The sequence below is a fragment of the Monodelphis domestica genome, chromosome 1 (genome assembly GCF_027887165.1).
Source record: "Monodelphis domestica isolate mMonDom1 chromosome 1, mMonDom1.pri, whole genome shotgun sequence".
Taxonomy (NCBI): domain Eukaryota; kingdom Metazoa; phylum Chordata; class Mammalia; order Didelphimorphia; family Didelphidae; genus Monodelphis; species Monodelphis domestica.
The window spans coordinates 257598063-258129367 of NC_077227.1; the positions used below are offsets into that span (position 1 = coordinate 257598063).

General features: G+C 38.5%; 7 protein-coding genes and 1 long non-coding RNA gene across 18 annotated transcripts; 2 read left to right on the forward strand and 6 right to left on the reverse strand.

Moving 5' to 3' along the window:
- Positions 1 to 872: 872 nt before the first annotated feature.
- Positions 873 to 20314, reverse strand: ZNF410 (zinc finger protein 410). 3 transcript variants are annotated; one of them, XM_016427080.2, is made up of 11 exons: positions 20175 to 20314; positions 19391 to 19526; positions 13486 to 13698; positions 12819 to 13010; positions 12244 to 12403; positions 11394 to 11575; positions 7560 to 7649; positions 6426 to 6551; positions 5805 to 5945; positions 2252 to 2390; positions 873 to 1644 (listed from the first exon to the last, which is right to left on the reverse strand). In XM_016427080.2, exons 1-10 carry the CDS (start codon positions 20205 to 20207, stop codon positions 2263 to 2265), a joined length of 1401 nt encoding a protein of 466 aa, XP_016282566.1. In that variant the 5' UTR covers positions 20208 to 20314; the 3' UTR covers positions 873 to 1644; positions 2252 to 2262. The 3 variants fall into 3 exon arrangements, with proteins under 3 accessions (XP_016282566.1, XP_016282571.1, XP_007472914.1); XM_016427085.2 differs by having other exon boundaries at positions 13486 to 13715; XM_007472852.3 differs by lacking the exon at positions 5805 to 5945.
- On the reverse strand, positions 20216 to 107204 carry PTGR2 (prostaglandin reductase 2). Of its 6 annotated transcripts, none has more exons than XM_056810689.1 (11): positions 107097 to 107204; positions 91482 to 91565; positions 74756 to 74874; positions 57628 to 57819; positions 54826 to 54996; positions 53191 to 53400; positions 50876 to 50997; positions 47459 to 47546; positions 44165 to 44204; positions 43012 to 43104; positions 20216 to 20351 (listed from the first exon to the last, which is right to left on the reverse strand). In XM_056810689.1, the coding sequence occupies exons 2-10, from the start codon at positions 91519 to 91521 to the stop codon at positions 43040 to 43042; spliced, it is 1047 nt and encodes a 348-aa protein (XP_056666667.1). In that variant the 5' UTR covers positions 91522 to 91565; positions 107097 to 107204; the 3' UTR covers positions 20216 to 20351; positions 43012 to 43039. The 6 variants fall into 6 exon arrangements, 5 of the variants coding, with proteins under 5 accessions (XP_056666667.1, XP_056666668.1, XP_056666669.1 ...); XM_056810690.1 differs by lacking the exon at positions 20216 to 20351 and adding an exon at positions 37350 to 41322; XM_056810691.1 differs by lacking the exons at positions 20216 to 20351; positions 107097 to 107204 and adding an exon at positions 97451 to 104952 and having other exon boundaries at positions 37350 to 43104.
- Positions 107205 to 227032: 119828 nt separating this feature from the next.
- On the reverse strand, positions 227033 to 230972 carry LOC130456312 (uncharacterized). Its single transcript, XR_008914972.1, has 2 exons — positions 230870 to 230972; positions 227033 to 227315 (listed from the first exon to the last, which is right to left on the reverse strand). It is a non-coding gene; the product is annotated as an uncharacterized LOC130456312 (long non-coding RNA).
- Positions 230968 to 394703, forward strand: MIDEAS (mitotic deacetylase associated SANT domain protein). 2 transcript variants are annotated; one of them, XM_007472855.3, is made up of 13 exons: positions 230968 to 231099; positions 356328 to 358001; positions 360604 to 360918; positions 368300 to 368645; positions 376973 to 377039; positions 378476 to 378618; positions 378770 to 378873; positions 379678 to 379753; positions 381582 to 381670; positions 385342 to 385491; positions 387431 to 387625; positions 389359 to 389552; positions 390483 to 394703. In XM_007472855.3, the coding sequence occupies exons 2-13, from the start codon at positions 356595 to 356597 to the stop codon at positions 390703 to 390705; spliced, it is 3309 nt and encodes a 1102-aa protein (XP_007472917.1). In that variant the 5' UTR covers positions 230968 to 231099; positions 356328 to 356594; the 3' UTR covers positions 390706 to 394703. The 2 variants fall into 2 exon arrangements, with proteins under 2 accessions (XP_007472917.1, XP_007472916.1); XM_007472854.3 differs by lacking the exon at positions 230968 to 231099 and adding an exon at positions 288043 to 310430.
- An 861-nt stretch (positions 394704 to 395564) lies between these two features.
- On the reverse strand, positions 395565 to 459387 carry DNAL1 (dynein axonemal light chain 1). 3 transcript variants are annotated; one of them, XM_007472857.3, is made up of 10 exons: positions 458598 to 459387; positions 447389 to 447591; positions 447112 to 447204; positions 427936 to 427974; positions 415973 to 416082; positions 412032 to 412087; positions 408158 to 408213; positions 403533 to 403659; positions 401858 to 401998; positions 395565 to 400510 (listed from the first exon to the last, which is right to left on the reverse strand). In XM_007472857.3, the coding sequence occupies exons 1-10, from the start codon at positions 459163 to 459165 to the stop codon at positions 400470 to 400472; spliced, it is 1434 nt and encodes a 477-aa protein (XP_007472919.1). In that variant the 5' UTR covers positions 459166 to 459387; the 3' UTR covers positions 395565 to 400469. The 3 variants fall into 3 exon arrangements, with proteins under 3 accessions (XP_007472919.1, XP_056666672.1, XP_007472921.1); XM_056810694.1 differs by lacking the exon at positions 427936 to 427974 and having other exon boundaries at positions 458598 to 459386; XM_007472859.3 differs by lacking the exons at positions 447112 to 447204; positions 447389 to 447591; positions 458598 to 459387 and adding an exon at positions 440260 to 440495.
- A 5411-nt stretch (positions 459388 to 464798) lies between these two features.
- LOC100024470 (acyl-coenzyme A thioesterase 6-like) lies at positions 464799 to 482216 on the reverse strand. Its single transcript, XM_001375689.4, has 3 exons — positions 481716 to 482216; positions 475537 to 475739; positions 464799 to 466076 (listed from the first exon to the last, which is right to left on the reverse strand). The coding sequence occupies exons 1-3, from the start codon at positions 482170 to 482172 to the stop codon at positions 465471 to 465473; spliced, it is 1266 nt and encodes a 421-aa protein (XP_001375726.2). The 5' UTR covers positions 482173 to 482216; the 3' UTR covers positions 464799 to 465470.
- LOC103095359 (TIP41-like protein) lies at positions 468646 to 469566 on the forward strand. The gene has a single exon (XM_056810695.1). The coding sequence runs from the start codon at positions 468724 to 468726 to the stop codon at positions 469546 to 469548; it is 825 nt and encodes a 274-aa protein (XP_056666673.1). The 5' UTR covers positions 468646 to 468723; the 3' UTR covers positions 469549 to 469566.
- A 23883-nt stretch (positions 482217 to 506099) lies between the features above and the next one.
- Positions 506100 to 523254, reverse strand: LOC100024487 (acyl-coenzyme A thioesterase 1). Its single transcript, XM_001375702.4, has 3 exons — positions 521949 to 523254; positions 509585 to 509787; positions 506100 to 508092 (listed from the first exon to the last, which is right to left on the reverse strand). The coding sequence occupies exons 1-3, from the start codon at positions 522583 to 522585 to the stop codon at positions 507487 to 507489; spliced, it is 1446 nt and encodes a 481-aa protein (XP_001375739.4). The 5' UTR covers positions 522586 to 523254; the 3' UTR covers positions 506100 to 507486.
- Positions 523255 to 531305: the final 8051 nt, after the last annotated feature.

Sequence of the window (531305 nt, forward strand, 5' to 3'; positions counted from 1 at the left end):
AGATAGAATCAGTTTTTCAACATGTTTAGTTTGAGGTGCCAGTGGGCCATCCTTTGAGAGACCTTCTATAGGCAGGCAGTAAGGCTAAAAATGTAAATATGGAAGTCACCTGAATACAAGTTGGAATGATTGTGTCTACCAAGGGAGATAGGGAGTGGTGAGGGTGGAAATTAGAGAACTGTCTATGGCTGGATGTCTGGCACAGAGTTTTGATTTTCTCTTACTATAGAAAGGGACATTTAAAAATATTAGAAATATCCATTGCTATCTTCCTGAAACAGCAGGAAAGTACTTCTTTCCCATCCCTAAACCCCTCCAGGAGCTGGGGAGATCTGGTCTTCAGCTCCATGCTATTGAGGGAGGATATGAATACTAGGGCTGATCTTTTCAGATGCCATCTCTGAAGTTCAGAAATTTCCTGAATTGTCAGTGCTCAATCATTTCAAGGAAAGCAGTGATGCAGCAGAAAAAGGACTGGAATTGGAGTCAGAGGATCTGGGTTCAGTTATGGCTCTGCTGCTTATTACCTGGGTAAGCTAAGGCAAATCATTTTGTAACTCTGGGCTGATTTTCACAGTGGTAAAATGAACTGGACTAGATGGCATTGAAAGTCCCCTCCAACTTTCCTTCTACAATCTAATTTTAGAGATTTTTAGGTTAGCTTCCCCAGTTTCCTCATTTTACAGATGAGGGAATTGAGATGAAGACTTCACACATAGTTCTCACTGTTCAGAGTACAATTCTGCTTGGTTATCTTGAGCCCAGAGAATAAGTGTGTGCCCTTTTGAAAGAAAAGAGGCTAGATTATGGCATTTATTCCCATGCTAATAAAGAAGATAAGTATCATCCCAAACAAGGAGACAAAAAAGGACTAGGCTGTTGGTTTGTTTATTTAAAGATAAAACAAATGAAGCTCATCATCTGATTTTTAAATTAAAAATCTTCTTTAACATGCTACCATAAGTTTAGAAACTAAGAAAACAGTATGGGGCAAAGTGACCAAGTGGAGGTGGGTAGGAGAAAATGGCATCTCAGCCCTACAGGGCCAAGGGGGATTCAAGTAAATTTTATATTTGCAGCCCAGTGGGGGGAAAACTCCTGCTAAGTGATCAAAAGGAAGATCACTTAGAATTGCTAACACCCCGTCCCCCAAAGCAACAAGGCATCTTGAAATCTCAGCTTCCTGGAGAAGTCTGGTAGGCAGAACTGAATTCATCCATGTGAAAAGACAGCTGAGGCAGGATGAAAAAAAAAGTTTTCCTCCAATCAACAGTAACATCCCACGTTAGCTGAAACTTAAAACAAAAATCACCTTCAGGAGAAGTCAGCCCCAAAATGCAAAGGGAGGAAAGACAGTTAACCAGTTCACATTCAGTGCTTTATTCCTCCTCTGCATCAGATGGTAAATGTGAAGAGGCCCCAAAGCAGTGAACACTCCCACATTCATTCTGTGTGCAAGGGGAAGATGAAAGAAGGCCAGAGTCAAAGCCTGCATCCCAGTTTCATTTCGGCTCTAGCAGACCAAAATAAAGTATCCTGTATCCCAACTGTGTGCACTTAGGATTCAAGCATACAGCGAGTTCTTCTAAAAATTAAGACTTGCTCTGATGTCCATCTTTCTAATATACCACCTTGCTTTAGTAACTGTAAAAAAGAAAAAAGAGAAAGAAAATGAATTAAAATCATGTCTTCATCCCTAAACCCTTTTCTTATTTTGAATAATAGTTACCCATTTAACCAGTCAGTCTATGTACCAAAAGATAAACTTCTGGAGTCAGCAGCCACCCTCCTAAAGACAGTTAAACAGATGACCAATTCTGGTTTATTATAAATTCCTGCCTCTATTCCTATCCAGGTCCTAGGAGGCATGCATATATCACATCCTCCCTGGATATTATTTTCTTTTCTACAAAACAGAGAATACCGGCAACACAGAGTATATATATGTGCGTATAAGAGGAAAAGGAAGTAAAATGCCAATTCAAAGAATTAAAATACCAATTCTGATTGGCCAACCCTTCCACTTTGGAAAATAATGCCACTCAGATGGATAGGCAGAATCTAATAGCATTAGCTTAGCTGAGATATATGCCATCATCTTCAAGACTGAAGTAACAAAACGTCAAGTTTCCCTCATTTTTACCTCTGTGGTGTTTTCCAAGCTAGAGAACTAACTAGTCTCCATGTCTGTCAGACAAGATCCTGAGAAGATAAGTAAACTGGCACTCTAAACACTTCTCAGCCATCTTACCTCTTATAAATTTACTGTAATAAGGCAGAAACCTCATATGACTGTCTCCCAGTAGACATGGGCACCAGATGATGTGATTGTGGCAGAACCACCTCTGGCGCTGAAGACAAGGAACGTGACGCTCCTTCTGCAAGCACCTCTGTGAACAATAAAATGTATTACTGGGGAAAGAATGAAACACACAGACACACACACACACACACAGACACACACACACAGACACACACACACACAGACACACAGACACACACACAGACAGACACACACACAGACACAGACACAGACACACACACACACACACACACACCTGATCCACAAAAGGACTAATGAAAAGCTAGTAAAGGACACTTCCCTTTAAAAAATGCACTGAGCTTCTTGGCAGAGACTTTAGGTGAAAAGAAAACTAAGCTCTAAGTTCTGGAATAATACCCAAATTCATTCATGTAAAAGTAGCAGCAGGACATGGAGCACTGAAGAGAGTGATTGGAGTAAGGCAGACCTTGGTTCAAATTCTGTTGCTTATATTTATTTACTAGCCATTACCTTGAGCAAACCACCGAACCTCTTCCTGGATCTCAGTTTCCTCACTGGTAAAGTGAGGCAACTGGAATGAATTATTTTGGATATTCTAGCTCTAGATCTATGATTTTTTTTATTTTTTTAAAATATATTTTATTTGATCATTTCCAAGCATTATTCGTTAAAGACATAGATCATTTACTTTTCCTCCCCCCCACCCCCCATAGCCGACACATAAGTCCACTGGGCATTAGATGTTTTCTTGATTTGAACCCATTGCTTTGTTGATAGTATTTTAGATCTATGATTTTAAGCAGAAAGAAATTAAAAAAAAAAAAATCTTGACCAAAATCCCAAGCCAAAGTTCTGACTTTTATTTTGTAGGCATAAAATACACAAGCCAGAAGTCTGCAACCATGTCCAGTTTGAGTGGTCTGAGACATCCGGTTTCCAGATTACACAGATTATGAACAAGATCTGCCATTCAGAACACATGTTCTGAAGAGGGGTCCTGAGCAGGTTGATGAGATGGATTTTAAGAATAAATTCCAGTAAAAAAGGTTATAACCAGGGTACTCCTCTTTTCTCTTTCCCTTTCTTGGGTGAGTTAGTTATGATGCCATGAGATTAGGAGCCCACTATCCTCATGTCACAACCTCTAGAGTGTGTGGCAAGGTAAGGGAAGTGTTGTTACAAGCATTTCCCAGCATTGTAGCTCTTAATTTTATTACTTACTATTACTATTATATCCTAACACACCACACTTTATCTGTTCCTATCTACTCTCATAACCATGTCTAACTCCTATAAATCATAGTTGCAGTTTACTAGCTAACAAATAATAAATGATCACTTAGGTTATGATTAATGGCAATTTCCTTTTTAAAGCTGAGCAGAAAATCTAGATAATAGATTGTTATATCTTTAAGTGCAAACATGCATATTGACGCAGATGTTATATATGCAACCTTCAAACTAACTTGAAATTAAAACATATACCAAGAGTACACTGAAGAAAGTTATCCAGATCCTCATTAAAGGAATCAGAATTGACCTTTTTAAGAAAGTACCTAAAATCCCATTAAATATCTTCTATTAAAAAATTATATGAGTGAAACCTTCACTGAAAAGAGCCAGAGACACTAAGCAGAGGTCAATACTTCTGCTATATTTCCTCTGCTTCCTTATATCTTTTGCCTTTCTTTGTGGATGGTAAATTGATATCCACAGAATTTCCATATTTTGTGTTTTAATTATCCAGTAGTCTTATTTGTGGAAACCAAAAGCTTATTTATTCACCACAGAACAGATCATGACTGGCAAAAATTTGTGCCTTGAGGATTTCTATATTCTACACAAAGGTTCTCTTCTAATGTTCCTTTAAAAGAAAACCAAAACACCCTTAACTTTCTGTCTTAGAATTAAAACTAAGTATTGGTTCTGAGGCAAAAAAACAGTAAAGGCCAGACAATGGGGGTTAAGTGACTTGCTCAGGGTCAAATAGCTAGAAATGTCTGAGGCCAGATTTTGAACCCAGGTCCTTTCTATTACCAGGCCTAAGCTCTCTATCCACTTGAGCAACTTAACTGCCCCCTTCTAATTTTTATGTAGTTCACACCAATCTCCCACTCTTCATCCATACCACACAATTTAATATAGCTTAGTACTATTTTATCTATGTAAATCTTATTTTCCCCAACTATACTCTATATAGAGGTTCTGACTAGAACCTCTATTTTTTGTAAGCACAGAGTCAGGCACTTAATGCTTGCTGGCTCCTGGATAATTTTTCAAGGGCCGGAGAAACTGGCTTTTGATCTTAAGTAAAACTTCTATACAAAGGAGAGTGTTTGACTAAAAGACATAATGTTAAGATCAAAGGAAGTGTTTTTCTTAGCTGAGGGGCAAGGAATACATGGTTTTATATCACAGGAAGCTAGTGGAACGGATGTCAAATACCAAGAAAATCATGTAGAAGATATGTGTGATAAGCCTTTGAAGAAATGGAAAAAAGATGTTCTCTGCACCTAATTTAAGAGATCAAGGAATCACAGAAAGAAAAGGGATCCGGGCAGAGAAATCTATAAAATATCCAAAAAGTGAGGCACGAACCTGATAAGGGAATTAAATTCTTGAAAGGGTAAGAAAGCATTAGGAGAACAATGTTGCTATCAGAAAAATATTGTGCAAGCTATAAAGTACTATATGATTGTGAGCTATTATTATTGATGTTATGACCTAAACTATTCAGAAAATCATAAAGCTGATCCATTTCTAGCTCAACCCTGAGGAGGTATAGCACTACACGTTAGGTTGAAATCAGACTGGTCTCCAGGAAAGAAGGACTGCATGTTTTGAACAAGAATTTTAGAAGATCTAGTCCAATGCCTACATTTTATGGGTGAGAAAAGTGGAGATCTGGAGAGGGGTAGTGACTTGCTTATGATCACATAGATAAGTGGTAGAGTCAGGATTTGAACCCAGGGCCTGGCTCTTAATCTGGAGGTCTTGTCACTTCACTACAAAGTCTGCTGGCACACTGAAGTGAAGAGGTAAAGTTTGCACATGCCTTTGTTTTAATAACATTCTAATGTCAGAAATCATTCTAGGGCAGGGAAATAAGGTACCATTTATTTTATTCTAGCCCATATCATCCTCCTATGCCATCTTCTGAAGGCCATCTATACTTCCTATACTCAAATCTATACATCAATCTGCTTAGCTCCATTACTAAATAAATTCATCAAATGCCTAGCATACAAGATGGGAACTGGTCAAGACTCCCAGAATACAGACCAATGGTTCCCAACCATAGATTAGGAGAGGCAAAAAGCCTTCTTTATGATACTGGCAATGACAGATCTTACATATCCTAAATGTGAATAGATCATATATAATGTTCAGTTGTTTTACAAGAGCCTTTGATAGCAGAAGAGATTTGAAAGGAATGAGCCTAGCTAGAACTCTTCATTTTGGCCATAATTCCACCTGGCCTTCTCTCCCCTAAAAGACACAAGAAACCCCATGGTCTTACCTTCCTCTACTCCCAGGATGGTGTTAGTATCTGGTAGGTGCAAGGACTCTACCCCAAGGCTGGGCTGTGAGTTTAAAGACACCAGGCTTTTACTATGTACTGAAGTTTCCTCAAGCAAACTGCTGCCCATTAACGGCTCAGCTGCAGAGAGAGAGAAGGCTGTAAGACAAGTAGGAATTGTATCGAGTCTATCATCATTCCTCACTTCCTTGAAGAGAGAAAGAGCTTCTATTTTCATGTAGGAAGACCAGCTGATCTACTTCATGAATGCCAATTCCCTTTTCATCCAGTCAGAGGAAACAAGGGTGAAAACTTTGGGCAAAGGATTACTACAGAGGTGGAAACCCCTGCTTATGGTAACCATATGAAGGATATGATATGTTGCCTAGTTAAAGTTGTGAAAAAGAATGCTGCATCTAAAGGGAAACAGAAAAGATCCCAACTCCAGAGGGAAATGAGAGCAATGATATGAACTCTTCCTCTAGTAAAAACCATGGGATTCTAATCACATTGCCAAAGAGAGCAAAAGAGAATCAGAAAAACAAGATCAATTAGACTCAGGTGAGTGTCTTGGTATTTTAAATTTAAACGACTTCGCTCCTTCATCCCCATTGCCTTCACCTGTTTGCTCTCGCTCTCGATTCCCCGTTGCTCCCATCCTTGAGTGATGTTTCCTCACATGCACATTCCGGCTCCCACTCTGAGAAAAAGTTTTTCCGCAAACTTGGCACTGATGGGGCTTCATGCCTGAAACAGAGAACAGGTAAGGCATGGGAGGCAATATAAGGAGGTATATTTTTGATAGCAGGAGAGACTCTAGACCAACAAATGAAGGTCCAGAGAGGAGGGGTTAAATAAAAAGGTTCACTGGTAATGAAACTCTGGTGAAAGAAGTTATGATATCCATAGGAAAATTATTCCCTCTAATGAGAGAAAACTTTTTTCCCCTGGGTTGTACCTGACTTTAAGTTATTTGGAGATCTTTTCTGGGGTGGGGGAAAAAATCATCATTTTTGCCTGTATGCTGTAGAGTATTTCCATATATTCTGAAAGATGTCTTTAGCAGGGAAGACTAGATCATCTGCATGGAAGGAGCAAATTGACAGGGTTAGAGGGAACTTAAGCTCCAGAACAAGAGATAGTTCATTGCTTTTTTGGTCAATGAAATTGGTTTTAGACTTTTCTCCTGGGGGAGACAGTAGTAGCACATTTATAATCTTACACCTCCTGGAATATGGCCTATAAACTCAATTGTGAGAAGCACCAGAAGCTGCTGTAATGGAGGATACTAACTGACAGGCCAGAACATCACACTGCTCCTTACCAGGAAGTAGTAACATTGTTGTTGCTGCTGATCATATCAGGCTCTCTGCATTCATGTGAGCTGAAAGCATCCCTGTGTACATGCGCTGGAAGAATGAGAACATCAGCCCCTAGAGGGCAGGACTAACTGGAATTTGTATAGCACCCTGATCAAATAAATGCAAACTAATGCTATTTTAATTTTCTCACTGAGCAGCCTAGAGCAGACAGTCAAGTCCAAGAGTTTCAACCAGACTTCCTGGGGACAACTCATGTTTCATCTTGGTTGACAATCAAATCCAAGAAATCTTATGAAGCCTTTCTGTTTACTTCATCAAGGCAACACCAAAGTAGTAGCAGTCATTTTTCTGGCAGATTTCCCTCATAACCTCCCACCTTTTGATTTTCCACCAGCTTTTGTACTGCTACATGCAATACAAAAGGCAATCCTACCTGAATGAACCAAGAGATGCTTCCGAAGGCTTGAGTACTCAGCAAAGGAACGTCCACAGCCTTCAGCCTCACACAGGAATGGCTTCTCGCCTGGAGAAAGGAAAGGAGGGAAGAGATTCAAAACACAGAATGAGAAAACAGACACACAGATTCTCTTCTCCCTAAGCCATTCATCAGTGTTGCCAGTGACTCACTATTTTCTTAAATCCTTCTTCATGCTACTTAGTTTCAACTTGGTCCTCAAAGTTATTCTGATGTCTTTAATATTCTCCCCTGGGGAATTTATTATTACACAACTCAAAATGGCTCTTCCTAACTTCTTCCATTCTCTTCAGGGCCTCCATCTTCCATCTTAAATGCATAATTCTAACAAATGGCATCATCTCTTAGCAGTTCCCTTATACTCTCCTTCCTTACCTAATTCAAAAGTATGGTTTCAGGTCTACCAATTCCTTCCTTCCTATCTGGAAGGGGGAAAAAAAAAGGATTCCTTTCCTATTCTTACCTTTTTTTCTTTTGCTCATAAATTCCTTGGGTAAAATGGTGAAATCTCTGGACCCCTTCTCAGAATATTTTAAATATATAAGATCACAAAAGAAATCAATTATATGAAAAATATCTGAAATTTTAAAAATAAAAAGGTCCATGAATTCAGTTTAAGAACTCTTGCTCTAAAGCTATGTCCATTTCTTTTAGTCTCTAAAATCTAACAATCTCTTCTACTCGCCTAGGTTATTCCCATTGTTTTCAAAGATGCCTGTTTTTTATGTCTTCTATAACATGAAGAATATGGAAATGTTTTGTATGATAGCACACATAAAACCTTTATCAAATTACTTGCTATCACAGGGAGGGGGAAGAGGGAGAAAATTTGGAATTCAAAATGTTAGAAAACAAATATAAAAATTGTTTTTACACATAATTTGGAAAGAATAAAATCCTGGACCCCTGAAAAGGGGCCTAAGTTTCTCCTATTTTTAAGATAATTATTTTTTTTTAACTACTTTGGTTATAAGCACTCCCCCTTAAACTAACATCCTGCTTCTCTTTCCTTTCAAACAATTCTTGGATAAGTCAGCCTATTTGTTCCCTTCAGAATAGAGATTAATTGGGGGGGGGGGGGGGGGGGGATCTTTGTACCCTAGACTATAGTGGAATTTTTAGTTCACAGACAAAGTGTCAGCCAGTTCATCTTACTCCTTTGCCAAGTCTTTCACCCCCACCACTCTACTTAAGCTGTTTTCCTAAAAGTCACCAACGACTTTATAGTTGCCAACCAATTACCTTTTCCTCAACTCTACTGACTTTTTTTGTGTCGCCTTAACATTTACTGACCCTAAAACTGCTTCGGAATTTTTTTCCTTTGCTTTCTATGCTGCTACATTGCTTTTGTTCTCTTAAGAATAATCACTCATTTTATGATTCTTAATAGTTCTTCCTTCATCCATTCCTTAACTATTGTTGTTATTTTAGGTTTTGTCCTTGGTTTTATTTTCTTCTCTTTTTATATTTTCACCCTAAATAGTGTTGACTGTGCTGTTCATTTCATGGTCTCTATATGCACACACAAAAAAAGCAACACCATAGGATAGTGGAAAGAATACTAGAAAGTCACCAGCTCTGTCACTAAATGTCTATGTCAAGTAATAGCGCTGAATACTAGAATCTTTGTGTGTCAATAAAGGAATTAGATGACCCTTGTGAAGCACCGGTTTGAATTCCATTTCTGACAATTACTGTTTGATGCTGTACAATTCACTTAAACTTTTCTGAATCTAAGTTTTCCTTATTTACAAAATGAAGGTAACAGTACCTAACTTAGAAGGTGTTGCAAAGATGAAATTTGCTCGCATATATACAATGTGATAAAAGTTATGATTATCATTTATTGGTACTAACTTCAAGGAAGTGCAATTTCATCAGTGCAGATCCTGCTTCTGTTTATGCAGAATATAGTCCAACCATGATCTTTCCCTATTGCCTCCATGACATAGCATCCTACCTTGATTTAGTGCTGGGGGAGAGGAATGACCTGATACCTAACTCCCCAGGAATGAGCCTCTCCAAACTTAGCTAGGCTGGCATCTTCTTGAAAGGTATGAAGCTCTGCCACTAGGTCCAGCCTTAAAAACCTTTCTAACTGGGTAATTAGACCTGCTACCTTACTGATACTATCTGAGAGACTCCAGATTTACCTCCATGCCATAGATAAAATACCAGATTTTTAAGGAGCAACACCTCATGAAAGTAAAAACAAAAAGTTCCAAGAATGTAACAGACAAAACCCAGAGTTCCCACCTCAAAGAAAAAAATAACTAGAAGCATTCAGAAAGAAGCAATCCAAGTTCCAAGGGATTACAAACAGGATCATACAAGATCTGGGAGGGATTACTAAACAGGAGAAGGGATTTATAGTATAATATTCTAAAAAGCAAAAGATATAAGCTTATAATTGAAAAAAAATTTATCCTCCCAAACTTCGAGTATAATTCTACAGGGGTTGTAAAAAGGGATCTTTAATGAAAGAGAACTTTAAGGATTCCCAATCTAAGTAGGAATGTTGAAATTTAAGTGCAAGAGTGCAGGAAAATCTAAAAAGGCAAATTTATAATATTAACTGTATGAGTTCTCCCTCTGATAGGGAGAACAAGTGTTCCTTTAGGAGCTACAAAGTAGAAGTTCCAAGGATAGACTGATTTTGTTCTGAGGGGTCTGAGGGAGGGAAAAGAGAAGGGAGGGTAAAAGGAAGAATACATTAGGGAATAAGAATACTACTTAGTAGCACATAACTTCATTAGTATAATTCAACTTTTAATTTGTATATGATTTACACTCCAAACTAGTTAAGAGAATTTTTCAAATGCAAAAATACTTTATTTCTTTGTAACCCCCTATACATCTAGGATAATGCTCTACATAGCCAGCACTAAATATTTTCCTTAAGGACAAGGACTTTAACTTCCAATATCTAGCACAATACAATGTATATTGTAGTCAATCAATAACAAACTGAATTTATTAAGGAATGCTGATCATTAGATGCCCATACTTGCTGTATTTATAAAGAACATAACTTGAAACACAGAAGAGGGTTTTGAATAATTCTGAACTGCCCTCAGAAAATATCAATTGTATTATATGTAACTGGTAAGTAAAATGAAAGAGAGATCGAGAGAGACAGAGACAGAGATAGAGACAGACACTTTTCTGAATTGCCATGCTGGACCAAAAAGGAAGCAAAAATGTTCCCTTTGCTGAGCAGAGGCAATAGTGACCCTTAAAGAAGAGTCAAAGATGAAAGCAAGCTTTGACAACTGTATTCAAGGTACAGTGAAAGGCAGGTTTGACCTTTGAACTAATTCTGGCTGTCCTAAAGTTGGTCCACACCTATATGATGTGTCCTAAGGGATATTGTGAGGATCCCATTAAAGTATATAATGTTGACATTTAATTTGAATCATTACACATAGAAGGTGATGGATTTGCTTGTTTTGCCTTCTCAGTGTATGGTAGAAGGAGAGAACTTGGAACTGAAAATAAAATAACATTGAATGAAATGAAGAAGTATATTGAGTATTCCTCAAGGGCAGGGACTATGTCTTCTATTTCTGTATGTAAAAGGCAAGGCTGCTCATTTGGTTGCTTGACTATTTTTCCTAGGTGGCTTGCATTATACCATGCCCACATCACTTTGTATCCACCATGTGACCATGCACATAGAAAATGCTCACTAAGTATTTGTTGCCTGAATGGGAAGAGGTCCCATAAATGTAAATGGTTCACTCTCATAAAGAGCTGATCTGTAGGCTGGTTGGTAAGGGGCAGGGCACACACCTGTGTGGATTCGAAGGTGGTTTTTCAGATTTCCAGCAGTAGTGAACTGCTTGCCACATCCCAGCTCAGGACATACAAAGGGCTTTTCCCCATTGTGAGTTCTCATGTGTACTTTCAGTCTCTGAAGCACATAAAAACTTTTCCCACAGCCTTCAGCAGGGCAAATAAAAGAACGGTCATTCCTGCAAAAAAAAAAATAATAACCAGAGGAGCAATAATTATACAAAAGTTTTTCTCTTAGAGATCCCAGCACTTCAGTACTTGGGTGTGTACAAATTTCCATCTGGGGTTGATGTCTTATGTTACTTTTATATCCATGTTTGTATTCTTGCTAACATGCAAACTACCTGACAGTGGGAGTCAGGCTTCTGTTCCTTTGGTACCATTATAGTTCCTTTAGTGGAGGATGCTAAAGCCAATGGGTGCTCAATCACTGTGACTGTCAAATCAGCTAGTCTTCCCCTTTATAAAATGGAGCAAAAGAAGTGACCCACTTACTGTTCTACTCTAGTCAAAACCATAGAGAAAAGAACTAGAAAAGACCAAGATTTCCATTCCTTTTTAGAAAGAAACAAGTGGGTTCATCTGCTGGAATCAAGAAATGAACCCTCTGTTCTCTGCCACATTTTAAATAACAAACAGTTCAAGACAAAGTAGAATACTCTGAATTCTATAACCAACTCTTATGTGCCACACACAAGGGGGAAATCCCTTCCACTAAAGAGCAAAAAAATTTGACATCAAAAATAAGCTAGTTCCCAGGTTTTCTTTCAATTTGTATATCATGCAATGTCCACTCAAAATCTTCTATGCTTCCTTGACCTTGAGTCTGTTATTATCTCAAACTTACCTATGGGTTTTTAGGTGGTACTTGAAATGTGCTGGCCACACAAATGTCCGATCACAACCCTCGACAGTGCACTGGAGCCTCTTCTCCTCTTGAGGAAGGTGAGGGAGAGACCCAGAGTCTTTTGGCTGCCCTTCACCAGAACCAAGGTGAACATTTTCCCCTGTAATAGGAAAGAAATGACAGAACCAGAAAAGTAAATATGGAAGCCCCCCTTTAAAAAAAGAAACTCTTACTTTCTGTCTTAGAATCAATACTATGTATTAGTTCCAAGGCAGAAGAATGCTCAGGGCTGCAAGGGGGTTGTGACTTCCAAGGTCATAGCTAGGAAGTGGCCCAAATTTGAACCCAGGGCTTTCCATTTCTAGGCCTTGCTCTCAATCCACTTCAGCCACCTACCTACTCCTTAACAAATCTCTCTTTTAACTCCCCCCCCCCCCCCATCCATCCTCCCACCCAAATCATCCAATCTGACAAATACAACAAATGGGTTTATAGGCCCAACAATAATAACAAAGCACAACAAAGTCAAAATCCCTTTATATAGTATAATGGAGTAGGAAAGAAAAAATTCTCACCATTGCTACTGGCTTTGGCACTCTTTGCCAACTGTGCTCGTGTAGCAGCAATCAGACTGTCATGAGCCAACTCCTGAACCCGGATGAACCATGGCATGCTACTGTCAGCACTATCACTGGAGAGAAAGTCATTCCCAGAATCCTCTGCCTCATCCTGAACAAATACTAAGTGCTCAGCTGAGGAGCCCAGCCCTGGAAAAAACAGAAGTATTAGAAACATAGTGAGGTCAAATGGAAACCTCTCTTTTACATCAAGGCATATTCTCTTATCCAGATAATAATATTTTGCCTTTAGATAACTCAAGTACTTTGGATGTATTTTTTAACAAAGAACATAACCATTAGATTAGGAATGCTGAGGGCAACTATAGAATTTTTCTGTAGGTTTAAGATAATTTTCATGAAATTTTACCTTGAAGTAGGAGACAGGCTAATATAATCTCTTAAAATCTCTTCCATTTTTATATACTTAAAGCAGTTATTAACCACTTGACCAAAACCACACAAAAATCAGTCAGGGGCTAAGACTAGAAATTAAGTCAAACCAGATTACACTGTCGCAGATAGAAAATAGGAATAGTTTTCTTTCCCTGTGGTATCTGACATATTACATAATCCATAATTTTTTTTTTCTTAGAAGCAGAGACGAGGACTGGGTAAAAGATACCTGCTCTTGTTAGGTTAAGAAGGATAAAAGAAGTATTGTCACTTGGCTGAAGGTCTTGCAACAAGCTAGGAGACTCTGGAGTTGATAAAAGCTCAGGAGACTTCTGTACAGTATGTGACCTTGTTTCCTCTCCGTCAGGGCCCAGGTTCACTTGAAGGCTTCTCAAAACAGCAGAAGAAGGGACCTCCTTACAGGTAGGACTTGGAGTATCATCTAGTAAAGAAAAAATACTACCACTTTACATAGCATCTATTTCCAAGGAGCTCAAAACTGTTATATCCATTATCCTTATCTAAAATTCTCTAATTATTCCTCTGTTTCAGGCAGAAACAGGCATCATCTCTATTTTACAAAATTGGCCCAGAAAGGAAAGGCAAGATTCCTCAAACCATAAATCACTGGCAAAATGAGGAGAATAAATAGCACCTATAGAATCTTTAATTACAACAGAATAACTTGTAAATATTATAGAATTTTTGCTGTTGTTATTCAGTCATTCTGTTCCTGGTGTGTCCAATGCTTTATGACTCCATTTAGGATTTTCTTCACAAAGATACTGGAATGATTTGCCATTTCCTTCTCCAGCTCCTTTTCCAGATGAGGAAACTGATGCAAACAGGATTAGCTGATTGGCCCAGCTGTGCTCACACAGCTATAAGTGTCTAGGGCAAGGTTTGAACTCAGATCTTCCTGACCCCAGGTTCAGCACTCTATTCACTATACTGCTCATATTATAGAATATAGTCAATTGATGTACTAAATTCAATGGTGCTGTTCTTTCCTAAAAAAAAAAAAAAATTAGTAAAATGAGCATCAACTCATTAACAGGACATTTCTTTAAAAAGTCTCTTCTCCCCCAAAAGTCTCAACCAGGCAGATAATAAACTTAGGTCAAATGGCAACCAGAAAAGACAATGGTAGTCTAGGAAACAAATGGAAGCTTAAGAAATCTTAAAGCTTGAATTCACACTAAGCCTAAACAAGTAAATAAGAGATATAGAAGTCATTGCTTTTTCAGCATCTTTTTGGTGGCAGGAGATGGATTTCCAGGAAAGCCACTTGTCACAGAATAAAAAGTCCTCAGGGTTTATCTTTATAAAATGCTAGAAAGAACTTTCTTCCTCTTCTAAGAGGAAAAAATATTGTGCTTATAAGAATCAAAACAAAAGCTTAGGCAATGGTCCTGAAACTTCAATACAATCAATATTTATTCTCAGAAGTTTTCATATTTTGAGACTCTTTATGTCTTAGAAAATAGAATTACCCCTGAACAACGGGAATTTAAAAGCTGGAGGACAGAACAGGGGAGGCATAAAGAAAAGAAAAAGAAAGGGAAGACAAAGAAACAAGTATGTGTGTGTACACACATATATCTACACACCCATAACTTGTACTTGTATAAAGAGGAAGAGAAAAAGAAGAGGAAAGGGGGAATAGGGAGGAGGGAAGAGAGGGAAAAAGAGAGGGACAGGCAAATGATGGCAAACCTGAACCAAAGTCCAGAGCCAAGATATAACTACTGCTGACCTCAACCACAAGATCATATAGAACCTCCTTTTCCTTTCAAATATTCAGTACCCAAATAGATCTGTGATCTTATCAGTGAGAGTAGTTTTAACTCCAGTGACACAGTTCAAAACCCATCCCTGCCTGCTTATTTTGTTTTATTCTTGTCCATCTATTCCCATGGGCTAATATGCTGGGAGCCTTCCTCACTCTCTCCTGACACTGCAAGAATGATGGAGCATGTGAGCCATCCATTGGCTATTTCTCACTCTCACCATATCACGAACCCATATTTTTTCTGTTTTTTTTTTTTGTCACCCTTTAAAACCGTACATACAACATATGTAATATTTTGTAACTTATTCATACCCACCATGCACATATCAATTACCCTTTGAGAAAGACTCAATTTTAAGTCTTCAGAAATTTTAGCATTCCAAAACTCTGAGCTATACAACTCTGAAAAAATGTTGACATTTAAAGTTTGTTTCAGGGAGAAACATGAAGAAAATAAAAGAACCTTGTAATTTCCCAAAGACAACCAAGCCTGCTTTCTTCCTCCTCATCAATTCTAGGCCAAATTCACTCTCCATTTGCAGTGTCTTTCCAAGATACATATATTAGTGGATGATTTTTATAGTTTTCCCATCCAACTACACGTCATAAAACAAAAGGTATTTTTTACCTCCTTGGTTTTTCCTGTGTGGATAGAGGGTGAGGAGAGACAGAGAGAGAGAGAGAGAGAGAGAGAGACAGACACAGAGAGACACAGAGAGAGAATCTACTAGGTTATGTGCCAAGCACTATGTTAAGTATTCTTTTACATTATCACCATTTAACAGTTGAGGAAACTGAGACAGACAGGTTAAGTGATTTGCACAAGTAGGTGTCACATTTACACAAAGGCAGGTTAAAATTTCAAAAGATTTTTGTCCCCTTTCTTGTATTCTTGCACTTCACTTCCAAATAAAGAGGGAAAATAGTATCACTGAAAAATAGTAGTACACAGGTATTCCATATAAAATAACAAATTTGTAGTCAACAGCTTTTATTATGAACCTAACCAGATTTAGCATTCATAGTCATGTACTTTAAACAGGTGTCATAAAATACTAAAATTCATAAATTCAGTTTATTCAGATCAGGGCCTTAAAAAAGTAGTGGCCCCCCTCTAATAGAGGAATCCCTTCCATGATATTCATTCTGTGTGAAAACTTGCACTGACTCCGAATTGGCAATCACAATACTTCCTTCCATGCCTGAACAACTCAAAATTCTTCATACTAGGTTGAAACTGTTTTCCTGAAGTTAGTATTTATATAGCACTTTAAGGTTGCAAATCACTTTATAACTATTATCTCATTTTATGATTTATACTAAATTCATATTGAACTAAAGCCCTCTAAAACACAAGTCAGGAAGTATAAGAATAAACATTTATTCTCTATTATATTTCATTCCCTTACTTTTTAAGTTCACTCTAAATCCTGATTGCGTCAACTAACATGTTTAGCTATTCCTCTCAGCTCTATGTAATACATACATTTAATCAATGCCCTCTCCAATGGTCAGGTCTGTACCTATAAATACAGATGTCAGTTAACAATAACAACTGCCGTTTACATAGCATTTTGGAATTTACAAAGTTCCTTTACACATAATTTATTCTATCTCTAAATAAGACTACAAACTAACAAGAACAAAATATAATCTTCCCCAATTTATATATAAAGAAAACTGAAGCTAAAGGATTGAATAACTTGCTGAAACATATCAATTAGCAGAGCTGGGACTGAAACCCAGTTCTCACTATACTATTCTGATTATTAAACAATCAATAAACATTTACAAAACATCTCTTATGTACTAGGCACTGTGCCAATCCAAAGTGAATAGTACTAACAAGATGGCCCTTTTCATTACTGGCTATTTCTTCATCTTTTCACTAATAGATTGCAGCATAGGGATAGTTTACAGAGGAAGAAAAAAAACTTGCCTAGAATAAAAATAAAGTATTATAGAATGGTTTATGGGAATAGGTTCTAGATTTTTTAAAAAAACTCAAGACCTTTTTTAAACCTTTATCTTTTGTCTTAAGAATTATCAGTTCCAAGGTAGAAGAGCAGGAAGGGTTAGACAATTGGGATTAAGTGACTTGCCCAGGGTTATACTGTTAAGGAAGTGGCTGGGGCCAGGCCCTTCTCATCTCCAAGTCTGGGTCTAATTTTCTTTTTAAAAGGACCATTCCAAATAGGATAGATTCTCCTTGATACAGGGGCAGGAACTATGACTACCATTTCCTTTATAATTCTCCATAGTACCAGGTATGTTTCACAAACAGTAAATCTTTAACAAATATAATGAACTGAATGGACCTGGAATTGTTCAAATGTAATCTTTATGAATATAAACAAAAGTGACTTGACAAAACATCAAAGTTCTAGCTAATCCAATCCTCTTAATTCGAAAGAATGCCTTAAAACAGGACCTTTAAAAGTATGCTTTAGATAGAGGTTCTGATTGAAGCTTTCAGAAAGAAAAAAAAAGTAGCATACTTCCATTAAGACACTGATAGTGTTGATTCAAATTTGGGTCATAAGAAGTGGTTGTTCTCTTTAGTAGTGTCTGGAAGGAACTTTAGGAAAGGCTCTATAACTTTCTGATGTGTTGCCTTGCACAAATCACTTACCCCTTTCCAGGACTCAATTTCCTTATTGGTAAAATAAGAATTAGATCAAATCGGTGGTTCCCAAACTGTGGGCAATTGAGTCTATTATTATCTCAAGAGATTCATAAATCCATGTTCATCAAGTAGTTTATTTTAAGTTTTATTTAACTCAAAGAAAATATATACCACGACTTACAATCTATCCTCTTCCCAACTTTCCAGTTATTGTCAAGGGTGTCAACATTCTTTCAGTCACTCAGATTCACAATATCTTGTACATTTTACTTTCTCTCCATACACATAGCTACTGCCCCAATATAGATCCTTATCACCTCATACCAGGACTATTATAATATCCTAGTTGGTCTTTCTGTTTCTAGTCTCTTCCCTATTCAATTGCCAAACTAATTTTTCTAAAGTATTAGCCTGACCATATCCCCTACTTCAACTCTGACTAATTTCTATGACTTCCAGGATCAAATATAAAATGCTCTGCTACGTGGCTTCTTCCTACCTTTCCAGTCTTTTTACCTGTACCTGAGTACTGGCCTATTTGCTGTTACTTAAACATGATAATACATCTCCCTACTCCATATCTTTTCACTGGCTGTCCCCCAAAGCCTATGAGGTTCTCCCTCCTCATTTCCACCTCTTGACCTCCCTGGGATCCTTTAAGACTCAACTCAAATACCACTTTCTGCAAAAGTCATTTCTAGCCCGCTCCTAGCCTATTCTTAATACCTCCTCTTCCATTTACACTGTATATATTTGGTAGGTACACCTTTTTGAGTGTTGTTACTTCCATGAAAATGTGGGCCTCTGGAGACCTTTCTTGTATTCCTAGTGCCTAGCACAGAGTATGTGCCTAATAATGCTTGACTCTACAGAATAATTAAGCAAACAGATCTTTTACATACTAAATAAAAGTCTTTCTTTCTCTACATATTTCTATTTTTTAAGTTTGCAGATGCCAATTCAGAAATTACAATCAATTCATTTAAAAACAATACCGAATTTATAATATTTTTTGCAACTTATTTTCTCAGATAATAAAAGTAATGGTACAACTACTATTATGTATTTTTTTTAACGTTAAAAAGGAGTTCTGCGCCAAAAGGCTGGCAATCCCTTGAGTACATGTTCTCTATAGGAACCATCTGGCTAGGGTACTTCCTGTGTCAAACATCAAAGAGTCTGGAGTTGACAAATGCCTCTCTCCCCAGCCTATTTGTCTGCCTCCTCCCCACTCAAGTATCACAGGTGGAGTCCAGGAGCAAGAGAGATGGTTATTTAGGAAAAATCTGGTCAGCTCCCAAGTAGATTCTACATCACACAGCACTATCTAATGCTATATAGATTTCTTCTTCATGAGCAAAAAGAATAAAGTACCCTTCTGTACTAATGGGTAAGACTACACCAAAAATACCATGATGAAAGTGTTAAGATGCCATGGCAACATGAGATCTAAATATCAAGTCCAGCTTTAAAAGGTCCAAATTTGCTTCTTCCTCTTTCCTTAGTTTTTTATATCCATTTATCAGTTACCATAGAGATAGGCTTTCCTCACTATACCCATTCAATTCATTGAGTACCCTATAACAGTTTAAACCCCTTCCAGTGCCTAGTCCTTGGCACAGCACTAGGCATATATAGTCACAACACATGCTTGTTGACTGGCTAATTCTGTCACCTATCACCATTTTGTTCATCCATTTGTGATTGTAAATTTACCTGGTAACACGAGCCGGCTGCATTCTGAGGTCTCAGTAACAGGCAGCAGGGACAGACAAGTGATGTCTTTAGGTTCAGATTCCACCAGACCTTGTCCCAATGGTATGGACGTGTTCTGAACAAACTGGACCAGCAGCTGGAAGGGGAAGAAAAGAGAGATAGCATTCAAACGAAGGGGTGCTGTGACTGGCCACCTGAATTTCTATATGTACCAAAAAGTGGAGGCATCATTGTTAAGGCTTAATAGTTTATCTCATTAACCATACCTGCTCATACCTGCTCACTCCCTAGCTATATGATCACTTAATCCCCAATGATTAGCCCATAAAACTCTGGTGTTGGAACTGATACTTAGTATTGATTCTAAGACAGAAGGTAAGGGCTTAAAAAAAAAAGGACTGGAAGGCATGGTTGGCCTCTCCCAAATCTGAGATTCCACTGACTTCACTAAACAGGAATAGCAACAACAGATCAATAACCATCAATAAAAAACTAACTAACAAAAATTGCTTACAGTCTGTAGTGTTCATACATTTATGAATTCATAAAAAAGGATATGGGATGTTCTTGTCAACATGAACACTTCTAACAATGTAAATTTTGTCATTGTAAATTACCCAGAATTATTTCTAGTATATACAGATATAAATGTTCTCTGTGAAGGAGATAATATAGAGCACTAATTTAAAATCCCTAAAGAAAACCTCTTCTAATAAACTAATAAACTGAGGATGAATTATAGGCTATAGCCCAAAGAAGGAAGATAAGCCCAGATTAAGCTCACCTCTGGTTTGGACTCTAACTCATCCGATAACATTGATTCAGCTTCCAAATCCTGTAACCGTTAAAAGGGTGTTACAAAGCTCAACTCAAGAGTCAATGACTACCTCCTGTTATTTTCATATTTCCCAAGAGGGTACAATGATCTTATAGTTAAGGTGTCCTGGGTAGATAATTTAACCTAAAACAGAAAAGAAAAACATAATCAGCTCAGAATTCTTGGAGCTCTTGACCAAATCAAGCATCACAAGTTTTTTTAAAAAATCAGCCCCAAAACTTATTTAGTACTTTCCACACCATTACCATGATGATGAAGTGATATAAGTAAACACTGATCCCCTGAAAGAGTAGAGTACCAATGTTATGTATGGTATCTCCAATTTTAATTTAAATTCTTACTTTCTTACAAGCTAAATTCTTTCAGAGATTTGGCCTCTGAATCCACGCTAGTTTTAAATGACTATTACTAGCAGTATCAAAAAAAAAGGAAAAAGAAAAAGGAAACTATTAGGTGAATATAAATCCAAGGGAAACTCAAATATTTGGTGACTAACTGAAATCTTTATTTTTTTACCCTGTAAAAATAATTTACAAAATGTTTATGAAAATATACATATTTTACAACACCTTTGCTCTCTTACCCACTCTTCTCTTATCTCTACTGTTGCATAAAATGATCCTGTATCAATAATTTACTCACAAAAGTAACAATCCAGCTTGACAACACACCTTTCAGTTACTTCTTCTCTTACTCTGTCCTCTTTTGCCTTACTCTTACTTTCTGTTTTACCTGGCATATTGCCTGGTTCTCTCTTTCAATAGAGACCACTAAAATAAAGTTAAGTACTGAATGGTTCAACCAGTACAGGTGGCATGTCCCTACTTGGCATCAACAGGCAGTTATGGCTTTCTAGAGTCAATTTGGAGAATTCAGGTTTTTAAGCATGACCTGATTCCTACTTTCTATTATCAGCCCTTCTAAACAAATTAAGGAAATAAATCCCAAATCTTAAAAAGCCTTTCCTCTTCTTTCTATTAGGTTTTAATGGAAATTGATTTTTTGGTTTCTAGTACAAATGTCTATTCTCTTCCCCTAACAAAAACTGGAACACTGGGAAGGAACAGCTAGTATTTCCCTTGATCTCTTGACACTGGATCCTAAATTAACAAATTTAATTCTTTAAATAATATAATGAATAATGATGTCTTTTCATCAACCTCTATAAACCAGACCCACTGGGTAGTGATTTTTAAAATTACAAACTAAAAATTATTCAATAAAACCATGATACACGTTTTAAAGGATTTGTTAATAACAAGATATAAATAATTCTAATTTGTCAGTTACCCCGCCCTCCAGTTCCCATCACCTTTCTTTCTTTGTCAATATATTCTTTATTACTCTTCCATTTACATGGTCACAATGTATATTCTGTTCTGTTGCTTTTTTCACTTTGCATGATTTCCTAAAAATCTTTCCAACTTTTATATTCTTCACATTTATTGATTTAGTTGTATTGTAGTTTTACATTATAATATATTTAACCAATCTCTTATTTTTAGAAGTGCAATTCTTCATCAGCTTTTTGTACTCTTCCCAGGTACCTCTTAAAATATTACCTATAAAGTTTTTCTGTGTAAATTATGTTAAAGATTCTATCCAATCCTATGAAGAAATCCAATGCTATTTTGATTGCTGTTACCATAGGTACTCTAATTTTGGAAATATCATTTTTGCTTAATTTGGCCCAGCCAGAATGTCCCCTCAATCACTTTTCATTTGTCATTTCAGTTTTACAAGCTGGGTCTTGTTCAAATGCACAAGTTAAAGGTGTCCCCAAAGTCTCAGTTTCTGTGTTTGTGAGTGGGCCAAATGAAAGAAGGAAAAATGAACATAATTTTTCAGATTAACAATGATGTTATTATCATCATTATTATTAATTGGAGTTAAAATTAATAAGTTTAAGACTGCACTGAGATTTTTGGGAGTATGTGTGAAACTTAATTCTCAAGTATGTAATGGTTGAGACTTTTTAAACTTAATCTTTAAAAGGCAGGCATATGTATGAATGTTATCCACGTCAACTAAGCTTACAAATTTAATATATAACATTAGTATATCTCTTATAGCGGCAGCTGGATGGTTCAGAGGATAGAGCACTGGGCCTGGAATCAGGAAGACCTGTGGTTCAAATTTGGCCCAACACTAGCTGAATGACTTTGGATGAGTTGCTTAATCAGTTTGCCTAGGAGGCAACTAGGTGGCCCAGTGGATAGAGGGCTTTTGGAGTAAGAAGACTCATCTTACTGAGTTCAAAGCTAGTTTCAGACACTTACCAGCTATGCCACAATGGACAAGTCACTTAACTTCTTTTACCTTAAATCCATTGGAGAAAGAAAATGCAAACCACACCAGTATCTTTGCCAAGAAAATTCAAACAATGCTCATCAACAATATCTCTAATAATTGGCAATGTCACCAGCACATTAATTTTCCATTAATTTTTGGTTGAAACACTTGGGTTTTATATCATTTCATCTGTAATATTAATAATAATATTCTGACCTCTTCACTTTTGTTGCTTACCTTTTCCTTTTTCCTGTCTTATTGCACCTATTTCCAATATTGTGTCAGACAGAAGAGTTCAAAATAGGCAGTCTGGTTTTGTACCTTTTCAGATTCCCAAGTCTTTAATGTTCTCCTCCACTTCAAATTATGTTGTATTTTCTTGTCTCTACTAATGCTCAGTAAAACCCAGATCCCTCAAAGTTAGAAACTGTTTTACTTTTGTCTTTACATCTCTACCATAACAGGTGCTTAATAAATTTTGAACTAAATCTCAAAGAATAAAAACAGCAAGAATAGTAACCTAGATTACTCAATCCAAACTTCCCAAGATCTTTTAAAATTAATTTAACTTAGTTTTCCCTGCAATTATGGATACTTTTAAGAAAAGAAAAATTACAGACTACATCTGTTACTCAGATAACAGAAAGCCATATGGCAGCCCTTTCACTGTGGCATCTACCTCTCCAAAAAACATCTGCTAAAGCAGGCATAGCCAATTTGTAGTTGTCCCTTGTCAGCAAGGAACCCAATGCTCTCTCCCTTTCTCAACATGGCTGATACAATAAATGATATAACAATGTATTTTTAACTCTACTGTTTGAATAGGAAATAACAAAATCTTCATTTACTAATGAATCTGGTCAGACATCATAATCACTTATATGCAACATAATTCCTAACAAGGAAATCTTGATTTTATGACATTCTCCCTTTTCCATTTTCTAATATGAAAACATAGTTGTTTTTCACTAATGCTTAGTTCATCAAGAGCAGCTATTAATAGTTTGCTGACATGGTAGTAACCTATAAACTTCTTTCCTACCACCTAAGGCCCAATTCCAATCCTTGTCCTTTTTTTCTACCTTTACATCCACCCAAAAATTATATTAGCTATAATGATAAAGGAAGTATGGTCAAAGACCAATAATTATACCAATATACTTAGGGATATAAGATCAAAGCACCAGCTCAAAGTACCCCAATATTCACGTATATTCTTAAATTGTGTGTTGATTTCACTCACTAGAAAATTTTGGGGGGCCCTTTACAGAGTAACAGTTTTAAAAAAGGGCATGAAACACACTAAATGCCTATTACAGTTGCTATTATTCAATGGAATTTAGATACTAAAACAAAATTTCAGATTCTACAAAACTTTGCAATGAACGTACCCAGAGAACAAGAGCCTTATACTTGATATTCTACAAATAAGTAACAGAATAGCACTGGCATGAAGCATTTAACATCTAAAGAACTCTTTTCTGTTCTCTTAACTAAAGGTAAGTAACGAAAGTTTGAAAACCTGCATTCTTTTCCTACAATATCATTCTATTTCATGTTGTTTTCATTAAATAACAGAGAATTGAAAAAAGGATCAGAATCCTAGCTACCACTAATTTATAATCTGAAGCTATGTGGACTTCAGAAGTACCCAAAGGAAGATGGAATTATATATCAACCTCTGAGGTTATATTGAATAAAACCTAATAAAAATAAGGTATAAAATACTTCAGAATCCAAATTGTTAATGAAAATGAAAGTACAACCAGGTCAAATGAATTAAGCATACTGCTCAATTAAAATGATACAAATAATCAAGGTTCCAATTGAATCCAATAGACTGATCTTTGCACCCATATCCTCATCATTCTCTCAAGCTACTGTCCCTTTCACACTCAAATGACTACATATTGACTCTACTTCCTCTAATCTCACTCATTTCTCAACTTCTTGCAATATGGCTTCTTGGCCTTATCACTCAACTGGAACTCCAATTACTCTCTCCAAAGTTATCCAATCATCTTTTAACTGCCAAACTCAAAGGCTTTTCCCTCAGTAATCAATCACCATGCTTGATTTCTCCAGTGCATCTGACACTATTGATCATCCTTTTCCTTTTGGTCAGATTTCCTTTGGAGGTCACCTTTCATCTTCTTCACCTCATCTTTCATCTGCTTTGCCTCATCTTTCATCTCCTTTGCCTCATTTCCCAGCTGGTTGATTTTGGCTTTCAAGACACTATTTTCTGTTTCCAGATGACTTATCTTAGTTTTTAAGTTCTTTTCCCAGTTGTCTTCAGCCTCTCTTAATTGTGTTTTGAATTGCATTTTGAGTCTTCCAAAGCCTGTATCCAATTAGCTGGGATTTGATTTTTCCTTTGCTGATCCCTCCCCCTCTGTTTCATTCGCTCTTTGCTCATTACCTGGGCAGAAGCTGTCTATTGTAATTTCTTTCTTCTTTTTCTGTTGTTTGCTCAAGTTTACCCCTTCTTTGCTCCCCATATTTGGCTGTGCTCTTGCTCCTCTCATTTTGTTTTGGTTTTGGGGCTGTCAGTCTCCCCTCTTTGAGCTTTGTCAGATCTCTTGGTACAGTCTCTAGGGGAGGAATGTTAGCTTCCCTGTCCTCAGGCGGCTTTTGATTGGATTGAGTTCAACTGGATTGGGCTGTATGTGGTATGAAGCTCTGAGGCTCTGAAGACTCCTGGAAGCCTGGGCCACCCAGGCTCTCTCCAGTTCTCTCCAGCTGCTTCTCTGCTGTGGTGTCCGCAAGTGCCTTTGCCTGCCTCCCTAAACTCTGAGGAGTTCTGATGGGATTAGGTTCAACTGGATTGGTCTGGATGTGCCCAAGGCAACAGTGAGACTGGAGCCCAATGGAGGGACCCAGCCCCAGCCTCTCCCTGGCTTCCTCCCCGCTGTCCAAGCTGGAGGCTCGAGCCTGGCGCCCCGCTGCTTACAAGGTAGACCCTCCAAACCAGCACCTTTGCCCACTCAGAGGTTCCCGCTGCTGCTGGGGGCTCAGCCCTCTGGGTTGTGGGGGAGGGGTCCTGGGACCTTCCCTCTGCCTTCCCCTTAGCCCCGTGTATTCTCGGATTCCGGCTTTTGGGGGGCATACCTTTTGATTTGAGTCTAGAAGGAGGGTTCCCCGCTTCTATTCTGTTGTTCAGCTTGAATTTCAGTGCCCTAGGAGCATTCAGTCTATATCGGTTAAGGAAGGGTCTTCCACAAGGTCTGAACTTTTGCTGCTTGCTAAGCCACCATCTTGACTCCGCCCCCCCATCTGACACTATTGAATCGTTTCTTCCCTAGATTTTTGTAAAAATACTATTATGTTTCTCTTTATAGCTAATGGATTTTTGGGGGTCTCCTTTGCAGGATCATGTGTAACCACCTTTATGTGAATATACCTTTGGGCTGTCCTGGGCCTTTCTCCCCTTTCTATCTCTATGCCCCCTGTGATCTCAATAGTTCCCTGGGATTCAACTCTCTATCTTCCCTATGCCAATGACTCCCAAATCTATATATACAGCCTTCACCTCTTCTTTCTCCAGTTGTAAACATTAGATGTCAACAGACATCACCACAAACTCAATATGTCCAAAACAGAACTCATTATCTTTTCCTTTAAACTAATTTTTCCTCTTAACTTCCATATTTCTATTGAGCACCATCATTCTTCAATCACCCAGGTTCACAAGCTAGGAGACATTCTTAGCTTTCCAATTCCACTTGCCACCCCCTTCTTCCCTACTGTGTATCAAATCAGTTACTAGGCCTTACTGATTTTATCCTTTATTATTATTCTCTTTATCTTTTCTCTCTTCTTAGCCTGAATTCTAGTCTTCCCACTTGTGGATGATTTCAGCTTCTCAACTGCTCTTCTTCTATCTTGTCTCTTAATTTCTAAATAGTTGCCAAACTGATATTCCTAAAGCACAGGTCTAACCTAAAGAACAAGTCATTCTTCTGCTCAAGAAGTTTTAGTAGCTTTCTCTATTGCCTTTGTATTGTATGCTAGCTCCACTTTTTGCATTAAAGCTCTTCACTACCTGGTTCTAGTCTCTTTCCACCTTGACACCTTTCTCAATCTACATTCTGACCAAACAGGCCTACTTACTCAATCTTATATACAATATATTCATTCCCTTCCTTGGGCCTGACACAGGCAGTGCCTTACGTGAGGGATACTCTCCCTCCTCCCTACCTTTTGGATCTCATTGCTCCCCTTCCTTCAAGACTCAGTTCAAATGCAACTCCCTCAAGAGATCTCTCCAAATTACCCTAGTTGTTAGTGGTACTTCTATCATTGTGCAGTTATGTTTATTTTGGATATACTGTACTGACTTGTGAGGGAAAATGTTGTATCTCACCAAAAGAATAAGTTTCTTAAGGATAGGAACTGCCTCACTTTTGTAGCCACAATGCCTAGTAGAGAGTATGTATTAATAAAGTAACAATGGCCATCAACAAAAAGAATAAAATTTAAATACATGCTTAAAAGTCACATACTAATATATATATATCAAGGTGCTTACTAGAACTAACACAAAGGGGGGAAAATCCAAATAACATAATAGTAACTTGCCCGGCCACTTGGACTATTCTTTAACTACTGCCTAGTCTGTATTTTTGCTCCTTTCAGCCCTCTCTATATATTGTTGGGCCACAGTGATTGATGTCATCAGAATTTTAACAGATTAGCACACAAATCCCACTGATGATGGTGCATTTTACAGAAACAAGCATTTTCAAAAGGAAGAAGCATGATACATATGGCAAATAGATCATTTCCAAAACTTTGTATGGAGTAGTGCTAGAGAAGATCAGCAAATTCTACTGATGATAATTATGGAGTACTTGATACTAACATAAACCAGAATCACTGAATTTCAGAGTTACAAGGGGCCTCAATGGTTTGGTCCAACAAATGGTTTAATTCAACAAATTTAGAAAGATTCAATTTGTTTGGTGGATCAATCACCATATTTTACAGACAAGAAAATTTAAGATACAAAATGATTAAGCAACTGCTTACCAAATGTCATCAATCTAGTTAAAGGCAAGCCAGGGCCAACATTTAGCTCTCCAGAGTCCTAGATCATCGACCTTTCTTTACACTAGCGCTGTCTCTTTCAATCGCAAACAAAATATTTTAAATCTGAAGAAATTATCTCTTATTCTTTGCATTCCTGATGTAGGTAACAGCTCTAGAAACTGAAGTCCAGAAAGTTTAAGTGACTTGGAGGAGTGCTAATCCAATGCTAGAGTCACTAAGTCACCATGAGAGAGCTATTCATTTGGATTTTTGAAAAACCACCTCTATCAAAAATAAGGGCCAACCTGCAAAAATACTCAGCTTTAAACATGTCCAACTTAAAAGTGTCCAATATTAGCTTTCAGCTCCAGAATATGAAAATAAGATGGGTTAAATTTTTTAGCACTTTGAAAGGTAAAGGGGAAAAAACTACCTCCCCCACTTTTAAAGAAAAACTAACCGTTTCTCTTTTTTTCTTGTTGGAGATGGAACAAAACTCTCGAATAAATTAAATGAATGGGGAAACGCAGTTCAAAAGACAGGAAGGAAGGTTAAATGTTCAGTCAACCTTGTCCCTTCCTTTCCCGCCCCCGAGATGACCGCAATGGGCGGACAAGGGCAGGCCGCAGCCAGCCCACCCTCCCTCGGGCTTCCGTGGACCCCCACCGAAGGCGAGGAGGCCGAGGGCAGCCTGGGGTGACATGTCTGGACGCAGGCTCCGCCAGGCGAGGACGGCCATCCGCCTCCATTTTTTCTAGGGCCCTAGGACAAGGAGCCCAGCCCAGGGGAGGCTGGGCTCGCCGGATTATAATAAGCCAGTGTCGCCCCAAAGACCCTGCCGGGGACCTCAGACAAGTCAGGGCTCTCTGGAACTCCTGGCCCCTCCAGGTGGAGAGGCCCGAGGCCTGAAGCTGCGGCCCCGGAGGCCTCGGACTAAAGGTCCCCTCCCTAACCCCTCAGCGGGGCTAACTCCCGGGAAAGGAGTCTAGGATGGGGGCAGCTTCCCTCTCCCTCCCACTTTCCCTCCAGAGACACGGAGCCGCCCCTCCTTTCTCAGCTGGAGCTGGGACCCGCCGCGCGGCGCTCACCCGGTGCTGACCTAGCTGGACGGAGACAATCCTCGCTCTCACCTTCTTGTCCCGGGCGGCCAGCCGTCCCCAGTCCCTGAGTCTGTCCAGAAGCGGGGCTTCCGGCTCCCGCCGGAAGCTGTTCGAGCGCGGGACAGGAAGTTTTAGCCTCCCCCAACCCCCACCCCTCCCCACCCCACCCGTGGACAACATCACGCCACGCCGGGGAGGAGACGGGGAGGAGGCCAAGACAAGCTTTTCCTCTAGAGGGCTGGGTCATTGGTGGGGGCGGGGCGGCGGGGGTGGGTCCTAGCCCCCTACACCCAATCAGTTGCCAGGTCTTGTTTTTTTTTTTACCTATTCTCTACCTCGGGCATCGTCCCATTCTCTGTACTGAAAGCACAGCAACTCTTAGGGCAGCTGCAGGTGTCAGGAATACAAAGTTAGGGGAAGGGAGCAACTGCCTGAATTCAGAGCTTCAGGGCTGCTGCTCTCCTGCCGACCTGACAAGAAACATAGCCAACAATTTGGAAAAAGCTAAACAAGTTGTGTTCTATGATTGTGATGGAATATTATTGTACTATTAGAAATGATGAGCAGGATGGTTTCAGAAAGCCTGGGAAGACTTATATGAATTGATGCAAAGTGAAGTAAGCAGAAACATAAAAACATTATATACAGTATCAGTAATGTTGTAACGATGATCATCCCTGAAAGACTTGGCTTCTCCAATCAAGACAATTCCAAAGGACTCACGGTGAAAAATGCTATCCACCTCCAGACCGAAGCATGCTTTTTTCACTTTCTTTTTCTTGCCTTTTTTTTCAATATGGCTAATATGGAAATGTATCTTGTGTGACTTCACATATGTAATTGATATAATTTTATTTTCCAAGTGAGTGGGAAAATATTAAAATAAAAAATAAAAGATTAAAAAATTAATGTTAAAAATAAATAGATGAATAATTTTTTAATTTGGCCCATTGAAGGAGGAATGTAGTAGTGGTTAAAGGTCTCAAAAGTAAAAAAAAAAACCCTGAGTTCAAATCCTAACTCTGACACCAGCTGTATGACTTTAGGCAAGCCATTTAATCTCAAGGTGTCCTCATTTATAAACAAATTGAATTCTGCACCATCTAAGGCTCCTTCCAACTCTAAATCTATGATCCAATAAACTAAAAAAGAGTTGTCCTTCAGTTGATTCAGTTGTGTCCAATTTTTCATGACCCCCATTTGGGGTTTTCTTGGCAAAGATATTGGAGTGATATGCTATTTTCTCCAGTTCATTTTCCAGACGATGAAACTAAGGCAAGCAAGGAAAAGTGACTTGCCTAGGTTCGTATAACTAGTAAGTGGCTGGGGCTAGATTTGAACTCAGGTCTCTAGCATTCTATCCATTGTGCTACCTAATTGCCTAATTACCTAATTGGGTAGCTCAATGAATAGAAAGCCAGGTCTGGAGATGGGAGGTCCTGGGTTCAAATTTGAACTTTGACACTTCCTATATGTGTAACCCTGAGCAATTGACAATCCCAGTTGCCTAGCCCTTACTGTTCTACCTTGGAACCAATACTTAGTATTGATTTTAAGATGTAAAGTAATGGTTTATATAGTATATTTTCCATATATGACCTCGTTCACAACAATCCTAAAAGGTAGGTGCTTATATTATTATCATTTTATGGATGAGGAAATAGGTTGCCAGAAGTTAAGTGATTTGCCTATAGTCTCAAAGCTAATATCTCAAGCAATATTCAAAAGTCTGTATTCTTTACTCCAAGACCCATGTTCTTGTGCCAACTAACTTGCCTCGGGGCTTTTATTTTCCTCATCTATAAAATAACAAGGTTGGATTCCATACATCTAAAGTGCCTGAAAGCTAAAAATCTATGAAAATCAATGAAGAATACAGATCATAGCTATCATTTATAAGGTTTGCAAAACTTTCCATTTGAACTTAATAATATATTCTCTTTTCACAAATGAGGAAACTGAGGCTTCTAGGGATTATATGATCTGCCTCATATCACACAGCCAATAAGTATCTCAGGCAGAATTTGAATTTAAACCTTACTAATATCAAGTATAGTATTCTTATCCCTATCGTATCACCTTATTGTTCAGTCATTTCACTTGTGTCTGACTCTTTCTAACCCCATTTGGGGTTTTCTTCCTTCTTCAGCTCATTTTATAGATGAAGAAATTGAACCAAACACAACTAGTAAGTGTATATTTTAATTCAGGCTTTCCCAATTCCAGGTCCAGTGCTCTGGCCATCTATCTGCATCACAGACTATCTGATAAGTACTGAGGATTCAAAAAGAAAAGCAAGACAGTTCCTATCCTGAAGAAGCTCCCACTAATGAGATGAGATACCATAAAAAGTTTCAGTTGCAAGTCAATTGTAATAAATTAATTTAGCAGCAATAATTACTAGCATTTTAAAAGTGTTTTATATTTCCTTCTTTTTCCATAGTTTTTTTAAAAACCCTTACCTTTTTTTTTTAGAATAGATAGGCAGAAGAACATCAAGGTCAAGGCAATTGATATTAAGTGACTTGCCCAGTGTTACACAGCTAAAAAGTGTCTGAGTTCACATTTGAACCCAGGACCTCCCCCACCTCCAGGCCTGGTACTCTATCCCCTATTCTATCTAGCTGCTCCTATATATTTGTTTTCTTTTCCCAAGAACTTTGTAAAATAGGTAGATCAGGTAGTTTCATACACATTTTACAGAGGTAGAAATTGACTCTTAGAGTTTACATAGCTATTAAATATTTAAAGCAGTAATGAACCTTAGATCTCTCTTTTATATACAATTCAGAACTTTGTGAATATGGTTTCCTACAAATCACAAAGTGATAAAGCTACAAAGTTTGAAAGTTCATCCAGATTAACTCCCTCATTTTGCAGAAGCCCTAAGAGATGTTAAGTGAATTGCCCAAGGCCACATACCAAAAATATATATAAGCATAACCACAAATCTTATTCATTTTCATAGCTTTAAAATTTCTTTTATAGAGGCAGTGAAATGGCTCAGTGGATAGAGAGCCATACCTAGAGATGGGAGGACCTGGGTTCAAATGTGACCTTAGACATGTCCTAACTATGTGGCTCTTGGCAAGTCATTTAACCCCAATTGTCTAGCCCTTACTGCTCTGCTGCCTTTGAATCAGTACTATATATCAATTTGGAGGCAAAGACTTACAGTAATTACTTTATAAACATAAACGACATCAACAAAAACAGACAGGCAAGAATATACAAAGTGAACCAAGGATCTACCATCCTCAGTCCTTAAAATTTAACAAGGCTGAATCAAACAAAAGAAAAAAAATGAAAACTGGAAAAGTAACTAGATGGCACAGTGGATAGATTATTGGGCTTGGAATCAAGAAGACTCAGCTTCATGAGTTCAAATCTGACACTAACTGTATGACCTTGGGCAAATCACTTAACCCTATTTGCTTTGTTTCTCATCTGCAAAATGAGTTGGAAAAGGAAGAATGTCAAACCATTCCATCTTTGCCAAGAAAACCCCAAATAGGGTCATGGAGAATCAGATACAACTGAAAAATGACTGACAAGTTCCTATTTTTTCTCATTATTTAGATAATTTATCAGATGTACATACTTGTTATTTAGCAAGTCAATGTTTACCAAGTCTTATTCTAGTTTCTATGGGATCCTATATTTTTTTCTTCATTGCACCATCATTTAACTAGTTTTGTTTTAATATGGCCTCTATATAGAATGCTTGCCTTTAAAAAATGTGCCTGTGTTTTTAAAAATAATTCTATTTGTAGTGCCTTTTGTTTTGAGTCAACTCAAGCCGAAATCCACTGGTATGGGACTCTCCTCACTGTGGGGGATCAATTCCTTGCCTGTGTGAGAAGTGGTGAAGAATTGGTGGATGTAGGAGAGCGGAGAGATTTCTTCAGTCTCTTTGGACTCACCACTCTTTTCTGTTTTTCCATTAATCCAATTCAATAAACATTTATGAAACATCTACAATGTGTCAGGCACTCTGCTAAGTGCTGGAGATACAATTAATAAAAAGATAGTTCCAGCCTTCGACAAACATAATTTAAAACAGGGGACAAAAGGAGGCAGAAAACCTGGGGCTGGAAGGGAGGCACTGTCTGTTGCAGGGGCATCTTGTTCTGTGGAATTGAACCCAGGCTGGGCAGCAGATGGAAGTCAACCTTGTTACATTTATATCACAATAATTTCTCAGTGTTACCTACCCCATTCCCAATCTGTAACTGAACTGAACTTTATAACAAAGAAAAAATTAAATAGAAACAATTTAACAGCATATATGTAGCACTCAGAATTTTTACCAATAAAGAACAAGAGGCCATTTCCCCAAGAATAACAATGTTTATTAATGGGATCATTTAAGCTTATTAACAGAGAATGGTTCTTTTGCCAACCTCTTCCTCCTAAGACTCTCAGTAAGGCTTGACACCTCCTTTAAATGACCTGACAGTTTGTCTTTTGGACCTCCTCTGATAGTCCCCAAGGGAGGATATTTTTGAAGAGGAAGTGAATTTAGAGACCTCAACTCCTCCCTCATTGCTTCATCATAGGGGAGGTTGGTCTTTACCCAAATAAGGAAACTGCCAACACACCCTACTTTTAAAAGGGCCAAAGTTCACCAGCTGGGGGCAACACATCCCTCTTTGGGAATGTTAAAAAATTAAATGTCAGGAAGCTTTGTGAAGCCTAGCTTCTGCTAACAAACTTTGGCTAAAAAATATTGCCTCAACTATGTTTTCAGTGGCTCTTTCTCTTGTTGTAAACCTGGTCACCCCCAAATCTAGATGATATATTTACAAGGACAAATGCTTTCAAATATGTCAGAGAAAGTTCTTGATGATAAAAAAGGATCAGATCTCCACCCTGCCTACAATGGGATATTTCCTAAGGTGGGGCATTCTCTAAATTTCCTAGGAACAAAGGAATGAGAGATGAGTCTGAGCCTTGATTCAGGAATAGAAGTCATTAAGAATAATTAAAATAAATCCTTTTTATGTACAAATTCTGACTTATTAGTTTCCCACCTTTCTACTGTAAGGAAGGAGGTAAATGTCATTATTTGTTTTCCCAGACTATACTAAGTTCAGCTTTTTTTTGGTGATCTTTGCATGTATGTTGTAATATTGTGTATCTTGTTTTTCTGGTTCTGTTATTGAGAAATGCTAGCCTTGCCAATAAATAGATTATGTCAAGATTTTTAGGCCTCAGTTTCTCTTAACTACAGAATTTTACCTCAACAAATCACAGCAAAGAACTGAAAAAAAATGTGGATGTCCATCAACTGCACAATGGCTGGACAAAAGGATATAGCCACAAAAATTTCAGGAATTCAGAGAAATATGGGAATATTTGTATGAACTAGTCAAGAATTAAATAAACAGAAATTACTGTGATATAAATATAACAAGATTGTCTTGATTTGACTGGAAGAAAGGCAGGAATACATATATCTCTAGCATCTCCCCACACCCTTCCCTTGTTCCTGTCCAAGGTCTTCAAATTGCTCTAAGAACATCTGACACCAGAATTCACATTTTCAACCCTGTGCTATGTATCTTTGTTAAAGGAAAAGTCCTGTTTCAGGCCTCACTCCAGTCAATTAAAGACAAACTCAGGAAAGAAGACAAAAAGATGTTTATTGGTACCCCAAGGAATGGGATCAAGAGGTTGGAATTGGAACCACACTGTCAAATTCAAGCTCTAGACTGCTTTTATAGACAGTAGAGCAATTTACATATAAGGGTAAGATAGTCTGGATTGGTAGAGGAGATGGGATGTCATTGCAGGTCTTCCTCATTATGATATCATTGGGAGATTAGATTAGTTTTTAGGTGACTATACTAGCTTTATTTAAATTCACATTTCACAATAAATTTGACTTAAAAGAATTCTACAATAAACCATATTCCCCCAAAATTCCCCTGTTAACTTTACGTACAGTATGGTGCTGTCTCTCTCCATTTTTTCCCCTCAACTCAGTGCTCCCCTCTTCCCTCCAAGTGAAAGCATAAGAAAGGCAGAGACCATCACAGCTGCTGAGACCTGGGCTGAGAGACCTTTTTCTGGATCCACCCACCTTCCATCATGTCCTGCTCTTCATGTGTCTGTCTTTCATTTGTTCTACTTGGATACTAAGAGTGTCTGTCCCTGACACCAATCCTCTTCTGTCTGTGTCTGACATTCACATGTCCTTGAACCATGTTGGGTGGGGGTCCCCTCCCTCCAAGGGCACACATAGGACAAATTCTACTTATGTAAAGGTCTTCCATTTAAAGAACTATCTGGTAGACTTCAAGTGATGGGATTAGTCAATAGGTGATTAGTTTGAGGCATGAGAATAGTCCTAGTCTCTAAAGGCAATGGGATTAATCTAAAGGAACCTCACCCTGGCTTGAAGTCTGGGCCATCTCCTTCCAAGAACAGTGAGCACATCACCCAAAGATTGATAAAGATTAAAATATGGGGAGATCACTAAGACTATATTTTACTCAGTGGCCTGACTTTGCACCTCTCCACTTGAATGTTAATCTCTCTGGGTTTGAGTTTCCTCATCGATAAAAATGTAGTTGGTGTAAATGATTGCTAAGGTCCTTTTCTACTTTAAATCCTATAAAAAATCTTTGTGGGAAACAAAACTATTATTCTTCTAGGACTTCTACTTCCTCCTAACTAAAACCTCCCATATATATATATATATATATAAAATGTATACATATATCATATATATTCTATTTTCAAATCTATATTCAATGCCTCAATCATACTAGATGTCTACCTCTCTTCTTCATTTAATCCATACAAAGTCCACTGAGCTTCCCCTAGAAAGAACACCTTTGATAGCCATTTCCCATGCTGGAGAGGTTAAGGAACCTGCTTATGGGAAAGACATGACAATACATAATAGAACTATGGGACATATGTGTGGAATTTCTACAAGTTGCTCTGATCTGTTATCCAGGTAATCAGAAGCTCTTTTCAACTGGTTGGAGAATTGGAATAGCACTAGTTAATCAGGGCCTTGACCATTTTCTTTGCTTTTCTATCTTGGTACATGTTTGTTCTTGGTTTCTTTCCTTTGCTGGCAGTATCCTGTGAAAGACAATATTCTGTTCTCTTCGGCTTCTCTATCTAGGGGCATTTCTGCTCTTGGTTTGACTCCTTTGCTGAGAGTGTTCGGTGAAAGACAATGCTTTAAAGGTTGGGTACAGGGGCAATTGGTGATTTAGTAGATAAGAGATTCAGGCCTAAAGATGAGAGGTCCTGGGTTCAAATTTGACCTCGGGTACTTGCTAGCTGTGTGACCCTGGGCAAGTACTCTTCTGCCTTAGAACTGATACTCAGTATTAATTTTATGTGTTTTTTAAAAAAAAGGTAGAGTCCTTGGGCCATCTCCTTCTTAGAACAGAGAAGGCAAACCTATGGCACAGGTGCCAACGATGGCACACAGGCACCACACACACACTTAATTACTAGAAAGGCAGAGTAACTTGGGAGGAGCTATTCCCCCTGATGACATTTTTTCACATCCCCCACCCCTCTGCCCAGCAGTCAATGGGAGCAGTTAAGGTGAGTGGCTCATAGGCAACAGAGCTAGAGAGGAGCAGGACATTTGGGTCACTCTCCTCCCCCTCTCTACACTCACTGAGGAATTCCTCACTTTACCTACCCCCCTGCCCAGCAGCCCAATGAGAGTGCTTTTTCCCTCCCATGTGTAGGGTAAGGAAGGGGCAAGGCATGCCTGGTACTTGGTGGGGGGAGGGGCACAGCAGTCCATCTCTAAAATGTTTGCCATCACTGTCTTAGTGATCCCATTCTCATAGGCCTTGGTCCTCTCTCTCCCTCTCTCTCTCTCTCTCTCTCTCTCTCTCTCTCTCTCTCTCTCTCTCTCTCTCAGTATTTGTTGTTTGTTTGTTTTTTCCCCCCAAACCCTTACTTTCTGTCTTAGAATCAATACTGATAAGGGGTTAAGGAGAATGGTTAGGTTGCGCAATGGGGGGTTAAATGACTTGCCCAGGGTCATGCAGCTAGGAAGTGTCTGTGTCCACATTTGAACCCAGAATCTCCTGTCTCTAGGGCTGGCTCTCAATCTACTGAGCCCCCTAGCTGCCCCCTAGCATTTGTTTTTTAAATAAGGTGATGGAGATGAATCTGAAGGCACCAATCATGTATGTTTTTAAAGGAGTCAGAGACCATGCCAAGTTTTGCATCCATCCCAGAGTCAGTGCAGGGAGTGGCCCTTGTGAGCAACCTAAAGACCTAGTCCAGTAGAAGCCGGGATAAGAACTCATCCCTGAAGGAATGCTGCATCTGGATGTGAAATTGGTGGGACCAATGTTACACAGAATTATGCTATGTTTAAGACTACTTTCCCAGAGAATGAGTGGTATAGAAGAAAATGTGTTCCTGAAGTGATGAGAGGAAACACTGTACTTTTGTTATTATTATGTCTTCAAAGTAAATATCCCTTTGTAAAAGCAAAATGGTATTAATTAGTTAAATGGAATTGGAGTGTCTTAGTCTCTGTTGGCTAACAGTGAAAGGGGAACACAACTGGTGGAGGCTTCAATCAATGGCATTAGAAGAAGGTGCCCCTAGGATCCTGAAGGGAAGACGTTTCAGACTGACTCTGGAATGGTGAGTCCAGAGCCAGAATACACTCTTTACAATTATGTAATAAATTATTTACAGGTTTTTATAGCTATACTCTGGTATTTCTAGAACTCTTGTTTATTTTAAACTTTATACCATATAATTTTGCACTTGACAAAATTCAAATTTGGCTTAATTTTGACAGGATTTGAAACAGCATGCATTTTTAAAAACAAAATGTTATTTTAATTATGAACTTAACAAACACCAGCAAATATGAGCACTTCCAAATACAAAGAATAGAGAAAGAGACTTGTACTTTGTCTATTATTAATCTTCTCTCTTACACCTCCACCTCCTTCCTTTCCCCATTAAAATCCCCCTTGTAATTGACAAGTAGTCAAGGAAACAAATTTAGAAATGACCATGTCAAGGGCAGCTAGGTGTTTCAGGGGATTGAAAGCCAGACCTAGAAATGGGACATCCTGGGTTTAAATCTGACCTCTGGTTCAAATCACTTCCTAGCTGTGTGAGCCTGAGCTAGTCACTTCACCCCCATTGCCTAATTCTTACAGATCTTCTGTGTTGGAACCAATAAAGAGTGTTGATTCCAAGATAGAAGGTTTAAAAAAAATATTGAACATGTCAAAAATTTGTATTGTAAAACACTGGTCTTGAAAACAGCTTTTTAATCAATGTAGCTCAATGACCTAATATCAACAGGTTGAACAATCTTATGTTTGACTTTTTTTGTACTCAAGTACATATAGAGTTTTATATTCAACAATAATAAGCACTTATTGATAGCCTACTAAATTCAAGGAAGCTTCTGTTAGACACTGAGATGACAAAAACACAAATATGAAAACTGCCCAAAAGGAATTTTGTCTCATTTTCCTCATCTGAAAAATAAGCTGGAGAAGGAAATGGCGAACAACTTCAGTATTTTTGCAAAGAAAACCCCAAGTGGGGTTATCAAAGAGTTGGGTATGACTGAAATGACTGGGAAAAAGGAAATCATGCCATTTGGAATTGTATTGACTTAGTAATTCAATGTAAAAATTATTCATTATTTTACATGGTAACTTGAAAGTTTAAATCTTGAGGTTTTAAGAGTAATATTGTTTAGTACTTCATTCATGGTTGAGTAAGGGTGGCATTTTACAAACTCCCACTGCATCTTGTAAAATTATAAGTTTAAGATAGGTGTTTATTAAATATTTAGCATATAATCCATTAAATTACTTCAGAACTATTGTGTATCTCTACTAGCAGCAATGCAATGATTCAGGACAATTCTGGGGGAGTCTGTTAGAAAGAACACTATCCACATTCAGAGGAAGAACTGTAGGAGTAGAAACACAGAAGAAAATCAATTGCTTAATCACATGGGTCGATGGGGATATGATTGGGGACGTAGATCTAAATGATCACTCTATTGCAAAAATTAATGATATGGAAATAGGTCTTGATACATGTAAAACCCAGTTGAATTGCTTGTTGGCTATGGGAGGGGGAGAGAGGGAAGGAAAGAATACAAATCATGTAACCATGGAAAAATATTCTAAGTTAATTCATTAAATACATATACTTAAAAATAAATTTAAAAATAAAAACAAAAAAAGAACTATTGTGTTGTAATTTATAATAGTGTGGATCTTGGGTTTCCCAACTAAAGTAAGAGATGAGACACTATTCTTGAGGGAAGTGATTTTGGCAGGGTTATAGGAGAGAAAAGAGGGAGAAATAAAAGAACGAGAAGACAGTATCCACCTGAAGAGATAAACTATTAATAGAAAAAGAAACAGAAGTAAGGCAGAGACTGACCTCCAATGCATAAAAGCAGTAGCAGGAGAATGAGAAAATAAAAACAGTAGCTTCTGACTGCTGGAAAGCAAACAATATCTGAAGGCGCCATTGGGAGCTGACTAGAGAAAGAAGAATCCTGCTGAATGAAGAGCTGGCTGGGCTTATCTGAATTGCTCTTTAGCACAGAGCCCAGAAAGTGGCTTAAGGGATCAAATCTGGAAAGCTGAAAACTGTTGGCTTAGGGCTACTTTTTCACTGAAATGTAATGGGCCTGTTTAATAAAAAAGCTTAATGATGCTTTTGTTGCCTAAGAGTAGCAAAGCAGAAGCTTTATCTAGCATGAGAATAGAGAGGTCTAGAAGAGCGGCAACCTGCATAGCAGCTGACATACAGACTGTTTAAGTCTGCAGACCAGAGTTATGAGTGGTCCTGGGCAATGAATTTCTCTTCTGGACTTGACTGCTAGATTTCTGTGGGCCTGCTTTCTCCCCTGGACACTGTGAGAATCGAAGAAAGAATGTGTCCCAATTTTAAGGATATACTGTCATATTTTGACTATTTGTGCTTTTTCTTTCTCTTGAAAATGTTATATTAGAATTATGTGTGCTTTCGCCTTTTTGATTAGTAAATATTTGATGTTTAAGAGTCAATTAGATCACATTGACTGCTTTGCATAAATGAGAAGCAAAGCAAGTTATAGGAGTGTATCCCATCCCTATCAGCAGGGCTATTCCTAAGACCCTAAAGATGAGCAGTGGCAGTAAGGTCATCCCATGGGAAAACCACCCCAACTTGCTGAAGTGAGCAACAGCAGGATGAGTGAACCAGCTCCAGCCTAGGGAAAGAGCCTAGAGAGAACAGGGGAACCAGTGCCATGCCTCTTTGCCTCAAATTATTTTAATTAGAAACATTTTAATTGGATTAGATATAGATTTTTCTGTGTTACATAAGGATTTGAAGATGTTGCTTTACAATATTTTATGGACATTCTTTTGAAGATTTTGTCCCTTTTCCCAAAAGCCCCTCTGGTTCTTTTCAAATTATGGTTTCAAAGGTGAAAAAGAAATACAAATATTTCAGCTTTCCTTTTATCCTTTTTAAAAAAAATATCATTTCCTTCTGACTTGAAATTGATACTAAGAATTGGTTCTAGGGCAGAAGAACAGTAAGGGCCAGGCAACTGCCATTAAGTGACTTGCCCAGGCTCACACACTTAGGAAGTGTCTGAAGCCAAATTTGAACCCAGGACCTTCCATCTCTAGATAGACCTGGCTCTCTATCCACCGAGCTACTAGGTGCTCCTCCCTCTATATTTAATACCTGTCATTTCATTTGTTTTTAAAGAAGACACAAGGTAGTTCTTGAGTGACCTGCTGCCAAACCCCAAAACCTTACCCTAAACTTAGCAGATTAAAAATAAAAGCTCTATTTTCCACAGAAATAGTTCCATATCCCAAAACTAATCAAAGAGTAAGCATCCAATAATTCCTACACTCCTACACTTCAACACTTTGAAGGACCCTTCAACTCAAGATGTCTGGCAAAGACATATATTAGAAAATTAGTATTCTAAATGAGTCTAAAATTAATTCAAATATCACTTCCCCATTCATTCCATCTTATGTTTCAATGCAGTTTAATATTTTCTACAAATTAAAAGGCTATTCTGCATTGTCAGATCTTTTTTCTTTTTTAATGGCAATATAAATAACATGTGGCTCCCATAATTTCTTTCTTTCTTTAAATCTTACATTCTGTCTTAGAATTAATGCTATGAATTAGTTCTAAGGCAGAGGAGAGCTAGGCAATGTGTTAAGTGACTTGTCCAGGGTCATGCTGCTAGGAAATATCTGAATTCACATGTGCACCCAGGACCTCTTGTCTTCAGGCCTGGCTCTCTATCCACTGAACCACCTTGCTGCTCCCTCCCATAATTTCTTTCTTTTTTTTTTAGGTAGCATGCTTTTCTTCCTTTTTCTTTTCTTTTTATTTGATCATTTCCATGCTTTATTCATTAAAGACAAAGATCATTTTCTTTTCCTCCCCTCACCCCCCGTAGCCGACGCGTGATTCCACTGGGTATCACATGTGTTCTTGATTTGAACCCATTGCCATGTTGTTAATATTTGCATTAGAGTGTTCGTTTAGAGTCTCTCCTCTGTCATGTCCCCTCAACCGCTGTAGTCAGGCAGTTGCTTTTCCTCGGTGTTTCCACTCCCACAGTTTGTCCTCTGCTTATGGATAGTGTTTTTTCTCCTAGATCCCTGCAAATTGTTCAGGGACATTACACCGCCACTAATGGAGAAGTTCATTACGTTCGATTATACCACAGTGTATTAGTCTCTGTGTACAATGTTCTCCTGGTTCTGCTCCTCTCACTCTGCATCACTCCCTGGAGGTTGTTCTAGTCTCCATGGAATTCCTCCAGTTTATTATTCCTTTTAGCACAATAGTATTCCATCACCAACATATACCACAATTTGTTCAGCCATTCCCCAATTGAAGGGCATCCCCTCGTTTTCCAGTTTTTGGCCACCACAAAGAGCGCAGCTATGAATGATCAGTTCACAACTCCACCAGCAATGAATTAATGTCCCTACTTTGCCACATCCCCTCCAGCATTCATTACTTTCCATAGCTGTTATGTTAGCCAATCTGCTTGGTGTGAGGTGATACCTCAGAGTTGTTTTGATTTGCATCTCTCTGATTATAAGAGATGTAGAACACTTCTTCATGTGCTTATTAATAGTTTTGACTTCTTTATCTGAGAACTGCCTATCCATGTCCCTTGCCCATTTATCAATTGGAGAATGGCTTGATTTTTTGTACAATTGATTTAGCTCTTTATAAATTTGAGTAATTAAACCTTTGTCAGAGGTTTTTATGAAGATTTTTCCCCAATTTGTTGTTTTCCTTCTGATTTTAGTTACATTGGTTTTGTTTGTATAAAAACTTTTTAATTTGATGTAGTCAAAATTATTTATTTTACATTTTGTGATTCTTTCTATGTTTTGCTTGGTTTTAAAGTCTTTCCCCTCCCAAAGGTCTGACATGTATACTATTCTGTGTTTACCCAATTTACTTATGGTTTCCTTCTTTATGTTTAAGTCATTCACCCATTTTGAATTTATCTTGGTGTAGAGTGTGAGGTGTTGATCAATTCCTAATCTCTCCCACACTGTCTTCCCCTCCCATAATTTCTTAACGGTCTGAGTAAAGTACACTTAGTAAGAAGCAGTTGTTACAAAGCATAATTAGGCTCAAAAAGAAAATGATCATATTTATCCTCAAATCAGACTTTCATGCAGTTATTAAAATACTTAAAGATTAACAATTGTTTATCTTCTTGTTAGATTAAAATTAGCATCCAAGTTCTTATTTTCCATAATGTTCATTAATTATCACTTGAAATAGAAAAGAATTCCTTTACACATTCTTTAACACAAAACACAATTCAACAATCTGAATACTATCAAGGTTGACTTTTTCAGGAAGTCTTAATAATATTGTTTTAAAGTAGCAAGAACTTTGTTCCCATTGGATGCTAAAAGTCAATAATTAGCCCTGAATAAAAAAATTACCTGAGAGGAATGTCTAAAGGATTCTAAGTAACTTCCCAAATATTATCTTATTTAGAACACTAACAGTAGTATTAAAATCTTCTATGGCTTCAAAAAATTGAATATAAACATCATACATAATACTAACTCCTGAAAAAGAAATGAAAAATGAGTCATCTTGACTTTTGTTTCACTATAATTGTTTATATATTGGGTATATTAAGTTAGAAGAAATAACACTCATTCAAACTTCTAAGAAATTCTCATCAATGTTACATATTATGAAATAAAAAGACAAAATTAAAGTTAGTTTCATTAATCATATAAAATCAACAGACTTTGAAATTTCTCTTGTTAAAGTTAAAAAGAAATCTGATTGATGTTATTATTAACCTGTAGTCCAATGAAGGGTCAAAGGTTTCTATTCAGAAATACGAACTATTTGCTTCCCAATGTTGCCTCCTGTCATCATAGATTGGAAGGCAACTGAAAAAGAGAAAATAAGTCATCTTGAAGAATTAGTGTCAGCTACACAGTCTAACCAGTTTTATAATCATTATAAGAGCCATAACATAACATAACATAACATAACATAACATAACATAACATAACATAACATAACATAACATAACATAACATAACATAACATAACATCATATATCCATATATTAAATATAAATATTTTAAAATATAAATAAATATAAAATAACATATATCTACATATTAAAATGTATTTTTATAATTCTGAATAATATCCTAAATGATTATAAGTTTTGAAGTACACAGATTAGTCCAAATCAAGGTAAGAAAAGATGCATATTTAGTTAGTACCTGAACTAAAATTGTCCTGTTACTACATGAAAACAAGATTGAAATAATCTCTTATAAAGGATATAAATAACAATGATTACAGAAAAAGTGAAACTAACATCTGTTAACTTAAAAGACTTAGGGCTTTTGTATAAATGTGGCATTCCAGAAGAGTAGTTGTTTTTATAGCATGGAAAATATGGATTTCTCATAAGACAAACATAAAACATATTTTCCTAACAAAAAACAAAAGCCTTCAGAAAATAAAAACTTTTAAAGTAAAACAGCTCTAAAATAAAATTCTATTGGGTACATACATGTTGATATATCCACTGAAAAAGAGACTGAAGAAAATTACAAAAACAACGCACATGGGAGCAAAACTCTATTTTCATGTGAATTAAATAATAAGCATTTTCTCCAATCTGTGAAACATAAACTGTGAAAAGGACTATTCATTCTGTAAAATATATAGGCTGTGCATATGTTTTATGAGGAACTCAAGAAAGAACCTCATAAAATGAAACACTCTAAAGACCGATGTTCCTCTTATATAGTAAGTCGATTCTCTGAAAGAAGTTAGATAAGTTCATATTTCATTTAGACTACAGTGGTATTTTCCAGTAAAGAAAAACATGACATACAATGCAGAGAAAAAAAGGATTGCCAGCAAAAGTTTATGTTTCAGAGCAAGAACTTACTCTTAAATTATTTTTTAAAATTCAGATCCTCTTACCTCCCATGTTTTCCAAGCCATCCATCACTGTCTCTTTGATCTATAAATCAAAATAATTGGAATTAATTTTCTTCCTAACTTTGCAAAGGCAAATACTTTTTAACACTTTCTCCTTTTAAGAAAGATATATTTTTGTGAAACATTGTGGAACAATCAAATATAATAGACTCTGGTACTATTAGCAATGCTATCCATATAGAGAAAGAACTATTAGAAATGCAAAAGAAAAACAAGTGATTTATCACACAGTTAGATTAATGTATGATTTGGGGTTGTGGTTTTTAAAAGATGACTCTATTACAAATATGAATAGTACAGAAATAGGTTTTGAGTAATAAGACATGTATAACCAGTAGAATTGTTTGTCAGCTCTGGGAGGGGGAGGGAAGAAGAGAGGGGAAAACATGAATCATGTAACCATAGAAAAGTATTCTAAAAAAATTAATAAAAATAAAAATAAAGATATATTTTTATATGTAATAGATGACCTAAAAGCCATAGAAATTAAATGTTTATGACTGAAACCCATTTTCCCTAATCAACTAATATTATAGTTTTGTTTCTTTCCTTTTCTCTTACTCTACTCCCAAGCTTTTCTGCCAAATAGTATGTGTATATATGTATATAAACAAATAGTAGAATTTTTTTTTTTTACCAAATAAAGCAACCATGAACAAAACATAATTTTTGCTGTTGCTTAGTCATTTTCAACTCTTTGTCACTGCATTTGGGGTTTTCTTGGCAAAGATACTATAGTGGTTTGCGATTTCCTTCTCCAGCTCATTTTACAGATGAGAATAAACTGTGGCTAACAGGGTTAAGTGGCTTGCTCAGGGTCACACAGCTAGTAAGTGTCGAAGGCCAGATCTGAACTGAGATCATTCTTCTTAACTCCAGGCCTGGCTCTCTCTCCACTGTACCAGCTAGTTGCATTTTAAGATAGCTTTTAGTAGGAATGATTACATACTTACTTTCTATTCATAAATCAGCATTTTTACATTAAGTACTAATTTTCTAAATGTAGAGATATATGCTTTTGAATTAGCCATTTTTTTGGAATGGTCAAGAAATTAACTGACTTATTCTTAACAGGCCTCTCCCAACTTCTGGCCCCCTTTCTCTCCTATACTTTACTGATAGTAAACTGTGAGACTAGATTACCTGAACAGGAGGATAAGAACTTGGACTACAAAGGGAAAGAACTGAAGTGCATAGGGATGGCTAGGGGAGTAAAGATTGCTAGCAGAGGTAGGTTTTCATCTCAGTAGCTGGCCACCTTAATTATAAGGATACAGGGAGCTGGAGGAGGGAGTCTGCTAGCCAAAGGATATGGGAAGAACCAGTTGATTGGGCCTCATTTTCTCCAACCTCAAAGTAACTGACAATCTATGCAGGTCCTAGCTTATCATTCCACATGCTGGTGGGGCTGGAAATACAGGCTGGGAACTCTCTCTGAATACCTGGGCAAGCAAATACCTTGTCTCCTAGACTCCTATACCAGAATTAACTCTTAACTTTTTACCTGTTCCAGAGCTTATCCAAAGATGGTAGTAGATGATATCACCAAAAAGTTAGCTAATTTTTTTAACCTTCTGATTTAGAATTGATACTAAATATCGGATCTAAGACAGAAGAGCAGTAAGGGCAAGGCAATGGGGGTTAAGTGACTTGCCCAAGATCACACAGCTAGGAAGTATCCAAGATTAGATTTGAACCCAAGTCCTTCTGTCTCTAGGCCTGGCTCTTTATCCTCTGAGCCACCTAGCTGCCTCCAAGAATCTATCTTAATGAGTGCCCAGCTCCTGGTATCTGAGTCCCTGAAAGCAATACTGAATTTCTGATGGAAATGAGTTACCTTTGGAGTACGCCTTCTACTGAATGTCTCCTCTGCCCAACTAAATGGTAAGCTGGGAACGCTTTGTCATTTATTTCTTTTGCATCTTCTTCAGGGCTTAGCAAGCACAGTGCTTTATTCAATGAACAGGCATTTGATACATACTTGAACCAACAACTGGGAATGTATTATGAACCTGGATCAGATTTTTACCTTTTAGCATATGGATAGACCTATTTATGGCCTATATGTACTATCAGATTAATTTCATTTTACTGTCAGTTCTCTATCAAAATAAAGCTGACCCTTTAAAAAAAAACCCAACAAAAAACCAAAAACAAAAGGAGAGTGGTTGTCCTGAAATAAAATAGAAGCAGCAGCAGTAGCTAATACATTCAAGAACTTGTATTAATGGGTCAGCAAGGTGGCTCAGTAGAGAGACAGGAGATACTTCCTAGCTGTGTGATCCTGGGCAGGCCACTTAACCCCAAATGCTTAATTCTTACCACTCTTCTGCTTTGTAACCAATATTTAATATTGATTCTAAGACAGAAGGGAAGGTTTTTTAAAAATGTAATTGGAAAATATTTAATGAACTAAAAATACAACACAACATGGATAATGCTCATCTCTGGTTTTCTAAATGAATAATGTACTCTGCAAGGATCAGATTTTATCTGAGTTTGAGTGCCAGTTCTCAAACTTTTTGATCTCAGGATCCCTCTTCCCTCTTAAAAATTACTGAAAACCTAAAGAGCTTTTGCTTACATTGGTTATAGCTATTACTATTTAAAAATATTTATTCAGTTAAAATAATAACAAATCTATTACATATTTACATAACATTTTAATGAAAATAATTCTATTTTTCTAAACAAAAAACAAGACTAACATAGCATTGCATTACATATTTTTACAAGTCTACTTAATATGTCTCAATAGAAAACTGATCTTTCTGCTTCTACATTCATTCTGTTTCTATAACTTGTTTTACCTAAATCTGGTCTCAAATGGATAGAAAGTTGGAAAAGAGAGGAGCATTTAAATAGGTAAACATTTTTTAATTAAATAATTTTGACCTCAAGGATCACCTAAAAGTACCTTGGGATTGCCAAAAATTCATGGACCACATTTCAAGGACTGCTGAAATAGATTTTTATTATTAGTACCAGAATCCCCTCAGAAACAAAATAATATAATCTTTATATCAAAGAAGTTTTTATTTAAATTACCTGTAGTGAATGAACAACTGAACACATCCCAGCTATATAATGGGAACTAACTTATACTTAAGATAACAATTTGATTTTTCAAACTACTACAGAAATTCAGAAATATATATATTCTGAATATAATAATATTATATTATTATATAATATCATATATTATATATATAATATAAAATAATAATATAATAATATAAAAGGAATTAATTGATAAGGACATAGGCTCAGACCTACCTTTAATTTTCCTTCTTTAAACCACTGACTCAGTTGTAGAAGTCCAGACTCAAATTTGTCCTTATGATTCAAAACCAGAAATCTTTCCCTGTAGAAAAATAAAGACAACAATCCAAAACAGGAGAAAAGCAAGAGTAGATAATTTCACTGAGCTTCTGAAATCTTTTCTAGTAACAAATATCATGCCTTAATCATATTGAGTTCTGCCAGATGTGGTTTAGTTGTCTATGAAAATAAAATATTATTATGAAAATAAAAGATATCCAGGAGGAAAGTCAAAATCACTATACAAGTTAACAAAACCTATTTATTAGGTTTCATGTAGTTTGTTTGTTTTTTTTAAACCCCATTTTTTGTCTTAGAATCAATTGGTTCTAAGGCAGAAAAGCAGTAAGGGCTAGGCAATGGGGGTTAAATGACTTGCCCTGGGTCACAAAGCTAAGAAATTGTCCAGAGCTACATTGAACCCAGGACTTCTCATCTCTAGGCCTGGTTCTCAATCCACTGAACCACCTAACTGCCTGCCATGTAGTTTTTAAAACATAATGCTCCTCTGCTTGGTTTCAACTCCAAGGAACAAGATGCCCATTCTAGGATAAGCTTATTACTTCTAATCTCATTACCATAATACTAAACCAAGCCTTTTGACACCTCCTCCCTCAGCCTCCTCTTCCTATTGACTGGAGAGCCAAATACTAAACTCTTCTCAATGTCTTCCTTTATAGAGGGAAGAAATAGGGCTCTCAGCTCCTCACTCCAATTTGCATCTGCCATATGCCTGGTTTCAACCACAGGGAAAGAGAGGCCCTCTAGTGTTTCTTTCCTTCCCTCCATTTTCCTGCTCCTTTTGTACATTGTCTTCCCCCCCCCCACCCCCCCCCCACACCCCCCCCCACTCCCCGTCAAATTGTAAGCCCCTGGAGGGTAAGAATGTCTTTTTATTAACTGTATTCCTGCCACTTAGCACAGAGAAGTGACATGGGCTAGCAGTGGGCAGGAAGGGGCAGTAATGGGAACAGGATCCTCATACTCTGAAATCTTGCATTTCTCACTAGTTAGCACTAGTTAAACATCAACTGCAATACCCATAATTTCAGCATAAGTCAAGCATGAATTGTATATTGTTCATTTATCTACTCTGTGCACCAGATCGGTAAGGTTCTCTACTAAGCATCAGCTTTGTACCCATTCTGTTTTATTCACTGCTTATATTCTTCTATTGCCTATAGTAGTCCTCCAGTGTACCATATTCCCTCCTCACGTTCCCACTCTAGAAGGGCATCAAGACCTCTCCCTGGGGGTAGCTGGGTAGCTCAGTGGATTGAGAGCCAGGCCTAGAGAAGGGAGATCCTGGGTTCAAATCTGGCCTCAGACACTTCCCAGCTGTGTGACCCTGGGCAAGTCACTTGACCCCCATTGCCTAGCCCTTACCTCTCTTCTGCCTTGGAGCCAATACAAAGTATTGATTCTAAGATGGAAGGAAAGGGTTAAAAAAAAAAAGACCTCTCCCTGACAAATGACAACAAGGTGGACAATGGAGGAATGTGGAACCTGTGCACTGTGCATGTTCCTTATTCCCATGACATACCTCCACTTGAGTTTGGAAAGATGTTAAGCAACCAGACCCCAATAAATATACCAACTCTGAACCATGGGGTGTGGAAGCTGCAACTCATGGTGGAAGCTCCAATCCTCAGAGGAAGCTGCCATTCTATAGAGGAGCTGCTACTATCAGCCCCAAAGAAACTACTCTACTAGTCCCTGGGCTTATCCATCAACTGGAAGGCTACCTGATTGGCCCCCAGGCTATTCCTCCAGCTATTAGGCTATCATAGCACCCCAAACCACCCCTTCTTCAAATACAATTCTTTTCTTATTTCTTGACTGAATGGAGTTTGAGTCTCCCATTCTTAGGGTGAGAACCTGCCACAAACCTGGTATATTTCTCCCATATCAGAAGGCACATAATGTTTATTGCATTGTATTGGAATTAGGGGAACAGCTCTGGGCAAAAAGTATTTCTCTGTGTGTATTGTGAACTTTTAAAATTACTCCACCCTACTCAGACAGTGCCTTAGGGGAAGATAAAGTTGCAAACTCCTAATTGAACAATGAAAGTCTCCAACTCCTACCTTATAGTAAAGCTAGAACCTTAAGCTAGGTCTATTTTTAGATCTAATACAAAAAGGTGTTAAGTACCTGTAAAGGTTAAATTAGTACCTAAAAAGGTCAAGTAACTTACAAAAGGCAAGCTTAACAAAGAGGTGTGAAGTACTCAGAAGATTTAATCTAACCAGAGAAGATGAAAACCAAAGAAGGTGAAAACTAAGAATGGGCAGTCCTAGAAAAAAAGAAACTACTGTGATTGGTAGACATTAAAATTTAGGGGAGGTGACATAAGAGAAAATTTCTTTAAAAGGAAGGGGTAAAAAGTCAGGAGACAATTGAATTCAGTTTGGAGAGTAATTTCAGTTAGAAGTGGAAGAAGGTCTTGTGGTGAGTGATAAAGACTGACTTGCTCTCCCTTAGGCTCAGGCCTACCTAAGCCTTTTTCTACTGCTTGGCTCAGCCTGAACCAGAGCAGTTTAGATTAATTCTCTCTTTCTCTCTCTCTCTCCTTCCCTTAATTCCTTCTTTCTTTATTAATTAAAATCTCCATAAATCCCCAGCTGACTTGGGTATTTTTCATATTTGGGACTTTCCCATGGTGACCACTTATTTTAGATTTTAAGTCAAACACTAAAATTATCCTTACAGTTTTGGCGTTTACAGTATATATTTCTATATAGAGAGTTTTGTTTAAAAAAACTTTTTTAAGCACATACCTTCTGTCTTAGAATCAATAATATATATTGGTTCTGAGGCAAAAGAGCAGTGGGGGTTAAGTGACTTGCCCATGGTCACACAGCTAGGAAGTGTCTGAGGCCACATTTGAACCTAGGACCTCCCATCTCTAGGCCTGGCTCTCAATCCACTGAGCTACCTCGCTGCCCCATTTTAAATTTTTTAAAATTAAAAAAATTTTTTTTTACTTTTTTCTCAATTACATGAAAAAAAAATTTAACATCTATTTATTATTTTTTTCTTTAAACTCTTACTTTCTGTCTTAAGAGTCAATACTGTGTATTGGCTCCAAGACAAAAGAAAGGTAAGGGTTAGGCAATGGGGATTAAGTGACTTGCCCAGGGTCACATAGGTAGGAAGTATCTGAGGCCAGATTTGAAACCAAGATCTCCCATCTCTAGGCCTGACTCTCAATCCACTGACCCACCCAGCTTCCCCCTAAAAACTTTTGAACACTAAATTCTTTTCTTTCCTTTCTCCCCTCCCTCCTCCTTAGGAAGGCAAGCAATCTGACAAAGATTTATATAGATATATAGTTTTAATATGGTGGCAAATAAAGGAAAGAATGGGTACCTTGTGATGTTTCTTGTTTTCAAAATTTCCTCTACTTCAGGCAGTAGTGGGGGAGGATAAGGGACATCCTTGTTGTACTGAGAAATCTGGCCACACAGGATAACATGGCTGTTCTGATTCATCTATTCAAAGAAAATTGATTACTATTCCCCTAAGAAATAGATTTTTCTCTGTAGCTACTGAATATAGAGCTGCTTTATTAAAAGTATGAATAGTTTCATAGAACAAATGTCAATGAAAACCTCCTTAGAAGCCAAAAGAAAACAAAAACCCTGACTATTCCATTCATAATAATTTAAGAGATTTCTGGCCAGGAGACTCTATCCATGACATATATTTATGAATATGAAGTGGTAAGCAAGTGAATATATAGAGGGAAGATGAAACTTGCTAACTGGAAAAAAAATTCGATGCTAAATTCTGTAACTCTAAGGAAATGAGTAAAATATTCACATATCTTGAAATTATGTTAACTATCTAGTAAAGTGATATATAACAACTGATGATGAAATACTAAAGCTTTATAAAATAAAAAATGCTTATCCATCTGTAGTATTTTCAGTTTCCTTTTCTAGCTTTCCTACTGAAAATGCTGGGTGTAGTAAGTAGAAGTTAGATGATGGTAAGATAGGAAAAATCAGAACCTAGCTAAGGTAGTTCTATTTCTTTCCAAGAAAGCATGAAGGCAACCTAAGATCTGCTATGACTTGGTTGCACCTACCTCATATATGCCTTTTTGTTTGACATGATTAAATGTATTTTTTCTTTCTTTTATATTCTCCACGTTCTTATTTTTTTTAACCCTGAATTTCTGGCCTTGAAACAATGCTAAGACAGAAGAGTCATGTCTAAGCAACTGGGGTTAAGTGACTTGTGCAGGGCCACACAGCTAGGAAGTGTCTAAGGCTTGACTTCCCAGGTCTCTCTGACTGTACATTTGGTGATCTATGCACTGAGCCACCCAGTTGTCCCTCCGTATTTCTTATGATAAATCATGAAAGACAACAAATAATAACTTTTTATATATAAAGAAACAACTCTAATTCATTAACTTGGAGAATTAAGATGAAAAGGATAAGATTATCTCTTTAGACAGAATGCCTTCCTTGCAGGCAGGTATTGTTTCATTTTTGTCTTTGTATCCCTAGCTCTGCATGGTGCTTGAAATATAGCAGGAGCTTAAGAAATGCTTGTTGACTAGCAAAAAGCTAAATGGTCAACAGAGCAACTTCTTATTCTTTTGCCCTTTCCACTCTTCCCTCTGAACTATTTATTGTTCTATATATTTTATAAGTTTTTTTGCTTCTTAGGTTTTTTTCTCTCATGCCCTGTCTTCTGGCAGTCAATGAGACCTGGCACTTGATGATACTACATTACTTGCATTCTTTCTAGGATGAATTGCACCTTCTTTCATATTCTTCAACTCACCAGTCCTAGGAGGGAGAGAGAGAATTCTTCTTAGTCCCCACTGCCACTTTCTGACTCTCCCCCTACTACTATCACTCAGCAAACTCCTCATTTAAGAGGCACTATGTACATTTATCACTTAGATCCAGGAGTCTTATCTATGGCTGTGTCCCAAAAGTACCTTGTAGTACCTTGTGTGTGTGTGGGGGGGAGGGAGAGAGAGAGAGAGAGAGAGAGAGAGAGAGAGAGAGAGAGAGAGAGAGAGAGAGAGAGAGAGAGAGAGAGAGAGAGAGAGAGAGAGAGAGAGAGAGAGAGAGAGAGAGAGAGAGAGAGAGAAAGGAATAGAAAGAGAGAGAGAGAGAGGGAGAAAGGAATAGAAAGAGACAGACAGACAGAGAGACAGGGAGAGAAAGAGAGAGAAAGGGGCAGAAAGAGACAGACAGACAGAGAGACAGAGACAGAGAGACAGAGAAAGAGAGAGAGAGAGGAGAGAGAGAGAGAGAGAGAGAGAGAGAGAGAGAGAGAGAGAGAAGAGAGAGAGAGAGAGAGAGAGAGAGAGAGAGAGAGAGAGAGAGAGAGAGAGAGAGAGAGAGAGAGAGAGAGAGAGAGAGAGAGAGAGGTCTCCTTTACTAGGAAGGCAACATCTGTTTTCCTTTTGTTTTTGAATTCCCATCTCCTGATATTTAGTAGGTGCTTAATAAGTGCTTGTTTATTGTACACAAATTAGATAACAAGCATGGTGCCAATTCAGAGTATAATAAACTATCAGGCTGTTCTATCAGAGCAAATAGAACTTGGCAGGATTGGTCTTTTAGCTGATGCCTCAGAGTAACAAAGTAAGTATGCATATAACAATAGAAATAAAAATCATTACTTCTTCAAATTTATAACAGGAATTCATCAATCACCTGACTTAAAACAGTATCACTGATGTCACCACCAACATTGTCAAAGTAAACATCCACTCCAGATGGGCAGAGCTCATGTAGTTGTTTTGCTACATTATCTTTCTTATAATTAACTGCAGCATCAAAGCCCAGTTCTGAAACCAAGATGGAGCACTTCTCATCTGTTCCACAAATTCCCACCACTCTGGAACAGCCTTCCAAATGGCCAATCTAGAAGAATAAAAGTCTGAAAATTAAAATAAATTAAAAGTTTCTGAGCTTGAGAGAAACCAAAAAATATTCAGAAAAAAATTTATACTTCTGAAAATTCTCATCATGAAGATTTATTTATGACATTCATCTGTGCAAAATATACCTCTATTGAAATGTTTAAAAAGCATGTTCTAAGGGTCATTCTTTGGTTCTGAAAAAATATATATACATCAGGTAAAAAAATAAGGAGCAGGTAGTTCATAAAAATAATGCTTAAGAACATAACAATAACCTAACTGATGTTCAAAAGAGTTCCAGCCAGCCCTTCAATTGGGGAATGGCTGAACAAATTGTGGTATCTGTTGGTGATGGAATACTATTGTGCTAAAAGGAATAATAAAGCGGAGGAATTCCATGGAGACTGGAACAACCTCTAGGAAGTGATGCAGAGTGAGAGGAGCAGAACCAGGAGAACATTGTACACAGAGACTGATACACTGTGGCACAATTGAATGTAATGGACTTCTCCATTAGTGGCAATGCAGTGAGCCTGAACAAGTTGGAGGGACACTATCCACATTCAGAGGAAACACTGTGGGAGTAGAAACACTGAAGAAAAACAACTGCTTGAATACATGGTCAAAGGTATATGGTTGGGGATATAGACCCTAAAGGAACATCCTAGTGCAAACATCAACATAGAAATAGGTTCTGATCAAGAACACAAGTAATACCAAGTGGAATTATGCTTGGCTGTGGGAAGGGTGGGTAAAGAGGAGGGAGGGAAATAATGTGATTATCTTAAACAAGGAATAATGTTCTAAATTGACTAAATAAACTAATTCAAATGGGGAAAAAAAAGAGTTCCAGCCAATGAAGAACAAACATGAGCTCAAAATGTTACTATTTGATTTGTACCAAATTATGGGGTAACAGTTTCACAAGGTTATAGTGCTATTTGGTTATGATGTAGTAAGATGTTATTGTAAAATGACATTATGTAGAGGAATGTTAAACTGAGTATGTCCATACTAAATGCTATATTTTTTGCCCCCATTGACTTACCTTGACTTTTAAAAAATATGCCAAGTTATGGTTTTAACAGATTAATATGAAATTTCAGAAAGGTTGTTTTTTTTTTTTCTGATTACTTCTATCATAGCATTCACAATCATTTATAACTAATTCTGGTTTTTCTAAGTTTCTCATAAATGAAGAACTAGACCATCAATAAATTCAAGAACCACAGGATGTTTTACTATTAATATTAGCAGTATTTTAATTGATCACTTACATACACAATACTTCCATCAGAAATATTTAGTCAAAATATTATGTGTGATCCTAAATTTTATGCTTCTGCTTATCTAATTTTATATTAAGACTTCAGTTATAGATGTTTCTTTATTAAAAATCAAATAAGTAATCATGAGAAAAGTTTACCTGGCCAGCCAATGATCCACAAGCACCTGCAGCCCCACTGACAACCATCGTCTGGTTGGAACCAACAGTTACATGACCTTTTTCTTTTATTCCAATAAGAGAAGTCAATCCAGGCATACCAATAGCACCAAGAAAGTAAGAAAGGTGTCCATCTACAAACTGTGGGTCTACCTAAAATAAATTATGTATGTATTTTACATCAAATTATGGATTTCTATTAAAATTTAAATGAGAGACATTGATGGGAGATTTACCCTGTATGATTTTTGGTTAGGTAAAGTGCTTCTTTTTTTTTTTTTAAGTGCCTATTCTTTAAGGATCCAAATTATAAAGTTGGACTGAAAGCAGTATGGCACAGCAGATAAAGAATTGGGCCTAGGGGGCAGCTGGGTAGCTCAGTGGATTGAGAGCTAGCTCTAGAGACGGGAGGTCCTAGGTTCAAATCTGGCCTAGCCCTTACCACTCTTCTGCCTTGGAGCCAATACACAGTATTGACTCCAAGACAGAAGGTAAGGGTTTAAAAAAAAAAAAAAAGAATTGGGCCTAGAAGTAAGAAAGACCTAATTTTGACTCTGTCACAAATTGGCTTATGTGACTATGGGCAAGTCATGTAATCTCTCAGTGACCACAAACAACTCTCAGACTTAACAGTTGCCAAATGGTTGCTAACTTCTATTGGTAGAAGGAGCTTGTCTCACTGGAATGCTATGACCTACCATCAATAAAAATGCCAACATTAGATTGTGGAATTTTTTTTAAAACTCTTACCTTCTGTCTTAGAATCAATACTGTGTATTGGTTCCAAGACAGAAGAGTGGTAAAGGCCAGGCAATAGGGGATCACACAGCTAGGAAGTATCTGAGTCCACATTTGAACCCAGAACCTCCTGTCTCTAGGCCTGGCTCTCAATCCACTGAACTGCCCAGCTGCCCCCAGCTTATGGAATTTTTGATCAAAGCCTCAAGTAAAAGTCCAACCTCCAAAATGTCAAATGTGCTGGCTATGGGAAAATAGGGACATTGATAAAGCAAATGGTATAGACATTTTGCAAAGCAATTTGGAACTATAGCCCAAAAATTATTAAACTGTGAATTTCCTTTAACCTAGCTATACCACTGCTATTCTTCTAAAGATATCAAAGAAAGGAAAAGGTCCTATATGTATAAAAAATATTTATAGGAGTGGTTTTTATAGTGCCAAAGATATGGAATCTAAAGGGGTGCCCATCATTTGAATGCTTGAACTAATTATGTTATATGAATATAATGGAATACTATTGGGCTAATTGAAGAAATGAAATAAATAATTGCAGAAGAACTTAGGACAACTTGAATAGATACTCAGGCAAATGACCAAAGCCAGGAGAATACTTTATACTTTAACATCATAAAAAATAAACAATTCTGGGGGAGTTAAGAACTCTAATTAATGCAATAATCAATCCTAATTCCAGACGACCAATGATGAAAAATGCTATCCACCTCCTGACAGAAAAGTGATGGACTCAGGGTACAGAGTGAGACATATTTCTGGACATGGTCAATATAGGAATTTATTTTGTTTGACTAAGCATATTTGTTACAAAGGTTTTGTTTTCAATTTGGGAGAAAGAGGAGAGGAGGTGGAAGGACATAAAAAATGTTTGATAGCTGAAAAAAAGCAATATTGAAAATTATAATTATTATTTTGTAAACAAAAAATGCCACAAATATGAAAGGTCACCATTTGTGCTGTAGCTGCTCAAGATTTTTTTTTTTATCTGCTTATCTACATAGTTGTTCTAGTAATTAGCTATGTGATCTTGGGCAAGTAAGGCAATCTCCCTCTTTTTCAGTTTCCTGAGCTATAAATAGAAGGGAGAAAATTGGTAACCTTCAAAGTTCCTTCCAATTTAAGATCTGATTTGTAGACCAATCACCATAATGAAATAATAAAAACTCCTCCCATTTATATAATAACATTTTAAGGCTTGGAAAACACTTTCCTTATAACCTTGGGAGGCAGGTCATATAAATGTTGCAGTGGCTGTTATAAGGGTTAGTGTTTGGCAAAAGTGTGGAGTATGATTTTAGCCACCCTTCATTGTTCTTTCTGCACCCTCCTGCTCCTTAAACACTTTCTCTTCCTCTGAACATTCATTATCCTCAGGCTGTCCTCCCACTGCTTAGTTCTCAGCAACAACATTCCAAGCAGTCAGCAGCAGGTCAAGTTCTTGACCCTTTTTCCTGGATTTGCCCTTCACAACTTTTGTCTTCTATATTAGTCCTTCAGAAATCTCCAACTTTTGCTAGAAAAAATTCTAGTTGAAGTATAGCACACTCATTCTTGTAGTCTAGTTGTAATACCACGTATGTATGTTTTAACAGTTACTTTTAACTAATGGTTAGAGTTTTCAGTCCTGAGGCAGACCAACTGGTGAATGGGAAGATAGGAGGAGGCAGAATTTCCCCCTAAACCTTCAAATTATACCAACACAAAGCCCCAAACTATGACTATGAAAGGCAAAGATCTCCTGACTTCAGCATTAGGTTTATCTGTGATTTAGACAGTAAATGAGAGTCATTATTATACTTTCAGTGAATACATGGTTGATTGTTACATAACAGTCTTTATATACATTTTCAGGCAATAAAAAGCAATGAAGACCAAATAATAAACTATTGGCATAGATTTGGCTACATTTAATGAGTTACTTGGCAGAAGAAACAAGATGATTTTATTACATTCTTCAGAATCAAATACCAAAGGCCAAAGAAACTGAGAATTATAAGAAACATATACACGCTGTTTAAGAGAGATTACCTTTTCCAGGGTATTTCCCTCTAGAATAGCCTTAGTCTGCCAGGGCCAATAAAAAGAAGTCACAAAATCGCCTTTAGTCAAACTTGTATGCTGACTCTCTTCTATAACTCCAACACCACCACCATCAACCACTTCAGCTAGCTGCCAAGGTTTTATATAGTCAGTACCAGTGTCTTCATTCATTCTACAACGCTGAAAAACAAAAAACATTGAAAGAATTCTGAAAACACTTTCTATACTTATATATATATATATATAGAAACCATTAAAAAAGGATCTATTGGGGAGCAGCTGGGTGGCTCAGTAGATGGAGAGCCAGGCCTAGAGACAGGAGGCCCTGGGCTCAATTCTGGCCTTGGATACTTCCCAGCTGTGTGACCCTGGGCAAGTCACTTAACCTCCATTGCCCAATCCTTACCGCTCTTCTGCCTTAGAACCAACACACAGTAGTGATTCTAAGATGGAATGTAAGGATTTTTTAAAAAAGGATCTATTGAATGATGAGAAAAAAATAAAATAGTCTTAAGTATAAAGCATTTTTCAGAGGTAAAAACAAAAGTTTATCTTCCTTTTCCATTCCTTTTAGTTTTCTATTTAAAGAACATCTCTCTTTAAGATCACTAGACAATAGCTGATCAAAGAATACTGAGGATTTAAAATATCCTTTCCACACCCCTAATGAAACTATGAAGTATTATTATTTCACAAATTCTTCCAATCCCTAAACATGTAAAAAAAATTTCTTTTTCAGGGCAGTTCAGTGGATACAGAGTTAGTTCTGGAGACAGGAAGTCCTGGGTTTAAAGGTGACCTCAGACACTTCCTAGTTGGGTGACCCTAGGCAAGTCACTTAACCCCAATTTCCTAGCCCATACCACTCTTCTTTCTTGGAACCAATATTTAGGATCTAAAACAGAAGGTAAAGGTTTTTCAAAAATCCTTTTTCTCATAGTTACCCTTCTTCCCAAAGCCCTATTACTCAATCTTTTACCTGACTAAGAGGAACTATTTTCAGTTCAGAACCCATTGCTAGCACCACAGTTAAGAAGGGCTATGTCATAGCAAATTAGCTGTAGCTATTTCCAGAAATGTAATTTTTATTAAAGAGACAATCATCAATATTAACAATGAAAACCACAACTAATGACTTACTTCAAGAGTCCCCAGCAGAGGGTGCTAGTATAGCCCCATTCAGCTCTACCAACAAAGGATTTAGGAATAGTTAAATACGTGTTCTGGCCTATTTTCTTTTTCTAAATTTGTTGTTAAACAACAACAACAACAAAAAGTAAATAAAGCCACAAACTACCAGACTTCTTTCTTGCTTCTTTGAAATGTGACATGCTGGAATACATAAATATTAAACACTTGGAACTTCTCAGAGAAAAAAATGTCATTGACAGTGGTTCAAAGCATATAATTTATCTCTCTCCATCAGGCAGTCCCACAAAAATCAATGAAGGTCTCCCATTTTAGGAACATTACACAATATGGCTTATGAAGCATACCTAAATGGGAATTGCTTAATCTGTTCACTGATCCTAGTGTTATTTATTGTGATGACCTCTGAAAAACAATTTTCATAAGGTCATACAAGTTCTCAAGTGACTAACCAAAGTAAATGCAAAAAACCTTTAAGTCTGAGAATACTGCAGACCGCCTGGACAGAAAGAGAAGACAGATGAGGAACTTGGGAAATATCACAAGCCTGGCACAGAGACATGATACATATTAGTGAAGAGGGACTTTAATTATCCAGAAGCTAATAAGAGCTTTCTGGCTTGCTTCAGGGAAAATTTCCTCCTCCGAAAAGGTAAAGGAACTGACAAGGATTTCTATTCAGAATCTGATTCTCACAAACAGGGAAGAACTGGTTGCTGAGGTAGAAATAATAGGCCACCAGGTAGAAGTGACCACTTCCTACAAGAGTTTGCGATAGAAGAGAGGAAACCTGTACATAATGTATCCCATATCCTAAATTGTAAAGTCAGATTTTAAAGTATTCACAGGAAAGAGAGGTAAGATCCCACAGTGTTTAATACAGTAGAGGATATCAGCTCAGGAGGGCAGAGATATATTTAAGAATGAAATTCTCAAAGCCCAAAGGAAAATAATTCCAAAAGGGGATATATCAGAAAAGATTTAATTCAGTTGGATAAAAATTGATTAAACACTTACTATGTGTACCATATTAAAGCACTAGGGGTAGAAAAAAGGGCAGAAGACAGTACCTATCTTCAAGGAGCTTATCATGAAAAGATCATTGTGTGTACACAGGGAATTCACCAACCAACTTAGAGTATAAAAAGAAATGTTGGGGGGGGGCAGCTGGGTAGCTCAGTGGATTGAGAGTCAGGCCTAGAAATGGGAGGTCCTAAGTTCAAATCTAACCTCAGACATGTCCTAGCTGTGTGACCCAGGGCAAGTCATTTGACTCTCATTGCCTAGACCTTACAACTTCTAACCAATACACAATATTGATTCTAAGGAAAAAGGTAAGGAGAAAGAAAAGAAAAGAAAAGAAAGAAAAGAAAAGAAAAGAAAAGAAAAGAAAAGAAAAGAAAAGAAAAGAAAAGGAAAGGAAGGAAAAAAGAAAGAAAGAAAGAAAGAAAGAAAGAAAGAAAGAAAGAAAGAAAGAAAGAAAGAAAGAAAGAAAGAAAGAAAGAAAGAAAGAAAGAAAGAAAGGAAGGAAGAAAGGAAGGAAGGAAGAAAGAAAGAGGAAGGGTTCAGTAAACAGAAGCAAAGGTAGACAACAGAGGATGATGACACAATATTGTAAAAACAATGTCAGGCCAAAAAAGCAGCAAGAATAGATACAAAGAAGAATTCAATTTAAACCACTATCCATGATATAATAAACTTGTATATTTACCTGCCAAGAAACACACATGAACTATATGGGCACAATTACAAAACACACAAATAAAGACATCTAAATAACTGGAGAAATATTAATTGCATGAGTAGGCTTAGCCAGTGTAATAAAACTGACAATATTAACTACTTATGCTAATTTACTTATTTAGTGCTATGACATTATTTAATTGAATTAGAAAAAAGTTATAACAAATGGGAGAAGGGGGTGATTGGCAAATATTTAGAAAAAATGAAATTATAACTATTTCAATAATCATCATTATATTATTGCCTTTGGGCATCTAATGGCACAATGAATAGTGTTGGGCTTAGAGAAAGGAAGACTCCTCTTCCTGAATTTAAATCCAGTCTGAGGCACTCACCACCTGGGTCATCCTGAGCAAGTCCCTTAACCCTGTTTGCCTCAGTTTCCTCTAAAATGATCTGGAAAAGGAAACAGCAAACCACTCCAGTATCTTTGCCAAGAAAATCCCAAATGAGAACACGAAGAGATGAACATGATTGACCAACAACATTATTGCATTTGTGACAAATTTATCTTTAGGTCCCTCATATAAGGTACGTGCTTGATAAGTATTATTGAATTGGAAAAAGAAACAAAACTATAAAAGGAAGCAGCGATTACAAAGAGATAGCATGGCTTCAAGAACAAGTCATGGCAGACTAACCTCATTTCCTTTTTTGACAGGATTATTAATCTAGCAGATGAAGGGAATGTGATGGATGTAATTTACCTATATTTTAGCAATAATGGTTTACAGTAGTTGTTAATAGTTCAATTGACATACCCAGAATGGAGTAAGCCAGGGATTTGTAAGATGTTTAACATTTTTATGAATGACAAAAATAAAAGATATAAAAAAATGTAAAAGACAAAAAAAAATAGCATGCTCATTAAGTTGGCAGTGACTAAAAGCTAGAATCAGGATCCAAAAGGACTTTGACAGGTTAGAGCACTGGATTGGATATATGTACTTCGATAGGGATAAAGGCTTACCCTTTGGTACCAAAATAATAAATAAATAATCAACCTTGCAAGTATAAGAGGGAGGAGGCAATGATGAGATGGCAGTTCTGAAAAAGATCTGGAAGTTTTAGTGGCATTTAATGAGTCAGTGGTAAGATGAGGAAGCGAGGTGACAACGTGGACAGAGCACAGGGAATAAAGTAGATCTGAATTCAAATCCAGCCTCAGACATTTACTAACTGTATGACCCTGGCTGAGCAAGTTACTTAAACTCTTCTGCCTCAAATTTCTCAAGTGTAAAATGGAGATGTAAAAAGCACTTGTTTCCCAAGGTTGTTGTGAGGACAGAATGAGATAATATTTGTAAAGAGTTTACAACAGAGCTTTGACACATAATATGCACATATAAATGATACTGTTATTATTATTATATGGTAGCCAAAAAACTAATGAAATCTTAGGTTACATTGAGAGCTTAGTTTCCCAGGATAGGGAGGTCATAGTCTCACTGCATCTTGACATTGTGAGGTCTCACCAAGAGTATCATGTGCTACAATTTTAAAGACACTGTCAAGTTGGAAAGATCTAGAAATGGTGATGCGCCTTGAGTTCAGTTCAAGTCATATGAAGCTTGGCTGAAGGCATTAGGGATATTTAGCATGGCAAATACAAGAATCCTTGGAGATATGACAAATGTCTTCAAGCATCTGTAAGGCTGTCAGGTGTAAGAGAGGTTAGACTCATTCTTTTTGGTCAAGAAACAATAGGTAAAAGCTGCAACAACCAATTTGGGCCTGGTGTGAGGATCAGCTATCAGGTATGTGATAGCAGAGTTTCTTTGGACATATGATTTGGAATAGATGTTCACTGAGGTCCCTTCCTCACTCTAAAATTCTGTTATTCTGGGAATGAAGCAAGATAATAAAGGTTAGTTTAATAAGTTAGTAAGTCATCAAAAAACTGTAATGAAAATTCAGCTTAAAGTGTAATTTACTAAACAATATAGGAGGCAGCAATCAATATGGGGCAACTCTTTCAACAAGAGTATCTTATATGCATGTTTAGCCTACTTGGTTGAAGAGAAATTTTACTTTAAAATTTTACCTTAAGAACACCAACAAAAATAAAATGAATCACATGAATCACAAAGATTTGTAAAAGCTTTGACCTTTCTACAATTTCTTACAATGGATCAAAATAAAAACCAGAAACTGTTTTGGAGAAGAAAAAGCTTGTTTTTATTTGGTTCTATAATAGCAAGTTCAATAATCATTGAATAATATAAAAGTTTAATGACTTCTATTTTTTGTATTAGTTAAGGTAGAATATTATTTCTCTGATCCTTGGAGTCTTTGATTCTCAGGAAAAAGTAGTGATTATTTTCTTTAACATAAGAAATATAGCCTAATATATTATTTTTCATGCTGAACATTTTAAATACTTTTTTGAACAAAGAAATGGAAAAACATTTGGTTACTGATATACAAGAACTTTAAAGTCTTTTAGACCTATTTTTAGAATTAAAAAAACAATTGGCTTTATATTCTGATTTTGCTCTGATAAATGTTTTGATTCTAAATGTTATCTATTTGTTGCTAATGTTTTAAGATATTCTTAAGGACTTTTCCCCATGACCAAACAGTATACTTTGTTTCTACATACTCTAATTTTTGTTAAAATGTGCTCGTTTTAATAAATCATTTTTAGGGAAGGGGTGGGAGGAGGGGAGGGAAAGAATATGATTCATGTAACCATGGAACAATATTCCAAATTAATTAATTAAATAAACTTTTTTTTAAAAAGAAAAGAAAAATAGTTTAAAACAGCAAAAACCGGTTCTGACTAGTCCTGGTTCAAGCCAGTAGAAACTGGATCTGAAAAGCCCTAGTCAGTTTCTGACTGGTCTAAATGGTTTCAAGTTAGTCAGAACTGGTTCAAACCAGCCAGAAACAGTTAAGAGCAGTTCAAACCTATCAAAACTGGTTCAGTCCAGTTGGTTAATACATCATTTAAAAATGGTATTTTGAGAAAGGTGTTAGATAATCCTAAAGAATCAACTAAGAAATTTGTTGAAATATTTAATAACTTTAGCAAAGTTGCAGAATATAAAATAGACCCACACAATCATCAACCTTTCTATATGTTAGCAAGAAAATCAAGCAGCAATGGCTATCTATTAGTAATTCCATTTAAAATAACTCATCAAAATAAATTGAATCTACTTGCCAACACAAACACAGGAATTATAGAAACACAATAACAGAACACTTTTCACTCAAATAAAGGTGACTCTAAATATTTGGGAAAGTGTTAACTGCTCATGGGTAGGCCAAGCAAATATAATAAAAATGAAAATTCTACCTAAATTAATTTTCTTCTTTTTTTATTGTGTTTTTTTTCATAAAAACAATTCCTTGTTTTACTTGTTAATTCAATTGTTTTCTTATTTTAGCTTTGACTAATTGCTCCTTTTATTTTCAGGATTTCTAATTTGATGGTTAATTGGGTATAAAAAAATCTGAAAATCTGATCTGAAAGGGGTATATTTTATATATGTGCTTTTCTACATTTGATTGTAAGGCCTTCATGTCTTATTGGATGATCAATTTTTGTGAGGTAATAAAGTAAAAATCAATCAATCAATAAATAAATAAATCATTTTTATATAAAGCTCTAAAGTCATAAAGGAAGTCTTGGAGGAAAAGCCCAAACCAGGCATGTCTCATTCTCCAGACTCTGCCTCCATGTTTCAGTAGCCTTCACCTGCCACCCTGGTGACCCCATCTTCCATTGGTAAGTTCCTCCATTTTGACGAAGAGTCCAAATCAGTCATCCTTCATTTTTATGACTTTGTCACCATGTCCTAGAAGGCCTTCTAGGATACCTCTAGGCCCAAGTAGAAACTTCCCCTTGTGTCCATCCCAATCTTATGTTCCTTTTATATGTTGGTGGTGCATTGGTTAAAGTGCTAGGCCTGAGTTAGGAAGACCTGAGAGCAAATCCAACTGCAGACACATACTAGCTATGTGACTATGGTCAAGTCACTTAACTTGTCTGCCTCAGTTTCCTCAACTGTAAAATGAGGATAATAACACCTTCCAGGACTGTTGTGAGGATCACAGGAGATAATAATTATAAAATGCTTAGCACAGTGCCCAGCACATAGGAAGCACTATATAAATTTTAATTATTATTATCATTATTATTATCTTTCTCTACTAGAAAGTAAATTCCTTGAAGGCAGCAACTATCTTTCTTTTTCCTTGTATTTGTATCCCCAGTGATTAACAGAGTGCCTGGACCATATAAGTGCTTAATAAATACTACAGCCCTTGACTTGGTAAGCACTTGTCTATGAGATAGATGGTATAAATATTCTCATTTTTTAGATGAGAAACCAAAGAGGGTAGCTAGGTATTAGAGTGAATAGAGTGCTGGGCTTGGAGTCAGGAAGATCTGAGTTCAAATCCAGCTTAGCCACTTACTAGCTGTGATGTTGGGCAAGTCACTTAACCTTATTTGGCTTTTTTAAAAAAGTAATTAAAAGTGAATATTTATAATAAGGCTTTAAGACTTTCTATACATTTTACCTATACAATATTATTTCATTTGATGTTTACAACAAATCTATAAGGTAGATGTTATTATAATTATTTCAAAGATGATGATGGGAAAGGCAAAACTTGCTTCCTCCCAAACAGCAGTTATCCTTGCAGAATCCAGTGTGTGTGTGTGTGTGTGTGTGTGTGTGTGTGTGTGTGTGTGTGTGACACAGACAATATTCTATAAAACTAAGAAAAACACATAAAGAAAATGTTAAATAGGTAAATACCAAGTTTCCTAAATTTTGCCAGAGTAACCACACATCTTGGGTATATGCTGTTAGACATGCCAAGAACAGAAAGAAACTGCATAATCAAAGCATGCCATTGTCTATTTCCCATGTCACGAGCAATATGGAAATATGTATTATATGACTATTTATTGCTTCCATAGAGAAGGAGGGAGAAAATCTGAACCCTAAAATATCAGAAAACAATTGTCAGAAATTTCTTCAAGGAACAAAGTCAGAGAGGCCAGTGTCACTGGATCAAAGAGTTGGTGGCAGGGGTATTAATGTGTAAGAAGATTGAAAGGTGGGAGACATTTAGTTGCCAAAAAGAGGGTTTCAGGGAGTCACTGGAGTTGGCTGAATAAGGGGTGAAATCATCAGACCTGAGTTCCAGGAAGATTAATTTCACAGCTTAGTGGACAATGGACTGGAGTGGGGAGAGACTTTCAACTACTGCAATATTCTCAATGTGGGGTCATAAAGCCTCGTACCAGGGTAGCAGCTATGTAAATGGGGAGCAAGTGAGAGAGACTGTTGATACAGAAATGACAAGATTTGGCAACTGATTGAATATATGAAGAAAGGCGAGTGAGGAGTGTACAATGACAATGACCAAGGTGAATGGAAGGACAGTTGGGTTCTCAATGGAAATAGAATGTTTGAAAAGCAGAGTTTGGAAAAAAGATAAATGTAATAAGAGCCATGATAAATATCAAAACCCTCCTATGACTGTTCAACTTGCTTATTCTGTCCCATTTAAAGTAAAAAGGAGAGAGGTAGGCTTTACTCAGCCAGTTCCTGTCCCAGAAAGCAAAGCTTGTCCTCCAAGGATTATCTGCCAAATGATGGGTATGGAGGGAAGAGGGATTTTCCCAGTAGCACCTTCACTGCTACTGCTGGGAGTGCTTGGGTCCCTGACAGGTTATAATTGTCCCCTTCCTCCAGCTCAGAAGTGGGGAGGTTCCTATGCATAGCGTAGGAAAGGAAGGAAGGAGTGGCAAGGCACGATAACTGGTATACTTGTATTGGAGACAAGGCTTTTGACTGGCTATAGTGGGCAGGGTGAGATGAGATCCCTCTTCCCATTCTCTAACTGACTGATTGCAAAGCCCTTGGTATCATGCCAATAGAACCCTACTTTGGAGATTGGAGGCTCTAATAGACCTGTGACCTTCCCAATATGGTACCTACTTGAATGGTGAAAATTGCAGTCCATTGATCCTATACAAGGCCCACCCATGATACCAGGGTCATACTTTATCTTGACATTGTGATGATACCATTAAAATATGAGTTCCTTTTGGAAACTTTTTTGCTTTTTCCTTGTATTCCTACCTTAGCACAATGCCTGCTACTTATTAAGAACTTAATGAATGCTTGAATGAGTGAATTACACAGGCTGGCTAATCATTATCCTTTGCTTTTGCCATGTGACCAGAACATTTTCCCCCTTTAAAAATATTTTGTTGCTATCCTCTATTTATACATCAACTTCATTTCCAAATATACCACTCCCAACTATCTTGCACAGAAATAGCTCTTATAACAAAGAATAAAGATGGGGAGAACACAACAAAAATTAAGCAATACATTAGCTCAATTTGGCAGTTTATGAAGTATTCTATAACCATAATCCCTCCACCTCTGCAAATAAGAGAGAGAACTATATTTGCTCAACTCTTCTTCAGGAACAAGCTTGGTCATTATAATTACACAGCATTATGACTGTACACATATAACCTATATCAAATTGCTTGCCTTCCAAAGGAGGGAAGAGGGAAAAATATGGAACTCAAAAATTTTTTAAATGAATATTAAAAGTTTTTACATGTAATTAAGAAAAAAATGAAAAATTAGTTAACAAAAAATTATATTGCATTCCATTACACTATTTATTCTTTTTATTTATATTGTGAATATGTATATATTACCTATATCTGTATATGTACATATATATGTTTATTTCAACTTATTTCATTTTGCATCAGTTCATACATGTCTTCCCTTGTTTCTCTTAATTCTTTCTGTTTCCTCTCAATTTTTCATGTTAGTAGTTTCTTATGGTACAAAATATAGGGTATATGGGGTGCTCAGGGAGGGGTAGTATCTCTGGTATGGAGGGCTTGTTGTGCCCTCCTAGGGCAGCTCTCCAGCCTCTGACCCCCACCTGACACCCAGCTCTCACTTGTGGCTCCCAGTAGCTGCTAGCATGCGGCAGCGGCCACACCTGGGGCAACGGCTTCGACAAGCCGGCTAAACCTTGTGAGGGTAGCCATCGGGTCGTCAACCCCTGGTGAACCAGGGCTTTGCTCACCCAGCATGTGAAGACTGTTTTGGCGGAACAGGCGGAAGAAACCAATAAGAAGGTTCAACGGCTGAGATGGCGATGCAGCAAAGCACTGTGGAGTGCTCAGGGCGTGTTGGAGCACAAAGGACAACACGGCCATCCAATGCAGCTGAGGAAGTCTCCAGGTGTAACGACTTTTCGTGCCACTGGACCCAGGCTTCCAACGCCAAGAGAGTGGGACTATCTCTGTGCATCGACTTTTCTACTTAAATCTCCTTCACGCACAAGTGTTTTTGTGCATGCTCATCTACATCACAGATGAAAGCACACAAAGACAATTATCATCTTCAGTTACCAAGAGACTACTACTATGGTACAAAAGTATTTCATTATATTTTTGTATCCTGCAACTTTGCTGAATTGATTACTTGCTTCAATGAATAAAAGTTGATTATTTAGGGGTTTCTAAATTAATCACACAATCTACAAAATGCAATAATATCATAGGATCCTTTGGTGATTTTCAATGTCAGGTTTGTAGAGAATACAGTATTCTATGATTCAACTACTAGATTCAACACCACTAGAAGAATACTGGTATTAAAAACATCAGTCCTTTGAAATATGATTTGCATGATTTCATAAGTATGATTGATATCATTTTGTTTGCCTTCTCAGTTGGGTGGGGAAAAGGTGGGAGGGAGAGAAATTGGGACTCAAAATTTTAAAAGAAAATAAATAATAAATTAGATTTTAAAAAATATTCACTTGTGTCAGAAAAAAGGTCAGAATCATTAAAGGAGGGGGGGAAGTGTCCAGTTTCTCAAAGGGAATATAGTCTGTTTCATCCTTCAATCAATTCTGGAGCCAGCTGACTTGTAGTGTTTGTTCCAGACACACAAACAGATATATGAGCTCTGTAGGCTATACATCCAACTGCATATTATAATATGGCCAACAGACCAAACTCTTTAGGATAACTGTGGATTGCTTTTAAGAGGTTTTCCAATTAAAGACTTTTCCAGTAAGATCAAGTGTAAAGCAAAGATGTCTGTTATTACCATATTACTTTATATAGGTCTAAAAATGCTAGCTGTAGCAAAAACAGAAGAGAAATTTAGAGAATTATCATAGGTAGAGAGGAAACAAAATGATCACTTTTTGTTGATGACATGATGTTTTATTGTGAGAAGTTACACAGTCAACAACGAACAACTTCAGGATATAGAATAATATAAAATGAACCCACAAAAAATATCACACATTCTGCATATTGCCAACAAAAACCAGGGGGAGGAGAGAAAAATATTGTATTCAAAATAACTATTCAGAGCATAAAATATGAAAATCCAGCTATTAAGACATAGAAAAGATAAGTTTAAATAATTGGAAAGATAATTGCTCTTGGTTAGACTGTGCCAATATAACAAAAATGACAATACTTCCTAAATTGGTTAAAGTCAAAGGATTACTTTTCAAAACCTGAAAAAAATAATAAAATCTGAAGGAATAAAAGGTCAAGAATCTTGAGAGGAATAATGAAAAAGAAAGACAGAAAAAGGGGTTAGTAGAATCAGTTCTCAAATTAGACTATAGAGCAAAAATAATCAAAACACTTTGTTATTGATTAAAAAGTAGCAGAGCTAATCAGTATAAGAGATTAAGCATACAAGACTCAGAAACAATCAAACATAGTAGCAAGGAGTTGATAAACCTTCTATCTGACAACATTTGTTGGAAATGGAAAGCTATCTGGGAGAAATACATCATGTCATAATATCATAAAATATAACAAAATTAGTTCCAAGTGGATACAAGATCTAGATTTAAGAGATTATATGCCTTTAACAAGTTAAAGAAAAAGTTCCCTTTAACAATAAGATGACCAATTCTGATTACATGAAAACTTGAAGTTTTTTGCACAAAATAAATGCAATTAGAAAGAAAACTATAAAAACACACACAAAAAATTCACAGCAAATTTCTTTGATAAAGGTTTGAGATCCAAGATCTACAGATATAGATATAAGAAGAAAAGCCATTCCCTAATAGATAAATGGGGAAGATAAGTGGTCAGAGCACCATCAATGCAATAAAAAAGGCTCCCTTTCCTGAATTCAAATACAGCCTCTGACATTTACTCTTTCTGTGACCTTGGACAAGTCACTTCACCCTGTTTGCTTCAGTTTCTTCATTTGTAAAATGAGCTAGAGAAGGAAATGGCAAAACTGTCCAGTATCTTTACCAAGAATACTTCAACTGGAATCACAAAGAGTTGGACACAACTGAACAAAATCAGGTAAATAGTCAAAGGAGATGAAAAGGCAGTTCTCAAAAGAAAAAAACAAACTGTCAAAAATGTAGTCTATGAAAAAAATGCTTCAAATCTCTAATTAGAAGAAAAATGAAAATAAAAACAGATCTGAGATTTCATTTCACAAGGTTTCATTTGTGAAGATTAAATTTAACTCTCCCCTGATTATAACAATGAAATTAATTAACTCTTCCCGGATTGTGAAGATTAAATTGTAACCCCTGCCTATTTTTTAGATTTAATCACCAAAAGTGTAAATACCCTACTTACAGTAGTGGGGAGATCTGCCCATTTTTTTTAGATTTAATCATCAAAGGTGTAAACACCCCATTTCACACATTAAGTGGGAGACCGTGACCCACGTGTGAAAGTGGGTGATGAATCAAAATCAACTGACTGTCCCTGGGCAGTCCTAAAAACAAAAGTGACGACTGTGATTGGTAGACATAAAAATTAGGGGAAGTGACGCAAAAGAAAGTGCCTTTAAAAGGGAGTGACAACTCCCTGAGTGCAGTTCAACTTGGAACTCTCCCTTGGAGTGGAACCTCCTGTGAGAGAGAGTTCTACTGTGAGTTTGACTTGTGGAAGCTGATAAAGAATCTGCTGACTGGACTGACACGTGGTGAATGAAAAGCTGACTCTTAACTGCTGTTTTTTTTTTTTCTGAAGAGACTGTCCTCAGGAAAGACCTATCCTCTTGAGAGACTTCCCCAGGTCTTTGGCTTTGCTGAGCCCAGCTGAAACTAACTCTCCCTGCCTGGGGGGACCGAGAGTAAATTATTTAGTGCTTAGGCTAGATATCTTACCCTATTCTCTCTCTGATTTCCTTCTTCATTCTTCTCTATATTTTGTAAATAAATTGTAAAATAAATCTCTTTGGAATTAGTTAAATTCCTGGCGACCACTCTTTAATTAATCAAGTCTAACCCTTTTAAAAATAACTCCTTCCCCCCCACCCCTTACACATTAGATTAGCAATGACAAAAGTGAAAAATTATAATTATTGGAAAGGCACACTATGGCAGGAAAGGCACACTAATGAACCACTAAAAAATGCTGCAAAATCATTCTGGAAAGTAATTTGGAACTATATTCAAGGCTGAACAAATTATAAAATATAAATACAATGACTTCCCTGGCTTCCTTTAAGTCCCAACTAAAATTTCATTTCCTACATGAAGTCTTCCCCAACCCCTCTTAATTCTAGTACCTTCTCTCTGTTAAGTATTTCCTGTATATTTCCTGTATAGCCAGAATATAGCTTGCTTTGCATATATTTGTTTATATGTCGTCTCCCCATTAGACTGTAAGCTCTTTGACAACAAGGATTGTCTTTTGCTTCTTTTGTAACACTAAATGTAAGCATAGTGCTTGGCATATGTTGTTGTCATTCATTCACTTCCAACTCTTTGTGACCCCTTCTGGGGTTTTATTGGCAAAGATACTGGAGTAGTTTGCGATTTTTTGCTCTTTTACTTACTTTACTTTGCTTTTACAAATGAAGGAATTGAGGCAAACATGGTGAAGTGACTTTCTCAGGGTCACACAACTAGCAAGTGTCTGAGGCCAGAAGTGAACTCAGGTCTTTTTTGACTCCAGGTCCTGGTGCTCTATCCACTGTCACCTAGCTAGCTATAGCCTGGCAGATAGTGGATGCGTAATAAGTGTTTCTTGAAGCAAAGGGATAGATTAAAAGAAACCTGGGAGGGCTTATATAAAGTCCTAATCAGAGCCAAATGAGCAGAACCAGGAGATCAGATGAAACAGTGATGTTGGCACAATAAGGAAAAAAAAAGCTTTTGAATCTTTTCATGAAAGATTAAATAATTAAAATCAATGCAAAGCCCAATCACTATTCTAAACAACTGGTGAAGACTTAGTAGAGATGTGATGATTGACAGGTACAGAATAAAACATGTATTTTCAGAAAGTCAATGCATGGCTTTGTCTTGAATAAACTATACTTAATTTTTACAAGGAAGGACATTTTTTGGGGGTGCGAATTTTAGATTTACTCCACCCTGCTTAGTCTTTAGAATTTTAGCAACCAGGAATGTATATACCCCCACTTAAGGATTAAGTGTGGGGGAGAATGGTCTGTGACCTGTGTGTGCTAGTAAGTGACAAATCAGAAACGACTGACCCCCTGGGCTGTCCTAAGCCAAGCTTAAGCCACTACTGGTACATGTGAGACACAGGAAGTGTTTATATTTCGAGTCACTTCTGTGAGAGAGGGCTTTTTTAGATTTGGTGGTGGAACTTGAGTTGGAGGAGCTGGAAACATGGGTCCTGAGACTGCTTCCCTTAGGTGACCACGTGGTGAGTTATAAGGCTGACTCCCCTTTCCCTTGACCTTATGAAGGCACCAGCCTCCAAGGAGGCCCCTTATCTTGGAGGAGGTCTTATGGCTGGAAGCCCAGCTAGATTTAATTTTCTGAGAAGGCCCCTTGGCTGAAGCCTCTGAACTCCCCCTGGCTCAGGCCAGGTCAGAGTAGATCTGATACCCTTTTCCCTGTTTCTCCCTCAATCTTAATTTCTTCCTTCTATTGTAAATAACCCACCATAAATTTCCATTCTGACTTGAGTATTTCATTGGGATTTAGAATTTAAATCCCTGGCAATCACTAAAATTATATTCAGTCTCTATCCTAAAATTGACTTTTAACAGGGGGAGTGGAGGGAGGAAGGGCAGGTAGTGATTGCCATACTTTAAAAAAAGAAATGAAGGAAAAAGTGTCAACAATTTTTCTTTTGATCAACAGAAGAGGGAGGGTCAACTAGATAGCACAGTAGAGAGAGCACCAGGCCTGGAGTTGGGAGGACCTGGGTTCAAATCTGGCCTCAGAAACTTCCCAGCTGTGTAACTCTGGGCAAGTTAGTTAACTTCAATTGCCTAGTCCCTACTGCTCTTCTGCCTTAGAATCAATACTTAGAGTCAATTCTAAGGCAGAAGGTAAGATTTTTTTTTTTAATGAAATAAACAGAAGAGAGAAGAAATAAAAAAGGGGCAAACAGTAAAGTATTAGAACTACCATGTTAAATTTGAATAATAAAAAAACCAACAAACTAGTAATATTAAAGATTCCATTTTCTATTTTTTCTGTAGAAAGCATTCATGTTTGTTAATTTCATAAGAAAAGAATTTTAAGAGAGAGGCTCTCAAAAGTTCAGGGAAAATTGAATTCACTATAATGTCATCCACAAAGGGGAAGATTTAGGGAACTTCACTGTCTCTAAGTAATCCCAATCTGATTTGGTTTCTGTGCTCATGTTCCTTCATGTCAATTGTAATATTTATTGGGAAAGGAAATGGGATTGGAAAAATGGGTGATAGTGGGGAATAATGGGAGGTTTGTATAGGGGTAAGGAGGAGTTAAAGGGAGAGAGGGAATATTGCTTGGTGAGGCAAGGGAGGGAGATGCCCTCTGATGAGAGGAAACAGCAGGGGTCCAATAAGGACGGTTTGTCTTTGAATAACTGAAACTGAAGTTCAGCTCCCTCTATGACCAGAAAAGATAGTCCACTTATCTGACTGCGTATTCAAATAATATAATGTTTAATAACTAGTTGGGATTGGAGTTTTTTCTCAGTTTCAGACCTGAGGCCAGGCCCCAGAGGCTGGCGGAGAGTTTGTCCCACTCCTGTCTACTCTCTTTGTTCTAATTCAGTATCTTAGCAGTACACAGAAAGCAAACAAGAACAATTCTAACCTTTAGAAGCCTGTGTCTTTGGGCTGAACCAAGAAGAGCATGCCGCTCCAGACTGGGCTGAACAAGCTCCTCTCTCCTCCAACACCAGGACGCAAGACCTCTCCCGGCAGGAAGGAAGTGCTAGTCCCAAGACCCAACTGCCATTCCCAGTTGGCCCTCCCCCACACAAACTGTTAGTCTAGTTTCCTTTCCACACAATGCTGAACCTCCTTGGAAAGCATATATCTCATCTAATTTTTTAAAAGATATTTTATTTTCCCAGTTACACATAACAATCTTCCGCATACATTGTCTGAAGTTATAAGATCCGAATTACCTCCCCCTCCTTCTTCCTATCTCAGCTATGTATGTATTATCATACAAACATATTTCCATATTGTTCACTGATGTAATAGAATATTCATATAAAATCAAATCAAAACACCAAAATAAAAATGCAAATAAAGTAAAGTAAAATGGTGTATGCTTTGATCTGCATTCTGACTCCAACAGCTCTTTTTCTAGAGATGGAGAGAATTCTTTGTCATAAGTCCTTCAGAATTGTCCTGGATCACTGTATTGTTATGTCTTACCTAATATTAAAGACCAAAGAACTGAAAGAAAAGGCTATCTCTTAAATCTTTTAAGGAATTCTATAATTTCCACATATGCATGGAGATATTTTGTTTCAGAAAAGTCAGTAAGGGGGGCAGCTGGGTAGCTCAGTGGATTGGGAACCAAACTCAGAGGTGAGAGTTCCTGGGTTTAAATCTAGCTCCAGACACTTCCCAGTTATGTGATCCTGGGCAAGTCACTTAACCCCCATTGCCTAGCCCTTACCACTCTTCTGCCTTGGAACCAATACACAGTATTGATTCCAAGATGGAAGGTAAGGGTTTACATAAAAAAAGAAAAGAAAAGAAAAGCTAGTAAGGCAGTATTTTGTTCTACTAAATCAAAGGTTTAAAAAAAAGTCAATAATCATAGAAGAATTTTACATTCTCTATGCCTTTCAGTCAATGTTATGATGGCTAAGATATGGTTTATCCTTGTAAAAAGCCTAACTCTTCCCTTTTAATATGCTATTCAATAATACCTAATATTCATGAGGCTTATTCTTTTAAAAATATTATTTTTTTAATCATAGCACCTTGATACTTACCATATAAGGATCCACAGAGAGATAAAGAGTTCGGACTAGTACTTGTCCCTCGTTTAATTTATCTGGTAAATTAGCCTCTTCCATACGGAAATTCTCTGCCACTGGTCTGCCATTTTTTCCTGAAATAATGTTGGATAAACAAAAGGGTGATAAAAATATTTTTGAATAACCATCCTTGTAACTATTATTTCCCAAAATAATTCTGTTTAGCAGTCATTCTTTTATTCACTTTAAATGTCCATTTTCCATCAGCAACTCTGCTGGTTTCATTCCACAGAATATCATGCCTTTTCCAGGATAAGTTGATCATCTCAGCTCTCATCACCATGCCGATTAACATAGTTTTTGATAATCAACACCTTCTCAAGTCCCCTCTGACTAGAGGGCTAGAGGATAAAGTAGTAAGATCCTCTCAAAGCTTTTTTTCTACAGAGAGTGTATAAATGGAAATTTTGAGCCTTTGGACTTTATCTCCCAGAAGTCCCTTAGTATTTCCCAAAATTCCCTTTTCCTGTGTCCCTGCATTTTGCATGATTGCATTTAAGCAGCTGTAACTCCTCCCTCTTCCTCTCTTGGACCTGCAACCTGGCTGAAGTCAGGCAGTTCTTTTGTTTTAGTTATTATTAATAAAACTTTATAAAATATAATATTTAGTTATTGATTGTTAGTTTTAAAACCCACAAGAGCTCACAACATTGTAAGTAACACTCCATTTTCCATGAGCAGCTCTGCATGGTTTCCAATTCATGGAACAACATACCCCCATGCTGGGTACCCCGGGTGCTACAGTCCTTTGAGGGCACCTCCAGTGATTAGCATATAACCTGGATTATAGAAGATGGTTTGTTTGGTTCCCACACCAGTCCTTCATGGCTCCCTTTTTTGGGGGAGGGAGATGGTTCTTGGCAGAGATATAGGAGTTGTCTGCCATTTCCTTCTCCAGCTCATTTTACAGATGAGGAAATTGAGGCAAATAGGATTAAGTGACTTGCCCAGGGTCACACAGCTAGTAAGTATCTAAGGCCACATTTGAACTCAGGTCTTCCTGACTATAGGCCTGGCAGTCATTTAACAAATCCAGTTGAGTTGAACTGAATCATGTCTGTTTTTGAGCTATGTTTCTTTATTTTTTAAAACCCTTACCTTCTGTCTTGGAATCAATACTGTGCATTGGTTCCAGGAAGAAAAGTGGTAAGGGCTAGGCAATGGGGGTCAAGTAACTTGCCCAGGAAGGGCAGCTAGGAAGTGTCTCTAGGCCTGGCTCTCCATCCACTGAGTTATCCAGCTGCCCCCTCTTCACAATTTAAAATAACCTACTTAGTCCAAATTATTTTCCAGTTGCTACTATCTCAAAAATATTTCTTTGAAAAAATGGATTTTATAACCAGCATCAGACACAAATCTGATTCAAAGTTTTTAAAAAGTTTTATTGATACTCTCTGTATCTACCTCTAAATTCTTAGAATCCTGTTCTTCCAAACCTACCCCCTCCAAGTCTCCATTATGACTGTTAGATTTAAGTTAAAAACTCCAGGTACTTATTTACATAGAGTTTATTAATAAATTTAAAAAAATAGAGAAAGCAGATAGGCATAGATAAGTCTCTTTTCTACTCTTAAGTCTGACAACATGTAGCTCCTCCCTGCCTCATTCAGGGAAGTAGAGAGAGGTCACACCTACACCCTTTGTTCATGGACAAAGAGCTGGCATGCAAAATGGGATGAACCAGGTCAGCAATCCAGGAAGGGGAGAGGATGAAATTCCCTCTACACATGACAAAGAAAACAGTTGAGCAAAAACATTGGACAGAGATTGCATCTGACAGTGTATATAACATTTAGCTCTAGAAATCACCTTTGTCACTATTGTGAGACTATGTTTCATTATCTGTTCTCTGTAATCTTTATTGGTTCTTCATTTACTCATTGTCCAACTTTTTTTCCTTTTAACCCTTACATCTTATAATCTTACATCTTATAATCAAATCTGTGTTTTGGCTCCAGGGCTGAAGAGTGGTAAGGACTGGGCAATGGGGGTTAAATGACTTATCCAGAATCACACAGCATGACGGACTGGGCAATGGGGGTTAAATGACTTATCCAGAATCACACAGCATGACGGTATGATATGCCACATTTGAATTCAGGAGCTTCCATCTTCAGGTCTGGTGTTTTATCCATTGAACAACCTGGATGCCCCCACTCTACAACTTATAAATTTAGAGAGCTGCTTGGGGGCATTGAGAGATTTAAGTGTCTTGTCCAGAGACATGCTCATCATTTCTTTCTTGCTTGTTTTTTAAATTTATTTATTTGTTACATTGAAATTCCCAGGTATCTCCTTCTCACCTTCTCTGCATTAGAGAAGGCATCATATATGTATATGTAAAAATATGTCTTGCTTGTTTCTATTTCAGTTCTTTCCTTGGGAGTGGACATACACAGGTCGTTTTTCAAAAAATATTTCAGTTGTTCTCTTGGTTCTGTTCATTTCATCCTTCATAATTTCATGTATGTAGGTCTTTCCTTGTTTTTTAAAAAAATTAACCTGCTAGTCATTTCTTACAGTAAAGTAGTATTCCATCCATCACAGGCACATGCCATAACTTCTTCAGCCATTCCCCAACTGATGGGCATCTCCTTAATTTCCAGTTCTTTGTCACCTCACTGAGAGCTGCTATAAATATTTTAGAATGTATATGTGTATATGTATATATACTTTTAGTATACTTTTCCTTTTTCCCTGATCACCTTAGGAAACAAATCCAATAGTGGCATTGATAGATCCAAAGATATACAGAGGTTTATAACTCTTTGGGCATAATTCCAGATTGCTCTCCAAAATAATTCAAAGTTCCAACAGTGAATTGATATCTGCATTTTCCACATCCCCTCCAACATTTGTCATTTTGCTCTTTTATCATTTTAACTAATCTGATAGGTGTGAGGAGATCTCAGAATTATTTTTTTGGTTTGCATTTCTCTAATCAATAATGATTTAAAGTATTTTTTTTCATATGATTATACATTCATCTTTCTTTCTCATTGATTTATTTTTAAACTATTATCTTCTGTCTTAGATTGAATTCTAAGATGGGAGCAGCAAAGGCTAGGTAAATGGGGTTAAGTGACTTGCCCAGGATTACACAGCTAGAAAATGTCTGAGACCAGATTTGAACAGAAGTCTTCCCAACTTCAGGCCTGACACTCTGTTCACTATCTAGTTGCCCCCACTTATCATTCCTTAATAATTTTCTATTACATTCAGATGCTATTCTCCAATTGATGGGCACCCACTTTGTTTCTAATCTTTGAAATCCCCAGGCTGCTACAACTAATATTTTGTTTCTATAGGATTATAAAAGATATATACCCAATAGTAGTATCACTGGGTGAAATAGACAATATGGACAGTTTTCTTGCATAATTAAAAATTGTTATCCAAAGTAACTGGGCCAATTTACAGCTCTACAAACAGTATGTTAGTAGTGTGCCTGTCCTCTGAAGCTCCAACAAAAATGTCTGTTTCCAACTTGTTGGTCAGCCTTTTCAATTCAATCAAATGAGATATTTGTAAAGTGTTTAGTGCAGTGTCAGGCACTAGAAAAATGATTATTCCCTCCCTTGTCAATTTACATAGAGTAAATCTAACTTTAGAGATGCTTTGATTTACATTTCCTGGTAACTATTGATATAATAATGATAAAGCTAATAATAGCTACATTTATATTGTGATTTAAGGTTTGCAAAAAGCTTTACTTACATAGTATATCTCTCTTTGTCCTCCCAATAACCCTGGGAGGAAGTTATTATCATCCCTATTTTATTTTACTTTATTTTTTTTCTGGGCCATACCTGTATTATCATGCAAAACATATTTCCATATGGGTCACTGTTATAGGAGAAGACTCATACAGAACCAAAACTCTAAAATAAAACTGTAAATACACTGATGTGAAAGATAGTATGCTTTGATCTGCATCTTACTCCCACAGTTCTTTCTCTGGAGGTGTATGGCATTCCTTGTCATAAGTCCTTTAGAACTATCACTGATCACTGTATTGGTGAAAGTATTGGTGAAAGTCTTTCACAGACAGTCATCGTACAATATTGCTGTTACTGTATACGATGTTCTTCTGGTTCTGCTTATTTTGCTCTGTATCAGTTCATGTAGATTTTTCCAGCTTTTTCTGAGATCATCCTGCTTATGATTCCCTAGATCACAATAGTATTCCATCACCAACATATTCCTCGATTGTTCAGCCATTCTCCAATTGATGGGTATCACCTCAATTTCCAATTTTTCTGCACCACAAAAAGAGCTGCTATAAACATTTTTGTACAAGTAGGTCTTCCCCTCCCTTTTTTTTAAATCTCTTTGGGATACATATTCAGTAATGGTATAACAGGGTCACAGCTCAATTTTATGGCCCTTTGGGCCATAAATCAGATCAACTGAATCAGTTCAACTATCCCCATTTTATACATGAAGAAATTGAGGCTGAGAAAGGTTAAGTGCCTTACCCTGAGGCACATAGCTAATAAACATTCAAGAAAGGATCCGAAGTTAGATCTTCAACTAGACTCTAGGTCTAGCACTCTATCCAATGTACCAACTGGGTGCCTTCAAGCATATTTGCAAATGATCATTTATATCTTGTTATTCTTTTGAAAACTATTTGCCCACATTTTTGACCACTGATCTATGGGAGAACAGTTCTTCATAACACATATTTCTCATTTTCCTACATATATCAGATATCAGACATTTATTACTAATCTTTTCACTTTTAAACTATCTCACCACCTGTTTTAAAGTTATAGAAGGATTTAGAAAGGGGAAAACAAAAGTTTTGTGTTTTGGTTCTCAAGACTGAAAATTCAGGACTTAAATCCAAATCTTACTGACTCTGTGTCCTGCCTTCTTTCCATCCACTATACCAATTCTGTCTCACATTAAACTGTGTGTAGGAACAACTTCCCTTCTTTATCTATAGTGATGATAATTTAATTCTCTTCCAAAATATGAAAATTTAAATCCTTAAAAAGAAGGAATTATAAAATAGAGAGGAAGAACATAAGAATGTATGGTTAGGAAATGGATGCTAGGAATTACAGTTTTTAACACACATGAAAAATTTAAACTGTTCACACTCAAAATGCAAATTCCTTGTCCAATAACTGAGTCATACTAACTGGAGGAAATTAATATCAATAAATCTAATAAGAAATGAAACCAAGAAATATAAGGAAATAAATAGAATAGCTGAAAAGTTTTCAGACTGAAAACTAGAGGTTTGGTTTCACTGTACCTCAAAAGGCAGCAAGAAACATTGTTTTGTGAGTCACTTGGTCATCTTCCATTTTAATACTCATGATGAACACAAACAAAAAGGCCACTGAAAATATAATGGGGTAGCTTATGCAACAACAGAAATTGGAGGAGGTAGAGAAATTCTACAAAGAACAGAATAAGACCCTATAACTTAAATAAATATATATATTATTACCCAGTGACTTCAGTGCAAAAGTTAGTTTTCAAGATGACAGTCAAAAAAATGTGTTGGAAAATACAACTCAGAATAAAAAATTAGAGAGGGCTTTCAGCAACAGAGCATCTGTCCCTACACTCCTGATAATCAGTGTAATAGCATCTAGTCTTCATCCTTTTCTTTGTAATGGCTACCTCTGACTTTGCTTCCATTTCCCTAGTTTGGGTAGTTTCTTACTTCCAGCCTTCCAGGAGCTCCATGTCTTCTACCTTAAGAGGTACTCCCCTGGACTCACTGAATTGACTTTTAAAGGTCCTTTAGAACTTTCTGATTTACTCAAGGGGCTTATTTACAATTTATAAAGGGATCATCTTTTGACAGTTTAACACCTCATTATTTAGCTTTTTTTGTGATTAGGTAGGTTTCTGGTAGATAAACTCCCTTAAACAAGTAAAAATAGTATTTTATTCATAATGGAAGGAAAAAAAATCACTAGAAGTTTAAATCAAAGTATCTAAGAAGTTCAGAATTTCATGCTTATCAAGGCTAAATTTCATCCATTCAATTGTCAGAGTCTTTCTGAAAACACTATTTACTTCCTGACTCTTTCAATGACATTGCTAAAATAAAAATATTTTGCAATGCTTTTGTAGCTCTAATGATTGAAATTTTGAAAGGCTGTGTTTCTTAATTTTAAAAATAATGTATTAATAGACTGTTCAAGAAAATCTAAATTAGCCAGTGGACACCCTACACAGTTCAAACAGACACCAAAGAACTTGCAATTAAACAGTGGCCCACATGGTCAGCAGAGAGAGCTGGGTCAAACGAGAGGAGCTGGGAAAGAAAGTAAGAGCCTGGTCAGAAGAGAAGGACAAAAGGGACCAAGAACCTCTGAGGCATATATCTTATAAACCTTTGTGATATCATCATCATCATCATCATCATCATCTAGTCCCTCCCCAGTATGGTTCTGATTTGTAAATAGTCACAGAGGAGGTGGAGTCAAGAGAATTTAAGCCCTCCATCATTACTTTATCACAGGAAGAGGCAGGTCTTAAGAACACTAAGAGGCCAGCTGAAAACTGTGTGGTTGGATCACTGTATTCCAAAATGGCAGTCAAGGCTTGTTGATTTCATTATATAATCTCTCAAGTGGGTCTAGTGGCTGTTCAACCCTGCCCTAAATCTTGTTATTCTTTACAAAGGTCTTAACAAAAGGGAGAACCCAACCAAGTTTCATAGTCTAGAGGGAGAAAATGTTTCAGTTTTTAAACCAAACTGTGTTGGGGGGAGAGAAAGAAGGGAAACATTTCACAATTCAATATTAACTTTCCACACAACTAAGATACCATCCAACCATCTCTCTGAAGTATCATCTGTTCAATGGCCTAACTAAATCTCTCACAGTCTAGAAACCATCCTTGGCAGTTACTATGCCTTAACTACATTCTTGAACATATAGTGCATGTATACAGTATGTACATATGTGCACAGTGCCACAATAGTAAATCATCTCACACTAGAGCAAAGAATTTCAAGTGGGTGCAAGTAGGAATGAAGGAAGAAGACAATAGAAGAAATGAAAAAGATGAGGTTTGAAGTCAAGAAATGGAGGTGCCTATTGTAAAAGGCTGTCTCAAGGAGTTTAGCCACAAAATGCAGGGGTGATTCTAGATGATAGTGGGGATGGAATAATGTGAAGATTTTTTGAGGATATTTGTTTGAGGGTGTGTTTGTAGGTAGTAGGGAAAGGTTTAGCAGAAAAGGAGAGGTTGAAGACAGAGAATAGGAGTGACAGAAAAGACATTTCAATGGAGGAGATTGGAAGGAATGGGAATGCTTATACAGTTATCCCTTTCCACTTCATGGGTGTTAAGGATGCAACACCTTCAAAATCTGGAAAATCCAAATGAAATTTTTTGGCTCTCCTTTCATAGCAGAGAAAAAAAAATCTGAATTTTTCTTTTTCTTTTATGGGGTGTTTACAGTATCCTATTGTAAATTTTGGGTTAAGTATGCATTCATTTCTCAGTTTCTTTAGTTTTTCTGTCATCTGTTGGCCTTCGTGTGTTGTCTGTAGTTTCCACAAAACTCCCCGAAAATTTCCGCTTAATTTCCTATGCTGAACTGTGATATATTGAAACCACAATGGGGAAAGTCATGATGTAGAAGGGATAATTGTACACGTTAAAGGCTAACTCTTCATGAGACAAGGAGAAGAGACAGTGGCAGAAGGCATCTGAGTGATAAGAGGAGAGGGAAGAGGGAGCTCTCTATACATGGTCTCAATTTTTTCAGTAAAATATGAAGAAAAGTTAAAGAGGGCCGGAGTAATTTTAAGAAAATGATTCCTCTAGGATGTGCAGAAAATTAAGTGACTATTCTGTTTATCAAAGCAAAATATTAACTGAACTTTAGCCTGAGCACTATAAAAAATGTTTTATCTCATTTTGGAATTTTATCTATTGTCACAATAATTCTCTAACTCCCAAATTGCTTGGTTGAGAAAGATTTTAAGGATCATAAGATGATATAGTCTTTTTTTCTCTAAGTAAAAATGCTAAATTGGAATAATTTAAGTTAATAAAAATTGCTTCTGGCAGACTTGTGCTTAAAATACAAGTATGAAATTTATTCCTACAATTTGGTGAGATCTTCCAAGTAATTTTATTTGTGGATGACATTTGTGCTGATTATTTCAATTCCTAGAACAAAGGAAGATCTCCTACATGAGATCCATAATCACTGAAGTGTTCACAGGAAAAATCAGATAAATGAAGAATGCCCCCTGTCTGGATTGATTTATTTTGTTTAACTGCACGTTTTTGTTACAAGTGAAGGAGGAAAAATCATTTTATTTTTACAAAAGATTGTCCATTGTGAAGATTATGATATACAGTAGAATGGAAAGTCTATCAATACATATATCTTGGACAGATATTGCAGATGGATAATGAACTGGTCCCAGAAATAAAAAGAAGGAAGACAGCAGGCTAGATTGGAGTTTTTTTCCTTTTTTAAAATTCCAACCTTCACAAACATTGACTGAAATGAGCACTTCTTTATATACAGTACAACAGATAAGGCTATATAGGAAATTGAATCTCCTTTATGTACAGATTGTCCTTCCTTAAGTATCTGTTAAATTCAACATATTACTTTCAAAGCTGCTCTGCTTGCTGATCCTTTTGGCCTTTCTCTATTCTCTTCTATGCATTTTAAAGACATATTTTGATGATCATTTTTTCTTTCCTTTTTTTAAAAATGGCAATGCTACCCCTAGCCCCCCTACCCATACTCAAATGAAGAAGATTCTTGAGTCTTTCAAAGTTGTTTGTCTTTACAATATTGTCATTGTATAAATTGTCCTCATTCTGTTCATTTCTGTATTTCTCTAAAACCAACCTGCTGGGCCTTATGAGTAGTAGTGAGTAGTGCTTTCTGTGACCCTCAAACTTTTCTCTGAAACAAAGACTAATCTTTAAATCACCACTCCATAATGACTCAAAAGAATATGGCCTAACTATACACACAGACAGAATCTTGTAGATGAAGGAAGCTAAATGCCTAGACAATTATGTGTAGCTGGATGGAAAACTAATAATGTGGTCCATTCATAAAATGGCAGTACAACTCAGTGGAAAGAGCAGTCAATATGGAGTAAGAAGACTTTGTCAGGTCACTTAACTTCCCTGGACCTCAGTTATCTCATCTAAAAAATAAAAAATTTGGACTCAATGACCTGGTTCCTTCTGGCTCTAATCAATGAACCTATGATCTTTTAGCTTGGACAGATATTGCAGATGAACAATTGGAACTGGTTAAGAAGAGAGTAGGCTACTCTGTCTTTGGGAAACTCTATTACGTGTTTAATGACTCCAAGTTTTTCCTTAAAATTAGAAGACTATCTTTTTAAACATGATTATTTTTACAGTAATATTCTGTAGCTATATGTTGATAATACCACAGTTTCTGAAGAATTAAAACTGATATTCAGAGAGCTATGTACAATAAGCATGAGTAGGCTACAACATATAGTCAATGAAAAGCTACATGGGAAAAGAGGCATGAACAATACCATCAGAGAAATGTATGTCCAGAGAAGAAGATGGGATAAACATGCAGCAAAAGCAAAGGTTAACTGATAGACAGTAAATATATATCATTGAGACTTTTGGAACATCATTCATTATCAAGAAAGTTAGAGAAAGACATCTCCTCTTCCAATCTTGTTGCCCCAATGAAATACTTATGGGGTACATGGATGAGAGTCACATGGAATAAGAAGATATGGATATGCACAACTGGGGAAAATACTTAGAACAATGTCCTAAAGAAAGAATTCTTTGATGATGTTATAGAAGCAAAGGCCCTTCTCCTTCTAGCATAAATGGTTTTTTAGCTCATTTTTTAAAATTCTCAGTTTGGTATTCTCCCCCTCCCACCAGCCCCTCCCTAATCTGAGAAAGTAAGAAAAACAAAACCTGTTTTGGACATGTACAGTCAAGCCACTTTGGCTATATTTAAAAAAATATATATGCTTCATTTTTCACTCTCATTCCATAACTTCTTCATTTAGAGTTGAGTAATATTTTAATGACTAGCTTTTAACTAGTTTCTATTTCTATGAAAAGCAAAGTTATGTCCACCCCCATATCCCATTTATTTTATGAGAACTTTGTTATGTTATAAAAATTAGTTATAACTGAGTCCTGGTTTAAATTCCTTGGTCTCCCCTAAATTAAGGACCTAATCAGTTTTATTTGAATAGAAGACAATCCATTTCAAGAAGGGATCTTTATTCCCCTAGAATGCAGAAAGTGAGAAGAAAAAGAAATGGATACATGTTAGATTAATTGAGGTAGCATCTTTTTTGTTAATCTGATTTAGAGATAAGTCAGTTTTATTAAGAACAAAACCAAGAGAGGTATCCATTTTGTTTATCCAAAAAGTTGGCCTTGGATGAACAGGATGATTTTAGAAAGAGCTGTAAAGACCTACTGATGCAGAGTGAAAAAAGCAGAACCAGGAGAACATTATACATAGTAATTACAATACTGCAGAATGATCAAATGGGATAGACTTTGCTACTAACAGCAATACAATGATCCAGACCAATTCTGAGAGACTTATGAAAAAAGAATGTTATCCACTTCCAGAGAAAGAACTGCTGGAGTAGAAATACAAATGAAAACATGATTTATCACTTGTTTACTTGAGTTTATGATTTGGTGTTTTTGTTTTATAAGATTATTCACTTATAAAAATGAATAATATGGAAATATGTTTTGCATGATAATACATATATAATTCAGATTGAATTGCTTGTCAGCTCCAGGAGAGGGGAGGAAAGAAGGAAGGGAGACAATATGGATCATATAACTAGAAAATTTATGTAGAAATTTGTTATTAAAACAAAAAGTTGTCCTTGGGTCCTCAGTCTAGTTTTCAGAAAAATTTTCCACAAACATAGAAATCTAAACAGAGTTATATAGTTATGTTGCTGCAGCATCCTTTGTTTTATAATCGCTATTATAAAAATGTAACTTGAAAATTGATTTAGAGAGTGTTGTCTGTTTGCAAGGAGGAATTTGGTCTCTCATAATCTATCTGAGCAAAACAGCTTAAATAAGAATAAACTGTCTCTAACAGATTTGGGCTAAAATACAGAGAATAGATTGGTTTTTCCCCAGTGTTTTTTACTCTTCCCTAATTCCTCTGCTATGCTATCCATAAAGAAAAACAAAGCCCTCTTGATCTGCTCTCCCATGATCAATGATAGATAAGTAAGCCTCTGCACCACTTCCAAGGTCATATGAAGAATTAAACTGACTATAGTCTCCCATTTTTTCTGTAACTTACACCATATCTAACTAGAAAGTTCTTGCCAGCAAAGTCCTTGGCACTGTCAAATAGTTCAACATCAGAAACTGATATAATCTTATCAGTTAATAGCATTAAAGAAGACATTGCTATTTGCCATTGTACCCAAAGGACCATGAGACTTTTCCATTTGATTTGTAGATAAAACCTTTTCCTCTTCTTAGAATGTAAGCTTCTCGAGAGCAGGAACTCTCTTATATATATGTATATATATATTTTTTTTGTATTGACAATACCCAGCACAGTACTTTGCACATATAAGTGCTTAATAACTGTTTTATTTATTCATTCATTCATATCATATTTCCCACATGGCTGCCCTACTTTGGACCTCTTCATTATAATTTTCTTCCCCTCCCCATCTCCCTCTCCTTTTCAATTTCCTTTTGTATACTGTCTTCACTATAGTATTATACGCTCTTTGGAGGCAGAAACTGTTTTTCATTTTAATATTTGTATACCCACAGTGTCTGGCACATTAGTAGACACTTAATAAACACTGGCTGACTAAACAATTGGTAGAAAATTTTTGAGTCCAGAGGTCACTTGACTCTCAGGAGATGCCAATCAGTCATTCTCTGTGTTATGTTTATAAAAATGATAAAGCTTGTCTATCCGACCTTTATCCAATTTATATATGAATTATGATCTTTTTAAAAAACTACAACAATGCTATATGGTGCTTAATCATATATCATCACAATCTATGAATAATAAAATTGTGGATCATGTAAAGGGTATTGGAAAGGTATAAAATGGGCATAAGTAGGCTACAGAAAATTATCTAATAAATGGTAAAATTACTTTTGTTTAAGTGGCACAAAAGATACCAGCAGAGATGGTGAATAGAAAAGAAAATGTAGCAAGATCATGTGGCAAGAGCAGAGAATTACTAGTTCATTTGTAAAAATAATTTCCTTGTGATATTGAGACCTAGAACAAGGCTAAGTTCTGTTGGCAGGGTATCTCATGTCAATGAGATCACAAATTCACTGAAGCCTCAAAAGGATATCTTAACATATTAATTTCCCCACAAAATCAATGATTAAAATAAATCAAGTTAAAAAGATCCTTAAAGATCATCTTGTTCAAAACTCCATTTTATGGGAATGGAGGTCCACAAAGGCAAAGTGATTTTTCTTCAATGCTACAAGAGTTTATTGGCAGTGCCAGACCTGGAAACTCAAATCTTCTAATATTTTGATAGGGACTCCTAAGTTTTGAATTGTATTATATTTTAGTTTAGGCTGGCAGGAACCATATAAGATGAAAGGGCTTGAACACAATAGAGACTTGGTGCTATTGTCCTATGACCAATCTAATTAAAAGTTAACTATTAGAAGACTGACTACCAAGCGAGAAATCATTTTTAGCCATAGTAACTCATTAAATAAATAAAAGTACCAAGTAAACCAAACTAATTTTACCTTATAATGAATTTTATTTTGTAATTGATTTTATTCTATAATACTGCCTGTGTTTTGCATAACTCCCCAAGTCATTTTCTTTGTCTTTAAGCTACATGGTTCATAGGTTGAGAAGTCCAGTCTTTCCCTCTGAGTTTAAAAGTTCAGATTTCCTGTAAATCACCTAAATTAAAAGAAACCTATTATCTTTGTTCCACTAACTGCTCTTAAAAGATGCAAGTATTGTTATCTCTAATTGCCCTTCTTTTAAGTCTGGTCTGTTATCTATAAACTATTATTTATTCTTGCAGAATGCATCAATCAGAATGAAAGGAGAGATTGTTGCTAGTCCCACATTCCCAATTTCCAACCAATCATTTTGTCCTTCATGGCTATGATGCTACATGCTCTATAGCCAATCATACTGCTTTCCCCATCTATGATGATACCTTCTAATTTCCAGGCTCTACAAAAGAGAGCTGTTCTCATTGGGATCTTAGCTAGCTGATGAAGCTGAGACCTTATTTACTGGAAAATTTTTGCTTAGCTGATAAATTGATTGTGTTTGAACTTTGTACCTCAGATTGCCTTAATTTTGATCATAACAGTATAAAAAACCTCAGTCCTATGTAATCTCCTTCAGCTTCCACAGTAATAACAGTTTTTAGACAATTAAGAAATATCTTAATCTTGGGTTTGTTAGAGTAATCTCTAATACAAGTCATACAAGACAAGAAGTCAGGACTATGTACATACTCCCATTATAAATAAAAACAGACCATATAAGAAAGTCATAGATATATGGGGAAATAGTTTTGAAGTTTACTTCAGAAAAAAAATTAAAAATTGGAGTGATTTGTTTTGGTTTTGTTCTTTTTTTTTTTTTAATCACAAGGCCCAAATAGGGGAAAGATATATTTGTCTGGGATACTTTGTCATCTTGTTTTGCACTACTTGAGATAAGCTTCAGAAAACATATCACTGTGAAGAAAACTGCAGTTTAATTAACATGGCTTTGATCGTTAATAAATTTGATGCAAAAGTGGGCACCAAAGAACAGCAAAAACAATTTTTAGAAATATGATTCATGACCAAAGAGTAAGAGATCAAAGGTTCAAACAATACTTAAAAAGCCTTATCACTGAGCAGAAAAATGAAATCCATAATAACTTATTCAAAAACAAGTGATAACAGGTAGGACACACGCTGTAGTATGAGCTTTATTGTATACGGATACGATCAGATCATTAGTTGGTTTGAGCAAAGGTCGTGTAAACAGCAAAAATATGATTGTGATAGAAAACTATTGTGCTATAAGAAATAATGAAGGGGATGGCTTCAGAAAAACCTGGGAAGACTTATATGAGCTGATGCAAAGTAAAGTGAGCAGAACTAGGAGGACATAGTAATGGCAATATTGCGTTGACAATCAACTGTGGAAAACTCAGCTACTCTGATCAAGATGATGACCAACCACAATTCCAAAGGACTCATGATAAAAATGCTATCCATCTCCAGAAAGAGAACTGATGAACTGAGTGCTGACTGAAGCATATTTTTATACTTTATATTTCATGCTATTTTTTGAAGGGAGTGAGAGCAACATGGCTATTGTGGAAATGTTTTACGTGACTTCATATGTATAATAGGTACCATTTTTCTTGCCTTCTCAATGTGTAGGGGAGGAATGAAGAAAAGGAGAGAATTTGGAGCTGAAAATAAAACAACTTAAAACAACAACAAAGTAAATACCAAATTAGAAGAAAAGCTAAAAGTGGGTCTATAGTGCTATATGTGGCTGCAACAGATATAAACTATGTTTTTAAACAAATTGTCAAGTCCAAAAAAGACTGATCATAGGTAACTACTTTTTTCTTGAAAAACTTAACAGATGTAAAGTAGTCACCACAACACAAAAGTTGAAGAGTCCAGAAAGCACAATGGTAAATAAATACTTAATCTCCTTATCAGTCAGAGAGACAGGGCAGTTTGTTGGCAAAATGTTACAGCAAGATGTCAGAAGACTTGAGAAATAGCAAAAAGCAATTAAAAAATGAATATGTAACAGAGCTTGATGTGAGATATGGACAGATAAATCAGATTATATTCTGTGCATTTGTTGATGAAATACAAAGTACAATAATAATAATAATCACTCATAGTAAGTTTGTGAGGTAGGTAATAAAATTATTATCTTAATTTTCCAGATGAGAAAAGAGAAACTCAGAAAAGTTAAATGACATAACCAAGGCCATAGAACTACTATGAGAATCAGGATTCAAACCAATGTGTCCTGAGTAGTCCATTGTTCTATACTGTACTTTCTCTTCATTTTTAATTACAGGAAAGGGGAGAGGTCAAGAGATTTGGGTTAGGAATGGTTAGCAATAATGATATCTCCCACCAAAAAAAGGAGGGCCACTGAAGTATTTTATTAAAAAACACACAAAAAGGAATAGAAGGAAATTTCAGAAGGCAGCACAAATAAGCAAGAAAGTTTTGAAAATAATGTGTGGAATTATTACATGCTTTTTTTTTTAAAACCCTTACCTTCTGTCTTGGAGTCAATACTGTGTATTGGCTCCAAGGCAGAAGAGTGGTAAGGGCTAGGCAATGGGGGGGTCAAGTGACTTGCCCAGGGTCACACAGCTAGGAAGTGGCTGAGGCCAAATTTGAACCTAGGACCTCCCATCTCTAGGCCTGGCTCTCAATCCACTGAGCTACTCAGCTGCCCCCCCATGCTTTTTTTTAAGCAAATGTTTTTAAATATTTACAGTTTCATATATATACACACACACACACACAATGCTTAGTAAGTAGTAGGTACTTAAAAATTCAGTGACTAACTGACACATACAATTTAAAACTGAACAGATCTTTTGTTTATGTGGGTTATATTCATGAATTTTTACCATATTGGAAATTAGGGATTTTATGGATTTTTACCTATTAGAAATTAAAACATCTCAGTACTATTATGAAAACAGTTTTGACGTAAAATCCCTGAGGGGGCCCAAAACCACACTTTGAAAACTGCTGGAGACTCTAGTCCAGTTCCTGAATTTTAACACAGAAACTGAGTGCTTAGCCTGAGGTCACACAACAATAAGTGGTAGATCTAGGATTTGAGGCAGGTCATCTAATTACAAATCTAATGTTCTTGACATTGTCTTTAGGGCAGCTAGATAGCCCAATGGATAAAGTGCTGGGTCTAAATTCAGGAAGACTCAATTTCTTAAATTCAAATCTAATACTTAGTGGCTGTATGACCCTGGACACGTCTCTTAACCCAGTTTGCCTCAGTTTCCTCATCTGTGAATTGAAGAAGAAAAATGGCAAACCATTCTGGTACCTTTGCCAAGAAAACAAATGGGGTCAGGAAGAGTTAGCTATGACTTAAAAAAAAATGAATAGAGCTGTTACATAAAAGATAGTGGTAACTATTTTCTAGTCAGTCAGGGTACAAAAGGAAAAATAGATCCATCAAGAGACCTCATCTTCTCTAAAGATATATTCAAGAACAGGAATTGTCTATCAAGAGATGAATCAGATGACTTCTAGAACCCCTCCTAGGTCTAAGCGTCTAAGATTAAAGTTAGATAAACAATAGAGAAGTAGGTCAGTGCTTTTTATATAAAGTGGGAAAATACATTTTTATATCCATAATAAAATTTGGTAATGAACAAATAAAAGGAACCTATTCTATTTAGTATCATTCTTATTATTGCCAATGATTCCAGGCCAAGAAATTAAAAAAAAAAAAAAAGCACTGTACATTGTTTGCTCAAGTACTTATATCACTGAGGATAATTTTCTGTTTTAACATGACATTATTTTCTATCACTTCTTTTTTGCATTTTAGGTCAACAGTTATTATTACTTGTGCCTCTTTACGAAGAAACAAATAGCCACAGCTATATATTAATTATAAGCAAATACGTACCAGGTCGGGAATTCAGTACAACTCGATGTACAAGCATCATTACTTTCAGGCAATGGAATTACAAAGATCTATCTTCAGAGCTTTCTAAAAATTCAGAAGTAAAGGAAAATTTCAAAGAATTGAATAATTAAAAAAGTAAAAGAAATGCATTAAGGTCATGTCTATGTAACTAACTGGAATAGAGTAATATGTATTATTTATTCATACATGAATTGAAGCTTTTGGTCTTCTCAGAACCTGCTCCACTAAAAACCCCAAACGACATTCTTTTCCAAAACTAGTCATGTTATCTGACTACAAAATTAATACTTACATATCACAAATACTTTCTTTGTGAAAGGGCACAAAAAAGGCACAAGACATTATAAAAATGAAGCTTATTTTAAGAGATAGATAAGAGATGATTACCAATGTAGGATTCATATCATAAAGTTAGTTTTAACTAATTTGTTGGACTAAAAATAAAAATAAATAGAAAAAATAAAATAAAGGTACTAATTTTAATTAAGGAAATGCCAATTTAACTTTATGAAATTCACATATTTATTTCTGTATTTTAGATTCAATTCAGTAATTCTATTCAGTATTTCATATAAAAACCTAAGGCTTTTTCTTTGTCTCTGATTAAAGAAGCTCAGGAATTCAAAAGTCCAGTCTTCCTTTCTCAGAGTTAAATGACAAGAGTTTAGCTTCCCTATTTATTGCTTTTTTTTTTTAAGAATATTTTTCCATGGTTCCATAATTCATGATTTTTTCCCACCCCTCTTACCTCCCACCTCTTGAATCTGACAAGCAATGCCACTGGGTTATACAAGTATCATTGTTCAAAACATATTTCCATGTTATTCATATTTCCAGTAGAGTGATCATTTAACATCAAAACCCTAATCATATCCCCATTGAACTACATGATGGATCATATGTTTTTCTTCTGAATTTCTGTTCCTTATTACTTTTAATTAAAGAAAATATCTGAGCAAAGTTTTTTGTTTTTCTTTTTAATAAAAAAGAAGCCTTTATTAAAATATTAATAAAAGTAGGGAAACTCCCCCCAGAGGTCTACTTAAACTTTTTTTTGTCTTCTAGATTTTTTTAAATTTAGTTAATTTATTTAGTCAATTTAGAACATTATTCCTTGATTACAAGAATTATATTATTTCCCTCCCTCCCCTACCCCCACCCTTCCCTGAGCCGACATGCAATTTCATTGGGTATTACATGTGTCCTTGACCAAAACCTATTTCCATGTTGTTGGTGTTTGCATTAGGATGTTCATTTAGAGTCTACATCCCCAACCATATCCCTCTCGACCCATGTATTGAAGCAGTTGTTTTTCTTCTGTGTTCCCACAGTTTTTCCTCTGAATGTGGATAATGTTCTTTCTCATAGAACGCTCCAAGTTGTTCGTATCACAGCATTGCCACTAATGGAGAAGTCCATTACATTTGATTGTGCCACAGTATATTGGTCTCTGTGTACAATGTTTTTCCTGCTCCTTTCACGCTGCATCAGTTCCTGGAGATTGTTCCAGTTCACATGGAATTCCTCCACTTTATTATTCCTTTGAGCACAATAATATTCCATCACCAACATATACCACAATTTGTTCAGCCATTCCCCAATTGAAGGGCATCCCCTCATTTTCCAATTTTTGGCCACCACAAAGAGCACAGCTATGAATACTTTTGTACATGTCTTTTTCCTTATGATCTCTTTGGGATACAAACCCAGCAGTGCTATGGCTGGATCAAAGGGTAGGCAGTCTTTTAGCATCCTTTGGGCATTGCCCAAATTGCCCTCCAGAACGGTTGGATTAATTCACAACCATCAGCAATGCATTAATGTCCCCACTTTGCCACATCCCCTCCAGAATTCATTACTTTCCTTTGCTGTCATGTTAGCCAATCTGCTAGGTGTGAGGTGATACCTCAGAGTTGTTTGAATTTGCATCTCTCTGATTATAAGAGATTTAGAACACTTTTTCATGTGCTTATTAATAGTTTTGATTTCTTTAACTGAAAATTGCCTATTCATGTCCCCCGCTCATTTATCAATTGGAGAATGGCTTGATTTTTTGTACAATTGGTTTAGTTCTTTATAAATTTGAGTAATTAGACCTTTGTCAGAGGTTTTTGTTATGAAGATTATTTCCCAATTGGTTGTTTCCCTTCTAATTTTGGTTGCACAAAACCTTTTTAATTTGATGTAATCAAAATAACTGATTTTACATTTTGTGATTTTTTCTAGCTCTTGCTTGGTTTTAAAGTCTTTCCTTTCCCAAAGATCTGACATGTATACTATTCTGTGTTCACCTAATTTGCTTATAGTTTCCTTCTTTATGTTCAAGTCATTCACCCATTCTGAGTTTATCTTGGTGTACAGTGTGAGATGTTGATCCAAACCAAATATCCCCCATACTGTCTTCCAATTTTCCCAGCAGTTTTTTATCAAATAGTGGATTTTGTTCCCAAAAGCTGGGATCTTTGGGTTTATCATAGACTGTCTTGCTGAGGTCACTTAACCCAAGATTATTCCAGCGGTCCTCCTCTCTGTCTCTTAGCTAGTACCAAATTGTTTTGATAACCACTGCTTTACAGTATAGTTTGAGATCTGGGACTGCAAGTCCTCCCTCCTTTGCATTTTTTTTTCATGATTTCCCTGGATATCCTTGATCTTTTGTTCTTCCAAATGAAAGTTATGTTTTTTTTCTAATTCAGTAAAAAAGTTTTTTGGTAGTTCAATGCATATGGCACTAAATAAGTAAATAAGTTTGGGTAGGATGGTCGTTTTTATTATGTTAGCTCATCCTACCCATGAGCAGTTAATGTTTTTCCAATTGTTTAGATCTAGTTTTAGCTGTATGGAAAGTGTTTTGTAGTTGTGTTCATATAGTTCCTGTGTTTGTCTTGGCAGATAGATTCCTAAGTATTTTATATTGTGTAGGGTGATTTTAAATGGAATTTCTCTTTCTAATTTTTGCTGCTGAGATATGTTGGAGATATATAGAAATGCTGATGACTTATGTGGGTTTATTTTGTATCCTGCAACTTTGCTAAAATTGTTGATTATTTTGACTAGCTTTTTGGTTGATTCTCTAGGACGCTTTAAGTAGATCATCATATCATCTGCAAAGAGTGATAGCTTGGTCTTCTCATTGCCTATTTTAATACCTTCAATTTCTTTTTCTTCTCTAATTGCTACAGCTAGTGTCTCTAGTACAATGTTAAATAATAGAGGTGATAATGGGCATCCTTGTTTCATTCCTAATCTTATAGGGAAGGCTTCTAGTTTATCCCCATTGCAGATGATGTTTGCTGATGGTTTTAGATATATACTGTTTATTATGTTTAGGAAAGGCCCTTCTATTCCTATGCTTTCTAGTGTTTTCAATAGGAATGTGTGTTGTATGTTGTCAAAGGCTTTTTCTGCATCTATTGAGATAATCATGTGATTTTTGTCAGTTTGCTTGTTAATATGGTCAATTATGTGGATGGTTTTCCTAATATTGAACCATCCTTGCATTCCTGGTATAAATCCTACCTGGTCAGAGTGAATAACTGTTGTGATCATTTGCTGGAGTCTTTTTGCTAGTATCCTATTTAAGATTTTTACATCTATGTTCATTAAGGAGATTGGTCTGTAGTTTTCTTTCTCTGTTTTTGACCTGCCTGGCTTTGGAATAAGTACCATATTTGTCTCATGAAATGAATTTGGTAGCACTCCTTCTTGGCTTATTATGTCAAATAGTTTGTATAATATTGGGATTAGTTGTTTTCTGGATGTTTGATAGAATTCATTTGTGAAGCCATCTGGACCTGGGGATTTTTTCTTAGGGAGTTCTTTGATGGCTTGTTCAATTTCTTTTTCTGACATGGGGTTGTTTATGTAATCTATTTCTTCCTCTGTTAGTCTAGGCAATTTATATTTTTGTAAATATTTATCCAAATCACCTAGATTGCCATATTTGTTGACATATAATTGGGCATAATAGTTTTTAATGATTGCTTTAATTTCCTCTTCATTAGAGGTGAGGTCTCCTTTTCATCTTGGATACTGTCAATTTGGTTTTCTTCTTTCCTTTTTTAAATTAGATTGACCAGTACTTTGTCTATTTTATTTGTTTTTTCAGAGTATCAGCATCTAGTCTTATTTATTCAATCAATAGTTTTTTGACTTTCAATTTTATTAATTTCTCCTTTGACTTTTAGGATTTCTAACTTAGTCTTCATCTGAGGATTTTTAATTTGTTCACTTTCTAGTTTTTTAATTTGCATGCCCAATTCATTGATCTCTGCCCTCTCTAGTTTGTTAATATGTGAACTCAAGAATATAAATTTCCCCCTGAGTACTGCTTTGGCTGGATCCCATAGGTTCTGAAAGTATGTCTCATCATTTTCATTTTCTTCAAAGAAATTATTGTTTCTATGATTTGTTCTTTAATTGATTTTGGAGAATCGTATTGTTTAATTTCCAATTAATTTTTTATTTGCCTCTCCATGTACCCTTACTAATTATTATTTTCATTGCATTGTGTATTTCAATGCATTTCATTGCATTCTGAGAAGGTTGTATTCATTATTTCTGCTCGTTTGCACTTGTTTGCAATGTTTTTATGCCCTAATACATGGTCAATTTTTGTGAATGTACCATGTGCTGCTGAAAAGAAGGTATATTCCTTTTTGTCCCTATTTATTTTTCTCCACATATCTACTAACTCTAATTTTTCTAAGATTTCATTCACTTCTCTTACCTCTTTCTTAATTATATTTTCATTTGATTTATCTAGTTCTGATAGAGGAAGGTTCAGGTCTGCCACTAGTATAGTTTTTCTATCTATTTCATCCTTGAGCTCCACTAGTTTTTCCTTTAGACATTTGGATGCTATGCCATTAGGTGCATACATGTTGAGTACTGATATTTCCTCATTGTCTATATTGCCTTTTATCAGGATGTAATTACCTTCCCTGTCTCTTTTAACTAGATCTATTTTTACTTTGGCTTTGTCAGATATCATGATTGAGACTCCTGCCTTCTTTTTATCAGTTGATGCCCAATAGAATTGGCTCTATCCTCTTACTTTGACCCTATGCGTATCTACCTTCCTCATGTGTGTTTCTTGTAGACAGCATATGGTAGGGTTTTGGATTCTAATCCACTCTACTATTTGCTTACATTTTATGGGTGAGTTGATTGCATTCACATTCAGTGTTATGATTACCAGCTGTGTATTTCCCAGCATTTTGATTTCTACTCTTGATCCAGCCTTTTCTTCTTTCACTATTTCCTTCTACACCAATGTTTTGCTTTTAATCAGTCCCCCTAATTCCACCCTTATTTTACTTCCCTTTATACCTCCCTCTCTTCTTATTCCCCCCTTATTTTCTTTACTACCCCCCCACCCTCTTCCTCCCTTGTACTGCTTTTCTCCCTACCAGTCCATTTGTTACCCTTCTACTTCCCTATAGGGCACAAATCAGTTCTCTGATTTCTCTGAAACAACCCAATGGATTGGATTGTTCTTCCCTCTTTGGGTCAATTTCAGTGCACGTAAGAGTTGAGTATTTCCTATCTCCAACCTCCTTACCCTTCTAGTGTATTAATGTTCTCCCCCTCCCACCATGTGCTTCTTTGTGACACATATATTTACCCCATTCAGTTTCTTTTCCCATTTCTTTTAATATTAACCTCTTTTTTTTGGCTCTATTTGTGTGTGTATACACACACACATATATATGTATTTATGCATACATATATCTATATACATATTTATGTCTTGTCATTTCATCCTATACAGTTTATCACTATTCCCTCTAGGTGTACTTCTTCTAGCTGCCTGGGTGATAATAACAATTTTTAAGAGTTACCAATGACCTCTTTTCTTATAGGGATACATATCATTTTAACCTATTAGGTCTCTTAAAAAAAAGTTTATTTGTTTTGTTTTTCTTTTTTCCCACTTTTTAAATTACCTTTTGATGAGTTCTGTGCTTGGGCATCAAATTTTCTGTTCAGGTCTGGCCTTTTCTTTACAAATGCTTGGAATTCTTCTATTCTATTAAATGACCATACTTTCCCCGTAAGAATATAGTCAGTTTTGCTGGGTAGTTGATTCTTGGTTGTAGACCAGTTCTCTTGCTTTCTGGAATATCATATTCTATGCCTTTTGGTCCTTCAGTGTAGATGCAGTGAGATCCTGTGTTATCCTCACTGTGGTTCCATGGTATCTGAATGGCTTCTTCTTAGCAGCTTGTAATATTTTTTCCTTGGTCTGATAGTTCTTGAATTTGGCTGTAACATTCTTGGGTGTTGTCAGTTGGGGACTAAGTACAGGAGGTGATCTGTGGATTCTCTCGATCTCCACTTTTCCCTCCTGTTCTAGAATATTGGGGCAGTTTTCTTGGATAATTTCCTGTAGTATGATGTCCAGGCTTTTTCTTTTGTCATGGTCTTCTGGTAGACCAATGATTCTTAAGTTGTCTCTCATGGAACGATTTTCTAAATCTTCTGTTTTGTGAATGAAATGCTTCATATTTTCCTCAATTTTTTCATTCTGCTGATTTTGTTTTATAGTGTCTTGATGCATTGTGAAGTCACTTGATTCTAGTTGTTGTATTCTGGTTCTTAAAGACTGGATTTCATCCCTGGCTTTTTGGTCAATCTTCTTCTTCTGGTCTGATTTTCTTTGGAGGTCATCTTTCATCCTCTTTACTTCATCTTTCATCTCCTTTGCCTCATCTTTCATCTCCTTTGCCTCATTTTCAGGCTGGCTGATTTTGGCTTTCAAGATGCTATTTTCTCATTTTAGTTCATGTGCCTCTGTTTTGTAATAATTAAAATAGTTGGTTGTCATAAACTGTAGTGATTAAAATAGTGGAAGACTTAAATTGTGGAAGATGTAAGAGTGGATGAGTAAATTGTGACTGCAGAAAATATGTTTTCACTACAGTGTTTTGTTTTTAAATCAATATATAAGGTGGTCGCCAGGGAAAAATTCCCAATTATTCAATAAACCCAAGTCAGCTGGGTTTTATAGAGATTTTAATTAATACAAATGAGGAATTAAGAAAGAGAGAGAGAGAGAAAAGGAAATAATGAGAAAAGGGCTATACCAGCCTAGGCCGGCATGAGCCAGCCTAGGAAGAGAGGGATCAGTCAGTCTTTTATCACTCACCACAAGATCTGAACAAGCAAGGATTCAGAGGGACAGAGTCTCCTCAGAGGGAGTTCCAGTCAGAGTCAGCCTCCCTCAGACTGTCTTCAACAGACTGTCTCAAGAGACTGTCCCTAATGCCTCCTTTAGAAGACTGTCAAGAGACTGTTTTCACTCTCAGATTTTCATCTCCTTATAAAGGGAATTTTCTCCTATGTCACCTCCCCTAAGTTCTCCCATCTACCAATCACAGTAGACATTTTTCAAAGGACAGACCATTCTTAGTTCACACCTAAGAAGACTAATCTTTTTGAGTAATTCACACCTGAGTAGACTAGAATCTCTGAGTAAGTTTTCACCTCTTTGCTACTTGTAAGTTCACAAGTTGCCTGACCTTTATAGGTACTTAGCACCCTTTTGTATTATATCTAAAAATAGGCACAGCTTAAGAACTTTTTGTCTTATTATAAGTATGGGTTTAAGTACTTTTCATTGTTCAGCAAAGAGTTTACAACTTTATGCTTAAGTATTGTGAAGTAGAGCTGTCACATTCCTGATCAAGTACCTTCACTACCCAAATGGGGAATGGTCTTAACCAAATCTTATGAAGTAGGGTCTGAGAACTTTTAAGGTTCATAATCCAACCTTATGAAGTAGGGTCTGAGAATTTTTAAGGTTCACAGTTTCCAGATGACTCATCTTAGTTTTTAAGTTCTTTTCCCAATTGTCTTCAGTCTTTCTTAATTGTGTTTTGAATTGTATTTTGAGTTCTTCCAAAGTCTGTATCCAATTCACTGGGTTTTCTGTTTTATTGTTTGGTGTTCCCTCCTCCTTCTCTGTTCCATTTGCTCTTTGTTCATTGCTTGTATAGAAGCTGTCGATTATAATTTTTTTCTTTTTCTGTTGTTTGATCATATTTACCCCTTCTTTACTCCCTGAAGTTGTCTGTGCTCTTGCTCCTCTCATTTTTTTTTTTTTTTGGTTTTGGGCTTTTCTGTCAGTGTTCCCTCTTGGAATTTTGTCAGCAAATCTCTCAGTGCAGTCTGTGCGGAAGGGGTATTGGAGCTTTTGCTTCCCTACCCTCTTGAGGCTTTGATTGGATTAAAGCCCAGCAGTCTGTGGGGGAGGGGTGTTGGAGCTTGAGCTTCCCTGCCCTCTGAAGACTTTTGATGGGATTAAGTCCAGCTGGGTTGGGCTGGATGTGCCCTGAGGCCAAAACCTCCTGGAAGGGGGGAGCAATATGGAGGGTCTCTGCTGCTGCAACTAGGCTGCCCACTCTGCACTCCTTCTCTAACTCCTTCCCCACCACCTGTGATCGATGCTCGGAGCCTGGCACAGCTTTTCCCACAAGGTACTCCCTCCAGACCAGTACCTTTGCCTGCCCAAAGGTTCCAGCTACTGTTGGAGGCTTAGTGCTCTAGGTGGGGAAGGGGTCCTGGGACCTTCCTTCTCCCTTCCCCTTAAACTAAAGTGTTCTCAGATTCCGGCTTTTGGGGGGGGGCATACCTTTTAAATTGAGTCCAGCAGGAGGGTTCCTTGGCTCTGTCTTGTTGTTAGGTTTGATTTTAAGTCTCCTAGGAGCATTTAGTTTGTAATTGGTAAGGAAGGGTTTTCAGCAGTCTGAACTTTTTCTGCCTCTATGCTGCCATCTTGACTCCGCCCTGAGCTAAGTTTTAAATTTAGATATTCAATATTCTCACAGAATATTCAAATTCCAAAGAGAACTGTTACTTCAACATCACCTACAAATCACTTTATGTCACTTTGTATTATCCCCAATAACTGTCTCCTAAGAAGTTCCATGACAACTATGTGTTATCCTGGAGATCAAGAAAGCTGACCCGAGGGGACAGCTGTGTAGCTCAGTGGATTGAGAGCCAGGCCTAGAGACAGGAGGTCCTAGGATCAAATCTGGCCTCAGACACTTCCCAGCTGTGTGTCCCTGGGCAAGTCACTTGACCCCCATTGCCTAGCCCTTACCACTCTTCTGCCTTGGAGCCAATACACAGTATTGACTCCAAGACAGAAGTTAGGGGTTTAAAAAAAAGAAAGCTCACCTGGTCTGATCTTGGCCTTCTCCTTGCTAATTAAAGGTGGCTTTATCTTGTTACCAGGGCTGGTGAGTCTGCTGCCCCTGTCCACTATCCATGACTTGGAATATAGCCAAGTCCAATAAATTCACAAAGCATTCCTTCAAGACAGATAAGGGTGGCTTTGATTGTGTGTGTGTGTGTGTATGCCCACACATATTCGTGCTTTCCTTAGGGTAACCAATCATGATCCCTTACCCCCCTGATTTTGCCAACCCCATAACCGGTGGTATGATTTCCTTTATTGATTTTGCTCTGTTCTTTATACTATGCTTATAAAAAGAATTTGAATCTCCAATTCTTTGTCTTTACCTAGAAACGGAGGCAGCTATTGGCCCATCTTATTTTCAGGTTCACACAATAGGAATAAAATGTTATTTTGCTGCAAGATGTACATCAGTCTATCATTATTAAATTTCACTTGTGACAATTTCTTTAAGCAAATTGTTGATGCCAACCTAAAGTGAGAAAAGAGTACACTGAAGACCTAAGGGACAGCTCTGCAAAGACATGGCAATGGGATCTCATGTAAGAAGAATTACAAGCAAGCCAGTTTGGTTGGAACACAGTAGGGAGCCACTGGAATTTCTTAAGCAAAGGAGTGGAATGATCAGACTTGACCTTTAAGAATATCAATTTGGCAGCTCTGTGGAGTTTGAAGTAAGGAGACATTGCATGCAGAAAGACCAATTAGGAGGTTAAAGCAATCAGCCATGGGTGGTGGTGGTGGGGGGGGGAGACCTAATTTAGAGAGATGGCTATGTGAACAGAGAAAGGGATGAAAGCAAGAATTGTCATGGTAGAATCAACTTCTATAATAACGCTGGTATGGTTCATATTCATCCCCACACCAAGATCAACACTGAGACTATCAGAATGTCTTTTTTCTAGGTGCACATCGCTACTGTTTCACCAACAAAGCAAGATGAATTAAAAATCTATTACAATAGGTAATAAACAAACTAAGCCCACATCTGAGCTTTAGTTAGAAAGGGACTGCATAAAAGGAAACCTCTATTCCTGGAGGGTAAGTCCTTTTCTTCCCTCCCCCCACCAAACAAACTCAAACACCGGTATGGGAAGTCTCAGTAGCATTAGAAACTTTGTTGAAGGCAGCATCCAAGTCTCCTTCGTGCTTCTTTTCCTTGGGCATTCTGCTTCCATCACTCTAAAATTGAATCAAGTTGGTTTGTATTTTCTGTCTCCCAGTCAGTCTTGGCAACTTCTTAGTCCATACAAAACACTAGCTAATTATAGTGGTTCCCATGCTCTGTTTGGTTTACGTATACTTTGACTCAAGCATGGTATCAGCTCAACTTGCCCAACCAGTTCACATCACCATAAAAGTTCCCTACCATTTCTGCAAACAGCTTGTCTTCCTATGCCCAGCAAACCTTATTTTTTTTCCATTCAATCCTGTGCTTTATTTAGGCTCACAAAAAATACGGTAAAGTGAGTCCTGTTCTAGCAGGATATGTCCACTACAATCACAAAAACACACACTCTCTCTCTCTCTCCCCTCACATATATATTTATATATCTTATACATATGTAATCACTTTTCTTTATTATATTAAATACTAGCATTTGAGAATGAAAGTGTATAATCTTTAAATTTAAAACAGCATTGTTTATTTTACACACACACACAAATGTTCAGTACCATGTGAAAGTTTCTAAATATAAGCCTCTGGTTCACACTTGTAGTTTATGCTCCCCAGGTGTGATTGGAGCAACATCCTAAGGCCCAACTATGTGTGTCTTTTCTAATTTAAAAGATATTGGGAAAAAAAAGATACTGAAATTGTTCTAGATATTTAATTGGCTCAAGCCATTGATGTAGCTCCCTGGTGTCCCTAAATATGAACTGCTCCTTGCTCTCTGATGCTTGACTCATGGACCACCATGGGAAATGTAGATGAGCTTAGTTGAATCAATGTAGTGTCCTTGCAAATATCCCCCTGCTTTGACTGAGTAAATCTTTTATTAACTGTCAGACTTCCTATGAATGTTTCATGCTATCCATTATTAAACCTGAGGTACAAGACTAGTCTGGTAAGTTCTAGCCTAAAATATCATGGAACAATTATCCCAGGTTTAAGATACAAGGCAGGTTCACATTCCTAAAATTATGGCTTCTGGGCTATGCATTCAACAATTTATCACAATGGGCTCAAAGGCAATTGCTGAATTGGCATAGTAAAAACAGTAGCTACAAAACATTCTCCCAATAAACTTGGGGCATTGGTAGAGAAGTATATTTATTTACATCTAATACAACTCGTATCTTACACTACTTTTCCTAGGAATTCCAGTATATAAAATCCAATGTGATAAGAGACAGTTTGGTAGTGGAAAGAATACTTCAAGCCAAGTTAGAAAATAGGGGTTTAATGGTTTTGAATAAGCCAGTCAACCTTTCGGAGTCCATTTTCTTACCTCAGGGGCTATTTTAGAGATTAAATAACTGAATGCATGTAAAATGTTAATAAAAAATATAACCTGGTAAACCATAGTTTTGGACATCTGGATTGCTTCTAATCTTGACTGCTACACACTCTCTAGGCTACTTTCCAAATGCATACTTATATAGGTTGGAGCCCACAGAAGGCAGCTGTTATTCCAATAGATTCTAGAGTACCTAAAAACTATAGTTTATAACCCCCAACTAGTGTTCTAACCAATGAGCCAATAAACACAGCTCCCATCAGGGGCATTTACTAAATAGGCAGACTAAGAATACTACTACAAAACTCTCCTTTCCATAAACCTGGAAGCACATCTCCCAGGAATACATACTGTCCTTGGAAAGACTGGGCACAAACTTATAAGTACAAGTCAGTGATCTCAACTACTGAACTACTGTAGGTCCCTGATATCCTTTTTCTCTTGGGCAAGTCACATAACCCCCATTGCCTAGCGCTTACCACTCTTCTGCCTTGGAACTGATATACAGTATTGATTCCAAGATGGAAGGTAAGTGTTAACAACAAAACAAAACAAAACAAAACAAAAAACACAGTGATCCAAGACAATTCCAAAGGACTCATGAGGAAAGATGCTATTCACCTCCAGAGAAAGAACTGACGGAGTCTGAATGCAGATGGAAGCTGATCATTTTTTCAGTTTATTTTTTTCATGGGGTCGTTTTTTTTTTGGACCTATATGTCTTCTTCCACAACATGAGGAATATAGAAATTTGTTTTATATAATAGCACATATGTAACTTAAATTGTTTACTGTCTCAAAGAGGGAGGAAAGAATTTGGAACTCAAAATGTTAAAAAATTAATCTTTAAAAATTGTTTTTATATATAATTGAGAAAAAAATATTACTGAACTGAAAAAATAAATTTTACAATCTCTGCTTGAGACAGAATGGCCTGAAAAATCTGAGTTTAAATTTTTCCTTAGACCCTAGCTATGTGGCTCTGGGAAAGTAACTTAGCCTGTCTCCCTCAGTTTCCTCAACTGTAAAATGCAGATAATAATAGCACCTTATCTCTCAAGATTGTTGTCAGGATCAAATGGGATAATATTAGTAAAGTTTTTAGCATATTTCCTGGCACATGGTAAGCATTTAATAGCTATTTGTTCTCTTCCATCTCTGACATTTAAATAAAATCACATATTGACACAGGAAAAAGTAATGTGCATGTAATTCAGGAGATAAGAGTTCAAGTAAAAAGTAAAAATCAATCATTTTTTGTTGCTGCATAAACAACTATATTCTGATTCACCAATTCCCCTCATGCCCAGCAATAGTAACTTCTTGGGAGGAGAGGAAGTGGACAGTGAAGATGGCAATCATATACACTTGAAACAAAGCCTGTTTCCTGGCTGGCATGAAATAATTTCCTGCTTGACAAAGAAATATCATGACATTATAAAGTTCTATAACTGCTGATCCCTAATGGATGATAAATTAGTTTTTTTCCAATTGATACTGGGTTTGGTCACAACTGCCCTGATGCCACTCATGCATCTGTTGGCAGAATAATTTTAAGGTCTTTTCTTTCTAACATAGGATATGATGCCATTATTGTCGTTGTTGTTCAGTCACGTTTGACTCTTTGTGACCCCATTTGGAGTTTTTTTTTTTTTTTAATATATTTTATTTGATCATTTCCAAGCATTATTCGTTAAAGACATAGATCATTTTCTTTTCCTCCCCCCCACCCCCCATAGCCGACGCGTAAGTCCACTGGGCATTAGATGTTTTCTTGATTTGAACCCATTGCTTTGTTGATAGTATTTGCATTAGAGTGTTCATTTAAAGTCTATCCTCTGTCATGTCCCCTCAACCTCTGTATTCAGGCAGTTGCTTTTTCTCGGTGTTTCCACTCCCATAGTTTATCCTTTGCTTATGAATGGTGTTTTTTTTCTCCTGGATCCCTGAAAGTTGTTCAGGGACATTACACCGCCCCTAATGGAGAAGTCCATTACGTTCGATTATACCACAGTGTATTAGTCTCTGTGTACAATGTTCTCCTGGTTCTGCTCCTCTCGCTCTGCATCACTTCCTGGAGGTTGTTCCAGTCTCCATGGAACTTCCATTTGGAGTTTTCTTGGCAAAGATACTAGAGTGGTTTCAATTTCCTTCTGCAGCTCATTTTCCAGATAAGGAAACTGAGGCAAAGAGGGTTAAGTTACTTGTTCAGGGCCACATAACTAGTAATTGTCTGAGGTTAGATTTGAACTCAGGTTCTTTGATTCCAGGGCTGGCACTCTATCTAGGGCCACCTAACTGCTCCATGATGCCAGTATTTAATGGCAACAGGCAGCCCTATTACAGACATCAGTTATTTGTGAGTAAAAGGGCCAGTCAGCAAGCATTTAAAAAATTTGTTAATTAAAACAAACAAACAAAAAACCTTTTATCATCTGTCTTGGAATCAATACTAAAGTATCAGTACCATGGCAGAAGGGAGTCACACAGCTAGGAAGTTATCTGAGGTTATATTTAGGACCTCCTGCATCTAGGCCTGCTCTCTATCCACTGAGCCACCTAGCTGCCCTTTAACAGACATTTATTAAGTGCCAGGTACTCTGCTATCTTTACTAGATGAAACAACATACAAAAAAAACCCAACCTGTGTACATACATGTACATGAAAAAAATAGGACTTTACATATGTTATTCTCAGCCAGTTAACAGCATTTATTATGTGCGTTACTAGCTAGTAGGCACAATACTAAATTCTATAGAAATGAAAGGCAAAAACATAGTTCTTGCCTTCCAGTGACTCCCATTCCAAATCTCTCCCCACTCCAGTCTAAACCTGTCTCTTCCCCTATCTGATAAACTTCAGTGGCTACCTATTGTCCCTAGAATCAAATAGAAAAATCCCCTGTTTAGCTTAAAAAAAAAAAACAATACTATCTAGTAAGTAGGTCTAGAATGAAGAGATGTGAGAAGACACCTTAAACCCACTCCTCCCTGGTGGGACATCCATGGGTGTTACACACTGCACATGTTTTCAGACTTTATGTATGGATTAGTCCTGCTGATTTTCCCTCCTCTCTTAAAAAACAAAAACAAAACACAATTTGACATATGGAATAGCATCTTGGGAAAGGACCAGGAAGAGATACCTGGGATAGTACAGCGATTTAATAAAAGAGGAAACAGTAATAAAAGTTTTTGTCTTTTGTTTTGTTTTGGTAATTTTTTTTAAGGCCTTTATAAAGGCCAAAATATGGGTAGCGGTTCTATCTTCAAGGAAGCCTCCACCATCCAAACCTTTCCGGCCTCTCTCTCTCCTTGTGAGTTCGTTAACAGCAGGTACTTATCTCCAGCACTTAAAACACCCTTCCCGGAACGTAATGGGCGCTTAATAAATTATTGTTGGCTTGACTTGGTGCAGGGCAAAGAATATAGAATCTGGGACGCCCAGGTCTTGCAATCAGATCCCAGTGTGATCTTAGGCAAATCATTTAAACTCAGCCTCGGTTTCCTTCTCGGTAAAATGGGTGGGAAGTTGGAAGTTCAAATCTCGTCTTTGCCACTCACTAGCCATGACAAGTCATTTAACCGCTCGAACCCCAAGTTTCTTCCTCCGGAAAATGAGGGAGATTCGATGGTTATCTCTAAAGGGCCCCTTCCAGCTCTATCTAGAAGTCGGTTTCTAGGAGCAAACTACAGTAGATGAACGGAGGGGGGCAGGTGCCAGAGCCCCGAGGGGATCAGGGAAGTGGGGCTACCTAAGGCGATTGAGGCAGCCACGAATAGTATTCACGCCTCTCCCCCCCCCCCCCCATCCAGCACTTTCCGGGGTGTACGCGTTCCCTTATACGGTTATTCAGTCCTCTCGCTCCCTCAATTTACTGCCAGGGCCAAAGCGACACCTAATCAGAACCCCAGGCGGTCACTCACCTGGAAAAAGATCCTTCTGAGGGACCGCAGTTTAGTGTCTGGGGCTGGACCTCTGAGTGCTTCTCCAGAGGCGAAACTGAGCGTCACTGCGCATGCGCACGACCCCTCCGCCCCATCTTCCCTAGCAGCCCTCAATGCCCCAGCACCATTTGCCCTGCTGGGAAGGGATCCAAACCGGCACTAAAAGGCGCCCTTCCTAATATCCCATCTTAAAACTACTCTTTCAAAGGCACCTTGGCGGTGCAGTGGAAAAGAATGCCAGTCAGGGAGGTCTGAACTGTAACCTTTAGCACTTCATATTATTAACTAGGTGACCCAGAAAGAGTTTCAGTCTATGTACCCTAGGATTTCCTCACCTATGAAATAAGATAATAAAAGCACCTAGTTCCCTCAGTTTTTATGAGAATCAAGTGGGATAATATTTGGAAGTACTTTGCAAACCTTATACTGTTGTGTTTTTTTTTTTTAATTTGGCTCATTTTTAGCTGAAAGAGGCTGTGACAAGAAGTTCTTAATCTTTGTTGTAGACTGCCTCAGAATGAGGTATTTAAATGCATAAAATAAAATAGGGTTACAAAGGGAACCGAGTGCATAGAAATACAATCACTACAGTTGGAGTAAAATATTTTTTAAAACAGGCTTGTAGGTTGCAGATTAAGAATCTCCTGGAGAGATTGTGTAAATGCTTACTTCCACATAAGGCTCTCAGATTCAGTCCTTGAGGTTTAGATCTGAAAGGGACCGTAGAATATAAGCTCTTTGTGTGTAGAAACTTGCTTGTATTTGTACCCTTATCACTTAGCACAGTGCTTGGCACATAGTAAACGTTCTTTATAAATCATCTCTATAGCTCTATAACCTCAATTTTCTTATTTGTAAAATGGGGAGAATAATAACTCTACCTCTCAGAAATGTGAAGATAGCGTGAAATTTTATTTATAAGGAGCTTTGCAAAGCACCACTTATATGCTAGTTATCATGCCCACACATCATCTACCTTTTGGTCATCTCCACAGTATCAAGGAACCAGATTATGAAGGACTTAAAAAACTTCTATTGATGTTTTCTGTTTCTTAAATCACCATTGTATCCCATGGATTCCTTCCTGGCCTTTGCCCCAAATGCTATTCCATATAAAAAATAGTGTTTTTCTTTTTTTTTACAGGAGGGAGGAAAAAAAGTCAGCAGAACTAATCCATACATAAAGTCTGAAAGGGAAATTGAGGCCCAGCAAAGTGATGACTCTTAACTAAAATCACAGATGCAGTGTCATGAGCATTGTGGAACCTGAGTTTGAATCCTGACTGTGCCACTTGCTCTCTGTGTCATCTTGGAGCGATAACTAAACCTTTCAACTTTGAATCTATATATGATGAAATATAATCCTCGGGCTCTAAATTCAGGACTTTCCCCATCCTAAACATACTACCTCTTGGCATCACATTGTCCTTAAATTGAATCAAGGTTTTAGAGATGTCAAACTGCCCCATTCATCTTTGCCTAACATAATTTTTTAAAAAAATCTCAAGATACTTCCATGCCTTTCTCTTAGTAAAATCCACTTAATTCTTTCACTATTTCCTCCTTTACTCAAACCCTGCCATCTCTATCCCCAAAACTATAAAGAAACTTCCAGATGATCGTTTTTTGTAACAAAGAAAATAGTAAGGCAACATCTATTAACTGAAAGACCAATTCTGACAGCATATTGTCAAGAGAAAAGGTGGGGAGAGGACTGCATTTCACTGTCTCTTCTCAAGGACCAAAATTGTGCTTTACAATTAATCTTGACTCTGCTGCCTTTTATCATATTAATTTACACTTGTAGCAGCTAGTCAATTCAATCAAGTCCCCTGGGTTGATTGATGAAATTATAGGATATAAAAGGCAATTAATAGAGACATGAAGATAAAGGTTACATTTGAGTCTTGGAGTGGTTGCATTTCTAGGTTGTAAGACTTTGTCCTTTCCAGATCATGAGTGATCTAGTCACAATTTAGTGACATATTTGCTTATGAAAGATTCAGGAAACCCAGATAAGGATTGGTAAAGACAATGGACATGACAGTATCCTTTTTCTCCACTCACTTACTGATGTGGTTAAACAGCAAAAGCTGAGATGTAGAGAAGTTGAAACTGATAGCAATCGGGCTTCAGAGTCAGTGTAAATGAATCAGCTCTGGAAGAACTTGTTCAGTTGTTTCAGTCATGTTCCACTTTTCATGATCCCGTTTGAGGTTTTCTTGGCAAAGATACTGGAGTGGTTTGCTATTTCCTTCTCCAACTCATTTACCAGATGAGAAAATGGAGACATACAAGGTGAAGTGATTTGCCTAGGTTCACACAGCTAGTAAATGTCTGAATCCGGAGCTGAACTTGGGAAGACTCATCACTCCAAGCCTGGCCCTCCATCCACTGCGCCACCTAGTTTGCCTGTGGAAGAACTTATTTGTTATTTTTTCTTCCGTATTTCTTGGAGAGTGCAGCAAGGGAGTGGCAGGTGGTTAGGAGATATCTCTCACCTCCCTTCACTCCTCACCCCAACATCAATGGCTTCTTATAGAAGCAAATAGACATAGGAGGCACATACTGCATTTAACCTGTGACAAGAGATTATTTGTAAAGTCAAATCATAGTGTGATGAGTAGAGTTTGTCCTCTGTAGATCCCAGTTAGGAGATAGCAATGCCCAAGACTACTTTTGGTCATAGAAAGTGGGCTCCAGTTTTTCCAAAAGTTTATAGCAATATACTGGGCCAAGATGTTAGCTGTGCTCCAAACTAAGGGCAGGAATGACTTTAGCCAAGAAGTGAAGAAACATCTCTGCACTGGTTCTAAGGCAGAAGAGCAGTAAAGGCTAGGCAGTGGGGGTTAATACAGGGTCACAGAGCTAGGAGAAGTATCTGGGGCCAAACTTGAACCCTGGACCTCCTATTTCCAGGGCTGGCTCTCTATCCACTGAGTCATCCAACTGCACCTTCTTCCTAGTCTTCTTACACCTTACTCACTTCCACATGCTCTAAGATCCATTAGCACTGGCCTTTCTCCTATTGCTAGAATCAGACATTCCTTCTGAGTTTCTGGGAATTTCCTATGACTGTCTTCTTAGCCTGGAATACTGTCCCTCTTGACCTCTCCCTCCTGGCTCCTATAGCTTCCTTCATATCTCAGCTAAAATTCCAACAACTGTAAGAAGCTTTCCCTGAATCCTCTTAAAACTAGTGCCTTGGAGGCAGCTGGGTAGCTCAGTGGATTGAGAGCCAGGCCTAGAGACAGAGGTCCCAGGTTCAAATCTGGCCTCAGACACTTACTTCCCAGCTGTCTTACCCTGGGCAAGTCACTTAACCCCCACTGCCTAGCCCTTACCACTCTTCTGCCTTGGAACCAATACATAGTATTGGTTCCAAGACAGAAGGTAAGGGTTTACATTGAAAAAAAAAGAAAAGAAAAGAAAAATTGGGACACTAACGCAAGGCTGGTGGAGTTGTGAATTGATCCAACTATTTTGGAAGGCAATTTGGAGCTATGACCAAAGGGCTTTAAAAGACTACCTGGGGCAGCTGGGTATCTCAGTGGATTGAGAGCTAGGCCCAGAGATGGGAGGTCCTGGGTTCAAATTGTGAATTTTAAAACCACTCCACCCTAATCAGACTGTACTTTCAAAGATATGATTTAGCTATTTCCTGATCATTAACAATGGAGATACTTGGAATAACACAATCAGGTCTTGGAAACTCTACATTTCTCCCTCTCCTTAGAGTGACAAGATTAAAAAGGTCTACACCAAAGTCAAAGATTTAATTATCTGAGGAGATGGCCTTCAACAGACATGTACAGAAACAGCAGACAGACTCCTGGGCTGTCCTAAGTCAAGCTAAGCGATCATTGGTAGAGATGAGATGCTGGAAAGTGACGTAAAACCGCCTATATAAGGCACATCACTTCATCTCTCCTCCTCTTTCCCTGGAGAGGCGACTCTGGCTGGTAGCATGCTAGGTGTTCTGACATCTTGGGAGTGGTGGTAGTTATTTGTCTGGGTTTTGGCGGTGAGTTTTGTTCTTGATCTGATTCAGGTTCAGGCATCTCAGCTGAACCCCTTTTGGAGTTCAGGCAGATTCCTTCATCTTTCACACTCCAAACCCTTACTTTCTAGATCTTCTAATCTTCCTACCCAGTACCAGCCAGGCAGGGGAAGAAATCTTTCACCCTTTCCTTCTCCCTTCTTCTTAATCTTCTCCACTATATCAATTAAATCACCATAAAATTTCCAGCTGACTTGGGTATTTTATTATTTGGGATTTCCCCTGGCGACCATTAAAATTTAGATTTTAAGTCCCAACGCTAAAATTATCCTCAAAAAATCTGACCTCAGACAGACAGGTCTCCTAGGTGACCTCAGACAGGTCACTTAGCTGTGTGACCCTGGGCAAGTCACTTAACCCCCATTGCCTAACCCATACCACTCTTCTGCCTTGGAATCAATACACATTGATTCCAAGACAGAAGGTAAGAGTTTAAAAAACAAAACAAAACAAAACTAGTGCCTTTCCTCAGTGATTGCTATTGTTTAGGTTTTTTTTTTCCCTTGGCAAAAATACCAGAGTGGTTTACCATTTTCTTCTCCAAGTTCATTTTCCAAATGAGGAAACTAATATAAACAGAATTAAGTGTCTTGCTCAGGGTTACACAGCTAGTTAACGTCTGTGACCAGATTTGAACTCAGAAAGATGAATCTTCCTAACTCTGGAACTGGTACTCTATCCACTGCATCACCTAGCTGCCTTACCCTCAGTGACTATCTCCAGTTTATCTTGTATGTATCTTCTTTGTTTGCTTTTTGTCTCTCCCATTAGACTTTGAGTTCCTTGAAGGCAGGGACTGTTTTTGACTTTTGCCACAGCAAAAGTGCTTAGAACTGCATGTTGACTGCTTTAAATATTTGGACACACAGAATACCTTGGTTAGTTGCCCCCCAGGGAACCCAACCTACTAATGCCATTAGGCGAGTGGGATGGATAAGATAGCTCAAGGGATTGTTTTTCATTATTATAGTAATTTTGGATATTATTCTCCTGTTTCTACTTACTGATTTACTCTGTGAATTAGTTCATACAATTCTGTTAAAGATATCCAGTACAATTCCAACCAAAGAATTCTCATCATACTTAAAACTCAGTGGATAGAGTACCAGACCTAAAGACTGGAGGTCTCAGGTTCAAATCTGACCTTAGACACTTCCTAGCTATGTGACCCTGGCAAGTCACTTAACTCCAAATGCCTAACTCTTACTATTCTTCTGCCTTGGAATGGATATTTATTATTGATTCTAAGACAGAAGGTAAGGGTTTGAATTTTTTTCTGTTGTCTTTTAAAATTTAAAAGTTTTCTCAAAGATATTTTTGTTTCCCCAATTATATGTAATAATAATTTTAGACACGTATTTTTCCAAAAGTGTAAGATCCAAACCATCTCCCTCCAACTCTTCTCTCCCTCCACTTGGAGATGGTAAGCAATTTGATCCAGGACATACATGTATTATTACATAAAATACTTCCATATTTGTCACTGTTGTAACAGCACACTCATACAAAACCCAAACCCCAAATAAAGCCACAAATACACTGATGTGAAAGATAGTGTGCTTTGATCCACATCCATCCAACTCCAACAGTTCTTTCTCTGGAGGTAGATACATTCCCTATTATAAGTCCATCAGGATTATCCCAGATCATTCACTGTATTGATGAGAGCAGCTAAGTCTTCCTTAGTTGATCATAGTACATTCTTGCTATTACCATTACAGTATTCTCCTGGTTCTGCTTATTTCACTCTGCATCAGTTCATGTAGGTTTTTCAAGCTTTTTCTGAAATCAACCTACTTATAATGTCTAATCAACTTCTATAAAGAAGGGTTTAAATAAAAACAAAACAAAACAACCTACCTTATATATTCTTCATAGGGCACCCTCAACCAATAGATTTAAACATTTAATGAATTAAATTGAACTTAAGATTAATTAATTCAATAAACATTTATTAATCAGGGCACTGTACTAGCACTGATAATCAAAAGACAAAAACAAAATACTTGCCTTCAAGAAGCTTATATAAGGGGACACAACAAATATACAAGTATAATATATGGCAAATCAAGGACCAAGAATAGACTAACAGTGAAGGTGTCACCAAGACTACAACATCTAAACTAAATGCTAAGTCCAGAAGTTTGTATATTATCCTAGAAACAATAGGGAAGGGGCTGTAGGATGTCTCAGTGGATAGAGGACCAGACCTGGAGTCGTGAGGTCCTAGATTCAAATCTGGTATCAGATATTTCCTAGTTGTGTGACCCTAGGCAAGTCATTAAACCCCAATTGCCTAGTCCTTACATTCTTCTGCCTTGGAACTGATACTTATCAAAACATAGACAGAAGGTAAGAATTAAAAAGAAGAAGAAGAAGCAATTGGGAACCATTGAAGATTTCTTAAAAAAGGTTTAACTATTATATTTTGTTTTTACATAACACTTACAGCATAGGTTGACACATACATTGCCAGAACTAGCTCAGTGTTTGGGAGGCTCTGAAGGAAAGTATGGGAGAGAAGGGAAACTCTATAGAGCCTCATTGTTGTATACCTGTGAAATCTTGACAGTCTACCAACACTGTGTCAAAAAATTGAAATGCTTCCATTTGAGTTGTTTTAGGAAGATTCTGAAGATTATCTGGTAAGCAAGATACTGGACACTGAGGTCCTCTCTCAAGCTGAACTGCCATGTATTACTCTACTTCAGAGAGCTCAGCTCCAATGGGCTGGCCACATTGTGCAAATGTCAAACTTATGCTTGCTTAAGAGACTATTTTACAGAGAACTCACAGAAGACAAGAACTCTCATGGAGAGCAGAAGAAATCATACAAAGATACTCTTAAAGGTCTCTCTGAAGAACTTTAGTCGAGATTATGAGTCATGGAAGATTCTGACACAGGACTGTCATGGCGTGCCCACATCAAAGATGGTACCGTGCTATGAGCAAAGTTGCAACAGTTCAAAAGAAAGGTTGAGATGTGCGTATTTAGACATCACTATCCCAAATGTTCACATGGGTTATTTGTGCCCCACTCATGTAGAGCTTTTTTTTTTTTATTACAAATTTAATTTAATTTAATTTAATTTTTCCCTTTTATTTATTTATTTATTTTATTTTTTATTTTTATTTGGTCATTTCCAAACATTATTCATTGGAAACAAAGATCATTTTCTTTTCTTCCTTCCCCCCCCTCCCCATATCCGACGCATGATTCCACTGGGTATCACATGTGTTCTTGATTCAAACCCATTTCCATGTTGTTGGTATTTGCATTAGAGTGTTCATTTAGAGTCTCTCCTCAGTCATATCCCCTCCACCCCTCATGTAGAGCTTTTTAAGCTCATATTGAGATCAATATGATCAGCCACAGTTGGACACATTGTACCTTGACCCCCAGTGTGATATCACTATGGTCTTCTTTTAGTACAAAGGACAATCAACCAATCAACTCCCACTTTATGAGAGGTCTTTGTAACCAAGTAAAACAAATAAATTAAGAAAAAACAATAATATTTTTACTTAATTTGCTTAATAGGTAGCTAGATGATACAGTGAACAGAGTATCAGACTTCAAGACAGGAAGACTTGAGTACAAATTCAGCCTCAGATTCTAGCTTTAATCTTTTGTGAGCCTGATCAAGCTATTTAACCCTTGTCTGCCTCATTTTCCTCAACTATAAAATAGGAACGAGAGTAACACCTACCTCACAGGCTTATCATGCAGATAAAATAAGATTTTTGTAAATTGTTTTATAAACTATAAAGCACCATATAAATGCTGCATCATTATAAAATTATTAATACACTGATTTGGGGGGGCATCTAGGTGGTTCAGTAGATTAAGAGGTAGGCCTAGAGATGGGAGATCCTAGGTTCAAATCTGGCCTTAGACACTTCCTAAATGTGTAACCCTGGACAAGTCACTTAACCCCCATTGCCTGGCCCTTACTGCTCTCTTGGAACCAATACACAGTATTGATTCTAAGATGGAAGGTAAGGGTTTAAAAAAAATACACTGATTTCATCTAAAAGTGTGTGCAATCTTTCATATCTACAAAATAGCACCTATATTTTAAAAATGAACAGAAATCTATTTTCTTTTTCCCATTCCCAACTTCATTAAAAAAAGAAAAAGAAAACAAATTTCTTACACTTATATCTAATTCTTCCCTGAATCTACTTTTCCTTTCTTTTCATTCCTACCTATATCCCTGTTGAGTTAAATGTATTTCTATGCCAAATTATTTGTGCATGTTCTGCTCTCTTTTGATCAGTTTAGAGGAAAGTGAAATCTGCTCCCCCATTCCTTCCATATCTGTATGTAGCTTTCAATTACGTGTCTTAAGTTCCCCCATCTTTTCTCCCATCATCCTTTAATGTATCCTTTCATTTCCCCTTCCTTTGCTTTTTTTTAATATCTTCCAAACACAATAAGACCACAGAGAGGATATTTTTTTGTTGTTGCCAACCTCAATGACTCCTAGATTTTTAAGCAAAGGGACTGATATAACCAAACCTGTGCCTGACCTTCTGTTAGAATCTCCATTTCTACATCTAACTCTCTACATATATAAATTCTTTCTTTTTTGCTGCTCCAAAGAATCTCAGGGCTTCAGTTCAACCCTGTCTTTGAGTTCACATGATCCTCATTCAAACCACACACCTATTTCTGTTGAAAAGTATTTTCCTCTTTCCACAGCACCTAACCTCAACCTCCTCTCCCCACTCTCCCCACTCGATTGCTTCAATCAAAGATATGTAGTCTCCCCTCTATGGAAGGCTCCAAGATATTGGTATGATGTCCAAATGGATTGCCCACCTTTGAGCATGGCGGAATAGCTAGCCATGCCGAAGGCTCCCCAGTAGGGGGCTCCATAGACCTTAGTGCTGGAGCAACAGCCAGAAAAGACTCACAACAAAAGGTTTCTTTGTTTTTTAAGGGAATTCGCTACTTTGTACTAAGCAAACTCGGGATAGGCAGATGGGGTTCATTGCTCTGACCCTTGAGGGCACTTGGAATCTCTCTAAATTCTTTTGCTGTCCCTGACCCAGGAAGGATTGTTTATGGAACTCTAATCCCAAAGATTCACTGCAGCCTAGGACAGATGGATTTGATAACATAAGGTGTCCCACAAGTTTTTGTGCAGTTTAAAATTTAAAACTACACTAAGACTTTTGGGATGCCTGGTACATATATGTAGTACACAAACCTGTGTAGTGCTAATACACACTTGGACAAAGGAGAGCTGATCAGGACCTCTGATTCCCCCCCCCCCCCCCCCAAGCCCAGGTGATGAAATCAGAGAAAATACAAAGAAAGTAAAGAAGGCATTAAGATCTTAAATATAAGTATAAAATATAAAGCCAGACTTAAACCCTTTTGGAAGTTTGAAGAGGTTTTATGATCATTGCCAATAGAATTAGAGGGGAACTAAGCTATTGGGCTGGCCAACACCTAATCACATTCCCGGTGATCATTTTTAAAAATCTAAGAAAGCAGTCAAGACAAGAGAGCGCTCGGGAGTTTGAGTCCTTGAGAAGAAATCGTTTCTGCTCTGGGAGGAGAAGCAGTGGATTTCTCTGCCTGTGGGAAGATCCCCTTCAGATGGGACATCTTATAGCCGAGCTATTCTCTTACCAGGTGATACCACATGTAGCAGGGAATGAGCCCAGGGAGCAGAAGCAGAAAAGTGCTCTGATGAATATGCATTTTGTAAGCTCAGCTACAGAGAAGCCCAGGCCCACGGAATCTGACTGAGTGGCCTGATAGTAGATACACAGAGGATAAGAGAAATAGCATAAGAATGCCATAAGATGGAAAAGGGCATGGAGCCCTGTAATGCTGTTAGTTGCCTAGGCCAAATGGATTTCCTAGGTTTCCTGGTAATATTCTCTCTCTCTCTCTCTCTCTCTCTCTCTCTCTCTCTCTCTCTCTCTCTCTCTCTCTCTCTCTCTCTCTCTCTCTCTGTCTCTGTCTGTCTGTCTGTCTCTTTCTGCCCCTTTCTCTCACCTTCTCTCTCTGTTTCTGTCTGTCTCTTTCTATTCCTCTCTCCCTCCATCTCTCCCTCCTCTCTCTCTCTTTCTTTCTCTCTCTCTTTCTATTCCTCTCTCCCTCCCTCCATCTCTCCCTCCTCTCTCTCTCTCTTTCTATTCCTCTCTCCTTCCCTCCCTCTCTCCCTCCCTCTCTCTTTCTCTCTGTCTCTTTCTATTCCTCTCTCCCTCCCTCCATCTCTCCCTCTTCTCTCTCTCTTTCTATTCCTCTCTCCTTCCCTCCCTCTCTCCTTCCCTCCCTCCTCTCTCTCTCTCTCTCTCTCTCTCTCTCTCTCTCTGTCTGTCTCTGTCTGTCTGTCTGTCTGTCTCTTTCTGCCCCTTTCTCTCACCTTCTCTCTCTGTTTCTCTGTCTGTCTCTTTCTATTCCTCTCTCCCTCCCTCCATCTCTCCCTCCTCTCTCTCTTTCTTTCTCTCTCTCTTTCTATTCCTCTCTCCCTCCCTCCATCTCTCCCTCCTCTCTCTCTCTCTCTCTATTCCTCTCTCCTTCCCTCCCTCTCTCCCTCCCTCTCTCTTTCTCTCTGTCTCTTTCTATTCCTCTCTCCCTCCCTCCATCTCTCCCTCTTCTCTCTCTCTTTCTATTCCTCTCTCCTTCCCTCCCTCTCTCCTTCCCTCCCTCCCTCCTCTCTCTCTCTCTCTCTCTCTCTCTCTCTCTCTCTCTCTCTCTCTCTCTCCCTCTCCCTGTCTCTGTCTCTGTCTCTTGTTCCTCTTTATTTGTGAGAATATACCATATGATTATGGGGGAAATACCTTGTTACTGTTGTTCATATAATGCCATCTCAGTAAATGCCTTTTTTTTTTAAGGTAATTGCATTTACAAGCTGACTATTAAAGACCAGTATACTAATATACCAGTAGCAGCTTGTTTGCAGACTGTGGACTCACAGAGTACTTTGAATATTAGTTAGTTGCCCTCCCAGGGATCTAATCTGTGTAATCTGTGAGTATGAGTTGGGGAAGGGGGTTCACTTCAGAGGGGTCACTATTTAAAACATTTTTCAAACTTCAAATGCTATATAAGTGTCAGTTATGATTTGTATTTTTATATTTTGTAATTCATGGTGTCCAACATAGAAAATACATATCTGTACTGAGGCAGAAGTTCCTCTGTCTGGAAGCAAAAGAATCTGGGAAACACTAAATATTTAGGACTGTGTAGAATATGGACAGGAAATAGTAGAGACTGGAAGTTAAAAGTTAAAAGATAAGTTAGGGAACAATCCAAAAAGTCCAGGCAAGAGGTCATCAGTGAGGTGGCTGATCAGAGTTAGTACCAAACCAGTAATCAGAAGATTGAGAGTGTCCAGTTAACTCAATTAAGTGAGTCGACTATTTATATGATTCAAACTGTCTCCTTACAGCTTTGTCCTTTTATGGCACCAGCATAGGTTTCCTGCTACTGCCTCAAACTATGTTAATATCGACACAGACTGAATCAATTTTACCCAGTCCTGACTCAGCCATGACAATAAAAAAAATAAGACTGGAGTCCCTTACCATAGGACCACCATGTTCCCACAATGCCTTGGGAACAATGAATCTCTTATTGTGGAGAGGTCTCTGAACATCCTGTATCAGTAGGTCATGTGTGAGCATGCTGGGTGAAAATGTCACTGAGATGTGAAGTTTGCTTTGCTTTTTAAAAAATTGGACAAGTAAGGCACATTTAAAAAAAAGGTTTTAAAAATTATAAATTTAACAAACATCATATAAAATGCATATTTCTATATACAGAATAGAACATAAGAAGAGGATTGTACATTCAGGTCTCTATTATTTATAGCTTGATTTTCTTTTAAAATATATAATTAATGCAACCTGAAATTTTCAAAGTTATTTTTTTTCTGGCTTTCCTTTCATTCTTTTCTCTCCATTTGTAAAAGATGCCTCAGTGATCCTCTTTTCTTTCTTTTTTCTTCTATCTTCCCTAACCCTATCCTCCCTTACTCTTACTTCTCCCAAATGAAAAAGAAAACAAAGGCCTTCTTTAAAACATGCAGAATAAAACAAAATTAATTTCTACATTGGCTGTTTCTGAAAACATACAGTTAATTATGAATCTTGTGTCCATCAACATATGAGTTTTAAAAAACAGTTCTGGGAAGATGGAGGAAATATGGGGGGAGACCATGATAAAGCACACTAAATTTAGAAGCAGAGGACCTGAGTTTAAATAAACAAATGAATGAGCATTTGTTAGGCATTATTATGAACTAAGTGCTATTTGTGTACTGGGCATACAACTAGAAAAAAAAATATATAGCCCCTGCTCTTAAGGAGCTTTTGTGGCAAAATATGACAGTAACTCAAATAACAAAATAAGTAAGCCTTTATACAGTCTTGTTCCCTAGCTCATAGTACTGTGCCAACTAGATAAGGTAGAAAATGGGATTGAGGGGGTATTTAGGTGGCTCAGTCAATTGAGAGCCAGGCCTAGAGATGAGAGGACCTAGATTCAAACCTGACCTCAGATACTTCCTACTTGTGTGACCCTGGACAAGTCACTCAACCCCCAGTGCCTAACCTTTACTGCTCTTCTGCATTGATACCAAGATTAAAGTTAAGGGTTTAAAAAAAGAAAATGGGAGTAAAGAATTCAGATCTCTCAGGTATGGAACTTGGATTGCTTTAGGGGATGGGAATTTAAAGTGTTTCTTCCTATTGAAAAACATAATCAAATTAATATTACCATTGCTATTGGAAAGAGCATGCCAGTCAACTTCCCCTCTGACACATTTCACTATCCTTTTGATTTCCCTAACCATTACTCCCCTCTCTGTATTATCTCCTGTTTAATTTTTTAATTTTTAATTTTTTGAAAAAAAAAAAAAAACCTTACCTTCCACCTTAGAATCAATATTATATTGGTTCCAAGGCAGAAGAGTGGTAAGAGCTAGGAAATGGAGGTTAAGTGACTTGCCCAGGGTCACACAGCTAGGAAGTGTCTGAGGCCAGATTTGAATCTAGGTCCTCCCATCTCCCTTTTTAAAATGTAAGATCCTTGAGGTCAGGAAATATCTCACTTTTGTAATTATAACCATAGAGCTGGGCATATGGTAAGTAATTAGCATGCTTTTTCATTCGTTCATTCAATGTATTTTCCTAATTTTATCTTTTAGTAAAACATCTTTTTTCATCACTAAAATGTTTTAGGTAGTTGGTTACCATAGTTGTGGGAAATAAATTCAAAGGAAGTTGGGATTCAGAACAATAAGTTGGGGAAATATGAATTTACTCAGTTATGGAAATCGGGAGAACACCTCATTGCATTATCTGAAACTAACCCATGTGTGGCTGGGAAAGTGGACCATCTGTACCTACTGTTTAGAGACCCTTATCCAAGGACATAGGTTTTGTTGACCAAAAATACAGTCAGGTCCTAAGAGTGATATAAGGGGTTTTCTCAGAGTTGTAGATCTCAAGCAACCCATATGACTTATCTGACAGCTGGTCTGATACTGATTAATCAGTTAGTGTTTCCATGTTCCTTTGTTTACAGATACTTGAGGAGGAATGGGACGCCATTTCCCCCCCTGAATTCAAGGAATTGTACCTGTTTCATTCTCTCCTTCCCAACTTTTATCCAACTATCAATCAGCTTATCTAATGTTGTATTGGTTCCTTTTAATTAATTGGCCATATTTGATTAGTTGCTTTTTAATATATAAAAGCCTGTCTTCCTATGTTTTTAGGATCCAACCCTAAGCTGAGGAAGGAGCCTGGTCCTGATTTGTTGGGCAATTGCCATGCATTGCTTAATAAATCAACATGCTTAGAAGTTTGAACCTTTGTTTCCTCAATCATTTCATCTTTTACTCATTACAGTATTATTCACCAAAGAGTAACATACCACAAAATAATATATTCTATTATGAAAGGGAAACCTTCATTCCCATGAGCACTTATATACATCCATGATATAACCTGATTGTTCTGAACAGGAAGCTGCCTTCAAAAGAACAGAAACTCACCAGACTTTAATTCTTTGATAGTTTAGTAATCTCATTGATGTAGTTACTCTCTCCATGAGCCCAATTTACAACCCATCCATGTCTTCTCCTCCTATATAATTCCTCCTGATGTTCTTCCATAAATTCCCCTGACATCCTGAAGGCTTTCCTCTATGCCTTTAAATATTTCACGAATGCTAGTGCTGCTCTCAAGCTTTCTTTCTCTCTCTACATGACTGACCCATTTACTTTTCTAATAATATATTTCCATGAAAATGTCTTTTATTCTACTTCTTACATCCAAACCCTTGTTAGTAGCATACTGCAGCCTGTCTATACTTGCTTTGCCTTTTAGGTCACCCACAATTTTGTTTCTTCATAGTTGTTGTTCTATGATTCACATCTATATTGCCTCCGTTTATGTCAGGAAGCAGCTTATGATCACTGAAACGAAGACGTGAAGGCTGAATTGTAATATTCAGTGACTACGGGCTAGCACAAATTCATCAAGAACAGGTCTTGGGGGACTACCTCCATTTCCTTTTGTAATGGGGTTTCTAGACTGCTAGGTCCGAGTATTTCAACATTATGGTTGACAGTCTCTTGGTATATTATATTGGGCAAGATAGAAAGATGAGGGCTGAATGATATATTACAGTTTAGTACATTTGAAATTGGCTAAATTATGAAGCCCAAAGAGTCATGGTTAATGGATGAATGTCATTCTTGAGGGGGATCTCTATTATAGTGCCCTAGAGATGTCCACTGGCTTACTTATTTCAATTTTTTAAATCAATAGTTTACTTGGATGAGAGCATAAATGACTTCCTTATCAAATCTCCAAATGAAACAAAGCTTGGAGGTATAGGTAACATCAGACAGCTAGGTGCTATAGTGGATAGAATGTCAGGCCTGGAGGCAAGAAAACTCATCTTTCTGAGTTTAAGTTTGGCTTCAGACACTTGCTAGCTGTGTGACCCTAGGCAAGTCACTTAACCCTGTTTGCCTTAGTTCCTTATCTGGTCTTTTTAGAGTTGTAGAAAGAAATGGCAAACAAATCCAGTGTATTTGCCAAGAAAACCCCAAAAGGGGTCACAAAGAATTGGACTTGACTGAAACGAATGAACAACAAAATGGGTTATTGAATGAAAGAACTGGTATTCAAAAAGATCTCAAAAGGTAAGAAAAACAGGCTGGAACACATAAGAACAAATGTAATAAGAATGTACCCTTTTAATATCTTTATTGAGGACCTGTATATAGATCATGTAGAGTCCAGTTCATACATAAAATTCTTGTGGAGGGAAGTAATGGATTAAGCTTATAGTCTAGAGAATGAGACTCAGAAAGACCAGAGAAACAAGAAACCCAGAGACAAGACATGAGCATAGTGTCATCAGGTCAGCCTGTCAGCTCCTCCTCAGATGGTGAGAGAGAGAGAGAGAGAGAGACAGAGAGAGACAGAGACAGAGAGACAGAGAGAGACAGAGAGACAGAGACAGATAGAGACAGAGAGAGACAGAAAGAGACAGAGAGAGAGACACAGAGAGACAGAGACAGAGAGAGACAAAGAAAGACAGACAGAGAGAGAGAGAACATGAAGTTGTTGATTTATTTATTAAGGATAGTTGCACAAGGAGGGGTGGCAGGGTATCAGTCACCCAGTCAGTACATCAGAAGTTTTAACAGGTTAATGACAAAGTCAAAAGAGCAGATGGTAACACAATAGATCCACCAGGTATCCAGGACAGGACTCTTCTTCTTTATAGGGCATCTTATCTTTGGAATTCAGGTGTGAATCTTTGACATTCCAAAGAACCCTAAAACTTGTCTGTGAGCTTACACACAAAAGATAACAGCAGAGGTTTGGCTTATAATATCAACAAAATTTAAACCCCATCCATATTTAAGAATTCAGAAATCAATCATGTGAAATACAAGAATTATATCCATAAGTCTGGTCCATGAGCACATAGTTCATTAGAGTCAGCTTTTGAATACATCTTTAATACCTTCATGATTCGTTAACAGATCAATCTTGTAAAGGCTGTAATGAATGATGGGAAAGTGGGCATTTTGGTTAATGACTGCTCATATTTCCTTCTTTTTCCTTGAGGGGAGGGCATTAATAATGTCCAAGGCTTTTTTCCATGCTTTTTGTATCTTCCCTTCCCTCAGATACCTTGATTGTTAATCCCTAGATATCCTCACAGTTGGGTCATCTCCAGCATTGGCCTCCACTAAATATAATTGATCCAATCTGCTTTTCTTGTCTTTGTTTCCTTTGGTGACATTTCTACCTCCTTTATATGTTCATTTGGGACTATGATATTAGAGTTCAAGTGTGGTGGTTCCACTTTCCTTGAGTAGTAATACACACACACACACACACACACACACACACACACATATGTTGAGGGTAATTAATGGGTCTCAAACCCATCAGTGACTTAGGAGGTGCTTACCCCAACCATATGAAGACTTCTTTTGGATGAAATGGGTGGATGAGAACAATTTGTTCCAGTGGCCATGAAGGTGGCTGAAGCAGACACTGTGAAGCACTTAGAGCTTGGTCAGACATTGAAGGTGCCAAGTTCATCCCCTACATCCTGAACCATCACCACTTATCCTGACTTTTATCTTGCTGCTAGGATTTAATGATTCAGGAAGAAAGAGTGAAGCTGGTGACTTTGTGCAACTCTGCCTTACTTAAATCAAAATCACTCACAAGTCAAGCAAGTCAAGACATCATCCCAGTATGTTATTGGTCTTTAGAAAAGAAAGTAGGAACAGCAATAGGAATATAAGGAAATCCATGATTTTGTTGCAGGAAAAACTGAACAAAAAAAAATTAAGGTGGCCACCAGCTCACTGGGCTGCAACTGGACCTTTGTGCCAAGTTAATTTTTATGGTAGCTAAGAGTTTTCTTAGTCATATCTGTTCCTTGCCATCCCTGTTCTCTGCAATGATTCCTTCTATCACTGATGACATGTTAACTCATGGGAGATTATATCCCTGTGTACATGGGGAAATTTTTATGATCATATATATGATTACATTATAATGACTTTTGCTTTGAACTAATCCATTGTCTGATTGACTGACAAAAGAAACATGTTGGAGGAGGCTCATGAATTAGTTTTGAGTGGATGCTGTTTGAAAATAGCCTCATTGAGACTTCTGGGTAAACATGGCTGCAATCTAGACGCGAATTGCTTCCTCTCCCCAGCACCCAACGAAATAGACTACCTCAAAAGAGGATAAAAATCATCTTTGGAAGAACAGAGGGACTCTAAAGTAGGGCACAGCAATGAAGGTATGTGTGGTTTGAGCACTTCCACACTATAAGAAGGAGAAAAATCTCACACCCAAACATGATCTGAACTACCCTCCCCCACCTCACCTACCAAACCAGAGTAGAGACCAGTGTGCTCACCAGAGACAGCGAGTGAGTGAGGAATGTCTCTGTAGTGACTGGGGGGACACACCAGGGTCCTTGGAATCTAACTAGGACTGCCAGGGAACTACCCCTCAGGGTGGTTTCATAGGAGACCCCTGTGCACTGGAGAGTGCACAGACCACGGGGGCTCTTGCAAACTGTGAACACCGTGGAGACTCTAGAGACTGCCTGAGGCAAAATCTCCACTTCTCTCTGTAGTGAGGGGGGGGAATGCCAGGGTCCTTGGGAACTGACATGGTCTATCAGGGAACTACCCCTCAGAGCGGTTTCACAGGAGACTCCTGCACACAGGAGAGAAGAGACCACAGACCACACGGGCGCACTAACAAACTGTGGAGGCTGTTGCGGAAGAACCAGCCTGAGGCAAAAGCCCCACCACTTAAATCCATAGAAAACCTGCCCATCTCACTCAGACTAAAATCTCACTCAGACTCTGACTAAAAAGAAAAGGGAAAACCACCAAAGGGATGGCCCATAGTGCCCAAGATCTACCCTCCAAGAAGAAAGGGGAAAAAGTGACCATTGAAAACTTTTATGGAGGGAAAACCCAGGCTACAGAGGAAAAAGAGGATGAAATTCAAAGAAAATCAAAACTTCCCCCCAAAATGGAAATTGTCCACAAGCTCTGGAAGAACTCAAAATGGAGCTTATCCAAAAGATGGAAACCCTCTGGCAAGAAAAATGGGAAAAAATTCAGAGAGAGGTCAACAGTCTGATAGACAAGAACTCCCAATTGGAGAAATAGCTGGAAGCCTCAAAAATCAGGGCAGACCAAACTGAAAAGCAAAACCAGTCCTTAAAGACCAGAATTAAGCAACTGGAAGACAATGATCTTGCAAAACAGCAAGAATTTATAAAGCAAAGTCAAAAAATTAATGAATTAGAAGAAAACATAAAATATCTCATTGACAAGGAAAACAGAGGAAGGAGAGACAATTTGAGAATCATTGGTCTACCTGAAAAAACCAGAGATAAACAAAAATCTTGATGCTATACTACAAGAAATAATTGAAGAGAATTGCCCTGATGTTCTCAAACAAGGGGGCAAAATAGAAATTGAAAGGGTTCATAGAACACCCTCTATACTAAATCCCCAAAAGACAACTCCCAGGAATGTAATTACCAAATTCAAGAGCTCCCAAGCTAAGGAGAAAATCTTACAAGAAGCTAAAAAGAGAAACTTCAGATACAAAGGAGCACCAATAAGGATTACACAAGACCTAGCAGCGGCCACAGTAAAAAACCGCAAAGCCTGGAACACGATATTCAGAAAGGCAAGAGAACTGGGTCTTCAATTAAGAATCAGCTACTCATCAAAACTGACTATATACTTCCAGGGGAAAGTATGGGCATTCAACAAAATAGAAGATTTCTAAGTATTTGTAAAGAAAAGACCAGAACTCAGTGGAAAGTTTGACATCCAAACACATTGAGCAAGAGAAACATGAAAAGGTAAATATGAAAGAAAGGGAAAAGGAGAAAAATGTTTATTTTTTTCTTTTATTCAAACTCTCTTCTATAAGGGCTACAATTAGATCAAATTATATATATTAACATATGGGGGAAATGTTATGTGTAACTCTCAAAAATTGTATCCATTAATAGAGTAATCAGAAGAATCACTCATAGGGAAAGATTTGGGCATTAACATGATTTGGAGGAAAAAAAAAAGAAAGAAAAAGGGAGGGGGAATCAATGATGGTACTAAGATATACTTGAATAAATAGAAATGAATTAAATAGAATAATTTTTGTCACACAGGAAGGGGAGGGGAAGAATTCTCTTATAAGAATGAGAGGAAAAGAGTGCTAGTTGGTATTACTTAAACCTTACTCTCAGTGAAATCAACTCTGAGAGGGAAGAGCATCTAGATCCATTGGGATCTTGATTCTATCTTATCCAACAGGGTAAGGGAGAAGGGAAAACTAAGGGGAGATGGGGGGAGGGAGTACAAAAGAGAGGGGGGAGGGGAGGGAACAAAAAGGGAGGGGCAAGAAAGGGAAGCATAACAAGGGAGGGGAATAGGGAGACTGATTTAAAGTAAACCACTGGTTTAAAAGGTTATAGCAAAAGAAGAAAGGTCAGAATTAGGGGAGGATATCAAAATGCTGGGGAATTCACAAATGACAATCATAACTTTGAACGTGAATGGGATGAACTCACCCATAAAACATAGACAAATAGCAGAATGGATTAGAATCCAAAACCCTACCATATGTTGTCTTCAAGAAACACACATGAGGCGGGTAGATACTCACAAGGTCAGAATTAAAGTTTGGAGTAAAACCTATTGGGCCTCGACTGACAGAAAGAAGGCAGGAGTTGCAATCATGATATCTGACAAAGACAAAGCAAAAATAGATCTGATTAAAAGGGATAGGGAAGGTAACTACATCCTGATAAAAGGGAGTATAGACAATGAGGAAATATCACTAATCAACATGTATGCACCAAATGGTATAGCACCCAAATTTCTAATGGAGAAACTAGAAGAATTAAAGGAGGAAATAGATAATGAAACCATACTAGTGGGAGATCTGAACCAACCACTATCAAATTTAGATAAATCAAATAAATAAAGAGGTAAAAGAGGTGAATGAAATCTTAGAAAAATTAGAGTTAATAGATATATGGAGAAAAGTAAATAGGTACAAAAAGGAATACACCTTCTTTTCAGCAGCACATGGCACATTCACAAAGATTGACCATACACTAGGTCATAAAAACATGGAATACAAATGCAGAAAAGCAGAAATAATTAATGCCACCTTTTCAGATCATAAGGCAATAAAAAAATGATCAGTAAGGGTACATGGAGAGCAAAATCAAAAATCAATTGGAAATTAAATAATATGATGCTCCAAAATTGGTTAGTTAGAGAACAAATCATAGAAATAATTAACAATTTCATTGAAGAAAATGACAATGGTGAGACATCCTTTCAAACCTTATGGGATGCAGCCAAAGCAGTACTCAGAGGAAAATTCCTATCCCTGAATGCATATATTAACAAATTAGGGAGGGCAGAGATCAATTAATTGGACATGCAAATCAAAAAACTTGAAAGTGAACAAATTAAAAAACCCCAGAAGAAAACCAAATTAGAAACCCTAAAAATTAAGTGAGAAATTAATAAAATTGAAAGTGATAGAACTATTGAACTAATAAATAAGACAAGAAGGTGGTACTTTAAAAAAACAAATAAAATAGACAAAGTACTGGTCAATCTAATTTAAAAAAGGAGAGAAGAAAAGCAAATTAACAGTATCATAGATGAAAAGGGGAACCTTACCTTGAATGACGAGGAAATTAAGGCAATCATTAAAAACTTCTTTGCCCAATTATATGGCAATAAATATGTCAAGCTAGGTGATATGGATGAATATTTACAAAAATATAAATTGCCTAGATTAACAGAAGAAGAAATAGAATTCTTAAATAATCCCATATCAGAAAAAGAAATCAAACAGGCCATCAAAGAACTACCTAAGAAAATATCTCCAGGGCCAGATGGATTCACAAGTGAATTCTATCAAACATTCAAAGAACAGCTAATCCCAACACTATACAAACTATTTGACAGAATAAGCAAAGAGAGAGTTCTACCAAATTCCTTTTATAACACAAACATGGTACTGATTCCAAAGCCAGGCAGGTCAAAAATGGAGAAAGAAAACTAAAGACCAATCTCCCTAATGAACATAGATGCAAAAATCTTAAACAGGATACTAGCAAAAAGATTCTAGCAAGTGATCAGAAGGGTCATTCACTATGATCAAGTAGGGTTTATACCAAGAAGGCAGGGCTTGGTTCAATATTAGGAAAACCATCCACATAATTGACCATATCAACAAGCAAACCAACAAAAATCACATGATTATTTCAATAGACGCAGAAAAAGCCTTTGATAAAATACAACACCCATTCCTATTAAAAACACTACAAAGTATAGGAATAGAAGGGTCTTTCTTAAAAATAATTAATAGTATATATCTAAAACCATCAGCTAATATCATCTGCAATGGGGATAAACTAGATGCATTCCCAATAAGATCAGGAGTGAAACAAGGATGCCCATTATCACCTCTATTATTTAATGTTGTACTAGAAACACTAGCAGTAGCAATTAGAGAAGAAAAAGAAGCTGAAGGTCTTAAAATAGGCAATGAGGAGACCAAGCTATCCCTCTTTGCGGACGATATGATGGCCTACTTAAAAAATCCTAGAGAATCAACAAAAAAGCTAGTCGAAATAATCAACAACTTTAGCAAAGTTGCAGGATACAAAATAAACCCATATAAGTCATCAGCATTTCTATATATTTCCAACACATCTCAGCAGCAAGAATTAGAAAAAGAAATCCCATTCAAAATCACCTTAGACAAAATAAAATACTTAGGAATCTATCTGCTGAGACAAACACAGGAACTATATGAACATGACTACAAAACACTCTCCACACAACTAAAACTAGACATGAGCAATTGGAAAAACATTAACTCCTCATGGGTAGGACGAGTTAATACAATAAAAATGACCATCCTACCCAAACATACCTATCTATTTAGTGCCATACCCATTGAACTTCCAAAAATTTTTTTTACTGAATTAGAAAAAACCATAACAAAGTTATTTTGGAAAAACAAAGGATCAAGGATATCTAGGGAAATAATGAAAAAAAAATACAAAGGAAGGTGGCCTTGCAGTCCCAGATCTCAAACTATATTATAAAGCAGTGGTCATCAAAACAATTTGGTACTGGCTAAGAGACAGAAAGGAGGATCAGTGAAATAGACTTGGGGTAAGGGACCTCAGCAAGACAGTCTATGAGAAACCCAAAGAAACCCCAGCTTTTGGGATAAAAATCCACTAATTGACAAAAACTGCTGAGAAAACTGGAAGACAGCATGGGAGAGATTAGGTTTGGATCAACACCTCACTCCCTACACCAAGATAAACTCAGAATGGGCGAATGACTTGAACATAAAGAAGGAAACTATGAGTAAATTAGGTGAACACACAATAGTATACATGTCAGACCTTTGGGAAGGGAAAGATTTTAAAACCAAGCAAGACATAGAAAGAGTCACAAAATGTAAAATAAATAATTTTGATTATATCAAATTAAAAAGTTTTTGTACAAACAAAACCAATATAACCAAAATTAGAAGGAAAGCAACAAATTGGGAAACAATCTTCATAACAAAAACCTCTGACAAAGGTGTAATTGCTCAAATTTATAAAGAGCTAAATCAATTGTACAAAAAAATCAAGCTATTCTCCAATTGATAAATGGGCAAGGGACATGAACAGGCAGTTTTCAGATAAAGAAATCAAAACTATTAATAAGCACATGAAAAAGTGCTCTAAATCTCTGATAATCAGAAAGATGTAAATCCAAACAACTCTTAGGTATCACCTCACACCTAGCAGATTGGCTAACATGACAGCAAAGGAAAGTAATGAATGTTGGAGGGGATGTGGCAAAGTTGGGATATTAATTCACTGCTGGTGGAGTTGTGAATTGATCCAACCATTCTGGAGGGCAATTTGGAACTATGCCCAAAGGGCGATAAAAGTCTTTCTGCCATTTGATCCAGCCATAGTACTGCTGGGTTTGTACCCCAAAGAGATAATAAGGAAAAAGACTTGTACAAGAATATTCATAGCTGCGCTCTTTGTGGTGGCAAAAAACTGGAAAATGAGGGGATGCCCTTCAATTGGGGAATGGCTGAACAAATTGTGGTATCTTTTGGTGATGGAATACTATTGTGCTCAAAGGAATAATAAAGTGGAGGAATTCCATGGAGACTGGAACAACCTCCAGGAAGTGATGCAGAGTGAAAGGAGCAGAGCCAGGAGAACATTGTACCCAGAGACTGATACACTGTGGTACAATCGAACGTAATGGACTTCTCCATTAGTGGCAATGCAATGTCCTTGAACAACCTGCAGGGATCAAGGAGAGAAAAATACTACCCACAAGCAGAAGATAAACGGTGGGAGTAAAAACACCGAGGAAAGGCAACAGCTTGACTACTGGGGTGGACGGGATATGATTGAGGAAAGACTCTAAATGAATACCCTAATACAAAAATCAATAACATGGAAATGAGTTCGGATCGTGGACACATGTGATACCCAGAGGAATCACGCATCGCCAATGGGAGGGGGAGGGAAGAAAATGATCTTTGTTTCCAGTGAATAATGTTTGAAAATGACCAAAAAAAATAATGTTTAAAAGTAAAAAAAAAGAAAAAGAAAAAGAAAAAACCTCGTCTTCCCAATCTCCTCAGAATCAGTGGGACAATATTAAGGGACACAGACAAACAACTAGGGGCATAACAGGGGTTGGAAGGAATTTTCTAACTTCAAGTTAGATAGGACGCTGGGATCAGGGAACCTAAGCCTAGCAAGAGGAAAAGCAATTAAAAGCAAAGACTTAATTTTAGCTTTACAGCATCTGCTGACTTTTGCTTGCCAGTTGGCTAGGGTGTATAGGCCTGGATTAGGACTGGAAGAATTTAGCCCTTTGCTGCTAGGAAAGACTACTTACCACCTACACTCCAGCAGAAGGTAGCAAATAACAGCAGGAAATCCAACTAGGCTGCAAAGCTGAAGACCAGCAAAATCTTCATAGAGATGCCCAGCAGTTGAGTCCAGTAACAAAAGCAGTCTGCAGTGCACATGGCCAGCAGCAGAGATTTATAACAGAGTAGCAAATGTCCCAAATTCAGTAGGAAAAAACAGCTTTCCAGGCATTACCAGAACATTGGCTCTACAGAATTGGAAGTATGGATTGGTCCTGTCTACATGTAGGGAGCACCCCACTTCTGGTCATACCTGTTCTCTGTGTGAGTTCCTTCCACCCTGGTGGCATATTAATGTGTTAGACTGTATTTCTGTGTGTCTGGAGAAATCTTTATTATGGCATATGTTGTTATGCTATTTAATTAATATCTTTTGCTTTGAATTAATGTACCCTCCAATTGACAAATACACTGATGCAGGCTCATGAACTATGGTTTTGAGTGGATATTGGCCATACTCACAGCATAACTGATGAAGCATTCAGGGCTTCATCATGAAAAGATGCTCCAAGTGCTACTCAGATTAATATATTAAAAAAAATTGGGAACCAGCTAGGGGGCTCAGTGTATTGAGAGAAAAACCTAAAAATGGGAGGTCCTGGGTTCAAATTTGACCTCAAACACTCCCTAGCTGTGTGACCCTGGGCAAGTCACTTAATCCCCACTGCCTAGCCCCTGCCACTCTTCTGCCTTAGAACCAGTACACAGTATTGATTCCAAGGCAGAAGGTAAGGATTTTTATGTAAATAAATTGCAAAGAGACTAGGAAAGACTTGAGAGTTTGTGTGGGAACTCCCTAACAACTGAGGTTTCTAGTATTCTTCAAAGAAACTATGTTAGCAATTGATGACAACTCCACCCCCCCCCCCCAACTAACCAAATTCTTTGCCACCACAAAAAGAGCAGCCATATCTATATTTTTTGTACAAGTAAGACCTTTCCCCTCCTTTAAAAAAATCTCTTTGGGATGTAGACCTGGCAGTGGTATTACTGGATCAAAGGGTATGCATTGTTTTATAGACCTTTAGTTATAGAGGAACTGACTTTTTTAAAACCCTTATCTTCTGTCTTAGAATCAATACTGTGTTCCAAGGCAGAAGAGTGGTAAGGGCTAGGCAATGGGGGTTAGGTGACTTGTCCAGGGTCACACAGCTGGGAAGTGTATGAGGCTGAACCTAGGACCTCCAGTCTCTAAGTCTGGCCCTCAATCTACTGAGCCACCTATCTGTCTCCAGAACTGACATTTTGTTTTTTTTTATTTTTTATTTTTTTAACTTGTATTTAATTTTTTTTGTTACAATACTGACTTTATTTCCCTCCCTCCCTTCCACCCACCCTTCCTGCAGCCGACATGCAATTTCATTGGGTATTACTTGTGTCCTTGATCAGAACCTATTTCCATGTTGTTGATGTTTGCATTAGAGTTTCATTTAGAGTCTACATCCCCAGTCATATCCCCCTCAACCCATATATTCAAGCAGTTGTTTTTCTTTGGTGTTTTTACTCCCACAGTGTTTCCTCTGGATGTGGATAGTGGTTTTTCTAGTAGATTACTCCAGGTTGTTCAGGATCATTGCCACTAGTGGAGAAGTCCATTACATTCGATTGTACCACAGTGTATCAGTCTCTGTGTACAATGTTCTCCTGGTTCTGCTCCTTTCACTCTGCATCACTTCCTGGAGGTTGGTCCAGTTCCCATGGAATTCCTCCACTTTATTATTCCTTTGAGCACAATAGTATTCCATCACCAACAGATACCACAATTTGTTCAGCCATTCCCCCAATTGAAGGGCGTCCCCTCATTTTCCAATTTTTTGCCACCACAAAGAGCGCAGCTATGAATATTCTTGTACAAGTCTTTTTCCTTATTATCTCTTTGGGGTACAAACCCAGCAGTGCTATGGCTGGATCAAAAGGTAGGAAGTCTTTTAGCGCCCTTTGGGCATACAGAACTGACATTTTAAAGAAAGAGACATATATATGTATATATATATACACACACACATATATATACTCATACACACATATATATGTACATATAAAATAAATACAGAGTGGATGGAAGGTAGTCTTAGAAAGAAAAGCATTAGCAGATAGGGGGTCCAGAAAAGACCTCCTGAAGATTATGACACTTAAATTGAGTCTTAAAGGACTCTAAGAATTATGTGAAAGAGCCTTCCCAGTGTGGGGGACAACCCCATGGGAGATGGAATATTGTGTGTGAGGTAAACAGGCCAGTAAGGCCTAACTAGAGTTCATAGAGGGTAGTGATATAGTAGAGGACTATAAAGACAGGAAAGGACCTATTTTCACAGAGCTTTAAATATCAAACAAGTCAAATATTTAATTCTAGAAGGAATAGAGAGTCACTGGAATTTTTTAAAAATTTCACTTATTTATTTATTTAGTTTCCTTTTAAACATTATTTTATTTGGTCATTTTCAAACATTATTCATTGGAGACAAAGATCATTTTCTTTTCCTCCCCCACCTCCCACCACCCCTCCCTTAGCTAACGGGTGATTCCACTGGGTATCACATGTGTTCTTGATTCAAACCCATTTCCATATTGTTGGTATTTGCATTAGGGTGTTCATTTAGAGTCTCTCCTCAATCATATCCCCTCCACCCCTGTAGTCAAGCAGTTGCTTTTCCTCAGTGTTTTTACTCCCATAGTTTGTCCTCTGCTTGTGGAGAGTTTTTTTTTTCTCCTTGATCCCTGCAGATTTTTCAGGGACATTGCATTGACACAAATGGAGAAGTCCATTACGTTCGATTGTACCATAGTGTATCAGTCTCTGTGTACAATGTTTTCCTGGTTCTGCTCCTTTTGCTCTGCATCACTTCCTGGAGGTTGTTCCAGTCTCCATGGAATTCCTCCACTTTATTATTCCTTTGAGCACAATAGTATTCCATCACCAACAGATACCACAATTTGTTCAGCCATTCCCCAATTGAAGGGCATCCCCTCATTTTCCAGTTTTTTGCCACCACAAAGAGTGTAGCTAGGAATATTTTTGTACATGTTTTTTTCCTTATTATGTCTTTGGGGTACAAACCCAGCAGTGCTATGGCTGGATCAAAGGGTAGGCAATCTTTTATCGCCCTTTGGGCATAGTTGCAAATTGCCCTCCAGAATGGTTGGATCAATTCACAACTCCACCAGCAATGAATTAATGTCCCTACTTTGCCACATCCCCTCCAGAATTCAATACTTTCCTTTGCTGTCATGTTAGCCAATCTGCTAGGTGTGAGGTGATACCTCAGAGTTGTTTGGATTTGCATCTCTCTGATTATAAGAGATTTAGAACACTTTTTCATGTGCTTATTAATAGTTTTGATTTCTTTATCTGAAAACTGCCTATTCATGTCCCTTGACCATTTGTCAATTGGAGAATGGCTTGATTTTTTGTACAATTGATTTAGCTCTTTGTAAATTTGAGTAATTAAACCTTTGTCAGAGGTTTTTGTTATGAAGATTGTTTCCCAATTTGTTGCTTCCCTTCTAATTTTGGTTACATTGGTTTTGTTTGTACAGAAACTTTTTAATTTGATGTAATCAAAATTATTTATTTTACATTTTGTGACTCTAAGTCTTGCTTGGTTTTAAAATCTTTCCCTTTCCAAAGGTCTGATATGTATACTATTCTGTTTTCGCCTAATTTACTTATAGTTTCCTTCTTTATGTTCAAGTCATTCACCCATTCTGAGTTTATCTTGGTGTAGGGTGTGAGGTGTTGATTCAAACCTAATCTCTCCCACACTGTCTTCCAATTTTCCCAGCAGTTTTTATCAAATTGGAATTTATTGAGAAAGAAGGTGACATGGGAAAACTTGTCCTATCAGAGAACAATAATGTTGAGTAAAGAATAAGTTTTTTCTATTTTTAATGATCATTCAATAAGTATGTATACATAGAAGATTTTAAAATCTTTGAGAAAAGAGTAATCTTTAGTAGATGAAAGAGACCTAATTATAGAGGGAAACAACTCTTAGTAGAAGAGTCATGGGGTAGTTAGGTAGCACATAGATAAAGCACCAATCCTGGAGTCAGGAGGATCTGGGTTCAAATTTGACCTCAGACATTTTCTAGCTGTGTGACCCTAGAGAAGTCACTTCTCCAATTCCTAATCCTTATACTCTTCTGCCTTAGAACTTATACTTAGGATCCATTTTAGGACAAAAGGTAAGTGTTAGAGAAAAAGAGAGAGAGAGCAAGGGAGAAAGAGAAAATTAAAAGGGGGGGAGGAGAGAGAGAAAGATACAAAAGAATCATTTCTTCTCTGTCAAATGATCAGCAAAATGGAAAACTAGACATTTTCTCTGATCCTCCTATCTCTCAAATCTCTCCAAAATAGGTACTCTGCTTAAAAGATAAAGCATTTTTAGCTGTCTCCATAGTCCTCTATAGGGTATCAAACTCAAATAGAAATAAATCCTTGTAACCACATATTGATTTAGAAAACCACAAATGAACATTATCTATATTGAGATATACTTTCATTTATTTTATCAAACATTTCCCAATTACATTTTTAAAATATTCTTTTTTTTAGTTACATGTACAAATAGTTTTTGACAATTGTTTTTTTAATATTTTAGAATTCATATTTTCTCTCTTTCTATCCTGACTCTCCTCCCTGAGGAGATTATACCCATGTTTTCATGTAATACATATTTCCATATTTCTCAGGTCATGACAAAAGATACAGATTATACATGCATCCTAAAGCACTTTTTAAAATAGTTGTTACATAAGAGCTTTGTATGCTACTTGCCACTAGACTTTGAGTTTGATACCTCTGGTCTAGGACACCAAGGTCCCTAAGCAGGTAACAATTCAATGAACTAACAGCAGAGAAAACTAATGCCTAACCCCTGACACATTCACTCAGAATTCCTTTCCCCAATGCCTACCATATTCAAGCATTGATGGCCACATTAGCCAACTTGTGGGTTTACAAGGTTTACAGCTCTATGCCCCATCACCATCATTCCCTTCTTCTGAGGAGAGCCATCATACTCATGCTGCTGGACAGAGTCAAAGTTGGGGAATGAAGGCTAAAGATGAGGCACCCACTCAGCCCCCCTTTATGTGACTTCTCCCACTAAATTCCTTTACTAATAAAATTGTTATGATTATTGTCTTCTCCCCAGTACAGGAGAAAGAAAAAGAGAGCAAATACTTATAGGGTTAACACACATATATCCCACTTTAATCCCCCCAGATTATTACCCCCAAAAGATTACGTTCACAGAATTAAAACCCAAAGATCATTACCCACTACCCCTCCCTTTTCTGTCTTAACAGAGCTACACTCAGATGCTCCACACCCATTGCTAGCCAAACACACAAGCACCACATCAATCACACCTCAAAACACAAGTTGCTGACACACTCCAATGAATCCATTTGTGTACAATAACCAGGCAACATCTCTATAATTTCCATCTTAAGGGACTAATACTGCAAAAAACATTTTAAACAGGTAAAAGTTTTCAGTTACCATATCTAAATTTTAGAGATATCATTTGAAAGTCCTGAGATGTTAATTGACAACTGGAATAAATTTTGATCTAGTAATTAGACATATTACAACCAAGGTTAAAGAATAACAGGGATTTTAAGAGTTTATTAGAGTATGTCCAAACATTATAATTTCTATATACCACTATTAAATAAAAATATGAGCTTTTGTAGAAACAGACAAGAAAAAAGGGTTCTTTAGTTGAAACTATACAATTTGGCTATGTGATACAACTGTAAAAGTGCAAACTACAAATTCAGAATCCTAAAGAACCTCAGGTTAAAGAACCGATTTCCCCTTGAAAAATGAAAGTGCCCAATGGGGCTGGGGACTTCAGGGAGAAGGAAATGCCTGTGTGCCTCCCAAGGAGTTCATAGCCCAGGAGCAATGTAGGATGTACAAGTTTAATAGTAGTAGTCTCTCTGTAACTGAGGATGATTGTCTTTGTGCGTTTTCATCTATGGTGTATAGATGAGTGTGCACAAAGACACTTGTGCGTGAAGGAGATTTAAGTGGAAAAGTCGATGCACAGAGACAGTCCCACTCTCTTGGCGTTGGAAGCCTGGGTCCAGTGGCATGAAAAGTTGTTATACCTGGAGACTTCCTCAGCTGCATTGGATGGCCATGTTGTCCTTTGTGCTCCAACAGGCCCTGAGCACTCCACAGTGCTTTGCTGCATCGCCCTCTCAGCCGTTGAACCTTCTTATTGGTTTCTTCCGCCTGTTCTGCCAAAGCAGTCTTTACATGCTGGGTGAGCAAAGCCCTGGTTCACCAGGGGTCTGCGACCCGATGGCTACCCTCACAAGGTTTAGCCGGCCTGTCAAAGCCATTGCCTGGGGTGTGGCCGCTGCCGCATGCTAGCAGCTACTGGGAGCCACAAGTAAGAGCTGGGTGTCAGGTGGGGGTCAGAGGCTGGAGAGCTGCCCTAGGAGGGCACGACAAGCTCTCCATACCAGCGATGCTACCCCTCCCTGAACACCCCATACACCCCTAATGTGAATATATCAGAATTGAAAGATTTATGGTTTAGGTGGCTAAAATAAAATTTTGAGAAAATAAATTTCCTTTTTATATATCAACATGTCAGTCTTCCCTGTAAATGCTTCTGTGTGAACCATAATGCATTCATGATATAAGTTTAGGATTGCATTTTGAAAAGTTAAGTATATTAACTCCTCAAAGGAAATTGTTTAGAATTTCTAGGATACAAACCCCTCCCTCCTTTCTTCTCAGCCAGAGTTAAGCAATCATACACTAGCTGAGAAACAGAAACAGGTTTTTTGATTATAAATAATTTCATTGGTTATTGGAAAAAGAATTCCATTATCCACCTTTATGTATGGGAATCCACATATAATTTTGAAAACAAAAATCCTGTGATTTTAAAACACTACTATTAAAGATTTTATTTTATTTTTTGAGTAAACCTGTCTCATCACATTCACACACACACACACACACACACACACACACACACACACACACACACACACACACCCTTTCTTCAGTTATAGCAAGTTACCTGTTATTCCTCCCTTTTTCTACTGCAGTAAAAAGGATTCTTAGCACTAAAAAATTCTATCATAAGTAGGATTATACTAAATTTAAACACACTTTAAGATAGGATAGGATAGTTTTTCACCACTATAGTGACATATACATAAACAAAGGTTCTTTGCAGTAAAGTTAATGAGAACCTTACACTTATTTGAGGTCAATGTTTTAGCAATTGCTAAGTTCTATGAATATGGGAGCAACTTGTTTTCAAATTATGGTAATGATTGAAATTGGAGTATTATTGATTATGGGTGAAAATTTTTGTCCTTTGAGAAGAAAGTAACCACATCTGTTATACTTTGCTTTTATTGATATTTGAAACAAGAACATTTCCCCTGCATTTCTAAGATTCCGATTGGCCAGCAATTAAAATGTCACAAGTATTATTTAGCTAATTACTAGGAATATATACCATGACTCCCACCCCAACAACAAGTCACATGATGCATCCCAGCAAGAAGGCAATGAAGAGAATGCAGATACAGAAAGACTATGTTAAGGCAACAACTCAGGAGGCTCTACCAACTTGGGAACAAATCAAGACACCTGCAGCCCAAGCACAAGCAAGGATTTTCACCTCCTGATTGTACTGCTGCCTTTAACTTACACCAATGACTCTGAACTTCTCAGTGGTCCTACAGATGTGTGTTACCCCCCATGACTTTTAGAATTTCTTGTGTAGGATGTATTTTAACCAATTGTTTTAACCCCTCCATTCCTGCTACCACTGTATTTGTTGTTGAACAACCACCTTTTATTATGCTTCCTGTTAATATGACTACTGACTGGTTTGATGATCTAGACATTTATGCCCTACAATTGATTTCCTAAAATTTAAGCCGCTTTAAGCATTCCATTGCTTCCCTTATTTTGGGTATTAATGTACTCATCTCTGTCATTGTATCCCCAACAACCTCCACTGCAGCCATTGTTCAAGGAGTCCACAATACATGACAGTTATCATATTTGCCTAGGTTCTACCCTACATCAAGTTCAAATTGAATTGAAGTCACTTTATTTAAAAAAAAAACACAGAAAAAGGGGAGATACCAGGAGCCATCAAGTCATGATATTTTGACATGGTCTCTCATGGAAACCAGGAGGTACTAGGAAGGATAGAAACATCCACTGAAACCCCTCTGAGTGACTTTCCTTATTAACATCCCTTTATTATTGGAATTGCTATGATTATTCCCCAGGAAAAATAGATGAGAGCAAGAGAGAGATGCTTGCAGGGTTAATACAGATGTGCCACTCTGTCCCCCCAGAGTATCTCCAGGAGATCCCACCTACAAAGTTAAAACTAAGGATTCTTATGGACCTACTTAGATAGGACTCTCTTTTCTAGGCTTAAAACTTCTGGCAAATCTATGCTCAGAATTCCCCTACCTAAATTTGGGTCAAGTTGATCTATCCTCTGACCCCACACTTAGCAACAATATTTTGTTGACTATCTCCTTATGCTTCATGTCTGTAGTTAGGAACTATGGAAACATGTATCTTGAAAATGAAATTGTGTGCCAAGTAGATGTGTGAACATGAGGGTAGAAAATAAAGCCAAGCCTCAGCCAAGGTGGAGCAATTTATCCTGTGCTGCAGGTTGAATACAAAAGCTGTATTCCATTCATCATTCTGCCCCTGTCCCATCTCCAAGACCCCATCCCCTGTGGGAGGCTGGACCCCCCCGCCCCCCCCTCCCGCAGTATTCCTCAACTTATCCTCAGCTCCTGCAAGTGCAAAAGAAAACTAAAAGGCAGATCTTACTCTATGCATGACCACTTCAAAGCAGTATCTATCCTGCAGCAGAGCTCAGCCAGAGATATGAAGAGCAGATGGAAGGAGAGCATGATTCTAACATTTGTGAACACTACACTAAGACTCTAGGAAAGAGATCTGTATCCAACAGAGGGCCAATTCTGTTCCCCAGGAGTCACTTGGAGCTAGTGAATTGTTAATTACTTAGGGAGGAGGCTGAGATGGCTTTTAGGTCTCCAGGAATATTTCAATGGGGAAGCAGTCAAAAACTGAGGGATAGGGCTATATGAGAAAGAAAAAGGAAGACTGAAGTCACCCAAGATCTCAAGAAGAAGACATTAAAAGGCCTTGAACAAATTGAAAGGTAACAGAAGGGAAGGGTATCTGGATGGCTCAGTAGAGCCCCTTGAGTGAAGGACTATGATTTTTATTTCCTTTGTATGCCCAACATTAAGCACAATAAAAGATAGTAAGCTTTTAATAAATGCTTATTGATTGATTCACTTTTTAATTCAAAGATATTTTATTTTCCCAATTATACATAATATCAATTTTCAATACACATTTTCCAAAATTATAGGATCATCATGTATTATCATGTAAAATATACTTCTATATTGGTCATTGTTATAAGAAAATATTCATATGAAACAAAAACCTCAAAATAAAATCATATAAACTAATAAAGATAGCATGCATTGGTCTGCATCTGATTCCAACAGTTCTTTCTTTGGAAGTGGATAGCATTCTTTGCCATAAGTCCTTTAGAATTGTCCTAGATCATTGTATTGCTAAAAGTAGCTATGTCTATTACAGTTGATCATTCCACAATATTGTTTTTACTGGGGAGCAGCTGGGTATCTCAGTGGATTGAGAGCCAGGCCTAGAGATGGGAGGTTCTGGGTTCAAATCCATCCTCAGAAACATCCCAGCTGTGTGACCCTGAACAAGTCACTTGACCCCCATTGCCTAGCCCTTACCACTCTACTGCATTGGAACCGATACATAGTATTGATTCTAAGATGGAAGGTAAGGTTTAAAAAAAATATATTGCTGTTACTGGTACTAGTACTATTTATTTCACTCTGCACCAGTGATAGATTCATTTATAAAGGACCTACCTGCCAGAGGTTGCCAGGTAATCTTATCTATTTATACATTAAGCAACTTATTATTTTTATTTATTCTTATGTACTTTTTCTTCCACTGTAGCTTTACTCTAATGCCTTATCATGGAATAAACATGATTTGTAAAAAAGAAAAAAGATTGAGCAAGAACTTTCTTTTTTTTTTTATTCAAAGAACTTTTATTGTACAAGGGGTATAGAATGTGTTCCATGACAAACAAAGCAACATAAGGGGTAAAGGAGTGTGAACAGCTTTGGGGAGGCAGTGGAACCTGAGAGGCTTAATGAAAGGAGAGGTAAGACATAGTATCTGCCTTAGTAGCATATATATGGCCATAACTTAAGTATCTACTAATCATTGATATCCATCAACAAAAAGTATGATTTATTTTCTAGGTATTTTGCAATTGCACAATATACTTTGGAGAGATGTTCATAAATATCAGTGGTTACAGTTCCAGTACCTACAGGGAAAACCTTCTGCTCTTTGGAAAAATCTAACTTCTAGAATGGCTCATTCCTGGCTCTCTGGTATCTCTTTTTGAGTTGACCCCCTCTCAAATGCCCCCCTCCCCATCCCCAGGTAAAGCTCTCACATTAAGTGATGAATATATGTATGTTGGCTTTGGAAGATAGATTTAAACACCAAATATGAGTATTGTTGCTTTGTATAATCTTTTGGATGTCTAATTTTGAGCAAGAACTTTCTGCTCACTTTATTGTGTGAGGCACACATCACAAAGTCAGGGTTTATAGACACACCAAGCATGGTCTGAGATCCCAAGTCTTAAAATTTACAGATATTTATAGCATAAGTAGATGCATAGGCAGTAATGAAATGAGCGGGTCTCAAGCTGACCCTTCTCAATCTAGGGGGCCACTGTAGAAGCTTCCTTTATTTGGGTGTCAGAAGGTCAGGGACTGTTTCAAAATTACAGGGTAAATAGTCATTTCCTAACACCCCTTCTACCTTTATGACACAATTCTGAGAGTGCATTGCTCAGTGTCAAAAATACACCGAGAAGTAATCTTGCTTTAATTATTGACACAGCACACTTTATTTATAATGACTTCTTGATTATTCTTATTGATTTTTGATTATTCTTATCTCTTCTATGTAGTTATTCAATCAGCTAATAACTGGGATTATCTCTTACTGTAAATCACACACCACTTATCAAACTATTATAAAGGAATCACTAATAGTTTATGTAAATGATTAAAAGGTATTAAAAGGCAATAAGAGTAATTTCATTTCAGATCCTGGGTTCAGAAAAGTTATGCCAGTGAAGCACAAGCTCTGATAGGTATTTCCAAGCTGGAAAAGCTTTAAGAATGGGCTGAGGTGAACTCTATGCCTGTGGCAGGGACCAGACCAGGTCAGTCACCACGTCGATTACAAGATGATGACCTCTTTGGCCAGGACAACATCTTAAGTTTATCTATGACTATCTCTACCCCTTACTGGGAATTTAGCTACCAACCTTAGCTCCTTCTGGCTCTGAAAGGTAAATCTCTTGCTTTATCTTACAGGAACTAGATCACCATGCCACTTCCTGCAGTCTCCTCACCAATGCTCCAGTCTCTGACCATCTCCACCTCACTGTAAACTTCATCTCTTTCACTGGCTTCATGCCCCACCCTCTCAGAGGTATCTTTTGCCTTATCTTTCTAGAAACCAGGCTACTTTGTCCACTTTCCTTTCTCATACTCCTTTATGTGTTATCTCTTAGAATGTAAGTTCCTTGAAGCCAGGAACTGTCTTGTTAGCTAATATTTGTATCTCTAGAGCTTAACACAATGCCTGAACAAATGCTTTCTCTTTATTTTTAAGAGTCCAGATTCTGAAAGAATTGGCATAGAACTATAAGAGCTAGAACTTTCATAGAGTTTTATGGCTTGAAAACAGACTATAACTTTAACAAATAAATAAAACTTTGCATATATCATTTATTTTAGTGAGCCAGATCTAGAATTGAGTCACAAGGTGGAGTCAGTATGGTTCATTCACTCAGTTCCCACAATCAACCCCTTGCTGTTTTAATCCTCTCATTTCTTTCTCTGAACCTGGAATCTGGAATCTCTGAGTTCAAATCTTACCTCAAACATCTACTAATTGTATGATCCTGGGCAAATTGCTGATCTCCCTTAGCCTCAATTTCCACATCAAAAATGTGAACAATAGGGGACAACTGTGTGGCTCAGTGGATTGAAAGCCAGGCCTAGAGACATGAGGTCCTAGCTTCAGCCTCAGACACTTCCCAGCTGTGTGACCCTGGACAAGTCACTTAACCCCCATTGCCTAGCCCTTACCACTCTTCTGCCTTGGAACCAATACACAGTATTGACTCCAAGATGGAAGGTAAGGGTTTAAAAAAAACAAAAAACAATAAATAAATAAATAAAATGTGAACAATAGTAGTACCTACCTCCTAGCATTATTGTGAGGATCAAATGAAATAATTTATGTAAACTGCTTTGTAAGCATTAAAGTGCTATATAAATGTTAGTTATTATAGTTTCAATCCTGGAAAAATAATCAAAGAAAAAAATTTCCATAGCAGTTATGTATATTTCCTTAGAGAGAGAGAAAATTGAGACACATACATCAGAGCACAGGTAAACTGAGCTCACTAGGCAGACAAAACTTCAAGTTTATATTTTTTTTTAATTTGGGAAAAATTGGGAAAGGGTGAGTAATTTAGAAAAGCTATATAACAGGAGATGCTCAGAGTCCATTTGGGATGTTATCTACATAACTTGGATTGTTTGTCAGGATTCAGGACTTAGTCCTGAAAAGATAACAAAGAACAATTTTGGAGTCATTTGTAAGATTTAGGAGTCTCTTTCAGGGCAAAGGTGGCATTTAATTGTGCAGGATTTATGCCCAAGATAGATGCCTCAGATTTCATAGCCAAGATAGGCACTTCTGGCTTAAGCCAGGTTATTAGGCATAGGCTCAATTAGAGATGCCAGAAAAAAATGTATCCTGGTCAGATTCATTATCGTATTCACTGATAATGTCCATTCCACAATAGTATACCTCTTAGAAGAAAAGATTGCCAATAGGAAGATCCTGTAGATGAAGAACTAAGTAAAGCCATACATCTGTGATGCATGGAAGAGATCTTAAGTTACCAACTCCCCATGTCACTGTTGTGGATTTCGTAGATAGAACAGATCCAAGGAGAAGGGAAAATATCTGTTCAGCAATCCCAAAAAGGGTCTTTACCTTCTGAGCTATTTTAATTTTTTAGATTTTCTGTTTTTGTTCATGTGCACCTGTGAATAGTTTGATCTAATGCATTTTCTGCAGTGGAGGAAATAAGAAGTTGTCTCATACCAAATACCTATATTGTAAACTGTGAACCTTTCTAGGAAGAGATCCTGTTATCCGCAAATGAGGAAAGGAACCATATCTAAGCTTTGGTTTGGTTTGGTTTATTTTAGAGATTTCCTTGGTATTTTACTACAAAGCAGAGCAAAATCAAAGAAAGAAACTAACACCTCTGGGGACTCCAAGCCCCCAGAGTCCATATGAATCCAGAGTCATTGAGAAATGAAGGGGCACATTGGGCTAGAAGTGATACATATTTCTGTCAAAGGCACCCTCCTACTTCTAGTTACCCAGGTCTGCAACCTAGGAGCCACTCTTGACATTCTCTTTATTCTCCCTTAGCTCCCATATTTAATCAGTTGCCAAGTCGTGTTGATTGCCCCTCCACATCACATCTTTCAAACGCCCTTTCTCCAAAATCACAAAGCTCCCATCCTCATTCAGGTCCTTATCACCCCTTGCCAACTTACCAACTGCAATAATTTCCTAGTTGGTTCCCCTATCTCTGTCTCTCCTGTCTTCAAACCCTGCTGTGTGGCTGCAGAATTGATATTCCCATGGTTTGTTTCTGACCATATTCTTTACCTACTTAAGAAGCTCCAACTGCTCCTTTTTGTATATTGCTTCCCCTTATGTACTCCATGTTCTGGTCAAACTGGCCAATTTGTTATTCAGTCTTCTAGCACCATGTCTTTGCACTGCTGTTTCTCATGCCTAAAATTGTGAATTACTTGAAGGCAAGGACTGTCTTTTGCCTTTTTTTTGCATCTCCAGGACTTAGTGCAGTGTCTGAAAAAATAATAACTACTTAATAAACATTTATTGACTGATTGACGATTCATTCTTCACCGTCTTCCCTTGTAATTATTAACTCCATTTGGGATTCACCGCTCCCAGGAAGAGTTCTTTCTTGATGCCCCAAGTTATTAGCAATTTCTTTCCTCCTTGAAATTATTTTGTGTTTCCTTTCAACATATTTTGAATTTACTTACCTGTGCACATGTTGCTTTTTCCAATACAAATTGATTTTTTAAATTTAAATGTATTTGTTTCTTTCTTTCTTACATTAACATACCCAGGTAACTCTCTCCCTCCTTCTCCTCCCCACAGTAGAGAAGGCATAATTTGACAAAAAGATATATGTATATATAAAACTTTGTCTTGCAAATTTCAATTTAACAGTTTTTTTCTCTGCAGATGGATGCAAGTTATTCTTCAAATAATTTTTCTGTTACTGTATATGATGTTCTCTTAGTTCTGCTTGTTCCACTTTTCATAATTTCATGGAGGCCTTTTCATGTTTAAAAAAAAAACACTCACCTTCCATTTTAGAATCAATACTACGTATTGGTTCTAAGACAGAAGAGTGGTAAAGGTTAGGCAATGAAGGTTAAGTGACTTGCCCAGGGTCACACAGCTGGGAAGTATCTAAGGTCAGATTTGAACCTAGGACCTCCCATCTCCAGGCCTATCTCTCTTTTCCCCGAGTCACCTAGCTGCCCCCTTTTGATGGTTTTTGTTGGTGGTGTTTTAAATTTATTTTTATGCAAAACATACTTCCATATTGATCATTGTTGTAAGAGCTCACTCATAAATAACCAAAACCCCAAAATTCATTGATGTGAAAGATAGTATGCTTTGATCCACATCCATCTGTTCCTCCAACAATTCTTTCTCAGGAGGTGGATAGCATTCCTAGTCATAAGTTTTTTAGGATTGCCCCAGATCATTGCATTGCTGAGAGTAACCAGGTTTTCACAGTTGATCATCATGCAATAATTGCTGTTACTGTGTTCAATGTTCTCCTGGTTCTGCTTTTTTCGCTCTGCATCAGTTCCTGCTAATCTTTCCAGCTTTTTCTGAAATCATCTTGCTTAGCATTTCCTATATAGCACAATAGTATTCCATCACCAACATGTACCACAGTTTGTTCAAGCATTCCCCAATTGATGGACATCCCCTCAGTTTCCAGGTCTTTGCAATTATGAAACAAGCTGCTATAAATATTGTTGTACAAGTAGTTCCTTTCCCTTCTTTCTATGACTTAAAAAAAATTTAACCTGCGTTTTTATCTTTTTATCCCTACAACTTAGTACAATGCCTGGTACACAGCTGGTACTTAATAATTGGATTGTAAAAGTGTATTAAAATTCTTCAAATTTAGCATTTATGTCTGCTTAATTTACAACGAACAGCATAGTATCATTCATAATTAGAGGATGGATGTTTTTTGATGCTGATGGGGATTGTTCAAAATTATGCAAATGCCATTTACATTTGTGTTTTTATCATGCTAGGATTAGTGTTAGCCAATGTATATGCACCTCTTACACTGTTGAAATCATAGGAAGATGGAAAGAAATTGTTAAAAGTCCTAGTTACCGTCAAGACTCAGGTCAGGTGCCACCTTCTGCAATGAGACTTGAGGCATTAAAGCCTTTACTAGGCCACCCAGTTGTTGGTTCTCTCTCTCCCCCTCTTTATAACTTGTACATACTTAGACATATAATGTTTATTGAATGAATTCACATATAGATCTCATTTTTGTAACTCCGGTTTCAATAGCCTCTTGCCACATTGGCTATAAATATTGTTACTCTGTTTTTAAGAGGCTTTGGATTTGTGGACATTAGTGTAATTGTCCTTCCTTGAGGAGTCTGTAGGGAGCGTAGGGGTTTTAATTTTGATGTAAGGAGAATCTGTGAGTATATGAAGAGTTTTAATTGTTATCTTTATAAAGAGTTTGAGTTTAATTGTCATGTGGGAGAAACTTTTAATAGTGCTGGCTTGAGAGAAACAATGAAAAGACAGGAAAAAAAAGGATAAAGAAAACTTCTTTAAGAGGACTGGATTTAACCATTGTATTATTAAAAAAAAATAAGAAGATTCTTGGGGGGGAAAACTCTGCCTGAAATCTTGAGAGCTGATTAGTAAGATTGTATTCTAGAAGTGAGAAATGAAGAGTAAGAATAACGTTAGGATATCTCTGAGTTGAACTTTCTTACTGCTAAAATGTAAATAATTTACTTTATGTTATTATTATTGATTACAATATTTATTTTTTAAATCCTTACCTTGCGTCTTAGAATTAATACTAAATCATCTGGATCATCCTTTGATTTTTATTTCTACAAGTTGAAAAGTTTGTGGATTCTGATAGTTCTTTTGGGACCCAGGAGATGAGGCACAGTTGTAAATGTCAATTCAAGTATGTCTTTCTCACTGTTCTTTATAATAACCAAGTTGAAAACACTCAGATTGGTGTCCACAATACAGCCTCTAATAGATTTACATTTTCTTTCTCCAGTTCTTCTAGGACAATAGCAAGAATCGCCCTTACTGAGCAGCAGGTGGACACATCTGTGAGCCAAAATACCCTGCTTCATGGGGAAACCTTGTTTGTCATTTCTACCACTGATACTGATGACATAACCCTTCCACTCTTCACCCAGAGCATCATCAGAAACTTCAGTGGCCATCTGTATCTCAAAAAAGGTATGTAGCTTTTGCTCATCATCAAATTTGAGGAATTTCTGATAGCCAGTGGCTAGAAAGAGATGTTGAGCTTCATCTTTGCCCAATAGCACTGCAGACCTTCTACGGAAAAGAGGTTATTTTTTTTTTCATTTTAAAGCCTTTTATTAACAATGTTAACATCATTCTGTTTTGACATGATAAGCTTCTCTAGTTTATTAAATAAGTACTATTTAATACCCTGGAGTTCTGGCTCAAAGCTAATTATTTAGCAGATGAGAAAGATGTTGCAATTGTAGTCATTAATAAGGAAAAAAGGAAATATTTGAACATGCTGGTGGATTCTCTTGGAATTTGAAATGATGAGAATGAATATGGTTATATGGATATATGGATAGTCTATATAAAGGTTTAGTTGATCCCAAATCCAGATATATTATACTATTTCTCAATGGATAAGAATTGTGGATTCTCTTGGAATTTGAAATGATGAGAATGAATATGGTTATATGGATATATGGATAGTCTATATAAAGGTTTAGTTGATCCCAAATCCAGATATATTATACTATTTCTCAATGGATAAGAATTTAATAACTGATATAGCCATAATTATGTATATATAATCTATGCTAAAATTAATGCTGTATCAATGAATTGATTAACTTTAATTTATTGACTTTCTATAATTGAAGTAGCTTATAATATTCATAGAACAAGTAATTAACATAGAAAGTCCTTTTATGGTAAGTACTTTGTGAATGTGGTGATAATGTTTGTTCGTCTGAATGAAAGCTATCTGTGAACTGTACTAAGTTACTAATTTTCCAGGAAAGAGAAAAATTTTAAAGCTATACTTTAAGAAAAGGACCATTTTCTCTCCCACCTCATTTGCCCCCTTGTGAACAAGATTCTACCCAGCATAGAAATAATATTTGCCCCCAGAAGGCACCTCTCTTCTCATTACAACTTGAAATCAGGACATCCTAAGATATTATACAAAGGGAGGAAGAGATAGCCACTTCAAACAAAACAGACGTGGTTTCATAAGAATTAAAAAAAAAAGAACCAGTGAAAATGGTATTGAGAAATTGAGAAAGACTCCATTCCCCAACAAAATTTCTCTTCCATCTTCCAGTGTGAATTCCCCCAATGGTACTATGACCTCTTGAAATGCAAATAATGAAGATTTTGTGGGACTTCAAGGCTAGAAGGAACTTTAAGGAAAAATTAATCCAATACCATTTCATGAATATTTGTATTTAAGATTCCACGTGTGTGTTAAGATTCCTGAATGGTTAAAGTTTGTGGAACTTCTTAGATAATAAACTCTCATATAGTATCTTTGAAATGAGAATTCCATGAGTCTTAGTGATTTGTCCTGATCTTTTCCTCTCCTCACATCTTGTATATTTAGTAAACGTTGTTCAGTTGGTCACATTGCTGATCTCACATTTGTTTTTTTAATTCCTCTTCAGCCAGAATGTTATAACTGTAATCTGAGGCCTCATTTTTTTAATGGTTCCTATGGAAAAGTTTAGGACTTAGAATGATAGCATATTGTTTTTGTAGTATGTAATTATACCTATTTGAAATGGCCCGAGATGTGATAGCACCATACGGAATTCTTTGCCAAAAGGCTTAATCACCTGTTCTTGCAGAAGGAATTATATTACAACCAAAGAAGAAACACAATTCATTTTATGAGCAATAAAAGGCAGGATCAGGATGAGTAAAGCAGGACAAAACAGCAAACCTTTTAGTTATAGAAAACTGGCAGCTAATCTATATAATAAACAGCCAGTTGTTGTGGGAAGGAAATAAAGAACACAATTAGTGAAAACTTGTCTGAGTTTTTTCCCTCTAAAAAAGATGGTTTTTAGTATAGTTATATGAAAATATGGACTGAGAAACAATAATAAAATTTTGATTTTCCTTTCTTTTGGCTGTTTCTTGTTATATGATACTTAATATTTTAAATTCTTACCTTCTAGGTATCGATTCTAAGGCAGACAAGTGGTAAGGGTTAGGCAATTCCAGCTAAGTGACTTGCCATGGGTCACAAGCTAGAGAGTGTCTGAGGCCAGATTTAAACCCAGAACCTCTCTACTCCAGGGATGGGAAAAACTTTTTCCACTAAAGGGCCACTCTTAGCCATGTATTCACACACGGACCAGTTTTAGACTGGGGGAACCTGACCACCTAAAAGTAGTTTTAACACTTTTAGCTTTCTACCCAGAGTCCCTGGAGAAATTTACTTAAAGCTTAGATCTGGCTTCTGTTTAGAGTCTTTCCAAAATGGAGGGTAGAATGGTATTCTATATACAGTGTAAATCATTGTTAGATTAAAATAGGAGTTGGTCCTTAGATTTTAATAAAGTTTATTAGGATTATTTGGATAGGTATGTGTGTGAGAGAGAGAGAGAGAGAGAGAGAGAGAGAGAGAGAGAGAGAGAGAGGGAAAGAGAGCAAGAGCAAGACAGAGAGGGGGGAAGAGAGAGAGAGAGGGAGAGAGAGAGAGAAAGAGAGAGAGAAAGAGAGAGAGAAAGAGAGAGAGAGTGAGAGAGAAAGAGGGAAAGAGAGTGAGAGAGAGAAAGAGGGAAAAAGAGCGAGCGAGAGAGATGGGGGGGTAAAGAGAGAGAGAGAGAGAGAGAGAGAGAGAGAGAAAGAGAGAGAGAGAGAGAGAGAGAGAGAGAGAGAGAGAGAGAGAGAGAGAGAGAGAGAGAGAGAGAGAGGGCCCTGCAGCTGTTTATTTCCTTCATAGAAAAGAAATGTTTAACACAAAGCAGGCAAACATTGACAGAAAAACTTCAGCAAATAGCAGTAAGAACACATTTTTGATATGCACTCCTAAGAGGTTGACCCCATAATAGATTGTGAGCTTCTTTTAAAAGCATTATCTTTTATCCTTCTTTATATCTCCCAAACTTTATTTAAGGCATGGCACATAGCTTAGCGCTTAATAAATGTTTATTGATGAACAAAGATAAAAACATGAAGCATTTTGTGGGACCACTGTATAGGCCTTGTAATATTTCATCTTACCCCTATACTATTTCCCTTAAAGTACCCATCTTCCACCAAGCCATGCTAGGAATTGGGTTCATCCTCCTTTTGGTGATCCTCTCCTCTCAGAAATACTATTGGATGTAGAAATTGTGTTTTGTTGCAATGCAGCTAGCAATAACTTTGGACCCAGGATTTTCTGACTTTTTCAATCCACAGGACTGATCACAAGACCGGGTAAGTCCATTTTAGGATTGTATTGGTCAACTATGATCAAGCAAAGGAACACAAAGCAGACAAAAAATCTGAGGTACATGCCCATCTAACTGGGCCCTTGCCAGATGGGAGTATGTAGACCTCAATCACCAATCAGCTAGGTGGCATTCTGTCAGGGCTGGAATGAGGAGGATCTGAGTTCAAATCCAACTTCAAATATTTTTTAGCTATGTGACTCTGGGCAAGTCACTTAATCCTGTTCACCTCAATTTCTTCATCTGGAAAATAAGCTAGAGAAGGATATAGTCAACCACCTTGGTATCTTTGCCAAGAAAACCCCAAATGGGATTACAAAGAGTTGGACATGATTGAAAAATGACTAAACAACATCACCAAGTTGCCAAGATAGAACACCTTTTCCCTAGCCCACCATGGAAAGTTCCAGAGTTACCTGAAACTACTTGGAGAGACAAAGGAAGAAAGAGAGCCAGAGCATAGCCCCTCCTTTTTTACAAGTCTACCAAATGGACCATTCCTCTTGGCTTATTGTTACACCTTTTCCCCTCCCCACTTTAGCCATTAGGGGTGGGATTCTATGGAATCACCCAGAGTTGCTGCATCATTCTAAATCAACAAGCAGGATGGCAAATATCCTTGGAAATGGCCAGGCTGCAGGCTCAGCCCTTGATGGAGTATCCTCGAATCCAACCCTTTGAGTATTTTCTAAAACTAAGAGGAAAATAACATTCAGAAATGCATTATATGCCAGGAATGAATGTTGTTACTGGCAAAAATGGTTGAAGTGCATTTCAGAAGGAAAATCCACCCCCTCTCCACCTTCTATTCATTTCAGTTTGAACAGTAACCATGCAATAATAGCTCCACTGGCTTTACAGTAGAGAGGTTAGACAAATTCAGTGTTTGAGGAACTTTAAAGTGCTTGATAAATACGAAATATCATTTGTTATTTAGTGAAATCTGTGCTAACAACAGCAATTTTCTTTGCACAATTCCCATGAGCAGCACACATCAGCAAAAGTCCAAGGATATTTGAGTAACAGAAAAAGTGACTCAATACTAAGTTGGTACAAGCAATAACACCATTCCAGTCCACATTCTCAGATCATGTATCATGGCTTAGGAAAGAAGTCTTAGAAAGTTGCACTGTGGTAGCACCCAAACTTAGGTCATATGTAAAACTATTTACCAGGAACAATTTAGTCTTATCAGAAGTAAGCAGCATTTAGGATTAAAAATGCAAATTGGCCTAATTTACATACCTAAATATAATAAGTCATTTCCTGGGATAAGCTATTGTAAGCACTGATCTTCATATTAAATGCAAAGTCAACCTTGAATTTACACATTTTAAAATAGTAATATTTTCATCTACTTCTTGCCAACAGAATTACTCTTTTGTATTTCCTTTCTCTGCTTTCCTTTTATCCTCCCAGGATATTTTTCCTCCCCATTTTCCTGTCTCTGATAAAAAGAGAGGAAATAATAGTGTAATATTATGTTAAGTTTTTGATAAAGTTTGGAAATTAACTTATCAAAACTGGAGAGGTGTGGTGGCAAAAGGAAGTGGAAGTGATTGTCATCTGCTCCCTCCACCATTGACCTTAGGACAATGACAAGAGAGGGAGAGCAACCTCTTCTTTCCATATTAAAACTGGGGAAAAGAAACAAAAGGCGATGACAACCTCTGGTTTTCTCCTTACTTCCATTACTCTGCCTCTGATTGGATAAGTTGATCTCATTCCATCTTCTCTCCTTTGAAGTCTTCAGGCTAGACTAGAAGAGAGATTAATGAGGTCAGAGAAAAATGGGATCATAGAGGATGATGAGAAGGGAAATGAAGCAAGCATATAACAATGGAATTAATGTGACAACAATTTGTTCCTTCTACATCCTGTACTATGGTAACATTGGCCCCATATTTCTCTATGAGGATGTCATAAGAGACACAGTAACACCCAGTTTCAAAGATAGTAATGGCTGATACATAGAGTCGTAGCCACATCCCCCAGACAGGTTGGGCAATCTCTTTAAGAACAGTTCTGTGACAATGAGTAGTAAGAAAGCTCCTGTTTAGGGGAGAGAGAAGCATAGATGAAAAAGAGATAGATGGGAGGGAGGGCAAACGCAAAGTGCCTCCTTTTTCTCCAACTACAGGCATGTGGGTTGTGAGCTTTCTGGAATTTACAAAAATACTTTCCATATGTTATCACATTATTTATTTTTATTTGTTTTCATCCTATTCTACTCTTTGTAACGCCATTCAGGGTTTTCTTGGCAGGGATGCTGGAGGAATTTGCAATTTCTTTCTCCAGGTCATTTTCCAGATGAGGGAATCTAGGCAAACAGTTATGTGACTTGTCCAAGGTCACACAGCTACTAAATATCTGTGGCCCAATTTGAACTCAGTAATTCCTGACTCCAGGACCAGCACTCTATCCATTGTGTCACCTAGCTGCTCTATCAGATTATTAAATCTTCACAACAACTCTCTGATGTATGAAGGCTGGGTATTTTTATCTCTAATTTTCTGATGAGGAAACTGAATCTCAGAGAGGTTGTGGACTTGCCCATGGTCACATTGCTTGTAGCATCTGAGTCTGGATTTAAACCCAGGTCTCCTGCCTGCAAATCTAGAAAAGATTTATATTCATTTCCTTTAGACCTGGAATAGACTTTGAAGATACTTTAGTATAGCTCCTTCATTTTCCCATGAGCAAATGTTAAGGTTCATTTCAAGAATTCTAAGTCTTTTATCAGTCATCTAAATTGATAGAAAAGGCATTTCTTCCTCATTTCTTCTTCTTTGAGGCTCCAGTTCCTAGAAGGACTAAACTCAGGTTTTTTCTGTTTTCTTTTACATATCAGGTGGAACAGCCTTGTATATTACTTTTTTTTTAGAAAAAAAATTTTTTTTTAGAATTTTAACATCGAAAGGAATCCTCTAGGCTCGTGATGGCAAACCTGTGGCATGTGTGCCAGAGGGGGAACTCAAAGTCCTCTCTGTGGGCATGCGTGCCATTGCCCCAGCACAGAGTTTGTCAGAGTTTGTTACTAGAAAGCCAGAGGGGTGCAGGCCAGGCTGCTCTCCTCCCCTACTCTGCAGGTGCCTGAAGACGTTTCTCATATCACTTGCCCCTCTGAAAGGTTTTCCATCACTGCTCTAGGCAAACCTATGGCATGCATGCCGAAGATGGCACACAGATACTTCTCTGTTGGCACACATGCCATCGCCCACCAGAGTTAGTTACTAGAAAGGCAGAGGAACTCACAGGTGGAGCTGCTCCCTTCCCCCTCTCCACCATGCTCACTCCCATTCCTGAGCAGAGTACTTGGGCCACTCCCCTCTCTTTCTCCCTCCCCTGTCTGGGGTAAGGGGCTGGGGAGCAGCACTTGGTCTCTGGGGGTGGGGCACAGCATGTGGTATCTAAAGGGTTCTAAAAGGTTCACCATCACTGCTCTAGGCCATCTGGTCTACCCTTATCATTTTAGAGAAGAAGAAATAGAGGTCCTAAAAGGAGAAGTGACTTGCTCAGGTCATACGGCTAGTTAGTGGCAGAATTGAGACTGGAAATCCAGGAATCCTAAGCACTGGTTTTGGACTCTTTCTGGTATGTTGTTCTGTACCCTCTTCTAAAAGCTTTGTTATATTTATAAGAATATGAACCATTCTCCAACTGATAAATGGTCAAAAGATAAAAAAAAGATAGTTTTTGGATGAAGAAATCAAAGATTTATATAGTCATATGAAAAAAATGTGTTAAATCATTATTGATTAGAAAAATGCAAATTAAAACAGAGATATCGCACATTTATTGGCTAAAATGTTAAAAGGGAAAAATGACAAATGTGGAAAAATGGGGACACTAATACACTGTTGGTGAAACTGTGAATTGATCCAACCATTTTGGAGACCAGTCTGGAGTTATACCCAGAGAGTTATCAAATTGTATATACCTTTAGACCCAGTAATACCATTGTTAGGTTTGCTTTCTAAGGTGATCAGGGAAAAAAGAAAAGAAGTATATATTCTAAAATATTTATCACAGCTCCCTTTGTGGTGGCAAAGAACCAAAAATAGTCCATGAATTGGAATGACTGAATAAATTGTGCCATATTATCTTGATGGAATATTGCCGTACCATAATAAGTGAGGAGTAGGTTAAATTTTTTCTTTCTTTTTTCCCTCATTTTTATTTTAATAACAAATTTCCACATAATTTTTCCAAAGTTATATGATCCAAATTGTCTCCCTCTCTCCCATCTCCACTCCTAGAGCTGGCAAGCAATTCAGTCTGGGTTATACATTTTTGAAAGTAAATAATCTTATAAAGCCAAAACCCCAAATCATATACCCAAATAAATAAGTGATAAATTATATGCTTTCATATGCATTCAACGAGTAGGTTAATTTTTTTTAAAAAAACATGGAAAGACTTACATGAAATGATGAAAAGTGATAGAAACCAAGAGAGCTTTATATACAGAAGTAGAACAGATATTTGAAGAATAACTTGTGAATGTTTGCCTTTAAGAAACAATTAATAAAGAGAAACATGTAAGACATAAAAAGTAAAATTAAACAGCTCTGTTATTTTAAGGTGCTATAACACACACTACAGCAAAATCCTCTCAGTAGACAGGCTAAATCAGATTGAGAGTAACACATAGGCCTCGAGCCCATCAGTGATTTAGGGGGTGTATGCCCCAAGCACATGAAGAGGAATGGGCAGATGAGAACAATTGTTCCCCTGGCCACAAAGGTGGCTGAAGCAGGTGCTGTGGAGCACTTAGGGCTTGGGCAGACATCAAAGAAGCCAAGGTTATCCACTGCATTCTGGATCATCATTAGTCTTCCTGACTTTTGTCTTGCCACTGGATTTAATAGACCCTGGCTAATGACTTTGCACCTCCTTAAATCCAATTCATTCTCAAGTCCAGATATCACCCATGATGTCATTGGTCCTCTTCAAAAAAGAACAAACAACAACAATAACAAAATATCAAGGCTGTTGCCAGCCTTAAATACAATATATACTAGATATGAATATATACTAAATATGTATAAATGTATTTACTAAACATATGTAAATATCTAATAGGAAATATATACAAAATATATTACAAATTATCTTTGTTGTCCTTAATTAAATGTTTTCATATTTAAATCAGCTGTCTAGGAAGGAACTGATACTTATTCACCTTGAAGTGCAAATCACTGAGAAAGGTTTAAAATGTTACCTCAGTAGCAAGATTTACATGGTCAGCCACATTTTATAGGTCACATCTCATCCTGCTACTTGACTCATTCCCATATTTAATCTTATTACTCCCACCTCTGCTGTAATCTATAGATATATTTGGTTTTTTCTTTCTAATTAAAAAATTGCAACATCTTTCTCATTAATTAATGAGTTGACTCAACCTCCCACTCCAGTTCATTAACTATTATTTATTGAATAAACTGGAGAATGGTAGTTACTATTTTTTCTTCTAACAGTAGTTACTCATAGTTTTCTGTATATTAAATCCCTTAGTCTCCTATGATTAAATAAACATTAAAGTTCCTGAATGTATAATTTAACAGTGAAAATAAATGTTAGGTGATGCATTGTACATAAGACTGGGCTTGGAGTCAGGAATTCATATTCTGAATTCTGAATTCATATTCTGCCTCAGACATTTATCAGCTCTGTGACCCTGGACAAGTCAATTAATCTCCATGTACTTCAGTTTTCCTCATCTATAAAGAGGACATTGGACTCAATGACCTGCCAAGTCCTTTTGATATTTAAATCTATAATTCTATGATCAAAAATAAGCTGACACAGATAACTATTTACATTATTTTAGCTGTGAGAAATGTCAAAGTCAGAGCCACTTGTTCACTTCTGGAAATATAATTCCTCCATTCAGGGGAGAGGCTGAGTAGTGATTCAAGTAAAAGTAAAGTTCATCTGATTCCCACTCCTTCCTCTGCATTTATTTACTCATCTCATGTATCCCAACTATGAGAAATAGCATATTTGACCTCCTCCTTCCTTCCTTCTTCCTCCTTCCGGGTATATTGCTCTCTTCTTTCTCCCCACTCTTGAAATCCTATGACAGTGATGGCAAACCTATGGTATTGGTGCCAAAGATGGCATGCAGAGCGTTCTCTGTGGGCACATGGCCACCCCCCAAGAGTTCCTTACTAGAAAGGTAGAGGGATTCGAAGGGAGTTGCTTCCCTCCCCTTCTCCACTGTTCCTGATGACATTTTTTCACATCCCTTGCCCCTCTGCCCAGCAGCCCAATGGGAGTGCACAGTGGGTAAGGTGGGTGGCTCACAGGCTGCAGAGCTGGAGGGGAGCAGAGCACTCAAGTCACTCTCCTCCCCCTTTATACACGCATGAGGACATTCCTCACTTCACCTGCCCCTCTGCCCAGCAGTCCATTGGGAGCACTTCTTCCCTCCCCTGTGTGGGGGTGGAAGTGGGATGTGCCTAGCACTTGGTGGTGGGGAGAGACACAGCATATAGTCTGAGAGGGTTCAGCACAGCACTCAGTCTGGGGTGGGGTTGGGCCTGGCACTCTGTCTCTAAAAGGTTAGCCATCAATGCCCTAAGAACTAGCCCATCCACAGGAATTCTGCTTTTGTAATTTAGCTCCCTTAATACCCTTTAATCACATTAAGATTCTGCTCTGATTCTTCTCCTATATTAGAATGTCAGCCCTACAGCATTCTACAGTGGTTTTTCCTAATTGCTCAGAAAAATTTGCCTTTTTAGGTTTCTCAGGAGTCATATGGGCAGTCTGGAGAGTAATAAAACTTGAATGGTCTGGATTTTCTACTTAAATATAAGTTCTGGAGGTGCTATCCAATCAGATAGGAGCAGCTAAATAGTACAATGGATTGAGAGCTCCAAGCTTGGAGTCCCAAAGACCTGATTCAAATCTTGCCTCAGATACTTTCTAACTGTGTGACCTCAGGCAAGACACTTACCCTTGTTTACCTCAGTTTCCTCAGCTAGAAAATGAGCTGGAGAAGGAAACGTTAAACCAGTCTAGTACTTTTGCCAAAAAAACCCACCTGGGGATATGAAGAGTTGGACACAAATGAAACAACTGAACATACATACACATCCAATCAGAGAGAGGGGCTAGAGGGGCAGAAGATACTTCCATGTATGAATTCCAGGCCTTGAGATAGGCTCATAAATAAAGAGCTGGGACATGATAGAGAAAGTCTAGAGTACAGCCCAGGGAGGAATCAAAAAGAAACACAACATAGGCTCTAGTCAAACTTACTTATTCCCTAGATGAGACTGAAAGAAACAGCAAGAGCTGTAGTGGCACTGAATTCTTCCTTAGACTACTTTGTCCTCTAACGAACATTAATGGCATTAACTTCTGAGTTTCAAGGATTCCAGGCTTTGTCATTGTGATAGCAATGGGAATATAATGGGCAAAAATGCAATGGACAGCTCTAGACATAGGGAAGCTAAGTGGTTAGAGCACTGGGCTTGGAATAGGGAAGACTGTCATCAGTTCAAATCCAACTTCAGAAGCTTACTAGCTGGGTGACCCTGGGCAAATCACTTAACCCTATTTGCCTCAGTTTCTTCCTCTGGAAAATGAGCTGGAGAAGGAATGGGCAAACTACTCCAGTATCTTTGCCAAGGAAATCCTAAATAGGATCATGAAGATTTGGACAAGACTAAAATGCCTGAACAACAACAAAGATTTCACTAAGGAGTCTAGGAAATTCCCAGGATGCCAGAGTGGAGGCAGTCTCCAAGAGTGGCAGCTAGCTACAGTTTTCTTTTAAGCCATCTGGGAAAAGATCAGGTAAATGTTTGATTTTATTCCTAGATCCTTTCAGGCACAGTCCATTTAAAAGTATTCTCAATTGACACAGATTGGGAAAGGGGGAAAGGGATCTTGGGCTACTTAAGCACAGACAGGAAGTATTGACTCAAAGCTATGAGCAGTTCTCTAGGAAGAAGACAACATATTTGTGAACAGATAACAGGAAAAGTTGGTTAATCTACTTGCATATTATGAAACTTTGTACACAAAAAAATTCAGATCTAATGGAAAGGAAAATTATAAAGAAATAGTTCTTTTCTCAAACCCCTAATCTTAACCTTTCTATGCTTTTTCCTCTTTAAATTAATAATATATCTTTTAAGGGATACATTAGAGAATATTTAACAATAGATTCTTGTCTTCATGACACTTTTAATCTATATTAGCATTTTCTCCATCTCTTTCTAGGCACAGATAATCAGCAATATAATAAATCAACCCTGATTTGTGGTTGTTTGTGGATTTTTGAGACATGGCTTGCTCTTTTTTTTCTTTTTTTAAAACCTTTATCTTCTGTCTTATAATGGATACTGAGAATTGGTTCCAAGGTAGAAGAGTAGTAAGGGCTAGGCAATTGGGTTAAGTGACTTGCCTGGGGTCACATAGCTAGGAAATGACTGAGGTGAGATTTGAACCTAGGACCTCCCGTCTCCAGGCCTGGCTCTCTGTATTCAGTAGTATTCAGCTACCCCTAATTCACTTTTCAAGTTGCTTTTACTTTTTACTTCATTTTTTTACTCCATTTAATCTATTTTACTCTTCCAATGTTTTTATGATAATTAAAGGAATGCTTATTATTATCCCCATTTTACAGATAAAGGGACTTGGGCACAGAGAAGTATTCCACCCTCAGTAAGTGAATTAGTGGCAGTACTAGATCTAGAACTGGATCTTAATCTTCCAGATCAGAACTCTTTCCAGGGGGTAGCTGGGTAGCTCAGTGGATTGAAAGTCAGGCCTAGAGATGGGAGGTCCTAGGTTAAAATGTGGCCTCACTCTGTACCCCAAAGAGATAATGGACACAAAGACTTGTGCAAAAATATTCATAGCTGCGCTCTTTGTGGTGGCCCAAAACTGGAAAACGAGGGGATGCCCATCAATTGGGGAATGGCTGAACAAACTGTGGTATATGTTGGTGATGGAATACTATTGTGCTAAAAGGAATAATAAAGTGGAGAAGTTCCATGGAGACTGGAACAACCTCCAGGAAGTGATGCAGAGCGAGAGGAGCAGAACCAGGAGAACATTGTACACAGAGACTAATACACTGTGGTATAATCGAACGTAATGGACTTCTCCATTAGTGGCGGTGTAATGTCCCTGAACAACTTGCAGGGATCCAGGAGAAAAAAACACCATTCATAAGGAAAGGATAAACTATGGGAGTGGAAACGCCGAGAAAAAGCAACTGCCTGAATACAGAGGTTGAGGGGACATGACAGAGGATGGACTCTAAATGAACACTCTAATGCAAATACTATCAACAAAGCAATGGGTTCAAATCAAGAAAACATCTAATGCCCAGTGGACTTACGCGTTGGCTATGGGGGGTGGGGGGGGAGGAAAAGAAAATTATCTATGTCTTTAACGAATAATGCTTGGAAATGATCAAATAAAATATATTAAAAAAAAAAATGTGGCCTCAGACATTTTCTAGCGATGTGACCCTGGGCAAGTCACTTAACCCTCAGTGCCTAGCCTTTACCACTCTTCTGCCTTGGAACCAATACATAGTATTAATTCTAAGTCGAAAGGGAAGGATTAAAAAACAAAACAACAACAAAAACTTTCTATCCTACAGAATATAAACCATGTTTTAAAAAATCCTGGATTCTCCTCCCTGAAATTTCATGGCAAAAAGCATAACTGTCAGGAGCCATGAATAAATTGCTTTTAAAAACCCCATAAAAGTCAATAGCCAATGTCATAAGTCAATCAATTAACAAGCATTTATTGTGAAGGGAACTCTTCCCAGGATCCCACATGAGGTCCTGCCTGCATCCCTGCACTTCTGGAGCTAGCTACATCACTTCTGTCATCTAGGCTGGCCACCTAGTTTCATCTAGCACAGGTTATGTAACTGAGTTTGATCCAGACATGATTCGGAAGTGAGAGGGCTGTTAAAAGGTTTGAGACAAGGAAGTATGCTATCTCTGGTGACTGGGCCATAAGGCAGTCACAGGAGCACCCTTTGGGAGCCCCCACATGGGGACTTAGATTAGGCTTAAATCTCATATGTCTAATCCTTTACTCTAGTGATTCTAACACACTTTATAAAAGTCCAAGGACCAATCACTTAAATTGAATTCTTACATTCTTAAATATCTACTATGAACCAGGCACTTTGCTAGGCACTCGGGTTATAATGACAAAATTAAATAGTCTTTTAAAAAATAAAAAATAATCAAGCAAAATAATTTTAATATATACTTTTTTACTCTGTATTTATTTTTATCGTTTTTATTTAAAATTTATTTATTTGTTTGTTACATTAAAATACCAATTAGCTCTCTCCCTCCTTGCCCCCCCCCCCCCCCAGCCAAGGCATCGTTTGACAAAATAAAAATGTATATATAAAACGACATCTTCCTTATTTCTACTTATCAGTTCTTTCTCTGGAGGTGGACCTAGGCAAGTCATTTTTCAAACAGCATTTCTGTTATTCTACAGAATATTCTCTTAGTTCTGCTCATTTTACTCTTTATAATTTCATGAAGTTTACAATCTAATAAGAAGTAGCAAAAGGATACATAATGGAATCCTATAGTGGAACACCTATTTATTTTTATCTTTTAAAAATAGATGTTTATTTTTTTAGTTTTATATATATATATATATATGGCATGATATATATGTATTATGTATATATGTGAATAATATATGTATGTTTGTATGTGTGTCTGAATTTAAATAAATAAGTAAATATGAACATAAATATTAAACAGTATAAACTTTCCCCCTGTCATCTTGGGGACACATTCTTCCCTATCCCACAGGAGGCTTTGGGAGAGCGGTCTCAGATGTAGCTTACTTCCTATATAGAGCTGGTACCTCAAAATTCTTACCCAACTGGGGTATTGCTACCTAGAGTCCTTGCCATCACCTATTGCTAGGCTGCGTCCGGAAGGCCACTCCTTGCTTCTCAGAGCTTTGAAAACCCAGCACAGTCTGGGATTCTTGAAATCCCTGAAACTTGCTTTCCTGACATTTTGAAACATATGGTTAAACCAGGCCTGGTTCTCCATCCATTGAGCACCTCTAACAGTCTCTAATTTCCTGATATTTTGAAACTTACAAGGTTGAACTTCTAGATTAATCTCCTTCACTTTGAATGGAAGGATAAAAACAGAAGCAGACAAAAAGCCAAGGTCTGTTTTCACAGAGCCACATGGACTCGGAAGAGATAAAGTTCAAGGTTTCTCTACTTATAGCATTGACTCTCAACACACTGCTATCAGGGAAGGAGTCAGACCATTAGAATATAGATGAAAGAACAGAATCCCACAGTGGGGTATTTAAAACAAATTGAGGATGCAGCTAGGTGGCTCAGTGTATGAGAGTCAGGCATATATATGGGAGATCCTGGGTTCAAATCGGACCTCAGACACTTCCTAGCTGGTGACCCTGGGCAAGTCACTTAACCCCCCATTGCCTAGCCCTTACCACTCTTCTGCCTTGGAACCAATACACAGCATTGATTCCAAGATGGAAGGTAAGGGTTTAAAAAAACAAACAAACAAACAAATTGAGTGGGTTCCTTTAGGACAAGCACAGGAACACAGCATGGATGATGAGCCTACCATGTAGTGCAGGATTCATGTTGTCCTCCCCTTTTAATAACCTACCTCTCAGACCCTTAATCACTCTCCTGGGCTTAGACTTGGCAACTTTCTAGCCTCTGGTGTGGCCATGGTTATCTCTACTGCACCCAAGCCAAGAGAGGCTGAGTAATAGAAGGCAGAGATGGCATACCTGAGGGATAGAGACAAGGATGGAAGGAAATATGAGGAGTAACTTCTGGGGAAGACTGAGAGAGGACCAAAGCAACTCCTGACCTTGTATCCTCCGATGTCCTGTTTATTGAAATACCAGGGAAAGGGAATGTAAGGCATTGAGGAGTTTCCCTTCAAAGACTCTTCAAAGACTCTGAAAAGTCATTTGTGAAGCCTCAAGCTCAGTTTCCAACCCACTTTTCCTCCTCCGCTCTCCTTCTCTCCCTTCCCTTTCCTTCCTCTTCCCTCCCCTCCCCTTCCCTTCCATTCCTTCCCTTCTTCTCTCTTTTACCCTCCCTCCTTCTCTTCTCTCCTACTTTCCTTCCTTCCTCTTTCTTTCTTTCTTTCTTTCTTTCTTTCTTTCTTTCTTTCTTTCTTTCTTTCTTTCTTTCTTTCTTTCTTTCTTTCTTTCTTTCTTTCTTTCTTTCTTTCTTTCTTTCTTTCTTTCTTTCTTTCTTTCTTTCTTTCTTCCTTCCTTCCTTCCTTCCTCTTTCTTTCTTTCTTTCTTTCTTTCTTTCTTTCTTTCTTTCTTTCTTTCTTTCTTTCTTTCTTTCTTTCTTTCTTTCTTTCTTTCTTTCTTTCTTTCTTTCTTTCTTTCTTTCTTTCTTTCTTTCTTTCTTTCTTTCTTTCTTTCTTTCTTTCTTTCTTTCTTTCTTTCTTTCTTTCTTTCTCCCCTGCTCTCTCCCTCCCTCCCTCCTTTCCTCTCTCCCTACTTCCTTTCTTGACCTAAAAATTCTTGGCCAGAATTATATGAGTGAGGAAGCAGAGATTTCAGATCTTTACCAGGGGAGTTGATATATGAGTGTTTTAATGGCATTATCTTTAATTTCTGATTCCATTTGGTGAATGTACTCACTTATAATGTGTCTTTTTTGTCCATTTGGGGGAGTTATAGGAAATTGGGAAGAAAAAACATCTTACTGTGACAGGAGCCCTATCTATTTGTATTTTTATTTTCTATATTTATTATTAGCTGAGTGCTTCTATATAGAGGGAAAAATCTTTAACATTCCCTAGGTAGGGAAAGGTTTCTTAAACTTTGTTCATGATGCATGTGCAAGAGAGAGAGAGAGAGAGAGAGAGAGAGAGAGAGAGAGAGAGAGAGAGAGAGAGAGAGACCCTTGGGCAGTCTGGTAAAGTTATAAAGTGTTACATAATCATCTCTATATTTTAAACCCTCTACTTAGGAAGCATGATAACTACTGAGCCAACACACTAGGAGCTAAGGAAGCAAACAAGACTGTGTTTATTTCTTATATTTGGAAATAAGAAACTGGGAATCAAGAGTAAAAAAAAAATCTCATAAACCTGGTGCTTTATTCTGGAATCACAATCCCAGCAGCTATACTAGAGCCACCTACCTGCCTTTCCACACCTTATTCCCATATTAGGCAGGTTCTTCAGCAGAGAAAAATAATTTAGCAGGTGATTCTTTTTTTTAATTAATTAATTGAGAATATTTTTCCCATGGTTACAAGATTCATGTTCTTTCTCTACCCTCCCCTCCCATAGCTGGTGTGCAATTCCACTGGGTTTTACATATATCATTGATCAAGACCTGTTTCCATATTATTAATATTTAGCAGGTAATTCTGTGTAGGGTAGAAGTTCTTAAACTTTTTTGTTATTGTGGATCACTTTGGCAACCTAGTGAAACCTATTGATTCCTTTTTCTGAATGTTTTTAAATTAATAAAACAAAATAGGGAGAATTGTAAAGGAAGTCAATAACACTGAATATAGTATTTGAAATTTTTTTTTGAAATCCATGTACCTCATATTAAGAGACTGGTATAGAGGAAAAGCCCTACTCTAACACTGACAGCAGTAAACTTAAGCAGGTGGAGTTAAATAATACCCAAGGGTGTCATTGGCAGGAATAAGGCATAAATAGGGAGAAAGATAAAAGAAAAAAAAAGTTAAGGAGAACTGAGGAAAGGAAGTAAACAGAAAAGAAGCCTGTAGTGCTGGTAGTGATGGTAGAATACCAGGAATGAGCCCCTTACAGACCTTTAATAGCCCAAGCGCATTAGAGTCAGATCAGTCCACAGATGACAGCAGCAAGTTAGGAGAGGTAAGTAAGGAGTCAAGAGTCAGGCAAACAAAGGGAAGATCATTTGAGAAAGGTAGGTGTTGGTGGTCAGAGCAATCAAGTAGGCAAGCCAGAGTCAGAGCATATGGGAATGGTATTAAAATATCATTGATTGTTGTTCTTCATACGCAAAGAGGACCAAAATATCATCACTGGCCATGTCTTTTGGCTTGAGCATAAGTTGGATTTAAATGAGACAGAGTCACTGCACAGTCTCTCTTCCAGAGTCATTGAAGTCAGTGGCAAGACAAAAGACAACTTAAGATAGCTCAGGAGGCAGTGGGTGACCTTGGCTTCTTTGAGGTCTAACCAAGCTCTAAGAGCTGCACAGAACCTGCTTCCATCACCTTCATGCCAAATTTTTCTCCTTTGCCCTTTCTTTTCAGGGAAGCCTTCACATGCCCAGGGTAGATATCCCCGCCCTCCCCCCATGTCAATGGGTTTTGGCCTGTCAATTACCCTCAACCTGGTTTAGCACAACTGCAGAGATGGTTTTACCGGGGTGTGGCCACTGTGCACACTACAGTTTGGGGTTCTCTCCATTATGTCACCCTAATGCTTTTAGATACTTTGATTTTTATGTACTGAGCTTGTTTTTTTAAACAAGGTACTTGTTTTAAACTATAAGGAAAAAATGATCTAGTGTTGCTTTTAAGTCAAAACTAAGAATTTGACTAGAAACATAACTGCATGGATTTTGCAGGAATGTTCCAAAAGTCTTCAACTTTAGCTGAAAATTGCATTAAGATTTTTTGAATACCCTGTATAGTCACCAACCTTGAATGGTTAATTTTCAGCCAAGTCTGACTGATTGGAACACAAGATTATAAGGACATCTATATTTAACGGTAACCCTAGTCATGTCATTATGAACACAAATATAACGGCCAAATGTCTGACATCATGAAGCTCAGACTTTTTTTAAAATTAAAATTTGTTTTTAATCTATGGGCTTTTACCCCAAATGGAAAACTAGATCCCAAAGAGAATGTTGGAGTCTTCTTTGAACAAGCATTGACAAAGTAGAAATAAGAAATGGCTTGTCAACAGAAAACTTGAAGAGTGTAGACAGATTCCTGTGGGAATGAGTTGTCCTCATTGGTGACCCACTTTTCAGGATCTGGGATAGAAAATGAATGACTGTATTACCACTTAATTAGAAGCTTCTGACAGGGCCTAAAGCCCAGTTAGCTGTGTTATACTTCAAAACAAAACAAAACAAAAATCAATACCAAGTCTCTATTCTAAGGCAGAAGAATAGTAACGGATAGGCAATTGGAATTAAGTGATTTGTCCAGGGTCAGACAGGAAGGAAGTGTCTAAGGCCAGCTCTGAACCCAAGTTATCCTGACTCCAGGCCTGGCACATTATCCCCTGTCCTACCCAGTTGCCCCTGTGTTACACATTTTTAAAAATTATATCTATATTGTCCTTTATATTTTACATAGCATTTTCCCAGACATTATCTTTTCACAACTCTGTCTGGTAAGTGGAGCAGATCCCACTTCTGATGCATGTGGCATAAGGCAAGTCACTTAATATCCCTGGGCCTCAGTTTCCTTATCTATGTCTGGAGGGAGGTAAACTGGATGATCTCTAAAGTCCCTTCCAATTCTAAATCTGTGATCCTACATTGCTATCTCCATCTGACAGATGAGAAAAATTGAGACATGGAAAAGTCATGACATACCAAAGGTCATGCAACTAGGATATAATAAAAATAATAACTAACATTTACATAGTACTTACTATGTGCCAGGCAAAGTGCTAAGTGCTTTTCAATGATTTAATTTGGTCCTCAAAACAACCCTGAGAGGTATGTGCTATAATTTATACCCATTTTACTGATGAGAAAACAGGTTTAAAAAAAGTTAAATAACCTGCCTGGGATCACACAGCTAGTGAGTATTATAAGACCAGATTTGAATTCCTGATTCTAGGCCCAGGGTTCTATCCACCATATCATCTAGTACCCAGGATAAGAAATCAGGACTCTTGATAAATATTCAGTTATTTTTTTTCTCTATCCTCTTGTTTATAGGATCATAAGAATTAGAGGACTTGGGACTCAAAGGGATCTTAAATTTCAGCAACTCCCCTATTTAATAGAAGAGAGAATTGAACCTTAGAGATTAAGTAATTTGCCCTCAACTACCCAGGTTGTATTAGGATTGATTAAGTCATAGGGCTAATGAGAAGCATTTGCAGTAATTGGGATCTTAGCAGTTAAGGACAGGGTAAAGAATAGTGGGTAAGGTTTAAGGCCAGACAGAATCTTGGGAAGGGGGCCTGTTGGATTTCTGGGTTTTTCAAACTGCCAATGGACTCCTGGAGGTTTTTACCTATGAGGAGGCTAATGTTTCTGTTCCCTGGAACACTGAAAAAACCAAGTGGCAGATGAAGGAGGAGAACAGGTTAGAGTTTCTGGAAAAAGTTTGTGGGGGAAATCAACAGAAAAGGGAAGGAGAGAGACTGGTTTTCCTTGTGTAGCTGCTGAGAGGGCCAAGCCATTTTGTGGCCTGCTTAGTCCAAAAAGCCTAGCTAGGCCCAGAAGGACTGGCAATGGGCAGAGAGAGAGTGAATAAAAGAACTGATTTAAAGCTGAAAGAGATCTAAGGAGACAGTAAATTTACTTATATAACTGACAGGATTAGTAATTAACATAGCTTATTTAGTATAGACCCTGGGTTTTTAGTGATACTTTTAAGGAGGGTTTTAAGGAGGCTCAAGTTTCTCCAGCAAGAAGCAAGTTCTCCGGAACTAGAAGGGAGTGGGTAAAAGTTTAGACCCCTTTAAGACTAGGGAATCAATTCTAATCCTCAACCTTTGATACCTTTCCTTACCTTTCCTCAAACCTTTTCCAATATTTATTGCATAGAAGTTTTTTTACATCTGTCTCCAGCCGTTATCTTTGTGTAGGCCAAAACAGTTGCATGGCACTTCGGTAGCCACAAGTTATTAGGTACCTGCCCGATCTACTACAAGCAGTAAAAAGATACTGTATCCAGTTTCTCCCCCTAACATTCCTATAGAAACATTCCTGGCTGTTCCTATTTGCAACATTCTTATTTGCAATATTCGTGTAGATAGTTTATGACAACAGTAGTATAATTAAGATTCCCTCCTTTACATATGTATAGATGTACTTATATCTTTATAATTAAGATGAACCTTCTTTGTCTTGAATTAAAGCTTTCTACAATACCACATTAAGACAATATCACTCACAAATCAGTCAATCAACAAATATTGTTAAACACCTACTGTGTGCTGGGCATGGCACTAGGTTCTGAGTTTACAAAGATAAAAATGGTAACAATACTCAAAAAGCTTACAGTTTATAGGAGGAAATGATGTATAAGTGTATGAGTACAATATATATAAAATGAATCTAAGATAATCTTCACGGGGAGAGTATGAGCTGCTGGAGTGACTAGGAAAGGGCTCATAATAGAAGTGGTGTATGAGCTGAACTTGGAAGGAAACTAGTAGCTTTATGAGATAGAAATGAGGAGCATGGGACATTTCAGGCCCCAGGGACATCCTGTGCAAAGACATGCACACAGGAGATGAACTGTCCTATGTGAGGAACAGCAAGAAAGCCAGTTTGGATGGGCTTGAAGCATAAGGAATGGGGACTAATGTAGAATAATGAACAAATGAATGAATGAAGCATTTCTTAGGCACTTACTGTGTGCAAAGCACTGTATTAAAAGCACTAAGGATATAAATAGAAGAGTAAAACAGTCTCAGCTCTCAAGGAGCCCATATCCTAATAGGGGAGGCAACACACATGGAGGGTTTTGACAAGAAGTCAGAGGGAAAGGCCCCATGGTCCTTAGGAGGTCCTTACATCAGCAAGGAAGTTAGGAATACCTCCAATGCTGTTTCTATTGATAAAATCATATCAGTTTCTCTGTTGAACCATTTAATAGTACCAACGACTTTGGTGACAGTAATTTTCTTTTCTGGGTCTTCATTAGATGTGACTGTAGCACCTGAAGGAGCAGTTTCCAGAATGATAGCTTCAGGTACTGAGCTGGAAGCATTACTATCCCCAGAGTTCTTGGGTTCCAGGTTCTAGCCTGTTTCTCTCAGGATTTGAGGGGAGATAGTGACCAGGCTGGTGATGGTTTGACTTGCCTGGCACATGTTGTCTTCTCTCTCTCCCTCAGGATTCCCTGTGATTCTTCAGCTAGGCTGGCATGCTTACTCTTTGAGTGGCAGTGGATTGATAGTTGGTGGAGATAGCTAGTCCCTTCCTTACAGAAGTTACTTCCATGGATGATGGCTATGAAGGCTAGGCTAGAAGCAAGACCAGTAGTCTAGGGGGTGCTGCCATTCTCGCGAGGGCTCCTAAGCTTATCTACCAGTTTGTACCAATTGGTCACTAGTTGTTGATAGGACTGATGAGGTAAGTGACTCCATTTCCCACAATGTTTTACCTCCTTAGCAATGGATATGGGAGCTGGGCTAGAAACTAGGTCTTGTGGTTTGGGGGTAGGGGCACTGCTATTCCAGAGTCTCTTGAACTCAGGTTCCTGGGCTTTCCTTATCAGGATCTGAAGGGAGATGACTGTTCAGATGGAAGTAATGATTTGGCTTCCCTGGCATATGCAATCACTCAACTATCCTTCTGGGAATAATAAGGCTAGAAATGTAGGTTGCAGCCAAGTTGTGAAAGCTAAACACATTAAGCAAAATTGATTGAAGTTGGATTTGGCTTATTGATCTTACACAGGACATTCTAAGGGTAAAGTTGTCCTCTGTTCCTGATATCAGGGTGGGAGGGAGGAAGAGAACATGGATTGAAAAATGTCAGAAAGGGAATATTAAAAATTGTATCAACGTGTAACCTGGAAAGAAAAAGAAAAAAAGAAAGAAAATACAAAAGCTATGTGAGAGACTCTGCCTTGTCTACTTCTGTTCAATAAAAAGAGTTCTTATTTGTCTGCTCCTTTCAGTACTGGATGTACCTTCACTTATTCCCCTTGACTCACAACTTGAAGCAAGAAAACTGGAATACTCTTTGTTCCTCATTGCCACTTCTAGGTCCTCCTCTTACCATCATCACTTATCTACCACCCAATCAAAATCCTGGTAGCTGCTCTTTATAGTTCTCCAGGTTATAGTTCTCCCTTTCCTTCCTCATTGAGTTTAGTACAGTGATGTTGAACCTATAGAACAGGTGCCAAAGATGGCACACAGAGTACTCTCTGTGAACATGTGACTGCCCTCCCACTCCCCACTTCCCATTCGTTACCAGAAAGGCAGAGGGACTCTGCCAGAAATGCCCCCTTCCCCCTCTCCACTGTGCCTGATGACATTTTTTCATATCCCTTTCCCCTCTGCCCAGAAACCCAATGGGAATACACAGAGGGTAAGATGGATGGCTCACAGGCAGCAGAGCTAGAGGAGAGTGGAAGCTTGGGTCACTCCCCTCCCTCTCTCTACACTCACTGAGGACATTCCTCACTTCCCCCAATCCTCTACCCAGCAGCCCAGTGGGAGCACTTTCTCCCTCCCATGTGTGGGAAAAGGGGAAAGGGCAGGGTATGCCTGGCACTTGGTTCAGGGGAAGGGCACAGCACTCAAGTCTCTGGGGAGGGGTCATGGCACTTGATCTGGGGGTGGGGGCGGGGGCAGGACTCGACACTCCATCTCTAAAAGATTCGCCATTACTGTTTTGGTACATGGCTTACAAATTTTCTCTCCTCCTTAAATCTTGTTCTTATGCTAGGGAACTTCAACGTATATATTGACTTTTCCTCAAACACCCTAAACACTTAGTTTCTCAACCTACTCATTTTGTATGACCTGCTTCCCCACCCTACCTAAGCTACACTCTTGATCTTATCCATCACATACAAATGCATCGCCATATTGAGAATTCCCTAATCTCCTCTCTGACCATAATCTATTGGCTTTTCGTTTCTCCCTCTGCCTGCCCTAACGAAGCCCAACTCTTTGTCTACACATAAAGTCTAATCCCTGGACTCTGTAGTTCTTTCCTTGGCTACCTAGTCTCTCTTTCCTATTTTCCCCATCTTAACTCTCTGGTGAACCAGTTAAGGTCTACACTGTCTTATTCTCTGGAGCACATGGAGTCTATATTATTGAGACTCTGAAGTCCATTTCATTGATTGCACTCTGGCAAGCCTCTCAGCCTTAAATGATTCCCATCATCTATCACCTTTACTCCTACATTCATGTTGCTGAATGAAGATAGAGAAAATAATGCAATACTACCATTCTAACTATGTCCACTAAAAATTTATGTTACATAATGTCAAGTGGACCCTCAGCAATCCTTCTCAATCTCTCTTTTCAACTCACTATCTACTACTCTTTATAGCAGATTTTCTAAATAGTTTCATCTTTCCTCAATCTCCTCCCATTCCCCTTTCCCTTCCCTTTTAGCTGAGAGTCTTGCCTCATATTTAACAGAAAACCTGAGGCCATTCACTGTGAGCTTCCTCTTCTCCTTTCTTTCTGATGTCATCTTACTCATATGCCTTCTCCTACTATCTCTTTCTTCATGTTTTCTCCCAAGAAGAGAAGGCCTTTCTTTGCCAAGGACAACCCCTTCACCCTCTGGAACCAATTGCCATATTTTATGTAATTATAACTTAAAAGAGTGCATATTCAAATGCATATGGCCATTTGGTGAATTCATTATTGGCACTAACTGAGATATAGGTATATGAGGTATGCAAGATAAATGTGGGAAGGCTGATGCAAAGTAAAGTAAGTTATGCTAGGAACATAATGCATAATGACTATAATGATATAATTGGAAAAGACAATAAAATCAAAAGAAAAATTGTATAATTATAGTGACTGAGCTTAATGCTAGCAAGGAGATGAGATCATGTGCTTTCCTTCTTTTATTGGAGAGGTGGAGAATTCTAGGTCTGAAATATTGAAAAACATTTGGTTTTATGAAATTTTGAAAAAATCTTTGTTATAAAGGAAGATCAAGAGCAGCGGGTGGTGAGGAATATATCTGGAAATGAATGTGATATAAAAATCAAAGAAGTAAGTTCTTGTGGTGGCAAAGAATTGGAAGTTGAGTGGATGCCTGAACAAATTTGGGTATATGATGATGACGGAATACTATTGTGCTATAAGAAATGAAGAGCAGGTGATACTTTCAGAAAAGACTGGAAAGACTTACATGAACTGATGCAAACTGAGTGAAACAGAATCAGGAGAACACTCTACACAGCAACAATATTGTGTGATGAGCAATTGTGAATGACTTTGCTATTCTCAGCAATACAAAGTTCCAAGACCATTCTATCTCCTTAGAAAGAACTTATGGAGTCTGAATGAAGATCAAAGCATACTATTTTTTACTTTTTTTCATGATTTTTGTCTGTGTTTTCTTTCACAACATGACTAATATGGAAATATCTTTTGCATAAGTGCATGTATATAACCTATATTAAATTGCCTGTCTTCTTAATGAAGGGAAGGAGGGAGAACATTTAGAATTCAAAAAAAATTTTAAAGTGCTAAAAACTGTTTTACATATAATTGGAGAAGCTGAAGGCAGTTTTCTTTTCATGGTTTGCTAGCTACTAGAGAAGACAGAAAGACAGAAGATGGAGAAGCCTTACTTCTGGATGGACCTTTTAACCTTTCTCTTGAGAAGAGATTTGTTGTCCCATATGAACTAGTGTGGGTTGTGTTTGTGAAACTAAAAAGTCATTTGATACTTTGTTGGAGGATTGTGACTCTGGTTGTGATCATTTTCATGACTAAAATATTAGAAGTAATTGTCCACTATTGCTGTCATTGTTAATAAAATTAATATTCAATAATTAATCCTAGGAAACTAATGAATATTCATATGTATGCATTTTTCAGTTTATTAAATAAATAATATTTTATGAACTGTTAGGGGTTCTGAACTTATTGATTGAGAGATTTGTTGAAATTTTATTAATTAGTGAAGAAATATATAAATATGCTTCAGATTCTCAAGATGATAAGTTACTATAAATATTTTTATGCTCTTCAATGCATTAAAAATGTTTCAATGATCTTTTCTTCTTTTGTTTTGTTTGTTTTTTGGTATCCCTTTTGCAAATTCTTGAATCCTTGGGTTCCCTCAGCAAATACAAAAAGAAAAACAAAATCCTTATAATAAACATAGTCAAGGAAAACAAATCCACACATTTGCCATTCTGCATGTTGAATCAATCACTCTTCTGTCAAAAGGTAGGTAACAAATGTCCTCATCAGTTCTCTAGAATCAAGCCTCAGTCTTTCAAAATTGTTTGCTTTACATTGTTGTTGATACTACTAAAATTATGCTCTTGGTTCTGCTTACTTTACTCTGCATCAATTCATACCAGTCTTCTCATATTTCTCTGAAACAGTTTCTTTAGCCATTTCTTATGGCACAATAATATTCTATTATATTTATAAACAGTCATTGTTTAGTCATTTCCCCAATTGATAATCACCACCTTAGTTTCAGTTCTTTGCCACATCCATGGTATTTTAGATATGAAAATAATGTGTCAGGTCATCAGAGACATGCATTGAGAAACCACTGGGAAGCCCATTAGTTAGAGAATGGTTAGTCAAATTATGCTATATGGACATAATGTATTGTTATACTGAAATAAATGAAGAAAATAATGGTTTAAGAAAGACCTAAGAAGAACTATCTGAACTGAAGAAAGATTGAAGGAAAGATAACCAGGGAGAAAACTTATACAATAACATTATAAAGAGAAACAACTGTGTAAATAGTTAAGAATGCTAATAAACACAATGAACAGTCATGATTCCAAAGAACTGGTGATGAAACATGCTATCTACCTTCTGAAAGGGAAGTAATAAACTCAAGGTGCAGAATGAAACATATATTTTTACAGATGCCAACGTGGAGATTTATTTTGCTTAACACTTCATATACGATATGAGGGTCTTATTTTTTTCTTTCAATTGGGGGGTTATTGGCAGAGTGATATAACAATAGGATTACCATTTTTTTAAAGAAAAGAGGATTATTGAAGCATTAAAAATACATAGACAAGAACAAAATGAAAGTTAGTAGGAAACAAACAAGCAGGATAGCTTCAAACACAATGCTAAATTTATTATATGCTTAAAAGAAAAGCAAGCTCTTCATGTGCAATTCCCTTTTCTGTTTTATATGTGAAAAATACTTATATTATTTTGGGCTAGTTTAGTTCAGCATAATTTTTTAAAGAATGTGTGTGTGTGTGTGTGTGTGTGTAAAATAAGGGATACAGCAGGACTAAAGTCCTAGTTCCTGCCCCCTTGCAAATGATGCCAGTTTTTCCTTAAAAGACATTGAGGCTATACTCAAGATTTGATTGACTCAAGGGACTAAAAACTCATGCTATTGATATCATTTCCAGGATCACTTGAGTACAAAGCAGCCATCAAGAGCTCCAGTGCCTCTTTTATATTTGGCACATGGAAAATGATGAGAGACTCAGGGAAGGAAAGCATTCAGTTGACTCAACTTGAGGTACCCTCAGTTTCCCTCTGTTAAACATTCTTCTCTTGCTATAGCTAAGTAAATTTCCTTTCAATATATATTGAATGACCTATGAATTTCTCATTTTGTTTCAATACTGACACCAAGCTACCAGAAGACTACCTTGAGGAAGTCAAGAACAAGGAGACTGGACTACATGAATTCTGAGTTCCCTGCTAGTATGAAAGCTATGAAACCTTCCAGCTCTAAATCTATGATCCTGTGATATACCATTTGGGGAAGGTCATGGAATTTAATCTTAATCTCTCGTTTGCAAATGAGAAAGCCAGAGCCCAAAGAGGTAAAAGTGATTTACCATGGTTACACATGCACTAGATGGAAGAGTAAGGGTTTAAATTAAAGTCTTCTGAACCTAAATCCAATGCTCTTTCAAAACAGTATCAAAACAGTTGTGACTCTATCAAAAAGAAACAGAATAAGGACTCCTGCATGTTGGGTCAACAAGGATGTTGGAATTAAACCAACTTTCCCACACTCCCTACTGTTCCTGTTTGCACTGAATCAGAATCCTTATAAACTCATTTAGATGGAAAATAAAATCTTAAAGTATAATGGTTTGGTTTACTTGGGCCTCATGAATTAAATAGGTGCAAAGCTGAAGGTGTTGCTGACAGAATGAAATGAGAACAAATTTCCCATTTGGAAATCATTAACATGCGTGCAAAACCAAAAGGAGTAGACATTAGTCCATGGAGAATTAATTGACTGATTGAGCCTCTAAGGAACAAAGAAAAATGAAAATGGAATCTTACTGTGAACATTCTTTGGTGTTTTTTTTTTTAATTCAAGTTTAAAATGTCATTTAGAAATGTCTTAAGCTGCCAAGTTTTGGCAGCAAATTACTTTGTTTATGGTTACACCAAATCCTAGAAGCCACAGGAGCAATTAATTAGCAACAGACAAAGAAAGTGCATTTTGTAGTGGGGTGACAGCACAGCAGTGATAAATAGGAACCAAAATTGGATTTTATTTGCATTATTCCTTTCTGGTAAGAGTACAAGTAGGATTATTGACTAGGTCCTAAATCATGAAATTCCCAAATCATTGTCAGAAGAGATCATATCCCTCTCATTTTATAAAAATGAAAATTCTGATTCAGTGCAGGTAAGGGACTTGTCCATGATCAACATAGTGAGAAACAGGGGGCAGCTGGGTAGCTTAGTGGATTGAGAGCCAGCCTAGAGATGGGAGGTCCTAGGTTCAAATATGGCCTCAGACACTTCCCAGCTGTGTGACCCTGGGCAAGTCACTTGACCCCCATTGCCTAGCCCTTACCACTCTTCTGCCTTGGAGCCAATACACAGTATTGACTCTAAGACAGAAGGTAAGGGTTTAAAAAAAAATCATAGTGAGAGACAGAGTTGGAACTCAAGCCATCTGATTCAAAATCCAATTTTTTTTTCATTATACCATGCTGTCCCATAATGAACAGAGTATTTTAAATTTTCATGTGATTAGATGTTAGAAAATAAATATGCAATATTAATTTTCTTTTAAATGTTTTATTGATGTTTTATCTTTTATACCTTCATTTGTAGATATATGCCTTTCTACTCCCCTACCTAAAGAGATCCTTGTCATAACAAAAAATTAAAAAGAAAGAATAAAAAAGACCTGATCTACATGTAATATTTTACATCTGTAGTCCTTCCAACTATCTAGTTGTGGAAGAGGCATGCAAGACAAGAAGCTAGAGATTGATCATCTGTCAGTCAAATGAAGATTCCATTTGAAATGTGACTGGGAATCAGTTGGAGGCAAGAGCCAACTGCTGGTCTTGGCTGAAGGTCTTTGGCTAATGGTTGTGACTGAAGGAAGAAGCTGGGTTTATCTCTGGGACTTGGGATAATCAAGTTGGAGGTTGCCTGGCTGATTTGAAGGCAGAAGAAGGACAATAGTCCTTATATCTCTCTCTGACTGGCTCTGTTTCATACTAGTCACTGAATTGCCATTTCTCTCAATATCCTCCAACATAAGAATCACTGTAAATAATAGGGAAAACCCTATCCCTTTTACCTTATCTTCTATCTTTCCTGTTTTCCCCAATAAATCCTCATTTGAGATAAAGAAAAGAAAAGAGTATTTTCTCTGAAACATCATAGCCCACCCTGAGTGACTTAGAAGGAGGCTGAAGAAGGGGAAGGGGGGAGGCTGAAAGGCTTCTGAAGAGGGAGGTACAAAAGGGAGGAGGTTAGGCAAGAAGATAACTACCTGATCCATTAGTTATCTAGTATACCATCAAATATACCCTCAAAATATCATCTATTAAATAATGAAGGAAGTGAGCTATGCATAACCATCTATCTTTGGGGGTCTAGTTTGATTATTATAATTAGTATATAACATACATTTTAACTTTTGCCCTGATAACTGGGTTTGTTAAAAAACCCTTACTTTCCATCTAAGAATCAATACTATGCATTTGTTCTAAGACAGAAGAGAGGTAAGGATTAGGCAATAGGGGTTAAGTGACTTGCCCAGGGTCACACAGCTAGGAAATGTCTGAAGTCAGATTTGAACGCAGGACCTCCCCTCTGTAGGTCTGACTCAATCCACTGAGCCATCTGGCTGTCCCACATGATAACTGTTAAATATAACTTAAATATATAGAGGTTTGATTAGCAGAACAACAAAATGTGAGAAGCTCTTATTAAGATGTCACATACTGGTGTTGATGGATACAAGTAGTGTGAAAGATACCCTACCAAACAAACCAGTTTGGGAACCTATTGCCCAATAAAAATTGGCAGGTCAAAGAAGGGTGGTTGTAAATGGGAGGAACCAAAGTATCTTGTCCTACATAGACTTTAGGACTGAGTCATCTATAGTGAGTAAGTTGTCCTAGAATGTTACATTTTGTAAGCAAGCCTAAGTTTGGATTGTGTGTTTCTTGGAGATGTTGGATTGTAGAACTCTTAAATATCATAGAAACACAGAGCTTCAAAGTAGGGGCCCTCAGAAATCATCTAGTCTAATCTGCACCTAAATAGAAGTCCCCTCTTCAACACACTCAAGTGGTCATCCAGACTCTACTTGAAAGTCTCCAGTGATGGAGAACTTGATGCCTCCTGACTGATCAATAATAATGCTTAGTCCTCTAAGTGTTTTTTTTTTAGTAGAAACAATCAATAACTTTTTTTTTATTTAGTCAATTTAGAACATTATTCCTTGGTTATAAGAATCATATTCTTTAAAATAAAAAAAAGAATCATATTCTTTCCCTCACTCCCCTCCCCCTACCATGCCTCTTCCCGTAGCCAACAGGCAATTCCACTGGGTTTACATGTGTTCTTCTAAGTGTCTTACAAATATGTACTTTATAGAACTCCAGGGAGAATGCTGATTTTCTCTGTACTGTATATTTCAGATAATTGAGGTCTAGTGAAATTAAATTATTTACAAAACCCTAACCAAGAAGTCAAGAACCACTAAGAGGTGCAATGGATAGAGTGTTAGGTCTAGAGACATCTTCTCAACTTCAAATCTGTTCTCAGATATTTACTAGCTGTGTGACCTTCAGCAAGTCACTTAACTCTGCTTGCCTCAATTTCCTCATCTAGGAAAGGAGCTGGAGAAGACAATGACAAAATACTCCATTATCTTTGCAAAAAAAGCCCAAATGGGATCAGGAAATGTCAGACACAACTGAATAACAGCAACAACAGAAGTCAATTCAATTAAAGCTGCTAGATAATTAGGGATATGAATACCAAATATCATTTTAAAAATCTCTGTCTTCAAGGAGTCATCATCCTACTGAATAATAACAGAGGTGAGATTAGAATACGTGCTAGTCAGTCCACAAGTATTTTTTGAGTACCTACTATGTGCCAGGCATTTGTTCAACTGTGAGGATGCAAAGAAAGAACAAAGAAAAATCCCTGTTCTCAAGAAGCTTATAGTCTAATGGAAGAGACATCATGAAAACAACTATGTAAAGACTACGTATACAGGATCAATAGAAGGAAATCTCTGAGGGAAAGCAATTTTCTTTTTCTTTTTTTAACTTTTATCTCCTGTTTTAGGATTGATACTAAGTATTAATTCCAAGGCAGAAAATAGTAAGGATAAGACAATTGGGATTAAGTTACTTTTCCAGGGTCACACAGCTAGGAAATGTCTGAAATTAGATTTGAACCCAGGACCAGCTCTCAATCTACTGAGCCACCTAGCTGCCCTTCCATTTACTTTACATTTTTGGTGTGCCAATTACATTGTTATAGTTACTGGGTATATCTTTTTTTGTGGGTTTTTTTTTTTTGGTTGTTTGCTTTTGCTCTGAATCAGTTCTTATATGGCTTTCTATGCTTCTTTGGTATTCATCACACATATAACTTCTGACAGCATGGTAATATTTTATTACATTCATGTACCACAATTTGTTTAGCTATTACCCAATTGTTGGGTACGTACTTATTTTCCAACTCTTAGCTATCACAAAAACTGCTGCCAGAAGTATTTTGGAGTATCTTTTTTCTTCTTATCAATGACTTTCTTTTTATTAATGACTTTCTTGTGGTATAAGTCTAGTAATGTATTCTCTGGTTCAAAGGATAGGAACATTTAAATCACTTTATTTGTATTGCACACTTTTAAGCTTAATCTATATCATTAACATTTTATTAATGCTTTCTTAAGTCTAAGCAATGAACAAAACAATAAATTAAGTCCTGATTTATATGTGTAGATTAATGAGATGTAACTGCTCACACTTAAAATTTAACAATCTCTCTGGAGAGCCCGATAGAGCTGGCTCTAGCACACCTCATATCAAGCAGTGCATATGTGCATATGTGTACAAGACTAGGGAGAATTTTACTTCAGAGTGATGAGAATTTGCTAAGGAATAGGGAAGAAAAGGCAGCATCATTAATGCCATAGTTCTAATGCAGAGGTGTCACATTGCCACTGGCCATACTCTGGATTGATGCCCAAATGTTAAGGGTAAATTTTAGGGTTGAGACTGAATATAATTTTAGTGGTCGCCAGGGATTTAATTCTAAATCCCAATGAAATACTCAAGTCAGAATATAATTTTATGGTGGTTTATTTTCAATAGAAGGAAGAAATTAAGAATGAGGGAGAAAGAGGGAAAGGGGAATGCTGCTCTGGCCTAGTCTGAGCCAGGGGGAGTTCAGAGGTCTCAGCTAAAGGGCCTTCCCAGAAGACTAAATATAGCTCGGCTTCTAGCCAGGAGGCCTCCTCCAAGATGAGGGGCCTCTTTGGAAGCTGGTGCCTTCAGAAAGATCAAGGGAAAGGGGAGTCAGCCTTATCACTCACCACATGGTCCCTTCAAGGAAGCAGTCTGAGGTCCCATGCACCACCAAGTCAAGTTCCACCACCAAAGTCCACAAAAAGTTCCTCTCATAGGAAGTGATGTGAAATATAAAAGGGAGTTCTTTACATCACTTCCTATGTCTCACATGTACCAATGGTGGCTTAAACTTGGCTTAGGTCAGCCCAGGGGGTCAGTCAGTTGTTTCTGATTTGTCACTTGCTAGCACATGGCGTCATAGACCATCCTCCCCCACACTTAATCCTTAAGTGGGAGTGTATACAATTCCTGGTCACTAGAATTCTAAAGACTAAGCCAGGTGGAGCAAATCTAAAACTCACACAAACAAGATTAAAATGTAATTGAAAAAAATTTAACAAATAAATAAAAACAGAATAGAATACAGATAAGATAATATTAATAATATATTCTAAATCAATATAGAGACTTCAGGAATTCTTATCTATGATCTGTTTTTTATTTGAGTTTGGTACTTCTGCTTTAGTTGGAAGTATGCAGGCCCATGGCTATCAGCATTAATTTTTTTTTTGTTCAGTCATTTTAACCATGTCTGACTCTTCATGACCCCCATTTTTGGCAAAGATACTAGAGTGGTTTGCCATTTCCTTCCCCAGCTCATTTTATAGATGAAGAATGGAGGCTAACAAGAGCTAAGTGACTTCCCAAGGGTACACAGCTAGAAATTGTCTGAGGCTGGATTTGAATTCAGATCTTCTCATTCCAGCCCCTACTTCCTATCTATTGGGCCATCTGGATGATAAATCACCATTAATATGACCAGCCACATGGAATGAATCATTTTACACAATGCAGCACCTGGTACAAAGATAGACACTTACGAGGGTCACTTTTTTTCTATGACATGCATCTTGTTAGAATGACTACACTCAACCTTATAAGGGTCCTCAAGCCAAGGTATGCAACTCCCCTGGTTAATATGACTAAAAGGCCTCGTAAAGCCACAGACCACTTAATTTCCTGACTTGTCACAATTTGCTGCACCCCAAGCATTTTGATCCTCAAAACTGCTGCTTATATGCAATTGGAAACTATGAAGGCAGTGAACTAGCAAGTGACAGATGACACCATAAGAATAGTTACATTACTGGATCCATTTGTAAGATTACATCATAAGCACCAAATGTCTCCTGGGCCAACCTTGTCATACTATTGAGAAAACAGTTCTGGCAATCCTATTTGGGGAAATAGAATATCTGCTCAGTTTTGCCATAGCAACAATAATAATGATAAAGTGAAATTTCATAGAATTAAAGTTTGCAAAGCATTTTAGACATATTATCTCAGTTGAGCCTTAATATGACAATTATTAATAATCATCCTTAATAGGACAAATATATTGTCCCCATTTTATAGCTGAGAAAAGTGAGTCTTTGAATAAAGTTTGGTTATGGAATCAAGATGGCATAGTAGGTACATAGACCCACTTGATCTCTACCAAATTACCCTCCAAAAAAACTATGATATAATACCTCAAAATGAATTCAGGAGCAGCATAATCCACAAAATCACAAAAATATGGAATGAAATAATTTTTCAGCACAAAATATCTTAGAAGACTGGCCCAAAAGACCTGTTGCACTGGGGTGGAAGTGGAAAGCAAAGCAGCATACCAAGGCAGATCCCACTATAGCAATAGACCTTGGGGAGAGTTGAATCAGTAACAAAGAATTCCAGATCTCCCAGCTACAGACAGTAAGGGGGAGTGGTGTTGGACTACTGTTCAAAAGGAGATTACTTGGCTTGCTCTGGGTGCAAGATTCTTGTCCCATTACCCATGCCCAGATCCAGGTCATAGTTTTGGGTCAGGGTCTCAGGGTTAGGAGAAACACTAACCCATACCAGGGTTTTTGGCCCCAGTGAAGCAGAGGACACTGATCACAGTTCCAAGGGAGAAAAGAGTACTTATGATTATTCACAGACCAGAGCACAGTCAGGAAGAGTATTAAACACACCTCTCTTTACATCATACCACATTGGGAAATCTGAAAGCAAATAGTTCCCCAGAGCTAGCTCTGAAGGCAGATGCACAAAGAATCCCAAAGCTTGGAACAGGGCTCCTCTCACCACAGTTATACAACCTAACTTTAACATTTTTTTAAGTTAAAAGACAAAAAAGGCTGAAAAATGAGCAACCAACAAAAAATGAAACTCAACATATTAAGTTATTTTGGTGACAGGAAAGAACAAAACATGAATCTAGAAGACAATAAAATCATTACTACTGAATCCAAAGCCTCCAAGAAAAAAAATGAATTGCTATCAAGCCCTAAAAGAATCAATAGAGGAGCTAAAAAGGATTTAAAAAATAAAATAAGAGAGTATATGACAAATTGGGAAAAGAAATGAGAGTGATACAGGAAAATTGTGAAAAAAGAATCAATAGCTTGGTAAAGGAAACACAAAAAAATACTGAAGAAAATATCTTAAAAAACAAAACAGGCCAATGGTAATAGAAGCACAAAAACCACTGATGAGAAGAACTTATTAAAAAATAGAATTGGCCATATGGGAAAAGAGACATAAAAACTCACTGAGGAAAAGAACTTTTTACAAAGTAGAATTCACCAAATGGAAAAGGAGTTACAAAAGCTCACTCAAGAAAAGTATACTATATGTACAAGAATATTCATAGCTGCGCTCTTTGTGGTGGCAAAAAATTGGAAAATGAGGGGATGCCCTTCAATTGGGGAATGGCTGAACAAATTGTGGTATATGTTGGTGATGGAATACTATTGTGCTAAAAGGAATAATAAAGTGGAGGAATTCCATGGGAACTGGAAAGACCTCCAGGAACTGATGCAAATTGAAAGGAGCAGAACTAGGAGAACATTGTACACAGAGATGGATACACTGTGGAACAATCTAATGTAATGGACTTCTCCATTAGTGGCAATGCAGTGATCCGAACAGCTTGGAGCGATCTATGAGAAAAAATACTATGCATATTCAGAGGAAAAACTGTGGGAGTAGAAACACAGAAGAAAAAACAATTGCTTCAATACATGGGTAGAGGGGATATGGTTAGGGATGTAGACTCTAAATGAACATCCCAATGCAAACACCAACAACATGGAAATGGGTTTTGATCAGACACATGTAATACCCAATGAAATTATGTCAGCTATGGGAAGGGGGGGAGGGAAATAATATAATTCTTGTAACCAAGGAATAATGTTCTAAATTGACTAAAGAAATTAATTTAAATTAACAAAAAAAGAAAATTATACTATAAAAATCAGAATTGGGCCAGTGAAAGCTAATGACTTCAAGAGACATCAAGAAACAATCAAAGTCAAAACAATGGAAAAAAGAAGAAAGCATGAAATATATCATTGGAAAAACAACTGACCTGTAAAATAAATCTAGGAGAGATAAATCTATTAATTACTGGACTATGTGAAAGTCATGTTAAAAAAAATAGAGCTTAGACATCATCTTTCAGGAAATTATCAAGGAAAACTACCCTGATATTTTAGATTCAGAAGGTAAAATAAAAATTGAAAGAACCCACCTCTCAGGAATATTACAGCCAAATTCCAGAATTCCCAGGTCAAGGGAAAAATTGTATAAGTAGCCAAAAAAGAAACAATTCAAATATTGTAGAGCTATGGTCAGGATAACATTAATGGATTTGAGGGCTTGGAATAGGATATTCCAGAGGGCAAATGAGTTAGGACTTCTCCAGCAAAACCCAGCAAAACTGAGCATAATCCTACAGAGGGGGGAAAATGGCTATTTGATGAAATGGAGGACTTTCAGACATTCTTGATGAAAAGACCAGAGTCAAATGGAAAATCCAACTTTCAAATATGATACTTAAGAGCAGAATTAAAAGGTAAACAGGAAAGAGAAATCAAAAGACATTTAATAATGTTAAACCTTTTATAATACTACATGGGAAGATGATTACTATAACTCCTAACAACTTTATTATTATTAGAGAAGTTAGAAGAAGTATACATAGACAGAAGGCAACAATGTGAGTTGAATGTGATAGAAAGATATAAAAACAAAATAAAATTAAGAAGTGAGAAAGAGGAATGTATTGGAAGGAGGGGGAAGTGAAAATAGAATGAGAAGTTATTTCATATAAATGATGCATAAAGAGCTTTTATAGTGGAGGGGAAAGGGAAGGGAGAGGTAAGCATGTAAACTTTACTCTCATTGGAATTGGCTCAATGAGGGAAGAACATACACAATCAATTGGGTATAGAAATCTATGTTACCCTACAGGAAAGTAAGAGGGGAGGGAATAAGAAAAGGGAGGTGGGGTTGATAGAAAAGAGTGCAAATTGGATACTACACAGTAATCATAATGGTGAATTTTTTTTAAAAAGTCTCTCTAATAAAGGTGTCATTTCTCAAATACATAGAGAAATGAGACAAATGTATAAGAATACAAGTCATTCCCCAATTGACTTTGGTCAAAGGATATGAACAGGCAGTTTCTGACAAAGTATTTAAAATTCTCTATAGTCATGCAAAAAAAAAAATGCTCTAGTAGAGAAATCAAATTAAAACAACTCCGAGGAACTACTCTGCACATATCAAATTGGTTATTATGACAGAAAAGGAAAATGACAAGACTTGGAGGGGAGGTGGAGAAACTGAGAAACTAATGCACTATTGGAGGAGTTGTGAACTTATTCAACCATTCTGGAGAGCAATTTGTATCTATGTCCAAAAGGCTATAAAATAGTATATACCCTTTGACCCAACAATACCATTACTAGGTTTATATCCCAAAGAGGAAAAAAAAAAGAGGAAAGATCCATATCTACAGAAATATTTAAAGTAATTCTTTTTTGAGGGAGCATAGAAGTGGAAAGTGAGACGATATCCATCAATTGGGAAATGACTGAGTAAGTGATAGAATACTGTTGTGTTGTAAGTAGCTATAAGCTACTGAGAAGGGAATCTGTGTTTTGATTTGATTAATCAGAAATTTGGACTTCCTTTCCATTTTTTAAAAATGTGAGTCAATTAGCAACCACAAAATTGATCCCACAGGCACTGCTCCCCTAGGTGGTGCCAGGCTAATTGCGGAATTGGGATTGGTTCTTGGGCAATGATATAAGAGAGCTAGTGGGTGTAGTAAAGATTTATAAGATGAGACACAGCAGGAAGCTGGGGGGGGGGTCCTGTTTTTGAGGCTGAGATTCTGAGACAGACTATGGGGTAATTCTTTACTCCTTTCTATATCTCCCTCTCTTATTATAATAAAGCTATTAGAGCTATTAACAGTCTTGTGACTTAAGGTTTAATTTCTATAAACAGTGATCCCAACATTTTTTTACTCTTATAATTTAGTCAAACCCATTCTAACCATTACACTACTAATGGAGTAGCTCAGAAAAATCTGAAAAGACTTATACAAACTGAAGCAGAGTGAAGTGAACAGAACCAGGAGAACAATATACACAGTGACAGGAATATTATACAATAAACAACTATGCATAATTTAGCTATTCTCAGTAATATAATGATCCAAAAAAATCCCAGACTCATCATAAAAAATGCCATCTGCTTCTGGAGAAAGAACTGATGGAGATTGGATCCAGACCAAAGCAAACTTTTTTCATTTTCTTTGTTAATTGTTTTGGTCAAGTTTTCTTCCACAAAAGGATTAATATAGGAAAATCTTTTCTGTGATTGTACATGTAAAATCTATATGAGATTACTTACCATCTGGTTGGGGGGGAAGTAATGGGGGAGAGAATTTTAGAATCAAATTTCTTTTAAAAAATTTAGAAGCTGATTTTACATGTAACTGAGGGAAAATTTAATTTAATTTAAAAAGAAAAGAAAAATGCAGTAATTTACCCATGGTCAGACAGCTAGTAAGTATCAAAATTGGGTCTTCCTGACTCTAAGTCAAGTGTCCTACCCACTATTCAACAGAATAATGCCATTCTCTGATAGAGACTTAGCTCCCTATTTTTCTGTTCTAACAGAACATGGTTCTGGGAGAGCACCTACAGAGAGGGATTATCCTATGAGGAAAATATTGAGGTGGCACAAGCAAGGAAAAAGGACTTGAAAGAAAAGATAAACAAAATGTGGTTTCATTTAATTAATTTATTATAAAGTTAGAAAGATAGGATAGATTTGTGATTTCATTGATTTGTTGTTTAGTTCATTTCTGAATCTTTGTGACCCCTTTTGGGGTTTTCTTGGCAAAGATCCGAGAGTGTTTTCCATTTCTTTCTTTAGCTCGTTTTCCAGATAAAGAAACTGAGGAAAGCAGGGTGAAATGATTTACCCAGAGTCACACAGATAATAAATGTCTGAGGCCAGATTTGAACTCAGGAAGACAAAGGCTTCCTGATTCCATGAATGGTGCTCTATCAACTGTGACATCTAGTTGCCCTTTCTTGGTATAGGGAACACATAGATGAGGAAAATATGAGAGTGTTGACACTCTCACTGCAACTTATGGTCTTAGAAGGTTGCCTAGAACACTGAGAGGTTAAATGACACACAACCAGTAGTTATCAGAGGTGGCTTTGAGGCCAGTGCTCAATCCACTAATGCCTCTCAATCTGCCAGAATTTATGGATGCAAAATGATTGCTTTCTTTTACTCCATGTGTTATTCCAAACATGCCAATATTGCTTGAAGGAAGTCTGAAGTTTCTCTTTAGAAATTGCCTGTACTATAGTAAAAACAAATCTGGCCTCAGGCATTTCCTAGCTGTGCGATCCTAGGCAAGTCACTTAACCCTAGTTGCCTAGTTCTTACCATTCTTCTGGCTTAGAACCAATACTTAGAACTAAGACAGAAGGTAAAGGTTTAAAAACAAACAAACAAACCTCAATAGTGACATATTTTTGACCATTAAGTAGTTGATTTGTTTCTTCAAGAAACCAACATCATTTTGTCAGCCTGCTTCTTGAAAGGCATCTCTTCTCCTTCCTGTTTCCAAACATGCAGTCAGTGTTTCCTTTCTGCTTACTATGTGAAATTAAAAAAAAAAAAAAGCCTTGTAAATGCATGCTGGGCTGGAATTGAGTAGGCATACCAACAACATAAACAGAAAATATCTTTCTCTCTTTGCAACTTTCAAGGAATAAGGAAGAAATGCTATAAGCCTCCGAGTAGGGGGAATCCTTGATTATCTGGTTATGGTGTGACCTTAAAAATGGTGCTGATGTTTCTCCTATCCATGTTGGGTTTATTCTCTTCTGATTTTAGGTGAATGAGTATCACAGACTGAACAGATTAGATTATAACCTTATGAGTTTAGAAAGGTCAGAGGAGTCCTTAGAAGACCAATGACTGACCTCCACAGCAGTCTGCTAGTAGCAGCAATAGAGGAGCCAGGCTTAAGGAGCAAACTGCATGATCTAGGCTAAATTGTAGATCAACTTGAAAGGTAAGATGCCAAGCTTAAGAAATGGAAGGCCAGAAGAGATCAAAGATGAGGACAGCTTTGAAAGTTACAAGATGAATTTATTATTTCATTTAAAAGAAAAGCAAATCTAGAGACAGGAGGTCCTGGGTTCAAATGTGGCCTCAGACACTTCCCAGCTGTGTGACCCTGGGCAAGTCACTTAACCCCCATTGCCAAGCCCTTACCACTCTTCTGCCTTGGAGCCAGGCTCCAAGATGGAAGGTAAGGGTTTTAAAAAAACCGCTAAAGTTGTTTTTACATATACTTGGGGGAAAGCAAAATATTATTTTTAAAATAAAAGCAAGTTATACGTAATAGAAATTTACAGTTTAATGTTCTAATGCATATATGAAAATGTTCAATTTATTTGGAGTTTGTTAAATTCAGAATAACAATTTTTAAAGTTTTCAAATATTTTCATTTTTCTAATTATTCACAAAAAAAATTTAACACTCATTTTCTAAACTTTTGGATTCCAAATTTTCTCCCTCCCTTCTTCTTTCTCCTCCCCTCTCAATGAGAATGCAAGCAGTTTGAAATAGGTTATTCATGTGAAGTCAAGCAAAAAATATTTCCATATTAATCATGTTGTAAAAGAAAATACAGGAAAAAAATCACAGAAAAACAAATTTTTTTAAAAGTGTGTTTCAATCTGCATTCAGATTCCATCAGTTCTTTCTTTGTTGTGGATTATGTTTTTCATCAAATATCCTTCTTTGTATTGCTGGCAATAGCTAAGTCATGCACAGTTGATCATCATACAATACTGCTGTTATTGTCTGTAGTTTTCTCCTGGTTCTTCTCATTTCACTTTGTATCAGTTCATAAGTTTTTCTAGGGGAAAAAAGTTTGTTTTTTTGCTCAAAATGACATACCCTTTTTTTCCAGGTATCACTTTTTAGTTTTTTACATATAATTTTATATAATATATATGATTTGTTATAAAGATGTAATGTATTATACTAAATATGCTTATCCAAGAAAAAATCTCACATTAATTATATATAAAAATCTGTCTCATTCTTTATTTTACTCTCCCTCCTACTCCCCCCTAAGCAAGTAGGTAATATGATATATATTGTACATATATTATCATATAACACATATTTTCCTGTTCATCATGTTGTGAACACAAGACACATATTGCTTACAGAGAAAAATTCAGGGTGGGGGGGAAATAAAGTGCAGAATGGCAGGTTTCCATCTTCATTCAGACATTATCAGTTCCTTCTATGGCAATGGATAATCTTTTTCATCACGAGTCTCTTGTAGTTGTCCTAGATCCTGTAAAAAATAGACTCGAACTCTGGAGTTCAATCCCCAGAAGTCCTTGCTCCACTTCCCCAAAATGCTTTGTAATCTCACGGGAATTCTGAGGTGGGCTGAGATCAAGAAGGGATTTAACCTGATTGCAAAGGCTTTTGTGCTATTTTGGGGCTTCCATTTTGGAGCAGAGGTGTCTCTTCCATGATGTGAGGTTATCTTGTCTAGGCCTCTGGCCTAGACACGTGTTTTTTCTTATCCTGTATTTTCTTTAATCCTTAATCTTTAATAAACCTCATAAAATATAATACTCCTTGCAAAGAGAAACTAATTTCTACCTGCCTCAGTCTCCCCTAAATTTTAATCTTTACAATCCTTGCTTGATAATGGTTATCATTCACAATTGATCATCATATATTAGTGTTGTTATTGTATACAATGTTCATCCTGGTTCTGCCTACTTCATATAAGACTTTCAGATTTCTTTGTGATCTTGTTTATCATAGTATTCTATTACAATCATATGCCTTAAGTTTTTCAGCCATCAATTGGAAAAATTGATGGACATCCCTTTAGTTTCCAGGTCTTTGCCACAAAAAGAATTGCCATAAATATTTTAGAACATATAGTTTCTTTTCCTTTTTCCTTGATCAACTTAGGAAATAAACCTCACAATTTAAAAAAGGGTTTGTTTGTTTTTAAAAGAAATTAGTAGAAAGAGGAAAGAATGGGACTTTAAAAGGATGGCAGACTTTGACCCAGAAATACCACTACTGGGTATGCATCCCAAAGAGACAAGAGATAAGGGGAAAGGTCTGATCTGTACCAAAATATTTATTAGCAGCTCTTTTTGTAGTGGCAAAGAATTGGAAACTGAAAAGTTGTCCATCACTTGGGGAATGGATGAACAAGTTGTGGTATATGGAATACTATTGTGCCATAAGGTATGAGAAACAGATTGAGTTCAGAAAAACCTGGAAAGATTTATATGAATTATTGTAAAGTGAAGTGAGCAGGACCAGGAGAACAATGTATACAGTGACTTAAATATGATATAATGATCAACTGTGAAGGACTAAACCATTAATAGAAAAGGAAGTCTCCAAGATAACCACAAAGAACTCATGATGAAAAATGCTATCTACAGCCAAAGAAGGAACTATTACAATCTGAAAGAAGATCAAAGCATGCCATCTTCCACTGCATTTCCTTAATGAAATTTCTATTGTATGTGCAATATGTGACTTTTACTATGACGTGAGCAATATGTAAATATATATTACATGAAAGTACAGATATAACCTACACCAGACTATTCACTGCTTTAAAGAGGACAGGGAGAGGAGGGAGGGAGAAAACTTGAATTCTAAAATGTCAAAAAATAATTGTCAAATATTGTTTATATGTGTAACTGAAATTTTTTAATTGGAAAAAATAATTTTAAAAGAAGGATAGTAGAATTTGAGAAGGAATAATCAGAAGTCAAACTATGGAGGATAGACCATAAAGATAAAGAACAATAAAAAGGAGAGGAAGAAAGTATGAGAATTGGTGAAGGGATCTTAGCTAGATGAAGAGGCATATAATCATACCATCTAAATTACAGATGACCATTGTTCATCACATTCTTTTTTTTCCCCCATCCACTTACTTTTTCTATGTAAAGAAGATACAAGAGTAAAGAGAGGGAAAAAAAAACTTAAGGAAAAAATACAATTAACAACTCTAACTGTGATTAAAAAGAGTAAGGGTAGGGGCAATGAAGTGGCTCAGAGGTTAGAGAGACAAGCTGGGAAATAGGAGGTCCTAAATTCAAATCTGTTCAAATCTGGCCTCAGATACTTCCTTCCTATATGATCCTGGGCAAGTCATTTAATTCCAGTTGCCAAGCCCTTACCATTCTTCTACCTTAGATCAGATATTTAGTTTTGATTCTAAAACAGAAGGTAAAGGTTTTTTGAAAAAAGAAGAAAGTATAGGAGCAAAGACAGAATGATGGAAGAAAAAAATCTAATGAACCTTAACTGTGTTTAAAAATGGTGGGTTTTGCCCAAACAAAATGAATAGTTAGAATTAATAGAAATGAAACAGTTAATGAGGGAGAAAATATTTGCAGCAAATTTCTCTGAGATAGGTGTGATGTCCAAGATACATAGGGAATCAATATAAATATATATAAATCAGAGCCATTCCCCAATAGATAGTAAAAAAACATGAAATTTTCCAAAGAAAAAATGCAAACTTTTAACAGCTAGATGAAAAAATGGTCCACATCAGTAAGAATAAGAGCAAAACAATTAAAACAATTTTGAGGTTCGACCTCATGAACACTAGATTGAAAAAAAGATAAAAGAACAAAATATCAATTATTAGAAGGGTTGTGACAGAATAGGTACAACAATAAATTGTGCTCATGGCCTGACCTATATTCCAAAGAGGCCAGAGACAGAGGAAGAGGACCAGTATGAACAAAAATGTTTATGGTAGCATTTTTTGTTATAGCAAAGAACCAGAAACAAAGTAGGTGCTCATTATTTGAGAAATGGCTAAACAAATTATGGTATATGAATGGAATGAAATATTATTGCACAGGAAAAACAAAAACCAGATATACAATTTTAGAGGTATGGCTCAAACGTCATCCTCTCTTCCTTGGGGTTCAATTTTGCCACCAATTAGTGGCAACATCATGGCCTGTACATATAGGATGGAACAGACACTCTTAGGTACAACCAATGTGTAAGTTTGTTTTCTTAATTATAATCATTCATTAAAAGGGTGGGCTCCCATTTAGTGGAGAAGGAAGTTATAGGGTAGTGATAAAGATGAAGAGAAGAAAGAAAAGATTGAAGAGTGTCAATGAAACATTAAATAACAAAGAAAGAGGCAGAAGAAAATTCCAGAACACCTCATTAAATTATCATGTTAGGTCTATCTACTGTCTACTGTTAGGTCTGTCACATTAAATATCAAATATATATATACATACATACATATCTATATCTATATCTACATCTATATATATACTGCTTGTGTAAAAAAGGAGGGCTTTTCCTTCTTTTTGTAATGGAAAGGGTTGTATGGTTTGTCCCACTGGTTAGATATACCAGTGGAGACAGCTGAGTGAATCAAGTGGTGAGGGAATATGGGAGTTGAGGTAAACCTTGTTGATGGAGGGGAGATGGCAGGATCTCTCCCTCCCTAAGGTGAATTGAAGCAGGGGTTTGAGATGACCTCCAGAGGGAGAGAAAGGTGGCTTTCTCTCTCCCTTTCTCAAGGGATATTTAACAGACTAAATCCCTAGATCACCCAAAGAGAGCACAAGCTGAGGGGAAGACACGTCTGTTTTCCCTGTCAGCTACTTCTGAGGAAGATTTGTAATGTATCTTCCTCAATGGAGAATCCCTCCAGCGCTCTGAGGGACAGTGAACTGGCCCCCTGTGTAAAAAGTTTGGGGACCCCTGCCTTAGCCACTCAGAACTGAACTTCACAGCTCTTCATCCTCAATCAGAAAATCCAAGGCTATCCAGAATTCTCCTCAGCCAACGATTGTCCCCCACAATCCTTTGCTGTTCAAACTGCACTGCAGTGCCTGTCAGTCAAAGCGTAGGATTCCAAAGGTCTCTTTCTCCAATCTCTACACTTGCTTAATCAATATATACACAAGGGCAGCTAGGTGGAGATAAGAGATCCTGGATTCAAATTAAGCCTCAGACACTTCCTAGCCAGCTAGGAGTCACAGTGTATGGAATGGCTAGACCTAGTATCAGGAAGATCTGAGTTCAAATGCAGCCTCAGACACTTCCTAGCTGTGTAACCCTAGACAAATCACTTAACTTCTTTTTGCCTCAATTTCCTCACCTATACAAAGGGAATAAAATAGCCCCTAGTTTCCAGGGTTGTTGTAAGAATCAAATGAGATCTCCATTGCTTATTCTTTACTTTTCTTCAGCCTTGAAACCAGTATTTAGTATCAATTCTAAGATAGACGGTAAAGGTTAATAAAAAAGGATATATACACATATATCTGCATATACAAATATATTAAACAGACATTTGTACATAGGTGTGTATACATAGTATTGTGAACATAATATATATTATGTGTATATTATCTATATAATATATAATGCATATATATACATATATTAAATATTGACCTATATGTGCACATGTATATATAGACAGATTATGTACATATTGCTGTGAATGTGTGATATATACTTGTTGTGTATATATCATGTTGAATATATTATATATAAATGTATACATACAAAAATGTATATATTTTTAACTGTCTAGAACAGAAGTTCACAGTTTTATATATAATCCCCTTTTTGTTTTTTACTTATTGAAAAGTTTGTTGACATTTGTTAAATTCATAATGGAAAAGAAAGAAGTTTTAAATGCAGAAGCCAGTATCTTTCATTTATTCATTTGCCTATTATAATAAGTAAACAACGGCGATTTAAAAGTAGACCATTGTTCTTGGAGTAAGTATTCCCACCTCTCATTATTTCTCCTCATCTGGCAAGGATTCAGTCTTCTTAAGAATGGGTGTGATCCATTTGTAGTGTGCTTTGGTTTCCTCTGGCTCTCAATTGAGGGAGGTAGAAGGGTGAGAAGGCATATTTTGGTTAATTAAAACAACAACAAAAAGGAATGTGTGTCATCTAATTGTGGCATTAACGTTGTCATTGCTATTATGATGAATCATTGCAATAGAGAATATGCCAGACACAGGAAGTTGAAAGTGATTAAAAATAAACAAACCAATAGAAAGCTGACAATGTCATTTATGTATTGAGGAGGCAAATTTTGGGATGTTTCCATGAAAATATGCACATTTCTGCCATCACTTTAAGCAGATTCCATTTGATTTGATTCAATACAGGATGTATTTATTAAGCACCTACTATATACTAGATGCTGTGTTAGGTATGGGTGATACAAAGTCAAAAGCAAAGCAGACTCTAGCATATCATATGTACACAGATGTTCAGTGATGGAGGGATTGATTGAGTTAATAAGTGATGAGATGCCTTGGTACATTTACCATGTTAAAAATAATCAATTAATTTCAATTATAAATTTTCATCTTAGTCAGTCAATCAATCAATCAATAATAGACTTTAGACTAAGTGGGAAGTCTTTGGAATTTGAAAGGAATCAAAACAATCATGTTCTGATTGACTAAGGAAACATACTTCGTTCATACCCTAGAATATAACTATAAAATATCAAGCTAGGAGAGTAGCTAGGAGACCCAGTGGATAGAGGGCCAGAGTAAGAGACAAGAGGTCCTCGGTTCAGTCTGGACTCACACACACTTCCTAGCTGTGTGACCCTAGGCAAGTCACTTAACCCTTATTACCCTTATTGCTCTTCTATCTTGGAACTGATACTTAGTACCAATTCTAAGAAGATAAGGGTTTAAATATCAAGCTAGTTGAAAAAACATGTTACAGAAAAGTGTATTAAAAGTCATTTCAGAGAGAGAATTGGAGGAAGAACACCAAAAGCTCAACAGCTGGAGAGCTAGACCTAGTATCAGGAAGACCTGAGTTCAAATGCAGTCTCAGATACTAGCTGTGTAACCCTAGACAAATCACTTAACTTCCTTTTGCCTCAGTTTCCTTACCTGTACACAGGGGATAAAACAGCCCCTAGTTCCCAGGGTTGTTGTGAGAATCAAAGGAGATCATATTTGTAAAGCACATTGTAAACCTTAAAGAGTTATATGAATAATAATACCTATTATTATTATTATTATTATAAAGTAGTACCTCCTCAGTGTCTCTGAGATACACATAACGTTAGAAAGTAGATATGTCCTAACTGTGTGATCCTGGACAAGTCACTTAACCCCCGGAGCCTAACCCTTACCACTCTTCTGCCTTGGAACCAATATACAGTATTGATTCTAAGATGGAAGGCAAGGGATTAAAATACAAACAACAACAACAAAAAGAAATAAAGTAGATATGACAAAATCCCACACTGGTAGGCTATGGAATAACCAAATCTCGTCCTATAACTATGTCTCCCAGATTAGTAAGACTGTGCACAGTTTCTTTTGAGCCTGAAGGAGGTTTAAAGGGGACAAGGTAGAACAATAATATGATCCAGGACAATTCTGAAGGACTTGTGACAATGAATGCTATCCACCTCCAGAGAAAGAACTATGGGAGTCGGATGCAGATCAATGCATGTGATTGTTCACTTTAGTTTATTTGGGTTTTGATTTTATATCATTATTCTCTTCTAAAAATGAACAATATAGAAATGTGTTTTGTGTGATAATACATGTATAACTCAGATCAAATTGTTTGCCAGCTCCTGGAGGGGGCAGGGAAGGGAAGGAGGGAGACAATTTGGATCCTATAACTTTGGAAAACTTATGTGGAAATTTGTTATTACATATAATTGGTAGAATAAAATGTCTTCATAAAAAAAAAAGTGGGATAAGATAAAGTCACAAAGCAGATCAGGCTAGGTCATTTGACTGCTTCCAGTTTCCCTCCTGCTTCACTGACCCAGTACTACTTCCTACACATACACAGCCCCACTCAAAGTGGTAAAGGCACAGGTTATGCTTCAGATCCCTGGGAAAATGCCCAGTTCCTCTGGACTAATTTAACCTTGGTTTGAAGCAGGGGCAGTGGATAAAGCTTTTTTTCTCAAACTCCATTGCAAGGGGATATTAAAGGCTTGTTTCTTGGGCTACTCCAAGGATTAGAGGCAAGTTTTAAAACTGGGACTCAGCGGATTAGCCATGTGTCTTGGTGAGTGATTTAAAATCATTACTCATCTCTTTTGCCTTTAAATCTTAAGTATTTGAAATGTACACAGACTTGGCAAGCTCTGACCAGAGCCAGCTGAGTGCAAAGATAACATGTAAAAGCCATCTGTTGTCCTGCTTAATATTAGTGTTCTAACCTTCTCCAACACATTGAGTTACATCAAGCTTAATGGGAAAGGAGAGAATGAAGACAACTGCAGTTGCATTGGTTTCAAATGGCTGTTTGTACCGCCTGTGGGCTGTATTAAAGGATCTCAAAAGATAAAAAGGACTGAGAGAAGTGAGGAGTGGACACAAATGGAGCCATTCTGTTACTACCTTGTTAAAATGTATACTTCTTATATGTTTTATGTGATAATACATGATAACCCAGATTGAATTGCTTACCAGTTCTGGAAGCGGGGAGGGAAAAAGAGAGGGAGACAATTTGGATAAAATAACCTCTGAAAACTTATGTGGAAATGTGTTATTAAAATAAAAAAAATTTTTCATATTTTTATTTCTTTTAATTAAAAAAACCCACAATCCTATAATTGTAACTTGCAGTTTGATTGTTTATACATTCCTCTTTCCTGTTTTCCTTTATGTAACCCAGGGCTCAAAGGTTATTTGCATAAGGTATCTTCATTGGTAGTGTAAAAGTTAAATTAGTTCCTAGTAATAAGATTATTAGAAATCAAGGATAGAAAATAATATAACCACGTGCCTAGGGCTGATTAGCCCATTCACATTTTACTCACTACATCTTGCTATGTCTGAGTAGAGGGAGAGAGAAACCCGAGTAGGCGTTACAGCCAGTTTAAATACAAATTGTGATTTTGCCCAGGTGGGGACTCATGTGAGATTATAGGGAATTCTGGGAAGTACCAAAGACTTCTGGGGATTGAAGTCTGGGGTTCAAATCTCCATTTTACAGTAGACACTGATTGCCCAATACTTCTCAGAGCTTACCTGAGAGAATGGGGTGCAGTGAGTCATCAATCTCCACCAGTGAGGACAGACTTTTAAGAATGGCTTTTTAGGGCTATAAAAGAATGGATATCTTGTGATCCAGCAATATCACTAATTGTCTGTATCCCAAAGAGATTTTTAAAAATTAGGGAAAGGACCCATTTGTACAAAACACTTATAGTTGCTCTTTTTGTGGTGGCAAAGAACTGGAAATTAAAGGGATGTCCCTAAATTGGGAAATGGCTAAACAAATTATGGTATATGATGGTGAAGGAATACTATTGTGCTAAAAGGAACGAGGAAGTGGATGATTTCAGAAAAAGCTGGAAACTTTCTATGTAAACTGATGCAAAGTGAAATAAGCAGAACCCAGGAGATCATTATACACAGTAACTGAAACATTGTGGGATGATCAAATGTGATAGATTTTGCTATTAATAACAATGTATTGATCCAGGACAATTTTGAGGGACTAATGAAAAGAATGCTATCCACCTCCAGAGGAAGAACTGTTGAAGTAAAAATACTGATGAAAACATGTGATTTATCACATCTTTATTTGGGCATATGTTTGGGGGTTTGGTTTTGTAAGATTATTCACTTACAAAAATGAATAATGTGGAAATATGTTTTGCTTGATAATACATGTATAATCCAGAAAAAAATGGCCTTTTAGCTACTGGATATATTTGTAGCTTGAATGTATCAATAACAATACCAATATTTAAACAATCAGTAACAGTAAAAATTTAAATGCAAAAATTTTAATAAACCAAAAACACAGGACTTGGCATCAGATGAATGATCTTTGAGTCTTTACTTTATTACTTATAGACTATGCAACTACATGAACAGTAAGAAATGGATTAAGCTAATGTTATTACTACTAAAACTATTTATTGTTTTTCAAAATTACAAGTGAAACCTGTTTGTTGTTTATTAATAGAGGTAGCTAATTGTCACAGTAGTTAGATGCTGGGCCTGGAGTCAAGACATTGAGTTTGAATTTGGCCTCAGACATTTACTAGCTGTATGTCCCTGAGCAAGTGATTTAACCCCTGTGCTCCTAGTTGCCTCATCTGTAAAAGAATGATATAGGGGGCAGCTAGGTGACTCAGTGGATAAAGTGCCAGACCTGGAGTTGGGACAACCTGGGGTCAAATCTAGCCTCAGATATTCCCTAGTTGTGTGACCCATAGCAAGTTACTTAACCCTAATTGTCTAGCCCTTACCACTCTTCTGCCCTAGAATTGAAGTATCAATCCTAAAACAGAAGGTAAGGACTGAAAAAAAAAAGAACTATATAAATGCTAGCTATTATTATTGTAATCGTTCCGGCTGGCATATTGATGGTTTTCTTTGGAACCCTGCCAATTGTAGCCTCATGAATTTATTTGTCAAAAGCAAAACAGGCTAAAATTTTTTTCTTATTAACTTTTACAAAACTTTTTACTCTTACATTGCAACTTTCCCCATTTTGGTTTTGATATATTAGGAGTTAGCATAAGAAATTAATTGGAAATTGTTTGGGAGTTCTGTGGAAGCCTCAGAGGGCACGTGAAGGCCAGAAGATGACACAGAAAAAGTTTAGAAACTCAAAATTGCAAAAAATATATGTATAAAATTGCATAATATCAACCTATTTTATCTTTTGACACCATAAATAAACACAATTTCTTTTTTAAAGTTCAAATAAGTAAAGTTAAAGTTTGCCAAAGGAATGCAAAGTCCAAAAAATTTTACATGGATTTTCCAGCTCATGGGTTAAGGGATAATTGTACTTTACTCCTGAGATAACAATAGCTTCTTTCAAAGTTACTCTCAAGACATTTATTAGTATCTAAATTGAGCAGACTGCCTCATTATTCAACTGTAACTGTTCTCTCCAAAGGTATCAATCATCTCTTAATTGCCAAATCGAATGGACTTTTCTCAGTCCTCATCTTTCATGACCTCTCTTTAGCCTTTGACACCTTTGATCACCCTCTTCCTATGGAAGGTGGGGTTTTAATGGGGAATTAAGAAAGACAGAGAGGTCAATAATTAAAGTGGAGGTGGGAGAACATTCCAGATATAAGGAATAAGAAATGGAATGTCTTCTGTATGGAACCACCACAAAAATAGGAGACCAATATTGGGGAGTAAGGTGTAGGAAAGGTAGGGAGAGACTAGGTCATAAAGGGCTCTGAATGCTAAACAGAATATTTTGTATTTGCTCCTAAAGGCAATCGGAAGTTTCTGGAGTTTACTAAGTAGGGGGTGACATTATCGGACCTGTGTTTCAGGAAAATCACTTTACTAACTGAATGGAAAATGTATTGGGGCAGGGAAAAGATTGAGACAAGCAGACCCATTAGCAATAATCAAGGTTCAAGGTGATGAGGCCTCAGTAGAGTAATGGCAGTATCTGAGGAGAGAAGGGGACATATTGGAGAGGTGCTTTGAAGGTAAATGGGCAAGCTTTGGTAACATCTTGGATATGGGGAGTGAGAGATGGTGAAGAATCCAGGATGCTTTTAGGTTGTGAGCATGATGGTCTGAGAGAATGGTCTTGCTCTCTAAGTAATAGAGTAAGGTGGGAGGGGGTGCAGTTTAGGGATAAAACTAATAAGTTCTGTTTTGGACATTTTGAGTTTTAAGGTATCTACTACAGTTTGAGATGTCTGAAAGGCAACTGAATTGAGATTGGAAGTTAGTAGAGAGAGTGGGACAGGTACTTTTAGTCTAAGCAAGATAAGGACATGTCTCAAAAAACAAAGCAACTAAAACAAACTGCAGAAAAGACTGTCCATGAGTTAGGCTCTTCTGCCCTCATCAATTAACCCTAGAAAAGGCTGTCCAAGATGTGTGTGGCTTGGTCAGTTATCACTCCAAAAACTTTAACAATAGGAAGCTATATCAACAGTAGAGTTTTTATTGTTGTTGTTTATATAAATAGGACCATGATGGTGAACCTATGACACACATGTCAGCACTGACACACATAGCCGTTTTCCATGACATGCAGCCACATGTGGGCTCAGCTCACCTTGGGAGCCATGTACCCACAGCCGTGGCCCATGGCCCGTGGCCATGCCCCAGTCTGGCTGGGAGTGGGGTGGGAGATGGAGAGCTGCTCCACACACTGGCTGCTGGGGGGTGGGGCAGAGTGATGGGCAGCAGACACCAGGTGGACACCTGTGGAGGTGGGGAGGAGGGGTGGCAAGAGTAAGGAGTACAGGGGCAGGCAGGCTAGCATGTGGCAGCCACTGATCTCCCAGCAGCCCTGGGTCAGCTGACTGGGGTGGGGTGAAGACTGGGTGAGGTTCCAGCCCACATGAAACTGAGGAGTGCATGGAACTGATTACCAGACACTTTTAGCACCCTGAAAAACATAGCAATAGCTATACTCACAATTTTTCCCTCTATGTATTTTGTGAGACCTTATTCTCAGCGTTAATCAAAACCAACAAAAGGAACAGATTGACAGATGAAGTTAGTAGCATTTGCTTGAGATTGAAGTATACAAAATACCAACCTTCAATTGAAGAGTTAGCCAATGAAATTCAGCAACAAAAAAGTCACTAATAGGCAGGTTAGTTAAAGAATTCCCCCTCCCTCTCACTTATCTTAGTTCAAAGACTATTGTTAGTGAAATGGAAAGTAAGGGCTTTTATTTAAAAAAAAAAAGAAAAAGTCATGCACACAAAACTGATTACTTAAATGTCCCTCAAAGAACTTACTTATACTAATAACACAATGTGTGTATATATATGTATATATATATATATATACATATTTATTATATGTGTGTGTGTGTATGTCATCTATTGTTGTAGTATTCTGGTATTCCATCAACCTACAAGCCTAAATGGCAGGCATATCTTCCATATTCTGCACCGACTGATACTCTAGAACCAAAATATAGAATTAGCAAGGAGTTGGTAAAAGAACCCTTTCCATACTGTGTGATTAATTCTATACTCAGAGAATTGAACTGCAACAGATTTTTGTGGGAATCAAATAGAAATTAGTCATTTGAAATGCACGATTGAAGAGACTCCAGACTCCCCTATTATTAACAAACCTGGCAGTCAGGAAATATAAGTCAAGAGAAAAGAGAGTAGATAGACCCTACTTACCATATTAAGGTATGATTCACTTAATCCTGACTTTTAATGATTTTTAAAAAAGCATAAAATGGCATTGTATTTTATCAAAAGCTATTGATGTAGTTGTATGATTAAAAAATTCTTGTTATTTACTTATTTATCATTCTATTATATTATGGTTTTCCTAATATTGTACCTTCTTATATCCCTAGCATTAATCTAACTTTGTTATTGTGTATAATCTTTTTAATATTTTTCTGCAGCCTCTTAGATTATATTTCATTCAATTTTTTTGCACAGATATTCATGAGAGATATTAGTCTATAGTTTTTTTTAACACCTAGTTTAGGTATCAGGACTATATTTGTCTCAGAGGACTATTTTGATAAATTGCCTTATTTTTCTATTTTTTTCAAATAATTTATGTAATTTAGGATTAATTATTTTCTGAAAGTTTGTTAGAATTTACTTATAAATCCATCTGGTCTTGTTTTGTTTCATTTTTTTTCCTATAAGAAGTTTATTTATGGCTTGTTCAAATTATTTTCTTGGGACTGGGTTATTTAATTTTCCTGTTTCTTGTTCTGTTAATCTGGGTATTATGTAATTTTGTAAATATTCATCCATTTCATTTAAGTCATTGCTTTTGTGTTCATGTAATATAACAAAATTGTTTCTAATAACTTTCAAAAATGTCCTCTAGATAGCTGGTTTAATGGATAGTAAGCATTGCACATGGAGTAAGAAAGTCCCAATTTTAAATCTGGCCTCATTGTGACCTTGGAAAAGTCACTTAACCTCTTTCTATCTCAGTTTCCTCAACTATAAAATAGAGATGATAATAGTACCTATCTTCTAGTGTTGTTGTAAATCTTAAATGAAATTATTTTAGTAAAGTGCTTAGCATGGTGCATGAGCCACAGTAGACACTTAATAAATGTTTACTTTCTTCCCTCCCTCCCTTCCTCCTGTGAAGACTGGATTTAGCTATCTCCTGATTGTAACAATGAAGGTACTTAGCTCTTCCTTTATTGGGAAGATTAAATTGTAATCCCCTGTCTATTTTTAGATTTTAATCCCCAAAATGTTAACTCAGTATTTAAAGTAGATCTACCCATTTTAACTACAAAAATATGTTAAACAACTACAAAAGGTGTTAACTCACCAAAAAAGGTGTTAACTAACCACAAAAAGGTGTTAACTAACTACAAAAGGTTTGAACACCCATTTCATACATTGAGTGGGCAGTATTGGAGAGGAGCATCCACTGTGAGTGGTAGATGTAAAATTCAGGGGAGGTGACACAAGAGAAAAAGGTCTTTAAATAGAGGAAACAGAAACACACAAAGAGAAATAGAGGATCCAGTCACTTGGAGTTGGTCTGGAAGACAGACACTTAAGGAGAGACTGGAAGACAAGCACTCAGTCTTGGAGTGAAGACACTTGGCTGTGGAACTGGACCTCTGGAGGAGCTCATGCAGGAAACCTCAGACTGCTTTCCTTTTAGACGGTCATTAAGGTGAGTGAAAGACTGACTTAGTTTCCTTGCCTTTCTGGAGGTGTGAACCTCTTGAGACTCCTTTCCCCTGGCTGGGGCCTTAGAATTTCTAACTGGCTCAGAGGATGCCAGAGTTTTCTCTTTATCTCTCTTCCCTTTGCTCTCTTCCTTAATATCTTCCCTCTATTGTAAAAATAAACTACATAAATTCATTTTACTTTACTAATTCATTTTGGGATTTAGAAATTAAAATCCCTGGTGATCACAAACTTAATATTAAATCCAACCACAAAAATCTAACATTCTCTCTTTTAATGTGTATTCTCCTTTTTATTCTTTATATCACCAATTTAGTTTTTCCTCTTTCATCATATTAGTTAAATTACTTTATTTCTTTATATTCATAAAATTGTTTTTGTTTTCAATTTTATATATATGTTAATTTTTCATTTTTCAATTTTTGTGTTTAGATATTTTTTCCTTTGCATGTTTTTTAGGGTTTCTGTTGTATGTCCAATTCATTAGTCTATTCTTCCTCTCTTCTACTGATAAAAATATTTAGATTTAAACATTTTCCCCTAGGGACTAATTTTAGTTGCATCTCAAAAATTTTGGTCTGTTGTCTCATAATCATCATTTACTTTGATGAAATTATCTATTGTTTCTATGATTTATTCTTTGACACACCAATTCTTTAGGATTAAATTATGTGGTATCTATTTAAATTTGAGTCCTTTTTATATAAGAATTAAATGAAAGACTGAAACAAATTATACTACAACTGATCTAAAAAAATCAGAAGCAGCAATCATGATCTCATATAATGCTATAATAACTATGGAAATTACAAAAAAAGATATGCAGGGAAATTACATTATGGTAAAAGGCACAAGAAAGAATGAATATATATCAACATTTAGCATATGGATCTAATAACATAGGTTATGAATACTTAAGGAAGAGTTAATCAAATTAGAGGGGGGGAAGATAGTAAAATTATAATAATGAGGGACTTTAGAGGAAACTTTTTAGATCTAGACAAAGCTAACCAAAAGATAAACAAGAAAGAAGTTAAGGAACCAAATAGAACTTTAGAAAAATTCAAGATAACAGCTCTCTGGTGATTTTCAAATGAGAATATGAAGGAATTTACATACTACCAAGTTGTATATGGTATCTTTACAAAAATTGATCAGGCCTAATGACTTCTCCCAAAAATGCAGAAAGGCAGAAATACCAAAAATATCATTCACTTATCATAATGAAATAAAAATCATATCCAACAAAGCCCCTTTAAAAGAATCTAAAAGTAATTGGAGATTAAATAGCATAATTATAAGGATTTGGTTGGTTTAAGAACAAAATATCAAAACAATAGAAAATGTAGTCAAAGAAAATTACAATAATGAGATAACATATCAAAAGTCATGAGATGTAGCCAAGGCAGCTTTTAAGGAGGAATTTAATGCTTTCACCAACAAGAGAAAAACAACAATGAACTATGCACATAAGCAAAAGTAAAAAATTAACAACACCAAATAAATTCCCAACTAAATAACAAAATAAAAATTCTAAAAATTATAGAAGAAATGAATAAAATTGAAATAAAGAGCCATTGAATTGACAGATAAAACTAATGACTATTTTTAAAAACACTAATAAAATAGATAATTATCTAACTAAATTTTTAAAATGAGAGAGGAAATCAAAATTGTCATATCAAAAATGAAAAGGAGAATTTACAATAGTTGAAGAGGAAATAACCAGCAGAATTTTGCAAAGTGCTAAGAAAGCTGCTAATTTAGAGGAAATATGAATGCTTGCAAAATATCAACTAACTAAATTAACAAAAGAAGAAATAAGCTATTTAAATAATCCAATATCAGAAAAAATAAATCAAGCATGTCCAATATGAAGTCCTAAAGTGGGCACAGGAATTTATTAATTCTTCTCTCCAAAGCTACCTCTGTTACTGACAGCTCCTATTGCTCATGGTTTGCAAAGCTATTTTCCCTTTCTTTCTTACAAATACCATGTCTACAACTCATAAGAAAAGGTTAATTGACTTCTTTAGAGGTCCCTTCAACCTTGGGCCCATGGGATCAGAAGTATTACTTTCCTCTTTTCAAAATAACTCACAACATCAATTTTCTTCTATACTGATGAGCTCATTTTGGCAATCATTCAATCAATAACTATTTATTAAGCACTACAATGTGCCAACTGGCAGATTGGTGGCACAGTAGAAAGAGTGCAGTCCCTGAAGTCAGGAAGACTCATCTTACTAAGTTCAAATCTGGCCTCAGACAATTATTAGTTGATTTTGGGCAAGTCACTTAACTATATTTGCCTCAGTTTCCGCAACTGTAAAATGAGCTGGAGAAAAAAATAGCAAACCACTCCAGTATCTCTGCCAAGGAAACCTCAAATGAGGCCATGAAGAATCAGACATGACTGAAATGTCTGACTAGGCATTATCCTAAGTCCTGTTGGTGAACTTATGGCACACATGCCAAAGATATCACATAGAGACCTCTCTGTGGACATGCATGCACCATCCCTGACAGTGTTAATTACTAAAAAAGCAGAACTGATCCCTTCCCCTTCTCCACCATGAATCCTTGCCCCTCTGCACCTCCTCCTCCCCATGCTTACTCCTTCCCCCAAAGGGAGTGCTCCCTTTTTCCCTCCCCTGTCTAGGGTTAGGTGGCAGGGGAGTGGGCAGGACACTACATGCAGTCTGGGGGAGAGGGGTGGCACAGTAGAGGGTGGGGCATGGCATATGGTCTCTAAAGGGTTCTAAAGGGTTCACCATCACTGTTCTAAGTGCTGAGGGTACAAACAGAAGCAAAAGACAGATTCTGTTCTCAAGGAGATTATAATCTCATGGAAGAGGCAATATGCAAATAAATATCTATAATAATATTATATATATATATACATAAAATACTGTTTTTTTGTTTAGTTATGTGATCCCATGTCAGGCCCTACTATTCTAGAGTACTTTAGAAACTCTCAAGTCTACCCTAACAATTGCAATCATATTTAATACTATATAGATTGACTGTCACCCCTGCTCATGTAGATATCAAACTCTTGGAGCCTAATTAGATGGTCTTTAAGTATTCTATTCCTGAATTAAAATTCATTACTTGGTGTGTCCTCCTTTGGTGATGATCCAGTCTGAGCATAGGCTGGTTCTTGGGAAGCACATAGTCAAGTGGACCCGTTCTTGAAACTTTCCCAAACTGGTAGCATCTGGCACAGCATACTCTCTATGAATACAAACTTGATATTTTCCATCCTCCAAAAAAGAATCAAAGTGAGACTCAAGCTGGTGTATAACATTAACAAAAGAAGCCATTTGGCTTATATAAAGCCAATTCTCAGAGAAAGCCTTCATTACAAGATATTTGGTTCAGCTGTGTGACCCTGGGCAAGTCACTTAACCCCAATCTCCTAGCACTTACCCCTCTTCTGCCTTAGTGTCAATTCTAGGACTGAAGGTAAGGGTTTAAATATATATATATTTGATGTAAAGGCAGCTAGGTAGCACAGAGGATAGAGTGCCAGGCTTGGAGACAGGAGGATCTGGGTTCAAATCTGACCTCGGACTCTTCCTAACTGTGTGACCCTTGGGCAAATCATTTGAACCTGATATCCTTGCCATTCTTCTGTCCTAGAATTAATACTGACAGAAGGTAAAGGTTTTAGAGGGGTGGAAACCCAAAGATATTTAACTTGTCTTAGGTCTAAAAGTGAATGACCTAATGAGGAATGTATGTACCGTGCAGCCTGGTTATTGTTAAAATTGTAGATACTTGTACTGGCATATCCAAAAGCCCCTCAAGTCATGGCAGCAAAGATGATGGCATAGCAACAGCAGCTGTTGCTGCTGCTGCACACATGAAAAAATAGAGCAGAGAAAAGCAATTATCTGCGGAGAGCCCAGGTCACGAGTGAAGGAGAACAGGGTTAGAATGACAAGCAATGGAAGAGCCTCAGAGAGAGTTGCAGGGAGGACTTTAGAACTGTCAGGATTAGTATTCTTCCTCGTTCCCCCATTCTTTATCACTAACTGGTTTGTTTTTTTCTCAAATCCAGCTGCACCCTACGTAAGCATTTTTTTAAAAGAGAGATAATGTATATGAAGTGATTTGCAACTTTTAAAATGCCAAATAAATGGTAGCCATTATTATAAGTGATGTTTAACGTTTATGGGGTAGGGACATTGGACACATGGTTTCATTAGGTTTGCTCTGTTGAAAATCAGGAACTTCCACTGATGAGGATGAATAACTCATGGGGTAACTTAAGATCATGGGATCTTCGATTTAGAGATGGAAATGTCATCTAGTTCAATGGAATCATTCATCTTTTTACAAAAATCTTCCTTCTAGGGATATCTGGGTAGCTCAGTGGATAGAGAGCCAGGCCTAGAGGCAGAAGGTCCTGAGTTCAAATATGACTTCAGATACTTCCTAGCTGTGCAACCCTGGGTAACTCACTTATCCCCCATTGCTTGGTCCTTGCCACTCTTCTGCCTTGGAACTGACACTTAGTGTTGATTCTAAGTTAGAAGGTAAGGCTTTAAAAAATTGTCTTTGGAATTGTTCTTACCTGAGGGAATTGGAATGTTTTTAGTAAGAGTACTCAGGTTCTGAGTGTCCATTGTACCAGATGTGGGACTGGACAACTGTCCTGTACAGTCCTTTGTTAATTTTAATCAGTAAGACAGAGATTAAGGATAGAAGTTATTTCATTTCATCTAAAAAGATAGAAGTTCTTGCCAGTTTTGTAGTGGAAAGAGCTCTGTTTTTAAACAACCAAAAACCTACATGGTTGAAATGTATCTGCAGTCTGTATGACCATGGGAAAGTCATATCACCTTCGTAATGATTTAACACAGTCTTTTGGTCCTCAGTTTTTTTCCTGTAAAATGAGGTAATTCAGCCTGAAAGTCCCTTTCAGTTCTATCTCTGTAGTCCCATTACCTCATTGGACCTCAGTTTCCTTATCTGTAAAATGAGGTCATGAAGAGAACATGGGTATTAAGGTCTCTTCCCGCTCTAAATCCGATTGCCTAGACCAGTGATGGTGAACCTTTTAGAGAGGGAATGCCAGGTCCCACTCTCACCCCTTCCCCAAGACTGAGTGCCGCGCCTGCCCCACCCCTCCTTACCCAGACAGGGGATGGAGGAAGGGCTCCCATTGGACTGCTAGTCAGAAGGACTGGTGATGTGAAAAAATTTCCTCAGTTAGCATGGAGAGGGGGAGGGGAGTGGCCTGAGCATTCTGCTCCCCTCCAGCTCTGCTGCCTGTAAGTTACCCACCTTATGCTCCCATTTGCTGCTGGGCAGTGGGGTGGAGGAGAAGGGGAGGGAAGCAGCTCTGCCCAAGTCCCTCTGCCTTTCTAGTAATGAACTCTGGGGTGGGGGAGGGTGGCCATATGCCCACAGAGAGCACTCTGTGTGCCATCTTTGGCACCTGTGCCATAGGTTTGCCACCACTGGCCTAGAACTTACTGCTCTCCTCCTTGGAACCAATACTTAGTAAAGATTCTAAGACAGAAGGTAAAGTTTAAAAAAAAAAAATCTTTTCAACTTTTCTTTCTTTTCCCTATGGGATGAGAAGGACAGTATTGGAAAATCATTCTGCCAAGCCCTCGTTCTACTCCATCAGCTTCTAACATGCAGTGGGGCCCCAGGGATGTGCTATGATGTGGTTAAACAGGTGCCAGGAACATGAGCACCTCAGAAAAATAAACACATATGCAGATAATAACTGACATTTATACAGCTCTCTTGTGATCATAATAATAATTGTTAACACTTACATACTTTAAATGGCAACTAGGTAGCACAGTTGCTAAAATGCCAGACTTGGAGAAGAAGACCTGGGTTCAAATCTGCCCTCTGACGTATCCTAGCTATGTGCCCCTGGGCAAGTCATGTAACCCCTAGTCCTTGCCCTACTTTCATAGAATTGTTACTAAGACAGAAAGTAAGTGTTATATCCTACAAAGTTAACAGCAATATTGTGGAATGATCAGATGTGACACACTTTGCTACTTTCAGCAATAATATGATACAGGACAATTTTGAAGGATTTATAACAAAGAATTACATCCACCTCCAGAGAAAGAACTGTTGGAGTAGGAATGCAGATCAAAATGTGATTTTTCACTTTAGTTTATTTACAGTTTTATTGGGGGGTTTTGGTTTTATAAGATTACTCTCATAAAAATGAGCAATATGGTAGTATGTTTTGCATGATAATACATATATAACCCAGATCAAATTGCTTACCATCTCTAGGAAAGGGGTGGAAGGGACAGAAGGAGACAATTTGGATCTTATAATTTGGGAAAACTTATGTGGAAATTTGTTATTACATGTAATTGGCAAAATAAGATATTTTTATAACAGTAAAAAATAAGAAAGTAACGGTTATTAAAAAGAGAGATAATAATTACTGACATAAGGCACTCTAAAGTTTGCAAAGCTTTTCAAATGCAGTATCTCATGCAATCCCTATGTGAATTCTGTGGCTTAGGCACTGCAAGTATTATTCTTTTCATGGTGCTGATGAAGAAGGGCTAAGTAACATGCCCATATATATATATATTTTAATCCTTACCTTCTATCTTGGCTCTAAGGCAGAAGAGTGGTAAGGTCTAGGCAATGGGGGTTAAGGGACTTGCCCAGGGTCACACACAGCTGGGAAGTGTCTGAGGCTAGATTTGAACTTGGGACCTCCTGTCTCTAGGTCTGACCCTCAATCCACTGAGCTACCCATCTGCCCCCAACATGTCCAGATATTAGTGGGATTTTAATCTTTGTCCCTCCTGGCTCCCAGTTCAGTATTCTTTAACACTATATAATGCTGCCACTCCCTATCAGAAATTGATAGACTACATTTTTAAATTGTTTAACTTTCTTAATTTAGTCATTAAAAAGAGAGCAGTTTTTAAAAATTGATGGACTAATAGGATTTAGAGCTGGAAGAGCCTCGAGTGCCTATGTTATCTTCATGATCTTGTCATTATACAGATGAGGAAACTGGGATCCAGTGAGGTAATGGGACCTTAGAGACAGAACTGAAAGGGACTTTCAGTCTCAACCACCTCATTTTATGAGAAAGAAATTGAGGACAAAAAATTAAAGATTGTATTAAGTCATTACAAAGGTTATATGACTTGTCCAAGGTCATACAGATTGTAGTGATACATTTCAAAATATGTATGTTTTTGGTTGTTTGAAAACAGGACTCTTTCCACTGCACAAAGTTGGCAAGAGCTTCTATTTTTCAGATGAAATGAAATTTAGCTCTATCTTTAATCTATGTCTTACTGACTAGGACCACATCTGGTATAATGGACACTTAAAGCCCAAGTACTCTTACTAATAGAATGCTTTTAATTCCATTTCCCTCAGGTAAGAACAATTCCAAAGGCAAATTTTTAAGCCCTTACCTTCTGTCTTAGAATTAGTACTAAGTCAGGGCAGCTGGATAACTCAGTGGATTGAGAGCCAGGACTAGGGACAGGTGGTCCTGGGTTCAAATGTGACCTCAGACACTTCCTAGCTATATGACCCTGGACAAGTTACTTAACTTGAATTGCCTAACCATTACCACTTGTCTGCCTTAGAACCAAGGCATAAGTGTGATAAGGACTAAGCAATGGGGGTTAAGTGACTTGCCCAGGGTCATACAGATAGTAAGTATCTGAAATCACATTTGAACCCAGGACCTCTCATCTCTAGGTTTGGCTCTGTCCACAAAGCCACCTAGTTGCCCCTTCTAAAGCATATAAAAGTAGCTGGGGAAGGAACAGCATCTCTAGAGTTTCCTTTCAAGAGTCTTATAAACTGCTTTTATTTTCTTTCATGCCAAAGGATCCACCGTCGGGACATGGATCAATCTACAGGGCCCACTGCTCAGGTCCATTGTTTCTTCATTGGCAATTTCCTTGTTTGGGAGGTTGTAGGGCTGTGAGGGGTTAACTCAGGCTTCCTCTATTCCTCCAGCATCCTGGACCACAGCAACAGGACTCAGCATGATCCTAGCAATCTGCTTTACATTCCATTTCCCTGCTAAAGGCCTGGATGGGGTGTGTTCTGAATATGTGACTAGCTCATTGGTCCTCACAATCAGGACATCACTGTTTTCTAAGCTGTTGCTGTACAGCGCGTTGAGAAGACTTGCATGAGAATGCCAGGTCACTTCATCAAATGCCACACTATGTATGGAGAAGGCAACGTGTACAGACAAGTGGAATGAATGCAAGTGACAGTTCTTTTCTGTCTTTAACCGTTGTTTGCTGCGCTTGGGCATCCAAAAATACTAAATAGTTATGGCATGTGGTGGTGATTCTTTCACAAAGTATTGAAACATTCTGATCCTATCTCCAGCAACAATGGGCTATCACACAATAATGTTTGGGAGATTTCTTATTCTTCTTAATGATGTCATTGGTTGCTTTAAGCAGAATGTTTAGCTTTTGTATTGTAGAATTGTTTTTTATCTCTGAAAATACTAATAGGGTCAACATACCTCCTCCCAACTTTGTAAATTTAAAGAAAAGTTTGGAGAAACAATATGATTGGAAGTCAGTTCATTAATTTCACAATATAATGTTCATTCTTCTACATGGTACATTTTACATGTAGTAATGCATATTGACAGACTTAGGAGAAATTAGAACTATTGCATATGGGGGATTAAATGTGGCTGAAAGAACTTCAACTTCCATATTTCCCAAATTAAGTAAAGATCTCTAACTTTTAGGATATATTCAGATAAACTTAGGCACTAATTTTTCAGACGCCATTTGCTAAACATAATAAGGGTGGAGGCTAGAAGAATTGTTTCACAAAACAGAGAGAGAGAGAGAAACAGAGAGGGGGGAGGAAGGGAGGGAGAGAGGGAGAGATGGAGAAAAGGAGAGTGGGAGGAAGGCAAGAGAGAGGGAGGGAGGGAGAGAAAGGGGGAGAGAGAAAGGGAGAGAGGAGGGAGAGAGAGGGAGAGGAGAGAAAAGGAGAGAGGGGAAGGGGAAGGAGAAGGGGGAGAGATGGAGAAGAGAGAGAAAGAGAGGAAGAGAAGGAGGGAGGGAGAGAGGAAGGAGAAAGGGGAGGAGAAAGAGGATAAGAAAAAAATGTTGCAGAAAATTCAGCATAAGAGCCTAAGTTTTTTGTCCCAGGATACATAGTGAAAGCAGGAGGATAACATATAGATAAGAAGTGGAACCAATTTTCTAGCATCTTCAGAGAAATCTATTTTCATTATCTATAATAATTGAACCACAAGATTTAGATTCCATCACCATTGGAATGTTTCTTATTATTGGACCAGTAAATCTTTTTTTCTGATCCTACATTTCTCATGACATCCTTTACATTTCTTGTATGCAGTTCCTTATTTTTAAAGCATTATAATCTCTTAACGTGCACTGTGTGTTCATTGTCTTTTGGATGATCTCCAACTATAATTCTACAAATATTCTATAATTTGAAGGTATATGACTTCAACAACAACAAAGTTGTATTTAAAAGGGAGGGGGGGGGTGCAGCTGGGAGGCTCAGTGAATTGAGAGCCAGACCTGGAGACAGGAGGTCCTAGGTTCAAATGTGGCCTCAGATACTTCCCAGCTGTGTGACCCTGGGCAAGTCACTTGACCCCCCATTACCTCTCTTCTGCCCTGGAACCAAAACACAGTATTGATTGTAAGACAGAATGAAAGGGTTTAAAAAAAGGGGGGACAGGCTTTGTTTCGGGGAGATGCTTTAAACTAGTAAAAGACCTGTATAATTTCCCAGTCAGTACCTCCTTTTCTCCTCTTCATGATTCAGTTTTGGAACTAGCTCTTTGTCCAAGCAAATGAGAAGCAAAGTAGAGGGAATACTGGACCTGAAGACCTCAGTTCAAATCCTGCCTCAGACATAAACCAACTGTCTCTGACCGAAAAAAAAAAAAAAGTCACTTTAACCTTTGTCTACTCCAGTTTCCTCTATTGTAAAACAGGAATAATAATAGCATCTATCTCAGAGGGTTATTGGTTTTTTTTAAACATTATTTTATTTGGTCATTTCCGAACATTATTCATTGGAGACAAAGATGCTTTTCTTTTCTCCCCCCTCACCCCCAACCTATTCCATAGCCAACGTACGATTCCACTGGGTATCACATGTCTTCTTGATTCGAACTCATTTCCATGTTGTGGGTATTTGCATTAGAGTGTTCATTTAGAGTCTCTCCTCAGTCATATCCCCTCATCCCCTATAGTCAAGCAGTTGCTTTTCCTCAATGTTTTTACTCCCAAAGTTTGTCCTCTGCTTGTGGGTTGTGTTTTTTCTCCTATATTCCTGCAGATTATTCAGGGACATTGCATTGACACTAATGGAGAAGTCCATTACCTTCGATTGTAACACAGTGTATCAGTCTCTGTGTACAATGTTCTCCTGGTTCTGTTCCTCTCACTCTGCATCACTTCCTGGAGGTTATTCCAGTCTCCATGGAATTCCTCCACTTTATTATTCCTTTGAGCACAATAGTATTCTATCACCAACATATACCACAATTTGTTCAGCCATTCCCCAATTGAAGGGCATCCCCTCATTTTCCAATTTTTTGCCACCGCAAAGAGCGCAGCTATGAATATTCTTGTACAAGTCTTTTTCCTTATTATCTTTTTGGGGTAAAAACCCAGCAGTGCTATGGCTGGATCAAAGGGCAGGCAGTCTTTTATCGCCCTTTGGGCATAGTTCCAAATTGCCCTCCAGAATGGTTGGATCAATTCACAACTCCACCAGCAGTGGATTAGTGTCCCTACTTTGCCACATCCCCTCCAGAATTCATTACTTTCCTTTGCTGTCATGTTAGCCAATCTGCTAGGTGTGAGGCGATACCTCAGAGTTATTTTGATGTGCATCTCTCTGATTATCAGAGATTTAGAACACTTTTTCATGTGCTTATTAAATATGTCCCTTGCCCATTTATCAATTGGAGAATGGCTTGATTTTTTGTATAATTGATTTAGCTCTTTATAAATTTGAGTAATTAAACCTTTGTCAGAGGTTTTTATGAAGATTGTTACCCAATTTGTTGCTTCCCTTCTGATTTTGGTTACATTGGTTTTGTTTGTACAAAAACTTTTAAATTTGATGTAATCAAAATTATTTATTTTACATTTTGTGACTCTTTCTAAGTCTTGCTTGGTTTGAAAATCTTTCCCTTCCCAAAGGTCTGACATGTATACTATTCTGTGTTCACCTAATTTACTTATAGTTTCCTTCTTTATGTTCAAGTCATTCACCCATTCTGAGTTTATCTTGGTGTAGGGTGTGAGGTGTTGATCCAAACCTAATGTCTCCCACACTGTCTTCCAATTTTCCCAGCAGTTTTTATCAAATAGTGGATTTTTGACCCAAAAGCTGGGATCTTTGGGTTTATCATATACTGTCTTGCTGAGGTCACTTACCCCAAGTCTATTCCACTGATCCTCCTTTCTGTCTCTTAGCCAGTATCAAATTGTTTTGATGACCACTGCTTTATGATATAGTTTGAGATCTGGGACTGCAAGACCCCCTTCTTTTGTGTTTTTTTTTCTCATTATTTCCCTGGATATCCTTGATCCTTTGTTCTTCCAAAATAACTTTATGTTTTTTTCTAAATCAGTAAAAAAATTTTTTGGAAATTCAATGGGTATGGCACTAAATAGATAGATAAGTTTGGGTAGGATGGTCATTTTTATTATATTGGCTCGTCCTACCCATGAGCAGTTAATGTTTTTCCAATTGCTCAAGTCTAGTTTTAGTTGTGTGGAGAGTGTTTTGTAGTTGTGTTCATAAAGTTCCTGTGTTTGTCTCAGCAGATAGATTCCTAGGTATTTTATTTTGTCTAAGGTGATTTTGAATGGGATTTCTCTTTCTAGTTTTTGCTGCTGAGCTGTGTTGGAAATATACAGAAATGCTGATGACTTATATGGGTTTATTTTGTATCCTGCAACTTTGCTAAAGTTGTTGATTATTTTGATTAGCTTTTTGGTTGAATCTCTAGGATTCTTTAAGTAGACCATCATGTCATCCGCAAAGAGTGATAACTTGGTCTCCTCCTTACCTATTTTAATGCCTTCAATTTCTTTTTCTTCTCTAATTGCTACTGCTAGTGTTTATAATACAATGTCAAATAATAGAGGTGATAATGGGCATCCTTGTTTCACTTCTGATCTTATTGGAATGCATCTAGTTTATCCCCATTGCAGATGATATTAGCTGATGGTTTTAGATATATACTGTTTATTATTTTTAGGAACGACCCTTCTATTCCTATGCTTTCTAGTATTTTTAATAGGAATGGGTGTTGTGTTTTATCAAAGGCTTTTTCTGCGTCTATTGAAATAATCATGTGATTTTTGTTGGTTTGCTTGTTGATATGGTCAATTATATGGATGGTTTTCCTAATATTGAACCAGCCCTGCATCCCTGGTATAAATCCTACTTGATCATGGTGAATGACCCTTCTGATCACTTGCTGGAGTCTTTTTGCTAGTATCCTATTTAAGATTTTTAATGATTGCCTTAATTTCCTCTTCATTGGAGGTGATGTCCCCCTTTTCATCTTTGATGCTGTTAATTTGCTTTTCTTCTTTCCTTTTTAAAATTAGATTGACCAGTACTTTGTCTATTTTTTCCCAAAGTACCAGCTTCTAGTCTTATTTATTAGTTCAATAGTCCTATCACTTTTGATTTTATGAATTTCTCCCTTAATTTTTAGGATCTCTAGTTTGGTTTTCTTCTGGGGGGGTTTAATTTGTTTGCTTTCAAGTTTTTTTACTTGCATTTCCAATTCATTGATCTCTGCCCTCCCTAGTTTGTTAATATATGCACTCAGGGATATGAATTTTCCTATGATTACTGCTTTGACTGCATCCCAGAAGGTTTGAAAGGATGTCTCACCATTGTCATTTTCCTCGATGAAATTATTAATTGTTTCTAAGATTTGTTCTCTAAGTAACCAATTTTGGAGTATCATATTATTTAATTTCCAATTAATTTTTGATTTGGTTCTCCATGTACCCTTACTGATCATTATTTTTATTGCCTCATGATCTGAAAAGGCTGCATTTATTATTTCTGCTTTTCTGCATTTGTATGCCATGTTTCTGTGACCTAGTGTATGGTCAATCTTTGTGAATGTGCCATGTGCTGCTGAAAAGAAGGTGTATTCCTTTTTGTCCCTATTTATTTTTCTCCATATGTCTATTAACTCTAATTTTTCTAAGATTTCATTCACTTCTTTTACCTCTTTCTTATTTATTTTTTGATTTGATTTATCTAAATTTGATAGTGGTTGGTTCAAATCTCCCACTAATATGGTTTTACTGTCTATTTCCTCCTTCAGTTCTCCTAGTTTCTCCATTAGAAATTTGGGTGCTATACTATTTGGTGCATACATATTGATTAGTGATATTTCCTCATTGTCTTTTATCAGGATGTAGTTACCTTCCCTATCCCTTTTAATCAGGTCTATGTTTGCTTTGGCTTTGTCAGATATCATGATTGCAACTCCTGCCTTCTTTCTATCAATTAAGGCCCAGAAGATCTTACTCCATCCTTTAATTCTGACCTTGTGAGTATCTACCTATCTCATGTGTGTTTCTTGAAGACAACATATGGTAGGGTTTTGGATTCTAACCCATTCTGCAATTCGTCTACGTTTTATGGGTGAGTTCATCCCATTCACATTCAAAGTTATGATTGTCACTTGTGGACTCCCTGGCATTTTGATATCCTCCCCTAATTCTGACCTTTCTTCTTTAGCTATAACCTTTTAAGCTAGTGATTTACTTTAAATCAGTCCCCCTAGTCCTGTCCTTGATATGTTTCCCTTTCTAGTCCCTCCCTTTTTGTTCCCTTCCCCTCCCCCCTCTCCTTCCCTCCCTTTTTTGTGTTCCCTCCCCCCCCCTTGGTTTTCCCTTCTCCCTTACCCTGTTGGATAAGATAAAATTCAAGATCCCAATGGATCTGGATGCTCTTCCATCTCAGAGTTGATTTCACTGAGAGTAAGGTTTAAGTAAAAACTCTCTTCCTCTCCTTCTTATAGGAAAATTCTTCCCCTCCCCTTCCCATGTGTATCTTTGGTTGAGAAAGATTATTCTATTAGATTATTCTATTTAGTTTTTTTTCTATTTCTTGGAGTATATTTTAGTACCATCAATGATTCTCTCCTCCCTTTTTCTTTCTATCCCCCCTTTCTCCATATCATCTTGATGCCCCAAACTTTCCCTTTGCATGATTCTTCTTACTACTCTAATGATGCATACAATTTTTGAGAGTTACACTTTACATTTTCCCCACATATTAATATATATAATTTGATATAAATGTAGTCCTTATAGAAGAGAGTTTGAATAAAAGAAAAAGATAACATTTTTCTCCTTTTCCCATTCCTTCATATTTACCTTTTCATGTTTCTCTTGATCTTTGTGTTTGAGTATCAAACTTTCCACAGAGGTCTGGTCTTTTCTTTACAAACACTTGGAAATCTTGTATTTTGTTGAATGCACATACTTTCCCCTGGAAGTATGTAGTCAGTTTTGATGGATAGTTGATTCTTGGTTGACGACCCAGCTCTCTTGCTTTTCTGAATATCATGCTCCATGCCTTACAGTCATTCAGAGTGGAAATTGCTAGGTCCTGTGTGACCCTTATTGGTTTTCCTTTATATCTAAATTGTCTTTTTCTATCTTCTTGTAAGATTTTTTCTTTTGCTGGGAAGCTTTGGAATTTGGCAATTATATTCCTGGGAGTTATCTTTTGGGGATTTAGTGTAGAGGGTGTTCTGTGGGCTCTTTCAATGCATATTTTGTCCCCTTGTTCTAGAATCTCTGGGCAATTTTCTTTGATGATATCATGTGTTATGATATCAAGATTACTGTTTATTTCTGGCTTCTCTGGTAGACCAATGATTCTCAGATTGTCTCTCCTTCCTCTGTTTTCCAGGTCTGTCACCTTGTCAGTGAGATATTTTATGTTATCTTCTAATTCTTTAGTCTTTTGACTTTGCTTTATTAATTCTTGCTCTTTTGCAAGGTCATTGTCTTCCAGTTGCCTGATTCTGACCTTTAAAGACTGGTTTTCCTTTTAAGTTTGGTCTGACCTGTTTTTTGAGGCTTTGAGCTGTTTCTGCATTTGCATATTTTGGTCTCTCAGATTGCTGAGTTTCTTTTGCATTGTTTCCCATTTTTCCTGCCATAAGGCTTCCATTTTTTTTTATAATTTCTCATTTGAATTCTTCAAGATTTTGTGGAGAATTTCCATTTCCTTTGGAAGATTTTGGAGCATTTGTTTGTGTTTCCTCTTCTATCTCCTCTATATTTTGTATTTTTGCTCCATAAAATGTGTCCAAAGTCACCCCCTTCTTCTTGCTTTTCTTTGTGTTTGGAGGCTTTTGCACTTCCATACTGTTTGCCATCTCTATGGTTTTTCTTCCCCTTTCCAGTCAGAAATCTGAGTGAGGAGGACTGGTTCTTAGTGTATCTGTCTGATGGTCTAAGGCTTTAGTCCCAGGCAAATTGTCCGTTCTCCTCAGCTGCGCTGTCTTCCTGGGGAAGCCCAGGGTCTGCCCTCCCCTGCCTGCCAATTTTTCAGGTGTTACTGCTCTCAGTTCCCTCCACTTGCTTCTCCACTGCCTTACTTCCACGTGCCGAACCTGGCACAGCACTGTCCACAAAGTATCTCAGTGCCTTTGCCGGCCCTGAGGTTCCTGTCCTTTCAGAGGGCCCTGCACTTTAAGGGGGAGAGGTCCTGGCCTCCTTGAGCTCTTAGGGCTCCTGATGGGATTGGGTTCAGCTGGGTTGGTTTGGATGTGCCCTGAGGCAAAAACCTTTTGTGAGACTCTGATGGAAGGACCCAGCCAGGGGGCTACAGGCTCCCCCTGCCCCCGTCTCTCTCAGGCTGCTTCCCTGCTGTCTGTATTGGATGCCCCGAGACTTGCCCAGGTTGCTTTCAAGGTACATCCTTCAAACCAGCACCTTTGCAGGCCCTGAGGTTCCTGCCCTTTCAGAAAGCCCTGGACTCTAAGGGGGGAGGGGTCTTGGCCTCCCTGAGCTCTGAGGACTTCTGATGGGATTAGGTTCAGCTGGGTTGGTCTGGTCAGAGGGTTATTGTGAGAAGCAAATGACATCATATTTGTAAAGTGCTTAGCATAGTGTCTGAACCACAGCAGGCACTTGATAAATACTTATTCTCTTCCCTTTCTATTTGCAATGTATCTAAGATATATGTACTAATGGTTGAACTCTTTGGGTTATTTATTCACTTCTATATTCCAATGTGGACAAGAGGCATTCTTTTTTAAAAATGTTTCTTATTTTATTTTTTCCCCAATTACATATAAAAACAATTTCCATCTTTCAAAGAATATTGAGTCTCAAATTCTTTCTCTGCCTTCCTCACCTAAATCTCCCCCACCACCACCACCTTTAGATGGTAAGCAATCTCCTATAGGTTTTACATGTGCAATCACATAAAACATTTTTCCATTAAGAGTCTTTCTTTATTCACTTGTTTTTTCCTGTATAGGTAGTTAGGCCAAACTGTTTTGAGCAATGATGGATCTCATTTAGCAAGCTATGAATGGTGTAAGTTTTGGTGCAATTAGTATAAAATCATCCACAAAGAGGAACATCTGGAAGACTTCATCATCTGTAGGGAATCCCTTTTCCATTTGACATCCTTCATGATGATGACACTAGAGAAAAATGCTAAACATGCTTTGGCCAAACATGCATTGCTTTGTTTTATGCCCCACTGGATAATAAATAATCAGAGGATTGTCAAGCACAGTTAATTCAGTTGTTACTTTTTTCAAGTCATTTTGTATAATTTCACATATACGTGATAGACATATTGTTGGATAAATTGTTAAAAATAGTATTTTGGTCTATCTAATCCATAGCAATTTTTAAAAATAATAATCAATATCAGCACAGGACAATCTTGGGTTCTCTATACTTTTGAGTTAATTGTGTGAGTCAAAAATGTGTTCTGTTAAAGAATATAATTTGCAGAAACTTTACTTGTTCCCTTATTTTGCCTTTATCAATAATAGGTATATTATACCTATATCTTTATCAACAATGTTCTCAATGTATATGTTGATTAATCTCAAAATTTTTATGGAGTTGTGAAAGTAGGCAAATGGATCAGTTGTCTTTTCATGAGGTATAATAATGTCTACCTTACCTTTAGTGTTCTTCCCTTTCTTAGATATTTTGAAACTTAACTTCATAGGGCAAAATTATGTCTTCCAAATACCAAATATACCAAATACCCAAATACCAAATACTATCATAGCTTCTATTGCAGTGTTTATTTTCTCCCATATCTTTTCTACATCTCTCCTTTCTTCCTAATTTCCTTTCTGTTGAGAGCAGTCACCCACTTTCAGAACCGCAGAGCTATCCTCTAATTTTTTCTTCTAGCCCTTTACATCCAATCATTTTTACAATTCAACTCATGTCAGTTCTGTCTCTGATATATCTAATATTTGTCCTCTTCTCCCTAATCACACATTCAGAGCTTTATTTCAGGCTTTCACCTCTTTTTCAAAAGTCTTAGCCCTTGATTCCTCTTTCTACCAAGGACAAATGCATGCTACAATGATGGGTTATATTGGTCAGAATACAATTCTTTGGTTTGATAAGATCTATAGAGAGAAGAGCAGCTATAAGTCTTAAAAGAGACAGAATGTTTTCCTCAGTTTGGAGAGTGAAAATCTTATAGATTTTGAGAAGCCAGTTCATGAAGAGTAGTACTAGTGTCTCTATGACAGTACAGGAATTCAGCTTTTGTTTTTGTTTTGTGAGGAGCGAGAGCCAGGGGGAGAGGAAGAGTCAGTGCTACATCAGCTGCTGCCACTTTCAAGACCTGGGTTGCTAAACCATAGAGATACCACTTGGGCTGAGATGAGAGAGACTGACTGCTTGAGTCTGCTGAGAAAGATAATGATGATGCTTCTTTCCCTCCCAACCTACCCCAATATACATCTTAAACAACCTCTTTTTCTGTCTCTCTGTCTCTCTCTGTCTCTGTCTCTGTCTCTGTCTCTGTCTCTGTCTCTGTCTCTCTTACACACACACTTTCCCTTCCCTCCCAGAGGAAATGAGATCCTGCATTCCAATTTTTCTCTCTCTACATTTATACTTTCTCTTTAATTAGTTGAATATCAGTTAGATAAAATGTGATCAATCCTAGCTGCTTCTGATCTGGATGTTTCATTAATAAAAAGAGATAGATAATGAGAAATGCCAAGCAAAACCAGATCAAATGACAGAGAAGAAATGATCTCTCTGAATCACCAGACTTTTGTCTCAACTGGGGATCTGCTGAGAAAGAGATAATTATTGATATTGAAAAATATGTTCTATATACGTGTCAAAGCAGAGTATAAACTGAATCCAGGGTTTTCCCTTAGGTGAAAGTGAGCCTTTTGTCTTGGAGAGAGGAGGGGCTGGGTGGCTGCTTTGAATCATAGTGACTTCCCCTTTATTTCTCCCTCCATGTGTAATCAAAAGAATTTCTCTGATTGGGTGAAGTGAAAAGCAGTAAGTGACTAGAGAGTAGGTAATATTCACCCGGAGGAAAAGAAAAGTGGCTGAAGAGGACTGGAAATACTTCTAGACCACAGAGAGAGGCCAGAGAAAAGGGAAGGAGTACCCCACCTCCCCAGGCTTTCTCTAACCCAATAGGTCAGTTTTTCTCCACCTTATACTAACGGCCCTTATAGATGGGGGCTACAGCCTTATAATTGCTTTTCAGTCTTTCTTCAGTTGCTAAAGCTATATTACTAAAGCAAGTTCTATTCTGTCATTCTCCTGTTTACTCTCATGGTTCCCTTCAGTTCCTAGGATAAAATACACATTCTTCTGTTTGACTTTTTAAAGCTTTTCATTGTCTGCCTCCAGGTTTATTTCATAGTATTCTCCCTCACATACTCTACACTCCAGGCAAAGTGGCCTCCTTGATAAATCTGAAAATACAAAATTCCAACTCCTCTCTCTAGACCTATTTCTGGAATTCATTTCCTTCTTATTTCTGTTCCTCAGTATCTTTAACTTTTTTTCAAAGCTCAATTCAAGTGCTGCTTCCTACAGGAAGCCCATCTTGATGCCTGATGGTTAATGCCTTTCTCTAGAAATTATTCTTTCTTCCCTAAAGATTGTAAATTCCTTGAGGGCAAGGACTGTTTTGGTTTTGTCTTTTAATCCTCAGCGCCTGGTATATATATATATATATATATATATATATATATATATATATATATATAATCGTTGTTGTTGTTCAGTCACTCAGTTGTGTCCAAATCTTTGTAACCACATGGATGATAGCTATCCATGAGATTTTCTTGGCAAAGTAGAGTAGTTTACCATTCCCTTCTCCTAAGGATCCAATCAATTCTTTTATCAGGCAATCAGAGGTTAAGTGACTTGTCCAGGGCCACACTGCTAGGAAAAGTCTGAGGTTAGATTTGAACTCTGATATTCCTGACTTTAGGATCAGCACTATACACCAAGCTGACTGGTGCATAGTAGATGCTTAATAAACATCTGTGAAACAAATTGAATAAAATACACCCGAGAAGGAGAGAATTAATGTCTAAATATGATAACTCCATTTTAATTAATAAGAAAAATAGTTTATTTTAGACATATTTACAAATCTTTTACATTTTTTACCTGTTTACTTTCTTCCACTTTCATTCAAAGATGCTTGAAAGATGAATTGATGAATCTGATTAATTAGGTCTATGGTAAAGCTATCTTTAATCTTGCTTTGCTTTCTTCTTTCTCTCTTTTCTCTCTCCATTTCTTTTTTCTTTGTTTTCTTTCTTTTTTCTCTTTCTTCTTCTTCTCCTACTCTTCCTCCTCCTCCTCCTTCTTCTCTTCTTCCTCCTCTTTCTTCCTAACCTTCTATCCTTCTCAATATTATATTTCATAAGTTTATATTCTAAACTGGCATTGCTCTTGACTACCATATCTTTCTTTTTGGCAAAGAGATCAAGTTTTGATGATTACAGCAGTTTCTAGTGGCCTTTGGTCTTCATTATAGCAATTGATTTACATTGCTCAAATGATCATAATTGGTGTCAACTTTTCTTCCTCTAGTTCTCATTTTTTGGCATCCACAATTTATTTAGGTGGATCAGGATATGGGCATTTTGATTGTACTCCAAATACTTTTCTCCTTTTTATTCCTTGTTCTAGTTTTGTATTAATTATGATCTTTGCTTTAACATAGCAATGGTCTGTCTGTGCAGGTGCCTGATTGGGAAATTATTCCTACATTGATAGCAAGTCACTTGACTATCTCTAAAACACAAAAAATTTATTTTTTAATTTTTATACAGTGTTTGCCATGGCAAGTATCCTTATTTAAAAAACAAAAACAAAAACCTTACCTTGTATAGAATCAGTACTATGTATTGGTTCTAAGGCAGAAGAGCAGTAAGGGCTAGGCCTGTGATGGCAAACCTATAGCAAGTATGCCAGACAAGGCATACAAGACTCTCTCTATGGGCATGGGCAACATTTCCAGTCATAGTTCCTTACTAGAAAGGCAGAGGGACTTGGGTGGAGCTATTCCTTCCTCCTCTCCACCTTACCTGATGCCTTTTTTTCACACCTCTCACCCCACTGCCCAGCAACCCAAGAGGAAAGAGCTTTCTACCTCCTCTGTGTGTGGTAAGGGGGGTGGAGAACAGGGCGAATGCTGCACTCAGTGGAGGGAGGGCAGGGCATGGCATGCAGTCTCTAAATATTTGCTATCACTGGGCTCAGCAATGGGGGTTAAGTGACTTGTCCATGGTCACATAGCCAGGAAGTGTCTGAGGTCATATTGGAACCAGGACCTATCTCTAAGATAGGCTTTTTATCCACTGAGTCACCTACCTCCCATAATAATAATTGTGCATTTTTTTAGGCAAGCAGGGTTAAGTAACTTGCCTAGGGTCACAGAGCTAGGAATCATCTGAAGGTAGATTTGAATCCAGGTCCTCTTGACTCAAGGGCTGGTATTCTATCCACTGCTCCATTTAGCTGCTCACATCAAGTATCTGTTAACTCTTTTCTTGAAAAAATGAATTCATGATTCACAGGTGGTAAACTTCTATACAATCTATAAGTCCTTTCTTTTTCACAATCTTGAATAATACTTTCCACTGTATTTTTCACTATTCCCATATCCCTTATTCCTCCTTTTTGCACTAAAGTAGGAGCCTCAAATTTAAATTTACATTTGGTTTAATTTGGAGATTTATATTAAGTTCTTCAAAGAATTTTTCTATATCCTTATCCTCTACAGCAGATGTTGGCACATAAACTATAATTATCTTCATGGTAGTCTTTTTGTAAATACTTATCAGCAGTATTGCAACAGATGACAAAATAGCCTCTGGAACTGTTTCTTTTTTTTTCTGTAAATGTAATAAAACCAATCCCTTCTCTTTGCCTCTCCAAGGAGAACCTATAAGTCATCCTTCTCTTTGCCTATAACTTCCTATTGTGTTCTTTGTTACAAGTCTAACAATTTAATCATCTCCTTGCTTGCCCTCTCCCTTTCCACTAAGGAGGACCTCTTAGCTCTGGACCCATTTACAAATGGATAGCTCATGTTCCAACTTCTAGGAACCTGAAGTCCAAAGAGATAGGTCAGGTTAGAAGGGTACAGATGCCAGGTCTATCTTGGAGGCAGAATCAACAATTTAAACAACTGATTGAATATGGAAAATGAAGGGAAATAAAGAGTCAAGAAGTTGTAGAATGCAGACATGGTGCACTAGAAGGTCCCAAACAAATAGGAATTAGGAAGAGAGATGGGTGTGAGGGAGGAAGATACTGAATTCTGTTCAGTGTATTGAGTTTATGATTTCTAAAGGACAGTCATTTGGTAATATCCAATAGGCTTTGTAGGACAGGAGTTTACAAGAGACATTAATGGTAGATATATAGCTCTGGGAGTCATACATATCAATGGAATTGGAATCTGTGGGACCTGGACTTGAGAGTTTGTCATTGCCAAAGAATTTATCACCTAATGGTCATTTAAAAAAATGCTTACCTTCCATCTTGAGCAGGAGAGTGGTAAGGGCTAGGCAATGGAGGTTAAGTGACTTGCCCTGGGTCACATAGCTAGGAATTATCAGAGGTTAGATTTGAATCCAGAACTTCCCATTATATCTAGCCTTGGCTCTCAATTCACTTAGCCACCTAGCTGCCCCCTGAGCCACCTAGCTGCCCCCTGAACCTACTATAGATAGGCCTCTCTTGTACTTAGCTATGCCATTCATCAGAAAGAGACATAGGGGCTGTTCTTGAAGCTGTTCCCAAAAGGTGCAACTTGCTAGAGTTGTTCTTTGATGATGTAACCTTGGAGAATCTGGAGATCACTTTCGAAGTACTCTACGGGAATTAGAGTAGGATTTTTTGCAGGTTATGATGTTAATGACCACCAATAAATACTAATAGCAAATGTATTAAAGAATAACATTTTATATAGAACCCTTAGCATTCAAAAAAGTAAAGTAAATTAAATGAACAGACTAGCCCCAAAATGCATTTCCTCTGTATCCTTTCCCAAGTCTGTCTGATATTCTGCCACTCCCTTGCCTTTGTCTCCTTAAGGTTTTTTTTAGAGAAATACTTGCATTCAGTGTGTACCTGGTTCTGGTTCTACTGGTTTCCATCTCTATCACTATATGTCTCTTTCTATATTTTCTGGTATTCCTCATATTTATTGTTTTTATGATAGCATAATATTTCATTATATCCATGCATGCTAATTTAACCATTCTCTAACTGCTGGGCATAAATGTCACTTCTAGTGACTTGCTATTATAAATAAAACAGCTATGAATATTTTAAACATTTTTTATCCTTCTACAATATTCTAAGGATAAAATCTTAGCAGTGGAATCATTATGTCAAAGAAAATAATTCATGACTCTTCCTAGATGTTGACATTTTGCCCTTCAAAACATCTGTTTAACTTCTAGGTGGTAGTAGTCAGCCTGACTCAATTCACCAAAAGAACCAAGCAAGGGAGAGTCTCTTGTTCATTTTGGTGGTGGAGTTGGGGGAGGGGGTAAGTGGGTAGTACATGCCCCTAAACACAAGAGGGAGCCATGGGGAAGTGCCAAACTCTATGGTTCTCAGAGAGCAGTGATCTTCAATCCCTGAATTCTGAATATCTGGCTGCATTTAAAAAAAAAAAAAAGCCTATTACTATATAAAGAGTAAAATGTTATCCCCAAGCCAGGCATTGTCTAGACTAGTGATTTATAAATTTTTTAAATCTCATACCTCATGAATAACATTTTTGAGCATCTACTTTCTTATAGTATATTTATATATAAATTCTCTACATATACATAGCTCCATATCCAGCCAAACAAAATAAAGGGGGCATATGTGAAGGTCATACTTAATGTCCTTGTCTCAGAGCTCCAAGGGACGCTTGCTGAAGCCAAGAAGGAATCTGGGGAGCAGGGGATGGGGGACATAAATGGGAGGGGAATATTCCCATTGCTATCTGCACAGCTGTTGCACTTGAGGTTAGATTTTAACTGTGCAGAGCAAACGCCGAGAGCAGAAGTGGAGAGGATGTAAGGGCATGTTGGGGGAATAATAGGTAAAAGATAGGCATGGCTGTGTTGGAGAGAAGTCTCATGATTGACTATGGCAGAGAAGGTGGGACTAAACCCATTTTCCCATTCTCTGATTGGTTCATCACATATGTATTGGGTTATGCTCCATTTTTGGACTCAGTTAATATGGAGTCTAGACTATGGGAAGCAGTTAGATGGGCATCCTCGAGTCCATTAGACTTAGTCAGGTACTTCAGATGGACAATAATATGGGGAAAGAGTTGAACAGAAGGAAGGTGGGAGCTGGGACACATATGGAAAATTGAGCAATGATTCCAACCTGTTCTTTCACAAAAACCAGTACTTTAAAAAAGTTGTTATTGATGCCTTTTGTTTTACATCAGAGTTATTTCTGGATATACTTCTCCTTCCTACTTCCTCCTGCATCACAGAAATCTCTCTTCAAACAAAGAAAAACAAACAAACAAAAAACCCTAATTCAGTGACGTGCACTGAGTTTATAGTAAATAGAGCCAGCCTTGAAGTCAGGGAGAGCTGGGTACAATTAAGCCTTGCCTCTGACAGCTTTGTCTGACTGTTTGACCCTGGGCAAGTTTTTTACCTTAACATCTTAGTGCTCCCAGAGAATTCTCTAAGACTATCAGCTCCAACAACACTGCAGAATTTTCATTGGTAGAGGGAGTTTTCTCTATAATAGGAACTCCCTACACAACTACAGTCATAGCAATGACACTACAGTCTCCACCCATAATCCTGACTTCTCTTCCTAGAGGAGGGAAGAATATTTCTTTATCCTCTAGGACCAAGGTTGGTCAGAATTTGGCTTCCTTTTTAATTATTGTAGTCACGGAGTATATTTTTCACCTCTTTCTGCTTTAATTCATATTACATCAGTAAATCAATAATTTTTTTTAACACCAATATTCTTCTGGGGAGGTCACATGTCTGAATTGTGGAATGCCTCAGAAGAATGAAAATTGCAGGTGACCTAAGCCACGAAAAGACATATGGTGGTTGAATAATAGGTTGTTGCATATTGCCAAGGATGATATGAATATGAAAAGTTATATGAGGGTCATAATCAAGGTCATGTGTGGAGGTGGGCCAGTAATGAGACTGGGGGAATGGCAGAGTATTGCATCATCAGCCACAGAATATAGGGTGTCCCCAAAGTCTTAGTGCAGCTTTAGGGGACTAAACTTTACTAGCTTGACATTCCACCAAGACTTTGGGGACACACTATATTAAAAGAACAATTGAAAGGTTCTCATTGTTGTGGGCTGGTCCTTAGGATATAAGGAAGGACATGAAAAAGAGTCATATAGAATGAGATGCAAAAGGTAATTTTTATTCCCTTTGTCTATTTTAAGTTAATCAATCAAGAACTTAAAGTACCCCTACTTAACATTTAGTAAGTCACTAACAAAGAAAGTTCACGCCCTAACAGACCACAAGTACTGCCCCACCCTGGGCAGTATATATAAGTGGGAGCCTGAGAGACATTCAGGGTCTTCATTCTTGTGATTCTTGGTTCATTCATTGCTTGGAGGATTCTTGGGCTCTTCATGCTTGGTGAATTCTGGGGCTCTTCATTCCTGACAGCCTTTAGCCTAGGGAACATGAGCTCTGGTGAGATTCTTGGTAGTCTTGGTCTTATGTGCACTGAAGGTTTTCTGGGATTTTTGAGCTTCCTGATCTGGGCTTTGTATTCTGGTGAGATTCGAATCCATATTCATGTCAGGAGGCACTAGGATTAGGACTTAGGGTATTTTTAGCTAGGTGATATTTTTCTACCTCCTTCCTATATTTCCCACTTTAATATCTCTACCTTGCTGTAAATAAAGCTACCTGATCAGCCTCATGACTTAAGAATTAATTTTATAAACAGTGGCCACAGCAGTTCTTTTTAAACCATTATTATTTTTGTCAAACCAAAATTTTTAACTATTTCATTTGGCCACCCAATTTTAATTATTACAGAGATAAGGAAGAACAGTGGTGTATTTGCCTACTAGATTACAAATCTTTGAGGAATCTGTTCAGCCTTCTTTTTTTGTCTGTTTTTTGTTTTTGCCTTTTTTATTCTCAGGTTCTCCTTATCCATAGTAATATGTAATAAATTGTTACTGAGGATCAAAAACATTATTTTGCACATTAATTTTTTATGTTTTTATTTTGAGGTTTTGGTTTTATAAGAATATTCTTTTTAAAAATTTTTTTATTGTCATGCAAAACACACTTCCATATTGGTCATTGTTGTAAGATCACATTCATACATAACCAAAACCACAAAATAAAACCAAAGATACACTGATATGAGAGATGACTCCACTAGTTCTTTCTCTGGAGGTGAATAAATATTTCCGCTCACAAGTCTTTCGGGATTGTCCCAGATCACTGCATTGCTGAGAGTAGCCAAGTTTTCGCAGATAATCATCATCTAATATTGCTGTTATCATGTCCAATGATCTCCCAGGTCTGCTTATTTCACTCTGTATCAGTTTCCACAAATCTTTCCAGCTTTCTTATAGTAACATAGTATTCTATCACCAATAGGTACTAGAATTTGTTCAGCCATTCCCCAATTGATGGACATCCCCTCAATTTCCAATTCTTTGCCACCACAAAAAGAGCAGCTATAAATATTTTTGTACAAGTAGGTCCTTTCCCATTTTTTATTATCTATATGAGTATTCTCAATGACCAATATGGAAGTATGTTTTGCATGACAATGCCCAAAGATTCCTGATCAAATTGCTTACCTTCTCAGAAGTGGGAAGGAGGTAAGGCAGGGAAGGAAACACCTGAGATCTTATAATTTTGGAGAAAGTATTGAAAATTGTTAATACATGTAATTGGGAAAATAAAAGATCTTTTAAAAATAAATTATTGCTGAAATGCATTAATATGTAACTTAAAAATAACTCAATGTATATGATACTTTGTCATTTACAAAGAATATATAAACACAATCTTATAGAATCCTCACAATCATATGAGATCTGTGTCTGCTATTGTTCAGTCATGTTGGACTCTTCTTGACATTATTTGGGGTTTCTTGGCAGATACTGGAGTCATTTGCCATTTCCTTCTCCAGATGAGGAAACTGAGGCAAACTGGGTTAGATAGCTTGCCTGGGTCATACAATTACTGTCTGAGGTCAAATTTGAACTAGGGCCTTCCTGACTCCAGACCCAGTGCTCTCTCCATGGTATCTCCGAGCTGTCTGCATTACTATTCTCATTTTACAAATAAGAGAGAAGTAAGCTCAGAAAAATGAAGTGACTTATCCACGGAAATCCATGTGGGAGATGGGATTCAAACCCAATCTTTCCAGAGTGGAGTCAGGAAGATCTGAGTTCAAATCTACCTGCAGGCATTTACCAGCTAAGTGATCCTGGGTAAGTCATTTAACCTCTACCTGCCTCAGTTTCCTCGACTGAAAAATGAAGATAATAATTGCACCTATCTCCCAAGAATGCCATAAGAATAGGCCAACATTGGTGAAAGCTGTAAGTATGGTGACTAGCACAAAGTAAGTATTTAATACTTATCCTTAACCCCCAAACCCCTACTGTCTTTCATGAATCCACTGACATATAGAACTATCATATTCTATCAATCAATTTCGGAGGCAGCTAGATGTCACAGTAGATATTGTGCTGGGCCTCAGGAAGACCTGAGTTCATGAAATTCTGCCACAGACATTTAATTTTGTTGTGCCACTCTGGGCAAGTCACTTAAACTTTGTTCCAGTTTCCTCATCTATAAAATGGAGCACCTACCTCCCAGTGCTATTGTGAGGGAAAAATGAGATATTTGTAAAGTGCTTCTCAAACCACTATTTAAATACTATTATTATGTCAATTACAGATTTGTTTTATATGGAAAGGGAAGGGCCATAGACTGGTAACTGAACTTGATCAAAGAGATTTTAACTTAGGATTCTGTGGCTGAGGACATTTTTTGACAGACATAGAATTTGTAGAAAAAAATAAATATTGCAAAAAAAAAAAAACCAAACCTGACACAGAACCACCTTTTAAAATTGCCCTTCCTTTCCAGAGCAATTCACAAAGAAGCCAATGTTCCATTCACTCCAGGATTTTCAATTAGCAACTTTAATACCAAAGTCAAAATAAATTTCTCTCCCCCTTATCTATCAAGCAAGGAACTCCTTTCTCATAGACGATTGCAATTTTGCAGTTATTTATGAAATCAAAATGTTGGGTAGGGTAGTTTGTACAGTAAGAAAAGCTATTTTGCTTCACTTGTGATTAGGATGGAAATAAAAGCCTTCCCAAAGACCCTGTCTCTCTTCTCTACTCATCTTTATCATTCCTAGTTATTTTTGGACCACCTCCAAGTATGGAAAGTTTCAGGCCCAATGAAGGATTTTTCTGTAAATTCTAGGCTTTATGGAAAGTCAGAGAGGGAAGGAATTTTGCAACAGAAATAATTTTGTAGCCTTAACGTTTGTCCTAGGTTATAAAAATAACTCACTGAATGGGTTTGGTACAAAGTCATAATTTACAAACCTACTTGAGGGGATTTGAGGATAGGAAAGAGAAGGGCTCTGAGAAACGAAAAGAAAGTTATTTTAACACAACCGAAGCTAGATATATTTAGTAAAACATCCAGTACACCACTGACCGAACTGACTGACCCGGCTTAAGGATTTGGCTAAACCTTAAAGCTTTAAAAAAATGTCTCTTCTTCTCCCTCCACCATTCCTTTATCACTTATGCTGTGTGCATATGTGCGATGTTTCAGTGTTTCCAGGGACTCCGTTCCTTCTCAATTACTTGGAGCTCCAGAAAAATCCCCCACAGTTCCAGAAGCACCTTCCCGAACTAAGAAGCCAACAGCAGACTGCAAAGCAACCGAGCATGGTGCTGCACTAGCGTGGAAGCTGAAGCAACACTTATAAGGCAAGAAAATCTCCTCAAAACAAGCCTTTCCCAGGGAGGCCGTGTCGTTGCAAAGCTGTACCAAGGCGGTTTTCACTTCCTTCTTCTACCCCAGCAGAACAACGGTGAGCACGGAAGGGCCCGAGAAATGCAATTTGGGACAAAGGGACGGAAAGCGAGAAAATAAAGATCTCCAGCTGCCCGGGTGCCCCCGATCCAGGAGCTCGAGAATGGGATACGAGCTGCTCACTCACATCTGCAGTTTCTCCCGGAACAGGAGCAGCAGCAGCAGCTGCAGGGGGCGGCGGCAAGACGAGTAGCAGCAGGAGTTGTTGGGTTAAAGGGATCCAGACTGAGAGTCTCCCCTTGCACCACTAGGAAGTGACGACTTCGCCCAGTCCCAGAGAAAGTTTGTGAATTGTTCCGTCCCCTCCATCCCTTCACACCCTTTCGAGTAGCCCAGACGAGATTTTCGCCCACCTAGGTGAGTAGCCCAGAAGGGGAAGAGCCCCACCTCCTCTATCCCCAACGAGGCTTCCTTTCCCCCTTCCTCATGGAAGGGGAGTCTTTCCCTTCTTTTTTAAAAATGCATTCGGTTTCCAGGCAGGGGACGGGAGGGGAGCGCGTTTGTTGCGTTTGCCTGGTCTGGAGTGGTCGGGGCCAGGCTGTGGGGGGAAGGAGAACGAAAACAGTTGGTGGTCGCACTTTTGTAGGGTGCTTGCTGGCTCTCGGCAAGCTAGTTCGGCTGGGCTCCCCTTCCCCCAGCCTTTGCTGCTTCTGCCTGCGCCCGCCGTGCACCAAATGACAAGCACAGCTGACTGCCTTGGCCCAGGGCTCCAGCCAGGCTGGCTGCGGCCCCAGCCTTTGGAGGAGGCTAGCTTGCCCACGGTCCTTCCCTCTTCGGCTTGCTTTCTCCTTCCACTCTCTGCTAGGGATCCCTCCAAAAGCAGCTACTGGGCAAAGCGTCTGCGATCTGGGTGATCTGTTTATGGGGCCGGGGGGGAGGGGGGGAAGAACGACGAAAGAGTTCCGCAGTCCATTTTCCCTAGTTTCGCTAAAGAGAGAGGAAGAAAAGTTCGGTGTTTTCCAGCGAACCCAATTGTTTTGTTTACCCCTTACCTCCCCATACTTTCCCCACCCCCACTCCCCTGTTTTTACAGCCAGGACATCTTCCTCTCCTTCGCTTCTTCCGTAGTCTTAGGAAGAAAGTTAAAAACTCCTTTTTTTCTCTCTCATTTCCTTTAATTTAAGAGGCTACCGAATGATTAAGGTCAATCAAACTTTGAGGTTTGAATATACACAAAATCTGGCTTCTAAAAAAACTCCCCTCCCAGTAAAACCTGAAAATGTTTGAATAGATTTATCACTTCTCCACGACCCCTCCCCTTCCCCCATTTTCACCCCCGGCCGCCCCATTCGTACAGTTCTATAGCAGACTAATTGCTAAGGACTATTTTGCTTTTGCAGTTTATCCATAAAACTGCCAGCACGCCCACATACATATGTGAGTGTTTTATATATAAAGCTCACAATTTCTCCCTTCTGATAGATTCTGGCAAAAAATCATTTTATGAAGCTCTTGGGTGTTTTTATTTTTTTGTATCCTTGTGAAATATCCATTTAAAAATAACAGCTGAGAGATTTCTGACCCCGGCAAAGCCACCGGAGTTGAGTCCATGGCCAGCGGTGCAGAGATTCCTTGCCCAGAGTCTGCCGGGGACTGGGAGATTGGGGGCGTGCACGAATGTGTCCCTGCTAGAAGACAGGTCACTAAATGCAGAAATATGGGGATCGGTTGTCTCAAGGGCGAATGTTGCTGCAGTTTCATGATGGCGGCGTGTAATTACTGTGGGATCGCAGACTCGGGCTTTGTTGGAATGGATGTTGATACATTGGAGCGAGGCTTTGGGGGTGAACAAAACGCAGATTTGCATTGCAAATGACAAGAAAGAACTCTGGCCGGGTTATGTTGCCAAGTTCCCGTTTGCCCCTTAACTTCCAGCAGGTGATAGGAACTCTAGCCCCCAACTTCCCTCTCCCCGTCTAAGTGCTAAACATTTGAGAAGTGAAGGCAGGAAGCCTGAAGCACGGGATTGTCTACCTGCTTAGCACTGGGACTTCTTGCAAAGAAAATAATTCAGAGAAACACTCTTATAAATTCCCTTTGAAAAACTCACGAAGAGGGAAGATTCAAAAGGGATTCCTAATCTACGACCTTTCTCTGTCTCCTCTTTCCCACCTCCCCACCCCTCCCAACTGCTAAAACCTCAAGTTTTTCTAGATTACTTTGCCTCTCCATTTGCTCCTGAATTGGATTTCATGTCCTTGGTCCTCTTCCAAAACCAAGTCTAGCAACGACTTTCTGTCTATATATCTATTTGTATCAAGTTATTTTCCCTGTTAGAATATAAACTCCTCCAAGTCGAGAACTGGGGCTTTATTTTGTTTTTAATCTTTATTTGTATCCCTAGTATTTTGGTACAATGCCTGGGCTTGTGTTGTTATCCCTTGTGGGGCTCTACATGACCTCTTTTGAGGTTTTCTTGGCCAAAATACTGGAGTGATTTGTCATTTTCTTCTATAGCCCATTTTCCAGGTGAGGAAACTGAGGCAAACCAGGTTAAGTGGCTTGCCCAAGGTCATACAGCTAGTATCTGATAATGGATTTGAACTCGGGTCTTTCTGACCCCAGGCCTAGCACACTATGCACTTTACCACCTAGTTGCCCCAGCCTGGCATATAATAAGATATAATAATTACTTGTTGACCAGATAGCTTCACAGTGCTTGACAGGGCACACACAGGGTGTGGCTGTGTTTCTGAGAGCTGTGTTAAAAATCAATGACAGCCTGTTAGACTTTGAGCCCTGGCCTGTGTGGCTAGCTACAAACACTAAGTTGTTGGGGCCTGATTTCTTTATTGTGTTCTGGGCAAAAAGAGGGAAAAAAACAACCACTGTATATTTTAGGAGGAGGAGGAGGAGGAATGTGTCATGAATGGAGCACCTTTTACCCAGAGGCCCAGCTAGACCTTCACAAATACTAACTACCACCTGGGCCAGAAAGGAGGACTTGAACCTTGGCATGGAGCACTTCTCTGATAAATTGAAAATCCCACCAGAAAGGAAGTGAGATCCAAACCTGGAAGTTTGCCTTAATTAAATCTTTTTTTTTTTAAACCCATACCTTCTATCTTAGTATCACTTCTAAGACAAAGAGTGTTAAGGGCTAGGCAATCAGAATTAAATGACTTGGCCAGGGTCACACAGCTAGGAAGTGTCTTAGGCTAGATTTGAACCTTCGACCTCCCATCTCTAGGCCTGGTGCTCTATACAACTGTGCTATCTGCAATAAATTTTGTACTACTATATTTACACGTGTATGTGCAGATACAATATAACTTGAGTTAAATATTTTAGAGCAGTAAAATAAAGTAGGGTGAAAGAGAGGCATGGGAAGCAGGGACATTTCCAGTGTGATTATGAAGCTCTGATTCTGGTAACTGGCAGGCATGTGTTCATTGATCCTCCTTTTCATGTTGCTTTACTTGTAAGTGTGTCCTAAAGCCCTGCTGCATCTCTCAGGAGTGGGGACTGTGACTTCTATCTCTTTGGAATCCTCCCCACCAACTTCAGCTTCTCATCAACTGTTAACTGACTTAAATGAACTTCTTTTGTTGTGATCATGCTGGGGCTTTTTCTGGTGGCACATGGAAAGGCTTGGAAAACTAGGCAGCATTTCCATACAAGTTGCATGTAATTTGGGTAAAGAATGATCTTTATTCAGAGAAAAACTCTTCTATGGCCATAAGTATTTGTGATTACAAGAAAAATCAGTATTTAATATAAAACGTCAGAGGCCATTTTTAGCAGAAAGAAGGGACCGGATCTGGAGTCAGGAAGTTTGTTGTTCAGTTGGCTTTCAGTCCTGTCTGTCTGACTCTTTATGACCCCATTTGGAATTTTCTTGGCATAGATTCTGGAGTGGTTGTTATTTCCTTCTTGAGCTTATTTTCCAGATGAGAAAACTGAGGCAAACAGGGTTAAGTGACTTGCCCACAGTCACCCAGCTTGTAAGTGGCTGAGGTCACATTTGAATTCAGGTCTTCCTGACCCTAGACCTGGCACTCTTCACCACCTGGTCAGAAAGACTTGCGTTCAAAACCTGTCTTTGACCCTTATTAATTGTGTGACCATGAATAAATGTCTTAATTTCTTAACTTGTTTCTTCTTCAATTCTAAATCATAACCGTGGCACTTTCCTCCTAGAATTATTGAGAATTAAATGTCTTAAAGTCTTATGTAGGGGTACCTAGGTGGCACAGTAGGCAGAGCACCAGGCCTAGAGTCAGGAGGACCATGGTTCAAATGTGGCCTCTGACACTTCCTAGAGATGTGACCCTGGGAAAGTCACTCAACCCCACTTGCCTAGCCCTGGCCTTTCTGCCTTAGAATTGTTATTAAGATAGAAAATGAGGGCTTGATTTTTAAAAGTCTTATTTAGATGACAGTTATTATTTTTATCATCAGAAACATCATAGACCATAATCTTGCCTTTGTTCACAGGATCACCCTTTCTAGAATTCTCTGTTAACTTGGAAATGACACAGAACTATTAAATAGTCAGAAAAACCAAGTCTTTAATCAGGATAGGGATAAGTCCCATATTTAATTCTTTACTCTGGCACCACAATTTTTTCAGAGTATAAACCCTGGACTCTGGGGATGTTATCCCTGGGAGTGCCGTCATGCTAGATGATGACTCTCAGGAACAAAAGAATTTGGGGAACCTCTATACCACTTGGGGAGTCCAGGGGCAGGGAAAGATGATTGACATCAGTATAGCTACAAAGGAAATGGGAGTGTTCAAACTGCACTGACAGGATATAATCAAGCTTGGAAAGGAATCATAGCTAGAAGCTTGGGTGAAAGAGAAGGGGCTGCTTCCAGTGGATACTAAAGGATGGTTCCTGCCCAGGTGTGGGTCTTCAGGGAAAGGTCCTGATACCATAGGGGAGATTACCTAAAATAAAGAGAATCCTTTGCATATGTTTAGCCTCACCCAACTAGGATTGTCATTCACTTGAGGGTCTGTCACTCAATCTGAAACTGCTACCCTGGGATTCCCTTCAGGGAGGATTCCCATGGGAACCGGGAACAAGTACAAACTTTGGGGTCTCAGACCTATAAGTTAGTCCTGAAACCTGGGGTTCACCAGATCCTATTAGGCCACAAGTTTGGGGTTTCTAGATTCCATGTTGACACTTCCTTCTCCAAACTGACCTATTCTTTTATATCTTGCCCAAGTTTCAAGGTATTTGGTTCAGTAGACAAGCACTATATTTATTGTGCCTAAGCATTGTGCTTAATAGTGGGTGTGAAGTACCATGATGACCCCAAAGGTCATGTTTTGTACATTTTAAGAGCCTGACCTAAGTAGACCAGATTTTTTTTTCCTTTGTGATCTGATTAAGTGTAGCAAACCCTCTGGTACAGTGGAAAGTAGAGTCAGGGGGCCTCTGATGCTTTCCACCAGTAGGCTTTATGCACACACACACATAATAATTTTTTTTTCGTAGAGCTGATTGTAAACATTTATCAGCAGACCACTGACCTAGCCTTTTGTTGCCTTTTCTGAGGTGGCTTGAAGAATCTTGTAATATTTTGCATTTTAGGGGTATATACAGAAGATAACTTGCCCAAATAATCTCATCTTAAAGTTTGGGCCAGGAATGGTGGGGAAAGGGAGGTGCTGATTGCCAAAGACTGGAGGGAGAGAAGAGGATCATTTGGTAGTTCTAATAGGGAGCCACCCAATAGCTGGTGAGCAAACTTGAATGGGTTGCAGGAGCGTGAGCCTAATCTGGTTGGTAGTTCTTCATAATTCATGTTCTCTGTTTTGCTCCCCCCCCCCCCCCACCTCTTCTGCTTTTCCATTATTACTAGAATCTGCCCAGTAGTTGTACTCAGCCTTGCTTAAGACCGGAAACTTAATCCTTACTTCCTCTCCCACCTTACATAAAATGCTGATTTATTAGACTGGCTTGCTGCTGAGTTCATGGACCCTAGAGCTACTTTATAACATTTGCCTATTGGGAGGCTGTAAAAGCTGTGAATAAAGGCTAAATGTAAAATTTTTTTAAACCACTTACCTGTACTGTGGGATGTGGGAACCTGCCACACATAAGGGGTTCCTGGAGGTTGATTATGGAGCTTAATAATGCTTAGAGATTACTCTAAAATGCTGCCCTCTGAGCCAGATGGAGAAGCCCTCCCCCCAGGAGGGTGTAATGAGGAAGCTCCATTATGCTGTCTCTGCCCCACATCTGCATTTCCATTCATCCGGTGGCCTCCTGACATACTCACTCCTGAAACCATAATCCTCTGTTTTGACATCACTGTTTGCTTCCTGAAAGAGAGGCCGCTACACCCCCCATTGATCTTTCATTCCTCCATATAACAAACCTTTGCAAATTTCCTGATACTGTGTATTGGTGCTGGCTCCATCCACCTCACTTCCTCCTTGAAAAGAACTCCTCCCCCACTTCTTTTCTTTCTCACTGAAAAAGCCCTTTGTGAAGACAATTAACAACAATAAATATATATTAAGTGTTGAGAGGAAGTCCCGAATAGTCTGGGGGCTGGAAAAACCTGGTTTTGTTTCACCTCTCCTTGCGGGCTGGTTAATCCTGGGTAAATCACTGAACTTTTCAGTGCCCTTAGGCGCATCTCACACTATAAATTGCCTATCTTCTGGGGGCAGGGGAGAGACTGGGGAAAGAGTAGTTTCCTTATTATATCGAAATACTATATTGAAAATATATAAAATTATATTGAAATATTATATTGAAATCACCAGCCAAGACCAAAACAACTTACTGTGCACCATGAAGTGCCCTGGAGAGTAGAAGAGTAAGAAGTGACCCAGTCCCTACTCTCCGGAAAAATCATGGTGTGATAAGGAGGATGTCACAGAGACACAGGCATCCTACCAGATAGAACGTGATACTGATGAAGACAGAGAAGAGATCCAGGCAACGTGTTCCAAGAAAATTTAAGAGAACAACGATCACATTCAGTTGTGAATAGGGCAGAGCTTGAGGACTACTTCAGAGCAGAGGCAGTATCTGAGTTGTTTCCTGAAAGAACAAATAGGGGCAGTTTAGTGGCTGGAGAGCCAGGCCAGGAGGCTGGAGGTTCTGGGTTCAAATCAGACCTTGGGTACTTCCTAGTTCTGTGACTGGGCAAGCCACTTAACCCCCATTGCCTAACCCTTACTGCTCTTCTGCCTTGGAACTGATACTTAGTATTGATTCTAAAATAGAAGGCAAGGGATTTGGTTTTTATTTGTTGAAAGGAAGGAAACGGAGGGGTCAGCTAGGTAGCCCAGTGGATAGAACACACAGTGTGGGCGTAGGTTCAATTGTGAACTCAGATACTTCTGAACTGTGTGACTTTGGACAAGTTATTTAATGGTGATTGCCTAATCCTTGTCATTTCTCCCCCTTTGAACTGATAGGAAAGGAAAGGGGTTTTAGAAAGAAAGAAAATAGAGAATCAATTTAGAGCTTTCGGGACACCTTAGAGACCATCTAATTCAACTCTTTTCTTTCATAGGTGAGGAACCTGAGACCCCAAAATGCTTATTTAGTTTGCTGAAAGTCCCTTTAGTTAGCAGGTGACAGCATTGAGATTTGAACCTAGGTTTCCTGACCAACTGTATCTGATATTCTTTTTACTGTCCTATAATGCCATTGGAAAGCATTCACAAGTAGATATGAGGAGGTGGTGTATTCCAGAAAGGGAGGATGGTTTGCAGGAATGAATGGAGGCAGAGAAGCATATGGAACAACTTGTAACCCAACTTGGATGATAGGGTATAGAGGTGAATTAAGTGAAATAAGGAGCAGCTGGATGACTCAGTGTATAGAGCACTGGACCTAGAGTCAGGAAGGTCCGAGTTCAAATTTGGCCTCAGACACCTATTAACTTTGTGACTAGGCAAATCACTTGCTTAACCTCTCTTTGCCTCAATCCACTGTAGAAGGAAATGGCAAGCCACTGGAGGTATCCTTACTGAGAAAAGTCAGACATCAAACAACAATGTGATATAAAACTAGAAAGGTAAATCAGAACCAAGTTGTGAGGAGTAACTAGTGACAGGCTAAGGAATTTGTATTTTATCCTGACAGTAGGGATCTATAGAAAGTTTTTTGATCAAGAGAGAGGCATGATTATTGGCATGGTCAGTAGGGTGCAAATACATCAATGAGCATTTATTCAGCATCTGTATGCTAAGCAGTATGTTATGTGTTGGGAATACAAAGACAAAAATTGAACAGCCCTTGGCCTCATGCTACTTATATACTTTGTATCAGGGAGACTTCATATACATATTAAGTGAATATGGAATATATGCAAAATAAATATAAGGTGCCTTTTGTGGGGAGGGGAGACACTAAGATTTGGGACAGATGAATAGGAAAGACCTCATGTGGGGGACTAGCCTTTGATCTTAACTTTAAAGGAAACTAGGGATTGAATTCTTGCCTCAAAGGTCAGCCTGTGCAGAGGCATGGAAATGGAAGATGAAATAATAACAACAGTTAGAATTTATGTGTTATCTTTAAGTTTTGCAAAGAGCTTTACAAATATTAGCTCATTTTAGTTCTCACAAGAATTCTGGGTGATAGTGTAATTATCATTATTCCCATTACTGAGATGAAGAAACTGAGACAGACAGATTAAGTGACTTGCCCAGAGTTACATCATTAATGATTTGAACTCAAGTCTTCTTGACTCCAAGCTCAGTGCTCTAGCCACTTGATCATCAACCTGTCATGTGAGGAGCAGAAACAGTGAGTTTGACTGGACCATAGAATTTGTTGTTCAGTCATGTCTGACTCTTTGTAACCCTTTTTGGTGTTGTCTTGACCAGGATCGTGGAGTGGTTTGCCATTTCCTTCTCTAGCTTATTTTCCAGATGAGGAAACTGAGGCAAACAGGATAAAATGACTTGCCTGGTGGCTTATACTGCTAGTAAGTGTCTGAGCCCTGATTTAAACAGTGAGATGAGTCTTCCTGATTCCACACTCACTGTGCTATCTAGTGTATAACAAGCTTGGAAAAGTAGATAGTCTGAATTTAATCCTCAAGGCAATAGAGAACAACTTGACTTTATTTCACCTTGATTAGATTTGTACTTTAGGAATATCTATTGGCAGCTGTATGAAGGATCAGTTGGAGAGGGGGAAAGACCAGTTTTGATGTTATTGCCAAAGGCTTGGGTCTATGTGAAAGGAAATGAAGACCAACTAGAACAGTGATGACAAACCTTTTAAAGACCAAGTGCCCAAAATGCAACCTTCATACCTCATGTGAGCTGTCCCCTTACCAAAGTCAGGGGGGAGAGGAATCCCTACCATTGGGCTGCTGGGCAGAGGGGCAGGTGATAAATGTCCTCAGGCATCCGTGGAGATGGGGAAGGGAGCAGCTCCCTCCATGTGCCAGAGCTTTGCCAATAGGGAACTAGGATAATGATCATGTGAGTGGAATAAGGGGGCTAATTCCAAAACATGCAGAATTGATGACACTTGGCAAACTTGATCAAACTTAAACCTTTATAACCAAAGGAACACAAGGATAATACTTTTCCAACTTCCTCTTTTCCTAAAGGAGCTCTGGAAGTTCGGATGCCTTTTAATTGCAAGGAATTTGAAGGTAACTAGGTGACACAGTGGATAGGGCTTGAGGCTTGAACTCAAGAAGATTAATCTTTTCTTTTTTTAATGTTTACCTTCTGTCTTAGGATCAATACTGTGTATTATTTCCAAGGCAGAAGAGCAATACAGCTAGGCAGTGGGGGTTAAGTGACTTGCCCAGGATCACACAGCTAGGAAGGGTTTGAGGCCATATTTGAACCCAGGACCTTCCATCTCTAGTCCTTGCTTTCAATCCACCTAGTTTGCCCTCAAAAAGACTAATCTTGAATTCAAATCTGGCCTCAGACACTTACTAGCTGTGTGATCCTGGGCAAGTCACAAACCCTGTTTTCCCCAGTTTTCTCATCTGGAAAATGAGTTGGAGAAGAAAACAAACTTCTCCAGTGCCTTTGCCAAGAAAATCCCAAATAGGGTCACAAGGAATCAGAAAATTAAAACACTCTTGTAACATGTTCCTCACTGGGCTGTATTGAAATTCAAATGAGAGAGTGAATGTATAGTACTGTGCAAACTTTAAAGTGATTTGTAAAATATGGTATTTTTTAAATGTTCAAAACATAGCACAGCTCTTTTCCTATGGAGACAGCTGGTGGGGCAGATGGTAGCGTGCTGGGCCGATAATCAGGAAGACCCAAGTTCAGTTTTGACCTTAAACACTTGCTAGTTGTGTGACCCTGGGCAAATCACTTAACCTTTGTCTGCCTCAGGTTCCTCAAGTGTAAAATGGAGATCCTACTAGCAACTAGTTGGCAGTGTTGTTGTGGGGATCAAATGAAATTATATTTGTAAAAAAGCTCTTAGCAATTGTGTCTGGCATACAATAGGCCTAATAAATGCTTATTCCCTTTCTCCCTTCAATAAAAGTCTGAGGAGAATGGCAGAGAAAATGTTAGCAATCATTTGTTATGCCATGTGTCAGGTAAAGGGTGTAGTGAGAAAAGATATGCTCTTCTCCCCCCTTCCCCTTCCTAAAGCCACCCCCCATCCAGAAGCGTGATATCATTATATAATTATTGAATCTCTGAAAAGAAAAAGCATCTCGGCAGATCTGAGGAGATCATCTCTCCAAGCTAAACCCCACCATCAGATCTGCCCCCAGGTATTCAGTGGCCTCCACCTGGCACAAATGTTGTCAATTACAGCCTCTTCTTGCAAGCTAGATTCCTTTTTGATTGCAAACTCTCCCTGTGTATATCGTACGTAAACAGACCTGGAGTTAGACAGTGAATTCTTGCCAAAAACTTATGTGGAGACTGGATTTTTGTAACTCCGAGCGCATCTTAAAGTCACTAAGAGAGCTTAATTCCCAGTCCAATGTTCTATCTCCATTCATGCTGCCTTAATAAGAATTAATGAGAATAAGAATCAAAAACCATTTTTGTCTGTTTTGTAAACACCCCTTTTCATTTTCCTGGTGAATTTAAAGTGGGATGCAGCTCTTCTTTAAAGATTTTGAAAACCCTACTGCTTTTCCCCACAATGGCAGGGGTTATGTATGTTGGTAAAGTACTGGCATTTGACTGTAATATTAATTACTATAGTGTTGTTGATTTCTTAGACTCTTGGCCCATGTCAGAGAGCTAACAATATTTATTCAGTGTTTTACTACCCTCAGAACCCTGTACCAGACAACTGCTAAAGAGACAAAGACAGAGTTCCTAGCCTAAAAGTTTACACTCTAATGAGGGAGCCAGGATAAACATGCATGAAAAGCACACATGAACACTTACAGATTAATATTTAAACTACCAATTCTTAGGAAACTGTTTACTTCAAGGCTCAGCTCTGATCCAATATTCATTCACTCATTTGTTCATTCAATGAATTTGATCCAGTTCACCCAACTTTTTGAAATTTTAAGAAATATATAATATTGATATATTTTGAGTCCATTGTTCAGTCATTTTTCAGTCGCATCTGACTCTTTGTGATCCGATTTGGGGTGTTCTTGGTAGAGATATTGGAATATTTGCCATTTCCTTCTCTAGCTCATTTTGCAGATGAGGAAACTGAGGCAAACAGGGTTAAATGACTTACCCAGCATCATGTATCTAGTAAGTGACCAAAGCTAGATTTGGACAAGACTTCCTAACTCGGGGGTTGGTGCTCTCCTGCCTATCCAGCCATCCTTATAACAAAAATAAGAAAGAGAAAGAAAAGGGAGGGGAGAAACAGTTCAAAGCACATTAACCGAGTATGTATATATAATGTTCTACACTCCTGGCCTTTTAGCTTTGAGAAGGTAAGGAAATACCTTTGCTCACTTCTCCCCTGGAACCTAGTTTGGTAGTTCTATTTGTGCCATCTTTAGTTTTGTTATAGATTCTTTCTTTTTAAAGTTCTTTCCATTCAATAATTCTAAATACTTGCTATGTTTCAGACACTGGGCTTTGTTCTGTGTCCAAAACCAAATACCAGTAACAGTATTTGCTCTTTTTTTGGTTGTTCTTTTTACCTTACCTCCTTAGATTTGATAGAATCATTCTATCATCTTAGAATTGATACTAAATATCAATTTAAAAGTTGAAGAACAGTAAGAGCTAGGCTAGCAGTTGAAGTTAAATGACTTGCCCAGGGCCACACAACTAAGTAGTGTCTGAGGTCAAATTTGAATTCAGGTCCTCCTGACTCCAGGCCTGGAGCTCTATCTACTGTGCTACCTAGCTGTCCCTGTATTTGCTCTTAAAGTGCTTATTATCTTCTACTTAGTACTTAGATAACATTGTGTTGAGTTCTTGAAGGAATACAGTTGCAACATGATTTCTCTCTGAAAGGAGACAAAACATGCCTGGGAAATTTTTTTTAACAATACTAGATAAAAGAGACTCAGTGTGGTGAGTGGAAAGAGTAGGGGATTTGAATCTGAGGTCCTGGGTTCAAATTCCATTAATGTCATTTACTAATGTTACAATCATGGGAAAACTACATTTCTATGCATGTTTCCCCACTTATCAAATGAGAGGATTGGACTAGAGGCCTTGTAAAGGTCTTTCGAGCTTTAAATTTATTGGTACGCATTGTTGTATGTTATTCAGTGGCTTAGGAATAGCCCCTGAGTGCTCTGAATTCACAGTAACAGAGCAAGCATAACAGCCAATCAAACTATAAGCATTTATTAAGTGACTACTGTATTATATGCCAGGCAATGTGCTAGGCACAAGAGATAAAAATATAATAAATGAAACAATGTCTCTTAGAAAGGGCATTATAGTCTAAGGGGGGGGGGGCACAAAGGCATTTATAAGTATATAGAAAAAGGCAACTAGGTGATTGGGACAGCTTAAGTGGCTCAGTGGATAGACTGCCAGGCCAGGAGACAAGTAGTCCTGAGTTCAAATATGACCTCAGACATGTCCTACCTGTGTGACCCTGGGCAAGTCACTTAACCCCAATGGCCCAGTCCTTTACCACTCTTTTGCCTTGGAATGGACACTTGATTCTAAGAAATAAGGTAAGGTTTTTTGAGTATAAAGAAATATAAGGAGAATAAATATGTAACTACAAAGTTGTTAAATATAGTTTGAAAGGGAGAGTATTCATAGTTGAAGAAATCAGGAAAGATTTTGAGTACAAAAGAATACTTAATCTGCATCTTGAAGGAAGAGAGGGATTTTTAAGGTTAGAGGTAAAAGAGTGCATTCCAGGTATGGGGTTGGGGGATGGACATTACAAAGGGTAGGAGATGGAGAGGTATGTGTGAGGAACAGAAAGGAGGCCAACTTGGCTGGATCATAGAATCTGGGCAAGAGAATAGAGCATAATAAGGCTGTAAGCATAGCTTGGGGCTAGGTTACTAAAAGGTCTTTGTTTTTTTTTTGGTTTTATTTTTTAAATTAAATTTTAAATTCTCTTCCAGATTGCATGTTGATACAATTTTTGATAATTGTTTTCTGATGTCTTACAATCCATGTTCTCTCTCTTCCTTCCTCTATCTCCTATCCCTTCTCCCTCTTCAAGATGTCAGGTTGTACATGTGTACAATACAATACAATATTTCCTTGTTCATCATATTGTGAAAGAAGACATCACTTATACTAGAGAAAAATTCATGGAGGAAATAAAGTCAGGAATGGCTTGCTTCACAGTCTGTATCCAGACTCCATCAGTTCCTTCTATGGCACTGGATAGGCTTTTCTGGCATGAGCCCCTTGGAGTTGTCCTAGATTATTGCGTTGCTGATAATAAAGTCATTCACAGTTGATCCTCATACATTATTGTTACTACGTACAACGTTCTTCTGGTTCTTCTCACTTCACTTTGCATCACTTCATATAACTCTTTCTAGGTTTTTTGGTGATCAACTTCATTGTCATTTCTTATGGCACAATAGTATTTCATTACATTATGAAGGGTTTTAAAGGCTAAACAGAAGGGTTTATATTAGCTTCTTCATCTTTAAAAAGGGAGTGATATTTACACTCTTTCCATAGCAGAGTTATTGGGAAGGAAACACTTATAAATTCAGACATGCTAATATGAGTTATTATTATCCCCTGTCTAGGATCTCTGGTCTTCTCTGGGGGAGACAGAAAGATGTAGGATCCCTGCTCCTCCCCTTTCCCCCTATGTACCAAGAAAGTCAGTCTAGTATTTGAGGATTTGGTCTCTTTTAAGGTAGACCCCCCCCCCCCATACTAATTAATTGGAAAAAGAGAAATAGTTTAAGAGAACAATGACTTTGGTTTCAGATTATTCTATAATGTTTTAGACCCTGTTATGAAATACAACAGAAGTCATTGGTTTTATATTAAATGTATGTGCATGTGTTATGGGTGTGGAAAGATACCCTTTGGGTTTGGGAAGGATGCCTTTTGCAAGCATGCAATGACTCCAAAACTTAGCTTAAAAACAAAAAGAGATTTATTAATTTAGAGAGTAATGTTGAGAGTGGCCAGGAGGATAGCAAGGTGGAACAGCAAGATGGGGAGCAGTTCCCTGGGAGGACAGCATGAAAGGAAAGGCTGTTCCTCCATGGGTACAGCATGGATGGAGAGGCTGTCCCCCAGACGACATCAGTTCTGGGGATTTTATACATTCTTCACAACAGTTAGTCACTCAGGCATGAGGTGGGGTGATCGTCCTGGGGTCTGCCTGGGGACATAAAGATTCCTTAGTTTTAGGGGACAAACAGATGTCCAATAGGATCGAGGTGTGGTCTGAAGGTGCATCTTTCTGACCATCTAGAGGACGATCAAAGGAAGATAGTCATCTCAGGACTCTAGGTGGGGTCATTGGGTGTTTTTAGGCTCAGAGTCAGGAAAACAACAAGAGTTCCCTTGACAGTAGTTCGCCTGGGTTTCTGGGGTACAGTGCCCATGTCACATGTTTAATCGTATTTTACATCATCTTATTTTCCATATAGATCTACTTCCTCTATCCAGCAAATCATCCCTTCTAACAAAGATTTTCTTAAACAAGAGAAAAAAGCAGTTTAGTAGAAATTTACCAACATATCATCCATCCATGTTTGATATTATATTCCATATTCCAAACCCATAATTTGGATCCCTGCAAAGAGAAGATTAGGAGTGAAGTGTCTTTTTTTCAAGTTTCTTTGGAATCAACTTTTGATCCTTATAAATGGAGATGAAAGAGGCCACAGGAGCTATCCAATTCAAACCTCTCATTTTAAACTAAGGATATCTGAGGCCCACAGAGGTATAAGTGACCCCCAAGGTAAATAGTGGTAAAACTGGGATTTGCACCTAGGCCCACCCAGGCCAAATCCAGCTCTTTCTATTGCATGGTACTATATTTGAATTCTACTTCAGACATTTACTAGGTGTGTGACCATGAACAGATTCATTCATTCATTTAACTTCTTTGAAAATCAGTGTCCCTGTCTATAAAATGAAGAATTATTATCTACCTCCCAGGGTTGTTGTGAGAATCAAATGAGATACTCTGTGTCAGGCCTCTTTTAAGCCTTAGGGTGCTATGTAAATGTCAGCTATTGTTTCTGTTCTTCTGTTTCTCTTTGGAGGAACAGGAGGGGAGAATTTGGGGCATGTTGTGTTAAAAAAAAGCTGATTTGGGGGGATGGATTTGAAATTTGTTTTCTAGAAAAGATATTATTCCTGCCTTCCCTTTAACCCCATAGAAGTTTCTTTCATACATGAAGCATGTCTGATGATAGGAGTGGACATCTCTGAAGCTGATATCCAGGATATCAGTTCTAGAGTCCTCAGGGTTTGTAGTGGTTGAATTCAGATATTCTGTCTGACATCTTTTCTCTACACCGAGACTGCAACTTGCCTGGGGTCTGAGCCAAAGCTGTAGTGCCCTGGGTCTTGCATCAAAAAGGTTCCTTGGCATAAACAGACCAGTGATGGGCAACCTTTTGAACTTGGTGTGTCAAAAAATCACCCCAAAACCGAGCATTACTCAAGTGGTGTGTCTCTCTTTGAAAAAAAAAAACATAATTTCGCGATATTCGCGTCCTTCTTGGCATATGGCCCCATACTTCTCTGTATGCGGCCACATATGGCCACCTGTCATCGAAAAGGCTACGTGTGTCAGCACTGACACGTGTGTCATAGGTTCACCATCACAGACTTAGATCATTGAGGTTCCAATTATGACATCTAGAGCCAAGAAAATTAGACTTGCCTTCAATATGCTTTATTTTGCTTTCATTTCATTTTGTTTTTATCATTTTACTTTTTTTATTCAATTATATTTTCAAATCCAAATTCTTTTTCCTCTCTGCCCCTCCTCCACCCATTTAGAAAGCCAGAAAACCATAGTCATGCAAAACAAATTCCCAAATTAGTCCCCTTACCCCCCCACCCAAAAAAAAGAAAAGAAAAGAAAGGAAGGATGGGAAAGAGGGAGAAAGGAAGAGAAGGGGAGAAGGAAGAACAAAAGGAAGAAGGGAAGTAAGGAAGGAGAAAGGAAAGAAAGAAAAGAAAAAGTACTTTAATCCACAATTTAAGTCCATTACCTCTCTATCTGAACAACTAGTTTCATCATGAAACCTTTGGAACTGTGGTTAGCCATTATGTTGGTCAGAATTACTAAGTCTTTCAAAGTTGATTATTTTTATTTCTGAATAAATTATTGCTGTATAAGTAATTCTCCTGGTTCTGCTTCAGTTTCCATCTGTTTATGCAACCCTTCATAGATTTTTCTGATTTTTTTCATTTAAAAAATTGTTCCTATTAACAAGAATAAATTAAACAAATATTTTAGAGATCACATATAAACTATAAACTCCAAAGTATTCACGTTTCAAAAATTGTGTATACTGTCTCTAACAAAATAATAACAAACATCTGCTCCACTCCTCTTACTTATCTCTTGTCTGGGAATTTTCCCTTTGAAGATTATTTCATTTATTCTTCAGTGTATTTTAAAATTAAAAAGAAAATGTAGTTCAAAACTTATTTGAATCATTGTCTAATAGAGAACCTTAGGGATATGGTCCAACACTCTCTTAGGTTTTGTATTATTTTTAAATTTAAAACCTTTACCTTCTGTGTTAGAGTCAATATTTTGTATTGGTTCCAAGGCAGAAGAGTGGTAAGGGCTAGGCAAGGGGAAGGTAAGTGTCTTGATCAGGGTCACATAGCTAGGAAGTATCTGGGGTCAGATTTGAAGCCAGGACCTCCTATCTCTGGGCTCTCAATCCACTGAGCCACCTACCTATCTCTCTCCCCCATTAGGCTTTACATTAAAAAACATTTTTTCCCATCCTTTCCCTATTTGGGGGGAAGACTGGTCCTGGGTATATGATTGAATTATTATAGGGCACTCTTTTTATGAAAATTCCCTCCAGTGATGCAGATTGATAGCTAGGCATTCAGCTAAGAGATTAAACAATTTATCACATTGAGATGAAGATAGTATCCTTTGCTAAGGTTTTATCCTAATCAAAAAATATGTACAAAAGGTAAGACTCAAAAAGCAAGACCATCAGAATGGATGGTAGAGCTTTCTTTCTACTATAACACAGTGCACATCACCTTTCACATATTATTGTTGTTTAGTAGTCTCTGACCCTTCCTGGCCCCATTTAGGCCCCATTTTCTTGGTAGAGATGCTAGAATGGCTTGCCATTTTCTCCTCCAGCTCATGTAATAGATGAGGAAACTGTGTGATATGACTTGTCCAGGGACATACAGTTTTTAAGAGTCTGTGACTAGATTTGAATGCAACAAGATGTGTCTTTTTGACTCTAGTCCAGGCACTCTAGCCACTGCACCACCATTGCTTTTCACATAGTTGGCACTTAAAACTGTTGAATTGAATTGAACCCCGCCTAATTTGCAGATTTGCAGATGGGGAAACTGAGACCCCATTAAGTGATATGGTTGAGGTTCATACAGCTAGTTACTAGCAGAGGCAAAATGAGAATGAAGGTGTCCTGGCTATAACCACATCACATACTTCTTTGTTCTTTTGCCACAGTGAAGGCTGGAGGTCTCTGTTTCTTGATGCTTCTGCTACTCTCTGTGAAAACTAAGTATGAGTTTCTCTGAGTCAGATATGCTTATCTCCCCTGGCTCATCTTTAATCCCTTTTTATTTGAGGCCTCCTTATGTTTTTTTTTTTTAACCTAATCTTCTTAGAATCAACACTGTATATTGTTTCCAAGGCAGAAGAGTGGTAAGGGCTAGGCAAGGGAAGGTAAGTGACTTGACCAGGGTCACAGTGTATCTGCTAGGAAGTATATGAGGCCAGATTTGAACGAGTACCTCCTATATGTAGACCTGGCTCTCAGTCCACTTAGTCACCTTGCTATCCCCCTCCTTGAAGGTGGGTGTTTTATAACTTTTGGTTAAAGATTAGTTACTTGCTTTCTGAGGGCAGGACCATCTCTGGTGTTATAGGGGTGAAGGAGATGAGATCCGTGGCAAATCACATTGTACTTGCTTGTCCTCACTCCAACAACTTGGAGATAAATAGCACAAGCAGTATGAGCAAGTCAACTTGACTCCTTCCCATCCAGAAAGTACTAAATATAATATACTATTAATATATGATGTAATATAGCACATAATGTCCTATTACTATACCACTATGTCAAGATTTTATAATATGTATTAGGTAGAGGGAGTACTAATAATATTATGTAATATTAATATATGATATAATACATAATGTTACATTACAGTGATGGCGAACCTTTTAGAGACTATGTGCCATGCCCCTTCCCCCCTACTCAAGATAGAGAAGGGAGAAAGGAAGGGAAGTGGCCCAAGTGCTCTGCTCAGGGGAGGGAGTAAGCACTTCCATTGATTGGTGGGCTTCCATTGGCTTCCAGAGGGCAGGGAGGTGCATGGAGAGGGGGAAGGGAGCAGCTCCACCCCGGTCCCTATGCCTTTCTAGTAACTAACTCTGTCAGGTGACAGTGCTCCCACCCACCGAGAGGGCTCTATGTGTCATCTTTGGCATGTGTGCCATAGGTTCACTATCATGGTTATATTACTATAACATTATATGAAGATAATATTGTAATATATGTCAGGCAGAGGGAGTACTAATAATATAATATTAATATGTTATATAACTCATAATGTTATATTACTCAATCACTATCTTAAGATAATATAAGATGTGTTAGGTAGAGGGAGTACTCATATAATATTAATATTATATAACATGTAATGTTATATTATAACATCATACTAAGATAATATTAATATGTTAGAGGAAGTACTAAGAATATAACACTAATATGTTACATAATAAAACATATAATGTTATAAAACTATATTAAGATGATAATATATGTTAGTTAGAGGGAGTACTAATAATATAATATTAATATATTATATATAACACAATGTTATATTACCATAATACTATATTAAGATAATATTATAATATGTGTTAGGTAGAGGGAGTACTTAATATGTTATATATAATATTTATATAAATATTACTATTAGTATAATGTGTTAAGTAAAGGGAGTTTTATAATATGTAATATAATATAAATTTATCATATTAATATATATTCCATGATGCATTATATAGCATTACTATATTAAGATAATGTATGTTATATAGAGGAACACTCATACCTATGAAGTATGATCACCATTAATAGGCTTGGGTATAGAGTGATTCTGCTATTCAGAACTTTTCTGAGTCAATAATGAGACCCTTTCTAACTCAGATAGACCCAGGGGAAGTATTTCAGAAGTATGTCATAAACTGCCTATTCCCATATGCACCCTAGGTACTAGGGAACAAACCAAGCAAGAACAAATCATTTATTGTCTCAGATAGTTGTCAGATGAGGGGGTTGGCACTATAATGGCATAAAAATAGCAAGAAAATTATAAAATTCAACATTGAAGGAGTGTCAAGGAAGCAGGTACATTGTTGGCAGGATTGCAGATTGGTGCAAACATTTTTGAGTGTAACCTGTAATGTAGAATAAGCAACATAAAACTGATCATACCTTTTTACCTTTGCTAAGATTCTATTCTAAGAATATCCTAAAAATGAAAAAAAGAACAGTCTTATAAAAAAGTAATAAGTACCTTACTTGTAATAGCAAAAAAAAAAAGGAAATAACTAATGTTCAGTGATAGGAGATTGCTGAATAAATTATAACATATAACATAAATAAATTATAACAAAAATGGAATGGAATATTGTGGTGCCATGAAAATGTGATAAAGGAATGGTGAAAAGTGAATCAGTTAAGCAGACAACATTTTTTTTAATTAAGTGCCTACTATGTGTGAAGTATACATATACTTATGTATAAAGAAAAAAGTGTTCCTCCCAATTTTCATTTTATGAGGTGGGGAGAAAGAAACTAAACATATACAACTAAGTATATATAAAACAACTAACAAGATAATTTGTGGAGGTGGTGCTAGGGATGGAAGGCATTCCAGGAATGGCAGATAGACTGTGCAAAGGCATGGAGAAGGGAGAAGAAATATTTAGATAAAGTGATATAAGTCAAGATCAGTAATGCCAGAGCTATATACACATTGATTAAATTACACATGTAATTTAATCAATTATATCTACATATTATATAAAATAAAGAATAGAAAAAGATAACAAAGTCAAAAAATTTGAATAAAACTTCAGTTAGTTTTCCAAAGAGTATACATACACCAAGCAAATGCATTTTCTTCATGGTTAATTTGTTTTTGTATAGTTTGTTGAATACAAGGGTTTGTGGGAAAATTTACTCTGTAATTTATCTGTTTATTTGTCTTTGTTGAGGGTTATTAATTTTCTTTTTTAATTAAAAAGGGTACATTATCTCCAAGGTACTTTTTGGCTTTTAAGTTCTGTTCCTACATGGCTGTATCTTAGTTTGTTCCTGTGCCAAACCCCTCTCTGCCCCCCACCCCTTTTTTCTTCTACAAATCCTGGAGCATGTCCCAGGACTAGACTGAGCTTGCCTAAAAGCCAGAGTCAAAACCATTGCTGATTTATCAGTTTCTCATCTTCAGAACAAGACCAGGAAAGTTTTCCCTCTCTAGCAGAACAGCTGGTTTGGTTGAGTGGCTGACTGATGGATTTTCTGGGCGGGGCTAAGCGGAATGCCCAAGTTTTAGTAATTTAAGACAAGCCAGTAGGCAATTCTTGTCTTAAAGAGCCATGATGTTGGTTATAGTGGTTGTTCTTACTGTTTGATGGATAGGACAGTCAGAGCCCTAATTCACATGGGGGGGTACTGGGTTTTTCCCTCTGGGGCCAACACTATGGGGCATATTTTCTTCTTGGAAAAGACTTTTAAAAAAAATCATTTTAATTTACACAAACTCATTTTATTTCATTCTCACTTCTCTCTGATGGGGGTAGTGGGGAAAAAGAAAAACAAATCCTTGTAATAAGTATGATAGTCAAACAAAATTAATTCCCACATTGTTGTTCAGTGTTTTCCGTTTGTACCTAACTCTTTGTGATCCTATTGGCCTTTCTTGGCAAAGGTACTGGAATGGTTTGCCACTTCTTCTCCAGCTCATTTTCCAGATGAGAAAATTGAGGCAAACAGGGATAAGTTACTTGCCCAGGGTCACAGAGCTAGGAAGTGTCCAAGGCTGGATTTGAACTCAGGAAGATAGCCTTACTGATTCCAGACCAACACTGTATTCACTGTGCCACTTATTTGTCCAGTTTCTCACTTTATTGGTATCCAAAAAGTATGTTTCAGTCTGTACCTTGAGTGCAGACCTCTATTTCAGGAGGTGGATAGCATGTTTCGTGTTGGGTCCTGGGGAAGAGTCATTGTTATTGATCAAAATTCTTAGATTTTTCAAAGTTGTTTGCTTTTACAGTGTTGTTGCTATTGTAGAAATTGTTTTCCTGGTTCTTTTCAATTCATTCTACATCAGTTCATATTGGTATTCCCAGGTTTATCCAAAAGTGGTTCCCTTCATCATTTCTTACAACACAATGGCATGCCATTATATTCACATTTCTAATCTAATTGATGGGCACACCTTTAGTTTCCATTTCTTTGTCACTAAAAAAGAACCATTATAAATATTTTTACATGTATGAGACCTTTATTTCTGTTTTTGATCTAGTGGTACTGGGTCAAAGAGTGTACCAAGCTAATTTTTTTTAGCACAATTCTGAATTGCTTTCCTGAATGGTTGTACCAACTTGTACCTCTGCCAACAGAGGTGTTTACTGTGCCTGTTTACCCAAAGCCCTTTCAGTATTTGTCATTTTTCTTTTTTATCAACTTTGCCAATCTAATGATTGTAAGATGGAACCTTAAGAGTTGTTCTTTTTTACATTTTCCATTTATTAATGGCTTGGAGCATTTTTTTCTATGGTTATTGATGGTTTAGATGCCTTCCTCTGAAAACTGGCTGTTCAGATCCTTTAATCCCTTGGAAGGAATTGTCAACACCCAGCCCTTGAGTGCCCTGAGGGTCCTGTCACCATGGCATCCTTCTTCTGGAACCTACCTTCTCCCAGCCCACTCAGAGGGGAGGGCTTGGGAATAGGCCATGCCCTTTTCCAGTACAAAAATATCTATAGTCATTATCCTCCCCTAACTTCAGTTGTTTTTCACTCTGGTAAAAAAATTCATAGTTATAACTCTGAGGGCAGTCACCTCATTGCAAAAGATATAAATCATAAAGGCAAGGGAGTCCAGGAAGGGAACTGAAAAACAAAAGAAGAATGTTATTAGAAAATTGTCAAACTTGGTCTCTCTTTCTGCAGAGATAGATATTGGAGCTTCCATATTGTTCCCTCATGCATTCAGCAGTTATCTTTTATGATCTAGTTTAATCCTGCTAGAAATTATTTCCTTCTAGGAACTTTATAGCTTTCTGATGACTATAGATACCAAGTGTTCCTTTGGGCTTTGGAGAGAAGCAAATTTGACTTCCAAATCTTCCAAAAGATGGACAGTTAAGATAACATGGGCTGAGAGCAGTTAGGTAGCTCAGTGGATAGAAAACCAGATCTGGAGGTTAGAGGTCTTGAGTTCAAATGTGGCCTCTGATACTCCTTACTCTGTGACCCTAGGAAGTAACTTAACCCCAGTTGCCTAACCTTTAATGCACTTCTGCCTTGGAACAGATATTTATATTGATTCTAAAAAAGGAAGGAAGGAAGGAAGGAAGGAAAGAAAGAAGGAAGGAAGGAAGAAAGGAAGGAAGGAAGGAAGGAAGAAAGGAAGGAAGGAAGGAAGGAAGGAAGGAAGAAAAGAAAGCATGGGCTATATATAGCTTTGCTAAAAATTTTTATTTTGTGTTTTATATTTTTGAAATTGACTAAAAAGTAAACAAGAACAGTTCCTTATCCAAGAAAAAAAAAAGGGGGGGATAGTATAAGATATCTTGAGTCTCTGTAATGTACACATTAAAAAAAATACATATGATGATAGTTAGATGGCACAGTGGATAGAGTGCCAGGCCTGGAATCAGAAAGACTCATCTTTCTGAGTTCAACTATGGCCTCAGATATTTACTAGCTGTGACTTTGAGCAAGTTACTTAACCTTGTTCTCAATTTTTGTGACTTGCCCTTAACTTTGTTTTCCAATATGAGATTTAACCCATAGTTTCAACATTGTGCTACTTGTCTCTGTTACTATTCTTTCTGTTTTCATCTATGTGTTTTTGTTGTTATTGGTTTTTGAGACGAGATTTCCCTAGCTCACTTTGGCTGGAAGCACAGCAGCCACTCATGGGCCTAGTCCCACTGTTGATTGACATGGAACCTTTCTAACCTGGGCCTGTTCACTGATCTTTAGATAGCCTCTCATGGCCCTCGACCCTGGAAATTGCCTGATTGGTGTCAAACTTTGTCCAAATATTTTTTTAATTTAAAATTTAAAACAAAAATTTCAGTTCAAATTTTTCCCCCTTTGTCTCTCCTCCACTCATTGAGAAGGCAAAAAATATGATACTCATTATACTTAAGAAGTTTTATAAAACATATTAGTGAAGGCACTTAATTGGCTCTGGTCCTACCGAAGCTCAAGACTCCAAAACTCAAATGATCCACCAACCTCAGTCTTCCCTGGAACAAAGATTATAGGCATGTGTTACCATAACTAGCTTTTCTATATATTTTAAATGTTTTTCATTGACAATCCTTTCTTTTCTTCTTTTTGTTTTTGTCATCATTGTTACCCCTTCCTCTGCCCATAATAACTCCTCCCCAAACCCCTCCAATTAAATCATCCTTTGAAAGAAATAAGTATAGTCAAGCAAAAGAAAAATGTTCACTGGCCAAGTGCAAAAATGTTTATCTCATTCTGTACCTTTTGCCTATCAATTCTCTGCCAAGAGATAGGAAGAATGAATCATCATAAGTTATCTGGAGTTATGACTGCTGTTTGTCTTGATCAGAGTTCTTAAGTCTTCCAAAGTTGCTTTTCTTTACAATGTTGTCATTGTTGTATAAATAGTTCTCTTGACTCTGCTCATTTCATTCTGCATCAGTTAATACAAGTCTTCCCAAGTCTCTCTTAATTCACCTCTTTCCTCATTTCTTATAGCCAAATAATATTCTGTTACATTCATAGGCTGTAATTTGTTCAGCTCTTCCCTAATTGATGGGTACCCATTTTGTTTCCAGTTCTTTGTATTACAAAAAGTTAAGCCATAAATAATTTTGTACTTTTGATTTATTTTCCCTCTTTCTTTGATCTTTTTAGAGTACATACTTATCTCATAACTGATTCAAAAAGAGTTCATGGTTTAGTGAATTTTGGAGAGTGTAGCTCCAAATTACATAGTTTTATTTTTTCAAACCTCCAAATACCAGCCTAAATGATCTTTCCTTTCTTGGACCTCCTCCCACATCCCCATAGAATGTTGTGCTTCCTATATATAACTAACTTTTTATTATAAATACTTGTATCTGTCATACACATCCTCTATTATTTGTAGCTGGGACTTTATATTAATATTAATAAATATTTCAATAAATAAATCTATTGTTTCATTTGTTTAGTATTCTTTATTTATCTTGATTTTTGTCCATTAATTTTTCTTTAATTTTCATTTCTGAGTTTACTTTTCTCCACCTCTTCCCTTGTCTACTGAGAAAGCAAGAAATATGATATGCATTATACATATGAAATCAAGTAAAACATATTTCCCCAATAGCAATGGACTCCCCATCCAAAATGAGGAAAATAAAGAAAAGATAAAAATATGTTTCAAAAAACCATCAATCCTCTATCTGGAGGTGGAAAGGATTTTACATGATTAATTCTTTGTAGTTGTGGTGGATCACTGTATTGATCAGTTTCCAAGTCTTTTATAGTTGATTTATCTTTACATTGTTGTTACTATGTATATAGTTCTCTTGATTGTACTCACTTCACTTTGCATCAGTTCATTTAAATCTTACCACCAGGTTTTTCTGAAATCATCCCCTTCTTCATTTCTTACAGCATAGTAGTATTCCACCACAATCATATACCATTACTTGTTCAGCTATTTCCAGGGGATCCCTCAGTTTCCAACTCTGCCTCAGAAAGAACTGCTAAAAATATTTTTGTGCATTTGGGTTCTTTTCCTTGATCTCTTTGGGGTGTCAATTTAGAAGAGATATTACTGGGTCAGTGGGTATGCATGGTTTTGTAGCCCTTTGGGCACAGTTCAAATTGTTCTCCAGAATGATTGGGTAAGTTTGCTGCCCCACCAACCATACATTAGTGTACCTCTTTTCCCGATGTGGGTATCCTCTTGATACTCAAACAAATAAGTCTTTGGGAGTTGTGGTGACTGAAAAATTCATTGTTTTGTTTATGGCAAATTAGTGTTGAACTTTTAAGTTAGCTTGCCTCTTATTTCAGCAAAAAATTGAAGCCATTAACAGAGAGTTAGTTCCCTCTTCTTTCCTCCTTATCATTTTATATCACTCAGGTGTCTTCCTCCACTATCTTTTCCTTTATTCTTTACAATTGTTATTATTTATTATATACCTCACACAAAGATAGCCTTTCTTCTTTACAAGACTAATCCTTCTACATGCATCTTTGAGTCAATCCCGTCCCCTTTTCTCCAGCATATTGCCCCCTCACAATCATTCATACTCTCTAGTTGTTAACTTCTTCCTACCTTCTACTGGCTCCTGCCCTATTGCCTATAAATATGCCCATATCTCCTGTGACCTTTAAAAAAAAATGGCAAAAAATTCTCCCTTGTTCTTATCATCCTTGCTAGTTATCATCCTGTAGCTCTTTCCCCTACCATTTTTAGCTAAACTCTTTGAGAAAGTCTTCTATGCTTGTTACCTTCATTAATTCGTCTCTCACTCATTCAACTGAAACTCCTCTCTCCAAAGTTTTCAGTAATTTTAAAAATGCCAAATCTTATGGCCTTTTCCCAATCTTCATTATTCTTGATCTTTCTGTGGCCTTTAACACCATTGATCAAACTCTTCTTCTTGAGATGCTTCTCTCTACATTATTGTGACAGTACTTTAATTGTCTTTAGTTTCCTTTGTTGGCTCTTCATTCAGGTTATTCCTGATAAAAGATGAGAGTCCCCCATAGCTCTGTCCTAGATCTTCTTTCTTTCTCCTTCTATACCATTTTGCTTGGTGATCTCACCAGGTCCCCAGACTTTATTTATATGTCTCTGTGCAGATGATTCTCAGACCTAATTAACCAGCCCTCATCTCTTTGCTGACTTCTGGTATTATAGCTCCAATTGTCATTGGACATCTTAAACTATATAGATATCTGAAACTCTGACTCAGATGTCTAAAACTGAACTCGTCTTTCCCCCCAAATTCTTTGTTCTCCATTTCACTTTTACTTTTGAGGCTACCATTGTCCTCCCAGTAACCAGGTTCATAACATAGGTGTCACATTTGACTTTTCACTTTCTCTCCCCTTCCCATATCCAATATGCTACCAAGTCCTGTCAATCCTATCATCAATCAATATCTCATATGTGCCCTCTTTTATCCTTCATTATTGCCACCACCTTGGTTCATTCCCTCATCATTTCACTCCTGGGTTATGTGATAGCCTGCTGGTTGATCTCTCTGCCTCAAATCTCTTCCCGCTCTAGTCCATCTTCCACTCAGTTGTCAAAGTGATTTTCTTAAAGCACTGATCTGATCATATCAATCCCTACTGTCTTATGCAATAAACTCTACTAGCTCTCTAATACTTCCAGAATTCAAAAAAAAAAATCCTTTATTGGAGGTAGCTAGGTACCTCAGTGGATTGAGAGCCAGGCCTAGAGATAGGAGGACCTGGGTTCAAATGTGATATCATACTTCCTAGCTGTGTGACCCTGAGCAAGTCACTTAACCCCAATTGTTTAGCCCTTATCACTCTTTTGCCTTGGAACCAATGCATAGTATTGAATTCTAAGACAGAAGGTAAGGGTTTCTTAAAAATCCTCCATATGATTTTCAAAGCCTTTTACAACTGGGTCCTTCCTGCCTTCCTCTATGCTTCTCATACTTTATTCCCCTCTACATACTTTGGCCTCTTATTGCTCCTTAACTTCTATATTCTGAATCCAGGCATTTGTTTAATTTTTTTTTTCTTTTAAACATTATTTTATTTGGTCATTTTCAAACATTATTCATTGGGAAAAAAAGATCATTTTCTTTTCCTCCCCCCCTCCCACCACCCCTCCCATAGCTGACTTGCGATTCCACTGGGTATCACACGTGTCCTTGATTCGAACCCATTTCCATGTTGTTGGTATTTGCATTAGGGTGTTCATTTAGAGTCTCTCCTCAATCACATCCCCTCAACCCCTGTAGTCAAGCAGTTGCTTTTCCTCGATGTTTTTACTCCCACAATTTGTCCTCTCTTGTGGATAGTGTTTTTTCTCTTAGATCCCTGCAGATTGTTCAGGGACACCGCATTGACACTAATGGAGGAGCCCATTACATTCGGTTGTACCACAGTGTATCAGTCTCTGTGTATAATGTTCTCCTGGTTCTCTACTCTCACTCTACATCACTTCCTGGAGGTTGTTCCAGTCTCCATGGAATTCCTCCACTTTATTATTCCTTTTTGCACAATGGTATTCCATCGCCAACATATACTACAAGATATTCAGCCATTCCCCAATTGAAGGGCATCCCCTCATTTTCCAATTTTTGGCCACCACAAAGAGCTCAGCTATGAATATTCTTGTACAAGTCTTTTTCCTTATTATCTCTTTGGGGTACAAACCCAGCAGTGCTATGGCTGGATCAAAGGGCAGGCAGTTTTTTATTGCCCTTTGGGCATAGTTCCAAATTGCCCTCCAGAATGGTTGGATCAATTCACAACTCCACCAGCAATGAATTAGTGTCCCTACTTTGCCACATCCCCTCCAACATTCATTCCTTTCCTTTGCTGTCATGTTACCCAATCTGCTAGGTGTGAGGTGATACCTCAGAGTTGTTTGGATTTGCATCTTTCTGATTATCAGAGATTTAGAACACTTTCTCATATGCTTATTAGTAGTTTTGATTTCTTTGGCTGAAAACTGCCTGTTCATGTCCCTTGTCCATTTATCAATTGGAGAATGGCTTGATTTTTTGTACAATTGTTTTAGCTCTTTATAAATTTGAGTAATTAAACCTTTGTCAGAGGTTTTTGTTATGAAGATTGTTTCCCAATTTGTTGCTTCTCTTCTAATTTTGGTTACATTGGTTTTGTTTGTACAAAACCTTTTTAATTTGATGTAATCAAAATTATTTATTTTACATTTTGTGACTCTTTCTAAGTCTTGCTTGGTTTTAAAGTCTTTCCCTTCCCAAAGGTCTGACATGTATATTATTCTATGTTCACCTAATTTACTTATAGTTTCCTTCTTTATATTCAGGTCATTCACCCATTCTGAGTTTATCTTGGTGTTGGGTGTGAGGTGTTGGTCTAGACCTAATTTCTCCCACACTGTCTTCCAGTTTTCCCAGCAGTTTTTGTCAAATAGTGGATTTTTGTCCCAAAAGCTGGGGTCTTTGGGTTTGTCATAGACTGTCTTGCTGAGGTCCCTTACCCCAAGTCTATTCCACTGATCCTCCTTTCTGTCTCTTAGCCAGTACCAAATTGTTTTGATGACCACTGTTTTATAGTATAGTTTGAGATCTCGGACTGCAAGGCCCCCTTCCTTTGTATTTTTTTTCATAATTTCTGTGAATATCCTTGATCCTTTGTCCTTCCAAATGAACTTTGTTATATTTTTTTCTAATTCAGTAAAAAAAAAATTTTTTTATTATACAGATATTTTATTTTACCAATTACATATGATAACAAATTTCCATACAGGTTTTCCAAAGTTTTATGATCCAAATTGTTTCTTTCTCTTTTCCCTCCCAGAGCTGGCAAGCACTTTGATCTGGGTTATATATGTATCATCATGCAAGACATATTTCCCAGGGGCAGCTGGGTAGCTCAGTGGATTGAGAGCCAGGCCTAGAGACAGGAGGTCTTAGGTTCAAATCTGGCCTCAAACACTTTCCAGCTGTGTGACCCTGGGCAAGTCACTTAACCCCCATTGCCTAGCCCTTATCACTCTTCTGCCTTGGAACCAATACCCAGTATTGATTCTAAGACAGAAGGTAAGGGCTTAAAAAAACCACCAAAAAACCCAAAACAACACAACAGCAACATATTTCCCAAATCCAGGCATTTCCAAGGGCAGTCCCCGCATGTTTGAAATGCTCTTCTTCTCTGCCTCTTGACTTCCCTAGCTAGCTTTCTTCAGCCTTAGTTCAGATGCCACTTTCTACAAGAAGTCTTTCTCAGTACTCCTCACTGCTAGTGCTTTTCTTTTGAGATAACCTCTGATTTTTCCAGTACAATATGTCTTGTATGTGCAGTCAATCCTGAACATTCACATGTTAACCATGGTTATATGCAATAGAGAAACAAATGAGAGGTGCCATGTGGGCAAGTTGGTGGAGTGCCTGGTATCCTACTAGGTGCTTTCCTGGTCTTATTCACCCTTTTTTTTGTGAGTGTTTGTTGCATGTTTTCATGGTTTGCCTTTAAATCTTTAAAGCTCAAGTTTTGTGTTGCAATTATGTCACCAAAGCTTAGTGCGAGTCCTCTGGGCCCTAAGGCCCAAACATGCAAAGTCAGTGATGTGGCTTAGTGAGAAAATAAAGGTGTTAGACAAACTTCATGCCTGAATGCCTGCAGCTGCTGTCAGATTTGTTATATCTGCAAGAGGAAAGTGTTCATAAAAATGATTGGGAATTTTCATCAGCAATATTTTCAGCAATCTAGCAAAAAATCACAGTTTTTTGATGGGTATAGAAACCAAATCCCCTATTTTTCATAGGTTCAATGTATCAACATTTACCTTTTTGATTTTCTGGCCATTTTCTAGGAGTGTTACCCCTGCAGAAGTTGATGACTTATGGTACATAGTTGCTATGTTCGCCTTCATTATGCTCCTCTATAGCAGAGACTTTTTTTTTGGCTTTCTTTGTATCCCCAGAGCTTAGCACAGAGCCTGGAACATAGTAGATAAATAAATTCTTGATTCAAGTTGTTTATATTTACATTATTATAGTCTCTGTGTGCATTTCTTTGTTCTCTCAGTTTCTTTCCTATCTCCTCATGTTCCTTTGAATTCTTCATATTTGTCAGTTCTTATATTCTGATCCTTTCTCTATTGTGCTCCCACCATCATTTTGGAAGTGGAAATAGTTGTACTAGACTTTGAGTCATTCTCTGTTTTTGTCTACTTTATGTGTCACTGTGACCCCCCCAAGTCCCCCCACTCCCAAATCTACCCCATTGGCCAAACTTCTGGTGGGTTGGCCTTTCCAAACTGAGCCATACTGGTCCTCAAACATGCTTTTACTCAATTTTCCAAGTAAGGAGAGCCTGCCAGAGTTGTTGGTCTTCTGATACAGCTTTTTATTTTTCTTGAAAAGATCCTTAGCTTCAGTCTTAGAGTCAATATTAACTATCAGTTCCAAGGCAGAAGAGTAGTAAGGATTAGACAAATGAAATTAAGTGACTTGCTTAGGGTCACATAACTGGCAAGTATCTGGGGCTAGATTTGAACCCAGGGCATTCCTGTCTCTAGGCCTGACTTTCTATCTACTGAGCCACCTAACTGCCTCATAACATAGCTTTTAGAAACCCAAGGTCATTTTCACACCATGATGATCAATATAAAATTGTTGATAGGAGTCATACAACACAGAATCTCAATAAATGGCTGTTCAGTTAAATCGAAGGTTATTGAATGGAAGAAGGCAGTGCCATCTCAGGTTCTTTCATGGCCTGAGAGAGAAAGAAATAAGAAACCAAGGAACCTATTATTTCTCTTTGTCTTTTCCCACTTTATAAGATGCTTGATCAGTCCCAAGTAGACTCTTTATAGCTAACAAATGCCATTGGAAGCTTTGAAATCAAAAAAAGATTTTTTTTAATAAAACCCTTACCTTCTCTGTCTTGCAATCAATACTGTGTATTGGCTCCAAGGCAGAAGAGTGGTAAGGGCTAGGCAATAGGTGTTAAGTGACTTGCCCAGGGTCACACAGTTAGGAAGTGGCTGAGGCCAGATTTGAACCTAGGACCTCCCGTCTCTAGGCTTGGTTCTCAATCCACTGAGCCACCCAGTTGCCCCCAAGAAAAAGGTTTCTTGAGCCTTAAGGAGTGTTAGAGATTTTTATGGTTGATATTTTCTGAAATCAGAGGAATTTAGTTTTTTCTTTCAAATAGCAATAGCATAAGAAGATTAATATAATAAAGCTAAGGACAAGTTTAAAATGTTAGCTATGAGGGTCAGCAAGGATAACTTTACTGTTCCCCTTGAAGAGAGTTTTTTCCAACCATTGATGAAGGGACCGGTTTCCTCTAACTTCTTTCTGTTTTCTCATTTTCTCTCCTCCACTGGGGGAAAAAAAAAGCCAGTTGAATTATATCCCATGTCCTGCTATAATCATGGACAAACTTGCATCATTTTTTCAAGCCTCAGTTTGCCTATTCGTAAAATGGCATTTGAGAATGGGATGTGGAAGTCATAACATAGTTGAATGTTCTGAGGAAGAGACACTAATGTTTAAGTCTCACACCTGACACATACTGGCCGGGCAGCTGATTTCACCTCTCGGTCATCTCTAGAATGATAAATTACAGTGCAGGTGACACTTCACATTATTAGGAGTTTAATAAGGTCGTAGCTTTAGAAGCAAAAGGGACTTCAGAAGGCATATAGTCAAAACCTCTGATGTACTGAGGATCTGAAGGTGACATGACTTGTTAATATATTAGGGAGTAAGTGGGTGAGCGAAGATTTGAACTGTTGTCCTTCACTCCAAACTCTTTTTACCTGCTTTATAGAAGTGAAATCACAGACTTAATTATACAAATGGGGGTAATAATGCCAATCGCATTCACCTTCCAGATTTGTTATGGGAATGAAATAGGATAATATATGTAAAATGATTCATTTGTTTCAGTTGCTTCTGACTCTTTGTGACCCCATTTGGGGTTTTCTTGGCCAAGAGTGGTCTGCCATTTCCTTCTCCAGCTCATTTTCTAGATAAGGAAACTAGGCAAATGGAGTTAAGTGACTTGCCCAGGGTCTCAGGTGTTCCTGACTCCAGCCCCAGGGCTCTATTCACTGCATCACCTAGCTGCTTATAAAAAGTGATTTACAGATTTTTGAAACAGTATAAATATCAGCTATCATTGCCTCGGTGCCAATCTTGGGAATAAACCTACTGGCTGACCTGGCCTACCCTGAGCTGCTAGTGACTGCCAAAATTAATAGCCTCAAAATATGTTTCATTTTGTAGCAGATAGTAGTTTCTGATAGTATAAAAAATGCACAACATTGCTGTTGTTCTCTTTAGGAATGCAACTTTGTAGAAAGAACGTTTTAGCCAAAGTAAAGAGCAGTCAGAAAAAGGCTTTCCCAGTACCCGGGTTAATTGGATGAGAGAAGGAACATCAGCTGTGGCTCTCCCAGTGCTTCCCCAAGCATCTCGCTTTTCCTTTCTCAAGATCTTTTTTATCATACAATCCTAGATTTTTGTGTACTGGGTTCTTGCCCTTCTTTCTTTTTGTTGTTTAGTTGTATCCAATTCTTCATGACCTCATTTGGGCTTTTCTTGGCAGAGATACTGGAGTGGTCTGTCATTTCCTTCTTCAGCTCATTTTCTACATGAACTTCTGAGTCAAACAGGGTTAAATGACTTGCCCAAGGTCACCTAGCTAGTAGTAAGTATCTGGATCCAGATTTTAATTCAGAAAGTTTCTGACTTCAAGCCCAGCACACTATCTACTATGCCACCTAGCTACCTTACTTATTACCCAATAACTGAGTGCAATCATGCACTGCCTAATATTATACAGTGCTAGACTTTGCCATGACAGAGCAGACTCCCAGATCCTTTGCCAACCATTATCCTTATGGTTCTGAGTTGAAATCTGCTGAAGGAAAAATCTTTGCCTTCTCCTGTCTCTTATATTTCCATCCCTGCTCTCTCCCTCTAGAATCTATCGCCTCTTCTGTTGTGATATTGTTGTCTTCTGGAAACTCCATTCAATGCCTGACCATTCTTTATTCATCCTTTATTCAGTTGTGATTCATATTCCATCTTGTAGTGATGGAAATCTGTCTTTCTCTAGAAGTCATAGCATCCCTGGTCACCTTCTCCAGGACTGGATATATATCTATATATCTATATCTATATCTATATCTTTTCTGCTCACTGACATAGTAGATCTGGAGGAATACTAGGCATGCTTCTTACTTCTCATGGCATCTTCTAAGATCATCACCTTCCCTTATCACTCAGGAGCCTCTTCTTGGAGGGTCACTGCCCATCTATATCACTCTACCATTTACCAAACTCTAGATTGTTTACCCTTCTTTCTTGATGATTTCAATACCTACTTTATAGTTTTCTACTTTACCCTTAGTGACAGACAGCATGGTGACTCAGTGGATAGAGCATAGGGCCTGGAGCCAGGAAGACCTGAGTTCAAATCTAGTCTCAGACACTTACTATTTGGTCCTGGGAAAGTCACTTAACTGTTTAATCCACTGGTAGAGAAAATGGCAAACCATTCCCGTGTCTTTGCCAAGAAAATCTCATGGACAACATTGGCATGTTATGATCTGTAACATCATAAAGAGTTAGACATGACTAAAAAACAACAACTCTACCCTCACATTTGGGTACCTCAATACACATATTGATATCCCCCAAAACACCTAATTTCCCAGTTCATGTTCTTATAATGTGCATCTTTTCTTCCTCACCATTCATAGGAATGGTCATACAATTACCTACCATTACTATATCAGGTTATCTCTGAAATGGGAGATTGGCTACTGGGCCCAATTCTTATGAGCATTTGGAGGATTACATATCCAATTTTCCATATGGAAAAACCTGGAAACCTGTTTTTAGGAGAGTTGTAATGTTGAAGGTGCCTTGGAGAGATTTTAGAACAGGTGAAGATAATCTGAAATTGTTTCTGGTCCTTTAACCATGTGCTGAGAAGGGACTACTTTGATCATCTGCCCCAAAGATGCCTTCAAAAAGCTCTAAGTTAACCTTGTTCCTTCTCTTGGTTTGATGTTTTCTCTTAAGCTGATATCTTCTCGGCTATTAGTGTTCTTGTGGAAAAAAAAGAGAGAGATAAAGCTTTTTGTGATTGAGGAAAAATTCAATTAATTACCAATGTTTGGGTAACAAAATAGTAAGTTATATTTTAGTGTCTGTAGAAAGACAGGCATAGGAAGAAAAAGTTGGGGAAAGAAGTTCCAAGGATTATCCATTATGAACTTTTTAGGGGACTTCCCTCCTCCTAGATCTTCTATTCTAAGATGCCTATAAGTACCCATGAGTTTTCCTTCATATCTCTTTTCATTGCTAAGCTCTTTCTTCTTTGTTCTTTAAAGGTATGCTGAAATGCCTGAACTTCTTGAATCCAGGCCCTCAGAATCCTGCCCTCTGATTTTGAAATAGCTTATTCTTTTCGTACATATTTGTAAGGGCTTAGGCCCAGTCTCTCACCCAATGTCTTGGATTGTTTGAAGAAGGTGTACAGGCCCTGCTCACACTTGGTTCCAATTGTTTGACCAAAAACATCTACCAATTCTCTATCTAACAAGGACAATTTTTTTTGCTCATTTATTTTATTCTATTTTTCAGTTACATGTAGAAACAGGCCAATTGTTTTTTAAGTTTTAGGATTTAAATTGTCTTCCTCCTGCCTTTCCCTCCCTCCCCAAGGTAGTAATAGTCTGGTTATACTAGTACTTTCATGCAATACATATTTCCATGAAGGCAATCATTTTTAAGTAGGTGGGATAATCATTGGAACCTCACTCTTATCTCTCCATGATCCAGAACTCTATAATTCCTGTCTGGTCATAACCTTCTTTCCTTCCATCTTTCTTTCTCTCTACCTCTTTTCTCCTAAAACTCACCTTCTCCATGTGAACTTTAGTCTCTCTAATCATCCTTGTTCTCTCAGTTCAATACCCCTGGCTCTGGCCATATTTTTCTCTCTTTGCAGGCTTGACTCTATTGTTGACCAGTATACTATGTTCTTTGAATCCCTTTTCCTTTTTTTTTTAACCCTTAGCTTCTGTATTAAAAGCAATACTGTGTATGTTGGTTCCAAGGCAGAAGAGCAGGCTTCTAAGAGCTAGCCACTAAGCAATGGGAGTTAAATGACTTGCCCAGGGTCACACAGCTAGGAAATGTATGAGGTCAGATTTGAATCCACAACCTCCCATCTCTAGGCCTGGCCCTCAATATATTTGATCCATCCAGCTGCCCTTCCATATGTGTACATTTTTGAAAGGCTGTGATGTCAGTTGAAGGGCACTAGTTTTAGAAGCAAACCAAGGCAGGGAATGCCCATATTTATATTCCCTTCCTTCAAACGACCTTAAGCTTCCTAGTTAGAGAAAGTATAATCTTCCAGCATCTAGAACAGGAGTTCCCAACTTTCAGTATTGTATACCCCAAGTGGGGTACAAGAAGCTTGGCAAAGGCCAATGGGGGATATTTGGTTCCTAGCTATATTATTCCACTGAAATTCATTAGTCTGTTTATTTTTCTTCTTATGCAAATGTGCTTGGTAAACTCAATTTTATTTCCTTTTGCTTTGACTAGTAAGTAAGAGAAGGTTAACTAAAAGCCAAAAGATATGGAGGCTGAAGAGGATTGGGAACCCTTGCTCTGTTGCACTGTTGCACTGTTGATGGTAGATAGACCTCTACCAGCTCTTCTCCAAAAGTATCAGGACCCGAATGGCTGGAGGCCTTTAATATTTCACTTTGGGTGGAGCCAGAGACCTAGTGAAACAGCCTGGTTTTCTTCCAACTCATGTTCAAAGGTTTTGGCATAACAAAGCTTATTTTGAAAGCCTGTTTTCCTTCTAGACTCAGGTCAAAATCCATTTTCTGCCTTTGCCCCCTTCCCTCCCAACCTATTAATACTACTAGTTAGTGCCTTCTCTCTGAGATTCCCTCCTAATTTACATTCTACAACACTAAATATTTTATGTAAGCATAGTTTACTTGCATACTATTTTTGCACGTTGAATAATTTGCATGTTGTCTCCCCTCCCCCCATGTGAATTTCTTTTTTTTTGTAGCTTCTTTTTTATTTATTTTTATTTTTAATTTTTATTTGGTTATTTCCAAACATTATTCATTGGAAACCAAGATCATTTTCTTTTCTTCCCTCCCCCCCTCCCACCACCTCTCCCATAGCCCACGCGCGATTTCACTGGGTATCACATGTGTTCTTGATTCAAACCCATTTCCATGTTGTTGGTATTTGCATTAGAGTGTTCATTTAGAGTTGCCTGGGACCAGCCCCTTACGACCCCTGAGAGGGAAAGGGGGAGAGAGAGAAGGAAAGGGGAAGAGAGAAAGAAGGTACGGACAGCTCTCACATGGTATGCAAAGAGAAGTCGTTTATTGAGGCAAAAGCATGGTATATAAAGGAAAGGGGGAGAGAGAAAGATTAAAGATGGAGCTTGGCCAGAGGCCAAGCTCCTGCAAGGACAGCCATCAGGTAGCCTGAAAGAGAAGGAGCGCAGAGCGCAGAGAGAAGAGAGCAGAGAGCAGAGGGCAGAGAGAGAGAAGGCGGAGCCTGCTGGGCTAGATATAGTTTTTGATATGCAAATATACACAGTACATAGGGATGATTCTCATTGGTCAATGACAAGGCATAGGTGTGGTTTCTCTTAACCAGGTGAGAACAAAGAAACCTGTTTTCCCGCCTAACCTGGGAGAAGCTGGGGTCAAGGGTTAGAGGCCTTCCCAGCCATGAGCACTACTGAGCATGCCCAAGACTGACTGTTCCCCTTGCCCCTAGTTAGGAGTGGGCTGCTACATCTCCCCCTTTTTGTTTTACACACAAATGAATAGTGTAATATCAAAATGTAGCAACATTACAGCATTGACAAATACAAACACTCTGGTGCATAATCATATTCTGATACAGAGATGAAAAACCTATCCTGATTGTATAACTTAGATATCCCAATCAAGAATGAACATCAGCATAAACTGATTCAGTGATCAATCTTAAAAATTCCCAAACTGATCTTTCTATCTGCCTGTCTGCATTTCAAGATCAATGCAACAGTCTTAGTAGATATAAAAATGTTAAGAAAATAATTTCCACGCTACTGATCCTGGTCTAATGAGGTAGAATTCTATGGTTCACATGACAGGTGCAATAATCAAACATGCCACCATTCACAGTCTGGACTATCAGAAGTTGTCAGCCTTTTCAACAGTTAGCAAAATACTATCCCTGGAGATGAAGGATAAGTCCTTCCTTTCTCTTGTCCTGATACTGCATCTTGGGGATCTTTCCGTGCTCACTGCCAGATGCCTGCCACATAGGAAACTGGTTGGTAGCTCGATGCCAGGACATCAAGCGACTGAGGGTGTCAGTACGCCATGTCTCTGCATTTCCCAACCTCAAACATCCATTTCACATGGAAAATGTAACCGTGGCTGAGGCTGTCTGGTCCATAATGAAAGATTCATTATGATTCCCCTTACATGCAATCAGACATCACTCTCCAGTATGGTCATCTGAAAATTAACAATTGCTGTCATGTTCTCATGTTCACCGACTGTTAGGTGACTGTAATTCTAGAAATCTTTGCACCTTCATAATTCTGGATCAGAGCATTAACAGTACTTTCCTTGTACTTAAAAATTCTGGCCTTAATAGTGTAAAAGAAAAAAATCAAGGTTGATCAATCAAGAGTGACTTTAAAAGTTTCCTCTAAAAATATAAATACTGATCTCTATAAGATTCCTCTCCCTTTTCTTTTTGTTTGTGTGTTGGGAGAGATCCCTTCAAAGAAAAGCATTCTCTCTTAACAATTCTGGAGGATCATGTTATCACATGTCAAATGATCTCAGAAAATTGATCCTGGGAACCTGATCCCAAAATTAATAGAAGATTCTCTTGGCTCACTGTCTATGTGGTATCTTTGAAACTGAGCCAATGTAAAATATCAGAACTTATTTTCCCAATGATTTCTAATTCCTGATCTAAATAGATCAAAATTCGCCTTGTATATGAACATAATTTTGCACCATTACAGGCTGTGCAAAAACATCAATACATCAATCACAGTGCAATTTTTGACAAATACCAATATTCCCATCCATTTTACATTCTCAATTGTAGCTTAAATAACCATGATGGTGATAATGAAGTAATATCTCAAGTTCTGACTGCATATTCCTAATGTCTTCCTTATTTTAAATCTCTGCTTGTATAAATAAACCCATCAATATGATAACCAAGCCTATACCATTACCAATATTTGCAAAATTCATTCCACCAAACCAATGTTTGGGTAAATAGAAGCTTAAGTTGTTTCCTATGTAGAAACAATTTCTACAGTTTCTTGTACCTACAGCATTTGACATAGCTTTTTCATTCCTAGTTGTCAGTGTATAATATTCAATGTGCTTTTTCTACTAGCTTATCTGTGCCTATTGTGTCATGTTTTTAATCCATACTCCAAAACAGTAAAACTTAGATTATACTTTGCCCTTGCTCCATGTTTTTGTGCAATAATAATTTTTTCCACCTAGGAGAGACAATGACTGCGCGTCCACAGAAATTGTCAAACCTAGAGCCCTCAGTTTTTCATGAGGTCTTACTTCCATATACCAGAACGTCTTCCAGTATATGAAAGGGAAGCCAATAGATCCCGAATCCAGCGGCCGTCTGAATTCTGGGACTGTTGGAGGAGAGCAAGGCATTTTTCCTATTAAGATATTACCCACAAAGACAGGGTATCAGGAGTAATGGTTAGCAATGGTATTAACACTCAACTACTGCTATGGTAGTCAGCCCTTAATGTAATGTCAGGAACATAATCTTTGCCTGGATGTCAATGATTTCTTACAATAACTCAGGTTCCTGATTAAAGATTTCCTAGTGTCTTTTCCTGATCTCTCATTCTTTCTTGAGAGTAACATCAGTGTCACCTGTCCATTAAACCTGTCTGTGCAGCATTTTCTGCTTAGCACCTCATTTTTGTTGTCAGAGGTATCAGATCTATGCTATGAATGAAAGTTTTCTATCTCCTACTCTTTGGAGAGTCATACCAAGGTCTATACCCTTGTTGATAACAGCATTTCTTACAATACAAGTGGTAGCTTTACAATGCATACAATATACATTTCTTTTGACAGTATCATATACAAAATACAAGGTATACTTTAGTAGCTAGACAATTTGTAGCTATTTCATCTCAATCCCATCGCAAAGTCTTTGGAATGTGGGATGTATCTGGTGTCTTGTACAGACACAAGTGTGATTTAGTCCTTCTGAATTAGCATACTTGATGTTGCTCTGGGTACCCCATCTCAATGGATGTCAGCATGACAAGTGTCCGTCAGTGGCCTAATAGCCAATGTCTCTAATAGTGTAATGTCATTGTTCTAGAGTGATATTAGTCGCCAAAGAAGTGTCCTTCCAGCGAGTCTGGATTGTGGCTGGCATGTAGGTAGCTGATGCCATCACCTTCCGTCTGCTTCTCTTCCTGGTCTGTATCAGCTGGCATGAAGCATGACGTGGGAGACCAGATGTTTTCATTATCTGTGAACATATAAACAAGACCTCAACCCAACATTATCATCCCCTTGGGTCCCTTACAGTCTCAATATCTTGATATATTTAACCCACTTCAGGTATCTCACACAATGTGATCTTTAACATTAAATTCAATATTGATTGTTACAAAGCTTTAACTTATATTCTTTCTGGGGTGTAGAAAAGATAGATGATTAGTGATACCATATCCACCTCTTTCCTTAAGAAAGTGGAACAGTCACAGCTAGACAAAATTGACTTCTAGATAAGTCTGATTCTAATAAAAACATATTGTTTGCAAATATAATGTACCCTTTAAGACAATAATCATCATTACCTTTTGGATAGTAATACCCTTTTTGTGCTACAAGTGGACAGCATTCCTTATACTGTCATAACATTCCCAATTATACCCTTTTGATATTTGATCAAATTTGGCTAACATAGAACAATTCCAATAAAATGATTTCAAGTTACACATTGTACCAGTACCATTCAAAATTGTCAGGCATGTAATAAAGTTAGATCTTTTACCAAATACCCATATATTCCTAGAACAGAATATCTGTTAGTGACTTAATGATACTCTTCTGCATGTACATTGTTTCTCATACAATTGCATGTGTGTGCATAGTGTGTTAAACCTGCCTATAGGGCAGCCTTTACAGTCCATGTGCTGCTTTTCTGGTGTCCTGTGCCAGACACCTCTGCCATAGGGCAGCCTTTACAGTCCATGTGCTGCTTTTCTGGTGTCCTGTGCCAGACACCTCTGCCTTCTGTCCTTCTTCCGGGCAGATTTTCTTGCCATCAGATGCTCTTAATCATCTTCCATGGACTCCATGTATCTGAGAAAATAGAACAGAAAACCTCGACCCCAAATGAAAGCCTCATTGGGTCTTAGAAAGTTAGAAAGTGACAGAACATATATACCTTCAGTTTTTGAACCTTGGGGCTCATGAATTCCTTTGAGCTCTTTGTACCATAGCTTGCATGTAAGCCATGAGCTATGCAATTTAGCCTTTGCATTGCTGTTAAAAGCCCTGCTATTCCAAGCTGTTTGGAATAGACAGTTGTGCACAGATATTTATAAAATCTGCAATCACTTTGCTCACTTCTTCATTTGAGCTTGAACCCATAAACCAGGAGAGTAAGTATCTCCCATCATTTTTCACAGTTCAACCTTTGAGCCAGGAGCATACTGAAATATACCTTTGCTCCAAAATATACAGTGGATATTCCTCAGGGGTGAAATTAATCCACAGCAGTTTGCATTGATAAGCGATATCACCTGCTTGTTCAGGATATAGATGTACAATAGATTTTGCAAAGCAGCATGTATAGATGCTTAAATGTTTGCTTTTTCAAATCCATAATCATAAAAATATCATTCTATAAATCACTTGTGAATTGACCCATGTGTGCTGGGATCTTAAGTCTTTGTCTGCATGCACACAATTTTTGCTTTTTGAAAAATTTCCACCTTGTGCAGTTATTAAAATTATAGCATTGTCTTATGCTGTAAAAATATGCACAGAATTATCAAACAATTGCATAGAAGTTGTTATTTCTGAACTGCTGCCCTTAGCTTCATAACTGAAAAGATCTTAATACTGTGACTAAAATCATTACTTTCATCTGCTAATTCTGCAAATCTTCACTGCAGAAGTAAATCAAATTATGCCAGTAACCTTTGAATTTGCCTTATTATCATAGGTCTCTTTTCAATATCATGATCAGCTTCAATATCTGCAATTTCAATACATGATAGTATTGCCTCTTTCAAATCCTTAATAAATTACTGTACTGAGTAACAGAGTTCCTGATAACCTTAATAATTAACCACTGGTAAACAGATTGAATCCTTCTAACCATGCTTTTACTCTGCTGAGCATGTGTCTTAATTTTCCATAGTAAAAGCTATTCTAGTTATAAATCATTTGCTTTCTGGATACAGGTATAGTAATATGCCCAGTAAAAAAGTTTCTGAACTGCATACAGGCTGTTTGAATAAGCTCTGCTCAAGATTCATCCTGTTGCTTTATGTCCTGCTTAGAAAAGTGTTAATAATTCCTCCATAGTTAAAATTAGAAAGCCTTAGAAATTCCTTTAAATCATATTCCAATTCATGCTTATTATATCTTAGTATTAAATTTTTTCTTCTAGCCAATTACAGCCTTAGTGATAAAACTTGCAACCTCAGTTGCTCTGATGCTATCTTCCACGTGGCTCAAACCACGTGGCCGGTAGAGAAAAAACATTTCAAGCTGCTTCAGATCTAAGCCCAAACCTTAAAATTTTTCCGTTTGTACTTTAATTACCTTGTGATTCATACCAAAATTTCTCTACAGATAAAACATTTCTAGTCCTGATATTTTGTGGCATATAACAAAAGTCAGAGAAAGATTTTTTAATTCTCCTTTTTTAACTTCCTTTATCAAAAAATATAAGCAGACATTCCTTTATAATTTTGCCTATCCAACCTAAATTAAAACTAAATTAAAATTCAAATTCCCAGCACCCAGGTAAAGCCTGCCTTTACCTGGCCAGACCTCAAACAAAAGAGTTCCTAGGACCTTTTTCAAATGCTAAATGAGTTTGGAGGCTTGCTTTTTTTTTTTTTTAATCTTCTGCCTTTGGTTACAGAATGGCAATATCTTTTTACAACTTAGGCTGTTCCGAATTTAACCTAATTCAGGATTATTACCTTGGTTCCTTAATTTTGCTGAGACCTACGGTTTTATGAAAAAAATTTTTTTGTTTTTTATCCGTTTTTTCCAAGTAATTCTGATCTTTTAAATGCCCTGCTTTGAGTTAAAATAACCACTTCCTGATAAGCCTTTCAAATGCATCTGAGTCCCACCTCTCCTGAAAAGGCACAGGGAGTTTCTTGTAAAGATTAGCTTGCAGAACTTTTGAAATAAGAAGTGCTTAAGAAAGAACTCCTTAGCATTCTGCAGCAGTTTCTGCCTTGCTTCTTCGCTAGCCTTTCCCGCTTTTGCTTATGAATAGCAGCCTGGCTCTCGGAGCCTTTTGTCTCAGGAGCCGGTAAATTTGACTTTGCTTTCCTGATGAAATTTTAACTCCTGCTTTTTCTTTTCCCAGTTGCTCCTTTTGAAATTCACTAGGCTCTAGCAACTGTTTGTTTCAGAGTGAGATTTTTCGAGTTCTCAATCGCCCCTAGTGAGGGTTTCCCTGGGTCAAATTTTCTTTTTCCTTCCCCTCCCCCTCAGACCACTCCTCAGGTGTTTCTTAACCTCCGGAGATCCAGGTCCGAGAGAGGAGGCCTCCGCATAGTATTGTACTAGCAGGCCCAGGTGGGGGAGGGAAACTGCACTTCCCCATTTTCAGTCACACAGACGTTTCGCTTCCCTGGTTTCCTGGCCGCCGTGCTCGCGCAGGGACGGAACCGCAGTAATCCCAGGTCAACACTCAGAAACAGGTCAACGGCAGTCGAACCGCGAGATCAACTCTCCACGAATTGGCCTCTCCCCTTTGGTCAAAGAGGGGTCCCTTATATTTGAGCGTAGGCGTGCCGTATAAGCCCCGGCCAGGTTCCCCGAAGGGGCGCCCTATTACTCGTATATATAAGGGGACTGTTATTCCGTTGCCATCAAAACACACATACATTCGACCATTCACACAATGGGGTTTGAGAGGGAGATATGAATGGGACGACTTACCCTTCCTCAGGATCGTCTGTTCGATCCCTACCCGTTACTGTAGTCTCGATTTCCTCAGGATCGTCTATTCGATCCCTACCCGTTACTGTAGTCTCGATTTCGGCGCCGAACATTTCCTCAGTCGTCCGGTGGTCGCTCGGGCCCCACGTTGGGCGGCCAGATGTCGGGGACCAGCCCCTTACGACCCCTGAGAGGGAAAGGGGGAGAGAGAGAAGGAAAGGGGAAGAGAGAAAGAAGGTACGGACAGCTCTCACATGGTATGCAAAGAGAAGTCGTTTATTGAGGCAAAAGCATGGTATATAAAGGAAAGGGGGAGAGAGAAAGATTAAAGATGGAGCTTGGCCAGAGGCCAAGCTCCTGCAAGGACAGCCATCAGGTAGCCTGAAAGAGAAGGAGCGCAGAGCGCAGAGAGAAGAGAGCAGAGAGCAGAGGGCAGAGAGAGAGAAGGCGGAGCCTGCTGGGCTAGATATAGTTTTTGATATGCAAATATACACAGTACATAGGGATGATTCTCATTGGTCAATGACAAGGCATAGGTGTGGTTTCTCTTAACCAGGTGAGAACAAAGAAACCTGTTTTCCCGCCTAACCTGGGAGAAGCTGGGGTCAAGGGTCAGAGGCCTTCCCAGCCATGAGCACTACTGAGCATGCCCAAGACTGACTGTTCCCCTTGCCCCTAGTTAGGAGTGGGCTACTACATAGAGTCTCTCCTCAGTCATATCCCCTCCACCCCTGTGGTCAAGCAGTTGCTTTTCATCGGTATTTTTACTCCCACAGTTTAGCCTCTGCTTGTGGATAGTGTTTTTTAGATCCCTGCAGATTGTTTAGGGGCATTGCATTGACACTAATGGAGAAGTCCATTACCTTCGATTGTACCACAATGTATCAGTCTCTGTGTACAGTGTTCTCCTGGTTCTGCTCCTTTCCCTTTGCATCACTTCCTGGAGGTTGTTCCAGTCTCCATGGAATTCCTCCACTTTATTATTCCTTTTAGCACAATAGTATTCCATCACCAACATATACCACAATTTGTTCAGCCATTCCCCAATTGAAGGGCATCCCCTCATTTTCCAATTTTTGGCCACCACAAAGAGCTCAGCTATGAATATTCTTGTACAAGTCTTTTTCCTTATTATCTCTTTGGGATACAAGCCCAGCAGTGCTATGGCTGGATCAAAGAGCAGACAGTCTTTTATCGCCCTTTGGGCATAGTTCCAAATTGCCCTCCAGAATGGTTGGATCAATTCACAACTCCACCAGCAATGAATTAGTGTCCCTACTTTGCCACATCCCCTCCAACATTCATTACTTTCCATAGCTGTTATGTTAGCCAATCTGCTAGGTGTGAGGTGATACCTCAGAGTTGTTTGGATTCGCATCTTTCTGATTATAAGAGATATAGAACACTTTTTCATGTGCTTATTAATAGTTTTGATTTCTTTGGCTGAAAACTGCCTGTTCATGTTCCTTGCCCATTTATCAATTGGAGAATGGCTTGATTTTTTTGTACAATTGATTTAGCTCTTTGTAAATTTGAGTAATTAAACCTTTGTCAGAGGTTTTTATGAAGATTGTTTTCCAATTTGTTGCTTCTCTTCTGATTTTAGTCACATTGGTTTTGTTTGTACAAAAACTTTTTAATTTGATGTAGTCAAAATTATTTATTTTACATTTTGTGACTCTTTCTAAGTCTTGCTTGGTTTTAAAATCTTTCCCATCCCAAAGGTCTGACATGTATACTATTCTGTGTTCACCTAATTTACTTATAGTTTCCTTCTTTATGTTCAAGTCGTTCACCCATTCTGAATTTATCTTGGTGTAGGGTGTGAGGTGTTGATCCAAATCTAATCTCTCCCACACTATCTTCCAGTTGTCCCAGCAGTTTTTATCAAATAGTGGATTTTTGTCCCAAAAGCTGGGGTCTTTGGGTTTGTCATAAACTGTCTTACTGAGATCATTTATGCCAAGTCTATTCCACTGATCCTCCTTTCTGTCTCTTAGCCAGTACCAAATTGTTTTGATAACCACTGCTTTATAATATAGTTTGAGATCTGGGACTGCAAGTCCTCCTTCCTTTGCATTTTTTTTCATGATTTCCCTGGATATCCTTGATCTTTTGTTCTTCCAAATGAACTTAGTTATGTTTTTTTCTAATTCAGTAAAGAAGTTTTTTGGTAGTTCATTGGGTATGGCACTAAATAAGTAAATTAATTTGGGTAGGATTGTCATTTTTATTATGTTAGCTCGTCCCACCCATGAGCAATCAATGTTTTTCCAATTGTTTAGATCTAGTTTTAGCTGTGTGGAAAGTGTTTTGTAGTTGTGTTCATATAGTTCCTGTGTTTGTCTCGGGAGATAGATTCCTAAGTATTTTATATTATCTAGGATGATTTTGAATGGTATTTCGCTTTCTAATTCTTGCTGCTGAAATGGGTTAGAGATATATAGAAATGCTGATGACTTATGCGGGTTTATTTTGTATCCTGCAACTTTGCTAAAGTTGTTGATTATTTCGAGTAACTTTTTGGTTGAATCTCTAGGATTCCTTAAGTAAACCATCATATCATCTGCAAAGAGTGATAGCTTGGTCTCCTCACTGCCAATTTTAATACCTTCAATTTCTTTTTCTTCTCTAATTGCTACTGCTAGTGTTTCTAGTACAATGTTAAATAATATAGGTGATAATGGGAATCCTTGTTTTACTCCTGATCTTATTGGAAAGGCTTCTAGTTTATCCCCATTGCAGATGATGTTTGCTGATGGTTTTAGATATATGCCATTTATTATTTTTAGGAAAGGCCCTCCTATTCCTATACTTTGTAGTGTTTTCAATAGGAATGGGTGTTGTATTTTATCAAAGGCTTTTTCTGCATCTATTGAGATAATCATGTGATTTTTGTCAGTTTGCTTATTAATATGATCAATTATATGGATGGTTTTCCTAATATTGAACCATCCTTGCATTCCTGGTATGAATCCTGCCTGGTCATAGTGGATGACCCTTGTGATGACTTGCTGGAGTCTTTTTGCTAGTATCCTATTTAGGATTTTTGCATCTATATTCATTAGGGAGATTGGTCTATAGTTTTCTTTCTCTGTTTTTTGCCTGCCTGGCTTTGGGATCAGTACCATGTTTGTGTCGTAGAATGAATTTGATAGAACTCCTTTTTGGCCTATTCTGTCAAATAGTTTGTTTAATATTGGGATTAGTTGTTCTTTGAATGTTTGATAGAATTCATTTGTGAATCCATCTGGACCTGGGGATTTTTTCTTAGGGAGTTCTTTGATGGCTTGTTCAATTTCTTTTTCTGAAATGGGGTTGTTAAGGTAATTTACTTCTTCCTCTTTTAGTCTAGGCAATTTATATTTTTGTAAGTATTCATCCATATCACCTAGATTGCCATATTTGTTGCCATATAATTAGGCATAGCAGTTTTTAATGATTGCCTTAATTTCCTCTTCATTAGAGGTGAGGTCTCCTTTTTCATCTTGGATATTGTCAATTTGGCTTATTTCTTTCCTTTTTTTAATTAGACTGACTAGTACTTTGTCTATTTTATTTGTTTTTTCAAAGTACCAGCTTCTAGTCTTATTTACTAAATCAATACTTCTTTGACTTTAAATTTTATTAATTTCTCCTTTGAGTTTTAGGATCTCTAATTTATTCTTCATCTGAGGATTTTTAATTTGTTCACTTTCTAATTTTTTAATTTGCATGCCCAATTCATTGACCTCTGCCCTTCTTAATTTGTTAATATATGAACTCAAGGATATAAATTTCCCCCTGAATACTGCTTTGGCTGCATCCCATAGGTTTTGAAAGGATGTCGCATCATTGTCATTTTCCTCAATGAAGTTATTAATTGTTTCTATGATTTGTTCTTTAACTAGCTGGTTTTGGAGAATCGTATTGTTTAATTTCCAATTAATTTTCGATTTACCTCTCCATGCTCCCTTACTAATTATTATTTTCATTGCATTGTGATCTGAGAAAGTTGCATTTATTATTTCTGCTCTTTTGCACTTGTTTGCAATGTTTTTATGCCCTAATACATGGTCAATTTTTGTGAATGTACCATGTGCTGCAGAAAAGAAGGTATATTCCTTTTTGTTCCTATTTATTTTTTTCCACATGTCTACTAACTCTAATTTTTCCAAGATTTCATTCACTTCTCTTACCTCTTTCTTATTTATTTTTTGGTTTGATTTATCTAGTTCAGATAGAGGAAGGTTCAGATCTCCCACTAGTATAGTTTTTCTATCTATTTCATCCTTGAGTTCCTCTAGTTTCTCCTTTAGAAATTTGGATGCTATGCCATTTGGTGCATACATGTTGAGTACAGATATTTCCTCACTGTCTATACTGCCTTTTCTCAGGATGTAATTACCTTCCCTATCTCTTTTAACTAGATTTATTTTTACTTTGGCTTTGTCGGATATCATGATTGCAACTCCTGCCTTCTTTTTGTCAGTTGATGCCCAATAGATTTGGCTCCACCCTCTTACTTTCACTCTATGTGTATCTACCTTTCTCATATGTGTTTTTTATAGACAGCATATGGTAGGGTTTTGGACTCTAATCCACGCTGCTATTCACTTGCGTTTTATGGGTGAGTTCATTCCATTCACATTCAGAGTTATTATTACTAGCTGTGTATTTCCCAGCACTTTGATTTCTGCTCCTTTTCCTGCCTTTTCATCTTTCACTATTTCCTTCTACACCAATGTTTGCTTTTGAACAGTCCCCCTTGTTCCCACCCTTATTTTACTTCCCTTTCTACCCCCCTCCCTGTTTATCCCCTCCTTATTTTCCCTGTAGTCTTTCTAAAATTAACCCCCTGCTCTCTTCCTCTCTTGTACTGCTTCCCTCCCCACCAGACTGTTTATTCCCCTTCTACTCCCCTATAGGGTGCAAATCTATTCTCTGCCCCCAATGGATTTGTTTTTCCCTCTTTGAGTCACTTTCAAAGCACGTAAAAGTTGAGTATTTCCTGTCTCCGACCTCTTTACCCTTCCAGTGTATTGATGTTCTCCCCCCTCCCACCATGAGCTTCTTTATGACATATAAATTTACCCCCATTTGTTTCTCTTCCCATTTCTTTTAATATTAACCTATTTTTAAGCACTAGTTATATATATATATATATATATATGCATACTCATGCGTATGTATTTTTGCATGCATATATCTATATACCTATTTATGTCTTGTCCTTTCATCCTATACAGTTTGTTGCTGTTCCCCCTAAGTATACTTCTTTTTGCTGCCCAGGTAATAACAACAGTTTTTAAGAGTTACCAATGACCTCTTTTCTTATAGGGATACCTATCATTTTAACTTATTGAGTCTCTTTAAAAAATTGTTTTTGTTGTTTTTCTTTTTTCCCCTCTTTTTAAATTACCTTTTGATGATTCTCTTGAGTTCTGTGCTTGGACATCAAATTTTCTGTTCAGGTCTGGTCTTTTCTTTACGAATTCTTGAAATTCTTCTATTTTGTTGAATGACCATACTTTCCCCTGTAAGAATATAGTAAGTTTTGCTTCGTAGTTGATTCTTGGTTGTAGACTAGTTCCCTTGCTTTCCAGAATATCGTATTCCATGCCTTTCTTTTTTTCGGTGTGGATGCAGCCAGATCCTGAGTTATCCTTACTGTGGTTCCTTGGTATCTGAACGACTTCTTCTTGGCAGCTTGTAATATCTTTTCTTTGGTCTGATAGTTCTTGAATTTGGCTATAACATTCCTGGGTGTTGTCAGTTGGGGATTAAGTACAGGAGGTGATCTGTGGATTCAATCAATCTCCACTTTTCCCTCTTGTTCAAGGATTTCGGGGCAGTTTTCTTTAATAATTTCCTGTAATATAATGTCCAGGCCTTTTCTTTTGTCATGGTCTTCTGGTAGGCCAATAATTCTTAAATTGTCTCTCCTTGAACTATTTTCTAAATCCTCTGTTTTGTGAATGAGATGCTTCATATTTTCCTCAATTTTTTCATTCTTTTGGTTTTGTTTTATAGTGTCCTGCTGCCTTGTGTGGTCACTCGATTCTTGTTGTTGTATTCTGGTTCTTAAAGACTGGATTTCATCCTTAGTTTTTTGGTCGTCCTTTTCCTTTTGATCGGTTTTCTTTGGAGGTCATCTTTCATCTTCTTCACCTCATCTTTCATCTGCTTTGCCTCATCTTTCATCTCCTTTGCCTCATTTCCCAGCTGGTTGATTTTGGCTTTCAAGACACTATTTTCTGTTTCCAGATGACTTATCTTAGTTTTTAAGTTCTTTTCCCAATTGTCTTCAGCCTGTCTTAATTGTGTTTTGAATTGCATTTTGAGTTCTTTCAAAGCCTGCATCCAATTCGCTGGGATTTCTGAATTTTCCTTTGCTGATCCCTCCCCCTCTGTTTCATTCGCTCTTTGCTCATTACCTGTGCAGAAGCTGTCTATTGTAATTTCTTTCTTTTTTTTCTGTTGTTTGCTCGAGTTTACCCCTTCTTTGCTCCCCATATTTGGCTGTGCTTTTGCTCCTCTCATTTTGTTTTGGTTTTGGGGCTGTCAGTCTCCCCTCTTGGAGTTTTGTCAGATCTCTTGGTACAATCTCTAGGGGAGGAATGTTAGCTTCCCTGTCCTCTGGAGGCTTTTGATTGGATTGAGTTCAAGTGGGTTGGGCTGTATGTGGTATGAAGCTCTAAGGCTCTGAGGACTCCTGGAAGGCTGGGCTGCCCAGGCTCTCTCCAATTCTCTCCAGCTGCTTCTCTGCTGTGGTGTCTGCAAGTGCCTTTGCCTGCCTCCCTAAACTCTGAGGAGTTCTGATGGAATTAGGTAGAACTGGATTGGTTTGGATGTTCCCCGAGGCAACGGCAAGACTGGAGCCTGATGGAGGGGCCCAGCCATGGCCAATCTCTCCCTGGCTTCCTCCCCGCTGTCCAAGCTGGATGATCCAAGCCCGGCACCCTGCTGCTCACAAGGTAGACCCTCCAAACCAGCACTTTTGCCCGCTCAGAGGTTCCCGCTGCTGCTGGGGGCTCAGCCCTCTGGGTTGTGGGAGAGGGGTCCTGGGACCTACCCTTTGCCTTCCCCTTAGCCCTGAGTATTCTCGAATTCTGGCTTTTGGGGAATGTACCTTTTGATTTGAGTCCAGAAGGAGGGTTCCCCGCTTCTCTCCTGTTGTTCAGCTTGAATTTTGGTGCCCTAGGAGCATTCAGTCTGTATCAGTTAAGGAAGGGTCTTCCACGAGGTCTGAACTTTTGCTGCTTGCTAAGCCGCCATCTTAACTCCGCCCCCCCATGTGAATTTCTTAAGGGCAAGGACCATTACATATTTTTGCCTTTCAAAAGAAACATGGAGGTTAATAGCAGTTAGGATCTCAGACTATTCACTGTGTGACCCTGAGCAAGTAACTTATTCTGTTTGCCTCAGTTTCCTCATCTACAAATGGGGATAAGAGCCCCTACTTCCTTGGGTTATTGGGAGATCAGATGAAATAATATATTTAAAACACTTAGAATGGTGCATGGCACATAGTATAGGCACTATATAAATGTTAGTGATGATGATGATGATGGTGGTGGTGGTGGTGGATTCGAAGTGCCTCACCCATAGTAGATGACCTTAAACCATTTGTTGGTTAGACATACTGTTCTTTGCTGCTATCAGTGATGAAAACCAGAATGTATATATTCTCCAAATCCCCACTATAGCCTGAATAGATTCAGAATGTTGAATAGAGTCAGAGCCCACATAATAGAAAATGAAAGGGTTGGACTTGATGACCTTTAACTAGACTAGAAAACTTACACTTTGTGAAAGGTGATTCAAACTCTCTTTGTCTATCAGTCTGCTACTTTTAAGTTAATCAATTAAAAACTTAAGTGCCTCTACTTAGTACCTGACCAGTCACTGAGAGTTCACAAGTCACTTGCTGGACTGGGTGACAGCTCCAGAGGCCACTGCCCTGCCCTGGGCAGTGGTAGGCAAATTGAAAGACTGTGTTTGGTTCCTGTAAAGTAGGGGAGTGACAGGAAGTGACATTGAGAAAATTGCTTTAAAAAGGCCAGCCAAAGGATTCAGTCATTCTCTCTGAGTCTAGCCAGAATGGAGGAGGAGACTCTTTCCCTAGATCCTTTGTCTGGCTTGTGGTGGTGGGGAGTGGAGTGATTCTTTCCTTGGTTCTGTGGTGAGGAGATCCTCTCTGCTAGTTGGTGTTTCGGTGGGACACTCCCTTCAGCTTGAGTTCTGGTGATATTCTTGGTGGTCTTAGCCTCATGTGCACTGAAGGTTCTCGGGTGGATTCAGCTTCCTAATTAGGACTTTGGATTCTGGTGAGATTTGCTTTCAGATTCTTATTTGCAGTCTGGAGACATTAGAATTAAACTCAGGGTATTGGTAACTAGGCAGTACTTTTTGTCTCTTTATTTACCTTTTCTGTCTTCATTCTTTCCACTGTTTTTTACTTAAACTGTGATATTTTTAAGTTGGCTACCACAATATTACTTTAGAATTCTTGTATTTAACATAAAACCTAAATTTAAATTCTTATAACTTCAACTAAAGCAGAGTTAACTTCCCTGAATCCTTTCCACTTTTAAGTCTTATCCTTGACATATGCAATTGTGAACGCAATTTAATGAGAACACTCTTTTATAATAGTGATATTTATCCTTTATGACCAAACAAAATAGCAGACAGTTCTTACTCACTCTAAATGACCAATCTTGGTCCTGGTGAAAAGATAATGAAACTGTCCTCCCTCCTCCTTTTAGAAGAGAGGTAGGGTGTGCTGTCATCTAGCACAGTGGCACTCCCAGGGGTCAGTAGCCAGAGCAACCAAAGTCTTGGGGTTCTGTGTGGGTATGTAGTAGGCAGCTCTGTGTAGAGGCCTAAGAGGAAAACACTGAACCCCTATCCTTAATTAAAGAGTATTTTTTCTGACTATTTAATAGTTCTGTGTTTTTTCCAGTTTAACATAGTAATAATTACCCATCTAACGTAGGTGGAATTGTAACCCAAAGAGATAATAAGGAAAAATACTTGTACAAAAGTATTTATAGACATACTCTTTGTGGTGGCAAAAAAATTGGAAAATGAAGGGTTGTCCATAGATTGGGGGATGACCAAACAAATTGTGGTATCTGATGGTGATGGAATATTATTGTGCTGAAAGGAATGATGAACTGGAGGGTTTCTATGTGAACTGGAACGACCTCCAGGAATTGATGCAGAGTGAGAGGAGCAGAACCAGAAGAACATGATACACAGAGACGGATACATTATGGCACAATGAAATGTAATGGACTTCTCTACTAGCAGCAGTGCATTGACCCAGGACAATCCAGAGGAACTTATGAGAAAGAACACTATCTACATCCAGAGAAAGAACTGTGGGAGTAAAAACGCAGAAGAGAAACATATGATCAATCATATGGTTTGATGGAGATACGATTAGAGTTTTGATGTTAAAAAGATCACTCTACTGCAAATATGAATAACAAAGAAATAGGTTTTGAACAATGATACATGTATAACCCAGTGGAATTGCTTGTCAGCTCTGGGAGGGGGGGAAGGAAGAAGAGTGAGAAAAATCATCAATCATGTAACTATGGAAAAATATTCTAAATAAATAAATTAAAAAATAAAATAGCTGGAAAGGGTTTCAGAATGCAGCCAATCACATTAAAAAAAAAAAAGAAGAAGAAAGGTAGGGAACAACCCTAGGTACAAAATAGGGCAAACACTGTCAAACATTACATCAATTAGTTTTGTATAACTTTTCCTTTCTTACAAAGGAAGAGTCAGTGGGAATTGGGTGGCCATATTGTGAAATGACTGTTGTGTAAAAATAAAAGGCATTAGTAAAGCTTTAAAATAAAAAAATGGGAAAATACATTATAGCACCATGAAACTCCATTAAACATGTTTTTGACTAATAACTGTAAACAAAAACAAAAAAGTTAAATATTCAGAACAAGATGCAAAATCTTACATAAGATCCTTAGCCTTTAACAAGTTAGAATCAAAGTATTAACAAACAGTAAACAAGCCCCCCAAAATACTCCATTCTGTATTCCTTTCCAAGTCTATCTAAAGTTCTGTTAACTCTTCCTTTCTTCATTTTCTCTTTTTCTTCCCTCTTTCTCCTCTTCTCCCTCCCTTCCTCTCTCTCTTGTCTCTTCTTTTCTTTTTCCTCCCTTCCTCTTTTCTTCCCTCTCCTTTCTTTTTCCTCCCTCCCTTCATGAAGGGAGCTCTCTCCCTTCATTCCTTGTTTTCATTCCACCTTCCCTTGGAGGTCCACTACATTTCTAGATCTCTAATCTTGTCATATTTCCACTTTTCAAGAACTTAGCAAGTAAGGTTCTTGGTTAATTCTCCTCATCCTATCTTTGAATTTGTCATAGGCTTGGGACTTACAAATTCAAGGTTTCAGCTTTTGCTTAATAATTTCCTCTCCATCCACCTTCAGCAGTTCTGTTGTACTGTTGTCTTTGGAATCTGTCTAGAAGAGGAAGACCCAATACTTTCCTGCTCTATGGCTGCCCCCAGTCAGAAGGAAGCTGTCATAGTACATGATGATGTTGAGAGAAGTGTGAAGGCTTCCTCTCCATTTAAGACTGCCTCTGATGTGGTCTGTCTGATGAATAATGATCATTCATTTGTATTGCTGGCAGTTATAATATAGGAGGTGAAGGTGCAGGAAATGCAAATGGAAATAGTGATTTCATCTGGAATAATAATATAGGACCTAGAATATCCCTGGGATTTTCCTTGGAATGTACAGATTAAATCCTATTATAACAAATACCATTTCAACAAACTCTGGAGAATTCTGAGGTCAAGCCAATGACTTGCTTATTTAAAATGACATTCAGCATTAATTCTAACAGAAAGAAAGAATGTAGATTTTGCTATAATTGAATACAATAATTATGTGTCGATAATAACGAGCTCTTCCCCTCCTATGATCAATGAGCTCATACAAACCTAGTTCTCATCTTGGGGATAGATTCCTCCAGTGGGGGATAATTTTCTTACTTTGGCTCATGCCCCCAGCCCAGATTTCTACTCCAGAAAATGTTCCTGAATAAACTTTAGATATGGCTCATATCTAGGTTAACACTAAATGGGTAAAAAGGTGCTCAACTTCTGCAAGGGATTCAGTGTGTATAATACGGATATCTCATATGAGATGGCTTTTATCTCCTTCTCCTTTACCTAGAAAATGCATAAGGTAAAATGGACTCACAGGAGCTCATGAACAAATATAGAAACATAAAGCACTCATTAGACTACCCTCTGGAAAGTAAAGATACTTTGAGAGATTGCTGAACAAATACTTCCTAATCTCCTTGGACCTCTACCATCTGAGCAATTTATGGCAATAGTGAGTTTACAAGGTCCAGATGTCTTGCCATGGCACAGCAGGGCAATCCTCTGTTGAGAATTCTTTTTCTGTTGAGGAAATCTTCTAGGAGGCTCAGTGCCTAACTTTTGAGGTCAGAAATTTTCTCTCTTTGAAACTACATGGAAAGTTCTTTCTCAGGAAAAGGCAATCAGGAGACTGTCTGAGAAAACACAGGCAGTTTCACCATGTACCTCTCCTGCTCCTGATAATGGAGAGAGAAATATTTCCTCCCTCCCTCCCTCTCTTTCCTGCTGCATTTTTAGAAGTCTAAAAAAGAGAAAGCTTTTATTTATTTTAAACCCTTACCTTCCATCTTACAGTCATACCTATGTTACTGGTTCCAAGTCAGAAGAGTGAAAAGGGGTAAGCAATGGGAATTAAGTGAGTTGCCCAAGATTACACAGCTAAGAGGTATTTGAAGCCAGAGTTGAACCCAGGAACATCTGTCTCTAAGTTTGAAGTGAAGACTTTTAAAAGGAATCCATATCCTTGACTCTGCCCATCAGTGTGGAGGGAGCCCTCATCCCTAGGAACTAATTAAGAGTTTCTATGGTCTTTGAGCAAGATGCAAACATGTATTTACTTTCAGGAGAGGTGCCCTTCCAACAAAAGTTCTGTGCTTATAATCTCATCAGGTTGATTGGCACCCTGATCAAATCAATTAGAGGCTCCCAGAATTATCCTCATTTTACTTATACATGCCTGAGCATTCAGATCTTCTTGACTTTTAAGTCCAACATGCTACATATTTTACTGCCTTCTTTGTTCATTTTACCCATTAGCTTTGTAGTCCATGTTATAGGTCAGTGATGGCAAACCTATGACACATATGCTAAAGATGGCACACAGTAAAAAGGTTCAGGCAGAGCTGCTCCCTTCCCTTCCCCCTCTCTACTGTGCCTGATGACATTTTTCCACATCACTCTCCCCTCTGCCCAGCAGCCCAATGGGAGAGCTTTCTCCCTCCCCTGTGTGGGGTAAGTGGGGGGGGGGGGCAAGCCCAGCACTTGCTGGTGGTGGGGCACAGCATGTGGCTTCTAAAAGGTTTGCCATTACTGTAATAGGTCAGAAGCTCATAGAGTTAGAAGGAACTCCAGGGGAAAATAGAGAACAATAGAAGAATTATTCAATTGGGAATTATTAGGAACTATTGGGAATTATTCTGATGGGAGAATTTTTCTATTACCTTTTTTGGGGGGGGGGCATGATATGTTGTTATGCTATACTAATTTTGTTATCCTATCTGTCCTCTCATTTTTAGCCAAACTCCCTAAAAAAGCTACCTACATTGGATATCTCTACTTCTTTTCCTCTCATAGTCTTCTTTTTTTCTTTAAATCCTTGTGTCATTCTAGACTCATCACTCTCACTCATCCCATATCCAATCAGCTGCCAAATCTTATCTCCACAATATCTCTTATGTAGGTCACTCATCCTGTATAGCCAATCAACTGTCAACTATTTCTCCATAATATCTCTTGCATAGGATTCCAATGACCCTTACACCAATAGGCCATCATCACTTCTCTCCTTATTATGACAGCCTCCTTTTTTTACCTTAAGCATCTCACCATTCCTTTCCATCCAAAGTGCTTTTTTCAAAGCATGTCTGAATACATCATTCCTTTCCCACCACATATGCTCCACCAACTTTACTCAACAAATTTCAGGGGCTCTTAATTACTTGTATGATCAAATATAATCTCCTCTTTCAGGCATTTGAAGCCCTTCACCACCTGGTTCCTTCTTGCTATTCCATTGTTCGTTCTTATTACTCTTCCTTTCTAAGCACTCTTCAGGCTAGTTATACTTACCTCCTTTCTGTTCTTCACAGAGGCTGCCCCCATGTGTAGAATGCCTCCTTTCTTCATTTTGACCTTTTGGAATTCTTGGTTTCCTACAAAACTCATCCTTTCCATATTCCCCCGTTCACCTGCTTGTTGTGCCTTTCCTTCTAAAACTACCTTGTTTTTTCTCTCTCTCTCTTTCTCCCACCCCCCCCCCATATAGGTATGTGTGTATATATGCTTATGTTTATATAGTATTAATTTAATAGTATTTATGTCCCTAATATATATATCTGCTATCTCCAGTTTAAAGGTAAGCTCCTTGAACACAAGGACTGTTTCCTTATCTTTAGATACCCATTGCATAGCTTGGTAGTTAGTGGGTAGTTAATAAGTGCTTATGGAGCACTTCTATGACCATTTGCCTTCCTGGAAACTGTTGTGGCAGAGTCATTTCTTTTTCTTTTTCAAAAAAAATCTTTACTTTCTGTCTTAGTAACAATTCAAAGATAGATGGGCAAGGGATAACAAATAGGGTTAAGTGACTTGTCCATGGTCATCCAGCTAAGAGGTGTCTGAGGTAAAATGTGAAACCAGGTCTTCCCAGCCTCCAGCCTGGAATCACTCCACTGTGCCATCTAGCTGCCCTGAAGAGCCATTTTATCTCTGTCCCTATTCTCTATTTTCTAGCCTGTCCTTGACTGATGCCAGTGATCATTAGCCCATCATTCTTGGTAACATTGTCTAGTGACATGTCTCATCTTTACCCCCAAAACCCCAACAAACTCAGCCAGAGCATGTTACCCAGAATGACAGCAATAATTGGGACCCCTGGGCAGAAATTTCCAGCATTTGTCTGTAAAACCCCCAAATCCAGGTGAGAAGCTGATGGGAATAGGAGAGAGGACAGAAATCCTCAAGAGGATTCAAGGTGTATGAGAGGAAATAGCAAAAATCCTCTGCTCAAAGCAAGAGAATGGATTTGATGGTGTCTGTCAGGTATATGTGATAAAGTTACAAAGATAATAACGACAATAGTGGTGATAAGAACCCTGTAGTAAAGCCCAACCCCAAGGCCTTTTTATTATGCTGGAAGGGCTCCCTCTTTTTTAAAATGCATACAATCTGTCTTAGTATCATTTTAAAAAAAATCTTGGACCTTTCATCTTAGAATCAAAACTATGCATTGGTTTCAAGGCAGAAAAGCAGTAAGGGCTAGACAATAGGGGTTAAATGACTTGCCCAAGGTTACACAGCTAGTAACTGTCTGAGGTCACATTTGAACCCAGGTCCTCCAGACTCCTAGCATTCTGTAGTCTGTGCTACCCCTCAAGAGCTCTTAAATACAATCAAATTCAGTGTTTTCCACATCATTCCTGTTCTGTTCCAATCTCTTTTGTGCAACAGTATTTTTGGGTGGTCTCTAAAGTTGTTAATACTTTTGAATCTTGTGTCTTTTAAAATAAAACAGTGTATCTATATTTTATTTCTGCTTAGTTACATTTGACAAAATAAATTTTAAACTGGTGAGAAAGTTTCAAGTGAGAAACCATGGCTAGATACATGAAGAGAGTGAGCATATCAGAGTGGAAGGAGCGTGAGCCTAGGAGTCTGGAAGTGCTACCTCTGAGGAAAGCTAGTTAGATGACAATCTTGAAGTCCCTTAACCTCTCAGTGGCCCCAGGCAACTGTCGAAGACTAAGTTACTGAGAAGTTGTTGATTTGCATGGGTGGAGAAGATATTTCTTACATGCATGAAACCACAGCAGGCCTAGACCAAAACAAAACATGTGGGGAAGAAACTTGCTGACATAGTGAGCTGAAAGCCAATTGCATTTGATACCTTTGGTTACTAATACTTGGACTTTTTACAAGTTTAGTGTTCAGGATAACACAGCGTCCCTATTATATGAATGGACAAGGAAACAACTGATAGAAAGGAGACTCACCTAATCCTTATAAAAATCTTTTTTATATTAACTACCCTGCCCATAATTCCCCATCCAATTAAATGTTCTTTCCTTAACATTATGGAATTCTGGTAGTTCTTCCTTTCTTTCTGTCTGCCTGTCTGTCTTTCCCTCAAATGCATATAAAAACCATTTTCAACATTTTTCTTTTGAGTTCCAAATTCTTTCTTTCCTTTCCACGTTCTTCCTTCTAGGATAACTTTCTAAATGTCCAGGTCTAAGCTATTTGAATAGATTGCAAGGCTTGGAAATGAACATCCCATGACATTTTTTTGCATCTAGTTTTTGTACACAGCAACAGTAAACAGTGGAGGTATATAGATCAATCACTGGGTAATAGCTATTTTGAAAAAAACTCAGATCATCATGACAACTTCTAGTGAGCTGAAGTTTTCAATTCAATTCAATTCAATAGACATATTCTTGGCACCTAGAAAAGGCCCAGTGTGGTGCCCTACTCACAAGGAGTTTATAATCTAATCAAGGGAATGGCAAATACATTAATTCAAAGGAAAAGGGGATAAAAGTACAAAGCTGAGGCCCAGGTAAAATGCTATGAGAAATATGAGGAGGGAAGATCACTTTCACCTGGAGACTGAGCAGTTAGGGAAGGCTTCAAGGAGAAAGTGACCTTCAGTAAAATAGATTAGTTAACACCTAGGCAACTGAACTTAGATATTATTTCATTAAACCCGAGACATGACTACCAGAATATGGTCTTCTATTTGATAAAATCTGATGGAAAAACTAGAGTAGTCTGGTAGAAATTAGGTTTGGATTATGCTATATACCACACTAAATTCCAAATAGATATGTGACCCAGATATAACTAAAAAGGATCTAAAAGGGGGCAGTTAGGTGGATAGAAAGCCATGCTCAGAGATGGGAGATCCTGAGTTCAAATGTGACTTTAGATATTTCCTAGTTTGTGTGACTATGGAGAAGTCACTTATCCCCACTGCTTAGCCCAGTGATGGTAAGCCTTATCGAGATGGAGTGCTGGGCCCCATTCCTACCCCCCTCCCCAGACCAAGTGCCATACCCTGTCCCCCTTTACCCCAGACAGTGGAGGGAGGAAGCACTCCCATTGGCTGCTGGGCAGAGGGACAGGGGAAGTGAGGAATGTCTTTTGGTGCATGGAGGTGGGAGGGGAACAGCTCCACCTCAGTCCCTCTGGCTTTCTAGTAATGGGCTCAGGTGGACACATGTAGGCATGCTGTAGGCCCTTTTTGGCATGCATGTCATAAGTTTACCATCAGAGCCCTAGCCCATACTGCTCCCCTATCTTGGAACCAATACACAGCATTGATTCTAAGACAGAAGGTAAGGGTTTAAAAATAAAAAAGAATGACTAACTCAAAGAAAGAACTTGGAAAGGAATAAAATGTGTCTAACCTGGGGTCATTTCTCCAAATGGAGGCTCTAGAAAGAGTTTTTTTTCCATAAATGGGATAAAAGTACCACAGGAATGGAAGTATGAACTAGGGTGAGAAGGCTGGAGGTGCTGAGGTAAATTCCAGGGTGAGATGGCATCTGAGGCATCAGGATGCTAAAGTCTAGAGAGTCAGAAGCAGAGCTGGCAGGAGAATGAATGGATGTAGTATCTGATCATATCACTGGAAGAGGTTGGTCACCAAGCAATGGATTTTTGTTTTTTTGTTTTTTTTGTCCACAATTCATGATGCAATCTAATAGATTGGGGGGAGGTGTTTCAATTGGCAGCAGAGGGAGGAGTAAGCACTATGATGACATTATAGTTCTTTCAAAATATCAAAGTAATAATAATGCCTTATGCTTGTAAAGGGATTTATAGTTTACAGAACACTTTGACATATCTTATATCATGGTATGAAGGGAAAATGGTTTAGTCAGAGGATCTGGGTTCAGATTCTGGCTCTCCCACTTACTATCTATATAATCTTGGACAAATCACTTGCCCAAGCACCCAGTTTCCTTATCTTTAAAATGAGAAAATAATCCCAGATGACCTCAAAGTTTCTTGCAGTTCTAAATCTGTGATCCTATACTCTCACATATAAGTGTTCTGAAAATTTCACTGCAAGTAGAACTGGAAAGTAGAACTTTGAGATCAGGGTGGTTTAATTCTCTCATTTTCTAGATGAAGAAATTGAGGCTGAGGGAATGAATGTGCCCCAAATCCCCCAGCTAGCTACTGGTAGTGCCAGGATAGAGCCTTAAATATTTTAAGTGCTGTTAGAACACATTTCAGGGACTTCCCAGAACAAGATCAGGCTGTCTTTGCCCACTAATGTGTATTTGAGCTACCTGACTTCCTATAAAAAGAATATGACATCATCATGGGTAGGTCTAAGTTATTAAGTGATCTAGTGATTTTGACTAAAAGAACTGGGATTCCAGAATGGACATGTAGGCTTAAGACAGAAGTTGGAAAGGAAATGGATGAACAGAATTGCAGGGAATGAAACCCAGAATGAACCGATTCAGTTGGGAAACTGAAAAGATTTTTCCTGGAGGGCAGAGTCCATTTGACATTTTAACTGAGTTGGTGTTCAGGTGGGGTCAGTAACATAACCTGTCCTCCATTAGAACCCTTCTCTGATGCTCCATTGTGGCACGGAGATGCCCATGAGTTCTCAAAGGTGATACTAAAGGAATATAAATGTTGCCAGATCCTACCAAGGTGGAAGTTGTTTGAGTAAGGGCCTGATGAGATCTCTCTGACTACCAGCCTAGCTAAATTCATAGAAGTTCATCACCAGGTTAGCCGTGGGCTATTTGCCTCCATTTCCTTATCTGTCAAATGAGCTAGGAAAGGAAATGGTAAATGACTATAGAATCTTGGATATGAAAACCCCAAATGGGGATACAGAGTCAGAAACAAGCATTTTGGTCACAGCAACTCTCAAAGACAGCAGTGACTACTTAGAGTGATGAAGTGATCATCATTGTGCAGTGATCACAAAGACAAAACAGTTCCTCACCTCTTGGAGCTTACATTCTGTCTGTTTGTTAAGTCTTGGAGCATTCATGATCAGTGTTGGTGGAGGGAGTTCCTCACTAATGAAATCTTAGAATCTAGGACCTAGATGCTAACAATGTTGAAAAATTTCAATCTTGGAATTATGAAGCTGAGGAGTAGGGGTGACCCAGGGTTCCATTAGGAAAGATAACTACTCTTTGAGGTTGAGAAACAGGAGCTCGACCCTGAGGTAGGTTAGCACAGTAGTCAACAAACTCAGGTTTTGGTGTTAGTGAAAGAACCTTCAGATGGCAAAGAATGACAGCAGTGACTATATTAAGGAGCTGTTTGTTGTTATGGGACAACACTTTTGTATAGTCAACTGTGTCTCAATTATCTATAGTTTATACTCTAGAACTCTTTCCACTGCAATAAGCTTAGTTGTGTGAAGATAGAATTAACTCTCTCCTTGTCTATTTTTAGCTAATCAAATCAAGAACTTAAAGTACCCCTACTTAGCATTAAGTACTGAGAGTTCTCAAGTTACTTACTGGAGTAATAAGTTCATACCTCCAAAGGCTTCAATCCCCACTCCCTTGGGCAGTGCTAGGCAAATTGAAAGACTGCCATTGGTTTTTGTGAAGAAGGGGGAATGACAGGAAGTGATATGGAAAATAGGAGCCTAAAAGGAAGAGACCAGCATGGTCCAGAGGCATTCCCTCCCTGGTGTTTGAAGAGATTGGTTCCGAAGATTCATTCCTTTCTTGGCTTTTGGAGAAATTGGTTCCAGAGATTCCTGCTTTGGCTTTGGAGGAGGCTGCATTGGTGGGACTCTGGCTGAAGATACTACCAGGACTTCTGGCTGAGGATTACCAGGAAATCCACATGGAGACAGAGACTTGGGGAAGCCCTGCTAGGGGTGAGCCTGGCTTCTTAGGAGAAGGGCTGGTAGGCTTATTAGAATCTGTCTCTTTATCTACATTTTTCCACTTTCACTCTTTCCACCTCTTTGTAAATAAAGCTGCTAAAAGTCATTTTGACTTAAGCTGTAATATTTTTAAATTGGTGACCACAGTATTACTTTAGGGTTTTATGCTAATATGGAAGTTCTAAATTTAACTCTTATAGTTGCATATGACTGTATATAGAAAATAAATGACATATTCATGCCTATAGTAAGCTTCTGGTTGAGTTGTAATATGATAGATACAGTACTGGGGCTGGCGTTAGCCTGGGTTTGAGCCTTGGCAGTGCTACTTACTATTTGTGTGACCTTAAGCAAAATCCATATAGACCACTCTGAACCTCAGTTTCCTCCCATAAACTGAAAGCATTGGACTTAAGAGACTCTTAAGGTCCCCTAAATTCTAGAATTCATATAGATTTATATATATCATATATGCACACAGACGCACATATATATTGACATACATGCACATATACACACATATCTATATTCATAGAGATTTCCTAGAGAATGGTATGTTATTCTGGACAAGGTCATCATGCCAACCTTTTATTTTATTTATTTATAAACCCTTACCTTCGGTCTTAGAAATGCTAGTCAATTGGGGTCAAATGACTTGCCCAGGGTCACACAGCTAGGAAGTGTCTGAGGCCAGGATTGAACCTAGAACCTCCTGGCTCTGGGCCTAGCTCTCTATCCACTGAGGTACCTATCTACCCCTTGTGCTAGCCTTTAAAATTTTTCATTTCTGCTGCTTGTACTAAAAGTCACCTCTGCCCGGAATTTTAAAGAACACCATTTATTTCCTACATACAGTCATATACAACTAAGCTTACTGCAATGGAAAGAGCTCTAGAGCATAAACTGTAGTCAGTTGGCACAGTTGACAGAAGTACATTCACACAAAATTCACATTTACTGCCTTACTTTGCTGATTTCCTTCAAGTCTTTTTTTTTTAAACCCTTTCCTTCCACCTTAGAATCAATACTGTGTATTGGTTCCAAGGCAGAAGAGTGATAAGGGCTAGGCAATGGGGTTCAAGTGACTTGCCCAGGGTCACACAGCTAGGAAATATCTGAGGTCAGATTTGAACCTAGGACCTCCAGTTTCTAGGCCTGACTCTCAATCCACTGAGCCACTCAGCTGCCCCTTCCTTCAAGTCTTAACTGAAATCCTACTCTCCACCATAAGTCTTTTATGGTCATCCTTGATGCTAATCCCTCTGAGATTACATCCAGTTTATCCTATATGACTTTTTTGTATATAGATGTTTTGTGTGTGTGTGTGTGTGTGTGTGTGTGGTCTTAGATGTACGCTCCTTGAGGGCAGGGGATGTTTTTGCTTTTTTTTTTTTTGGTATCCCCTTAGCTTAGGGGATACCCAAAGTTTAGCACTGTGCTTAGCACAAAGTAGGTGCTTAGTAAGTGTTCATGAATTTGACCTGATTTGAATGTAAGAGCTTCCGAAATGCCTATTCCAGAAACAAACTTTCATTTTAGGCTTCAGTAACTCTGCAATGTCAATCTGCCCCAAACTTGATTTCTGGGACTTTCCCCAACTCAAGAGCAAAGGGTGGGGAAGAAAGCTTCCTTTTAACTTCTTGACCCCTTCTTTCTGTCCCATTGATGTGGTTGAAAAAAACAGTGGACTAGGAATCAGCATTCTTGAGTTCAAGTCTTGTTTCTATTAAACCCTGGACAAATAAATACTTTCACCATTTTGAATTATAGTTTTCTCATCTGTAAAATGAAGGGTTGAACTAAATATCACTGAGTTTCTTTCAAGCTTTGACATTCTACATGCAACTTACATTTCAAATGATCTGTTAAAGCAGGGACCTATGTTCACCGTGGGGACATTTTTCAGTAATTTTTATATCATGCTCCCACCCTGTTTTTTTCCCCTGGGAGCATCAGAATTTGACTGTTTCCCTAGAAGGAACCTTAGCTTCTATGTAAGTATTCAGTACAACAAATTATTAAATATAAAATAGATGTTATTCAATCCAACAGAAAACACAAAACACTCTTGTCTGAGCCTATTGGTCATTAAGGCAACTCTCTCCTTTGGTCAACTTTCACTTCAGGACTCTAGGGATCTATGCTGTTGACAGATAGTACCACCTGGGTTGAGGATATCAATGCAGGAAGAATTTAGGATTGTTAGGAAGTCAAGAAACTTTCCTCTCATGAACTCTCCCTTAGGGATCTACACAATCATTCCAGATTTATAGTGCCATACTAGGAGTCCTTCTGGTAAGTCTCAGTTTCCCTTAGAACTTACAGAATATACAACTCACAATAATAGTGAAGAAAGAAATCCAGGTAGCACCTTTCTGCACACTGTGGCTCCCTATTCTGTTGCTTCTTTTAATCCCTTTTAACTATCAGCTACTTCTCTCCTGGTAAGTCCATTTGGATGTACTGGCTTCCTCTAGGGCCATGATGGCAAACTTATGACACGCATGTCAAAGATGGCACTCAGAAGACCATTCTGTGGGCACATGTCATTACCTGACAGAGTTAGTTGCTAGAAAGGCAGAGGGACTCAGGTGGAGCTACTTCCTTCCCCCTCTCCACTGTGCCTCCCCAGCCTTCTGCCCAGCAACCCAATGGAAGTACTTACTCCCTCCCCTGAGCTGAGTGCCTGGGCTGCTCCATCTCTTTCTCCCTCCCCTGTCTGGGGTAAGGGGGGGAAGGGGTGCGACAGCACTCGGTCTCTGGGAGGTGGGGTGCAGCATGTAGTCTGGAGGGGCAGGGCATGGCATGCAGTCTCTCAAATATTCCCTATCATTGCTGTAGGGTTTTCTGTGTCTTTTCACCTTCTCATAGATCTGTTTTGTTTTGTTCTTGTTTTTTTTACCTTAATTAGTCAGTAATTCCATTGCATATGGCTCCCTGAAGGAATAATATGAATGTGCCAGACTCTCTGTAAGGAACCAAGTTTGTGGGGGTAGCCACTCAGCTATGAGTCTAACTTATCTAAAGGCTAACTAGGGCATATGAACTCATCTAGGAATGTAAATGAAAGGGACTATTTCTTCTAGAATGTCTTAGAGGACAAGAAAACTGCTTAGTTTTACATACCCCCTAGACTTTGGGGAAACAAATTTCAGTGGGTTTATAGGAAAGATAGATAGGACCTGTGGTCTAAAATTCATCAGAGTAAACCCAAGAGGGATGTTTGTGTGAATGTAATAAAATACTGTTTTCCTCTAAGGATGAAAAAAGTAAAGGTGTTAGAGATGTAGAAAGACTTATAGGCACTGATGCAGAATCAAGTGAGTAGAATCAGAAGTACAATTTATACTCCAACATCACTACTATAAAAATGAATGATTCTGATGAACTCTAATCAATGCAAGGAACATCCATGATTCCAGAGAAGTGATGTCAGAGAACACTGCCTATTTCACAACAGAGAAATGATGGACCAGTATGCAGAATCAGGAACACATTTTTGAACATGGCCAATATGAAAATTGTTTCTTCTTGACTATGCTTGAATGAAGAATTCTGTATTTTTTGCTCATTCTTTACTCCCCCCCCCCCCCGCCCCAGTGGATACAGGAACATAGGAGGAACAAGAAAAATACTTGATAGTTTTTTAAAATACCTACAAAAGGAAATGATATCAATGGGTTAGAAAAATGGGAATTGTCTAAAGGGACTAACACATGGACAAGGACTTCAATAACCAATGTTATCTAAAATCATATGTACAGAAAATGGAAACAAAGACAGGCAACAGAGGATACATTAAAGATATGGTCATATAAAAATTATGTCAGGAATGCTAAACTTCTGAACTGAGGGAAAGGAATTTAAAAACAATAAAAAAGATATGTTTTTGACAACTTGGAAGAAAAGAGAGGATCAAAGAAGGGATAGGACCATGGCTTGGGACAGATAGGATGATGACCCCTGATAGAGGGAAAAGGAAAAGTGACTCCAGTCTTCTTTTGTTTTTGTTTTCTCTGCCAAGGAGAATGACTTTTAGGCTGGAAATGAGAGAGCATAAATGAATGACAGAAAGTTGATACCCAAGACAGATAAGGAGATAGTAAGAGAGCATCTAGTTGCCTTTGATGAATTCAGGTCACTTGACCCAGATGAATTACATTCAGGGATATTGAAAGAAGCTGAGGATGCTATTGCTGAGCCATTGTCAGTAATATTGAAAAACTTTATCAAGAATAGATCATACCAGATTAATCTTATTTCCATTTTTGTCAGGGTTACTAAACTGGTAAATCAGGAGAATGTAGATGTAGTCCACCTAGATTTTTGTGAGTATCTCCTCTTCTCATGAAAAAGATGGGGAGATATGGATTACAAAATAACACAATTAGGTGGATTTAGGATTTGGCTACAGGGCAATACTCAAAGAGTAGTTGTTAATGAGAGTTGTTAAGAGGCTAGATAGTTCAGTGGATAGAGAACTGACCAAAGTCAAGAAAAACTAAATTTGGGGCAGTGAGGTGGCTCAGTGGATAGACTTTCAGGCATGAAGTTGTAAGGACCTGGATTCAAATTTGGGTTTAGATACTTCCTAGCTGTGTGACCCTGGGTAAGTCACTTAACCCTGTTTGCCTTCTTGCCCTTCTGCCCTAGAATTGTTACTAGGACAGAAAATAAGGAGAAACAAACAAAAAAAAAAGAACTAAATTCAAATCCTGAGGCCTTAGATACCTCCTAGGTATGTGACCCTGGCAAGTCACTTAGTTTCTATCTGCCTCAGTTTCCTCATCTGTACAATGGGAATTTATAATAGCACCTACCTCCCATAGTTGTAAGGATCAAATGAGATGATAATTTGTAAAGCAGCTGGCATACAGTAAATGCTTAATTTAATGTGCTTGCTTGCTTAGCAGTTCAATATCAGTGTAGCAAGAAGTCTCCTGTGGCGTTTCCAGGGACCTTTAAGGTTTCACATTTTTGCCACTGACTTTGACAAAGGCATAGATTGCATGCTCATCACTTTTGCAGGACAGAAAACTTAGAGGGATGGCTTTATACACTGGAATAATAGAATTAGGATCCCAAAAGATCTTGACAGGTTAGGCTGAATATAATAAGATGAATTTCGGTAGGAATAGATATAAAATCTTAGAATGGAGTTCAACAAATTAGTTTCACAAAGGCAAGATGGGAGGGAGCATAGTTAGACTGCAGTTTGTGTGGAAAAGATAATGGGTTTTTTAGTGGCCTAGAGGCTTCATATGAATCAACATTTTGATGTGGCAGCCAGAAAAGTTAAGTTGACCTTGGGATGCATTGAAAGAGCCATGGCTTCCAGTTGTAAGTTATTCTGCCCTAGTTAGGCTATCTCTTGGGTATTGGGTTCAGTTCTGTGTAACACCACTGGTATTGGAGATCGGTAAACCAAACAGTGTCCAGAAGGGGGCACCCAGGATGACGAAGGTACTGGAGTTCATACCATAAGAAGGTAAGTTGAAGGAACTGGGAATATTCTCTAGGCCCAGCTCTCAATCCACTGAACTACCCAGCTGCCCGTTTTACTGGAGATTTTTTAACTGACTGGGTGACCACTTGCCATGTTTTTTAGAGGGGAGATTTCTTTCAGAAACTGGCAGAACTGTATGGCTGCTGAAGTATCTTCTGAATCTAAACTCTGTGATTCTGTAGTAACTTTAACACCCAGAACAAAGGCTTCATTACTGGAAAAAATGAAGAATTTACACCTAGTCTGGGAACTAAGAAGGAGGAAGGGCTTAGTAGACCTTCCTAGAACATGGCTGAGTACTCTGGCTACATATGAATTCCATGAATTCCTCCTATTGAAATGCTGCTCCTCCTTCAGAGCCCAGATTAAATGACTCCTCTATGGAGTGTCTTCTGATGACCTATCAGGTATTTGTTTTCTCTTCTGAACTCTTGTGGTACTTTATATCACATCTCTAGCATCTGACATATTCTACTTTGCATGATTATTTCCATTGTTCTTATATTATAGCCCTAATTATAATCAATTAGTAAACATTTATTAATTGCCTACTAGGGCCAGGTGGTGCAATGGATAGAGTGCTTACATTCAGATTTGGCCTAGACACTGTGATCCTGGGCAGGTCACCTAACCCTGTTTGCCTTGGTTTCCTCATCTGAAAAAAAAGGAGCTGGAGAAGGAAATAGCAAACCACTCTAGTATCCCTGCCAAGAAAATGTCAGATGGGGTCTCAGAGTCAGGCAGGACTAAAATCAGCAATGACCAGGCATTATGCCTAAGCATTAGGGACAGAAAAAGGCAAAAGACAGTCTTTGCCCTTAAGGGGTTTATAGTCAAATAGGAGAGACAAACTGCCAACATATATATGAAGTAAGCTATGTACAGGATAAAAGAATTAGAAATGATTAGAGGAAAGGTTCTTATAAGTTCTTCAGGGGCTGGGTTTGTGCCTTTTGATCCAAGATGCTCTTAGTAAGTGGTCTCATTTCTTCCCCTTCCCCTGCCATTTCAGTGTAACCAGCTCACAGAGCAGCCAAGTCTGATGAGCTGTGCAGCATGGGAAAACAGTTTGATGTCATGGATGGTGCTTGACTTAGGAGTTAGGAAGTTCTGGATTCAAACCATTTACTAGCTATGTGATCCTAGGCAAGTCATTTAACCCAGTCAGTTTTCTCATATGTAAAATGAGGAATGAATTCTAAGGTCAGTTCTACCATTTCTCTATAGAAAGGAGAGGCTTATCTTTATTTTCTTGGTATGAGGGGCACTGGTACATAGGAGTCTAATAAATGCTTGTTGATGGACTCCATACTTGAGAACCAATGTTGTTGCAGTTAATCTTGAGTCCAGCTTCCTTTTAGTGTGGCTTTCTTTATTATATTGTGTGTGTTGCACATATTCTCTTGGTTTTGCTTTCTTTTCTATGCATTAATTGCTTATTAAATGATTTAATTCTGATTAACTCTCCTTCAAGGAGTGTTTTCTCTGGGGCAGTTAAGTGGCTTAGTGGATATAAAGTCAGCCCTGCAGGTGAGAGGTTCTGGGTTCAAATGTGGCCTCAAGACACATCCTAGCTGTGATCTTGGACAACTAACTTAACCCCTTCTCTTCTGCCTTAGAACTGATATTTAGTTTTGAGTCTAAGACAGAAAGGTTAGGGTTTGGGGTTTCTTGTTTGTTTTTTGAAAAAAGTGTTTTCTTTCTCTATAGAAGGAATATAGCATAGTGAATAGAGAGCTGGCCCTGAAACTGAAGACCTAGGTCCTGTCCCAGTTACAAACTGGTTGTATAACTCTAGACAAATAATTTAACCTCTCTGTTTTTAGGCATCTCTTTAAAACTAAGTTGCAAAGGAGGTGTTGAATTGGTACAAGGAGTTTCTTTACTAAGGAATTCCCTAAACCAATGAAACCCCACATCCGGTCCCTATTTAGAGAAGTGTTCTCTTTTCCTATCAGCTTGCATATTTCATTTCTGAACCTCTTGGATTTAATTTCATGTCACCACACCCACCCCACCCAAATCCTTAATGTGAATGCCTAGAATGGGAGGCTTTGGGATTGTGATTGTAGCTAAGATATGATTGTGCTATTATACATACTAGATTCAGGCTTCTCAGAGGGTCTTTGGCTTTTCTCTGCCACATGAACTTAGCCATTTTTACCATTTTTATCTTCTCTTTTGTGTATGTTCTTTGGCCCAACCTTAATGGCTCAGAATGGAAGACTATGGGAGGAAGGATGCACAAAGCTTTAGATGATCCCTGCTATTGCTTATGAGTCTTGCTTCTTTGCCATGGAAACACTTCCAACAATATATTTATGGAGAGGAATTTTCTGGTTGGTTAGGAATGTGTCATTTGTGTTGGTTAGCACTGGCTACCTAGGGTCACAAGGGTCATGTATATTTTCCATCAACCAGCATTAAGATGAAGCTCCTTAAGCTCAAGGAGGAAATAGATAGTAAGACCATACTAGAGTGGATCTTAACCTTCCCCTCTCAGAACTAGATAAATTGAATCAAAATATAAATAAGAAAGAAGTAAGGGAAGTAAATGAAATGCTAGAAAAATTAGAGTTAATAGCTATCTGGAGAAAACTGAACAGGGATAAAAAGGAATATATCTTCTTCTCAGTAGTATATAGTACTACTGAGTACATATACAAAGATTGACCATGTACTAGGGCATAGAAATATTGAAAACAAATGCAGAAATATTAAATGCCATTCTTTAAGATCATAATGTGATAAAAATTATAATTAACAAGGGTCCATGGGAAGGCAAATTTAAAGTTAATTGGAAATTAAATAATTGAATCCTTCAAAACAGGTAAGTCAAAGAAGAAATCATAGAAACAATTGTAGACTTCATGAAAGAGAATGACAATGAGGAGATATCATATCAAAACCTATGGGATACAGCCAAAGCAATACTTAGGGAAAAATTTATAGCACTGAGTGCTTATACCAACAAAATAGAGAGGGTGGAGATCAATGAATTGGGTTTGCAACTTAAAAATTTAGAAAAATAACAAATTAAAAATCCCTAGATAAAAACTAAATTGTAAATCCTAAAAATTAAAGGAACTAATAAATAAGAGTAGGAGCTGGTACTTTGAAAAACCAAATAAATTAGATAAAGTATTAGTCAATCTAATAAAAAAAAGAAAGAAAAAAATTAATAGTATCAAAGATGAAAGGGGCAATCTCACCTCTAATGAAGAGGAAATTAAGGCAATTATTAAGAACTACTTTGCTCAGTTATATGGCAATCTAGGTGAAATGTGTGAATATTTACAAAATTTCAAATTGCCTAGATGAACAAAAGAGGAAACAGAATTCTTAAACAGTCCCATCTCAGAAAAAGAAACCTAACAAGCCATCAAGGAATTTCCTAAGAAAAAATCCCCAGGGCCAGATGGATTCACAAGTGAATTCTATTAAACATTCAAAGAACAACTAATCCCAATACCATATAAACTATTTGACAGAATAAGCAAAGTAGGAGTTCTACCAAATTCCTTTTATGACACAAATATGGTACTGATTCCAGAGCCAGGCAAGTCAAAAACAGAAAGAAAAACACAAACCAATCTCCTTAATGAACATAGATGCAAAAATCTTAAATAAAATACTAGCAAAAAGGCTCCAGCAAGTGATCCCAACCATTATTCATTATGATTAGGTGGGATTTATACTGGAAATTCAAGGATGGTTTAATATTAGGAAAACCATCCATATAATTGACCATATCAGCAAGCAAACCAACAAAAATCACGATTATCTCAATAGATGCAGAAAAAGCCTTTGACAAAATACAACACCCATTCCTATTGAAAACATTAGAAAGTATAGGAATAGAAGGGTCATTCCTCAAAATAATAAACATTATATATTTAAAACCATCAGCAAGTATCATCTGCAATAGGGACAAGTTAGCAGCCTTCCCAATAAGATCAGGAATGCCCATTATCACTTCTTTTATTCATATGTTGTAGTAAAAACCCTAGCAGTAGCAATTAGAGAAGAAAAAGAAATCGAAGGGATTAAAGTAGGCAGTGAGGAGACTAAAATATCACTCTTTGCAGATGATATGATGGTCTACTTAAAGAATCCTAGAAAATCAACTAAAAGGCTAGTGGAAATAATTAACAACTTTAGTAAAGTTGCAGTGTACAAAATAAACTCACACAAATCATTAGTATTTCTATATATTTCCAAAAAAACTCAGTAGCAGAAAGAGAAATTCTATTTAAAATCACTCTAGACAATATATAATTTTTAGGAATCTGTCTGCCAAGACAAAGAAATTTATATGAACACAACTACAAAATACTTTTCACATAATTGAAACTAGATCTAAACAATTGGAAAAACATTAATTGCTCATGGGTAGGATGAGCTAATATGATGAAAATGACAATCCTACCCAAACTGATTTACTTATTCGGTGCCATACCTATCAAACTACCAAAAAACTTTTTTATAGACTTAGAAAAAATTATTACAAAGTTCATCTGGAAGAACAAAGGAACTAATGAAAAAAAATGCAAAGGATGGGGACCTAGCAGTACCAGATCTTAAGCTGTACTCTAAAGCATCAAAACAATATGGTACTGGCTAAGAGACAGAAGGGTGAATCAGTGTAATAGACTAGGGGTAAATGACCTCAGGGAGACAGATAAACCCAAAGATCCCAACTTTGGGGACAACTCACTATTTGACAAAAATTGCTGGGAAAATTGAAAAACAATATGGAGAAAATTAGGTTTAGATCAACATCTTACACCAAGATAAATTCAAAATGGGTAAATGGCTTAAATATCAAGAGTGGAAATCATAAATTAGGTGAACACAGATTAGCATACCTGTCAGATCTGTGGGAAAGGAAGGGATATAAGACCAAGCAAGAGACAGAGAACATTGCAAAATGTAAAATGAATGATTTGATTATATAAAATTTTAAAAGCTTTTGTACAAACAAGGCTAGGCTCCTTAGGAACTTGGCCTGAGAAGGAAGGTTATGGTCTAGCTGCTGGTTTTTTGTTTTGTTTTGTTGTGATTGCTAAATACTAGTGCCAACAAATTCACAATTCAATCCACTGTGATGTATAATCCCAAAAACAGCTAAGGAAAACAGTCTAAAAGAGGGATTACTACTGATTTGTATATGTGATCTTATACTTTCATACTTTTCCATTTGTGGAAAGAAAGGAAGGGTGTATGCTTTGTTTATTAAATGAGTACCAATGTTATCCAATGTGTTTGATCTGAATTTTTTTAAAAATTTTATTTAATTAGTCAATTTAGAATATTTTTCCTTGGTTACAAGTCATGTTCTTTCCCTCCCTTCCCCCCTACCCCCTCCCATAGCCGATATGCAATTCCACTGGGTTTTACTTGATCTGAGTTTTGTGGCTGTTTAAAGTTGTCTTCGTTTATGTAGTTGGAATCATTGTGTAGAACATTCTTTATGTTCTTCTTTGTTCATTCTGTATCACAACATGCAAGTCTTTCCACATTTCTTTGAATTTTTCATATTTCTTTGAATGACTTCATATTTGTCATCTTGTATAGCACAGTAATATTCCATTATATTCACAGATACACACAATTTGAGAGTTGGAAGAGTCTTTATTGATCATCTAGTCTAGGCCAATATGTCACAGGAATCCTCTATTATGTCATATCTGAGAAGTTGTCATCTTTTCTTTGGAGCCCTCCACAAAGAGGGAACCCACCCACCTTCCAAGGCAGCTCATTAATTCAACTTTTGGTCCACTCTTATCATTAGCAAGTTTTTTTTTTTACTGATATCAAGACTAATTTCCTCTTTACAATGCCTTCCAACTGCCCTAGGTTTTATCCTGGGAGTAGGGGTGGGGTGTGAGGGCGTATCCACCCAGCACTCAGGTTCTTACCTGTGGCTCCAAGAAGCTGTAGTATTTACAACTGCCACACCCATCTCCTCAGATGGGTTTAAACCAGATGGAGTATAATCTATGGGCTACAAACTCATCAGTGAGTCAGGGGGGTGTCTACACCAGGCATGTGAAGATTTCCCCCAGAGGAATGAGTGGATGACAATTTGTTTCAATATCCATGAAGGCCACTGAAGAAGGTGCAATGGAACATTTAGAGTTTGGTCAGACATCAGAGATGCCAAGGATGCCCACTGTATCCCAGGCCATCACTAATCATCCTATCTTTTGTCTTGCCACTGTAGACTTTTGATGACTGGAAGGAAGAGCGAGGCTAACAACTTTTATGCAACTCAGCTTCACTTAAATCCAATTCATGCACAAGTCGACATCATCCCACGAGGTCATTGGTCCTTTTTAAAAATGAAGGAAGAACAAACAATAACCTGCTGGGATCAGAGCCTAATCTTCCTCCTGTATGACAGCCCTTCAGATACCTACAGATGACATTTCCAATTCTTCTCCTGGCTAATCAGTCCTAGTGCCTCAATGGATAACATCCATTTCTACAATTTGTTTAGCCATTCCCTGGTAGTTGTTCATTGTTCATTTCCAGATAGTGTTTGTTGAGCACATGCCATTAATCTCTGCTATTAGGGAGACCACGGATGGTGAATCATTTGAGCCTGGGTAGTAAGGCTGAAGTCCATTAGGTGTCTCCACTAAGTCTGGCACCGATATGGTAAGCTCCTTGGGGGAGGAAGATACCAGCCTGCCTAAGAGGGATAAATAAACTGGCCCAGGAAATGAAATAGGTCAAAACTACCCTGCTGATCAGCAGTAGCATTGGACCTATGATTAGCCAATGCATTTTCAGCACCAAAAAAAAAAAGGAAAAAAGAAAAATTGCTGGGTACCATTATGAATATTTTTGTCCTGCATTCTTGCAGCAAAAAAACTTAGAAAAGTAACTTCAGAGGAAACTAGGTGGCTTAGTGGATAGAGAGTTAGGAGGCCTGAAGACAAGTCCTGGATACAAATTGGCCTCTGACACATCTTAGCTTTATGATCCTGCACAAGTTACATCCTAATTGCCTAGCCCTTAGTGCTCTTCTGCCTTAGAACTGATATTGATTCTCTGACAGAAGATAAAGGTTTAAAGAAAAGAAAATTAACCCTATAGGGATATCGTGGTTTAACGTGTATGACCAATTTTGTAAGTCTTGTTATAACTACTCTTTTTGGAAGAGGCCAAAATAGCAGATGTGCACTGATAACTGCTTGGTTTCACTTTTATTTAATTCACTCCTAAGGAGTAGATTAAAGGAGAGAAACTAAATGAATGTGAGGAACTTAACTGCTTTATCCTGAGCAGTAGCCAGGCTGGTGAATAATAATTATAATTAACATATGGTTAGTGCCTTAAAGTTTGGAGAGTATTTTGTATCCATTATTATTTCATTTGTGCCTTCTTGTACCCTAGTAAGGTAGGTGCTATCACTATTCTAATGATGACTAGATTGTAGCAAAGGGAAATGAAGGAACTTGTCCATTGTCACATGAGTAAGGGTGAGAGGTGGGATCTAAACCCAGATTTTCCTTCTTTCAAGGCTAGAGCACGTCTTGAGAACTAAATCAAAATTTATTCATTGTTTTTCAGTCATGCCAGATTCTTTGTAACCCCATTTGGGATTTTCTCAGCAGATATACTAGAGTGGTTTGTCATTTCCTTTTCCAACTCATTTGACAGATAGGGAAACTGAGGCAAATAGGGTTACATGACTTGTCCAGGATCACATAACTAATAAGTTTCTGAGGCTGGATTTGAATTCAGAAAGACAAATCTTCCTGTCTTCAAGTTTGGCACTATATCCACTGCCACCTAGCTGCCCACTTCATTCATTTATAAACATTATATGTGCCTGAGTACCTTGGTTGATACATTTAGCTCCCAAATTGAACATCAGATATTGACGAGTTTCACTAAATCACATTGCTCCAGTTTTTCTTTCCTGGTTCCTTAGGAGGTCGGAAAGCAAGAAATAATAAGTTTAGAGTTCATGGATTTGCTCTCTAAGCCTACTTTTATAATAAAAACAATAATAGCCAACATTTACATAGTGCTAAGAGGTTTGTAAAGAACTTGACAAATATCTTATTTAGTTTTCACAAAAACCTTGGGAAGTGGGTACTATTATTTTACCTTTTAGAGATGGAGGAAACTGAGGTTAAATTACTTGCCTAGGGTAATACACCTAGTGTGAGGGAGGATTTGAACCTAAGTCTTCCTAACTTCAGGCTGTATGGTCTACTTTTCCTCATCCATAAAACTGGTTTAACTAGTATACTTGCTGTCACTGTCATCTTTAATATCTGACCAAGCTCTTAAGCACTCTATGGTGCCTGCTTCAGCTGCCTTCATAACCATTGGAACAAATTGTTCTCATATACCCATTCCACTGTGGAAGTCTTCACATGTCTGTAGTAGACTTCCCCTTAACTTATTGATGTGTTTGAAGCCCGTTGGAAACTTTCAACCTGGTTTAGTCCAAGCTGGGTGTGGATACTACAGATTCTTGGAGGCACAGGTTAGAGTTGAATGGCCAGTGGACACCTAAAGTAGATTGAGTATCTCTGAAAAGGACCCAGCCAGGCCTCACATCAGAAGTGCTAGTACTCCCTGAAACCCCCAAACACCCCAATGAAAAGGATGGCTTTCCTGAAACATCATTCTATTCCTCTAGGTGAACTGAGCGTCTTTTTCCTTGAGTGGAGTATGAAGACCAGAGGCTCTTAGATTCCAGAGATGACTTGGCTGCACTGATGCCCATTTTTTCTAGCCATGACCCCAAACACCAGTTCATTAGACTATGAGCTTTTTGAGATCAAGGACTGACTTTTTGCCTTTCTTTGTATTCCATAATGTTTAGCATAGTACCTGGGACATAGTAGATATTTAATAAATGTTTATTGATTGACTTCCTTTCCTCTTCTAGAAAGCATGTAAAGTCCCAATCATACACTGAACACCTGCAGGTTGACACTCAGTGGAAATAATATCTACCTTTGGATCAAGAGTAGGTGCTGCAAAGACTTGGAATCTGACTTCACAAGCATCTAAAGCATTTCCAGGGAAGAGGTTTCAGGTGGAGATAATCTCTCCACACCTGCTTACCTCATCAAAGAGGTCAGGTTTATAGAATCCTAGGATAGTAGGGCTGGAAGGACCTTGGAGATAAATTTATAGATGACAGTATTCACATGACAATTCCAGAGAGGTAATTTTACCCAAATGAAATAGAATTGAGCATTCTAACACCAAGACCAATGACACAATGAAAAAGCATTACCCTGGATTGAACTGGATGATGGCTGGGTTCATCCTCTACCTGTGTGCATCCCCAGGACCTCCAAAAGCTGCTTTCTCCTTTCCTTCATTTGAATGCTGCAGGAAGCTGGGTGAAGGTTACATAGGCAGGGATGTTTCTTTCCTATAGGACTCTCCAGGTTATAAAGGAGAGAAAATGAGGTGAGGGAAAACTGGCCAAGTTTATCTTATCAAGTGTCATTTTCTACCTCCTATTCTACTAGCAAATCCTTAGTCCTACTCCCAACCCCTTGGGAATTGACTGGCTTGGCCAAAGGGAAGGAAGGAAACAAACATTTATTAAACACTGGGGCTTTACAAATATTGACTCACTTATCCTCCCAACCATTATTACCCCCATTTTATAGTTGAGAAAAAGGAGGCAAGCAGAGGTTAAATGACTTGCCTAGGATAACACAGACATTAAGTGTCTGAGACAGTATTAGAACTCAGGTTAGGTCTTCCAGATTCCAAGTCCAGTGCTTATATGCATCTTGCCCCTACCAGTACTGCCCCTTTGGCTCCCCAGCAATCTCTATAGGTATGGGTTTCCATTACTTCCTTTTCTTCCAGGTTCAAATCCCAAATTTGGTGAGCTATCCCAATGCCAAAAGCAAAAAGGGGAACCCGAGAGTAAAAAGTGGAGGGTCTTTACTAATGATCTAATACAGCCTCTTCCTCCCTTCAGCGGGGAGGGGGGGTGCAGGAAAGAGGGAAGAAATTTAGCCAAGGTCACACTAGTGGCAGAGTCGACGCACCAGTACCCAGGTCTCCAAGTTTGGAGTCCAGCCGTCCCTTCTGTCTTCCATGGCCTCCTTGGGCATGCATGCAGTGTGCTTGGAGTTAAAAGACGGTGGAGAAACTGGGGGTGTGGAGAGAGGCTGGTCTAGTTTCTTCAATTACACCCAGACCACTTTAGGAAGGAAAACCCGTATGACTTCTACTTTTTTTCGGCACGGGTCCTTGAAGGTGGGTTCCGGGAAAATTTCTAGTAAAATCAAGTCTCCCTTCCCTCACTTTCCAGGCACTAGGCTCTAGTTGTGCCAAGTCAGAAAGTGGAGGATATAATGCTCTGCTAATGAAGTGCGGGGGTGGGGAGGGGGAAGAAGCCAGCCTGACACCACATCCAGAAACAGAACAATTTCTTTAGGGAAGAGACACTCCTTTCCCTCTTCCCTCCCCTCGGTGTTTGTTTCTGCCGCCCTCCTCTCCCCCAACCCCCCACATTTCCCAGGCTGGGACACTTTCCTGTCAGGCTGATGGGTTTCCAAAAATTTCGTCAGCATCTCCTCCTGACCTTGGGGTTTGCAGGGAAAGCAATGCATAGGCCAGCTGGATCCTTGCGGATCAAACGGTGGCCGACCTGGAGGAAAGGGGAGCAGATCGAAGTCCTGAGTGTAGCTGAGGTATGCTGGAAATCCCCACTTCGGTGGGGAGGCTGGTGGTTTTTAAAAACGCCTTTCCCTGCCTTATTTGGTCACAGGAAGTGGGCGGGGATCGGCCTGCTCCGGGAGGGCGAGATCATAAGACTGTAGTGCTGATGAAGTGGAAGAGCTGGTTTCAGTTCGCCGTAGTGCATGTGTGTGAGGCTGGAGGGTGTCCCTGGGCTGTGCTGTGGAGGGTTTGGGTTGTGCAATCCTTCCTAAGCGCCAGAGAAGAAGTCCTCCCCTGCTGTTGCATGCTCCCCCCGCTCCCCCCGCCTCTTTTTTTTTTTTTTCAAGCTGTGAGCTCAACCGATGAGTCAGAGCCATGCAATCCTGACACTGCATCGCAGGGCTGGGGGTGACACAGAGGGAGAGAGCGAGGGAGAAAACACGGGCTCTGTGCGAACCAGGTACTTAGAGCAGGACTGAGCCCTTGCACGGCGGACCGAAGGTGACGGGACGCCAAGGGATTTGCAAGCAAACTTCTCACTCCCTCCGAGGACCCGTGGAGAGAGGGCCCATCAGCCAGGAAGGAGGGGGTGGGTGGGCAGAGAGCGTCGGTTTGTTTTTAAATTTGGGGAGGTGCGTGCAAGCTGGTGGTTCCCCGGGAGATCGAAATCGGTCCACTGCAGCAGGAAGGGAAGCCGATGCCGGAGCTTGTCGGCCCGTTCCCGCTCCTCGGAGCTGGCACAGGGTAAGTGACACCTCTCGGGCCCCTGCAGGGTCCCAGAGGCCTGGCTGCCGCCGCGCGGTGCCAGCCCCAGCCCCTTCGGGTCGGGATCGGCTGCATGCAAACAGTGGCTGCTAAGAGGATGGTGGTGGCCGGGGCTGATCCGGCTGCAGAGGTGCAGCTGGGGCCTGGAGCTGGTGGGCGTCCAACCTCCGAGTGGGGATGGTTCTGGGAGATTTCGGCGCCCAACAACTTTTGTGGGTCGCGGTGCTTGTGAGTGTGTGCGCGCGTGTGTTCCCCTCGCCCCCTCCCCCTCTCCCTCTCCCTTTCCCTCCTCCTCCCTCTACTGCGTGTGCGTGCAAACGGACTGTTTGTGCAGCTACGCAGCTCAGTCCCTCTTGTCTCCAGCAGCCGGGGCGCGGCCACCGGCGGAAAATCCTTCCGACTGGGGGCACTCGGCGTCCGCGGCTTTCTGGCTGCTCTTTGCAGCCCAAGTGGAACGTGATGGCTAGGGCAGCCACAGTGGACCTTTGAGGGGCAAAAAGAGTCGGTGTCTCCGGGAGGGAGACTTGCGAGTTGCAGTGGTTTGGCCCTTGGCGGGCTTGGGACGGGACTGCTGCCCTAGAGTTGGGGAGGGAGGACGAAGATGAAAGAAACCCATTTCCTCGCCGGCATTTTACTGCCTGGGTCTTGGGTTTTCTAGGGGCAGGGCCATGGGGTGGTGGGAATGAGGGCAAGCGTATGGAGAGGCAGACTCTGCTAGGCTCTAGGCAGGCGGGCTTATTAGTGCCGCCCCCAGTACGGGGACTCTGCTGGCACACCTCAGATCTGTCATTCAGACCCCCCAAAACTCCCACGCACCTCCTTTTCCGCTCCGAGATCGAAGGCTAGGCCAGTCCCTCCGTGAGCTTGTCTGTGCTGGGCTTAATAAGTACCCTCGAGGCCCATGAGGAGCATAGTTTGGGGTTTGTTTTTCTTTTCTTTTCTTTTTTTTTAATGTTTGAGGAAGAAGCTGAGACTAAGGCTGGTGCTTGCATGCTGCCGAGAATTGCCTTGTGCACTCTCTGGGATCTGCACCTCTTGGATCTCTTTCTGTGCAGTTTGGATAGCCATCGTTTAGGCTCTTTACCAGACACCCCAAGTTCTGCCGGCGCCAACCCTGCTTTCTGTGCATTCTTCCCCTCCTCACCCCACATGGTGAACAGGATATAAGCTGAGAGGATGTAAGGTGTAGGGGGAGACCTGTTGCAGCTTTAGGGGTGGTTTCCAAAGGCCTGGTCTGTTGGAGGTGCCTCAAGATTGCACCTGGGTGCAGGCAATCAGAATCCTACATGAGGATATCCACTTTAAGCACTGCTTGGTGAAAGGAAAAATGATTTCCCTTTAAAACTTTCTGACTTCCTGGTTCTCTTAATTACAAATTGACCCCGATTGATGGACCCTAACTAAAAGATTTGGGGTGGACAGCAGGCAGGGATAGAGGCCCCAGTCTGGTAGTGAGGTTTTACACATCTGTCCCAGAAGTTGCTGCAGCTGAGGTTGGGGGGGAGGGGTGGGAGAAGGCTAATCCCAGAGAACTGAAGTCTCTGTGCCTTGTATGAAAGGGAAGGCTTTTTGCACTAGAGTGACACTCATCTTCTCTGGGTTCCCCTCCTGTGCCTTTTATATGATCTACTCGAAAGATTACAGTTGAATTTGTACTACCTCTGGTAGGTTTGTTTGGGTCCTTTCCACAAAGAGAGGTGGCTTATTAGGGGCTTTAAAAAATAAAAAAAAGGAAAGGAAAGAAATAATTTTAACTGTGAAGGCTGTCCCTGTAGGTAGGGGCAGAGAGTAGACCAGCCATCCCAAACAAGTCTAATTATTAACCATCTACCCTGGTGGCCTCCAGAGGTGGTAAAAGGTAGCCCTATACAAATGATAGGCCAGATGTACAGGTCATACTAATAAGAGCTGGTCTTTATATAGCATTTTTAAGGTTTGCAGGGTACTTTACAAATATCCTCTCAACAACCCTGGGAGGTAGAGATTTCTTATCCTTATTTTACAGATGAAGAAACTGAAGCAGACCTAGATTAAGTCACTTATCCAGGGTCACACAGCTATTAGAGACAATTTTTGAACTCAGATCTTCTGATTCCAGGTCCAGCTCTCTCCAATTAATTAGTTGCTTTCATTTCACATGTGGCCTTTCTTTTTACCTAGTGTTGGATGAGGAGAAATGAAAGTTATGGTTTTTCCCCTGTTAAAATCCTAAGATTACAATGTAAAAAGACTGAACAATTCCAAGTTCATCCTCTGCCTTCTTCCATGAGCAGTGAATAAAACACAAGTTAAAATTAAAGCACAATGATAAATTGTTACTACAATTTAATGTTAACATGTAGGCTCTGTGTTACATTCTCTGGTATAATTGGGCTGTAAATAATAATGTTGGGTTTTAAGAGCCTGGGCTTATTATTTCTTGGAATCAGAGTTTTCCTCCCAAACCCCTGTAGGAATCTGACCACTTGACAATCCTCTAAGCTCATGGTGGGAATAGAAAGGACAGATGCAGAATGTTGACTCCCTCCAACTTCTGCAGGCCTTACATACCACAATCCCCTTACTTCCAGAGCAAGGGGAGAAGGGGCTTTCATAGTTGCCTTACTGGTACACAGTAGGAGGCAATTTAACTTTTAAACAGAAGATTTAAAAATAACTCCAGCATTTGGTGCTGTGGGCTGCTTCTTTTAATAAATGGAGGGGAAAAGACAACATGCTTTGTACAGATTATGAAGAAACTTCTCAAAGCCTCTGGACTTTGGCATGAGTTGCAAGTGAAAGATGCAGCTAATCAGTATTGGCTGGGCAAGTTTGCCCTTAGACTTCTTGCATGCAGGGCACAGAGGAGCTCCTTTGGACCAAAGACCTAGTTCAGGGACTTTATATCTGAATTCCCAGGCCATCTCTAGCTCAACTAGAGGCATATGGATAGGCAGAATTTCTAACCACAGGGGCCTTCAATGCTTTAGGACAAAAGGCATTCCTGAGTCCAATGAAGTCTTTTTTTTTTTTCAAACAAGTCTTTAGATAGTTTCTAGATGTGGGCATCCTGTGGGGTAGGACTGATGAAGACAGGAGTTTTCCCTTCCCCCTACTCAAAGAATTACATTATCATAGAATATTAAACTGGAAGGAGTTCATTTAGTCTGTCTCATTTTTCAGATGAGAAAACTGAGGCCCAGAAAAGTTTTCCGTCATATAGTCAGTTAGTGGCAGAGCTAGTAATAGGACTGAGGTTTTCCTATCCTAAGTACTTTTTTCAGTACACCATGGTGACCTCCTCCCCTCTGGATGAAATGTAATGTTCGATGCTCCAGGGCAAATGAAAGTTTACCTGTATCCTAGAAGGATCTTCTCAGGCTTGGCTGGATGACCCTGTTTCTGGAATGTGCCCTTTCCCTTCATGTCTTGAAATACATCCATCTGCTCCCAACTTTCCATCCTTTAAGACTTGAGTCCTCAGTGAAACTTTTTTTTGATATCTTAGCCAGAAGTAATTTATCTCAAATGTTTTCTTTCTAGGTGCTATCATAGCATTTTTCTTTGTATTTTTTCCTACATATTTATCTCAGTTGACTTTGTATTGGAATTATTTGTGTTGTACTCTTTCTCCTGCATGATGTTGTAAGTTGCTTGCTTAGATAAGTATGAGACCATGGAATATGTACTGGCTTGGAATTAAGATGACAAACCCCATCTTTGATATTTATTACCTGTGAGACCGTAGTCATTTAACTTATAAAATCTGCAGGATGAGATGGTTGAAAATTGGTCTCTGAGATCCTTTCTAGTTCTGATCATAGGATCATAAACTCCTTTGGGGATAGGGTTAGAGTTATTTGTCTTCTGGACATTTAGCAGCTAACACATTGACCTTTTATACAGTAAGTGCTAAATAAGGGCTTGAATTAAATTTAGTGTGGTGAATTATCCCCAGGGGAATGGGGATAAATGATAAATCCAGTTTATTTAGCTCTTTCAGAGGCAAACCATCCTCTTAAACTGGAGTTGGTGGACATTGGTTACATTCAATTTAAGGCCAAACTGTCCTAAACAAACATTTGTCAACTTTTTAGAAACATGGAAGGAATATATAGGGGATGAAAATATGGCTAACATTTATATAATGCTTTAAGGATTGTAAAGTAGTTTACCATCATAATCCTATAAGTAAGGTACTATTATCATACACATTTTACAGATGAGAATGAGATTGACAAATTAAATGGTGGGAATGACTTACAAAACAGCTTGTAAGTATCTGAGTCAGGACTTGAACTTTGAGCTTCCTAACTCCCAAGTCAATCCATACTACTTAGCTGCCTGAAAATGCAACTATAAATGGCAGAATATGCCATTTATGTGAGCAAAAAATCAAAATGTAGGGCAGCGAATTAAGAGAAAGTTGCTGGTGAATAGGGTGATGCATGGAATCTGAAAATGAAAAAATTTCCAGAAAACCAGAAGCTATTGTCTTCCATATCCACACCCCACATCTGGTACCTAGAGCTCCCAAGACTCAAGGGTGGGGGGGAGAGGAGAAAAAAAAAAAGAATTTGGGAGGGAGATTGAGTAGTTGGAGCATATTCCATTAAAATGTATAGAGTAGATTTTGTGAGCAAATCATTGATCATAGAATTTCAGAATTAGATGGAACCTTAATGGTTATCTACACCAACTGATACCTACAAGAAGCCTCCCTGACACCTAGCAATCCAGCTTTTGCTGGAAGTCAGGAGGAACCTATCACCCTCTAAAGAAGGCGGTTTTTACTCTTCGATACCTCTAATCTTTTTGACCTGACATGTAACCTAAACTTGCTTCTTTGTAACTCACACCCTTCTTTCTTTTCACTGGAGTTGGGGTTTGGAATCCATAACTATGTCTCAAGACTTTAAAGGGCTCTTTGGTGAAAGAGGGATTTGACTTGTTCTTTTTGGGCCCAGGATGAAGAATGACTGGAGGAACTTTCCACCTCTGACTTTTTACACCTATATCTGAGAATAATAATAGTAATAGCAGCTTATATTGATATAGCACTTACTATGTGCTACACATTGTGCTAAATGTATTATAGTGATCTCATTTGTTCCTCACAAGAACTGAGAGGTAGAGGGTATTATTATCCTCATTTTACAGATGAGGAAATGAAGATAAGAGATGAAGTGACTTACCCAACATCACACAGTGTTTTAGGCTAGATTTTAATTCAGATCTTCCTGACTCCAAGCCTAGTGCTCTATCCATTGTACCAACTGACTGCCTGCAGGGAAGACAAAGACCCTTTGCCTACCTTAGATCTGGATTTGACCTAGCTTTTGAAGATGACTAACTCTTATCATAGATTTAGGAATCTATAGATTTCTAAGGGAGGGAATATTAGAGGTCATTGAGACCAAAACGTTTATTTTATAGATGATGAAATTGAGACCCAGAAAAGTCAGTGACTTGACCAAAACACTTAAGTATTAAATGCCAGAGCTGAGATTCAATCCAAATTCATTGTTCTTTCCACTGTCTTATAGATCTTGTCTCAAGGAGTTTACAGTCTTCGGGTGAGGGATATCTGAAGCAGCACAGAAAGGGACGATTGAGTGTGATTGCCATAGCTAGGGCTAGATTTAGGGACAGGCTCAAAGGCCCTAGTAATATTAGTGCTATGTGGCAGAGTGTCTCTGAAGACTGGCCAAGACCTTTTATTTGGGATTCGTTAGGACTATGGCTTTGTGTGAATCACATGGATTGTTGCATATTAAACTCTAGCCAGTGGGAGTGGGATGAGGCAGTGAACATCTTGGAATCATGAACTCTTATTAAAGTCATCTGCATCTGAGGTGACATACAGCTGGAGAAGGTGAACTTTTAGGTCTTTTTGGGTACAGAACTTTCTGTACAAGTGAACTTTTAACATTTGTTAATACTCCACGAATTAGTCATTGTGCTGGGTTAAGGGGAACAAAGATAAAAATGAGACATTTTCTGCCCTCTAGAAGCTTTTAGTCTAGCTTGGGGAAGAAGGGTCCATAAAGTAGAAAGTTAAAGAAGAGTATTTGCAAGGTAATATAGAAGGATTTCTAGAGAAAAGAGAGCTTGCTGCTCATGGGGAGGTAATGGAGGGCAATCAGAAAAGGCTTCTGGGAGGGGGATACACTTGTTAGGAATCTTGCAAGGGAGAAGGGAGAAGGGAATTTATATAGCACCTGCTATGTGCCAGGCACTGTGCTGATAAGCACTTTACAAATATCTCACTTGATGAAGAAGAAAAGTAGTGATGAAGAGAGAATATATTCCATTGGGTCCACCTGTGCAGACCTAGAGGGAAGGAGGAAGATTATGTATGGAGAAACAGGGACCTGGTCAGTGTGCCTAGAGTAAGGAGTGGAGGAGGCATTATATGATAGAAAAGGGAAGTTGGAGCCAGATTGTAAAGGACTTTAAATGTTAAATTAGGAGAGTTAGTATTTTGTCCTGGAAGCAATAAGAGAACCCCTGAAGATTTTCAAATAGGAAAGTGATTTGGTTACTTCTGGGTTTTAGAAATATCCATTCACCATCTGTCTGAAGGATGGATTTAAGGGTACAGGGAATTCCTCCTGATAGTAGCATTGGCTTTTAGGGGATACACTAATAGGAAAAGCCTTCTCACAAAGCTAGATTCTTCTCTTCTTCAAAACCTTTGCTATGAAGGGACAACTTTGCATATTGCTTGAGAGGGTTGACCCTGGAGGCCAAAGACCTGGTTTCAGGTGCCACCCCTGACTTTTAATAGTTGTTTGACTATTGGCAAGATTCTCAGCCTTGGTTTTTCTCATTTGTAAAATGGTAATAATGATACCTGTAATGAGACGAAACCTGTCATAGTGGACAGAGAACTGACCTCAGAAGCAAGAAAACCTAACAGGTTCACATCTCACCTCTGGCACATTGGTATGGCCCTGGACAGAGTAATATTGGGTAAATCATAACTTCTCAGTCCTTCTCTGAGGCTATAAATGGCAGTAGAAAAGAAAAATCTTCTGGTTTTATGGAATTAAAAAATAAAAAACTAAAAAAAAAAAAAAAAGTTTTATTAGAAGATGCTCATTGAGAATTCCCTACACTGATGAAATCACAGGTCCAGTCAAAAAATAAATAGCAAAAATTAAATAACAATCATAGAAAGTGTCCACCTCGTTGGATTGTTGAGTCTTGATTAAGATAATATTTCTAAAGTGCCATTTGAATGTTTATTATTCTACTCTGGGACTGTATGGTAGAACATAGGTCCTCAAATGTTGGATGTGACTTCCAAGGGCAATTACCCAATGACTAGAGGAATGTTTTTTCTTCCCTCTGTTAATTATTTCCTATTTATCCAGTATAAGCTCAGTCATGTCTCTTGTGACATGACTTTGTGACCCTATTTGGAGTTTTCTTGGCAAAACCACTGGAGTGATTTGCCATTTTCTTCTCCAGCTCATTTTCCAGAGAAGGAAACCAAGGCAAACAGGGTTAAGTGACTTGCCTAGGATTATACAATGTCTGAGGTCAGATTTGAACTCGGGTCTTCCTGATATCCTGATTGTGCTACCTGTATATAACTTTTTGGTATATGTCTCCCACCCACCCCATTGGATTATAAACTCTTTGAGGCTAGTTACAGTTTTTTGCCTCTTTTTTTTTTTTAAACAATATTTTATTTGGTCATTTCAAAACATTCATTGGAGACAAAGATCATTTTCTCCCCCCCCCCCCCCATACAGTTTTTTGCCTCTTTTTGTATTTCTAATATTAGCATTGTTTGGCACTTAATGGTTAATAAATGTTGATTGATTGAATATGTATTTAGCACTTTTCTCTCCCTCTGGCTTTGTAATATTCCCTGGGTCTAATAGCTATCATGAACCTGAAATGACTTTTCTACCTATTCCCACATCATCTAGCTTTTGCTTGCTTCCAGCATGGAAAGGAAATTCTATCTCTTTGCTAAGTCTCCTGGAGGTATTGGAGCCACTGGGACTGTCTGAGTGATTATTCCTGGGTGATTAAAATTAAAGGGGTCATTTTCAACCTCACTGGATTCTTATCCCAAGAAAACCCTGTGCCTGCAAATCTGTGGACTTGGAAGATACAATTCTATAGGCTGGGACCTGACCCTTATCTAAACACAGCAGAATAGAAGCTACTTAGGGGTAAGAACTATTACTATCTTGTCTTTATAGTCCCAAAACCATTGAAGAGAAGAGAATCAATACTTATCTATTAAGTGCTTATCTGGAGAAAAACTTGTTCTGGTATTATATCCCTATCACTTGGTCCCCCTATTTGGGGATGGTGGTAAGAGTGGGTGGGCCCTGCCAAAGTGGAGAATCTATCCACATACCCTAAGGGCAAGTCTGGAAAAATGGGGGAGCCCTTATTGAGATCAGGTTGTATGTGCTGTCCTAGATCCTAGCACATACCCAAGCTTTGGGTTGAACTAGTGAAATGTCATCAGGGAGGGTCAATCTGGATGTTTAGATTTATGAGCTCCCTCAAATTCCCCCTTCATTTTGTTCCATTTGTGACAGTGATCTCTGAGCAGGTTTGATTGGAGAGAGGGGTGGGGGCGGATTGGGGAGTATCCGGAGAGGGGAGGCAGGGAAGGAGGGGGATAGGTTGGGGCTTGACACTTCAAGCTCTCTCTTTGACAAACAAAAAATGGAAGGCCATGACCTTACATAAGAAAGTGACCACATTTCAGAAGCCTTCGGTATTTTTTCCCCCTGGGCTTCTTTCTGTCCTGGTGGTATGTGATTGGGTGCCTTTGTGTGCTCTTGTCTTGGCTAGCATGTCGGAATGATTTCCAAGGGGCATGGGAGAATTCTGTCATTTCCCAAAGCCTGGTAAGAACTTTTCCCCAAATATGTCTTGTAGTGGGTCAGCAGGCCTGTCTTCCTGGAACATTGCAGGCTGCCCTGGGCTTGGCTAAGGTGCTCTCTGTCCTGCTCTCCTTCTCGCTTTTGCCTCAGGGACTCTGTGGTGATCACATTTTTTCCAGGCTGTTTCTCTGTGCCTTTCAGCTTTGGCTGGAGTTTGGGGCCAGAATCGAGGTCCGGGGAGGGGAGTGGCATGGGGCCAGACCTTGGCTCTGAGAGGAAGCACAGGCCCATATTAAGCCAAAATGGGGTTTCCCCTGGATGCTGCTCTTTCTCCCCTCCCAAGATATGGTGGAAAATAAGATCTCTGGAGAGGAAAATAAACAATGAAAATTGGCTTTCCATCAAGTCAACAAGCGTTTGTTAAGGAGCTAAAATGTGCCAGGCACTGTGCACTCCCATTCTAATGAGGGAGGCAACATGCAAACGATTATGTTCAAACAAGCTGTATTCCAGATAAATTGGACATCGTCAACCAAGGGGAATCATTAGCATTAAGGGAGATTTTTGTAGAGGGCAGGATTTTAGTTGAGACTTAAAGGAAGTCAGTGATAGCATGGCTGTGCTAGAGCTGGTTGTTAAATAATTTGTCAATGTGACTGTTTACACCCTAGGGAAACACAAATACTACACATTAAGTCTTGATTTATTGTTTTGTTGTTTTTGCTTGAGAAAGCCATGGAAAAACGATCTTGTTGCCTATAAAACTTAAAAGGGTATCTTGCATACATTCCCCCCTCCCCCAGAAAGCCTGTGGTTAAATATTTACTAGCACCTCACTTAGCTATGAAACTGTGAGGCAGAGAATTTTAGGTCTACTTTGGGGAACTTTTCCCCTTAATTTTAATGCTTATTGATATCTTTGCCATCAAATTATCTTGTATTTTTTTAGTGGGTTTAAATGTCCTATACCTTCCACTCCTCTCAATAGTCATTAAGTTCTTGGACCACTTGAGGACATTCATCTCGCAACTTTTCTTATCAGGCCTGTGAGGTTGTTTGTATCAGGGAAATCCCAGTGTGGAAATTCCCTCCACAGATAGCCACCCACCCCTCACATAATAGGCACTTAACCACAATCTTGTTGAATCGAATTGAATTTGTTTCCTGCTATCTCCTACTTTGTTCCAAAAACTGAATCCAGTCTTCAGCTGCCTCCTTTGAGGGAAAGGACTCTGCTGCTCCAATCTGGACTCTTAGAATGTTCTTTTGCAACAAAACGTTGCAATCCTACTCATGAGTCCACACCCATACCTCACCCCTTACGGCAGTCAATCTCCTTGCAGCTCCTGCCTACCTGTTGGGAGTTCTAACCCTCTCTCTCTCCCTCTCTGCTGGTACAAGGCTTCAAGTTGGGCTCAGATTCCCCCAGGCCCCTAGAGCTTATTATATAATGTTAAAATGTCAGAGCTGGCAGGACTTTTAAAATCCTCTAGTCCAACCCCTTCGTTTTACAAATGAGGAAGTCCGAGTTCAGAGCTCAGAAGCTACTTACCACTAGCCACTCGGTTAATTAGTGGCTGACTTAGGGCCCCCATGGCAATGGGAGAGGCCCTAGAGGGAAGGGCAACCTCCAAGTGATTTGGTGGAGGTCCTCCTTTTCCCATATAAGGGAGGCCAGAGGGAATCTGGCTGGAACTCTGACCCTGGGGTAGATGGTCCTTTCATAATCAAGTTTTTTTAATTGAATATTTATCTGTTTGTTAGTGGTGAGAAAGGAGGCAACCCAACTGAGCGAAAGCAGAAGTGCCTGGGTTCCATCATGCACTGGGAGAGCAACCTTGCAATGCTGGGGACTGGGAGGGGAAGGAGGCAAGAAGAGGGGGAGGTCTTTCCACTCTGCTTCAGATCTCCTTCTGGCCCACTGGTAATTCCTGCACAGTTGAAAATAAACGTCCCCCACTCTCTGTTGCTAGCAACTGCCTTTCCCTGTTGGCTCCCGCCAGAAGAGGTGCCAAAAATAACCAGCTGGGTTCTTATAATTAGCAGGACATTAAGCATTATCGACACCACACTTTGGGGAGAGGGAAGCTCCCAGGGCCTCCTGAGTAGAATCAGGCTTCCAAAAGGCTTCTCTCCCAGGACCCAGGGCTCTGGAGCCTGCCCTCAAAGCCTGCTTCTTTATGCTTTTCCACCCTTCTTATAGAAATGATTTTTTTTCTATTAAATATTTTTTTCTTCCCACCCCTACCTGAACTCTATTCGAAGTCATATGGACTCTTGATTACATAGTTACACTCTCTTTGTCTCTCTATGTCTCTCTCATTTGGAGACTGAGCAGCTGAAGAAAGTGGGGGAATCACTTTTATTCCCCGCCTGTTCTTTATGCAGAGTTTCCATGTCTTATTTCTGAAATATTTCCCAGGCTATTAAATCTTCCCTTGGCAAAAATGGGAAGTTTGTTCATTTCTTTATTCATTCAACAAACATTTGAGAGTTCTCTGACCCTCACTATAAAGAGGAAAAGACATAAGGGGTAAGGGGAAATTTGTATGTATGCCAGGTTAAAAAATAAACACAGAAAGAGAACAACATGATGCAGAAGGAAGGAAGCTGATTTGGAAGTCAAGAGTTCTAGGTTTAATTCCTGGTTCTGCCTTCTTATTACCTGTGTGACCTTCCTTGATTTCCTCACTAAATGCAGACACTGGATGTTTTTGTAAGGTCCTTTACAGCTCTAAAAATCTTGTTAACATAAAACAGTTTTACTAGAGCGTGAAAAATGTAATTGGCGATTTGGAGGAGAGCGTTCATTTTTGGCTGGTGTAATATTTTTAAATCTGGTGACCACAATATTACTTTCTCCCCTTGGCTATTTTTAGCTAATCAAATCAAACTTAAGTCTTTAAGTTCTTGATTTGATTAGCTAAAAATAGACAAGGGGAGAGTTAATCTTATCTTCACATTGTGAAGGGTGAGGGACCCCATCCTGGAGAAAGATATTTGGGCTGAACTTTGAAAGGGTTGGATTGGGCAACTGGGTGGCTCAGTGGATTGAGAGCCAGGTCTAGAGATGGGAAGTTCCAGGTTAAAATCTGGCCTTAGATACTTCCTAGCTGTATGACCCTGGGCAAGTCATTTAACTCCTGTTGCCTGGCCCTTACTGCTCATCTGCCTTAGAACCAATACACAGTATAGATTCTAAGATGGAAGGTAAGGGTTTAAAAAAAATAAAGAAAAGAAAGATGGGTAAGATTTCAAAAGGCTCAGCAGTAGAGATAGGGCATTTGGGACAGTTTGAATAAAGTCACCCTGTTTCCCCTTTAGGATCCCTCATTTTCCCCAGGTCTGCATGCCTAGGATCCCCTCCAGACAGTGCTTTATTTTGGCTCTATTCCTCCCCAACCCCATCCCTTTTTCTTTCTCTCCTCCTTCCCCTGCCTTTCCCTCTCTCTTTTCCTTTCCCTTTTTCTCCCTCTCAGTTAAAAAGGAAATCAGTAATAAAAAGGTGTCAGTAGTAGATAATAAGATTCAGGTGTTAGTAGTAGGGATGATACTTTACCCCCAAGAATCTTTTAATGGTGGATTTCCTACAATCATGGCAGACCTAGTCAGCATCTTTCAAGATCTCTCTATGTACGAAATTGCATTAATATGGGAGCCAAAGCAAGTTTATCAAAGAGCTAGAATGGCTCTGGTGTCAAGGATCAAGTTGCAGTTAATTGCTTATGGTCAAGGGGTGCTAATGAGTTGGCTAGCTTAGTAGGGCTGCAAGTAGTGATTGTGAAACTAGTGGATGCTACCACAGGTTGGTTAGGGACTATGGGAAAAAGGATACTTTTTTCCTACTATGTGCCAGGCTCTGTGCTAAGGCCTTTCCAAATATTATTTCTTTTGATCCTCACAAAAGACTCCATGAGGGAGGTGCTAAGGAAGATATAGTTGGATCTGATTTAGATCTTGCTATTCCCCAGGCTTCTTCCTCCCCAAATATTTTCCCAACCTCTGTAGTCTCAGCCTCTGCTCGAGAGCTTGGACCATGGCAGAGTATGTAACTTCTGGTTCTAAAATTTCCTTCTCCTTAGGTAGTAGAAGCTTTTGAGCCCTGGGGCCCAGCTGTCTAGCCTGGCCCCTTCTGGGGGAGCCTTATTAGCATGTATTTCAGGTTTGGATTATTTTTGAAGACCCATTGCCAAAGGCCTCTGGGTGTATTTCAGGAACATTGAAGAATAAATCAACATAGGAGAAAGGAGCCCTGCAGCAGCTGTCTCAGAAATGAAAAAAACTCCAAGAATGTGTATTCACTTGACCAGAGAGTGGCTTGGGCCAGGTTCCCCACCCCCTCACCTGGTAGATGTGAATGAGCCCCTAAAGCTGGCAATCTTCAGTAGCCACACTGTATGTAGCAGAAGGCTTTCCTTGGAAGTTAGAGTGAAAGGAAGTTCTAAATATGTAGCCAGCCAGGCCAGTTCTCTGGCCTGCACTTCCTAATGGAAGTAGGTTACTGTTGCTCTGGCCCCTCACCCAAAAGTGGGTCACCCATTAGGCCACAGGGCAAAAGGTAATGAGTTGAAAGTCCTGCTACTTTCCTTCCCATGTTTCCTGCTCCTCCCCCAGGATTTTTTTCTTCAAGAGTCTCAAAGCCTGCCATCTTTTTTCTGATGGGTAGAACAGAAGGCAGAACATTCATTCAGGACCTAGTTTGGTTTCTAGTTTTACTAGTTGCTATGTGGCTAGACTCCAACTTTTGTGACTCAGTTTCCTTGGTGGCACAAACAGGGTCATACTAGTATTCTTTTATCTCTTTGGGAGGAAGGTACTCTGAAGAACCTGGATATTGTCCCTTGACCCATCAGCAAGAATTTATTCATTGGAATGTTCTAGGTTCTGTTCTAAGATATGGGAATGTAAAGAAAGCCAAAACTAGTCTTTACCCTAAAGGGACTTGCATTCTAGTACAAAGTTACATGGAAAGATGAGGGATGGGGTTGGTCTATGAACTCAATTGAGAAGAAAAAAAATTACATCTTTCCCTTATAAGCCTACGTGTTTTATTTTGTCATTCAAAAATCTTCTGAGGAGTCCATAAGTTTCACCAGACTGCCAAAGGGCAGTCTGTGACATGAAAAAAGTTGATCCCTGTTCCAGTGGAAGAGAAAAATATATAAATTAAGTATATACAAGATGCATGCTGGTTAGGTAGTAGGTAACTCTGGAGGGGAAGGAGATAGCAGCTTGTGGGTTTGGGAAAAGTCTCTTGAAAGTTCAGTCTGAACTGAATTTTGTAGATAGGAAAATTTAAGAAGTAGAGGTAAGGGAGGAGAGAACATTTTATATATGTGGGATAGCCTTTGAGTTAGGAAATAAAATGGCCACTCTGCAGTGAATGTGGTGTGACTATGCCAGACGGAATTCACTGGCTTGAGGTTAGAGTGATCCCACTAAATCCCAGCTTTGCTGGGAGGGAATGCAGAACAGATTGGCAGAGATTAGAGCAAGGAAAGCTGAGAGTGACTTTGGAAGTATTGCTGAACGTCTCCAGGCCTCAGTTTCCTCATTTGTAGTTAGTCTTTCCAGTCATGTCAGATTCTTTGGGGTCACAAGGAATGGTTTGCCATTTTCTTCTCCGAATCATTTTCCAGATGAAGAACCTGAGGCAAAGAGTGTTAAGTGACTTACCCAAAATCACCCAGCTAGTAAATGTCTAAGGCCAGTTTTGAAGACTCAGATGAGTCTTCCTGACTCTTGGCCTGGCACAATATCCACTGTGCCATCTACCTATTCCACAATTATGTGGATGGATTAAGTTATCACCAACATCCTTTCCAGCAGCATCAAGATTCTTTCTGCATAGTGAGACGATCAGAAAGTAAACTCAACAGGAGGAGAAAGTCAGAATGGGAATTTGTGACCCTTTTTGTGTCAGATCTTTTTTGCTAGTCTGGTGAAGCATGTGAACCCCTTCTCAGAAAAATGATTTTCAATGAATAAAATAAAATACAGGGGATTACAAAGGAAACCAATTATACTGATGTAGTTATTGAAAAAAAATTTAAGTACAAGAACCCCAAGATAAGAACCCCTGTTCTCTATGTAAAACATTTGACTATCTGGCCTCTGAACAGAGGTTCTTAAACTTTTTAGTATCATGACCTTCTTTGGAAGTTAATTCAAGTCTATGTAACCTGTCTCAGAATAACGTTTTTAATTGAATAAAGTAAAATACATAGGATGCCTACCTAGCATTTTATAGGATTACAAAAGAAACCAATTATATTAATATAAAATTTGAAAAAATTTTCTTAAAAATATCATATCCCAGATTAAGAACATCTTTTTTAAAAAAATTTTTTAGTCAACAAATATCTGCCTCCTTTCCCTCCCATGCTTTACCCCAACCCTGCAATTGAGATAGAAAAGCAATGTTCCTGTTTTAAACACGTATTATCAAGAAAAACAATTTCCCCCAATGTTCATGTCTAAAAAAGTATGTCTCATTTGGTGCTTTTGAGTTCATGGCCTCTATACTAGGATGTGGATCAGTGTATTTCAGCATGAGTCATCTGCAGTTGTGGTTGGTCATTTCATTGATCAAAGTTCCCATGTCTTCCTAAGTTTGTCTTTATAATATTATTGTCACTGTATAAACCTTTCCCCTAATTCTGCTCACTTGACTGCATCTATTCATACAATTCTTCTCAGGTTTCTCTGAAACCATAGCTTTTTAAAAAACCATTTCTTACAGTACAATAATTATTCCATCACATTAATATAACGTGACTTATTCAGCCATTCCCCCTAGCTGATCATTCCCCTCTCAGTTTCCAGTTCTTTTCTATTGCAAAAAGAGCTGGTATAATTATTTTTGTACATCCTTAGAATTTGTTTGCTTTGGAATTCTCTCTCTCTTAACCTATTATCCCTCTTATTCTCATTCCCCTTCTTCTTCCCTGTTTATTGACGTATTTCTGTGTCCAACTCTGTGTGTGTTTATATTTTCCCCTCCTTTGACCAGTTCAGAAGTGAGCTTCAAGTATAAACATATCCCTCATCCCTTTCTTCTTTATTTGTGTAGCCTTCTACTTGAATACTCTTATTATGAGGAAATTTCCCCATTTTTTCTTTCCCCTTGGCATATTCTTCTTTCTCTCTTTTTCTAGTCTTCTTTGAAGGATCATAAAAACATCAGAACCCTTTCTGGGCCTTTTTTCTAATTAGTTTTCCTCAGTGACCACTGAAAATGATATGGCTCTGAGGGGAGAAACATATGTTTTTATCTTCCTACATTAGATTATTAATAATGTATCTTTGTTTAGTCCCTTATGATTGTTGAGTCATATTTATCTTTTTGTTTCTTTTGACTCCTGTGTTTGGAGTTCAAAGTTTTTCTATAGCTCTAGTCTTATCATCAGAGATGCTTGGAAATCCTTTATTTCATTAAATGCTCATTTTCCTCTCCTCTAGTATTATACCTAATTGTTCTGAGTAAATTATTCTTGGTTAAATCCTTTATATGCTGGAATAGCACGTTCCAAGATCTCCATTCCTTTATAGTGATAGCTGTTAAATTGTGTAAGGTCCTGACAGTGGCTTCTTTGTACTTGAGTTATTTCTTTCTTTGACCTGAAAGCTCTGGATTTTGGTCAGAATATTCCTAGCAGTTTTCAATTTGGGGGTTTCTTTCTAGAGATGACTGGTGAATTCTTGTTTATTTCCACTTTGCCCTATGATTCTAAGAGGTTGGTGTAATTTTCTTTTATGATTTCCTGAAATATGATGTCTAAGTTCTTTTTTTTTTTTTAGTCATGACTTTCAAGGTAGTCCAATATTAGTTGTCTCTTCTCAATCTATTTTCTAAGTCATTTTTTGCTTTGAGATATCTGTAGGATATCTTTCTTCATTTATTTTAGTCTTTAATCTTGTTTTAATATTTCTCCTTGTCTCTGTCCCATTCAAATTTAAGGGGATTTGTTGGTTGGGGTAAGGTTTTGTACCTCATGCCAAGCTGTTAATTCCTTTTCCAATTCTTTCTTCCATAGCTCTCATTTCTTTTCCAGTTTTTTCCTCCAGCATTCTCATTTCACTTTTTTTTTTAACTTGCTTGATCTCTTCCAGGAATTCTAGTTGAATTTGTGCCCAAGCCATGTTTTTTTTTTTTTTTTTGAGGTTTTGTTTGCCAAAACATATATTTTAGAGCCATTTTCCTTCCTCTTTGGGGTTGGTGTCTTAAACATCTCAGTTACTATAATAGCTCTTTATAGTGGTATTCTTTTTTCATTTGTTCATTCTTCCAGTCTCCTTCTTGACTTTGAATTTAACGTACACACTCTATACATTCTACACATTTCTGTGGAGAGTATGTGGACTGACCTTTTTCTGTCACCATATGCTGACCTGAGCTGGAAAAATGACTCACTATGATTTTTCTTCTTGGATTTCCTGATCAGCACTCAGTCTGGCTCATTTTTTAATGTTTGGATATGTTAAGAGGTGTGTGGGTGTGGGCTAGTTCCACTGTGCTTCCTGCTCCTCTGCTGGCTTGGCTATGCCTTAAGAACCTCTTTTAAAAGAAAGGTATTGGTAAAAGAATGAAAGAAATAGTGTATTTGTGGGGTTTGGAGGAGACTGCTGGAGAGGAGTAGAATAAGCTTTTCAGACTGGCACTTTACATTTTGCAAATATTTTCTGAATAATATCTTTTACTTGGCCAGTAAAGGTTATATGAGCAATTCACTTAAAAAAAAAAAAACCTACAAAAAAACAAAAATCTTCTTTCCTAGAATCAATAAGGGCTCAGCAGTGGGGGCTTAAGTAATTTGTCACACCACTAGGAAATGTCTGAGGTCAGATTTGAATTCAGTACCTTCCATCTCTAGGCATAGCTGCCCATATTGTGAAGCTGAAGGATCAGGTTAGCTACATGACCCATAATTACTCATAGCACATATGTGGCCATTCACCTTCTCTTCCTGACTCACTACAACTGCAGTGAGATAGACAGAAGGTCCACACCCATTTCCCAGATGGAGGCCAGCAGGGCTTCAGAGCAAGGAACCCTGAGCATACAAGGGGTGCCCATAATCATGGAGTGAGTGGGTAGCAAAGATGGTACCAGGATGTGGAATTCTAATGCCGAAGCTTTTCCTCTGAAACCCCGCCCTGACCTTCTCATGATGCCTTGCACCATCTTTCTTAAGTACTATATAGGGATAAAGTCTAACTGGATCAGATTTTAAGAAAGTGAGTAGGTACAACGTGACTGACATGACGTTTGGAGGGAAGGAGATATGCTAACGTGATTTCATGTGTTACCTAAGTCCAGATAAATTGAATGACTGTTGAGTATCTGGTCTGCCTGGTACAGTGCAGGGAGGGGTGTGTGGGAGTCTGAATACTCCTGCTTGTGTGAGCATTTTGACCTCAGAAATCGGTAAATGCTACAAATTGGGGCTTAATTTTTTTTTAGTAACCCGTACCTTACATCTTAATATCAATACTGGGTATTGGTTCCAAGGCAGAAGAGCGGTAAGGGCTAGGCAATGGGGGTCAAGTGACTTGCCCAGGACCTTGGACCTCTCATTTCTAGGCCTGGCTCTCAATCTACTGAGCCACCCAGCTCTGCCCTGGAGCTTGATTTATTGTTTTGTTGATTATCTAGACTTAAGAAAGTGATGGAGAAAATATTAAAAATATTAAGAAATAATGTCACATGCATATCATTTTAAGAAAATGTTAATAATGCAGATTAAATTTAGAAGGGTATGCTCAGGGTATGTTTTTTTTTTTCTGTATTGCTGGTTAAACATTTCTACTGGCATACTCAAGGGCCAGGTATACAGGACTGGAAGATAAGAGACTTGGGTTTTCATATCAGCTAAGCCACTCACTACCCTGTGACAGTGGAAAACCACTTTATCTATCCAGGCCTGGAGTCAGGAACACCCAAGTTCTTCAAATCTGGCCTCACACAGTGACCCTGAACAAGTCACTTAGCCTTATCCACCTTGGTTTCCTCATAAGGAAAATGAGCCAGAGAAGGCAATGACAAACCACTCCAGTATCTTTGCTAAGAAAACCCCAAATGGGATCACAGTCAGACAATCAAAATGATGGATCAACAAAAACCAAGGGGGTTGGATGAGATGATCTTAGAAGTCTCTTCTATCGCTAACATTCTGTATCCTTTGTTTTAAGGATATTAGTAGTCCAAGAAGTCTGGGCCTCTTCTCAGTTCCATTCTTGTTTTGCTCTATAGTTTTGCAAGGCATATTCTCTGTCTGTCTGTCTCTCTGTCTCTCTGTTTCTCTGTGGCTGGGCTTCCCCTTTAAAGGGAGTGGTTATAGTATCTGTTCCTTGACTTATCTTACAAGGTCATGAGAGTAACAATATCTGAAAAGTACTTTAAGATTCTTAGAGAATCATTTAACCTCATTTAGCCTCAGTTTCCTCATCTGGGAAATGGGGATAACAATAGCACCGACTTTAGGTTTGTTGTGGGGGTCAAATGAGACTTTTTGGAAACCTTAAAGTGCTGTTATAAATGATAGCTATTATTGAAGAAGTTAGATTACTCCACATTGAATTTGTATGGTTTTATCCTTTTGAGAAGCAGTTTCCTTATATCAGTCTCGTTTGAATATATTTTCTACTCTTTCTTAGTTTTCTTTCCTTGGAAAGCCCTAAGAATAAATATTTGTTCAAAATATTTGTGGCTCTATTCTGCTTTGAGGCAAGGAGCTTGATTGGATGAATTTTGAAGGTCTTTCTGATCCCAAGGAAGTTCTGAGTTCAAAATTTAGACTCAGCTGCAAGAGCCTGGGTAAGTCATCTAATTTCTTTCTGACTCAATTTCCTCACCTATAATAAGAGGATAATAATAGTACCTATTTTCTCTCACAGGGTTGTTTGAAGAATAAAAAAAATAGTTGTAAAGTATTTAGCACAGTGCCGTGGCAATTAGGCATTTCATAATTCCTTGCCTCCCTTCCTTCCTCCCTTCCTTCCTTCCTTCCTTCCTTCCTTCCTTCCTTCCTTCCTTCCTTCCTTCCTTCCTTCCTTCCTTTCCTTTATGATGAATAAAGTTGATGTTGATATTAATGACCCACAAGGCCATACACGCTGGTGAAAAGGAAGTTGAGGACTAACCACCATGCTAATAGCACTGGAGGTTGTATATGAAGCAGGAAGATGCTCTTTCTCCATTAAAAAAAAAAAAAGCCCTTACCTTCTGTCTTAGTATCAATTCTTAAACTGAAGTGTATGAAGGGCTAGGAAATCATTAAGTGACTTATCTAGGGTCAACACAACTAGTAATTCTCTGAGGTCAAATTTGAACTCAGCTCCTATGAACTCCAGGTCTGGGGCTCTATTCTCTGTGCCGCCTAACTGCTCTGCCCTCTCCCCTTCCATTTCTGAAACAGCTTCATGAGTAGCACTTATCTTTGGTACCACTGTCTCCATCAGACTTTTGTGCTAAAATGTACTGGACCAAATGGCCCACAGATATAAGTCCTGATGGGATGGGAGTATCTTTTGCCTGCCTCCTGGGAGGTAAAGAATGATTCCCTGACAGGGAAGAAAGGGAGGTGTATGAAGGCTATTTAGGAGAGAGATGGAAAAAATGTCCTGGCTATTATTGACTCCTTTGGAATCTCTGCTTTATGGGTTGCCCCAAGGTTGTGTGCCAAAGCCTTTTCTGTTATGAAGGATGGACTTTAGGACTTCAGCATTAAAACAACAGTCTCAGTGGTATCTAGGCTTGTTCTATTTGCCTTCTTGAGTCCAGGAGTTCTTTTTTCCCCCCTTCTTCCCTCCTTCCATCCCTCTTTCCTTTTTGAAACAAGTCATTCCTCTTGTCTGAAATTAAATGCTTTCTCACTTCTACTTAAAATCTCTGCCTTCCTTCAGTGTATGGTAACAGGAGAGCTTTTCTGATTTCCCAACTCAGCCCCATTTATTAATATTCTCTTCCTCTCAAAATTACTGTGCAAATCCATGCCTTGTATTTTCTTAAGTGTGTACATTGTTATTTTTTATCCTATTTTTTATTTTACATTTTTATTATTATTTAAAAATTATTTTTCCATGTTTACATTATTAATTTTCTCTTCCTCCCCCCCCCTTCCAGAGCTGACAAGTAATTCCACTGGATTATAAAAATGTTATCACTTATACCTATTTCCCTATTATTCATTTTTGCAATAGAGCAATCTTTTAAAACGAAAACCCCAATTCCTATACCCATATAAACAAGTTATGTCATATGTTTTTCTTCTGTGTTGCTACTCTCATAGTTTCTTTCTCTCGATGTGGATGGCATTCTTCCTCATAAGTCACTTGGGAATGTTCTGGATCATTCATTGCATTGCTACTAGTAGTAAATTCCATTACATTGGATAGTTCCACAGTTTCACTTTCTGTGTACAGTGTTCTCTTGGTTCTGCTCATTTCACTTTGCATCAGTTCATTGAGATTCTTCCAGTTCACATGAAGTTCTTCCAGTTTATTATTCCTTTCAGCACAATAGTATTCCTCCATCACCAACAGATACCATAATTTGTTTAGGCATAACCCAATTGAGGGGTACCTCCTTGTTTTCCAATTTTTTGCCACCACAAAGTGTGACTGAATATTTTTCCTACATTGCTCTGAGCACCTAATATAAATTCCTTGAGGAAAAGGGGTTATTATACTTCTTTATTCCAAAGGCCTGGAACACCTTCTTGTACTTGTTAGGGGCCTAATAAATATTTGTTATATTGAATTAAAATAATAACATCTAGCTAAGTGCTTTACAAATAGTGCCTTATTTGACCGAATGAAGTAGGTATTATTATTATTATTATCATCCCTATTTTTCAGAGCAGGAAACTAAGACAGGAAAAGGCTAATAAATAACTTGGCCAGAGCCCTACATTTTGCAAGTATCTGAGGCAGGATTTGAATTTTGGGGGTTCCTCAGCCCTATCTCTGTCTCTGGCAATATTTCCCTAACCCCATCCAGCTCTGTTCCATTGGCAGGCATAGTGGAAAATGATCTGAATGTGGAATCCCACGAACAAAGCTAGCTGTGTAACCTTGGGCAGGTCTTTTCCCTGTAAAATGAGGGTGTTAGACTTGAGGTTAAAGCCCGCTTCCAGCTCTCATATTCCACAGTGTTCATGATATTTCTTTCATCTAATTCCCTGCCTGCCGTCTCCCAGTTCAGAGCAGCCTCTTTGCAGAGTATGATTGAAGATGACGGGGCTGTGGTTCTCACTGCCTTCTCTCCCCTTTCCTGACTGAGATACTGTTTACTGTTTCTGCCGCCCTAGCTTAGGCATCTGTAACAGCAGGCTTCCCTTTAGGTTGCTACAGTTTCGGTATCATAGTTCCCGCACACACACTCCAGCCTCTGTACCGACCCACACCCACCACAAGCTTTGCTGGCTTTCAGGAGCTTTCCTTCACAACTTCCCTCTGTCTGGAAGGGAAGCTTGTGCCTCTGCTAGGTAGGAGGTTGCTTTATTCCTCCTGAGGCTTCGCCCTGTGAGCTGGGCTACGTTTTCTTACACCCACATGAGAAAGCAGCAAAACAGCCCCCCATGGTAGTTAGTTAGCTCACTGGAAAAGGGGGGAGACTGACTGGGGAGGAACAGAGGGAAAGAGTGTGTTTGTGTTCTCTTTAGTCAAAAAGGGAGCATCTGCTCTGAACTGTGGAGCAAACATGAGGGTTGTTTAAAAAATTAATTTAATTTAATTTGAATGTTCCATGTATTTCTTGCCTTCAGATCTGGGGCTATGATTCCTTTCTGCCTTCCAGCACAGTGTTGGGCACATGGTAGGTACTTGATAAATGCTGAATGAATGAATGGATATGGAATGATAGATGGAGGGAGGGACGTATTGATAGAAAAATGGGAGGGTTAAGCACTACTTCCAGGACTCTGTTTTCCCTTGTCTCCCCTGGGGGAGAGGTGAACCTTCTTGCCCTCACTCACTTTGTAAAGTCTGGTCTGGGTCAAACCTGGGTTTTGCACTCACTTAGTCAAGAAAGCCCTCCAGGGGGCAAATGGGTGGCTCAGTGGATTGAGAGCTAGGTCTAGAGAGAGATAGGAAGTTCCAGGTTCAAATTTGGCCTTATATACTTCCTAGCTGTGTGACCCTGGGCAAGTCACTTAATTCCCATTGCCTAGCCCTTACCATTCTTCTGCCTTGGAACCAATACACAGTATTGATTCTAAAACAGAAGGTTTTAGGGGAGGAAAAAAAGAAAGCTCTCCAGTAGGTTGTTATTGGGACGAGGCTAAGGAGTCAGGGTAGTACGATCTTGTCCATTGGTTCAGATAATTCTGGCTTCTACTCTGGCCACTGGAGATGATGGAGATGGCATTGGAGAAACAGAGTCTTTGATGTAGGCAGGCTCCCTTGGAATGGATGGAGTGACTGGTTTGACGGGTGGCTAACAGAGGAGGGGGTAGCCATGTCCTACTAAGACAGATCCTCCTGAGAGTAGACCTAAGCTACTCAAAACACTCCAGTTCCTCCCTGCCTTTGCTGTCTTCTACTGGATTGCAGATAACTCAGGTGTGGGCAGAGATTCCCTAAAGTCACCCCACCTTTCTATGCTTGGGTCTGAGCTAAGATTTGGAATGGCAATTTGGGGTCTGCCATGTCCTTCTTCTCCCACTGTATACTTTTTTCTTGTCAGGATAGTTAGGTAGCAAAGGGGATAGAGCCCTAGACTTAGAGGCATGGGATCTGAATTTAAATCCTACCGCAAGACATTGGATCTTGGGCAAGTCACTTGGCATCTGAGCCTCATTTTCCTCAGCTGTTAAATGGGAATAACAATAACACCTTCCTCCCAGGATTGCTGCAAGGAGCAAATGAAATAACATATGTATCTGGCTTCGCCAACCTCAAAGCATTATATAAATACTGTATATTATTATGGGCATTCTATTAGCTTTTCAGCACCAGACCATATCTTTAGTAGTGTTTAGGGTCATAGGTTGATCAAATTACTTTAGGATTTGTAAAATACTTGACAAAATATTATCTCATGTGATTTTCACAATAACCCTGGGAGGTGGATGCTATTATTGTCACCATTTTACAGAGAGGGCAACTGAGGCAGATAGAAGTTAAGGACTTTGAAAAAAATCTTATAGCCTTGTAGTCCCACCTTCTTGGCCCCTAGGTGAAACTGTGGATAGGATACCAGGCCAGGAGTCAGGAAAACTCATCTTTCTGAATTCAAATCTAGCCTCAGACACTTACTAGCTGTGTGACCCTAAGCAAGTCACTTAACCCATTTTTCCATAGTTTCCTCATCTGTAAAATAAACAGGAGATGGAAATGGCAAACTACTCGAGTATCTCTGCCAGAAAACTAACTGGGGTCATGAGGAATGGGACATGACTGAAAAAACAACTGAATAATAACAACCAGCCCTCTTGATTTACACATTAGGGTACTGAGGCTCACAAAGATGAGGTAGTTTATTTTAAGGACATATAACTAAGAAGTAGTCAAGTCAGGTTTTTGGACCAAAGTCCTTTGATTCAGTGAGTGTTTCTTTTGTCTACATAAGTGTTTTATCTTACATTGAGCACACATTTTTATAAAGCTTTCTGGTTCAGAAGTGCTATATGAATAGATGATTTTAAAAAAGCAAAAAAGAAAAGTAAAAAAGCTCATAAAAAAGGGTATTTCTCAAGGAGTTCACATTCTAATAGGGAAAAACAACACATATTGGAGATTTCAGCTGAAAGACCAGAAGACTATAAGAGTACATAGTATAGCAAGGTAGATGATATTAGCTTCTTTAATAGCTAACTAAGTAACATAGCTTTGTAACACTTTATGATTTGTAAAACACATGACAAAATATTATCTCATGTTATTTTCACAATAAGCTGGGAGGTGGATGCTATTATTGTCACTATTTTACATAGGGCAACTGAGGCAGATAGAAGTTAAGTGACTTGACCGGGATCTCACTGATGGTAAATTTCTGAGGCCAATTTGAATTCATATTTTCCTGATTTTAGATTCAGCACTCTACTGCTACAACACCTAGCTGCCTAATTTGTGTGTGTGTGTGTGTGTGTGTGTGAGAGAAAGAGAGAGAGAGAGAGAGAGAGAGAGAGATTTCCATGAATAAAACCATGTCTGAGAGAGAGAGAGAGAGAGAGAGAGAGAGAGAGAGAGAGAGAGAGAGAGAGAGAGAGAGAGAGAGAGAGAGATTTCCATGAATAAAACCATGTCTATTTCTGATGGGGCCAAAGACTTTGGTTGGGAGGATTTTCTTTTCCAAGTCCTCAGTAGTTGGGAGGTGCTGCTGAGGAAGTAGGGGCTTTCATAGTGCCTGCAGAGACAATTTCCCAAGGGTTGCTTCCCTGGAGAACAATTCTGCAAGAGGGGTACTATTATTATCCCCATTCTCAAATTGTCCGTGTTCCCCCCCCCCCCCCTTTACAGTTGTAAAAACTGAGGGTCAGAGAGTTTGTGATATTGGTCACCCAGTAGTAAGTTTCTGAGAAGGGAATCAAATTCAGACTTTCCTGGCTCCCAAGCCTAGCATGCTGTCTGTTATATTATTGTTGTTGAGTTGTGTCTGATTCTTTATGACTCTATGCATGAGTTTTTCTTGACAAAAATACAGGAGTTGTTTGCCATTTCCATTTCTAGTGTGCCGCCATTTTACTTATGAGGAACTGTGGCAGATAGAGAGGTAAGTGACATGCCCAGGGTCACACAGCTAGTGAGTTGCTGAGGTAAAATTTGAGCTCATCTTCCTGACTCCAAACCTGGTGCTCTATCCACTGCTCTACCTAGCTGCCACTTGTCCATCATGCTCTGAACTTTTTTCCTATGAAGTTGTAAATTCCATCTACTTCTTCATTCAATCAGTCAACAGGTATTTATTATTCGTCAGTTCCTACGTGCCTAGCACTGTGCTTGTTACTTTGGAAATTATTCAGAAGTGCCTGCTGTGTCCCAGCTGCTGGGGATACAAAGACACAAAAATAAAATGGCCACCACCTTCTAGTGTTTTACACTTTAGATCTGGGGGTCTTATCCTTTTGGGGGCCATAAACTCTTTTGGCAACCTGGTGAAACCTGGTGTACTATCTCAGAGTAATGTTTTTCAGTGCATAAAATAATTTTTTTTTTTTACAGAATTACATGGAATTAAAAAGGAAACCAATTATATACATATATGTATATGTATGTAAAAACTTCTGTCCTAAGAGACAGTATAAAATATAATCTCTTGGGCAGCTAATTGGCTCAGTGAATTGAGAGTCAGGCCTAGAGAAGGGAGGTCCTGGGTTCAAATTTGGCTTCAGATACTTCCTAGCTGTGTGACCCTAGGCAAGTCACTTGTTCCCTATTGCCTAGCCTTTACTACTCTTCTGCCTTGGAACCAATATACAGTACTGAGTCTAAGACTAATAAAATACTGAAAATAAAATACAATCCTTGAACACAAGAAGTTTGACTTTCTTGAGGAGATGTAATAATTAGTCACTGCTAAACTGTGTAGTGGTGTATTGATTTTAGGCAAGAGAAAGTTTATTATGAGTTAGATTAGTTGGGTATAGTAGGTTGATTGATTGACTAAAAAGGATTCCACAGAGAATGGAGGACTTGTGCCAGGCTTTGAAGGGAGGGGCATTTAGGCCAGAGAAACAACGTGAGCAAAGGCATGGGAGGGACAGTGAGTAACTTGCTTGACTAGAGAGGTTGCACTTAGGGGAATAAGATAAGGTTGAATAGGCAGGGTGAGGCCAGGTCATAGGAGGGCCTTGAAAGCCTTGTACCATCCTAGAAATGCTATTTATTGGCTAAGGTAGTAAACTCTACAGATTCCAGGGTCAAATTCCCTGGGAGTTTTTACCCAGTAGCCTACAAACCATCTCATGATTTTCCAGAAGAGAAGGGAGAAACAGAAGCAGGCAGCCATTGGGCACAAATCTGGCTCGTCTCCGGTGACATCACACAGCAGGTCACCAATCCCTGGAAATCTCTTCCTCTAGAAACTCAGAAAGTCAGCAGCCTGGTAGGTAGATAGCATAGGTGTTTTCCTTCCTGGTCCACTGGGCAGAGGGAGCCTCACCTTGGCCACTTGCACACACCCTAAAAGGAGTATTTGCTACTCCTTTTAGACAACTCACTCTTTAATGTTTTATTGATTCCATTTCTTTTTTTAATCAGTCATTTCCAAAAATATTTCACATATCTATACAGTGAGCCTTCCCTGTGCAAGAAAGTTAAGGGTTTGGGATCTTGTGGCTTTTTTTTTTTTGACATGAATTCTTTAATTAATTATGTATGCATGTTTGAACCCCCCTCCTGTAGAATATAAGCTTCTTCCTTCTTCCTTCTTCTTTGCTTTTACTGTATATTGATTCCAAGGCAGAAGAGAGGTAAGGGCTGGGCAATGGGGGTTAAATGACTTGTCCAGGGTCACACAGCTAGGAAGTGTCTGAGGCCAGATTTGAACCCAAGGCCTTCCGAGGTCTCTGGGCTTGGCTGTCAATCCAGTGAGCCACCTAGCTGCCTATAAGCTTCTTGAGGGAAGGGACTGACTCACTTTGTATCTTTGGTATCTAGGATAGCATTAAAACCTTATAGTATCTGGCCTCAGATACTTCTTGAGGCCATTGCCTAGCCCATAGCACTTAGCCTTGGAACCAATACACAGTATTGATTATAAGATGGAAGGGAATGGTTAAAAAACAATAACTGTACACTTGCCATTTAATAACACCAACTATATGCCAGGATTGTTGATTGAATCACTGATAACAAATTCAATTCTTTGCACCAGAGGTGGGCTGATAACTATTTGACAGCTTTTTTAAAAAAACCCTTAACTTCTATTTTAGTTCTAAGACAGGAGAATGACAAAGGCAAGGCTACTGGAGTTAAATTACTTGCCCAGAATCACACTGCTAGGAATTATCCAAGGCCAGTTTTGAACCCAGGTCCATCTGACTCCAGGCCTGGTGCTCTATCCACTGTGTTACCTAGCTGCCCTGCATTCACCATCTTATAAGTTTAATCTGAAATGTTAGCATTTTCTCCATAACTATCTTAAGTCTAGACAATTAACAACCACAACAAACCCCCCCAATAAATCCAGTCTTGATTTGTAGTGTTTTCTGGGGTTTGAGATCTAAATGGCATACTGGACATTTAATTGGCTCTCTTGAGTCTCTGCTGGGCTCTGGAACACCCAAATGAGTGTGCACCCATTATCCCCCACCTTCCAGAGGAGATGAGACCAGTATAGTCTGAATAGGAGGGCTGACAACCTCCCTAGATTTTGTGAAAAGCTTGGCTCAGTCTTATAAATTTATACCTCCCAGATGCTTGGATAGTGGTCAGAAGACTGCGTATAAAGAGTACTTAATTGCCTGAGAAGGACCACCCCAGATTGAGGAGAAGCTCATTGGCTTGAGCATATTCTCCGTGTGTCAGGAAGGGAAATGAGGCAACTTAAGTACTCATGGAGATCCTTGAAGCCTAGAAATGTGGGATCCTTTCTTTCTGACTCATTGTTATTGTTCAGTCTCTTAGTACCTCAATTTTTCCATCTTTTAAATGGAAATAATTATCCCTGTTTCCCTTCCACTTCCTGGAGTGTTGCCATGAGGACAAAAGTAGATGATTAAATAGAAGGTTTTGAATTCCTTTCTTTTTTTAAATTTTGTTTTATTTTCTCTCATAGGTAAACACAGTTTTTGATCATTCATTTTCTAACATTCTGGGATCCACATTCTCTCCATCTCTTCTTTCCCTTCCCCTCCTTGAGATGGCAAGCAATTTACTATTGGTTATACATGTGCTGTCACACAAAACATTTCCATTTTTGGATTTGAACTCCTTTCAGCAGATGTTGTAATATTAGAATTTTGTAATGGGAGAGAATATCCTCTTCCTTCTCATCCCTCTTGCCCTACCAATCCTGACCAATTCTTGGATAGATGCTTTTATTTTATTTTTTAAACTCTTCCCTTTTTTGTCTTAGAGTTTATATCAACTATTTCTTCGAAGGCAGAAGAGCAGAAAGGGCTAGACATTTGGGCTAAAGTGACCTCCCCAGGGTCACTTATCTAGGAAGTGTCTGAGGCCACATTTGAACCCAAGACATCCCATTTTTAGAGCTGGCTTCCTATCCACTGTACCATCTAGGCTGCCCCAATAGATGTTTTTGTAACCTAAATACAAACCTTATCCAAACCTGACATCAGCATTTACAGAATTTGCTGTTTTTAATTGGCCAGATCCCTGACTAATCTGAGTTCCATTTGCCTAGGCTAGGGCTCACTAGGTCTTTGGCAATGGCCAATTTGGAAATGTGGGATGCCTGAGATCTTGTGAGTTCTGGGATCCTTCACCTATCTCTTATGGAAGTTAGGAATGTGATCGGTTGTATTGGGTAGCTAGGTGGAGCAGTGGGTAGAGCATTGAGCCTGGAGTCAGGGACTCATTCTCCTGGGTTCAAACCTGGCCTCAGATACTCCCTAGCTATGTGACCCTGAACAAGTCACTTAATCCTGTTTTCTTCAGTTTCCTCATCTGGAAAATGAGCTGTAGGAGTAAATGGCAAACCACTCCAGATCTTTGCCAAGAAGACTCCATGATGAATGAAACATGACTGAAACAACCTAACAATAATAAAATTAGTTAAGTCTCTTTGTGTCCTTTTCCTTTATTAAATTGGAAACAGCTGGAATACAGGGACAGCATTTCTATTTACCTTTTGGAAACTGGCTCCCTCTGTCATTTGTGGGAGACTCTTTTCAATAATGGAACAGAGAATGGAGAGAGTTAAGTCGTTACTGGCCAGACATAGTTCACAATGAAAGTTTAGGCAGGCCCTTGGACAGTCAGACTGGTCCATTCTAAGCATTCCCAACCAGTCATTGTGTAGTCTGGCTACTGTTTGGGCTTTGATCTCACCTAAGAAAGATCCTTGTCATTTTCTTATCCTTCCTGCAGTAAGATGGGGCAATAAACATTGGGATTTGGATGCGTGGCCCCTTCAGAGGACTACTCAGCTTCTTTAGGACCTCAGTTCCCATGTGTCTAGTGGGCCTCCAGTCAGAACCCCTCTTCCTTGGTAGGGTAGAGGGCAAATACTCTATGCAGCTATGTTCATAATTAACTTTTTCCCCTCAGTTATGCTTCATTTTAAAAATTCTGAACTACACAAGCACTGAGTAAAATTAGCATTTAAACTATATGAAATGCTGAATCTCTTTTATGTATAGTTAGCTTTTCCTTTCAAGTATGTAATAAATTCAACAAGTAACTTCCAAACCCGGCTAACTTGTCTGTTTATCCTTCTGACTTTCCTTGTGTTCTTAACTATTCATTTTTTTAAATTGCTTCAACGACTTTCTTCTTTTTTCCTTCCTTCCTTCCTTCCTTCTTTCCTTCCTTCCTTCCTTCCTTCCTTCCTTCCTTCCTTCCTTCCTTCCTTCCTTCCTTCCTTCCTTCCTTCCTTCCTTCCTTCCTTCCTTCCTTCCTTCCTTTCTTCCTTTTTTTTTTAAAGTTCAACTCTGTCCCCTCTCCAAGCCCACCCCACTTTCCCCTGGAAAAGAAAAAAAGAAAATACCCTTAAATTAAGACTACACAGTCAAGCACAACAAATTCTTCCATTAACCATTGGCTGTTACTTAAAAGTACTTCTTATTCTACACCCTTGGCCAATCTCCTCTATGTTAGGAAGTGGGAGTGAGCTTCCCTCAAATGTTTTCTGGAATCATTGTTGGTCATTACAAAGAACACAGTTCCTAGACTTTTAGAAATGTTTTTCTTACAGTGTTACTGTTAGGCAGCAACATAGTGCAATGGATAGACCTGGGGCAGGAAGATCTTAGTTCAAATTTAGCCTTAGATACTTAATTGCTGTAAGAGCTAGCTAGCTAGGGTAAGTCAAAAGTTCTGTTTGCATCAGTTTTATTGACTGTAAAGTGGAGATAATAGGGATGTTGGGAGGATCAAATAAGTTAATAAATTTACATATGTTAAAGCACTTAGCAGAGGGCCTCTCATAGTAAGTGCTGTAAAAATGATAGCTATTATTATTATCATCATTATTTTAGTTTAGTTGTTTTTATATAAATTGTTCTTTGGGTTCTGTTTACCTTATTCTGCATCAATTCATAAAAACCTTCCCAAACTTCTCAGAAACCCTTCTTTAATCATCTCCTATGGTGCAGTAATACTCCATTGCATGAATAAACTACCATTTGTACAGCCATTCCCAACTGATGAGCACTCCTTAGTTTCAAATTCTTTACTATAAATGAAAAAAGTGCTACTATAAATATTCTTGTTCACCGATGTCCTTTTCCTCTTTGTTCACCCTGAGATAAAGACCTAAAAGTGATGTTCCTGGGTCAAAGAATATATGCACAGCTTAATGACTTTTGCAGTGATAGTGGATAAGTTCCCCCACCCCCAACAATTGTCATTTTCCTGTAATATTTGCCAATTTGATAGGTCTGAAACAGAAACTAAATTGTTGTTTTATTCTAAAAACTTCTAATAATGAATTAATTATTAGTGGAGCATTTTTTGATAAGGCTGTTTATAGCTTGTATTTCCTTCTTTGAGAACTGCCCTTGACCATTTATCCTGTGGGAATAGCTCTTGTTCTGATATATTTGAAGCAGTCCCTTATATGTCTTGTATATCAGACCTTTATTAGAAAAGGATTGTTGCAAAGATTTCTTCCCACTATATTCTTAGCTGCATTGGTTTTGTTTACACAGAAACATTTTAATTTGATTTAATTCAAGCTTTCTGTTTTTTCTTCTGTGATCTTTCTTTCACCTATTTGGTAATGAATTCTTCCTTGAGAATTAAGAAAGGTCTTTTTCCTTCCTTCTTTAATTGGTCAATAAGTTGGCCTCTTGCATACAAATCACATATTCCTTTGGAGTGTAGCTTTGTATATGGTGAAAGTTGTTCAGTCATTTCAGTCATGTCCAACTCTTTGGAACCCCATTTGGGATTTTCTTGGCAGGGATTCTGAAGTTGTTGCCATTTCCTTCTCCAGCTCATTTTTACTGAAAAAGAAGCTGAGGCCAGCAGGGTTAAATGACTTGCCCAGAGTTACATAGCTATTAAGTGTCTGAGGTCAGATTTGAGCTCAGGTCTCCCTGACTCCAGGCCTGCTGTTCTATCCCACTGTACCATCTAGCTGTTGGTCTATACCTAATTTCTGCCATACTGCTTTTCAGTTTTCCCAATAGTTTTAGTTGAACAGTAAATCCCAGTAGCAGGGGTTTGGGTTTATCAAACCCTAACTAGACTGCTCTGCTTAATGCTTTGTTATTTTGTGTACCTAATCTGTTCCACTGATTGACATTTCTCTTTTTAAAGTATGAAATAGATTTGAAGAAGACTACTTTGTTGACTGCTTCACAACTACTACTGGTTGTTTTCTTCTTTGAGTCTAGCCTGGAAAAACTGAGCAGATAGTGGGGAAAAGAAAGATGGAATCTCTCTCTCTCTCTCTCTCTCTCTCTCTCTCTCTCTCTCTCTCTCTCTCTCTCTCTCTCTCTCTCTCTCTCTCTCTCTCTCTCTCTCTCTCTCTCTCTCTCTCTCCCTCTCCCTCTCCCTCTCCCTCTCCCTCTCCCTCTCCTTAAAGGAGCTTAGATTTGCATGGAATGATAAAATATGTTCAAAGACAAGTAAATGCAAAATATAAACAAAGTACTCTAACAATGGCTAGATATCCAAAATAACCTTGTGTGTATGCAGCACATCCAGGACCCACTCTGCCAGCTGCATCTCACACTAGCAGATTGGCTTTTTTCCTACTTATCCCTCAGAGCCAAAGAATATCCCTGAAGGGTTAAAGTTCAGTTTTCTATTGCTAATTCACATGTCCCCACTGATGTACTTCCTGCCATCATTATTAGTTGATCTCAATTAATCAACCAGATTTAATTAGATTTTAGAAAGGGATTATATAAGATGATATAGTTTAAAAAAATTTTTTTTTATAGAAAACACTGAATCCCAAAATCTGTGATACACTCTTTGTTCAGTACATAGGGAAAAGTAGGTTCAAGCTTGGAGCATGGCAAAAGAATAATTCATATCTCCGAGAAATTCTTTTGTTGGAGTCCTCAAGATGTTCCTTGTGACTATGGTGCCATATGTTTTTGTTTACTTGTTTTGTTGTTGGAGTCTTGAATGTCTTTATTCTATCCTTGGTTCCAGATGCAAGTAGTGCCATTGGCTTTTCTAGGGATGCTACTAGAGTGCCAATTGGAAACTCAAAATTTCACAGAATTTTGAAGCTTACAAGGTCCTCCAACCAAGGGAGTCACTTGTAAATCTGGCTATACCCTAAAGGTTTCTTGAATGCTAAATATTTATTAAGCACCCATAGTGTTAGGCACTGTGCCAGGTGCTGGGGAAACAGAAAGATAGCCCTTGCCTTCAAGGAGCTTACAATTTAATGGAGGAAGGGAACACACACACATAAAGTGAAAAAGTTCTGGAGTTGGGGAGAAGCTATAAAGCCCAGGTCATGGCAGAGAAGTCAGAAGTCCAAAATGAGTGTTGCCTTCTGGAAGACTGAGGAGATAATTTGAGGACTTCTTCCTAATTCCACTCTTCAATCAGAGTGGTAGAGAGTACAGATGAAATGTGAATGCCAAGGCTGATTTGCTCTTTCAAGATGTTGAGATTTCCTAGTGATAAGTTTACTGAGGACAGGATAAAGCAGTCAAAGTCAATGTAATACAGGTGGGAGACTAAAGAGATATCTGAGAAACCTTAAGTTTCTTGAACCAAGGAAAACAATTCTAAGTTTGCTAAAGGCACAATCCTGATTCCAGCCAGAAGAATGGTAAAGGCTAGGCATTTGGTGTTAAGTGACTTATCGAAGGTCACACAACTTGTTTGTGCTTGAGGCTAGTTTTGAACCCAACTCCAGGCCTGGCACTTTATCCACTGATCCACCTAGTTGCCTCTCCCTTTTTAATTTTTTTTTTCAAACCTGTACTCTTCTCCATGAATGCGTGAGTAACCAATATATTTAGACTATTTAGACTCATGGACATTCAGAAGTTTATTTAGGGAAATCATGAGATTACAGGGTAAAGGCATAATCTGGAAAGTGTACATGCCAAAAACCAATGCCATGAGAAACTTCATTTTATTCCCAGTGAGCATTTTGGGGAATGGGGTGAAAGCAACTGGTTTTAGTTGTATAAATTTTGTGCACCAGATACTAAAGAATATATAGTAAGTCTTTTTGCCATTGGCTTTAGTTAGCCCTCAGTTCCAGGAAACAGTCCCAGGAAACTGGTGGCAGTCTTGAGCCTGTTTTTCATGCTTGTTATCAGTTAGGGCTTTAAAGGGGTGATAAGACCAAGAAGAGGGTATTCTAATAAGAAACTTTTAGTCTAGGAAGTAGAGAGGGGTTAATCTCAATTTATTTGGCTAGAGAACTCACCTATTTCTATGGATTTGTGTAAATTATCCCTCATCTCTGGAAAGGACATCCTTTATATCTCTTGCTTATTAAAATCCTTTTCTTCCTTTAAGGCACAGCTCAGATTTCCCCTAACTTGTCCCAGCTATTGGAAAGTCCTCCCTCCCCCTTGCATTTCAAGCTTGTTTTTTACTCTGTTTGATGTAACCTTTCCTCCATTTCACATTTATTTTTGTACAGGTTTTACTTTCTCCTTTCTATCTCAATAATGAGTTTCTTGAAGCCAGAAAGACTAGGTCATTTAAAAAAAACTTTGTACCTCCAGTTCTTAGCACCGCGAATTGCACATTGGTGTTAAATAAATGTTTGTTGAAAAAAAATGGATGAGATTGGGCATCTGGAGCACCTGGTAGCCATTGTTTTGATGAAATTTGGGTCCTTTTCATTTAATCTTGGGCTTTGGGAAAATGGTGTTTCCAGAGAGTTGCTTCAGGCTTTTGAGCAGTATCCCACTGGCCATCATCCTGGCACGCCAGGTGGGCCCATGCCACATGTTTGGGTAATATCTTTGACAAAGCTCCAGATGAGTCTGCCAATGGATGCCAGCCCTTTTATTACCAACCTATCCAGCTGTGTGCTTTGGAAAAATTAGTAGGGCAGTTATAGGAAAGGAGGAACTGCACAAACCAATGGGGAAAAGACTGGGTAATAATGCCTTTTGCCTACCTTTGAATGAAACATCTTTACACTTAAATGTTAGGCAAAGGTGCCTGGATGGCATGGTTTAGAAGCAGGGAGGCCAGGAGCAACAACAAATTGTTAAAGAACTCAAAGTCTATCTGCCATCCTGAGCAAAGGGAGCTGTATTTAGGCCTCCTGTTCCAAAATAGGTCAAGCTGCCAAGGCCATAGTGAATGGGGCCAGAGCCATGCATTGGATTGAGTAGGGAGTTGAGGATAGATGAGTCATTCTTGGCCTAGAGTTATAGTGTTATTCTTTCTCCTCTAGAAATAGATTGATTGATAGATAAATATAGTTATCCCTTCTACATCTTGGGGGGTTAGGGACACAGCACCCCTGCAATCTAGAAAAATTATTTTCCTGAGTAAAATTTTTTGATACTCCCTTCATATCAGAGAAAGCCTGAATTTGTTTTTTTTATGGAGTATTTACAGTACCTTATTGTAAAATTTGGGTTAAGTATCCATTTTTGAGTTTCTACATTTTTCTGTCATCTTATTAGCCTTTGTGTATTGTTTGCAGCTTCCACAAAACTCCCCAAATTCCTATTTAATTTCTCATGCCAACACATGAAATACCCAAACTGCTATGAGGAAAGTCTTGTTGTGGAAGAGGTAACTGTTAAATAGAGCGTGTATGGAGCACTTGCTCTGCGCCCAGGTGCTGTGCTAAGATCTAGAGTTACAGATATTAGTAATATATGTAAAGAATTATCTCACAGCTCTAGCTCTCCATTGTGAAAGCAAAAGAACTGTATATGATGTGGGGCAGTGAAGCCCATAGGGATTCACAGTCAGAAGACCTAGCTTTTCAGATCTCTGCTCTGGAACATGCTGCAGCGGGGCATTGTTGGGAGTAGGGTGTTAGAAATAGAGCATGAGAATCAACTCTGGATCAGGCCTTCCTCTTCAATCTGGCATGATACCACTTTGGTGAAATGGGGGACCAAGACAGCTGGCTAATGTCTCTTTATTCTTGTGTGATTTCAGCCTGGTTCTTTTTAGGAGAGTCTCAGAGGCAGGAAAAGAGTTATGTGACTGTGAACAGGTCATTTAACCTTTTTTGTAACTGTTTCCCCATCTGCAAAATACATCGTTCCTTTTCTTCCTCAATGGGTTCTTATGAAGATTAAATGAAATAACCCTAGGGCCCACAGCCAAACAACCTGATTTCAGATCCCTACTTTGATTTTTTATTTTATTTTCCCAGTTACATGTAATAGCAATCTTTTACATGCATTTTCCAAAATTATAATATCAAAATTGTCTCCTTTTCTCTCCTCTCCCTAAGATAGTAAGTAATTTGATCTGGGTGATACATGTATGATCTTGCAAAATATATTTCCATGTTGGTCATGTTATGAGAGAATATTCATATAAAACCAAAATCCCAAACTGAAAACACAAATAAAGTGAAAAATAGTATACTTCCATCTGCATTAGAACTCAATCAGTTCTTTTTCTGGAGGTGAGTAACATGCTTTATCCTAAGCCCTTCAGAGTTATCTTGGATAGTTGTTTTGCTCAGAATAGTGAAGTCTTTCACAGTTGATCATATCCACAATATCACTGTTACTGTGTACAATGTTCTCCTGATTCTGCTTATTTCACTCTGCATCAGTTCACGTAGGTCTTTCCAGATTTTTCTGAGATCATCCTGCTCATTACAGTTCCCTGCTCTGAAACATGCTGTAGAAAGATAATAGTTGATGGGGAGGGGAAGCAGGGGATGGCTCTTGGGGGAAGACTTGAGTCCTCCTTGGCCCATTCCCCCAGTAACACTATTCTTGGCTAGCACCCATCTTGGGAGCCCAGTACCTGGACGAGCATATTGGCATGCTCTAGGACTAGACCATCATTGTCCCCTTTACATATGTAAAGTGCTTTCTAAAACTGAGTTCTGTAGAAGTGTGAGTAGTTGTTTCTGAGCTGCAGACTTTTCATCTGCCTAATAAGCAGGGGAATTTCTGATCATGTCACTCCCCCTACTTAGTAAGCTCAAGAGAGGGTTCCTGTTACTTTCAGGATCAAATAGAGACTTCTGTTTGGCATTTAAATTCCTTCACAATTTGACCCCAGACATTACTTTCCTTTGTGTACTATGTAGCCCAGTGAAATTGAGTATCTTTTGTCTTCTTCAACCAAGGCTCCCATCTTCTTCCCTTAGCCTTTGGTGCTGCCCTTTCTGGATTCCTAAATGCACTCCTTTTCTAGCCCATTCTCAGAACCCCTAGTTGTCTTAAGGGATTTGTTCAAGCTCTATCTTCTATTTGTCCTGGTTCTCTGTTTTCCTTGATTTTCTAAAGTTGCTAATACCCCCACTCCCACTCCCCAATCACCTTGTATCTGTTTTGTGTATCTGTCTACTGACAGATTGTCTCCCCTGGTTAGACTGTAAATGTCTTAAGGGCAGGGATTGTTTTAATTTTTATCTTTGTATCTGTAGCACTCAGCACAATTTCTGACACATAGCAGAGGCCTTCTAAATACTTGTTGACTGATTAATTGGAGTGGAGGCAGATTGTGACAGAACAGAATATTGAATCTGATGTCTAAAGGCCTGAACTCAGATCTCATTTCTGCCACTTACACTACTTTGAACAAATAGTCATCAAATCACACTTATCTATATAATGCAGGGATTGGAGTGGGTGATTCTAAGGTGTCTTCTAGCTCCAAATTCTATGATCGGTTATATGATTTGTGCATCAGGGTTAATACTTCTACCACCTGGTTCATGTGAGGACTTTTTTTCAATTTTTGTTTCATTTTTTCTAAAAAAAGGTAATTAAAAAAAAATTGAGTTCCAAATTTTATCTATCTCTCTACTTCCTCTCCCTAAGAAGAAAGGAAAGTTGTTGTTGTTGTTGTTGTTGTTGTTGTTGTTGTTGTTTTGATAAACCTTAAAACACTAAACATGAGTTTTATTGTGACTAATAATTATCTGAACTTTGGATGAGGGTTGATGTAGAGGTGGGGAGTTGGAGGGATTGAGTGATAGGAGACCTCAAAGAATTGGACTGATGGCTGGGTGGGGGTAACCAAGAGTCAATGTTAGTTAGTCATGACTGTAATGACTAAGCAATAGGTCAGGTACTCAGTCTAGAACATGCTGTAGGCAGGTAATAAGTGATTGTTGGAAGGGCAGGGATAGCACTTAGCATGAAATTTATTAGATCGGCTCTTCCTCTCTTTGTTCTGGCATGATACTGTTTTGGTAGTGAATAGGGGACCAGACAGTTGAGCAATGGTTCTCTGGTCTTGGATGGTCTCAGTTAGATTTCTAAGAGAGTCTAGGAGGCAGGAAAGGGAAGTGCCTAGAACTGACTTCCTTGGAGAGTAGAGAATAGGTTGTATTATTATTATCTAGGAGCCCCACATAAGCTGTGGGTTTCCTTTAACCATGATCAGACAGCAGCTATCCCTGAAATTTTGAGGCCTAGAGGTATTCTTGTCAGTTCTTGCTTCCTCATTAAGCCCTTTTCCTTCTAAGGAGGATAAGAATATCTCAATGAGCTTCCTTAGTTTTGAGGGGGTATAAGTTAAGAGCCTTTGGAGAAGAAGGACCCAGGTCCTCTGCTAATCCCCCCCCCCCATAAAGAAGGATATAAACCATAAGTTGGATTGAGGAGTGGGAAGGAAGATGAGGGTCTGACTAGTCAACTTTCTACCCTGTGGTGGATCAGTTGGGGATTGGGGAGCAGTCCTGTAGGGTTAGAAACTGGAAAAAGTGACTTGATTGAGGAGAGAGTTGAGTTCTGTCTGAGAGGTGGATGTTGACATCAAGCCTCATGGCCTGTGTCCTTAGAACTCAAAAGCAAAGGGGATGAAATGCATTTGACTTCTGCAGAAATTTTGGGTTGGAGGTGAAGAGCAAACATTATAAGGAGATATGGATCCCTGGAGAGGGTGGAAAAGTGGAGCTGGAGAAAATGGGGTAGAATCTGTTACCCTTCAGTTAGATCAAGAAAATTAAATGCCCAGCTTGGCTTTGCAGCCAAGTGCCCCTTCTCTTCTCCAGACTCTCTGCCTATAGGCCAGAGAGTCTCAGCAGAGCCTCACAGCTGTTTCCTTGGGGAGGATGGGAGGCATTCATCTGCCAAGGGCATCTGCCACTGTACTGATCAGGAGAAATCTGTGTTAGGGAAACCTTCCCCTGCAGAAGCTGCATCAGACAACAGGTGGTCATGGAGGGGAGGCGAAAAGGAGATGCGGGAGTATGGGGAAAGGCTGAGGAGAGACATAGTGTCTCAGCTGTTGAGCAAGCCAGCCCTGGGCTTCCTGCTGACTACATGGCTCCCTCCCTGAGAGGCTCCCAATGCATACTCCACACCCTTCCCTGGAGACAAAGGGCATTCCTGACTTAGGAGAACAGTCCTCATTGCCCCCACCCTGATAATAGAAGGCTTCTGGGGCCTCTCCTATGCCAGCTTAGCTTTCAAGACCTTCTCTTGTTCTCCCTTACTGGATCAGTCATATCTTTGTATCAGGAAGCATTGCAAGGAGGGGAGCCCACTGAGAAAAGGCAGAGACCCATGCAGATTCCAGAGATAGTAGATTACCAGGTAGGGTTTCTAGAGGAAGAGCAGTAGTCTAAAAGGTCTTAGGTCCTTGAAGATCTGCAGGAAGTACTCATTCCTATTTCATTCATTAGGTAATATGTAGTAGACAATGCTAGAGTTGGAGTCCAGGAGACCTGAGTTTCAGTCTTGTCTTATTCATTTGCTAACTGTCAGCCTGGGCACTTCTCTTAATTAGCCCCTCCCCAGGCTGTTTCCTTCTTTGTAAAATGGAGATGCTAAAAGCATCCAACATGAAATAACTCTTCCTTCTTGGGCCACCAGGATGGACATTTTCTTTTTGGAAAGTGGCCTGACTTAAGTGACATCTACTACAAGGGGTCCTGGCCACATTTGAACCCTATGCCTGACACTCCCTTGGCATTTCTTGGGTCTTCCCTCCTCTAATCTCTTATTATTGTGAGCCAAGGCTATGGCTATATACTGTCTTGAAGGTCTAAATAATTTCCTGAGAGTAGTCTTGGAGAACTAAGCTTGTGGGTGGAAGAGGACAGTTGGGGTTGGTTCAGTAGTACCTGTAGGGACTTCCCTTAAAGCTTGGATCTTATAGGATTTTGAATAAGAAAGGGACCAACTGCCAAAATTATCCAACTCCTTCTTCTAATAGATGAAGAAACCAAAGACCAGAGACATTTAATTCTAGTCGTGGGTCCCCAGGTCTTAGGGATCTGCAGTCTTGAAGTCGAAACCCTCTCCCACTCACTCACCTCCAAGATGGTAGGATGTAAAAGAGACATTTCAGCTGCAGCGATTTCAACTATAACATAGGTATCTGTCACCCCAGCTTTCAAGGGGACCAGAAGGCTCATTTATATTAGAGCTGCTCATGTCTCCCCCATGCTGTGATGCTCCAGGCACAGAATAGGGCTGCTGTCTGTCTGCCTCTCACACACCAAGTATCTCTGGCATCTCTTTAGTCACCAAGCCCCATTACTGTGGTTTGTATGGGGGTTGTCAGGAAGATCTGTGGTTCTAGGGGAGGGGACGGGGTGGTAGGCAGGGAGAGGAGGGGGACAGCAGGGGAGGCTTAGAGTTTCCTTGTAGTCACATGGACCTTTAATCCTCAGCAGCTCCACTGCCCCTTTCTCCCTCCCTCATTCTTCCTTTGGGAGGGACAGAGTAGGCTAACACCAACTGCCAGAGCCAGTTCACTGCTTCTGGCTGGCCAAAGGCAGAGCTCATATCAGGTTGTTGCCGGGTTGGGAAGGATGCTTCCACCAGCAAGGAACAATGGGCACGATAATGGGCATGATGTTTCTGGGCACTTCTGTGGCTGGTTGTTTTTCTGAGTGGGCCTTGGTTGCTTTATTCCCTTTAGTGACGCAGGGGCTGATTGCAAGAGGGTTTAAATGCAAGAGAGGTTTTTGTTCAGAAGGGTCTTTATGGGGGGGGGGGCAGCTGGTTGGCTCAGTGGATTGAGAGTCAGGCCTAGAGACACAGGAAGTCCTAGGTTCAAATCTGGCCTCAGACATTTCTTAACTGTGTGACCCTGGACAAGTCAATTAACCCCCATTGCCTGACCCATATCACTCTTCTGCTTTGGAACCAATATATAGTATTGCTTCTAAGATGGAAGGTAAGGGAAGAGAGAGAGAGAGATTCTTTCCTTGTCTGTTTCACCTTAGTCTGTTCTCTTGGTGCTTTAGGGGTCCATATCTCTATACATCTGCTCCCTCTTCATCTCTTTTGAAATGGAAGAAAGGATTTTCCCTCTGGATGAAGCAGAACTTTGAGAGGCACCAAGTGTTTGCTTTGACTGAGGCCTAGGGAAGGGAAGGGGGTCGGCCACTAAGAGAGGAAACCCAGAGAATCTAATGGGTCACGTGGTGGTGGGCAGCCAAGGAAGGAAATACAGAGGGAGGAAGTTATTACCCTATTGTGATGGAGGGTGAAAGTGAAAGATGACTGGAAAGAGGGAGATGAAGGAGTGAGTCACTGTGGGTCATCGAGTAAGAAGGAGTAAGGAAATAAGTGGTTAGGTGAGTGATACGATTTAGGATGGTCTCTCTTGGCAGATTAATTCCTCCCTGCAATGCCTTCCTTTTGGGAGTGGGGAGGCTGGAACACCCAGGCACATGAAGTGTGATTGAGGGTTGTCCCACCTGGACAATGTGAGAGCAAAGAGTCTGAGACCCAATGCTTCTCTAGTAGCTGATCCATCTCTAGGGGCTCTCCTTAAAGTGTTATATGAGTCGCTGTTATTATTCTATTTCTTTCTTGGGGTTTTATCACATTTCTGTGGGATCCTCTTCCCAGTAGAAGTAATTTCCTCTAAAACTCAGACCTTCCTATCACTCTCACTCTCACTCTCACTCCTCTCTCTCTCCCTCTCTCTCCCTTTCCCTCTCCCTCCCCCCCCTCTCTGTCTCTCTCTCTCCTTCCTTTTTTCCTCTTCCCCCTTTCCCATGTTTCCCCCATCTCCCCATAACTAGACATTGAGACTTTAACCACCTCTCCTGGCTTCAGTCCATTGTCAACTCACCTGTTAAAAATTTTTTTTAAACCCTTACCGTCTCTCTTAGTATCAATTCCAAGGCAGAAAAGCATTAAGGGCTAGGTTATGGGAATTAAGTGACTTGCCCAAGGTCACACGACTAAACATATCTCAGGCCAGATTAGAATCTGAGTTCTTCCAACCTCAGGCCTACCGCTCTATTCACTGTGCTACCTAGCTGCCCCACCACTCAGCTGTCAAATGGATTTGCCCAAAGCATAGACCTATGTCTCTATTCTCCTCCCCATAAATCAACTCCAGTGGTTCCTTATTACTTCCATGATTAAATATAAAATCCTCTGTTTGCCTTCTAAAAAGCTTCATAAGCTGGCTCCTTTATACTTTTTTTAATACCTTCTCCCCTTCCCCCTTGTTCTTCCCTGAACATTGCCAGGCTTTGCATCTCCTTTCTCCATAAATTTACAGTGACTATTCCTTCATACCTGCATCTCTTTCCCCTCTTCATCTCTACTTCCTGGCTTCCTTCTAGCTAAAATCCAACTTTCTACAAGTAGCCTTTTTCAATCCTCCTAAACCTTAGTATTTCCCTTTCGAGATTAATGCCAGTTTATCCTCTACAGGTGCCCCTTCCCCAACTTTCCCTATCAAGGTTTTGATATACTGCAAGTGGGCATGGGAATTTGGGAGGAGTTTTACGGAAGCCACAGATGACACTCAAAGGCCAGCAGATGACACAGAAAAAGTTAGAAACTCAGGAATGCATAAAATATGTGTCACATTATGTATTATCAACATGTGATCTTTTAATACTATAAATATATGCAATTTCTTTTTTAAAGTTAAAATTTATGAAAAGTACACAAAGGCCAAAAAAGTATAAGCCGATTTTCCAGATTGTGGGGTTACCGTGCCCCTAACTCCTTATCTCCTGGAATGGGGTATATCTATGGTTTTTGCATGGTATTTCCCCCATTAGATCATGAGTGCCTTGATACTAGGTCTTTTGCCTGACACTTTAACACAGTGTCTAGAACATTCTAGGTGATTTGACAAATACTCCTTGACTGATTCTGCCCATCTCTGTACCTCTTGTCCCTACTGAGGCTGTTAACAACCACCAGGCCTGCCCTAGAGGCTCTGGCATGCCTGGAGGTCCTTCATGGGGCACCACCAGCCTGTTTTAATGCAATTTAAGTGAGACCCACGATTCCATCCTGAAGTCCTTACATAGCCTACTTATAGCCTACTTTTTGAGGCTTCCTGCACATGCCCTCCTTTAAGTACGTGCTCTCTCTGCCAGCCAAACTGGCCTATTTGTTTTTTGCCCTTTGTCTCAGAGCCCTTGTATAGGCTGTCCCCCTTGGCTGGAATGCAGAAATATCTCACGTCCACAGCTTTGTTCAAGGCACTCCATTCAAGTTCCTCCCCCAGCTGATCCTCCTCCTATGAGAAGCTGGGTTAGCAGGAACTTTAATAAAACCTCGTCAAATGAATTGATCCTTTTTCAGACTGTTCCCTCCTCTCTCACCCCCTCCACTGTCCTGGAGGCTTTAGCTGCTGGTGCCCTTAGAGGACAGAAGGAGGCTCAGGCTTTGAGCTTTAGGCAGGGGCTTTCCAGATTGGTCTGTGCTTGAAGTCCCTTCTTCTGCCAGAGGCCTCTCCCAGGTCTCTCAGCTGCTAGTGTCTTCCCCTTTCAGATTATGTTCTATGTAATCTGTGTATTTTGTTTTTGCCTAGTTACTTACATTAGACTCGGAGCTTCTTGAGGGCAGGGACTATATTGGCCTTTCTTCCCCAGGGCTTACTTAGCACGGTCTTTGGACCTCTAGTAAATGCTACATAAATGTTTCTGAGCTGACTCTACACTTAAGTGGCTTCAAAAACTAGGTGACAGGGTGTAGCTTCCTCCTTGGCCATTTGTCTTCTGGTAACTCTCACATACCCTGTGTTGTAGATCTGCCTCTGTGGCCAGAGGCTGGGAGATCCTGCACATTTACCAAGCCCTTCTCTGCACTTATCCCAGGGGGCTACTTCTGCTGCCAATGGCTGGGTCAGGAATGTGTCTAGAAGCCCGGAGCTCTGCTCACTTGGCCTGGTGGAGCCTTTGGCAGCTCTTTCCCCTTCCTTGTGGAAATACTCCCCCTCCCAAGCTTTAGCTGGACCTTGGCATAGTTGAGTTCTCTCTCTGTCTCTGTCTCTCCCTCCATCTTTCTGTCTCTCTTTTCTTCTCCTCCCTCTCTCCCCTCCTCTCCTCCTCTCCTTCCTCCCACCACTTCTCTCTTTCTCTCTCTCCCTTTCCATTCCTTCTTCTTCCTCTCCCTCTCTCAAAGTATAAGGGGTTGTTGTATACTTCTGAATTTGGAGGCAGCCTGAAAGTGAATAAAATGATGCTGTTGGGTAAATCATCTTAAGCAAGACACAGCCTAAGCCCCTCTCTAGGGGCTTGTAGTCTGGTAGGAGAATGAGATATCAACATAAATAAATGAATAATAATAAGTAATAGTTAATATTTATATAACTGTGAGGTTTGTTTGCCAAGCACATTACAAATATTAGTTTATCTTCAGAACAACCTTGGGAGAAAGATGTCCCATTTTATAGATGAGGTAACTGAGGGAGCAGAGGGTTTTTGTTTGTTTGATTTGTTTTTTAAGTACTGTTAAGTGTCTGCGGCTGAATTTGAGGTCTTCCTGCCCACAAATCTAGCAGGCTATTCACTATGCCACCTAGCTGCCAGTAATACAATATTAAGTGAATAAATGCATTAGAGAGTTGTTGCTTTCAGTTGTGTCTGAGTCTTTGTGACCCATTTGGGGTCTTCCTTGCAAAGAAAGATACTAGAATGAGGAGGAAGCTTGGAGGCCATCAAGTTCAATTCCATTTTACAGATGGGGAAACTGACCCCTAGAGAGGATGTGACCTCCCTTGGTTCCACTGCTAATAAGTATATGGGAAATGGGATTGAAACCTGGTCTTCCTAACTCCAGGCATAATTTCCTCACTCCCATCCACTTTCCCACACTTATTCAATTGTGTCTGACTCTTCATGACTTCATTAGGTGTTTTCTTGGCAAAGATAATGGAGTGATTTTCCATTTCTTCTCCAGCCCATTTTATAGATGAGGAAACAGAGGCAACAACAACAACAACAAAAAAAGAGTTAAGTGACTTGCCCAGGACCACATAGCTAGTAAGTTCTGAGGCCAGATTTGAATCCAGGGAAGCTGAGTCGTCTTCACTTTAAGCCTTGGTACTCTATTCACTGTGCCACCTAGCTGCCCACTTTGCCTCACCACCCAGGCTTTAAAGGGCTATGAATGCTAGGCAACAGACCTTCCTTAGCTACCCAGACTCAGATCCTGGTTTTGCCAGTCTGTGATACAGTGAATTCCCAACCTCTTTCAGGCTCTGTTGTATCGTGGATGCAGAAAGGCTTTGTTCCTGTAGCTTCCTAGGAAATAGCAGCAGCTGGTGTAGAGTCAACTGTCTCTGTTCCCCCTTCACACATACCGCCTCTGCTGCAGATGTCAGTGTCAGGAATGTGCCAGGAGGCCTCAAGGGCTGCATAGTTGGACTGGGGAACAACCAACTCTTTTGGGGAGACTGCCAAGTAGATCTGAGATATATGGTCAGTGCTGAAGGGAGTTCAGGGCTAGTAAGATAAGGGAGTGATGGGCTGGGTGCATGGGGAGGACATTTACCCAGTCCCACAGAGACATCCTGGCTAAATGAGAGTCCCTTCTTACGCCTTAGCTCCTGCTCATCGCCATCCTCAGCACTGACATGCTTTCTTTCTTTCTTGTAGGCACTGAGATGTTTGGCACCATGAATTGGGGGAGGATAAAAGAGGTGAAGCACCAGGTTTGAGCGGAACCTGAAGGAACCTTGAGCAACTGACCAAGTCTACCTGGGTCCTCCTCCTTTCTCCTGTTCCCCCCTTTTCTTCCTTTGGCAACTGGAAATTACCATTCATCAACCACTGAGGGGGGGCCCACGCTCCAAGGGGCTTTTCCCTGGGGGATGGGCAGCTGGTGAGTGGGTATCTCTTGGCCCTGGCATAGCAAACCACACGATGAACCTCCAGGCCCAATCCAAGGCCCAGAACAAAAGGAAACGGGTTCCATTTTTCAGTGACCCAGAAACAGCCACAAAGGAGCAGCAGCAGCTGAAGGAGGGGCAGTATTATGGTCATGGTGGGCCGGGTAGCAGTGTCCCTACCTCCCAGCCCACCGAGCTACCCCCTCACAACACCCTGTCTCTACTGAATTCAGTGGTTTACAGAACAGAGCGGGGCAACCCTCCCATGCTCTCTCAACCGGTGGCAGCTGTCAAGTGGCCAAACTCAGTGATGGGCCGGGTGCCTGACCGGGGTGGGGATGCAAGCTGGCAGCAGCAGCCCCAGCCTTCTCACCCGTTGTGGAACCACGCACTTTCTATATATGGTGGCCAAAAAGGGGCTCCTCACCCTGGGGTTGCGGTCTCGGGCTTCTATGGTCACCCTGAATCCTTGAAACGAAGCCAGGAGAAGGGGATCCTGTCGATGGATCCCTACAACGATGCCATACAGCAGATGATGACCCAGAAGGCACAGATGGAGCTGGGGAGATCCCAGGCTCCAGTGAACTCCTTCCATACACCCAAGAAGCCTCCGGGCCAATTGCCCCTGCAGCCTTTCCAGCTGGCGTTTGGGAACCAGGTGAACCGCCATGTTTTCCGACAGCCCCCGCCTGGTACCAACCCTGCCCCTTATCCCCCTCAACAGAAACAGCAGGCCCTTCCCCAGATGCAGCTTTTTGAGAATTTCTATCCCCAGCAGCAGCCTCCACCACCCCACTCCCAGCAGCCCCAGGACTTCAGCCTTCAGGCAGCTGGCCCCATGGGTCAGGCTCACCTTGGGGCCCATCACGCTATGGTGCCCTGCCCCTTCCCCCCCAACCCTGAGATGAACCCAGAGCTCCTGAAGGCCCTCATGCAGGACCAGCCTACACAACCTGTGCTACCTCAGGCCCAGATCTCCTTTCCACGACGCTCCCGACGGCTCTCCAAGGAAGGGATCCTACCGCCCTCATCATCCGCAGCTGCCCTGGATGGACCTGCTCCCCAGCCCCGGGAAGAGATATCCAGCAACCTTTTCTTGCATCACTGGTCACAGCAGCAGCACCTGCCGCAGGCGAATCTGGGGCAGCCCCATCCCGAGGCCCTGGGTCACGAGAAGAGCAGCCACCTCATGCCCCAGGCAGAGCAAGGTGGGGGAGCGCTCGGGGGGCAGCAGCACCTCCCGGAAGGGGAGAGACTGGCTCAGAATGGCCGGGAGCGTGAGGCCCCTGAAGGCAGTGATGCCTGGGGAACCAATGACTTTGGGGTGGTTCGAGGAGGGGTGATCCAGAGCACGAGACGGCGGCGGCGGGCCTCCCAGGAGGCTAATTTGCTAACATTGGCTCAGAAAGCTGTGGAACTGGCCTCGCTCCAGAATTCAATGGTGAGAACTGAGATCCTCCAGAAGGGTTTGGGAAGATTGGAAGGACTAGTTGGATTCTAGAGAAAATAAAAGGTCAGACTAGGGACAGAATGTGTGGGATACAAAAGAGTTGAACATTAGGTTAGCCAGTCAAGAAGCATTTATTAAGCCCCAGGTGTTTGCAAGGTATTGTGATGAGGTACAAAAGGTGAAGCAGGCCCTGCCCTTAAGAAGCCTACATCCAAGGAAACAATAATTTGGGGGCAGGAGGAGTACCAGCTTGGAGCTTTCAAAAAGGCTTCACATAGAAGATAATACTAGAATTGATTCTTGAAAGAAACTAGTGATTCTGAGATGCAGAGGAAAGGGAGGACATCTGTGTTACCTCAATTTGCAACTACACCAACAGTGTATAAGTGCACCCATTTTCCAGATAGGAGTACTCTTGACAAATAGAGGCATTTTTCCTCTTAGGGAATCTGTGATAAGAAAAAGAAGCTGTTTTCACTATCGTGATTGGAAATAGAGAATAGAACAAGAATATTTGTCAGTGTCCTAGGCTCAGACCCAAGCACTATCAACATGGTTTTGTTGAAGACAACTGTATGCTAAGCTCTGTGTGAGACAAATAAATTGAATAGACTGTGCCTTTCTCACAGAGGAAGTCCTACTGGGGAGAAAAGATACATGTATGAAAGTATTAGATGATGGAGGTGTTAGTTTGGGAGAACAGATGGGAAAGACAGGTGGAGTTTAAAGAAGGGAGAAGGGAGACAAGAAAGCTTTATAAAGGACGGAATCCCTGAGAGAGGTCTTGAATCTAAGATTTGAACAGGATTGCTTTCTTATTTATAAAAGACCCCCAAAATAAATAGATTTGAAAAGGAAGAAGGAGGTGGGGAATGTTTAAGGAAAAGAATCTGGAGCATCATATTTTCAGTTGTGTCCAGCTCTCTGTGATCCTGTTTAGGATTTTCTTGTCAAAAAAGTTTTGCCATTTCCTTCTCCAGCTCATTTTACAGATGAGGAAATTGAGGCAAACAGGGTTGAATGTCTTGCCAGGGGGTACCCAGCTAGTAAGGGTTTGAAGCCAGATTTGAACTCATGAAGAGGAATCTTCCTGATTCCAGGTCCTATGATTTATCCACTATACCATCTAGCTGTTTAAGTAGGAATAATTAATTTATATTGTTATATACCTTGAGGATACCACTGCCCTTGATGGCAACTGGTTGCATCTTTGGGGAAATATGAAAGACAATAACAACTCAAATTTATCTTTATTTTTGTTATTATTAATACTAATAAAAATGTTATTTCAACTGCTACTCATAATAGGTAACATAACTAGAGAGCCTCCCTCAAAGCCAGGGAACTTTAACACTAAGATTTGCAAAGTGTTTTTTACAAAGTTTTGAAGCCACACTAGGTCTTTCCTCTGACACATGCCAATTGGGTGTCCCGTGGCACCCCTCAGTACTAAAGGTTGCCTTTTTTTAACCCTTACCTCCTGACCTAGAATCAATGCTGTATATTGGTTCCAAGGCAGAAGAGCCATAAGGACTAGGTAATGGGGAGTTGTTAAGTGACTTGCCCAAGATCACACAGCTAGGAAGTGTCTGAGGCCAAATTTGCTCCCAGGACCTTCCACTTCTAGGTCTGAATCTCTATCCACTGAGCTACCTATCTGCCTTCACTATAGTTTGTTTTTTAAACTTTTACCTTCTGACTTAGAATCAATACTGTTTATTGGTTCCAAGGCAGAAGGGCTAGGCAGCGGAGTTAAGTGACTTGCCCAAGGTCACATAGCTAGGAAGTATCTACGGCTAGATTTGAACTAAAAGCCTCCTGTCTCCAGACCTGTCTCTCTGTCCCCTGATCCACCTAACTGCCCCTTGACTGTAAGATTCTTTAAGTCTAGGGCTCTTTCCAATATGCCATATTTGTAGCTAGGTGGTGTAGTGGATAAAGAGCTAGACCTGGAGTCAGGAAAAATAGAGTTCAAATCTCACATTAGGCACTTACTAACACAGGACAAGCCATTTAACTACTGCTTGCCTTAGTTTCTCCTTTGGAAAATGGGGTAATAGCACATACCCTAAGTATAAGAGGCAACATTTGTAAAGCTGGTTTTAAACCTTAAAGTGTTCTCTAAACACTACTTTTTCCTACCTTTCAGTTGTATCCTTTTCTTTTTGGAATTCCCATTTGGAATTTTCTTTGGAAAAATACTAGAGTGGTTCGCTATTTCCTTCTCAAGCTTGTTTTCTATATAAGAAAACTGAAGAAAAGAGAATTAAGAAACTTGCCCAGGGTCACACAGCCAGATCTGATATCAGGAAGATCAGTCCAGCACACTTTTTTCCACCTTACCACCTAGCTGCCCCTAGTTGCTATCATCATCATCATCATCACCATTATTACTTCAGATAAGATTGCATATGCGTAGAGTTGGGCCATAACCTAACCTTAATAAAAACTCAGGGGATCAAGAGGGTGATTGTATAAAATAATGTATTAAAAGGTTAAGTGGTAGCCAGAGGGATGAGTCAATCAAACAAAATGAGGGGAATTGTCTCTTGGGCTTCAGCTGCATAACTTCTTTCTCCCTTTTATTTTCTAGGATGGTGAAGGCCTAGAGGAGAGGAGGAAGACAGTGGTAGCCTCTGCAGCCAAGAGTGTGGTAGAATTTGCAGGGCCCTCAACACCATCCAAACGGGCCAGAGAAGACAGTGGCATGGTTCCTCTCATCATCCCTGTGTCAGTCCCTGTGTGCAGGGTAGATCTACCAGAGGTGGCCCAGCTAGGATATTCAGATGATGAAGGAAAAGTCCCTTTGGCCTCCGGACCTGATCGGAGCCCCACAGAACACAAACCCTCAGTGATCGTCACCCGAAGGAGATCCAACCGGAATCCCTTGACTGATGTGCCAACCCAGGTAGGAATAACATTTCGAAAACAAGATACCAAAGATTACTTATCCCCCCCACCCCCCTCTTTTGCATATCTTGCTATCCTAAGTCTTCCTTCCTTCCTTCCTTCCTTCCTTCCTTCCTTCCTTCCTTCCTTCCTTCCTTCCTTCCTTCCTTCCTTCCTTCCTTCCTTCCTTCCTTCCTTCCTCCCTTCCTCCCTTCCTCCCTTCCTCCCTTCCTCCCTTCCTTCCTCCTTTCCTTCCTTCCTCCTTTCCTCCCTCCCTCCCTCCCTCCGTCCCTCCCTCCCTCCCTCCCTCCCTTCCTTCCTTCCTCCCTCCCTCCCTCCCTCCCTTCCTTCCTTCCTCCCTCCCTCCCTCCCTCCCTTCCTTCCTTCCTTCCTCCCTCCCTCCCTCCCTTCCTTCCTTCCTTCCTTCCTTCCTTCCTTCCTTCCTTCCTTCCTTCCTTCCTTCCTTCCTTCCTTCCTTCCTTCCTTCCTTCCTTCCTTCCTTCCTTCCTTCCTTCCTTCCTTCCTTCCTTCCTTCCTTCCTCCCTTCCTCCCTTCCTTCCTTCCTCCCTTCCTTCCTCCCTTCCTCCCTTCCTCCCTCCCTTCCTTTCTTCCTTCCCCTCTTCCCTTCTCTCCCTCTCTCTCTTACAAGCTGTCTTAGAATCAATACTGTGTATTGGTTCCAAAGTAGAAGAGCAGTAAGGACTACGCAATTAGGGTTAAGTGATTTACCCAGAGTCATCTAGTTAAGAAGGGTCTTTGGCCAGATTTGAGGCTAGGACCTCCCATCTCTAGACCTGGCCCTCACTCCACTGAGCCACCTAGTTAGATGCCCCTCTCCTAAACTCTCTGTTGAGATTTCTGGGGGGAAATGAATATTGATGGACTCAGATTGATTAGTAGAGCTCCATATAACAACTGAAAACAGAACCGAAGCTTGTCCTTTGCTCCCAACCACGTAGACTACACAGGCTAAGTTGTTACATAGCGTAACAAAATCTGTGAGGAAGGAGATCGGGGCATGTTTCTTCAACTTGCATCAAACTAAGGAGGCCCTTGGAGTCCATCTAGCCCAGCGGTTCTCAACCTCTCAATTTGTAGCAATGACAATACATAATGCATATCAGGTATTTACATTCTGAATCATAACTGTAGCAAAGTTACAGTTTTGAAGTAGCCACCAAAATAATTATTTGGTTTGGGGTCACGGCAACATGAGGAACTGTATTGCGGGGTCACAGCATTAGAAAAGGTTGAGAACCACTGATCTAGCCCAACTCATTTTACTGAGATGCAGAGAGGGCTAGTGACGAGTTTAGGATCACATGGTGGTAGATTTGAGTCTTGAACTTGCCCAGGATTCTTTCTCTTATGCTATGCTGCCCCCCAGTGTCCTTATTGCAAAAGTGACCATCTTCATGGTCCTTGAACTTCTCTTAAAATCTTCATTCAACAAATTTAGAGAGCCTGCCACTATGGATGTCAAATTTCTATTTAGGAAGTTTGAAATGGGAGACTAAAATTATTCCACATTGTTCAGAGGCTGTTCATCATGGAAATTTTATTTATCCGTGAGTAGATGGGATTGGCAGAGAGAAAAGATTCAACCTAAAAACAACCACTGATCAATTGCTGAATCATTTGGATTGAGAATCATTTTTTACACTTTCCTGCATGGATAGTGATAAAGTAGTAGGCTAAGGAGGAGACAATGAAGGGAAAAAAAGTTTTAGCTTTAATTCCCTCTGTTAGTTGTTTTGGGCGTGATAGAGAAGGAAGAAATGGGTTCAGACTTCTCCCTGAAGGAAGTCTTGATAAGAATCATAAATCAAGGAATTTCCAGATTAGGAAACCAGACTAGATGCTTTCTCTAGGTCTCCCCTAGGAATTAAGTACCAGATACAGTTAGGATTACAGGTGAATCTGGGGCAGGAAGGGGGGAGGGGCTCCCTAATAAGGTAAAAGGTAAAATCCTCATGAGTTAATGCCATATAACAGTAATCTTTGAAGTGTTCCATGAACATCTATCCTTTTTTCCACCTGCCTCCATGTCCCACACAAATTTTCCTTTGGGACTATGCTTGAAATCCATTCTGTTGCAGAAATTACCAGTACACTCTATCTCTGCTATATCTTCTTCCACCTCACAACAATATAGGTTAATCATCACCGATATTGGAGAGATTCTCTCCAGAACACCAGCCCCACATGCGAAAATAGAATAAAATAACATACTAATTGAGCCCAGCCAGAGGAAGAAATGGGGACAGACAGGGGAGGAACTAGGGAGGAGAGGAAGGAATGTCACTGCTCATGCTTGTGACAGACCTAAAGGAATGGGCACTAACATCCAGTTGGGCCAATCCTGTTCTTCCTTTCAACTCTTAATGGCCCTTCAGGACAGTAAATGTTAAATCCCCCAATTTTGGAGAAAGTACAGACTACTTTCCAGCTGAAAAAAAGACTGAAACACCCAAAATTACACAAGGAAGGGAACTCAATTAAAATTCATAGCATAAACAGATAAATCAATAAAGAAGATCATAAAACTGGAAGGAAAAATAAGGGCAAAATCCTCAAAGAGATTACAAAGCTCTCTTAAGAAATAGTGGAGTTGCTCAGTGGATTGAGAGCCAGGCTAGAGATAGGAGGTCCTAAATTCAAATTTGGCCTCAGATACTCTGGCTGTGTGACCCTGGGCAAGTCACTTAATCCCCATTGTCTAGCCCTTATGGCTCTTCTGCCTTGGAACCAATATACAGCATTGATTCTAAGATGGAAATTAAGGATTTTTAAAAAATGGAACTCAAACCCATTTACTTCAAAAGCTTTTCCCCAGTACAGAAAGATTAAAAGAGATATAATAAAAATATAGACCACAAATGGGAGAATAACATTTTACAATAGACTGAGAGAGAAAAAAATCAACCAAGAGAATAAAGCAGAGAAAAATTTCTCAGAAATATATTAAAATTGAGAAGCATAAATAGTTTATGGGAAGGAGGAAATAGTTTAATCATTTAACTGAGAGGAAGAAAGGATAAAAAAGGGGAGAAATGGATACATTAAGAACAGAAATTGATAATTCAAATAAAAATCCCAAACCACAGGAAAGGGTTAGCAAACAAGAACAAGAGGGTGGAAGGGAAAGCAAGAAAGTGTGTGAGGATAGTGCTACATCAGAGAAATTTTAACAAAATTGATCATGGAGCAAGCTCTTATCTTAAAAAAAGAAAGGGAATTTATAAAGACCCTTACCTTCTACCTTAGAATCAATACTATGTATTGGTTCCAAGGCAGAAGAGTAGTAAGTTTGGGTAGGAGGGGTGTTAAGTGACTTACCCAGGGTCACACAGCTAGGAAGTGGCTGGGGTCAGATTTGAACCTAGGACCTGGCTCTCAATCCACTGAGCTACCCAGCTGCCCCCTCTTGTACTATTTCTTAAGAGAGCTTTGTAATTTCTGAGACTTTTATATTCCCCTGCGAATTTATATTTTTAATAATCTTTAAAATTCTGCAGTATTAAAGACATTAAGTAGAGAAAAACACAAACCTACATCTTACAACTTTAAATGAAAATAGATTAAATCTAATCAAACAAAAGAGATTGGTAGAATAAGAAAAATCTCTAGAAGAAATGCATCTAAGAAGCAAAGCCATATTTAGAATCATAATGAGAAGCTAGAACAAAATTTACTATGCATTAGGTGAATCCAATAAAGCAAGAGTTGCAATCATGTTTCCACACAAAGTAAAAATAAAATTCACAAAATCAATTGTGAGACATAAATTATATTATGCTAAAAGGTACCACAGGCAGTGAATTAATACTAATACTAAACATGCAGCAAATGGCATGGCATCTACATTCAGAAAAGGAAAAGAACTGAAATTACGAATAGATGTAGATATCAACACCACGATATTAGGAGATCTTAATTTTCTTTCTAATAGCTGGGCAAATCTTAACAAGAATAAAACAAAGGAAAACTATAGAACCAAACAAACTATTGGAGAATTTAAAGTTAAAAGATTATGCTGCCACACTGTATGGAACTGCTAAAGCATTCACATATTAGCTCCATTTGGCTTATTTATAAAAATATACCACGTATGAGGGCAGAGATGAAGTACACATCAACATAAACCACTAGAAATATTAAGCACATCCTTTTTGTGTACCGTAAAGGCAATTAAAATAACTCAAACAAAAACCAGATCTAAATGAAGATTAAAGTGATATCCTAAACAATGAGTAGAAACAAATTATACAAACAGTTAACAGATAATGTGAAAGACTGATGATAAAACAGCATTAAGGACTTAGGACAAAGAATGCTAGCTACTTCCAGAGAAAGAGCTGTTGGAGTCAGACACAGATCAAAGCACACCATTTTTCACATTAGCTTGTTGTTTTTATTTTGAGGTTTTGGTTTTATATAATCTCTTAGAAACAATGACCAATATGGAAGTATGTTTTATATGATAATCCATGCATAACCCATATGAAATTGCTTACCATCTCTGAGTGGGGGGAGGGAAGGGAGAAAGTGAGACAATTTTTGGAAAACATGTTGAAGATAATTATTGCATGTAAGTGGGTACATAAAGTACCTTTGAATTTTAAAAAGACAATAAAATTTCTAGAATTAAATTTCTGGAATGAAGCAGTCTTTAGAGAAGAAATTACATACCTAAAATATACATTAACAATAGAAAAATAGCTTATTAGTTAAAGTGAATATCCAATTTCAAAAACGATTATAAAAAAACAAAATAAGAACATAAAGGAATTTTTTAAAATGAGAGGAGTAATAGAGAGGAATTGGGAAACTAAAAGGGCACTGAACTGATCAACAAAACTAAAGCCAATACTATTTTTAAAAAGGGGGAGGATCAAATGAACCTCAAATTCAGAAAACAAGCCAAGGTGACGTCATAACAAATAGAAGAGAAATTATGAATGGTAATCAGAATACATTAGAGTTATATACAGATGCAACTGAGGACTCAAAGGAAGTAGGTTAATTACAGAACATCAGAGAGATCTTTTATTTGATTTAAGAAAAAATAATTTAAAGTGTCCTTAAAAGAACTAGTAAAGAAAAAATAAACACAACTCTTAGTTCAAATAGATTTACAGAATTCTGTTAAACTTTTCAATACCCATACTACTCAAATTATTCTTAAAAACTGAGAAAGAATGCATTCTACAAAACTCATGAGATAAATTTAGTCCTAATACTATGAGTCAGAGAAAGCAGAATTGTAGCCCAAACATTAATGGATATAATTTTTGAATTAATGAACATAAACCCCAATTTTAATATAAAATCCTGGCAAATAGACTACACAACAGTTTATCCAAAAAATTTTCACTGACATCAAATTTTGATTCATGCTACGGATGCAAAGATTAGGAAAATAGCATGATTAACCATACTAAAAACAAAAGCATCCAAAAGCATATGTATATCAGTAAAGACCTTTAACAAAGTACAATACTCCTATATGCTAAATAATGATTTTTTAAAAAAGCAAACATATACCATATAGGCACAGAAGTATCTTTTAGAGAATAAGATTAAAAATAGCTTTCTAAAAATCTAAAGTTAGTATCATGTGAAATGGAAATACACTATGAAGCTATCCAGTAATAGACAGTTTTCATTACATGGAATTGAAAAGCTCTTGAGTAAAATCAAATTACTGACAGTATAAGAGGAGGTCATCTGGGAAAGATTCTATAATTATTCCTCATCATTCCCCAGTAGATAAATGGTCAAAGAATATGAATAAATAGTTCTCAAAAGAAGACCTGCAAACTATTAGCAACTGTATGAAAGAATACTCCAAAGTATGAGTAATCTGAAAAATGGACATCACAACCACCCTGTGGTTTTATCCATTCCCCAGAAAATTAGCAAAAATGATCAGTGAGCAAATAGTTCATGTTGGAGAGGCAGCAGAAAGATAGGCAAGTTTATGTATTGGTTCAACCATTCTGGAAAGTAGTTTGGAATTATGTGAAGAAAGTGGCTGAAACTTCTATACCTTTTGACCCAGAGATTCCATTGCTAGACAGATACCCTGAGGAAGTCATTGACAAAGAAAAAAGCCCCCAAAACTCCAAAATATGTATTGCACCATTTTTTTAAAAAATCAGCAAAGACTTGGAAACAAAGTAGATTCTAAACAACTTGTGGTGAATGAATGTAGTGGAATATTATTGTACTGTATGGAATGACAAAGATTGACCATGCTGAAATGTATATGAACTAATAGAAAGTGAAGATAAACCAGAAAAAAATATATATACATGGAAAGAATTTACATACGTGGAAAAAACAATAAGAAAATAATAGAGGGGGCAGCTGGATAGCTCAGTGCATTGAGAGCCAGGCCTAGAGATGGGAGGTCCTAGGTTCAAATCTGGCCTCAGCCACTTCCCAGCTGTGTGACCCTGGGCAAGTCACTTGACTCCCATTGCCTAGCCCTTACTACTTTTCTGCCTAGGAACCAATATACAGTATTGACTCCAAGATGGAAGGTAAGGGTTTAAAAGAAAGAAAAGAAAAAGAAAATAATAGAAGCTGAATATGGTGAAATGATAATAGAACTCCCCCCAATGGATATGGAAGTGTGTGTGATATATTATGTTATGTTATATTATGTCATGTCATATATTATATCATATTGCATTATGTTGCATGGATGTGGAACAGTGTTGATATATTATATCATATATTGCATTACATTATATTTTATGTATATAAAATATCTCACACTTTTTTGATAAGTTGGTTAATTTTTCTAAACCTTTTTTTTCCTTGTTCTGTATTATAAAGAATGACAGTGAAGCTGAGAGCCAGGCCTAGAGATCCTGGATTCAAATATGGCCTCCGATCCGTTCTACCTGTGTGACCCTGGCCAAGTCACTTAACCCCCATGGCCTAGCCCTTACCGCTCTTCTGCCTTGGAACCAACACAAAGAATTGATTGATTCTAAGGCAGAAGGTAAGGGTTAAAAAAAAAGAGAGAGAATGACTGAGAAGAAAATTATGAAAAGCATCAATGATGGACACAAAATATATCAATACAAATTTCTATTATTAAAAACTCTCACTTTTCTTCTTGGACTCAATACTGAGCAATGGGGGTTAAGTGACTCACCGGTGGTCGCACAGCTAGGAAGTGTCTGAGGGACAGATTTGAACCCAGGATCTCTGGGCCTGTCCCTGAATCCACCGAGCCATCTAGTTACCCCTCCCCCCTCCTCCCCCCTCATTAATTTGAACAAAAAAGAATCCAAAATCAAGAACATGCGCCAATCTCTTCCCTCCCCCCACCCCCACCCAAAAAAAAAGCTTTAAACGATCTGTCCTTTGCCTTCTTTCTGCAGGTTGAAGATGCAGATCCCAAGGGGGATGGTGAGGGCCTAGTCCGGAAACCCAAACAGAGGCCTCGGCCTGAGCCCTTGATCATCCCCACCAAGGCCGGCACTTTCATCGCCCCTCCGGTCTACTCTAATATTACTCCCTACCAGAGTCACCTCCGCTCACCTGTTCGCCTGGCCGACCACCCCTCTGACAGGAACTTTGAACTGCCCCCCTACACGCCCCCGCCGATCCTCAGCCCTGTGCGCGAAGGCTCTGGCCTCTACTTCAATGCCATCATGTCAGCCACTGGCCTGGTCGCCCCTCCCCCCATTACACCAAAGAGTGCCCACCGCACCCTGCTCCGATCCAGTGAGTGTTCTATTGTTGGGAACTTGGGGGGGGAGGGAGGGAGGGAGGGAGACAGAGAGGCAGAATGGAGAAGGCCCGGCTTTTAGGGTTTTTGTGGATTGGACTGGATCTCTGGGATAAAAAGGCGCCCCTTCTTTAGGCCACAGGGAGCATTGCTTTTTCTTTTAAGGATGGCGTACCAGTTTCTTTTGTGCTGGGTTTTTTTTTCATTTTTATTGATTGTTTTTCCCCCCATATCACGTTTATTTCCAAATATATCCTCCTCTCCTCAGCCAAGGGGGCAGCTGGAGTTAGCACAGTGGATAGAGCCCCAGGCCTAGAGCCCGGAGGTCCTGGTTTCTTCAAATGTGGCCTCAGACACTTCCCGGCGGGGTGACCCTGGGCAAGTCACTTAACCCCCATTGCCTATGCCTTACCACACTTCTGCCTTGGAACTGATACATGGTATTGATCCTAAAAAGGAGGGAAGGCTTTGAGACAAAACAAACCAGCCCAACCCATCCACCAGGTGTGACAGGATATGTGATGTTTCATTTACTGAATTTGTTTGTACTAGTCCACATACTCGGTTTTTTGCCTTTTCCCTGTGGTGGCTAATGATGTGCCTAGATGTGCCCCCATGTGCTGAGTGAGGCTGGCCCCAGGAACCCGGAAACAAAGTGGACATGGAGGGATTGCGTTGAGGACCTTAGCCCCCATCCAGCAACAGTGTTCTCTGGCTCCCTCTGCTGGTTATCTGAACAGACCACAGGATTGTAGTTTCTTTCCCTCTTTCCTGCTCAGCCACTCTCTAGCTCTCTCTGCCTCTCTCACTCTTCCTCCCCAACTCTGTCTTTCTCACTCTCTCACACACACTTTTCCTCTCTCACTTTCTCTTTCTCTCACTCTTCCTCTCCCTCCCTTTTCCTCTCTCACTCCTCTCGCTGTCTCCCTCACTCTTCTTCTCTTCCTTTTCTCCTCTCTCTCCGTCTCCCTCCCTCTTCTTCTCTTCCTTTTCCCCTCTCTCACTCACTCTTTCTCTCTTTTTCTTTTTGTCTCTGTCTCTTTCATACACACACTTTTCCTCTCTCTCACTTGCTCTCTCTTCCTTTCCTTCCCTTTCCCCCACTCTTACTCACTCTTCCTCTCCCTCCCTCCCTCTCTTTTCTTCTTTCTCCTCTCTCTCTCCCTCCCTCCCTCTGTCTCTGTCTCTCTTCCTCTCCTTCCCTCTCTCTTTCTGTCTCTGTCTCTCTTCCTCTGTCTCTCTCTCTCTCCCTCTCCCCTCTTTAGTAAGACGATACACTTCACGTCCTTCTTTCTTTTCTGAGCTTGAGATAGTTCAAGAAGAAACCATTAGACTGAAGGCAGAGAAGAGATGAAATCAGTAAGTATTTATCAGATGGCTGTTATTTATGTTCAAGGCAGCGCCTTGTCAGGTGCTCTAAGGTAGAAACAAAAATCTCTGCTCTCAAGGAGCTGACAGCCTAGTTGGAGAAAGAAGGCACGCACAGTATGGAACGATAACTCGTGTCAGTGTGTGATCAAAGCTCAGCCATATTGGTTATAGCTACTCTGACAATTCGGAAGATGAGGAGATTTCTGTAACCTGCAGGGTTCCTGAAGGGTTCCAGGAGGAAGCAGGACTTGAACTTGACTTTGAATTTGTTGTTCAGTTGTTTTCAGTCGAATCTTAGTCTCAGTGACCCTATTCAGAGTATTGTGGATAAAGATACCTGAGCCATTTGCCATTTCCTTCTCCAGTGAGTTCATTTGGCAATGAGGAACCTAGTCATATAGGATTAGATGAGTGTCTGAGGATGGATTTGAACTCATGAAAGATGAGTCTTCCCAATTGCAAGCCTTGTGCTCTATCCCCTGGGCCTTTGAATTTGTTAGGCTAGAAATTTGTTAAACTGGGAAAGAGCAAGAAGTTCAAATGGAAGGGAAAAATCCAACCAAAAGTAGAGAAGTAAAAATAGACATAAAAGACATCTTTGAGGGACATCAAGGAGAATCTGGCAGAACCTAAGAAGGAGGTATTGGGGATGGGGAAGAGGGAGCTAGATTGTGGAGGGTCCTGAAGGCTTACTTCAGGAATTTGAATTTAATCCTATAAGCATTGGAAGCTTTTATTAAGCCAGGAAGACAAATAGTATTTGCAGAAGACTAAGCTGATAACAGGCCAAGAATGACTTTGGAGTCAAGGAAGACATGGGTTCAGTTCCCATCTCTGACACTTAACTGGCTATTTGAAGGGGGCTGGTCTCAACTTCTCCTCCCAGTAGGTGTTTGTTCCAAAGTCCATAAAAGCAGGCATGGCAGAATGCTTAGAACTTGGTGAGACAACAAAGAAGTCACAGTCATCTACCAAATCCCAAGCCAACACCAGGCTTGACTTTTGTCTTAACACTGGATGACTGGAAGGGAGAGTAAGGCTGATTGATTTTGTGTTCCTCTACCTCACATAAATTCAGTTTATTCTAGTGATGCCATTTTGATCTTCTTAAAGTAGAATAAGAAAAACAACACTGGCCACAGGGAACTATTAAGATTAGCTTCTGTACTTCCTAGTTGTATGACCCTGAGCAAGTCACTGAACCCCAATTGCTTACCCCTTTCCACTCTTCTGCTTTGGAACCTATGCTTAGTTTTTTGTTGTTGTTTTTTTTTAAACCCTTACCTTCTGTCTTGGAGTCAATACTGTATATTGGCTCCAAGGCAGAAGAGTGGTACCACTCTTCTGTCTACCTACCTAGTCTACCACTAGGCAATGGGGGTCAAGTGACTTGCCCAGGGTCACACAGCTGGGAACCTAGGACCTCCCGTCTCTAGGGCTAGCTCTCAATCCACTGAACTACCCAGCTGCCCCCCTATGCTTAGTTTTGAGTCTAAGAAAGAAGGTAAGGATTTAAAAAATTTATTTTTGTTTTTGGCAAAAAATCATTTAATTAATTAAGAATATTTTCCCATGGTTACAAGATTTGTGTTCTTTCTCTCTTCTCTTCCTACTCCCCTCCTGTAGCCGACATGCAATTGCACTTGGTTTTTATTTTTTTATTATTGATATTTGCACTAGGGTGATCGTTTAGAGTCTACATCCCCAAATATATCCCCATCAACCCATGTGATCAAGCAGTTGTTCTCTGTTTCTATTCCCACAGTTCTTCCTCTAAATGTGGATAATGTCCCTCATAATTGTCCTGGATCGTTGCATTGCTGCTAGTAGAGAAGTCCATTACCTTCGATTGTACCACAGTGAATCGGTCTCTGTGTACAATGTTCTGGTTCTGCTCCTCTCACTCTGCATCAATTCCTGGAGGTTGTTCCAGTCTCCATGGAATTCCTCCACTTTATTATTATTTTTAGCACAATAGTATTCCATCACCAACATATACCACAATTTGTTCAGCCATTCCCCAATCAAAGGGCAGCCCTGTATTTTCCAATTTTTTGCCATCACAAAGAGCGTGACTATAAATATTTTTGTACAAGTCTTTTTCCTCATGATCTTTTTGGGTTATAAATCCAGCAGTGGTATGACTGGATCAAAGGGTAGGCAGTCCTTTAACGCCCTTGGGACATAGTTTCAAATTGCCCTCCAGAATGGTTGGATCAATTCACAACTTCACCAGCAATATAGTAATGTACCACATTTTAGCCACATCCCCTGACATTACTTTCCTTTGCTGTCATGTTAGCCAATCTGCTAGGTGTGAAGTGATACCTCAGAGTTGTTTGGATTTGCATTTCTCTAATTATGAGAGATTTAGGACACTTTTTCATGTATTTATTGATAGTTTTGATTTCTTTATCTGAAAATTGCCTATTCCTGTCCCTTAACCATTTATCAATTGGGGAATGGCTTGATTTTTTTTGTACAATTGATTTAGCTCCTTATATATTTGAGTAATTAGACCTTCACAGTTTTTTTGTTATAAAGAATTTTTTTCAATTTGTTGATTTCCTTCTAATTTTGGGTGCATTGGTTTTGTTTGCACAAAACCTTTTTAATTTAATGTAATCAAAATTATTTATTTTACATTTTGTAATTTTGTAATTTTTTTCTAACTCTTGCTTGATTTTAAAATCTTTCCTTTCCCAAAGATCTGACATGTATATTATTCAACCATTCTGAATTTATCTTGGTGTAGGGGTGAGATGTTGATCTAGACCTAATCTCTCCAATACTGTTTTCCAATTTTCCCAGCAGTTTTTGTCAAATAGTGGATTTTTATCCCCAAAGCTGGGCTCTTTGGGTTTATCATAGACTATCTTGCTGAGGTCATTTATTCCAAGTCTATTCTACTGATCCTCCCTTCTGTCTCTTAGCCAGTACCAAATTGTTTTGATGACCACTGCTTTATAGTATAGTTTGAGATCTGGGACTGCTAAGCCCCTATTCTTCACTTTTTTTTCATTATTTTCCTTGATATTCTTGGTAGTTTGATAGGTATGGCACTAAATAAGTAAATTAATTTGGGCAGGATTGTAATTTTTATTATATTAGCTCATCCTATCCATAAGCTATTAATGTTTTTCCAATTGTTTAGATCTAGTTTTAATTGTGTGGAAAGTGTTTTGTGGTTGTGTTCATATAGTTCCTGTGTTTGTCTCGGCAGATAGATTCCTAAGTATTTTATATTGTCTAGGGTGATTTTAAATGGAATTTCTCTTTCTAATTCTTGCTGCTGAGATGTGTTGGAAATATATAGACATGCTGATGATTTATGTGGGTTTATTTTGTATCCTGCAACTTTGCTAAAGTTGTTGATTATTTCTTTTTAGTTGATTTTAGTTGATTCTCTAGAACTCTTTGTTGACCATCATATCATCTACAAAGAGTGATAGCTTGGTCTCCTCATTGCCAATTTTAATACCTTCAATTTCTTTTTCTTCTCTAATTGCTACTGCTAGTGTTTCTAGTACAATGTCAAATAGCAGAGGTGATAATGGGCATCCTTGTTTCACTCCTGATCTTATTGGGAAAGCTTCTAATTTATCCCCATTGCAGATGATGTTTGCTGATGGTTTTAGATTTATGCTGTTTATTATTTTTTAGGAAAGGCCTTTCTATTCCTATACTTTCTGGTGTTTTCAATAGGAATGAGTATTGTATTTTGTTGAAGGCTTTTTCTGCACCTATTGAGATAATGTGATTTTTGTTGGTTTGCATGTTGATATGGTCAATTATGTGGATGGTTTTCTTAATATTGAAATTCCACCTGATCATAATGAATAACTCTTGTGATCACTCACTGGAGTCTTTTTGCTAGTATTCTATTTAAGATTTTTGCATCTATGTTCATTAAGGATATGGGTCTATAGTTTTCTTTCTCTATTTTTGACCTGCCTGGCTTTGGAATTAGTACCATATTTGTGTTATAAAAAGGAATTTGGTAGAACTCCTTCTTTGCTTATTATGTCAAATAGTTTATATAGTTTTGGGATTAATTGTTCTTTGAATATTTGATAGAATTCACTTGGGAATCCATCAGGTCCTGGGGTTTTTTCTTAGGGAGTTTTTTGATGGCTTGTTTGATTTCTATTTCTGATATGGGATTATTTAAGTATTCTCGTTCTTCTGTTAATTGAGGCAATTTGTATTTTTGTAAATATTCATTCATATCACTTAGATTGCTGTATTTATTGCTATATAATTGGGCAAAATAGTTTTTAATGATTGCCTTAATTTCCTCTTCATTAGAGGTGAGGTTTTCCTTTTCATCTATGATACTGTTAATTTGGTTTTCTTCTTTCCTTTTTTTAAATTAGATTAACCAGTACTTTATCTATTTTATTTGGTTTTTTTTAAGTACCAGCTTCTAGTCTTATTTATTAATTCAATAGTTCTTTTATTTTTAATTTTATTAATTTCTTCTTTAATTTTTAGGATTTCTAATTTAGTTTTTTATCTGGGGATTTTTAATTTGTTCTCTTTCTAGTTTTTTAATTTGCATGCCCAATTCATTGACCTCTGCCCTCCCTAATTTGTTAATAATATGCACTCAATGATATAAATTTCCCCCTGAGTACTGCTTTGGCCTCATCCCAAAAGTTTTGGTAGGATGTCTCATCATTGTCATGCTCTTCAATGAAATTATTAATTGTTTCTATGATTTGTTCTTTAACCAATTTTGGAGAATCATATTTAATTTCTAATTAATTTTTGGTTTGCCTCTTCATGTACACTTGCTAATTATTATTTTTATTGCATTATGATCTGAAAAGGTTGCATTTATTATATCTGCTTTTTTGCACTTATTTGCCGTGTTTTTATGCTGTAGTACATGGTCAATCTTTGTAAACGTAACATGTGCTGCTGAAAAGAAGGTGTATTCCTTTTTGTCCCTACTTATTTTTTTTTTTATATTTTATTTTACTTTTCTCCATATATCTATTAAGTTCATTTTTTTCTGAGATTTCATTCACATCTCTTACCTCTTTCTTGTTTATTTTTTGGTTTGATTTATCTAGATCTGATAGAGGTAGGTTCAGGTCTCCCACTAGTATAGTTTTACTATATTTCCTCCCTAAGATTCAATTAAAATGTTAAAAAAAAAAAGATTAAGTTGGGAGGGGGAATTGCAAATTTCTCATCAGTGGAGGGTGTTCATCACTCTGATGAAATGTCTCCAGCTTAGACCACCCCTTCCCTGTTTTCCCTTCTGTCTCAAATCAGACAGAGTCAGATGATTGATCTGAGAGAGCCATTTAAGAAAAGTCTTTCAGCATTCCATCCAAGAACTATTCCCATTTCTTAAAAGGGTTAGAATAACTTAGTGGCCAGATGATAGTCAAAGATCACAGTGCTATAAGATTTTTGAGGCACTTTACAAATGTTGTCTGTGTCTCATTTAGAACTGCCCAACCCTGTAAGGTAGGTGCTATTATTCTCTTCATGTGAATCATTCCTTACTGGATGGCTGACCAATAAGCATCTGAGATAGGATTTGAACTCGCCTCTTCTATCCATTGAGCCACCTGGCTGCCTCTCTACAAAGGAAAGATGAGTTGCAAGTTTAATTAAGAAGCAGACATCGTAGAAATAGGTTTTGAACAACTGCTTGTCTTGTTTGTCAGCTTTGGGAGGGGGGAGGGAAAGAGATGAGGGGGATCATGAATCATATAACCATAGAAAAATAGTCTGAATTTTTTTTAAAGTAGCCATTATAATAATAACTGAAGTTATTATTGTCACTTGTCATATTGTCACTATTATTGTCAAAAGTTGTCACTTTTGTTTTTAAACCCACACCTCCTAGCCTAGGAAAAAGGCTGGAATTTCACTTTGCTGCAGATAAGCCTCCATGGAGGTCATTCAAATCAATGTATTTCTTGAGTATCTACTACTAGGCATTGTGAGGAATACAGAAGAGTTAGATGATACTCTGAGGAGTGGTGGGGAATGGAGTGCTGACTGTATCTTTATCTCCTTTTCTTCCATTTCTCTTCTCTTATTTTGGTCAAATCGACTTATGGGTCTCACTTATAAACCAAAGGAAAATGTCATTAAGAGATCATTATTTTGTTTTGTTTTGCTTTAAAATGGAGTGGGGAGGGAGGGCAGCTCTGTGGCTCAGTGGATTGAAAGTCAGGCCTGGAAATGCGAGATCCTAGGTTCAAATCTGGATTTAGACACTTCCTAGCTATGAGATGCTGGGCAAGTGACTTAACCTCCATTGTGTGCCTAGTCTGCCATTCTTTTGCCTTGGAACTGCTACATAGTATTGATTCTAAGATGGAAGGGGTAAGGGTTTCTTAAAAAAAAAAAAAGTGGGTGAGGGGGGAATCCAAGCTTAATTAAGAGGTACTGTAATAATAGCTAACCTTTGATTTTAGCTTCTTTTTTAAGCCCTTACCTTCCATTTTAAAATCAGTACTAAGTATCAGTTCTAAGGCAGGAGAGTTAGCAAGTGATAGGCAATTTGGGGTTAGGAGATTTGCCCAGGATCCCATAGCTAGGAAGTGTCTTGAGACCAGATTTGAACGCAGGACCTCCCATCTTCAGGCCTGGCTGCCCTATTTAGTTGTCACTTTATTGATGCTATTCCACTTGATATCATATGCACCAAGGCAGAACCTCAAATCCTTAAGTCCAGGAAGCCCTTAGGTTTTTGAGTATAGGTTGGAGGTTGTTTTGGGGTGACTGATTCAGCGTCATGGCTGATGCTGGGGACTCCATGGTATTGGCATAGCAAGGGAATGACAATAGAAAGGAGCTCCTTTAGAAGCAAGTTTCTGCAGAAAGCTAAAGGGATACTCTCTGTCTCTCTGTCTCTGTCTCTCTCCCTCTCTCTCCTCCCCTTTGTTTTGAGCCATTTCCTAAATGTAATGTTTTTGTCTCTCAGATAGTGCTGAAGTCACTCCACCTGTTCTTTCTGTGATGGGAGAAGTTACACCTGTCAGCATCGAGCCGTAAGTGTTTCAAGGAATACTACCTTTACCCCTGGGCTTCTCCGATCCCTTTATACAAAAATAGTCTCTCACCTTTCCTCTCAGTTACATGAAGGAAAAGATCGTGAAAATAGAGATGACCTACTTTAGGAACCTTAAATGTATTAGAATTCAATTATTTGCTAACTTTGGGGTTAGGCAACTACCCTCTTTTGTGCTGGAGAAAAAGAGAGTGACTGACAGAAAATAGCAAGGGTGGTGGATATGGTGTGAATGGACCTCTGCCTCCAGTAAGTCTTCCTGTTCTAGAATTGCTCATTTCAAACCCCTGTGCCTTCTCTGACTATAGCATAGAGCTCACTGGGGAAGTCTAGGGCCACTTATCCATCAATTTACATCAATATATCAAAAATATGCTTAACCCATTGCCTGGGCACATGGTGGGCACTTAACAGTTCATTAAATAAATAAACCTTTATTAAAATCCTACTATGTGGTGACAGCTAAGTGGTTCAGTGGATTGAGAGCAGCCAAGCCTAGAGACAAGAAGTCCTGGGTTCAAAAATGGCTTCAAACACTTCTTAGCAATATGACCCTGGGCAAGTCACTTAACCCCATTGACTAGACCTTATCACTCTTCTACCTTGGAACACAGTATTGATTCTAAGACAGAAAGTAGGGTTAAAATAAAAAAAAAAAGAACATACTATGTGCCCAGGCAGTAAGTATGCAAAGCTTTTTTTTTTTTAAGTTGAATTTTATCTTATTTTTTAATTACACATAGAAACTATTTTTGGCAATTTTCTGCTCACCTTTTAAGATTCAAATTCTCTCCCTCTCTGGACATTATATCAGTGGTAAGCTTATTGTTAAAAAAATTTTTTTTTGACCTTTACCTTCAGTCTTAGAATCAATGTTATGTATTGGTTCCAAAACAGAAGAGAAGTAAGGGCTAGGCATTTGGGGTTAAGTGACTTGCCCAGGGCCATACAACTAGGAAGGGTCTGAGGTCAAATTTGAACCCAGGACCTCCTATCTCCAGACCTGGCTCTCAGTCCACCTAGCTGCCCTCTTATTTTTGATATATTGATGTCAGACTCTGAAACCTCCTTTGAAGTTCCTTGCTTCTTTATCTTCTACCAACCTCCATATCTTTTCTTTGCCTAGATGGCACAGGGTCACTACTGGCAACAGAAGCTCATTTTTCCCCCAAGACACCTTTTGATTCACAGGCAAAGGCCTGTTCCTGCTTCAAATGGAGTCATGTTTGCAATTGGATCTCCAGCCCAGTTTTGTGTGCTTGGTTGAGCTTGCTGTTGACTTTTCCTCTTCCTTTCTGGGGCAGCACCTCAAGGTTCTTATCTTGATGGGTAGAACCAAGGCCAAAGTCAGAGGAGCACTACCATTTGCACTGAGAGAAATCAAGACTCCAAACAGCTTGTTCTTTCTTCTTGCAGTCGAATCAACGTTGGAACTAGGTTCCAAGCAGAAATTCCCCCAATCCGGGACAGGGCCCTGGCAGCTGTTGATGAACATAAAGCAGACCTGGTCTGGCAACCATGGGGAAACCTGGATGCTAGCAGAGAAACTCAAGGGCAAGGTGAGGAAGACCACAAGGACTGAGGGAAGGGTCCAACTTCTGAATTATTCCTCTTTAAAAAAAATAAACCCTCCTGAGTTTCTGAATCAAGTTTTCTTTTTCATTCCCATTTTCCTTGGGGTTTTTGCTATGGGAATCTTTCTGGAACCAGTGGAAGACCTTCTGACCGCTGCCTGCTCTAGTATCTTTCCTGGCGCTGGAACCAACCAGGAGCTGGCCTTGCATTGCCTTCATGAAGCCAAGGGTGACATCTTGGTGAGATGGGGCCCAGACAGGGGCTTTGTTGATTTATTTTATATTTTGCACGTGTGTGTGTGTTTGTATTTTAGAAAACTTTGTTGGGGGGGGGGGAAGGAGGTTAGCAAGAGGAAACTGTATTCCCCAGATAGAGGGTGGCAAGGGGGGTGGGGGATTTCTTTGCTTCCTGAAAGGATAATTTGGCTGGTAAAAGTTCCAGTAGGATTACCAGTCCCTTCTGATCACTCTTATAATCTCCTTGCATATTGTCTTACAGAAGAGAATATGATAGAGAGTCTCATATTGGGATCAAGTGAGCTGGGTTCATAGGATTGTAGATTTAACAGTTGGGAAGCACTTCATCCAGGCATTCTTCTCCTCTCATTTTACCTTTGGGGGTGCTGAGACCCTCCCAAGATAAGTGACTTGTTTGAGGTCCACAAGATAGTGAGTAGCAGAGCCAGAATTTGGAGCCAGGGTCTCCAAACCCACCTCCATTGCTCCTTCCTTTATTCTAAACCACTTGGTTTTTAAGCCCTGTGTTTTCTCCTTGTATAACTCTGGGCAGACCACTTCATCTCAGTGGACCTCAGTTTCCTCTTATCAAATGAGGGTAGATTAGATGTTAAGGTCTCTTCCTGCAATTCAGCAATTGCTACATTTTGCAAAGGGAAATAATTTTCCTTAGAGACAGTGAGAGAGCACAAAGGTATTTGTGTCAGGGCTGCTAGAACTTGTCCTGGGTACTTGGGGCACTTTGCCCTGTATCAGGGTCCTCCACAGCCCTGGTTGAGGCCTTGACCTTCCTCTTTCCTCCCTCAGGCTACCCTGACCAAACTGTTGCTCAAGAAGCCACTTCGACCTCCTGATCACCCACTGGCAAATTATCACTATACAGGTGAGCCAGAGAAAGGAACCAACTGCCCCGTCAATCGATAAACAGCATTAATGGAGTCCCAACTGTGTACAGAGTGTTTTGTCCTAAATTCTGTAGGGACATGGCAGGCAGAAAGGTAGTCTCAGAACCAGCCTTTGATAATTTTACTGTTTCTCAGGGTGGAAAAAAAGAGGAGAGAACCAGACAAAACTCAAATATGGGAAAGAACCCAATGCCTATATATGCAAGGTAGAGGGAATTTTTGTAGAGAGAATTTACTCACTAAGTGTTTCTAAAACCAATGAAATCACAGGCTCAGGCCAAAAAAAAAAGAAAAAGAAAAAGAAAAAATATTCATACTTCCCTACCTTATAATAATGTGTCATGTTTAGCATGTTAGGCTTAGATATCTTGCCTCTTACCATAATTTGCTATATGACCCTAGGTGAGTCACTTAACAGCTGTGTCTGAATTCACACATTCAATGCTGCTTATCCTGGTGAAATCAATAATTCTTTTTACTCATGTATCTAACTGGCAGAATTATCATGAGCAAAGTGCTTTGTAAACTTTTAGGATCTAAGTAAGGGAAGAGAAGGCTCCTTCCCTCTCACTCATGGAACCCCAAGGAAGTTACTTAAAACTCTCTGACCCTGAGTTTCCTTGTGATGAAATGAGGATAATAAAAGTCTCATCACAGAGTATTTTTGGATAAAAGAGTGGCTTATCTCTTGAGTCAAGAAACTCTGAGTTCAAGTCCCACTTCTGACTCCTACCAGGCGTGTCCCTGACAAGTCACTTAAACTCATAGTGTTCTAGGTGACTAAAACAATCAGTTACAGCTGATAGATCTGTCAGTAGAGAGGTTTACCCTCTAAGCCTTCCTTATACCAGTGAAATCACAGACCAAGACCTAAAAAGAAAAAGAGAATATTTATACTATCCTACCTTATAGAGATAGCAAGATAGCACAGATAGACTATTAGACTTAGACAATTTTCCCCTTGATTTGCTAGATCACCTTGGGTAAGTCACTTAGTATCTGTGTCCCAAGTGATTCCCAGCACTTCACTACAAAGTCAAAGATGAGTTGTTCCACAATCTGTATCAAGTAGAAGGAATTCACACATTGAACATTGCCAGTATTGGTGAGATCCATAATTTTGTATGCCTAATTATGATGGGGAAAGTTCTGTGTAAACCTTAAGGAGCTATAAGTAAACGTGAATTGTTATGGGCAGCAACTGAAATAACCAAAATGGACATAGCTGGAAGGACATTGGATGTGCTAGAGAAAATCAAAGGCTTGGGGACGGTTGGGGTGAATCATGGAAGGGTTCGTGCAGGTGGTGAATTCTAAGCTGGGACTTGAGGGTCAGGAAGGACATCGCATGGTTCCATTGCAAGCCACTATCAGCAAGGTTCCCGCCATGACTTCTTTCATCCCATTCCTCCTGCTGGGGGAAGCCGGGTGGGTTGTCTGAACTAGGAGTCTAAGATGTAAGGCATCGTGGGAGAATAAATGAGACATGGTCTCTACCATCACGCAGCTTACACATTCACCCTAAGCAAAGAACGTCTCTGGGATTGTCCTTGATGTTTCCCTCAACCTGGGTCATGCCTAAGAGAAGAACTTAGATCAGCTGGCAGGGTTGGGAGGAACAGATGAGTCCTAGGTTGTATCTGGTCCTTCAGTGTAGACCTTCAAAGTGACAGAGCATCCCCCGGAGACGAAGGCAAATTCCTCTCGCCAGTCCGCCATGCTCCCTATGGTCTTCCAAAGAAATTTCTTCTGACCTGAATCAGTTTTTCATTCTCTTCTCATTCTTCTTTTCCTCTCTGTCCTCAGGGTCTGACCAGTGGAAAGTATCTGAAAAAAAGCTTTTCAATAAGGGCATTGCCATCTACAAGAAGGACTTCTTCCTGGTGCAGAAGTTGGTGAGTTGAGTGACATTTTCCTTATAGAGATAAATTCAGCTTAATTCATGTAACCTGGTATGACACTAATTTTGGGGGATATAAAGATAAAATGAAAATCAGTCCCTGGCCTAAAGGAGTTTATATTCTTGCAGTGTAGCCACTTAACTCCCATTGCTTAACCCTTATGGCTCTTCTGTCTTAGAGATGATACTTAGTATCATTTCTAAGATGAAAGTAAGAGTTTATTTTGTTTTTTAAATTTAAGTATTTTTCCATGGTTACATGATTCATGCTCTTTCCCTCTCCTTTTTTCCTCCCCCCTCTCAGAGCTGACAAGCAGTTCCACAAGGGTTTGTTTTAAAAAATTAAATAAATTCTTAACCTTCCATCTTAGAATCAATACTGTGTATTGGCTCCAAGGCAGAAGAGTGGTAAGGGCTAGGCAATGGGGGTCAAATGTCTTGCCCAGGGTCACACAGCTAGGAAGTGTCTGAGACCAGACTTGAACCCAGGACCTCCCATCTCTGTGCCTAGCTCTCTGTCCACTATTCACTCTGAGGAGGGAAAAGATCAGCTTCTTCCTTCTCCTCAATTGTTTCTCTGCCTTTTTCCTGTTTGCTTCCTATTCCCATGAAGAGATGGTAGAACATTTTGTCCAGACCTCCTCCCTCAGACCAGTGAGGATGCCTGTAGTGGTTCTTCAGGCCATTTGGATTCAAAGCCAATAATGGCTGGGGAAATAAAGGAGGGCGGGGGCAGAATCGAGTCATGACCAGCCTGGCCAGAATACTGGCTGCAGAGGGGAGTGATTAGCAGCATCAGTCAGGGAGGTCACTCCCACACCAAGAGGGACAGGCAGATCTATGACTTCAGACCCAGCACGTAGCCTGGGAATTGGACTTGGGGAGCCCTCCTGCTCCCTGATCATGCTGGATCACACGTTCCCCTACAGTCCCATCGCCTCGGGCTGAAAGGGACATTAATCAAGCACCAGGCACTGGGCTAGGCATCAGGGAACGCAAAAACAAAGATGAAATCATCTCCGCCCCAAGGAATGTTCATCTTATTGGGAAGAGGGGGATGGCAGTGTGCTTAAACAGACCCCCAAACCTTTTGAAACGCCAGGGGATCTGTGAGCTCCTCAATGTCCGCTCCTCTAGACACACACTGCAGCCCATCCAGGCCTGCCCGTCCTCTACGGCTGCCCCCATATCCTCCCAAAGTTTGTCCCTGGGGGTGGGGGGGGTATTTGACAAGCCAGGGACCTTCCTCTCTTGCTTGTCATCTAAAGGAGGATGCCAGTGGAGCTCACAGGTTTGCTGAAGTTGTCCCTCATTCTAATTGTTAATTATAATAATAATGATAATACCAACTTCTATTAAAGAAATATTATAATTTTGTTAATTTATATTTAATGATATTGTTAGATATTGTTAATATTTACATTTACTTATTTCACTTATTTTATATTATAATTACATTCTGAATACATTTAAATAAATAATGATTATGATAATATAAAGTCATTTTAGCGGGTGGCAGAAAGCATCCACAATTGGGAGGTAGAGAAGGGAGCTCCTGAGCTAAATGGAAAACTCAGAATGGGTTTTCCCTAATCAAGCCCCTCTGGAGACACATTTATTCCTTGGGCTGAATATGGAAAACAGGTGTATTAGGGGCAGCTAGCTAGCACAGACCTGGAGTCCAGAAATCCTGGACTCAAATGTGGCCTCGGACACTCTGGGCAAGTTACTCAGTTGCCAACTCTTCTGCCTTAGAATTGATACTTTTAGGGGCAGCTAGGTCACTTAGCGGATTGAGAGCCTGGCCTAGAGACTGGAGGTTCTGGGTGCCAATCAGGCCTGAGACACTTCCAATCTGTGTGACCCTGGGCAAGTCACTTAACCCTCATTGCCTAGCCCTTACCACTCTTCTGCCTTGGAACAGTATTGATTCCAAAATGGAAGATAAGGGCTTTAAAAAAAAAAGGAAAAAATGTTTATTAAATGAGGTATGGGGTGTGAGCTTGGATGGCCCAGTGGGATGGAAGGGAATGTAGAAAGAATGTCAGCCTTCCTTTCAGTAAAGAACAAAAGGTTGTGTTTTAGTGCTAAACAGGGTAGAGGCCACCAGCAAATCTACAGATTTGCTTCAGGTTAAACTTTTCTTGTGAAAAAAAATCAATCTGTGATTGTCAGTAAAATCCTTTGCCCTTACGAGAAGGTAAAAATATTGACTGTGGCTCAATGCCTAGTAAAAGAGAGATCTAGAGTCTGTGAAACTCTGTAATTTGGTGGAAATCACCATGTAATCTTTAACTGACTAGAACACTAATATTAAAACCAGTGAAGAAGAATGACATGGAAGTAGCTTTATCTTTGGAGGGTGGGGGTTGTCTAAACTGATGAAATGCATGGCCTTCCTACTTGCATGGAAATTCCCTCTACTGTGGCAAAGAGCCTCATTTGTAGCCCTCGAGCATTGTCTAGAGGATGACAAGTAATTTGCCCAGGGTCACCCAACTAGTGTGTGTCAGACTGCTGAGACCTCTCTTAGAGCAGGACCCTCCTACCACTTATCTGCATAACTGTAGATAGAGATTAATATCTTTGCCTATAGGTGGAAATGTAAATATATAGAGACATTGTGACCATAGACAAATGACTTATGGTCTCAGTGCTACAGGGTGTGTGTGTGTGTGTGTGTGTAAAGGATGGACGGATATGTATAAGGAGTCTTAGAGCAGCATTAAGCTATGGGAGCTTTGGGGATGTCTGGTAGGTGTGGAAAGAGATGGGCAGAGTTGGGGGGGAGTGGAGGAAGGAGGAGGAGGGAAAGGGCAAAGGGAGAGGGAGAGAGAGAAACTTGGGCCCCCCTAGTTTCCACTCCAATAATTCCAGCTTCCTTAGTTTGGAATTTAAAACCTTCAACAGTTTGCCTCCTATCTTCCTTTCCAATATTATTTCATTCCGCGCCCCTTTGTGAACTCTCCCTGCCATCCAACAGGAATAGTAACTGTTGCCCTGGTACTCCACCTCTCACCTCCATGCATTTGTACAAGCCACCCTGATCTGGAATGCACTCACTCCTCATTTCCTCTCTGAAACTTTCCTTCAAGATTCAGCTTGGATGCCATCCCCTTTGTGACACATTTCCTGATTCCCCAAGGTATTAGTGCTCTCTCCCTTCCCAGTTTTCCTTAAAGGTAGCATGTAGAACAATGGATCCAATTTTGAGTTTGGAATCAGGAACAACTGGGTTCAAATCCTGCCTCTGACACCACCATCTGTGTAACCCTGGGCAAGATACTTATCCTCTGTTTCTTAGTCAGTTCCTTAGAATTTTCATACTAAGCCACAGACTGGTCTCAGTTTATTATGGTAGAGAAATTCTCCTACGGAAAGTTCTCCGTACTGCTGTTGTGTGTGTGTTTATACTCATTCAGCAATAGAATATAAACTCCTCAAGGTTAGGGACTGCTCCATTTTTGTCCTTGTATCCTCAGTGCCTATCATAGAATGTAGTTAAATGTTTAATGCACTTAAATGTTTAATGAATTAATCGATCCACTGCATTGTTTAGGAGCTGGGGGTACTAGAAGGAGAGGGAGAGAACAGCAAAGGGAGGAAAAGGAGTGCCAACAAATGAATTAAACACACCAAATGATTGTCATTTTGACTCCAAACCAGATTCAGACCAAAACAGTGGCCCAGTGTGTGGAGTTCTACTACACCTACAAGAAGCAGGTGAAAATTGGGCGAAACGGGACCCTGACCTTCGGGGATATCGATGCCACTGATGAGAAACTGGGGCAGGAGGAAGTGGAAGTGGACATTAAGGTGATTCCCTCTTCTGTCCAACTGGCTAAGACTCTTGAGATTTTGTTCCTTAAGGCCCTCATTTCTGTTGAGGGGAGGTGGGAAGGAAGGGCGCAGGAATAAGTAGGGCTCAGTCCCTGAAGAATTCTCGAGTCAGTTATATGAAATGATGGTTTTGAACCTTTTTCTCAACAAAGTGAATGAGTTCTAGAGGAAGGAGGGAAGAGGTAAGAGATAAGAGATAGGGAGAGGAGGAGGACTTATTAGGTACCTGCTATTTGTCAGGGTCTGCATTAAGCATTTTTTATATTTTAAAATAGGTTTTTATTATATGTATAATTACATATTATATTTTATTATATATTATTTCATCTAATTCTCCACAACCCTGGGAAATAGGTGCTTTTAGTATCCCTATTTTACATTAGAAGAAACTGAAGCAAACAGAAGTGACTTACCCAAGGTCACAGAGTTAGGAAGCACCTGATGGTAGATTTGAACTCAGATCTTTCTGACTCTAGGACCAAGGCTCTATCCACTGTGCTATCTAGCTGCCTAGTGGTAATAATCATAGTAACAATGGAAGCAATTGAAGTATATCGTGTTTGTGGATCACTTTGGGAAAGTTTTCAGAGAGATTTCATGCATGGTATCTCATCCAATCATCATGACAACTCTATTGGGCAGAAAGAGTATCATTCCCATTTTGCTGGTAGGAAAATTGAGTTTAGGTTAGGGCTGGAAGAGATGGAGAAAGGGACATCTTTTAAACCTGTAGATGCCTCCTTTCAACAAGTATTGTTAAAGATGATCACTGTCTTCAGGGGTTTGAAGGGTGGCCAGGTGGAAAGGAGTTTAGACCAAGTCTGCTTGACTCGAGCTGGTGAAACTAGGAGTAGAGGGTGCAAGTTGCAGAGAGACATTTTTGGTTGATGTAAGGAAGAGCTTCCTAACAGAGCTACCCCCAAACTGAATGGGCCATCTTGGGAGCTACTGAAAGAAAGCCCTTATCTCTTGAGGTCTTCAGACAGAGGCTGAATGACTATTTATAAAGATATTGTAAGGGTAAGGGCAGCTCAGTGGTGCTGTGGATAGAGTGCCAGGCTTGGAGTCAAGAAGCCTCATCTTCACGAGTTCAAATCCAATCTCCAATGCTTCCTAGCTATGCAACCCTGGTCAAGTCACTTAACCCTGTTTGCCTCAGTTTCTTCATTTGGAAAGTGAGCTGGAAGAGGAAATGGCAAACCCCTCCTAGATCTCTGCCAAGGAAACCTGAATATGACTGAACAATAACAAAGATGTTGTAGAGGGTATTTTTTTGTAGAGATATAGATTAGACCTCTGAGACCCTCCAGCTCTGAGAGTCTCTAAATTTGGGTGAAGGAACTCGACTAAAAATCTTCTGGCTAATTAATTAGTGGCATGCTGGGGACTGGAGTCCCAGCCCCTAAATTCCCAAGCTGGAGGAGCTCTGCTCTTTTTACCCACCGAACTTTCTTTTGTGATTCTGGCCTGCTGGGATGAGTAGCCTCGGTGGAAAGGCTGGATCCAAATTAACATGAATTTTCTTTCTTTGGGCTTCTAGCCCTAAATATTCATGTGACTCAGTCTCCCCCTCTCCTTTGCGGTGCTGCTGTTGTTCAGTCATTTCAGTTGTGTCCAGCTCTTCTTGACCCCATTTAGGGTTTTCTTGGCAAAGATTCTGGAACGGTTTGCCATTTCTTTCTTCAGCTCATTTTATAGATGAGGAAACTGAGACAAACAGGATTAAGGGACTTGTCTAGGGTCATACAGCTAGTAAGTGTCCTGTATTAGCTTTAATCTAGGAGAATTGGGATCTGTTTCCAAAAGAGTCCCCTAGAGACAAAGCAGAAAAGAAAGTGAACCAACTGGGGTAGAATTGCCCATTGTTGACAGCAACAAAGACCTGGCTTACGCTTTTCTTCTTTCCGATTTTAAGAGTTCCCAGAGGTTGACAAGGGTCCAGCCTCCTAGAAGGGAGGCCCCAAGTGAAGAATGTGCATCAGCCAAGAAGGAGGCCAAGAAGGAGAATGGGGAGGAAGATGGGAAACAGGAGGAGCAAGAAGAAGTTCGAGAGAGGAGCCGGAGGGCAGCAGCCGTCAAAGCTGCCCAGACCATACAAGCCAATGAAGCGGTGAGTGTATGCTCCCCTCACTGGGGACAGGTAAGACCATGGAGCATCCCTTGGCTTCCCCCTACTGACCCCTGCTATGCAGAGAGGTCTCTAACTAGTAAGTATTCAGCCCTTCCCACCTCCCAAAGTGGTGCAGGTCCAAATTAGATAACATACCTGGGGCTATGTGCACTGCTGCCTTATATGGGAAGGGATGACTGGAAAGGAGAGGTTTGCCTTCAAGGGAACACACACAATTGATGCAGTTTTGCTAGAGATGGTGATTAGGCCTGGTCTGGTGACAAGGTCTTTTGAGTTAAAGCCCAGAGGAGGAGGGTTGGGGCAGAAGGGATGCAGTTCTTGGGAGCAGCAGATTGGAAGTTAGAACTGGCCTTTGGAGCAGGAAAAGGAGACTCGCTGAAGATGGGACTAACCTGGGAAGGGATTCATTTGGAGGGAGAGTATTTAGGATGTGGGCTTCAAGCAGTGGCATCGGTGAAGGAGTGAGAAGGATGCAAAGAAAAAGAAGAAGAAAGGGGAGAAAAGCATTAGCGAAATATTTGAAATACACAGAGGTCTCAGATTATAAAAGAAGAAATAGAATACCTAAATAGCCCCATCACAGAAAAAGAAATTGAACAAACCATCAAAGAATTCCCTAAGAAAAAAGCTCCAGGACCAGATGGATTCACAAGTGAATTCTACCAAACAGTCAAAGAACAGCTAATCCTGATACTATACAAACTTATTTGGAAAAAGAAGAGAAGGAATTCTTCCCAATTCCTTTTATGACATGAACATGGTATTGGTAGCTAAACCAGGAAGAGCTAGAACAGATTAAGAAAACTATAGACCAATCTCCCTAATGAATATTGGTGCAAAATTTTTAAATAAAATACTAGCAAGGAGATCATGAGGATCATACATACACCCTGACTGGGGTGGGATTTCTGCCAGGAATGCAGGAATGGTTCAATACTAGGAAAACTATCAGCATGATTGACAATATCAGTAAGAAAACCAACAGAAACCATATGATTATCTCAATAGATGAAATAGAGCCAAAGGAAGTTTGTATGAGAATGCTGACGAGGGCAATGTTGTTACTACCATGTTAAATTTTTTTATCATTGTTATTTTTTTAAGCTGTATGTGATAGAGTCACTGTTTCATGTTGCCATACTCATTTTCTGCCCCTCAACATGTCTAGCTATGTTCCTATTTGTTGACGGACCAACAAGTTCATCATTTTAGAAATTCTTTTTTGAGAAAAAGGTATATGAACTGAATATAACAAGAAACGGGAGCTATGGACACAGAGCTAATTGTAACCCTCCAGAGCTCCCTAGCGTGTAAATAGAATGGTGTACCCCAGGACTATGTTCCCCAGAATTCCTTGAATTACAGTCCCTACTTTGGGTCCTTACATTTTGTAAATAAGTTTCTGTGAACTCAGCCCTCTCACGCTCTCTCTTCCCGCTTTTCGCACTGCAGGCAACTCTCTCTTTGCTACGGCTATCATTTTCCTTTTTTTCCCCAAGTTATGATTAATCAATTCTTATACAAATATAATACTTGAAGTATTTGGACATTCATTGTTAATCTTACCCTGGGAAAGCAGGCTTTGATGAAGCCCCCATAGAATCTTTTGCGGTGGTCCTTGCTGCCAGAAGCCCACAATAGCCTCGCTAAGGACCAGGCCACTCTCTCTCTCATTCCAAACTGATGCCATTTCCTTGTCTGTATCCATCTAGCTCAACGACGTCCTCATCCTGAGGAGCCACGAGTCCAGTGCTCCTGGGGTGGCCAGCAGCCGAGCCACAGAGAAGCCCAAGGAGAGCTCTGGGAAGTCCCGAAGATCTGGGCCCAATACAGAGAAGAAGACCACAGAGACCTTAAGTAAAAGCCAGAACCAGGACAGCACGTTCCCTTGTAAAAAATGCGGCAGGTAGGAGGACAGAACGAGCTCCCACTGATTGGCGGCAGGGCGGGCGGGTGCTTCTGAAAACTGAGAAAAGAGCAGAGCTTTGGGTTCTTGGTGCAACGGTGAGCCAGATGATGAATGGGTGGAGTGATGGGCAGCGTGAGGCTCCTGGTGAGATGGCGGGACCGTGTGGGGCTCTTGGCTGGATAGTGAGGACCGCAGCAGATGTCACTCTACCTCCTGCTGCCCTGAGACCGGAGGGAGCCTAAAGGTTAAGCTGGCATCGTCCGGATGTCCTGGTCACGCCATCTGACCCGTCTGGTGCACAGGCATCATAGGACATCGTATGCTGGACTTGATGTTAGGGAGGCTTGGGTGCAAAGCCTTCCTTCCTTCCTTTCTTTTTAAGTTAAGTATTTCTCCACGGTTCCATGATTCTTGCTGTCTCCCTCCCTCCTCCTAGAGCTGGCAAGCAATTCCACTGGGTTATACATGGGTTATCACTCAATACCTATTTGCATATTATTTATTTTTGTAATAAAGTAATCTAACCTCAGACACTTCTTGGCTGTGTGACCCTGGGTAAGTCACTTAACCCCCAATGCCTAGCCCTTACCACCCTTCTGCCTTGGAACCAATACTTGGTATTCTTAGACAGAAGGTAAGGGTTTTTTTTTAATTGGACCTGAGGGTCCTATGTCTTTGTTGTTTAACCATCACTTAATCTGTTTGCTTTAATCTGTTGGAGAAGGAATGGCAAATCACGCCAGTATCTTGGCCGAGAGACCCCTGGACAGTAGCGGTGGGGAAGAGCTGGATGTCACTGAACGGCCACAGTAGTGACTCTTCCTAGACTTTCATCCGGGGAGGCGGCAGCGATAGCGGACGAGCCCCGAGCTTCCCGCTGCCCCAGATCTCCGGTGACCCAGGCTTCCTCTGCCTTCTCTGTTGCAGGGTGTTCTTCAAAGTCAAGAGCCGCAGCGCCCACATGAAGAGCCACGCGGAGCAGGAGAAGAAGGCGGCGGCGCTGAAGCAGAAGGAGAAGGAAGCCGCCGCCGCTGCCGCCGCAGCCACCCGCCTCCAGACCCGACGGGAGCCCAGCAGCAGTAGCAGCGGTGGCGGTGGCGGAGGGGGTGGCAGCAGCAGTGGGAGCTCAGATGAAGATGGGGAGGCGTAGGGAGCAGGGACTCAGCTGGGAAAGCGGTGAGGCTGGTTCTCCCTCACTCTCCCTGGGCTGGGCGATTTCCCTCTCCGCTCCTTCACCGGCCTCGTGGCTGTTGCTGCCTGGCTCGATGGACACTCGGGGGAGTGAGAAGGGAAAGGGTGAAGACTTTAAAAAACAAAACAAAGCAAAGCAGAAGACAAGCTTTTATTTAATTTATAAAGGCCCTGGGAACAGTGTTACCTGGAGCAAGACCCGGTTCCCCTCCCAGGGAGTCTGTCAGGCTTTGTCCCTGTGCTTTTCCAGAATGGTTAGGGCTAATCTCTCATACTCCTGGCGTCATCGACCCTCCCTCTCCACCAAGCCACAAGGCTGTTGGTTGCTGCTGCTACTTCTTCTGCTTTTTTGGACACCAAACTCTTGTTGCACAATTGCCCCTTTCCCTTAGCTTTCCATTCCTCCCGAGTCACCTGGAAGTTATTTTAGAGGGTGAAAACTCAAGCTATACCCAAGTTTGCAAGATTTCTCCTTGTCCTCCCGGATGCAGCCTACCAGAAACTGAGCAACATTGCTCCAAGAGGCACTTGGTGTCTCTCTTCCGCTGCCTTGTGTGGGCAGAATGTGTGGCCTCTTCCAGGAGAGGAACCTTTGGGCCTCTCCTCGAATCTGCCACCTAGAACTAGAGCGGTCAAGCTCCCAGCCAAGGGCAGTGAGGAGTAGCAAGCACACTGATGCCCAAACCAAAGCTTCTCTAGTGACCTATTCCCAGCATCCCTTCCTTCCCCTGGGGGGAGGCTGCCAGGGATGCATTGTGTGCCCGGGCAGATGGGAGAAGAGTGAAAGGAAGAAAGGGCAGGGACTCGGATATTTTTTCCCCATTATCTTTTTCAGGGTCTTAGCTTTCTTGCTTCCTGGCAATTTTGCCTAGAGCTGAGATGAATTTCTCAACCCATTGGAGATCTAAAGCAAATGCAGTGGCAGCTGTCTCTGCTAATAGACCTTCCTGGGGAAAGAGAGCTAGCGAGAGGGCCTGCCCTGCCATGGGGGAAGGACTGGTGAGAAGGCAGCCCCCTGGTTTTTGCTAAACTGGACTCGTCCGCTTTGCCAAACGCCTTCCAAAAAGTTCCTAGCTACTGTGAAAGAGGGCTTCAAGACCAGCTCAAATGTCACTCAGGACCTAGCTCCTCCTTGTGATTAAACTCCATAATCCCCGGGGGATGCCTGAGCTGAGCCTTTGACTTTCCTGCTGATGGTCCCCTCTAGACCCACCCCCACCCCATACCCAAACCCTTGAATTGCCGAAACAACCCGAGGGTTTCATGCTCTTTGTCCTGGCCTCATACCGGCTACTGTTGTATGGGAGGCCCAGACTCCCCTGATTTCTTCAGATTTGGGGATCCTTTCCTGCCAGGGCAGTCACTAAACTAGATGGAAAAGAAGGGTGGTGTGCTGGGAATTATTTATTTTTCATATTTAATTTTTCACATCTGCTCAGGGAGCAAGGGCCTCTTGCTTTCCAGAGGCCCAATTTGTTTATCCAAAAGTAAGATACCTACCTGCCCTCAGAGGGAAATGACACCAAGGACCTGTGCCATAGGACCACCTCTCTGGAAGTGGCCCCTGACAGTGGAGGAAATGAGGTTTCCCCAGATCCATCACAGTTCACCTGCTCAAAGCAAGGAGAGAGCCCATCAGAAAGTACTTCTGTGTTTGCAAAAGAATTTTTTAAAAAAATGAACAAAAGTAGGGGCTGCGCTCTCAGTTTTCTTGTCTCTATTTTCAGATAGGTTAAGAGCAGTGGTCGTGGGAAGTCCATTCAGCTCCAGCTGAATTTGGGTTTAAGTGGCCCAAGGATTCTGTTCCCAAAAAAAACTACTGTTAGCATGATAGAGGTGTTCTAGAATTGATGGGATGGAAACTTGGAAAGGGGAGAAGATTCTGAACACAGCCTGTGGGGTTCAGAAGAGCCTGTCTGATTCTAAGGATGGAGTATTTTCTGGTCACATACGTGAACTGAGATCCAGAGGAAGTAGCCAAGAACTATCCTTCCCAGTGAGGGACACCCCGTCCCACCAGGCTAGTGATTTGGGGGAGGGTTTGCTTGTAACCTGTATACTCTTGGCTATTCTTCAGTATCACTTGTACATGAATATGGATCTCCAGGCTGCCACAGGGGGATGTAACCAAATCCTTCTGCCTAGCCTTCTAGAGAACGACTTGGATTTCCCAACTCCTTGCCCACTGATCAGTTTTCCTCCATTAGCTTGTGCGAATTCAGTGTCCTAAGATTGCATAAAATCTGGTACTTGCTCAAGAAGCAGTAAGTTAAACTCAATATTGAGTGCCTTCTCAGCTAGCCCCGAAGTGCTACTTATATGTCCCAAGATTTTTCTATTTAGAAATTCCTTTAGTTTTAGTTCTTGTTTAGACACCCAAAAGCTGCTCTTGTAACAGAGATCTTCAGCCAGAGGAGACTCTTCTATTTCCTCAGAGAGTGGAAGGATCACCTCTCTTGGAATTCTTTGAATAATAAAATGATTCTTTTCCCTTCTCTCCCATCCTCATCTCCAACCCCAATTTCCAGCTAGCAGGGACCTTCCTAGATTAGGGTAGGCAAGAAAGATAAGGCAGTTATCTTTGTTAATTTGGGGAGAGAAAAGTGATCTAGAGTTAAGTATGAAAAATTCATATCTTTAAGGAATTAAAGGCAATCATGGCCAGTAAAATCCCTTTAAAAGAGATTCCATAAACTAAGCTAAAGTAAAACAAATCCTCCTATGGTGCTGTTCTCTCACTATCCCTGATAGGTTCGATTGCATTTTTCTTTGCTTGACCTAATCAGAAAGTCCATTGCTTTGGGAAATTGGATCATCAGTATCTCTAGCTGTAAAGATTTCTGCTTCCTCCCTACTCCCTATCCTTCTGGGTCCATTTGTAATAGCTCCATCCCCACTCACCTGAGGACATGAAACCATTCAGAATCTAGACAGGGATGGGGAAACCTGTTGTCTGAAGGCCTTTTTTAACTGTCTGTGCCATACAACCTGCCTGGGATGTGATTTGGGTTTAGTGTGGATCCAGCATATGCCACCTGCCTGTTGATATTTCCTTGGAGTGATTTGTCCTTTTAAAGGAAAGGGGCTCCCCACCTCTGATCTGGACCTAGAACTTGGTCTTGTAATTCTACATGAGGGGAGCAGTGTGGTGCCATTTTATTTTCCTTTTTTACTGCCTTCAATCTCCATCTGTGGTTAAAAAACATTCCCTCTTCTTCTGCCATCCACATACCTCCCATTGTACCAAATGGAGTTGAGCCAGTGGTACAGGGCTTTTATATGCTGCTTGGGTCAAAAGGGATTGTCTGCATTCAACTGCCTCCATGATACCGCTTCTCTCTCATAACATATGCTAGGATTTTTGTATGGAGAATCTGATGCATATTCGAGTCTCAGCCGTTTCATCATTCTCTGGGGCGTCCTCCTGGCCCAACTCTGGGTTTTTACAGAGAATATGCATGTCCCTAGAGGATCTTCTCCCTTCCCATCATCTGTTGTGTTGATGTCGCTAACATTGATTTGCAGCTGTTTCAATCGTTGCTTGTTTCAGTCTGTAAGTTGGAGGTCTTTTGGGAGGGGATAGAGCACAGGAACAGTCAGTCTGTAATTATTGTATAAATGCTTTAATAGCATATAAATAAGTATATTACTTTTATTTTGAAAAATGATCAGACACTGCCTTTTGTGTGTTTGCTGCCTGTGGCAACCTTTTTAAAGACTGTTACATATTAAAATAGTGTACATATATATTATATTATATATATTATTTACCTCTTTTGCTGTACAGTTGTGATAGACCAGACTGAAGATTTTATTTTTTGTGTGCTTTTTATAAAAAAATTAATACACTAAAGAAAATCTTGCTGATGTGATTGTAATGTACCCATGTAACTTATTTACTTTTGAATGTCTTTCCGTATCTCTAAACCTTTTATTAAATAAGGTTTTAAAAATTCATAGTGGAAAGTTGTATTTGGGTGGGAAGTTTTACATTCTGGACTTGATAATATGTAGATTGGGATGTGAGAGAATATCAAGGTGTTCCTCTCATTACACAGAGGAGGACACAAGATTAGAGAGGAGGACAAAGTAAAGGTCTATAGTCAAAGTACTATAGAGTACTCTATACCACCATGCTGCCTTGGAGGGCAAAAAGGTCAAATCTTACCATTTGCCCTGAACCATTCCAGCCAAGCCAGTGCTCTATGGGATGAACTATGTGCAGAACCTCCATCATCCCATAACAAAAAGATGGTGGATAGAGCACCAGGCCTGGAGACAGGAGGTTTGGGAATCGAATCTGGCCTCAGATACTTATTTCCTAGCCATGTGACCCTGGGAAAGTCACCAAACCCCCATTGCCTGACCCTTACTGCTCTTCTGCCTTAGAATCAACACTTAGTATCTATTCTAAGGCAGAAGGTAAGGGTTAAAAAAAATCCCAACTAATAAAGAGATGCATACACACAAAGTCAAGATTGGCAGATGTATTTGAAGTAGGAAAATGGGTAAAGAAGCAGTAGGTAGGTCAAGTAGCAAAGATAATATACGATAGGTGGACCCATCTGATTTATAGATTTGACTCCACAGACCCGCAAATGTGTTATGCAGAAGAGGAAATGATTTAAAAAAAAACACACAGATGATTAATCCTTATTTTCAGTGAATCTATATTCTCATTTCAAGTGAAGATAAAAATAATTTTTTCACTCATTCCTTTGAAACTATCTCAAAATAAAGCTTCCCAAAGATCAAATAAAGCCCAGAAAAGTCAAATTTCCTTAAACCCATAGTAACATGAAAAAAAGATACACATCCTTTTTTTTTATAAAATAACACCATTTATTACTATTTTAAAACAAGTTCCACAAAATAACATTTAGAAACCAAATAGGTCTAAATAATTTAAGAGACAATATGCTTAGCCATAGTCATGCTACAAAACTTCTATGTATAAAAGATTACCAAAGTAGATGTTCAAATACCCTCTTAATTAGAGCCAGTTCTAGAAGCCAAAGATTCCAGAATGACCCTAGTCAATGGGCTCATTCTCTTCAGCTACTGCCCATCAGTATTTTGATGGAATGAATCTCTTTGAGCAATAGCACCCCAGGGGTAGGCACCTGCCCCCACACTATTTGCCACAACTCTGTTTAGGCAACATCTAAATTAATAAAATATATATGTGTATATATCTCTGGATGAGGGAACAATAATTCACAAAGCTTCTGTTCAGGATTCTACATGGTTTCGGCATTGTACATGGGAGGGACTCCAGTGTGACGTAGCACACTGACTCATCACCATGGATGCAGCAGAAATGGAAGACTGCACAAGTAACTAAGGAAATCCTTACTATGACTGGTGTTCTTAAGGAAGCTACTAGAAATATATGCTTAGGCCAGGTTCACTAGACATAGCTTATGCGAGGTCTCATTCAAAGACGCTGTTGTGCAGGCTAAATTAATACAATACCAGCTACCCTTTGGAAGTACTTTCTATCAACATCCAGTGCATCATTTTAAAGTGCAAATTTCCCCCCAAATAGTAAGTCTCTCCCGCCTCCCCCCCCCCCCCCCCAATGTGCTATATAACAAAATTCAGCTGGTTGGCTTCCCTCTGGCCTCCTCCACCTACAAAATGAACTAAAACTCTGGTTGGACTTTCTCACAACAGTCAAGTAAACCATGTTAGGCAATGACTTGTGTCAGGTCAAAGGTAGGACTCAGTTTACTTTTATTTACTTTGTAGTTCATGAGAAGGCACCAGTGAATTTGCAAATTAGAACCTCATATAAAGTTAGAAAAGATTTCAGGTATTGGCCTTTTTTATTGTACCTAGTCTTACTGCTTTACAAGAAGAAAAGCCTATGAAATACTAGAGCTGGGGGTAGAAAATGGGTTCAAATGTGTCAGGAGCACCAACTCTGTGCCACACAGTCCAATTTTGTTTTAGCCTTCAGAACGCTAGAGATGCATGAACAACTTCCAAATAAGAAAAGACTGTGTTAAATGAATAGGAACCCTAGCAAAGAATAACTGTGACAACGATTCTTAACAATGTGCCTTTACAAATACTTGAGCTAATATCAAGTTTCTGACTGAAACTCTTAGCCGCACAACAGGCTTATCCAACGAGTAACAATACCTTTGATATTGTTTCAGTCTTTTAGTGAATGATCAAACCCTCCCTCTCTACACACTCACTTTCTATTTAGTCCTTCCAGGTTAGTAAACCCCAGAGCTAAATTGACCTTAAAATCTATTTCCACAGCACAGGAATTAATACTGAGAACAAATCCTTCAAAGGGACTTGAGAACCCCTAAAACCTCACTTCTCATCCCTCCATATCATTCTGTTTCATACTATCAAATCGAAAGCTCTCTTTCCCCATGGAAAAGCATCTATCTAAGCTCTTTATAGCATCTCTGCTTATGTACTTCAATTCTCCAGCAGAAGCTGAAAGGGGAAGTATAATTCCCCTCTACTCAGTTCCTGGCATGTAATCTCAAAGGAAGTGAATTAATGCCAACTTAAATAGTAATTTAAAAAGATTTTTTTGAACAGAGCTAGAAACAGTGCCAAGACCAAGTGATTCTCACAAAACGAACCACATCTTCAGATCACTTCAAACTAGATTTGAATTGCCACAGAGGTCGGTTGTAAGGAGTATTTACCCTTTGTAAACTGTAAAGCACTTTTAAAAAAGTAAGTTACTAAGGGAAACATTTATATGAATGTCTGTCTATATTATCCAACTCTTAACGTGCAGTTCCCAAGTTTTATAAAATAATCTGTAAAATTTTTATTAGTGATGTATAAAATCTCTGAATCTTGTGTAAAATTTGACTACAAAATGGATTCAATTTTTAAAATGCACTCAAAATGTTCGACTTTAGAAACTGATTAAGAGAGGTGTGGCCATTTCCTACCCCTCAAAGAAAGAGAGAAGGTGAAAATCAATGCCTACCTTAGGAGAGTTGTGTTAAAGGTAAAAATGGTAAGAACAGCTAAATGAGACACTTCTAGGAAAAGCTGGGAGATAAAATAAAAACAAAATTACCAAAAAAAAGGCAAAATAGGTATAATATTTGTATGCCTTTTCTGACCATTCCCCACACAAACATCAAGAACACCAAATGAAGACTGGCAGCAGATGACTAGAGAATTGTGTCAAAATGTACAGTCACAACTATATCAATATGAGATAACACAGAAAAGTTGAATTCTTTGCATGACTACAACAGAAGCTCTTCTGAACAATTAAAAGAGCTGATCAATTGTACAAATTTACCATTAGAAGGGAAAAGAGATTCAGGAAAATGAAGTTAGCCACCTGAAATATAGTTGCACAAAACATATGTGTATGTATGATTATGCATAACCTAGGAGCACAGAGACTACACATTTAAACTAGGCCAAACATCTTTCCTAGAAGCAATATGCTTAAGGCATAAAGCATTAGTTAAATTTAGGGTCTTAATAGAGGAAGTGAGATTCTGAACACCTTCTGGATCCCTGTGTTTCCTTCCCTAATGGCTAAGATCGGATTCAGTCCCATGGAAAGAATAGTGCAAAGCACCAGAGTAAGCACTCAATAAATATCTGTTGAGTTGACATAAATATGAATATTGGGTGAAATCACCAGTAATCACCACCTTCTATTTCTCTGAAAACGACATGTGATTCCCAAGGTCAAGTTCCCTTCTAATTTAAAAAGGTCAAACCAAGGGTAAGAAAAACAGGCACCAAAAACAATTGTTAAGCCATGTGACAAGTACTCAACTGGGCCAATCCTGTTGTGAGTCATTCATTCACTTCAACAGTGACTTTTGGAGGAAGAGAACACAGAAAACTTCTGCTCAGTCTAAGGATTTTGATTCAGCCAGGACAACAGAATGAATTACTAACCACTGCCAAAGTACAACGCAGGTTCTTTCAATTATGATCCTGATTATCCACAGGCTTTGGATTCTTAAGATTGGGCAAGGTTTCCTAAATTAATATGTAACTGTAAAGAATGACTAAAAAGTTCCAAATTTTATTGCTGTGCCAATTGTTTTCTTTCATCACCAGAAACTGATTGTCAATGCAATAACACCTTCCTAATAAGTTTGTATACTCAAGGAAATCAAGGGTTTCCCATCTTGGTAAGAACACCATACTTCTGAGGCCAGGAGCTATTTTTCTGAATCACTTCTTGAAATCATTAACTTACTTTTTTCTCCTTTAACCATGAATTTATTAGTGGTTCCTCACTTAGGAATATCTAGAACAATATAGCTGACGGTTCCTGACCTCCTTCTTCTGGCTCTATGTGAGTGAACCAGCCATTTCTCTTTGCAAAACTCCCCTCAGGCACTCACTGGGCTAGCTAGCACTTTACGTTTCCCAGAAAGGAAAGGAATGTAAGCTTATTTGTTAAACAATATTCTCAAATTCTGTGTCTTCTTGTTACCTCATGATTTCAGAGTTTAAGTATATTACAATGTTACCTGAAATTATTCTAAAGGATGTTGCCATTTGCCTGTACACCCATATGAAAATATTTTTCTTCTCTCTTCCTCCAATTTGGACTTAACCCATCCTATTAGCTATCTGAATTGGTGCTTCTGAAACAAAAATGAACCTAAAAATAGAAATTGTCATTGGATCAAGAAGTTGCTAGATTCAATTCTTGATACGGTCTCTGTTCTTCTCTCCATAATCACTGTCCTCAATAAAATAGAGACCTAAGTGAATATGCAGTGATGTTGCCTAGCAATCAGTTTGGGCTAGGCAAACTGCTTTATAATTTTTAATATGCCCTTAACCATGTGCCCAGGGCCAGATTTACGTGTGCAAAATAACCAAATGAGAGCACAAAGAGTGATCATTACAGTCATCTTCACAACAGATACCAAACATACCATGACTGATTCAGTCCCAGGAATCATACAGACAATCAAGATAATTGCAGTCACTGGACTGAGCAGGCCATAATCTGATTCAGTGGCCACAAGGAAAAGATGACCTAAATTCCAGTTAACATGTACTCATTTTTTCACGATATGGAATAGGGAATATCCTCCTTGGATTTGAATTTTTTCTCTTGCTCCTAGTTGTTCCAATTGATCTTTGCTCGGCTGATTCTGAGTCTTGCTGGTGACAGAAGGTCATTTCATGCCATGTGTTGTCTTTTTCAACCAAAGTGACTAAGAAAATCAAGAAAAGGTGTGGCCAGACGGGAAGGAAGATGGTAAAGGTCCAAATATGTGGGTCTGAAACTTTTATCTTGAAGCCACATATATTTTGAAAACTAAGTGGTATTGAAATAAATTGAACAAAGAACTAAAACTTGTTCCTTTGTTGTTATAAATCATTAAAATACTTAAGTTGAGGGGACCTGAAAAATATGCTTCTAACTAGAAAAAAAATGACTATTTCACAAACATTTTATTAGCCTGGGATACGCCGTTATGACTAAAGGCTGAATACTGCTCTCAGCAATTTCTATAATTACAAAATAGGAGGCCTGTTACCTTATATGGAAAGTTGCTGTCACCATTGTTTTAACTCACTCTTTAGAAGGGGTAAAAAAGGAAGAACAATGACAAGGAATTTGTAAAACGTTGAAAAAATAGTTTTTCCCTCAATATACTCTTTAAAACAGACAATTTCACAAAGCCATATCTAATGTTCTTACTTAAATATCATAAATTAAAAAAGAGTAGAAATGTGGCATTAGCCCTCTTCTTCTTCTTCTTGTTTAATTACCGGAATTCCTAAAAATGAAAGAGAGAATTACTTCTGAAGAGTCTTAACATAGTAACTGACAGAAGCCTCCTAATACCTTAAAAACTGTGAGATGCCCAGAAGCATTCATTATTTCCAAACATTTTAAATGGGATCATGATTACTAAATAGAAAAAATACTTAGCAAAAAGTCCCTATTGCCTAAAAGAAACTTTAAATTCTTTCCCTTTACATTCAGGATCTTCTAAACCTAGCAACAGCAATCAACTTTCCTAGGCTAATTACTAACTACATACTTTTTGAAACCTTATATTCCAATCGCATTAGTTTATAGACTGTCCCCCAGATGGAAGAACAATGGTATAGTGAAAAGAATTCTGCCTTGGAATGAAAAGGAGGTTCAAATAGTAGCTCTATCCTTACTTTGGACTTAACCTCTCTGGTTCCATTTCTCCATCTGTAAAATAAGGGAGTTGGAAGTTGGACTAGATAGGCTCTAAGATGCCTTGTAACTCTTAAATTTATGATTCTAGAGCTTTCCTCATTTCTACTGCACTTTTTTTTTAAACCCTTATCTTCTGTCTTAGACTCCATACAAGAAAGAAGAGCAATTAAGGATTAGGCAACTAGGGTTGAATGACTTGCCCAGGATCCAGAACCTCCCAACTCTATCCACTGAGTCATCTAGCTGCCCAAGCAACTCTAAATTTATGATTCTAGATCTTGAACTTTCCCATTCCTATTCCTTTTGATTTTGTTCCTCCTCATTTGGAATCCCATCTTCCTTTGCGACCCCATACCCACCCTACTACCACCACTCATTTAGTAATACAGAATTTAAATCTTTCTCTTCTGTGAAAAGTTGTCTCTAACAACCCTCAACCCCTGAGAATGTGACTGCTGATTTTCTAAGGCAGTATTGTAAACAGCCTTATATACTGCCTTGTCTTTTGCAGTTATGTTAAGCTGTATAGTATGGAGATGTCAACTTTGTTGTTTGTTTGGAATGATTATCTGTTTACAACTTCTAAAAATTAGAGCAAACACTACTTGGCAAGGCCCTGGAAATCCTGAGTAAAACTGCACACTTAATGAAAACCAGACCCCACACTCTTAAAAGACCAAGTTTCATTGAATATTTCAGACTCTAAATAACATAAGTATAATCTAAACATATTGGGGAAACCATTGGTAGACCAAACTTCCTCAGTTCATCCTGGTTCAAATCTGACCAGTCCCAGTTATAAAGAAACTAAACCAGCCTCTAAGGTTCTAGGGGACATTCCTTATTGGATTTTTCTTCTTATACTACTGCATCACCAACTCAACATTTATACTCAGAAAATATGACCAACTTGTTACCACAAGCAACTCACCATCTAGCTTCTTCAGCTTGGGCACTCGTTTGGTTGCTTCGTCAATCCAATTGCCCTCAGAGGAAGATTTCTCTTCCAGAGGATTACCCACAAACACCAGTTCTTCTAGGCATAGTAATTCAGCCAGCTTTACAAATTCCGCTACAATGACAAAGAAATGACTCAAAATTAAATACTGTATTAATGGTACAATTGCTAGGTATAGGCTGATCCTCAAAAATCACAGAACACACTAGCAACAGTAATTTTGTTGCTCTTCTGTTTACTTCTGCAATGGGCTGTTTGATATTTAAAAGGTAGTTCAGGAAGCTATGCTACTAAAGAAAAAAAAAAAAAGCCTATGCTACTGCCAGGCCCAGAGTCAGGAGGACCTGGATTCAAATTTAGTCTCTCACACTACCTGGCTGTGTAAGTCTGGGCAAGTCCCAATTATCTATCCTTTACCACTCTTCTAACTGGGAACTACATAGCAATTCTAAGACAGAATGTAAATGTTTTTAAAAAGAAAAAGGAAAGGGAAAAAAACTGTACCATATAAAGTGGCTCTTCTAAGCAATTAAAGGTAAATAAGTAGGGGAGGGGGGAACAAAATTCATTTTTTTTTCAGCCAAAAATAAAGGGTAGGATAATTTTCAGCAGAATCCAAAAGAATTAATTTCCTTGTTTCAGAATTGAAATTTGAGAACCACAAATCACTATGATGAATCATAACCATGTCAAAAAGCCATTCTCTGGGCAGCCAGGTAGCTCAATGGATAGAGGCAGGCCTGGAGACAAAGGTCCTGGGTTCGAATCTGTATTCAGACATTTCCTAACTATGTGACCCTGGGCAAATCACTTAACCCCAATTGTCTAGCCCTTACTGCTATTCTGCCTTGGAACTGATATTTAGTATAGAGTTGAAGACAGAAGATAAGGATAAAAAAAATCATCTCGCAATTGTTTCTCACATCAGTACATTCCATGTTTGAAACTCTGTGATGCAGCCCACCATGGATATATTCATCAAGTAAAAGAACAGAATGTGAACTGAATGAGGTTGAAGACCAGGGACTATCCCTACAATAAAACACTAGCCCCGAGTGGCCCTGAACTAGGCACTGTGGAGGACCCAAAGCTCAGTTAAATGAGGTTCTTGCCCTTCAGAAAGCTTATATTCTTCTTTTTTTTTTTTTAATTTAGAAATTTTTCCATGGTTGCATGATTTATGATTCCACCCCTACTTCCCTCCCCCCCCTCCAAGAGCTGACAAGCAATTCCACTGGGTTATACATGTATCATTGTTCAAAACCTAAGAAAGCTTACATTCTAAAGGGGGATGGCCAGGGATAACTTTATAATAAAAGGTGGTATGAGATGAGTGCCCAGAAAATGGCAACAAGTACCACATAAGCTTTGAGAAAAGAGACTCAGAAGAGTTACAGTGAGATAAGTTTCCCGATGGCCTTTAGGTAAATTAGACTATGTTGGGGCATAATTGGTAAAGAGATTTTGAGTCCTATGTTCATAATAAAGATAACCGTATAGCTAAAGTGATAGATGGATGGGAATTCAGCTGCTATTGCTGTCAGAGTAAACCCACCATTTAGAAAGTAATTTCCTTTTTACATAGCCTTTGTCCTCCTGTTGGGTCAGTCTCTGTAAGCAGAAAGTCAGAATGAAAGGCTTGGCTTACCCCAGTCTTTCACTAGATTATTAGACATATAGAGGATCTTCAGTCGCTTCATAACATGGATCCCTTTCAGCTTCTCAATGTAATTATAAGATATCCACAGCTCCTCTAACGTGTCCCCAACAGCCTCCTAAAATAGGATAACATTGGATTTAAACATTCTAGATCTATACATAATTCCTTCTCCTATATGAAATGAATAGCTTGTCAGGCAGTTATGGGGGGAACTGCAGCCTGGCCTCTGCTAGCCTGGCTTCTGAAGTCAGGCCACCTCCACACTATGATGGGGCATCAGAACAGGCCTTTGTACACAATGTCATTTAAAGTGCTTGGGAGGTTTGAAAATCATTGATTATAGTAGGGACTTTAAAATAGTCTCTTCTTTATTTGCACTGCTTATTCATAGATAGCACTAAAGGTAACTTCAATATGACTTACCTGAACTAACAAGCTCTAAATTAGAAGGTAAATTAATGAAATTTCATTTATTTAGAATGTCACCAATACTTGCACCGAAAAAGATTCAAAACTTTAAAAATCTCCCTGACTACCAGCTTCAACACATCCAATTCTGATTTTTAAGTAATTATTTTCTTCAGGGAATTTTTGTACCTCCTTTCCCATTTGCCCAATTCTACTTATAAAGAAGTTCTTTTCTTTAGTAAATTTTGGTACATCTTTTTCCAAGTGGCCAATTCTGCTTTTTAATAAATTTTCATCAGTGGATTTTTGTGCCTTTTTTTGCCTTTCAACCTATTTTGTTTTTTTTTTTAGGTGTTATTTTCTTCAAAAAAATTTTTATGCTTCCTTTACCAAGTTGTTGACTCTTTTTTTCACAATTTTTTTATATTACTCTCATTTTCCTCACCAATATTTCCTTTTCCTCTTATTTTATTTTTTCAAATTCTTTTTATAGGCTCTTCCAGGAATTCTTTTTTGAGCCTGTGACCGATTCACATTTTTCTTTGAAGCTTTCTTTGTAGCTATTTTGATTCTGTTGTTTCCTTCTGAATCTGTGTTATTAACTTCCCTTTCACCATAATAACTTTCAAATCAGGTTCTTTTTCTGTTATTTGCTCATTTTTTGCAGTCTTATTTCTTGACTTTTAATTTTATGTTAAAGTTGGGCTTTTTGCTCCTGGGATGAAGGGGACCTTGCCCCAAGCTTCAGGTTTTTCATGCTACTGTTTTGAGAGCTAGTTCTGAGGATCTTTAAGTTTTCAGTTCTTCCAAGGTGGTTCTAAGGAGAGGTGTAGTCACTGCTCTCCTGGCCTGTGCTCTGGTCTGTGAGTGACCACAAACACTCTTTTCCACTCTGGAACTGTGACCAGGGTCCTGCTCCCCTGCAGCTCCATGGTAGTGCTTCTTTGTTCTCTGGGACGAGGACCCAGATAGGCAATGCAGCAGTGCCCTGCACCCAGGGGCAGCAAAGGGTTCCCTGTAATCTTCTTCTGAACAATTGTCTGCCCCTCTCTTTACTATCCATGGGCTTAAACCCACTCATAACCAATTTAGTTGCTGCCCTGCACCAGGCCTGTTGCTAGCTTGCTCAGGTGCAGCCTGTGTGTTACTCTCAATCTGTGAGGCAAGACCTTTCCCACTGACCTTCTAAATTGTCTTGGAGAAGGAAAAATGTTTCATCCTGTCTGTTGTTTTGCTTCTACTGCTCCAGAAATCATTTTTGAGGCATTATTTTAAAGCTGTTTGGGTTAGAACTTGGGAGAGTTCAAGTGAGTTCCCGCCTTTATTCTGCCATGTTGGCCCCACTCATTGCACTTGATCCAATAATTCATTTTATTTTGTATCATGTCCTAGCTCTTGAATATCTGAGTCATAGAACGTTTAATAACATGACAACTAACCTTATAGTGGCAAGAGGAGAAATGGTAATAAGACCCAGGGATGAGGTGGTACAGTAGAAACTGCATAGATTTGGGAGACAGAGGTTGGGGCGGCCCTGAGTTCACTTTTGGCTCTGCTATTTATTCCCCAGTAACCTTGGCTGAGAGACAAGGTAGTCTCAAGCAGAGGCATCAAACACACATGTCCTGCAATACTTATTAAGGACTAAACCACATTAAAACATATTAGGAAATATTTTGATTTTCTTTAAATAATTTTGTTTGAAGATTAAAACATACTTCCATTTTGGTCATTATTGTAAGAGAACACTCATATAAAACCAAAATCCCAAAATAAAACCATAAATAAGCTAATGTGAAAGATAGTATGCTTTGATATGCATCTGACTCCAATAGTTCTTTCTCTGGAGGTAGAGAGCATTCTTTGTCATAAGTAATTGGAAAACATTGAACAAAATAAATAAAATACAATAGGACATTGATGAGTTTTCCAAGTTAATATACTTTCTGTATTATGGGTTCTATTTGTGTTTGACAACTGATACATAGAAAGAATCAGGTTCAAGCTCTGCTTCTAGGCATATCCGCCATGTGCTCCTGGGAAGTCCTTCTTTCCTTCTCTCTCTCTCTCTCTCTCTCTCTCTCTCTCTCTCTCTCTCTCTCTCCTCTTTCTTTTCTTTCTTTCTTTCTTTCTTTCTTTCTTTCTTTCTTTCTTTCTTTCTTTCTTTCTTTCTTTCTTTCTTTCTTTCTTCCTTCCTTCCTTCCTTCCTTCCTTCCTTCCTTCCTTCCTTCCTTTCTTCCTTCTTCTTCTTCTTTCTTTCTTTCTTTCTTTCTTTCTTTCTTTCTTTCTTTCTTTCTTTCTTTCTTTCTTTCTTTCTTTCTTTCTTTCTTTCTTTCTTTCTTTCTTTCTTTCTTTCTTTCTTTCTTTCTTTCTTTCTTTCTTTCTTTCTTTCTCTCTTTCTTTCTTTCTTTCTCTCTCTTTCTTTCTTTCTTTCTCTCTCTTTCTTTCTTTCTTTCTTTCTCTTTCTTTCTTTCTTTCTCTCTTTTTCTCTCTCTCTCTTTCTCTCTATCTTTCTTTCTCTCTTTCTTTCTTTCTCTCTCTCTCTCTTTCTCACTCTCTCTCTTTCTCTCTCATTTTATCATGAAAAAAGTGAAGTTCACAAAGGATTAGTGACTGGTCTGGGGTCAGAGAGCTAATAGGATCTGAGGCAAGATCTGGACTATTCATTCTACCACCTCCTAAGGAGTGCCATCACCTGCCAACACAAGGCTTCTCCAACCAACTTAAACCAAAATGCCCTTGGTTTTTTTTTAAACCGTACCTTCTGTCTTAGTATCAATTCTAAGACAAAAAAGTGTCAAGGTCTAGGCAATCAGGGTTAGATGACTTGCCTAGGGTCACCTACCTAGGAAGTGTTTGAAGCCAGATTTGAACCAGAAAACTGAAAAACAGTTGCTGATCTGCATTAGGAAAGGGAATTTCCTTTCCAGAAGTTCCCTAGACCCAGTGAAAGCACAGGTCCATAATGCCTCCCACCACACCCCAAATGACCTGGAGTAAGTCACATGTGTTCAGGGCTTCAGTTTCCTCATCTATAAATGAAGGGATTGTCTGATCTCTAAGAACCTCTTCTAGCTTAAAACCTTGTGTTTGGATAACTATTTGCTCCATACCACACAATGTTGTCAGATATTACCCCAAGGAATCTTCATTCCTATTCAGTGATGGGATTGTTATTTTTATAAGAGGAATGTAGCAAATTCTGGACTGCATGGGCCCAGGCCTCCAAGGCCAGTCTTAGGAGGTCTTGGCTCCCAAGTTCACCCTGGCCTGTGAGGTAAAATCCGGGTTTTAAAATTAAGAGCCTTCAGAAAGTTCAACAGCAAATCCTTCTCTTTATTTCTTGGCTTTACAATATCAATCTCTGAGTTTCTTATTATTCCAAGAACAGAAAAAAGTCCTGACATTATCTTTCCAGAAGATACATCTGATTTTGCAATAAGGCTATCTTACTTTAACTACTCTGAAATTCTATTTGAGCCGAATTGATTCATCCCAATGTTAACTAATCATCTACTACATTCAGTTAATACCTAATAACTAATGGTCTTTATTTTTATTTGTGGTAGAATGTGGGGCTCAGAGTCAAGAAGATCTGAATCTAAATCTGACCAGTTGTGTAACTGTGGGCAAGTCACTTGATTGTTGTTTGTTTTGGTTTCCTCATCTGTAAAATGGGGATAATTACCTATTTCTCAGAAGATCTAATGAGATAGTATTTGTAATAAGTGCTTAGTAAAGTACGTGGCACATAATAGACACTATATAAACTGTGAGCTATTGGGGTAGCTAGGTGGTGCAGTGAATAGAGTGCTGGCCCTGGGTCAGGAGGATCTGAGTTCAAATCCAATCTCAGACACTTACTAGTGACCCTGGACAAGATATTCAAGCCTGTTTACCTTAGTTTCTCATCTATAAAATGAACTGGAAAAGGAAATGGTAAACCACTCCAGTGTCTTTGCCAAAAAAAAAAACCTCAAATGGGGGCATTAAGAGATGATACAACTAATGACTAAAAAACAACAAATGTGAGCTATTAGTAGTAGTAGTGGGTTTCTAGGAGATGGATAAAAAAGCAAATTGTATAACAAGAATGTTCTCCAAGTTTATATATCTTTTTATAGAGATGGACAAAGAATTAAAAGAAAGAATCAGTCCCAAGTACCACATGCTCTTTAAAGAGAGTGTTATGAAAGGTTACCTACCAATCCATTTAAGTTCTTTATGTTATTCCTTCCCAGTGACAAGATCCGCAAGTTTTCTATGATAGAGAGAAAATAGCTTTATGTTTATTAAATTAAAAAAACACACATTAGTTATATTCATATAATGCCTGGCACATAAGAGGCACTTAATAAATGCTTGCTAATTAAAAAAAAACGAAAAGAAAACACTTATTACATATAAGACAATACAAAGATTAAAAAATCTCTCTATCCTCAAAGAGCTAACAACCATGAGGTGGGGATGAGATGAAACATCGACACATATAAATAAATGTATAAGAATCTGAGAAGGAAAAATGCATTAAGAACCATAACTAGAAGGGCAACTAGGTAGCATAGTGGGCAGAGTGCCAGGCCTGGAGATCCCGAGTTCAAATCTGGACCTCAGGCACTTCCTAGATGTGTGACCCTATGTGAATCACCTAACCCTGCTTGTCTAGCCTTTGTCACTTTTCTGTCTTGGAATTGATACTAAGACAGAAGGTAAAGTAAAAAAGAACCAGGAGTAGGGATGTTGGTTAGGAAAGCCTTGTGTAGAAGGCAGTGGCACTCCTGAGTTAAGTTTTGAAGGAAATTAGGCCTCTTAAGAGGTAGAAGAAATGAAAGAATGTAGTCAATGCACGGAAGACAGCTTAGATAAAGATATGTTGAAAGCAGGAGACATACCAAATTTAGAGACAGCAGGCTGGTTGGTTTGGTTGGATATATAGTAAATAAAAGGAATACAGTTTACCATCATAATGGATTATTCTATTTATAATATACATTTGGTGTAAAGGTGTTAATAACTGAAATTTACATAGCACTTTGAAAAACTTATCTTTAGATAGCATTCATACATACATACATATATTATTAAATCTCATTTGATAATACACATATGCTCGGTACATATACAATGTTCAGAAAGATTCTTATATTATGAATAAAACAATCAGTCTAGGTATTGGGGTCCAAGTGATTATAGGGGGAAAAGACAAATTTCTCAAAATATAGACTCATATAAGAAGCTTAGAACTAAGGGGACAATGGGGAAAGGAAGTGAAAGAGAATGTCAGAAGTATAGTTACTACCCCCCCACCCCAACTGCAAGCCAATTACTGCTTGGTAACAGTACTGTGGCTTCTGTGACAAAATACCGGCCAAATGAGTTGGCAATCCTGGGTAAAAATGATTCAATGTCAATCAGTTTTATATCTATATCTATGCATGTGTACACATATATGTGTGTATGTATGTATGTATGTATGTATGTATGTATGTATACAGTATTCTGTCCTGGTAGTCCCCCTCCTCTCTGCCTTCCCACTCACTTTTTTTCAACCCTTTGAAATTTGACATCTGATTCTACCACTTGACTGAAATTACTCCCTCCAAGATTACTAATTCTCTCTTTAAAAAAATAATCCTTACCTTCCATATAGGCAATGGGGGTTAAGTGACTTGCCCAGGGTTACATAGCTTGGAAGTATCCGAAACCAGATTTGAAACCAGAACCTTCCATCTCTAGGCCTGGTGCTCTATCTATTGAGACATCTAGTTGCCCTAGTTCTCCCCACCTTTGAGACTCAGGGCATCTATTTTCAGTTAAATGGAGTTTGCCAAAAAAAAATGCTTCAGGGAGTTCAGTGTAACAGAAAGAAAGAACCCTGAACTAGAAAAATATGGGAACTTGCATTCTAATCCCAAGCTGGGTCACTAGTTTGGGCCAATCATTTTCCATCTCTGGGCCTTAGTTTCCTCTTCTGTAAAAATAAAGGGGTAGGCCAGATAACCTCTACAATCCCCAAGAAGGACCTCTATTAGTCTTATCAATTTAGGAATTAATGAAGCTGATTGTTCTAGCAGGAAATAGCATCAATGGTTCTTCAAACCAAATGTCAAAATTGTAATTTCACACCATGACAATGGGTCATTAGAACAATGATTGGCCATGGGCATGACTGACTTTCAATTGCTTCCCAGTAAGGATGTTCTATTATTTGGTTGCAGAAAGCAGTCAAATATTAGCTGAAGGGATTCTGTCATTGAATCTAAAAAGCCAAACTTTGAGCCTTTCAGAACATGAGTACACATGCAATAAAAATAAATTAACTTCATTTTGTCCTTTTAAAAAAATCTATACTTTCAATTTTTGTAAAAGTGTTGGAAAGGGATTATAAGCAAATCATTGAACATTCTTCTCAAAGATAAGTATCATTACTTTGCATTAAAGCTTATATCATTTTCCATATTCCTATGGAATTGAGTTTACACAATTTAGTTTAAGTTTGTTCCATGGAACCTTATAATCAATCCTTAATGCTCTGATTATAAGAATTAGTTGGTTATTCTATGCAAAAAGCTTTGACTTTTAAAGTCCTATGTAAGTATAAGATATTATAAGAATATATATGTTAAATCATTATAAGAACATATATTAAATCATAGTAAGAATATATGTTAAATCAAAGGGTCCAATAATCCTAATAAAGTTTCTCCCTAAAGAAATGGACTTTTAAAAATCAAAATAGAACTTTAATTGTTATTAATATGTAAACTTATCAAGGAGAATGAAAGGTTATGATAAATTATATTTGAAAACATATATAAGAAAATGGTGATGACAAGCCAAACATATCTTTCAGTATTTAATGTTAAGGAATTAAAAACAACCAATAGTTATCTTAATACTAAAGAACTAGTAGGCATCTTAATATAAAGCATTGCAAGTTTTTCCAGTACTTTGTGATGCCATGTAAAGTGACTATTCCTAGAAAGAATGAGCTAATTTTTCATAACAGTTCCAATAAAATCAAATCACTGCATCTTTGGGTTCTATTATTTTGGTGGGGAAAAACCTAAAATGCAGACAAAGAGTATCTTTTAGAACTCAACACTACAAAGATTTTTTTGTTCAGATTATCGTGTGAATTTCCCTGTATTAGAATACAGTGATGTTGAGCCCAAAATTGCAAGCTCAATTGCCTTCAGGGCTAGTTTTGTGGCTATCAATAGCCCCATACTATAAAGACTTAGCCCTAACATACTGCCTTGCAAATGTACAGAAGGGAAATGAAAAAGTGTACATGGATGATCATTCATCAAAAATAATTCTGAACAAATTCCACAAAACAATCTTTTAATTAACAAACATGTGCAATGCAGGGACTGGACTAGATGATCTTAAAGGTCCCTTTCAGCTCTATATCCTATGATCTTGAGATAAATAGTTCACTGTATATTTTACCATATGTGTGAAGGAAATTATTGAGGGGGCTTTGATCATGAGGATAGAATTGAATCTCTGGTGTCCCCTGTAGTCAGCAGGAAAAGTCAACAATTGAGGTAGGGGGACAATGAGGCAGGAGGCAGGCCGGATGTCACCTGAGTAGCCCTCTGGGTAGCCTCTTTTTAAAGGTGAGGAAACTGAGGGTCAGAACTTAAGTGATTTGCCCAAGGCACACAAATGAAATGTCTCAAATACTTACTAAGTCTTCAAAAAAACAAGAAGCGATTCTACCATTTCAAGCATATGCTCTAATAATTAGTAGTTACTCCCTCAAAATCAAGTAAATATTAAATTCTATCTGAATTTCTCAGGTCTACCTCTCTAAATTCCAATATTATCTAATTCATCTGAATATAGGAAACATACAAAATTCCTGTATTTTTGACATGTCAAGTTTAAAATTGTTTAAGTTACTTCTTCAGTTCTCTTGATATTAAGATCTGAGGCATTTGAGCTTTTAGATATATTTTTCTTTTATATTATTTGTAGATATTTGTAGATAACCACCATCACATTGTCACCAAACTTTGGAAAACTTATTTCAAGCATCCAGAAAACTCAAATAACTGGTAGATTACTTACTTAAGCCATTCAGATTGGCAATTTTTTCAATGCAGTTTGTAGACAGCGAAAGCTTCCTTAAGATAAAATAAAAACTTAAATTAATTGGAAGAACAAAAATGTCACAACAAAAATTCCTTAACATTCCTTAACATGAACCAGAATGCCATGTTTCTTTATCTCCTTGACTATATCTTAAATTATAGTCTCACATCCAAATCCCTTCATCCTTTCACAATGAGAATGACAACAGTGGCTCACTTTTATATTATTACTGTTCAGTCATTCAGGTGTGTCTGACTCTACATGATTCCATGGCATTGGCTTGGCAAAGATACTGAAATAGTTTGCCATTATTTTCTTTGGTATGTCCCCATTTAACAGATGAGGAATTGAAGCAAAGGGGGTTAAGTGACTTGTCCAGAATCACACAGTAATAAGTGTCTGAAGCCAGATTTGAACTTTCATCTTTCTGACTCTAGCCCAATACTTTATCCACTGTACTACTGAGCTGCTCTCAAATTTTATAGAACTACTTTAAGGATAATTCTTGACTTTTTTGTTGCCTTAAAATAAATTTTAAATGTTTTTTAAACAAGTATATAAATTCTTGGTAATTTCATATGTTTTTTAGTTACCTAAAGAACTCCTAGTCAACTGGAGAAGTAGATAGCTCAAATGAACATGGCTGGTAACTAATTCTCTTAAGGCCTTGGAAGGGACAGTTTACTCAAAGTATCTGTCAGCACACAAATGAAACCCTACTTCTGACAAATTTCCAGGACTCCTATCCTGGGCTAAAAGGCCTCAGGGATTTTGCCTTGAAGATGGTTCCTCTAAAGGGAGATGCACCATTAGGGAAGAGAACATTTGAGCACCATCATTAATAGCATGTAAGAGGACTTTCACAGTACAGTGTTCTCAAAACACATCATAAATAACAACAGTAAACATTAAATATGTTTTATGGTTACAAAGTCAAAACACTCCATTTACTATTTTGTTAAGCAGATAGGCCCTGGTTTCTCCATCTGTAAAGCTGAGGGGTTCTACTAGATGGTTTCTAGTTGAAAGGCAACAGAGTGTGGTGGAAAGGGTCTTGAACTGGAAGTCAGGAGTTTGGGGTTCTATTCTAATTTCAACTCCTGCACTTATTTCCCTCAGTACTTGAGGCCTCTTTACCCTAGACCATCACTCCACTCCTGTAGCCCTCTCCCCCTAGACCACCCCTCCACTGTGCTAACCACCTTTTCCATGGCTGGGAGGAGGGAAAGGCAGTCAGCTTTTATTACTTCATGGATTCTGCTAATGACTTTGTAGACTTTGACACCATTCCTCCCCTGAGGATACCTCTTCCCCAACCCCCTCTTTTGTGTATTATCTTGCCCATTAGTGTGCAAGCAAGCTCTCCAAGGAAGGAATGCCTTCCTTTCTGCTTGTGTCTATAGTCTCAGCTCTGGACATTGTAGTAGGCCCCATAGTAAGCTCTTCATGAATGTCAGCTACCCTGCAGCCCTACCCATGTGACTCCATTCAGGGCATTCCACCTCTCTGCCAAGTATCCTCAAATGGCAACCCTTGCATGCCCTTGTCTCTCTGGGCTGCAAGGAAAGTTTGGTAAAACTCAAAGCACTTGAATGTGGAACTCAGACCTCATGGCTCTCAGGCCAGTATTCTCACCACCATTATGAGTAAAATTCTCTGGCAACTATATCTTAATTTATAATTATTTATTAAATAATAAAAAGTGGGCCAGAGAAAGAGAAGGCACCAGCCACATATGGCTGCCACCTTCCAACTTCTGCCTTCTCCCACCCCAGAGTCAGCCTTGACCTCACACTTACTCACTCCAAATTCCCAGGAAAAAGTCCCCACTTCCTCCTCCCAGTACTTTTTGTGACATCCCTTTCCCAAGTCTCTCTGGAGCACTCTGACCTCACTCTGGACCAGAGGCAGTTCTTCAGGAGACCTTTAGAATGGCCACACAGTGACCATGCCCACTTTTCTCTGCTATGCTATCTTAAGAGGCTTGTTTACAGATAAACAAAGGGCCCGTCTCCATCTTATTCAGAGAGGTGGTGGGAGGAGAAGACTGTTGTAGCTTCAATCTTAAAATTAAATTTTTTCTTCCCTTTAAAATCCAAAAGTTGTCTTTGGATACCAAAAAAGAGGCACAGGTTAATGTTAAATTTCCATACCACACTATAGCTGCCTCAGTGAAGAACATTCATGTTTCATAGGAGCAGAGAACTGGAATAGAAGGGATGGCTTAAAGGTCATAAGTCATCTTCCCTCATTTTACAGATGAGGAAACTAAGGCCTAGAAATGTTAAGAATCTTGCTCTGGGTCACACAGTTAGCAAGTGTCTTGGGTGGAATTCAAACTGATATCTTTTTGACTCTAAGTCTAGCACTAGATGTGCCACCTCCACCTTGTCACATGCTTGCTTTCTGCTAACGGGCCTGATGCAGATGTCCCCAAAATACCAGTGATATTTTAAGAAATTAAAGCTTAACACTGCAATATGACTTCTGGGACACACTGCATGTAAGATGGCACCAATGCATTAAATGAGTCCAAACAGGTTCCTTTAGTTCCTCATAAATCAGTTCTTTCTCATTTCTTAGAATGTTCAATAGAAATGTTATCTTTTCCTGGTGCATAATTTAATTAAAAAAAAAAAACACCCTCTCTTTGCAGATGATAAAAATGCTTAAAGAACTTCAGAAATGAAAGCTATAGTTACTGTAGTTATAGATCATTAACCCCACTTTACAAATGAGCAATCTGAGCTCACTTGCCCAAAGTCACACAACCAATATGTAGGCCAGAACTATAACTCGGGTCTTTGACTATTAAGTCCAATGTTCCTTGCCCTACACCATGCTATCTAGCTGATTAAAAGTATTTAGGAAAGAAAACAGAATTTAGAGCTGGATGGAACCTTAGAGTTGCTCTAGCTCAATGACCTCATGTCACTGACATGCCATGTCAAAGCTCTTGAGAATAACTGAACGTGAATGGGAATCAGAATTGGGCAGGACAACATGGTATAGTGACTAAAAAGCCATCCTTGGAGCCCAGGAGCCAAGGGTTCCAGTCCCTTTGATGCTTACTGGCTGTGTGCTCTAGATACCTCTCCAATATTACAAGTTCCAGAACAGACACTGATCTGCATTGGTAGAAGGACTTAACCTCAATGGGAAGTCCCTTTAGCAATGAAATCATTAGTCTAGTCCTTTCCCCCAAAGTGGTGAGAAATGATTCTTTGCATTTAATTTTCTATAGTCTTCCCTCTACCCCAAAGCAATTGTCATTTCATTAATCTTATCCAAAATGCTTTGGATATGATATGATATGATAGTCAGGAAGAAATACCACAGAATAAGATACCATATAATGTTGATCTCCAATTTCTATAGGATAGTCATTATAAATTAAAATATTGGGTAAGTATGTGTCATATTTACAATACAAAGTAAGAATTAGCATGTTGATAAAATTGGTAGATAGAGTTTTAATTCATTCTAATTTATTTTAATGTAGAACCAAAGAACAGCTATGAGATGAAGCTTTGAGCAGGTTAGGTGTAGTATAGATTTCGGCTCATAACTCTGCCTAGGACAGAGGTGATACACAGATTTTGTAGTAAGGAAGCAAAAAATATAGAAAAGGAAAATGAATTCTAGAAGAATTCTATATTTTTTTTAAACCTTTACCTTTTGTCTTAGAATCAATGCTGTGTATTGGTTCTAAGGCAGAAGAGAAGTAATGGCTAGGCAACAGGGGTTAAGTTAAGTGACTTGCCCAGGGTCACACAGCTAGGAAGTGTCGGAGGTCAAATTTGAACCTAGGACCTCTCATCTCTAGGCCTGGCTCTCAATCCACAGAGCCTAGTTGTCCCCTAGAAAAATTCTAAAACTAGCAGGATGAAATAATCAATTTTCTTTATAGAACTTACTCGCAATTAGCAAGCATGGACAAGGATGCATCCATCTTCTCTACTGGGGGAATCTGGGCATAAAGTTTTACTTCTTTGGCTTCTGATGGCTTCTGACCTGATTTTTCTTCCTGTGATGAAAAAAAAAATGTAGGAAGAAGAATATTGTTCTGGTTGGAATGTTTAACCAAAATAGGATAATAACTTCTAAGAATCCCTCCATCTTTACTCAAAAGAATTAAGAAAGCCTAATACCAATAATTATGCTCTCCTAATGTAATGTTTTCATTAAATAACTACTGACCTTATGTATTGCTGTGACATGACTGAATCAGATAATCATCGGTATACCAATACCAAATGGAGAAGGAAGAATAAAGGAAGACGTTTCATGTCTGTGATAGTCAATGCTTCTAAATTCCATCTATTTTAAAACACTTTCCTAGGAGGTTGTTCTGGTCCTTCAACAAGCTTCCCTTACATTCAGGATTCCAAACTTCTAAGATCAGCTGTTTTCTTTGGCATCTCTTCTTCCTTTTTCTACCCTCAGTTCAATCTAAAGTAGGAATCAAAAAAATAAAAGCTGTAGGAGCCTCATCTCCACCACTGAGCTGGAGCAGAAGCTTGAGAAGCAATGTGGGACACAATGGATTTGGAGCCAGAAATGATAGGTTAAAATCCCACCTGTTGTCACTGATTATGTGACTTTGGGCAAGCCCTTCAAACTTCTCTGTTGCTCACTTTGGGGTAGCAGGGGATTGAAGGCTTCCTTCAACTCTGCATTTACTATCCTGTTTTCTTATGAAAGACTGCCCAGGCATACTAATGGTCTATTTTTAATATTTAATACACATTCTTTTGTTTTACCCTTAAGACCTCTGAATTAAATTATGGGCCGAGTCTGAAAATCAGAGATTAAATGACTTGTCCAAATAGTAAAGTTGGGATTTAAATTTAGATCTTTCTTCCTTCTCATTAGGTTTCCTAACCAGTCGAAGGGCAATATGTGGCAAGCCCAGTTTGGGGAAGAAGGGGATTGGGGAAGGGAAGAAACTTTCTCTCTAGGTTTCTTTAACAGATAAATCCTAGGGGCTTCTATAAGAAACCACTCCCATAACCTGGCAGGTCAGGCAGCTGAGGCCTTTCCAGTACTAGTTATGCTTTTACTCATACTTATTTCACTGATCATGGTGGTAGTCAGAATTCTTTTACTCTTCCACTTCTAGACTCTCTTTTTACCACCATCACTCAGTAACTTATTCCCCATTGGCATTCATTTATTGCTGTTTTATCAATCATTCTGGTTTCTGGTCAATGTTATTCACCAAAACCCAGAACATTATCCTTCTTTTCTCAATGAGTTCAGTTCTTGGCCCATAGTCTTTTTTTCCACCCCAAATCCTTCTTATTCTAGGAGACTTCAAAATACATGTTGATATTTATTCAAACACCCTAACTTCCTAGTTCCCCTATTTTATCCATTTTCATGACATTCTTCTCCATTCCACACAGGGATGATTGATGACACCCTTGATCTTGCCATTGCCCACTAGCATTTTGCTCCCAGCTTGCTGACCTAAGCTTGCATGATTTCCTTGGTGGTGATCCTTTCACAATGTGCACAGGCACGGCTATCTTTTTGTCTAGTCCTAGTGGACAAAGGAACTCACTGTTGTTTTTTTGGATGTCTTCACCATTACTAGATCTACTGCTTTTTTTATTTCTTTGATGGAGTTTACATGTAAGGCCTGGGCTCCTCCACAACTTTAAAAAATAAAACTCTTGTCTTCTGTCTTAGAATCAACACTAAGTATCTAAGTATACTAAGTCAGAAGAGCAGTGAGAGTAGGCAGCTGGGATTAAATGACTTGCCCAAAGTAACACAACTAGGAAGTATCTAAGGCCAGATTTGAACCCATTGAACCTCCTGACTCCAGACCTGATTCTTTATCCATTGAGCCACCTCGCTGCCTCTCTTCTTTTGACATTTTAGAAAAACAAAACAAAACTTCCTCTACCTTCTAAAAGACTAAATCATCAAAACACATCAAGAATTTATCTGGCTCTGTGTTTTCATAGAAACATCTCCAGCAGATGTCTAGAGAGTTGAAGCCTCCTATCACAAGTATATCTTGTCTCTGAGCTAGTTTTTGTGATCTGAACCAGGGGAGTCAGTATGGTAAAGTGAAGATGGATGACCTAAGCCAGGAAATCCTGGGCTCAAGTCTCTCTACCAACACATGAGGGACTATTTGATTCTGTGAATGCCACTTAATTCTTAGTCATCCAAGCACCTCTCTAACGTTGCATAAGAGTAGATGATTTTCTTTGGCAGGATTTTCCTCACTAAGAATTCCCTACATTAATGAAATAATCCTTAGTCTGAAGCAAAAGAAAAATTTAATGAAGAACGTTTAGTATCCATCTCTCTGGTAGTTTTGTAAAGTACTCTCATAATGGTATTATTTATATTTCTTTATGGTATTATTTATATTTCTTCTCCTCATTCAAATGTCCACCATCATTCTTTTCACCTCAAGTTCATGGACTTCAACAAAGTCCATGAGTCTATTTTTTTTTAACTGGACCTGTGGAGAATTTATATTGAATTGTAATAATTTTTATAGGAAACCTTTCTTAAACCTCGGGTTAGGGTTAACCTCGAGTTTTGAAAGTCAACCAACTTCTCAAGCTAAAATAATTTATTCCCAGGCCTCAAAGCATCTTACTGCTGGCTTTTCTTGGAGACTGGGTGGGAGACCTGCACCCTATTTATCTGTAAACAAGAATTCCCTTAGGTAAGAAAAGTCAGCAAGCTCTAGCCATCATGTTGGACTACAGTGACCCAGCCACAAGGGAAGAAAGGGTGTGTTTTAAGAATAAAGACCTGTGATCTTTCTGTGATGAATTAATGAGGGAGGAGTTGGTGTCTCCAAGACTACCTCTTCAGTGGCTATTTACCAATCAGAGATGTCTTGAGATGTCCAGAGGAGGAACTGAGTGATGAGGTCACAAGGGATATCAATTGGCTTGCTTGAAAGGAGCTCTCTTTTTTGCCCTTCTCTTTTGCCCCACTTACTCTTGGGCCTCATTTGAGCTCTTGGGTACCCATTTGGATTTTGTGGAGAGTCAGTCAGCCAGTTTATGTTGTCTTGAGTGATCAATTAGTAAATTAACTTAAAATTAAGAAATACTGCCTCTTGAGAATTTCAACCATTACATACCAATAATTTTCTTGGTGGAGAAAGGAATTTTCTCTAAAAATGCTGACAGATATTCTCTGCAAATTACAGTGTTAAGACAGTTCCCCTGAGGTCATACAGTGAGTATATGCCAATTCTGTATTTTCTTTTAAATATCTTACTACTTCCCCATTTACTGAATCTGCTTTCTTTTCTTTTTGGAGGGAAGGGGAAGAATGTATCTTTGTTTCCATTGCTGAATCTTCCTACCATTTACTTCTTTGTATTAAAATCTCAAGGTCACTATGCTTAATATTCATTTTCTGCATTTTGGTGTATATGCAAAGTTCAGAGTGCTCTCACTACTCTTTAGTTTCAGTTATTATTATTTTTTAATTATTGAATGTATCCTTTCTTGCTTTCTATGTCAAGCTGCTGAGGTGACTAGTTTAGCAACTATAGCTGAGTATTTTTTGCTTTCTTTCCTCTATTTTCAGCTTAAAATCCTCACATTCAGACCATTAAGTCCCATGACAAATATATTTTTTCTAATCTTTATCAGACAGACCATGTCCCTGATCAAGATTCTATACTCTAGAATAATGTTGGCGAAGGCATGGCATGTGTGCCCTGGTGGCATGGAGGAAGCTGCTCCGGTTTCCCTCTCCATAGTGCCTGGGGACATTTTTTGCATGCCCCATCTCTCTACCCAGCAGTTAAATGTGAGGGCATCCTCCCTCTGCTCTCTAGGGTAATGCAGGGGGCTCATAGGCAGTTTGAGGGTGCAGTTTGAGCATGTGATCTCTAAAAGGTTCACCAATACTGCTCTAGAAGCTCCCAAGGAGGGGGCAGCTGGGTAGCTCAGTGGATTGAGAGCCAGGCCTAGAGATGGGAGGTCCTAGATTCAAATCTGGCCTCAGACACTTCCCAGTTGTGTGACCCTGGGCAAGTCACTTGACCCCCATTGCCTAGCCCTTACCACTCTTCTGCCTTGGAGCCAATACACAGTATTGACTCCAAGACGGAAGGTACGGGTTTAAAAAAAAAAAGAAGAAGAAGAAGAAGCTCCCTAGGACTCTCTCCTCTCATACTTTCCATTCTCCTCTGAATAGTTGTATACTTGATTCTTTTTTACTTTTTATAGATCTTCCTAGGGAAGAGATACATGAAGGCAGAGGGCAGCAATGACAACTAATACTACTATCCTGCCCTCAGGAACATATATACAAAACTACTTGTTGGTGCTACTCTCATAGACACTTCCCTGGTATTAGTCTATGAATAAAAAGTTGATTTTCTTGCACAGTATCAATTCACTATGCAGTCACTGATTCTTTTATGTTAAGCCATGATTCAGAAAATCAAATTCCATTCTCTGATAGCACCTTCTTAGATAGTTTCTTCCAATAATGTCCTTTGCCTTTAGATTTCAATTCCTAATTAGGAGGAATGATGAAGGCACTATAGGCCTCTATGGCCTTCTATTTCATCTCTAGCACTGCAGTATTCCTATAGATTCTTTCCAGATCTCTTCTGGAAAGGGGGAAAAAAATCTCCACTTTCTGGGGAGCAATAGTAGGTTTCCTTGAACTTTCTTGCAGTTTGGGATCCTATGGAGCACAATTCCTCAGAGATCTTACCTCTATGGGTCAGATCAGTGTTGGAGAATCTTTTAGAGGGGCAGGTGATGTCCTTAGGCATGCATGGAGAGGGGGATGGGAGCAGCCTAGCCCTGTATCCCTCTGGCTTTCTAGTAATAAACTCCTGGAAACTTTGCTGGGGCAATGGTTGGCGTGCCCATAGAGAGGGCTCTGAGTGTCCCCTCTGACATGCATGCCCTATATTCGCCATCATGGGTTTAGATCATCATAACTATCATATAGCTTAGCTTCAATTACTCTGAGTTATTTATAACATAATGACAATTTATATTTAGTTTTTGCTTTATTTTTAAATTGTTTTATTCTGAGCATAAAAGGTCCATTTCTCTATATAAAGCAGAACACAAAGAGATGATTGTATATGAAGCCAAGTATATGCTACTTATCTAGACTTTCTTCAGAACTTTCTGTTCTCTGTGAACTTTAAAAACTATTTCAATGGCCTTTTTTTTTCTCTATTTTTTCTTGGCATCACCATCACAAACTTCCTCATCCCTTTAGCCCTTACCCTATTAAAAGTAGGACCAAAAAACTCATTTAAAAAATAAGCATAATCAAGGAAAATAAATCCAAATTGTGGACAAAATATATCTCTCTCTCTTCACACCTTGAGTCAATCAGCTCTCTGTCAAGAAGGATGAAACATGCTTTAAAAGTTCTATGGAAATATAGATGGGTATTGTATTGATCAGAGTTTCAAGTCTTTTAAAGTTGCTTTCTTCAAAATATTGTAGTGATTGTATATAAATCATTCTCCTTGTTCTGCTCACTTTACTCTGCATTCATTCATACTTTGCATGATGCTCTAAAATTGTCTCTTTTGCCATTCCTTATGGTGCAATATTTCATTACGTCATATATCATAATTTGTTCAGCCACTCCCTTGGCACTTCCTCAGTTTCTGAATCTTTTCCTCCCCATCCCCCTTTTTTTTCTCCCTTAATTCCCCTTTCAAATCAAAGAGCTCATTTTGCTTTTGACTATTTCCTTCCAGGCATCTTCTCTTTTACCACTCTCTCCATCCTTACAATTTCCCTATTAAACTTAGTATATTTCTAAACTTATCTTTGTCTAGAAGTGTGTGAACATTTAGTCCTCCTCTGCCTAGTTCTAATAAAAGTGAGATTCATTTTCTATTTGCTATTCCTACTCACCCTCCTTCCAAGTTTGTATAATCTTCTTCTCACATACCTCAATTATAAGAAATAGCAAGTTGCACCTGATCGGGGCAATCAGCAGGCAGTGAGGAATATTAATAGGAACAAGACCTTCATACTCTAAAATCTTGTATTTCTCATCAGTTAGCACTGGTTAAACATCAACTGAAAAACCTGTAGTTAGTTTCAGCATTAGTCAAGCATGAATTGCAGATTGATCAGTTACTCTTTTTTTGTACTGGATCTATAATATTCTATACTGGGCATCAACTTTGTGCACAATATTTTTCTATGTTTACTTTGGTTCAGAACTAGAAGACATAATTAATTACCTATGGTGGTCCTCCAATGTACTTCATGACCCCCACCATATCCTCATTCCAGAAAAGTAGCAAGACCTCTCCTGATTTGACAAATGATAAGGTGGACGATGGGGGAACTGTGCACTGGGGACTCTGGCATTCCAGAAGAATTCTCCTTATTCCCTATGACATACATGTCAAATCCTAAAACCCACCTCCACCTGAATTTGGCCATGCCCATTTTTCAGGGTTTTCAGGAGAGGTGAAATTTCTCTGGAATGGGAGATGACTAGCTCCCAGACCTTAATAAACATGCTGACCTTGATGCACATCTCAGATTTGCATTCCACATTAGGATCCACACTCTATATCTGAGATTCCTACTCCATAGAAGGGATTATGACTCCACACCTGGGGCTACTATTCCATTACCTATTGGGCTATTCCATTACCCTGAGAGCTGCTACTCCATCAACCCAGGGCTGCTACTTGACACCTAGAGAGCTGCTATTCTATCAGTTCCAGAGAGTCTACTCTATTAGCCTCTGGGCTAATCCATCAATCCTAGAGCTACCTGGATCAGCTCCCAGACTATTCCACCAGCTATTAGGCCAGTATACCACAATAAACCTCTTCTTCAAATAAATTATGTTCTTACTTTTGGATTGAACAGAGTTTGAGTCTCCCACTTTGGGAGCAAGACCCTGCTACAAACTTGGGTGTGTTTCTCCCACAATGCATCCACTTCTTAAGTCCTTTTAAACTAGTATATTCCTTTTGCTCTTGCTTGTTTTTCACTTCTTAAAACCAACAGAAAAGAAACAACCAACCCCCAGGTTTTCTATTTTCCTTATTTAATTCTCTCAGTATTGAAGATATTAAGGTTCTGAATGAGGTATTTATTGCTTCTTTCCCTATTATTGTCATATAACTCCTTCCAATAATTCGAAAATTAATTTACCCTTTTAGGTTTCTCTTGGGTCTTGTGTTTGCATTTTAAACATCCTATTCAGCTCTGGACTTTTTATCAAGAATTCTTGAGAGTTTCATATTCCATTATATTTCCTTTTAGGATTACCCTTTATTTTTACAAGGTAATTCTTGCCTATAAAACCTATAATCTTTGCCTTTTGGAATATGTTTTTTCAAGATCTTTTCTCAGTAAAGAAAGAAGCTGCTGGGTCTTGTGCGATTCTGGATGTGGTTGCTTGGTACTTGAATTCTTTCTTTTTTGACTACTGGTAGCAATTCTTTCTTTGACATAAAAGCAATAGATTTTTGGAAATGATGTTCCTAGGATTTTTTCTTTTGGAATTTTCCTCAAGAGGTAATTAGTAGTTTCAAATTTTTATTTTATCCTCAGGTTCTAATATATATGGACAGTTTTCATTTAGGATCTGTTGAAATATAGTATGTTCTGATAAAGAACATCACACAGGAGAAAATGGACAATTTTGATTATATAAAAGGTTTTATACACATAAATCTAATGTAACAAAAATTAGAAGGTTATAATAAGTAACTGGGGGGAAAGCTTTCTACCAACTTTCTCTGATAAATGCCTAATATCCAGGCTATAAAAGGAATAGACTTATATTTAAAATAATTAAAGCCTTTCCTCAGTATATAAATGGTCAGATTATATGAACAGTCATTTTTGAAGGAATAAATCTAAGCTCTCAACTATAATATGAAAATGTTCTAAATCAAAATAATTAGAGAAATGCAAATCAAAGCAACTTTAAACTGGCAAAGTTGACAAGAGAGGAAAATAAAGAATGTCAGATGGGTTGTGAGAAAACAGGTACAATATTAATGCACTATTGGTGGAGCTCTTATTCTAGGAAGCAATTTGGAACTATATACCAATGAGTTACCAAAATGTGCAAACCTTTTGATCCAGTTATATCACTACTAGTTGTATACCTTAAAGAACTTTCAGGAACAAAAATATTTATTGCTTCACTTTTCATGGTAATCAAAAATTGGAAACTAAAGGAATACCCTCCTATTGAAGAATGGCTAAACAAATCATGGTGTTATAAATATAATAAAATATTGTGCTATTAGAAATTATGAAATAGAAAATATAAGAGGAAATTGAGATCTTTATGAACTTGGGTAAACATAAGTGGGAGATAAATTTTTATGATGAAAAAGCACATTATAAAGAAAAATAACTTTGAAAGACTTTTAGAACTTGATAAACAAAATGACACACTACTACAGAAGGATGATGATGAAGTATGGCACTCACCTGACAGGTGATAAATTTAAAATGCAGAAAGAAGGGGGGAAGCTGGATGGCTCAGTGGATTGAGAGCCAGGCCTAGAGATGGGAGGTCCTGGGTTCAAATCTGGCCTCAGACACATCTCAGCTGTATGACCCTGGGCAAGTCACTTGACCCCCATTGCCTAGCCCTTACCACTCTTCTGCCTTGGAGCCAATACACAGTATTGACTCCAAGATGGAAGGTAAGGGTTTTTAAAAAAATGCAGAAAGAAATATGCATTTTTAGAAATGGCCAATGTAGGAATTTGTTTTGCTGGATTATGCAGTTATGTATTGAAGGCTTTATTTTTTCTTCTCTATATGCTCAATTGTGGGAAATGTGTAATAGGAGGAACAGATTTTAAAAAACAAAAACAATGAGATACACCATAGTTATTTCAATATAATTTGTTGTTCTACAGTAGTATATCTGAATTAAAACTTAGGCAGTTGAACCACACAACTAAAAATGAATGATGAAAATAAACATACTGCATCATTTTGTGCCTCACCCAATAATGTTTTAAAGCAGTGCTTTAATGGTTCAGAGCTGTTATTGATATTACTGTTATTGGGAAGTTTATTGAAAAAAGTATGAAATATAAAGGATTTAAAATAAACACAATTTGCATATTTAAATCACTGTTGCTAAAAACATATATACTATGTAAAAAAATTTGTAAAAAAATTTAATGTAGAGTCCAGACTTTTTTTAATAATAGTTTTTTGAGAATCAAGTGATTATTAAATTCTCTCTCCTTGATCTGTATCCCAGGTAAGTTGCCTTTGATACCAAATATTTTATATTTTCTTCTATTTTTTTAATCTTTGGTTTTATTCAAATATCTCTTGCTGTCTCAAAGATTCACTGATTCCTATATGATCTATTATATAGTCTATAGAGATTTCATTTCTTGGGTAAGGTTTATCAATTCAATTTCTCTTCTGAGCTACTTATTCTCCTTTCAATTCTTTCCTCTAGAGCTTTTATTTCATTTTTATCTCTTCCTTCACTTCTTTTAGGTATTCACATAGTCCTTATGGAAAATCCACTTTTTCCTTTGAGTCTCTGTTTAAGTTTCTCTCTCTTTACAGACTGGGCTTTATCTTAATTGTTGTTCAGTCATTTTTTAGACATCTGACTATTGGGGTTTCTTCACAAAGATACTGAAATGGTTTGCCATTTCTTCTCCAGCTCATTTTATATTGAGGAAATTTAAGCAAATAGGGCTAAGTGACTTGCCCAGTCACATAACTAGTAAGTGTCTAAGGCCAAATGTGAACAAGGAAAATGAGTTTTTCTGACTCCAGGCTAGGCACATTATCCACTGCACCATCTAGGTGCCCTTGAGTTATCTTCCTAAAATGGGTCTCTGTGACAGGGCAATGCTCTGTCTTCTATTGTGCTTTTTAGAGGAGTGATTGGTGCTGATTCTGACCTGGCTTCCTACAGTGACTTTCACTTCCTGGGCTTAGATACACCATTCCTGATCTTCTTGAAGGCAATGTACTAGAGACAATGAAGCGGGTAGATCTGAGGTGTCCCAGTCTGAACACTGTTGGAAATGACCCACATTGGTCACTGCTACTCATGGTCACTTCCCAGATCCACATGGTAGTTTTTCTAATCACCATAGGGATTTCTCAGGAGAGCCCTCCTCTAGATACCGAGCCTTGCAGACAACAAATGTCTCTGGCTAACCTCTGGTATGCGCGAAAGCTACTTGACTAATTTAACAGCATAGACACTAGCTTTGCTGGTGGGTCCCTTTTCCTATAGGGAATTAAGGAATTGTGGCTGATGTTTGTGCAATTCTGAGTTGAAAGAAGTCACTTTCTAGATTCCTTGATTATTATTCAATCTGATATCATTTTAAAGTGTTGGGTTGTTTTGTTTTTTTTTCTGGAATACGGATGTGGGAGCTCTACTGTTCAGAAATTCATCTTGTCCAGAAGTCCAAATTAAGTCATAAAATTTGTATTCCTTCCTGTACCCAAACCTCAGAAGGTAGATACTGGAAATACTGTAACTAATAAACTGATATTATAACAAATCAGAGCCTTGCTATACAAAAACTTCCCTAAAAAGCAAACAGAACTGAATAAAAAGGCATTAAATCATAGTAAAACTAATGAAGAGCTGGAGAAAGAAAACAAGAATTCTACTATTTTGCTACTTTATCCAGTGTAGTCGGTCTTCCCCAGGACCTACAAATACTAAATACAAGGCTATCTATAAAAGCAGGAGATATATTAAGGATCTGTACAAGAAAGGTGGTCACAAGAGTAGAGAGGAGACAGAAATATGAATTGGTAAGAAGATAGAACTGATTAGGATTGGCAACTGACTGAATAAAGGGTGAAAAGTGAAATCAAGAGTGAAGAATGACCCCAAAATTGTGAACCTAGGTGACTGAAAGGAGGGTGGTAGTCTTATCAGAAACAGGGGAGTTAGGAAGAGGTATAGTTTATAGGATAAAGATAATGAGTTCTGTTTGGGATACATTGAGTTTGAGATGGATAGATATAGATATAGAAATGTATATGTCTAGTAGGCAGTTGATAATATGAGACAGGAAGTTGGGAGAAGATGATGATGAAGGTTGCATAAGCAGATCTGGAAGTTACCTATACAATGATAACAATGGAACCTATGGGACCTAATGAATTCACCAAGAGAGAGACTATAGTAAGAGATGATGGTCTAGGAAAAAGCCTTAGGGTATGCTCACTAGGGGTTGGAAAATGGGTGATGATCTAGAAAAGGACCCAAGAATTAAGCAATGTCACAAAAATACAAGAAGGAGAAAGTATACAGGAGAAGGTAGTCATTGTTGGGGTGAAAAGCAACAGAGAGGTCAAGAAGGATAAGAACTAAGAAAAAGGAAATGGATTTGGCAAACAGATCACTGACAGACTTGGTGGAAGTAATTTCAGATGAAAGGAAACCAAATATTAAGGACTGATATGTGAAGGGGTAAGGTGAGGTGAAAAAATAGTCAGTGGATATAGATAGTTTTTTCTAAAAGTTCATTGATAACTGAATGAAAGCTTTTGAATGAATGAAGATTATCAGATATAATTTAGTATGACCAAATAATTATATTCTTAAAGTAAATTACCTTAACTTACAGGATCCAAGTAGTAGTCAAAAGTGCCTTATCTAATATATTTTTTTTAATGAACCCTTACCTTCTGCCTTAGAATCAATACTAAGTATTGGTTCCAAAGCAGAAGAGTGGTAAAGGCTAGGCAACTGGGGTTGTGACTTGCCCAGGGTCACACAGCTAGGAAATATCTGAGACTAGATTTGAACCTAGATCCTCCCAAGTGTAGGCCTGGCACTCTATTACACTCTGCTATCTCACTGTCCCACCTAATATACTTTTTAAAAGAATTTATATACTTACCCATCTGGCTAGGGCTTCTTTAATTGTTGTTGCTTTTGCCTAAAAAAGAAAAAAGGTAAAATGCCTTTGTTGATATTTTCTTTGTCTTAGTTGATTCATGATACAGATTTTTAAAAATCAGCCTTTTAGAGACTTCCGGGTAATCATGGCGGCAATTTAGAAGTGAATCACTTCCTCTCCCCAGCACCCAACGATATAGACTACCTTAAAAGAACATAAAAACCATTCTCAGAAGAACGGAGGGACTCTACAGTAGGGTGCAGCACTGAAGGTACATGGGGGTTGAGCATTTCCACACTATAAGAAGGAGAAAATGCTCGCACCCAACTGTGAACTGAGCTACCCTCCCCCACCTCACCTACAGAACCAGAGTCAGGACCAGCATGCCCACCAGAGATAACAAGTGATCGAGGGACGTCCTTGGAGTGAGTGGGGGGCACACCAGGGTCCTTGGGAACTGACTAGGACTGACTAGGACTGCCAGGGATCTACCCCTGAGAGCAGTTACACAGGAGACCCCTGCACACTAGAGAGCACAGACTATGGGTGCTCTGGCAAACTGTGGAGGCTGCGGAGACTCCAGAGCTTGCCTGAGGCAAAAGTCCCACTCTGTAACGCCACAGAAAACCTGCCCATCTCACTCAGATTTCTGACTAAAAAGGAAAGGGAAAACCACCAAAGGGATGGCTCATTGTGCCCAAGACCAACCCTCCAAGAGAAACAGGAAGAAAGTGACTCTTGAAAACTTTTACGGAGGGAAAACCCAGGCTACAGAGGAAAAAGAGGATGAAATTCAAACAAAATCAAAACTTCCCCCCCCCCAAATGGAAATTGTCCAAAAGCTCTGGAAGAACTCAAATTGGAGCTTATCCAAAAGATGGAAACCTTCTGGCAAGAAAAATGGGGAAAAATTTCAGAGAGAGGTCAACAGTCTGATAGACAAGAACTCCCAATTGGAGAAACAGCTGGAAGCCTCAAAAAGCAGGGCAGACCAAACTGAAAAGCAAAACCAGTCTTTAAAGACCAGAATTAGGCAACTAGAAGAGAATGATCTTGCAAAACAACAAGAATTAATAAAGCAAAGTCAAAAGATGGACAAATTAGAAGAAAACATGAAATATCTCACCGACAAGGAGACAGACCAGGAAAACAGAGGAAGAAGAGACAATTTGAGAACCATTGGTCTACCTGAAAAACCAGAGATAGACAGAAATCTTGACACCATACTACAAGAAATCATCGAAGAAAACTGCCCTGAAGCCCTTGAACAAGGGAGCAAAATAGAAATTGAAAGGGTTCATAGAACACCCTCTATACTAAATCCCAAAAAGACAACTCCCAGGAATGTAATTGCCAAATTCAAGAGCTTCCAAGCTAAGGAGAAAGTCTTACAAGAAGTCAAAAAGAGATAATTCAAATACCAAGGAGCACCAATCAGGAATACACAAGACCTGGCAGCTTCCACACTGTAGAACCGCAAGGCCTGGAACACGATATTCAGAAAGGCAAGAGAACTGGGTCTTCAACCAAGAATCACCTATCCATCAAAACTGACTACTTACTTCCAGGGGAAAGTATGGGCATTCAACAAAATAGAAGATTTCCAAGTATTTGTAAAGAAAAGACCAGAACTCAGTGGAAAGTTTCAGAAAGAGCAAGAGAAACATGAAAAGGTAAATATGAAAGAAAGGGAAAATGAGAAAAAAATTTTTTTCTTTTATTCAAACTCTCTTCTATAAGAACTACATTTAGATCAAATTATATATATATATATATATATATATATATATTAATATATGGAGAAAATGTTATGTGTAACTCAAAAATTGTATGTATTATTAGAGTAACTAGAAGAATCACTCATTAAGATGATATGGAGGGAAAAAAAGAAAGAAAAAGGGGGAGGCATCGATGATGATACCAAGATATACTTGAAGAAATAAAAATAAATTAAATAGAATAACCTTTGTCACACAAAGTTACACATGGGAAGGGGATGAGAAGAATTCTCTTATAAGAAGGAGAGGAAAAGAGTGCTAATTGGTACTACTTAAACCTTACTCTCAGTGAAATCAACTCTGAGAGGGAAGAGCATCTAGATCCATTGGGATCTTGAATTCTATCTTATCCAACAGGGTAAGGGAAAAGGGAAAATTAACGAGGGGTAGGGGGTACAAAAGGGAGGGAAAGAGGGGGGGAGGGAAATTAACAGACCCTAAAAAAAACAAGGGAACAAAAAGGGAGGGGAAAGAAAGGGAAGCATATCAAGGGAGGGGACTGGGGGACTGATTTAAAGTAAATCACTGGTAAAAGGGATATATCAAAAGAAGAAAGGTCAGAACTAGGAGAGGATATCAAAATACCAGGGAATTTACAAGTAACAATCATAACTTTGAACGTGAATGGGATGAACTCACCCATAAAGTATAGACGAATAGAAGAATGGATTAGAATCCAAAATCCTACCATATGTTGTCTCTAAGAAACACACATGAGGCAGGTAGATACTCACAAAGTCAGAATTAAAGGTTGAAGCAAGACCTATTGGGCCTCAACTCACAGAAAGAAGGCAGGAGTTGCAATCATGATATCTGACAAAGCCAAAGCAAAAATAGACCTGATTAAAAGGGATAGGGAAGGTAAATACATCCTGATAAAAGGGAGTACAGACAATGAGGAAATATCACTAATCAACATGTATGCACCAAATGGTATAGCACCCAAATTTCTAATGGAGAAACTAGGAGAATTGAAGGAGGAAATAGATAGTAAAACTATACTCATAAGAGACCTAAACCAACCACTATCAAATTTAGATAAATCAAATCAAAAGTTAAATAAGAAAGAGGTAAGAGATATGAATGAAATCTTAGAAAAATTAGAGTTATTAGATATGTGGAGAAAAATAAATAGGGACAAAAAGGAATACACCTTTTTTTTCAGCAGCACATGGCACATTTACAAAGATTGACCATATACTAGGTCATAAAAACATGGCATACAAATGTAGAAAAGCAGAAATAATAAATGCAACCTTTTCAGATCATAAGGCAATAAAAATAATGATCAGTAAGGGTCCATGGAGAGATAAATCAAAAATCAATTGAAATTAAATATGATTCTCCAAAATCGGTTAGAGAACAAATCATAGAAACAATTAATAATTTCATTGAAGAAAATGACAGGTGAGACATCCTTTCAAACCTTATGGGATGCAGCCAAAGCAGTACTCGGGAAAATTCATATCCTTGAGTGCATATATTAACAAATTAGGGAGGGCAGAGATCAATGAATTGGACATGCAAATCAAAAAACTTGAAAGCGAACAAATCAAAACCCCCCAGAAGAAAACCAAATTAGAGATCCTAAAAATTAAAGGAGAAATTAATAAAACCGAAAGTGATAGGACTAATAAATAAGACTAGAAACTGGTACTTTGAAAAAAAAAGACAAAGTACTGGTCAATCTAATTTAAAAAAGGAAAGAAGAAAAGCAAATTAACAGTATCATAGATGAAAAGGGGGACCTTACCGTCAATGAAGAGGAAATTAAGGCAATCATTAAAAACTACTTTGCCCTATTATATGGCAATAAATATGCCAATCTAGGCAATACGGACGAATGCTTACAAAAATACAAATTGTCTAGACTAACAGAAGAAGAAATAGAATTCTTAAATAATCCCATATCAGAAAAAGAAATCCAATAGGCCATCAAAGAACTGCCTAAGAAAAAATCCCCAGGGCTTGATGGATTCACAAGTGAATTCTACCAAACATTCAAAGAGCAGCTAATCCTAAAACTATACAAACTACTTGACATAATAAGCAAAGAAGGAGTTCTGCCAAATTCCTTTTATGACACAAATATGGTACTGATTCCAAAGCCAGGCAGGTCAAAAATAGAGAAAGAAAACTACAGACCAATCTCCCTAATGAACATAGATGCAAAAATCTTAAACAGGATACTAGCAAAAAGACTCCAGCAAGTGATCAAGAGGGTCATTCACTATGTTCAAGTAGGATTTATACTAGGGTTGCAAGGATGGTTCAATATTAGGAAAACCATTCACATAATTGACCATATCAACATGCAAACCAACAAAAATCACATGATTTTCTTAATAGACGCAGAAAAAGCTTTTGATAAAATACAACACCCATTCCTATTAAAAACACTAAAAACCATAGGAATAGAAGGGTCGTTCCTAAAAATAATAAACAGTATATATCTAAAACCATCAACAAACATCATCTGCAATGGGGATAAACTAGATGCATTCCCAATAAGATCAGGAGTGAAACAAGTACGCCCATTATCACCTCTATTATTTAACGTTGTACTAGAAACACTAGCAGTAGCAATTAGAGGAGAAAAAGTAATTAAAGGATTAAAATTGGCAATGAGGAGTCCAAGCTATCACTCTTTGCGGATGATATGATAGTCTACTTAAAAAATCCTAGAGAATCAACTAAAAAGCTAATAGAAATAATTAACAACTTTAGCAAAGTAGCAGGATACAAAATAAACCCACATAAGTCATCAGCATTTCTATATATTTCCAACACAGCACAGCACCAGGAATTAGAAAGAGAAATTTCATTCAAAATCACCTTAGACGATATAAAATACTTAGGAATCTATCTAAGGAGACAAACACAAGAACTATATGAACACAACTACAAAACACTTTCCACACAACTAAAACTAGACTTGAACAATTGAAAAAACATCAACTGCTCATGGGTAGGATGAGCTAACATAATAAAAATGACCATCCTACCCAAACTTATCTATTTATTTAGTGCCATACCCATCGAACTTCCAAAAAACTTTTTTACGGAATTAGAAAAAACCGTAACAAAGTTCATTTGGAAGAACAAAAGATCAAGGATATCCAGGGAAATAATGAAAAAAAATGCGAAGGAAGGCGGCCTTGCAATCCCAGATCTCAAACTATACTATAAAGCAGTGGTCATCAAAACAATTTGGTACTGGCTAAGAGACAGAAAGGAGGATCAGTAGAATAGACTTGGGGTAAGGGACCTCAGCAAGACAGTCTATGATAAATCTAAAGACCCTAGCTTTTGGGACAAAAATCCAGTATTTGTTAAAAACTGCTGGGAAAATTGGAAGACAGTGTGGAAGAGATTAGGTTTGGATCAACACCTCACACCCTACACCAAGATAAACTCAGAATGGGTAAATGACTTGAACATAAAGAAGGAAACTATAAGTAAATTAGGTGAACACAGAATAGTATAGATGTCAGATCTTTGGGGAGGGAAAGATTTAAAAACCAAGCAAGACTTAGAGTCACAAAATATAAAATAAATAATTTTGACTACATCAAATTAAAAAGTTTCTGTACAAGCAAAACCAATGTAACCAAAATCAGAAGGGAAATAACAAACTGGGAAATAATCTTCATAACAAATAACTCTGACAAAGGTTTAATTACTCAAATTTATAAAGAGCTAAACCAATTGTACAAAAAATCAAATCATTCCCCAATTGATAAATGGGCAAGGGACATGAATAGGCAATTTTCAATCAAAGAAATCAAAACCATTAATAAGCACATGAAAAAATGCTCTAAATCTCTTATAATCAGAGAGGTGCAAATCAAAACAACTCTGAGGTATCACCTCACACCTAGCAGATTGGCCAACATGAGAGCTATGAATGCTGGAGGGGATGTGGCAAAGTGGGGACATTAATTCATTGCTGGTGGAGTTGTGAATTGATCCAACCATTCTGGAGGGCAATTTGGAACTATACCCAAAGGGCAATAAAAGAAAGCCTGCCCTTTGATCCAGCCATAGCATTGTTGGGTTTGTACCACAAAGAGATAATAAGGAAAAAGACTTGTACAAGAATATTCATAGCTGTGCTCTTTGCAGTGGCAAAAAATTGGAAAATGAGGGGCTCCCCTTCAATTGGGGAATGGCTGAACATCTTGTAGTATATGTTGGTGATGGAATACTATTGTGCTCAAAGGAATAATAATGTGGAGGAATTCCATGGGGAGTGGAACAACCTCCAGGAAGTGATGTAGAGGGAGAGGAGCAGAACCAGGAGAACATTATACACAGAGACTGATACACTGTGGTACAACCGAATGTAATGGGCTCCTCCATTGGTGGTAATGCATCCATCCTGAACAACCCAGAGGGTTACAGGAGAAAAAACACTACCCACATCTAGAGGAAAAACCATGGAAGTAAAAACACTAAAGAAAACTACTTCTTAATGACATGGATCGAAGGGGATATGAATGGGGAAAGACTCTAGATGAACATCCTATTGCAAATACCAACAACATGGAAAGAGGTCCTGATCAAGAACACATGCAATATCCGGTCAAACTGTGCCTCAGCTTTGGGAGGGGGGGGGGAAGGGGATGGAGGAAAAGAAAATGATTTTTGTAACCAAGGAACAATGTTTGAAATTAAAAATAATTTTTTTTTTAAATCAGCCTTTTATCCCATTAAAAAGACTAACTTTTTTTTAGTACTATACATTTATAATGAGATATTTACGTTTTCTGAAATTAGGGTGCTTAAGGATGTTGCAAAAAAAAATAATGGTTGTGATTTTGGGGCTACTATCATAAATATAAATTTTATTCCCATATAGTTTCCAAAGAAAAATTGGAGAATATATTTTGGAGAAATATATTTTATACATGGCAGGGCAGGTATAGATTACACTGGTTTTTATTAGAATTTGTTTTAAGAACAAACCTCCAAAATGAAAGCTAAGCTATTTATGTTATTTCATCTTTTTTTAAAAAAAGGCAGATGTTTTAAAATAGTTGTTATTGTTGAGTCATTCACTCATGTTCCACTCTTTATGAAACCAATTGGGATTTTTGTGGCAAGGATATTGGTGTGGTTTGCCATTTCCTTCTCTAGCTCATTTTCCAGATGAGAAAACTTAGGCAAACAGGGTTAAGTGACTTGCCCTTGGTCACTTGGCTAATAAAAGTCTGAAGCTGAATTTGAACTTAGGAAGATGAGCTCTCCTGACTTTAGATGCCATACTTTATCCATTTTGCCACCTAGCTGTCTGGCTTTTTAAACAGACCAGGTCCAAATTTTACTCTCCGTCTATTCTGTTTCCTGAAGGTGGTCATAGAGGAAATGAAGCCAGCCAAAAGATATAACTTTAAAATATTTCATATATTAAATGGTATAGATGTTTACTTTTTAAAAAGTTTTAACTCTTACCTTCTATCTTAGTATGAATTTTAAGACAGAATAGTGGCAAGCCCAGGCAATCAGGGTCAAGTAACTTACCCAGGCACACAGTTAAGAAGTGTCTGATGCCAGATTTAAACCCAAATCCTCTTGACTCCCGACCTGGTGTTCTATCTACTCTGCTACCTAGCTACCCCTAATAAATGTTTTGAACTGTTATTTGATTATGTGGATAATCTGCCTACAAATCTATCTACAAATGCTAAAGGAACTATTTTTCCTGCAAAGCACTAATAAACATTTTCATAATTAAGTAATTTTAAAAATAATTCTTTTCAACTGAGTGAATCTATCATATGACCTAACTTTTCCCGAAGTCAGCAGGAGATAATCGTATAGTTTATATTAATCCAAAGGATCCTAAATCAGCACTAGCCTAAAACTTTCTCTCAAAATATGTATATATGTTGATAATATATAAGTAGAATATACTTAAAGAGTATCATAGGAGCTAATTTTATTTAATAACATTATAGCACAGAATCTGAATTAGAAGGGTTCTGAGAAGTTATTCAACAAATTCCCTCCAAGACATAGTTATCAGCTTTACATCTTAAGACCTCTACCCTACTTTTAGACAGCTCTAAATGTCCAAATTTTTTTGTTGTTGTTTACCGCTAGCTGAAAACTCTCTCCAACTTTTATTCACTGTTACTAGCTCAAGTCTCTGGGGTCAAGCAGAATGCATCTAATCCATTTCTACATGACAATTCTTAAAATGTTCTCCTGAAGTCTACCTTTTTTTCTTCAGGCTAAATATCCCCAAGTCTCTAACCATCCTGGTGCCCCTGAAGGATACAGCTTATCAAATGTCCTTTCTAAAATGTGGTACCCAGAACCAAACACAATACCCCAGTTGTTGTCTGACCAGGGCAGAATACAATGGGAGTATCATCTTCCCTGGTCTAAATACTATTCCTCTCTTAAAGCAGCCTGAGTGAACTAGTTTTCAAATTGTTGGATGAATATTAAGTATGTAGTACACTTAAATTTTCAGACCTTTTCCACACATTGATGCTAAGCAAACTTCCCTCATCCTCTACTTTTCTTTTTAAAAAAGAAAAACGAAACAAAATTAAAACCTCCCCTTCTGCTTTAGAATTGATACAAGTATTAGTTTCAAGGCAGAAGGGCTATAAGGGCTAGAAAATACGGGGTCACACAGCTAGGAAGTATCTAAGACTACATATGAACCCAGGTCCTTTCAAATCTAGGTCTCACTATCCACTGAGCTCTCTTATTTTCTACTTATAAAGTTGATTCTTTAACCCAAGTACAAGGCTTTATATTTAACTCAGTGTTCTAGTATCCCTGTATCTTCTTGGCTACTATTTTTTCTCAGGTTAGCTAAGCCTCCCGGTATTGTGTTATATGCACAATGGTTAATATGCTATCTATTCCTCCATCCAAGTTACTGATAAAAATACTAAACACCAAAGGGTCAAGGACAGATCCTTCCTAAGACACTGCTGAAAACCTCCTTCCAAGTTGTGAGCTTTATACATTAAAAGCATTTACTAAATATCTATAGAATTGATCTATTGATTCTTTTGGGAACCCAAATTTTTTCTTTGTTATTTCAGTGGGGTAAGAAATGCCTCTACTGGTGCAGAAAAGCAACTCATCCATAGCTTATTTCCTGGATTTGCCTGTAGTCATCCAGCTAAACTGTAAAACTAGGTAGTTCTCCAACCCAGATCAGCCTGGCTCCAAGGCTGACTCTCCAGCCAAAATCCTATATCCCATCTCTTCATTAGAATAATAGCGGGCACTTCTATATCAAAGCACTTATATAGCATCTCATTTGGATCTCAAAAAATCCCTGTGAGATAGACAGCACAGGTGTTATTATTCTCATTTTTCAGATGAAGAAACTGAGGCTACGGCTCACAGAGATTAAATGACTTTTCCATGGTTATACAGGTGGTACGTATGTCAGAGGCAGGATTTACTAACTCCAGGTCCATTCACATTAGTAATCCTTAATGACTATCCTTTGGTCTGGTCATGCAATCGCCTTTGAATTTGCCCTGGTCATTCAGAGGGTTACATTCCTTGCCCTCTGTGGCAGGCTTTGCCCTTCCTGGGTATTTGTCAGAATGGCAAAGCATCTTCCTCTAAAAAAACGGATTGTCAACACAAGGTCTTCAGTTCCTAAAAGTTCATCAGAGCAATGTACACAAAGTAACAAAAATAAAACTAAATTATCTGCCTCAGGAGGATGAAGAAAAACCATTTTAGATAAGACTTAAAATCAATTTGGGGGGCAGCCGAGTGGCTCAGTGGATTGAGAGCCAGGCCTAGAGACTGGAGGTCCTAGGTTCAAATGTGACCTCAGACACTCTACTGTGTGACCCTGGGCAAATCATTTAAGCTCCATTGCCTGGCCCTTACCACTCCTCTGTCTTAGAATCAATACTCAGTATTGACTCCAAGATGGAAGGTAAGGGTTTAAAAAATTGATTCTAAGACAGAAAGTAAGGTTTGTTTGTTTTTTTTTAAATCAATTTGATTAAATGTTTATTAAATGCCTAGTTGGTACTTAGGTTAGCTTAGGGTTTGGTAGGGAAATAGAGCACACAGCTAAGAAATCATAATACATATGGGCTCCTCAGAAGGGTATAAAACAAGGCTCTATTTACTTTATATTTATTCTGTATATACTGGATATGTACATACTGTCTCCTGTGATACAATGTAAGCTCCCCAAGGACAGGGATCATTTCTTGGTCTTTGTATCCCAAGGGCCAAAGCATGGGATCTGGCATGTAGGAGGTGCTTAATCCTTTTAGTCATTAATTGCTATGTGAAGTCATTTATAAAATAAGGAAGAGGAATTAGGTAATAGCTAAGGTTCCTTCCAATATTAAAATCCCATGATGGGGGGCAGCTGGGTAGCTCAGTGGATTGAGAGCCAGGCCTAGAGATGGGAGGTCCTGGGTTCAAATCTGGCCTCAGACACTTCCCAGCTGTGTGACCCTGGGCAAGTCACTTGACCCCCATTGCCTAGCCCTTACCACTCTTCTGCTTTGGAGCCAATACACAGTACTGACTCCAAGATGGAAGGTAAGGGTTTAAAAAAAAATCCCATGATGCTCGGGGGGGACAGTGGTGAAGTACGAAGTTGGAGAGAATAAAGAAATTTGAAATTAAAGCATCTATTAGTTCAAATCTGATATACAAAGTTCCATAACTCATGCCACTATTACTAATGATATATACTTTAGTTTAATTCAATCAATATTGTATACAAATTTTCAAACACCTATATATTTGTAGTGAAATACATGCAAGTTTTGTCTTTCAAGTTAAATTTCTTTTTGTAATAATTTGATACTTAAAAATTGAGTTGAAATTTTATTTAGGTAAATTTGCCTTAGAATTGCTGGGGTGGGGGTGGTTGTAAAACAAACTTTCTCTAATTTTTTTAAAAGAATTCATCAAATAAGTGTCTAACATTGTGCTTGAACTCAGGTCCTCCTAATTTCAGAAGAGACACTCTATCCACTGTGCCACCTAACTTGTTAGAAAGAGCCAAATGTTAAATTTTCAGTGGCAGGGATACGCTGAAGTCAGATTAAATTGCTCTCAGAGCAAACTGTTAAATTTTTAGTGAGAATACTTATACATTCAGTAAATTACAAATCTGGGCTTGATGTCTTATTTTGTTGATTATCCAGACTGAATAAAGTTACAGAGAAACCTTATTGTACATTTCATTTTTTTTTAAAGGAGCAGGAATCTAGTTGTTAAACATTTACCAGCATATCTGAAACTCTCTCTCCTAATGTGGGTTACCATTCTCTCTGCAACTTTTAAATGTGTGGAAGAAATAAGAATTTAAATGATTTGCCTATGGTCATAGAAGGCATCTGAATCCAAGGCTTCCTGACCCAGATAGTTCTCTATCCAACAAAGCCATGGTGCTTCTCAGCTATTCACTTTCGGTTGAAAAACCAGGACCAGTTGTCGTCTTCAGCTCTGCTTCCTGGACACACACCTTTCACTTCCAAGGGTTACCTAAAATTTTATTGGACTCTCTACTCAGTCAATAGAGAAGTATGTAGTCAGTGATTCCCCTCTAGGATGGTCTACTAGTTCAAAAGAAATATTTGAACCTGTTCATTAACTTTCCTGACTCATACTCGAGAAACTATTTGAGGCCTGTGGGGTTTTTGTTTGTTTTGTTTTGGCTAGCTTTTAGAACTAAATTCCAGAACCTTCTCAGTTTTTAGATCTAACCACATAAATGAAAGAAGGAATGGGGAGGTGGAAGGATCATTTACTGAAATGAAAGCAGGGCAGTAATCGCTCTTCTTGCTATGGACTATCTTCCCAATCCTCTCCACCTACCCTTTCACACTGCTTGGCATAGTTGTTCTAGCACTGGAATTACAAGAAAAGAACAACTAACCATATCCACTCTGTCCTTAGGGATGATCACTTACTGTCCTAAATTTTCTATTTGTCCAGAAGAGTCTGGAAGCAAGACTCCCAACCAATCAACACCTATTCTCTTTCCAGAAACTGGTTTGAGTTTTCAAGGCTGTAAATAAACAGAATGGCTCATTGGAGCTCATCACTGTTACTAGGCAAATCAGGGCTTCGCAAAGCAGCTGAGAAAGAGGCAGGCGGCTAGCAAACCTACCAGAGTCGAATCTACACCATTACCGCCCACAGATGATCCTCACCGTTAATTAGAAATAACAAGTGTACATTCACTGTTGCGCCAATCACAGCCAGAGTCCTCCCCATCTCTCCGGGGAAGGGAATTCCTCCAGTGCAAGAGGCTCGCTTTCCCCTCTTCTCTCCCATCTCTCCTCTACCCCAGCCCTTTTCCAATCCCCTTCTCCCTCTGGGTTTTCACTACCCCCAGCCCAAGCCGCTGCCATCCACCTCAGGCCCCTCTCCCCACAAGGGACCTTCCCCACCCCCTTTGCCCGAGACTCCCTCCTCCGAGTAAGTGCCCGGTCACGCTCCTCACCCCCTCACCCCTACTTCTTCGCCTCCGCTCCCCACCCCAACCCAACGTTTGTCTCCCCAAACCCAGTAGGTTACTCACCATTCCGCTCCGTTGCTACTGTCACTGCGGCGGTTGCTAGGGCCCAGCTTGGGCCTAGGCGCATGCGTACTGTCAGGAGGTATACAGGCGCGTTCGCGCGCAGCAGCATCCCCTTACCCCTCGGTCGCGCGCGTGAGGCGAGAGGCATTGTGGGATGACTGAAGGGGTCGACTGAATCCTTCCGTTTCAGCCGCCAGAGGGGAGTGGTGGGGGTGGGTGGAGTGCTGGGCTCTATGGTTATGGAGGACTAGGGATGGGGCGGGGCTGAGGGCAAGTGGTTTCTGGGAAAAGGCTAAGGAGAAAACAGTCGAATTACTGTCCAGTAGTTTCTGCTCCTGGGTATTTCAGAGTTAGCCGACCGAGAAGAATGACGTTCCAGGCATAAGAAATTTAAAATTGGGGTGGGGGTGGGGTGGTAGCTGAGTGGCTCAGTGGATTGAGAGCCAGGCTTAGACATGGAAGGTTCAGGGTTCAAATGTGGCTTCACACTTACTTGCTGTGTGACCCTGGGCAAGTCACTTAACCCCCATTGTCTAGCCCGTACTGCCCTTCTGCCTTAGAACCAATACACAGTATTGATTTTTAAGACAAATGGTAAGAATTTTTAAATAAATATAAAATGTCTTTGGCCACATGCATCCAAAAGAACACTCCCAGCCCACCCCCCAAAAAAATTAATGCCAAGAAAGATAAAACATGTTGCTGTCTCAGAGTGTCTGTGGGGGAAGGGAGGAAACAAAAAATATATATATATACAATTAAGGATATACAAAAAAATATAATAAGCCATGGAAATATTTGTATGACTGAACATGTATGATCTATCAAATTCCTTGCCTTCAAGGAGGGGAAAGTATATGGAACTCAAAACATTTTTTAAAACAATGTTAAAAATGTTCGCTACAATGTAATTGAAAAAATAGAATTAAATATTTATATATGTAAACATTTAATTTTTATTTTATTATTTATACACGCATTTAAACATCAGGTTGTAGCTCCAGTGCTTGGGTTTTTAATCAATACCAACTGAAAGAATATGGAAAGTTCACATCATACTGGGTTGGGGATCTGATGGGCTAGAATAAAATATGGGCCTATATAGGTAACCATCAGATTATTTAAAAAGAGAAAGGCCTAACAATAGGAGAAAGATTCTTGATCTGAAGTCCAAATTGATTTTTGGGGGTTCAGAAACTTGGATGAGGGAAAAAATACATCTTTATATTCGTTAATCTTTGGTTTCCTTTGTATCTTATGTTTTTTAATCCTATGTATTTTATGCATTTAAAAAAACGTCATTTTGGGAGGGAGTCCAGAGGGATCACCAGAAGGCCAAAGGATCCTGAACACAAAAGGTTATAAGAAGCCCTGAACTTGGGGCGTTGGGAAAGAGCTTGGGAAAAGGTTTCCTTGTAAAGGTGGAACCTAAGTTGAACCTTCAAAGGCACTAAGCTGTTAGAAGAGGCAGAAGTGAGGAAGGACAGCATTTGAGGCATGTTGATGTAGTCTGTGCAAAGACAGGGTAGCTGGAGATGGAACACATCATTGAAAAACAGAAAGTAGGTCAGTTTGATTGAAGAGTACATGAAAGTAACAGAAAAAGCACACTAGAGCTGGACATAGGAGGATTCTAAATGCCAAGCTGAGGAGGTTGGGTGTGTATTCTAGAATCAATAGGGAATCAATAAAGCTTCTTGAGCAAAGGAGTGACATGATCTTGTGTGGAAAATGGACTGGAAAGGACTTTGGGGCAAGGAGAATGGAATAGAATAAACATATAGAACCTACTAGTTACTATGCTAAGCCCTGTTTATGGTATCCTACTTGGTCCTCACATCAGTTGTCAAGTTGGTGCTATTATTTTCCCCATTTTACAGCTGAGGAAATGGAGGCAGGCAGTGGTTAGATGACTTGCCTAGGACCACACAGCTAGTAAATGTCTGAGGATGGATGTGAACTCAAGTCTTCTTGACTCCAGGCCCAGGGCTTTATCCACCCTGCCACTCACTAGGTATTGTGAATTTAAGCACCTGGAAGGATGGTGGAATCGTCAACAGAAACAGGATGTGTATGGAGGTGAGATATCTTCTGTTTTTTAACATGTTGAGTTTAAAATACAACAGAGATGTCCAGGGGATGGCCAACAGGCATCTAGTAAAATGGACCTGGAACTCAGAACAAAGATACAGGCTGGATATAGATTGGGGAGTCATCTGGGTAGAGATGATAATCAAACCCTTGGAACAGATGAGATCATTGAGAATATACTGAGAGAAGGGAACCTAGGCCAGAGAGCCTGGCATGACTCTGTGATTAGGAGACAAGACTCAGATGATGACTTAGCAAATGAGACTGGGAAGAAAGGATGAAAGAAATGCCAAGTGGATGGGAGTAGTGGTGGGACACCAGAAGGTGGGGGTTTGAGTGGATGTGGGGGGGGGGTCAATAGTGTGAAAAGTTTCAGGAGAGTCAGAAAAGAATGAGAACTGAGTAAAGATCATGAAATTTTGCAATTAAGAGATTCTTGATAAACCTAGAAAGATCAGTTTCAGTTAAATCCAAGGTCAGATCCCTTCTCGACAAGGTGGTCCAGCTTTCATTTAGAAACCTTCAGTGAAGTGGAACCCTTGGACAACCCTTTCCATTTCTAGGTATGTTTATTTGTAGAAAAAATAATGGTAGCTGGCATTTAAATAGCATTTTGTTTGCAAAGTGCTATATATATATATATATATATATAAGTATATATATATATATATACTTATATATATATATATATATATATATTTAACTCCTTTGATCTTCACAACAATACTGTGATGTGTGCTATTATCATCTCCATTTTACAGATCAGAAACTGAGGCACAGTAAGATTAAGTGATTTGCCCAAAGATACACAGCCAGTAAAATTCTGAGGCAAGATTCAAACTCAATTCTTCCTGTCTCAAGTCTTACACTAACCACTATGGAACCTAGCTGCACATTATAGGAAGTTTTTCTTATGCATTAAGTTGAAATTTTCCTTTGTACAGTTTACCCTGAAAGCCAAATAAAACTAATCTACTTCCACTCAGCAATTATTCAATTTCTTGAAGACAGTTATTGTCACTCTTAAATCTTCTTTAATCCAGGTTCCATCTCCATGTGCCTACTGCAGATTTTCTCCTACAGAACTTTTATCTACTTGGCACAATAGTTATTTGGATTTAGGATGCTTGCATTAGAGTCCAAGCTACAACATTTATTACTATCTGGCTCATTTTACTTCTTTGCCTTAGTTTCTTTATCTGAAAAATGGAGATAATACTTGTACTATCTACCATAATATGCTGGTAAATGTTTAACTCCAGGTTAAGAGGGTAGAAGGGAAAGCGTACATCGGACACACACGTTTAATCATCACTAGGGGCATGTCATGGAGACAAGAGGCCCCGAGTTCAAATCTAACCTTGGACACTTCCTAGCTGTGTGACCCTGGGCAAGTCACAACTCCCATAGCCTAGCCCTTATTGCCCTTCTGTTTCAGAACTGATATTACGAATTGATATTTAAAAACGGATACTATAACAGAAAGAAAGAGTTTTAAAAAATTAATCAGCATTATTAACATTTTCCCCATAAAGTCTAGATGAGCTAGATAAAATCTAGAAAAAGTCTAGATAAAACAAATCAAGCCCTGGTTTGTAAAGTTCACCAATTTTTGAGATATAAACTCTCACACTGAAAATTTAACAATCAGCATCTCTCTACAGCTGGCTCCAGCACATTACCATCTGAAAGTCACAAGCACAATATAAAATGATTATTCAGATAATCTTAAACTGTTAGGATTCTCCCCCCCACCCCCAAGAGAACCTTCTTCTACAGTTTTATGGTTCTGTTTACATCAGGAATCTAATTTTCAAGCAAATCTGCTAAACTCTGCAAAGTATCTATGTAACTGTACTTTGAACTAATGATGGCAAGAGCTTTGGAATGGGAGTCTAGAGATCAGATACTGGTTTTAGTTCATCTGAAAGCAGAAGGCATAAGCTTGGGCAAGTCATTTCGGTTCTGAGATTCAATTTCTTTATGTGTTAAAAGGAAGGGGGTTGGGTTAGATATTTTATAAGATTCTTCATGCTCTAATATTCTATGATTCTAGGTAGTCATTCATTCACAGATAAATGTTCTCTTGAGGCTCAGAAACCAACAACTGTATCTTATTTTTAAGATCTTATTTTACTGTTATCTATTCTTTACTCACTTGGCACCACAAAGGCTTGTGGCTGAAAGCAATAAACTGTGATTGACCATATAAACCATATAAACTCTGCATGCATGTTCTTCAGAAATTTATTTGTCTTTGAAAATTAATTTAACAACATCCTCTATACACATTTTAGATCAATCTTTCTGATTTCAAAATTTAAGAACTTATAAGGAAAAAAAAGTTATGCTCTGTTCTTTAAACTCTTATGATAAACAATTCCACAGCATGAAGGGTATCCTTGTGTATAATTTTTTAAACACTCTAATAAATAAAATTTAAAGTCAAATAACTCTATTTCTACCTAAACAATCTTAAAAAAGGAAAACAGTAAATAGAATGTGCCAAAAAATATTTAGATTCTATAAATCTAGAACAAAAATCTATATACAAAAGAATTCACAAAGTAGCATCTTATGGCTGAAAATGGACACAATGAGAAAATGTTAACTATAAATAAATACGAGTATTTCTGTTGTTGTTTTTAAATAAGTGCATAGTTTGGATAAGAGAGGGGAGAGAGGTATTTATCAAGTCTAATGGCCTGATTAGAGACAAAATACTGATTTGACATGCTTTATTTAAAACACACATCAAAGCACAACTAAAAACCTGGCCTTGAGACTAATGCCCCTTTAAGGATACTTAAACAGTCAAATTCATTCAAGTGACATTAGAATGCACAGTAAATCAACCTCAGATTATGGCTTTTGGTTTTTTAAAGGCACATTTTTCCCTTACTGTTGTTTTAGAAAGATTTCAAAATAGCCAACTTGCCACTTTTCTATTTCTTACATGAATAGCCCCAAGAAAGGGCAGCACAATACTCAATTTGCTGAGGTTTCTCTAACACTAAATGTTACTAAAATGTCACTAAATGAAGTGTGACTTCAGTTTAGAAATGGTAATGTTATAAAGAGTGTTATAACAACGACTAATCTTGGGGCTGTAAGGGTAGTTCTGAATCCAAAGGGCTTCCTACTGGCCAAACAATATATAAAAACTCAGTCAGAAATCCTCCCATTCCCCTCAACCCCCAATGAATTATATGTGTACATCATGGACAGAAGCTTAAATGAAAACAAAACAAAAATATTTTAATATCCTCTAACCCAAAACACACACTCTCAAAAAATCATTGGTGATTTAGGAGAGGAAGATTCCCTCCTTCATCAGTAAATTTTACTTTAGATTCCTAGAGTAGTGGAAGGATTCTGACTGCCCATTAGAAAAGTGCAATTTCTGTTCTACAGTTGTTTGCTTTGGAGGACAATCTGAGTTTAGAATACTTTTTTGAAACTTCAAGTATATATAAATAAAGTATAAATAAATAAAAATAGAGAGGAAAAAATGATGCTGCAAATACTGAAACCCATGCTCAGAATTTGACTGCTGTTTGCTAGGGAGACACTTAAGATTTTCTAAATAGGAATTTATTTCATGGTGAAATCTTTGCTGATCCTTAAAAAGGTGGCTTCCACAAACCCCAAGGTCAGTGAAGCTAATCTTACAACTTCATGGTGATCTTTAAATCAAGAAGTAAAATTCCTTATCAAAAACCCAAGGGTGAGTAATCAATAATAAGATCACATTCAAAAGTATAAACCCCTGGTCAGAAAAAATTTAGAAATATTTCTTGACAGACAGAAAAATGCTTTTCTATGAGTATAAAAGAGCATGGAAAAACAGAAGGTAGACTAGCCACCTGTATACAAATTGATTTTTATCACCAAAAGGGGCCATAATAAAAAATATTTTTGTTCTTTCATTTAGTAATTATCTTCCTCTTTATGCTGAAGCCTCCACGTTTGGCTGGCAAAGTTTTGCAGAGTCAATCTGAAGTCTTATTTTGTTAGACAGCTTAAGAATAACAGGTTCTGATAAACACAAAATTGAAATATATCTGACCCTTTTCATCCATTTCCTTGAATTGCTACTGAAAAAAAAATACTATTTCCTTGGTAATTTTACATCTCCTACCCAATATATAGATGGATGTGAGATCTCAATTTTCATGTTACAGAGCTATGCAGATTCAAGCCTTTAACTTCTTTTGAAATCAATTTGTTGCATTGTTTGAGTATTCACTCCAACCCAACCTTATAGTTCTATAACCTTCATTTTAGATGCATCTTCAGAAACTCTAAGATCTTCTTCCAAGATTCCTCCTGAGCAATGGCATGGGCTCTGCACTGACCCCCACCCAGAATAGGGACCCCCAGCCACCGGTCCAAGGCAACTGGAAAAAATGGGCTATTGGGTGGATCAATTCTATGACCTGCATTGGGATAACTCAGAAGAGTGTAATTTTTTTTCCCATGCTCCTCTAATCGCTTAATTGCCAGGTCCGCATACAAAGAGCTATTCCATTGCTTGTCATCCTCTCCAACCACAAAAAGGAAGTGAGAGTTAGCTTTTTCTATGGGGATAAGGCTGTCTCCATAAGCAGGATCCAAGGGGTCTACAAGAGCTTCTTTAACATCATATACTCCTGAGGAACTGACAGTGATTTTATCCAGGTCAAAGGGAAGTCCTGGTAGGGTTACTGGACCACACTGAAGAGCAGTGCCTGTGTTGGAGATGCAACCATTGATACTGACCACAGCAGCCACATCTGGGAGGAAGGTAGCCATTGAAAAGGCCAGTTCTGCTCCTTTGCCTGATCCAATCACTCCAATCTTGGGACCTTTGACCTTCAAATTAAAAGAGAGAGATAAAGGCACAACTATTAACTGAGTTACAAAGACTACCATGGATTGATTATTACTAATTTATTAACTGATTTATTATTTACATAGCATATATTTTACTGACTGCTTATGTTCCCATTATTTCCCTTCTCATGATGAATGAATTTCCTTCTGCCATACCACTCACCTTTGGGTGATTCTGCACAAATTTAGCTGCCTGAGCAAAGTAGTCAAGATTTAAGTCTTTCATGATGGGGGGCAGATCTTCAAAGGCAAAATATGGCAAAGCTAGGGTAGCAAAGCCTCGACAAGCAAGAAGGCTAGCCCGAAATTCATGTAGTCCTCCTTCATCACCAAACATGTCAATCACACCAGGAAATGGACCATCCCCTACAAAAACAAGGACAGGATGTAAGGTAATTTGTTCTTGATCTTATATAGAACAGTTTAAAACTTTTAAAGACTAATGTTTACTAAATATGGCACTTAGATGCACCATCAAAGCTCTTAATATACATTTCATTTTGACTTTCATTGACAAGTGCAGGTATTGCAATATGTGAAAAACATAAGAAAAAAGGAGCCTATAAGATAAAATCAAACAAAAAAACCCCAAGATTCTAAATTATTTTGTCTATAACTTCTATTATTCAACCAACCAAAAAGATGTTTGTCTTCACTGTAACACAGCAATACTCCCATCCTTCTTATTTTCCTGGTCCTTTTTCGCTCTTTACCTATAAGAATTCATTGCTGTTTTCTCTCTTTAAGCATGTTTAGTCTACATGGATAGTACTCTTTTGGTTCAGTCCTCTCCAGGATGAACTAACTTTCTGAACTTCCTCTACCAAGTCAGAAAAACTTCTTTCTTCACCACGGAAGCTCACTCCAACCCTTGACTCTACTTAGTAAGAGTAGGCTTCATCCCTGCAGCCTCTCTCTTTGATTGGCTAGTTCCTATCAGAACCTCAGTTTTGAGGAGAATGCCCAGGCTAGCCATGTCTTCAACCCTCTCCAGGCTACACTTGCTTTCTGGACTTTACTATACTATACCTTCCTTCATCTATTTCATCTCTTTTTCTAACAATCCCCATCTTTTTACTTTATTTTTTATGTTGCCATCCCCTATTAGAATGCAAGTTCCTTGAATACAAGGATTATTTTTCTTTTAGCTGGGAATATACTTAGCACATTGTAAACACTTAATAAATGCTTGCTGATGACTTGATTCTATTTTCTTAACTCCACATAATTTTATATAGATACTGCCATATTTTTAAAATTCTTCATATTCATGATCTTTTTTGGGGGGGTAAGGGGAGTTAGATCTATAATTTCATTAGTTTATACCAGAGATGTCAAACATGAAGTTCACAGGCTACATGTAGTCCACAACACTCCCACATGCAGCCTAAATCAGGTTAAAATTTAGTTTCTGTCTTATTTTATATATAAACATGTGGTTGTATGAATCAATATGTGGACTGCTGGGATCTTTCTGGACACTATAGTATTCTCCATTTCTATCTAAGTTTGATACCATTTGTGTACACTTTCTTCCAGGAAGAAAACCCCCTCTGCTAATGCAAATCTGTGATTTCCAGGCTTAGAGTTGTCTTGAAAAGCACCAATGGGTTAAATGCTTTGTCCAGGGTTGTGATGGTGAACTTATGACATGCGTACCAAAAAAGGCACATAGAGCCCTCTCTATGAGCACGACTGCAGTTACTCGCCAGAGATCATTACTCAAGGTTCCCTTCCCCCTCTCCATGCACCTAAGGACATTCCTCACTTTTCCTGCCCCTCTTCCCAGCAACCAATGGGAGCTCTTCCTCCCTCCCCTGTCTGGGGTAAGGGGGATGGGGGGGGGGGGCCTCACATGCTGCATGAAAGTGGGCAGCCTTTTGAGTCTGTGGTGAAAGTGATTTCTGTGGTGGGGTTGGAGAGGAGCTAGGTTTGACAGGAGCATAGCTCACAGTACAGCACATAGCTGGAGGGGAACAGAGCATTGGAACCATTCTCCTCCCATCTCCACACCTGCCGCTCTGCCCAGAAGCCCAGTGGGAGCTCTTCCTCCCTCCCCTGTATGGGGAAAGGGTGGGGGGCAGGGGATGACACTTGATCTCTGGGGGGGGGGTCCCACTCAGTCTGGGGGGGGCAGGGACAGCACTCTATCTCTAAAAGGTTTGCCATCACTGATCTGGGTTGACAAAAGTAATATTTCTCAGAAGCAGGCCTTGTACCCATGTCTTCCTGACTCTGGGGTTGGCTTACTCACTAGTACCTATACTGCTTCTCATCATTTAATCAAAGCAATAATATTCTATCATATTCACACAACATAATTTGTTCTACCTGATCTAATATAAAATGTTTCTGAACTAACAATCTTTTATTGATGAACACTTAGTATATTTCCATTTTTTCTCTTGACATCAACAAATAGTACTATCAGGAACATAAAATGTTTATTAATATAAGTTGATTTCTCCCCTTTCAGTAAATACCCTTGGGGTTGATTCCCTGCAGCAGGGCCACTGGGTCAAAGGAAATCCATATTCATAAATTTTTTTAAACTTTTACCTTCTGTCTTAGAATTCACACTAAGTAATCCTTCTAAGGTGTTAGGTAAGAGAAATTAAGTGACTTGTCCAGGGTCACGCAAATAGGAGGTGTCTGAGGCCACATCTGAAGCCAAAACCTCCTGTTTCTATGCCTGGCTCTTTATCTACCAAGCTACCATGGTGTCCCTGCACTTATAACTCTAAATTTATCATTCCATATTGCTTCCCTGATCCCTAATGGGGACCAATTCACAACCCCATCAGCAGAGTAATATCATGCGTGTTTTAACCATAGCCTTACCAAATAAAAGTCATCTTTTATTTCTGTCAATTTGGGACTCAGGTTGCATTTAATTTGCATTTTTCTGACTAGAAGTTTTGAGTTCTTTTTCATGTGACTCTTGAGAGTTTATAATCATTTAGAAAAATGTCCTTTCATTCTTTTGACAACTTGTCATTACAAAATAGTTCATGCTGATAAAAATATCAATTCTTTATACATTCAGAATGTCTTATTTTAAATCATTTGAAACAATAATTTCCCCAAGTTTGTTTAATCCTTTCTTAGTCTAGATTCATTGGTTTATTTTATACAAAAAGTTTTTTATTTTTATACAAATACAATTTTAATGTCAATACTCAATCATAACTTTCTGAGTCACAATTTAAGAATTTATCCCTTTTTGGAATGCTATCCACATCTAGAAAAAGAGCTATGGGAGTAGAAATAAAGGAGAAAAATATATGATTTATCACTTGGTTATATGGATATATGATTTGGGGTTGTGGTTTTTAAAGGTTTACTCTATTACAAGTATGAATAATATGGAAATAGGTTTTGAGTAATAAGATACATATAAGCCAGTGGAATTGCTTAGCTACTCTTGGGAGGGGGGAGAGAAGAGAAGAGGGAGAGAACATGAATCATGTATCCATGGAAAAATATTTTAAAATAAAATAAATTAAATAATGTGAAAATAAAATAAAATGATTTTTAAAAGAATTTAATCTTTTTTCTGTCAATGTGAAAGCTTTAGTCATCTCTTGTCCTCTAGCTTTTTATGATTTTTTAAAACTATATTTTGTTAGTCTATTCATTGTCCATCTCAGTATCATTCTCTTTTGAACTTAATTGCCATCTAAATGTTTTCCAATAACTTTTCTTTAAGAGTGAATACTGGTCCCAGTGGTTTGTGATTCAAGTTAACTGAATACTTTAACTTCTGAAATCTGGCTCTAACTCAACTATCTAACCTGTTATTCAATTTTTTAAAATACTGATTTATTATCCTATCTTTTAAAAATCCAGTACCAGATACTTTAGATAATTATCAATTTGCAAGATAATTTGAAATCAGAGGTACAAAATCCTCCTTCTTCCCTTTTCCTTGCTTTTCAAAAAGGATTCTATTATCGTAATGAAAGCTTCTATTCCTCATCATTTTGGTGTTTTAAATTTTTAATTGTTTTATCAAAAATTCTTTCTGTATCTATTGATAAGATGGGATTTAAAATTTTTTGTTTACTATGATTTCTTATGCTAATTGTTTCATGATATTTAGACATATTTACATTCCTGGAATGTCTCACTTGATCAAGTGAACAATTAAAAAAGAATATACTATTGAATTGTATTTGCCATGAGATTTTTGCACTCAGTACTCAAAAATATTGATCTAAAGTTCCTTGTATTTGCCTTTGAATGGTTTGAAGATCAATATGATTTAAAAATCAGAACAATATTTTAATCATAAGAAAAATTTGGTAGAATGCTACCTTTTTTCCATTTTTGAAAACAATTTATACATTAAAATTCTTCGTTCTTTGATAGTGTGAAAATCTAAGATTGGCCCAAATTATTCTTTTTGGTACCCTAATTTTTCCTTTAAAGTTTAAAAAGAGAAAGTTTTCATATTGAGTTAGAAAACTGCCTATTCTCTGATTGAATTAGGTTGCCATTCAGCCCCACCCTTTGACTGAATAAGAATAAATCCTGGTGCTTATCAGTCAATAAACTACTTAAGATGGAGGTGGGAGTAAACTCATGCACACTCTGGGGAGACACCAGAGTTCTCCTGGTCTAGTCTCTTGTCCCACATGACTTCTGGGTCCAGAAAACCCACCTCTGAATTGAGGTGAGGTTTGAGTCTACCCAATCAGAGGGACTCAGAAAAGTGATGTCTCAAGTAGTTTAAAGGGGACTTGGGGAAAATAGTAGCCTCTGGTGGCTAGGAGATGCTGATATGTTTATAGTGTGACCATGCAGCTGGCAGGGGAGGCAAGGGGGAGGAGCAGCTGGGAGAGTGCCAGTGTGAGTGAGTGCGGGGTTAGAGGAGCCCCAGGGTGGGCACACACATACTTGGTCTCAACGCTGCCCAAGGAGAGCTCTCTGGCACACCTGAAGTCTGTTTGAAAAGGTGATGCAGCCAGCTGGGGGAGGAGGGTTGTGAAGGGAACAGTTGGTGCTTTTTCTTTCTCTGGCTCACTTTTTATTATTTAATAAATAATTATAAATTAAGACTCTCCAGAGAATTTTAATCTTTACAATAGAATTTTCCTTGGGAACCCGTGTGTGTGTGTGTGTGTGTGTGTGTGTGTGTGTGTGTGTGTGTGTGTGTGTGTGTGTGTGTGTGTGTGTGTGTGTGTGTGTGTGTGTGTGTGTGTGTGTGTGTGTGTGTGTGTATTTTATATTTTTGTGAACACCTTCCATTTCCTTTACATTCTCAGTTTTCTTAGCATATGATTAAACATACTATACTCTGTTGTTTTTCTTTATTTCCTCACAATTCAATGGGATTTTTTTCTCCTCATTTGAAAAATTTCAGTAATTTGATTTTCTTCTCTCTTATTTGGCTAATTTAGTTAATGATTTACCAACTTTATTAGACTTTTAAAATTTCATTTCTTTTCATTTAGTTGTATGTGTTTACTTTCAAGTATGTTTATTTCTTTTGAATGCTATTTTCTTTTGTTTATTTTAGGTAGTAGATAAAGCACCAGGCTTGGAGTAGAGAGGACCTGTGGTTCAAATCTGGCCTCAGAAACTTCCTGTCTGACTCTAAGCAAGTTACTTAACCCCAAATGTCTATCCCTTACTACTCTTCTGTCTTAGAAGATTGCTACTAAGACAGAAAGTTCACCTAAGAAAGAAAATTCACCTCATTAAACTTTTCTTTTTCTCTTTTGTTGACATAAACACATAAGTTTGCTTCTAAGAATTACTTTTGTTGCAGCCCATAAATTATGGTATATTACATTATTATTTTATGAAAAAGGATGACAGATTACTATAAAGGCAAGAAAAGAAGTGAAGGATAAAACCACTCTAAAGAAAACTTTGCAAGATATCCAAAGGAGCAAAGTCATCTCAAGGGTATTTAGGGAAGAAATCAGGAAAAGGACTACATAGAGAAAAAATATGAAAAAGATTTGCAAAAATTGTTACAATAAATTAAGGATAGTATAACTACCACACTTGGATTTTAACATAGTTCCTAACATGCCTATAGAGAAAGCAGAAATTGCACACACACAAAAAGAACAAAACATGGGGGGAAAACCATTCAAATTAAATGAAATATAGAGAGCAGATCCATGTTGTAAATCAGTGTTGTCAAACTCAGAAACAGGGGCCACACTAAACTACATAAGGATGCCTTTTGGGACATGTAATTACTTTGAAACTGCATATTAATATTATCTATATTTTATTGTATTTTTGTTCTTTTTATTAAATATTTTCCAATTATATTTTCACTGGGAAGTATCAGGGAGTATTGGAGGCCACAATGATGTCTGTTTGACACATTTACTGTACAGAATATAATTGTGAGGGCATTAAGGTACCAACTTAGAAAGTATCTAAAGAAGGGGAAAATAACAATGATTTGGTAAAAAATCTATAATCTTTTTGAAAGCAAAAAAGTGTCCAAGAAAACATCAATAGCTACCAACCTATACATCTACACTCTTACCTCTAAAAAAATCCTTATGAAGGTCATCTATATATGAATTTAGGGCATCTTGACGAAGGTATTAGATATTCTGTGAATGCATCATTTTGTAAATGATATTCAACAACAAAATACATCATTACACCTGACAACTGACTGAAAGATGTAAAGAACTAATCAGTAAAATTTTTCCTAAAGTTTTATACAACTTCTTCCCCTTTGTTGGAGAATGGATCTCCTTATCTCAAGCAGGGTAAAAGGGCAGTGGCCACTCATGGAGCTTTCTGACCTGCTTCATTTCCAACCTGGGCCAGTTTGCCACGCCTTCTAGAGGAGGCTCACCATATTGGTGTTAGGAGTTCAGACACCAGACCATCTATCTTAGCCAAATGCAGTTCAGAACTCTTGAGCTCAAGCAACCTACTGACCTCAGTCTTCTTAACAGCAGGAATAATGGGCCAGGCCACTACAGCCTACCACCATTTCTTTGTATAAAGACTCCAATTCACACCCACAATATTAGTCAATTTCTGGATTGATTCAATTAATTTGCCAAATTTGAGCTCCATCCTCCAAAGGGTCTGCCTTTCCTAAGATAAACTTTTTCTTATTCTCCCTTACTTACTCAATCTTTGGGATGCCTACAAAGAATGCCTCTTCTTGATCATAGTTCTCTTTGCTTAAAACAAAGAAAAACATCTAAGTATATGAATGGTTTTTGTTCATTTATTGACCTCTCTCACTCTATTTTTTTATTTTAGTTGTCAGTCAAAATGGTATTAACATCTAGTCACTTGTTAACTAAATTAAAGACCTTTGGTGCTTTGATGTTCTCCTTTGATTTGGGATATTACAATTACAGAAGCAGGATGTCAAACTTTGAGTATAAGACAGACTTTTCTTAATTTTTCTTTTTTTCCCCTTCTCTATTTTTCTCTATTCTTTTCTATTTGTTGGTCTTAGTAACAACTCAAAGAAAGAAGGGCAAGGGCAAGGTAATTAGGGCTAAGTGATTTACCAAGTATTACATAGCTAGGAATCGTCTAAGGCCAAATTTGAACTCAGGTCCCCTTAACTCCAGTCCTGATGATCTATCCACTGAACCACCATTCCTTAACTTTTCATACACATTCAACATTTAAACCACCGTTATAATAACACTATAAATACAACAATCTCAATAGCATTTCCAATAACTTAAACATATAGCAATTCTCCATTTTACTTGACATTGACGCAGATCATAATAAATTTTCTGAGTTTTTGCTTACCCTAAGTAACATTCAAGATAGTTCCCCCACACAGATAAAAAAAAATACTCTAAACTTTAAATTAAATTACTCATACTTTAGTTGAATAGAAAATTCCAAGATGAATTCAGATATGGTTCACCTTGACTTTCAGTAAACTGTGTTCTGCCTTTTTTCACTGTTTCTTCCCCCACTTTCCCCTATAAAAAAAAAAATAAATTCTGAGAGATACAAATTAGGGTACCTTATAGTAGGTAATTCTTTTTCTTACTAGCTACTTCTAAAATTCTCTCTTTACTGGTGAATCTCTGGAGTGGGATATCAGTATGTCTGGGTGAATAGAATCTGATATTTCTCTTTAGGACATCTGGTGAATTCTATAGATTCGATCCTACTAATTTGGGGGATTTTTTTGTTAATTTCCTGCCTTATGTTTAATGTTTCTCTCTTTTTCTTAGTAATTCCAGAATTCTCAGAACTCTCTGAGCCATATCCTCCAGAGCTATCATCTTTATTTGTAGTGTCTTTTACTTTTAAGTTCAATTAGTTGTTCTTTGACTTTGCTTTGTTGCATTTTCTACCATATCTCCCTTCCTTGGTCTTCTAAACTAAGAATTTTATTTCCCATTGATATTCCTTCATTCAATTTTTTTTACCACCTTTACTTTTATCAGTTTTTTATTCCATTTTTACTGATAACAGGTATCTCACTGAAGGGGACAGATGTTACATTACAGACAATAGATTATTCTTCATTTTCCTTAAAGTTCATACTATTCAGTCTGTGGTATCTTGAGTTAGTTCAGTATCATAGGTCACTCTTAGGCTAATTTGTTACTTTTTTTCTAATGATTTCTCTTTATATCTTTTAACTTTATAGGATTTGCCAGTCATATTGAAGTTTTTTTCCAACTATTTGCTTATTTCCTAGTTTTCTGAAAGGATATTCTCTTTGCAGGCCCTTTACTCTCATCTTTCTCCTCCCTTTTCTTACTTATAATATCTACTGGGGGGGAGATAATAGGAATGAAAATATGATTTCTATGACTTCTCTCTTTACCACCTTGTTAGAATATCACCCATCTTAAATATTTCTTTCCAACTTCTATTTTGATTGGAATTCTGATTGAAATACTTTCTTTAGTGCTATTATGAGGGGAAATATTTAAAAAGTAATTTAAAATGTACTTTAGATCATGTCACTTAACTACAATCTACTTTAGCTTCCTACTCTATTAAATGGTGCCTACCTCTCAAGGTTGTGGTGAGGATAAAATGAGATATTTGTAAAATGCTTTATTATTATTATTGAAACATATAACTAAAAGAAAAAAGTCATACTCTCCCAAGTTATGTACAATATGTAACAACAACAAAAGACAGATTTGTCCAAAATCTTCATTCTTGTTATATTCACACCATCACAGATTTAGAGCTAAAAGGGATGGCGCAGATTATCCAGGAAACTGATTCTCAAAGTGAATGCCTGAAAATTCCCTACACTTTGAGACCTCTACATTCCCTAACTCCCAACCCAGAGCTACAATAATGCTGCCTTCTTCCTAGCTTGATATTAAGAAAGTCACAATAGCAGCTCTATCTACAGAGGTACAAAGCTCTTCTGATTTGAATCCTGGAAAAGTAACAAAAAAGAAGGGAATGATGCAGGAGAGGAGAGTAAGTAATAATAACAGCAGCTAGCATTTATGTAGATTTGCAAATATTATCGCATTTGATCCTCACAACAACCTTGGCATTATCTCCATTTTATAGAAAACTGAGGCAAACTGGTTAAGTGACTTACCTGAAGTCACATTGCTAGTAAGTATCTGAGACTGAATTTGAATTCTGGCATTATATTCTACACACGGAGCCACCTAACTGCCTCTTAGGAGGGTCAAGGAATTCCAAAGTCTGAGTAACAGCTCTGGAACCTTTCCTTATTGCCAAACTTAAACATTTACTGTGTCATGATTCCTCACAGCAAAGAATACTGCATTGTGAGTAGGAAAAAAAATTTGAGAATCACTGATCAAGCATGATTCTTTCATTTTACATATGTGGAAAGAAACCCAGAGAGGTTTCATGACCAGCAAGCAGTAAATAACAAACTAGGATTTAAACTCAGGTCCTCAAAATTAAAAAAAAAAAAATTGGGGGAAGGGGGACGGTATTGGATTTTATGCCAAATTCCCAACAGAAAAAGGTACAATTATTTTTTAAACTGTTAAAATGTAATGCTATGTGAATGTTACATACCAGAAAGGTAGTGGTGCCTGGAATGCAAAATGGACCTTGGTTTTATAATGCCTGAAATAGAATCCTGGCTTTACCACTTTGTGACCTGGAATAAATTACTTAATCTCAGTTTCCTAATCAGTAAAATGAAGGAATTCAACAAGATGCTTTCTAAGTACTTTTCCAGATCTATATATATTTTTAGTAACTAGAGAACTAGCCTCTCCTCCTTTCAAATTCTTTTAGGGACAGATCAGAGCAAATATGTTGTTCCCTTTTCCTGACCTCCAGGTTTGTCATTCTGGGATTCCATGTTATTTAATAATTTAACCAGTGGCACAGAGAAAGCCTCTAAGGGACCCCCCCCCCCCTTTGCTTTCCGATGAGGTTAACACAGCAGGATAGCTTTTTGCATTCAGTTCCTATGGTTAAGCATCCTTCCTATGAAAACACAAGCCCTCCTCCCCTCAGCCACTTAGAATCCCTGAATTCTTTCAGGTTCAGTTTGGGTATCATGATCTCCTGGAAGCTTTTCCCGATTCTCCTAATTCTTACTCTCTTCTCCTACTTAAATAACTGTGTAAGTGGTGGTGTAGTGGATAAGGAACTGGACTTGGAGTCAGTACTGCCAGAGTTCAAAGCTGCCCTCTGACGCCTCCATTTCTCAACCTGTAAAATAGGGATAAGAATAGCACCTATTTCCTAGGTAATTGAATGGAGATAATACCTAGGAAATAAGTGCTATTATTTATCCCCATTTTGCGAGGATCCATTCTAACTACTGAACTCCTTGGCTTCCTTTAAATGGCAACTAAAATTCCACCTTCTACACGAAGTTTTCCCCCCAATCCCTCTTAATGTTGGTGCTTTCTTTTTGTTAACCATTTCCTATTTATCATGTATATAGCATCGTTCCTATATTATGTTTGCATGTTTTCTCCCCCGTTAGATGGTAAACCCCTTGAGGGAACGAACCATCTTTTGACTCTTTATATCCCTAGCGCTTGTCACCGTGCCTACACATACTAGGCACTTAATCAATCAATATTGATTCTCTTATTTTTAATTATTTCCTATTTATCCTGTATATAACCTGGCACACAGTATTACTTAATATCTGTTGATTGATATTTGCAAAGCGCTCTATAGATATTTATAATAGAAGGCAAAGCACCTCAAGGTCAGGGTGGTTTTGCCCAGGTATCCCTAAAGCCTAGCACCTAGAAAACATTTATTACTGAATTCGGATTGCATTTTAGCGAGGTTTCCTAGAAAGCCTAGTTGGATGATTTACTTAAAAAAAAAATCCTACAAGAAGCGTAGGAAGGGATTGAAGTGGGGAGACGGGAAAGAAAGGGGCGGAGGAAGGGCGCGATCAAAGTCTCACACACCTGGGGGCATGAAGAAGGACCCTCGGACCATGCCCTCGCGGACCCGGATGGCCCGGATTTCGGGGGTGGCATACCAGCGCTCCACCCTGGCCGAAGCCAGCACCTGGCCCAACAGCAGCCCGGTCTGGTTATGCGCCTGGTGGACCGTCACTTCAAGCTTGAGGGGCTTCTTGAGCACGCTGCGCTGCACCATCCGGATGTAGGGGTTCTCCATGCCCGCTGGGGACAGACTCCACATCAGTCCCATGGGCTCCACGCCCGTGTAGTCGCCACCCTGGGAGGGGTCCTTGGTTAGGTCCAGCGCCCCGAGGCCGTCGGCCTCGTAGTGAGCGCTCGACTGGAAGAGGCGGCCGTGGTAGCTCACGGCCAGCGCCCGCACGGTCACAGGCTCTCCCGGGCTCAAACCCTGCACCTGGATGTGCACCGGCTCATCGGCCAGGCCCACTGGGGGAGTCACGCTCAACGTCACCCCCTTCTGGGCGTCGATGGGGGACGAGGAGACGGCCCGGAGGGGCTGCCGGCCGAAGCCCGACAGACCTCGGAGCGCAGCGACTGCCGACCGCCACATGCCGCCGCCACCGGCTGGAGACTAGAGCCTGGATCCACGCAGCCCCGGCACGCTCCGAGAGACACTGCCGCCACCGAGAGAAACTAAGAGGAGGATCTGGGTCGGACACTGTGGGCGAGGTCTAGCGCCGCCCCACCTGCCGGGGCTGGGATGAGGTATTGCAGCGTCGCTCCCTGCCGCCCGCCCGTTCAGTGCGGTTCTGTGCGTGCGTACGCGCGTGCGTGTACTCGTGCCTCGGGCTGGCCTACAGCTCAGTTGGCAGACGAGGTTCAATCCCGGGGGAGGAGCGAGAGGAGTGGGCAGGAGCCACTTAGTAGGGGTAGAAAGAAAGGGATACACCTAGAAGGATTCTGGAAAAGCATCTCTTCCAACCTCCTAGGTGGAAAGACGGGGACGAGCTCAAGGCCATAGATATCGTTAGAGGCCGGAGCCGGGAATCGAAATTCGCTCCCTCCCTCCCCCACTCCTCATGGCCCCTAGTCTTCAACGCTCTTTCCACTACAAGAACTCGATTGTAAATCTCTTGAGGCCAGGATAGCGTAGTTTGGGGCATAGTAAGCGCGTAATACCACCTTGTGAACAGATTGTTATCTCCTGCAGTAGACTAGAAGTTCTCTGCGGTTAGGGACTATTTTTTTTTGTCTTTTTGTATTCGCAGTGCTTAGCATGGCGCATTGTAGATTTGTTAAATGGTGATGGATTGATTGTTATCTCTCTTGTTAGAATGTGAGGGCAAGCACTCTCTTTTGCCTCTTTTTGTATTCCCAGCTCTTAGCACAGGACCTGTCACAAAGTAGGAGCTCAATAAATGTTGATTGTAGAAGACTGGAGAAGAAAATGTAGAAGGGAGTGGCAAACCACCCTGGCATCTCTCCCAAGAAAACCCCAAATGGGGTCATAGAGAGTCAGATACCATTGAGAAACAACTGGACAGCCGTAGGGGTGAAAAGCAGGAAGATGAGCAGGTTGCAGAGGCTGCCTCCCATGAGGAGGGCAGAAATTCAGCCGGTGTCATCTCCCTTCCACTCCTTTAGGAGTGAAAGTAATCCGTGATTTGGAGATGATTTTTTTTAATTCAAGTAGGGCCTTTGGTTAGACTCCAGGATGTCCGCCAGGTGACACTGTTTCCCAATCCTGATTATATCAAACTCAGGAGGTAGCTTGAAAGTCACTCCCTGACTCTAAAGAGCGAATTCTGTCATGCCTTCCAAATTAAGTAATTAAATTTGCCCTCCGATCAAGAAATGCTGTCTGAAGGCCAAGTTCCAAAGATTTCTCACTGAAAGTTAGCCTAAAATAAAGTACTTTTTACTGCTAACTAGAGTCGACGGTGAACCCAAGGTCATATATGGCCCCCGAGGAAAACAAAGAAATTGCAGCTCAACACTGTTGGCAACCAACAGTTTGGGGTTCTTTTGTTAAATTGTACAATTTGTGCAAATGTTCACTCTTATAAATGCCCAGTGCCTTGCTATATAGAGCAGTGGTTCTAAAAGGAAATCACATAAAGGTTATTTTCTATTGCAGACTTTAATAACTATTAAAAAATACAAAAAAGCAGCCTAAAAAAGAAGTGACTTAACAAATATGAAGCTCATTTTATTCAATGATATTTGTATTTTTGTGTTATGAAAATAACATTTTTTTTGTTAAAATAGAGGGAAGAATAGAAGGAAACAAAGAAGCTAGTAAAGGTGACACTAAGGAAGATAGCTAGGTAGCTCAGTGAATTGAGAGCCAGGCATAGAGATGGGAGGTCCTGGCATCAATGTGATCTCAGATATTTCCAACATGTGTGACCCTGGGCAGGTCACTTAACCCCCATTGCCTATCCCTTACCACTCTTCTGCTTTGGAACCAAGATACAGATGGATTCTAAGATGGAAAGTAAGGGTTTTTAAAAAGAGTGAGGCTAAAGAGAATTCCTTTCTGAAATGGAACAGTGGTCTTTTGATTGTTCACTCCATCAGTAAAAAAAAAAATCTTGGTTTGTACTCAGAAATATCTCCAACTACATAATTTGAGCATGCGCCCTCTCTTTCTATGAATAGATATACACATATATACTGTAGTTCTTATTTGTTGCTTATATACAGGTTCTACTGAACTAATATCCTTTTGGATATTATCCTGCTGGAGCCTGATTGCTGATTCCACCAGAATGGAGGCAGTGTTGTCAAGAATTTGTAAAACAACAAGAAACCATAAATTTTAAAAGGATGAGTAAAAAATGAAATCATTCTTGATGTTTATTGATAAGGAGTCATTGAAAGTTCATGAAAAGGAGAGTGACAGTCAGAACTTGCCATTTTGAAATACCCACTTGGGTGGATTGCAGTGAGGAGAGACTAGAGAAGAGCCATTGGGAGGATATTGTCAGAGTCTAAGCAAGGTGGTGTAAGAGCCTGAATGGGAGGGGTGGCTGTGGAAATGGAGAAAAGGGAACTGATGGGAGAGATGTTGGAGAAATGGGATTAAGGCTTGGCAGCTATTTGGTTTTGTGGAGTAAAGCTGAGTGGGGAGTCGAGAATAACACAGAGGTTTCAGGCCTGGGTGACTAGGAGAGTGTGGCTGCCTAGACAGAAACAGGGAAGTTTGTAGGAGAGGTGGGTTTTGAGGTAAAAAGAATTGAGATAGTGAGGAAGACTAGCAGCCCATCCAAGTGGCATGTGCTACTCGCTTTGTTCTATCAAAAAACAAGTGGGGCAGAGTTCTTGTCACCCAGATTACATGAAGTGCTTCCCTGAAGGAGAACAGGAGAGTTTGGAAGTTTGTATAGCCCCTGAAGGTGGCAAAATGGGGTTAGATGATAATGGGTAAAGGGGAAATAGGGTTGAATTGGAGACAAACCTTCCGATCTAACAGAGATCTAGCAGCTCCTAAACCTCTCATTGGCTATCGCTTAGCATCATACAATGGCTTACCGCATGGAAAGGGAGTGGGGGTTGCCTTGGAGACCACTGAACTAGGACTTAGGTAGAGATGGAAAGAAGAGGCAGGAAAAAGAAGAGATGAAAATGTTATGAAAGCAGTTACAAAAAAAAAAAAAAGGAATGTGGGATCCAGGCCAAGGCTGGATATGTCACAAGCATTAATAGATTACTAAAACCTAATAGCTTCAGAATGTTAATGATCTAAAAGAATGTGATCTCTGACATGAATCAGTAGACCAATAAATCACGTTCAGATTCCTGAAAGCTCTCATCTAATTTTGCCATCTTAACAAGGAAAGGATTCATTATCAAATGTGAGCAAAATAGTGAGCAGGTGTTTTTTCTAATCCCAGAATAACTCCCCCATCAATTACACTAATTAATTAATAACCACAAACACTCTTTTTCCCAACATCCTTTGCTTGGTGCTACATTTAAGAGACCCATAGGCAAGAACTACCATAGGATGTTGACTTGATCTTAAGGATTGGGAAGGTTTTAATTTACTTCTAATCACAGATTCCGAGTGGGAAAGGAACTTATTGATTAGTGATAGTTTTATGGTAACACACCTTAAATTGAGTCTCCTGAATCTCAGTTCAAACTGTTTCTACCTATATAATTTTGCTTTTCTATTTTCATTACTTTGTTTCAAGATCTAGTGAAAATCTTTCTCTCTAGGTCCATTTAAAAAATAAATGACCAATAAGCTGAACCAATTGATAGTTCTGCTGAGAGTAGTACACTAGTTTATCTCTTACTGAAGTACTTCCAACAAGTATCATCTTCCTTTTTAATTTTTTTTCATCATTTTTTTAAAACCCTTACCTTCCATCTTGGAGTCAGTACTGTGTATTGGCTCCAAGGCAGAAGAGTGGTAAGGGCTAGGCAATGGGGGTCAAGTGACTTGCCCAGGGTCACACAGCTGGGAAGTGTCTGAGGCCAGATTTGAACCTAGGACCTTCCATCTCTAGGCCTGGCTCTCAATCCACTGAGCTACCCAGCTGCCCCCTTTTTCATCATTTTTTGCCAATCTGTTGGGTATGAGCTACTTAAATCTGTATTTCTTTAATTATTAGTTGGGAACACTTTTTCAAATGGCTATTGACAGCTTATATTCTTCTTTTTAGAAATACCAATTCATATAAATATATAAATAACACTTTATTTATTGAATAATGGCTCTTTTTCTTATATATTTAAATATTTTCATATAGGAATATATGTTTGTGCACAAAATCAATGTAGTTAAAATTAAAAGATAAACAGTTAACTGGGTAAAAAAATCTTTGCAGTAAGTTCCTTTGATATAGATCTGATATTAAATGTATGTGTATATTCATATGTATATATTCAAAATATATATTAAAAATTTTTTTTGAGAGGTGCAGCTAGGTGATTAAATGGATAGAGTGCTGGGCCAAGAGTCAGGAAGACTCATCTTCCTGAGTTCAAATCCTGCCTCAGACACTATCCATGTAACACTGGACAAATCACTTAACCCTGTTTGCGTCACATTTCCTCATCTGTGAAATAAGCTGGAGAGGAATATGGCTAACCACTCTGGTATGTTTGCCAAGAAAGTTCTGGGTGGGGGTCACAAAAGCTGGACACAAGTGAACAACAAATTTTCTGAGGCAGCTAGGTGCAGTAGTTAGATAGAGTACTGGACTTAAAGTCACGGAGTTCAAATCATTCTTCAGGTACTTACTAATTGTATAAGCCTGGGCAAATCACTTAATCTCTCTCAGTCTTGGTTTCTTCATCTGTAAAATGGAATTAATAGCACCTATCTCACAGGATTGTTGTGAGGATTAAATGAAATATGTGTAAAGCACTTTTCAAACCTTAAATGTATATATTATAGCAATATATTTTTTTTATAACTCAAATATATAACCAGCTACATAACTGATAGTTAATATTACAAATCAAATCAGAAATCAAAATTGCCATTTTATCTTTTTTGATCCTATTCCCCTTGCCATAATGTAAAAGATCTTTCTATTTGTGATCCTCTAATTTATTTAGGTGGGTGGATAAGGGTTCAGGGAAAACTAGTAGCTCTGATATGAGGGCTTGCCAGTTCTTTTCAGGACTATTCATGCACCTTTGGTTTCACCCAGCTCTCACCTAAGACTCCAAGAAGCTGAAGCATGCCCAGCAAACACACCCCAGAAAACCCATTCAATAGACAGGCTAAACCATGTTGAGGATAAAACTGATAGGCCTCAAACCCATCAATGAGTTAAATGGGTATCTAATTGAGTCATGTGACGCCTTCCCCTGGTGGAAAGGATGGAGAACAATTTGTTCCAAAGGCCATGAAGGAAAGCAGCTGAAACAGACACTAACATAAAAGAAGCCAAGGTCATCTACAGCATCCAGGGATATCTCCAGTCATCCTCCACATTTGCCTTGCCAGTGGACCTTGATGTCTCTGGGAAAGCGAGGCTGAAAACTTTGTGCAACTTGGATTCACTTAAATGCCATCTATGTGGAGTCAAAGCACCAGAGGACCATTTTGGTCCTCTTCAAATATGAAGTACAACAACTAACCGGCCAACCAACCAATTTATTTAGGTCGTATACCATGTAAGCTTTTCTTGGTATATGATATGAATTTAGACTATAGGCCTAATTTCTGCAAGATTACTTTCAGATGCCAGTTGCTTAATAACATACTAACATACCAATATATTGAGTAAAAATCCAAATATATTTTATTCTAAAAGTTCAGTTATGATGATACATAACTGGAGTTATTTGGTGTTCTCTGTTGATGAAGAAAAGTCTTCAGTCAAACATTTCTGGGCCCAAGGAAGAACCCCCTGATTTGAACTCTCTGGCTTATTATTAAATAGAACTTTAACAAGTAAGACATGATACTTTCATGTCATATAAAGAGGATCCTTCTTGGTAGCATGGAGTCCAGGGTCATAAAATTATGGTTGTTGTAGGAACAGTACCCTAACTCTTGCCTCTGTAAAAGTTAGGCTAGTTTTTCCTTAAAAGATATTGAAATTGTCTTCCAGACTTGACTGGCTCAGGAGACTAAAGGTTCAGGCTGTTCATATCCCTTCCTGATTACCAGAATATACAAATTGACCGTGAGTTGTTCCCTGATCCTCGGCTGATGGAAAAGATGGGCAATTCAGACAAGAGTGCTTCATTTAGCCGAGTCAATTTAAGGTGTCTTCAGTGTCTATCCTTGTTGAATATGCTTCTTCTGTTCCTACATAAAGCTCCTTTTGTTAATTGTTGCATGGATGATCTACAAGTGTCTCACTGTATTCCATAATCAAACATAAACTACCAGGGGATTGTCTTGAATCAGGCCCAGCCCAGAATAATGGATCCTAGACCAGCACACTACATTTTGTTATGGAATGTAGATTCTTTACTCTTGAGATATCTTTGGAAGAATGTTTGAATTTGCTCCCAAATCTCCACCTGTGCCATAAAGTGAGCCTTTGACTCACCTCCCCAGAACACTGCTCGGCCCACCATTCCATGCACAGATATTAAACATGGAGGAAAATAAGGGGGTTCAATGCAGTGTCCAGTCTTTGGATAACAGATGATCTGAGGTTTTTCTTTACCATGGGACTGTAGTTGTTCAGAGGCTATACATGCATAGGCCTCACTCTTCCAGCTATGGTCATCTTGACCAACAATGAACAAGAAAGGCCCTTGGGCCTTTTCTATTGGGATGAGGCTTTGACAGTTGGGCTTCTCTAATGGGTTATTCCAAAAGTCGGTAAGATCTACAAGGCCTGATTCAGTGACCTTGAGTCTCTCTAAGTCGTTTCCAAGATCAGGAAGAGTCATCTCCTTATAGTGCAGTGGGGTCATTGTGTTTGCCACACAGCCATTTATGAGCACTGTGGCTGTGATGCCTTTCAGGAAGGAGCCCATGGAAAGACACAAGTCACCCCCTTTGGAGAATCCAAGTAACCCAATGCCTGGGCCTTTCACCTGATGGAAGAGAGAGAGAGAGAGATAAAACCATTCTAGCAGTCAAAAATAGAAGAAATAACAAAGTGATATCTAATCAGAGAACTCATCTTGGTCAGAAAGTCTAAGTCTGAATCTTACCTCTGATATTTACTAGCTATTTTATCCTAGACAAATCACTTGGATTAAGCAACCTAAGACTCAGTTTCCTATCTATAATAAAGAGATTAAAAAACATGTGCATTGCCTTTATCTTAGTGTTGCTAATCAGTTATTAATTCTATTCCATCCTCTACTCTTGCTAACTCCAACACAGAATTATCCTACCTTCTGTCTTCTTCATGAGTACTCGTGTACTACTGAAAGGAGCTGAAGGAAATTACACAACTATGTTGTGTGTAATTAAAATCTGTGACCCAAAAATCTACGATTCCCAGCACCCCACTCTCTTCACATTACATGCTGATGTAGGGAGATTATAAATTTTGTGTAGCCCCACTTCTTGCGCTCTTGATCTGATCAGTTTGGTGGAGGTGGCATGAGGTGAGTGGCAGGAGAATCTATTCACGTGGCCTTATATTTTCTTCGATAATTACCTTTTTTTAAAAAATAATATTTTATTTGATCATTTCCAAGCATTATTCATTAAAGACAAAGATCATTTTCTTTTCCTCCCCCCACCCCCCATAGCCGATGCGTGATTCCACCGGATATCACATGTGTTCTTGATTCGAATCCATTGTCATGTTGTTAGTATTTGCATTAGAGTGTTCGTTTAGAGTCTCTCCTCTGTCATGTCCCCTCAACTGCTGTAGTTGGGCAGTTGCTTTTCCTCGGTGTTTCTACTCCCACAAGTTTGTCCTCTGCTTATGAATAGTGTTTTTCTCATAGATCCCTGCAGATTGTGCAGGGGCATTACACTGCTACTAATGGAGAAGTCCATTACATTCGATTATACCACAGTGTATTAGTCTCTGTGTACAATGTTCTCCTGGTTCTGCTCCTCTTGCTCTGCATCCGATAATTACCTTTTAATTCTTTTACTTCAAGTGATTATTAATAAACTTTATAAAATATAATTCTTAGAGTGTTGGATATAAATTTAAATCCTACAGTAAGTCAACAAATATTAAACATTTACTATGCCAAGACACAGCCTGTAATTTTAGGTCCTGGCCCCATACAAGAGACCCTAGTAGACTATTACTGTAGTACACAAGATAGACACACTGCTGGATATAAGCAAAGTAGGATCTTCAGCTAACTAGATATAGATAGGATATGGTCTTTGATCTTCAGGAGAGTACAAGCTAGCAGATGAAAGAAGACAGAAGAGATAAGAATGCAATACTTTTAAAAATCTGTTATTTTACTTTTGCTACTATTTCTTCCACCAATGCATAATACATTAAAGGACTGTTTCATGAGTTGTGATGGCCAAAAAAAGGAACCTTTTTTTTTTGCTCCTGAACTCTCTAAATTGATCAAAATAGGGCTTTTATAAAAACCTCATTATGGTATTGTGGTAGATGAAGGATGAGGAAACATCAGAGCATAATTAATTCTAAATAGATAAATGATTTAAGTATTTAAAAGTTGTAACATTAAAGATTAGTGTTAAATGGAAGATTCTTCTACAAATATGGTTAAGGAAAAAATTCATAGCATATAAAAGAGAGAAGGGATTATAAAAGACAAAATACCCAGTGTTCCTTACATAAAGCTAAAGAACTCCACAAACAAAATTAATGCAACTGAAGGAAGAAATATGAACTGGGAAAAAAATCTGTCTGAGTTCTTAAAAAAACATAGAAAATTGACAGAAATCTATGAGACTAATAGATAAATGGTTAAAGGATATAAATAGATTTTCCTGCATCCGTTTAAATAATCATACAGTTTTTGTTGGTTTTATTATTGACATGATCAATTATGCTGGTAGTTTCCTTAGTATTGAACCATCCCTGCATTCCTAGATGTGAACAGTTTTTTCAAAAAAATTTATTATCATGCAAAACATACTTCCCTATTGGTCATTATTTTAAGGGCACACTCATACAAAACCAAAACCCCAAAATAAAACCATAAATATACAGATGTGAAAGATTATATGCTTTGATCCAAATTCATCTGACTCCAACAGTTCTTTTTCTGAAGGTGGATAGCATTTCCATATTAAGTCTTGCAGGACTGTCCCAGAGCTTTGCATTGCTGAGAGTAGCCAAGTTTTCACAGTTGATCATTATACAATATTGTTGGTACTATGTATAATGTTCTCCTGGTTCTGCTTATTTCACTCTGCATCAGTTCACATAGAACTTCTCAGCTTTTTCTGAGACCAATCTACTCATCATTTCTTATAGAACAACAGTATTCCATCACCAACATGTACCACAATTTGTTTAGCCATTCACCAATTGATGGACATTCCTTTAATTTCCAATTCTTTGCCACCACAAAAAGAGTTTCTATAAATATTTTTGTACAAGTCCTTTCTCCTTGATGTGAACAGTTTTTAAAAGAAATGTGCATTTCTATAATCTTTGGGAAAATGTTCTAAATCACTAGCAATAAAAGAAATGCAGGCTCGGGGGAGGAGGGGGAGGTGGGGGCGGGGGAGAAGGGAGGCCGCCGCCGCTCGCGCTGGTTCCGCGCCGCCACTGTGGCCATGATGATCTACGGCTTCCAGAGCAGCCGCCAGGACTTCTCCTTCGGGCCCTGGAAGCTGACGGCGGCCAAGACGCACATCATGAAGTCGGCCGATGTGGAGAAATTAGCTGATGAGCTCCATATGCCATCTCTTCCTGAAATGATGTTTGGAGACAATGTTTTAAGAATCCAACATGTTTCTGGCTTTGGAATTGAGTTCAATGCAACAGATGCTTTAAAGTGTGTAAACAACTACCAAGGAGTGCTTAAGGTGGCATGTGCTGAAGAATGGCAAGAGAGCAGGACGGAGGGTGAGCACCCCAAAGAGATTATTAGACCATATGACTGGACCTATACAACAGATTACAAAGGAACATTACTTGGCGAAGCTCTTAAGTTAAAGGTTGTGCCTACAACAGATCATATAGACACAGAGAAATTGAAAGCCAGAGAACAGATTAAATTTTTTGAAGAAGTTCTGTTGTTTGAAGATGAACTTCATGATCATGGAGTTTCAAGCTTAAGTGTGAAAATTAGAGTGATGCCTTCTAGCTTTTTCCTGTTACTGAGATTTTTCTTAAGAATTGATGGCGTGCTCATCAGGATGAATGACACAAGGCTCTACCATGAGGCTGACAAGACTTACATGTTAAGAGAATACACTTCAAGGGAGAGCAAAATAGCAAATTTAATGCATGTTCCACCAGCCCTCTTTACAGAGCCCAATGAAATATCACAATACCTACCTGTAAAGGAGGCAGTATGTGAGAAGCTGGAGTTTCCTGAAAGAATGGATCTTAACCTTGTGGCTACACAGGAAAATACATGCATGGAATCTAAATAAAATGTCATACAATATGAACTCTCTGTGGAACCCTCACTGGAGATGACTACTTTTGGGGGGGGATTAAGGGAGGGCTATCTAATAAGACAGTGAGCTGCCTTTCCTTGTGTCGAGATTTTCTGTAGCCTTAAAAGAAGGGATGAAAAGCTTGATGTAGGCAGGTTCCATGTAGCCTGCTGTTCATACCACCTGTCCATATGTAAAATTAATGGGAGATAGAGTTGAACCAAGGTTTTGAGTTGTTATAGAATGGGATCTTAGTAATAGATATTTATGTCCTAAAGAGTAATCAGAGGCAGTGGGCATGGAATTACCACAAATATTATTTTGCATGAAGAGTTTAATTAAGTGAACCAAATCTAGTAGTTCTTTTATAATTTTCAGAAGATTCCTGGGAAGTGAAAGATTGTACATTTTGATAGCTTTTCAGTTTTAGTTTTGCAGAAAAATACTGACAAAAGGCTCTGCTAGAAGAAGTGACTTGAATTCACAAGTTAATTTCATGTTTTATATTCACAGAATAAGTTTATGTTTTCCCTTGAAAAACCATTGTGTTAAATGGTATTTTTAGGCAAAATGTTCATGATTAGAACCAAAAAATTATTTCTAGAATTTCAAGCTAGTTCATCTATTGAAAGAGTAATTAATAATGTTTCTCTCTAGGCTATAGTCCCTTACTGGCAGGTGTGCTGGTGTTACAACTAGTTTTTGGCTGTCATCTTGTAAAGGCAGGTGCCTTATTTTTGGTTCTGTTGATGTTTTTTGTGCTTCTACCTTATATGACACCTTAATGTGAATAAATATGCTGAAGTACCAGTACTGAGAAATTTTAGATATCAATCTATCTCTTGGATCTGGTATTAAGGAGAAATATTTTACAGATTAAGTCCTGAGCTAGATTTTTTTTTTCATAAGATATTGGGGGTTGGCATGGGGGATATGAAAATGAGGAGAAAATATTTTTAAAATAAAACATAGTTTTTATATTTAAATTTTCAGATTTCTAATATGACAGGGGAGAGAAGTAGGTAAAAAGGAATAAACTTAGGACCTATGGAAAAAAGACTGGATAGCTTTACAAAATTAAAAAAAAATATGGTCTTTTAAACATTTTATAAGGTTTTTTTTTTTGCCTGTCTACATAGTGCATGTAAAGCAGAAAATTATTATTATAGCATTGAGTAAGAGATATATTAAAATAAGTGGGTTCAAAAAACTTTCTGTTTTAGTTGAGTTGTTTGGTTCTTACCTTCCCTATTTTAAAATATAATATGCAGCTCCTCTGTTTTTGCCCTTTGGCAGGGTTTTAGAGTTGGTAGGGTATTAAGTTTGTGAAGATCTTAGTTGAAAGGATCTGCCAAAGAGTATACTTCTTAAAAAACTGTAATTAAACCTGGACCCTCTTAAGTTTCTCTCTTTACTTAGATGTTTATAATTTCACAGAATGGTGCTGTTGTGAACCACCCAGAAAGTGAATTTTATTAGCAAGTTTAAGCAAACTTTTAAGGAAATCATCCACCTTTTTCTGTATCACCTCAAGGCAGACATATGAAAGCAAAATTTAATCTGCTCTGAGAGAATGCATTGCATGTTTACCAGATAGCCATCTATTCCTCTATTAAAGTGTATGCTTTCTCTTTAGGCAGGAAAGTGTATACTGTATGTGACTGTCTGAATAAATATCTACTTTGTTTGCCATGTTACTTTTAATGGAAAAGATTGCTTAAGACAAGTTGCAAAATATTAAACTCTAAACAACTGAAATGGATTGTCCATCAATTGGGATGCCCAATCTCTGCCTTCTCCTCCCCCCTTTTTTCTTTGTGGATGTATTGATGTCAGGCTCAGTCCTTTATTACCTGTTTTGAATATCTAATGAAAAGATATTGGAGGGAATAAAAACAATGGATTACATTTTGGGGAATGGCACTACATGTTTCCAAATACTTCATGACCAATCCACTACAATATTATTATATAAAATATTTATAAAACAACTTGTTATCCATTGTGATATGACACTTTATTTTGTATTATTTGTTCCAAATGTCCTCTTTTTTTTTGTACATGAAGAATAAACAAGAAATTACTGGCCTAAAAAAAAAAAAATAAAAGAAATGCAAATGGAAAACAACTTTGAAGTGTTGTTTCCTTTTTGTGGTTGTATTGTTGTTCAGTCATGTGAGTGGTTTGCCATTTTCTTTTCCAGCTCATTTTCCAAATGAGGAAACTGAGCAAACAAGGTTTAGTGACTTGCCCAGAGTCATACAGCTAAGTGCACGTGTGAGGTCAGACTTGAATTTAGGAAGACTCATCTTCCTAATTTCAGGCCTGGCACTCTATTCACTGTACCATTTAGCTGCCCCATTTCTTGGTCATTATCAAATTGGCAAAGATAATAAAATATAGGAATGATCAATGTTAGAGAAACCCTGGGCTTTCCTTCTTCTGTGACTCTAACCCCATTTGTCTAGCTCTTGCCCTAAGAGTAAAAGGCAGGGTTTAAAAAAGGAAGCTGTTGGGAAGAAAGCCACAGTAACTTTATGCTAGTTGTGAACTGGTCCAACTAGTCTTGCAAACAATTAGGAATTATTATGGGCAAAAGTTACTCAAATGTTCATACATTTTGATTCAACAATCCCTGAATGATTGAGGAAGCCAATTACAGAAAGAAAAGTTTCCCATGAACCAAATATTCATAGTAGAAATATCTGTAATACCAAAAAGTTGGAAGCAAATTATATGCCCCATAATTAGGGAATTTCTGAACAAACAATGGTATATGATTCTAATGGAATATAACTGTACCACAAGAAATGACAAATATGAAGAATTTAGAGAAGCACTGGAAGAAGTCTATGAACTATGGTGGGACAAAGACAGAAGAACTACAAAAACAATATACACACCATTATGTTAATGAAATTGAATAGAATACTTGGCTATAGAATTCCTGTCATATAAAATGATAAATATTTGTTCCAGATTATTGAGATTAAAACATGTTTCTTTTAAGGAATGGTAAACTATAAGAGTAGAAAATAATGTGTTATTGATCACAACTAGTGCTATGGATGCATATTATAGAAGGATGGCATTATTGAAAACTGATTTATGCCAAGTAAAGTATGTACAGTGTACAATATACATATATGCAAACATAAACACACACTTATTCATATATACACACAGACACACACTCAAGACCACTTGGGCAAAAAGAGGAAATAAACGAAGAGTGGAAAATAGATCAGAAATATGATGGGATTTTAGAGACTTCAATAAACTGTGAAATTTCTAGAACATTCTCTTTGCCCAAAACAGCTGCTAATTCCTTGGCTTGTCTTAATGTTAATTTCATCCTTCAAAGGTAGAAAAAATGACAAGAGGAAATGCTGTTCTGGGCTGATTCTCACCAACAAGGGAAAACTAGTTGCTAAGACAGAGATGATGGGAGCCCTGGGGGATGATCACTCCATCTTAGGAGAAAAGAAAGCATAGCACAGTCTGACATGCCCCCTAGATGATGGGAAAGAAGATTTCAAAGAGCTGAGAGCCCACAATGGGTTATGGAATAATCAAGAATGAAATTTTGAATATGTGTAATGATGAAACGGGGAGCAACATGTTCAGCTAATACAATCTCTATGCAGAAGAAAATGGGGAGCCTGCTTCCAAAAAGGCATGATGGTGTGTTGTGAATGGAAAGACTTTGTTTTCCTCCCCAATTTGGAGCATGCAGAGACATTCTGTAACTGGTTGTGTCCCACTATCTATCTGATAAAGAGGAAACTTTTTGCCTGGCAGTGAAGATGGAACTGGGTACTAAAAAGGGCACTAAAGAGCAAAAAAGAGTCCCTAGCTCTGCCTGTTGGGAATTTCAGTAAAGAGAGCCAGCTGCTGTGGCCCTCCAGGTGGTGGCGAGACCTCAGACCTAGGTGATGGAGCAGTGAGTACAAATAGCCATGACTGTGAGTTTTAAAAGGTCAGAATGGTGAGCCACTACAGGTCTGGGAGGGAAAGTCCCTGCTGGATTTTATCATCACCCAGCCCAACAGTGAGAAGGAGGCCAGAGGAATGATCTGAGAGATACAGCCCAGAGGTAGTGGAAATAAAGACATGCTACATTTGGAAGTGAACTGGGTGAGAAGAACAGTATAATGAAATTACTTTAAATCAGAGCACACTCTTCAGGGACCAAGGTAGTGTCAGGGAGACTATGACCCTCAAATATTGGGGGGGGGAGATGTTTGTACTGCTATTCTTGCTTTATCCTTGAAGCTTATAAAAGCCAATTGATGTTAATTGATTAAAACACATCGAGTGCTAATCACGGGGAGCTATTAGTAGGAGAAAGACATCAGAAAGGAGGCTGGAGTGAAAAGCTTTAGAGAAAGTCATCTCCAGCTCTGCAGGGGTGCCCCAAGATCCCCAAGGAGATATATAAGGTATCACTCTAGAAGAGACTATGGTCCTAAGACATTCACAGCAATAAGTTTCTTTTATAAAGCGTCTGTAGAAACAATATATAATACTGGGGGAGGGGAGGAGATAGCATTTAAGATTAATGGGACTAATCATTGACCAAATTGAATTTTTTAAAAAGAAATGTACAGGACTACAAAATTATGCATATCCTTTACCCAGTAACATCTCTACTAAGTCTGTATCCCAAAGAGATCAGAGACGTACTTGTACCAACATATTCTAGCAGGGTTGTTTTGTGTTTGTTTGTTTGTTTGGTTGGGTTTGTTGTTTTTTTTTTGTAGTGGCAAAGAATTGGAAACTGAGGAGTTGTCCATCACTTGGAGATGAGATGAACAAGTGGTGGTATATGGTTGTAATGGAATAGTATTTCACCATATGGAACAGCAAACAGGATGCGTTCAGAAAAATCTGTAAAGACTTGCATGAATTGACACAAAGTGAAGTATTTGTATACAGTAACAATGAATGTACAGTAACAGAAATATGATACTGTAAAGGACTAAACCATTATCAACAAAGCAAATCTCCAAGAAAACTACAAGGGATTCATGAAGAAAACACTATCCAAGGCCAGAGAAGAAACTATTAGAATCTGAGAGCAGGTAATAGTCTTTAATTATATTTCCTTCATGAGATTTCTATTGTATGTGTGATATGTATCTTCTACCATGACATGAGTGCTATGGAAATATATATTTCAAAGTATGGATATAACCTATATCAGATTATTCATTGTTTAGGGAGAGCGGAAAGGGAAGAGACAGAAAATCTGAATTTTAAAATGTCAAAAAAATGGTCAAAAATGGTTTCTTCATGTAACTGAAAAAATAAAAACATTAAAAAAAAAGAAGTGTACAAAGGGTCAGCTAGGTGGCCCAGTGGATTGAGAGCCAGGTCTAGAGACAGAATGTCCTGGGTTCAAATTTGGCCTCAGACACTTCCTAGCTGTGTGACCCTGGGCAAGTCACTTAACCCCATTTGCCTATCCCTTACCACACTTCTGCCTTGGAACCAAAACATAGTATTGATTGTACGACAGAAGGTAAGGGTTTAAAAAAAAGAAAAGAGGTATACAAAAGATGAAAGCAAGGATGGTAATAAAAAATAAATACAGAAATGTTGCATAAGAATGGTATTAGGAATGTTAAAGCTTAGAATAAACCGAGGATGGTGAGGATGCTAAGGACAACAAAGAATTGAGTTTGAGGATTAGGTCTGGTTTGGGGTTGTTGGGTTTTGGGGGGGGGTTAGCTCTACTAGAGTAAAGAGGATGATCAAAGAAGGCATATTTACTATTGCATTCCAAAGGGAGATGATTAAATGATTCCCAAGGGATTGGAGAAAATAAGATGAATAATTACTTCAGGAATCTTCAATGTCTAACAGTTCTCCTGATGGAGCTTCTGGATAATAAATCTTTATGTTCCCATATTTATCCTATATTCCACCCTCCCCCAATCTCATTTAGTCTAACCTCAGAGTGTATATTCATACCCATACCTCTGGATGCTTCAACATATAGTCCAAGGCCTCTTCAAAATATTCCAGATGTATATCATTCAACTCTTCGGGGAGGTCTTCAAATCTGAAGTAAGCCAGAGCAAGCACAGCAAAGTCATGTCCTGCCAGCAAACTGGCTCTGTATTCACAAAGCCCCCCTCCACTTCCATATAGGTCAATGATCCCTGGGAAAGGCCCTGTTCCTGGAGGAAGTAACAAATAGGAAAGATTCTTTAGTCCCAAAAGTCACACTTAAATTTCACTGCTAGGACATAAAAGTAAAGACAACAGATTTAGACTATTTGATCTCTTAGGGGCAGCTAGGTGGTACAATGGATAAAGCACCAGGTCCAGAATCAGGAATATACTCCTCTTCCTGAGTTCAAATTCCACTTGTATTGTGTGAACATGGTTAAGTCACTTAACCTTGTCTGTCTCGGTTCCTCATCTGGAAAATGAGCCAGAGAAGAAAATGCCAAACCATTGTAGTATCTTGGCCACGAAAACTCCAAATGAGGTCATGAAGAGCTGACCAGGACTCAACAATAACATTGATTTCTTAAAATGAACTTCAACATCTATGAAATTTTATGAGTAATGTCTTTTCTGGCATATACCCAAATTGTTTCTCATTGTAATAAAAGGTCTCATGAGTTGTTCAAGTCCCAAAAAAGTACCCTCTGATGGCCAACCTTCTAGAGATGAATCTCTCTTAACTTAGTGAGGCTGGGCATTATTGGAGTTCATAATGACAAGTTTAGTAAGAGCTGCCAGATTTTATGGGATATCAGCCAAGTCCTGGAGAACCCAGGGTCAACATGAGGTCTAAAGTAGGACTTTAGTGCAGGGTCTTTATAACACCTTCCAGAGCTACCCTGTGAACCGTTTCATTTGTATGTATTTTGTATTCTCTGTGTACATATTATTTTACCTCAAAGAATTTAAGTCCCTTTAGGTCAAGGGTTATTTCATTTTTGTATCCCTAGCATCTAATAAAGTGCCTAGCACATAATGCTTGTTGATTGACTCATGTTACAAAAATGCTCAGATTACTTAAATGCTTACTTGTAAGTTGCTGCACATAATCACGTTTCTTTAACCATGATCATAACAGTAATATGTGAAATATATAATGAAAAGTCAAAATAATAACAGCTAATATTTAATTAAGCTTGGAAGTTTTCAAAGCACTTCACAAATATTATGTCATTTGATCCTCAACAATTCTGGGAAGTAGGCATTATTGTCCCTAATTTACATGGGAGGAAACTGAGGGAGACAGATTAAATGACTTTATTGGGCCATATAACTGGGAGGTATGTGAAGCTGTATTTAAACTCAGATCTTCCTGACTCCAAGTCTAACTAACATTGTATCCACTCTAGCTTCATTAATACTTCAATGTATTACTAGAAATACAAAACACTATTAATAATACACAAACGGCCAGGAAAAAAAATATTTCTATTGTTATCCTGTTTGTTAAAACTAAATTGTGGAGTGTTTTGAATGCCAGGATGATGAAATTGGATTTTATTCTACAAATGGTGAAGACAGCATTGAAGATGTCTTGAAGTAGGATAGACAGGACAGAAGACAAATATGTTTGTAAGGAAAATTGAGGATTAGGAGAGCAAGAGGTTAATTGTGGGAAATGAGTGAACCACACTGACTCCATCTTGTGACTCATTTTTGGATCTAGCTCAGTTCACTTCCTTTCTTAAAAAAAAAAAAAAATTAAGCCCTTACCTTCTGTCTTAGCGTCCATACTAAGTATTGGTTCCAAGGCAGAAAAGCAGTAAAGACTAGGTAACTAGAGTTAAGGGACTTACCCAGGGTCATATTTGAAGCCAGGATCTCCTATCCTTAGGCCTGGCTCTTTATCCCCATGGAATCATTTAGCTGTCCCTTCTAGTGTCTAGTTCAAATTCTCAAAAGGAGGAAAGTTTATTTAATAGTGAGAATTAGGAGGAAATCTTTTTGCATTGTTTGAACCTAGCCCTGCATGGCTAGGAAACTGGACTACTTCCACCTGTTATTTAGAGACCGTTAATCAAGAACGTAGGTTACGTTGACCAGAAATGCAGTCAGATTTGAAGACTGATGCATGGAATTTTCTTTTAATTGTACATCTCAAGCAACCCATATATTTTTTTCTGAAAACTTGCCCCATGCTAATTAATCAGTTATTGTTTCCATGTTCCTTTGATTGTTAAGATACCTGGGAGGAGTAGAACACTTCCCCCCCACTAAATTTAGGGAATTGCACATGTCCACGCTCCTCCTCCCAAATTGGAAAGCCCCTAACCTTTTTTCCAATTAGGAATCAAATTACTTAATATTTTTAATTATTTAATTTAAATTTTAATTAATTTTAAATAATTTAATTTTTAGTTAATTGGCCTTATTTGATTGTTTTTAGTGTATAAAAAAGTCTTTCTCCCACTGTATTTGGAGTCTAGCCCTACGTGAGAAGGGGACCTGGTCCAATTTGTTGGGCAATTGCCATTCATTGCTTAATAAATCAATATACTCCAAAGATTAAAACTTTGTTTCCTCAGTCAGTTCATCTTTCACTTGTCACATCTGGCAATGCTGTTCATAAAGGGCAAGAGGGAGAAACTGGGAATTCTTTGGTTTTCAAAAAATGAAAAATCTTAGAAAAATTTTGGGAGAAAGTTTCCCTTCCATACTCTGCTCCCCGGTTCTACTCTCACACATTCACACATATGTGAAAATTAAATTTTATTTCGATAATTCATTTCAATTTCCCTAAAACAGTGTAATGTTAGGTCTCCCTAAAGAAGGTAAATGGTTTAATATTTCACAAATTTCCATTTAAAACAAACCCAATCTTCCTAACCAAGGTTTTTTAAAATTTTTCTCTAAATCTTAAATCTCTCCTCACTATGACCAAATGAGTTAATAGGAAGAGAAGAGATGGTTTGAGTGGATTATATGGGTATAATCTAATCCCTGACAGATGTCCAGCTGAGGGATTCTCTGGGCTCCAATCTCTTTGCCAATTTGGTCCTTAAGGAAGCAAGCAGAGCATCACTGACTCAAATGGTCATAAGAACCCAGATTTAAAGTTGGAAGGGACTCAAACCATTGAATTCAATTCTCCTTATTTTACAGATGAAGAAATTTACAAATGAAGAAATACCAAAGAGAGTAAAAGACTTGTTCACAGTCACACAGGTTGTCAGTGGCAGAAACAAATCTTGAAGAATGGAGATATTGTCCCTCTAGAGAAAATACTCTCTCCACTTGGCATCTAAAAAATAAAACTGTTTCCTCAGTCACTTAACAAGAAATTAATAGTACTGATTCCAAAGCCAGGCAGGCCAAAAATAGAGAAAGAAAATTATAGACCAATCTCCCTAATGAATATAGATGCAAAAATCTTAAATAGGATACTAGTAAAAAGACTCCAGCAAGAAGGGTCATTCACCATGATCAAGTAGGATTTATACCAGGGATGCAGGGCTGGTTCAATATTAGGAAAACTATCCACATAATTGACCACATCAACAAGCAAACCAACAAGAACCACATGATTATCTCAATAGATGCAGAAAAAGCCTTTGATAAAATACAACACCCATTCCCATTAAAAACACTAAAAAGCATAGGAATAGAAGGGTCGTTCCTAAAAATAGTAAACAGTATATATCTAAAACCATCAACTAATATCATCTGCAATGGGGATAAACTAAATCCATTCCCATTAAGATCAGGAGTGAAACAAGGATGCCCGTTATCACCTCTATTATTTGACATTGTATAAGAAATATTAGCAGTAGCAATTAGAGAAGAAAAAGAAATTGAAGGCATTAAAATAGGCAAGGAGGAGACCAAGTTATCACTCTTTGCAGATGACATGATGGTCTACTTAAAGAATCCTAGAGATTCAACCAAAAAGCTAATCAAAATAATCAACAACTTTAGCAAAGTTGCAGGATACAAAATAAACCCACATAAGTCATCAGCATTTCTATATATTTCCAACACAGCTCAGCAGCAAGAACTAGAAAGAGAAATCCCATTCAAAATCACCTTAGACAAAATAAAATACTTAGGAATCTATCTAAGGAGACAAACACAGGAACTATATGAACACAACTACAAAACACTCTCCACACAACTAAAACTAGACTTGAGCAATTAGAAAAACATTAACTTCTCATGGGTAGGATGAGCCAATATAATAAAAATGACCATCCTACCCAAATTTATTTATCTATTTAGTGCCATACCCATTGAACTTCCAAAATTTTTTTTTACTGATTTAGAAAAAACCATAACAAAGTTCATTTGGAAGAACAAAGGATCAAGGATATCCAGGGAAATAATGAAAAAAAATACAAAGGAAGGGGGCCTTGCAGTCCCAGATCTCAGACTATATTATAAAGAAGTGGTCATCAAAACAATTTGGTACTGGCTAAGAGACGGAAAGGAGGATGAGTGGAATAGACTCGGGGTAAGTGACCTCAGCAAGACAGTATACGACAAACCCAAAGATCCCAGCTTTTGGGACAAAAATCCACTATTTCATAAAAACTGCTGGGAAAATTGGAAGACAGTGTGGGAAAGATTAGGTTTAGATCAACACCTCACACCCTACACCAAGATAAACTCAGAATGGGTGAATGACTTGAACATAAAGAAGGAAACTATAAGAAAATTAGGTGAACACAGAATAGTATACATGTCAGACCTTTGGGAAGGGAAAGATTTTAAAACCAAGCAAGACTTAGAAAGAATCACAAAAGCAAAATAAATAATTTGGATTACATCAAATAAAAAAGTTTTTGTACAAACAAAACCAATGTAACCAAAATCAGAAGAAAAGCAACAAATTGGGAAACAATCTTCATAAAAACCTCAGACAAAGGTTTAATTACTCAAATTTACAAAGAGCTAAATCAATTGTACAAAAAATCCAATTGATAAATGGACAAGGGACATGAATAGGCAGTTTTCAGATAAAGAAATCAAAACTATTAATAGGCACATGAAAAAGTGTTCTAAATATCTTATAATCAGAGAGATGCAAATCAAAACAACTCTGAGGTATCACCTCACACCTAGCAGATTGGCTAACATGGCAGCAAAGGAAAGTAATGAATGCTGGAGGGGATGTGGCAAAGTAGGGACACTAATTCACTGCTGCTGGGGATGTGAACTGATCCAACCATTCTGGAGGTCAATTTGGAACTATGCCTAAAGGGCAATAAAAGACTGTCTGCCCTTCGATCCAGCCATAGCACTGCTGGGTTTATACCCCAAAAAGATAATAAGGAAAAAGACTTGTACAAGAATATTCATAGCAGCGCTCTTTGTGGTGGCCAAAAATTGGAAAATGAGGGGATGCCCTTCAATTGGAGAATGGCTGAACAAATTGTGGTATATGTTGGTGATGGAATACTATTGTACTCAAAGGAATAATAAAGTGGAGGAATTCCATGGAGACTGGAACAACCTCCAGGAAGTGATGCAGAGCGAGAGGAGCAGAACCAGGAGAACATTGTACACAGAGACTGACACACTGTGGTACAATCGAAGGTAATGGACTTCTCCATTAGTGTCAATGCAATGTCCTTGAACAATCTGCAGGGATCTAGGAGAAAAAACACTATCTACAAGCAGAGGACAAATGGTGGGAGTAAAAACACCGAGGAAAAACAACTGCTTGACTACAGGGGTTGAGGGGATATGACTGAGAAGAGACTCCAAATGAACACTATAATGCAAATACCAACAAAATGAAAATGGGTTCAAATCAAGAATACTTGTGATACCCAGTGGAATCGCGCGTTGGCTATGGGATAGGTGGGGAAGGTGGGTGGGGGAGAGAAAATGATCTTTGCCTCCAATGCATAATGCTCGGAAATGACCAAATAAAATAATGTTATAAAATTAAATTAAATTAAAAAACAAGAAATTAATAGAATTCATTTAAGATTTTTAAATATAATGTTACCAAGAATTTAGGGAATAAACTACAAAATGGTATCCAGAAAATCCTTCTGGGAGGAATCAGGGAGCCTGGGGACCACATTGGAAAGAATGTGAAACATTTACTGCCACTATGTTCCATCCCAGAAAAAAGAAAATGGGTAAGGCTGGGTTCAGGAAAAGTTGTAAAGAAAGGTGTTAAGATTGCAGAAACGCACCAAGAGGCAGGAAGAGCGTGGCCCTCACGCTGCCCTCTCGCACCGGGATCCTTCTCACCCCTGGCCCCAGGAAGCCCCGCTCGTGTACCACGCGTGCCAGCAGTTTAGTGGGCTGGGGGTCGTGACCTTCATACACCTCCAGGTCCACGTGGAAAGGGGTCTGCACGTCCCGCTTCACTAGTCTTTCAAAAGGTTTCTGAGGCTGCAGAGTCCGGAAGAGCCCCATAGGTTCCACACCGCGGTAGCTGCCCCCGAGGGCGGGCGCCTTCCGCAGGTCCAGCTGCCCAACCGTGTCCGCCTGGTAGTGGGCAGAGGACTCAAAGAGCTCCCCTTTCTCATCGCGGAGGGAGGCGTGCAGGGTGACCCGTTGGGTCGGAGTCAGACCGTGTACCGAGATCGCCACCGGCTCGTCCCACAGGCTGCGGGGCCCGGGAGTAAAATTCACTAGCACAGCCATAGAAACTGACAATCAGTGGGGACTCCCCAGAATCCACGTGAAAGGGGCAGTCCTCTTATTCCCATTGGCTCCCAAGTGGGCGGAATCTCTTGGGTCTGTCCAATGGCTTCTGCAGAGGAGCGAAAGCTCAGAGAGAGGCGGGGAGAGTGGGGTGGACACGTGTATAATTCAAAGTCCATCCTTTCTACTCTCCCCAATTAAGGTTATTTTGTTACATTGTCCCTTTATATAGAGACCTCCAAATCTGGGGCTTTTAAAAGAGCTTTTCTTTGGATCTTGGAGTTAGTTCTTAAGATAACATCCCATTCCTTCTCTCAAGTCAACAAGCATTTGTTGTCGTTTCTTCAATTTAAAAAATTAATTTGATTTTTTATTATGTTCTGAATTCTCCCTCAGCTACATTCTCCCTCATTAGGAAGGCAAGAAAAATAAAGCACATCGCAAATAAGTACAGACAAGCAAAATAAATTATTGTATCATCATGTCCAAAAGAAAAAAATAGGCATGAGTTTTCATTCTGAGTGCATTACTTCTCAAAATGGAGGTGGATAGTATGTTTCATCATGATGATGGAGGCGCAGAAAGTGGGCAGTGAGGGGGTAGCAATAGGAACAAGATTCTCCTAAACTAAAATCTTGTATTTCTCCATTAGCACTGGTTAAACATCAACTGCAAAACCTGTAGTTTCAGCACTAATCTGGAATGAATTACAGATTGATTAGTTACACAATCTGTGTAACTGTGTAGTGGATCTATAATAGTCTATACTGGGCATCAGCTGAGCCTAATCTGTTTTATTAATTACTCATGTTGTTCTAGATTTAGTTTAGAACTGTAAGATATAATTAATTACATATGGTTGTCCTCCAGTGTATTGCACTCCCCTCTTCCCATTCACATTTCAAAAGGGCATCCAGACTTCTTCCACATTGATAAATGATGACAAGGTGGACAATGGGGAACAAGGGACCTGTACACTGGAGACTGGCATTCCAGAAGAATCCCTCAAACTTGTACATTCTCCTTATTCCCTACGATGTACATGTCAAACCCTTAAACAACCTCCACCTGAATTTGGCCATGCCCATTTTCCAGGGTTTTGGGGAGAGGTGAAGATTTCTCTGGAATGGGAGATGACTAGCCCCCAGACTCTGATAAATAATGCCAATGCTGATCCACAGAGTATGGAAGCTGCCACTCTACAGATGGAGCTGTTGCTCCATATTTGGAGCTGCTACGCCACACCTGGAGAATTGCTATTTTATCAGCTCCAGAGAGGCTACTCTACTACTCCGCTGGACTTATCCATGAGTCCTAAGGGTACCTAATTGGCCCCTCAGACTATTCCATCAGCTATTAGGCTATTATTATACCACCTTAAGCCTCTTCTTCAAATAAATTCTTTTCTTACTTTTGGATTGAACATTTTGAATCTCTCATTCATGGGGTGAGACCCTGCTACGAATTCGGGTGTGTTTCTCCAACAAAGTGAGCCTCCAGACCTGTGATTGGTCATTGTGTTGAGCAGAGTTCCCAAGTCTTAGACTTGTTTGTCTTATTTTATTATTAATATTGTCTAAATTGTTCTCATGGTTCTGCTAACATACAGAAAATTCATACAGAAATTTCCCAGTATTCTCTGAAACCATTCCCTTACTAATTTTTTATAGCATAGTATCATGCCATCACATTCATATGCCTTAATTTGTTTAGCCATTCCCTAATAGATGGTCACCTCTTCAGTTTCCAATTCTTGTCCACCAAGAAAAGAGTTGCTATAAATATTTTTGTACATATGGACCTTTTTCTTTTCTTTGATCTCTTTTGGGTATATATCTAATAGGTATATCACTGGGTTACAGTTTAATAGTTTTTTTAGCATGAAAATTGCTTTCCGAGTGACTGAACCAGTTCACTGTACTTCCAGCAGTGTTTTTCATAGTCCCTCCAGCATTTATCATTTTCCTTTTTTCTTTTTTTCAAAAAATATTTATTAGATGCTTGTTATCTTCAATACCCCAACCCTAAATGGCACACCCATTTCCAGTATGATATAGTTCTATTCTGCTATTCAAGAGTTGGGGTTAGGTTTAGGATAGAGATACAGCTAGTTCATAGGATTACAGATTTATCAACTGTTTCAGGGAAATTCATTCCCTCCCCCTCCTGGAGGATCATCAAGATTCCTCAAAGGTGAACACAATAAAAGAGAGGGGGAAGGGATTGACCAGGGCTTTTTTGGACAAACTCCTGGAGGGAGCAGGTAGGTAAGGAGGGAAAGGAAGAAGTTAAAGGAGGATAAGCCACACTTGGTCAGGTAACTTAGAGTAATGATGAGATTTTAAACTATGATTGTCTATCCTGTCTAATAAATTTTATAAAAATTATAACTGGGTAGATATATTAATTTAATTTTTAACACAACCGATCAGAATTTATTAAGCACATACTGTATGCCAGTCACTGTGCTAAGCATTAAGGTTTAATGAAAAAGAGGCAAAGATAGCTCCTGTCCTGAAGGGGTTCATAATCTAATGAGGGAGACAATATGTAAACAACTATATACAAAACAATAAATTGGAATAAATAAGTAGGAAATAATTAATAGTAAAATCACTAGAATTAAGAGGGGTTGGGAAAAGCTTCTTGAAAAGACTAGATTTTAATTAGGACTTAAAGGAAGCCAAGGAGATCAGCAGGAGAGTTGAAGAGGGAGATGTAAAGATTTAAATTATATTTTAATACTATTTATTAAAATCCACTTAGAGCTAAGCAAGCACCCAAAAAACTCCCTCCTTCCTGCTAGTCTGAGCCAGAGAGACCTGTGTGGGTGGAAACAGAAACTCCAAAAACCCTCCACATAAGGAGTCACACAAACAGGAAAAGGAAAAGGGGATTTAGGAAAGTGTAGTCTCTAGGGTTCAAGATTCTAAATCAATACATCCCCCTGTGATCCTTTGGGAGACTAGTCTCCCCAATGGATCATGAAAACATAACTAACTTATAACTTAAACTAGAGATATGTACAAATATTACAGTTTTTAAAGGGAAATTACAATAATTTGGGGATAAGAGGAATATAAAAGGGAAAAGGAACCAAACCAATAATAGGTGTATTGACAAAAAGCCAATTGGTCACTCAAGACTATTGGAATATCTTAAAGGTTTTAGATCACCAGAATGTACAGATATAACTCAATACAAATTGCTATTGGAGGGAAATGAAGATGAAAATATCCATTCATTCACATGGAATAAAAATGCAACTAACTAGATGCTTTAAATATTCAAAACATAGAATTTGACAGAGAGAGCATGCCAAGTATTGGAGATGGCCAGAGAAAATGCCAGAATTGAGGAGAAATGGAGTGTCTTGTTGGGGAATATCAAGGAAGCCAATGTCACTGTATCAAAGGGTATATGTGTATTTAAGAATAAAGTCTTAGAAGAAGGCTGAAAAGATAGGAGACTAAGCAATAAAGAGCTTTGAATGCCAAAGAAAGAATTTTGTATTTGATCCTGGTGTCAGTAAGGCACCTTTGGAGTTTAAATTGAGAAAGTGGGTGTGTAGGGGTAGGGGAATGATATGTGAAAGGAAAATTGTTCTATTTCTGTATAATTGTTTAGATGAGTAATTGCAATTATAATTTTTAGAAAGTTGGGCCCAGTTATTAACCTGTTTAATATATCAATTTTAGTAATATGTTAATTATAGTATTAGAAAATATGTAGCTTGATGTATAAGAATATTATAGCAATTAACAATATTAAGGAATAAAAACTTTAGGTCTGTATAGTTATCTAGAGAAGCTGAAACCCATGCAGAAGGAGCTAGGTTCATTGGGAGTGGAGAGTACACAGCTAGCCTGTAAGGTAATATGAAAACAACCTTGTTTTTTTCAGGTGCTATTTGATCCTTTAAAGATTTATGCCACTATAGGCTCCCCAGAGAATTGTGGCAGAGAAAGATTACAATGACCTAAGCAATATGATAGTTAACCTTGTACTGAATTTTTGGGACTTTGTAGCAAATGTTCCAAACCCTCATTATCAAGTACCATTGCATGTTTCTTAATGAGGGGACTTGACTACCTACTCAAAAGAATCTTGAACTCAACATTAATGTGGCAAAGACTATTTTATTTCATCCTCCCAAGAATGGGTACTCACAAGCCAGTATTACAGTTAGCAAGTACAAGGAATGGGAGCACACAGCTTCCCTTTTATCCCAGTCCCCAATGTGAACCAGTCTCTCCCATCATTCACCATTGGCTGATTACTAGAGAGTCACAATCCAGTCAGGATACCCAGCTGCTCAGAACATACAATTTACAATGCCTTATCGCCCCAATCATTCACATGAGTTTTAAACAATCAAAGCAAAAGGAACTTCACATGTTAGCCTATTAAAGAACTAACCTATCCTGTTCCTCATCATGTCCTACTAATGTGGATATTGGGAATGGGGTTTAAGCTGGGAACATGAAATGTAACTCAATGTTTTTTTTTTATTCCATTATACAAACTTATGAGAGGAGCCCACCATCTTATTGGAACCTGTTCCTCACACTTAACATCCTCTATATGGTTCAGCTTTAGCTTTGTAAATGATTTATGCTAATTAGCTACAAAACCCTATAAAACATCCTGTTAAACATCTATATGAGGTCTTATAATAACTGGATGTAGTGAGATCTCCAACTTATTTTGTACCCACAATAAAATAAAGTTGTATTCAGCTCATAATTTTGGCCCAGATTTCTTATTCTTTTACATAGATGGTGACCCACATGGGACTAGAGAAAAGGATTCTGGACCCAGGGAATCCCTTGGGAAGATTCTGCAAGAGATTCCAAATTCTGACTTCTCTTCATTAAGGTACCCAGCCACTTTGAGCTGAGATAAGTCCCATCTTTTAAGGGATGATTTTTTGGAGGCAGGGGGATTGTTATGTTAAATCTTTTTGTGTGTATATTGTTGTTAGCTATCCTTTTCTTTATAATTTCTAGTGAGTCATGTGTAAAGATCAAGAAAAAAGACCACGGAGGTAGATTGTGTCTCCACTGGAGTTTAAATAGAGTTTGTCTCTGATCTTTAAAAAAATGGTATCAAGTCATTCTATCCCTTTAGACACCCCTCTTGGACAATTAATTAAAGCTTGGGGACAAGGAAAATTTCCTGTCCAAGTTAAAATGACAAAGGTTAGGGCAATTAAATTGAATGAAACTTGATCCCAGACTTTCAGAAACTCCTCAAATGATTTCTTTTGGCCAGGTTTTGAGTGTTTAAAACTGGAAATTTTAGAAGATATTAGACTGACTCTTAAAGCACAACCTTCAAAGCACATGAACTACTGGTATTGCTGATGGGAATTGGGAAAATTGTTAAGACCAGAGGAATAAGAGGCTAATTCACCTCAAAAGGTCCCTACTGCTCCCCCTCCCTAAAATCATCAGGCATCAGGGATGTCCCATTAAGAGAAAACATAGTTCAGAGTGAGTGAATATTCATTAGTGAATATTAGAGTACATTATCCTTTTAGTCCATCTGATTTAGCACCTTGGGGAAAAGCTTTGTCACAGCTTTGATGAGAATCCTTTTAATATGATAAAACTGTTTAAGCAATATTTAGGGGTTTTATTCCAAACTGAGGAAATGCCACTGATCTACTTCACACTCTTCTCACCCCAGGAAAAAAAGCTGCAGTTATTGAGGCCACTAATAGACAAATAATAGCAGAATTGCCACAACAAGGGCTATAGGCTCAAAACTGTCCTGTACGACTCTCAAGAGGGATCCCAATGATCCAAAATATTATGCCACAATTGTCCAAGGAAAAGAGGCTTTAATTAATACCTGAATCTTTTTCTATTTATATAGAATTGTTAAAATCAACTGTACCTATTACCATCAAGCTGAAGGATGGGGCCCCTTCTTCTAAACCAAAATATCCTTTGCATAAGGAAGCTATGGAGGGAATAGAACCTATTATTAATTCCCATTGACAAAGAAATCATAATAAAGTGTTTCTCACCCTGTAACTCCCCTATTTTACCTGTGAAGAAATCTAAACTAAATCCAGATGGGAAAACAGTTTATAGGTTTGTTCAGGATCTTAGGATTATTAATTTTTATGTAATACCAAGACATCCTGTGATTCCAAATCCATTCACCACTGTCTCCGCTATTCTGTGTAATGCTAAATGTTTTACTGTTATTTATTTATGTTCAGCTTACCATATACTATTCCTATTTATGAATCTGCAAGGTACCTGTTTGCATTCACCTGGAAAGGAATTCAATACAACTCACAAGATTGCTTCAAGGGTATGTTGAAAGTCTAACTCTCTTCTCACAAATTTTGCAGTAACATTTAGCTTCAATTTCTTTTGAAGACTCCATTTTGATCTAGTATGTTGATGATTTATTGTTAGTCTCTCCAGATAATATTTGTGAAAGAGACAATTGTCATCTTTTAGTGCAATTAAATGAAAGAGGACAAAAAGCCTATGGTTCAATGGTGCCTTTCTCAAATTGAATATTTAGGTTTTCTTCTATTAGAAGAAATCCCATATGATATCACCTAAATGTTTTCAGGTCATATAGAAGAAGGAGGCTCCAAAGATAAAGAAGCAGCTTCATACAATATTGGGAATAATTGGAAATTCCCAACAATGATTGCCAAGCAATGGTGAGTTCACAAAACCTTTGACACTTAACTAAACTCTGTTCCTGAACTAATGTGTTTTTATCCTGAACTTAGCAGCTTTGAAAGAGCTAAAGAAATCTCTACTTTCACCACTACCCTTGAAAAACAGATTACAAAAAGTCTTTTTCCTGTTTGTTCAAGAATAAAAGGGTGCTGCTTCCAGAGTATTTGCTCAGTATCTCAGACCATCCCTTTATCTTGTAGCCTATTATTCTGGACATTTAGACTCTATAGCTTCGGGGGCACCTCCCTGACCTGACAGCAAAGGAAGTGTCCCCAATTATCTCCTTTCATTAATGCCTCTTTTGATTAGGGTGAAAGGTTTCATCTTCCTTTCCTGTTTATAATGACAAAGAAGTTAAGTCCTGGAAAGCTAGATTCAATGAAAAACAGGCATCTGGGGTATAGATTATAGAGATGGGTAAACTACTTCTTCCTAGGAGTTTTTATCACCCAATTTGTCAGTTTATCCATAAAAAGGGACTTTTGACATGCTGGTAATGGTGGACACAATCAAACAGTTGTGGGTAGCCCCCTGGTGTCTCTTTTGTAGTAGGATGAGTATGTGCAGCATGTCACATATACCAATTTTACAACCAGCATGCTTTTAAGAAAGTTGTTTTTGTTGGACACCCTTTAACATACACTTCTTTTGAATACTTCCAGATAGATTACATTAATATGTCTAAATCTAACCAATAAAAACATTGCTGATCAGGTTACTAGGTGGATAAAAACTTTCCCAAGCTCAAAAACTACTGCAGACTATGTTACTATAACTTGTATTAAAGAAATTGTTCTGAGATTTGACCCATCTGCATTGATAGATTCTGGTACAGGGTCTCATTTTACTGATGCTATGTTAATGAAAGTCCATTCCTCTCTGGGTATAATGCCTTGTTATCGTACGCCTTATCAACCCCAGAGTTCTGGTTAGGTTGAAAAGATAAACGAAGAACTATGATTGGGAAACTATGTACTAAGGCTCATTTAAAGTGGCTGGTAGTTTTACCTCTCCCTCTTTTTATCTCTGTACAAGACCCAGAGGGGAATTACATGTGTCACCTTATGAAATGCTTTTTGGTCACCTACCTGCATTTGCTAAGCCTTTCTCTCCAGTATACACCTTGCTGCTGAGAAGAGACTTTTCTATCTTTTCTTATATCAGAATTTTCCAAAAGAGGTTAAAAGTACTCCACAAAACAGGAGTTGCTACACAGACTGGATCTTTAGACTTTTCATTGTATAAGTTTCAGCCTGGTAAGCAAATATATATATAAAATTTCTACAAAATTGGAGGAACTCAACCTTTCTGGGAAGGACATTTTCAGGAACTGTTAGTAACTCCTATGGTTGTTAAAGTTGAAGGAAAAGACTTGTGGATTCTTTGTTCCCATGTTAAAGCAGCAAAGACACTAAGTCATGCAAAAGAAGAAAATGATGACTAAAAGTTGTAATATTTCAGTCCTCATATCACTAACGATAATACAATCTGGTTCCTGTGATCCTAAATGTGTTGGCATAAGTACAGAAGCATTTCCTTTAGTTGTTTTAAGTGTGAAAAGATTTCTGTGTGCTATTTCCTTTTATCATAACCTTGTTTACTCTGGACAAGGATGTATGGGGAGCACCATGATTGTAGCCATAATTTTTGTACCCTTAGCTATGTGTCAGATTGCTCCATTCAGTAATGATACTAAGTTGATGGAGAAGGAAAGTATGTAACAAAATTCGTGGCTATTCATGGCAAAGTTTTTTGTCATGTGTTTTTGATCTTATGCTATCTTGGTAGGGAGATCCCTTTGCTATCCTGCTATACTCATTGTTGTTTTGATGTTATATATAGCACTAAGAAAACCTAGTTTCTATACTAGTCGGCAAAAAAAAAGAGGGAACACAAATAAAATGTAAAAATGAGCCAGTTTCCTTTAAGCTTCCCAACACTTATGATATTTTGATCAGAATATGCCCTGGGAGGGAGTCACATACATCCCAAGGTCTTGTGAGACAGTTACAAACACACCTTTGCCATGCCATTCAGAAAAGATAAGGGCTTCTAATCTCAACATTATATATGGAACCTTTTTCTTAATAGGTATTATGTTTACCCCCCTCCCCCCCAGAACTTTTACTTATACTTTTGTTTATTCTTTTATTGCCTGAAAACATCTATGACAGTGATGGCAAACCTTTTAGAGACTGAGTGCCCAAACTGCAACATGGCATGTGAGCCATTCCCCCTTTGCCTAGACAGGGGAGGGAAGGAAGTCCTCCCATTGGGCAGAGGAACAGGTCATGTGAGAAATTTCCTCAGGTACACATGAAGAGGAGTAAGGAAGTAGCCCTCTCTGGCACACATGCCACAGGTTAGCCAACATGGCTCTATGAGTATAGGTAGGGGGGAAGAGTAATAGGAAAGTGGGGTTCAGATGAAAAAATGCCCTTAGTACAGTGCACAAAATTTAACACTACATTTCTATTGCCCCAGCAAAATCCCCATGGCATTGTCAACATGGAATCTAGGAATCCCAAATTTGTTACCTAGTGAGATCTGATGAACCCCAATTTTCAGGACTAGATTTGTGAATTTCAAAACTACTCCACCCTATTCAGACCATTCTTTAGAAGATTGGATTTAGCTATTTCCTGATCAATAACAATAGAGATACTTGCAATAACAGAATCAGAATCAGATCTTGGAAACTACATTCTCTACCCACCTCAGGGTAACAAGATTAGGAAGGGCTGCAGCAAAATCAAGATTTAATTATTTGAGAATATGGCCTTCACAGACATGTACAAAAAGGACAGACCTCTGGGCGGTCCTAGGTCAAGCTAGAGCCACTATTGGCACATGTGAGATGCAGGAAGTGAGGTAGGGAACAGCCTCTGGAGTTCTCAGGGCTTCCTGTGAGGAGGGCTAGAGTCAGTTGGAGGCTGGTGCTTGGAGTTGGAGGAGCCCATGGACTGCTTTCCTTCAGATTGGTCATGTGAGTGATAAGGACTGATCCCTTTAGAGACTATCCCTGATAGCCTTGGCTATCCAGGCCTTAAAACCCGCTTTGGCTCAGCCTGAGCCAGAGTTGGTATTTAAACTTCTTTCCTTCTCTCCCTTATCCTTCTCTCTCTCTCTCTCTCTCTCTCTCTCTCTCTCTCTCTCTCTCTCTCTCTCTCTCTCTCTCTGTGTGTGTGTGTGTGTGTGTGTCTGTCTCTATCTCTGTCTCTGTCTCTCTCTCTCTCTCTTTCTCTCCCTCCCTCTGATACTTTCTTCCTTCTGTTTGTAATTAAAACACCATAAAGAATTTGGCAGCTGACTTGAGTGTTTCCTTTAGGAATTACATAAGTGAATTCCTTGGTGACCTTAAATTAATATATATCAGTCTTTTTAAAGTGATTTCAATATCACAGTTGGCTGACCACGAAAGTCTAACGAGTCCCCTCAATAAATTTTCTGAATTTTCTTGCCTTTCACTCTACTTTCTCCTCACTCGGTCATTACTTTTTAACAGCTAACTCGGCTTAAAGATACAGCTGCTAGAACAGGTGAGTATAAAAAAAACTTCTTCTCTCTTCTCTTTTCTCCTTAAGTTAAACTAAAATCAGCAATTTGTTCATTTGTTTTTTCCTTTTAAGTGCAGCTAGGTGGCACAGAGGATTGAGAGCCAGGCCTAGAGACAGAAGGCCCTAGGTTCAAATCTGACCTCAGATACTTCCCAGCCGTGTGATTCTGATAGCTAGATAGATAGCTAAATATAGTTAGCTGATCCTTGTTGATTAGCAGTGAGGAAACTCTGGAAAATGGAGCCCTTGCTTCAATCTCTTGCAACAAAAACAGCTAGACCACTAGAGTACAAAGCCCATTTTCCTGCATTTGGGCTTCTCTTCCTAAATTAGATAGAGCACAGCTGTTTTAAAACTTAGCAACCTTAAGGTCCTGGCTGGGAGAGTTGTTTCTAAATCTCCTTTCCCTTAAGGAACAACTGCCTAGATTAGGAGTGGAAAAACCTGTAGAAAGTTTTGGCTTTGTCCTGCTCCCCACGTGTTTTGTGAAGACCATTAGAAAAATAATTACAGAATATATATGTAAAAATGAATACTACATTCTTCAACATTCATATGGTGGTGGAAGAATTAGGGACATTGAGGAATACAGGATACCTCCAATTTTTTATATTAATATGTAATGTCATTTTTGTACTCCTCAATACTGTGTTTAGAGATGCTAAAATAAAAAAAAAATTGAGGATAAAATGCAAGCCCAATTAGAAGATCTAAAATGTTTCTTATAGGATCAATTGGCAAACATCCACTCTACCAGAAACAGACCTGTTTCTGAACCTTTGAATGAGGAAATTTCCTTCCCTGAAATAGAGATGGAAAACACCTTCCCTATAGCTCAGTTAACAGACTGCTTCTCTCATGTAGTCCAAATTTTGACTGAACTTAATCCCCCAAACCCTTCCCCTGCAATCCCAGTTTCTCATGTTCCCTCTCCTACAGAAAACCAAATTCCAGTCCAAAGGAGATCTTGTCCTCCTAGATAAACTTGTCCTAGTCAAACCGACCCACAGGTACAAAATTCAACTAGAGGCCTGTTTCCTCTAAGAGAAGTACCTGAAATAGGATGGAATGGGGATGTGGTGACTTTAAGACACAGGATACCGTTTACTCCCCAAGAAATAAATGAATTTACATGAAATATCCCCACATATGAACAAGATCGCTTTCTAGTAACAAAAAAGATGGGAGATACATTTTTTCAGTATAATCCATCTTACAAGGATGTTGAGAACTTACTATAGGCTTTTTTTAACTGAACGTGAGAAAAATAAAATAATTGCTCATGTCAACAAAACCCAGGGGCGTAATGCAGCACATTGGCCATCTCAGGATCCCGAATGGGACTATTAACAACCCTGAGGATTATCTACAACTATACCGTTGTAGAGAGGCCATCCTTACAGCAATGAGGGAATGTGCAGACAGTACAGATAAGTGGATGGAACTTGAAAAAATTAAGCAAAAGGAGGAAGAAACACCCTACAGATTCATGGATAGAATAATTGAGTTTGGGGATAGATACCTGGATTGGGACCTAACTAAAGAGAATAGCTTAAGACAAGTTAGAAGGATCTTTGTCAATAACTCTTGCAAAGCTATTAAGAATTATTTTAGAATACATTGTCCAAGATGGTCAGAGATGGACCTTGAAGAATTGTGAAAAACAGCTACATATGTTTTAAAGGGAAACAAAGAAAAGGAGGAAGAAAATAATAATGCCATGGAGGAAATGAAGAAAGAAATGAGATGTGTAAAAGATAAGATAGCTAAATTAGAAAGTGGGCATGATAATGAACCAATGACACTTGCCCCTCTCCAGAAATCTAATTATAATCCATTACCTACCATTACCTTCTGTGGGAAGAAGGGCCACAATAATGTACAGTATAGAATTTTTCTCAAGATTATAGGAAGGAATACATAGTTTAATAACAACCACAGAAGTGATAATTATAGAAATAAATATAATTATGACAATGAAAACCACAACTTTAGGAATGATGACTATAGGAATAGATATTGGGAAAATGATAAGTCAAATGAAATAACTCCATAACAATATATAAAAAATGGTGCCCATCCAAAAAATACTCAGGGTGCTAATGCCCCTCAGGGGGGTGCCCTTCATGGGGGTGCTTTTCAGGGGGGTGCCCAAGGAACTTCCCAAAACACAATGAAGGTATTGGGGGTGGGGTGGGGCACAGGAATCAGAGGATATAACCTTTAATTTCCTGGACCCTGATGTCCTACTACCCGTTGTCCCTATCCACTACTCCCCCCCATACTAATGAACCCCATGTTACTTTAAAGGTGGTTAATACCTATTATGATTGCCTATTAGACACTGAAGCTTCCTGGTCTGTATTAAAGAGAACACCTGATTTACAATGTTATTCTGTTGGCTCAGAGAATGTAATGGGAATATCAGGAATACCCCAAAGAGTTAAAAGACTTCCCCCTAGAATGGTGTCTGTAGAACCCCTAGAGGTACAACATTCCTTCCTTTTGATGCCTGACTCCCCTTTAAATTTGCTGGGGAGGGACCTTCTATGCAAACTCAGAGCCACAATAACTTGCTCCCCAGATGGTTCCTCGTCATTAGAAGTACCAGAGGAATCTTTAAATTTCCTCCCTGTAATTCTCTCAGAGAGTCAGGAGGAAAAAGAGCATTCCACCTTTGCAATACCTGAAAATATACCAGAATGTCTTTGGGCCACATCTTCTTCCGATGTCGGCTTACTTAAGTCAGCTGTTCCTGTGCAGATAAAAACTAAATCTAGCCCACCTCCTTCCATTCCTCAGTATCCCCTCTCAAAAGAGGCAATTGAGGGAATTACCCCAGTAATTAACTCATTAATTGCATGGGGAATAACAATCCCTTGTAAATCTGAATATCAATATTATTATTTCTTCTATTCCTAGCACAGCTACATACTTTACAGTAGTAGACTTGTGCTCAGGCTTCTTTTCCATACCCATACACGAGAACTTGAGGCATATCTTTGCTTTCACCTGGCAGGGTTATCAATACTTCTGGAGTCGTTTGCCACAAAATTTCGTAGACAGCCCGAGCTTATTTGTGCAAATTTTGAGCCAAGATACAGATAATATAAAATTAAAAAATAGCAAATTAATCAAGTACGTAGATGATCTACTCTTGGCTTTAACAGATGCGGAAACATGTCAGGAAGATAGCAAACACCTTCTTTTGGAATTGCACAAAAGAGGGCATAAGATCTCGAAGGATAAGGTTCAGTGGTGCCTCCCTAAAGTAGAATATTTGGGGTTCATCCTGACTGCAGGTGCCTGCTTTATTTCTCCCAAATGAATTGAGAATATTTTTTCTGAAGTCCTCCTGCTCATCATTTCTTATAGAACAATAGTATTCTACCAGGTACCAGGTTTTTAAAGGAGTTCCAGAAGTGGAATCTCTCTCTTGTTATTCCTACCAGTCTTGGGTCTCTGTCAATCTCACTCTTTACTAATAAATGCTTATAAATCTGGTAAATAGCTTCCAGATCAATATTTATATCATAACTTACTCAGCCATTTCACAGTTAATGGGTATCCCCTCACTTTCCAATTCTTTGCCCCCACAAAAAAGCTGCTTTAAATATTTTTCTACATATAAATTCTTTTGCTTTTTTATTTCTGAGATTCAAACCTAGTAATGGTATTACTGGGTCAAAGGGTATGTATTGCTTTATAGCTTCTTGGTCATCAAAAATTTTTCTCCAAAATTATTGTCAGTTCACAACTCCCCCAACAATACATTAGTGTCTCAATTTTCACACATTCCCACCAAGTTTTGGTATTTTCCTTTTCTGTCATAATAGCTAATCTGAAAGGTGTACCTCAGAGTTGTTTTAATTTGCATTTTTCTAATTAATAATGATTTAGAGATTTTTTTACATGACTATAAAGAGCTTTAATTACTTTGAGAACTATTTGTTCATATCATTTGACCATTTATCAGTTGGGGAATGACTTGTATTCTTATATATTTGACTCATTTTTCTATGTATTTGAGATATGAAGCCTTTATTAGAGAGCTTGTTGTAAAACATTTTTTCCATCATTATGATTACTGTGCATATCTCTCCATCCTCTCTCCCCATTTAATCTTTTCTTTCTCCTTTTATTCTGTCTATCCTCAAAAGTGTTTAGCTTCTGACCATTACATCCCCCAACTTGCCTGTTATTCCAGCAGCCCACAAATATCACACCCTATGCCTTCACCTTCCCTCCTACTTTCCTGTAGGCAGGATAAGATAAATTTCTATACCCAAATGATTGTGTATGTTCTTTACTCTCTGAGCCAATTCTGATGAGAATAAAGTTCAATTGTTCACCTCCCTCATCTTTCCCTTCACTGTAAAAGCTCTTTTATGCTTCTTTTATGTGAGATAATTTACCCCATTCTGTTTCTTCCTTATCCCATTGCATTCTTCTTTCTTACCACATAATTTTATTTTTTAGATATTATCCCATCACATTTGACTCAAACCTTTGCCCTCTATCTGTTTATATTTCTTTTAATTGTTCTAATAATTATAAAGTTCTTAGGAGTTAACGTTTGAGATATATCAACAATTTAGCTTTATTGATTGTGTGAATGTGAAATTTCCTATCCCCCCTCAAGATTAAATCATCAGTAGACATGTTAGATATTTTACATCTTACTTTAGGTATTTTACATATTCTGTACTTTTTTTGTTCTTTACTTAGTAATCAGTAGGTATTTTAGCAATTTAGTCATCTTATTATTTTATTGAATACTCATTTTTTTCCCCTGGAGAGTTATGCTCAGTTTTGCTGTGTATATAATTCTTGCTTGTAGGCCTAGATCCTTTACCTTTTAGAATATCATCATCTACCATACCATCTGGTCCTTTAATGTAGAAGTTACCAGGTCTTGCTTATAGCACTTTCCTTGGTCCGGGAGTTTTTAAATTTTGCTATAATAGTCCTAGGATGTTTTATATTAAGGTCTTCTTCAGGATGTAATTCAGATTCTATTTTCCCTTCTTGTCAAGGATATCAGAGCAATTTCCTTACTGACCTCTTTTAATATGGTGTTCAGGTTCTTTTTTGATTATGGCTTTCAGGTATTCAGATGATTCTTAAATTGTCTCTCCTCGATCTGTTTTCCAGGTCAGTTGCTTTTCTGGTGAGGTGTTTCAGATTTTATTCTATTTTTTCATTTTTTTAAATTGTGTCATTGTTTTCTGCTGCTTTATGGAATCATTAGCTCAATTCTAATTTTTAGAGTTATTTTCTACTTTGAGCTTTTGTTTTCCTTTCCACGTGGCCTATTCTAGTCTTTGAAGTTGTTTTCTTTGATAGCTTTTTTGGCCTCCATTTCCATTTGACCCATTCTAGTTTCCAAGTTGTTGAATATTGCTATTATTCCTTTTATTTTTTTAATTTCAAGTTCTTCCAAAAAGTCTTTTGGGATCTGACATCTTTTCTCAATTTACTTTGAGACTTCATGTTTCCTTTTTGCTATTATTATCCTTTTCCAGGTTTATATATCTTTTGTTAATTTTTCTAGTTATTTTCCCCCCTTGTTACTTTGTCTATCTGTTTAGGTTCTGCTCTGCTCCTGGGGTAGAGGGAGCATGGTTCCAGACTTGTAATGCAGACTGCTTCAGGTAAGCCCAGTTGTCTTTGAAGCTCTCAGTGTTCACTTCCAGGGGGTAGATCAGGTGGCTTCTTGTGGAAAGGCTTACAATATTTTTTTCAACTGGTTTCCACCCCTTCTAACAGAAGTTTCTCTATTGTTTCCTGTGTTGAGCTGTTCCCTGCTCTGTGAATTCGTTGCCTTAGACCACATGGAAGCATTCTATGCCAGTGTGTGCTTTTCAAGACTGCCCCCACCCCCACCCCAGAGGCTACTTTCCTGTCTCACCCCAGTGAGATATATCTCTCCTGCTTTCCTTTGAGGCCTTTTATTGTCTATTTTTGTGTTTGGAGACTTTGGGTGAGCTGAGTGTCTTTTACTCTGTCATCTTAGCATATTCCATCAAATTTCATTTATTTCTTGTTCTTTTTACCCCCAAGTGGCTTCAAAATTTCTAGAAATTTTCCATCTCTACCTTGGCTGTAAAGTGAAAATACTGCATCTAAATGAGATGCTCAGGGACTTATAAAGTGAGTTATATTAGTATTTTACAAATGCTTCCATCTAACTCTAACTTAGGGTTCTTTTAATCTCTTATTGTTCTTCCAAACACCACTACATAGAGGCTTATTGCATGATGCCTTCATAGCAAAGATCTACACACGTCATAGAAGAACTTTAATGGGGAGGAAATAAAGAAAACTAATTAATTTGTAGGTCAGGTTCTGCCCTTTCCACCACTAATTAATACCTTTTTTTTTCACTGATCTTAGATATCACCCCCTAAAAAATTCTAAAGGGTAATGGAACCTAGTTTTAAAAAATGAAACTGGAGTTATTGCTTTAAAAATTCAGCACAATGTAAGGAAATAGGAGGCACTGATCAGCTGAGAGGATAAAAGGGAGCTCAACTACTGTCATTTGTAGTTGTCAGCACTTTACCTGGGATACTTATGGTCTCTGGGTAGTAGAAAGGGGCTGGTCTTGTCACAATAGAAATTCTGAGAGTCAGAGTTCCAAGCATAATCAATTTATTAATCAGGCTAACAGTAGCCAATACATTTGGTCAGTGGCCTCTCTTGATGACCAAAGACTTTGAGTAAAAGTTGATAGGGCCTTTTATAATAATTACCAAGATGATAGAGCAAAATCTCAAGCACATAGGTATGTCTTCTGATTGACTATTGATGATATAGTCACAACTGAGGTCACATCACTTATACTTCCCCTTCTGAAACCCCCTTATACATCATAAAACAAAAATTTCTTTTTTTATTACTTATCTTTATTTAGAAAGATATTTCCACAATTAGTGAATAGGTAAATATCCTGATAGGAAAAAAGCAACCATTGTTTGGGGTACCTACTAGAAAATTATAGCTTTAATTCATGTAAACTTTTGTATCTGTATATTTTCTGCATTCATTTAAAAAATTTATTGAATTAATTAATTTAGAATATTTTTCCATGGTTACATGATTCATATTCTTTCTCTCCCCTCCTCCCAACCCCTCCCACAGCCAATGAGCAATTCCACTGGGTTTTACATGTGTCATTGATCCAGATCCATTTCCATATTATTAACATTTGCACTAGAAGGATCATTTAGTCTATATTCTCAATCATATCCCCATCGAACCATGTGATCAATCAGTTGTTTTTTTTCTTCTGTGTTTCTACTCCCACAGTTCTTTCTCTGGATGTGGATAGTGCTCTTTCTCATAAGTCCCTCAGAATTGTCCTGGATCATTGCATTGCTGCTACTAGAGGAGTCTATTATATTCAATTGTGCCACAGTGTATCCATCTCTGTGTACAACGTTCTCCTGGTTCTGCTCCTTTCACTCTGCATCAATTCCTGGAGGTCATTCCAGTTCACATGGAATTCCTCCAGTTCATTTTCCCTTTCCTATGTTGACCTAATTTATTTATGATTTCACTTTTTTTTTAAACCCTTACCTTCCATCTTAGAATTAATACTGTGTATTGGCTCCAAGGCAGAAGAGTGGTAAGGGCTAGACAATGGGGGTCAAGTGACTTGCCCAGGGTCACACAGCTGGGAAGTGTCTGAGGTCAGATTTGAACCTAGGACTTCTCGTCTCAAGGCCTGACTCTTGTTTGTCTTTTTCCTTATGATCTCTTTGGGGTATAAATCCAGCAGTGCTATGGCTGGGTCAAAGGGCAGGCATTCTTTTAAAGCCTTTTAGGCATAGTTCCAAATTGCCCTCCAGAATGGTTGGATCAATTCACAACTCCACTAGCAATGTATTAATGTCCCAATTTTGCTACATCCGCTCCAACATTTATTACTTTCCTTTGCTGTCACGTTAGCCAATCTGCTAGATGAGGTGGTACCTCAGAGTTGTTTTGATTTGCATTTCTCTAATTATAAGAAATTTAGAATACTTTTTCATATGATTATTGATAGCTTTGATTTCTTTATCTGAAAACTGACTATTCATGTCCCTTTCCCATTTATCAATTGGGAAATGGCTTGATTTTTTGTACAATTGATTTAGCTCCTTATAAATTTGAGTAATTAGACCTCTGTCAGAGTTTATTATTTCCCAAATTGTTGTTTCCTTACGAATTTTGGTTGTATTGGTTTTGTTTGCACAAACCCTTTTTAATTTAATGTAGTCAAAATTATTTTATATTTTGTAATATTCTCTATCTCTTGCTTGATCTTAAAATCTTTCCTTTTCCATAGATCTGATGGGCAAACTACTCTATGTTCATCTAATTTATTTATAGTTTCCTTCTTTATATTTATTATTTTAAAAATTTATTTGAGTATTTTTCCAAGGTTACAAAAATCATGTCCCTTCCCTTCCCTTCCCCATCCTCTCCTGTAGCTAATGCACAATTCCACTAGGTTTTTCATGTGTCATTGGTCAAGACCTATTTCCATATTATTGATATTTGCACTAGGGTAATCATTTAGCATCTATATCCTCAATCATATCCCCATCGACCCATGTGATCAATCTCTCCCATACCGTTTGCCTATTTTCCCAGAAGTTTTTGTCAAATAGTGGGGTTTTGTCCCCAAAGCTGGGATCTTTGAATTTATCATAGACTATCTTGCTGAGGTCATTTACCCTAAGTCTATTCCACTGATCCTCCCTTCTTTCTCTTAACCAGTTCCACGCTGTTTTGATGACCACTGCTTTATAGCACAGTTTAAAATCTGGTACTGCTAGACCTCCCTCTTTCACATTTTTTTCATTATTTCCCTTGATATTCTTGATCTTTTGTTCTTCCAAATGAACTTTGTTATAGTTTTTTCTATTTCAGTAAAAAAAGTTTCTTGGTAGTTTGGTAGGTAGGGCACTGAATAAGTAAACTAATTTTGGCAGGATGGTCATTTTTATTATATTAGCAATTAATGTTTTTCCAGTTGTTTAGAACTAATTTTAATTGTGTGGAAAGTGTTTTGTGGTTGTATGTTTGTCTTGGCAAATAGATTCCTAAGTATTTTATATTGTCTAGAGTGATTTTAAATGGAATTTCTCTAACTCTTGCTGCTGAGATGTGTTGGAGATATATAGAAATACTGATGATTTATGTGGGTTTATTTTGTATCCTGCAACTTTGCTAAAGTTGTTGATTATTTCCATTAGCTTTTTAGTTGATTCTCTAGGATTCTTAAAGTAGACCATCATATCATCTGCAAAGAGTGATAGTTTAGTCTCCTCACTGCCTATTTTAATACCTTCAATTTCTTTTTCTTCTCTGACTGCCACTGTTGTATTTCTAGTACCATGTTAAATAAGAGGTGATAATGGGCATCCTTATTTCATTCCTGATCTTATTGGGAAGGCTTCTAGTTTATCCCCATTGCAGATGATGCTTCTTGATGGTTTTAAATATATACCATTTATTATTTTTAGGAAAGGCCCTTATATTCCTACATTTTCTAGTGTTTTCAATAGGAATGGGTATTGTGTTTTGTCAAAGGCTTTTTCTGCATCTATTGAATAATCATGTGATTTCTGTTGGTTTAGTTGTTGATATGGTCAATTATGTGGATGGTTTTCCTAATATTAAACCATCCTTGCATTCCTGTTTTAAACCTCACCTGATCATAATGAATAATCCTCATGATCTCTTGCTGGAGTCTTTTTGCTAGTATTATTTTTAAGATTTTTGCATCTATGTTCATTAAGGAGGTTGGTCTGTAGTTTTCTTTCTTTGTTTTTGGTCTGCTTGGCTTTGGAATCAGTACTATATTTGTGTCATAAAACTGGTAGAACTCCTTTGCTTATTTTGTCAAATATTTGTATGGTATTGGGATTAGTTGTTCTTTAAATGTTTGATAGAATTCACTTGTGAATCCATTTGGTCCTGGGGATTTTTTCTTAGGGAGTTATTTGATGGCTTGTTCAATTTTTCTGATATGGGATTGTTTAATTATTCTATTTCTTCTTTTGTTAATCTAGGCAATCTATATTTTTGTAAACAATGATCTATATTACCTAGATCATCATATTTATTGCCATATAATTGGGCAAAATAGTTAATAATTACCTTAATTTCCTCTTCATTAGAGATGAGATTGCCCTTTTCATCTTTGATACTGTTAATTTGGTTTTCTTCTTTCCTTTTTTAAAATTAACCAGTACTTTATTTTGTTTTTTTCAACATACCAGCTTTTAGTCTTACTTATTAACTCAATAGTTCTTTCACTTTCAATTTTATTAATTTCTCCTTTAATTTTTAGGATTTCTAATTTAGTTTTTATCTGAGAATTTTTAATTTGTTCTCTTTCTAGGTTTTTTATTTGTATGCCCAATCATTAACATCCTCTTTCTCTCTGATTTGCTAATATATGCACTCAGGAATAGAAATTTCCCTCTGAGTACTGCTTTGGCTGCATCCCATAGAATTTGATATGTCTCCTTATTGTCATTCTCTTCAATAAAATTGTCAATTTTTTTTCTGATTTTTTTTAACCAACCAATTTTGAAGAATCATTAATTTCCAATTAAAATTTTTGTCTCTCCATGTACCCTTACTAATTATTATTTTTATTGTATTATATGAAAAGATTACATTTATTATTTCTGCTTTTTTGCATTTTTTTGCAATGTTGTTATTCCCTAATAAATGGTTAGTCTTTGTGAATGTAGCATGTGCTTCTGAGGAGGTGTGTTCCTTTTTGTCCCTATTTATTTTGCTCCATATATCTATTAATTCTAATTTTTCTAAGATTTCATTCACATCTCTTACCTTCTTATTTATTTTTTGGTTTGATTTATCTAGATCTGATAGAGGAAGGTTCAGGTCTTGCAGTAGTAAAGTTTTACTATCTATTTCCCCCTTAAGCCCCAATAGTTTCTCCTTTAAAAATTTGGATGCTATACTATTTGGTGCTTACATGTTGAGTACTGCTGTTTCCTGCTATTTCCTCATTGTCTATACTACCTGTTATCAGATGTAATTATCTTTCTTATCTCTTTTAATCATGTTTGGCTTTGTCAGATATCATGATTGCTACTCCTACATTCTTTTATTTTAGTTGATGCTCAATAGATTTTGCTCTAGCATTTTACCTTTACCTTACCTGCCTCATGTGCGTTTCTTGTAGACAACATATGGTAGGATTTTGTTTTCCAATCCACTCTGCTATTTGTTTCCATTTTATGAGTCAGTTCATCCTATTCACATTCAGAGTTATGATTACCCCTGTGTATTCCCCATCATTTTGATTTTATCTCCTGGTCCTGCCCTTTCTTCTTTCTCTATTTTCTTCTACACCAGTGTTTTGCTTTTAATCAGTCCCCCTAATCCCCACCCTTATATTACTTCCCTTCCCACCCCCTCCCTTTTTATTCCCCTGTTATTTTTCTTTAGGGTCTATTAAATTCCCTCCTCTCTCTCTTTCCCTCCCTTTTGGTAATCCCTGCCCCACACCCGCCTTGGTTTTTCCTTCTCAACTTCCTGTTAGGGTAAGATAGAATTTGATAATCCAATGGATCTAGAGGCTCTTCTCTCTCATTTTATTCCACTGAGAGTAAGATTTAAGCATTACCTATTAACACTCTTCTTCTCCTTCTTATAATAGTATTCTTCCCTTCTACCTCCCATGTGCCTCTTTATGTGGTATATTTTATCCTATTTTTCTTATTCCTTCAAGTTTCCCTTGGTGCCATCTTCTATTCCCCTCCCCTTTCTTTTTTATGTATCATTTTAAACCACTTAGTACCCCAACCACTACTTATGAATAATTCTTCTAACTACTATGATAATGAATACAGTTTTTGAGAGTTATAAATATCATTTTTCCATATAGGTATAGAAAACAATTTGACCTTACTGAAGCCCTTAAAAGAAAATTTTCTTTTCCCTCTCTTTCTTGTTTACCTTTTTCTATTTGGACATCAAATTTTCCATTTAGTTCTGGTCTTTTCTTGGAAACCTTCTATTTTGTTAAATGATCATACTTTCCCCTCAAAGTATATAGTCAGTTTTAATGGGTAGGTGATCCTTGCTTTTCTGAATATCATATTCCAAGCCTTGTAGTCCTTTTGTGTGGAGGCTGCCAGATCCTGTGTAATCCTGATTGGTGCTCCTTGGTATATGAATTGTCTTTTTCTGGCTTCTTGCAATATTTTCTTAGTTTGGAAGCTCTTAAATTTGGCCATTACATTCCTGGGGGTTGTCTTTTGAGGATTTAATGTAGAGGGTAATATATGGACTTCTTTGATGTCTATTTTGCCCTCTTGTTTAAGAATATCAAGGTAGTTTTCTTGGATAACTTCTTATCATATGATGTCAAGGTTTCCATTTATTTCTAGGTTTTCAAGTAGGCCTATGATTCTTAAATTATCTCTCCTGGACCTGTTTTCCTAGTCAGTCATCTTCTCAATGAGATATTTTATGTTTCCTTCTAATTTGTCATTTTTTAAAACTTTATTAATTCTTGCTAATGTACTTGCCCAATTCTAGTCATTAAAGACTGATTTTCAGCTATGATCTTTTGATTTTCTTTTTCAGTTCAGTCTATCCTGCTTTTCATGGCTTCTAGCAGGTCAATTCTGGTCTTCAGTTTATCATTTCATTTGATTTCTGGGCTTCTTTTTCCAAGTGGGAAATTCTGTCTTTTAAACTGCTGTTTTCTTTTTGAACTATTTCCCACTTCTCTTGCCAAGTTTTTTCTTTTTTTATTTAGTTCTCCACCTTCATTCTGATTTCCTGGAGAGCTTGTGACCAGTTTTCATTATTTTTGGGAAATTTGGATGTGTTTTCTTGTTTGTCACCCTCTGCTGTCTCCTCTGTAGATTGTTGTTTTTTTCACAATAGAATTTATCCAAGGTCAAAGTTTTTTCTTTTCTTTTCTTTTCTTTTCTTTCTTTTTTTTTTTGGTGGTTGTAGATTGTAGTTCTTGGGTGTTGGTGGCCATTGCTGTGTTAGTTTTTTCTTCCCTTCCCAGTCAGAAATCTGAGTGAAGAGGGTAGGCAGGTCCTCAAGCTATAGAGTGGTTTTAGCCCTGAGGCTATTTTTCAGTCTCCACCACATCTCCTGTGGGCAGCCCCTCTTTGCCCTATCTCTGTGCCCAAGCTCTGCATTCCTCAGCCTTCTGGAGTCCCAATTCTCACTGCTCTCAGAGGTAAGTCTATGGTGCCCTCAGCCAGCCCCCCTCCCCACCTCCTCGAGAACTTAGAAACTGCCATGTGCTCACTCTCACTCTGGTGCTGTATGTGGAGTGGGGGAGGGGTCATCAGCTCATGCTTTGGTAAGAGTAACTTTACCCCCTTGTAGAATGGAAATTCTCAAAACCTGCCTACCTTTAAGGCCGCGCCCTACAGTAGAGCCACTTCGCTCATCTGATTTTGGTTTTTGTCCTTTTGAGGCATTTTATATCAGTTGTGATTAGAAGAAGACCCTTGCTTCTACTCTGCAGCCATCTTAGCCTGGAAGTCTAAAACAAACATTTCTAAAGGAAGGGAGTTGCTATAATAGTTTAAAGGCAGTTAAGTCAAGTGGTGGTTAGAGTGCCAGGCCCTAAGTCAGGAAGACTCATTTTCCCGAGTTCAAATTTGATTTTAGACATTTATTAGCCATGTGATTCTGAGCAAATAAATTGTTATTTGCTTCAGTTCTTCATCTGCACAATTAGATGGAGAAAAAATGGCAAATCATTTTCATATCTTTGCCAAGAAAACCCTAAGTAGGAACTGAATAAAAAACAATAGTTAAAATTAATGAGATTTGACCTTTCAGGTTTATCAAGTTTCTAAAGTGGGTAATGGGTAGGGTTACAAAGTTAGAGGTAGCTTGACCTTTAAACAAATTTCTCCAGGGATATGGATAATGGGTGAAATTTAAGAGGGGAAGGAACTATGAGAGGGAATATTGAATCTAACTTGATTAAGTCTTAGCAAAATAGAATTAAAATCAAATTTTAATTTTACAGACAATTAGAGACCTTAGGGATGTAGAGGTGGGTTGTTATATATTAGTATAGAATAGGTTCAAGTTATGTAAATGAATGCATGGAGTAAGTTCCTTTGAGGAAAGGAACATAGAAAGTAGGAGGCAGGGGAACAACAACTAAGACACCAAGGTGATCATGATAGGGCATTCTTCTTCCACACTGTAATTCTATCTTCTCTTGGCTCACAAGTAGGTAAGGACTGGGGAAGAGTCCTTTTGTTCACTGTCACACTCATATAGTAACCAGGAAAAATCCAGACTGGTCTAGTACCTCAGGGTTTGAGATAGAAACAAAATGGGCTGACAGATATCCATTAAAAAAGGGGGGAAGGGAGATATTCAAAGGAGAAAGGATATGTTGTGAGGATACATCTTTAATTCAAATGAGTACAGCTTCCTTGCTTCTCTTTGGTGGTCCACCTGTCAAGCTCAAGGAGTGGCCAAACTTTCTCATGCTCTGCTTTTTTTTGTACTTTTCTGTATATCACAGTCACTTAACATGATCAAATGCCATACTTAGACCATTTCCATAAACAGATAAAAATAAGGCTTTTGTAATGAGCAGCACATCAAGTCTGGTACTAGCTCTTATACCTAGAATCTTGTTATTTTTAAGGTCTGATAACTTTTTGAGGCACAGAGAGAATATCTCTAGGAAAGTTATAGGTATCTTGTATAGGCCTAAGAGGTTCCTGGCTGATTCTATAGGTTTATAGAGCTTATATCCTATGTACTCTCTCACCATTCTTATATTTCACAAAAATATTATCTTATTCATTGGGGAAAAATGACATAGTAAAGTGCTTATTTTAAATAAAATCTTTGAGAGCTCTTAAAATTATAATTACTTTCAATTTTATATTAATAGTGAAAAAAATGCCACTCTAGTTAATTAGAATAATTATTATAAAAGTAATCTCTCTAGTTGGTGTCTCCTAAGTACATACCCTTAACCTTTACCATTTTAAATTCTGAATGGTGAGTTACAATTTGGGGGAATTTTTACCCTGATCATTTCCTAAATGTTTGTGGAAGAAGGCTTGGAGTTGTTTCCACGCATCAATTTGGGCTAAAGAATGGGCCTTAATTTCTCCTCCAAAGGTCACAAGACTGCCCACCAAATTATGAAAGGAAATGTGGGACAAAGGGAAATATGGGGGCTCAATATAGTGTCCTGTTGCGGGGTAACAGATAATCTCAGGTTTTTTCTTCCCATGGGCTTGTAATATTTTGGCAGCTTCATTGGCAAAGAATTCACTCTTCCAGTTATGGTCATCCAGACCAACAAGAAACAAGAAGCAACAATCTGCCTTCTGCACTGGAATTAAGCTTTTACGGTTCGGTTCTTCTAAAGGGTTGTTGAGAGCATCAATGATATCTATAATCCCATTTCCAATGACCTTGACACGTTTTACATCATTGCCCAATGGGGGCATGGTCATACCCTTATAGTGTAGCGCAGCCCCTACATTAGCCAAAGAGCCATTGATGGTGGCAGTAGCTGTGATGTCTTTCAGATGGGAGGCCATGGAGAGGCATAGATCACCCCCTTTAGAAAATCCAAGCAGCCCAACTCCTGGACCTTTTACCTAAGGAAGTCAGAGAATCAGAGAGGGAATGAGAATAACGTTATGACTAACAACTAACAATAAGCTTTACTTTTGTCTCAAGAGATATTTTTGGACCTTACGGAATTTTATATTAATTCCCAATTATATTAACACAACACATAAATATCTTGTGTTATATAGCACTATTGTTATAACCCTATATTAGAAATATTATAATATCAAATTTTCAGATGGGAAACAGAGGACCAAATGCTTGCTCATAATCACAGAGCTAGAAAATATTACAGCTGTAACTTAAAATTCAAAGAAGTTAGATGATACATTGGATAAAGCACTGAACCTGTTAGAGCTAGGAAGACTTAAATTCAAATCCTGTCTCAGACACTTAACAGTCATATGACCCTCTGTTTGCCTTGGTTCTTTTAATCAGGAAATATTTACAAAGTCCACAGTATAGGTTTTGGCACATGATAGGTACTTAGTAAATCCATCCATTCATCCATCCTTCCTTCCTTTTCTTCCTTCTTTCCTCATGGCCCAAGGCAAATCACAAGCCTTTGGGATAGGAGTGATCATGTATTTTACTTTAGGCCTTTCAGATAAAATGTCTTCCCTCAGGTCTTTGCCAACCTATGAATTGACTCTATGAGATCCTTTGAAGCAAGAAGACATTCTGTGTACCTCAAGTCACTTCTTACTCTCAGCCATTCATTTAACAAATAAGAACACTACAGCCCTGGTTGGTTAAAGCCTGTGTCTTCCCAAGGTCACATAGGAAATCATTCTCAGAAGTGATTTGCCTGTGGCTCAGTTTTCTTTTTCTAAATAGGTGTTAAGATTAAAATTCTCTGGGAATTGCATATTAATTTATAATTATTTATTAAATAGTGAAAAGTTGTCTGTCACATGACCAGTTGCCTAGCTAACCTGAGCTCATTGCTCCCCTCCCCTCCCCCCTCCCTCCCACTCCTTGGCCAGGAAAGACCTCAAGCTTCCTTGGTCCACAATTTATATTTCCATGACATCACTTTTTGGGGGGCTATTTGGACAGATCTGATTTCAGTCCAGGTTCAGTCTTCCAGAGGCAAGCATCTTCCAAGAACCCAGGGAGCCAGGAGTCTTCCGGTGCCTTTCCAGAGTACACATGTGCACCCCCCACTCTCCTTTTCCAGATAAGCCTTAAACCTTTTTTTTTAATCCAATCAAAAGGTGGAGTCTGAATGGAAACACAACTCACTAGAGAAACCTCAAGACTGATCTTAGGGTACCAAGAACAAAGGGTGCAAATTGGTGTTCAATTCTCACACAGGAGAGATATTGGCCAAACAGTGTTAAAATGCCCTTTGGAATTAAGGAAAAAAATTTAAAGCAAAATATAACCTCTTAATAAACACTTATAAGAGGAAGTTTCATTCCTGGTATAATTTCTAAAAATAAGGAGCAATTAGGGAAAGCATCCCAGCCTCAAAGAAACTAAAAGAAAAGAGAAGTCACAAGATGAGAAGACAACCTGAGAGTGTTTTTTCAAGTACTGGACAGCTTCTTCAAAATATTCCAGATGAAAAGCTGTCATGTCTTTGGGGAGGTCTTCAAAGCCATAATATGCCAGGGCCAGCATAGCAAAACCATGTCTAGCCAATAGGCTGGCTCTGTATTCAAATAGGCCACCTCCAGCTCCAAAGAGGTCAATGATTCCAGGGAAGGGTCCTGAGCCTATAAGAGACAAAAGTCATAAATCAAAGTCATAAGACAGAATTTTAAAGATGGATAAATTGTTTGCTCTTAGATGGCACATTCTGAAATGCCATGAGACCCCCTTGTTCACTATTGCAAGTGCATTAGAGAGCTTATACCTGGGTTAATCTTCAGTGTGGTTAAAAAAAAACAATTAACTGGAAAATAATAGTGAAAATTTATATAATACTTACTATGTGCCAGGCATTATGCTAAGCACTTCACAATTATTTTCTCGTTTGATCCTCACAAAAATCCTGGAAAATAGGTGCTATTACTATCATCCCCATTTTACAGTTGAGGAAACTGAGGCAATAGAGGTTAAGTAACTTGCCCAGGATCACATAATAAGTAACCATTTGAGTTCAAGTCTTCCTGACCTCAGGCCCAGTGCTCTATTCACTATGTCCCCTAGCTGCCACCATCATTCCTGACCTTTCCAATGTCTGGCTCTTCCTACCTACACTGTCCAGGTATAGAAAATCCCTTCCTCTATCTCCTCAGCTGAGATAAGGTTGGAATTTTCAAGAGTATCTTTTGGAAAATTAAGGGAAACTTAAGGGAAAAAAAAACAAAGAAAGAAAAAATAAAAGCACTGATCAAAATTTGTTTACAGAGTAAAGATTCCTTAAGGGATGTCCAGTCATAGACTGATTGGTTTGGTTAACACACAACTTACTAGGCACATGTTCTCAGAATCTATTAGAAAGGCAGGGTAGAAAACTAGAAACAATTTAGTTTTAATCCAGGTTCTACCACCTCTAAGTGATACTAAACAGAGGTCATTTGTTCAAATCCTTTGTTTGACAGGTGGGGAAATTAAGATTCCCAGAGAATAAGTCTCCTATTCCACCTTTCGGATAATTTCCAGATCTATATCCAGCCTCAGTCTTTCTTCTCAGCTCCCTCCTCCTCAACAGCCTTTGGGACATATTGTTGGATGTCCTATAGGTATCTCAAACTTAGTATGTCCAAAAGAACTCACAGTTTTTCCCCCTCAAAACCTATCTATTCTGAATTCCCCTATTGCTGTCAAGAGTACCATCATCCTTTAAGTCACCCAGGCTTGTAATGTTGGTATCTTCCTCAACTCCTCACCCATTCAACCCATGTATTCAAACCATGGTGGGGGGGGGGGGTGGAGGGAAGGGGGAAACTAGGTGGCACAATGGATAGAGTGCTGGGTGTAGAGTCAGGAAGGCTCATCTTCTGGGTTCAAACCTGGCCTCAGACACTTCCTAGCTATGGGACCCCAGACAAGTAGCTTAAACCTGTGTGCCTCAGTTCTTCATCCATAAAAGGAGCTGGAGAAGGATATGGCAAAATATTCTAGTATCTGTGTCAAGAAAACTCCAAAGTCAGTCAGACATGACTGAAATGACAACAATCTAAACCATTGCTAAATCTTATCCTTTCTACCCTCACAACATGGAGAAGAGAATGGAGTACTGAATAGTTCAGATATGTCCCCTTCTCTCCACTCATACAGCTACGACCCTGAGTCAGGCCTAACAGTAGCTCTTTTCTGGACTATTCAAAAATTCTTCTTTCTTTCTTTTTTTTGAACCCCTTACCTTCTGTCTTAGAATCAATACTATGTATCGGTTCCAAGGCAGAAGAGCGGTGAGGGCTAGGCAATGGGGGTTAAGTGACTTACTCAGTCACACAACTATGGAGTGTCATTTGAACCCAGGACCTCTCTAGGTCTGGCTCTCCATCCACTGAGCCTTCAAATATCCCCCTTCAAATATCCTCCTAATGGGTTCTCCCAACTCCACCCTCTCCCCACTTCAAGCCTTCATCTGCTCAGCTGTAGGTGATTCAGTACTGTTCTCCTTCAGGCTCTTCCTTCTCATTCTCCTTTACTGAATCCTCATCTGGGTCATGCCCTCTACCCTGAGTGTCCCACAGAGCTCTGTCCTGGTCCTTCTCTTCTCCTTTATGCTACTTTGCTCGGTGATCTCTCAGCTCCCATGGATCTCAATCCTGGCTCCATGCGGAGGATTCCCACACGTACCTAGTTGGCCTCCCTTCTCCGTGGAGCTCTAATCTCGTACCTCCCACTGTTTCCCAGGAATCTCAAACCAGAAGGCTGCCTCGCACACATCTGGAACCTGAGGAGTCCCAAGCAGAGTTTATCTTTTCCCAACCGCAGTCCCAATCCTCCTTCCCTTATTAATAACTAAAGAGCAGCACGTGCTTCCTGCCTCGCGGGCTCCTCCCGGGTTACCCAGGTAACATCCCTCCAAGCGCCTCTTTCTCTCAGCTAACAGGGCCGCCGCCCTGCTGAGGTAGGCGTCCTGTTATGCGGGGACCCTTGCAACTGCCTGCCGATGGGTGTGTCGGCATCTGGTGTCTCCTCCCTCCAATCCTTCTTCCCTTTAGCCACCACAGTGACTCTTCCTGAGGCTCTGGTACAAGGTCGCCACTCCTCCCCAGCTTCACTCAATAAAGACCCGCTCCCTCTCCCCTTCTGGGTCCCTTGTGAATGCTGCGCTAGGCCATCAATGCCGTTCCCTCCCCTCCCCTCTACTCTTCCAGTCTTCTCATACCTTATCTTAGGCCCCACACTCTTCAATCCAGTGACGCTACACTCAGTGTCTTGGCTCCATCTCTTTTCTGACTGTCTCCTCAAACCTCCAAGCACAACCACCTCCATGCTTGCTCTCCCTCCTTATCTCTTCCTCTCAGCTTTCCTAGCTTCCTTTAAGTGGCAACTAAAATCCCTTCTTTTGAAAACAGCCTTTCCCAATCCCTCTTAATTCTAGTGCTTTCCCTCTTTTAATTACTTCCTATTGAAAAGGAATGTCTTTGTCATTTTTATATTAGTGACTATAAAAGAAGGAATCCCGTATAATCGTTTAGGTGGTATTGAGCTATGATTTTAGAAAGTGTTAGAACCAGTTAGTAAACTAACTAGGTATAAGACATAAATTATAATAATATAATATTAATCACAGTAGAAAAGATATAGGGTGGAGTCTTAGAATATTATAGCTACCAATAAAATTAAGAGCATCTCTTTTCAGATTTGGAATGTTAAGTGCACAACTTGATGGAATCCTGATTCCTGATAAAGATAACATAAATAAATAATCATTGAGTTAGTCCTAGAAATTAGGAATGTATTTCAAGGACAAGATAGTATTTGCTTTGCAAAGGATTTATATTCGCTATAGGTTCCTCACAGTTTATAGCTCAGAGAGGCACCTTTGCTTTATCTTTTATGTTTACCTCCAGAGTCAGCATGATTAATTGTCTGATTATGTCAATTTATTCTTTGTAGTATCATTTAGAGATGACTGAAAATTGTATCCTGATCAGATTCATTCTCATAGTTTCTGTTATTGTTACTGTCACACTGTAATGATGAACTGTGCTTATGATGTAACTTGATCCATACATTCTAGAGATTGAGACATTTAACGGAGGCCCTGATCTTTTTAAATCTTTCTGATGTCCAAACAAGAAGTCTTAATTGGTGCAAAATCACCAGAAGGGCAAGGGCAAATGAGGGCTGCCTGTCTTAAAACTTCTGTTTGGAATATATTAACTCTCAGCAAATATTTTCTAAACTTTAGCAGCATATTCTGTACATTTGGTTTTATTAATCACTTATGTTAAATGACTGTCAAAAGCCTATAAAACAGACTGTGGAATATCTAATTGAGCTCTGTGGGTGTAGTGAGACCTTCAGCTCTAATTTCCCACAATTGAAGTTGGATCCCCATTGCTGAGCCCTTATTACTCTTTTGCCTTTGAACCAAGATTTAGTATTGATTCTAAGACACAAGGTAAGGGTTTTAATGACAAAATCGGAATTAAAAAAATACTGTTGTTACTAAACTGTTCTCTTGGTTCTGCTCACTTGATCCTGTATCAGTTCATAGAAGACCTCCTGGGTTTCTCTAAAACATCCCTCTCACCATTTCTTATAATGTAATAATATTTCATTATAATTAAAAACTGCAACTGATTCTGCCATTCTCCAATTTATGAGTACTCTCTTTGTTTCCAGTTCCTTGCTATTGCAAAAAAGAGTGACTATAAGTATTTCTGTTATGTTTTCTACTTTTAAAAAATATCATCAATTTGGTTTTTCTGTTTTTTTAATTAGACTAGTTATTACTTTCTGTTTGATTGGTTTTTATAAAGTACAGCTTCTATTTTTATTTCTCAATTCATTTTTTTCCTCTTCATTTTGTTAATTTCTTCAATTTCCAGGATTTCTACTTTGGTATTTAGTCAGAGTTTTTTAATTTGTTGATTTTCTATGGCTTTTTTTTCATTGAATGCCCAATTAATTTATCTATTTTTCTCTTTTTTGATTATAGTATTTAGAGATACTCTTTTTTGATTATAGTATTTAGAGATACACATTTTCCCCTTAAGACTACTTTAGGTTTTCCAGAATATTTTAAAATGTTGTCTAATTGCTGCCATTTTCATTGATGCCATTTTCTATTGTTTATATGATTTTCAGTTTGAGCCTTAAATTTTAGGTTTAAATTATCTGATCTCCAATTAATTTTATTCCTTCCTTTAAAAATTTATTTTTTATTCTGAACTTAAAAACTAAAAAGAACATTTTTGTACATACTGTGATTGAAGGAGGAAATGGGAAAAGACAGAAAAAAATGAAATGCAAAGCAAGAAAAGCTCAAGAAAAGCATGAAATCTTGATCTAGACCCATTTGTGGAGGAGAGAGAGAGAATTCCATGGAAGCTGGAGGAAGGAGGCAGTTGGACCCAAGCTGAATTCTAGACTCACTTCTGCTTGGGAGTGGTATGAACACACACACCACTTCATCTTCTCTCTGGCTATTACCTTTCTCCATCTAACATGAGCTGAATGTGGGGTTTTCCTTAATGGACTTCCCTGACCAGCAGGGTCCACAAGGGAAGGGGCTCACCTTTGTGATGGGACCCGAGGAGAGGTAGGAACCGAGAACCAGGGTGGAGAATGAAAGACACGGACAAATCAGTGATTGGATAGGGCAGGCAACCCCTATGATTTTCCTTAAGGCGGAAAATGAGGATAATGGAATACAAGGTGGTTGAGGAGATTAAGATAGAGAATGCAGGCCGAGATGGTTACAGCCTCGGGGAAGGAGAAGGTCAAGAAGAGAGAGACATAGTCATTGAGGAGCCCAGTGGAGCTCCATGGAAGGGAGAAAGGCCAAGAGGAAGTTCATGGGATTGCCTCTGAATTTATTCATGTCCTGCTTGGGCGGTACTCCCAAGGACGTAGTAACCACATCACAAAGTATAGACAATTAAGATTGGGTGGCAAGGTAGAGGGAACACCTTTGGGCGTGTAGGACATAACCGCCGCTTTCCCGGGCAAGTCTCCGAACATGTTAATGGACTTGTGTTGGGCAATAGGTCTCGTGATCAGGTCAAGGTTACCTTCACAAACCTTATCGGTAAAGCCTCATGCTTGGAGACACAGTAATAATACAGTCATCTCTATTTCATAGATGTGAATATGCTTGGGATGCTACACTGAAGAAAAAGAGAGTCTTGCCCAGAAAAGACCACAGCAGGGTTATTGCTGCTTTCCCTCAGGGGAAGAAATTTTATTCCTTTTGAAAAGACTTACACCAAAGCCTTCAACAAGTGATATAAACTAGAATTAGGGGAAAAATCCCTTTCCCTCTCTCCCAGTTTTCCTCCCAGGAATGTGACAGCTAAGTTCAAGAGCTCCCAGGTCAAGGAGAAAATATTGAAAGTAGTAAGAATGAAACACTTCAAATATCATGGAGCCTTAGTCAGGATGGATCAGAAGGCTTGGAATGTGATATTCTAAAAGGAAAGGGCACTGGGTTTATAACCAAGAATCACATACCCACCAAAACTGACTATATTCTTTCCCAGGAAAAAAATGATCATTTAATAAAAGAGAAGATTTCAATGCATTCCTAATGAAAAAGACCAGACCTAAACAGAAAATCTGATGTGCAAATACAAAATTCAAGAGCAGCATAAAAAGATAAATAAGGAGAAAATTTAAGTAACTCAATAAGGTCAAATTGTTTACATTCATACAAGGAAAGATATTTGTAACTCTTAAAATTTTTATCATTATCATAGTAGTTAGAAGAAGTATAGATAGACAGAGGGTATGGTAACAAGCTATTTAGGATAATATGTAAAAAAAGTCTAGGGGTGAAAAAGAAGATTGCACTGAGGGAAATTGGAAGAGAAAGATAAAATGGGGCAAATTATATCACATAAAGAGGCATGGGAAAATCAAACTTTCATAGTGTGGGTGTGAATCAAAGTTAAATTTTTCAAAAGAAGGAATGCTGTGCTTAAATCCCTCCATATCCTGAGGGGTAAATGGTCTGTGGTGCCTAATAGTTACTAACTCTTTCTTCTTTGGATTAAAAATTGGTACTTCTCTTAAAGAAAGTAGGCTGGGGTTAGTATATTCTTTCTTTTGGTTTTTAGTTTTAGTTGCCTTGGTGGGAGAATTGGAAACAATAGGAGAGGCAGGTTGAGTCATGCAAGACATAGTTTCATTTTGTTGCATTATAGTTTATTTTAGTGGGCAATAGTTTTAGTCAATTGAGATGAAATCCTCAAGATATACAACTCTAGTCTCCATTAATTTCTCTTTTAGTTGTTTTCTTTTCTTAGTAAGGATTAAACTAAATACTTGATATAGTTGGTACCCTTGAAACAATGCAGATAGCACAAATACTCCCATAAATGGTACTAATCAGAGACAATCCTAAACTGTGAGATGTAAAATCTCATTGAAGGTCTCAGGTAAGTGGGAGTTGTCTGAGGTAAATTGGCACTCTTTGTGATCATCAAAAATGTAGGATTTAAATTGATATCCAATACTCCCAAGTATTATATTTTATAAAGTTTATTAATAATGACTAGAAGTAAAGGAATAAAAGGGTAATTATCTAGCAAAATAGAACCACATGACTAGATTCTCTTGCCTGTTTAAAAAGACCACTGGCCACTGCTGCCCTTACAGGAAGAAGAGAGAAAGACAGAAATACACAGTTATATCCTGCCTACGTCAGCACATAACAACAGGAGGAAAGTGAGGTGCTGGGAATCATAGTTTTAGGGTACAGAAATTAATTACACAATACCTCCTTTACTACCTGTACCATGATATCTATCTAGCACCATGGTTACAGCTCTACTTGTTTCTATTATTGATAAGGAACAGAAGATTCATAGCTTAATCAAACTCCTAGCTGGCTCAACAGGCTGTGAAGGGTTAAATTTTGGGGTGGGTCGGTGGGTGGGTAGGAGTTTGAACAAAAGTCAGGAAAGCAAGTTTGGTAAAATACAAAACACTTAGTTTATTTTGTGGAAAGTTCAGATAGGAAACCGAAAGGAAGAAAAGTGAGAGAACTCTTATACCTATACCTAAGATCCCAATCTTACCTAAAAATTTCTAAAAAACCCTAAATCTATCTGTCATCAAAGACAATGTCTTCTGCCAGGCCAGATCCGGCCTATCTATCTACTCTGTCTATCTAATAATATACCCACTATCTAACTACCTATTTAAGTTAATTAATAAACATTAATCAATAAGCATTAATCACCTTTTACCTCCTTAAATCTGTTTCTCTTTACCAACTGTCAGTTATTTTTCCAACTGCCAGTTTGTCTCAGAGACACTGACAGACACCTCTGCTCTCTAGGGAACCCAGAGACAAAAGCCCCTTTCAAACTGCCTGCAACTCACTGACCAACTCTTAGCCACACCCTCCTAACTGTCATTAACTGACAGTCTTAACAGCAGGGGGGCTCTTACTCAGAAATCTTTTTGCTCCCTTGCCTCTTAAAGAGAAAAAGGGAGAGATGAAGAAAACTCTCTTAACATAAGGGAGGATGAGGGTGGTGACCAATAATACTTAAATCTTACTCTAATCAGAACTGGTTCAGAGAGGGAATAACAGTCACACTCATTGGGGTACAGGATTCAATTGTACCCTATAGAGAAGTAGAATGGGAATAAAAAAGGTAGAGTGGAGAGTAATATAATGGAGAGGGAATTTGGGGGGAATGATTAAAAACAAAACACTTATGTGGAGGAACAGAGTTAAAGGAGAAAGTGCAGGATTAACAGAGGAAAACAAGATGAAGGGGAATACACAGATGGCAATCATAACTATGAATGTAAATGGGATGAACTCACCCATAAAACTAAAAGCAGATAGCAGAATTCTGTGATATGTTATTTATAAGAAACACATTTGAGGCAGATAGATACACACAGAGTAAAGGTAAGGGGATGAAGTGGAATCTATTGAGCTTCAACTGAGATTTAAAAAAAAATACAACAGGAGTAGCTATCATGATCTCAGACAAAGCTAAAGCAAAAATACATCTGATTAAAAGAGATAAGGAAGTCAGGAAAACTAGAGTTCAAATCCCAGTTTAGACACTTACTATGTGACTTTGGTAAATCACTTAGCCTCTGTTTCCCTCAGTTTCCTTTACTGTAATATTGAGATAATAATAGCACTTCCTCACAGAGTTGTAAGGATCAAATGACACAATATATTTGTAAAGTGCATGGGATGCATTACATAAATGCTTTCTATTATTGGCAAGGGTATTTTTGAAACACTCTGGCTCTCTGTCATATCTCAAACTTTTCTATCTTCTCTTCCTATTGTAAAAGGAAATTCTTAATCCCCTCCTCTAATTTAACTGGGGACCTGAAGGTCCTTTTACCACAGAGATGTGTAAAGCTATACCATCCCACAGTGAAAGGATGTAGAAACCAGAGAGACAGGAAGTGAGGTAAGAAGGGGATATAAAAGGCCAGTGTGAGAACTGAGAGGGGCTTTTGGACCTTTTTTTGGGTTGGGAGGTTGTTGGTCTTTGGGGGTTAGTTGCCAATAGTGTGTGGGTTGGTAATTAGTTGGTGTTTGGGAGATAGATTTATAGATATATTGATTCTGCCTAGTTAGCTGAGCTGAAGGCTAGACTTTCTCTAACAGCAGTTATAGGGTAGTCAGTTAGGTATTGGGTAATTTATTTCTCTACCTCTTTCCTATATTTCTCTCCTTTACTATATTGTTTTACTATCTTTATTTTAATTAAATTAAATTGTTAATTGTTAAAAGCTACTAGCTTTTCTCTGGCTTAAAGGGATAATATTAATTTACACCTCTATTCTCATCAAAATTTAAATATTATTAAAAGCTGCTCTCTTCTTTTGTCAAAACTCCTAATTTAACCCTTGCACTATAATGAGTTCCTCACTGGTTATATGTTAGGCCTCTTCTTTTGCTTGCTTTTATGGGAAAGTTTGAATGGATAAAAACTCTGCAAAGTCATAGAAGCAAAATCTAGTCTACTCTTCCTCCCACTCAACTCTGAGCCCATTGCCCATCTATATTGCCTGTTCCCAATAGAAATAGAAGTTCTATAGAGTACCTATCCAAATGCAAGTAGATACCTGATCAACTGACAATATTCATCTATTTGGTCTTTCCTGTGTGGAAAAATAAGCCAAACTTTTAGGAGTCAGTACAGATCTCTTCCAAGGGATTTTGCTGTCAGAGGTTGATAACTTGGAGTCCATCTAAGATAAAGATCTGAGTGCCCTCTGTCAAGAGGTTGAAAACTCAGTCTGAGAACAAGCCCAAAAGCCCTCTCCCTCCCCTTCTTTAGGCCTCTCATAGTAATACATGCCTATTACTGGCAAAGACATGTTGTTGCTGACTGTTCCATGAACCTTGGATGGTATTTGAATCATAATCTTACCCCAGATGCCTATCTATATTTCTTGGAACTATTCTCCTGCCCTAATTCTTGGAATTATCATCTCACTGTAATTCCTGGAATCCTTATCCTGTACCAGGTGTCATATCTATCATCCTTGTTGCATTTTTTCAAGGATTCCTCTCAGCATTTTCCCATGGACCCTTCTCAAAGGAATGCTTTCATTCTTTGTGATCTGTGCCTTTAAAAGTTGTTACCAATTTGCAATAAACTATATTCACCTGCCATCAGCAAGGTGAAATCCTTCAGACTCCAATCTTTTGTATTCTTTCATTATTTTACTTCACTCTTACCTGGGGAACTCGGGTCTTAGTCCTGACCCCCCCCCCCACCCCAGGGGGGTGGCTTCTACATTTTGAAATATTCTGGGTTTAGATGCAATCAACCCAACAATTCTGGCTATGCATTGATGAGACATCACAGTAGGACTTCCTGGAGGTATATAGGCAGTAACAGAAGGAATCCCCATCAAGAGTAAAAGGTGAGTCATTTACTCATACTACCTTTCTGGTCCCCCATTATGTTCCTTTTAGGAGAAGCACCATCTGGCCTATCTCTCCCACCTTCTTCAGTGATGTCACTCTGCTAATGGGGTACAGGAAGTATTCAGGGAAGACCAGTGCCTTTGGTGTCCACCAGTCCCCCACTTCCTATCTGTGGCTGCAAGAAGCTGCAGCATGTCCAGCAGCCACCTCCTGGTAGGCAAGCTAAATCAGGCTGCAGGTATCTGACAGGCCTCAATCTGTTGGTGATACAGGACAGTATCTACCCCAAGGCATGTGAAGACTTCCTCCCTTCCCAGGGGAAGAGACAGATGAGAAAAGCTTGTTCCAACACTATGAAGGTGGCTGAAGCAGGCCTGTGGAGCACCTGGAGCTTGGTTAGAAATAGTAGGCAAGGACTTTCCCCAGAGCCATTGCCAGTTAATTTGACTTTGGTCATGCCACTGGACTTCAATAATTCTGAATGGAATATATATAGTCTTTGAGACCAGAGGTGAGGAGAGGTAGGTGTGAGGGACAGCAAAGGCATAGAGATGAGATGGATGACTTGAGTGAGAGTCCAGCATTTAGACCAATTTGACTAGATTGGGAAAAATACATAAAGTTAAGTCATGTAATAAATATTAGAAGTTGGGCTGAAGAATACAATGATCCAGGACAATTCTGAGGGGAAAGTACAAGAATAATATCTATAGAGAGATAATTAACAGTTTATTTGCCCACTTATTCCTGTAACTCCTTGTTTATATCTTTTTTTGTTGTTGTTAAACTTTAATATTTCAAGTATTTATGATCTTGGCTCTGGGAGGGGGAGGAAGAGGGGACTCCCTCCATTGCCACAAAATACAATCCCTATATCTCTGATGGTCTTTGAAAATTACATGGGCAAAAAAAAAATTTCAGAGCTTTAAAAAATTCATCGTTGAAAAGTAAACTTAGGGGGGCATCTGGGTAGCTAGCTCAGTGGATTGAGAACCAGCCCTAGAGACCGGAGGTCCTAGGTTCAAATCTGGTCTCAGACACTTCCCAGCTGTGTGACCCTGGGCAAGTCACTTGACCCCCATTGCCTAGCCCTTACCACTCATCTGCCTTGGAGCCAATACATAGTATTGACTCCAAGACGGAAGGTAAGGGTTTATAAAAAAAAAAAGAAAAGAAAAGAAAAGTAAACTTAGTTATAAATTTATGTAGGTTGATATTTAGACAAGAGACAGGCAACATTTAAAAAAATTTTTAAATTTAAATAAAGTGATAACATTTGTATAACCCAGTGGAAATGCTTATTGGATCTGGGAGGGGGGAGAGTAGAGAGGAGAGAAAGAAAATGAAATATGTAAACATGAAAAAATATTTTAAAAATATAAAAAAGAAAGAGACATGCAGCATCAGTATCTGATAATGCTCTGCCTATTTGATAGGGCTTGGCTCCGAATGACAACCTTTAATAAAAGCTGAGGATAACAATTACAAATATTTGCTGAATTGAACTAAGATCATGGGACTTGATCACATATCTAGGAGGGGGCTAGTGGTGAATTCCTGGCCTTGAACCCTGGCCTTCCTACTCCCATTCACAGATTCCTGAATCAGAGGACTGATAATCAGAAAGGCTCTAAAATTGGTTTCTAAGCCGGTCTCCTAGTTGCTTCCCAGACAAAGTGAAATCCATCCCAACATCTCAAGTTGGAGAGTTTTTTGGAATGCCACGGGGGACCCTTAGATCAGCAGAACGATGTCACATCCCGCTGTGCCAGATACAGGAAGTGGACGGGAAGAAGGGGGTGGGGGTAGGTTGTTAGTGAATAGATGAAGGGTCCGAGAAGGAAAGAAGGGATGGGGATGGAGTGGGAGGTGGGTACTCACCGGGAGGCAGGAAGAGAGTGCCCCTCACGCTGCCCTCTCGCACCGGGATCCTTCTCACCCCTGGCCCCAGGAAGCTCCGCTCGTGGGCTACCTGTGCCAGGAGCTTGGTGGGCTGGGGGTCGTGACCTTCATACACCTCCAGGTCCACACGAAAAGGCGTCTCCACGTTCCGCTTCACCAACCGCCAATAGGGCTTCTGGGGCTGCAGGGCCCAGAAGAGCCCCATAGGCTCCACGCCGCTGTAACTGCCCCCAAGGGCAGGCGCCTTCTCTAGGTCCAGCTGCCCACCCTCGTCCGCCTGGTAGTGGGCAGAGGACTCAAACAGCTCCCCTTTCTCATCGCGGAGACAGGCGCGCAGGGTGACCTGCTGGGTTGGGGCCAGACCGTGTACCGAGATCGCCACCGGCTCGTCCCACTGGCTGCTAGGTCCTGGAGTCAAGTTCAGGGTCACGGCCATGGAGGAAGCTGCCCGTTTGGCAGGTAACCAGAGGCTACTGCAGCTTGTAAACGACTTCCCACTATTTATCAACTGTGAACAACCCTCCGAGACCCAATTGTAAAGCGAGGACGGCGGTGGAAATTTTGTCACGCCTGAAAAGCCCTTTCCAAGTAACCGCGGAATTCGAATTAAAGACATGGCGGAGTTCAAGAAAGTGGAATCTGATCAAAAGTTTTCTAGTATGCGGCAGGCTAAAAAAACTCAAGCCGGGGTCCCGTATTAAAACAAACTTTTCCCATAGTAATATTACCGGATCGTAATCTGTAACAACGTCAGTCAAAAATAGTATTGTTAGGATTATCCGTATTTGGCGTCGGAAGGGGTGGCTGGAGCGAGGGGAGGACTGGAGCGGGTCTTACAAAGGAAATTAAAATACCAAATGAGCTTGGGCGCTCAGTGAATCCTACTCAGATGCAGAAAAAGAGATAGACTTTCTTAAAATCCGAGCCAGCGCTCTCCTCACTCTCCTCCTCTCCCTCATACCCCCAGAGTCTTCTTTCAGTTTGGTTTATTCCGGAGAGTCTCGGGATTCTAAATTTATCCTTTTACTCGAAGGTGGATGTTAGAAGGATTAGTTTAGCCAAATGCTCTGTAAAGAGCCGATGCTGGAGAGATGTTTAATGTGTTAAATGATCATTAAAGAACTAAAACATCTGTAGAATATTTTGAGTTTATGGGGCGGGTGCAGAGGGTTCCACTGATCATATTGAGTGCAGAAAGGCTCAGAAGGAGGGAAGCACTAACATTAGGCTGAACTTTTCTCTAATTTTCTGAGATACTTTTGTCTGAATCTCTATTTCTCTTTCTACCCCCTCCCTCCACTTGGTTTTGTATTACCTGGAAATAGGACATACCGTCCCAGATTCACCCAAACCCCCCAAACCCACAACCCACACCCAACCCAGTGGAAGGTAAACTTCCTGAAGGAACATTTCTTTTTTCATTATTAACACAGCACACAATAGTAAATATTGTAGAAGAAAATAGTCTATTCTTGGCATTTTAAAAGCAATTTACTTGGAAAAGACATCTAGACCAAAAGTCAAACAGAATTCTGATTGAAACAAGTTTCTCATACCTTGGCCAAATATGAGGTAAGAGATAGATTCTGCAATGGAATTGTATAGACAGTGATGGTTTTGTAATGTTTATTCTCATAAAAGCAATGGTTCATATATACTTGGGAAATCAGGTCACCAGTTCTGACTGGGAGGGGAGGGGAAGGGGGAATAAAATATTCCTTAATCTTTTTTATTCTCAATTTTATTTGAGAATTCTCAAATAATTCTCAAAAAATTCTGAAATTTTAATCTGATCAGCCATTCCAGGGACACCTATTCATAATTCATCATTTTTGCAACTCATCAGATTCCTAACTCTGTAGACTGATACAGTACCTAATAAATATTTGCTTGTATTGGATCTAAGACCCATACAAGTCTCCCTCCACAACTACTTAAAGCCCTCAGGAGTGGCTAAACCTATCTTCTGTGATTTCCTTCTTTGGTCAGAGATTCTCTTACCTCATGTAGGGATCAGGGTATAGGTATATTTTGCAATTAGTTTAATACTTCATTATTATATTCTAGGCTTTCTGTTGATGACATTGTCATTCAACTCTTTTTGACCATCAAGTTTTCTTGGCAAAGAAACTGGAGTGATTAGACATTTCCTTCTCTAGTGTGTCTCCATTTTAAAAATGAAAAACTGAGCCAAAGAGAGGTTGAGTGACTGGCCCAGAATCACACAACTAGTACTTATCGGAGGTCACACTTGAACTCAGATCTTCCTGACTATATCACCTAGCTGCCCCATTAGTAAGTGCTAAATAAATGCTAGATCATTGACTAGCTAACTGACTGATTGGCTAACTTATCCACTAAGGTGGAGACAGGAACCTTGCATACACCTGTTGAATTCCTATTTTTATGAACCAGCAAATTTGCAATTCTAGCAAATCTTGTCTTTCCTTCCCAATTCCTCCTCCTCTCAGCTCCCCATTATCATATTGGTCTCAGACCGTATAACTTCAACATAAACTTTTTTTTTTAAAGCAACAATTTTATTGGCAATCTTTTTTTTTTCTGCTCCATTCTAGGACTCCTGTCCCCCTAAACATGACTTTTCTCATTTTTGAAAGCTAGAATTAATATCTATAGAATGCCAACTCCTGGCTGGATGTATGCCACCACCCCATTTCTCCAAGCCTACTTGGAGGCAGCTCCTTGGAGGTCCCTTCTTTATAGAGAGGAGAAATAGGGAAGGGAGATAAGACTAACAGGAAAAAAAATGGTATTAACTTGCCCCAGAGTTCAATTCCAAGTTTCTTTACAAACCAATACAAAACCTCCAAAAAAAGGACAGTAACACAACAGACATGCATTTGCCTCATGAATTGTTTTGAAATTGTACACAGATTCATGGACTCAGAGCAGGTCTCCCTGTCCAAGAGAAAGTCCCTGTTCTCAAGTCCTTGTCCCTCTGACCTATTACAATAGTAATAAATAACCATGGGTCTGAGTGGTTCAGTGTAAACAGTTCAGTATAACTTCAGTATAAACTTCAATATAAACGACTGACAGAAATTAGTACTACTGCAGCTCAGAACTCCTGAACTCAAACAATCTACCAGTCTCAGTCACCCCACCAGGAGAGGCTACAGGTATGTGCCATCATGCTACGTGAATAGAGGTTTAAAGTTATACTGAATACTAATTAAATCATGATGGAACTTTTGAAAGATTCTAAAAATTCACAATATCATTAGTTTGAAGTATGTGTAAGTATAGATAGCTAGATGGCAGAGTGGATAGAGCTTTGGACTTGGAATTCAACAAACATTTATTAAACACATCCCATATGGAAAATATTGTATTAAGCATGGAAAATATGAGGATAAGAAATAATCATCAAGGAGTTAATAGTGTAATAGAAGAGATATGACAGGAATACAAATAAGTAAGATAAAAAGGAGAATGCTACAACATGGAAGATTCATCAAGGCAAAATGCTCCATGAAAATTAGAGGAAGGAAAAGTTGTTCTTACAACAACCCTAGGAAATAAGTGATATTATTATCCCTATTTTACAGATGAGAAAACTAAGGCAGTAGAGGTTAAATGGTCTGGAATCATGCTGAATATAACCTTTTATGGAAATTGGAACTCAGGTCTTCTCAGCTCCAGGTCCAAAACTCTACCCACCAGCTGGTGATACCCAGCTGACTCTTTTGTCTAGGATTAACAGGGAAGGCTTCATGAAAGAGACTGTATGTTAGGTAGGCCTGGAAGAATGGGGATGGCTTATGTGAATGTCTGGAAACCATTGTGTGGGATGAAATTTGTGCATTATCCCCCAATATACATTGATTAGTATTAGTAATCATAGATTGGCAACTTCCTATAGAAAAATAATGAAGTTAGGTGCTCTCCACTATGTATAATTGAAAATCTGTTACCCTAAAAAGGAACTACATTTCCCAGGAGCCCACTGACTTCCTGTCATTACGTACTTCCTATAGACAGGGAATATTAAGCAGTGATGTGGAGGGTTTGGCCTCTCTTTGGCTTGTTGGCAAAGATGGTGGTGGTAAGCATAGGGATTTTGAATAGGCTGATTAGTCATGGGCATGTGGTTGGTTTTTTATTTTGTATCCTTTTATTCCCTTATTTCTAATGCTCATTAGTAAATCTCCTAAAATATAATATTTTTACTATTTGAGATTTAATTTTAATTTTTATAACTAGGAGATATCAACCTATCCTTTTGAAGAGTAGAAGAATCCCCTCCCCAAGCAGCTTTATATATATATATATTCTCCTCAAATGTGGCTAAGAGACAGCGCCTCTCCTTTTCTTCTATTCCCATGGGAAGAAGTTTAGGGGTGACAATTCCTATGAGAGAAATCTCAAAACTTATGTAAACTTTAAAATTACTCCACCCTACTTAGACAGTACTTTAGGGGAAGATAAAGTTGTAATCTCCTGATTGTAAAGCTAGAATGTTAAGCTAAGTCTATTTTTAGACCTTAATACAAAAAGATGTTAAGTACCTATAAAGGTTAAATTAATCACAAAAAGGTCAAGTAACTAACAAAAAGGTGAACTTAACAAAGAAGTGTTAAGTAACTCAAAAATCAAATCACATTCAAGTCAAACTCAAAAATCTAATCAAAGAAGGTGAGAACTAAAGAATGGGCAGTCCTGGAGAAAGCATCTGCTGTGATTGGTAGACGTGAAAATTTAGAGAAGGTGACACAAGATAAATGATCTTTAAAAAGAGGTCTATATGAGCAGCCCTAGAATTCAGTTCAGGTGTGGAACTGTAATATTTATTGGGAAAGGAAATGGGGAGGATAGAAAAACTGGGGGATAATGGGAGGTTTGTATGGGGGTAAGGAGGAGTTAAGGGGAGAGATGGAATATTGCTTGGTGAAGCAAAGGAGGGAGATGCCCCCTGCTGAGAGGAAGCAGCAGGGGTCCGATAAGGACTTTTTGTCCTGGAATGATTGAACTGAATTTCAGTTCCCTCTATGACCAGAAAAGATAGTCCACTTATCTGACTGCGAATTCAAATAATATAAAGTTTAATAACTAGTTGGAATTGGAGTTTTTTCTCAGCTTCAGACCTGAGGCCAGGCCCCAGAGGCTGGCGGAGAGTTTGTCCCACTCCCATCTATTCTCGTTGTTCTAATTCAGAATCTTAGCAGTATACAGAAAAGCAACAAGGTCTGACCTTCAGAGATGAATGGGCCTGAATCTTTGGGCTGAACCAAGAAGAGCATGCCACTCCAGACAGGCTGAACAAGCTCCTCTCTCCTCCAATACCAGGCAGCAAGTCCCCACCCGGCAGGAAGGAAGTGCTAGTCACAAGACCCAACTGCCACTCCCAGTTTCCCCTTCCCCCACAAACTGTCAGTCTAGTTTCCTTTCCACAATTGTCCCCTTTTTTTATTGTGACCTTCCCAAGGTCACATATTTATATGATAGTTATTAATTTACTAAATCTGCTCTAAGGAATTCTTAGCAGGAAAATGTTGGCAAGGGTAGTTTGGGGTTTTACAATAAATTCAGTACAATACATGTTGAACAAAACTATTACAAGAAATTTGAATCTTCATGCTAATACTACTTACTCTAAGTTAACTAAAATTAATACATTATTTACAGAAATTATTTACATATAACACAACAATACACATTGTTCCACATCATGATGTCAAATAGAAAGATCTATTGATCTTTCTATTTGCCTAAGACCTAATGGAACTAACTATATACATATTTGCATTTTGCATAAATACAATTTCAGACACTTGTTTATATAAACAAGGACTCTCAATATGTCAGTTTGTGATTTTGTGTTTTGTGTCTAATAGTGTTGTGTTGAATTAATACTTATCAAGTTTCTTCAGATTTCCACTTCTCATCTCTTCTTCCGTGTTATGTAGTGATGCATGCTATTTCCCTAATATGTGAAATTACTTTTGTTTTATTATTTCAACACACTCAGTCTTACATATAAGTCTCATTTTTGATCTGTCCTCTTCTTATATAAACAAATTTACAAAGTTCAAAATCTTAGCTATCCATTTCAGCTTTTCTTCTTTGTTTCTTGTCTCTAGCATCTTTTCTTGATGCTTTTCCTCTGGGCTGGTTTAAAATCTTTTTCTCTGGGATGCTTTTCCTCTGGGTTGCTTTTCCTCTGGGTTGCTTTTCCTCTGGGTTGCTTTTCCTCTGGGCTGGAAATTTGTCTGTGACATTATGTGTCACTATTATTTCTTTGTGTTGTATTTTTTATGTTAATCACTTTTTGTTTTCATTTCTCAGCTCTATCTTTTGTCTAATTATCTTCTATGTCTGTTACAGTGATGTTGAACTTTTTCTGGCTTCACGTGGGAACAGTGAAACCATGAGTCTTTTCCTGCAACTTTTATAGCTGTTGGGGTAGTAAGCAATACTTCATGTGGTCCAGTCCATTTTATGTCTGTAGCCAATTTTCTATTGAAATTTTTTAAGTATACTATGTCTCCTGGTTAGATGTTGTGCAAATTGTAATCTAGGGGTACTGTTTGTTGTATCAAACCCATTTCATGCAATTCTGCTATTCTTGTTTGTAAAGCTTGTATATATTTTGTTAATTGACAGTCTCCACCTATCATGGCAATGTAAGCTGGTTTATAAGTCCTTCCTTGCCAAATTGCGTGTCCATATAGCATCTCAAATGGAGAGATGTGCAAATCTCCACTGGGTCGTTTTCTAAGATGGAACAGAACTAATGGCAGAATGTTTGTCCATTTTTGGTGTGTTTCTGCACAAAATTTTCCTATCAATGTTTTAATGTTTTATTTAATCTTTCCACTTGTCCTGAACTTTGAGTATGATATGGTATGTGGTATGTTGCTTGTATTCCTAGATTTTTATAAATTTCATTTAATATTGACTGAGTAAAGTGACTTCCCCGGTCTGAGTCCAATTTTGAGGGAATCCCAAATCTAGGTATGATTTCTTTTAATAGGATTTTGACTACAAATGCTGCATTATTCTTTTTGGCAGGAAAAACTTCTGGCCATCTAGTCAGTCTGTCTATGATGACAAGGCAATACTTAAACCCTTTGTCTTTTGGCATATTGATAAAATCTATCTGTATGCATTCAAATGGAGTATATGCTAAGGGACGACCTCCTAAGCCTTTGGTCTTATAAACTCCCTGATTGAACTATATACAAATTTTACATTTTTGACAAATTCTTATGGCATATGAGGATATTCCTGGTGCAATCCAAAATCGTCTCACTGAATCGATCATAGCTTGGGTTCCACAGTGTCCTTGTGCATGTATTGAACCTGGAGGAGCTCCCTCAGACAGCTTCCTTGAGACGGTCTTATGGTGACTTGGGTAAGACTGACTTCCTTTTCCCTTGGGCTCAGGGAGGCCCCTTTGGCCAAGGCCTTTAACTCCTGCCTGGCTCAGCCTGAGCGGAGCAGTTTAAATTAACTCTTTCCTCTCCCTCTCTCTTCTCCTTAATTCCTTCTCTCTATATTAATTAAAATCACCATAATTTCCAGCTGATTTGGGTATTTTATTATTTGTGATTTTCCCTGGTGACCAATTAAATAGATTTTAAATCACAATGATAAAATTATCATTTACACTTACAAGTTATAATCATGACCCAGCCTGAATGTTATAGCCCAATGTTGCAATGCTATAGTCCAAGAAATGTGTCAAAGAATGTTTTAGTTGGACTTGTTACAATATGATAAATCTTTGGACAGGTCTAAAAACCTGACTCAACTAAAAATTGCAAACCTGAGGAATATTCCCATATGCTTGGTATGAGCCCCACCCCCACCCCAGAATTTCACTCTACACACCAGTGAGTGAAGGTTAAGACTAAGAAAAAGTTCAGTTTGAAGAGGAGTCACATGATAAAAACTGAAAAGCAATTTGGAGCCAGATGTGGAAAGCCTTAACTGCCAGGTTAAGGAGTTTGTACTTTATTCTATAGGCTCTTAATAAAGAACCCAAGAAGGTTTTTTGTTTTGTTTTTTTGTTTGTTTTTAGAGGAGAAGTGCCATGGGCAGACTATGCACTAAGAAATTTAATTTGGGAGCTATAGGATGTGTTGCTAATATGTTCTGGGTCAATCCCAGAGCCAGCCAGGTTGTATCTCCCCTCAGAGTTCTAGGATACCCCATATAGTTTGTGGGCTATCTCTTCACTAATGCCATAGTCTTAAACCCCTACTACCCATGTTCTCCCACTGTAAGGGGCCAGTGATAACATTTCAGTTCCATTTAATCGCTTAACATCAATTACTTTTTCAAAAATATTTTTAAATATTCTTTTTTTTACATTTTGAATTTCAAATTTTCTTCCCTCTTTCCATCTCCTCCCTCCTCCCTGAGATGTTAAGGTATCTTATACAGATTATAGCAATTACCTTCAACAAAGAAATTTTTACTTAGAATATGTAATAAAAACAAACTATTAATGTTTTCTTCCCCATACCACTCCCAACACCTTGGGGATATACTCAAAATATTTAGCATTTAGCATCCAAGTTTATGTCCACATGTGGCATGGCTGCTGGTTGAATTCTGGTTTCCTCTATCACTGGCCTGGATCTCAAAGATCACTCCTGAAGGTTACTTCTGAAGGGCACTCCTTGCTCTTCAGAGTATCAATGCTGGGCAAAACCCATCCCGGAGACCCATTTCCTGCCTTCCTATGGATTCCTCTCTGACCTTCAGATTAATTTCCTTAACCTACAAATGGAAAAGAACAAATACAGCGACCAAGAACTGAGACCCTTTCACAAATCCACATGACCTCAGAGGGGAGAAGGCACTCAGACCTCTCTCTTTACAGAATTATTTCTTACTGGATGCCAAGAGAAAAGCAGTCAAAGTAGTCACCCCAAGAATGCAGTTTAAAAGAAGAAAATGAAGAGAGATGACAAAAGTCAACTAAATCCCTTTAAATACCATTGTAGCCAACCAATTAATCTCTCATTCACTATGGTTGGCTGACTAGACACAGTTATAGAATGTCTAGAATTGCTCCACAGTTTACTTTGCTTTGATTCCACATCATCACAATTGTCACAGAAACAAGCTGCTTACCTTCTTCAAGAGGAGAGACTTCATACCAGGTATTCTGCCCATTCCTCAGATTTCCATTACAATGTAGATAGATTAGAGAGAAGAGTGAGTGACCAGAGGAAGAAGGATTAGTAGGAGACTTATAATTGTCAAGGAAAGTGTTCTCTCTTTTTTGGGGGGTAAAGATATTTTATTTTACTAAGTATGTGGAATAACAATTTTCCACTTAAGTTTCCTGAAGTTATATGATTC

What these genes read in the sequence shown, in the direction of transcription:
- ZNF410 (XM_016427080.2), bottom strand. Translation starts at nt 20,207, where the DNA reads ATGTTATCGGATGAGTTAGAGTCCAAACCAGAG. An exon ending in TCTTAACCTAACAAGAGCAG is followed by an intron (nt 13,011 to 13,485) that starts GTATCTTTTACC and finishes TGTTTTTTCCAG; the next exon opens with GGCTGGGCTCCTCAGCTGAG. An exon ending in CCACCTTCGAATCCACACAG is followed by an intron (nt 7,650 to 11,393) that starts GTGTGTGCCCTG and finishes TCCTTTCTCCAG; the next exon opens with GCGAGAAGCCATTCCTGTGT.
- PTGR2 (XM_056810689.1), bottom strand. Translation starts at nt 91,521, where the DNA reads ATGATGCTTGTACATCGAGTTGTACTGAATTCCCGACCTG. An exon ending in AGGGAAATACCCTGGAAAAG is followed by an intron (nt 54,997 to 57,627) that starts GTAATCTCTCTT and finishes AATTTATTTTAG; the next exon opens with GTAGACCCACAGTTTGTAGA. An exon ending in GTGATACTGTTTTAAGTCAG is followed by an intron (nt 50,998 to 53,190) that starts GTGATTGATGAA and finishes TTCTTTGAATAG; the next exon opens with ATGAATCAGAACAGCCATGT.
- MIDEAS (XM_007472855.3), top strand. Translation starts at nt 356,595, where the DNA reads ATGAACCTCCAGGCCCAATCCAAGGCCCAGAACAAAAGGAAACGGGTT. An exon ending in CCTCGCTCCAGAATTCAATG is followed by an intron (nt 358,002 to 360,603) that starts GTGAGAACTGAG and finishes TTTATTTTCTAG; the next exon opens with GATGGTGAAGGCCTAGAGGA. An exon ending in TCTTCCTGGTGCAGAAGTTG is followed by an intron (nt 381,671 to 385,341) that starts GTGAGTTGAGTG and finishes ACTCCAAACCAG; the next exon opens with ATTCAGACCAAAACAGTGGC.
- DNAL1 (XM_007472857.3), bottom strand. Translation starts at nt 459,165, where the DNA reads ATGTGGCGGTCGGCAGTCGCTGCGCTCCGAGGTCTGTCGGGCTTCGGC. An exon ending in TAAAGAACTTAAATGGATTG is followed by an intron (nt 403,660 to 408,157) that starts GTAGGTAACCTT and finishes ATCCTATTTTAG; the next exon opens with GAGGCTGTTGGGGACACGTT. An exon ending in CAAGCTGAAGAAGCTAGATG is followed by an intron (nt 400,511 to 401,857) that starts GTGAGTTGCTTG and finishes TTTCATTTTTAG; the next exon opens with GAATTCCGGTAATTAAACAA.
- LOC103095359 (XM_056810695.1), top strand. Translation starts at nt 468,724, where the DNA reads ATGATGATCTACGGCTTCCAGAGCAGCCGCCAGGACTTCTCCTTCGGG.
- LOC100024470 (XM_001375689.4), bottom strand. Translation starts at nt 482,172, where the DNA reads ATGGCTGTGCTAGTGAATTTTACTCCCGGGCCCCGCAGCCTGTGGGAC. An exon ending in CACGCTCTTCCTGCCTCTTG is followed by an intron (nt 475,740 to 481,715) that starts GTGCGTTTCTGC and finishes TACTTCCTCCAG; the next exon opens with GAACAGGGCCTTTCCCAGGG. An exon ending in ATATGTTGAAGCATCCAGAG is followed by an intron (nt 466,077 to 475,536) that starts GTATGGGTATGA and finishes CTCTTCCATCAG; the next exon opens with GTGAAAGGCCCAGGCATTGG.
- LOC100024487 (XM_001375702.4), bottom strand. Translation starts at nt 522,585, where the DNA reads ATGTCTTTAATTCGAATTCCGCGGTTACTTGGAAAGGGCTTTTCAGGC. An exon ending in CACTCTCTTCCTGCCTCCCG is followed by an intron (nt 509,788 to 521,948) that starts GTGAGTACCCAC and finishes TGTCTCTTATAG; the next exon opens with GCTCAGGACCCTTCCCTGGA. An exon ending in ACTTGAAAAAACACTCTCAG is followed by an intron (nt 508,093 to 509,584) that starts GTTGTCTTCTCA and finishes TGACTTCCTTAG; the next exon opens with GTAAAAGGTCCAGGAGTTGG.